General features: G+C 36.1%; 2 protein-coding genes across 13 annotated transcripts; one reads left to right on the plus strand and one right to left on the minus strand.

Moving 5' to 3' along the window:
- The first annotated feature begins 8,367 nt into the window (after positions 1-8,367).
- On the plus strand, positions 8,368-18,453 carry ABRA (actin binding Rho activating protein). The gene is made up of 2 exons (XM_081071210.1): positions 8,368-9,065; positions 15,987-18,453. Exons 1-2 carry the CDS (start codon positions 8,398-8,400, stop codon positions 16,462-16,464), a joined length of 1,146 nt encoding a protein of 381 aa, XP_080927336.1. The 5' UTR covers positions 8,368-8,397; the 3' UTR covers positions 16,465-18,453.
- A 6,378-nt stretch (positions 18,454-24,831) lies between these two features.
- On the minus strand, positions 24,832-482,306 carry OXR1 (oxidation resistance 1). 12 transcript variants are annotated; one of them, XM_081071201.1, is made up of 18 exons: positions 482,114-482,266; positions 425,978-426,069; positions 389,618-389,789; positions 234,804-235,000; positions 89,305-89,387; positions 83,897-84,004; positions 82,877-82,990; positions 73,270-73,422; positions 68,389-68,573; positions 64,570-65,330; positions 61,062-61,230; positions 55,554-55,716; positions 35,694-35,774; positions 33,715-33,840; positions 32,780-32,932; positions 30,361-30,456; positions 28,701-28,774; positions 24,832-26,766 (listed from the first exon to the last, which is right to left on the minus strand). In XM_081071201.1, the coding sequence occupies exons 3-18, from the start codon at positions 389,638-389,640 to the stop codon at positions 26,631-26,633; spliced, it is 2,622 nt and encodes an 873-aa protein (XP_080927327.1). In that variant the 5' UTR covers positions 389,641-389,789; positions 425,978-426,069; positions 482,114-482,266; the 3' UTR covers positions 24,832-26,630. The 12 variants fall into 12 exon arrangements, with proteins under 12 accessions (XP_080927327.1, XP_080927323.1, XP_080927334.1 ...); XM_081071197.1 differs by lacking the exon at positions 425,978-426,069 and having other exon boundaries at positions 482,114-482,306; XM_081071203.1 differs by lacking the exons at positions 35,694-35,774; positions 425,978-426,069 and having other exon boundaries at positions 24,845-26,766; positions 482,114-482,306.
- Positions 482,307-576,716: the final 94,410 nt, after the last annotated feature.

Genomic DNA, 576,716 nt, shown 5'->3' on the forward strand with positions numbered 1-576,716 from the left:
AGAGCAGAGTCATTAACAGCCCTGCCTCTGGAGTCAGACAGGCTCGGATCCCCTTGTAATTCTTGTTGACTGTGTGACTGGGCACGACTTAGTCTCCATGATCCAAAATGATGTCCTAATCCATAGAAGAGCCCAGACGTTTCCCCTGAGCTCCAATCCTATCTACTGAGTAACTTACCCTGGATGTCCTACAGTTTTCTCCAAGTTCATATATCTAAAAGGGGTAGAAAAGAGACCAGAGGGCCTACAGAGACCTTCAAACATCCTGCCCTTGGTGGGGTATGGGGGGGAATCTCTTGACAGAAAAAAAAAATTAGCCTCTACTCTTGCCCACACATCATCTTTGAATCTATCCTTCAAACCACCAACAAAGTGCATTTATTAAAATGAAATTATGATCAAGCCATTCCGCAAGTTAAAACTTTACAATGTTTGGATAAAACGTGCATTTCTTATCAGGCCTTTAAATTTTCTCCACAATCTGGTCCTACCTATCTACCTCTCTAGCCTCAAAGCTCACTGAGCCGCCTCATCAGTCTCCATTGCAGAACGATGAAATAAAAGAAGGTTCTACCCCCTCCACTCTACAGAGAAGGCAGCATTGCTCTTCAGAGGAGAACCTCTTTTATTTAGGGAAAGACTTGATTATCATGTCTCTTGGCTATGCAGAGGCAATGGCACCAAGTTTGGTGGGAAATAAAAAGGTTAAAACGAAAGGAGCTGGTGCAGAAGAGGCAGGTGTGAGCTGGGAGAGCAGTGTGACTGACACACGGTGAATAATGGGGTCACAGGAAGGTCACAGGAGAAGCAGTCTGAGAGCAAACAAGGGGAGACGGTTGTAAGACTTTGCAGACCATGGTGAGGCTCTTGGCTTTTACTCTGAGGCAAAAACTATAGAAAGATTTTAAGCAAAGTGATATGATCCAACTTGTTTTTAAAGGATCTGACTAATATTGAGAGCAGACTGGACAAGAGTGAAACGAGGGATATCACTTAAGGAGACTATGCAATAATCCCCACAAGAATTGATGGTTTGAGCTGCAGATGGTCCAGGTGGGCAGAGGTGGGGAGATTAATGGCAGTAAAGATGGTGAGAAGTTGTCAGGTTCTGGATACATTTCAAGGTACACGCAACAGACTACACTGGTGAACTGAATGTGGGATATGGGAAAAGGTAATAACACAGCGAAAGATTACCTCAAGGTTTTTAGCCTGAGCAACTGGTTGAAGAACAAAGTTGACTTTGAACTGAAAAGCGAAACACTGTGAAAAGCTCAAGTTGGAAAGACCGAGTTCAGTTGTGTGCACATTAAGATTAAGCCAGCTGTTAGACAGTGATCCCATAGAGACGCTTACTAGGTTGTTGAAATACAAGCCTGGAGTACAAGCCGTAGGGCAGGCTGGAGACACATGTTTGGGAATTGTCACCACAGAGATGGCATTTAAAGCCTTGCCATCACCAAGGAAGTTAGTGTAAGTTGAGCAGTGAAGAGGCCCAGGCCGAGCCTTGCTTGCTACAGTGTTAAGGAGCTGGGGAGGAGAGCAGGTACCAGCAGAGGAGACAGAGAAAGTAGCTGGTGATGGAGGAGCAAGGCCAAGGGAGTGCTTTGTTCCAGAAGTCAAGTGACGAAAGCATATGAAGGAGTGTGTGTGTGTTCTGATGTGTCAAACGAGGCATCACAGACATCATCTCCTAGAAACACGATAATAACACAAGGAAAAGGAATATTATCACCGTTTCAGACAAGGCCATCTCAGAGAACCTAACTAATTCTTCCAAGGGTACATATATCCTGAAAAGAGATCCCAAATGTAAAACCAATCTGCCTGAACCTATACCTGGGCTACTCATCACCACACTCTTCAAACTTGTGTGTTCTGTGTCTGCTGGACACCCCCTCCCCCCAGCACTCTAGAAGCTAGAGCCATGGTTCTCAACCCTGAAGGACCCAAGACCTGTCTCCAGAGACAGCACTTCACCATGTGTAGTTTATAAAAGTCCACACAGCTGATTGGAATGTGATTTAAGATCCTAATATGCTCCTCGGTGATTATAAATCACTGAGCGATATGTTCCAGGAGGTTCCAGAAAAAGAGTCTCTGCTGAACTCTTTGGTTATCACCACCAAATAACTCAGACCTCATCTGACCCTCACCAGGTGGAGGGAAACCTTTAAGACACTGCCTTAAAAGCCTCACTATAAATTATCTTAAAATAAAATGCTATAAATAAGCTTCCCCTTGCAGCCTTGAGTCCCTACAAGGAACTTCACTTGACCCTCCCACTTGAAGACCTATCCCTGTCATGGCCCTAGTATCAATCCTGTCCCTGGTCAAAGAGAATGATCTAAGGAGCTCTAATTGTCTAACTCCATGACTTAACATGAAAATATTAGTAACAATCACCGTTAGGAGAGCTTGCACGGGCCAGGCGAGGTGCTCAGTGCTCTACTGGTGTTAACTCATTTAATCCTCACATTGACCCCACGAGGTAAAGGCTCTGATAGTCCTCATTTTAAAGATAAAGAAATGTAATCTTAGAGAAATTCAATAGCATACCCTGGGTCGCCCGGCCAACCAGCAGAGCCTGGATTTTCACTCGGTTCTGCCTGACCACAGCATCCATGTGCCCGGTTCCTTTCACTACTTGACATCTCCACATGTGTGCCCCAGAGCTTCCTCAGTACAAGATGGGAATGTGTCCTCTTTACCACAAATCCTCTCCTTCTTCTGTCTTCCCCTCACCGATGACACCTCCTCATACCTATCACTGAAATTGAAGCCACTATATCGTCCCTGACACCCATAATCCAGGGCGACTACTTGGTCCCTATGATCTTCTGAGGGGACCCTCAATGGCTCTCAGATCCTTCTCTCTTTTTTCAGATACTCATTTGGTTCTTTCCAATATGATTTTAGTAACCCCTGTAAACAGTCTCCTGATCCTAGTCTTATCTTTTTCAAATCCAAACCGCATGTCATGCAGGGTATCATGTGGGGTCTCTGGTCCTGCTCCCCACATAAGAATGCAGGACATGGTGAGGCCAAAAAGGAACACCCACGGAGCCATAGATAGGGGAGTCACACCACTATATTCTCGCTGGCGGCTGGGTTGGAGACACAGGAAGCAGGAGCCACACTATCCGCAACCTGCCATCCACTTCTCTCTGCCAATAAACCTCACTTGCTAGCTGCAATCCGCCATGCTAACTGCAATCCGCTCTTGCTAGGTCAGGCCACCATCTTCTTGCTAGCCCCCATCTTCCTGCTAGCGTAGCCATGGCAGTTATATTAGTGGCCAATGGCTCACTAGTTACAACTGAGAGCCAACTAGCCACAGCTGATGGCCATCCAATCACAGTTGATGGCCATTTACTACCCGAGTGAGCACCTTTCCACATGAGGGCGAGAGCCTAGAAACTGCACTCCTGGCTCTGGCCGCACACACCACCGCTACAGGGTCTCGCCTCACAATCTATGCGACAGGCGTCTTCCGCGACGGGCCCTGTGCGAGGAGTCTGGAGGTGAATGCTATTTCCTGGACACAGACAGGGTCTCTGGGAACAGCCAGGGCTCTCAGGGCACTGCCACTCTCTCTGGGCCTCTCAGGGTACCATGCTGGAAAAACAGTGGCTCACAATCAAGGTGCTTACATATTCTCAATGGCAGCAGGTCGAGACACAAAAGCAAACATCCACCGGTTCCTCTGCATGGTGGTAAGTTCCCAAGAAAACAGTCAAGGGGTCCCTTAAATTAGTGATGGAAGGCAATTCCCCACAGTCCATAGTCATTCGCCAGGGCTGTGCATTAGCCTCACAATGTGTGCGCTCTCTACAGGGCAAGGGCTCTAAGTCCCCCACAACCTGGGAAGTGCTTGCTGAGGCCCTCACCCCCAGGTTGGGGGGGACTTGGAGCCCTCATCCTGCAGAAAGGGCACACATTGTGAGGCTAATGCATAGCCCTGGCGAATGACTATGGACTATGGGGAATTGCCTTTCATCCCGAATTTAATGGACAGCTTGACTGTTTTCTTGGGAACACACCACCATGTAGTGGAACTGGCTGATGTTTGCTTTTGTGTCTCGACCGGCAGCCATCGAGAAGATGTAAGCACCTTGACTGTGAGCCGCTGTTGTTCCAGCACAGTACCCTGAGAGGCCCAGAGAGAGTGGCAGTGCCTTGAGAGCCCTGGCTGTGTCCAGGAAGTCTGTCTGTGCCCAGAGAGAGTGGCAGTGTCCTAAGAGGCCCTGGCTGTGCCTGGGGAGACGGGCGGTACCGTAAGAAGCCCAGGAAGTCTGGCTGTGCCCAGAAGGACTGGTGGTGCCCTGAGAAACACTGGCTGTGTCCAGAGAGTCTGGCTGTGTCCAGGATACTGCATTGAACTCCAGACTCCTCGCACAGGGCCCGTCACGGAAGACGCCTGTCGCATAGACTGTGAGACGAGACCCCGTAGCGGTGGTGTGTGCGGCCAGAGCCAGGAGTGCAGTTTCCAGGCTCTTGCCCTCAGGTGGAAAGGAGCTGGCTCAGATAGTAAATGGCCATCAACTGTGATTAGATGGCCATTAGCTGTGGCTAGTTGGCCGTCAGCTATAACCAGTGAGCCATTGGCCAGTAATATAACTGCCATGGCTACGCTAGCAGGAAGATGGGGGCTAGCAAGAAGATGGTGGCTGAGCTAGCAAGAGCGGATTGCAGCTAGCAAGTGAGGTTTATTGGCAGAGGGAAGTGGATGGCGGGTTGCGGATAGTGTGGCTCCTGCTTCCTGTGTCTCCAACCCAGCTGCCAGCGAGAATATAGTGGTGTGACTCCCCTATCTATGGTTCCATGGGTGTTCCTTTTGGCCTCACCGTGTCCTGCATTCTTATGTGGGGAGTGGGACCAGAGACCCCACATGACAGCCTGCATGACACATGGCACAGCAAGCAGGGTCTCCTGCATGACACCCCACTTTTCTGGTTCTAGATTTGATCACTTGGTAACACAAATCTGATGTCACGTTGAGGCTTAAAATCCTTCGATGATAAAATGATTCACATATAATACAACATGGTTCCTCAACCTACTTTCTGGCACCTTGTCCTTCCCTCATAAACACTGGATGCTCTTCTCCGAAGGTCATAAATGGGGGCCTACAAAAGAATGTGGCCCACATGCTACACTGTGTTGGTTCATGAAGTACTATTGTGTGTGTGTGTGTGTGTGTGTGTGTGTGTGTGTGAACTGTCGCCATGTAAAGAATTGGGAGAGTTCATTTTAAAAAATCCAGATCTCTCTAACTTCTCTTGAAAGATTACTCCACCACCCCGTGCTGTGCCCTCACCCCAACTCACCTCTCACATTAAGTGACCTGCATGTCCCGAAGGCATCTGAGTTTATGATCCCTATTCTAGGCTATTAGAAGGTCTCTAAGTGTACCACGTGTCTTCACACCTTTGCAACTTCCGTCATGCTTCTTCAGAGTAGAGTACCCTTTCTCCACCTGGCAAAGATCTCCTTCTCTTTTAAAAACCAGATAAAGGATCACCATTTCTGTGAAGTCCTTCCCATAAAATTATCCACCTTTTGCTCAATGATCCAATAAAGCTTTATTTTTATTCCTAATGTAGCTCTCTCCAAGCTATTACAGGCAGTTGTATGTACGAGTATGTCTTCTCCTGGCTAGATTGGGAAAACCTTGAAAGTAGGGTCTGTTTCTTTCAGCTCTGTGCCCTCTCCCACCTTGTCTGTCATCTTGCCTCACCCACTGTATACATTCCACAAGGAATGAGTAAATTCCGTTGAAATCAGAAGCTCGTTTTGCGCTCCATTGAAGTCTTTTCATTCCCACTTTTCTGAAACTAAACAAGTAAAGGACTTGTTAATTATGTAGAAAGGATCAAAGAAATTATTGTTTCACATGAGTTGTGAGCAAATGTAGGTTTCTAAGGTAAGATTATACAGCCGGTTATGAGGGTTGGCTCTCCCTGACTTCTAAGTGGATCATGCAGTGACGTACATAAAGACAACTCCCTCCCCTCTCTGGTATTGTCTATGTCGTGAAATAATAATTAATATTGTTTTGAAACACTTTCAGACTTATGAGACATTTCTTACGTTGTAATGACATCATTAATCAGGTTTGCATCTTCACCTACAGTTTCTACTCTATGATTTTATCGAAAACTCACATTGTAAACGACTTCTTATTTCACTATATCTTTGTTTTTGAGATTTTATTTTTATCTTTTATACCTTCTATTAAACTAGAAGAATACTACACTCCTAAGAATCTAGATCTAGGTAAAGAAAGAAGTATAATATTTCCATAGCAATCAAAAGGTGCACGGGGGTGTGGGGTTGTCACTTTGTGAGGGGTGTAAATGTCTAACTAGTATATTGCTTTGTACACCTGAAACTAATAATAATAAAAAAAAGAACGATGCACAGTAGGTAGCTTACAGACCTTGCTTTAGGGAAGGAACACTCCTTCTTTTCTGGAGAAGTATGAATGAAAGACCACAGTTGCCATGGAAGCGAAATCTCAGAAGAAATAACCAGATTCTTTTAGGCGCTGCCTCTATTTTTTTGCCAAGCCTATCTGCTGACAGCTCCAGGCCCCAGGCAGCTGGCTGCAATGCTGGTTAATATGTGAAAGATTAATAACATTTTGCTCTCTCCATTTGTTCTCCCTCTGTCAGAACTGAATGTGGAGCAGGTGTGGGCAGGGAAGCAGAAAAATCCCTTTGAAAATTGTCAATTAGCCTGATCCTGGGCTAAGCTCATTGGCGTCTCTGAGGAACACCATTCCTTCCCAAGGGCTTTCCAGGCGGGATGAAGGGAATCTTAACAGGAACAAAACAGTCTGCAGTGTATCTACATTCCAAGAAAGAATGCCAGAAATTTCAGACTCAGATTTACATCTTTGTTTGCAATAGTTTTCTTTCCTTGTGATCCAATTTCCTCTTAATTAATCAAGAGGGATTTTTTTCTGCAAAATATTGGACCTCAGTTAACATTATCAGATAATGTTGAACTCTGAAAACACCTCTGACAGATTTCTAGATAGAGTATAAATCATCTCCTGAATTGTTTCAATTTTAGAAGGTAAATGACCTACATGGTGAAAAACTGACATCAACATTATTTTTTCCAAAATAAATTGGTTTCACCATCAGAAGTAATTAACGTACATACAGATTTTTGTGCTCTTAGCAGTTTTCAATCAGTATGATTAACTGCATGTCAACACTGGAGAAAAGGATACGATATTCAAATCCACAGAACTGCTGTGTGAAAAACAATTCTATTTGTCTTACTTTAAGAAATTATTCAATGCTGAGCCCTGAGCATTTTTGTCTGGTTTAGTATATAGTTCATAGATGGTACTTTTTCTGTCCAAAACACATATCTATTCAGTCCTTTCTGAAAAAAAATATATATTTAAGTCTTTGTTCTGAAAGAGTGGCTTTTTCTGCATGGACCTAAAGGTTGTTAAGGAAGGTTGTATTATTAAAAACAAAAGGTCGGGCAGTAGTGGGAGGGCAGGTTGCTTCTGGTCGCATTCACTTATTTTGTCTTTAAATTGTCTTTTTATACAAAATATTTGAAAAGATTTGTTGTAATAATAATCTATGAAATTCAATGTATGTGTAGGTCTTAATTTGAAGATTTAAAAAAATAATTGAACCAAAACCTTGACCATTGTCTTGTTATGTTAATATGACTTGATTATACAATATTTCCAACCTGGGACTAGAAAACCTGGCCTTTGTCACCTTCCTTATCTGGGCCTCAATTTTCTCATCAGGAAAATGAAGGTCAGATGAGGTGACTTCTAAGGTCTGTTTTGAACAGAGTTGAAGACAATCGAAAAAGGCAACTTAAGGATCTTTGATAATTAGAAGGAAAAGAGGTACATGCTTTGAATCAGATGGATCTGGGTTTGAAGCTCAGATATTAGCTACAGGAAGTTAGATTTCATTGTACACAGCTGCAAAATGGGACTCATTAAGACCTGTATTTGAGAGCTGCTGAGGTTTAAATGAGAACATGCTTGTAACGTTCCTAGCACAATTTGTGCACATATTTTATGCTTCTATAAATGGTAGAACCATATTTTAAGATCAAGAAAAACATAAGCCTCAGCACATGATCAGATCTAGTAATTTCCACTCTGGCACTTGGAGAAGAACAGGAGCGAGCATATCACTGTCCTTTACCGGCAGAGATGTCCCTGTGCTGTGATGAAACTGGAGCCATCAGGGTTTAAAAAAAGAACACCGTCAGGGGGAAGGCACCACATCTTGGCAAGAAATGCTTAACATAGTTTCCACGTCACCCCACACCCTGCTTCTATATAAATCCTCGGCACTCCTTTTAGCTAGTGCCCAAGCTATCAGCAGAGAAGAGAAGGGTAGTATGGCTCCAGGAGAAAAGGAAAGAGAGGAGGGGCCAGACAAGAGTGCCCTCCGGAAGATACGCACAGCCACCTTGGTGATCAATTTGGCCCGAGGTTGGCAGCAGTGGGCAAATGAAAATAGCACCAAGCAGGCCCAAGAGCCTGCAGGCTGGCTACCGGGAGGGACCCAGGATCCACCCCAAGATCCTAAACCAGGGATACACCCCACTCCCCACCAGAAAGCTCAGAGTGACCCAAAGTGTCCTTCCCAAAAGCCAGAGAGACGTGGAGATGGACAAAGCTCAGAGGAAGCCACTGAGGTCTCTCACATCAAAAGGAAAGAGGTGACCAAAACAGTGGTCAGCAAGGCTTATGAGAGAGGAGGGGATGTGAGCCACCTCAGCCACAGATACGAGAAGGATGGTGACACACCTGAGCCCGGGCAGCCAGAGAATGACATTGACAGAATACTCTACAGTCACGGCTCCCCGACGCGGAGGAGAAAATGTGCCAACCTGGTGTCTGAGATGACCAAAGGCTGGAAAAAGATGGGGCAGGATGACTCCAAGTGGAGAAGCGACAGCGTAGACACGGAGGATAGCGGCTATGGAGGGGAGTCCGAGGGGAGGCCTGAGCAGGCTGGAGAGGACGTGACTGCTACCAGAATCAAACGGCCTTTGCCCTCCCAGTAAGTGAATGCATCTTTCTCCTCCTTATACTGCTGTGGAGCCCCAAGCAGCTCTGGGGACCCAGAACTCAGGGAAGTACGACCAAAGTTAGAGTGAGAATCTCAAAGATTGCACAGGCAGTGGGGTCTTGTGGGGAAGGCATGTCCAGGGGCCACAGGGCAGGGCCAGGACCAAAAGTGGGCCTTTGGGTAGAAGGCCCGTGTTCTTTGTTTCTCCTTTCTGTTTGAACTGAACACTAAAGTTTTAGTCTCCACAAAAATGAAACCACCAGAGAGGAATGAGTGTTTTGGTTACGTTTTTAAAAATCTATAATGAGTAGCAGATTGGCTTATTTCTCGGCAGAGAAAAGTGCTCACTCGTAGAATGATTAAAGAAACCTTTCCTTTGTCTTGTATTGGTCTAAATTTTATCAGGAGAAACATCTACCCAAATAGGCCCACGGAACAGAAGTGGATCTCTATGACCTGGGAGGCTGCTATCTCACCTGAAAGCAGTTTTTGAAGTCAGACCCAACTTCAAATGCCAGCTCTGCCCTGGCTATAGTTACCAGTATTGTAGTATATACTTGGAAGTTGATGAAAGTAGATCGTAAATGTTCTACACACACACACACACACCACTGATGAAGCTAACACATTTATTCAGATACAAAACACATGCTTTATTTCAAGACAGTAAGTCCACCTCTGCGTAATAGAAAGTCAGGATGTCTCACTCCACAGGACATCAAAATATGGGAAAAGTCTCTGGTGTGATGAATGCTTATATACTGATGCCGTCTGGGTACCACTAGATGTGTACGTGTGTTTCTCATGTTTTCTGAAACAATGAGAAGAACAGAAGTGGTTACTTAATTTGACGAAGAGCTGTCTTACAGTTTGTGACTTTAAAGCTGTTTAAAAAGAATTAGATCTATTACACTGTAAGTGTTCAATAAAAATGAAATGGCAAACTTAGATAAGTATAACAGTCCCTTACGCATTTTGTGTGCGCTGTGGGTATTTTACATGCTATGTCCTTTTAACTCTTATAATCTTATGAAGTAAGTTTCAGCCCATTTTAGGAATGAGAGCAACTGAAGCTCAGAGCGGAAGTTTACCTAGCAAGGTAGTGACAAAGCTGACATGTGCCTGTCTCAAATGCAATGTTTTGAAACTAGACTTGGTGCTAACTCTCAGGCAGTGCCTCGAAGATGTGTTCAGAAATCTGGATTTGTGCTCTACTTAGAGTAATATAAGAATTCATAGTCAGAAATAACTTCTACCAGAACATCCAGAGCCACAATCTAAATTCTGGCTGTGTGTGTGTGTGTGTGTGTGTGTGTGTACGCATGTGTGTGCACACGCATGCTAGAAATGAAATGAAAGAACCCAACAGAATAAAGACAGAATGGCACAATGAAAAACTTCCTGTCAGCACATTTGAACTGCCCAGAGGTAGGGAGATGACCGCTGGCACCAATCTCCAATGCATGTACTCTTATTTGGCACTTGTCTAAGCACTTTTCATGTTTATTCATTTAATCCTCACAACATTCTTATGGGGTAGGTTAGATGGGAACATGGGATGAATAAATATTATGGAACGTGTATAAGATTATAGAGCCCATGGGATTTGAACCCAGGCATTCTGGCTCTAGAGCCCACGCTCTTGACCACGATTCTAACCTCTCTCAGCTGTAAGTGGGGACTTGCACTCAGGACCTTGCTCAGGGTTCCTGAAATCAGGCATGTACCCTGACACCTTCTTATTATGATAGAGAGGTACTTAAGCTTTGAATGAGAGACAGATTTGAATCATGGTCATCCTGGTAAATCCAAAGACTCTTTGTTCTCATCTGAAAAGTAGATATGATAATTAGAGTTTTTGATATTATGTAAAGCAGTGGACCCGGAAGAATGACTTAAGTTGTGCTGATTATAATGCAGGGTCAGCCCTGGTGATCCCAACCATTCAATATGCTCGTAGCTTGGTTCTCAGGTTTGGCCTGGAGGGAGGGGCAGTGGGAATTAAATTTCTTCTTTCCTTCTTTGGGTTCTTTCCCTCAGTCTTACAGTACGTAGGGTACCAGAATGGAGTAGGCCTGATGGGAACTTTTTGCCTGATGGGACTCTCAAATACTGCTTGAAAAATGAACGTGACATTATTGAGCAAGCCTATTGGAAAGGAGTTTTCACTTCTGTTTAATTAAACACCATTCTTTCCCTGTATCCACCAATAGGGAGAAAACTATGTATCATTAATATATCAGTAGAAAGAAAGAGACTTTTCTTGGTAGTTAAAATGATAGAGACAAACAAGTCAGAGTAGATACAAATAGTGATATTCTTTACTAACAGTGGTTTTGCTATCTGGGGTTTTACTCCAAAGATGGTTTCTATTTTATACTTTTTTTTTTTAAATAGTTGGTCTTTTGACTGTATCTTTGATGACTTGTTCAGTCCAGATCCTTTAGACAAAGGAAATTGGATTCCTCTCCCACACAGAAATAGTGAAATATTACAGAGCCATTCACTCATCCATCTTGTCCTGCAACTTCTATTCAGTAAAAACAATAGTAGTTGAGCATGAAGATGCCATTTGATAGAGAAGGGAATGGACACATAGACACTAAGAAACATTATCTAAATCACAGAGCTAGTCAGTGATGATATCGGAAGGTTGATGAGAAAGCATATGCTCTTCTTAACCACTACGGTAGACTGATCAGTAGAGAATAACTCAAGGAATAAAGCGGAGATCAAAGTGTCAGCTTAATTAAAGGAATCCCAACAACTCCTAACGTGTATAGCTTTAGTACAACTATATTGAAGTACTTTGCTAGAAATGAAGGCAGAAGTATGGCTTTCTACTACGTGCTCTCAATTTTAGAGCCCAGAACACTTTCCATAGACTGTGAGGACAGTTGTCAACCTGCAAGGAGAATCCCAGGCCTGGGTGATAACGGAACACAGAGCACAGTTGTTGATCAGAAATGTCGACCCTGCCTTTTGAATGCAGTCACCTTCCTCCTGATAGACATGACCCTATAGATGTCATGGTTCCATGATATCAAATTGGCTACACTTCCTATGGAAAAGAGCAAGCAAATGAATTCACAGAGAAACAAATTCTCCTCAGCATTTCCCTGAGAAGTTGGAAAGGATGGCAGAAGTTCTTAGCTTTACTGACAGAGAAATGTTTCTGGGCAATAAAAGGAAATGAGTTCTCTACAGGAGACTCTGTAGGTGGGGCAATGAGCCCAGGTCTCCCCTTCATCCTGATCCAAGACTTAGACCAGAAAAGTTCACCTCTTGGCCACATGATATGTTGAAGCTGGTGATCCCGATGAAGGCCAGTTTTGAGACAGAATGCTTCCAGTGCCAATGAACTTGGTGAGGTTTGAAATACGCATGTTAGAACTTTTGTTCACTGTGGTTTTTATTGTTTTTTTGTTTATATTTAATAATTTCCCACATTATTACTCCAAAATGATAAAATTATGACACATCGGTTCTCATATTCTCATCATATTGCTGAAGAGCCCCATTCACATAAGAAAGTTAACAGTCAAACTGATGTCATTTTTAAAGTTGATTGATGAGAAATACATTTCAGCATTTATTTCAGTGAATGAACCTAAACTTTCCAAGAGCGAATGCTTATAATGTCTAGTCGAATTAGTTACCTTGTATATAACAGGACAGGGGAAATATTTATTGACTGACTATAAGAAAATTTGTTTATTGATATTGAAGAAACTATTAGGTTGGTGCAAAAGTAATTGCAGTTTAAAAGGTTAAAAACAATTGCAAAAATTGCTATTACTTTTGCACCAAACTAATGAAAAGCTGAGTCTGGATTAAATATTACTATTTTCAAGTGTGGGTGTGATATCAGTCTTTGAATATTGCTTTGATTCCTATAAATTTATACTAGATCGTCTTCCTAAAACTCAATCTAAATGACTATGCACATTTTTACTTGAAAATAGAAACAAAAAACAGGATAACTTGTATATTGATTTTAATATTCACTAACCAAAAATATCAGAATATAAGGTTCTAATCCTAATTTAAACGTCATACTTTAAGACATTTTAAAAACTGGAAATACAAAAACAACACAGACCACTTATAAGATAGAAAAAATTGAATACTCATTAAGGTATATCCTCCTAGTGCTTTTTATATAACCCTATTTTCTAATCTCGAATAGGACCAATTCCTTTGCTTTGCTTTGCAATTCCTGTTTTCAAATAGGACCAATTCCTTTGCTGTCCTTCTCTTCTATTATTGGAAATTACAATTTTACAATATAACAAATGGACATTAAGATTTAGAAGGTACTTCTTTTAGAAGATAAATGTTTCTCTTCCTCAGAGAGTTATTATGTCACCAACCCCAACTGTTATCCCAAATGACATGTAGTTTCAACACTCAGGGAATCTAAATTCCTAATTAAATTAGAAGAATAAAAACTGCATCAAAGAATCAGACATATCTAACATACAGATGAAACAAATGACCTGTGAATGCTAATTTGAATATTTTCCTATTTTTTTGCTTTCTTTAAATAATAAAATTGATATAACACCAAGATAACACATTTTTAAAAAATGAAAAAAATCCACCTTCATCTGGTAACTCACCCAATTATTTTCAGTTCTGCATATACTATTGATTTCTTCAACCTGGTGCATACACATCTTACATAGTTGGAATTGTACCATATCCTCACATTTGTTTTACTCTATTTCCATGACTCCTAGTGGTTAGTCACTGCGCTTTTTTCATTTGGCACACAGTAAGTATCATATATACTTTAAGAATGGGAAAAAAAAAAATGTCCAAATGCCCAGAAGCTCCTTAAAGGCAGGAGGTATGCATAGTATGTTTTTTATACTATAGTACAGACAAGAGTTTGTGCTCAGGAGACAAATAGTTTGAGTTAAGGAGTCATGCTAGTCTTTATACTTCCTTCTGAGATGTTTCAAGTCTCTTATCCATCAGGATGTCCAGCCTCAAATCTGGTATGAGCTTTAGGTTCTGTCGGGATGGTCTTGGGCTTGTTATTGGAGGCTCTAGCTGTCATGGATGGCGAGGGTTCCCAGGGGATAAGGTGTTTGCTCTCCTTTGACAATGAGATTTAGCAACTCATACTCTGGGCAGCTGGACAGGGACAGTCTATGGAGGTGGGGGTGATGGTGAGGATGAGCAGGGCTGAGAAATTCATTCCAGTTCAGGGGGGTGTAATTCCTAGCCCTTTGCCATACTTACATGATTATTTCAAGTTGTAATCATTGTGCGTAGTTTTCAGATGCTGCTTTTCCCCAGTCAACTTTGTCATATACTTTTGTCCATGTGGCTACAAAGAATATTAGTGTTATGTGTACAGTGTATTCCTAGTGTGAATTCTATTGTAAAGTGAAACTGAATGCTGCCAAGTGTAGGACTTTCCGAAACTCAAAGCAGAGGAATTAGTGAAAGTTCGCCATCTAGTGGATGATGCCATTCCTTTTTTGAAAACAATGCTAATGCAAATATCTGTTACCTCTCTGGCCTCATCTGATAGTGAAGAATACCCACTTCTGACTTGTGCTTAGGTTTTGAACATCAAACTGTGAGAGTGCAGGGGAGGGGGACTCTTTAATTCAGGATCCCATTCACACAAGCATTTCAGCACTGTTCTCCATCTCCAGTTCCAGGGCTTCCAGATATGAGGCTACTTTGTGTCAGGGAAAAGGAAGGGTGGGTCACTTAGGAGGAGGAAATACCAAGCTCTGACTTTTAGATAGTCCAAGAGATCACATTTCGCTCATGAAGGCAGAGATCTAGGAAAAAAAGTCTAGGAAATTAGAGGTGCAGAAATGACAGGAAAGTCTAAAGACAAGTATTGCCCATTTTAAAATTAGGCCTGCACCTTCATTGATCTAGTTTCCAATAATGCTTTTTTTTTTTTTTTTTTAATTTGAAAATACATCCCAACTGCAGGACAGACAGACATTTGAAACACAACTCACCCACTAGGCACTGTACCCACATGCAGGGTGGCCCCATGGCACAGTGGAAAGAGCACTGACTTTGGCCTCAGACAGATTGTGTTTGAATGCTGCCCCTGACACTGGTTTAGGGCAGGATTGCAGAGTAGTCATACATAGGCTCTGGAGACAGCTTAACTTTGCTTCAAATCCTGGCCATATTACTTCATAGTTTTGTGACTTCAAGAAAGTTACTTAACCCCTCTGGCCTCAGCTTCCTCATCTGTGAAATGAGCATAGTAGTATCCGTACCACAGAATGGTTGTGGGAATATTAGTAAAATGTGTTTAAGAGAAGGCCAGCCCCTCTTATTGAAGAAATGTCACTATTGCTAGCCAGTATCTTTTATCTATACAACTTGGTATTTCAAAATTTGTAGTACATCATTGGTACTCTTTATAGATATGCTCTCATTAAAAATTCATCTATGAAAATCTACACAAGTGAATAGCACATTGTATGTGTGCTGGTATATAAGCCTTATTTTGGGGAAATGACTGATTTCGGAAACCCCACATATGTGGATTCCCTTAAATACACTGATGATACCAGTTCTAAAATGTTATTAACTTGCAATTTAATATGCACAACTTGCATTTCATTTGTGTAAGGAGGTTTCTTTGCTTGAAATAGAGTTTCATATCATTATTTTATGGTGCTTAAAAGATTTCTGTATTCTTAGATAAAATAATCTAGAAGGACATACAATTAGTGAAAAACCATGGTGGGACTGTGTAGCTGTTTCCTTCTTTCATTTCTTATTTCTTTGTATGTGTTTATATTTCTTGTATCATGAAAAAAAATAGAGACTTCCATTAAGATACGTAGGTGCAGGCAGTACAAGAAACACTTATGTGTCAAAATATCCGTACCTTGATTTTTCACCTTCTTTCTATTTTAGGGCAAATAGATTTACAGAGACACTCAGCCGCAAGGCTCAAAGGAGATACAGCCAAGTGGACAACCTGAAAGGAAGATGGCAGCAGTGGGCTGATGAACACATACAATCCCAGAAGCTCAACCCTTTCAGTGAAGAATTTGATTATCAGCTGGCCATGGCCACCCGCCTGCACAAAGGAGATGAAGGCTACGGCCGTCCCAAGGAGGGGACCAAAACTGCCGAAAGGGCCAAACGTGCTGAGGAGCACATCTACAGAGAAATTAGGGACATGTGCTTCATCATCCGCACGATGGCTCGCCACAGGCGAGACGGCAAGATCCAGGTTACTTTTGGTGATCTCTTTGACAGATACGTTCGTATTTCAGATAAAGTAGTGGGCATTCTCATGCGTGCCAGGAAACATGGACTGGTAGACTTCGAAGGAGAGATGTTATGGCAAGGCCGGGATGACCATGTTGTAATTACTCTACTCGAGTGACCCTTCAACTACAAAAGCCAAACTTGACCCACTCGTCTTAATCTACTTGCTGACTTAGTAAAAATTAAAATCCAAACTGTGGTGTAAATATTAAATGATTTTTACATGAAGGACTTTTTGGGCACTGTATTTCTGAGGAAGTTTGAAGATTTTGAGAAAGCACACACATAGAAATATTTGAAATTCCACCTAACTTTTAGGCAAAACCATGTGTCATTGCAGAAATAATAGATCTTTAATTAAACAATTATACATCTAAGAAGAATGCTGACTTTAGGTTCATAAAGGCAGACCATATTGTGATGTGATTTTTTTTTTCAGGAAAAAAAATAATTCCATTAAGTTTGGCCAAGCTAAACTTAAAATTTTCTAAGAAGCTTGACTTTGCACTATTATTTTTATCATAGCATCATTTACAAAATAGGCACACAAATAAAAAATTAAGTTTTCAAGTCTATAAGATGATGAAATTGCTCAAATTTCTCTGTGGGCTTGTAATTTAATAGGTTCCCAAAGTTAGCCATGCTTCTGTGTCATTTGCACAAATCACATAAAAGCAGACATCACTGGTGGTATCAGAACCAAGAGAAGGTGGTTATGTTCACCTTCGCTTTGAAAGCAGAGGTGAGAGATCAGATTTACGGGACTTCTTGGAGAAGTTCAATTTTCCTTAAAATTGTACTGAGTCATGCGGCTTATATTTATGTCAATATGTAATGAAATAGAAATACAGAAAGTTCTACAATGAACTGGAATGTTCATGTAGAATCTGATAGATTCATTGGGAAATTAGAAACATAGTTGGGACATTTTAATTTTCTTCATGCTCTAACAAACTATAAAATACCTAAAAATCATAAAACAGCACTATTAGTTCTGTCGAAGTGAAAAAAAGCGTAGTGTAATATGATTCCAAAGAGAAAATTGACACTAATCTGGTTTTTCTCCGATTTAATGTGATTTATATAATTCTAAAAACAAATTGAATAAAATGTGAGATTACAATTCTGACTAAATTCAATGAAAATTATTCAATTCAATGAAATTTAATAAATTCAATAAAATTATTCAATGAATAATTATTCATTAAAATTGAATAAAATTATTCAATGAATAATTATTAAATTCAATGAAATTTAATAAATTTAATAAATTCAATGAAAATTATTCAATTATAGCACTTTGGTGTTAAATATAGAAATTAATGTCAAATTATGATACCTTAAAATAATAGATACTCATAATTGTTAGGTGTTAGGTTTAGTATAAAGTATGGATTAAACGACTATAGGAATTTTTATTTTCATGTATGATTCTTTCAAACTGAAAGTTGCAATAACTTCTTACAGAAGGTTTGTATATTTTGTTTCCATAATAGGTTTATTAAATTACAAATTAATGACCAATATTTCTAAGTAGAATTTCATAAGATGTACACTTCTCTCACAACCATGAATCTGTCAAAATGTAAAAACATGGCACAAGAATAAAATATATTTTCTTGTACTTCCTGTTGTTTTTAGACTATTATTTTTAGGTTTTATTCCACAATGCCACTTTTTTGTGTGTGTTTGAAATACAACACAATTATAGAGTGGAATTTGTGTTACTTCTAGTAGAATATTTAGACCATGTGCTCGCTTCGGCAGCACATATACTAGAATATTTAGACCAAGGCTTCAAAAAGTTTCCTCATATTCAACTCTGGACAATAATAGTTTAGGTAGGCACTGACACACAGATTATTCAAAATTCAACTTGTTTGAATTTGAAAACAGAGTTAAAAAGTCATCTTCTCAGGGAGCTTACATTCAGAAAGCTAATGTCCTCAGAGGAAAACGCCTGTTATGTGACAGGTTTTTATCCTAAAAACTCTATGACAGGAAAATCCATAGCTGAAAAGTTAGGGCTTTTATAGGGAGGAAAAAAAAAAAAGGTAGAACTCAGGTGGCAAACAACCTAATGAAAGTTCTATTTTTATAATCACTGAAATAATCTACGAAATACTTCTACATGAAATAAATATACTATCAGTAACATTTTACCATTGGTAATTCTAAATTCCTAATAATGGGTACTGTACAATTGCTTTCCCAATCTTCAGAATTTTCTTTTTCCTAACTTTCAATAAGATAGAGTTTGGGGGCGTTGACAAGTACTTTTCTTACTCCTTCTTTTTAGACCTCTAAATGTTTGATGGCTTTCAACTGTCATAACTTGAAGTTTTACAGCTTCTTGATTCCCAAGATCACTCTGCTCACTTACACCAACTGGAGGGAAGTCCTATGCTCGGGATTCCTTCCTACACTGTCACAAAATGAGGCTGCACCTATATTCTTAGCTGGCTTCTGCTTTTTCCTTTTCCTTCCCAAACTCAAAATTCCTTCCTTAATACTACTAACAGGTAGATAAGGTGCTGTTTCTTACATGATATGGGAATAATTCTGGTAAACTGGAATTTTGTGTCAATGGGAACTCATGCTTGGGTAACTATTGCTGTACTTTATTAATTAACTATGTTCAGGGATTATACAAGGTGCAGACCATCTGGTCCATGCAAAAGTGGCCTCTTAATGCATATGCCTCTTTAGGATTCCTAGAATATTAACTTTCACTCCCATTACCTAGGAGATTTTAGTGCACAGTAAGGACAGTTAATGTTTGCTTAATTATTTTAGAAATGTGTTGTATGATCTCACCTCTTAACCGAAACGTTTTCAGAATGCTGTGGTTCACTATCATCCCAACAAGGTTTATCTGATGACACTGCTTCCCCAGATTTTGGGGGTATGTCAATATCTAACAAAATTGTATTGCTTTTTCTCCAAGAAATTCCACTCCTAAAATTTCCCTTGATGATACAACTAAAACAATATGCAAATATATATCCATAACGCACAGTGTATTATTTTTCATTGTGAATTACTGCAAAAAACCTAATGCATATAGGAAAATGGTTGAATAAAGTATGGTACATCCACACAACGGATGCAGCTCTAAAAAGTAAGAACTGAAATGGAGTTATTTTCACTGTGGATATATGTGTGCATACATACACTGGATTTTGTACACACACATATACACACATTGGATTATATGTGTTTATATATATAGTCTATATTTCGAAAATAGAGGATAAGAAGAAATAATGGAATTGACTTCTTGTAGGAATGGGTGGATATGGATTGAAAGAGAGTTCTGACTTGGAAATTTTTAAATTTTACATATATAAAAAGTAAAATCAATGGGCACGAAAAAAACTAAATTTGAATAAGGAATAAGGAACTAAAGGAATAAACATAATTCTATTTCAAATGATTAAGCAACAGGAGAAAAAAGAAATGTACCATATTTTGCCATGTATAATGTGCATTTTGCCCAAACTTGTGCGGGAAATATAAGGATGTGCATTATACACGGGTAATACTAATTCCCTATCTATGTAAATGTTCTTAATTTTTATTTATGCTTCTGAGTTAGAAGCGTAACTCTAGAAATCAATAACGATATTCGTATGCAAAATAATACCCTGGAATACGACAATTGGTTTTGTTGAATTTAAGGCGAACTTGCAACGAAGAAGAGTTCTTGGCCTTCTATGATGAGTAAATATCATACATTTGTTATCGGTACATAAAATTTCTTGTACCTTGTATCTTTTTGTGTTTTGTAATTATTTGTTACATAAAATTTCCTGTACTATATGTTAAAAAATAAATGCTAAAATTCCTTTATAATACAAACAACAAGTACTAAATGTAAACAAATAAAAATTTGAATTAAAAAATTAAAACGAAAGATTTTCTTTCCCCCTGAAAGTTTGGGCCAAAAACGTGGGTGTGCATTATACACGGGAGCACATTATACATGGCAAAATATGGTGTAAAACATAATTTTTGAATACAATACTTTGATTAAATACATTTGTCTAAAGACAAAAAAGGAACTGCAAAAGAGTATTAAACTCAAAGTCGTTTTTGTGAAGATATGGGTGTAAAATTCTGAAACTATAAAGTGTGCATTGTTAAATTAAAATGAGTAAATATACTGATGGCCTCACTGTGGGAGAAAAGAGCTACAAATATGGAATAAGGGAAGACAAGGAAGAATTCCGTAATGCTAAATTGAAATTAGAGCTATCGGTGTGCATTTGTGAGATGTGCATTTACTTCCTCTGTCTCCTGAAAGGCCCCCAGCAGCAACAAGCTAACACCCAGATTTGCAAATGCCATTCTTACTAAAATGAAACTGTCTACTTGGAGAAACAGCTAATTCTAGGATTGGGTTACAGAAAGTACAGGTAAGTCTGTAACATCTTGTTGCACCAGAACAAGTGCTCAAAGAAAGAGAGGAATGCACAGAAGTCAGTTTGATGGGGTTTCCACTGGTTAAATGTAGGTGAAATGATTATATAACACTTTGAAAGCCCTCAGTCCATACTAATCAATATTCTTAAAAGATGGAGAAACGAAAACTCTTCTTTATAGTAAATGCAAAATAATAAAATGTGCTGGGAATGAAAGAAAACTCGTTTTGCAACTATTTTAATAATTTGGGCAAGAATCTTCAATGGATACCACAAACATTGTGCAAACACAGTGAATAGAGTATCTATGGTATCAAAGTACCTCCCTACACCTTCCTTATTAATTACAAAAGGAAAATGATAGCACTGGGGAAACACAGTGGACACTTCAACACAGCTGTCACTAACAAGAGGATAAAACATACATTATGTGCATCCTAATATGATGCAAGGGACACAGCATCACTTCTGCCAAAAATGCATTACCTACATTTAAATACAGGAAAAATTCAGACAAATCCACATTGAAGGACATTCTACAGTCCTCAACTCTTTAAATATATCACTGTCGTAAAACTAAAAAAATGACTAATGGACTCTTCCAGGTTAAAGATCAAAAAGATACAAGAACTAAATGCAATAAAGGATCCTGGATTGAATCACGGATAAGAAAAAAAATAATGCTTTAAAGGATATTATTAGGATCGTTGGTGAAATTCAAAAATGGATTGTGTATCATTGTATTGTTAAATTTCCTGAATTTGATCATTGTACTGTGGTTATATAAAAGAATATTTTTGTTCTTAAGAGATATAAATATTTGTATGTAAAGAGTAGCTAGATTCAGCAAAATAGCAAGTGCGTGAGTGCGTGTGGAAGGATGTGGGAGATGGTGTGGAGAGCAGCAGTTCTGTAAAATTCGTTTACCCAGAGATTCTAGTACACCTCTTGGTAAACAAATATACACATTATTGCTGGGTGTACATACCAAAGAACTACATTTGCTGGTCCAAGACTGAGCTTTAGTAGATACTTCCAAAAGTTTTCCAAAGTTGTTTCACTTCACATTTCCTTTTAAAATAACGCTCATTGGCTATTTTAATACTCTTAGGATCCTATTTCCAGTCTTATGCCTTTTCTTCTGTTGAACTGTTTTGATTTGTAGTCATTTGTATATTGTGTATGAGATCTTCATTAGATCTGTTTACAAAGACCTTCCACTCTGTTGATTGCCTTTTCACCTTTAATGATCTTTTGATGAAATCTCTTAAAATTGTAATGTAGCATATCAACTTTTTCCTTTATAGTGCTTCTATATTCCATTTAAAAAATGTATGTGTATCCGAAGGTTGAAAATACTGTCTTGTATTTTTAAAAATAACAGCTCTATTGTTTTACCTCTCACATTTAGATCTACCATCTGTAATTCATTTTTGTATGTGGTGTGAGATGGGTCAAGATTTTTTTATTCCATACAGACATCCAATGAATCCAGCGCCACTTACTTAAAAAAATGTCCTTTTCACTAAGCAACAGTCATCTTAAAAAAAAAAAAAAAATCAGTTCATTTCTAGACTCTTGATTTTGACCTATTTCTTTGTATGTCCTTTGCAATACCACATTGTCTTATTTCTTCAGCTTTTTAATAGATCACATCTGGTATTGAAGACCATAGCCTGGTTCTTCAATGTTGCTTTAGCTATTCTTTGCCTTAATATTCGCATATAAATTATAAAATCAACTTACTTTCTACAAAAATAAACATGACTGAGAATTGGTTTTGGAGAACTGACATCTTTCAATATTGTCTTCCAATCATGAATATGGCTTATCCATCTCAAATCTTTTCTTTTTGTTATATACATTTTCAATGGTATAATTAGCAATATTTTAAGCTCCATTTTCTAACTGTTGGTTGTACGTAAAAAGTCAAAGATTTTTAGTTTTATATTGAACTTGTGACCATATATTTAGTGATCTTGATAAATCAATTAATTCCAAGTTTGATCTTTTGGATTTTATGTCCACAATCATTATATACAAAATGACTTTTAAATTTTTTCATTCCCAATCCTTACACCTTTTTTCTTGTTTTATTGTACTGGTTGTAACTTCCAGAACAATGTTGAATAGAAGTGGTTACACCAGTTATCATTGTCAGGTTTCCTATCTCTGGGAGGAAATTTTCAAAAATTCACCGTTAAAGAAGATGCTTCCTGTGCATTTATCAAGAACAAATATTTTATCACATTAAGACAGATTCCTTCTTTCCTAGTTTGCTACAAGTTTTTAATCATAAACGGGCACTGAAATTAATTAAATGCTTCTTTTGACTCTATAGAAATGATCACAGAATTTTTTTTCTATAAATATGGTAAATGGCACCAATTTAAAAGTGTTAATTACTCTTGCTTTCCATGGAATAAACCCAATTTATATTACTATTTTATTTATTGACTTTTATTTGTGATTGTTTTAGATAGGATTCTGTTATCTAAGTTCAGACAAAACTGTTTTGTAATTGTGTTTTTTTGGTAAGGATTCTAAAGTTTTGGTATCAAGTTGTGCTCGCCTCAAAAGCAATTATCACAAGTTTTCCCTTTCCTCAGTACTCTGGAAGAGTTCAACTAAGACTGATACTTCTTTTTTTTGCTTAAGTGCTTAAAAGAATTACCCAGCAGATCCATATGGGCCTAGGTTTTTTGTGGGAAGGCTTTTTTTTTCTTCTCTTTTAACAGATTCAATTTCTGTAATACAAAAAAATGTATTTCCTCTTGGGTCAGGTTTAATAATTGTTTTCCAAAACGTTTTTCCATTTCACCTAGATTGTGAAGTTTATTGATGAAAAGTTGTTCACAATACCCTATCTCTTTAAGGGCTAAGTGGCGTTGTAGTGATGTTTCTTTTTCAGTTGTTAACAGTGGTAATCTATTTTTCTGGATCTTGCTAGAGGTTTACAATTTTATTATTCTCAGATTTTTTGTTTTGTATACTTGTTTTAAATTTTATTGATTTCTGCTCATATATTTATTTAGTCTTACCTTCTATTTTCATTAGGTTTACTCTGTTGTTCTATCTTGAGATGGAAGCTTAAAGGCTTTTCTTCTTCCTTTCAATTATTTTTACTACATAATGTTATATTAATATAGTATAGTAATTATATTACTACACCCCAAAAATCTATCTTAAGATTTCTTTCTTTTAACTTAGTCTATATTCTTCAAAGGCTTGCACCCATAGATTATGGCTTCAACATTTACCTGTATGTTGTTGATTTAAAAATCTTTTCATCTGTCAGAAGAGAATATTAAAGCCCACCCCCCAATCTGTTCTCCAGTTTCTCACATCATAGTATAAGGTACAAAACTAACTGAATTTCCCTACCTGTTGTTTGTTTCGCCTCTTTGTACATCAACCATCTCAATGTATAATACGCGTACACTGAGTTCCTAAGTGAAAAAACAAAAAAAACCTGAGAGCTATCCTTGACTCTTTCTAACATCCAATAACCAAATCCTGTTAATCCTAATTCCTAAATCTCTTTCAAATCCATGCCTCCTTCCTTATTACCATTGCTACTATTCTTATTCAGGCTTCATCATTTTCCCTCTGGACTTTACAACAAACTTGTTTGTTTTCTATTTTCTCCCTCTACCAATCTATTTTTCACAGAGATCTTCATAAAGTGCAAATTTGATCGTGCCATTTCTCCACTGAAATTTTCTTAATTATTCCTTTGATTAAAAAAAAAAAAATTCTTGGCACTGCACACAACAAAACTCTTTATGACATTAGTCTTATCTTGCTACGCACTCCCCATCCAAAAAGAAAACAACATAATTTAAAAATATCAAATGACTTATAATTGTTCACATGTGAAGTGCTCTTATTTCCCCATTTTTAAAACTGTGGTGTTCCCTCTACTTGAATGCATTCTCCTATCACCATTACTACACACCATCACCAAGGCTCCCAGAAGCATTTTTTACCTATAAAAGATAGTAGTAGCATACTTACTCAAAGACTTCTTAGATATGAAATAAATTGATTATTCAATAAATCCAAATTCAAATTTGTATTTATGTATTTAATTTTATTTGGTATACACCACTATGACCTTATTGTAATTGAAATCCAATACAGGATATTTTTTTTTTTTAATGATTAGTCAACTCCACAAAGACAATAATACTGCTGTGGAAGACCCCAGGGGGAGAAGGGGGACGGAACAATATATTTATTTACAATTCCCTATACTGTAAACATTTAATCTATATACTGTTACTAACTTATACTGAGAGAGCTTTACATAGACAAGAAAATGATGCCCTGCATTTCTATTCATATTCAGCAATAGCATATTAAGTAGAATATCAGATTTTTTTTCCATTAGCATTATGTTTTCTTTAGATAATTATCTAAATTTTCAAAATACCTAAATATATTCAAGTGCTATACAACTAAAACTACATAAGCCAACATATTTGGCTTATAATTTCATTTTCAGAATAATTTAAAGTGCTATAAGCAACCTGGCAATCAACACTTTCTATAAGAACGAAACTACCTTTACACATTAATTTACAAGATAATATACACTGTTTATCTGGAACAGCTGAAATTTCAGCACAAGGTCACTGTCACATGTATAACAGCAGGATTTTTTTTTTGCATAACATGAAGCTCTGAAATTAACTGATGAATTATTGCCACAATGGCTTATTGTTGGTTTCCTACAAAAGAGGGTAAGAACTACTACTATATTCTACCTTTTCTTTTTTTTTTGAGGTCACTTGACAGTGAGTTTGCATATTCAACAAGTCTACTGAGTTACAATATTGTCTACTATATTCATTGCCCTTTTATAACAGCAAATGCTAATGATAACTAATAACATATGCCACTCAAAAAAACAAATCACAAGTTGTTTTTTTTTTCCCTTTTGAACAGGAACCTGTATTTTGGGAGTTGGTGTGCAATAAGGCTAAAACAACAGAACTATAAAACAGTATACCTGACACAAATGTTGAAGAAATATGCATTGGTTTCAGTTTTTGTACTTATGATAATGCCCTGCAAAGCTACAAATATGTAAGTAATATATTTTCTTGCTTGATATATTAAATCCAGTAGAATCATCAAGTTCTCATTCTCCTTTGTCATTGTATAACTATCAGTTAATTCAATGATGAAAGCGTATGCCCAAACCTGCAGATCATGTGCACTGCAGTCTATGACAACCAGAATTCTCAAATTTCATTTTTTATTAAAATGAAAATTGAGTACCTGCAAAATTAATAAAGAGAGCGTTATAATGTGAATTAAAACTAGAACTCAGTGGTCCATGAAGTACGCAATATGTTGGCATGTGTTTTTTCATTCATAAGAATGACTAAGTTGAGCATGTTCAAAATTCACCGGTGCCAGCCTCACAGATACAGCAGTATCTAGTCTTCATTCCCTCAGTGCCCCAATTAGACTGATGTAGTAAAACGATCAATATAGTTTTAAAAATAATAAACCAAAATAGGTTCAACAAAAGAGCACCATCCTTTCAGGAGACTGAGATAACACGGATTACAGATGAAGTGGTCACTATGATCAAAATGCTGCCAAAATTCTGACACAACACAAGCTCTTATGTTGCATGGACCCACACCATGGTCTAAACTAAAGAACTCTGATACAGAAACATGATTTTAAAAATAAATTCCAAAATTATAACTGTAATGAATGGTGATACGGACTAATTTTAAAGCACGGGTAAGATGTTACATTGTATTGCTTCTTGAACTTTCCAAACAATGCATGTCCATGTCAGGTTTGGGCCATTATCCTGCTGAGACAGAGAGCATTACATTTATTCAAAAGCCCAGATTTCAATATCTTGGATAAAGAAATCTTCCTTTTTAGAAAGTGTATGATTCCCAAACGTTTTACAAGAATGGCTTCTTCCATGGTAGAGATCTCCATCAAGCCAAAGGGCAAATTCTCCCCTGCAATACACAAAATAGTTTTAACAATAATCTCTCAGTACTTATGCCCTAAGTTGTAAAGTAATAATTGTAGAGGTTGCAAAACAATAATTTAAATGAGACATTTCAATATCCAACAATTCTAAAATCATTAATTTTTCCAAACCCTTCCCTACTCTTCCACATTGGCACAAGGTAATTTTGTTTTATTCATATCACATTTTAAAATCATTTAATATACAGATTAAGGAATAAAATGAAACCTCTAATATTATTATAGTTTCATTAGCATTAGCTTTTGAGACAGGTTTTGCTCTGTTTTTTTATTCTTTTCCTGGTGTTATGGATTTCTCTCTGCTCTATGATTTTAATATATTTAACATTAGTTTCTCAGAGACATGAAAATTCCACACTGTGTAAAATAAAATGTGGGGTTAATGTTAAGGGTTCAATGTCCAGTTCATAGCTGAGGAAACTTTAGATGTGAGTTTGCTGAAGGTCCCATGTAATATATATTGAAGCTGGAATCTGAATCAGGTCTGACTCCAAAGCCTCCATTCAGTCTATCACCATCATGATTTTGATTTCTTTGGAGTTCCTGTTTGGAATTCTGGAATATCAATTCCTTACAGTTCCCATTTTCTGAGACTGTCCTCTTCTTCTTCAAAGACTGTAAACTTGTCTTAATTTGCTATCAAACTTGCCAGAGGTTAGTTTACTTTGCTGGAATCATGTATAATCAAAATCAAGTTCGGGCAGACATCTATTGACCTTGTACATGTTATTTTCAAAGACTCAAGGAACACTTAACAGCTTGAAATTATAAGCGACTTACTTATGAGGCCTTCCTGGAGAGCTAACAAAATCACATGTAAGACTACCATTTGGGCTGTGCTTAATGACTGGCCCCACCCCACCAAAAAAAGGTATTGGAACATATAAACATTATATGCTGATTCCAACAACTATAGATAACACAGTTTTTAGTTACCTGGTTATATACTTTGGAGAAGGCTATGCTAACCATGGTTATTTTTTAATCACTGAAATTATGTCTTCCAAACACCTATCTACAGAGAAGTTGTTAGAGAATTTGCTAGAATCACTCACACCAATAAGATTCAGTGATCTGAATGAATTATTATATATTCTCAACTGTGGGAAACAAATAAATAACACTTTTATAAGTCTGGAAATTATTTAGTCGACTATTTGTCTGACCTTGAAGGATAGAGAGGAATACCAAAGGAAGGAGTTAATGAAATTTGATAAGCACTATTTGAGAAGTCTAGGCTGGGAGGCAGTAGAGCAAGCTACCTCCAAACACCCTAAAGACTAAACAAAGTTGGGATACCAGGATAAGAAAACAAAGTTTCTCATACTGCTGGCTATGCCAAAAGAATCAAATCAAATTATTGACAGACTCATACTCATACTGTTATAAACAAAACAAACAAAAAACAAACCCTGAAAACTTGAGGTAGGGTGGGGGGGGTCACTAAATAATTTCTATTACTGTATAAAATATCAATCCAAATAGTCTCCAGGGTAGAATAACATGAAAACCATTGAACCTGTTTTATACACAGCGAGAAATAATAAACCACCATGGTTTGCAAATTTGAGAAGTTCTAAGGTATCAGTATATTTCTTTTTCAAATACTAAGGAGTCACTGTATTCCAGCAACAGGATGGGTTTTAATCAAAAGAGAATCAACTAAACAACATTTTGAAATGAATAAACAAATATTCTATCAATGATTTTAAACAGTGCACTTAAGTACCTTCTTGCAAGTAAATTAATACTTTCTTAGTCATGATACACATATTAGAATCATAAAGTCAGAACTTTCCAAAGATAACTGATTTTATAAAATAAGTGATTTTTGCAAATAACACAAATAAAATTTTCAAGTTTCTTAAATATCTCATGGTAAACTGTTTAAGAGACTTACCCACCACCACCAAAAGCTAGGGAATCCATGTCTCCTTTGATAAAAAACATATTATCTCCTGTCCACTTAAAGACCTACAGAAATGAAAAAAAGCTTTAAATATGTACATGAAAATGGCTACTAAACAGTTCTCCTAAACCCCAAAGAGTTAACAAAGCCTAGATGATAGTAAGAGGAATAATAACAAGAACACAAAAAGGATGGGCAGTGGAGCTTTAGGTTTTAGTGTTTGCATGACTAAATTTGAAAGCACATGTTTACTGAAACTAATCTTCAATTCCAATTCCTCCAATCTTATTATCTCTTCGTGTGTATTTCCCGTTTCTGACTTTATGGGTATTAAGAATTGAAGTTAATGAAAATAGTTGAAAAAGGTAGAAAGTTAAAAAATTGATATGGATGCCATTAACTTTTATTTTAAGATTAAACATATATGTATGTTAATTTGATAATATTTCAGTATTTTGACATAGGGCCACGGCTGCTTCTTTGGGTATATCTTTGTCTATCATCATTCTTATATTAGCCCATGGCACATGTTTATGATTTCCAGTTTCAATTTCTTTAAAGAGCAACGAGAACTTTTAGATGTTAATATTCTTAAATTTTTTTTCTCTAACCGTCCATGGGAGTTTTATCTAAACCTAATACAAACAGTGATTTCTAGTACCTTACCGCTATCAAATTTTTCCAAAATATTCATTATAGTTTTCAATAAAATAAGCTTTAACACTCACTTTTTCATAGTTAGGAAACATTTGATTTATTACATTATTACAGATATCAGGTAGAAACAGCATTAAAAGGTTTGAGAATAAGCACAACTGAAGCTTAAGAATTTTGTAACAGATACAAGCTTCCAGTTAGCTGTCAGTGTCAGCCAACATGTTTTATGAGGGAATGGAAAGCACCGGTTATTCTGTTGAGCCAGTTAAGCTCAAGTTTAAGAGAGCTTTCATTGTGTTATCAAATCCTTTCTATTTTGTTCATTATAGAAACAGTTCCTAAAGACCACACCACCTTTTTTTTTTTTGTAAAACCAACTGTGCTGATTCCTGTTTTGAAGATTATAATTTCCTCTCTTAGGAAAGCTTTGACTCCCTTAATGTCCACGAGATGCCGGGATTGTACTCAGTGTTTTTAAATAGTCACACATTCACTAAAATTCATGTATAACTTTACCATTTTAGATCTTATTAACACTAGAATATATTTGATTTAAGTTAGTCAATCCACATGTAAAGAAAAAAGAATTGGGTAATCACTTTTGATTTAAACTGAAATAATTTTTTAGGTTTTCAAGACTTACTTACATCATTAAACTTATTTAGTAATTTAAAGTTTCCAGGAATTTCACAATGAGAATTCATAAAAAGGTCAGTGATAACAATGCATACTCCTTCCTGAGCCCATGATGTTTCTGGCACCACGCCAAGTGCTATACATATGATTCTCACTTAATTTTTAAACAACTGTTACATTTTATGGTCCCCATTCTATCCACAGAAAAGTTGAAGCTCAAGATGATCAAAAAAGTGCTAAGTTTTCAGTCAGTAAAAGGCACAGATGAGGGTCAAATGCAAGTGTACATGACTCCAAGTGCATGTTCCCTCATTATGCCAACTCTTTATAAACTGAATATCGGAATAACTGTTCTTACCTCAAACTCTGGACAGAACGTAAAAACAAAGGTCTCTCCAGTACCATAAAAGCCATCACTCACTTTAAATGGCTCGGATGCTAATGCACCAAAAACCTAAGGATAAAAAAAAGGCATATTTGATAACACAACTGTTAATTTGTTTCATTAAGTATTATCCCAGTACATGTTTAAGTAAAATACAAAAAGATTAGAAATCTAGTAAAGTTTTATGTACTTGTACTTAAAAAGGGAAACATAATCAGTTGCTATATATTTGTATTACTGTCAATTACAAATCATGTCAGTTTCTCAATGGGGGGGGGGGAAACAGATTTTTCCTAATCTTAAAATCGAAAAAGATTCTTATTACAACAATTAAACAGAAAATCTTAAATTAAAAAGTGCTTCATACATTTCAGGAGGACTTACATGCATCATGTATGTACAGTAAGGACAACATGCTGCTGTGGGACTGTAGCACTTAGGGAAGCAAAAACCCTTCAGTACAGGTAAACATCTACTACTAAAAAGATGTGCTATTTTTTTCTTCATTGGATGGGCCTAGGCTCTGCAATGTTTGGCTCTGTTAACACCATGCCCTTACATACTGTGTTTCCCCCAAAATAAGACCTAGCTGGACCATTAGCTCTAATTTGTCTTTTGGAGCAAACATTAATATAAGACCTGGTCTTATTTTACTATAAGACTGGATCCTATATAATAATGTAAGACCAGGTATTATATGATATAATATGATGTAATATGATATAATATGATATAATGTAATCAATACAATACAATACAATACAATACAATACAATACCGGGTTTTATATTAATTTTTGCTTCAGAAAACGCATTAGAGCTGATGGTCCGACTAGGTCTTATTTTTGGGGAAGCATGGTAGTACAAAGCACACAGTAGATACTCTAAAAAAAGAATGAATGAATAAGAGACATGGACAAGTCATTTCAATGTTCTGGCTCTAAGTTTCTATCATAAATGGGAATGCAGAGAATTTGACTGATCTTGATGTACAGTCACTGCCTCTCCTGACAGTATATTTTTATAGTCTTAATTTTTAAAACAGACTTTATTACTGAAGGGGTATATATATTATATACAGAGGGTGCCAAAAAATGTATACACATTTTAAGAAAGGAAAACTGTACTAAAATTGTAATACTCAACATATACCGATAATGAAAGACGAATACAAGTCACGTTTGATTTCTGCAATTACAAGAGGTGCTCAAAGTGGTTACCATCAGAGTCCAGACACTTCTGATTGTGGTGAACTACTGCTTGAGCAACGTTGACCAGTGTTCACTTGTATATATTTTTTTGGCACCCCTGGTATGTATATACACAAGATATAAATGTACAGCTCAATTTGGAATTATCACAAAGCAAAGTCCCATTTAACCTTCATTTAGACCAAGGCACACAACTGTACACCAGAAGCTTTCCTGTGCCTCCCCTGCACCCCCACCGCCCAAAGGAAGCCACAAGCCAGACAATAACACAGATTTATGTTGAACTTTCTATAAATAGAACCGTAACACAGTGACTCTTCAGTGTCTGATTTTTAACTCAATATTATATTTGTGGCACGTATCTATGCCACAGCATGTAGCAGCAGTTCATTCATTGTCATTCTGGCAAATACCTTTTACTGGGTGTAAAACCTTGGGAAAATTGATAAAACACTTTTAAGTCATAGTTAACTCATCTTTACTTTTTCCATTTAAAATGAACTCATCTCTAAAATGGATGATGTAAGTATAAATCTCACAGGGCTTTGATGATTAATTAAGATAATATAAAACAATCAGACAAGAATGCATAAGCACATTAAAGGTGTTAGTAGTAGTGGTGCTTTGTTTTCTTTTTTTAAAATAAATATTGCTATTTCACCCTCTTATTACTTACTCTCCAATGCTGGTAATTTACCTGAACTTGCTGTTTCAGGAACACATCAATTTTTCTCTTGCTTATCTGTGGTTTTGTACTTGGCATCACTCTCACACAATTATCTTCAACTTTCAAATCTGTCCATCTCCACCCTTTCTGACACCCTCACTTTTATCTCTCCCTATCAGGTATGCACAACCCTTACTCTAAACACCTCTTTTATTTTTTCTAGGTTTTTACTACTTGGCATATTTTACTTGGCATGAGATATTTATATGCTTAAATGCTCTTTCCTACCAGACTATAATCTGTTTAAAGGCAGGGGCTCTTTAAAAGATATTTATTCTCTTATCTAACCTCTGTAGCATTCAGCATTGTCTTGAATATTAAACACACTCAATAATTATCAGTTATACTTAATAAAATGTACCAATGAAAATATTTTTTATCAAAAGACTATGCTAAAAGTTTACTGTTACTGTAATCTCTTAAAGGGTAAGGTGTCTACGTAGTTATTTTCATACCTGCCCATCACTGTCCTTAATCACCATAAGCACCGGGGTGTCTAACCCTGTCATTGTCCGATAAAGGGTCTTCAGGCTGGTCCCATGCTTCCCGGTACCATAAACAAGAGTCCATGGATAGCCAATCGTTCTTGGTGGAAGATGCTTGGTAAGCTTCGAAAAATAAAATGTTAACATTTACAGCATAGCTTATTGTCAATTACAGGACACTAATGCCAGTTAGGAGGCAATGGTACTTTATAAAACATAAGCTACAAAAACGACAGTAGAAATTATTTATCATTCTCAAAGATACTGAGATGCCTGAAGAGTAAATGCACATCCCTCCACATGAAATATTGTCCAGTAAAAAAAGAAAAGAATCATGCTGAACAAGATCCAAATTAGAACAGAGACAAGAAACCTGAATTCCTAATAGTGCCCTCAGTATTGAATTAACAAAAATATTGATGGGACTGTTAGCTTGATTAATAATAACCTCTCAAATAATGGGCTCTAGAGGCAGATTATCAGAGTTAGAAATCAAGCTTCAATAAATTATATCTGTGTGACTTTGACAAATTACTTAATCTTTCTATGTCCAAGTTTCTTCATTTATAAAATGCATACGATAAGAGTATCCAACACCTACAGGTATTGTAACAACTACATGAGATAATCCATATGAACAAGTAACTAGCATACAGTAAGAAATTAAATACTGGCTACTGTAGTATCTCACCTAAATTGCTTTTTGTTACGTTTAATGTGTGCTTATCCAAATCTCCTAATACCTTCTACTACACTAGTAACTATATTGTGTTTACGTTTTCTTCATTGGAAAGGAAGACTAGTAGCAGTAACCGCGCTTCTTCACTTTTCAAAACAACAGAAAAGAGGCTGTTTTACTTTTATGGGTAAACACTCAGAAATGCACATATATAAGTATGTCATACCTTTTCAATTTGATCTGGCAGTAAGAGTTCACTGGGATCACTTAGGTTTGGTCGAAAAGATTCAGACTCCAGGTCTGCTTTCACTGGAGCCACTAGCTTTGAATTTATGTCTTCCCGTGTGGTAATCTAAAAAAGTAAACAGCAGCAGCATATTAATATAAAATTGAAACATGCTCTAAAATTTTCAGCCTTTTTAGAGAAATCAAACTTTATACCTTAGAAAAGTTGACTAAAGTTTTAATTTAGTATTTTTAGAAGGCAAATGATGCTCCATCCAATAACAATGGCATATCCAATGTAGAAAAATATTTTTTTAACTCTAAGACATTTTTCTCATTCAGTACATGAAGAAGGACAGGTAATGAAAGATAAGCCCATACTTCTATGCAGAAGGAGACCATTGCATGCAAACTTTAATTTTGCTGATGAAGGGCAAAAGTAACCCAACTAGCGTGCTTTTCATGTATGCTGTTTAAATGCGGGGGCGGGGGGGGTTATTTTTTCTATGGCAAACATAAAAATTGCCAAAAATCAGTAAGAAAACATCCTTGGTGCCAAAATTTTACTTTAAAGAATAGTACAATAAAAAGTCTAACTGCATTGGTCTCTGTGTGTGTGTGTGTATTTGCTTCACCAAAAAAGTTACCACTATTTTAAAAAATGCCCTCAATATTTTTATGTTCTAAATGCTGAATTTTTATCTAGTTGGACCAAACAACAAATTTAAAAGTTAATTTGTTCACAAATCTATGTTGTAAATTAGATTAATTGGATGCATTAAAAACAATAAACACTTTTTTGCTTGGTGGAAATGATCTCACTGATATTCTTAAAATGACAAAAATGTTGATTACGTCAAAACAAACTATACAATCTATGCTATTGGCACTTACTTTTTCATATTAATTTTATTTCAACATATAAACACAATTAACATTAGAAAATAAAATATATGAAACATAACTATTACTGATGAAACTTTTAAATTGGAAAATAGAATTATATTGGAGCAGATAACTAAAATGCAGCAATGATTGGCGACTATGATTCCATACAGGAATGAAATGTTGCTAAACTACTCTGTTCCTTTAACATACTTAACAATCCTAAACAGTATATATTTTCAACCAATACAAGTTCTAGAACTGTATTGTTTTTGACGAGAAGCTACATTTTATTAATTCTTTCACATCATCATGCTTTACCCTTATTTTGATGATGTGAAAGGTTAAAAAAAAACAAAAAACCCAAGGCAGAATGAGAAGCATTAAAAGAAAACAATTCAGTAATTCTAGCAAAGCCATGAAAGCATATCTTGCTAAGAAGAGGAAAACACACAGTAATACACATAACTGGAAAATGAGTTCAATTGTATCAGTTTCTTTTTTCTAAAAATCAAAAAAAATCACAAAGTTTATTTCTGGAATTTTCAATAATTTATCGAGTTCTGGTGCTTTACCTACATTATTCTAAGGTATTTCTAATACCAACCAGGAATACCTCAAGAACAAACCAATTTATTTCATTAAGATATTTTATGTGGGGTTGATACAACTGAAATAGCCTTAAAGGAGAGAAAATATTTAAAGTTTTACTACCCATTAAAATTTTCCCATAGTACCACATCTTTCACATGGTGTTTAGTAAAAATTCAATCTTAAACCAAAGACATTCTTTCCATGTCAAAATTAAGAGAAACAAACTCCTCATCACTCAAAGAAACACACAGTGCTAAGAACAGTTCTGAAGTGACAGAAAATTCCTCTGAAAGTTTTTCAAATGAAAAGATGAGAGAAAAGACAATCCTGCAGCTCTTCAAGGCATTACTGTACTCTTAGTACAAAAAGGAATTTTCTGGTGGGTGATTTTAGTGCTGTAGTCAAAACAAATCCTTCAAAAATGAGATTTGTCCCGACCACAGACATTAAAAGCAGGGAGCAGTCAATGTCTGGAGGGGTTTAAACTACTGAAGGGGGCACCTGGAGACGTCTGCAGAGTGTGCGCAGTTCTTCAGTATTTAGAGCATCGATCCTGCGGTGATACTCAGCCACTGACACTACCTGAATATGGAAACAGGAAGACAATAATTCCACTGACAGTTGAGGAAAATAGCCAAAATAAAACAAAAATATGGAGAAATTTAAGTGGGGAAAAAGAGCTATAATCAGGATTTCTTTCCCCAACTCCATGCTGAAAATCCAAGAGATTTATGTATCAAACTCCAGTGAAATACATATGAATGAGTTTAATCACTACATTCCAACTAGTTCACAATATCAGGTTTATTTTATGGCTTGTTTCATACAGACAATTTTTTGAGTAAATAGAATTACAGTTGTTTATAAAAGGAAACATGCTTTGCTAACATCAAAGATGACATCTAAAAATCTAAATGTTTTGCAGTTTACAAAGAAAATGATAGTTTCAACCCTTCCCTCCAAATCAGTTTAGTTTCAAACACTGTGCATATCCTGATGGCAATGCTGGAAAAATTTCTTCCAGGCAAAGGTGACAAACACACTCATGCTATACGATCTGCATCAGAAAAAAAGGAAAGACGGGAGCAAGAAAAAGATATGAAGTACATTTTAAAAACTAAGGCAGTAAGAAAAACAACCTCTAGAAAATAGAAAATTAGGTTTTCAAAAGCATATCTAATCAACAGTACCTTCTCAGGCATGTCACCTACTTTAGTTTTGGCCTCTCCTCTATATTACTTCTTTATGTCTGGTACTGTAGCAGTTATTTGTGAGTAAAACTTAATGGCTTGCCTACATTTTAAATTCCTAAGGAAAATTCTGTATCTTCTGTAATTGCCTAGACCAGTCTCTCATAGTACTGAATTTGACAGCCATATATGACAGATATAACATTCTTATAAAAAACTCACAAAAACAGACAACTTTCCTTAGGTTGACAGCTACAGCTTTTTCAGATTGTGACATAATTCCCCAAACAGTAATCATAATATAGTGAACTCTGATGGTGCTATAAACGTGTGCCGATTCTCCTGAGCTATGACAAATTGCTCTTGTGATCAAATGTGCAGAGGTTCTGGCCACAAAATGCAGTTAAACCAAACCAATCAGCTCACAGAGATTAGACTTCCAAGCTAGGTTTTAAAAGTCCCTTGTTCTAGCCAACTAAAATGAACTGGCCAGCAGTTAAAAAAAAAAAAAGAAAAAAGAAAAAAAAGGCAACTCTATAAAGAGCTATGTTAAAAGCTACAAAAGACATGAAATAGAAAAAACGAAAAGAAACTGGACAGATTTCAATTCTGGCCATTATTATTATACTGACTTTTGCAAAGCAACAATGCATGCAATACGATAACTAACAAAGAAACCCTAAGCGGTTATGATCTCCAGCTCTGGGGGATCAGATGGACCTGGGTTGGGCCCCTTCTTTTTCTATTTCTTCATAAAATAATGGAAGTAATAGAGTACATACCAAACAGATATATAAATCTGATATATAAATCATCTGATATATATATATATATATATATAAATCATTATATATATTCATCTGATATATAAATCAGATGAAGAAATAAAATGCACATAAAGGATGGAGTATAGTGCCTACCATGAGAGCTACTATTATTAACACTACTTTAACTTGATCATTTTTATTTATTACCCTAAGTGCTAAAGGATAATGTCTTAAGAGCCTCCTTATTTATTTTTGGTTTCTATTTCTGATATTAAAATATTTTAGTTTTGAGAGCTCAACTATCTTGTATACAAAGAATGACATTTCTGAAATTACTTTAAATTTCAGTGTTAAGATGAAAATATTAAAGACCTTTCAATTAAGTACAGAATTCTCAATAAAGATGAAAAAAATTAGGTGACAAATATAAGAAAAAGCTCACGGCCTTGCTTTTCTATGGCTGAACTCTCTACAAAATATTTAATGGCCAGTTATATTTTTCTTTCTTCTTCCCATGGTATTCAGTCTAATCAAGAGTCTCATAGCCAAGTATTTTCAAATTATATAACTTAGCTACTCCTCTGCATTCCTTCTATCCTTCTTGTTAACACTGATCTTACACTTATTTCTTCAGGCTCCTTCTTTTACTAAATTAAACACACACTTCCTTGATGGAAGTGAAATTGAATTATGCTCACAAAATGGATCAGTGATAATCTAATTTCATCAACATCACTGAGAGCAGGAGTAATCAGTGAGGGACCCATGAACTGCCATTGTAAACATGGTCAAGTAATAATTTCTTTTATATCACTAATCTACCTTCATTCATACTTTTACAAAAATGTATTATTTTCTGGGATTTACAAACTCACCACTTTCTGAACCCTAAATATTTACTCATGCTGTGATGAATGAACACACATAAAACTGTCAAAAGAGTCTGTGAATTAACAAAGAAAAGGGATCTGAAATCCAATGAGTACAGAAATATATTTCCTCCTATCACAACAAAAGAGATTTGGATTCCTAGTACATATGATAGAAGTGGAGTTAGTCTTAATTTTTATCCCTTGGTAAATCATACCCCATGTTCAGAATTTATTACTTTACCCAAAAGAGTAAACTTAAGTATAAAATAGACACATTTCTACAAAATGTCCTACATCTTTTAATTATTAAGGGCACACAGTTGAGGAAACCAAGACCTTCCAATTAAAAGTGTATTCACTGTCTGGCTAAAGAGTCATTTCTTGAGGAACAGAGTGGTTTGCATATACTTCTAGATCCCATGCACAGGAACTACAATGCAACAGGACCTGCCTCTGCGGGATTAACTGCTTACTCCCTAGTCGTTTCATTCTTAGACAAAGGACTCTCACACAAAGAAAGTGTCTTCCTAAGCATTTTTTTTTTCACAGAATTACAAACAGAATTACAGACATAGGGATTTCACAGAATTACAAAAGTAGGGATTAAATCCACCCTATTAAATTCAATCCATCTCTATTACAAAGGGACTAACAACAACAAGAACAGAACAAAAGCTGAAAATAAGAGAAAACTTATAATTGTATAATAAATATAATTCTGTATTTATAGGTTGCTGTCAATCCCATGAATAGAAACATGTTCTTCTCCTAGACATAAAGACCAACACTTTAATAGTCCTCCTTCCAGAATGTTCCATATTTCCCTCTGAAATTACCCCCAAAACTAATAACCTCCCTTCCCCCAACTGCCTTACAGAGTAACAAAATTCTGGTAAATATCTGTGAATGTGCATTTTTATTCCTTACTTAGCCCTTACTTTTTATTCCTTAGTAAAGGGAGATGGGGTAGAAAAAATAAATATTACCCAATCAATGACATTTATACTTACTCTCGTAGCCAAACATTTGTTAATCAAGGGGGAAACGTAAATCTGAGCTACTGCAGCTATCAAAACGGGCACACGACAGAATCCTCGAAGTCCATAACTTTCTGTCCTGTAGTTCATCATATACAACAAAGTTATATTACAAAATAAAACATGGATTGTGTTAAAACTTTGTTCCTTCTTGCGTTAAATTAAAACTATTGCTTTCAAAATAACACTCCATGGAACCATAATAAATGAGGTATAAAAGGAGCAAATAGAGAATGAACAAGATAACTGGAAAATAAGATTGTTAGAGGGGAAAAAAGACTTAAACACTGAAGGAATTCAAAATAGAACACACTGTCAAAGTTTTGATTTGAATACATCTTCCACATTTAAAATAATTCCTATGAAGTACATTTGCAGGTGACTCATAGATTTTCATGAGAATGCAGGTATATTTAGTCAAAAAGAAAGCTGTTTCCTACTCAAAACCATTCAGTTACAATATGTATACATAGTATGAGCTTCCGGGAACAATAAATACAAGAAGTGAATCTCATCAAAAAGGAACAGTGCTGTTTCTCCACAGCACATCCAGGGAAAAGAATATTCATTACATAATCCTGAAATATGTAAATTCACTATTATAGTTGGAGACGTCAAAACTCCTCTATCAGTGATTCACAAATCTAGCAGGCAGGAAATCATTAAGGACATAGGTGAACTGAACATCGCCCTCAATTAGTTGGATCTAATTGACATGTATAAAATACTTCATCCAACAACAGCAAAATACATTCTTCTCAAGCTTACATGGAACATTTATTTACTAAGTCAGACCAACATTCTGAGCCATAAAACACACATTAAGAAACAGAAGTCATAAAAGTATGCTCTGAGACCACAATGAAATTAAACTAGAAATCAGTGGGAAAATACCAAAATACTTTTTAGTAACATACTTCTAATTAATGCGTGGTCAAAAAAAGTCCTGGGAAAATTTTAAAATATTTTGAACTACATGAAAATAAAAATACAACTTATTTTGGGATGCAATAAAAGCAAGGATTATATGGAAATTTATAGCATCGAATGTATATATAAGAAAATCAATAATCTAAGCTTCCATCTTAGGAAACTAGAAAAAGAAGAGCAAATTAAATCTGAAGTAACAAAGAAAATAAATAATGAAAAAAATACACAAGAAATCAATGAAGTTGAAAACAGAAAAGCAATGGAGAAAAAAAATCAACGAAACCAAAAGATAGTTCTTTGAAAAGTTCAACAAAATCGATAAACCTCTACCAAGCTAACTAAAATAAGGAAAGAAGACACAAATGAATTATATCTGAAATGAAGAGGGCCATCACTATTGATCCCATGGACATTAAAAGAATAAAAGAATATTATAAACAAATCTACCCACAAATTTGATAATCTAGATGAAATGGACCAATTTCTTGAAAGACACAAACCACCAAAACTCACACTAGAAGAAACAGATAATCTGAATAGGCTTATATTAAAGAAGTGGAGTTAATAATTAATAACCTTTCAAAACAGACGGTACTAGGCCGAGTTCTAGACAACTAAAACAAATTAGCTACCAGTAAACATCAAAGTAACTTTATAAACAACTATGAAAATTTTGTGAAAGCTATGAAAGACATAAGAGTAGCAAAAAGAAGAACTTGGATAGATTTCCATTCTGGCCATTATTATTATGTTGACTTTTGTAAAGCAACAATACATGCAATACAATAGCTGACTCTACACTAACAAAGAAACCCAAAGAGGTTATGGTCTCTACCTTTGGAATGAACCCAGATAGATTCACTGGTGAATTCTATCAAACATTTAAAGAAGAAATTATACTAATCCTCTACAATCTCTTCCAGAAAATAGAAGCAGAGGAAATACTTCCCAACTCATTCCATGAGACAAGCAATTAATAAAATAAATAAATACATTATAAAAAAGGAAATATAGAAACCAGTATTTCTCATGAATATACAAGCAAAAAGCCTCAACAAAATATTAGCAAACTGAATCCAATAATGTATAAAAAGAATTATATACAATGACCAAGTGGGATTTATTCCAAGTATGCAAGGCATTTGCAAGGTACTTCAAAATTTGAAAATCAACTGATGTAATCCATCACATCAATAGACTAAATAAGAAAAACCATATGGTTATATCAATAGATGTACAAAAAGTACTATTCAAAATCCAATAGTTATTCATGATTAAAACTCTCAGCAACCTAGGACTAGAGGGGAATTTCTTCAACTTTATAAAGAGCATCTACCAAAAATTTCTAGTGACTGAAACTGAGGCTCCTTATGACTTTGATTAAATTTAGCTTTAAATCCCAGTTCTAGATTGGTATCCTCTCTCTCTCTCTCTCTCTCTCTCTCTCTCTCTCTCTCTCTCTATATATATATATATATATATATATATATATATATATATATATATATATATATAATATATACACACACATACATACCCCTCAGAGACCTAGCCTTTCCCACAGATAATAAGCACCCTCCAGGCAGCAAAAGACAGTAGTCAGGACCAGTAAGCTGGTCCCAAGGTCAGGACCTCTTGTAGGCTAATGATAGCATTTTGCCCTAAGTTATGTTTCAGCTCCTGAGCCCTAAGGTGGAACGACCCCCTGGCTACTTTCCCATGAAACCAGACAGAGGGACACCAGAGCAGACCTCAGAATTGTCCTCAAGACCTGAAGAGATGATTTATTACCCTTACCTCACCTCCACCCAATCCGCTCCCAGCATGACCCCGAGCCCCTAACCCACAGGGTCTTATGATTTTGCCCTATGGAATCTGTAACCTACATGTCATTGGGGAGGCTGGGCTTCTGAGCATTAGCTTCCTGGTTGGCTCCATTCATAAGAAAATAACCAATCTTTCCCTACTACAATTCTTGGTGTTTAGTGTTTGGCTCTGCTAACATCAAGCGGACAACTTTTTCTGTTCAGTAACATTATTACATATAATGGTGAGGAAGGAAATATTGTCTCACTAAGAAACAAGCTAAAGATGTCCCTTCTCGCCACTCCTATTCAACACTGTAGTAGAAGTCCTAGCTGATGCAGTGAGACAAGAAAAGGAAATGAAAGGTATTGACTGGGAAGGATGAAACAAAACTGTTAGTAGATGACAGGATTGCCCATGTAGAAAATTCTGAAGAATCAACCCCAAATTATTGCAATTAATAGCAATTATAAGTTTATAGGATATAAGGCTAATATGTAAAAGTCAACTGCTTTCCTACATATCAGCTATGAAAAATTAGAATTTGAAATGTAAAATAATACTACTTATATTACTACCAAAAAATTGAAATACCTAGGTGCAAATCTAACAAAATATATATAAGATCTACATTTGAGAAGTTCAAAATTCTAAAAAAATAAATAAAAGATGTAAATAAATGGAGCGATATTCCATGTCACAGATACAGATAGGAAGACTCAATATTGTCAAGATAACAGTTCTTTCTAGCTTGGTCTATAGATTCAACACAATTCCAATGAAAATCCCACCAAGTTGTTCTGTGGATATAGGCAAACTGATTATATTTAAAGTTTATATGGAAGATCTCAATGTGAACACAATCATAAAGGCAAAGAACAAATTTAGACTTTTTTTAAGTCAATTTCAATAGTGAAATGGACACTACTCAACTTCAAAACTTATAAAGGTCAAGTAATCAAGACAGTGTGATACTGGCAAGAGAACAGACAAATAGATCAATGGAATGGAACTGATCATCCAGAAATAGATTCACACAAATACAGACAATTGATTTTTGACAAAGAAATAAAAATAATTCAAAGGAAAATGGATGCTCTTCCCCAAATAGTGCTGAAACAACTGGACATTCACATGCAAAATAGTTTATCTACACAATGTCCTTATTATTTTCACAAAAATTAACTCAAAATGGAAAACAACAGAAAACACAAAACTGTAAAACTCTTAGAAGACAACACAAGAAAAAAATCTCGGTAACATTGGGTTTGAGGGTGCATTTTTTTAGGTAGAAAACCAAAAGTATGATACATGAAAGAAAAAAAAAGTACAGTTATTTAGATTTCATTGAAATTAAAAATGTCTGCTTTTGTGACTCGTATGCAAGACAATGAAAAAAAAAATAAGCCACAGACTGAGAGAAAATCTTTGCAAAATACTTATCTGATAAATGTTAGCCAAAATATACAAAGAACTCTTACTACGCAACAAGAAAACAATCTAATTAAAACATGAACTAAATAAAAATCTGAACAGACAACTCAACAAAGAAGATATACAGATGGCAAATAAGAATATGAAAAGATGCTCATTATCACGTTATCAGAGAAATATAAGTTAAAATAACAATGTGATACCACCACAAACTATTGAGAATGGCTAAAATCCAAAGCACTGACAACATCAAATGCTGGTGAGGATGTGGAGTAACAGGAACTCACCTTCATTTTTGGTACAGTGCAAAATGGTACAGCCACTTTGGAAAACAGTTTGTAAGTTTCCTACAAAACTAAACATACTCTTATATAATTAATCAATTGTATTCCTTGATATTTACCCAAATGAGTTGAAAACTTGTATCCACACAAAGTCTGCACATGAAAGTTTAAAACAGCTTTTTATTATATTGACAAAGATATCCTTCAATAAATAAACTACGGTACATACAGAAAATGGAATATTAAAAAAAAAAAGGAACAATTAAGCCATGCAAAGACAGGGAAGAACCATAAATGCATCGTAAGTGAAAGAAGCCAATCTGAAAAGGCTCCATACTGTATGATTCCAACTATATGATACTCTGGAAAAAGCAAAACGATAGAAACAGTAAAAAGGTCAGTTATGGCGGAGGAAAGGAGGGATGTATGGAGCACAGGGAATTTTCAGGGCAATGAAATTACATATCAGCCTTTAATGGTAGACACATGTCATTCCATAGAATGTACAACACAAAGAATAAACCTTAACATAATCTATGACCTTTGAGTGATAATAATGTATAATATTAGTTCATAAATTGTAACAAATGAACCTTACTAATATAAGATGTGAATAATAGGGATGTTGTGTCTGGGGAGAAAGGAGGCATGTGAGAATTCTGTACTTTCTATTTTTCTGTAAGCCTAAAACTACTCTAAAAAATAAAATCCATTAAAAAAAAAGCAGGGAAATGATAATCACAAAATTCCGGGAGATGGTTACCAATTTGGAAGAGACATGAGATGAGGTCGAGAAAGAAAGAACACATAAGCTGATGCAATTGCATTGGTGATGGTCTAGTTCTTAAGCTGGTATTTGGGATCACAGATACTCATTTTATTATTATGCATTATAACTTGCATATGTTATAAATATGCGTGCAACTACTAAGCCAAATAAAGAAAAAAATTCTACATTGAATATATGTATGTCCTCCTTTATGAATGTATGTAACTAGAAAGCAGAGGATGTTTTACATACAATTCGGGTATATATAAATATCAGTTAATAAATTTCCTGTGAATATGTACTATAAGTAGGGAACATAATATAACAGAAAGAATACTGGGTTTGGGTATAGAATTCTGCCTTAACTCTGTTTCTGCTTTTTATTAATTTTGTGAACTTGAGCAACCATATTTAATCTCTCCATTTCTGATCTTTCGAATGGAAATAATAATAATTTAAGCACTTTATGAGGAATAAGTGATACATATATATAAAACACATATATAAAGTAGACAGATAATTAAATGTACAATATAAATGTTAATTTACTTCTGAAAATGTACATTTAAATGAGCTCTTCTTAAAATTCTACCTGTGAGCTAATTCTTACACAGATGTAAACAATTCAGCATAGGAGCGTTTCTACTGTGTTTTCATATATATAAAAGCCTAAAATACAAAAAATAAAATCTGTCTTGTCATATGTAAGGGTCTAATACATAAAAACAATGATGATTAAATTAGTGAAGTATTGCTATTGATAGATAAACATCACTATTTAATGATTAGTGGCTTTAGTCTCATTAAGCATAAATCCTTATAAATAGGCATATAACTTTCAAGCAAAAGACAATTTAGTGACAAGACAATAAAAAGGTAGGATATAATACATGGGTATATAAATATATACACAGCTTCAAATAAATGACTAGAAAATTCAAGTTTAGGTGGTGTGTCAGAATATGCTCTAAAACAGCCTTAAAAACAATAAAGATAAGGAAGTTATTAAGCATGCTTGATCAGTATGATTTTCACTGAAAAGCTAATTGGCAAAAGTTTAACTTCTTTCCATGTATTTTGGGGGCAAATTCCACTTACTAGCTATTAATATCTTTGAGCCTTTAATTAACTTATTTATAAAATGAAAATAATCTGATTAACACATAGGGTTACTGGTAAGGTTAAATATGATACCACATACATGAGATTTAAAAAACTGTCACGGTTTCCATAAATACGGCCACGGAGTACTAACTAGGAGGCAGTTCGTCACTTAGGTGTGTACCATTCTGCTAATCAGGTGAGTACAGATATGAAGAACTGTAAAACACTGCAAAATACAAAGTCCAAAAATGAGACATCTTATTTGTTCTAAAATACTTGTTCCTCTCCTAGAAGAACTATTTTCTATTTTCAGTTTTAAAGCAGAAGAGCCTCTTTGCAGGTAAAACCTTACAGGAAATCTCAATCTACAAAACAAGTAAAAGAACTGATAACCTTTTAATCCTTATTTCTTAAGCCTTTCTCTTGCCCTACAGCTCCTGGGATATCTCATCTAAAGCAAAGAAAACAGCTAGAAACCTCGGACCTGAACTTGCCTACACATCAAAACCCATTATACTGTATTGCGCCACTTTAGAAAACTCAAAATGGTATCCTGGTGGGTTCAAGAATGTGCCAGCGTCAAACTGTGTGCCATGACAGCTTAGTTCAGCAACCACTCAGTACCTGTTGAGCCACCTTTAAAACAGGGAGTAATACTACTGACTGCAGTTATTGTGAAGGTACAATGAAATAACACACGGAAACTGTCTGTGTGGCAGAGGTGAAGACCAGTGAGAAGCATGCTCTCATATCTGACAAAAATCATGTAATAGCTTCCTCTAAGGATGAACAGGAGTGGGTGCAATAAATGTATGATGCATATCCAAAATTTATTTTGCCTGGGTCTGTAATAAATTACATTGTATTAAAGTCTTGCCCCAAATAATGATGTTTACTCTAATTGCCAATATAAAAATACATGAACAGCTTCAGTGTCTTTGGTTAAAAAAAATCTGTGTTAATTGGCTATTCTGATAAATCTGATCACAATCTAATTCCATCATTTCAGATTTCTAAATTCCTCTGTACTGATTCATCATATAAACAAAAACTTGAAATCATTCAACTTAAAAACATAACAAAGTACTCTCTAGACCAATTACAAATAATACCAATAATATTTTACATGCTTAACATTTAAAGGTGGGCAAGGTGCTTTGGGGCCATCTTCCAAAGTCACTCCTGATTCTAAGCGTATATCTAGCCTTGTTTATCACCCACAACTACAGTGAAAACAAAATAAAATTACTAAGGCAAGATATAATCCTGAATTTCTACAGAAAGAATAATTGGTAATATATTTTCTAATAAATAATGCACACACATTTATATTAAAAGAACAACTAAGATTCTTATATAGTAACATTGACTGAAATTTTTATTAGAATACCTTTTAAAGTTTTATATTAAATAGCACTGTTTGAAACAGTTTGAATAGTTTCCTTTCCTTTCCTTTTTTTTAAGATATTTAGGATTAGCAGAAATAACTTAAAGGTACTTTTCTTTAATCATACAATTTTGTATTATATCAATATTCTCTTAAGATTAAACTTTCAGAAATTGTATAATTTTGCATAATGTCACCATAAAAATACTAGTAAATACAGAAATTAAAATTATTGACTAAGATTTACCAGAGTATATTTATGATTAATTGGTTGATGTCTTCTCCCTTTTTTCCCATACCAGAGACGAGACATTTCCTTTCCAGGCCAAATTAAGTTACATCAGATCTTGTAAAAACTGTTTTAAAAAGCATTCTTCCTCTGTCAAAGACAAATTTCCAGCACAAGAGCCCTTCCTACTACAGTGACAAAACAGTTTGCTAGAGACAAAGATTTGATTGACAATACAAAGAGCTAATCACTAAGTAGTGTCCATTGCAAAGAGAGTCCTGAGTGGAGACTGTAAAGCTGGGGAGGGAAGAGAGGGTTTCCCATGTTTAAGTTTGGTTGCGCTGTGCCCAAATGTGCAAAGAAAGGGCTCAAAAGTTTAAAGACACAGAGCATGTATTTCTAAAACCAGTACACTAAGACATACACTAAAAATATCTTAGTCATAAAAAAGTAATAAGCACAGTTGCCTGAGTCCCTCCCAAAGTACACAAATTATTTCAATTAACATTGTGTTGTTTGCTCATATAATCATAAAATTCTGTTGTTTATTTAAATTTAAGAGTCCTATAAAATTTAATCTTTTGTGTGTGCATTTTTAAGCAATAAAATGTTCTTTGAGGGCTCTTCAACCCTCATATTTCACAGAATGACTATGTAAAAACAAAGCCAATCTACTACAAATAAATCCTACACAATTATTCACAATGATCTGAAAATTCCTTTGACTGTTACACAGTCCATTTTTAAACTGCATTTTCTAACATTTAATTTCTTGAAAAAGTACTTATATTTACTTATGCCTACATATACTTCACTAACCAGTGGCATGCTAAATATAACCAAGTAAGTGAAATTTTAAGAATATTATGTCTATAAACTAAAATTATCCAGAGCTCAATTTTAACTAGACTATCAATGTCATAATATAGTACATCTGAAGAGTTCTTCCATTTTGACCAAACCTGTTCCTGCCTTTACCTTGTTGTGGGTACACAAAGAACTGTACACACAATGACACCCTTCACACACACACACCACCTCTCTAGTACACACAACACTGCACCACACCCACACACTTCCTTCCTCCACATTCCAGCATGTACATGCACAACACAGAGCACAGCCCCACCCCACTTACCCTAAGATCTCTTTCCCACAAGCTCTCATATGCACATTATAACCATCTCCACACTGGCCTTACTACATACAGCGTCCCATCATACATCCACACCATCCCTGTCACTGGATTCCCCCTGGCCACACCAACGACATTACAGGATTTGGTGGTGGTGGGGGTGCCACTTTGGAAACCTATTCATTACTTACAGTCAGATTTCTAAAAATTAAAAATATTGTATGTGTACCAAAATGCATTTAAATGAGATTGTTAAACACACACACGCACATACACATACACACAGATACGAACACACGAGTGCACCAGGATAGCCTATTTTGTTGGCTGTCTACTCAACATACATCACCAAAGCTTTTAATACAGCTCTGATTTTGCTCAGATCATCTTTTCAGTAATGTTGTTTCTGAGAAGGCTGCCTTTATGCCAGGACAGGATGTGTCCTGGCAGATCTATACAAGTGGCTCTCAAAGTTTAGCATGCATCAGAGTCACCTGGATCATTTGTTAAAACACAGAATGCTGGGCTCCAAAACCAGTTTCTGGTTAAGCAGATGGAAAGGGGTCTGAGAATCTGAATTTTTAATAAATTTCCTAGATGCTGCTGATGCTCATAGTCTGGGGACCACACTTTGGAAAAACAACAAAATCACAATGAAATATCATCTCACATTTGTCAGAATGGCTATTATCAAAAAGATAAAGAAATGACAAGTGTTGGCGAAGATGTGAATTGAAGCAAAGGGAAGCCTTGTGTAATATGTTGGTAGAAATGAAAACTGGTGCAGCCACGAAAGGAAACAGTAGAGAGTTTCCTTAAAAATTTGAAATAGAATCACCTTATGATGCAGCGATTCCACTTCTCAGCAAATTTATTCAAAGAAAATGAAAACACTAATTCTAAAAGATAAAAGATATCTGCACCTCCATGTCCATTGCAGCATTATTTATCATAGCCAAGATATACAGTGGAACACTACTTAGCCATAAAAAAAAATGAAATCTTGCCATTTGTGACAATATGGACATTAGGGCCATTGTAGACCTTAAGGACCTTATGCTAAGTGAAATTAAGTCAGAGGGAAATACCAGATGATCTCACTTACATGTGGAATTTAAAACAACAACCAAAAAAACCAAAACAAACAAACAAAGCACAAACAAGTTTATAGCTAAAGATTACAGATTGGTGGTTGCCAAAAGGTACAAGCATCCAGTTATAAAATAAGTCATGAGGATGTAATATACAGTGTGGTAACTATAGTTAGCAATTCTGTAGTGCATATTTGAAAATTGCTAAGAGAGTAGATCCTAAAAGTCCTTATAAGAAAAATTTTTTTTCCTTAACTGTGTATGTTGATGAATGCTAACTAAACTTATTGCAGTGATCATTTTGTACTATATACAAATATCGAATCATTTTATTGTACACCTGGAACTATGCTATATGAAATTGTAACTCAATAAAAAAAACCTGGTTTAAGCTATTTTTTGAGTGTGTTTTTCAGTTTCATGAAGCGAAATGCTTCCTAATTAATAAACATAGTATCTAGCAGACATAAAATGAGCTCAGTAAATCTCTTTCTTGTCTTTTCTTTTTTCACAGTGTTTAAACACTGTGAAAACATAACGTTAGGACATTTACATTTGTCCAGACATTTCAGAGCTTGAATCAGACGTCAATTTATCATCAGTGCAAAATGACAGACTTCAAAATGAAGCACTTTAAAAAACATACCTAGCTTTAAGACTAAACATAATCTGCTCCTATAATTCAGATATTCAACATAATAATCTTTTTTTCCTCTACTTTCTTTATTGGGGCTGAAATTATTAAATTACCTTTTATGATTTTCTCAGTCGGAAGAAGTCTCCTAGGAGCAATAATACATTTTCTACCCCACTCAGTATTTAAAGTAATATTTTAGAATTTTAATATTTCAAATCATAAACTAGTCTGTCATTTACCCATCTTGTCTCTTCTCACAATCCATATTAAATAATATTTTGGATTTTTAATGGAAATTTTATAGACCATAACTTTTGGCTAGTAACTGAGGAAGAATATTAACAGGGAAAGCAAAGCATTGGTTCAAAACTTTCCTGAGATAGATAACATCCTCATTCAACATTATTAATAGTCAAAACAGACCACATTAGGCATAATTCCTGGGTGCCAAATGCTATCAACAGAAAATACATGAATAGTCTAGAACTAGAGATCTACTCTACAACATAGTGCCTGTAATAACACTGTATTGTATAGCTAAAGATTTGCTAAGAGGATAGATCTTATGTAAAGTGTTCTTATTACAAAATAACAACAATAAAGAGGGTGGGAAAAAAGATTTTGATGGATATGTTTATGGCATAGACTGTTGCGATGATTTTTTTACTTGACTCCAATCTAATCAAGTTATATATATTAAATATGTACAGCTTTCTGTATGACAAGCATACCTCAATAAAGTGGTTTTAAAAATACGCAATACAAAAATATTATACAAGACCTTCTGAATTAATTCATAAATTCTAATTGTTTTTAATGCTTTTGATCTCTACCTTTTTCAAATTTATTCAATTTCTTCTAGAGTTATGATTTACAACACTATGTGATCTAATCAATGTAAAATTATATACATATTCTTCAATTGCCTTTAGGAGAAATGTGACCTCACTATACTTAGTGACTTAAGACACAGACACTACTTTCACGGCAAACAAAATCAATTCTGTATGGATTCTGCTGGCTAGGCTGAGAAGAGATCAGGAATGCTTTGTTTTGTTTTATATATTGACTCAATTTTAATTTTGGCATTAGTTGTGTTTAATTAAAAAAACCAAACCCATATGTTTAATAAAACGAACACCAGAATGCCCTTTATCTGGCAGCTTAAGAAATAAAATGTTAGCCAGACAATTCGAGCTTCCAGATACTGGTGCTTCTTAAAAGTTGCATCAATTCCAAACTGTTGGCAACAGTCTTCTCTGGGTAACTTAGCAAACAACCATGTCAATCACTCTACTTAATGACAATTAAGAAAAAATAATTGACTCCATATGGCAATCATCACATACTAGTAAAAAACCAAATCCAATAAGGACATAATGTGAGAAACTTTATGGCCTAATATGCCAAGTTTAGGTTAAATATTTTATATTCATATAATTTAAATGGAGAACACTAAAAATTAATACAAAAATATGAAGATTCTATAAATGATATTTAAAAACTACTAAACTAGAAAGCAGATTCTAAAATATCATGAATAATTACAAAGCCTTTGCACAGATTTATGTAACAAGTAGTCAACATATTTACACTTACACTTACATGAATGAACTAAGCTTCGATTGTCTGAAAAAATGTGAGTAATGTCAAGCACCTCAAAATCAACACGTCATCTCAGAAACCAAAAATCAAATGGAACATATTTTTATCAATACTTTGGCAAGAGGGAGAAGTGGGGTAAACCAGAGCAATTTTTTTCTAATACCAATCATTACTTTTGAAAATGAAACATGCTAATAATGTATTGTATAATCTATTGGCATATAATCTTGGTAAACTCATATTTTTAAATTTAATCAATTAGATAAGCCTGGGAGGTAAACTTCAAAATAAATCAATTATAGTTAATGAAGTCAATTTCCTACTTGTTTCTATCATCCTAGGAAAACTGAATGCTTTAATTAGTAGGTAAGGAGTATGAAAGATACTGAACTATAACTGGTATAATATTAACTTTAGAGATGAAAAGAATGGAAAAGTTTTTCTGCCAGCTCACATCCCAAAAGGAATGAAATTCAACCCAAAGGCAGAGGGATAACAAGCAATTTTAGCTTAAAACGATCCACTTTTAAGGCCTGTGTCATCAAGCAGTATGAATGGGCATACCCAACACGTGATACTTTGAAACCTAAAACTTTCAGAGGATTCTACTGAAGCCTCTTGAAGTTGGTAGTTGGGATTGAGGATGATATAGCCCGAGGGTGCAGTAAGGGCCATGACACCTGGTGACAGGATACAAATGACCTATATTATTGTAGCCTCATTTTTTAATGGTAAGGGACTTTAAAATTCTTTTTATATTACATCAGGTAAATTAATGTAAAATTAATTTTAAAAATTCACATGAATCTTAAAGATAAAACAGATTTCAAAGATACTTCAGGCTTATTGTGGTAGCCACTGCTTTTGTCTACACCACTGGAATTTGGGTACTTGTCAATCCACCAGACTTTACAGAGTACTTGATGGACAAATTAAAGAAGTGCAGATCAATTAATTATAGCCTGGTATGAATACTCAAAGGCAATATTAGAAGAGGGAAATCAAGACATGTGATAGGAGTCTTTTGGTATGTAAGGGAGCTATGCCTGGAGTAATTGCATCAGCATGGCTACTACTGATAAGAAAAACGTTTTTAGAAATCAAGGCACAAATGAATAGAGAAACCTCTCCATAGTAAACCAAATTTATGCTTTTGGTGTACAGATGCAACATCAAAAAAGAGTAGTATTTTGAAAAATATTTTATACAATATAACTTGTATGACAGAGACCTGAAAATTAAACTATATTATGATCAACACCGTCTGAAAGAAACTTCCAGTGTTAATATTGTGTAAATTTAACACTACACCTTAAGTGGTGGCATGTGTTATACGATAGTGGTTTTCCATCTGTACTATACAATGTAATCATCTGAGGAGCTTTAAAGAATACTGATAACTAGGTTCCACACGCCATGATTCTGATTTAACTGGTTTGTGGTGACCTTGGGCAATAAGATTTTTGGAAGTTCCCCCAGATGATTCAAGGTTCTGTCAAGGTTGCCAACTTGGTGAGCTAAAAAGAGTACAGGCTCTGAATTACAGATTAACTACTAAGATTTACAACTATGAGGATTTTAGCCAAATAAGAAACAAGATTAGAGAAATTATCTGTATAATAAAGATGACAGTCTATGGTTAAATGGGGTTACTTTATATGTTCATTATCAATTTATAGGAAATTCAAGGTGGAAGAATATGCTAGTAAAACTGTGGGGATGGCATCAGCAAAATCCAAATTGTGGGACATTCTACAGGAAAAACCTGATTTCTTAAAAATTAAAATTACAAGAAAAACAAGAATAGCAAACAAATGGAGAAAGAACCTACATTTACAGAGACGTAAGAGACATTTTAACTAATTGAAACATTTGGATTTTAGTTGGATGTTGATTCAAATAACAAACTAAAATACATTCATATTACATATATTTTAAACATTTTTATGATATTTGAAGAAATGTGAACTGGGGAAAAGGAGGGATTACAGATGAAATTAAATTGATAAAGCTGAGTGATTGGTATATGCAAATTCATTACACTATTAATATCTATTTCTGTATATTTATCAAATCAAAGCACTATCATCAGGAAATAGTAGGTATCAACACGTATCTTACCCCACCTTTACCTCAGGATCTTCCTGACACTGTTGAAATGACATTAGAGCGCTTCCCTTTCCAGTGAAAATCCATAAAAACAATCCCCATCAAAAAATAAAAAAGTAAGTAACATTTTTCACAACACTGTAAAGTCCCACATAAACATTATCCTCACTACACACGCTCTACTGTCTTCCTGTTATTGGATACTGGCAGAAACCAGAGGAAAAGTTTCTGTAATAAATAGTTCCTTTTCAGTGGCAAAGTATGGTTACTAAAATCCCCAAAGCAGAAGAATTCAAAATTAACAAACTGAAGATATTATGGTCTATTATTTCCAAAGTTAAGTGCTTCAACCCCAGTGGAGAGGAAACTCCAACTCCCTTACTTGATTGAAAATATTGCCATCGACCTTGCACCCAAGTAAAAAACTTCACCATTACCTGGTTGTTACTAAATCCAGTCTTAATTTGTTATTAATACCTTTTTTGAAAAGTTTATTTCATCCCGTTCTACGTCACCTTCAACTGTTGCTGCCGCATACAGGTACACTTCTTAGATCACCTGGGCTATTTTACAAGCCTCCTAAAGCTAATTTTAAATACAAAAGGGATGATTCTCCATATAGCAACACCCAAGTAACCATCATCCAGAATAAAATATAGAACATCTCTAGGACTCTATAAAGTTCCCTCCTGCTCCTAGCCACCCAATAACCCCCAGAAACATAATCTGATAGACTTTTGACTAGTTTTGCCCTTCTGAGTTTATGTAAGTGGATTTATACAGTATACTCTTTGTATGTGGCTTGGCTTCTTTTACTAAACACATTATCTGTGAAGCTCATTTATGTTTTTGGTCTGCACCAGATCTTTTCTTTGCTATATGATTTCTTTGCTATATGATTTGAATATTCCAATATTTATTTATACATTCTCCTGACAGGCATTCATGTTGTTTCCAGTTTGGGGTTATTTGTGAATAAAGTTGGTGTGAAGATTAATAACGTTGGTTTAAGTATTAAAAGAACCCAAAATAAATGCTCAGTATATGTATTACCTCTTTCCCTCCATTATACTAAAGGAACCGTAGAAACTGATGTTGTATATAGTACACAGAATGGACTTAATTAACACATTCAAAATCAGGTTCACGTTTTACACAAGGCATGCCATGTATATCTTCAATCATTATACATGTTGAGTGCATGCACAATAAATTTATATCACATAAACAACCACAAACATTAACAACAAATGGATAACAAAATTTGACCCATTTATTATCACATTTTAGCATCTGCTCTATATTTTCTAATGTGTCAAGAAGAGATTAATCCAGGCAATCACAACAGAAAAACCAATAACTGTCACCCTATCAATCCCATAAGACAAAGCACGTAAAACATGCTGTGCATCATTAAAAGATGTATCCCTAAAGGGGTTACAAAAAGTTGATTAGTGTTAATTTAGCGATGTAGATGAGTTCATTAAACTTGAACGGATAACATTTTTACTATTTTGTAAAATTAGCATCAGTTTCTTTACCTAGTGTTATTATTACATTCATGTCAATATAATGCTTGGGTATGGATTCAGAAAAGAGTGCTAATTTGCATAAATGTGTTAAATGACTGCTGTACCAGCTCCATGCAGGAGACAATACTAAAATGAATCAGATTTAAAAAAAAAATTATGAAATTTAGTATAACAGTAATTAACATTACTCTAAAATGCACTCAGTAAGTCATTTGATTGCTGATACATTGCGTCTCCAGTATTTTAAAGCAAAAGAAAAATGACAAGTAGTAGTAATCCAAAGATACTAATCAGATTCATTCAATAAAACACATAGACAGGAAGCCTTTAAAAAATGATTCTTTTGTACAAAGATCACTTGTACTTTCCTGTACTACCATGAAGCTATAAAAATTCACATAAAGGAAAAAGATGAATGAAATCTTCACAGTTTTTTTCCTTACCTCCCATTCTCTGGCTGCTGCTTCATTAGTAGAATCCTCGTTTGTTTCAGATTCTTCTATCTTTTTTACAACTATAAATCCAGGTTCTCTGGTATATTCACCAGTATCTTCTGCATATATTTCTGGACTCCACTGAATGAAGAAGGCATACAAGTGGTCTGTCCTGTTAGAACAAGTGACTATTAATAATAGATCTAGTGTTCTGTGCTATTAGATAGAATTGCAAAATTATGTTGGTTAAATATCTTGACAAAAATTGAGGACTTAAAATATACACAAAATACACTATGCTTTATTTAAAAATATAACAAAGCCCACTACAAGGAAAACATTAACTTAAACATTTTTTTTGGCTGTGTTCTATCAAGTATATGAAGATTTTCCTTGACATGCTTTTGACTAGCTCAGATGCTGTCCATGGTAATGTTTTTTCTCTTTAAAGCAACTAGTAATAGAAAGGGAAACTGAACCCATAATTTTGACATCACTTACATAATCTAATTATCTAAAATATAAGCAAACAACTTACTAATTCCCTATTTTGAAACATGAATAGTATGCAGAATTTTTCTAAGTAACAGAAATTTAATGTGTTTTGTGTTTAACTATAAATGATATTAATACCAGGAACACAGTTTATTATTGGTTCAGGGGTAGATTATCTAATCTTTTAAATCTCATTTCCCTTTTCAATTTTGTTTACTATTGGAAAGCCTATTGTTACAAAAGATAACTAAATCCCTGATAAACATATTTGAGGGTTAAATACACATTTCAAGTATCTATGTTTTGTTGGCTTTAATTAGCATGGAAATTGAAAATTTATTATAAAGTTTTCAACCTCCCACATGCCAATCAATAACAATGGTTTTAAAATTATGTTTCCAACTTAATTATTTTTTAAAGTGTCATTTATTATGTGGCAGTTACCATTAAAACAGTGTTAAGTTTTATCTTTCAGATAATCATCTCTACCAAAACAGCAACTTTCATAAATTACATGTATACAATGAAGTTCAAAATCCTAATAAAACTAATTTTTAATTAACATTAACCAAAGTGCTAGGACAATATTAAAATGGAAAATTCCATGTAAAAATTAAAATAAAGTCAACAGTAATGAAAAAAAACGAAATCCTTATGTTAGCTGTAACTAAAGATATAAGATAAGGCTCACCTCATTTTATTGCGCTTTATTACGTTTCACAGATATTTCATTTTTTACAAACTATAGGTATGTCGCAGCCCTGCATCGAGCAAATCTACTGATGCCACTTTCCCAACATTTGCTCACTTCATGTCTCTGTGTCACATTTTGGTAATTATTGCAATATTTCAAAATTTTTCATTATTGTATTTGCTATGGTGATCTGTGATCAGTGATCTTTGATGTTACTATTGTAATTGTTTTGGGGTGTCATGGACCATACCCATATAAGATGGCAAATTTTATCTATAAATATTGTGTATGTTCTGACTGTTCCACCAACCAGCCAGTCCTCCATCTCTCTTTCTCTTATTGGGCCTTCCTACTCTCTAAGCACAAAAATATTGAAATTATGCCAATTAATAACCTTACGGTGGACCTGTAAGAGTTCAAGTGAAAGGGAGAGTTGCATGTCTCTCACTTTAAATCAAATGCTGGAAATGATTAAGCTTAGTGAGGAAGCATGTCGAAAGACAAGATAGACCAATAGATAGGCCTCTTGTGCCAAATAGTTAGCAAGTTGTGAATGTAAAGGAAAAGTTGTTGCAGGAACTTAAAAGTGCTACTACAGTGAACACACAAATAATAAGAAAGTGAAACACCCGTATCGCTGATACGCAGAAAAAGTTTTAGTGTTCTGCTTTAGTCCAAAGCAAGGCCCTTAACTCACTTCAATTCTATGAAGGCTGAGAGAGGCAAGGAAGCTATAAAAGAAAAGCTTGAAGCTACCAGGGCTTGGTCCATGAGATTTAAGGAAAGAAGCTGTCTCTAACTTCAAAATTCAAGGTCAAGCACCAAGTGCTGATGTAGAAGCTGCAGCAAGTTATCCAGAAGATCTAACTAAGATAATGAAGGTGGCTACACTAACCAACAGATTTTCAATGCACACTAAACAGCCTTGAAGAAGATGCCATCTAGGACTTTCATAGCTAGAGAGAAGTCACTACTTGGCTTCAAAGATTCAAAGGACAGGACAGACAATCTCTTAGGCACTAATGCAACTGGTGACAAAACTGAAGCCAGTGCTCATTTACCATTCTGAAAATCCTAGGGCCCTTAAGAAGTATTCTAAATTTACTCTGCCTATGTTCTATAAATGGAACTACAAAGCCTGGATGATAGCACATCTGTTTATACTATGGTTTACTAAATAATTTAAACTCATTGTTGGACCTACTGCTCAAAAAAACCCCCCAAAAATCAAAAACAATAAACACAAAAATTTCTTTCATTGACAATGCACCTGGTCACCCAAGAGCTCTGATGTAGATGTACAATGAGATTTATGCAGTTTTCATGCCTGTTAACACAATATCCATCCTGCTGCCATTGATCAAGATGTAATTTTGATTTTTGTCTTATAATGTAAGAAATACATTTCATAAGTCTGTAGCTGCCATTGACAGTGATTCCTCTGCAGACCTGGGCAAAGTATATTGAAAACCTTCTGGAAAGACTTCACCATTTTAGATGCCATTAAAAACATTTGTGATTCATGGGAAGAGGTCAAAACATCAACATTAACAGGAGTTTGGAAGAAGTTGATTCCAACCCTCCTGGATGACTTTGAGGGGTTCAAGACTACAAAGACTTCAAGTAACCGCAGATGTCAAGGAAACAACACAAGAACTAGAATCAGAAGTACAGCCTGAAGCTGTTAACTAGATTGCAACAATCGCATGATTAAACTTCAACAAATGAGGAACTGCTTCTTATGGATGAGCAAAGACAGTGGTTTCTTGAGATGGAAACTACTCCAGGTGAAGATGCTGTGAAGACTGTTGAAATGACAACAAAGGATTTAGAATATTACATAAACTGAGCTGATAAATCAGTGACAGAGTTTGAGAGGAGTGACTACCATTTTGAAAGAAATTCTACTGTGGGTAAAATGCTATCAAAAGGAAACGCATGCTACAGAGAAATTGTTCATGAAAAGAATTGTCAATCGATGTGGCAAATTTCTTTGTTGTCTTATTTTAAGAAATTGCCACAGTCACCGCAACTTTCAACAACCACCACCCTGATCAGTCAAAACCCTCAACACTGAGGCAAGACTTGCCACCAGCAAAAAGATTATGATTCACTGAAGACTCAGACTGTTAGCATTTTTAAGCAATATTTTTTAATTAAGGTGTGTATGTACGTCGTTTTTTGAGACATAATGTAATTACTCGTTTAACAGACTACAGTATAGTGTAACGTAACTTTCACAGGCACTGGGAAACCAAGATATTTGTGTAACTCGCTGTATCGTGATCTTTGCTTTGTTGTGGTGGTGGTCTGGAACAGAACCTGCAGTATCTCTGAGGTATGCCTGTAAATTTTACATGGTAGTCATCTTGATATTACTGACAAATCTGAGTATTTGGCCCTGTGCCTTTCCAGTCTTCATTAATTATGAAAATCACACCATATTTTTAAATCAGTCTAATCACATTTTGTTGAATGCACACATTGTATTGTATATTTGGGCGGAAAGGGGATAGAGAAGAATTTTATCATTACATCCCCGAAAGGAGTAGTCTTCAGAGCAACATATAAAGACTTTCTAAGAAATACACAGATACGTAAAGGAATCACTTTCTTCATCTTCTACTTTCATATGTTACTCTTCACTTACACCAATTTGCTTGAAAGCTGTGGTCAAGGTATCTTACAGAGTCCCTGTTCTCGGCTTTCACTGAAGCACTTTTCCTATTTTATTACAAAAAGGTATACTTTCATCCATCCAGAATTTTACAATGGTACATGCCTTAAAGTATAAAAACTTCCGGGCTTCCCAAAGTTAGTATTGAGACAGGGGAAGTCTAAAGACTGGGTCTTTGGAAACCACCACATCAGGTGGTTTCTAATTCACTGATTTCCACAAAACTGAAGGAGTTTTGAATGGAGTTGTTCGTTGATGATCACTAAAAATAATTTTGATGAACGAAAGGCCCATTTATTAAGACATTTCCTATGATATTTTACTTTTTATGTGTAATAATTATGAAAATTTATAATTTATGTTGTCATAATCAATGGTGTGTTAGTAATAATTTTAACAATAAAATTAAATTTTCTTCTGAATTTACTTAACATTTGGAATGCGGTAGTTGTTTATAGATAATTTTTTCTTGGATTTCTGCATGTCTGGTGAGTAGAGGTATTGAGTACCTTTGTCCAGCCTTATCTTTTCAAGTATATCAGCATAGGAGGCAGCACAGCATAGTCCTAGAAGGTGAGAAGTTTCTCAACTCTAGAGCCAAGGGTAATCATGCTCCCCATACAATTATAAAAGGTCTAGGTTCCCTAAACTTATGGTTCCTCTTCTGTAGCATCACCCATGGCATATGACCTGTCACCTGGCCTTCTTCACATCACACTGTGAAAGTAAGGCTCAAAGAACTCATGCCAATGCTGGTACTCTCACTACTACAATTGTGACTCTTGCATTTTCTGCCAGCGTGCATTAAACGGAGACAGACCAACTTGTTAGCTTGCAAGTCAGGTAAACCTTAGGCCATTTACTATTTTGACAACAGTCACAGAAAATTTTAAAGTAAATGTAATTTCAGTATGTATGTGCACACACACACACACACACACACACACATAAATGTATAAGTGTATGTAATTTACAAAGAAATATAATAGGAAATAAAAATATAGTACTTTTTAATAAGATTCTATGAGGTGGTATAATGGAAATACAAGCTCAAAGACGAAAGGTAATCATGCAAATTCTGTTAAACAAGAGCAGAAATAGTTTCTTAAATGGGTAACAGTTTAACTTAAGATGCCAGTATTTACAATACAGTGATGACAGACACACTTTACAATTGCTTAAACTTATGATGAAAATTTTATTGTGTAGGGGATACAAAAACCAGTTTGAAGACCACATCCTTTTAGAAGCAAATTTAGCACTATGTATATAGCAGACATTCAGTAAGTATTTGAGGAGATTTTTAAAAGGGATTATATATCATTACCTGCCTTGAAGTAGGGCCATACCAGTTAGTATTTTGATGAGCTTTCTTGCTCTAAGACATTTTAAGAAAGTTTCCTTACTACTAAAACTAGGTCTATATTCATATTTCTGTATTAAACCACAAAGGGGAATAATATTAAAAATGGGGTAAATTAAAAGAGTATAAAATAGGAGCTAACTTATTTTAAATAGATTTAATGTCAGCTTTCATTCATAAACTATTTGTTTCAAAAGTACTTTGTCACTGGTGTTAATATACAAAGTAATTTTAATTCTGAGGATCTCAATAATGTTTTTCAGTTTTTGTTATTGTTTGTTTCTTTACCTTTCTTGTGGCACAGCAAACCAATATTCGTGTTTCTTATCTCTTTGTGCATATTGCTGCATTGTTGCACTTGCTTGAGACACAAATGTTTTCCTCATTGGTTTTCCAACTCTAAGACATAAAAACTTATGTAATCGGTGCCTTCTCTTTTCTTTCAAAAGTGCAGAACCTAGAATTGAGATGCAAATAGTGTTTATTCAATTCTTATATACCATGCTTAAATAATTTAGATTAAATAATGTTTACTTCCAAATTTCTGACAAATAATTACAGAATAAAACTTCAACTTACTAATACTCACCTTGGTGAATTCTCTTAAGTAACTTATATTTTTTTCCATCAAAGGTACAGGTATAGCAAGATCAATGAACTAACAGCCACTTTATGAGCTGAAATTATGTCTAAGAGTATCAGGGAAAAATGTGAAAGCTACAGAAACTCTTTTGTTAAATTTTTGTTTGCAACAACCATCCTAAAGTAATTCCATATACATGTATAATTTTCTGCCTTTTAGGGATAACAACTGAATAAGTCTGTAGTATTTCTAAAGGTTTACTTTAATATGATTTAGACACAAACATTTAATAGAAAGTTCTGAAGCTTTTACATATATACAAAGGTGTGATAAAACAATCAACATTCTAGAATAACATTCTCTATCAGCCTTCTATAATAACAACTAAGTCTATAGATTTTTTTTGAAGGTTTACTTTAATATTGTTACGGACAGAAATTTAATAAAAAAGCTTCTAAAGCTTTTACATACAAATAAAGGTATGATGAAAGAATCAATAATAAGCTAGATTAGGCCATCTGTTTCGACAGTTTATTAAGCATGAATTGTTGTTAACTCTTCCAACCAGAGATACTGACATAAGGTACACTAAGGGTCTGATAATAAGGTTGAACTCAGGAATCAGGACATTAATTAGCTTACAAAGGCAGCATTGTGTGGAGGAAAAAGCACTTAGTCATACTTAGGAGATCTGGGAACTAGCCATGGCTTTTTCGATACAATATTGTGGAAGTGGAAGGTACATAATCTGAGCCCAAATATTTGCATCTGGTTAAAAAGTGAACTTTTACAATTCTTCCTACAGTTATGTTCAAGTTTTATATTAAACAGTTTTATTATAAAGTCACTAAATATTGACTTTATAATACTGACTTTTGAATACTGCCCTATTGTAGAATCTCAAGTTACTTAAAATTAGTAACTTGACTGGTTACTCCCACACCCCTCTTAAAAAAACCAAAATCTAAAATAACGAAAACAAAAACCAAATGGTAATCCTGGGATACCTAATCTAAACGTATCTGCCAACTCTTCTCTTTTCAGTATTTTGTCATAATAGAGTCTCCTCCCATCAAACCCTGTAACCACAATAAACCCACTACAATCAAAGTAGTCTATCGCATTATTAGGTTAAACAGAACCCCTTATTTTATCTTTTTCCAAGATTCTAAATACAAGGCAACCATCAGACACAAAGATATCAAATAAAGAAAGATATGCATGTCAGAATTCTTTAAAACTTCAAATACAGAAAATATCTTAACGATATGAATTGTTAATAACAACTGAATGTCTTAACATGAATTTGGTTAAATTACAGGCCATTAAAAACCATGTTTTCAAAGAACCATAATGACATGGGCAAATGTTTAATGACATAAAATATTATGTGAAAAAAGGAAATTACAACACTATATCCAGTATAATCCTGATTTTATATAAAAAATACATATGTATAGATACACATAAATATCAAAATTGTATGTGTATATGAACATACATATGCATACATATGAACATACATATACACATACATACCAAATGTTAACAATGATCATCTCTAGGAGATGAATTCCAGGTAATTTTTGTAAATTTTCTAAAATCCTACTATATTTTTTGTCAAATGATCATTAATGAACATTCATTAGTTCTGATTAATAAAGTAAAAAATTACAAAAGAAGAAGCACTCAGCCTTTTACAGCACTTGCTTTGAGTAAATTAATTCCTTAACATCTACTGAATATAATCCTTAGGTCTTCGGAGTACCTAAATAACACAATGGAAAGAAAATTCAGTGTTTTAAAAACTAGACTAAACCCTTGTGCATTGCTGGTGGAAATGTAAAAGGGTGCAGCCACAGTGGGAAAAATAGTTCGGCCAGTTCCTCAAAAACTTAAACATAGGATTACCACAGAATCTAGCAAATCCAACTCTGGGTATATATTCAAAAAAAAAAAAAAAATGTAAGAAGGGACTTAGATATTTGCTCTCCAATATTCACAGCAGCATTACTCACAGTAGACAAAAGGTTGAAACAATTTATACGTCCATCAGTGAATTAAAAGATAAAGAAAACGTGGCATATATAGTGAAATATTATTAAGCTTTAAAAAGGAAGGAAATTCTGACACATGCTACAACATATATGAAACTTGAAGGCATTATGCTAAGGGAAATAAGACACACATGAAAGGGTAAATATTATACGATTACACCTATATGAGTTATCTAGAGACAAAAACTCATACAGACTAAAAGTAAAATGGTGGTTGCCAGGGACCAGGGGGAGGTGTTGTTTAATGAGTACAGAATTTCAGTTTGGGAAAATGAAAAAGTTCTGGAAATGGATGGTGGTGCTAGTTGCACAACAATGTGAATATAGTTAATGCCACTGAATTTTACATTTAAAAATGGTCAAAACGGTAAAGTTTATTTTATATACATAAAAAATTTTGAAGTTAAAAAAATGAAAGAAAAGCTCAGACGATATAAATTGGACTAATCTAGAATCAATATTCCAATAGAATATAAGAAATGTTAGCTAAGATACCTGAGCTACGCACCACTTAAAACATAATGTATTAATAAGCAGAAGCACTATACATTAGAAATAAACCATAAGACTATTACTTTAATTTTTATAAGTAAACAGTACCAAAAAACAAAACTGAAAGAGAAAAGGCTATTTTAATTTATCTTCAGTGCTGTTTTTTAAAGGAAAACATTTAACTCAGACAATGATGGAACGTCTGGATACTTTAAATTTAAAAAATAGATTTTTATGTATAATTATAAAAAAGATGGGATTACAACTTTAGCAGTTATACATTGCAATTAGGATATTATATACGCAATGATAAGAAGACATTTCAATGAGGTAACGTACCAAGAACTAAAAGAGAAAATGGAGAAATCAAAGGTATTACAGAGCTTATATGCATTTTCAAGAAATAAATTGTTGAAAGATAGACTGTGGTGAGTCAGGAATGTTTAAACATGGTGGAAAAGATGCTCATTATGCCACAATTCACCATGGGACAAGACAACACAAGACTAGAAACCAGAGACTACATACTTGTCCCCAGAGAAACATCAGTCAAGGGCCACTAGATTATCCTTCAGTACCTAAGACACAGCGGCTTTTGAGTCAGTGAGGAAAGAGGGAGACAAGATGCAGTAAGATGAACTTCGTATACTCTTTTAGCACTTACCTTCTATATCGACAGTTGCTATTTTAGGCTTAATTTCTTTTTGTGACACCTGTTGAATATTTTCCCTCTGCTGTTTAGTTTGTTGCATAGTGTGCGTTTTCCAGAGTTTCCGTAGCTCTTCTACCTCTGTCTCTGAGACCTGATCATGTTCCTTTCCTTTTTTTCCTTTGTTGACAGTTTGCTGCTGTCTGAATTCTGTTGCTTCCCCATAAGGCATATTTTCTTTTTCATCCTGTTCTTGGTGTAGTGAATTCTCACTAAGAAGAAAATTCTGGTCTTCATTACCTTTTATACTTACGCTTTCTTCTTTAGGGCCTGATATTTCTTGAAAATTATCTGTAGCCTGATCTCCTTCCTTAGTGGCCATTTCAAGAGTATTTAAATCAGTTTTAAGAGAAAGAGCCTCAACTTCATTTGTAGGATGTCCAGAATCAGATTTTAACAGATCAGAAGAACTAGTAGACTCTGATACGGCTGTCAAACATTCTAGTCCACTCTGAATGACAGTTTGCACAGATTCTGATGACGCACCAGATGATTTATCTCGTCGCAGCTCATCTGAAGAGACAAGCTCCTCTCGTATAGGAGAGAGTTCTGATTCTGTGAACACATCTTCAGAAAGAGACTCCTCAGTGCTCCTAGGAGCAGTGCTGGCACTATCATTACCTGCATCCCGGATTCTGGAGTCTATGTCATCAGTGTTACTTCTTGTAATTTTCTTTAAATAGCAGAAGTCCCTTTCTGATAAGTGATCTATCTCTCTGTCAGTAAACAAAAGTTATTAGATTTTTTAAATTATAGTTCTTTATTTTCCACATGCTTAACACTAAATTAATACTAAAAAGGCTTTTCTAAAAGGATGTAGCATATATCTTTTAACAGCACATCAAAATTGTGATTTATTTATATAGACCAATGGTTAAGCTTTTGCATCAATTACTTAGTATCTGGGAAACATCAATGTGTAATTTCCTGAATTAATCTACCTGTAGAGAAGATGATGATGTAATACTATAATTCTAAACTGAAATTTATTCATTGATAAAAAATAAACTTAGATACATTTTTGATTAAAATTTAAATGTCTTAATAAAGTACTATGTTGATATTACATAGTTGTACACACACGGAGATTATTTAAATTTAAATAGAGATTAAACTAAAATATATGGCTAAAATGAAAAGCCAAAAACCAACCTGAATAGAACTGACACCAAAGTACTTAACAGGAATTCTTCAGGCTACCAGAAACAGCTCTTAACAGCATTTCTAAGAAAACATGTTCAGCTAAAGGGTTTAGATATCAGATTGCTGAACGGTTTGTAATTACCTATGGATTTCCATGTTTAATGGTATTTGTATATATAAACAGTAATGTTCAAAAGTTAGATAGTTTAAGTTCTGGAAGGTGGTAGTGCAAACATTTATAACATGAAATATAAATCAGCAATTTAAAATGATGATTAAAAGTAGTTTGTGACAAATGGAAATTGCATGAGTTCTTCGAAAAAAACTATTAACATTTATGCAAATTTGAAAATAAAGAAGACTGAAAGTTCAAGGCAAAAATAATGGCTGTCTCTGGATGGTGAAACTGAGTACTCCTGTTATTCTGCCTTTTGGTGTTTTTCCAATTTTCTATAATTGATATGCATAATTTTTACAAATAGGATAGGAAAATTTTATTTTTAAAAATGTATTAAGTTATCTGAAGTCCAATTCATTAGATGAAGTCCAATTCGCATCTCTGCCTCTGTTGCATCCAATTCAGCCCAAGAAACACAAGCATCTAACTTGTTCTATTAAATATGTAATAGTGCCATCTACTGGTCATCAACTCTAACTGCATATATAGGCTCTTGGAACATGGCAAAAACTTTTAAGAATCTGTATCCTGTACATTTAATACCGTGTTTCCCTGAAAATAAGACCAGATCTTATATTAAGTTTTGCTCCAACAGATGCATTAGGGCTTATGTTCAGGGGATGTCATCCTGAAAATTATACTAGGGCTTATTTTCCAGTTAGGTCTCATTTTCGGGGAAACACGGTAAGACCCTTAGGTAAGAAATAAAGTTGGCAAACCTAACAGGATATACATTTAGATAAATGCTGTAATCTTCAGAGTTAATATGCTGAAACACTAAATATTTATTTATGTCAATGATGCTGCTACTGCTCAGTATCATTCCAGAACAACACTTTAAAAATCAATTTCTCAAGCAATTTAAGCCAGAAAAAAACAATCAAATCTTATATCTCATTTTTGCCATACATGACATTACTCTGAAAAAACACTTGATTTATGATTTGTTGCAAATATTTTAAAATCAATTCATATGAGAACATATTTGAAAGATATGAAAGATATTTCTTTTTGAAGGAATGTTTGCAAACGTTTGTATCAAATGTATGGTCTTTTGATACCAAATCAAATGTACGGTCTTTCCAGGTGACATTGTGAATGATAAAACTGATTTGTAAGAGGAGCCCGACAACGTCTTTATAGAACAGTTACAGATGATTTAGCAGAAGAGAATCCCAAACTATCATAACACAGATGGAAAAGCAGGGCAACAGAAAGTTAATCTCATCAAAGACTGACAATATATACACTCATATATATGATCTTGTTTCTCATTTGATCTTTCACTCCGTCTGTCCCATCCCTCCACCCACTTCAATAATCCTTATTTGCTGAAACTGACTTTGAATGAGATCTATAAAAATAACTGACACTAGAGGAAATCCTAGGAATTACCTGCACCTCTACAGACGAATTTACCAAACCAAAATAGTATCTATTGACTGGGAGGTATAATGAAGACTTTTTGAATAAGGAATTTTTTTCACCACAGGTATCCGAACAATTGATGTAGTCTGCCTGAGAAACAAAATAATTTGTTCTCCTTCTCCTTTGTAAGTAGTTCTATCCCACAAGGGTTAATTTTAAAACAGCCTTCATCATCCCTGTGGGCTAATACAGAGATATAAACCTCAGTATCAGTGAAAGTGAAGTCAATTTATAAACTATTGACAGTCACATATGGAGGAAGGGAGGAATTCTTTTCTATTATCTATCCATTTTCTTCCTTTCGCCTTCTCCTTCCAAATTCTCTGTCTACCTACCTTTTATTTTCTCCTTTTATTTCTCATTCCTCCCTTTTCTCTGTGGTCATTCCTTGAATCAAGCAACATTACTTACAAAGTCTGTGCTGACCATAGTCTCACACCTATGTTATCTGTATCATAAGCAAATAACTACACATCCCCTGACCAGCATACTCCAAAGGTAACTATGTTTATGCAAGTTTGGGTATTCTCCCTTATATTTTACACTTTTCTAAGAAAGAAGGATGCAAACATAGAATCGATCAATCAATACAAAGCAAAGCTGCTGTGGCTACAGTCATTTGCTCATGTGGCCTCCCCGAAACCCACTCCTGACACTTCAGGCTCTTCTAAGGAAAATTTGAAAGGTACCCTTTATTATTTATATTACCTTAAATTACTCATATAAATAATTCAGAATTCCAAATATTATGTCTGAATAAAAAGAGCTGTATTAAACGAGTACTATAGGTCACTTTGAAATATTCGGTTCTCTGACCAAATATACAATTGCAAACCTAAAACAACTCCTAACTGCTCTAGGTGCATTAAGAATAATCTTTTCAATACTACATATATTTTTGTTTCATTATGGAGCAAATGAAAAGCAGCTATAATAAAACTAAATAAAAGTACTTAAGAGTATTAGACTAGGGTCAACTATCCAGATGCATTAAAAATGCAAAGGAATATAAATACCACTCTTACATGGGTAAGGATTCCTTTATTTTGCTATCCAAAATTTCTTTGTACATTGCAGCTGACATCACCTCTTCCATTGGACACATGATGCCATATTCCTCACAGCCATTCTCTTGAACCAAGGGGTCAGTTTTATGTGGATCAAACATTATATTATTTGGTGTAACTAGCAGCACACCACTGACTGTGCCCTAAAATATAAAAAAAAAAAATAATGTTTAATCTTCAAAGTTTTAATTTTCAAAAAGTATTCCAGCTATGTTTTTTACTAATATTCTTCTGGTCTTAGGCCATATACTACATATTCAAACACTAAGACATTCTCATGAAAACACTTTTAATAAAACCCGTTTTCCCAGTAAATTCTCTTTAGGAAAGTCAAAATACAAAGAATATTATATTTACCCTCAAACAATCAGGTATTAAAATTTGCAGCCTCAGTAAAATACTGAGTTATATCAGCAAGGTAACTTCAGTAATGTAAGAAGGGATTGCTCCTGCAAAGCATGAGCCATGTTTTTCATTAATTTGCGGTGTTCCCTCACTACAGGTACTAAATGTAGTTTCATGTACACAAACCAGGTTTGTAATAAATAATGTTGACAATTCAATCCATTATAAAGGAAAATAGCATAATCTCTTTAAAAAAAACTTAAAAAACATCTGTTTCACTTGGCTCTGTTACTACCTAGCTATGTGAACTTGAGCAAGCAAAGCCTCTAGGCCCCCATTTTTAATCTATAAAATTAGATTGGGTGATCTCTAAGGTAACACAGTAATCATTTTTAATTTAATCATGAAAAAAAAACATACAAGTTTAAGTAGATTTACACAAATAGTGATACAAATATGCAGAGGCTATCCTCCTCATTTTACAAATGAGCAAACTAAAGTCCATAGGAAGCTGATCCCGCGAATATTAGCTGATTTATTGAATGTTTTGTTATGTATCATGCTTTATATACATTATTGTTCATTTGATCGTCACAAACAGCTCTGAGATGAGTATACAGATGAGGTAATTAAGGATGAGAAAGACTGGGCAACTTGTCCTAAATAATAAATAACATAGCTAACTAATAAGTGGTAGAACCAAGATTAAAATTCCAGGCAATCTGTGCTTTTAACTATAATTCCTCCACATTCAAGTAACAAACTATATAATCACTCCAACTCAAGTGCAAAGTAGTCCTTAACTCACTTTTTAACTTCCATTCCACTATACTCTGTAAGTGTAACAATGAAAAGCCAGACTAAATTTTGAAAATAAACCAAATAGTAACTTCAGAGTTGTGTTGTCTTTTTTCTGAAGCTATTAAGGAAAAGAAAAACTTAAATCCTGTTTGATTTGGTATCACACCCTCCTTCCAAGTCCACATTCAACTTCATGAATTTACCTGGTTTAACTTTAAGAACACGAAACTTAATTTATGACAGACACTACCTGTAAAAATAATCAAGTAAAAAAAGGAAAGAAAATCCTACTGAAATGGTCACCCAATCACAATAGGAAAAAAAGCTATCACAGATGTTCAAGATAATAAAACATGCTTATCTTTTACAGTAACAGCATGCAATATTGGAGAAAAATATATGTGTGCATGCATTTTGGTGGAAAAAGGGAATCAATCTGAAATTCAGAATAGCATTTCTTTCGGTTAGGCAGACCATGAACCACCTAAATAAGGAGTAACTTCAATATAAACCATAGCCTAATAATCTTTTGATCAATATTTTAAATAGATTCAAATAAATCAGTTTGTATTCCTGGATCACATGCCAACTCAAGCCAATGAGCAATGGTAAAGTATGTTGTAGGAACATTTACATTGCCGGGGATAATCCAAAAAAGAATCAAGAGTAGAGTATATACAATGTAAAAAAAGCCTTAATGTATATTCCACATATTCAAGAATATAGAAGACACACTGTGCATGGTTAAGTAGAGTTCATGAAGATATAAGAAACCCAGTTTGAACTTATAGAGCTGAAAAATACAGATTAGACATAGCAGAAAAACATCAGTGAAGACAAAGATTTAACAATTAGTAATTGTCCAAACAAAAAGAGAGGGGAAAACAAAACAAAACAAAACAAAAAAACCCACAAAGTACCTATAAGACACATGTCAAGCAGTCCAAAGCATGGATAATTAGAGTTCCCAAAGAGGCCGGAAGAGAAAAAGAAATTTGAAGAAATATGGACAAAAAGTTTACAAATTTGATGAAAACTATACACCCACAGATCCAAGAAAGTAAATGAACCTCAAGTAAGACGAAAAAAAAAAAAAAACAGAAAGAAAAATACACCACAGTATATCATACTTGAAATCAAATTCTCAAAAAGAGTGATAGAGACCATTTAAAATGAACCAAAGAAAAAATATATTTTGTACAGAGCACTAAACAAAGAAAGCCCTGTCAACCTAAAATTCTATGCTCAATGAAAACATCTTTCAGCAGTCTTATCGTGAGCGTGATGGGTGTGGGTGGTGGGTGTGAAAAAAAAAACAAAACATCTTTCAAATACAAAGAAAATGCCAAAGGTATAGGATAGCAAATAAGCGTATGAAAATATGCTCAATATCTTAAGTCATTAGGGAAATGCCAATTAAAACAATGAGTTACTACTAAAGACCAATTAGCATGGCTAAAATCTACAGCTGACAATAATGAATGCTGGTGACAATGTGGAGCAACAGCAACTCTCACTGACTGCTCGTAGGAAAGCAAAATGACACAGCCACTTTGGAAGACAGTTTGTCAGTTTCTTACACAAAGCTAGACATAGTCTTACCATGCCATCCCGATCTAGCTGCTGCACTCCTTAGTATTTGCCCAAATGAGATAAAAACTTACATTTACACAAAGACCTGTACATGAATGTTCATAGCAGCTGTATTCTTACATGCCCAAACTTGGAAGCAACCCAGATGCCCTTCAGTTGGTGAATGCATACACTATGGTTCATCTACAGTAAATTATTACTCAGTAATAAAAAGAAATGAGCTGTCAAGCCACGAAAGACGTGGAGGACTCTTAAATGAGTATTGCTACGTGAAGGAAGCCAATTTGAAATCATACAATCATACTGTAGGATTCTAACTATATGACACACTGAAAAAAAGCAAAATATTGAGACAGTGAAAAAATCAGTAGTTTCCAGGGGTTCAGCAGGAGGAATGGATGAAGAGGCAGAGCACAGAGGATTTTTAGGGCAGTGAAACTGTTCGATGACACTATAATGGTAGATACATGTCATCATACATTTGTCAAAGCCCACATAATGTACAATATGAAGAGTGAATTCTAGCATAAGGTATGGAAACCCATTTTAAATATAAAGACAGGCCAAAAGTAAAACAATGAAAAAGATAAACCATGTTAACAACGACCAAAAATAATCTGACGTGACTATAAGTATCCATCAAAGTAGATTTCATCACAAAGAATATTACAGCGAATAGAGGGTCTTTCATAATGAAACAAGTCAATTCATCAAGACAATGTAAGAATCTTAAACATTTTTATACCTAATGGCAGAGTCTCAAAATACACAAAACAAAATCAGAAATGAAAGAAGAAATAGACGAATACACAATTATAGTGAGATATTTCAACATCCTTCTGTCAATAATTGATAGAACAAATAGAAAATCAGTAGGGATACAGAGAACAACACTATCCCTCAACTTGAATTAACTGACACTTATAGAATAGTCCTCCCACGGCAGCAGAATACACATCATTTTAAAGTGCACATGTAACATGTATCAAGATATACCACATTGTGGACCACAAGTCTTAAATTAAGCCTTGAAAAAGTAGCATGTTCTCCAACCACATGGAATAACATTGGAAATCAGTAACAAAAGATACTTAGAAAAATCCCCAAATATTTAGAAAACTAATATACTCCTAAATAGTCCATGGGTCAAAGAAGAAATAAAGAGAAAGTATTAAAGTAATAAAGAGTAAAGAAAGTAATAAAGAGAAAGAGTTAAAATAAAAATACAATCTATCAAGATTGTGGATGCAGTTAAAACAACATGTAGGGGAAAATTTATAGAACTAAAACACCTGTATTTCAAATACTCAAATTATGAGTATAAAGTAGTCATAATTCTGACTTTAAGTTGGAATCATGTTATAGTTACTTTCTAAGTAATACCTCGAATTTATATTCTAACTCTGTATTACTTGACTATATTCCCTTCGCAGACTAGAAATGCTTTGCTTAGTACAGCAAGGTGTTGTACATAAAACAGATTCAAATTGGGCTTGAATTTGGGCCATGATAAAGAAACCTTGGATTTATTAACCTTGTCTGATAGTTTTTTGTTTTTTTTCTTTTCCTGTAAAGAGGGAATAGGACCACCCATCGCACAGGATTTTTTGAATTGATAAAATAATTAAAACACCAAACACAGTTTCTGGCATATATTAGATTCGTGCAAAAGTAATTGCGGTTTAAAAGGTTAAAAATAACTTCAAAAACCGCAATTACTTTTGCACCAACCTAATAGTAGTTACTCAATGAATAGCAGTTATCTTCCTATTTGTGTGTTATGCTACATTTGCAAGAGTTATAACTCCACAGAGTGCCCAGAAGTGCTTTTTGAAATAGTCTACCAACAGCAAATTAACTGTACCTTATTGTATTATAGTAAATTTATTTATCTCCTATTGCTTTTAACAATTTCCAACAGATCACCAGATTGTTAGTAATAAGCAAAATCCAGGCAAACCCAAACTAGTAATTCCACCAATATTTAAAAAAAATATTCACGCATGTGCTGATGTTAGTGACTCAAAATGTAAAAGCAACACTGTCGTATTTTAGTAATAGGAAAAGCATGATTAGAAGTTTTTTCTAAGGTAATATTACCTTGTCACTGGTAATATATTTGCAATTAATTTTTAGAAATTTCTCAGTAAATGCTTCTTCTTCCTCAGAAGTTGAAGATACAATTCGTGCAGGTCGAATACCAGTAAAAGTAGATGAGGGAGTTGCTTCTTTTGGGTGGACTACATCAGGGTTCTTTAAAAAAATAAATAATGGCACTTTAGAAAACTAAATAAAAATAAGCACATTATTAAAGCCAAATGAATAGCTTTCCTCAATAAGTGTTCTTCCTTTTCATCACCTGGTGGAGGTAAGCCCAAAATATCTTACGTAAAAAATATAGGTAAGAATGGCACTGTTTTCACATTCAGTAAAGATCTTTATAACACAGCTTACACTTATATTCTCAATTATTATTCTTTTAATAGGGGATATATATATGACTTGTATGCCATATTTGGAAAATGTTAAAAACTGCATTTCATGTATCCCAAACACCACACATACACATACACATACATACACACACACACGCAGACACACATTCAGTTGCTCCTTAAGTAAACCACTGGTCCTAATAAGACCATTTAATATATCCCTCAGGTTTTGGGAGCAGAAAAAAAGTAGAGTTCTTATCTGTGATACCTAGGAATTTAGCAGAATCCATTCATTGGAAGAGCCTTTTAAAACCTCAAGAATTTATCAACATCATTTTACAAAGTATTAATTAGTTGGATCACAGGTTCTTAACTTTTTTGGTGTCATGGACCATTGTCTCAGTGAAGCCTTCTCAAAATGTTTTTTTTTTTGAACACTTAAAATATAGGTTTACAAAGAAAGAAGTTACATAGAAACACATTTAAAAATATAGTTTTTTAATTGCAGATGTATAGTAATATATGCTTCCTTATTAATACTTTAAATAACAAGATCTACGGGTGATTCTGGTAATTATAATTTTCAAGTAGATGACTATAAAACAACATTTTGTGACATCTACAACAACGCTAAAGTTGTTGTAAATATCTGTAATGTAAATACCTGAAAATATTTGTGAATTCTACTGGGGACAAAGTCACAAGTATGCCTGGTGCTACTCTATAGTTTGCTGCTTGTAGTGTTAATTGAAAAAAAAAAGTTATATTTCACTTAGAATGTTTTATATCCAAATTCACAGACCCTTTACAACTTACAGTTCCCCTCCTCCAAAGTTCAATATTCTGTACAATGTGGGAAGACTAGGCAGATGTCGTTTACTCTTTGTTTTAAACACCTCCACAGAGGCATTTCATAAATTGTGAGTAACTGCACAATGCCTTGTAGAATACATTTCGTAACAGTAAGGTTCTTCAGACTTTTGAGCTAAAAGTAGCCACTTTGTTACTAATGCCTAATAGCTCTGATTTGGTCTTTTGAAATAACAAGCAAGCCTGCCTCCTCTTCAATCTCATAGCCTTTGAGATACTGAAAAGAGCTACCAAATTTTAACATGACATTTTCTACTCTAATAAATGGATCTAATTCCTTAAACCTATACAAGGACAGGATTTTTATACTTACTTTCTAAACTTCACATACCCCTCCCTAAAATGTAGGGCTGAATCCCTAGCACTTGGACAGATATTCAACACATATTTTTGGAAAGAACAGACCACTGTAGAATACTGTAAAACAACTATATTTAATATACTATGATTTATATTTTTAAAAAACCTAAAATTGTTTTAACAGTTGAAAAACAATGTTTAATCATTAATATCTATTAATGAAGTTCCCAATCTTTTTATTTTATGATGCAAATCATAATAATTTTACATTCATCCTGTTGTCTCTGATAGTTACTATATCTAAGAGTTTTGTATCATATATAAATTCATTTAGCATAGATAATAAGAGATAGTAGCAATAAGAGATACTAACAAAAAGAATACTTATTATATTTAAGTGTATTATATGGACCACTTCATTTAATTTTAAAATTACTCATATTAAGTATATACACTATTACTTCAATTTTTAAGGACACTTATGCTTAGCTAATTTCTCTAACTCGCCCAGTGAGTAAGATGAAGCTGAGATGCAAAACCATGTTGCCAACACATGAACTAATAAGACTGACTATACACCTTCCCTTTCAGGTATTCTTTTGAATAATTTATACACATTTATTTCTGTGAAGGGGGAAAAAAAGCCAATGCAGAACCATAGAAAGCCCCCCCCCCCCGAAAGTAGGCACAAAGTTATCAAGAAATTGTGTCTATGGCTGTTCAGTTACCACCGAATCCAGCTGATAGCATTATCTACTATGTAACCATATGATTCATCAAAACTATTATCACGGTACATTGTCAAATGCCTTCCTTAAATGAATATATACCTCGGTGAACAACATGATCTCTGAGGTTACCTCAAAGTCTCAAATTATATATACAACTCAGTATCTATAGGAATCTCAATTTGTCAATATAATCCTGTTAGAAAGAATATGTAGCTTAGCAACTGCTTGAAGTATAGCTCAAAATAGTACATTTCTTTTAAAAGAGACCAAAATTGTTCAGGGAAAGCCCCATCAGACCTCATTACAGCTTATATACCATGTTTCCTCGAAAATAAGACCTAGCCGGAATCAGCTCTAATGCGTCTTTTGGAGCAAAAATTAACATAAGACCCGGTCATATTTTACTATAAGACTAGGTCTTTAATATCATACCACATCACATCACATCACATATCATATCATATATTAAGTTCTTTTCCAAAAGACTCATTAGAGCTGATTCTCAGGCTAGGTCTATTTTTGGGGAAACATGGTACATGTACATTAAATAAAGTATCAATATCTCCAGGTAGCTGGTTTTGACTGCTGTTTATAGATTCTGATTCTTAATGCTGTGATTTCGAAGCTCGTTTAAATGCTTTCTGAAGCGTCTTTGTGCAACGTTGTTTTAGCTACTAGGGATGAAAAGGTCCCTTAAAAATACAGAAGTATAAACATCTACTTATCAAGCCTCAACTATTGCCCCAAATGTTCAAGTGTGCAAAAGCAAAGCATCACCCGGACAAGTGATCCAAAAATGTTGACTTATGGTTCTCTTTTACTGTACAATATAATTAAATATTATACAATATGATTTGTATAGTATTATTATAAGTCATTACCATAAACTAATAGCAACTCCAAACTCTCCATTTCCCATTTTGCCTTGGCTTTATTGAGGTTTTGCCCCTGTGTGATTGAAAATATGCAGAAATGTTATCTGGTAATATATATAGGTAAGACATACAAAGTTTGAGGAAGATAAGCATACAGACCAATAAATATTAACATTTATATTTATTTCATACAACGTATGTATTGTATATTTTAAAATATTTACTTTTAAAGTAAATGTTATGCTGCTGCATTCAATGCCATAGATAAAATGGGTGCCGATTACCACCTGCAAATTATTATGTTTAACCACCTCTATCAGAATTCATTTGTATTATAGTTCTTAAGACCAACAATTTGAGGCTCTTCAAACCAACACACAGAATAAAATAAGACACAAATAAAAAATAAAGACATGAGAGTGAAGAAGAAATAAAATGCAACTGTACTTGTAAATGTTGTATTAGGGGCTTTGGATCTGGCTCTGAGCTTTTTAGCAACCAGCTTAAAAAGCAAAGCAGGATCCATTTTTAAATCCTAATTGTGGAAATGATGCTCTCATTCAGAATCTAGGAAGAAAACACTCACCCAGTAATTTAACCATGTCTTATGTGTAATGTTACAAATACAGGGATTTCTTCTACATAAAGAATTGCTTTCCTAAAATTTATATAAATACAAAGTCCCATTTTAAGTTCTATTTTTTTCACGTACTAACCATAACATTTTGTTCTGAGAATATAAGATCAAGGTATGATTACAGATAGCATCATCATTTAAAAAGTATATTAAAAATTTAATATACATATTAAAAAATAATAATTCCCTAATAAATAGTTGATATTTAAATTAAGTTTAAAAGCACCAAAGCTAAATTATATTATATAAAATATATAATCTATGCGTTATTTATATATGGTATTTATAGTTATATAAGTTTACTATATGTAATATTAAGCCTGTTTATTATAATAAAGCACTATAAGCCTATTTATTATAATGAAGCACACATATATTTATATATTAAAATTTAGGTTTAAAAGCATGAAAGTTAAAATCATAATTTATCTATTTATTATATAGACCAGATAAACTATATTTTATATATTATATATTTTAGTGATTTTAAACTTGTTTTTAATATTTTTTAACTTATATACATATAGAGAGAAAGGAAGAAAAGAGGGGAGAAGGAAAGAGAGTGGGGAGTCATGTTTGTGACTAGTTTAAGGATGGCATACGTGAGAACAATTCTTAAAGCATATGCATTATTTAACCTCTTCAAACTATCTTGATATTTTTTAAAAAAATTTTAAATTTCTTACACGTCTGCTATTATTTGTAATTAATATCTGTTTTCAGACATACAGGCATACAACTTCAATATGTCAATGAATTATGTGATTATTATGATTAAAATAGAGGGAGGTTTATTTTACTAGATTTCACAAAAATTCTCAAGCTTCCCCTAACCTCTGTAGGAAATTAACCTCACACTTCTATATATCTTCTCATTGATAAGTAAAAAAAAAAATATTCATTGAATGTCTTTTTTTAAAAAAATCTTACTTGATGAGAGTTAGAAAACTTAATGTTCCCTTTTTCTTAGAAAATAAGGGAGGTTAAATTCTGTAATTCTCTCGTAATTTTTAACAGGCAATGTTATGGGTTGATTGTGTCACCCACGAAGACATACTGATGTCCTAATCCACAGTACTTCATAATGTGCCCTTATTTGAAAATAAGGTTTTTACAGATGAAATTCGTTAAGTTGAGGTCATAGAGGGGAGTAGGACAGACTCGTAATCCAATATAGCCAGTTTCCTCATTTGAAAAGGAGGCCGCTACATGAAGATACAGATCCACAGGGAGAGGACAGTCGTACGACTACACAGGCAGAAACTGGAGCAATCCGACAAGCCCAAGCACGCCAAGGATTGCTGGCGAACACCCAACTCTAAAAGAGGCAGGAAGGATTCTCCCCAAGAAGGAGCATGGCACTGCCAACAGCTGTATTCCCGGCTTCTAGTCTCCAGAAACGTGACATAAACCTCTGGTTTAAACATAACCCTTTTGTGACCCTGTTATGGCAGCTCTAGGAAACTAATAGAGGGAAGTAATAATTGTTTAAGTTGTGTAAACAGAAGAAGAATAATATATTAAAAAGTCCAGAGAATCCTATATATTGAAAGTAGAGGAGGAAAAGGGAAAGCAATGTTTTCTGCTCACCTCTTAATCATTTTAAACAATACTTCTGAATTATCTGCTGTACTTTCATTTTTTGCTTTGGTCAAGCAGAAACTTCCTATGTATTACTTCCAGATAGTTCTTTATTACAAACTTTCTAGTTTCTACGATTTATGGTTATTTTAGTTTTAGATCATATGTCTCAGTCACAGAAAATCTGTACTGCTAGTCTTCACCATTTCATCCATCAGTTCAAAAAAGTGGTTAAGAACCTAACGCAAACTAGACATAGATGCCAAGGTTTAAATCCAACTCTAACCACTCATTAACTATGTGACCTTGTGTAAATTACTCATTCTGTTCTCTATGCCTTAGTCCCTCCCATTAATAAATGCCTAGTAAACACTTTTTAAGTACTATAGTGTGCTCCTAAGCTCTATTGCTACTTTATATATTTTCTTCCTGTAAGACCGGCTAGGCTTTCCACAGGATCTCTTAAAAGTAATTTTTTTCAAAACTGTATTTGCATACTACTGTGTATCCAATCCAATTGTTAACAAGTTCTCTGATTTTCTTACAACCTTTCAGATTTATTAGAGTATATTAAAGACTGTTTTATATTAAAGAGATTATAACTATCTGAATATACTATCATACAGTGAAGTATATTAATATAAACATAAACAAAAACTATTTAAATTATTTCATTTTTCACCTTTAAACATTTTTCCTCTGAATTTCATTCTAATTATGTCACACAGGTAGTTTTAGCCTACAATTGCATTAGCATAATGAGTAAATTTAAGGTGCAAAGAGGAGAAACCAAAGGAGGTAGACAAAAAAAGGTTCCTATTTATAAAAAGATGTTAGATTTAAAGATTTTATTATAAAAAGATAATGCAAAGTGGCAACTACTGCTACACTCACTTACAAGGATTAAATATTATTTGTTTCTTTGAGTCCAATTATTAATTGAGCAATAGTTTCTGAGGTATTAGTTTCCAGTTATAAATTGGTAATTAAGAACATGGGCTCTGAACCCAGACCACCTGGACTGGAATCCTAACTTGGCTATTAGCTAACTGAGTGGCCTTTGACACACATTATTTATCCTTTCTCCCTTCGTTTCCTCAACTATAAAATAAATACCGTATTGGTCAGGTACTGAAAGAAACAGATAGCACAACAAACTGAGTGAGTTAAGAGTTTAATAATGGAACTATTTACAAAGGTATACAGTGTAAAATGAAAATCCAGGTGAACAACAGAGGCTTCATTATCACCTACCTGTAGGATTAAAGAGGTAGGAGGAGAGACAGATGCCTAAAGTTAGAGACAGCGGGCTCTGTGGAAGGCCCTCTGTCTGAGAAGAGATGAGATGTTGAAGAATGTTGTCACTCTGGGATGACCTTGTAGGGAGGGACCTAGGAGATTAAACATATCCCCACCCCTGGACCTTCCTATCCTCTTCCACCAATGCTCTCAAAAAAGACCAAAACCAACAGAAGCACAAGGTCAAGGGAACCCAATGATGTAATCTACTGCCCAAAGGAGGAAACAAAAGGGTGAAGTATGGGTCTAGAGGGGATAACAAAGATAGCTAGGCCAAGTGCTTGTTTCTTAAATTTGAGGTTAGGAATAAATGATAATGCTTTTAAAGTGCTTAGAGTTGTATAAGATACATAGTAAATTTTACGTGTCTTTTTAATTTACTCTCACTTTGGTTCTACCCCCTTCTATGTTTCTTTGTCAGTATGTGTTTTACCCTGAAATTCTCAAAGATATTATTTTTATGTGAAAATAAGTTTTTCAAAAGGCTGCTGAGATCCTTTATGCTACCAAAGATAGGAACATAATATTATAGCCTCATAAGTAAGCCAAAACCAAGTTGAACATCCAAAGGAAATCTATCGGTGATTATTAAAAATATAAACAATTTCTGGGGAAACATATAATAATACTACTAATAAACATTAATACAAATATGAATTATATCTAATAAAACATAAGATCCTTGCTTCTAAGGGACTTATAAATAGAATGGAAGACATAAACCCAATTATCACAATATTGAGATATAAGCATTTCTATATGTTATATAGCAATATTATCTTGGGATCTAGTAATGACTGTTTCTGTGTTTAAAAAAACAACTAAAGTTTGTATTTGTTCACAATAATTATTTCTAACTATTGCCCACAATCAGATAGCAGGTGATGGCTATCATCCGGGTAAAGAGAACTTCAAGAATTCTTACATTTCTTACCCTTTTTCTGGAACGAACTCAGGGAGAAACAATTATATCATGACTGGTCATATTAGAGGATACTTTTGGGCCCACCTTCAATAGCAGGTTAAAAAGTCATTCATATGGCTTTATTATTCTCTCCCCCTCTTTCACCAACATGAAAAAAGTGAGGAAAAGAGCATTTTTAAAGTAGGAGGAGGCCTGGTCTTGTTGCTCTCTTGAGCTTCAGCACTATCTTCTCTTTGATCACATGTTTTCAATAAAGCCAGTTGGTAGGCAGATTTGGGGTAAAGCTGAGGGACAGAAAAGGGCCCCACAGATTCCAGTTAGGTAAGATGCTATAATCTAGGCTTCTCAAAATTATGCGTTAGGGTTTGAAACACAAGCTAAATTAACCTAAGGATACAAGGCTCTCCTTTGGAACTGCCCCTTAGGAGTATATCACTTTTGAAGTCACATGGGAAAATGGCAAGGCCATATTCAAGAAGGTATTCTTGCATCATTTGGTGCAGCAACACCTATCATTAGAATCTCACTTTCATTTTCATCAAAGAGGATAAATGTAATATATTCCTTTCATGTGACTACATTCTAAAGTACAATGTATAGTCATATTTACAAATAAGATATCCAACTAATAATCACTTGAAAAAGACATCACTTTCCCTCTCTCTCTTTCTCTCTCTCTCTCTCTCTGACACACACACACACACACACACACACACACACACACACACGATTTCTTTTATTACTAGTGTGCCATTTGGTATACTAAATTTTCAGTGCAAATTGGGGCAGAAAAGAAAAAGATGTCTCCTAAAGTTAGCAGAGTGACAAAGAAGGATCTCCCATAGGAGTCAAGCCATTTAATAAAGGAATAGTCTTTTACAGGTAAACATAATCATTAGGCCAATATGAAAATGGACAATTCTGATCAGCATTAATTTAGGCACAAAAATACAATTCTTTTCAGAAGAGATTTTATTCAAGATTATTAAATAAAGTTTGGTTTCTTGAAATTCATTTTTAAAATGTAACTTATATAGAACATTCATTCCTTAAAAATGCTAAATTAATCCACTGTTTATTACTTGGAGTTAATACTTAGAAGAGAGACTAAGATGATAAATTATTTTTTAAAAGGCAACGTGTCAAAAATGAACTCAAGAGTTCTAAGTACTATATAAATATTCATAGAACCTGAAATAAAAATCAAATTGAACATGGACTTACGATACTCTTATATTTGTTAGGTAAAACTTCTTCTGTAGTTAATTATATGGTATTTATAAGAGAGTTGCTGAATCTTTGGACCAACACCACCACCACTAATAAATCAATTTAAGTTATCTCGTTTAATAAGAATGTTTCACATTAGAAACTGGGATTTACACAGTTAAGTAACAAAATAAAAAGGTAAAATTTCTTTCTAACAATAGTCTGAGTAGGATAAAAAAGCATGATGAGATATAACGAGGTGTGATCAAACAATAGGGTAAATGCTGCTGCAGAGTGCCATCCAACGAAAAGGAAGGGATCTTCAATAGGGGAAGCGGCATGTTGAACTTTAGTAACAGTGTGTGACAACTTTCTACCTGTTCGGTGCAATCACTGTAGCTCACGAGGCGTGAGCTACAGTGGAGAAGAAGGTGTGTTTTAACGTAAATCATCCTACATCATGATAATAATCTGTGCTTCTGGTATGGCAATTTCTGTCAAATAAAAACATTACGGTGTGTCCTTATCCACTTTATTCACCAGGTCTGGCACTGTCTGACTTCTGGCTCTTCCCCAAAGTCAAAATGATTCAGGACATTGAGGCAGCCACAAAAGCACAACTAAAGACACTCACGAAAGAGGACTTACAGAACTCCTTCAGAAAGTGGTATGATGGGATAAGTTGTGTTCAAAGGCAGGGGGAACATTTTGAAGGGGATTAATGGCAATGTGTCTTTTACTATAATATTTTTTTTATTTAAACATTCACCATATTGTTTGATCACACCTCGTACATACACAGTGAGATTTCTTCACAGCTATCTTTGAAAAGTAGGGACACTTACAGTGTTCTTATCAAATTCAGCCTCAGATGATGTTGGTGACAGGGGACTTATGGGGCTTAGAGATGGAGAGCTCTCAACACTGGAGACATATTCAGGATCAGGAACATATAAAACCTGGAAGTAAACATTCACACAAACCGAACTATTAATAATCAGATGGTGCTTATATCAGCAAGTGCCATTAACAATGACCTTCAGCAATAAAAATAAAAAATAAAAATCTTCAGATTAAAAGGATATTTATTACCATAATATGTAAAAAACCCATTTCAATTCAATTTAGAAAGGTTTGATAATATGTACTGTGAGGAATGGGATGGGGAAACAATAATTCTTATATAATATGGGAGTTCTTAAAGGACAATTTGGCAATAGCTAGCAAAATTTAAAATGCAGATATCCTTTAATGCAGCAATGTTACTTTTAGGACTTTATAGATGTATTTGTGTATAAAGAAAACGAGGTACGTATAAAAGTGTTCCCTATGGCAATATTTACAATAGCAAAGAGTAGAGACAGTCTAAAGCTTATTGTGCCTAGATAAACTGAAATATATCAATACAGTGCAACACCAGACATACAAAAAAGGCTGAAATTGAGCTGTGCTTATCTAAAACATTTTCCGAAATCAAAGTTAAACTTAAAGAAAAGGCTGAAATATTTTGGAAAGGGGACACAAATTGGTAACTGTGATTGCTTGTGGAAAATGAAACTAGAAGTCTGAGATAGGATAACTTTAAAGATGTCTGAATTTTTTATCATGTACATGTACTGCTTTGAATATTTTAAAAAGTGTTTTAAAACTATATTTGAAAAGACAATTCACAATTATTTGCAATGTGTATTAAGAAAAATTCATATGGATGTAAATGACTAATTTTCTCTTCTGGAGCAAATAGGATTTGTTCAAAGCATGAATAAAAGTATTCTTAAATTTCCTATATCATTAGCTATGCTGCAATAAATACTTTCTGTCTTGCTACTTAATACTTCTATACAAAGGCATTAAAAATAAGATACCTGTCCCGTAACAACTGCTCGGGAGAATAACTTATTTAGTTGAACAAGTTCGTTTGGCGTTGTATCAAATTTCAGGGCTATACTATTCAACGAATCCCTTGATTCAACCTGTTTAAAAGAAAAAATAAATTATTTTAATCTATTCAAACAGAAAAACTGAACTATTAAGGTTTAATGATCATTAATATGTTTACGAATCAATCTTACATTTGATTAACAAGTAGTATTTCCATCTTTGGAGATAGGATAACTTGAGAAATTTTGTGATTTGTTAGCAAGTGGTCTCAATCTATTATGCTATAGAGTATATGCTGTATCATAATACATCACAATTACATATGAGCCTCTATGAGTTCTAGCAATTTCAAAATATAAAATATAATTTACAAAACATAAACAAGCGATTTTTATTTTACAAAGATTTTAAAACAACAAACCATTTATTCGTTTAAATAGTTCCTAAAACACATAAGTTCTAGAAACATACTAAATTTATTTTAGCAAAGTACACACCTGCCGGTTTTAAACTTAAATTGCTATTTCTAATGATCTTTATGTAGATTCTGCCACTTAAATGGATAAATTAGAAAACATTTGAACCAAAGTTGAACGACACCTTTCTGAATCATTAGTATATTTTAATGATCATATTTATAGAAATCTTAAATCATAGGATTTTGCCAATTATCCTGAAAGAAAAAGTCATTTCATCAGTCTATATATTCCTTTGAGTCCTCTACACATAAGCCATTACAAGAGCTCTGTAACAAACAAAATTAAGTGCAACTAAGTGGTTTTAGTGCACAAGAGATTTACAATCTAATTGAAAAAATGAGACAAAAAAGGTTATATAAATGAAACAATGAATGTAATAGAGGTTGAGTATAAATAGAGCACTATATTTGCTTTAAATTATTCAGGAAAAACTTTATAGACATGATTTAAAACAAGATATGGAAGAAGGGATTCCAGGAATTTGAGAAGGAGACAGAAGGGAAGGAACATTCAAAGTGAAGAATTTAGAAATGACACATTCAGAGACAGAAAAGTACAAAACACATTTGTGGGGTACTGTCTCTTCCTCAAAATCATCCATAGTACACTCATGAATGTAGGATTTTAGGAAGGTGAGTAACTAGAGTCACATCTCAAAAAAGAATGAGATCACACAGGCATTTAGAATTAGGCTACAGAAGACTTTGAAAGTCAGGAAAAGTTGGTATGTATGTGCGTGTAAAAAACTATATATATATATATACACATATATACATATATGTGTGTGTGTATATATATGTTTTTACACGCACATACATATATACACACACACATATATGTGTGTGTATATATATGTGTGTATATATATGTATATATGTATATATGTATTATTGGAAAATCAAATCTAAGCCAAATACATGGGTTAATAATGTAGTTCCACCTTTTCCTCTGTGCAAACCTCCTTATTTATACAATGAGATGATATATCACCTACCTTACTGAGATAATTATATGTAAAAGGTCTCTGTAAACAAATTCTATTTTGCAGTAACATCTAAGTTTACAAAGAACTTTCATATTAATTATCACACATTTCATCCTCACAATGATCCCATTAAATGAGGTGATAAAGGTAATAAAAAACACTACTAGCTATAAAACAAGTAAGTTCTATGGCCCCAGTAGCATCTTAGATTAGTGGTAACAGGTCTAGGATTAATCAACAAGAGAATGGATGCAGAAAAGCCAGTGTAATACTACTGCAGTAGATCAAGTTTAAGGTAATAAAAATGTAAAAAAAAAAGCGATTAAGGTATAAGATTTTCAGTAAGATGCAAGAGAAGACAACTCACGTATTGAATGGGGTTGTGATGATGGTGGTAGGAGTAGTAGGTCAGGGGAACCAAGTTAATGAGCAACTGATGCTCAGTCCTAAAATTCCAACCTGAAGAAAAGACTAAAGGGAATGGAAATAAGAAAACCGAGCATGGGGCAAGCATGGAGAAAGAATTAGTAAGAGTTTTGCTGTAACTTGTTAAATATGAAGTGATAATAGGAAATCTAGCAAGGTAGGAATAGAAAAACCAGGGGTCTCACTGCACATAGTTTATGAGTATAAAGTTCTTAAGCTCTCCAAGTAACAGAATGTAAGTGGAAAAGTGAAAAGAAACAAGGAATCACTCACATTTGGAATTAAGAAGAGTAAAACCGCCAGGAAAGGAGATGGAAGATACAGTTAAAATGATAGCTAAGAACAGGGTAATGAAGCAGAATGATAGCAAAAGGTAGCACACTTAGTTTCAAGAATAAACAGAGAAAAGAAGGAGAGGATATAATCAAAGAAATAATGGCTGACAATTTTCCAGAATTTATGAATGACCTAATTCCTTAGACTGAAGACACACACAAAAAGCAAGATAAATAAAAATTTGTCTGAAATCAGACTTATCATAGTGGCACTGCAGAACTGTAACGACAAGAAAAGTTCAAAAAGGGAGATGAGGGTAAGGGGGATCAAATATATGGTGATGGAAGGAGAACTGACTCTGGGTGGTGAGCACACAATGGGACTTATAGATGATATAATACAGAATTGTACACCTGAAATCTATGTAATTTCACTAACAACTGTCACCCCAATAAATTAAAGAAAAAACAAACACCAAAAGAAGCCCCACCAAAAACAAAAACTAAAAACAGAAATAAAGACTATCTAGAAACGAACAAAAATAAAAAGGCAAAAGAGAGACATAAGACAATGGATTACTATTCAAAGTGCTGACAGAAAATAACAGTCAACCTAATTTATCGATAGCTCAACCACCAGGAATGAGTGTGCAATAACGACTTTTCAGAGACTGCCTGATTATCCAGTCACAGATCCTCACTGAAAGAAGGCTCCTTCAGGTGAAAGGTACAGGAATATTAAATTACCAAGGAAGAAGATGATAATGTATAGCATTTTCAAGGTCTGCTTTGGATTCCTACTGAAAGTGATTTTACAACTAAAAACAGTATGTGTGTGCATATATGCATATATAAGTATACATACATATGATTTTAACTTTAAAGCTATCTAAAGTATAAGATTAATTTATACTACCTTTAGGTGGTCTGGAAATACATTTAAGCTAGGTCATAACTATAAATTTAGAGTAAACGAATTTTGAGATTACACCGAAATATTAAAAGTTTTATTTTAAAAGAAATATGGGGATATATTTTTTTTTCCTAAATACAAAAATCATATTGTATACATATTTTATATAAAGATGTTTCATGAAGATTGTAAAAATTGTAAGAATAGAATATAAGACAGTAATATCTTAGTTTTACAATTATATTTGTTTATTTCTTTTAGGATTTGGCATAGGGAATAAACAAAGGATTAAGAAATGAATTTTAAAAAACACTAAACAAAGACCTGCTACAGGATGTTTTATAACTTTTCTGGTCAATATGTGATTATATCCCAAAGGTCATTTATAATATTAAGAAAAAAATAATTTCAAGCTTTCATTAACTTTTCCCCCAAAATAATGGTTATTAATTTGAATTTAATTTTGCTACAGATAACACAAGTTTTATAGAATTACAAAAAAATAATGGTAAACTCCTGGATTCAAAACTAACTTACAATTTTACACAATCACGATTACATGCATAGATAACATCTTACGCTTCATGTCAATACTTTTATGCCTTTATAAACACTAATGAATACATCAAATTACATTACCTAGTACTTTACCATTTGAACTTATTTTCTCAATTTTTCAATCACATAGAGAAAGCACAAGCACACTCAATTTAAGTTTATAATATGCTTTAAGAAGAGATTCTTTGGATAATAAAAATAATTCTACTGTAAATGATCTGGTTCCTAACTTTTTAAAATTACTTAAAATCTCAAATTGTCAATCATACAATATGTAAAAATGAAGTGTAACTCAAGGTTTTGATAACTTGTTCAATTTTAAAGATTCATGGAAAATAATCAAGATTCAAACTAAGACTGGATGGTTTCATGATGACAAATGCATAAATTGTTTAAATTTTTTATTTTCTTGGGCCGACCCGGTGACTCAGGCAGTTAGAGCTCCATGCTCCTAACTCCGAAGGCTGCCGGTTCGATTCCCACATGGGCCAGTGGGCTCTCAACCACAAGGTTGCCGGTTCAACTACTCTAGTCCAGCAAGAGATGGGGGGCTGCGCCCGCTGCAACTAAGATTGAACACGGCACCTTGAGCTGAGCTGCCGATGAGCTCCCGGATGGCTCAGTTGGTTGGAGTGCGTCCTCTCAACCACAAGGTTGCCAGTTCAATTCCTCGAATCCCGCAAGGGATGGTGGGCTGCGCCACCTGCAACTAAGATTGAACACGGCACCTTGAACTGAGCTGCTGCTGAGCTCCCGGATGGCTCGGTTGGAGCACAGGCTTTCAACCACAAATTGCCGGTTCGACTCCCCGCTCAAGGGATGGTGGGCTGTGCCACCTGCAACTAGAAACGGCAAATGGACCTGGAGCTGAGCTGCGCCCTCTACAACCAAGACTGAAAGGACAACAACTTGAAGCTGAATGGCACCCTCCACAACTAAGATTGAAAAAGGACAACAACTTGACTTGGAAAAAAGGCCTGGAAGTACATACTGTTCCCCAATAAAGTCCTGTTAAAAAAATAAATAAAAAATAACTTAAAAAATTTTATTTTCTTAATAGAGTTATATGTTATATTAGAAAAACACAAAATAACGCCGTTATGCTGTTAAAATAACTGCTTTATAACAGGTTGACATTATTTAAATAAACAATATTTACATTCAATCAGATAAGCAGCACACTAGAATAAAGATGATTTCTCACTTCACTTTTCCATAGTAACCAAAAATGTGAAAAGCTTACTTCAGGGAGGTCTGAGGCTCATTTCAAGACAGAAACAAGCTCCGTTTTCAGAGCTAAAGAAACACCTATAAATCAGTACAAATAATCTAATGTGAGAGGTTATTCTGGAAGATTAATTTCAACTTATCTTTCAAATATTCTATCTGCCATTTTCATTATCATTAGCACTGTTGGGAATAAAATGAAGATCTTATTTTTACAAAAGTAAATAGTCTAATAAAAATTATTATAGCACAGGAACTTTGACTCCTAATAAATTAGCATCAATATCAAATTAAATTTTTTGGAATAACTATCTTTGTATCACACTTAATTTCTCTTTAAGGAATAAAAATCCTAAAATACAATTAAAAACTTAAGTATTATTATTAATACAACAGTTATCAAAGTGTAGTATAGATTTCTAATACAAGGCAATTAACAACCCTTGTCTCATTTATAGTATAAATAAAGAATGTCTTACATAAGACTACTGCAAAGACAAATCAGCTTTTACAAAAGCAAGTAACTTACAGTATACTCAATAGTCCCTTTAGGTTTCTGAAAAGACATTCGTCTCCCATCTTTCTTGTCTAGGCTCTTCTTTTGGCCAGTGTCTGAAAAAAAGAAAATTAGGTAAAATCCCTATTAAATTCATTTTCCTTTAAGGGTAATGTCAAAGATTGCTAAACAGAGCTCAGTGGGCTGGTATCTACTAGATTCACTAGTAATACGGCTGTTATCAGGAATTCTTTGCTCTAAATAAAATACAACCAATTCTCAAAAAAAAGGAAATGAACATCCTCCCTGCTTGCTGTAGAAACTGACCACCATCAAACACTAATAATTGGAAGTCAATACAAAATGTAACCGTCATCATTAGCACTGCTGGGGATAAAACAAAGATCTTATTTCTAAAAAAGTAAATAGCCTAATAAAAAGGAAGTTAAAAAAACACTAAATTATGGGTCATTTCTTTAAACACATCTAACCCGATTATGTTATATCTGAAGATACATACATATTTATTATTATTAACCAAACCAAGTTTTAAAAAATGTAATATTGGTCCTCACAGGAGAAAACGTCTCTATTTGTACAATCAGAATTAAAGATGAAATCTTCTCTATGGGATTATTTTAAATTATTAAATTCCTATTTACAAACCGTGAATTAAGTATGCTTTCATATATAAACACACTTTTGTGCATGTGATTTCAGATAAAGTGTCAACTATTTTTCACTTATGAAGACATCTTACTTGAATATATTGTTATTATGAAGATTATGGATCTGTTTCAGTTTAAATTTTGCATTAATGTTGACTTTCTCATCTATACTGCACGTAACAACAACTGCACCAAATTGGTAAAGTACCACTATTTAAACAATTTAAAATGATTAAAATCAATCTCTACAAAACTAATTTAAAAACTCTAAGTAAGACAGCAAACAGCAAAATGCTATGTTCATTCTCAACATTTTATAAGATTAAAACAATAGTTTATAAAAGAAAAAAAAGTTCTACTTAAACCCAAATAATCTAAAAAATATGTATTCCATTGGTCTCCCTCTATCCAATCTTGACATTTTGACCACACTAGAGTTTGTTTATATGTACCTAATTAGCTTAGTTTAGGTGAATGGTTCTAATGATGCAATGACAATAATGATAATATTAATAATCAAGTTTGAATCCCAAAAAAGTCAGCTCTGTAATGCTCAAAAAACCTATCCTAAAACCTTCCTGATCATCCAGGCTAACTAATGCAAGTCTCTGTCATTAACCACATAGCATCTTTGTATCTCCTTCACAGCAGGTGGCACAATTTAAGTTTCTTTTTAAATCTCTTCCACTAAACTGGAACCTCCAAAAGATCACTGCTGCAGGCTGTGTTCCACAGTGCCTCCTAGAAGCCTAACAAAAGGCCTGACACATGGCAAGCATTCAGTTTGAATGAACTATGTGTGAAGCAATAGCTTGAACTGTATCCAGAACTACAACGATTCTTATAAATTGTCATTAATTTTCCATAAAGAAAAGTGGACAAAGAATTATGGTTTATCCATTACAACTCTAGGAGAAGATATATATATATATATGCAGGGGGGTGCCAAAAAATGTATACACATAACTTGTATTCATCTTTTGTTATCAGTATATATTGAGTATTACAATTTTAAAACAATTTTTCCCTTCCTAAAATGTGTATACATTTTTTGGCACCTTCTGTATATGGGGATATAGATCCAATTTTTATATCTGAAATATTTAAAGAACTCTTGAAAACTGAGGGAGGGAAAAAGATGAATACTCAGATGTCACAAAAGGATGTAAAAATGGACCTCAGCATATAAAAATATGTTCAATCTAACTCATAATTAGAGAAATGCACATTTAAACTACACTGAGATACCATTTCTCACCTAACAGACTGGTAAAAACTCAAAAGTGTGACTATATACTTTTTAGCTGTAGAAAAAGAGGCGTTCTTCTACATTAATGGTGGGAATACAAAATGGTAAGCATATATTTAAATCTGATTTTCTTATGAAAAAACAGTAAAACTATTTTAAAATAAAGTTTTAAATAGTAATTTATTTCAATTTCATAAACAGCATAGGGAGTCAAAAACACTTTCCCTACTTTAAAATTTAAACTTAAGCAATACAAAATACAATTACAGATTACTTTTAACTAATAATATATAACCCTCCTTAATTGACTTTAGGAGTAACCATTAGTCTACATCTACTTTGCCAACTAGTTTTTCATGAAAATCTGTGTTACATAATATCCCAAGAGTTCATTAAACATTCAATCACAATGAAGTTTTCAATTGCTCTATCATTTTCAAGAGTTCACCATGGAGTGCAGTTCAGAGGGAAAAAGTAATATACCAGCTTTCCACAGTTTAAAATTTGAAACGAAATAAAAGTATTCACTTTAATAATTTAAAATTATAAAACATTTGTAATAATTTTTATCTATTATAGTTCTAAATTTTAATAAGAAATATTAAAACACTTATTCATAAATACAAGTATCAGAGCACAATGAAATAAACTGAGCATTCGCTTCTATCAATACAAACATACAATCATGTACTCACAATATTTAAGAGTTAAATAAAAGTGACCACAGTTGTTACCTATTGCAGTCTATTATTGGGTAACTTTATATTAATATAATGCATTTTTAAAGATAGTTGTCAGCAAATATGAATCTATACTGGGAGTACAGAGAGGAGAAGTCCTATTCTTCTTCCTCAAATTTTCTATTACAACATAGAAAATTTATTACAGTTTAGAAATACATATTGGTGATTTATTTATCAAAATAATAGTTCAACTTTATCAAGTGCCTAGTATATGCCAGATACTGTTCTAAGTACTTCACATTTATTATCTAATTCATCAACCCTGTAAAACAAGTATTAGCCCCATTTTACAACTGATGAAACTGAGGCACATTTTTGTTTGCCATAATTGGGGGAGTGCTACTGGCATCTATTGAGTACAGACCATGGATGCTGGTAAACATCATGTACTAAACAATGCAATCAAAGTCCTCCAACAACAAAGAATTATCTGATCCAAAATGTCAATACTGTCAAGTTGGGAAACCCTGCTAGGTGTATACCTAGCACTTGATATGCCTGGCAGACAGTAGATGTTCAATAAATACTTGGCAGATAAACAAATGTGTAAGACTTTCCCTGAGAAACAATTATTTTGGTATAGGGGAAAGAGCAAGGGAGTTAGAATTTACTCCATCATCATCAGACTCAGAAACTCAGTATGTGCCATCTAAAGCAATAAATTTCCATCTAAACGGATTCCTACAAGTCTTGATAGTCCGTATTTTAATAATTTGGTCAAAAATATTTTATGACTTCTCTAATTTCTTCTTTTGCTATTTAGAGAATATTGCTTAATTTGCCACATATGACAACTTTTAAAATTTATCTCTTGGTTGTTGATTTCTAGCTTAATTGCACTGTGGTGGAAGAAAATAAAATAGTCGAAACCTTTGAAATTTGTTGATTTATCATCACATGTAAATTTAGTAAATGTTCCATATGTGCTTGAAAAGAACGTATATTCTATACTGTAGCGTAGTAGTCATATGTGTTTGTGTGCTAGTATGTGTATGCATACACACACACATTTATTTACCTCTATATCCATGAGGTCAAGTTTGCTGATTGTGTCGTTCAAATCTTTCATATCCATATTGGTTGCATTGCTATTCTTCAAATTTCTGATAGAGGCTGTTAAAATCTCCCACTATGATTGTGAGTTTTTTCGTTCCTTCTAAGTGTCTCTCTGCTTTATGTATTTTGAGACCATGATACTAAGTTCATACAAATTAAGAATTGTATCTTCCTGGTAAATTGAACTTCTCCTCAGAATACTTTATGGTCTTAAAGTCTGCTTTGTCACATGTTAACATAATTATACCAACTTTCTTTCCATTAGTGTTTGCTTTTCCTTTTTACTTTCAACCTTTTTTTATCCTTGTTCTTTAATGTGTCTCTAAAGCAAGACCTTTTTAATCTATTCTATTTTCTATTCATCTGCCTGCTGTTACTCTTTCTTGTTTTCTCTTGAATTGAATATTTTTTATTAATTTTCTGCTTTCCTCTCATGTATTTGGAGGTTACACATTCTTTATCAATTCTGTTGGTGGTCATCCCAGAGATTACAGCTTGAATTACTGACTCATCTCAGTCTAATATTAACTAGTACTTTTATCCTTTCCCTGGACAATAATACAAAGATACTGAAAATTGTGCCTATAAACAGAAAGAGACTCAGAGATACAGAGAAAAAAAACGGATAGTGGCTAGATGAAAGGGGGTTAAGGGGTGGGGGAGACCGTGAAGGGATTAGAAAGTACAAATTGTCAGTCACAAAATAGTCATGGGTACATGTAATAGAATATGGGGAATATAATCAATAATGTTGTAAAGATTATGTAAGGTGCCAGATGGGTACTGAACTTATGGGGACCACTGCATAGACTGTAGATGCCTGACCACTATGCTGTGCAACTGAAGTTGGTATAGAATAATATTAAATGTCAACTATAATTAAATATATATACCGGGGTGCCAAAAAAATCTATACACATTTTAAGAGATGTTATCTATGCATTACTTTTGGAAGTTTAATTGAATTACAGTAGCAATGTGTAGTATGACGTTCACTTAAATATTGTAATTGCAGAAGTCAAATGTGACTTACATTCATCTTTTGTTACCAGCATATATTGGGTATTACAATGTGTATACATTTTTTTGGCACCCCTTGTATATATATTCACGGGACGTAAAGTACAACATAGGGAACATAGTCAATGGTATTGTAATAGCTATGTACAATGTCAGAGGGGTAGAAGACTTGGGGAGGTTCACTTTTGAGGGCTATAAATATCTAATCATTATATTGTTTTGTACACCTGGATCTAATTAATTAATCAATTAAATTAAAAAACAGAAAAGTGTGTGTCTTTGACAAGATCTACATGCAACTATTATTACATAATTACACATATGTGTATAAAAACACTATAAGACATTATTTTTATAGACAGTGAACATTTATTTAGTTTTGTCCCCATATTTATCATTTCTATGGCATCTTTGGGTAATTTCATAGGGCAGAATTCTAGACTGGTAGGTATTTTCCCCTGAATTTTACTGTCCACTGTTTCAGTTGGGAAATCAACTGTCAGTCTTATTGCTACACCATTCATTATTTATTCTGATTGCCTTTAAGATTTTTCATCTTTGGTAGAATTTGTATTGACTCCACTAGGGGTTTATAATGATGCTTGAATCTGTGAGTTAAAGTTTTGAAGTTTTCAGTCATTCTATCATTAAACAATGCTTCTGGCCCATTCTCTCTCTCGTCTCCTTTGGGGGCTCAAATATACATACCTTAGAATTTCTCATTGTATCTCGTACTAAGCTTCCCCTCTCTTATAGTTTCCATTCTTTTGTCTCTCTTTATTCTGGATATTTTCTTCTGACTTACCTTTCAATTCACTAATTCCCTCTTCTGTGGTGGCTAATTTGCAGTTAAATTCATCCACAAAGGTCCTAATTTGGAGGATTACATTTTTCAGTACTAGAATACCCATTTTTCTTTTATATAATTTGTATATTTGTACAAAATTAACTCAAAATTCTCAACACAGCTACTTTAAATCTGATAACTATATACCCAGAGTCCCTGTGGGTCTGTTTGTATTCTCTGTTGTTTCTGATGTCTTGTCATATGTCTAATTATATTTTGTGTAACAGATACTAAATGTGTAGACAGAATTTGCCACATAGAAAGTAGTGTTTCTCCAGAAAAGATTAACGCTTGCTTCTGCCAAATACCCAAGGACACTACCAATACCAGCTCTTGTTAATGAAGTTACAGGAATGAAAACTTGAGGCTGAGCTATCATTCTACAAGAGCCTAACTACTTCAGTTTTTCTGCACCCTAGGGTACAGGATTTTGGAGTCCTAAGTAAAAAGAGTTCACCCCTCTCCTGTCATAAGTCTTGAACTCTGTCACACGCTGTCCTCTTGTATCCATCGTTGTTAAAAGCACCTTTTTCTCTCTCAGTTGCTGCTTCTGAAATCAACATCTCCCCCAGGGAAAAAAAACAATTCTATACTGGAGCGATTTCTCCCTTATTCTCTGTTCTCACTCAGATCCGAATCTAGTCATATCGACTCGCTTTCTGAAACCTTCAATAAAATGTTTTGTTTTGGCCTAGCTTTTTAAATTGTTCTCAGTAGAACAATCTAAATTATCTAGCTTGCTCTTACCAGACACCATAGTTCCAAAATATTTTTAAGCAGAGAATTGATAAAGCAGTATCAGAACTTTACAGTAAAGATCACTTTTGGTAATATAATAGGAAAGGCAAACTGTATAAAGAAAGCCTGGAAACCAAGAATGAAAACTGTGAAATCCAGTTTTAATATACTAAAAGATCCCTATTATAATTGACTAGTATAGTTTTGGTAGCAGCTACTGACAAAAAATATTGATCTAGGAGTCAATATTTTCAAACACAATATAGAATTTAAAACTTTAAAAGTATCTTCTAAACTAAAAAAGATACACTGATTACAGCTTTTCTAATTGACGCCCCTTCAGTGAGGTAGCATAGAAGAAAAAGTCTGTATTTTCAACCTTTCACTTGCTATTGACTCCTTTTCCATAAGCAAAACAAACATGAAAAAACACTCCATTTTTCTTCAACTTTGTAACCATCCTTCTCTAGATTGTCACCCCATGTTTCTGCTTACTTTCTTGAACTTTTGGAAATAAGACTCTACTTTCACTGTTTTGACTCCATCACCTCCTATTGATCCCACAATGCACTGTGCTGGTTCTCTTCCTAGTTCACTAAATATACTTTGGCAAAGAAGAATAAGCTAAGTGGCTTTATCAATTTTGTTTTACTTGATCTTGGTGAAGCATCCAATTGATTCCTCCTCAATGCTCATCTTTCCTTGTATTTGGTAGTATCTCATAAACCTATTGATCACCTATCCATTAGTTGTTCCCCTTTAGTGCCCCTTTCCTCTATAGCCAAAGATTTTATTTATTTGTGTGCTTGCTTCTCAGTGGAAAGGCCCACAACATAAAGTGCCATAGAGCCTTGCTACATAAAGCTGTGTTCCAAGGACCAGCAGCATTGGCTTCACTTGGGAGCTTCTTGTGAATGCAGAATCTCAGGCTTCACTTCAGAACTACTGAGTCACGATTGATTTGCATGCACAAAAATTCTGAAAAGCACCATTAAAATAGAGCTTTTGAAAGGATCAAACTTGCAGACTGAAAAACTGACAGAAGAAATGGACTTCTCTATACTACTCCCTACTTGCGACAGTAACACTAATAATTTTCAAACCTGTCAAACTAACGTAACTGCTTTCTACAGTAGTCATTGTGATAGACTACATTACTGTTATAAATATCCTGTATTCCTCCCTGAGGAAGAATATAAAATATACAGCACCATCCCATTAATGTCAGACATGACCATGTGACGTGCTTTCCCAATGAAACATGAACAGAAGTGATGAGTCTTGCAGGTAGAACTGTTAAAACCCAACATTATACTTCCTAGTTCTGTTTTCCCTCTATCTCCAGACTAGGGCTGTTCTATGTAGTATAATGGCTTATCCAATGACATGGATCCTAGAAAAGAGATGTGATACCTAAAAGAGTACTAGACATACACATACACATGCACACAAGTCTGGTCATTCTCTTTTCTGCTCCTGGTTAAATTATAGTGCCTGGAAAATAAAGAAAGAATTCTTTAGGAATTCATGCATAAGAAGTAAATCATACTAGGGGAAAAAATAAACAGTCTTGCTTTCTTAAGACTTCTTTACTAAACCATTATTAAATGTCACAAAGATGAAATTGTGCCAACTGTATCAAAATAAAAACTTTAGGAATGAAGAAGACATAACAAAAGGATAGAGGGGAGTACTGAACAGTAAGAACTTATAAAAATGTAGTTGAAAACTATCTGTAAATGTTACAAATATGAAAAATGTAAAAATAATATGAGTAAATATCAGGAGGTGGGGAGAAGAAATCTAACGTCATCTCAGAGAGTGAAATATATCCAACCTAAAATTGAAGCAAGAATGTTACCATAATACCAATTTCTTAATATTTTTTCAGAATCTGCATAACCTTAGACACGTTTTAGGAAATACTTTGTAATGGCAAACGAATAGCTTTCAGTAACTCCTTCCTTCCAACAATCTGTCCATCATTCCATATGTGTATATACATAGAATAAATCTTGACAGTACTGCCTACCCTAATATTAATAACATCTCTGGATGGTTGGGCTGGAGGTGGCTTTTAAACTTTAATCTATAAAATGTATGACTTCTTTATTGTTAGTATACATCAGCTTTACAAAAAAAATGCATATACATATATTTCTTATAAAAAACGAAAAGCAAATATATCAGGATATTTTCTTCAGCACATGTCTCTCTCAAGCAGATGAACAAGGCCCTCCTTTCAGGAGCTTTTCACTGTCACCTCAATTTTCCAGAGGTTGACATATAATTTAAACATGTACCTCAGTTTTCTTAAACTGAATCATAAAACAGGTAGGTGCATGCCCAAAATACTTGTGAAGGAAAAAACGAAACAAAACAAAACGAAATAAAACCTGCTGAAGTCATAGAGACTCAGTAATTTGAATAACTGGGAGAAACAATAAAGGAAAATAAAATAGTGGTTTTGAATCCTCCCTACACATTTGAATCACCTGAGAAACTTAAAACTGATTGAAGTCCTAAATTTAAAGATTTTGATTTAGATATATTTTTTTATTACTGTCAGATCTTCTAGCTCTGATGCTAGAGGTGAGGCTTCACATCAGAGTTGAGACCCCCTGCTCTACAACACTGCTGTCCAGTGAAACTTTCTGCAATAACAGAATTGTTTCCCACCTGCACTGTCTAATATGGTGGCCACTAGCCTTGTGGGTTTTGAGTACCTGAAATGTGACTTAGAGAAACTGAAAACTGAATTTTTAATTTCACTTTAGTTATTTTAAACTAAAATAGCTACATGTGCTTAGTTGCTACCATACTGGGCAATGCAGATACAGAATCTAGAATCCAGATTCCTCAATTCAGTTCCTCACTAGTCACATCTCAAGTGCTCAACAGCCATATTTGACTAGCGGCGACGACACTGACAACACAAGTATAGAACATTTCTATCATTGCAGAAAATTCTATTGAGCAGCATTGCTCTAGAAATTCTAAAATGTAAAATCTTAACTCTATCATCTAAAATCTAGAGTTTATAATCTAGCACCTACCCCTCAGTTAAGACACACCATCAGATAACTGCATATTTGGATTGCTCTGGCCTTGTACAGAACAGCTTTTACTAATTTGCATTTTGTTGGTACACCATTACTTTCAAGGACAGTGTAAAAAAATAGCATTTTGAAATTAGAATCTGTATTTACTATAAAGATAGTGAGGATACTTCCTGCTGTATTAGAGTTCCATGAGAATCTTTCTCTTTTTTTTCACTAACAGGAATAGTAGCATTTCTCCTGCCTAAGCAACAGGTTTATCTTTATCTTAGGGACACTGTGATTTGTGTCTGATCACATTTCCCTTTTTTCACTGATTGCTAAAAAACCAAAGGCAGGTTTTTGCCCTTTCCCTAATACATGAATGTGACCTTAAAATAGGCCCCCTTTTTCGTAGTAATATCATTTATCCATTCAACAAAATGTATCAAGTCAATGCAAGTTTGCTGGCGGCCATGAAGGACGCCTTTATCCACAGAAAAAAATATTTGCAGTTACTTTGCTTTTAAATTAATGTTTGATTTAATGGAGTACATATATAAACACCTAGTTTTCCCTAAGTCTTCAACTATAAGGCGCATTCTATTTATAAATTTAGTCAATTTTAGCACACTTTCTAAGATGCTTTGACAGTTGATCAACTCAAAGAGAAAACAAACTAAATAACCTTAAATAATCCTATTTATAAACTAAGATAACTAAATTCTCTCATATACTAAACTGCATTTATAAATTTACTATATTCTATTTTAAGCACTTTACTTCTAACAAACAAACCTTTCTGAGAACTTAACTCTAGTAACTACGTTAAAAAAAATTTAAATATAGTGAATGTTAAGTTCACTTACATTTCTAAGTTTCTAAATTTAGACATCTTTCTACCTTTCGACTTAAAATCAAAAATCCAAAAACAGTTACACAAGTATTCTTTTGAATTAGATCTACAAGACTAATTTGTACACCCTCTAATAGGCCTAATTCTGTGAAATATAACAAATATGTTAAAGATCAAATACACTGATTGGAAACCTCAATAAAAAGTATTAACACTAATAAGAATTCAATAAATTTCATCATTTCTATATTTACCTCTAACCTCACCATGGTAAAAGACTTACCCACTAAGGAAAGCGGAGTGAAAGTGTGGTCTCAAGACCAGTAGCATCAACATTACTTGAAAAATTATTAGGTTGGTAAAAATGTAATTGCAGTTTTTGCAATTATTTTTAATCTTTTAAACTGCAATTACTTTTGCACCAACCTAATATATATACAAATTATGGAGCCCAACCCACTGTACTGAATCAGAAACTCTGGGGGAAGGGTCTGACATTTTTGTTTTAACAAGCCTTTCAGGTAATTCTGAGGCACCCTAAAGTTTGAAAATCATTGCTTTATTGTAGCCTCAACTATTTAGAGATAGTTTTGTCCTAAAACACAGATAATACAAAAGACTTCACAGCTATCCTGTGAGATGAGTGGCAATACTAAAATAGGCAAATCTACCTCATGCTTGAGAAGCACTGGACTAAGGAAACAATATTATGAACTCAAATTTAGTTGGAGTTACCATTAGAGCAGACTGAGGCTATTTATTGCGAAGAGACTCTTCTTCTCCCCTCTCATCACCCACTTTAGGAAATGAGACTAAGACTGCAGACAGACATCTCGAGTTAACATCCTCCATCACTGAGCAACACTGAGTTGTGTTTTAAATAGTCATGTGTCCTTTAACGACAGGATGCATTCTGAGAAATGCCTCGTTAGGCGATTGTGTCATTGTGGGAACATCATAGAGTGCACTTACAAACCTAGATGGCATAGCCTATTACACACCTAGGCTACATGGTATGGCCGATTAATCCTAGGCTGCAAACCTGTACAGCATATTACTGTACTGAATACTGTAAGCAACTGTAACAATGGTAAGTAGTTGTGTATCTAAACATATCTCAATAACAGGAGATTAATTCAAGCATAAGAGAAAATAATGCAGTCAAGAGATGTGGTGAACACAAGATTTATGAGGTTGCTGCTGTTTTAAAACAAACCTTTTTTTGTAAGTAGAAAGTACACCCTACCAATAAAAAGAATAGTAAATACAAACACCAGTAGCATACTGAGAGTTGTTTATTATCGTCAAGTGTTGTGTACTTCATATAACTGTACACTGTACTTATACACAAGTGGCAGCGTAAGAAGTTTTGCTTCATCACCATAAACACGTGCACTACAACTCACAAGGAATAGGAATTTTTCAGCTCTATTATCTTATGGGACCACCATCATCCATGTGGTCTGCCGTTGACCAAAACACTGTTTTGCAGTGCTTAATCTGTGTTTATAGCTGTATAATAACTGGCACTCCAAATCCTTTAGAGGCACTTGGTCTTTCCTGGGTTCAGGATAAACTATTATCTAACTCTTTCAGATAATGTGCATCTGCAATTTCCAACCTAATATACGGTATCTGTTTTAACAGCTTCCATGGATTTTGCATTTTCAGCTCAAATCATTTTACTATCTTTCTAACTCTAAAGAAATTTCAATGACAATCCATCTGATCCTTTACCTAACTTTTAGATCATACATGACAGAATTTTGCTTTCTTTTCACATAATATTTTCCTGTCTGACAGAGCCATAACTCTTAGAAATAAGAAGATAACATCCAATTTAATTCTGTATCCCTTATTTCTTTGTCTGGCTCAGTTTCTTCATCAGGAGAATGGGATACTAATACCTATCGTACAGAGTTGTTATTAGGATTAAATATAAAAATATTTGCTAGTGCTTGCAGCATAGAAAATGTTCTTAGCAGCTTTTACTCCTGTTGCCATTCCCCCTTGAAAGATACTGTTTTAATTGCTAAACGTAAATAAAAAGAAAATTTAAATAGGATTGAGATGTGTTTAAAGTACAGTCACCAAGTGACCAAAGAAAGTTGACATAAAATGGCAGTTTATGATAAAAACTGTATGACAGTAAGTTGAGACTCTAAACTTGTTAAATCTATTTATTTGCACTTATTTATTACCATGTGATCTAGTGAATAATTTTAAAGACTACATATGTAGACTTACCGGCATGTGCCCAAACAACAGCCATACTCGAGGTCCAAAGAAAGTTTTTGAATCAAACCATAATTTACTCTTTAAGCAGGAATAAAAAATGTATCATAGATTTTCTTTTTTTTTGTAATTGTTATTAACTAGAGCAATGGCGTGATGAGCTCCTTAACATGTCTAGGTCCCAATTATGTTTTTCCTGAGGGGACTATAATGTTGGAGTCAGCAAACACTAAAAGCTGGTAAGAGGAAAAGCAGCCACCTTGGAGAGGAGTAAAGAGGCCTGGGTAACACTAACAGTCCACTAAGTAGTCTGTTTATAAAACAGTGAAATCAGAAACATTTGACCAAGGTTTCATCTGGTCCATCCTCAATTTGTCAATGGTAAAACTATTTTATCAGCCTCATTACTGAACATGAAGTGGTGAGGGGCAAAATCAGCAACAACAAATGGGGTACTGGTGTGCAGCTAATCTGCAAGTGTGGTAAAGTATCTGATATAACAGACAGGACTTTAAAGACTTGAAGGAAAGGTAACAGACAACAGGAAAGTTAAGCAACTGTTATAAAAATCTGAAATAAGGGTAGTCACAGAAGAAAGGGCAGAAAAAAATCCTTTAAACAGACTGACAGGTACTCCTGAAGAACACAAATATAAAGAAAAACCCTATAACCAAAACCCATCTGGTAGGCATTTGCAAAGAATAGAATAGAGTTCTCATTTTAAGCAAAGGATGACTAGAAATCAATAATCATTTATTTTTTACATATATATAATATACACATTGCCTCTCAAAGGAGTCAATTTAGGAAGCTATACTTATTCTAAGAATGGCAGCAGGTGATCAAACTATTGCTGGGGCACTTATTAAACTGCCTTCAGAACTCTGGGTATAACTTCATAGACCTACAACATTTTTAGCCCCCAATGCTATTTTCTCGCTTTACCACCCATCATTTTCATTAGTTCTGTTCCAAATGACAAAGAACTCTAGAATTGAGAACCTTTGAGATCTAATCAGCCTCATATACAAACAAGAAAATAAAGGCCAAAAGTGATTAACTTGTACAAATTCTTTTAGCAAGTTAATGCTAGGATGTGCCTGCCCACCAGACTGTGGTCATAACTGTGACATCACAAGGCCTCTCTAACTTGTGTCAGAGATTTGAGGACACTATGAATATTAAAGGGGATCAAATATCTGGTGGCGGAAGGAGACTAGACTCTGGGTGGTGAACACACAAGGCAACATACAAATGCAATATAAAGTTGTACACCTGAAATCTTATATATAATGTTATTAACCAATGCTAACACAATACATTTAATAAAAAAATTAAAATAAAATAATGTGCCATGAGTTCATAATGCAGCTTCAATAGAAGAGGAATTGGTACATTACTTTGAAGCTGCAACTCTGAAGGAAGAGTGTCAGAAATGGCAGTGTGCCCAACAAATGTTTTTGAATTAATGAATCGTGTGTATACTCGTATGTTTGGGCATTATTTATTAAAATATTGATCACAAACATCGATCACATTATATATAAGATTTCAGGTGTACAATATTGATCACGTATTTCTAAATTCTCCATCTATCTAGAGGCTGGTCACACATCAATTGTTTTCAATGGACAACTAATAATGCATTAAAAACAATCCTTTATTCAAATACTTTCAAGTTTCAGACGTCAATCCTGGTCTCGACTTTAAAGAGGATTCTATATCTGGTTAATGTCCTTCAAAGCAGAAACAAAGTATCCCCCTTTTTCATTTTCTAATTCTATAAACAGGAATTCTAAAGACATTATATTTTATGTAAGGTGAGGAAAATTATTAAAAGGGGATCCTGCTAAAATTAGATTTTAATATTCAAGTTTCTTCGAAGCTTAAGTTACACACCTAGACACACAGATCAATACACGTTGTCCCTGTTTCACTGCTTAAAAATAAATGGCAGGATGTGGGGTTATGGAGAGATTTTACATTTTCTGCGCTTTTCTCTATTTTCTAGACTTTCTAATGCTCATATAATTACTCGTAATGCCAAAAATGCACATTAAAACAAGGAACAAAACAATACATCAACGCCACTTACTAACTTAGAGGACACCAACGACACTGGAGAAGTTACCATATGCATTATGCTAATACCTCTTCAGCAAGCGCTTTTAAAAATCCTGTAAGATACCAACATCATACCATTACGACTGGATTTTTTGCTGTTGTGGAGAATGGCACAAAGCCACTACGATGAAAGAAAACTGAGCTGTCAGCATAAACGCAACTGAGAAAAAAGTTTCTAGCTGCTGCCACCTCAAGATAACGTGCAGCCTTTCAAAACACAGGCTACAAACATCAACCAAATTCCAGTTTAAGTTTTTGTTCTCTTCCAAAGTATTATTACGTGCCGACGGGAACACCACCGGTCGGCAAACGTCAAAAACACTGGTCCAAACCCACAGCACGCCAGGCACGGTGTTCTTAATGATCTCAAAGAGGAAAAGGGCTGGCGTCACAGTCACCCCCCAGGGGACGGGGAGAAAGAACAGATCACATACACCCTTGAAATACTTGGCGGGGTACAGAAAGGCGAGCCGAGGGGAGGAAAGCAGGAAGAGCGGAGCAGGAAGAGCTACGACACCCGCAGCAGAAACTTTCCCGTCCCTACCGCAGAAGGAGCCCTACCCGCTTCCCCCGTCCGTCTGGCCCCCAGCCATCCTGGCCACCCAGTGCCCACTGGCTCCCGCCCCGGCTACGCACCCCGATCCAGCGCCCCGACCGCCGCCTCCCCGCAGCCCTCAGCCGGGGTCGACCGCGCGGGAGGCCAAGCTCACCGGGTCCCTCTGGGTTGGACGGCGCCGGGGGTCGGGGGGGCGGGGACCCGCACCCGGGGTCCCCCTGGGCGGGCTCCCTCAGGTAATCCTGGAAGCACACCTGTCGGACTTCGCCGCCACCCCCGAACCCCCACAGGCGGTTGGCCGTGCCCCGTAGAAGGCGCCCGCTCTTCCCGGTGAACGTGGTCAGGTAGTCCATGCTGCCGTGGGGCAGGGGCCGAGGAGGCCGACGGTTTCCCGGACAGCGCCCACTCCGTGCGCACCCGCCCACCAGTCCCAGCCGGCCCGGGGCGGGGGCTCCGCGCGCAGAACTGGAGGCGGGGAGGGGGACTAGGCGTCCCGAGCGTGTCTCCGGAGCGAACCATCAGGAAACTATGCGCCGGGGGAGCAGAAGCTGGACAAAAGTTTTCAAAAGTTTTTTCTTGTTGCTTCCAAAGGCCAAGCCAGGCGACACTGAGCTTGGAAAGCAGGTATATTCTTCGTCGAACCGATGCAGATCGAAAAGCTGGCAGCATGTAAACAAGCCGGACCGGTCCTGTCCACTCCTCCCCCACCCGCCCGGCTCCAATGGAGCAGGCCCGCCCCGCCCCGTCCTGCCCCGCCCCGCCCCGTCCTGCCCCGCCCCGCCCCGCCGGACCCGACCAGACTTTCAGAACTGCTGGGCGAGGGTGAGGAGGCCGAACTTCGGGGCCGGAAGGCTACGCAGGGACTGAAAATAACCAGGGGAAGCTTTGCCGGAGAGTTTGGGGGCTGAGGAGGGCGGCGTGGAAAAGTTTGTCCGTGTCCCAAGTTTCTGGGTGGAGGTGTCTGTGTGCGTCTGTGGGAGGCGCACAGTCCACGTGAAACTTTTGCAGCTAGTAATTGTGAGGGGCGGAGTGGGGAGGAGGAAGATGGGAAGGTTAGTTTTTACGGTCAAACTGCAGTCATAGTTAAAACCAATCCAGATAAAATGCTTCTCCGGAGGCATTAGGAGATCAGCTTCGTAAAATAAAGCCTGAATCGTCACGTTTAAAGTTTCGCTGTGGCATGGAGACCTGACATTAGGGTTTGACATCCCATGAATCTGGTCCTGTAAGGCAAGGTAATTAAAGGCCCCGGTGTCACCCTTACCATGCTTTCGTCAGACCAAGACTTTAGACAGACATTTATTATACTACCCGATTTTGTTTCTCCTCCTTTCACATCTGTGTATAGCTCTGGTAGGTTTTCCCTCGCATTAGGTAAATAACCTTCTTACTTGGAATGACCAATTCATTAATGTATTTTGGGGGAAAAAAGGTTTGAATTACTTAGGAAGTTGAAGAGCTAATCATACCAAATAATGGAATACAGAAAATCTTTCAGGAACTCAAGATTTATACCGAACCATTAAAGATTATACCCCCTTTAAAAAAAAAAATGTTTGATCTTTTTCCCACTATCACTATTTCAGTTTAAATTCTTACCAGGTTGGACAAATGTCACCATTCTAACATCAGCATCGCCTTTATACCTGGTTAAAATATAGAATGTTTGGGCTGTACCCGGGAGTATAATTCACATGTTTGTGAGAGAGGACCCAGGAATATGCATAACCGCAATCATCTGTGTGCAGATGTCTGCATGGGAAAGCACTGCTCCAGATCTCCTTCTGTACCCACTATGGACCCATTTGATAGAATGGTTAAGTAGGTCCTGTTTTTTCTGAGATTTCCATTTGATAAGAAAGCATTATCATACTTAGCACCAGTTCTGAGGTCTCAGAGAGGCTCAGTAAGCTTTAAAAGTAGAATTTCAATGACTTAAGTCTAATCCTGATTAATGAATTGAAATTCTTTTTCTGAGATGTTTTACACCTTGAAATTTGTCATTTAGCTTGTGATAATCATATCCGTAAGTGTTTGAATGGTTTATACCTGATTAAATCGGCACTTTTACATCCAACCTTAGCAGGAACCTGTACTCTACCAGTTCAAATACAGTTTTACAGTCAGTTAATCCATCAATATTTTCTGTTTCTATTTCATGGAAAGCTAAAGCTGCTGGAGAAAAAAATGTATATAACCTTGATGATTCAGTGCTGTACAATTTTTCAGTTAAACTCAGCTTATTCCCTAATGGCTTCAAAATCCTTTTACTGATATAATCAGTTTTCTTTTTTTAATATTCACATTTGTTGTCTGAACTGTCATCATTCTCCTGAAGTTGCCAAATTCATCACTAACATGTTACTTTACTTGTCTTTCTACATGACCCAGAAAATCATAGGCCATCAGATATGAACACTCTCACTTTTCTTCCCTTTCTTCAGTCTACAAGTTCATCTCCATATTTTGCAACAGAAGGAAGGAAGTCCTTACTCCTGCAAGTGCTTCTCCTGCAAATTAATGCTTGATCTTAGTCTGGTGTATGTTATGTATGACTTGCCAGCATTATTACCCTTCTCTGTTCTATTATTTTTCTCTCTCCACTCTGATTCCTTCCCCCTCATCCTACATATATTACCCACATAAATCCCTTCCACTTTAAAAAAAAGTTTCCTTATATTCCATACCTGCGTCCTCCAGCAACTCTTTGTCTTATTTAAAAAATATTTTATTGACATATAATTTACGAACCATATAATTCACCTTTAAAACGAATATAAACTCATTGATTGTTAGTATACCTACACAGTTGTTAAACCATCACCAAAATCTAATTTCTGAACATCTTTATCACCCCAGAAAGACACCTCTTACCCATTTGCAGTTATTCCCCATCCCTACCCCCCAGGTGTAGGCAACCACTAATCTACTTTCTGTCTCTATGGATTTGCCTTTAACAGACATTTCATATAAATGGAATGGTTCTAGTTTTAATATTTTAAGGAACTTCCATACTGTTTTCCACAGTGTCTGTACCAGTTTATATTCCCACCAGTGGTGCCCAGGTTTTGCTTTTCTCCACATCCAGGCCAACATTTGTTATCTGTTGGTTTTTTGATAATGGTCATTCTAAGAGGTATAATGTTAGCTGGGGGCTTACCAGGTGAATCAGCCAAAATATAGGCAGATGTAGGAGGAGAAAGCAAGACCTGGATAGTCAATCCTTAAATGATCCAGCACTGACTAGAAAGGTTTATTTTTCAAAAGAATCAGGAACCAGTCATTTGTTTACCTAGTGCAGCTCAACTCTTAACTATGGGTGTTCCCAGAAGGCAGAAGACAGCAATATAACCAGATTCTGTGCTGTCCAATCAGGCCAGAGGAAAAGTTTGACTATCTCCAGGGACTCTCCCAGCAACCTCTCCAGAGAAGCAGGCCATGCCCACCTACCTCATTCTCTACTCCCTATCCAGGGACTCTATTACCAACACCATGGGTGTCCTCGACACACAGAACATTTAGTGAATGAAATGAACAGGACTGGTTGGCAGCTACTTTGTGCCTACAGTACTGGTTTGGAGTCGAGGAAAGAAGAGGTGGGTAGAGAAGATTCTTAAAATATACAGGGACATTTACGACAGCATTATTAGGCTCTCTTGAGCTGGTCCTGCTAACACATTGCATGATACATAAGCACATGCATTTATGTTTCTCATTAAACTGTATATGTTGTGTGACATGAAATCTCCTTGCTTCTAGTTTCTTCCCTCTTTAATCCATCTCCAACCTTGCAGTCAGGGTAACCTTAAATCCACAGAGCTAATCGTTGCCTTTCCTCTACTTCAAAAACACTCCTTGTTCACAGCAGTAGCTTCCTGTTGGTAATGAGAACCAGCTGTGCAACACTTCTAAAAGGCAAATTTCCCAGCTATACCCCAGAGATCCTGATTCCAGGGTTGTAGGATGGGGGCTCAGGAACCTGCATTTTTCGATTATAAAACATGTTTGATACCTGCTCCTTAAAAGTTCTTCCAAGTGCTTTTGCATACTTAGTTCATATGAATCACACATTAACTTCTGAAATAAAGTCACGAGACTGGGGCCACACTGAGCAGAAGTGATGCATGTGCTTTTACACTCACGTAAAGAATAGCCTCAGTTTTGTACTCTTGGTGCCTCTGCCCGCCTCAGCAACTAAGGATGCTATCTGCTCCAGATGGTATAGCTCTGAGATGGTGGCGCCATCATCACCAACCGCCTGGATCCCTGAGAAGCTATGTGGATCAGAGCCCCTCCTCCAAACTTAAGACTGAACTTGACATGTAATATGAACAAGAAATAAACACTTACTACAGCAAGCCACTGAGGTTTGGTGGTTCACTTAGCACTATAGCATAAACTTAGCCTGCCTTGACTAATACGAGATTTTTGCAAATGTTTAACGTTTATTTTTATCATGTAGGCCCAATTGATATACTTACTGAAGACTACCGGATTTATATTGTCAAAGTAATGCATTTTGTTTTTCAGGCGTCTCTTGCCATTTCTGTATTCTGATGAGTTTTCATTTTTTTAAATTAGTTTCAGGTGTATAAAATAACATAATGATTATACATTTATATCCCTCACAAAGCGATAACCCCTCTCCCAGTCTACTACCTCTCTGACATTGTATGTAGCTGTTACTGTACCATTGATATATTCCCTATGCTGTACTTAACATACTGTGACTATATATATATATATTTAATTATAGTTGACGTTCAGTATTATTCAGCTTCAGCTTCAGGTGTACAGCAGTGTTCAGGCAGCTACACAATCTGAAGTGATTCCCCCTGATAAGTCCAGTATCCATCTGGCACCCTACATAATCTATACAACATTATTGATTATATTCCCCATACCATATTTCACATCTCCATGATTATTTTGTGACTATCAATTTGTACTTTCGAATCCCTTCACCATCTCCCAATCATCCTCCCATCTAGCAGCCATCAGTTTTTTCTCTGTATGTCTGAGTCTATTTCTGTTTTGTTTGCTTGTTTATTCTGTTTGTTGGGTTCCACATATAAATGAGATCATATGGTATTATATTTGTCTTTCTCAGTCTGACTTATGTCATTTAGCATAATATTCTTTAGGTCCATCCATGTTGTTGCAAATGGTAAGATTTCATTCTTTTTATGGCAGAGTAATACTCTATTGTATAATTTTACAACTTCTTTATCTAATCATCTATTAATGGGCATTTTGTTTGTTTCCATATCTTGGCTATTGTGACTAGCACTGCATAAACATAGGGGTGCTTTTGTTTGTTGGGAGCTTGTTGATTACTGATTCAATTTCATGGTAGTAATTGGTCTGTTCAGATTTTCAGTTTCTGACAAGTTTTCTTAGATTGCAAAACTATTAAGTGTTTTATCACTGTGTGTATGAATAAGGATTTTCTTGACATTACACAACCAAAGTCAGTGGAGCAGAAAAATAAGCAAAACATAATGAGTAGAACTCTGAGGCACTGATGCTAAAAATAATCCATCAATCATCTATCACTCCCAGTTTAAAACTTCAGTTTCATGCATACCAGCCTAAGTCTCTCAATACATGTCTTTATACTCAGAAAATATTATATGAATTATGATTAAAAAATACAGTGAATTTTTAAATAAAAAAGTTATTAGAGTAAAAGACACATTGCCATTAATCCCCCTCAAAGTACTCTCCCTCGTTTTGAAGACACTTATCCCATCATTCTTGCCACTTTCTGAAGCAGTTCTGGAAGTCCTCTTTCATGAGTACATCGCTTCTCATACGCCAATTCCGGTCAAATAAAAACATTGCGGTGTGTCCTTGTCCACCTTATTCACCGGATCTGGCACCATGTGACTCCAGGCTCTTCCCCAAAGTCAAAATGACCATGAAAAGTAAACATTTTGAATCAACTCAGGACATCAAGGCAGCCAGGACAGTGCAACTAAAGACACAAAAAAGGACTTTCAGAACTTCTTTAGAAAGTGGCAAGAATGATGAGGTAATTGTGTTTGAAGGGAAGGAGAGTGTTTTGAGGGAGATTAATGGCAATGTGTCTTTTACTGTAATATTTTTTTAAATTTAAACATTCACTGTATTTTTTGATCACAACTTGGGAATTTGAACTTGTAAAACACATGTATGTTCATAAAATGCGATTTTTATGTTTTATATGTTGGTTTTATACAAAACTACATTAGAAAAGTTTAAAAATAATTGCTTTTAGAGTTACAAAGAGTAAGTCTCAATTCTCTTTCACATGATTCCGTTAATATATTAATAGTAACCCTATTGAACCTGAGAAGGGAGCCATGGTGTTTTATCTACTTGAGCCTCTTATCTTCATTGCTTTGTTAGCCAAAGCCTAGAGAAGTCAAGCAAATCTCTCAAGGTCACACACCTGGATCAGAACAGAGATAGAAGAGCTCAGGGCCATCTTACAGGGTGTGCTTCTACATGAACTGCTCCATCTTTTACTTGAGCAATTAATTGTGACTCTCAATTCACCCATTTTAAAATGGCATTATGTCCCATAAATGTTATCCAGATATGAAAGACAGGTTAAACTATTTATTTTTGAGATTTCGCTTTCTTATCCATAAAATAAGAGCAAATAATGCCTATTTTGTAGTTCTATGATTAGAAGGGATAAAATATGGTATATGTAACCTGTTATGCCTGCTATTCTTTGGCCTTAAATGAACAAACTTACATTTACTGTCTTCAGATTTCAGCCTATACTTCTAGATCAGCATTCAGCAAAGTGTAGCCCATGGGTCACATCTGGCCCGGCACCTATTTTTGTAAATTTGGTTTTGTTGGAACACAGCCACACCGGTTCATTTATGTACTGTCTATGGCTGCTTTGGCGCTACAACAAAAGAGAGGACTAGTTGTGATACAGCCTTATGACCCAAAATCCTAAAATATTTACTCCCTTGCTGTGTTCAGAAAAATTCTGCTGACCTGTGTTCTAGATTGCTGAGATCATTTTGAAACCATTCTTGATTTTTTCATGGGCTGTATCATCCAATATTTCTTTCACTGAGTCAGTCACAAATTTATTTCTAGTAGATTTCCACAAAAATACTTAATGAGAATGGGCAAGGAGAGTCCCAGGACACAGCACAAGAGACTGCCTTTGTGGTTGACAGTGATTACCACTCATTGGACACAGTTAGCTGAAGTATGAATCCACTCAATGACACCATCATTCAGTTCTCATTTATCAACAATATGTATTTGTTAAACGCCTTTCTAATATGCAGGAGAAGATGAGGTACAGACTCCAGGTGATCACTGTGCTTCGCTTCCCAAGTGGTTTCAAGCCTATGTTGTTTCTATATCCTTCAACTCCATTCCAAGCCCATTTCTGAAATTTGAATTATTCATCTAACTACAGTTTTCTGGCAGATCTCCTATTATCTGGGTAGACACTGGTTAATTGTCACCAAACCTGATTATTATTCGTCTTGGGCAAACTACATTCCTCAGCTTTCTTTTCGATAGGGGTGCCCAAGTGACTTTTAGCCAGTGGAAGGATTCTAAAAGTGACGTGTGAAATTTCCAGGCCTAGCCCACAAGAATATCCCATTGGTGACCCTCCATGGTCTTTTCCTTTCCACAGCCTGGAAGCAGATGAGCATGGAGACCCAAAAAGCCATTTAGTAAGGATCGCAGAGTCACAAGATAGAAGGAACCTGGGTCCTTGAATCCACCTTTAGAGGAGAGCCACCTACCAATCAGGAATACCAATTTCAGACTTAAACAAGAAATAAACTTCTATTGTATTTAAGCCATTATAAATATTTTCAGGTTTGTTTGTTATAAAAGGGAAGATAATTTTCACAAATACATTGTCATTCCTATAATATTACTACCAAAGGTTCTGTGGCCACATGAAAATGTACTGATAACTCAGTTTTCTGTAGCAAGAGGTTAATAATTCATGTTAAGTGGATATGAGTGATATTTCACTATATCCTCACCTATTTTAGCCTACAAATTTTCACTTCACAGTTTTTATATTTTCTAGTAGCCCATTCCTCGTGGGAAAAATAAAGCAAAATGGGTGTTCTTCCTTTTAACAATATGTTAAACAATGCACATCTTCCTCAAAAACGAGAGCCTCACACTTCCTTCTTGTTCTTTATTCTAGGACTTCCCTTTTCACAGAATGTTCCTACTGTAGTTAGCTAGTTTTTTAGAGTTTCTAAAATCTTACTCTGTGTTTTGGCCTTTCTGACACTCTTTTTACAGTTTTATGTTATCCTTTTACTTGTCGTTGGAATATAACCTACCTATTTCTATCTCTTTTAAGAGTGAAGATCAGAGAGGAGAACATCTTGTCGAGTCAGGCTGGTTTCTCCCCATTTTGCTTTCTCATGAAGACTATTCATGACTTTGTTCTAGTCTTTAAATTAGATTAAAATGTCTTTATTTTGTCTGTCTCACTCTACTACCATTCAACAAGGATGGGAACTCCCTAAACTGCTTAGAACATGGCCTGGCACATAGTAGGTGCTCAGATATTATATTTGTTGAATGACTGACTAAATGAAATCATGTCCATCTTTACTCTAAATTTGATTCCAACCCACTTTTGTACAATTGAAAAATTGGACATAATTAAGTTGAGCTTACTTCCTCTCTTCATTATCAAGGAATACAAATTACCTAATACTTTTCTCTCAAAGAGTAGTTCTCAACTTTGGCTACACATTTTAGGACTTCTGTGGAGCTTTTGAAAATCCCAATGCTCAGGCCATACTTCAGATCACTAAAATTCAAATCTCTCAGAGGTGTAGGATACAGACATTAGGGAGGACACTCCCCAGATGATTTCGGTGTGCAGCCAAGATCGAGAATTGCTGCTCGGCTCCTGTTGTTTCCTTAGTTCAGTCTTCCTTGTTAGTGACAAGTGCAGAGACCAGTAACTATTATGACAGCATCTCATGAGGAATCTAGATAGTAATGACAAACATACGAGGCCGAACAATTAAGTTCGCGAACTTATCCTAGAAAAAATGCTCCATACCTCATTGCTGAATATCACCACAGTTACCTTCACCTCCCCTTAGGAAGCTATGCACCAATGCCAGAGCCTAGTCCACCCTTCAAAGCAATTTTGGAACTCTTTTTTTGGAATGGCCATCAAAGCTGTTGTTGTATTACCCTTGATGTCCTGACTGTCATCAAAATGTCTTCCTTTCAATATTTCCTTTATCTTCCGGTAAAGAAAGAAGTCACTGGGGGCCAGATCAGGTGAGTAGGAAGGGTGTTCCAATACAGTTATTTGTGTACTGGCTAAATACTCCCTCACAGATGGTGCTGCATGAGCTGGTACATTGTCGTGATGCAAGAGCCATGAATTGTTGACGAAAAGTTCAGGTCGTCTAACTTTCATGCAGCCTTTTCAGCACTTCCAAATAGTAAACTTAGTTAACTGTCCAGTTGGTACAAATTCATAATGAATAATCCCTCTGATATATAAAAAAAAAAGATTAGCAACATCATTGTAACACGTTTGTGAACTTAATTGTCCGACCTGACCTCCTATACCAATTGTTTACTATGCCTGGCATCATACTAAGTGTTTTTCATACATTATTTCCTTTAGAGCTCATGTCCACCCTGTGAGGGAGGTTAACGAGCCCTCCTCTGCACACAAGGTTACTGGGGTCAGAGAGGTTAAGGAAAGCAACAGTGTCAGGTCAGTCAAGAATATCTTGGGTGTTTGTTTGCTTTTAACTTACTGAGATCAACAGCACAGCGGTTTTCAATCCTGGGCAATTCTGCCTCCAACAACACGGTTACTGGCAAAAATATAGGACTTCCAGTTAAATTTGAATTTCAGCTAAACAACAAGTAACATTTTTAGTACAGGTCTGTGCCAAATGTTGCATGGGACATACTTCTACCCAAAAGTTATTTGTTGCTTATCAGAAATTCAAATTTACCTGTGTGTCCTCTATTTTTACTTGCTAAATCTGGCAAACCCAGCAGGTAATATTTAGAGATATTATCGTTATCACACTGAGGGTGTCCTACTTGGCGTCTAGTAGCTTGAGACCAAGGATTCTGCTTAAGATCCTACAACAAAGAACTGTCAGTAATGCCCAGGTTGAGAAACCCAGATCTAGTAGATGCTGGGAAAGATTAAGTACTCCTGTGACCAGATTATGCCCCTGGCAACTTTCACAGTCTGTCTTATTTCACCGTGTCTTCAGAAAGCCTTATTTTCATGCCACTTCCTGACATATCTTCCTGTGCTGTCTCTTGCAGCCCCACATTTTTACTTACAGCTTAAAAATCTATGGGGTCCCAATTAAAACACCCTCCTCTGAAGTCCTCTTTGCACTAATTTGACTTAGCTGCAATTAGCATAGAGCAATCTGGGACTGACAGAAAGGTGTGATAAAAGCCCATATGGCAAATATAGAATAGCTGCGTGCAAAATAGTTTATCGCTAATAGAATGATGCTTCTTTAGCAAATCTGTGTTATGAATGCCATTAGCATGATGGCAAGTATTTGATAACTTCTGAAGCTCTACTACCTTGCCGATGTTTCCTCAAAACTTTAGTAAAAGATGTACTGAAATTAGTTTTGCCTCAGTTATTTTATGGAACATGCATATTAGCTTGTCATGAATAAATCTAAGTAAATTTACTTATAAAGTGAATATTTTCCAGTTTGATTTTGGAACCTATAAAAAGCATGCTAGTTATTTTTTCAAGTAGTATGATCAAACATAGGGGGTACTTGGTACAAAGAGTTTTAACTATTTATTCAAGAATTTGAGCTTAAACCTTGAATTATGTACCAGAATTTGCATTTCAAAAGATTTAATTTGTCTTTCTCAGATGTAACTTTAAGACACTCACTTTAGGGTGTTTCTTAAAATTGTTTGCAAGGTAACATGTTAATTACATCACCAAAGGTTAGAGCTTGAGTTATTTCCTAAAGTAAAGATCATTTGCTATTCAAGCTTTTAAGAATACACCCCCCACAAACCCCCCCCACACACATTTCTATGATTTTAAAATAGAGGATTGCTGTGCTTTAAGAACATCATGTTCACTACTTATCTCTCCCAAAAAAGAAGAGACTATGAGTTTGGATAATATAAAAAGAGTTCTATCCAGATGTCCATTTATCCTTAAAGTCCTAATAAGGATTATCTGCATTAACAAGGAGATAATCATAATTATCACAAAAATCTAACATACAGTTAATTAAAAATATATAGACACCCACTTGCATTGTATGTGCTATACAATAGGTCCTTGAAAAACACGAATTCTTTCCACTCCTTCAAAATTTGACATTGCTTATTAGATATACATGTGGAATATGCACATCTGGCCTGGGTATGTTAACAGTATAAAGAGAGAAAGAAAAAAGAAACAAGGAGGAAGGCCTTCATAAACACCATGAGTTTTTCCTTGATATACCAAAGATAAGCCTAAGTAGGACATTCACGATCTTGTAATTCCTGGCAGTGGCAGATGGCAGGGAGGTTATAAGATTTTGTATACTTGCTCCCAGCGGGCTCTGTGACTACCTGTTATGCTAATTATTTGTTTATGTGTCTGTCTCTGAAACCATTAGTACAGCTGACTATCTGCACTGACTTCACTACTCTACTGTTTTCTGAATATGTCTTTTGACATAGTCTTCAGAATGTGTCTGAAGAATAGTTTACACACCAGATCTCTTTGCTTTGCCTCAAAATCCTCATGTCATTCTATGAATTCTAAACTATTATATTATAGTAAAAGACCTGCCTTAAATGAATCTTGAAAATCTCAAATATCCCAACTATTACTACCACCCCCACTTCCCCCAAGGCACTGCTAAGGCTCTGGTGAGGTGTTCTCCTACCACAATAAACTCATTTTTATCTTACCTAAAAGTTTCAGCAATATTTTGGAGAGGCAACTTTTAACATTTCCTTTAGCGTGTGGATTCCTGAAGCGCTGGGTCTATGTCTCATCATCTAATCTGCAGTTTTTCACATGGTTCTGCTGGCCAGGTGGTCCTCAAAGTGTTGTCTTCAGGCCAGAGCATCATTTTGGATCTTGTAAGAAGTACAGATCCTTAGGCTCAACCTCAGCTCCCCTAAATCAGAGGCTGGGTGGAAGCCAGTGGTCTGAGTTTTAACCAGTCCTCCAAGTGATTCTGAGGCACTCTCAAGACTGAGAACTATGGGACTTATACATCACAGCAGATGGTTAATATACAAGAAAAGTACAGAAAAACAATATGTGATGAGTATCAAGGGGAGGTACAGTAATTCCTATTTAAAATAGATAAAACACAACCATGCTTGGAGGAAGTGACAAGTTATCAGGGACTGAAAGGATTAATAAAATTGGAGAATATGTAGTTAACTTTGGTTGAATAAAGTAGGATTGAGGAGGCTGGGCTGGGTAACTGAAAACATTGGAAAAGAGGATGAAGCTAAATTGTGAATGTCTGCCTAAGGAGTTTGGTCTTCTTTCTGTTGATAGTAGGGGATCACTGATGGCATGATGCACTTAGGGATACAGCACTGTCCGGGGGAAAAAGGAAATCTGTGCTTTAAATGGAAAACTATGTCTAGAGTGCATTCTTCTGCATTATCTGTTTTTGATTCTATGGAAGCTAATTTATAACTTCATAAATTGTAAAAGCTGATAGCAATTAAAATAATTCTTGTCTATAAACAAAGACATCCTTGTCTGTGCAAACTCTGTCCCATAGTTTTGAATTGACTTTATTTACCAATAGTGAAAGAATGTGCCTCCATCTGCACAGGTATTTCAGTAACCCTGATCTACAAACAGGTGTTTGGATTCTCCTTTCAACTGCTTGTAACATCTTACTGGTTCCTTTATAAATAAGTTAAAATATTGAATGCATCCATATTTATATATGTCTTGATTTTACCTTTTTGGGGGAGGAAGTTGAGCGGTACCATCTTAGTGTCTTATTTTTCTGAGAGAACCCATGTGGGTACACACACACACACACACACACACACACACACTAGAGGTCTTTCTATTGATACAATGATATTCTTTTAAAATAGTAAGAGGAAGAAAAAATTATTAATTCTTTGGACCATGAAACTTTTCATCATGCTTCCTCTCAAATCCATCTACAGTGACAAAGGCATTTTAGATGTTTTGCAATGTTGTTATATTTTATAATAATAATTTTAACAGTAGCAAACAGCAAATTATTCTAATTACAGTTTCTAGTCAAAGATTATAATATTGTGTTTCAGCAGAACAAGCTGAGGGGTACAGGGGTGTGTGGAATATGTTTGTGAAATGCCAAAAGATCACGATTTGACTAACTACCAGGTTTTGTTTGTACCGACTGAGGGGTAATGAAACATACAGAGAATTTTATGCAGAGGCTGTTCCTGTGGAGGGCAAAGAGAGACTAAATGACTGGGCATCTACTAGGAAGAGGGAGAGAAAACAACTTGGGTGTCTACAAAATTGAAAATTCACATACACCTAACAATGCAGCATCTTATAAATAAGGAGCCTGTTAGCGGCATAACCTTAAATTAGAGAAGTACAAGCAAGAGCAGAACCTGAGTGTCAGCAACTCTCTGATTCAGAGTCAGAAGCAAAATTCCATCCGCTAGCCTCTTACTCATTTATTTCTCCTAATACTTATTTGTCTAAAGGAAAAACTTAGACGCTCTGGATTATTCCATAAACTCCAAACCAATAGACCGAAATATGGTACCATATGGGAAAAGCTACTTGTGGTTAAAATGGGAAGGTTTTTGGAAGCACATTCTTGTTTGTCCACTGACTCACTCTGTAAACACAAGGCACTGACTGAACCAGTCAGCCATCGGTTATTCATCTGTGAACAGTATAATGTCTACTTCTGGGGATGCTGGCTGAGTTTATTAGTTAGTTCTGGAGAACCATTCTGAGGCTTCTAGAGGAAGGAACCAGAAAATATAAAACATATTACCACATACACTGCCACTTAATAAGCTACAAAAGTGCTTGGCTTTTCTTTTTAATAGTTTGTGGAATCTCCTTTGCTCCCTTTTCCCAAAACAAAATTTGATATGCTTTGCCATGAGTAAGTACATTAAGGGTTTATATGATGTTGAAAGGAATGCCTTTCTATATGACAAATACATGCCAGGGGTTCCTATTGATCACATAACATCAAAAGGCCTTAGTCTGCACTTACGAGCATAGACTCTCAACTGAATGAGATTAGCACAGGACTCTCTATTAAATGCTTGATCTCATGAGTAGTTTCCTCAGCATTCCATCAGTCTGCCATTAGAGTGAACCGCCGGTGAAAAACGCTATGAGAAGCGGTAATATGGAGTGAGAAGAGAGTCATCATCAACTGCTTTTTCTTTTTTTAAAACACAATTAAGCCATTAAATCTAAGATCAATGGCCCCACGCATTCACAAATTGTAACATCTACCACAGAACCATTTTTGAGAAAGGGAGCTGGACAGATTGTTTAAGTCCTCTGGCTTTTATGAGAACTATATCTAAAATTGCCCCCAGACCAATGAATTTGTCCTATTTTTAAAACTCTTTGAGGAAAGATTCTCTGGCATCCTGTTAAATAATTAACTTTTTTTTTTTTTTTTTTAACTATCAGAAACTCCTTTCTTTTAGTTATTTCTAAAATTTCTAGGGTATAAGCCTTTTTCTGTTGGTCTTTTAAAAAATATGAAAAATTCTAACATATTCAAAAGTAGAGAGAACAAAATAACCCATCATACAGATTCAACAATTTTCAATATTTTGCTATATTTATGTCACTTATTGCTATTTTCTCTGCCAAAACATTTTAAAGAAAATTCCAGAGGTATTATTTTACCCCTATGTGCTTCAGTATACACGTCTAAATTTTAAAAGATTTGGACATCCATCATTAACCGCTGGGTGCCATTAGCACACCTAATGAAATTAGCACTCATTCCTTTGTATAATCCAAGACCTCGTCCGTGCCCAGTCTCCCCAATAGGTAGAAATGCCTTTTTGATATTGGCTTGTTGAATCGTGATCCAAACAAGATCTCCACATTACAATTGGGTAAGTCTTGAGGCATCTAGACCAGTGATTCTCTAACTCCGGTGTGAAAATAAATCACGTAGGGATCTTAAGATTCAGTAGGGTCTCGGGGAGGAGCTGAGATATTCATGTCTAACGATGTCCCAGATGGTGCCAACGTTGCTGGACTAAAAGTGGAGTACATCTGCAGCAGTGAGATCCTAGCAAAGGCCCTGTGTTTTTTGCTTGTTTGTTTTTTGCATACAATTGGCTTGTTGCAGAAATCGGTCAGTGATCCTGGGCTGTGTTCCATGGTATGGATTTCCGTGTTTGTTTCTGTGAGATATTACTTAACTTGTTTCCCTTCTATCACCCTTACTTTCTGTAAATAATGTTAGCTCTAAAAACTTGAATAGTTTGAAGCTCACTGTTTTTGGTAAGAATATTTTACAGAACCGTCCTGTGATTCAGATAACTCTTCAATCTGTATGACTATCATTTGCTTTACGGAGACTGTAATGTTAAATGTTAAAAACAAAAATAAATGCAAGCTAGCATTGCTATTGATTTTGTAATCTTTTTTCTCTAAGTTAAAATATCTCAGTTTCTGGGACTTTTCCTTTAAGTCCTATAACTAACTTTTCAGCTCTTTGTTCATTTTAGGCTCTCTTATAAGTAGACCACTGGACCCTAAAAGAGAGCATATTATGAGTTTTTGGAGGATTTCCTTTTCATGTTTTAATTTATCTTTCAGATTATCATGGTTTATAAAATGTACAAATACGACTGTTTTTTAATCTTATATCGACTCATCCAAGTAAGTCTTTCAAGGACTATTAGTTCTTGATAATTCATTACAGAAATTTAGGTAATAAAATTGCATGATATGAAATGGTTCCAAATCAACTATCTTAGTGGTATCACAAACTAAGGAACTTGTCATTCATTCATGTAAATCCTATATAAATGATACCGCATTTTTTTGTGTTATCAGTCATAAAGACATGTTTTGATATGAAGACTGGGATTTAGTCAGTAAATCTTCAAGAGATTAATGAAGTTGAGCTGATGGGACACTTTAATATTTTCTTATCTGTTTTAAATGCGCTTCTGAAGTTTGGCAAGAATCCTCAAATTAAACTTGATACGTTGGGAAACCTAAGAATCTAGGCAAGGAAGCCTACGACAATCCAAAACAGCACAACGCATTTTGAATTTTTCATGACTGAATACATGAACATAGCACATGATTTATATGGACATGAAGTCTGAAATTATAAGGTGGAGCCATAACTTGTAAATTATTCCTTTCCTTGTAATAAATTCCATCAGCACAGAGTAACTTAGACTCATCTTTCATAACAAGCAAGTGCTGGCCCAAATGAACGGGGCCAAAAATATATTAGGCAATGAGCCCAACATGTTTTACACTTAGCTCTTTTTTCTTCCTCTTTTGAGCTTGATTTTCTCAGATGTCTTTCCTATGAGACTATAAATATATTTGTTTCAAACATGTATTCTCTTGGTTTAATGAGATGGAGAGTAAGATAAGAAGGTAGAATTGGCAGAGTACTAGGACCAAAGCAAAATAATTGAAGGGAATATTTTGAAAATCAATTACTTTTGAAGAGTCATTTGCAAGACAGCCATATGGTAACAGAGAGTGGGGATATTACCATAATTTTAGTATTTCCAGACATTTGATTGCATTTAGTTTGAAATGACCGATTAAAAGCCAAACATAAAAAGGAATTAGATGGAATAAGACTACCCAGAAACAAAGTAGCATTTTATAAACATATTCAGATTGTAAATCATAGCAGTTTTCTAAAATTCATCCATATAAAGCTAAAAGGCACAGAAAATGTATTAGGTAATCAGCCACTCCAAAAATGGATGCGACTGCAAAACTAGGTATGCTCTTATGTGACACCACTGGACAGTAGCATCTGTATTCACATTAAGCATAAAGAACATTGTTTTTCTCCCCAACTTTTTAAGATCTGAAGGGTAGGTCTAATAGGATCATGTTATATCTTTCTTCATTCTTAATATTTGCAAGATCTAAATCTCCTAGGGAACGTGCCTTTGCAATCCATATATAGATGTAGGGAACATATCAATAATATTTTCTCAGTGAGTACAGATACCTTCTTTATGTCTAGGCTGTGAACTGAAATATTTCCCAGTACCTCTGATTTTATTTCAGTTTCCAAATTGCAAGTATTTAGCACATATTTTTTGCACTGTACCCTGATGAGGGGTATAGAAGTACATAAAGTGTTATAATAAATATTAGACATAGCAATTTCTTCAAAACAGACGACCAAAGCTTTACTGAAGGGATTTTTCAGTTGGCGATTAAATCACTGTGTATCAGTAATATGTTCCCAAGGAAATTTGTGTTGAAAATCATTGAATACTTACTTATATGTTCTTATTAGAATCAAATCTTTCCTAGTAGTAGACTGCTTATGATCTTTTATGACAGTGCTTCGCTCATTACTGGCACTCAATAGATGCCGCACACACAAAAATTATTTGTTGAATGAATAAATATTAACAGAACACAATGAAAACATAATACATGTTCACTAAGTGCTCTCAATCTAGACTCACATTAATAAAATATTCTACCTTTTACAATTCAATTTATAACTACTTAAAAATTAAAACCACAAAGATATTTTGATAGATTTTTGTGTGGGGTGCCCAAAAAAGACTAATAGCAAAATGTAAAATGAAATGCATAAACAATTCAAGGGGGAATATTTCTGAAAACAATTTGCCCTCTTAATTTCATGTTCCATCCATATGGATGCAAACCAGTTGGTAAACATCCTCACGTAATGTTATTAAGAATCACTACAAAATAGTTGAGATTTTAGAAAACTTCAGGTTGTAATTGTGTATGTGTAGACTCTAGTCTCGAAAACTTCAAACACTTCCACAGTCTCCCAGTTCTCTTTTCTACCCCTCATCTCTTACCACTGACACATGCATCTTTCCTATCTGTCATTATTGTACAAGTATTGGAGATATTTAATCAGTATCTTCTCCTCCTCCAATGACTTCCATGCCTGATAACCATTTCCCTTGATCGGGAAGCATCTTCTTTGCTTTGTTGACCCGTTTATTGTCCCAGGCTTCATACAGCAAACGGCCAGAATCCTCCAAAGGGAACCGGCATAACCTTTTCTTTAGCATAATGCTACCGATTATTTCCAGTAATTTGAATTTAACTGTCCTGTCTGTTTACTGAATATAGGTGCAGCTGTGATCCATGTACACGCCAGAGAACTACTGCTCTCTACCCCTATCGGCAGTGTCCCATGGTCATATGATAGTTTGGGGACAGAGCCAGGAGTGCAGTTTCCAGGCTCTCAGCCTCAAGAGGAAAGGTGCTGGCTCAGGTAGTAAATGGCCATCAACTGTGATTGGATGGCCATCAGCTGTGACTAGTTGGCCGTCAGCTGTAACCAGTGAGCCACTGGCCACTAATATAACTGCTGTGGCTACGCTAGCAGAAAATGGGGGCTAGCAAGAAGATGGTGGCTGAGCCTGCAAGCGGAGCAGTGAGGGTTGCGAACAGTGTGGCTCCTGCTTCCTGTGTCTCCAACCCAGCCACCAGCGAGAATATGGTGGTATGGCTCCCCTACCGATGGCTCCATGGGTGTTCACTATATCCTATGTTCTTGTGTGGGGATCCGGAGCTGAGATCCCGCAGGCTGCTCTGCATGACAGGTAGCTACTGAATGATGGAAAACAGTCCAGTAGACTAAAAATAAAGCAACACCTCTGGGTAGTGATCTCAAATCTTTGAACAAAATCAGCACCTTACTAATTGTATGTCTACCTAGCTCTTAAGAGACAGGCTGTTTGAATTAGTAGTGTTGCTAGAGAGTTCCACTGTTCCTGATACCTTTGATTGATAGATTTTTTGGCTCTTTCTGCATCTGGATCTATAAGAGACGGTCATTCTATGGATACCTCTGAGATATTAGCTACCTGATCTCTGATTTTTTAACTTTAATTCTAATTTTGATTGCACAAAAACAGTCTTCAAAGAAAATACTTTAACACATTAATCTATTGGAAAATACATTTCAACATAGAACACCGTCCACCTCACAAAGGATAAATGTTTTTTTTCACTAGAAAAGTCAGAAGTTCTTGTAATCTTGAATACAAAAAAAAAAAGATCAGTGTTACACCATTCGGTTTACTTTCAAAATTTACTCCCCCACTTCTACATCTTGGTTTGAAAAAAATTTATTTCCTAACTAGCTATACACATTAGAGATTTCCAAAAACAAGTATTTTCACTGTCTTGAGCTATAACAGACAAATCTGACCCAATTTTCAGATGTTCTGAGACCACACCTGGGCTGCACGATGACAGGTCAAATGGCAAGAGTTCATACAGTTGAGGATTGTAAAGATGATTCGTAGTTGGTATATTCTAAGGCTAAGTTTTTATTACCTATTGGTATAGTTCTTAAATGCCCAACATGGACTTTTAGATAATTTATGCTTATTTTACTCTCACTGATGACTAAAGAAGTGGAAAGGTATGCATTAGTCTCCTTTGTCTAATAAATACGACCTTTTCCTTTCTATTACCCGTTTAATAAAATTAACTACTTTATGTTTATATACTACCTTTAGCTTTTCAATTCAATAAAACCCTCATTTATATTCTCCTAATCAATACTGGGAGTGAGGGGGGACCAGGAGATATACATGATCACCATATTAAAGATAAGAAAATGTGATACAGGCAGAGCAACAGTCAGTTTGTGATTGTAGGAAGAGACTGCTAAGTACCTAACATCCATTCTTCTCTTCCTCCTTGCTGATTCTATTTGGAATTACAACGTATTTAGGAAAAAAAAAAAGCTAATTTTTCACTTTCTTTTTCTAGGTAGCTGGGTGACACAGTTCTGGACACTGAGACATGAGCTGAAGTCTGTTAAAGGTTTCTGGGAAAGATTTTGCTTCACTGATACAGGTACTCCTTCCTGTCTACACTTCCTCCAGATGGAAGATGGATATGATGGAAACAGTTACAGTAGCCCTCTTAGACCCACAAGGAAAAGACTAAGAAAATTTTAAAGAGAACCCAGGCTTGACACCCTGAACCTGTACCAGTGATTGACTACTTCTGGACGTCTTGCAACAAGAGAAAAATAAGGCTTTATGTGTGTAGGTGACCGTAATCAGAGGGTTTTTACTCCCAGGCCAATGCAATTCTTCACCCTTAGAGTTGAAACTTGAATTTAGGTTCTCGGTTTCCAGCTCTGTCATCATTCCAGTCTGTTTCAGATTATGGTGTCTGCTAATTCCTAGACTATAAATTTGACTTGTTCTTATTCCTAGCACCCATGAGATATAGCACTCAACATCAAGTCCAAGCATGAAAACAAGGGTAGCGTCACATCTTGGATTTTATTTTATTGGATTTTTATAAGAGTTTATTTGAGCCAAATTGAGGATATATGCCAGGGAGCAAGATCTCAAATGCTCCCACATCTTGGATTTTAATCAGTTACTTCAACAGCCCTAAGCATGAATGAATGAATGAATGAATGAATGAATGAATAATCAAAGACTGTTTTTGGCATTTCTCACTAATCTTTTGTTGTTGTTGTTGTTCTTGTTTAATGAGCTTCTTTTGTCTCCTGGCACTCAATACCCTTTGGCATGTACTATGGAGTCCTATCTAGGCCTGTCTTTTCCTAAGGGCTTTAAGCTCTCAGTTACACTCTCTTCTACCTCTCTACCACCAATCAACACTGATGTGATGAGAGGAGAAATGTAGAATTACTGTAATTTTAGTAATTTGTGGGGATGTAAATATCATTTTAAGAGAGTATTTACATTTGATAAGAGGGACCTATACATCCCGTAAGGTCCCTCTAAGTGGAGAGCACTAAGTGAGGGGTTTCATTGGTACTCCTAATATAATGTAAACAGCTACTCCTCTCGAACTCAGCCCCTTAAAAGTCCTCACTGTCCTCTCCACCCCCACCCAGCACAGGTGGGAACACAGCATAAAGCAGGGATCTGGCTCTCACTGTTAAGAGTGATAAGTCTTGGAATTCAAAGAATGCTAGAAACCGAAGGCAAGGAATGTTTTCGATAATTCTATACATTTAAAAAATACCCTTTGTAGATACAAATCAGGTAATTAAAAGGTTTTCACATTTTAGTGTATGTTTGGCATGCTATTAAGCCCTCTAGTAAATATTCTTCCTCGTACCTTCCTCTTTTCTCATCTGCTGTCATGTTACTTGGTGTAAAAAGTCTACTTCCTCTTTCCGATCATTCTATCATAGTCTTTATGTTCTTTCCATGTGCTTATCAGTTCTGTTGTGCCTATCAAGGGGAAAAATATTAAAATAAAACAAAGCACACTCAAGCAGAAGCCTTGGCTTCTAGCCTCAGATGTGTGACTCGCTGGCTTAATGGTCTTGCGCACAGCATTTACCATACTTGTGCCTCAGTTTTCTCAGCTGAAAAATGGTGAGGTAGATTCCCCTTGGGAAGGTCCTGTTCAGTTCCAGGAGTCTGTGGTTTAAGTCCTTGTTTACACGTGATTAATCTTTGCAACAACCTTATGGGGAACGAGAGTTCTGATGAAGAAACAAGAGGTAAGGGAGGTTCACTGACTTGTCTACTGCCGCACACCTAGGAGACAGCACACCTAGGAGACAGTGCAGGGACCTAAAGCCAGGTAGGTATTAGCTGACTTTTATCACTGCAGAGAAGGCTACGCCACAGTTTCCCTACACAAAGAGAGGACGAAGGAGGTCAAATGGGTGAGATTTTTTTAAGGCTCACCTACAAATTCATAGACAGAGGCAGGGGTTTCACTCACTTAAGACATGGGACTGTAATTTACAGATATGTCACACTGTATTTAGACCACATTGGCTGTTGTTTTGTTTCACAACATTATTATTTTCAAACGGTAGAAAATCTGCTTTATACCTTATAGTTGTTGAATGTCACCGGGGAATGGGGGATCCTGCCACACAAGTTGAAAAAAGAGAAAGAAGTTTATTAAAAATAATGTGTGCCCTCTTCTTCATACATAATAACGATGGTCAATGAATATTTATTAGATTTATTTTATAATTTAAGAAATGCTTTTGTGCTGTATATATGTGCCCTTTCTATATTTGGGGGGATAATATAAATTCTAAAATTATTTCTGTATTGGTATTTTTGACATAATATTACATATTAACTAATAGAACATATGCATCTGAGTGTAACATTGTTATTCTATTACACAAGGAAAAATAGAATATGAGCACTGGCAAAATATGATTTACTTTGCCAAATGCACCATCCTCTGTTTTTACCAAATTCTTCAGGGGACATGGTAGTAGTTAGACGAACAGGACCCTGGGCTGGCAGTCAGTAGATTTAAGCTCTACTTCTGGTATTTGGCACTGACTCACTCAGTGACCACATGCCTATAAGTTGATGTCCTTTAAGTTTTCACATGTTAGAATTTAGGAGTGTCTCCTAATTCACTAACGCTGTGAATGTTGGTATAACTGTTTTTGGAAATGTAAAAAGGATCGGGGAGGGGGTGCGTGCGTAAAAAAGTCCAAGATTTGAGTCTTAGACAACTTAGCATGAGGCATAATTAGTATTTTTTAAAGAAAATTTAACTTTAATTTCACTATTTCTAAATGTTATCTTCGCTCCCTCAACTTTGTTTGAGAAACGTTTGGTAGAGAAAAAAAAAATCCCTCAATTTTACGGAGGGAAAAGAGGAAGGAAGGAAAAGAGGGTGATTTTGTCTTCTCTTCACCCCCTCCTACTTCTGTTAAGCCTGATTATGCTCTTTCATAATGATCTGGTGGAGAGTTATTTGGCTGGTTAGTGCAATGACACAGTAAATGGAAGGAGGAATTGCTCATTTTTGAGAAAAGGGAAAGCCCCATATATTTCAAAATTCTCTTCAGAGCTTGCTTCACTCCTTCATTTGTTCAACAGTTGCTGAATGCTGCACATGCTGTGCAGCTCTGAGGATACCCAAACAATAAAGATATGGTGCCTGCACCCCAGGAACTGCCAACAGATCAGAGGTATTAGATATTTAAACAAATTATTACACTACAGTATGGTGAGTGTGAAGATGAAAGAGGACAGCATAGAGGAGACTGGGGCATCTAGAAAGAGTCAAAGAACTGGCTTATCACTTAACCTTGGTGGCCAAGGGAAGAAAGAAGAAAAGATCATTTTACACATATTGTACGTTTTATAGTAATGGGCTTTAAAAATGAATATTTAATCAAACTGAATTGTACACCAGGCAATATGCCAGGCAGCAGTAAAATCTATAAAAGCATCAGTTTTGGAGTTAGATAGATAAAATTACAACTCTGTTTCTGTCTATAGGTATGACCTTGGGCAAATTGCCTGACCTCTCAAAATCTGTTTCTTATTTAGAGAATGGAAATTATAAAAGTACCTACACCTCACAGGTTGAATGAAGATTAAACCAGAGAGCACACATAATCACCTACCTCAGTCCTTGGCAACTGGTAAGATGGTAAGTGTTCAGTACCTCCTAGTTATTATTAAGCACTCTATATACGTTTTCTCTTTGAACTCTTGCAACAATCTAATGGACAGGCATTCCTAAGATCAGGTCTATGTGAAGAGCACAGGAGATGCTAGGAAGATAGGTTCCAAACCATGAAAGACTGTGTGCCACATAAAAAGCTTGGGATATATATATATAGCAGACAATGAAAAATCTTTAAGGATTTTTAAGAGGGCAAACCAATGAGTTCTATGTTTTGGAAAGATCATTAAGTGTGGATAATGGATTAGAAGGGCAAGAAGAAAGAAAGTTAGGAGTCCAGTTAGGAATCCCTTGGAGTAAATCGCTCTGAGCAGTAGTAGTATGGGAAATCTTAACTGCAGTACTACACATCTTCAGAAGGGATGGCAGGCAGATCCCCTGTGTCTCCAGCCTCCACTTGTTCATATGTCTCATCACGTCAAATGCTAATGCTTTCAGCTACAAATTGCACCAGCTTTGGTGCTCTTTTCAGTTTGGTTTTCTTATTAAGAGGCAAGAGATTTTAATCATCTCTGAAAAGGCAGCAAGTAAGCTCCCTGCTGGAACTGGAAGAACTAAATATCTATCAGTGATTACTTCCTGGCTGCAGGGGAGAAGTAGAAAACAGATGCTTAAAAGTATTTAGTTTGACTTTTTTTGGGGGGGGTCATCTTCCCATGTTGATGATGTCATCATCATTAATCTACTACATTAATTCAAGAGTAGTAATTTATACATAATAGTAGAGTTGATATAAAACACAAATATAAAATATCTCATTTTACCACTGATTTACTTACTACCACACACCTAGTATTTCATCTTTTTCTAATTCAAAAAGGCAATTTTCATTATTCCAGCATTAATGTTTCCACTATAAAACAGTAGTTCTTTTCCATTATTTTTGCTAGATATTCTCAATAGCACCATGCGTAGTTTAAAAGGAATGCAAGGGAATTTGAAAGCATTTTGAAGGCTACTCTTCTCTCAAAATACCAGAAGCTAGATAATTTGGAAGGACTTGTTTTTGTAACAGCATCTGTATATATATACTTTGAGAAATCTATGAGAAGCAAAGTTTTCAATTGAAATAGCACCTTTTCTCTCCTGAATTCTTCTCTTTCTGCTTGTGCTCTGATCCAATTTTGCTTAACAAGACATGCTTTATCAGAGTTGCCTTGATTTCAGTTGTTTGCATAACATGTACACGTATTTTCAGATACATGTTGTTGCAGACATGAGAGGGAACTATCTGGAGAAAAGAGTCAGGGCAGAGAAGAAAAGGGGTCTAAGCGCTTTATATTTTGTGGGATTTGCAATTTTAAAATGATGAAAGAAAAATATGTTTGCTAGCCTTTTAAAAATGTTACTGAGCACATTAAAATCATGATGCATCTAAAATATGTTAACTGTCATAGATGTTGAAGAAAATGGTTTAAATATTTATGTGATGAAAAGTAGAAGATAAATGTCCTGAAGAATTTTTGAAATTACGAAGTATTAAATTTATTTAATGTGTCTGAAACTGAGAAAAGTATCACAACGCTAGTGAGTAATAACCACGAGATATTTTCCTCAAGTTTGAGACTTGGTGTTGCTGATTGTTTTTTGACTTTTACAGGATCTACAATGTTAAATCAGGAAATCAGCTTTGATACTTGGAAGAAAAAGTGCAGGAAAAAAGACATTTTTAAATTAAAAACTTATCTCAAATTTAACAAATGTGAAAGAGATTTTTAAAAACTAAGAAAATCAGATACTTTTAAAGTAAAAAACAAAAACAAATTATAACCAAAATTTAATCATCCAGACAGAGAAGGTGTTAAGAAACCATAAGACCAAAGCAAAAATAAGTAAATTGATTTTAAAAATATGAAAATGGACTGAATTAAAAGGAAAAGCCACCAAACTTCAGCCAAGATGACATGTTGAACAGAGAATGACATTTATAGAAATACAACTCAAAATATAAAAACAATAAGCAAGAAAAAGACAAAGTTTTCTTTAGTGATTTCCAAAAAGACCTTACTTTTATCATGTACAAAAGGTAGAAAGTGTTTTCCTAGTTAATAGGCCAAGACAGTAAATATCATGGCTGTTCATAATAATCTAATTTTTAAAATGAAAAAAGGAAGATTATCTGGTTAACTGCATAACCCTTACTTGCCTCTAATAAGTAGGCTTGCTGACTTCAACCCTGAAATATTTCGAATATGAACAGATTGTTTTCTCAATTTTAACAATTATTTACTTTTCTTCTTGTAAGAATTTACGTTAACACACACACACACACACACACACACACACACACACACACAAATAAAACCTGGAACTGAGCAACATAGTTCTTCTTGATAGAAAAGAATTTTTTTCCTGAAAGTTATAGATAGATTAGTATTTGAAAAGACATGAAATTAAAAGAGCAAATTTTAAGCATATAGAAGAGAAAAAGGTATGCATTATATATGACTCAAATTCCAATAAACTGTTACAAATAATCAATTTTATGATAAAATAAGCACATGAGAAATAGAAGAATATGGTTCAATGTTTTCAATTTTTAAGTGCCACATGTGACATCATTTCCATGTTAGGGAAACAGTATTATTGTCTAGTGTGGAAATACCTTGGTGACTTAGGTAGTTCAGGCTAGGAGACCTAGTTGCCCTGGTTCAAGTTGTTAGTTAGCATCTGTCACTGGACTAACTTGTCCTTTTCTCCTCAAGTTCATGTTCCAGAGTGAATTATTTCAAACAGATCTGACAGGGAACATTATATGATGCATAAACTAGCCATCTAGTCAGTATTGATGTGGCAAAACAGTGTATAGACCCTTGGTCTACACTCATGTGCTGTGAGAGCAAACCGAGGTTACCTTTTCTTTTATTGATTCCTTAGTTACACTGTATGCACAAGTTCATTTCAAACCCGGGCTAAAAAATAGTTTTGACTTTTTGACAATTTTGATAAAGCATGGGAAATCTTAATGTGTGTGTGTGTGTGTGTGTGTGTGTGTGTGTGTGTGTGTGTGTGTGTGTGTCAGGGGTGGATGCTTTGTAGACCTCTTTAAGCAAGTTATGTAACATTTATATACCAAAATTTTCTTATCTGTAAAATGGAAATGTGAGTTCTGCTTACCTAATAGGGATTTTATGGAACTTTAAATAAAATAAAAATGTATGTTAAAGATTTTGTAAATTATACAGTGTAGAGCACATTCAAGTTATTCTCTATTAGAAATGGTAGTAGATTTACAATCGAGATATAAAGAAGAATAACAATTCCAGTGCTCGTAGGTATAAACGAATGTTAACTGTAAGTGTACATCAAGTCACTAGCTAATGCTGAGAAATAGAAGCATTTCTATTTCTAGTACAAGATAAAATAGAATCTTGTACTATTACCACTCTGTCCAGTCATACTGGTATTCTTTCTGTTCCGTGAACAAACCAAATTCATTTTCACCTCCTGACCTTGACATTTACTATCTCCCTACCTGGTTTGCTACTCTGGATCCTTGTATGGCTTCTCATCACTTGGGTTTCATCTCTATGATACCTTCTCAGAGATGTCCCCCATCATTATCCAAGCTAATTGCAACAATGCCCACCCACCTCACTCCAATGTCATGTGATCACATTACTCTATTGTTTCCTTCTTGCCATTTATTACCTAAATATCTTATTCTTTTAGACTTGTTTATAGATAGAATTGCCACCATGTAAGTGCACAGTGTCCTCCTTACAAAGGAGTGACCAAGCAGTCTGTCACTAATCTAGATTAGACTGCCAACACTTTGGATGGCAGTCAGGAAGTTTATAGTGACTTTGTCAAGTCAGAGAAATGATCAGCTGGAAACCTGATTTTCCCAACGGAATGAAGTAGGTAAGGAAACATATGTGAGAATGAAAAACACACAGACTAGGGATAGATGGCCTTTTCTTTTTTGCTTTGCCACTAAGTGTTGGAGTTGGCCTAGTATGTTAGCAAAAAAAAAAAAAAAAAAAAAAAAAAAGCAGTTTGAAAAATAGAATTTCTTTTTTTTGGTTGTTTGTCAGTACCATGCAACCTGAAGCCTATGAAAAAATCAATTGAGGTATCCTGGGAGACATTACATTGACAATCTTCCACATGATGCATTTGGATAGGCAATGATATATCCTTTAAAAAAATAAATTCAGTACACATTTACAAATCCTTCAGATAATTGATTTGCCTATAATTTCTATCCCATAGCATATGAAATGTTTATTTTAAAACACTTTCACTCATTTAGTCTCATCATCTAAAGCAAATTTTATTGTTTAAAATATATTAGTTTTGGTTTGGTTGTTTTAAACCTTTAATGGCATTTGATATATTAACTTTCTGCCACCCTGAATTATTTTTAATTAAATTTAATTAAATTTATTGGGGTAACATTGGCTAATAACATTATATAAGTTTCAGGTGCATAATTGTATAATATATCATCTGTGTATTCCATTGTGTGCTCACCACCTAAATCTAGTTTCCTTCTGTCATCATACAAGGTGTGATCAAACAATACAGTGAATGTTTAAATAAAAAAAAAGTATATTACAGCAGCAGACATATTGATATTAATCCCCCTCAAATACTCCCTCCTATTGTTCTTGCCTCTTTCTGAAGCAGTTCTGGAAGTCCTCTTTTGTGAGTGTCTTTAGTTGCGCCGTCATGGCTGCCTCCATGTCCTGAATCATTTTGACTTTGGGGAAGAGCCAGAAGTTGCACAGTGCCAGATCTGGTGAATAAGGTGGGTGAGGACACACTGTAATGTTTTCAGTTGACAGAAATTACTGTATCAGAAGTGATGTGTGACATGGAGCCTTTTTGTTGTGATCAAAAACTATGGTGAATGCTGCTGTCAAGAGCCATCCAACAGAAAGGCAGGGATCTTCAATACAGGAAGCAGTGCATCGAATCTTAGTAACAGTGTGTTCAGTGAGTCAGGCTGAGAGAAGGTGTTGAGAAAAGATTGAGAAAAGGTGTGTTTTAAAATGTGCCATAAATCATCCTCCATCATGACAATGCTCGTGTCACATATTGCTTTTGTTATGGCAATTTCTGTCAAATAAAACATTACAGTGTGTCCTCATCCACCTTATTCCCTGGATCTGGAACCATGTGATTTCTGGCTCTTTCCCCAAATTCAAAATGACCACGAAAGGTAAACATTTTGAATTGATTCAGGATGTCGAGGCAGCCACGACAGCACAAATAAAGACAAGAAAGAGGACTTCCAGAACTGCTTTAGAAAATGGCAAGAAGGATGGGCTAAGTGTGTTTGAAGCAGGAGGGTAGTATTTTAGGGGGATTAAAGCCAGTTTTCGAGCTCTGTGCACAAGCACTCTGTAATCTGGGCCCATGCCACTATACACAAAGCCTGTATGTTTGGTAATTGGTTCCACTTTGTGTACACTTTGCTCATCATACAGAGTGGATTTCTGTTTCTTCTATGTTGCTAACACCACACCTTTTGAAGCTTTAATTTCCACTGAATGGGCTCCTCCAGCTACAGCAGCCAAAGCATATTCAATCTGGACAAGTTTACCAGACGGGCTGAATGTAGTCAGCGAAAACGGTTACAGACGGAGCAGTAACCAGCAGTGCTCCATCATTTTTGCCCAGAGTATAAAGTAAAATTTTAATATGTCACATTTATTATTGGCATTCCCTAACCTCCTCTTTTAAAAAGTGTTTCTTCACACTTGAGACATTTAATCCTTTTCCACTCACTATTTACATACCTGCCCTACAACTCATTCTCCAAGGCCCGGCTTTCAGCTGTCAGCAGATCTCTATTTGGGGTTTCTTCTTCTAATTTCCCAATTTAGAATTATACATAACTCCACTGCAACACATAATGGAATACAGAATTCCAACTGTCTGTGTCTCTCATAAGATTCTACTTGTATTGCCAAATACGCAGTCCCAGTGCTTACTTATTACAGAACACAATAGTCATTCAGTAAATGTTTTCATTTGATATATTTCTGTAGTGTTAACTTTTTTTAACCATTGCCCATATTTCATTTTATTGCTATTTGTCTTTGAACTCATATCTTCTGTTTTAGAAAAAAATTAGTCAAAGAGTAAGGAAGGAAAGAGTCTTTTCTGTGTCTGATTGTGCTGTCTAAAACCAGGCAACTCTCAATTTCCCATTTAACTGGAAGAAAAGCATATTGAAGAGATCACAGAAATTAGAGGAATATATATATTTCTATTTTTCCAGTTAATTTACTCGGTCACTTAAAAAAGGGCTGTAGATTGGTTTGAACACAGACTCTGGAGCCAGGGTCTTGGGTTTCAATCCTGGCTCTGACACTTCCTTAGCTTATTTGATCTTGGGTTTCAATCCTGGCTCTGACACTTCCTTTGTTTGTTTAATCTTTCTATGTCTTAACTTTCTCATTTGTAAAATGTAGGTAATAACTGTACCTAATGAATAGGGTTGATCTGAGGTATATTCAACAAATATTTACTGAGGACATATTACGTACCAGCCTCTGCTCTTGGTATGAAGGATAGAATACAAAAAAAAAAAAAAGAAGAAAGAAAAAAGACATAAATTTCTTCTTCATAGAGTTTTGATTACAGTTAGCAACATGAATATAAACACACACATATTTGTTAGTGATAAATGCTAAGGAGAAATAAAAAGGCAGAAAAGAGGGCTATGAACTATTAAGGGGCTGGGGAAATTTGAAGTTTTAAATAGAGTGTCTAGAGAAGGTCACACTGAAAAGACAACTTCTGAATAATGACTGAGAAAGTGAGGGACCTGGCCGTGTCAATCTCTATGGGAGAAACCACCAAGGCAGAGAGAACAGTAATTGCAATAGCCTTGAGAAAGAAACATGTCTGGTTGGTTCAAGGGACAGCAATAAGCTCAGTGTAGTGAACAAGAGGAAATGGTATGACATAAGGGGTGTGTGTATGTGTGTGTGCGCACGTGTGTGTGTTGATCAGGTAGGGTACTGTGCCCCATGATGAGGATTTCAGCTTGGCTTTTACTCTGAGAGAGAGGAGAGCCCTTGAAGGGGTTTGGGCACAGTGTGACCCAACGAGATTCATGTTTTAATTATATTCCTCCACCTGTCTTACTAAAAGCTGACTGGTTGGGAGTTGGTGAGGGAAAACAAGAGCAGAGGCAAGGAAACCAGTTATGAGGCTATTACCACAATGCAGTTGAAAGAGAATAGTGTTTGGACCTAGAAGGAAGCAGTGCAGGCAGTCAAGAACTGGGCAGATTCTGGATTTATTTTAAGAATAGGGACAGTAGGATTTCTGGGCTGATGAGGTACAGAATGGGAGAGGGTAAAAATGGAATCTAGAATTATACCAATGTTCTAAGCCTGAACAATTAGAATGGTGTTTCCATGAACTGAAATGCTAATATAGCTTAATGTATGATTAATTTTATGCTAAAATGTGTTAAAATGTTCGTGAATTAATATATGTAAGGCACTTCGTATAGTACTTTCTACCAAGTTAGTTATATGAAGGTGTTTGCTATCACTACTAATAAACGGAAATGGGAAAAAATTTTAAAACCTGACATATTATTAAATGGGAAAATAGTTCATGTTAGAGTTACAAATTTTGGTCTTTGGAAACACAGTGACTGAAATGAGATATTGAAAAAACTCTCCACTGGCAGACAGAATATAGGAGAGAAATGTGATTTTCAAGTAATGACCAAAATTCCTTCTCCTTCCATTCCCCTTTTCACCTGCACATGCCTTTATACAGCACCTCTTCCTTTTCTTTCCTCCTGCCTCTTGAAAGTATCCCTATCCTGAAAACAACAGTCATACAAAACATTTTACTTTTAAAAAAACAATGTGTGTGTTTTACACTTACTATGCAATGGGATTTACATTCGATAGTACTATGTTAAGTACCACTGAATTACTCTGTGTTTTGAAGAAAGAGCAACAGCATTTATTTGTTATTATTATTTTATGTTCTCGAAACTGTGAAAGACTATACAACAAAAGATAAGTATTAGAGAATGTTCAAATACCTACAAATGCCATAACCAGTTTTGTTTTTTAAGTACTTTCGGTTTCTATGCAATGGTACCTATGTTCTTTTAAGGAATTCATTTTTAATTGGCAAATTGTTAAGATGAAATTTTAAGCTAAAAATATTAGAAATCTCCTTTATGGCAGCAAAAGGACCCTGGCTATGGAAATAACTATGTGACTGATCCCATTTGATTCCATTAATTTTGTATCATTTCTCCTTCATGGCTTTCTGAGACCAGAGAGTGGGGCCTTTACATAATTACTATTATAACTTACAGCACTTTTTTCTAGTGGGCATTTGCTCATACCTGTAACTCTTTCTGTGGCAAGTAATTCTCTATGACAATGTATGTTCATGTGCAAATACTATTTCAGTTTAAGTCTTTATATATAACAGGGCCTGGTAAATAAATAACACTGGGGGCTCAACAAGTAGACAATAAGGTTTGGTTGCTTCAACCAGACCAAGCAACTAAAAGGAACACAGAAAAAACACAATTACTGGCACCCCCCCCACCCCCCCACACACATACACCATGTTTTTCCTCTGAAAGTGAGGATTTAGACAAAAACTCTTTGTCATACAATAATTCCAAAATCTACTGTTAAACATGCATGTTATTTTTCTAAAGCCAAAGCCTTACTGTAATTTACAGATTGATCTATCTCTTAAATGGAAGGAACAAAGGTAGGAAAGGAATGAATCTAAGTGACCTCTTTTATTTTTAATGCCATGGAGCTGCTGTGGCTGTGGTTCTGCTAATTGAATAAAGGATGCGAGCTCTCAGAGACTGGTATGTATTCAGTACTGGGATTCAAAATAGCTAGGACTCTTATAGTAGGATATTCTCTGAAGAGAGATTTCACAGTTCTCTTCATAATTCAGACAGTGAGGTAATAGGTCACAGCATTTCCAATGATAATTAAAATGTAGAACTTATTCCTTTAGTTTGGGATAAATTCTAGTATTTCTCCTTTTTTCCTTTCCCCAACTTTGCACTCACACATAATAAGCCTGTCTAATAATGTTTTGTTTAATGTTGGCTTAGAATTCATAATTGAACAGGATTCTGTGGTTTACAAAATGCTCTCATATATATTTCATATTTAATATTTTTACTGGTTCAATATTTTTATAAATTGTCCTAACTAATAGTCCTATGATAAAGGAGTTATTCTTTATATGTATGATTTGAAGCTCTGAGAATAATTATTGAATCACAAGCTACACATAAGAGCAGAATCATTATATGAACCTAGGTCTTTAGTTTTAAAGATCTGTATTCTTCCATTTTATTACAGTTAAATATTGGTAATTAAATTACTAATAAAATTCAGTGAGTATTTTCCAGAAGTGTTCAGTCAAGACAGATGGTCCAAGCAAGGACAGGTAGAACCACAGTGCAAAGGAATCAGGGTGGAAGAAGGTAGTGAGGAGAGACCAAAATTGGCTGTGAACAAGCCACAAAACGAAAAAAAAAATAATACTTTTTACAAAGTTTAAATGTTAAATGCACAGCCTTTAGCATGTTATACAAGTAATAGGTTTATCTATTTTTTTTTACTGCCATGTGTCATCAAACCTAAGATAGCATTGATTGTAAGACACACTGCCAAGAGAGAAAACAGAAAACTTTGCCAATTAATGATATGCCATTGATCATAAGATACTTTCAGACTTTAAAAAAGTTAAAAGGTGAAAAGAGGTGTATGTTAGAATTAAAGAAATATAGTAGTGGTAAATGCAAAGGGTAGGAAAATTCTCAAAATCAGTCATAATCCAACTGTACTAGTCAATCAACACACATTTATTAAGTGCCTATGGATGGGTACAAAGAAGCAAAATGCATAATCTAGGTAAGAAGGCTTAAGTGTTACATATGAAATATTAATTGCTATCTTTCAGTTTCACAAAGATGACCACTGTTGAAGAAAACAGATCACTTGTGCAAAAGATGTCTGAGTTTGCAAGTGCTAGGAGGGTATAAGGTATACAGGAGGGAAGAGAAGAGGAGACAAGAGGAGGAAACAGCTGGGGGCCGGGGGGGATGTCTTGGAGGAGAGGTAGTAAAAGTGGAAGGAATACGGTATCTAATTTAACCAGCAGCGTCACTGATATTTAAGAGTGGTCTGAATCTAATCTACACCAGATCTCTTGATCATATAAAATATAATTTCTGTTCTGTACATGAAATGATAGTTTAAAACATCAGCTTTGCAAAAGGGGCTTCATACATTTTTGGAACATCTTTAACTTCATGTCTAATACTCAAGATGTTTCCATTCCTGAGTATTGTTGAAAACATGAAAATTGAAAACTAGACAATTGTAATACCTCTCAAATTTGAACTACTTGTAATTGATTAAATATTGGTCATTACTTGGAAATTAAATTTTGTTATGATAGGTTATCAACCTCCTTGATGACTTAAAAGTTCTAGATTTTGTGATAAAAATTAAAAAGTGGTTTGGGCTGAAAACAATCATATAAATATTTTACTTAAACATTTTTCATATATTATGATCATCAGCACAGAATTTAAAACATTTCTGTTTCTGCAACGAGAATTTCATAAAGAAATTGCTCTATAATATGAAACAATTGCTTTTGAAATTACCCAAATAAAAAGAAGAGATACTCAACCTTTTAGCTGTGCATTATGCTCATAAATTTATTACTAATTTGAAAGGGATAATATCCTGCAATATCATTAAACTTCATGACTAAGTGATAAACCATATTATACATTCTGAGATTGTCACATAATTGCTTGTGATTGAGGAAAAACTGACCTAGTAATGGTAATTACTTCTTTTGAAAGGCAAAACTATAAATAAATAATAATGTAGAGCAATTTCATTTTTAAAAGTCAATAATGAATTCCATCTGCTGAATGCCATTAAAAATCAAAGAGGTTACTTACATGCCTCGGATCTTTTTATATCTTTATTCCTCCCATTTTAAAAGTACAGATTGATCCATCAATAATAATGCTATTTTGACTTGTTTGACCAAACTAAAAAAATAAAAATAAGAAACCTCCTATCTATTCCTCTCCTCATTTCTCTGGAGCCTGCAGAACTTAAAGGAATAAAATGCTAATGGAAAAACAAAGGCATTTAAGTAAACTTTAAAGGGGGTGGTTAGGAGAGCCTAATGAAATGTATTACCAGCTTTTGAAACTCAGGCACAATGGTGATAAAAGCATGAGCATGTGACTTAATCACTATCAATACACTAGTTGTACACAAGTTTTCAGTTAAGGGCAAGATAATTCAATATGGAAATCCTACTGAAAAATGATTTCCTGCGAATGAATGAAAAAAAGTCACTACCGGCTTGTTATAAGTGGCCACTGGACATGAAAACAGACTCATAATCTCTATATATGTCTGAATGTGTTTGGGGGAGTGCCTTTTATAGAATCATAGCAGCCACGCCTAGAGCAAATCATAGACAAATAATATACATGCACAGAAAGTCTTTTTACATTCTATATCTAGATTCGTATTTCAACAGTTTACTCCCTCTCGATCACAGATCCATATAGCTCATCTGGATTTTGAAAATAAAACATAAAGTCAGCCTTACCTGACTTTGCAAAATGACTTGTTTAAAGCTGAAAGCATTGATACATACCTTTCCGTGGGCAGAACATTTCTGAGGTCCTCCCTTCCAACTACTGAGACAGCAATATGCTGCTCTCAGGAAGAGAAGACGGGGATTTGGGTTCCTGTGCTTCCCCAAGTAATACAACACTTCCTTTTTGGTAGAGTGTCCTCTCCTCCCTCCAGGCCCTGACCCCTGGTGGCAGTGAGTGAGCCTCTAAGATTTCTGTTTCTGCCCACGGGAAACCCACTGTATCTACCTTATGACTCTCTAGACTTGCTCTTGGCTCACGGAACATTTTGGAAACAGTGCCAGCATGCTCTAATAATGTGTTACTAACTTGACCCTATAAAGTTTACCATGCAATAAGATAACAGAACTCAATATCTAACTGTACCATTTCTTATCGTAAAGTACATCAATGGTATGGCCGCCTTTAACAAACCTCTGTTACGTAGTTCTAATAGCACTGACAGGCAGTAGATTTGATAAGGCTGGATATCTTGTACCTAGTTGGTGTTTTGTACCTTTACAGATATTTCAGTGCTGTTAGCACACCGTCCAAACATAAGTTTGATTCTCCACCTCCCGCCCCGAGAACCTGCAACGGCATCACGATGATACAGTATACACTGCTTTGCATTATACTTATTTCTTCCTGTTTTTTCCTTCTATTAGGCCAAGGAGATTTATAATGTTAAACACTTCATAATGGAAGGAATGTAAAAGCCATAATAACTCTGTCCTTCCTACTTGGCCCTGCTCTTAGTCCACATCCCATGTTAGCCCTCTGAAAGCAAATGGTATCGCCTCTAGCCTGGGTCTATCTAACTCCCTGTTCATGTCCTTAAACTTCAGGGTCCTGGAGAAGATTTTAGTGGATGTTTCCTTTTTGTTTTCCCCCTCATCATATTTTTATGAATTCCCTTAAAGGCAGCTCACTGAGATGTACACATGTTATAATACTGTCTTTTACTGAGGAGGCAGGGCTTCCCATCTGGTAGAGAAAATGGCAACTTGTTAAAGATCATGGCAAGTCCAACGTCCATTGGGGGCCAAAACAGGCGGGCTTCAGGGGCAAGTTAAAAAAATAGTACAAGTCATTGAAAACTGTGCAAAGTTAGTACATTGTACTACAAGAACGGACAATGGTTATAAAGAAAATAGAGTTCACATGATCAACAGTTAATAACAATGACACTCTGTGTAACAGTAATAATATTTTGCATGCAATACAGAATTTATCACTTTTGCCAAGTGCTGACAACTCCATAATAAGTTACTCATTGACTAGTAAAACACCAGGCCAAACCAACATATTTCTAGAGGGAAATGCTGTAAATTGGCAATATGATTCATTATCAAGTGAAAATGTATGATATCTAATCTTCTCTGTGGAGCTACGTTTGTATCCACTATAAACTATTTGGCTCCTTTAAGAGTTCAGCAGTATTCCCTCTGAATGCTATTAAATAAATGACACAGCCTAGTAGACCTTCTAGTTAAGTTCCTGGCACTCTGCTATAATTAGGTATTTAATAGCTATTAATTTCCATTCCTTTCCTTAATGACACGACTGGCTTTTTCTAGTCCCAGATACCATTCTACTACATTAAAGTAATGCTAATGACAACAGTCCCTTCTATATGTGTAATGCTTTATCATTTACAAAGTGATATTTCAGCTAATATTTTCATGTTATGTACACAACCACCCTGGGTGATGTTGCTTTTCCCAAAGTTTTGCTGCTTTAGCTATGTATAGAAAATTAATGACAGAATGTTTCTTTGCAGCTGTATGTGGTGAGCAAAAAGAGAGGTTAAGAAGTGTTTTGGGGATGATCTGATGTTCATCTTCAAATAATTAAACATTGCTTCAGACCCCCAGGAAACAACAGCATCAGGAAGGAGGCAGGAATGAATTGGCTCTTGTTTAAAAGCAAGACTTCATATTAGAAGAAGAAACTCACACATACACAAAAAACCCCTAGACAAAACATAAACACAGCCTCTACAGAAAATACAAAAGGAAGTTTTTACACATTTACATCTCACATAGGTGGTAGCGCTATATTTGCATTGTATTTGAATATGAATAAGAGCCATAAAAACACATCTATGAGTACATACACACTCATCAAACACACTTATGAATTGGTCATATCACAAGCAACTATAGAAGCAAATATCTATATCTATGTATGTGCCATATCTACACAATTTGCATACTTGTATTTCCCAATATTTTGTCATTTGCTCCTTCTTACTGCTCTCATTAGGAATCTAATAGGAACTAGACTTGAATCACTTGTCGGCTAAATGTAGTTCTTTCAAATTTATGTAAAACCAAATCAATTTTTTAATTGTGATTAGAGCTGCCCATCACTCATCTGATGAACACAGTTACAATGAATAATACTGGTTCTTGGGTGTTGCTTCCTCTTAGCAGTTCATCACCTTTGGGATCTAACCTGCTACAAAGCTCTGATTTACAAACATTTTTAATGCTGCAGTCAGAAAGGCCCCTGCTTCCATATCTCCTCTAGCATTTATTCTAGATTCTCGTTCTAGTTTGTTTCTTAATTTATTTTCCTAGTTTACTTCCTGATTTATTTTCCTTATATCTGTTATCACATCATGTCGATTGACTAATTTATGATAATGTGTCTTATTTTACTTTTTTAAAATATATTTTTTCAATTTTATTGTGGTAAAAACACGTAACATGAGATCCATCCTCTTAAAAATTTTTAAGTGTGCTGCACATTATTGTTGACTATGATCATGTTGATTATGATCAAATGTTTAAATTTGTTGGTTGCGTTTTTATGAGCTAGGTAAATCTGCTTGATTACATAATTAGAGCTTTTTCAAACTCAACATTTTTTTGTAGATGGGATGGATAAGACTATTTGCTAAAGGAAAATTTATGATAAAAAGAGGTTTTTCCAAGATGGGTAATTTTGGAATCATGTGATCTTCCTATTTATAGATGTTGATTGTTGGCAGGTACCACTTTTCTTAACGTCATATTACAATGTCAAGAATATAGTTTTAACTTTAGATGTGAATTTCATTTGTAGTGTACCACCTTATCAAAATGCACTCTACAGAAGACCAAAAAGAACACTTTCCCTCCCTCATAGGTGAAGTGCCAAATGGAAAACATGTGTGGTCCAGATGCTGAGTAATGAATTGTGTCAGTTTTAAAACAAGGTTTTCCAGGAGATGGACTCAAGGAGAGGCAATCTTCCCTGTCCAGAGAAAACTTCTAGGTTCTCTATGAGGTTACTTACTAAATATTTAACTTATTTTCTTTTTGAAGAGAGAGGGTGTTTTAAGACATTCTTAAAAGATATTTTTAACTGCTTATAGTAGCAATTATAGTAGCATAAGGTATTTCAAGTGAGTTAGGCTTCATGGAAAATAAATACCTCATAAAATTCCTGTAAGTTTAGCTTGCATAAAAAGAGCTGTCCTTAAATCAGATCAGACAGCATGTAACAAAAATTCATGAGTTTTACTGAGCAACTAGGTGTCTGAGATAGATGCCTGTCTAAGCACTGGGGTTACAGTGGTGATTCAGTCATCTGGTATACACAGCCTTTATTATTTCCTTCTCTCTTTCTCCTTGTGAACATACTTTCTGACTAAAGGAAAAAAGTCCCTTAAAGTTCTGTGTTTTACCTTTGGGAAAAATGTCTCATGCTGAGTAGGGTGCACATTTTCCAGTCTACTCTTCCCTCTTGTTATATTTCTCAGCAATATGCAATAAGTAATCAGCTGCTTCCTGCTTTCTCTGGGTTATGTCAGCTAATTAAAGCATTGTAGAGTGACGAAGAGTTAAAATTTCCATTCTTCCACTTTACAGTCATGAGGGTTGGGGTGAATTATTGAACTCTTTGCCTCTCAGTATTCTCATCTATGAAAATAGGATTTTAATACTTCCTGTCTCATAGGGCTGCTATGAGGATTAAATGATTACAGGTACTTGGAATAGTACGTGACATGTAATAAGTACACAATAAATGTCAGCTTGTTAAATTATCCTTATGAAGAGAGAGCTATAAAAGTATGTGTAGATATTTCACATAGCGTCTGCCATGTCAAGATAATCCATGTTAGATTTCTGGTCAAGATGGCAGAGCAGGTGAACACTGTGAGTCCTCTCATGACCACATTAAAATTACAACTAAACTACAGAAAATCATCATTGAGAATTGCTTGAAATCTAGCTCAACCCAAATCCTATAACTAACGACATACAGAAGAACCCACCTTGAGACTGGTAAGAGGGGCGGAGATGAGAAACTAGCTGGTTCCCACATATGGCAGTTAAAAATTGGGAGGAATATCTCACCTACGGAGGCCCCTCCTGAGGAGCAAGGGGTCCCAGGCACATGCTGTATTTTGGTGTGTATAATGTGCACTTTTTTGCCCAAATTTGTGAGGGAAAAATAAGGATGTGCATTATACATGGGTAGCCCAAATTTGTGAGGGAAAAATAAGGATGCGCATTATACATGGGTAGTACTAATTCTATATCTATATAAATGTTTTTAATTCTTTTATGAGTTATGAGTTAAAGTGCAATAACCAAATAAATGCTAAAATTCATTTATAATACAAAAAACAACTACCTAAATGTAACCAAATAAAAATTTGAATTAAAAAATTAAAATGAAAGATTTTTCCCCCTGAAAGTTTGGGCCAAGAATGTGGGTGCGCATTATACATGCCAAAATACGGTACCAGGATCCCCAGTCCAGCGTTCCAGTACTGGAAAGAGAAGTACCCACAGCTTCTGGCTGTGAAAACCAGCGGAGACTGTAGCTGAATGAGATGGAGGGTGACTGGAGTCTCAGCATTCCTCTTAAAGGACTTATTTGCTAATGGACTTATTTGCTATGAGCTCTAGTCCTGGGGCAGCTACTTGAAAGACACCAGAGACATATTGGGAAGAGCTAAATTGTCTGGATTCAGGGCGAGGACAGAAAGAGTGGCTTTCTCCCAGATAGAATAGCTGGAAGAAGCTATTGCTTTTTGTTGAGCCCTCTGTTCTCTGAGCGTGTAGACACAGGCAGCTGCCATATCTGAGTCTCCCTCAACCTGGCTAACACCATTTGCCTCATTATGGTGATTCCCTGAGACCTTGCCCCACACAACTTCTGGGTCCACCCAAGAGAATTCCAGTGGCTTTTCCATACAAACGGCTTGTCTTGGTTCATGGTGCAGACTTTCCTCAAATCTCTCAATGGTTCACAAACCTCAAACAAGCAGCATGCCCTGAACCTCTTGCTAAGCAGTCCCAAGGCCAACAGTAGCAGCAGCCAGCCTCAGTTCAGGGTCTAGCCTTCCAAAGGGACCTCCAAGACTATCACAAGAGGAATATATCTGCAAATCGCTTTGTGGCTCATACGAAGTGGCCCTGGGCAGGGCACAGGTGGAGGCTGAACTTGGCCTGAGGCAGGGCCGCTACCTGGAGGCCACAGGGCCGACACACACAGTGGCCTGCCTCAGACCATGCTGAAGCAATACCAGGACACCTCCACAGACGATATACCCAAATGGCAGACTGGGATCGCTGGTAAAGCAATCCCTGCTCTGTATGGTAAGCCCTTGCACCACAGTTCCTCTGCTGTAGTCAGAGCCAGCCCTCACAACCAATCAGCCTGAGGGTGAATCCCTCCAATTAACATGCAAACAGCAACCAAGGTTTAACTACAAGAGGACAAACACAGCCCACATAGGGACACACTTGCAGCACCTGGCTCAAGTGACCAGGGAGACCGTGTCACTGGGCCCCACAGGACACCTACTACATAAGGCCACTCTACTAATGCTGGACAACACAGCAGCTCTACCTACAGTAACAAACATAGAGAGGCTGCCAAAATGGGGAGACAAAGGAACATGTCCCCAATGAAAGAACAGAGCAAAGCTCCAGAAAAAGAACTAAATAAAATGGAGATAAGCAATCTACCAGAGGAAGAGGTCAAAATAATGTTTATAAGAATGCTCAATGATCTCAGTGAGAACTTCAAAGAGATAGGAAACATAGAAATGGAGATAGAAAACATAAAAAAAGAATAGTCAGAAATTAAGAATACAATAACTAAAATAAAGAGTACATTAGAGTGAATCAATAGTATATTAGATGAAGCAGAGGTGGGAATCAGCAATTTAGAAGATAAGCAGAAAATATGCAATCAGAACAGCAAAAAGAAAAAAAAATCCAAAAAGATGAGGATAGTTTGAGAGACCTCTGGGACAACATCAAGCATAACAACAATCGCATCACTGAGGGTACCAAAAGAAGAGAGAGAGCAAGGAATTCAAAACCTATCTAATAAAATAATGATAAAAAACCTTCCCTAAATGGTGAAAGAAATAGACATACAAGCCCATAAAGTGTAGTCCCAAATAAGATTAACACAAAGAGGTCCACACCAAGAGACATCATAATTAAAATGCCAAAGGCTAAATACAAAGAGAGACTCTTAAAAGCAGCAAGAGAAGGGCAGTTAATTACCTATAGGGTGTTTCCATAATACTGTCAGCTGATTTCTCAACAGAAACTTTGCAGGCCAGAGGGATGGGCATGAAATATTCAAGGTGATGAAAAGTAAGGACTTACAACCAAGATTACTCTACCCAGAAAAGCTATTGTTTAAAATTAGAAGAGAGATAAAGAGCTTCCCAGATAAGAAAAAGCTAAAGGAGTTCATAACCACAAAACCAATATTGTAAGAAATGTTAAGGTGACTTCTCTAAGAAGAAGAAAAGAAAGATAAAAAATAAAATGGCAATAGCTGTATATCTATCAATACTTACTTTCATTGTAAATGGATTAAATGCTCCAAACAAAAAAACATAAAGTAGTTGAATGAATAGAAAACAAAACGCTTACATATGCTGCCTACAAGAGACTCACTTCAGATCAAAAGATACACAGACTGAAAGTAAAGGGATGGGAAAAAAATATTTCATGTAAATGGAAATTAAAAAAAAAAAAAAAAAAAAAAAAAAAAAGCTTGGTTAGCAATCCTTATACCAGACACAATAGACTTTAAAACAAAGACTACAACAAGAGACAAAGAAGAACCCAGTAATCCCACTTTTGGGTATTTATCTGAAGATACACAAAACACTACTTTCAGGGGACGTGTGCCTCCATATGTTCATTGCAGCATTATTTACAATAGCCAAGATATGGAGGCAACTTGGGAGTCCATCAATGAATGAATGGGTAAATAAGAGGTTGTAGATATATACAATAGGATATTACTCAGTCATAAAAAAGAACAAAATCTTGCCATCTGCGACAACATGGATGGACCTAGAAGGTATTGTACTGAGTGGAGTAAGTCAGACAGAGAAAGACAAATGCTATATGATTTCAGTTACATGTGGAATTTAAAGAAAAAAATAAACAAACAATACAGAAATAGACTCATATATACAGACAGCATTTTGATCGTTCTGGATGGGGGTGGTTGGGGAGATGGGTGAAGGAGGAAGGGGATTAAGAGATACATATTGGTAGTTACAAAGTAGTCATGGGGATGTAAAGTATAATATGGAGAATATACAGAGGGTGCCAAAAAATGTATACACATGTTGAGAAGAAAACTGTATTAAAATTGTAATAATGTATACCGATAACAAATGATGAATACAAGTCACATTTGACTTCTGCAATTACAAGAGGTGCTCAAAGTGGTTACCATCAGCATCTAGACACTTCTGATTACTGCGAACTACTGCTTGAACAACGTTGACCAAAGTGTCCACTTGTATACATTTTTTGGCACCCCCAGTAGTCAGTAGTATTGTAATAATTATATATGGTGTCAGATGGATACTGGATTTATAGGGGTGATCACTTCATAAGTTATATAAATATCTAATTACTATTTTGTACACCTAAAATTAATATAATATTGTATGTCAACTGTAAATGAAAATTTAAAAAATTATTAAAAAGAAGATAAGCCATGTTAATACAACATTCTTTATAACATAAATTTTAGGGTGAACTCTTCAAAACAAAGTTTTTCTTAACTGTCTGATTTAGGAAATTCAAAACTGTCATAAGAGAAGAGATGCATAAAGGAAATAAAGAAAAAATACTCAGATCATAATGATAAGTTTTAAGCTTGATTTCAAGTGCCTATAATAAAGTCTATTGAAGAAAATGAATGGTTATCACATAAGTTATAGAATATATGAAAATTTTATACCCTAAAAGAATTATGTTAATATTCGATTAAAATATTTACATCAATCAATGGTGCTTTGGAGATTTCTTAATAGTGTATATTTTTAACTTTTGACTTTATAAATTATAATTATTAGTTATAAAATTTCCCCAGATATGAATTATGTGCCTTACATATAGTGTTTTCATTTCCATATGATTTTCCTCTCCAGATTCTCCATTTATCCTTACTTATTTATATTTATTTCACACAAACTTGAAAGGGTATGCTCATCAGAAAGAAACATTTCTTTTTCAACAAAGGGAGACAATCTTTAAGATAATGGACATCAAGAAGGGGAAACAACAAAGATCAAGTAGAAGAAAATGAAAGAGAAAAAATGATGAAATGATTAGACTGATTAATAAGAAAACAAAACAGAATAGATAACATTTTAAAAAATAATTCAAGATTTTATTGCCATATAGGTCTATCCTTTTGAAAACAGAATGATCTTTCATTTTTTGTTTTTACATGTTTTATCATACAAAGGTGTAAAAATTAAATTTATACAACTTTTCGTCTATTTAGACCTTGTGGCTGGAGACCGATGTGAAAACTGGAATTCTTTCTTTCTTTTTAAATGACGTATATACTTCCTGACAAAATCACTGTTATAGTTCAAAAACAGAAGTACTCTCCATCACCATCTAATGGCTGGAAAATAAACTAGATTTTGGCTAAGTTAATTTTGGAACTGTCAGGAAAGAATGGGGATGGGAAAGAGCAGAGGGAAGAGATTTGGGATGTTCAGGATGCTAGTTTCTGTGGGACAGAGGCTTTGCTCCATCTGTTGCTACCTTTCTGACATCACCTTCCCAGTTCTCCAGGGTCTATCCAATTCTGGCTCATTAATTCTCAGGGCAATATCTTTGAACTAGAGAGGCTCTTCTCTCACTGTCCTTGGTCACCAATATCTGTTCTTCCCCACAAAATGCAGTCCAGTTTATGTTCTCAGGCCACGTACAAAATTACGAGGACAATTGAAATCAATACACTAAGTTAGACTTAGTGTAAGTCTATACACTATATATAGTATACTAGTGTATACTATACACTATACAATAGACTAAGTTAGACATGACAGAGTGGATCCACTGCTCAGGATCATAGGATCTAAGAACTCATTTCCATGGTCACCTTCTTGCTCCCTGAGTTTAACACATGCAGACTTCCTTGATGTTCTTTGAAAACGAAGGCCATTACACTTGCAGTTCCCCTTTTCTTAGAATGCTCTTCTGCAGACATTGGCCTGAACTCTGTCATTTTATTTAGGTTCCTGATCCTGTACCTCTCTTCCTTGGAGAGATCTTGTCTTACAATAGTATCTAAGGAAGCACCCCCCTCCATGTTGTTTTCTTCATGACACGTATCGTTAACTGGTATTATACATTTATATGTTTGTGAATATGCAACTCTACTAGAATTTACACTCTAAGAAATTTTACTGCTATAGTCTCCGCATCCAATTCAGTCCCTGGAACATTGTAGGAGATCAATAAACAGCTGTTCAATGACCCGATCAGAAGTTGCTGGGCATATAACAGGTGTTCAATGAGTATTTGTGGAAAATTATTATATATTGACTGAATGAATATGTACATGCTATATTCAATAATGTATTCAAAAATAATCCTGTTGTTATTTTATTTTACATTTGCTTCTAATTACTGATTTGATCAGACTCGAGGTATCGTGCACATTTCCTAGTGGAATGTCATCTAAGTTAAGATTTAAAGGAAGAATAAGTCAGGCAAATAGAATTACCTGTCGAAAAAGTAGTTGGGAACAGGAAAGGAAAAGTGCTCAAGGCATAAAGACTAACACAAGCAAAGGCCCTGGGGCCAGAGAAAGGTTGAGAAGTCCATTGTGACTGCAGTACGGTATGAGACAGGATAAGATAAATTAGGACATAGAAAGAGAGGAGCAATATGAGGTTTGAAAAATAAACAAAAAACAGAGCCTTCCTGTGCTGTATAAATTATATGAGGATTTGGATTTTAATGTGAGGGCAATAGGGAGACAGAGAATATCGAAGGAAACTCAGGTTTAAAGGTATTATAAAATCAAATGTGGAAAGGTTGATTTTGAAATACCTGTGGAATACCCTAGAGGATATGTCTAGTAAACAGTTGAATTTATGGGTCTTGAGTTTATGATAATTTTCTTGGCTGGAAACTTAGATTTGAGCATCATCTGTTCACAGACGTGAATTAATATTGCTTAGGATGAACGTATTCTCATGTATTCTTTACTAGATTCAACCATTGTTAATATTTTATCCCATTTGCATTACATTTATTCTCTCTCTCTTTCTCTCTCTGATGTTTATGAACACACATAATGTACATATTTGCTGAGCCATTTGAGGGCACATTACATGTAGCATGGCCCTTGCCCCTAAATACATACTTCCTATGAATACGGATATTCTTTTACATAGACACCATGCAGTTTTCAACTTTAGTCAATTTCACATTGACATAATACTTTTATATGATCTGTTGTCTGCATTCCAATTTTGACTATTAACCTAATAATGACTCCAGACAACAGTTTTAGTTCTCAAGTTAAGGTCTATTTCTTCTGCTATGTTTAGTTTTCACAATTACACAAAAATCTAAGAACCACATTTAGTAGTTGATTTTGTTTTGCATTTTTCCTCCTATAAAAGAAGTCATAAGTTTGAAAGGGTATTTCCTTATATTACTAAAGTGCATACCTTACAGTTTTGTTTTTTTTTCTTTTTTAATTCTACAAATTCCATTATCTACATAAGGGCAAAGCCACCATGTGAATAAAGAAGAGTTACTCAAACTGACCTCCTCTGTACATTCTGCTTTGGTGCTTTTTTTACAAGCAATAAAGCTTCTTAAGGTTCTACAGAGCATTTTTCCTACTATTAAGATCACTTCATTTGAGCTTTCTTTTTTTCTGTTCAAAAAAGTAACCCGTCAGGTAATGATGAGGGGTTGTGGGGAACAAAGTACATTCTATAAAGTAAACTTCATGATTAAGGTCACCTTTAAGAAGAATAAAAATTAGAATCTAAAAAAAATGCAATGCATTAGAAAGCATCAGCTAGAGCTAAAGTCACAAGGTTGTCAGTTAGACTTCAGAGTAGGAGGGTATAAACCATCAGAATCCCAAACCTAACATAATCAGACTGCACAATGGGAGGCTTTATTTATAGGAATCCTTTCACACCCACTTACAAAGTTGCTAAACTGGTTTCTGTTTCCTCTGTGGGTGTTTTGGTCAAAGAAGAAAAGCATGTCCTGGCTTGTCACTGGGTGCTAAGAGTTGATCTCTATTGGAAAAGGAACAGATTTATCAGGATTATTTACCTCCATGAAAGCCCTAAATTAATGTGGCTCTAAGCCACCCACCCATGGACAAATGACTTCCTTCTCTCACCAGCTTCTTTTCTTTTCTTTTTTTTTTTAGATATGAGAAATGCACCTGGATTAACCTACAAGCCACGTCAAAGGCAGAGAGATTGTACAAGTCCTTGATCTTTGATGAAAAATAGTACACACAGCAGTCTGTAGCTGCCCACAGAAACCACCACCAAGATGACCAAACAGTGTTTCTCATTAGGGTATTGGAAGATTTGCCCCTAAAATACAGGAACTCAAGGTGAGCATTCATAAAGCAGATACCTTAACAACAAAGTCAAATGGTGGGGCTCCAGTGTAGTGGTATAATTAGGGGCTTTGAAATCAGACACATCTGAGTTTGAATTCTCTCTCTGCTACTCACTGTGTAGCTTTGACGAAATAAAGCTTTCTATATCCCAGTTGCCTCACTAGTAAAAAGGAAGAAATGACATCTACCTGCCAGGGCATTGAATTAGGATTAAATGGATAAGTATGTAAACTGTCTTAAGTACAATGTCCACCATATGGTAAGTGCTTACAAATAATTCCCTGAGCCCTTTAGCATGCTGACAAGAACTAATTTGATACAAATCAGAGGGACTGATTTAAGGTAGACGGATTGATTTAAGACAGAGGGATGGAATGGAGTGACCTGCGACTTCCTGGGGTGATGGCACAAACCAATGAAGGAAGGAAAGCAGGAGGCAGTTAAGAGGCTTTGCCTATAGTCCAGACAAGGGCCCAACAAGCTTGAACTTGGATAGCACCAGTCAGGAAGACTACTCGAGAGGGTTGTGAGAGTGTTTGGGAGAAGAAGGGTGCAGGTGATTCCCGATATTCACATCTATGTGACAAAGAGTGGTGCTGCCCTTGAAGCCATCAGGGAGGAAGATATGACTTTAGTCCAAAAGGGTCATTTGAATTCTGGAGATGTTTTCAGAGACACAGAGACTATTAGGGGGGAGTTGCCTAGCTCAAGCTGGACACATGGTGCTTTAAGCTGCATAGAAAGCTGAGCACTGTTCCACTTTAGGGGCATCAGATATGTGCAGGTGAGTTGATACCATAGCAGAAAATATCCCCAAGAAAGGAAGCAGTGTAGAGGGAGAAGAGAACAGGAAAGCTAAACACCTGTGCATTTAGGTCAGACGTAACAACCCTGTTCTTTGTTGTTCAGCTTTAAAGGCAGAGTGCCAAAGCTACTGTTTGTAAAAGGTGTTGAAAAGCATTCTGGGGAGGGCTCGGCACTCATCTGGTTTCTGGGACATTGTTCAGTTGGCATCTTCTTACCTAAACAACAAAACCGTTCAGACAGGGTTTCTTTTTCTTTTTTTTTTGCAAGGGGTGGGGTACAAGAATAGCAAAAACTAACATTCCCTGTGTGTTTACTTAGTGTCAAGAACTCTGGTGTAGTAGGCAGAATGACGACCTCTAGAAAAGCCTTTGCCTTTGTCCTAATTCCCAGAACCTATGGACATGCTACCTTACATGGCAAAGCGGGAATTATGGGTACAGATGGAATGAAGGTTGCGAATCACTTGGCCTTGAGATGGAAAATTATCTCGGTGGGCCCAATGTAATCACACGGATCCTCCTAAGTGGAAGACAGATACAGGACAGTTAGTGTCTGAGTGAGGCACTATGAGGTAAGACTTCACAGGTCATTGCTGGCTTTGAAGATAGCAGGGGGCCACAAGCCAAGGGTTGTAACTGGAAACCTCCAGAAACCTCTAGAAGCTAGAAAAGGCAAAAAGAAGTAAAAATAAAAATAATCCTCCCCTAGAGCCTCCAGAAAGGACCACAGCCCTACCCGCATATTGACTTTAGCCTAGTGAGATGCATTTTGGACTTCAGACCACCGGAACTATAACATAAATTTGTGTTTTTTTTAAGCCACTCACTTTTTGGTAATTTGTTACAACTGCAACAGGAAACTAATACATCTCTAGTAAAGACTCTGGTAAATACATACCATACCTGAGTCAGGACCTATTATTATCCCCATTTTACAAAAAATAAAAACGGAGGCTTAGAGAAGTCATACCCTGGTCTGATACCAAAGTCCATACTATTAACCACTATTTTCTTCTCCCCCTCCAAATTCTTCTAAATATCTAGAGAGGAGCCTCCAGTCATCACCTTTCCTTCTCCCTTCCTTCCTTCCTTCCTTCCTTCCTTCCTTCCTTCCTTCCTTCCTGCCTGCCTTCCCATTTTTTTTTCAGACACCCTCAGCACAAAGGAATAATTCTGCCACAGTGCAAATTAGAAGTCCCAGGATCTTACCTCCTTCAATTTGTAAGATTTCAAGAAATCTAAGCTGAAGACAGCATTAGGTAGCGTCTGACCTATTAACTGATTGTAATCTGATGTGGCTTTTTACTCAGAATGACATTCTGTGCTATCTCAAATCCTTCATGGAAAGAGATGTGTGAATCATTTGCGTACACATGTGCACAGACCACACAGACACACAAGTCACATACTTGTGCACATACATAAGCGGCTCAACTCATTTCTGAAATGCTTCCCTGTTGGTGTAACCTTCAGGGATATGACATAAACTTTTTGGAAACAACTCTGAGAACACACACACAAAAACACATAACAAATATGAAAAGAAAGGCCCATCTTCTATGTTATTGCAAACAGCTGTACAACCATTTGTTAATCAGCTGTGTACTGGAAAGTGAGTAAACAGTTTTATTCAATAAAACTCTTCCTGTCTCCTTTTTGTCCCAAGTTTAAAACCATTCCACCCAACACTTCAGTAAAGCAACCGACTTTTGTTACTGCATATATTTCTGCATCTGTCCACAGGGGCATGGGGAAATGAAGGAGCTCAAAAACAGGGATTTTTCGTGCTGCAAGTCTCCAGAAGAGCAGTACCCACAGAATTTTACAGAAAGCTAAAAAAACAATATTGTCAAGAATATCTACAATACGGCACGTGACAGAAAGGGAACAGATGGTGGCAACTAAGGGCTATTGGTGAAATTCACATAAGTATGCAGATTTGTCCAACAAATTAGACATTTTGTGTTTATGGTACTAAAGCATGAACACAGGGAGTGAGTTTTGCACTCTCCCTCCACCAGTAGTAATGGCCTTCTGATATAGCCATATTTTCCTGTCCTGCATCTCTTGGTTATGGACAGCCTATGTTTTTCAAATAACTAGGCAGTTCATGACTGTGGAACACAACAAACTTCATAGGTAGACAATAAATTTGGGAGGGAAAGAGCAAGAATAGGAGTCCAAATATTTTGGCTTTAAAACTAATCAGCTGCAAAATCCTTAGATAAGCCTTTTAAATTACACTTATGAAGATCCCTTCCTGTTCTAACAGCTACGTTAGTACACAGCAGTTTCCTTCTTAGAGCCGATAGGAGAGCATATCTGCTGCTCTGAATCTCTCTGACTTCTGTCTGGGATCTCCAGACCCTCTTTTAAAGTGCTTGCTCAATTAGGTCAGGCCCACCCAGGATATGTTTCTGGAATAACAAATTCAACTGATTAGGAACCTTAATTACATTTCCAAAATCCTTTCACCTTTACCATAGAGCATAAACGAATCAAGGAAGTGAAATTATCTTCATAGTCATATTCATGTTCCTGCACATGCCCAATGGGTAACGATCACACAGGAAATGTATACTAGGGGATGACAATCTAGGAAGCTATTATGGACTGCATGTATGTGTCCCCCCAGAATTCATGTTGAACCTTAACCCCAGTGGGATGGCATTAGGAGGTAGTGGGTCCTTTGAGAGGTCATTAGAGTTAGATTAGGTCATGACGGTGGAGCTCCCATGAGGCGTTCAGTGTTCTTATTTTAAGGAAAGGGAGGAACCAGAGCTCTGTCTCTCTTGGCCATGGGAGGATACAACAAAAAGCCCTCTGCGAACGAGGAAGAATGCCTGCATAAGACACCAGATCTGCCAGCACCTTGATCTTGGACTTCCCAGCCTCCACAACTGTGAGAAATAAATGTAGTTGAAGCCACCCAGTCTGTTATACCAGCCCAAACTGACCAAGACAAAATTCTGTGTACCTATCTCCCACCTCATCCCTAATATGTCTTTGGGTAATGGTATCTTGCATTACGTGTTTTCTTTTTAATACCTTTTGTATTTTCTGAATATTCTATACTGTGTACTGTCAGCATTCTCCCTCTGCAAATGGATCTAAGATCATGTCATTCTTTCTGCTTAAAATCTTTCAGTGGCTTCCCTATGTTCTTAGAAATCTCCAAACTCTTAGTAGCCTAGAAATCCCTGCATGATCTGGCTCCTGCCTGCTTCTCCAGACTCTCTTTCCTTCAGAGAACTTTTTAATTATCTTGCTTTTTGTCCATTTCCCTGACTAGAATGTAAGCCTAAGGAAAGCAGAGCCCATCATGTCTTTTTCTCCACTGTATCCCAGCACCTAGCACCAAGAGATTGCTCAGTAAATATGTGATGAGATGAACAAACTCCAATAGTAACTGGGCTTCCTAACATCAGCCTATGTGACACGAACCATATACATAAATCTGGAATAATACAGCCAAATATGAGGACCCTTTTGCAGTCAAGGAACTGATTCATCCATGAAGCAAAGAGTTTAGAACACTCAACGATAGACTTTCAAGTAATAATCTCAAAACAGAGGCCTATTACACTCTTGTTGGTCAGACCAATCTACTGTTAAAAGTTCACAAGTTGTTATTTTTATCCTAAAATAAAAGAGACTGCCATCACTACTATTGCTGATATGATTGACAAAAAAACTTGATAGCTTCAAAAGTTGATGAGTGCTTGTTACTGGAATTGTTCCAAAAGAAGTGAGCTGCCACTTATAGGAATGTTTCAGAAAGGCTCTGAGCCTTGAATGGAGAGGTTGGAAGAAACTGCTGTTTAGGTTGGACGAAATCATAAGAATAGATAACTGCAGATCCATAGGCCACATTTATTTTGTGGATGGGTTCCTATGGAAGACATAATATTCACCTTTCATCTGGTTTGAATATTTTAGATGGGGCATATACCCTCAAATTCCCACCACTTGTATTATTTGCAAATGATGGATATACTTATTTATAGTAACAGCTTGGCTCCAAAACAGCATATGGGTTTGTTACTCTTAGATTCTCTAAAGGTTTCTTTTAACACCTGACTATAAAGGTCAAGGTGAAGGGAGTAGTTGAGATAGAGGCACACGTACTTTACACTAAAAATAGTCATTACTATATGACTTGCAAATCCCTTCTTTCCCCTTTGACCTTGACATTTTAGCCTACAAAATCATACTCTCATTACTTAAGCTTGTGGCTCACTTTAAATATTTTATCTGTAATAAAAATATTAACTCAACCTTTCCCAGTAAGAAACTTAATAACAATCCAATACATCTGTGGACCCAAAGAAAGGTAAAGATTTCTTTTGGTCCTGGTTATAGAATAAATATGTCCCAGTTCAGACATTTGAAGGGAGATATATAAAGTAAGAAATCTCTCTATCATGTAAATATAGCATTCAACCACTGAGTTGCAATTATATTGTATCAGTGCACATTTTAAACTACTGTGGTGGACTGAGTTTGTGTCATTCCCCCGATTTTTACTGTTTAAGATGCTGAATTAGTATCTGATAAAGGGGATGCTGATATTTTCTCCTTTCAGTGATAAAGAGCAACTGGGAAGAAAGAAATGTGGTCATTGTGCATGAGAAGGAGGTAAGGCTATTCTCTAAGCTGCTAGCCTCCTGAAATAAAATAAAGTGTAGTAAGTGAAACCATTGAACTTGCCTACCCAGTCTCTGTTCTCATTTGTTCACAGTTTTCTCCAAAAGTCAATTTCTGTGGCAATTTTCCAGATTTAACAGAGGAAATCTGGAAAAGAGTACTTTTTAAAATTGAGAACATGAGTAAAAATACCCCCCCTTTTATTTAACACAGTACAACGAAGTTCACCCTAAACCTCTCAGATTAATAAAGCTGTACTTGGCATTGACTTCATCGATGTGAGTCTACAAATGATCAATGACTACTTGAAAACTTAGTTTAATCACTAAGAAATTATGTTAATTCTTTTGAGGTCCTGGTGTCATTTAGCCAATTAGAATGTATGGGGGCCACGGAATTGTCACAGAACAAACAACTTAGCTTCTTGTTATCACAGAAACAGTCCATCACCTTATAATAGGGGAAGAGGAAAAAAACAACACGTATTTGGCTTGCTAACCAAAAATTTAAGGTATTATTAAGGTAATGTATGTTATTACTTGTACTGGAAGCCCACCTTGCCTATAATCTTTAATTACCTAAATACCTTTTAAATAGTATTAAATTTAGATCCACATGTTTCTTCTGGAGTAACAGTTATTTAAATACGGAGTAAGAGGCTTGCATTTCTTAAGTTTTTGTGGTATTAGTCAATTTCTGTCAGCCAACAGAACACATCATCATCTACATTTTGGTTACAGAGCAAGTAATCAAGGTGAAAATTGGGATTTTCTTTTCATAGGTTGTGTTTTAACTGTTTCAGGAGGTTGGAATGTGAGATTTTGAAATAGTTGCCTACTAGTGGCTTTAATTTACCACAATTTGAACATACCAGGAAGTATTTGCAATGGTACTCTTTCACACCAGTTCCCCTGTGATCTAGTAGAATATAGGTTTTCATTTTGCTGAGGTATTGATAATTCTTAATTTTAGTTGCAGTATTGCTGTTGCTTCTTATTTCCGATTAAGTAAATACAGAAATACTTGGCATCCTACTAACAACCTCTGATGGTGGAAATAAACTGCTCGCTTTCTTAAATTATAGTTAAGTATGAGTTATTGTTTTGTTTTTTTCACCCAAGCTTTGGGTTTGGGGTAAAGAGGACACCATGTAGTTGCCTCTGATAATCCTTAGATTCTTCCCCATTATGGGGTCAAGTGGGAGACCTCAGGATATAGTACCAGAGGCCTTGTGATTCTGCAGAGTTGTTTCATCCCCATACTCCTTGCAAGACAGGAAAGGTTACCTTTGTAACTGTGTGTGTTTATGCAGAGAGATGTTCATACCTGTACCTTCCTAAGCCACATAGAGATCAGGTATATTTTGTGTAAGAACAGAGACTGAAGGCAAAAATTGTCTTGAGGAATTGTTGAAACTAGTGGTCATCTTGGAGGATGAGTAAACTTCAAAAGTCATATTGTAAGCTTGATTAAATATGATCCCAATCAATGAGCAATTAGTGATCCATAATCCATAATTGATTTTAATCCAAGTATTACAGCATTTGGTAGGCAATGATATATTCTTCACAAAGTCAGGCTCAATTTAAGGCAGTTACATTTACATAAAATATAAGGTACCTTCTATTAATTTTCTGAGGGCATGATATCCCACAGTTGTGAGATCAAATTTTTAAAGACTATATTCAAGGGCAAAATTTATACTGAAATCTCATCCTGAATGTATTCCATCTAATTATGTAAATATGAATATTAAACACTTCAAAATTAGCAATAGGTCTGCTTATGACTTTTTTTTATAGATATTTTTATCCGTTCCAAAAATATTAAAAAAACACTAGTTTTATTTACTATACAGCTATATAATATGTAGCTTAAAAACAATTGTCTTTTGAATTTTGAAACCTTTTGGTTTACCTAACACAAAATATTAAATGTAAGTAAATCGAAATATAATGTGATATTCACAAACAATTTTTTGTTTGTTTCATGGGATACATGTGTTTTGCCAAGGATGTGATTTCACACATTAATAATAATAACTTTTTGAACATGAACTCTAAATATCATGGACTTGCAGAAAAGCAGACTTGCCTGGATATCTGATTATTTTTACAAAGTGCTCTAAAATTATGATATTGAAAGGCACATACAGTAAGTAAGGACTCAAAAAGCATACACATCTGTGAATCACTAACACCATCATTTATGATAATCTTTTTCTTTGGTCCAAATTTTATTATTAGATCAAATATTTACATAATTTGGCACTTTTAGTTGTTGCTTTGTTTAAAAAACTGCTTTTAATTCTTTCCTTTATTGTATTTCAAGTAGTTAAAATTCTATATAAGGAAACTGAGGTACAGAGCTGTAGTTGGAAATTGCTCCTTTCTATTATACTTCATTGAACTGCATTTCTTGTTTTGAAAATTTAGTTAATCAAAATTATCTGCACATTCTTGTTAATTAAGAGTTTTTCTAAGTTTATCGATGAGGATTTAAGTAATTTTTGCCAAAAATGGAATGTTTATCACACTTTAGAAACTCATCATGAAACAAAAGACTAAGCAGGAGTAACGGATTAAGGAACTCTCTACTGGACCGACTCTGGTCTCATGCAATGTCTTGGGCATTAAAAAGAGGGCAAGTTCTGTGAGGGCTTGTTTATATAGAGACTGTATATAAACAAGAGCTAGTGAGAGGTGGTATAAATGGAAGGAGCTCCTGGGCTGATGTCCTGGTTCTTGTACTTCCATGTGGCCCTGAACTTGGAAGACCATTTGACTTTTCTAAGCTCTTATGCCTCATCTGTAAAATAGACCTCCTGGGTTTGTGAGAACCAAATGAGACAGTGTGGGTCCGAGGTCTCTGTCTACTTGAAGGCCCTAAGGAAACCAGATATATAAAAAAATCAAAATTTCAAATTAAAATACTCCAGTGTATTTTGTTTCTCCATTGGAGCCAACAATCTGCCATTATTATACCTGGAAGAGGTGATCAAGGATAAGAGGTTCCCAAAGTTCTAGTTCTACTGTGAGTGAAAAATGAGAATAACTGAGCAACTTTGGTATATCGTGGGCCAAATATTCATGGCAGACAAACTGGACTACGGTGCCAGTGATCTCTACTATGTCCCTTTGAGTTAATGATGTTTACTGCTGATTGTTCTGATTGAGGAAGTCACAGCTGTCCATATGAACAAGACAGCTGTGGACATTTTCCACTCGTGTGCAAGATCTCTGAATAGCCAAGAGAAGATGAAGTAGCAGGAAACTCTGAAAGTAGGACTCAAACTCCAGTTTGCGTCCATGGAGTAAAGAGAGGACAGGGAGAACAGGACTGAGAAATTGCCAGACATTGTTAAGTAATTATGAAAACTGGAGGCGTTCTAAGAGGCCCAGAGAAAAGAGAGCTACATTCTTTTGCGTAGTGACAGAGCTGTGACAAGGACAGGAAGCACCTGGCAGATGGAAACTGAAGTTAGCAGAAACAGTGAGCTGGAAGACAATGCATTATGAGGCATTAAGCTTGCAGAGGAGGCATGTATAAAGTGACAAAGCTATAATCTTGGTAGGTCAAAAAAATAAAAAAGAAGTGGGGGAAAGGGTGATCCCATCGGATTATGGATTTCTCCATATCCAAGCTGCAGGACTCCTCTGGAATAAGTTACAAAAGTTTAGGTGAGGGCTGGGGAATCATCATGTCGGGCTCTGAAGGGCAAGTGCTAAGACAAATTACAATGACCAGGAGAAAGCTGTGGAAGACCCTGGACTTAGAAGATTTTGCATGGGAGGTTCTAGAACTGCAATGTCCTGTGTAGTTTGAACAACTGACTAATCAAGTTTTTTATTCATCAGTTGAAAGACCCACAGTGTTCCCTAAACTGTGCTAAGCACGGGAGATACAGTGATGGAGAAGGCAGTCTGAGCCATTCTGGAGCTCAGAGACAAAGAAATTAGCAATCACAGAGGAGTAGTTAGTACTATGATAGGGCTAACACAGGGTGCTCAGGAAACATGAGCCTGGGGCCATTGATTTCAGCTTTGATGAAATCAAGGCAGCTCACCAAAGGAAGTGATGCCCAAGTGGAGACCAGAAGAATCTTTTGAGGGTGGCTAGAGGAGGGGACAGAGAACAGCATGTGCGAAGGTCCAGAGGCAGGAGAGAGCTTAGCAAACGGGGAAAGGGAAGTAGGTCAATATGGTTCGAGTGTAGACAGTGAAAGGGAAATTGGCAAGAGATGATATGGAGAGGTAAGCAGAGACCAGATCATGAAGGGCCTTGGGAGTTTTGATTAGAGGTTTAGGGAATCAGAGGCGAGCAATGAGGAAACACTGAAGGGTAAGAAACTGAAGCAAATCTTTAGGCTTCATTTTATCATATAAAAAGAAATAATTCCACTTGACTCAGTGAATTATAATGAACATGAAATAAAAATGTATGAGAAGAACTTTGTAAGCTATAAAGCTTTATAGGAATATGCTGTAATATTATTCCTTTCCTTCCCTGGGAAAATACGAAATACTAAAAATAGATATTCTTCTTATTTTGTTAAACTGGTTGTATTACATTTGTCTTCTCTTGGCTTTAAAGATATGTATTATATCAGTATGCCTAATATGTACCAGTTCTTCACCACTTAGCTTATACTGCTTTGATAAAAGGGGAGGGGGAATTAAAATGGGAAACTCAACTAAAAACACCAACTCCACTCTGTGAGTCATTGTGCAAAAGGCACGAGAGACCCACCCTGACTTGCAGATTTAAAAATACAATGTGTACACTGCTGGCCTGGTCTCTTTTAGCCTGCTCTACTTTCACTTTTTTCATTGAACTTGACTTCCTTCTAGCATATCAGGAAATTTATTATTTATTAGTTCTGGTATGTAAGCTCCTTGAGGACAGGGAACTTCATCTGTTTTGTTAACTGATGGATCCCTTGGACTTAGACGGGCGCTTGGCACTAGTAGGTGCTCAACAAACATTTATTAAGTGAATGAATAACCAGATAAAAGGGAAGTTCAGTAGCGATTTTTGCGAAAGATTACATTTAAACATCATATGTGGTGAACTGAAATTGCAAGATTAAAAAAGAAACATTTGTAACGCATTTTTAAAAATCTAAAGCCTTATTCAACTCTTTCCTCTGCAAGGGTTCCTATTAAGCAGTCTCCTCTGACCTGGATCTCTTAACAGCCTACATAGTTAGACATGCTGCAGACCGCATTTTCAAAATATTCAAATGTGTACTGAATCTAATTGCAGCAAGTTATAGAGATTTTGAATACTGCTCTCGGAGTTGTATTTACCACCTTTATTGGAAATGCTTCATTCCTATTATGCCTGAGGGCTCGTTCACAAGCAAGGAGGAAAAGGCTCCTTCCACCATTGTTGCATGCCAGTAAAAAGTGACCACAAAAACAAGGCAAATGCTGTCTTTCTTCCTATTTCTCCCAAGAGGCATAGTTCTGGCATTCTTAAGGGTAAATGATGTGAATGAAAAATGCATGTGAACGGAATATGTAATGATGTGAATGGTTGTTAATAAAGCAAAAAGTAAGTTCCATGCATGCTCCTTTTCCAGAGTCCAAGGATCTATGATAATCTTAAAGCAAGGGTTGCAAATTGGTGGTCCACAGGCCACATCTGGCCCCCACACAGAAGAGTGTGGTTTTGTCTCTAAGTTTCATAAACTTTTTTTGAATTGTCAACACTTAAAGAGCAGGAGGTTTTGCATAAACATCCAGAATCCAACCTCCATTGAAAATTCCGGCAGCAGTGGGTGGGCATTTCTGCAGAGCAGGGGCTAACTGGAGCCAGACAGGAGCTGTCTGTTTGAACAGGCAGGTATTTTCCATTTCCAGAAAGTGTCCAGCTGGACACTTTCTCTCCCACATAGTAGTTGCCCCTGCAGACATCAGGGACTTTGTAAAGACTGAGCACCTTCTAGTGGGAAAGAGACCAGTTCTGGTTCATTTGTGTCCACTCTGCTATTTGTGTTTCTTAGGTCTGTTCTGACTTAGCAGCAACACGAGTCAGTCCATTTTACCACTTCTTGGGCTCTAAATTCTATGCCTCATATCACCTCTGGCTGGCAGCCTTTTCTATTTATAGGTGCAAATGATTTTTATTCTTTTTATTTACATTTGCTCTTAGAAGAGATTTTGAACTCATTCACACTGAAGGCAGAAAGACAGATGAGAACTTTCAATGTCTCCAGACAAGAGATATAATGCATTTTGTATACGAGTTCAGACAATTAAGTTTGCAAACTTGTTGCAACGATGTTGCTAACCTTTTTTGATATCAGAGGGATTATTCATTATGAATTTGTACCAACTGGGCAAATAGTTAATTAGGTTTACTATTTGGAAGTGCTGAAAAGGCTGCATGAAAAAGTTAGATAACAATGACCTGAACTTTTGGCCAACAATTCATGGCTCTTGCATCACGACAATGCACCAGCTCACACAGCACTGTCTGTGAGGTAGTTTAAAGCCAGTATTGAAACACCCTCCCTACGCACCTGATCTGGCCTCCCATGACTTCTTTATTACCCGAAGATAAAGGAAATATTGAAAGGAAGACATTTTGATGACATTCAGGACATCAAGAGTAATACAACGACAGCTCTAAAAAAGAGCTCCAAAATTGCTTTGAAGAGTGGAGTAGGCCCTTGGTGTAAGTGTATAGCTTCCCAAGGGGAATACTTCGAAGGTGACTGTAGTGATATTCAGCAATGAGCTATGTAGTACTTTTTCTAGGATGAATTCACGAACTTAATTGTCAGACTTCATACATACCACATCTTCTTTATCCAATCATCTACTGAAGGACACTTTGTTTGTTTTCATGTCTTGGCCACCATACTAAAGCTGCAGTGAACATCGGAGCACGTATGTCTTTATGGATAATGTTTTCAGATTTTTTGGGTAGATACCCAGGAAAGATATTGTTGGATCATAGGGTAATACTACTCTGCCACAAGAAAAGATGAAATAGTGTCATTTGCAACAACATGGGTGGATCTTGAGATTTTATGCTAAGTGAAATAAGTCAGATAGGAAAAAGTCGAGAACCATATGATTTCACTGATAAGTATATAAAACTGAAAACAACAAAGGAACAAGACAAACAAATGAAGAAACAAATATTCATACACACAGACAATAATTTAGTAGTTACCAGAGGGTAAGGGTTGGCATGGGGTGGTAGATGAGGGTAAAGGGGGTCAAATATATGGTGATGGAAGGACTAACTCTGGGTGTTAAACACACAATGTGATATATAGATGATGCATTACAAAATTGTACATCTGAAACCTATGTAATTTTACTAACAATTGTCACCCCAATAAACTTTAATTTAAAAAAAGACATAACACAAATAAATTATAAAGTTCTTAAAAAGAAATAGCAGACCAGTAAGCAGTAATTTAGGGGTGGGTATGTAGAAGAGGTTGCCAAGATTTCTCTGGGGACACCGTCATCCTCTATTCTTGTGTGTAACAAAGAGGACCACACCTAGCTTTGCTGATTTCAGGACCAGATGAAATAGATGATGAATTAATTTAATTTTGCATTAATTTAAAAGATGATGAAACTTCCTCTTACACAGTGATATAGGAGATGATGAGGTAAAGATATGTCCCTGTTAAGGATTCACTTTTTGGGGATAAAAGAAGAAACCAGCTATCAAAATACAGAGCCATATGTCCTATAAACTGTCAGAGAAAAAAACAAAATCCTCAAATTTAACAGACACTTAGTTTTACTTTCCCTGTTTGAGATTGAGATATGGTGGCTGTTCAGTGGGGTTTGGTAGGACCCTCCCACCCTGCATCCAGCCTTGGCAAATGACCAAAGCATACTCTTCAGTTTGTGATCTTAATTTCCATAGCCTGACTTAGTTAAATCAGAATCACTTAAACCGGATCCACCAAACACCTACTATGTATATGCTCCTGTGCTAGGTGCTATTTGGGATACAAAATTGAGTGAAATCATTTCTATGTGGTACTTTTATGGACAAAAAAGAAGCCCTCTGGGTGGGTGCATGCCTATGTCAAAGGACTCGGTTTGGTGAGTAGAGCTCAGGTTGGATTTCAGCCAGAAATCACAGGCTTGGTGGGGTGCTTTGTAAAGGGGTCAGCATGCACCCTCATACATGGTGGCCTTGCAAGTCCTAGTCTTTGATGTCAATATTAGAATCTAACAGTCAATGGGGCATGTAGTTAATGAATATCTCAGGATAGAGGCTAACACAGGAAAGCTATGCTTGAAATATTACAGAGATCAAAGAATGAAGTTATTATACAGTTGGGGGATCAGGAAAAGCTTCACAGAAGAAATCTTAAAAGAGAGGTTGCAGTAGAAAGGAGGAGAGAGTTCAAGGGACGGATTCAAAATAGAGGAAAACACTTGAAAAGGAAGGGGGGAGGGGGAAGGATATGAGAGCCCATTTAGAAAACAGGATGTGGTACTGACGGCTAGGGTTTAAGTAATGTTTATAAAAATGGTGGAAATGGATAGTAAGACTTTAACAATACATTGGGTCCAGGATGTGGAAGGCACAAAGCCCAAGCCAAGGATTCTGCTTTTAATTCAGTAGCCACTGTCTCAAGTGTTCTTTAGTAGGAGCTAATGATAAAGAGAACAGCTAGCAATTGTTGAAAATTACTGTATGCCAGGCATTTTGCTAAGCTCTTGGCATGAATTATCTCTTTTAATTTTCATGACAATCCTACAAAATAGGTACTGTTATTTTCTCCATTTTACAAGATCACGAAACTGAGCTGAGAAAGGTTGATGGCCCCATGGCTGAGTAAGCCAGTAAATGGGAGTCTGGGAGTCAAGCCTCTTATGATTCCAAAGTCTCTAAGTCAGGGACATACTTTGGCAATGGTGTCTAAAATGAATGCAAATGGAGAAACCAGGATAGTAAGACTATTGAACTGTTCAGGTGAGAAGTAATGAGGACCTGAAGTGACAGTGGAGATGGAACAGAGAAAGCTAATGTGAGAGACATTTCTGAGGAAAAATATTTCAGACTTATTAATGGGCTGCTCAGGAGAGGGTATTGAAAACAAAGGTTTTCAAGAGGAATGATCAGCAGAATGGCAATGCTACAGAGAAAAGTGTGAAAAAGGTAGAAAGGGATTTCCAGGTACAGTTGAGCTGGATGGGCCAAAGGGATATTCAAGTGAAAATATTCAGGAAGCATGATGGTGGGATGCTAGCAGCCATGTTAAAGATGGAAGCTGTGCCAAGGATAGCAGAAGAGAAAGACAGAGCCCAACGACATTGTGGAAACTGAGTTTCTATCTCTGGTCATTTTGCATGATACAAAGGCTTCATTTGTCTAAATACTGTAGTTGGGTCTACACCAGTTAAACATACTTCCTTCCTGATGTAGATATCACATATATTTTCACTGAAATAATGGAAAATTTAGTTTTGATTGCCCTAATTGCTTTCATTGGCATCCACAACTTACAGAAACAAGGCTGAGGATTCCCCATCATTCTACTCTAGGTCTGCTGCTGCATCATGGAACAAAGGGGTTTTGTTCTCTCATAAAGTGCAAATCCAGAAAAAGTTGACATGGAGTAGGTAAGGAGTATTAGAACAATTCACTCAGTTTGGGCAAGCAGGAACATTTTCAACTAAAGGCAAATCAGAAGTATTTAAAAGTACAAGCATCCTACCTTATTGCTGGGAAGAAAATGTAGGGAGGAAAAAAAAAGTGCTTTCTATTTAGAAACATGAGAGACGGTCTTCATGTTTTTCTAAAAAGAAGTGTCAAAAGAAAAGTATTGCTAACTACATGATGTGGGATTCTAGATTTTGTAAGGATCAAGCTAAAGACCTGGCATCTTAGTTGGCCACAAATCCAAACCCATCCCTAATGGTGTCACATGAGAAAAAAAGTGGAGTGAACTGCCAGTGCATATGACAGCACGACATGTGATCAAGGGAGATTATGATTCATTGTTTAGATGAGATTTCCAGTAGCCTGCCCAGTGCAGGGAGCCACCCTGTGATGGACCAGAGAACTTCAGAGAGCAACCAGGCTGAAGGCTCTGGGGAGAAGAAGGGCTAGAGCTCTGGGAAGGTTAGGCCTCCGGAAGAGGCCCCGGTAGAATAGAAGTTATTGTTTTCCTAACTAGTTGCCCTTTACCAACTCTTGTCCTATAATCTGTTTCCTTTTCAAAATCCAGACTCATCTCCTTACATCAGGAATAAGGTTAAAATTCTGATTAAATTCTCCAATGTGATTTAGAATAAAATCCAATCTCCTCCACATAAGCTGGCCTCGGTTGCTTTTCCTGAATGCTCCTCCAATACAGGCAGATAGGTCTGTTTCTTCTCGTATGTTGACATTCCAAATTCACTCCCACTTCCGGGCCTTTGCACGGGCTGTGCCTTCTGCCTGCCTTGCTGGCCCCTAGATCTTTAAAAGCTTGGAAGCTTGGCTTTTTCTCTTCACTTCAGAGTCATTTCCCTAGAGAATCCTGCCTTATACACTCCTGGAGTCAGAAGTGGTTTTGTTTCAAATCTTGGTTCTGCCTCTTAGGATCATTCTGCCTTTGTCTCAGTATCTTCATCTGTAAAGTTGCTACTTGTGAGTCGCTGTGAGAATGAAATGAGGTACAAAAAGCACTCGGAATAGTGCCTTTAACTTTCTGTTCTCATAGTGACTCAAAAAATTAGTTATCATCGTTACTATTTAATGTACCAATCATAACCTTAAGTTATTTTATTTGTTGATATTTTTATTTATTGGCTGTCTAATCACACACAAATATGGGTTTCATCAGTGTAGAGATCTTGTTTTGTCATTTCTCCATCTTAAGTGCTTCTAACAGTACCAGGCCCATAGTAGGTACCTCACAAATAAATCGAATAGGGGAGAGAGAATGGAGAAGCAGGACGAAGTGACTCTTCAGTAGTCTAAACCTGAATCTTCCACTATTTGTGTCTCCTTGATCACTTTGGGAACATCAGTTCCCTCTTTACAATAATTCTATAATATGGGTTACAGAGCCTTAATTTTAGAAAAGAACATGTGAAAAAGTAAAATTATGTATTAGGCAGCAGGGGGCAGCAGTGTGTAAAAAATGCATGTAGCTCTAATGTTCAGGTGTGGACTCATTTCTCTTGAATTGAGTAACTTGAATTTAAATATTCCATCAAGTCATTACATCCTGTGAGATAAGGGAAAAAAAAAAACTGATATCCTCGGAGAAATAATAGGTAAACTGTCTTTTATTTCTGTAAAAAATGTGTTTTAAATTCAAGGATCAAGGAAAACTCATTCTTGCCTTCTGATTTTATTGCCAAGTGAGAAGCATTTAGTCATGGGACACACAAGAACTGAATTTAAGGACTGTGACGGTGTGATATTTCCAGTTCCACTGTTTCCTAGCTATATGACCTTGGGAATGTTGGGAATAAGTAGTAAAAGGTAATTTATGTGTAATAATACTATTTAATTCTCAGGCCAACCCACCAAACAGAGACATTAAATAATTGGCCTAAGATCATGCAGATGAGATATACAAGCCTAGATAGGAAGATTTTAACTCTTATGTCATATTATAACAAATTGCTTGTTCTAAAAGTAAGTGAGGGATTGCATGAATTTCTTGCAAATAAATGAAAACCAAGGAGGAAAATACTCCTTGCTTGAAAAATTAGATCATTAAATAAGAGTTTCCATATTCAGTTAACCCATTTATCTAGCAGACTTCCCTCCCCATCCCACCCTCAAGTCACTCAAGATAGTTTGGGAGTCCTTTTGAAATACGGAATTTCCACAACATGCTTTTTTTTATGTTTATACTTAGAACATGGTTCAGCTGGCTTTAACTTCAAGGGCCCATCATTCTTAGTAATTTCTTATCAAAATTTTTCTTTTCTCTGTTCTCAGGCATTCTAGTACCTTCTTTTTTTTTCCTTTTCCCCAGCTCAAAAATAGTGGTTTAAATATTAGCATTTCAATCTAGATGCATGCCAATAAAAAAGGACAAACATGCAAACATGAGGAAAGGACATACAGAGAGGTTTCAAGAAGCGAGGAAGAAGAAAAAGCCAGGTTGTATAGTTTATCTAGGCACAGCAGGGGCCCATATATTGCGTACTGTTAAAGAGAAACACACTGATGAATATATATCAACCTAGTTAGACTTCTGAGAGAAATTTAACCTATTATTTGAGAACACTTTTTATTCAAAATCCGTCTTAAAAGAACAGCTGTAATTAAAGTTCCTTTGCATGTTCAAATATAACTATACAGATACGATTAGCAAGATTTCCAGAGACATGTATGACCATGAACTTCAAGTGGACCCACAGTGCTGCCTGGCTTTTGTACTGTATTTTCCTAATTATGCACTCTCCCACTCGCCTAGAAGATGATGTCACACTATTTCTTGTCTCCTAATAAGTTCTTCCTCCATCCATATTCTCGGCTGTGGATCTTGCTACCCAATGTAGTGAAAAAGAGACGCATTCAGAGGACTTCCACAGACTCTTGGTACCACATCCACCCACCCACCAGCATCAGCACCCACCCAATCAGCCTCCTCATCTGCACCTGTTTTAAGCTCATTCATATCCCCTTCTCTCTCACATATTCAAAGACAATCCTGAAACTCTCCACTGTCCTCTATATCATCACATTTTCCCTTCTCTGCTGGATTACTCTCATCCACATAAAAATATGCTGTTATACTCGTATCTCCCATCTTTTAAAAAAACCCTCTCTTGACCCAATTTACTCTACATAAATTGTTCTTCTTGTTCTGCTCCCCTACACAGAAAACCTCCTTGAAATTTTCTATATTTTCTGTTTCTAGTTCATCCCTTCTCATGTTTTCTCTTAAATCCACTCCAATTGGCCTTGTAGGCCAACCACTGCACTGCTCTTGCAATAGTCATCAATTACCACCACCTTGATAAAACCAGTGGTCATCTCAGTTCTGATTCAACACATTAATCTTTACCTTCCTCTCCATACATTTCTTCACCTGCTTCCAGGAGATCACAATCTCCCGGTTTTCCTTCTACTCCACTGGTTGTTCTTTTGTCAGATCTTCTCCTCAACACTGGAAACTCTAGGCCTCAGTCATGGTCATCTGTGGCTGCTTACTCTTTTTGTGTAAGTATCCATCGTTTTTGTTATCATCTATATGTTGAAAACTCCTAAATTAACATTTCCAGCACAGATTTTACACCCCAAGCTCCAGATCTGTAGAGCCAACTTGGTTATTCTATATTTCCTCTTGGAGATCTGGTTAACATCTCAACATGTCCAGAAATAAACCAAATTCTTTGCAAATGTGTTCCACCCTCATCTTTCCCACTTTACATGAGGAAGAATATACTCATTTGACTTGGCCAAAAGCCTTGGAGGAATACTTGACACTGTATTTTGTTTGTTTTTACTTTCTCTTTACTCTCTTACACCCCACTCCTATCAATCAGGAAAATCTGTTTGCTCTACATTTATTAGATTTGTGCAAAGCAATTGTGGTTTTTGCAATTATTTTTAACCTTTTATACTGCAATTATTTTTGCACCAACCTAATAAAATATATCCAGAATGTAACCACTTCTCACTGTCTCCATAACTACCATCTTGGTTTGAGCCACCATCAATTCTCACCAGAATCACAGCAATAGCTACCTAACTGGTCTCTACTTCCATTCTTGCTGGTCTAAAATCTATTCTCCACATTCCAGTTAGAACGAGACTATCAAAATATTTAAGTCAGATCTTGTCACTTTTTGCTCAAAATCATTAATCACTCCTCACTTTACTCTGAGCAAGAGCTATCGTCCTATAATCCAGAATAAAAGCTTCTAAAATGCCATATAATTTGGCTCCCATTACCTGTCTACACTCACCCCCCATCTACTCTCTCCTTGTTCACTTCTTTCCAATCACATTTGGATGTTCCTGAAACATAAAGCAAGCTCCTGCCTCAGGGCCATTCTTTCCTCCTTCCTGGAATTCTATCTCCCCAGGTATCTGCATTGCTAACCCCTCACCTCCTAAAAGCCTTCACTCATCTTCACCATCTTCCCAATGAGGAAGATGGGGAGATTCTTTTCTACCATAAAAGAAAACTGCAACACCACCCTTTCCCTGGCACTCCTGATCTCCTTTACCTGGCTGGACATTTTCTTTACTTATGAGCATTTCTCCCTTAATTTACTATACAATTTATTCATTTACAATGTCCATTCTTTATTTTTTTTTTTTTTTTTGCCTTTCTCTACTGATATATAAGCTCCACGAGGAATTGAGTTACTATAATATATAGAATGTTGGATAATGAGGTAATGTAATTTTTTCTAAAAAAAGTAGTAAATTCAATCAGGGAGAAAGATAACTTGTAATCTGGATAAGGGGTACATGACCTAGTAAATTAGTTTGGACAAAAATTGTCTGAGGTGATAGGGGAAAAATGAATAAGGGAACATGTGATTCACTAGGTGGTAAGAAAAGGGGTGGGCTTGAGAAGTGCCACTGAAAGGGACGTGGCTTGTTAACCCATATTTGGATAGAATCTTCCTAGAAGTAGCACTGAGAAGCCTACGAATCACCATCTACAGCCCAGATCAGTGACAGAGTAGCTGTAGTAGACTGGAGATGATAATAATGGTCTCGTAGGCTGAATGAGTAACTTTTAATGCCATAAAAGTATATAAAAAAGTACAGAGGTGATGAAGAAATGAGTATTGCTCAAGTTGGGTTTATTGAGGATATGAATTTTCTAATTAACGTGATGATTTGATAACCTTTTGTCTCTTTACAAGCTTAGTTTTTTAATTGTTATCAAAGAAGAACTAAAGGAGCCAATAGTTATTTTTCTTGGGCTTCTGATAAAATAAAGCAGTTTGTCCAATCCCTTCCTTTTTCACTCCCCAGAGCCAGTTGTGAACCGTTTCTATTCTGACCTGCTCCAGACTGTAGTTATGTTAGGGAATCGCCCTTTAGGGGATCTCATTCACCTCTCTCTTATGGATATCTCCTGCTTCCTGGATTCCACAGTATTTTCCTTCTTGCTTTATTGTCTTATATTCTTGGGTGAGAAAAAGGGTATGGGAGGGAAATTTAAAAAATATGCAGGTATCAAAATGGCTTTATTCTACTCTTACATATGATTTATCATTTTAGTAAAACTTTGGTAGGGAATAATTTTCCATTAGAATTTTGAAGGCGTACCCCACTGTCTTCTAGCTTCTAGTGTGAAGCAGACAAGTCCTATACTATTCTCATCCTTGATCCATTCAATAAACATGTCCTCCTGAAGATCTGAGGATCTTTTCTCTGTCACCAGTTTTCTAAGGTTTCATGATGCCATGTGTAGGTGTGGGTCTATTTTTATTCACTGTCCTTGGTATTGTGATTTTTCAGTCTGGAAACTCGTGTGCATCAGTTCTAGGAAAACATCTTGAGTTATTTCTCTGACTTTTCTCCAGTCTATTCTCCCGCATCTCTTTCTGGAATTCCTGTTTGGATGATGGACTTCCACGACTGGCCCTCTAATTTCCCGATTTACTTTCCTCTTATTTTCATCTCTTTATCCTATTGTTATACCTTTGGGACAATTTACTGAGTTTTTTATTTATGCCACATACGTTTATTCTCTTCGAGCTTTTACTTATTTATTTTATTTGTTTTTGTATCACCCTATTATGATGTCATGGATACAAAATATTTTATCCTGTTAAGAATATTCACAATCTTATTAGAAGTTTTTCTTTTTTTCCTATATATTTTTTTTGTTCCTTCTAAAATCTTTCCATGTGTTCGGTTTGATCAGTATTCTCATATTAGAAGCTTTCTTAATTGAAAAGTGCTTAAATTAAGGAACACATCTCAGTAGCTTTCCTAGTTAAGAATGGGGCACTATAAAAGCTGATAGGCAATGAAGCTTGTCAGCTAAAATCTTTACTGTAAGATTCTCTGGTGGGGCTGATTCCTAGGAGAATTCTTAATGTCAACAACTTCAGGTCTTTTCTTGTGGGTCAATCTACTTTGCAAACAGACTTTTTAATTCTACCTTTAATCCTACTCTGTGATATACGCAATATCCCCAGCTGCCTTTTGGGAGATCTATACTGCAAATCTGGTGCTTCTTGGCTTTTCCCACTGTTAGCTTTTACTTCCTTGGGTCTCGTAAGCCATTTGCTTTCCACCTTCCAAAATAGTATTGCTGTGATTTCCTGTCTAAGTATTTTGTCCTTTTGCCCTATGTCTCCTTCATTTCAAAAATCACTTTACTGTCATTTTAGTTGAGTATTAGAAAGGAACAGACCTTAATGGTTATGTTCTGCCATCATCATGGTTATTGAATCTGCCATCTTTAACTAGAAATCTCGCTTCTAGTCATGATTTTAAGATGTTTTAAATGCGTGGAAGAATTTCCTACATTTATAGATTGATTTATTAGTTTTATAGGAGTTGTTTAAGTGCTTAGAAATTATTGGCTTGTTACCTTTTAAGTTTGCCCCATTACACATTTACAGTGTTTGTTAAAACTTACATAAAAATCACTATTTGTTAAAAATCACTTCCAGGGTGGCCGTTTAGCTCAGTTGGTTAGAGTGTGGTGCTGATAACACCAAAGTAGCTGGTTCGATCCCTACATGGGCCACTGTGAGCTGTGCCCTACTTAAAAAAAAAAATCACTTGCAAGTGTAGATTGAAATGTTTAAAGAAGTTTATTTAACTAGGTTTGTAAATAAAAGTAAATTTCAGGGGATCCTAATCTGTTACATTTATGAGTTTAATGAAATCAAGTTATAATATTTTTATACAAAAATATCTGGTCTTATGAATTATGCTTAAATCTTAAGGAAAAACTATGCTTTCTAATTAATATTCAGCATATAAGAGTTATATATTTAAACACAAATAATTTTAAATAGTCTTTTTCAGAAAAGAAACCTTTCCTCCCAACTAAAATCCTAACTGATGACAAAATGAAAACATAAAAATAAAAACCTAACTGATGGACCTGGAGGACATTATGCGAAGGGAAAGAAACTAGATACAAAAGAATAAATACTGCACGATTCCACTTATATGAGGAATCTAAAATAGTCAAACTCATAGTAGCAAAGAATAGAATGGTAGTTTCCAGGGGCTGGGAGGTGTGGGAGAGAGAGAAGAATCTGTCAGAGTATTAAGTTTCAGTTATGCAAAAATGAGTAAGTCCTAGAGGTCTATTGGTCAACATAACGCCTATAGTTAACAATAGTGTATTGTACACTAAAAAAAATTATAAGAGTATAGATCTTATGTGTGTTCTTATTATAAAAAATAAGTTAAAAGGGTAGGAGAACACTTTTGGAGGTAATGCATCTTTATGACGTAGATTGTGGTTATGATTTCATGGGTACATACTTATCTCTAAAGTCACTAAACTGTATGCATTAAATTTATACAGTTTTTGTATGTCAATCATTCCTCGATAGAATGCTTTGTTTTTTTAATCTGATGGTTAGGATAAGTTTTTAAAAAATAGCATAACTACATCACGTCATATAGAAGCTATGGACATGGAACTTTGTTTTACTTTTGGCTGAGAATCCCATGGCTACTAACTGTGGATTAGGTACCACATATCTCCACATCCTAAAAGTGATGCTATGAAACTGTAACACTAGCCAGCATTCACCACTACCATAAAAGGTATAACGCAGTTGATTTTGGAGATGCCAAGAGAACATTTATTTGGAGAAAGCGGTCAGTCTATTGTGCTTCCACCCCCATCCTCATATGGTTTGGGGAGAAGGACACGGAAAGCTTCCTCCTCATTTCGAGCCAAGTGAGAGTCTTCAAGAGGACTAGTTAGAGGATCTGGCTGCAGCCAGCTGGCCAAAAAAGAAGAGGAGGCTGTGTAGCTTTTGAGCTTCATTTCAAACAATGGCACAGCAAGGCAGTCTATCTTCTGGAAACCAGATGTCCTGGTAGGTAACTACTATGATGCCATGGTAGCTAGTTCCCTGGAACAGTTTGAAAAATCTCATGCAAAAGGAACATCTAATGAGTGAAAGGAAAGCCTAGAAGACATCTGAGCGGCTGGTGGTTTGGAGTAGTTAGAATCCTCTGGCATGTTCTATAGAACTCCATAGCAGAAGTACTTCTACTCTCTGAAACAAGTATTGTAACAAAATAAGTCAAATACCTTGTTGCCTATCTGTGTCCACCAGCATATGGTGCACCCTTGTTATTTCACTGGTCAAATATTTTACTAGACTAGGAAGAAATAAAATACTGGACATTACTTATCATCTTCAACTAGTACTAAAAGGCCCGTAGGAAAGTCAAAGGTCTCCATTTTTAACTCTTCTATCCCAATTATCTATAAGAAATATCCGACTTGTTTCACGGCCAGTTTGTGACTAAGTCCATAGACTTACCCAAAGTCTCATTGTATTACAGTGATTCCTTTATAACATATGCCTGCTGGTCATGGAATAAGCTTTAGCAGTTATTTTCTAAAAATAGGAACTAGTACAACGTTATTGTTGCTTCACACATTTTTTTCTCCATAAATGTGGTGTTTTCTCTCTAATTTTGTTATGATTAAGCTTTATTAATAAACTCAATAATTACTTTGGCTCATTAAATTAGGAACAGGTAAGTTGAAATGGAAGAGATCTCTATTTTTATTTAAAAATAGAAGTATTCTCCATTGTAGAATATTCACCCCCCAAAAGAAATTACAGTAATTTGTACAATGGCAGAAACATTTCTGTTTTGATAGATATGCCCATAGATTTTGTATGCTAGATAACCATAACACTGAATAAATATGGGAAAGACAATTTCACTGTCCCCAGGTTTGCTATTTTTAGCTATCACACAGAGCAAATGCCTTGTGTTTTGCTTATAATACTAAGCTAAACATATAAGAACAACTTTTATACTTACATGTCATCTTGTCTTACCTAATAGGTCTTTATTAATTTTATTTATCTCAAGTGAGCTATCCTGAGTTTTGACCAGTATTCGTTGTTTCTATACATTTTATGTCTTTCTGTCTATCTAATCAATAATTTTTATAAATTATCTGATAGCATCAGTCACTGCCTAGACAGTGTCAAATTTTCTGATTTTTTGCTATACTAGCAATTGTTTTGAAAATCTAAATATTGTTGTCTTATAGTAAATAAATGTAATATCAAATGTGTTACAATTTCATTTGTTCTCACGTTTAGAGTGAAAAAAATGCTTCTAGAAGTTTCTACTAATGTAATGAGAAATAAAAACCAGAAAAATCAAACAATATTAACAGAAATAACATAAATGTTTTAAAGACTTTTTTTTTTCTGAAACGTATACCACAGAAGCAAAATATTACAGACAGCTAACATAACCAGGGCTCTTAAAGTCAGAGAATGACAATTTCTGGTACTTATTCCACAGAAGGACCACTATACAAATCCCCAAGTCCCCTATCATTTGGTTAATTTCCATGTTTCAGTAGCAGGACTCTGCTTTCCCCAACTAATGATTGACATTTCAAGTAAATGAAAAAAAAAAAAAAAAAACAGAAAAGTATGATTTCAGAAACTTACTTCTCAGCTTCATGAATATTGGGCATATTTCCTTGCAATTCAGCCTTCTGCAACAGTGGGTTGCTGAGTTCTCTTTCAAACATCCTTCCTATTTCAGTGGGTTTATTTCCATCCTGAATTCTAAATCTCTAAATACAGAGTGTCTTTGAATAGCACCATTTTTTGCCTCCATTTTTAGCAGACTGTTGAAGTGAGAAGTCTACACCTTCCCACTTGTCTCACTCTGACAAATTTTAAGCAACATTCCGAGCTAGATGAGACAGTGGTAGCCAAAAGAACGAAGAAACAAACATGTGTTTTAAGTTCAAAAGAGCAAGTTATTCATTTACTCAAGGAATGTTCAGGGAAGTAGTTAGCTTCTGAAATTGAACATTTTAGAGGGCTGGAGAACATTTAAATATGTTAGTCCCATATTGTACCTTACGAATATTAGCTTCAGTAATATTACATTTTCTAAAATCAAATATATATTGCTTCATCAAAAGAAAAAGAAAAATATGGTATTTTACAGCAAATTACATGTATTGGTGAGGATGTCGAGAAATTAGAACCCTAATGCACTGCTGGTAGGACTGTCAAATGCTGCAACCACTATGAAAAACACTATGGAGGTTTCTCAAGAAATTAAAAATAAAACTACCACAGGATTCAGCAACACTACTTCTGGATATACATCCAAAAGAATTGAAAGCAGGGTCTCGAAGAGGTATTTATACACCCATATTTGTAATAGCACTATTCACACTAGCCAAGTGGTAGAAGCAACTTAAATGCCCATAAATGGATGAATGGATAAGCAAAATGTGATATATGCATGCAATGGAATATTATTCAGCTTTGAAAAGGAAGGAAATCTTGTCATATGCTACAATATGGATGAACACTGAGAACTTTATGCTAAGTGAAATAAGCCAATCACAAAAACACAGATATTGTATGATTCTAGTTATTCAAACTATCTAAAATAGTCAAATTCATAGAAATGAAAAATAGAATGGTGGTTACCAAGGGCTAGAGGGTAGGAGAAAGGGGGAAAGTAAGTTTTATGGGTATAGAGTTTCAGATATGCAAGATGAAAAAGTTCTGGATATATGTTTCACAACAATGTGAATATACTTACCACTTTAACTACCTGTACACTTAAAAATGATTAAGAAGGTAAAAAAAAAAAAATTAAAACACTTACTAAAATTGGTATAGAAGGAAAATACCTCAACATAATAAAGGCCATATACGACAAGCCCTCAGCTAATCTCATAATTAATGGTGAAAAGCTGAAGCCCTTTGCTCTACGTTCAGGAACACGACAAGGTTGTCCCCTATCACCTCTGCTTTTCAACATAGTGTTGGAAGTCCTTGCCAGAGCTATCAGGCAAGAGAAAGAAATAAAAGGCATCCAAATTGGGAATGAAGAAGTTAAATTGTCACTCTTTGCAGATGACATGATGCTATATATAGAAAACCCTAAAGACTCCACCAAAAAGCTATTAGAAACAATCAATGAATACAGTAAAGTTGCTGGCTACAAAATCAACATACAAAAGTCCATTGCTTTCCTATATACCAACAATGAAATCTCAGAAAAAGAGATAGAAAAAACAATTCCTTTTGCAATTGCAGCAAAAAGAATAAAATACCTAGGAATAAACTTAACCAAGGATGTGAAGGATTTATATGCTGAAAACTATAAGACATTTTTGAAAGAAATTGAAGAAGACACAAAGAAATGGAAAGACATTCCGTGCTCATGGATTGGAAGAATCAACATAGTTAAAATGGCCATATTACCCAAAGCAAAATACAGATTTAATGCAATCCCCATTAAAATCCCAATGGCATTTTTTAAAGAAATAGAACAAAAAATCATCAGATTTGTTTGGAACCACAAAAGACCCCGAATAGCCAAAGCAATATTAAAAAAAAAGAACAATACTGGAGGTATCACACTCCCTGATTTTTCCTTGTACTACAGGGCTACAATAATCAAAACAGCTTGGTATTGGCGGAAAAACAGACACATAGACCAATGGAATAGAATTGAGAACCCAGAAATAAAACCACATAAATATGGACAGATAATTTTTGACAAAGAAGCTAAAAACATACAATGGAGGAAAGACAGCCTCTTCAATAAATGGTGCTGGCAGAATTGGATAGCTACGTGCAAAAGAATGAAACTGGACTGCTATCTGTCACCATGTACCAAAATTAATTCAAAATGGATCAAAGACTTAAGCATAAGACCTGACACAATAAACTGCATTGAAGAAAACATAGGTACTAAACTTATGGACCTTGGGTTCAAAGAGCATTTTATGAATTTGACTCCAAAGGCAATGGAAGTAAAAACTAAAATAAACAAATGGGATTATATGAAACTGAAAAGCTTCTGCACAGCAAAAGAAACTATCGACAAAATAATGAGGCAACCAACTGAATGGGAGAAGATTTTCGCAAACAGTTCCTCTGATAAGGAGCTAATATCCAAAATATACAAGGAACTCATGAAACTCAACAACAAAAAAACAAAAAACCCAATTGAAAAATGGACAGAGGACCTGAAGAGACATTTCTCCAAAGAGGATATACAAATGGCAAATAGACATATGAAAAAATGCTCAACATCAACATCGCTAATCATCAGAGAAATGCAAATGAAAACCACAATGAGATATCACCTCACCCCAGTCAGAATGGCTTTCATCAACAAAACAAATAGTAACAAGTTTGGAGAGGCTGTGGAGAAAAAGGAACTCTCATACACTGTTGGTGGGAATGCAGACTGGTGCAGCCGCTATGGAAGGCAGTGTGGAGGTTCCTCAAGAAATTACGAATAGAATTACCATATGACCCAGCAATCGCTCTCCTGGGTATCTACCCCAAAAATATAAAAGCATTTCTCTATAGAGACACGTGTACGCCAATGTTCATTGCAGCTTTGTTTACGGTGGCCAAGACATGGAAACAACCAAAATGTCCTTCGATAGATGAATGGATAAAGAAGTTGTGGTACATATACACAATGGAATACTATTCGGCGTTAAGGAAAGATGATATAGGAGCATTTGTGACAACATGGATGGATCTCGAGAGAATAATGCTAAGTGAAATAAGTCAGACAGAAAAAGCAGAGAACCCTATGATTTCACTGATATGTGGTATATAAACCAAAAAGAACAAGACAAACAAATGAGAAACAAAAACTCATAAACACAGACAATAATTTAGTGGTTACCAGAGGGTAAGGGGGTGAGGGGTGGGTGATGAGGGTAAAGGGGATCAAATATGTGGTGATGGAAGGAGAACTGACTCTGGGTGGTGAACACACAATGGGATTTATAGACGATGTAATACAGAATTGTACACCTGAAATCTATGTAAATTTACTAACAATTGTCACCCCAATAAAATTAATTTAAAAAAAAAAAGAAGGTAAAAAAAAAAGATATAATGTTTGCAAGGATCTTAAATTATTCTCTGCTTATCGTTCTGTGTATTTAAAGGCAGAGCTGCCAGTCGGTCATACACAGGAAGAGAATGCTGGTCATCAGTATAAGTTTTCCAACCTACACAGTGAGTAGTAACTTTACACAGCTGGCTGGACGTTTGTGGTCAGTCAGAATGCACACACGGCTGTGAGCCCAGGATGATAACAGCATCTGAGCTGCTGCCACAAGACTAGTGAAACTTTTGGGAATTCTAACCAATCATTACTACCCCAAATTTCACTGAATTGAAGAAATGAACAGCTCAGGAAGGCTGAAATATATTGAATCAAGAACACACATTATAGGGGTGATCACTTCATGAGTTACATAAGTTTCTAATCACTATGTAGTATAGCTGAAACTAATATAATATTGTATGTCAACTATAACTGAAATTTTTTTTAATTAAAAAAAGTTTAAAAAGATAACATATAGCACCATGATTAAGAATACTTATCAAAACTCAAAGCTCAGCTTATCTGAGTTTGAATCCCGACTTCCCTATTTAGAGACTATGTAACTTTGGACAAATTACCTAACCTCTCTTAGGCTTTAAGCTTTCTTTCTCTCAACTTTATAGTGAAAGATTGGAATTACTTCGTGGAGCAGTACATCAGATAAATGCTTACTGTATTGCTGGGCACATAATAAACAATTAAATCTTGGGTATCATTATAACTTTTTTTTCTCCTTTTTGAAGAGATATTTGAAGCTAGAGATTTCCGTCTCAATATTTTGAATGGGAAAATAAATCAAACTGTTTTAGTGAGTCTCTAAAAATCTAGCTTTCTAATTACTTTGATTTTGTAAAATACTTGACTTCTTCAAAGTAAGATATTAAACGGTCAAATATTAATGGTATTCATTTTTTACCACTGTTACTTTCAAACTATATGACATCTTGTGAAGTAGCAACAGAATTTTGGCATCACCTTGGGGTAATAGAGAGAACACTAAATTTGCAGTAATGATATGAAGGATGGTATGATATTGACAACTATCTATGTTACATTGGACACATATGAATGATATGAAGGATGAGGATGGTATGATATTGACAACTAGCTATGTTACATTGGACACATACGGAAGCTTTACATCTTTGGGTCAGTCTCCTCATATGGAAAATTAGATTAATTTCTATTAAAACCTTGAAAGTAAGTTAAACGTGATCAATAGTAATCATGCTTAGAAAAAAAATTCTGTAAATCCTAACACTATGCAAATGTAAGTAATAATTCTTTGGAGGTATTTGATAATTAAAATGTCTGATTAGATTAAGAATATATACACATATATAATTACATATATATATAAAATAAGCTGATGTATAGTATTAGTAACTGTTTATTTTAGGGCCATTATCTAGAACAAACAATTTTTAGTCAATTATGTGCAGGGTCACCATCATGGGTGAAAATATTATCTTTGTCTCGTACATGGACCCAAATTGTAAACTCAGCGAGACTCTTAGTTGCTTAATCCAGCAACTTGGGTTTGGAATAGGCTGTTTCACGATTTCCATTCTGGTCATTCCCCCTTCCAGGTTCCTAAAATTTGGGGGCCTTTCAAATACAGACTGAAATAAGATTCTAAATGATTTTATTAACAGTGATGTTTTTCCCTTTTTCATTTACGGAAATAGATGCCACATGAAGATGGAGGGTTCGACAGTTGTGTAAGGGAAGCTATGTCTACTTAACAATCCTCCCATAATGATTCACAAGTCAGGAAAATAGTTATTTAGACTTGACATTTAATTTTAGATGATCAACAAAGTCATCAAGGATCATAATTGAGAGATGATCAAAACAATGGCTAACATATGACTGGTTTTTCTGTGCTGGACCCTTCTAAGCTATTTACATCCTTTATTTAATTTAATCTTTGCAATAATTTTGAGGCAGATATGTTCTTTTCATATTAGACTTAAGAAAACTGATGTTCAGAGAGGTAAAACTTGCCTGAAGTCACACAACTAGTGACTGATTGAACCAAGACTGGGTCACAGTCCATCTGACTGCAGAGTCAGCTAATGCACCACGAGGCTTTACAACATTCTTCCTTGAATACTCAGAGATAACTTGAGATGCAAAAATAAGTCACCTGCCTCTCCCACTTTGGCTTAGATTTTCCTGCTCAGTTGTATTTAGCTAGAGGCTGGCTGGCCTGAGAAGCAGCAAGGCTAGGGCTAACTAACCCTGGCCTCAGGTAAGATGAAAGGACACACAGGCGAACCAGAAGATTGAGGAATTTCACGTGCCAGGGAACTGCCATTACTGAATGTCAGACATGAAGGGATGGGTTTCAAGCAGTCACTGTATAACTAACCACAGCCATAAATAGGGAACTACAACAAAAGCCAAACAGTAAGCCAGGAACGTGGTCTGGGGCAAGCTAGGAACCCAGCCAGCTCAAAAATGCTGGAATCAAAATCAGGCAAAGGAGGAGGGAGTCAAACATTTTAGGAGCTATGAGAGATCAGTCTAAGTCACCAGTTTATGGCACTTATTTAAGAGAGTTTTGTATACTTTCTTTCAATGCAAGAAAAAGGTTGAGAAGATTCTCTAGGTGGTAACTCAGGTCAAAGGTGCTACTATAGTAGTGGTTTAGTTCAGACAATGGCAGGAATCAGGTAGAGTCAGTGGGAAGCCTGGGACAAACCTACTGATAAAAACAAAGCTAACAGCATGTAAAGACTTTTAAGCTGATGAACATGTAATCAGGTGCTCTAAGTATTTTGCTAACTAATGAATTTAGTACTCAGAGTCCAGAACTCAGATGCAAGTGAGAGTAGGTAATTAGTCTATTTTACAAATTAACAATTCATCTATCTTATAAGCACATTAAATGTGTTTATTCTTCCTGTCTTCATCACATTTTCACTACTATATATACATGCATACACACACAGAGTATATATAGTAAATTTTTAATTCCTTAAGATGTTGATAAGGAAGCTATGTGAGTATGTGGGTGCATGAGAAGAATTGACTATGATCTGTATCCCCAAACCACATAGAACTACGTGGTTCTCATTTGAACTCATTTCTTTGCAGAGTAAACAAAGTTCAGGTGGAACTCAGAGGTACCTACATGTATGTATCCGTATTAACTGCTAACATTAACTAGTAGGAAAACTATTTCTACCAATATAGGTATTTCTGATTTAGGAATTTATGTTGTATCAGGCAGTGTAGCCAGGAGACACAACAGAATTATAAAGTACAGTTTAGGTATAAAGTTGATAACACTAAGTTATCACAAAAATAGCAAATGCAAGAAGCATATACTAACTCCAGGGCTGGGGAGTAAAAGGAAATGGTTGGAATTATTACGAGATAGGAACTTAGAGAAGAGTTAATAGTGGAATGAACCCTGGTTGCCAAAACTAGGAAAGGGAACTAGAACGATTGTGACATGATTGGCAGCGGACAGGAAGGAGTTTCTTCTCTCTGCTCCAGCCTTGCAGTCTCCCTATAGTGCCTGCCAGGGGCAGAGCCTAAGGAGCACCTGGCAACAAGGCAGAAACTTGGTTGCCATAGAGCCAGGCCCAGCATCACAAAGCTGAGCTGTAAAGGGTACGTTTGGATCTGAGAGACAATAGCCTACACACTGGCTCTATGTAGCAATATGTTCAATGTAATTTACCATTTAATAAAGGAAATCATGTACTTGAATTATTCGTGTGATTAGAATAGAAAATCTGCAGATGATTAATTTCAAGGTAACATGTAAGGGCGTATTTCATACGTTTAATAATTTTTTGGAAAACATTATGAATTCTTCTAAGTAAAAGTATTAATAGCTACAAGCTACTCTCCCAAAATACAAAAAAAAAAAAAAATACACTGAAGAAATGCTACAAAAACAATTTACATAAACATTCCACTCCTACATGTAAGATGAGTATATATGAAAAAATGTTAAATACTTTTTTGATTTAAATTGTTGAAGTTCTACTTGCCTGAAATGCAATTTTAATTTTCAAAATACCTACAATATTACTTATAGAGCATAATCACTCTGTCTAAATACATAATTATGCTTGACTTACCTAAGAATTTTCTGTCTAATGTCAGTCATTATGATCATTCCTTTACACAACAAATAATCTAAATAGCACCCAAGAGACATCCCCAACAGATTACTGCCTAAATATTGATTTTTAAAAATCACTCCTAATTATGTGTTTTGCATCTTTGCTGGTTACCATTTTATGTTTACAAAGACCACATGTTTATTTTTACTCTGGATAAAAATCTTTGAAAACAGATTATAATTTTCCCACGTCTTCTGCAATAGAATCTATGGAACCAAATTTGATCTTTTCCTATGAACTTAGCTACCATTATAAGCACACATTATTATATAATTCCATAGGTTACTAATATATTCAAGAATACTAATTTCTATTCTTAAAATCTCCAGACTATTACTTAAAATAACATAATTTTAACATTTATTAGAGTAATGCATATATATATTTTAGAAAATCTAGGAGATACAGAAAAAAAGTAGAGAAAATATCTTAGCACCCCAAACAAATCATAGTTGAAACTTGGTTGCCACAGAGCCAGGCCCAGCATTTAGTGCATTTCTGTCCAAGATGTCTCTTTTCAATTTTTGAAGTCATGTTTGTGATCAATTTCTATGTTCAAAGTTATATCCAGTTTTGTTCTTAATATAAATGGTATTTTCTGTGATATTAAACTCCTTATAAAAATAATATAGGACTTAATAAGGACTTAATATTCTTTGAATAAGTGAGCCATAATTTAATTAAACACTATTGTTATAAAATATGTCACAACTTTTAAAAACAGAATTTCAGGTTGTTGTTTGTGCGTGTGTGTTATAAACAACACCAAATCTCTCCTTCGCTCCTCTTTGTTGATCTCTCAGCTACCATTATTGTTGTTAATGCATCTACTGCTCTTTTCTAATTTTAATCTGCCATGGACATGGAAATCATATAATCAAATGTGTTAGGATTTTATCTAAATTCAGAGTTAATGTGCTTTGAAATGAGAATTTGAAGTTGCCCCTCTTAGAAAATTGCATGAGCTTTGTCACATAAATGAGGCAGCATTTATTTTAGCAATTCAATACCCACTCTTAAAACAAAAATTCTTGGAGATTCTTGGCTGAATCAAATTGGTTGGCCATTCACCAGAGATGCCATTAAATGAGATATGCATTCACTTTGTACCTGCTTTAGTTTCTAACACAGTTTGGCATATGATAGTTTATATTTACATAAAAACTAGGGATGAATACATAATCAAAATAACAGAATGTAAGGTAGGAATGAAAACATTGCATGTCAAAATGTACTCAGGCTCATGAGTCATCAAGGGCCTGAGAATGTCCTTTTTCACATAATCAAGTGAGACTAGAAGAACTAGTAAAAGAAATTTTCACAATCCGCTGAAGAAAGTAATTTTGCAATATAGATCTAGAGTTTTAAAATGTCCTTACTCTTTGATTCAATTTCACTTTAAGATTATATTTAATAATTCAAAATGCAGACAAAAATTTATGAACAATGATGCTTATAGTAGCCTTCTTAATACCAACAAAGACTGTAAACTCTAATATCTGATATTAGCCAGATGTTGAATAAAATTCTGGTACTTCTACAGGTTAACAGAAACATTAAAAATGATATTTAGAATCACATTTCAATAAGGTGAGAAAAAGGTATATCATCAAGTTAAAAAACACAAAACTGTGTCCAATTATGTACATATAAAAGTCTCATGGAGAAAAGCCATGAGAAAAGCCATCAAGGACATGCACCAAACTCTTAACAATGTTATCTCTGGCTAATGGAATTATGGTTGATTGTTAACTTCTTTATATTTTTGTATATTTTCCAAACTTTCAAAAATATGCATTTAAAAAAATCAGAAACAAATGGTACATGTTATAAGTGTTTTCAATGCTGGATTCTATAATACATGATAACTGCAGGAGAAATGTTAATTCCATGTAGAAGAATCTTAAATTCTGTCCATGACAGTTTACATTTGGACAACCTCGTACATTAGTTGGGAGAACTGTAAAAATGCACCTTAGCTTTGGGGGTTAGGAAGGTAAGCAGCATCCTTTCTTCAAAGGCTCAGTGCCAGAGCCTGTTACTTCCCTTAATGAATGTACTCGCCTTCTACAGAGATAGAAAATTTAACAGGCACTACGCTGTCCATCAAAAGATGTTATCCCCCAGCCTTTCTTAATTCTAGGCGTGGCCATGAGAATAGTTTTTGGCCAATGAGAAATGAACAGAAGCAATGTGACTTTTGGGTCACAAAACAAGGAAAGTTCTGTGCCTATTTTCCCTTTTCCCCTCTTTCTCTCGCTGAAATGCAGATGTTGGAGTTAACTCTAGAGAAGGGTTTTTAAACCAAGAGATGGGAGTTGAATATAAATGATGCCAGAGGAATTCGGAGTCTCTACCCTTGACACTGAAAATCCTGCCCAGGACTACTTACCCTCGGACTACTGTATGGAATAAAAATAAAATCTTTTGGCCTTTATGATAGCAGCCAGATTAGTATGCAAACATACTAATTTGTTAACATACTGCTATCTTGATCTGGCAGAAGCAGCTGGATTTAGTTGATTACTTTTAGAAGATTAGTTCATCATTAATTACCAAAACTAAAATCACTATCCTTGGTAGTCATTCCCTAACATTTAAATAACTAATCTTAAATAACCCATTCTATAGGCCAATATAACTATTCGAGGGTGCAGACTGCCGTGCTACTTGAAACCAAATGTCCCAGAAGTCATCTCAGCTTCATCTAAGAATTAAGGTCTTTATTTTTTCTTAATTAAAAATCACTCAGTATGTGTCATGTGATTCAGATTCAGTAGTTGGAGAAAATACAAAGCATTTATTAGGTTAATGTTGAGAGCATTTTCAGGCCACGTGACTTTCCACACCAGGGCTCACATGAGAGTCAAGTTTTCAACTGTTCACAACAGAATGTCAGGTACTTCAGATTTCACAACTTAAGCATAAAAAGACATTGCCTTACTTCTAATTTTAGAATGCTGTACTACAGTCCCTTCTTAGAGACCTAAATCATGAATTGACAGGAATAGAATACTGTTCAAACACTTAAAATGGCTCTATTTGAAAAACTAATGGATACATTAAGAATCTATTCTAGATTTTCCAAATCATGTTTTCCATTAAACTAAACATCAGAAAACAAATTATGTATCTAAAAAGTTAGTATTTGCTGTTTCTGACCAAGTTTAGCAGAAGTGTTATTAAATACATTATTAAACAGTATCTTTCTTTTTTCAGACAATACCCAATTCAATAAAATCTTCCTCGAATTTAATTTCTGGAAATATAAGATAAACTTCAAGCTTCCTTTTTTTATCAAATATATATATATATATATATATATATATATATATATACACACACACTTATCTATAAAATCCAATATTTCTCATTTAGTTGTAGCTACTTTGGTGGCTATCCACCCTATTAGCATACCAGCATATATTTTTCTTACTCTTGGTAACAGCATCCCTATTTCTGCACGGGGTTCCACCCCTGACCAATGGAGGCCATGTGCTGTTTCAAGGGTAACTGGCTGGACCTCTGAATTAAAAGGAGAATACATGGCTCAGAATTAAGTTAACGGACATAACCCCATATCTCCAGCCACACTTATTAAGACAAAGGTGGGTAAGTAGATTTATTTAGACCAAAGGTCAGGAGTTTTGTTTGAGAATGAAAAAAAATGTACTCTTCTTTACTGGATATTCATGAGATTGCATGTATGAAATTCAGGCTCTCAAACATTCACAGTAATTACTTTAAATCAGACATCTTAATTCTAAAGAAATCTGAATGTGAACAAGGTAGACATCTAGGGACCATGAGGTAGGAAGAGTGCACAGAATGAAGTTTAGAACTAAAGAAGCAGAGTCAAGAAATGGAGTGAGCGTGAAAATGGACCCCACCCCCATCATTAAGTACATAGATCAAGCCTTGATCGCAAGTCTGCTTAGAGTCATGTGTGCCTATGAATTTCTTTTGTTGTTTAATTCTATATGAGATAAGTCTGCTGTTGCTTGTAAGCAAAAGCATCCTGACAGCAAGGAATCGAGACAAATTCAGAGCTAACTCCAACACTAACTTCATCTGCCATCCTGATAACACCTATCACCTCGATTAATGACTGTCCTTCATTTATTAACTTATTTATAGGATTTTACAATATGTTTACTTTCATAAACCTCTGCAGACCCTTCTCATATTTCATGGAAAGGTGGTAGGAAAACAAATCTACATTCATTCTCTGTCTACTTTGAGTCAGCCATTTAATGTACACTATCTTATTTAGTTCTCAAAACTAAGAAGATAAGGTCTCCACTAATAGATACAGAAAATGAGGTTCAGAGAAGATAAAATCTCTAAGGTGACACAGCAGTTAATCCAGCTGTTGGGACTTGAATCTCCAAAGCTCAGTCTCTTTCCATTATACTAGTTTGCTTTAGATGAGTAATCAATTCCAACCAAATAAAAAAGGTCAATGGAGATATCATTTAATCTGTGAGTTTTTGAAACATTAGATACTGTCTCTATACATTTGTATAACATTTTAAGAATTACAATTTTGCTTTGGAAAAATTGAAAATTTTCAGAGCATTTAGAAATAACTTTAATGTCTCTGAAATTGGACAGACATCACTAACTTAAAATGAGAAAAACATGAATGTGTTAAGTTGAACAGTCTGACAATAGTAACTGTTTTCCCCCATCTTTAACCTCAGTAGGCATTGCATGTTTCAAATGATCCTTTATCAAACAGCTATTTTCAGATTTCTTCCCCATCTCTCTAAGCTAGCCAGATTCCCAGAGTTCACATCTATCTCTACTGTTAAAGCATGATTGTTGGCCATTCTTCTCTTTTCCTATTGTAACTTATCCTTCGATTTTTTTGGCAACTTTCTTTTCCACAATAACTTCCTTCCCCTATAGGTGGAGACCAGCTTCTTGGTTTACTTTTATATCATCTCTTTTTAAGAGTATGCACTCAATTTCAAGTTTCCCATATATTCTCTCAATATCCTGTATAACTCTTCTTTTCAAATTCTCACTCCCCTCTTTTCTCTAAATGTCCACAATGACACCCAGCGTCTTTGCTAATTGCTCATGTTGACAACTGTGCTTCTTCGAGGTACTTAAAAAGCAAAATCGTGTATAAAGCTCTTGGTAATCATTAACTGATCATATCAAATTGAACTCCATGAAATATAAAGAGTACAAAGCCATTGGCTCTAGACTTCCAGGACTATGTTTTCTAGAAATATCTTCAGGTGGGAGGGTATTTTCAAGGCTGGAGAGGCAAACACAGTGGAAACAGCATTAATGATTTTCCTAAATGTCAAAGTCAGAGAACATAAGGAAGCACAACTAGATATCATCAAATGTATTGTTCACATAAGAGTGAATGATAAAAATGTGAGCAAGTATTATGGCTGGGGGTCAAATTCAGATCAAACCATCTAAGTCACACCATGACATGCACTGACAAGAATGCAGTGAAAATCAAAACACTGATTTGAAAATATATATATATTTTCATTAGATACTGTCTGCATATATATATATATATGCACCCCTATGTTTACTGCAGTGCTATTCACAATAGCCAAGATATGTAAACAACCAAAATACCCATCAATAGATTTTTGAATAAAGAAACTGTGGTACATTTATACAATGGAGTATTACTTGGCCATAAAAAAGAATGAAATCTTACCATTGCAACAACATGGATCGACCTAGAGACTATTATGCTAAGTGAAATAAGTCAGACTGAGAAAGACAAATACCACATGATCTCATTTACATATGAAATCTAAAGAACAGAATAAATAAGTAAACAAAATAAAAACAGACTCAGAGACATAGAGAAAAACTGATGGTTGCTAGATGTGAGGGTGATTAGGGGGTGGGAGAGAAAGTGAAGGGATTAGAAAGTACAAATTAGTAGTCACAGAGATATGAAATACAGTATAGGGAATATAATCAATAATGTAAAGATCATGTAAGGTGCCAGATAGGTACTGGACTTATCAGGGGGATCACGTCATAGATTGTAGATGCCTGATCAATGCGCTATACACCTGAAGCTGAAATAGAATAATATTGAATGTCAACTATAATTAAATAGATATATGTGTATATATATATACACACACAGGTATATATACGTCCCGTGGTCACGGGATGTGGAGTACAGCATAGGAAATAGAATCAATATTGTAACAGTTATATATGATGTCAGAGGGGTAGTATATTGGGTGGGTGGTTATCACTTTGTGAGGGTTGAAAATGTCTAACTGTTATGCAGCTTTGTACACCTAAAACTGGTAATAATAAAAAAGAATGCAGTGAAAATTATGTAAGGCCACATTTAGCTGCAATGTGTTCTGTTTATTTCAAAGCTTTTGCACCTAGAGATATAAATAATAATCTATTTACCTTGGAAAAACAGCTCCCACACAAACATTTCACATTTAATACCATAAGGGGAGAACACTGAACAGGCTACAAATATTTCACAAGGTTTTACAGTGTTTCTGGGTTTCATAACAGTGTGGGATTAATTTAAATGGGCATTGTCAACTTATCCAAATATAAAATATGATTTACTAGAGATGATTTTAATGAGGAATGGTGGAATGTCAAAGTGAGAGTATTGATGAATGTCAATGGAATACTTATAGGCACTTTCCTTCGTTGCTCTGAAATTAACCAAATTAGTGAAACAAACAAGACAGGATTCTCTTTACACTGTTTTAGCAAGACTTTATCGTTGTGGGGTTATAGGATTTTGTATTAGAATAAGAGTTTAGAAAGATGTCCCAGGCTGGTAACATAACGAGCAGAAATGGATATTTTCAACATTTAGTATGCAATGACCTGCATATATTTAAAAACTGGTTTTTAAATATATTTTGCAACATAGCACCGAGTATCTATGAGAGTGCAAGGAAATAAATCTCTGTTGGCTGGGTTGTGAATTGACATCATCTTTTGGAGAGCAATTTGGCAATACGTAATAATTCTCAAAATTGTGAGAAGACTACTTGAACTTGGCAATTCCACGTTTAAGAATTTATGCTAACAAAGTCATAACGAACAAGAAAACTATAGGTTTATTTGTATGGCTATTGATTAAAATATTGTTATAGGCAAAAACGAACAAAGTCCAAAAATGACAAACCCAATAACTGAGTAAGTTGTGATATATTTATACTATAGAGTACTATATAATCATTGAAAATTATGATGCAAAATATTTATTGGCCCAAAAATATGATAAGCGATAGCAGGTTAAAGATATTGAGCATGTCCTCTGTGATCAGCATGTTCTAGATGCTGAGAAATAGTAGTGCACAAATCAAAGCCCATCCCCAGCCCTTGCAGAGCACATATTCTGGTGCTTACCTTACAACCATAGAGTATCAACCCATTTTGTTAATATGCATACTCAGTTTACATATAGTTAGAAAATCTGGAAAATTATATAACGTAGTTCTCTCTGAGAGTGTGTTTATGCTTCACTTCTTTCTATTTGTTTATATTCTCTAGAATTCTGGGTAACGGACAAATAGTCATGTTATTTTTAATTGAAAATTTGGGATAAACAAGTCAGCAATAACAAAAAAAAATGGCAAAAAGGAGTAATGAGATAAGGTTTCCTATCAGATAGGAAGCATGCCATTTTCTTATGATTCAGATATACCAAAGGTACCAAAAAAAATGTATACAAGTGGACACTTTGGTCAGCGTTGCTCAAACAGTAGTTCGATGTAATCAGAAGTGTCTGGATGCTGATGGTAGCCACTTTGAGCACCTCTTGTAATTGCAGCAGTCAAACGTGACTTGTATTTATCTTTTGTTATTAGTATATATTATTCCAATTTTAATACAATTTTCCTTTCTTAAAATGTGTATACATTTTTTGGCATCCTCTGTATTCCACTTACAAAAAATAAAGCCAATGTTAGACCTCAAAGACAAAAAGAAAAGAAATGTCAGGCAAGACAACAGTTTTCAATAGAGTCCATCATTCTTTTCACCAAGATAACTCAGGAGTAAAAAAATGATTGTTTAGGTCTTATTTGCTGTGGTTCTGTATTTTAACATCCTTCGAGGGTGGTGTCCAGGATTATGACTTTTTCTGCAGGGACTAGAGGATACAAGATTTCATTGAAAAGACAGATTTTAGATTTTCAAATGACACACGATGGGAAAAGAAATAGAATTTAATGAGGATCTGACGAGTTATGAATGAAGGATCTGTACTTGGAGTTTTAAATACTTCCTTATCTATCCTAATTCCACAACGTAGGTATTCGCCATTTGTTACAAATGAAGAATGTCAGAAAAGGTATCTTGTTCATGTTCCCATGGTTAGAAAGTGAGGTAACAAGATTTGAATTCATTCTGGGTCCAAAGTCAGTCCTTCTTTCATTAACTTGGTTGGCAGGGCAGACGAAAATAAGATATAAAGTCAATGGCCTAAAAAGTTACAGAATTTTAGTTCAGGAAAGGATCTTGTAGATCATGTTTTAATTACCTCATATCATAGATAAGGTTACAATGACTCTGGGATGCTAAGAAACTTGTTGGGGGACACATTCCACCAGCATCACAGAGAAATGATCATAACTTGAATCATGAAGTGATAATTCTATTTTCTTTGGGCCATTGTTCAGTGGCTGTTAGCAAATTATTCAATGATCACATATCATCCAGGTAGATAGCTTCATGCAATGAATTGTATTTATATTTTAATTGAAGATATTCTATATTTATCAAGAAACTGGAATAGAGAACCACAGAAATTATTTCAAGAAATTATTTCTTTTCATTAACTTTATGAACTCTTCCTGAATACTTTGTGTTTCAAAGGGATCCATAATAGACACAGCTTTCAAATTCTGCGGTATATTTATATTTACTAGTCTGACAGACCAGCATGAGCTTTCAAATGTTCCCCTTTTAATTGCATTTGTATTTGGCATCACAATTAATTTTGGCAGGCCGACCCCAGAGAAATAACTCCTTATTTGGGGAATCACCTGGCACTCTGCTCGCAGAAAACAATGTACACAGAGAGACTGAAAAAAGTGTATCTGAACCTATTGCTCACTGTGGTAATCACAAAAGATAATATGGCATCAAATCACTATCTCTCCTTTTTGAGGCAGCATCTGTAAAAGCAAAAGGTGCTGGGGCCGGCCCGGTGGCTCAGGCGGTTAGAGCTCCATGCTCCTAACTCCGAAGGCCCGGTTCGATTCCCACATGGGCCAGTGGGCTCTCAGCCACAAGGTTGCCGGTTCAACTCCTAGAGTCCCGGTTCAACTCCTAGAGTTGCAGCGCCCCCTGCAACTAAGATTGAACACGGCACCTTGAGCTGAGCTGCTACTGAGCTCCCAGATGGCTCAGTTGGTTGGAGCGTGTCCTCTCAATCACAAGGTTGCTGGTTTGATTCCCACAGGGATGGTAGGCTGTGCCCCCTGCAACTAGCAACGGCAACTGGACTTGAAGCTGAGCTGCACCCTCCACAACTAAGATTGAAAGGACAACAACGTGACTTGGAAAAAAAAAGTCCTGGAAGTACATACTGTTCCCTAATAAAGTCCTGTTCCCCTTCCCCAATAAAATCTTTTTAAAAAAGAGGGTCCTTTGTTTAAAAAAAAAAAAAAAGCACATGGTGCTGATGAAATTGCAGAACACGCGGTGAAGCCATGAGTAGACTTTTTAAACTTGAGGAACTGAACCTGAAGTGTTTGTTCCACCTCTCGAATCTAAATAAATTCTACATCCCAGATATTTCAATATGCATAGCAAACCTTTATAAAAGACAAAGTTCCCTTTTGCCTCTCCTCCCTGCATCAAATGAGACAGAGAGTTGTGAAAACAAAATAATCACATGAGAGGTAAGATATACAAGTTCTTAAGTCAAACTTGCTGTAGCATAGTGAAAAAAAAAAGAGATGTGCTGAAGTAGAGTGGTTTGATCAGAGTGTGTTATCTACTTGTCATAGTCCTACTTGTCACAGCCAGTGACTTTTTTTTTTGGCATGGACTCATGTATATTTATTTTATACTGTGGTTTTTCATCCTTTTTTAAATTAAATTTATTGGGGTAACATTGGTTGATCACATTATGTAAGTTTCAGGTGTATGATTCTATAATACATCATCTGTATATTCTATTGCCTGCTCATCACCCAAAGTCTAGCCTCCTTCTGATCAACATATATTTGACCCCCGTACCCCTTTCATCCTCCCCCTGAAACCCCCCCTGAAACCCCGTATCAGAGATAACCACCATACTGCTGTCTGTGTCTATGAATTTGTTTCTTTGTTTTGTTCACCTCCCTATTTATTTTGTTACTCAAATTGTTCCAGCTTTGGCCACTGAGGGCTCTTTCAGATCAGTTCCTGTTTCCATTTGGAATGCCGCTATCCTTTTTATTTATTCATTGTTAAGCAATTCCTTGCATTTCAACACTGCAATTTGCTTCAGTCTCCTCTTGTGTAGTTACTGGAGTGGCCAGTGACTTTAATGCTATCGGGAGCCCAAGCCATTCAGGCCAACACCTCTGCTCAGCTGAAGGGACTTCCAGGGCAAGCAAGGACTTCAGGAAAGAGCCCACCAGTTATCTGCCCAGGTTAGGTACAGGAACTACCTCTGGATGCCTGCTGTCAGCAATCCTGGCCAACTTTATACAATTACAGAAGTAAAATAGACATTTGGGAGCATCAGAATAGGTTTACGTTATGCAAGAAATGGCTCGGACTAAAACCCTAACCGTCTACTGCGGCAGAATTCTGTAACCCAGAGATATTTCAAATTTGACTTAGCAAGCCAGAATCCCTCTCTTTATTATATTAGTGTCCTTTTACAACTGCATTTCCTTAATACAATGGACAGTCTGTAGCCAGTGGTTTTCCAAACTTAGTGGCAATGAGAATTATTTGTTTAAAATACAGACTCCTGCGCTCTGCTCCCGAAGTCTAGATTTCTCCACATTACCTCAAGTTTTATGTTTCTCAATGTTTTTAATCCAGGATTCCTTTTGAAATGGGGCATGTCTCTCCCACTTTGAAAATTGTGTTTGGGAAACTCTACCAACTACTTTTATCTTCTATTATGAAAAAAATAGTGTCTATTTTTTTTGGTTCCACTTGCCAAATGTGATTGTTATAATACAGAAATACTTGATATGTTTTTTTCAAACTATCCATTCCCACCATCTTTTCCCCAATTACGTATTGGTGCTTTATTCCTAAGAAGAATTTATATAACTTGCGTTTGTTCTTGATGTGAGTTTACTGGAATTTAGCAGAGTTGGGATGGAGAGACACACAGATGAAGTGGTACCCTTGGTGCCAATTAGCATAGGGGCACCCGTGCTAATTGCAGGGTGAAGTGTATTAATGATATTAAGAGACTTGGGGCAATAGGGAAAGGAAGAAGATTATAATATGGATGGGACAGAGCCAACGTTCAGTCAGTTAGTACCAGAAATAATTTTGTAATGGCTGATAAATAGTCACTGCACCAGCCCAGAAGGCTCTCTCCCTTGTTGTCCAGGCTCCTCTATTTGGCCCCTCAGACCAACTGATGATCCAGAAACTAAAGGACTGCCAATCATCTGGCAGGGGGCATCCAGGCTAGTGATCCAGCAATATAACTGCACTTGATTAGTCCAAACCTCTGCCAAAGTGGTTGCTAACTATTTTAAACGTCACCCTTGAATATAGGTAAAATATTTAAACATTCATAAAAACCAATTATTTTGATTGAGCCAACTATAGAAGCAGGAGAAGCATGAGGAAGCCCAGATGAGACCTGAAGAATCACCAAACTAAGCATTACCTAACTTGCCAACTCAAAGAATTGTGAGTTCAATAAATGGCTGTTGTGTGAAGCTACTGACGTTTGGGTTGGTTTGCTATGCAGCAGTAGCTAACTGATACAAAAGGGCTACACGCTTTTACTTCCCAGAGTAGCCTGTTCAAGAAGGAAGCTTTTCTCAAGCACGTGTCATAGAATCATGTAATTCTCACAGTAACTCTAGGAAGTGATAGCTATTCTCACTCTACACATGAGGAAATAGACATTTAGAGAGGTCAAATGACGTCTTCAAAGTTAAAAATCTAATCAGTGGTAAGACCAGAATTCAAAGCCAGTTATATCTGACTTCAAATCATTGAGGTTAACCTCTAGAGTAACACAAAATATACTTTAGTTTGCTCATATGTGTTCAATTTTCAATTCAGCTTCTGAGTTAGTTATATTTAAAATTATTCCTTATTGATTTTTCCTTTTTTTTATTAGGATGGAGCCTTTTCTCTTAAAAATAAAAATGCACAACATATAAGACAAGTCACAACAAAGATCCCTCCTCAGGGATCTTTGTCACTAATGTGAGTGACATTTGGACTCTGTCACTAATGTGAGTGACATCTGACCGCTGCATAGGACAGTAGCTCTTCTTTATGATGAGGTCTGTTCTTATTGCATTTTAGCTTGGCTCATCCTTAGTTGCCTACAGCAATGGAGAATAAATGCTGAGTCTCAATACTCCTTTTTGGTGTCAATCGATCCTATGTGATAATTCAATAAGTAGAATCTATGGGAAATATTTGCTTCTTTCTCTTCTTAGAGGCTGCCTTGCAATAATGTTCTCAACAAATATGTAGAATTCCACAAATCAGTAATTTTACTGAGAATTGCTTTCTGCTAATTCTGTGGCTCAGATAAACATGTCCAGGAAATGTTAATCACCTGAGTTGGCTGTCAGTCACTATCATCATATAGGAGAAACCTAGGCCAGAATAATAGCCTCTGTGGGTAACATAAGCTTTAATGGTATGCTTCATATAATTAAATTTTCATTTTAAACTGAGCACTAACTTACAGCTATGTATGGAATTATTTCCCATGCTTCAGTTACCTTATTAAAGACAGCAAGAAATTAAAATCGTTTTAAGTGCCATAAAGAGGAACGTTTCTTTCAATCCTGCTGATCAGTTTTTCAGGTAATGGGTTATCTATCCTTTATTAGAAAGAGAAAAAAAAAACATCTTAATTAATTAATTGGAATGGCTCAATGTGGCAAATGTTTCATTAACTACAATTAGAGCAAACGCTAAAAAAAGAAGGCATTCAAGTTTACTTGTTTGCACAAGAAAAGAATTCGATTCACATAAGAGTTTAGGAAAAAAGGAAACTGCAGGTTTAATACTTTAATAGCTTCAAGGTTACAAAATAAATGAGGGAAGGGAATTGCTTAGTTTCAGATGAGAGAACCAGAAACCATGGCCTGAGGCTATAGAAGGAAGCTCAGACTAGCTGTTAGGAAACTGTGAGTTAGAACATTTAGCAGTGAAGCAGCTACACAGAAAAGTGACAGTGAAGCAACACTGAAAGAGATATTACATAATCAGTGAGGAAAGATTATGTGAAATAGGTGTGGCATTAGAGGGTCATCTTGCATAACAAGGGGCTTTTGTGCAGCTTTTGCTGACCTCAGTTTTCAATTCCTTTTGCATCTTCTATTTTTCAAGGACTTTTCACATCCTACTATGCTCAGCTGTTTACGGTCATATTGAATTGTAAGAATCTAGGAGCTGGGTATTTTTATTACCCCATTTTACAGCTGAGGTAAATGAGGGGAGAGATACTCAATATTCTTCCAGCTCACCCAGATAATAAAGGCAGGGCCAGGGTGTGAACACAGATTCTGTCATAGGGTAGCAACACCTCTGCTCGTCACTAGGCCTTACAGGTCTGATGTAGAGACAGTAACATGGTGGTAAACATAAAAGTTTGTAATCTTCACCATGACAAGGCCTCGCTTTATCTTTCTTCCTGGAATTGTCTAAATCCAGTCTTAAATGAAAGCACAGAACAAGTCTGTGATGCCACCTCTCTGCTCACAAACCTTTCAAATTGTGCCCATAGTCAAGTAACGAGGGCCTGGGTGCTGAATGTTCCATCACTTCTCCTGCTTCTCCACAGCATCCTTTTCCTCTTCTCTCTGCTTTACAATTCTACTCCAAGATGGCTCCGGTGGGCCTAGTCAAGGGTCAGGCCTAATGCTAAGTTTTACAGAGTTCTCAGATACTGCTGGTGCTTTCAAGAATATGCATTTTGCTGCAAGGTTTAGAGAGTTGGCATCTTTGGGGAATTTCCTGCTGCTGCATCTATTAACATTTCCCCAAACGTTTTCTCTCCTAACAATCTCCAGCCAAAAAGAAGAGAACTCCCACTGTTGTTTTTGTTCTGTGTTAATGCTACAACTGAATAGAACTTACTTTCCAAATGGACATTGCAAATTTTCCTCAGAGGCAAAGTCTTGGTTTAATAGATGCATGGACAGCTTCACACTATAGCCAATTTCTTCTTCCTAGAATATGCTGCTCAGATACTCTTCTAACACAGCAGATTGCTCAAACCCTACTCTGAGGGAGTCCCCCAATCATAGAAATCTCAGAGTAGAAAAAATGTTTTCCACTCAATGGGATAATAATCCAGTTTTTGGACAAGTACATCAATTTATATTATATTATATATTACATATATTGTATTATTTATGTTATGTTACTTATATTGTACTTATCATATCATATATAATACCATTATATTTACAGAAGGAAAGGTTTATTGATACATAAATCATACTAGTAAGATGAGGAACTTATAGAACTTAGGCCAAAATAAATAATAATTTAGAAATGCCTTACGTAGAGGAGAAAATTATACTATGTAAGACTATTCGGTATCCTGTTAGGTGAGCAAATGTAACATTCAAATATATTATTAGTCTGTAGCATATCATCAGTCCCACAGATCCCCAACTTTATCAATATTTCCATAGTCAACTCTCTCTCTGTGGCAAAGCTTTATTTCAAAACATGAGCAAATAGTTAAGGTCAGAATCTGTTCTAAGGTGTTTTATTCAGTTGATCAGAAGCAGAGGCTAGAAAGTCTTCAGTTTGTATTATACTTTACCTCCTTACCATTATTTGAGGAAACTGAGCCTAAGATCATTAATTAGAACTAGCACATTCATTTTCTGCACAATGGGAGGAAGTACACTCACATTAGATTTGCTTCCATCAAAAATCTGCTTACGTAAAATATATTCTTGAAGTAAAAAACTCATTTTTTGAGGGCAATTAATTTTTTTCAGGGCATCAGCTACTCTGTGGCAAAAATCTAGTTCTAGAGCATTATATGATAGATGATTGTTTTGGAACAGGAAATTTACTCAGTATGTTTGGTTCTCAGAGTTTTTTTTTTTTAACTCAGATCATATTTTTATTAGGTTAAGAAAGGATGTAGCTATATATCTCTATCTACCTCTCTGTGTATGCATGTGTGTGTGTGTGTATATATATCTACACACATATACACATATATGTACATATATATTATATATGTATATATACATTCATATATATAAAACTTTCTCAAGTCATGGGGAGATTAAACAATACATACTGGCAAATTGTTTTGGTTTAACCAATCAAGGAATGAATCTAGACATCTATTAGTTTAACACATAGTTGGTATAGGCAGAATTCATTTTTTTCTATATAAGCGGTAGAAAAATATCAGCTTAGACTACTTTCTCACAAGAATACTTATTATTCCATATTTATCAGCATGGTGCTGGTTGTTTTTCAAAGAGAGGCAGAAATCTTATTTGTAATGGATATGGAAAATTTGAATGCCCTCTAATAAGATACCAAAATTACTTTTACATATTTTTCGTTTTAAACATCAATGGCAAGAACAAATATATCTTCATAGGGATGAAGGAGTCATGCTCATCCTTTGTAAAGATCCATAAACAGATAGGCCATTGTTACAAAACAACAACTTAGAAAAGTGTAGTGATAACTGTGCTTCTTACCAAACGCTTTTCATAATAAGATTAACTTGCAGGAGACATTCCTAGAAGGACAACTATTTGATACCATGTCCTCACTGAAAGTATTGCTGTTGAAGAAGCACAGGAAAGACAAACACAGGGGGCACCACGTGGCCTTCTCTTCTCCAGGGCAGATCAAATGTGGATCCACTAGGCTTCTCCTCCCCAAGGATTGTGGACCATCAATCATTAAAGATCAGACATGGGAGGGTGAGGAAAGGGCTGCATCTCAAGGAAGGGGTCAGCACTGCCTCTGAAGGGGTGCCATCTAGGGAGCTCATAAAGAGGAAGCAGGTGCTCATAAACTGGACACTCTCAGAGAGGCAGGGAGATGGCTCCCAGTGGATGTGGACCAAGTAATGTCTACAGAAAATCATTGATGTTTGTCTCAGTCACTTATTTCTACTCTAACTCCATGCATTTTTGCAGGAGAATTCAAAGCCCTCGAAGAATCTTTGTATTAAATATTCATGTTGATTACTAATTCCTACATGGCTCCATGTAGGGGGCGGGTGCCTATAAGGCACCATCACATAACTGAGAAGCATGAGATAGAGGAAGTTACTTGGGTCTTTAGATAACACCCACATTTCTGTAGGGGGTGTCTGGATGGCTTAAGATGCTAGCCTGGGGCAACCCTTCTTATGTTAATGCCCCTCCACCCAGCAGAAGAATGTATATAACCCCTGATTGAGCTGCAATAAAGAGAGACTTGATCAGAACTCCTGTCTTGTCTCCGGTCTTTGTGTCTCCCATTTTCCTCCCTTCTAGGTGCTTCAGGGTCCCTCGTGTAGTGTCCCGCGGGTCGGGACAACTGGCGCCCAACGTGGGGCCTGAAGTCTCCTAGAAGATGAGATGCCTGAGTTCGTCCGGTCTAAAGAGCTGCAGCATATTTCTTCTTTGATCACCATAAGACTACCCAACTTGTGGGAGATCTGTACAGGTAAGCGGACGACTCCTTCAAAAAATGGGACATATATTTGTGTTCTAGACTTATGTATAGTCTACAGGCTTCCCCTCAGACACTTAGACTAGGGTTCCCCTTTCCCCTAACCTGTTGTCCCAGTCTCCCTTTTTATCTGCTCTCAGCTCACTTTGGGTTTTAGTCGTTCACCAACGAGACAGTTTTCTAGGTGTTTGGGACCGTTTGAGCGAGATTTTGCCTGCTTACTTTGAGCTCCAATCGTCCACCCAGAGGATTTCCCGACCGGTTGAGTCCCGACTGGCTTTCGCCTGAGGGTCGTTACCAGCCGCGTCGCCTCTCGGGGTCCGTGTTGGCGGATTATACCAACCGATTGCTCACGTAAGGGCTTTTTCTCCTCTCATCCCAACACCCCCGTCGCTCCGGCCGGGTGAGTCCCAAAAGACATTCGTCTGCGGGTCGTTACCATCCGAGCCGTCTCGTTTGGGTCCGTGTTGGCGGATTGTACCAACCGACTGCCTACGTGAGGAGAGTCTTTATTCCTTCTCATAATGGGACAAGAGGTTAGTGTTCATGACAAGTTTATCTCAGGACTAAAAGAGTCCTCACCTAATTGTTCTGATTTTAATGTAAATTCGAGCCCACCTGAGGACGATCAGTTAAGCCTTGAGGATGAGGCTGATTTAGAGGAAGCTGCCGCTAATCCTGACTGGCAGTCTCTGGCCTCTAATCAATTGCCCCCTCCCTATAATCCCCAAATGCCTTCAGCTCCTCTCCACGATCCTGATCAAACTCTCCTCTCCCACCAAGTCCAACAATTACAAAAAACCGTTCAACTCAAAACTCAAAAACTGCCGCTGACCGCCTCTGGCATCCATCCACAGCTGATAATTTTGCCTCCGTTTTGTGGCGAGACCCCATAACAAATCTATGGTCAGGCCCAGATCCTGTCCTCATTTGGGGACGAGGATCAGTCTGCATTTTCGATAATAAAACCCAAGCTGCCCGGTGGCTTCCCGAGAGACTTATAAAACAAATAGATGTTAACCCCCATTCCAGGGACAGCCCTGCTCCCTGAGAAGCCATCTTTCACAACAGGCACAAAAATGACTGCTAATTCATGCAACATAGCTCTCCCTTTTTTTTAGTCCAACCCCTTGGCTTTAACAATATACTACAGAGGTTATTTTTAGAAGCCTCTCCTTTACAAATTGCTCCTCCTTCATTAATGTATCCTCTCCTATGTGTGCACCCAATGGATCAATATATATCTGTGAAAATAATTATGCCTACACCTATTTACCACAAAACTGGACAGGAGTTTGTGCCCTAGGCTCCCTCCTCCCAGATGTATCCATCATTCCAGGAGATGAGCCAGTCCCTATCCCGACTTTCGAACATATTGCAGGACGCACTAAACGTGCAGTCCATTTTATTCCCTTATTAGCGGGTCCTAGCATCACCACCGCACTTGCCACCGGGTCCGCAGGGATAGGACATTCCCTAGTACAATACCATAAATTATCTGGGCAACTTATATCAGATGTCCAGGTACTCTCAGAAACTATCCAAGATCTTTAAGATCAGGTTGATTCCCTGGCAGAAGTTGTCCTCCAAAACAGGACGGGATTAGATTTACTTACTGCAGAAAAGGGGCATCTGCCTGGCCCTTGGAAGAAAAATGTTGTTTTATGCTAACAAATCTGGAATTGTTCGTGACAGAGTCAAAAATGACAAGAAGACCTTGAAAAAAGAAGAGACCTCCTTTCCAACCCTCTCTGGATTCAATGGACTTTTTCCCTACTTACTACCCCTGCTTGGCCCCATGGGTGCTTTATCCTACTATCACTGGGACCCATCCTCCTCAATAAACTCATGCGCTTTCTCAGACAACAAATAGAGGCCTTGCAGGCCAAGCCCATACAGGTCCATTACACCCGACTGGAGATGCAAGAGCGAGGAGATCCCTATCTCCAATGACAGGAGTCATAAAACAGGACTCCTCCCCTGTGAGATGAACTGTATAGCCAATGACGGGTAAGAGGACAGCTCTCTAAGTAACATAAAAAATCAAAAACCTGTCACTGTCCCAGGTTTCACAGAGATGGACTGTCCCAACCTAAGACAGGCACAGTTCCCTAGGGGCTTAGAGCTCTTTTTTCTTTTTATAAAACAGAAAAGGGGGACCTGTAGGGGGCGGGTGCCTATAAGGCACCATCACATAACTGAGAAGCATGAGATAGAGGAAGTTACTTGGGTCTTTAGATAACACCCACATTTCTGTAGGGGGTGTCTGGATGGCTTAAGATGCTAGCCTGGGGCAACCCTTCTTATGTTAATGCCCCTCCACCCAGCAGAAGAATGTATATAACCCCTGATTGAGCTGCAATAAAGAGAGACTTGATCAGAACTCCTGTCTTGTCTCCGGTCTTTGTGTCTCCCATTTTCCTCCCTTCTAGGTGCTTCAGGGTCCCTCGTGTAGTGTCCCGCGGGTCAGGACAGCTCCAGGGACACGGGTAGGCCAAAATATATATATATATATATATATATATATATATATATATATATATATATATATATATATATATATATATATATATATATATACATTCAATGAGACACCTACTGCACCCCTCGAACAAAGCCAGTCATGACTAATAATTGAAATAGATGGTCATCTGCAGCATTTAATAAGGGAGCTCCAAAGATACTCTTGACACTGATGATCAAGAGAAAAAACAGAATACTCACTCTATAGACACCAGATACTTTGGAGCCTGAGAAGTATTAAATAAAAGCATTCTTCCTCAAAATCCCTCTCCTATGAGAAACTTCAGTCCTATCTGAAATGGGAAAACTTGTATTTAGATATCTCTAACGTCCTGTCTGTTCCTCTTCCCTGCCTTCATATCTTTACACCTACTCCATCAATAAGCCCTTCAAAGAGATTCTATTAAATCCATTCACTTCTCTCTCTATGACTGTGACTCTAACCTAAGTTACTATCTTCCCTGCTACACTGAAATAGCATCCTAGCTGGTCTTTCTGCTTCTAACCTTGTCTCCAATAATCCACTCTTCACACATACTAACTTTAAAATATATATATGATTAGGTTCACATGATGGTTGTTTAAACTCCTTACTATGGTCTCTGAGCTCCAATATGACCCACTCCAATATTCCCCTATAACTCCATCTACTTTCCTTCTCTTTCACTCTGCTGGCCTTATTTCCCTTCCTACAATACATGTAGCTCACCCCCACCTCAGGGCCTTTGCACTTGCTATTCACTGCATTTGGGATTCTTTACCCCTTGATGTTTACATGACTGGCTTCTTATATTTAGGTTTTAATTTTAAAATGACTTCTTTGGAGATACTTTCCCTGATGGCCCAATCTAAAGTATGACCCACCATCCATCCTTCTCTTTGATGTTGCCACATTGAATTTTTAAATATTATTACTATTTTTACTGGGGTGAAATTCATATAACAAAATTTCAAAGTGAATATAACTTAATTTCAAAGTGAAGTATTCAGTGGCATTTAGTGCATTTGCACTGTTGTGCAACCAACCTCTACTTCCAAATATTTTCATTACCACAAAGAGAAATGTCTACTAAGCAGTTGCTCACCATTTGGGCTGCTTCAGACCCGGGCACCATCTATCTGTATCAGTCTCCATGGATCTACCTTTTCTGCACACTTCATATAAATGGAATCATACAATATGTGACCTCTTTGTTTCTGGCTTATTTCACTTAACATAAGGTTTTCAAAGTTCATCCACATTGTAGTATGTATCAGCACTTCATTCCTTTTGATGGCTGAATAATATTCCATGGTATGTAATATCATAATTTGTTTACCCATTCACCCACTGATGGACAATTGGGCAATTTTAAAGTTATTTTTAGGTGTGATTTATCTGTAATTATCCTGTTCATTCATACTCTTACTTGTTTGTGTCCCTCTATCACTGGAATAAAAGTTTTGTGAGATCAGGGCCTTGGCTATCCATTACTCTATCTCTAGTAAATCATTAGAATAAATAATGGCCAAACTCATATGCCAACGACATTGCAGGATGTCTCACCCATGGATTTCCTCTGAAGTTCACTGCTGATACCTTTGCTTTTCCCACTGCTGCCGTAAGGAAAGGTCTCTCTGTAGGGCCTTAGCCTCCACTTCCAAAATACCAAAATGAACTTTAGTATTGCTAGATGGCTTGTAATATTTTCCAAACATTTCTGGTCATAAAATTCACATTGAAAAAATGTCACATTGGATGAATGTTACAAGTTCTCTTCTCCTCACTAGGTTTGGAGTGGGGACCTCTACATTAAAATGCTCATGACCACTGTCACGATCATGGAACATTCCAGGATAGTGTATGATCATGTACATTTAGGAATATTAGCTTACAGAGGCATTTTTAAACATAACTTATACAGAATTACCTGAAGAGCTATTTAAATATATCAATGCCTTGGCCGAACCCCTAGATATTCTGATTTAGTATTTAATCTGGGGTAAGGATTGAACAATGGGATTTTTAAAAATCTTCCCAGGTGATTCAAATGGATAGGCTGTCATGGATTGGGGGATTTGGATATTACAGAGAGGATAACAAGAAAAAATATTCTGTAACATTGAAAACTGATGATAAAACTATAAATATAGATATAAATAATATAAATGTTAATATGAATAACTGGAATTTAGACTTAAAATTTTTTATTGAATGTTTACTACATGCCAGGCATAGATATCTATATATTTTTGAAAACAAAGATATATAGAACATAAATTTTGTCCTTAGGGAGCTTATGGTAATTGGGAAGAGAATATTTTTAGCATAAAATATCAAGTATTAGGTATTATGATGGCTTCCTGAAAGTAATGATACTTGAGTTGAAACTTTAAGGAAAAATAAAAGTTAACATATGAATTTTTTATTTCTTGAATTTTAATATTTTTGGACTGTGGTTGACCTCAGGTAAATGAAACCTCAGAAAGCAAAACTGCAGATGGGCTGGGAGGGATAACTATTGAATACATTTTGCTTTTAGCATAGTAATGTTTTTTAAAAACATAATACAAGAATATAAATTATATCATAAAATGGTATTAAAAGTTTATTTGGGTTTTGTTTTATAATATGAGTATGCAAGACTTTAGAGTTATTTTCTCTGAATAAGGATGTATTTCTAAATATGTCTAAAAATTGTTTTTCTCCTTGTGGCTTAGAAAAATTTTCTTTACTGAGATGACACCAAATGCTTATGAAACACTAACTGCATATCCAGCACTCTGATCAGTGCTGGGAGTATTTAAGAGAAGAATAAAAGAGGCTTCCATATCCAGGATACTATTATTTATGTGGAGAGATAAGTTAAAATGATCCACTCCCATGACCACACTCAGACTTACAGAAACCATGTGGAACTAAGAAAACTGAGAACTCACCAACGTCACTACTATTAAGAGAAATAAAATATTCATACTAATGAACATATTGAATTTCAAATGAATTTTATATCTGAAAATCTAAGGATAAATATATTCTCTGGCCACCTCCATCCACCAGAAAAGCTATATATTTTATCTTTTGCAAATGCAAGAGTCACTGAACCGTCTCTTAGGAAGATACAGAGAATAAGTGGGATCACAATGCACTTTTGCTCTGTGGCTTTTCACAAATACATCTGGCCAATTAGCAGCTAAATTTACAACATGTTGTCTATCAGGAAGAATTAATATTTAATGTGTTTGAAGCCCCTATGGATTTCTAGGACTGATCATACTGAACTCAACTTTGATTTTTTTAATGTAACAATAGTTGAAGACTGAAGTCCATATATTTACACTGCCTAAAAAATAGAAAACATAGCTTCCCATACAGAATATTCACAAAGAAGTTGGGGGACATGAGCAAAATTTATTTGCTTGATAAACAGAAGTGGGATATGTAGAATAGATTCATAAAGCACCATCCAGTTTCTCATCTCAGCTGCAGCTTTTTTGGCAACATGGGGTTCAGCTAAGCCCTTTGTTTCCAGGCAAGCTCAGAGGCAGCAGTCCTCCCTCCAGAAGTAAAGCGTAAGGATATATGCGTATAAATCCTCCCTGTTCTCTGAATACAACTATCCTCTTAGTATGAGTGATTCTCCTAGTACAAATAATTATTTATTGAACCTTTCCTTTTAAATCAAATCTACTTAAAAAAAAAAAAACTTTGCTAGCATAACAAAGGAACATAATGAAGAAGTCCCACTCACTAAGACACTGAACTTAGATGGGACCTTAGCAGTCTAAAATGAGCGTTATCAGAAATGAAAACCAGAATTCAAGTAGCTGATGGGCATTTCATTTTAGCCTATGTGGGCAAAAAAGTGAACAAATGCTAAAGCAAATAACTGATTAAAAGTGTGTGTGTGTGTATATATATATATGTATATATATGTATGTATATATACATATATGTATGTATGTATATATGTATATATATACATATATGTATGTATGTATTTTAATTTTTATTATATTTATTGGAGTGACATTGGTTAGTAAAATTATATAGGCTTCGAGTGTACAATTCTATAATATATCATCTATATACTGCATTGTGTGTTTACCACCCAGAGTCAGTTCTCCTTCCATCACCATATATTCGACCCCCTTTACCCTCTTCTACCATGTTCCCTCCGCCCTCTGGTAACCACTAAACTGTTGTCTGTGTCTATGATTTTTGATGGTTTATTTGTTGCTTTCAGTTTATATCCCATATATAAGTGAAGTCATATGGTTCTCAACTTTTTCTGTCTGACTTATTTAGCTTAGCGTAATAATCTCAAGTTGTTGCAAATAGCAGTATTTCATGTTTTTCTTATGGCTGAGTGCTACTCCATTGTATATATGCACCACATCTTCTTTATCCAATCATCTATTGAAGGACACTTTGGTTGTTTCTCTGTCTTGGTATCCAACCAACAACCAGCTACGTAGGGTTCAATAATTGCTGTGATTAGGGAATATTTCTTATTGAAATGAGCAAAATTTAGTTGAAACATAATGGTTGACAGAAGAAATCAGCCACAGAATAACCACTCTAAAGTTCTCTTCTATGCAGACACTTTGGGTATAAGAACAGAGATTTGTTGTTCTTGTTGTTATTTATGTTTTTATACCCAAAGTCTCTGCAAAAAAAGAGAACTTTAGAGTGGTTGTTCTGTGGCTCATTTCTTTTGTCAATCATTATGTTTCAACTAAATTTTGCTCATTTCAATAGTATTCCCTAATCACAGCAAATATTGAACCCTATTGTTAGTTAGATATTACGTTTGATTGACTATTTCCTAAAATAAATATAGTGTTCCAGGATGAGGGAATTTTCCAGATAATTTACATTGGTATTTTAAAACGTAACAGCTCTTGATGGTAAATGATTTGAATTCTATTACTCTAATTAAATGCCTTAAAAAACAAAGGTATATCAGAATGGGAGCATAGAGAAAGGTAAGGTTCATTCTGGGGATAGAAAAAGGTTTCACAGAAGAGGTAATATTTGAATTCAGTTCGAGAGCATTAACAGGCTACTAATTAACTGCCAATTAGAAGAGAGGGCCATTCTAGGATAAAGAAACAATTGAGTGCTTCAATGTGGTGATAGCTGTTTTCTGCACTGCTAGCTCATCGTCACTTAGTTTGGCTTATCAAGTGTGGGTTTGTTTCCACCATGGGTGAAATCCAGATGAATTCTGGGAGTCTTACTAGTGAGTTCTATGGGATGCTGCTACGTGGACATATACTGGGATTTTGGTTCTTTCTCCTTGCCTACAGTGTATACTGAGTGTTTTGAGAGCTGTGACTATAACATCTTTCTGTGCTTGAAATCCTCTGTTGAGAGAGAGTGTGAGAGAGAAAACAGTTTGAGACTATGACATTAGCAGTAGAACCCAGGACTAACAGCACAGGTTTCTAAGTTCCACTCCTTAGCAGCACTGTGACTTTGGGTAGATATTTAAGTAATTTAAGCTACTGTTTTCTCATATGTGATATAGGAATGATGACAACATCTACCTCATAGCATTGTTGTAAAGATTAAATTAGATATCTAGGAAAAGTTTATTACCACAATGCCAGTCAAACAGCAAGAAGACAGAAATACCAGTGTTTTTTTTGTGTGTGTGTCTCTGTGTGTGTTTTTTTGTTTGTTTGTTTGTTTTAATGCAGGTTGATGTATGCTAAACTCTGTTTTTCAGAAAGCGAGAGATACAGCCGTGAGGACTGACTTTTGTAACAGAACACAGGAGGATCTTGCAGGTGGAAAACGATAGTGCCCCTTTTCAGTTATACCGTTATTTTTTTCATCTAAGTGATCATACCCTTTTAAAACAGATACGCTAGGATATTGGTAAGGAATAACCTTTGCTGTAGTGTGCAGAAATAGAACTCCAGAGTTTAAAGAAATTAGAACTTTCCCAGCTGTGCCCACACACATTGGCTAACATTCAAGGTTTGCTCACAAAGGCAACAGATGTTCACTGCGTCCATCCTAGGTGTTCAGCCTCGAGTCAAGGGCTCGGGGGACACAGAGATGAACCAAGCAGCCATGACTCCTGCCTTCCTAGAGCTTATAGTCTAGATAAAGATGCAAGTTACTTCCAAAAGGATTGCTAGGTTTATGGTGGCAAAATCCAGGGTGCTCTGAGAGTTCTGCAGTCAGATTTGTAATATCACCATTTCCTGTGCTTATAGGAGCAGGGTTTTTTCTGTGTATACTGTCCCAGGTCCCTGGAGGTTGGAAGCCCAGAGCTCAGATTCACATCACTGCTGCTGTTTTGTTCCAGTGATTATGACTTTGAGGCAGGTCGCACTGCTGCTTTATGCTGCTTTAATATATTCATGAATGTGCTGGGGATATTTTTGGGTTGTGATCAATTCTAGCGAGGGGGGAGAATTCTGTGATTGGATGTTTAGCCAAGTAGCTCTTTTTCTGCAGCTGGTTTTAGTCTGCCAGAAAATGGCACATTTTATAATATCCATAGATTACATTACCTCTGAATCCACAAATATTTTAAGAACTCTAAAAATCAAATCCAAATTTCTTCATATTAATAGAAAATGACAAAGCAATAGGCAATACACATCTCACTTTTTGCTGTCTCTTACACACAGCAATTTCCTGAAAACTATGTACTGGGGCCCCAAACACACAGTATACTAATAAATTAAAACTATTTCAGGTAGTTATCCATTTATCGTTGAGACAGACTGTAAATTACTTTTTAATTCACCCTTCTTTACTGGTTTGTGCAGAAAATGGTATTTGTTCATGTTTCTTATTCAGCTTTTTATATAACGTTTTTATTTTGGTAGGAACACTTAACATGGCATCAATTAGTGTACAATACACTATTTTAAGTGTACAATACAGTATTGTTATCTACTGGCACATTTTTATAGTTGTTGCCTCTATAGTCTCATAATTTTCCTGTAAGCTCTCTTTTTTATAATGAGAGACTAGAAAATGTTTAGCCATAAAGCAAGAGAGAGGCAAAGGTGAAATTAAAATGGAAGTTTCCAGTGTGTCTCTCTGTGTCTACTTATGTAACCAGAGAAACATTATGGCTTGATGGGAGGAGCACTGGACCAGGAGTCAGGAATCATGTTAAGTAGCCATTTAACCTTGAGTGAGTCCTATGGCTTCTCTAACTCTGGTTTCACTATGGCAAAATGAGTGAGTCAAATTATGCAACTGTTAAGATATAAAAAGGAATAATTCATACCACTTCATACCCGTTAGTATGACTACTGTAAATAAATAAATAAATAGATAAAATAAGTGTTGACATAGGATGTGGAGACATTGGAAATCTTGTGCATTGCTGGTGGAATGTAAAACTATGTAGCCACAATAAAAAACAGTTATGATGTTTCCTCAAAAAATAAAAAAAAAGAATTATTATATGATCTAGGCATTACACTTTTGTGCATATGCTTAAAAAGAATTTAAAGCAGGGACTTAAAGATATTTGTATACACATGTTTATAGCAGCATTATTCATAATAACCAAAAGGCAGAAGCAACCCAAATGTCTGTCCATCAATGAATAAATGGATAAAACAATGTGGTATATATGTACAATAGAATATTATTTAGCCCTAAAAAGGAATGACATTCTGACAAATGCTGTAACATAGCTGAACCTTGACGATTATGCTACATAAAACAAACCAATCACACTTACATAGGTAAGTGTGATATAATACCACTCACATAGGGTACCCAGAGTAGTCAGATACAGAGACAGAAAGTAGAATGGTGGTTTTCAGGGAATAGGAGGAGGAGGGAATGGGGAGTTACTGTTTAATTGTTACAGAGTTTTAGTTTTGCAAGATGAAAATGTTTTGGAGATGAATGAGGGTAATGGTTAGACACAATACAATGTACTTAATGCCACTGAGCTGTACGTTTAAAATGGTTAAAATGGTAAATTTTATGTTATGTGCATTTTATCACAATTTAAAAAATGAATGACTCCTTTATAAGCATATTTCACAAGAAACAAATCCACTGTGTACAACCTGGAAATGCAGTGATAGAAGTCTCCTTAAAGAGTACACTGTTTTACAGAGAAGAGAGCGAAGTAAATAGACATTTATTGTGTTTACTACTTTATTGAATCTTTTGTTCAAATAGCTTTTCACTTGAATGTCTTGATTTTACTAGGTAGAGAACGTACTATCTAAAACAATAGTTTTGTCTCCCTTTCAGTAGCTGTGTTTCTAATTTCTATTTTGTATTATATTGCATTGTCTAGAAGAGTGCTTCTCAACCAGAGGTGACTTTTCCCGCAGGGGATATTTGGCAATGTCTGGGGACATTTCTGGTTGTCACACTGGGGGTGATGATACTAGTATCTAGTAGGTGGAGGCCAGGTGTGCTGCTAAATATCCTACAATGAACAGGACAGCCTCCACACAAAGGATTATTTAGCCCAAAATATCATTAGTGCCAAGGTTGAGAAAGCCTCATCTAAAACCTCCAGAAAATATAACAGTGGTAAAAGAAGGGCAATATTGACTTGTTTCTAAATGATCACTTTTGCAGTGATAAACTGAAACTAATCAAAATCTAGATGGCAAAATAACACAGTACATGTAAGTATACTAGCCATCTTGAAGGTTTTTATCCCATAACAGAAATTACAAAATATTAAAATATTAATTAAATAATAGGAGATAATTTAAAGCCAATCTAGAACAACCTTGTTTCGAAATTTACAAATTGTCCCAGCACAACGATAGAATCAATCTTTCATATAAAACTTTCAGAGAGCATCTACTATCTGCTGTGATGATGAGATGCACCATTGCGATTTTTTTCCATTATTTTTATTTCTCAGGGAAACAGGGAATACTTTTACATAGTTTTATGTCAGTCAAAAAGACTCTGACACTCCAAGAAGAGCAGTGCTCTTTTCCCTGAGGTCCCTTCCATTAGTAATATGTATATGCTTGATCATTCTCTTCAGCTGAAGATAAATCAGATATACCTTAAAGACCATTTGCATAATGGAGTTGAAACTTTTACCTTCTAAAACAAGATAAGCCAAAAATATTGAAATATGTTTCTGCCTGCTTCACCTATTCATGTGATTAGATTTGTTAAACAAAAATGCTCATAAAAGGCAAAGGAAAGCTGAAAGTTTCACGTACTGTTGGTTGCTAGGTAACTTCCTATTACCTGTGTGTTGTACATATCTGTCTCCCTTTGGATTTTATGTTTTGACAAGAACACCACCTTGTAAATGGAAGAAAAAGCTTGTCCTCTCTGCAATTAAGGATGCAGGATAAGAATGGTTAGATAAACATTTAGAAAGCTAAGTCATTCAACATTACTCAAGCCAGTGCTTTGGGGGAAAATACACAATTCCACCTAAGACTTTTATGTGAGGAGTTGACCAGTGTGTTCTCTATTGTATGGATATCAATGCAGACCCATCCCTGACCTTTTCTGTACATGACCCAAAGGGGTAGAAGCCTGAAAACTAGATTTCTCTATAGTTTCCTGTTAGCAAGATTTCTATTTAGATTCCATCAACGAGAGGTAAAGTAGACTTAAGGGCAGATGGCAATGTGAGGTTTTTAGAGGCTTTTCTCGTGTCTCTGCAAATCATTCAGTTCAGTGCTGCACGCAGCTGAGAGCACTGACAGTGCTTCCTGCCATATTTACACTTCCGGGTGTTTTGAAAACCCGTAATAGTTCTCTCTGAGAACTATTTACGCCCAGCTTTTTCCATAGCTTTGTAAGCATATAATTCCTGTATAAAGTCCTATCTTGCTCAAATACCTAGAGTGGTTTCTGTTTTCCTAAGCAAACCTTAGCTGATATACAATATCAGCTCACCAGTGAGTATCCACAGGGAGAAATTTACCTACTTATGTCTGATGAAATCAACTCACCAAAGGACGGCGGTAGCTTTTCATAAATTTTTAAAGAAATCACTTGTGACTAAGAATTACACAATTCAACACAGCTTTTTTTCTTTTCTTTTGTTTGATGTGTATATAATGTTCAATATCTTCGCTCATAGGAATCACTAATCAACCTCTCACCCCCACCTTTAGGTACTCAAAAATGAAATAATCCATCAACCTAAGATCTGGAAGAAAAACAAAAATATTGCATGTCAGGTGGAGGAGATGTTTAAAAAAATGGATATAAAAACGAATGACCACATATAGCTTAAACCAATTAAATTAAATTAATTTCAAAGTAGCATACTTGATCTAAATAAGCCTTTTTATGAAATTCTGTGAATGAAGAGTGTCATGCTCATTCAGTAGCTTCCTTCTCATTTCCTTACTTATGCTGTAGAACCATCCAATGCCCATATTTAGAGCCAACCCTGTGGATGTCACCAAGAAGCACTGATATCTAGGAAGTCTCTTCCTTGTGCTTATGGTGCAGAAATTTCTGTACCATTACCGTTAAAAAAAGTCATAGAAATGTGAGCCCATAGAAACTCACAACTCTTAAGCTAACAGACTTAACAATCACATCTCAAATCAATTACAGGCAAAAAGGAATTTAACATACCCTCAACCCTTTGGAGGGGACTGCTGACACAAACCACATCCATTTAGAAAAAAAAAAAAGAACAAACCAGAGATTGGTGATGGTTCACTAAAAATATATGTAAGAATCTTCTGAGATGCCAGAACTAAGCCACACATAACTAAGCCACACATAGTTCCATTATTTTTTTTTTCTCCTCATGATCCTAAAGCTCAAGCCAATGTGAAATTTAGTTTCTTGCAGTGATATTACTTTGTGGTTATTATTAACAAACAGCATAATATATTTGAAACACTTATTTACACTGAATCTATTTATATGCAGCAATTCTATTACAGCTTTATTGAAGGGAATGGGATTTAAAAAATAAGTTAAAAAAAGCCTAATCTACACTGGAAATTTACTGATAAAATAATTTTATAATTGTATTTACATGAATATGACTATACATCATTTTCTCAATAAACTTTGGCAGAAATACAGAAAGAAAAATAAGTCTTTTTTATGAGCTTTTTGAGTTCTTAATAAGAATTTCATGTTTGGGAAGCTTTGCCTCTAAAACATGTTCAAGTTGCTTTATGAAGATTTAAGAAACACCTGTCTCAGGGAGCGAGGGGGAGAATATACCTTCCTCAATCAGATGCACCATCTGTTTAATAAACACTTGTTTTAGGCCACTTACTGTTTACTTGTTTTTCTTCTCTTGTGAACTTATTTTGTTTTAGGATTTCATATTGGGTAATATTTACAGTATCTCCAAGTACAACCTAAGCTGCTAAACAGTCTTGCTAAAGCTAAGGAATTATCTCAAAGGGCTTGGCAAGATCACCTGCATACCTATTAGGATGGTGCAATAATTGTGTCGTGTTTGTAAAAGAGGAGGATCTCTATCCATTGAAGGTAGTGTAGTGCAGGAGACAGACGCAAATCCTTGGTCTATCAGTTGCTACCCGTGGAAGCTCACACAAGCTCTTTAACCTGTTCGGGCCTTAATTTACTCGTTTGTCAAAATAAAGATACAAATGCACAACTGATAGGGTATATTAAGATAAAACAGAATGAGACATGTAAGAGCCAAAGGCACATACAATCAATAAACATTGGGCCTAGATAAAATGTTGGTTTCTTATTCCTACCTCTTATTACATGTTTCTTCTCTACTACCTTTGAGATCTCCATTCACTCCCTGGGAACCCTTTAGGACCGCTCTGTATTTCAACCACTCAGTGCTAATCTTTGCTTCCTTCTCTAAGTCTCACTGAAATGAACTATTTTCACAGCTCATCACACCTCAGGGAACGCATCCTTGCTTCTAAGGTATCAATTGCGAATCTGCTAAATGAAGCCTTGCCGAAGTGCTGGTAAGCAAGAATCAGAAGCATTACTTTTCTTCTTCCCAGGGGGGTCCGTGATCTCCGGAATAAAGTCCTGTCTTTGTTTTACAATTTATGGGTGTTTTTCAAGGGAGGGCTCTGAGATCAAACCAAACAGAAACTATTTTGGGGTAGATACTTCCTTATTTAACCCCTCAAATCATGCAGTGTGTGAGTACTGGCAACAATGAGTGAATGAATCTTGTTTTCTTCACTTCCTCACCATTGTACCTCTCTTGGTTGGGACTAATGTAAAGAATAATGGCGAAAGGAACTTGTATTTCCTGAGGAAAACTAAAGATAGCATATAGCATGAGTTATGCTTATTGGTAGAGTTATAAGCAGGGGAAACGAATGATTTGTGTCTCATCCCAGGAGCATCATTATACCAATTTGTTTCATATTAACATAATAGTTATTTACTTTCATTTATCTACCACTTACTATGTTTAGGGAGCTTTGCCTCTAAAACATTTATAGTTGCTTTATGAAGATTAAAAAAACAGTCTCAGAGCACGGGAGAGAATGTATTTTCCTCAATCAGATGCACCACCAGTTTCTAAGTGTTTTAAAAACATGAATTATCATACTCTTATAAATTATTAATAGGTATTTGTTCAACATTTATCATATTTCAAAGGACAACCTAATTAAAAAAATATATATTATCTACATTTAATCCTTGGACCATCACAGTGATGTAAACAATATCTTCTTTTAACAGATGTAGAAACAGAGGTTCAGAGAAATTAAATAACCTTCACAATATCACATAATAAGTGGTAGCACCCAGATTGAAATCAGGCTATATTGGCTCTATAGTCTCTTCTACACTGTCTCTTACTAAGTGACCCTCCTAACTAAGGGCAGTAGTGTAAAAGTACTAGAAGAACAAGGAAATTATTTCAAGTCTATCACAAGGCAAAAAGAAGTTGTGACGTTGAATATTCTTAAAAATGGAATGGTACAGATATCACCATGGTTTTGTGCCAAAATGAAATATGACTATATTATTTTAAAAGAACAAAATAGATAAACTGCCTACAGGATTATTTTAGAACCCCTTCTTTTGGCAGTTATTATTTTCATACAGTCCTCCTTTATATTAAGCTAAAAACCGATCTTGGAACTTCCACCCACTGGTTTTAGAGACACCCTTGACAGCTATGTAAATGATGGTTGATTCTTCTTCCTTGGGGTGGACAACAGCGACAATGTATCCTGGAAACTGTGATCATTTAAGATTATATTTCTTTTTGGCTTGCTATGTTACATTGCTGACAGTCACCTTTAAAATTAAAACCCATGGATTTCTTTTTTTTTTTTTTTGTTTTGCCCAAATTGCTGTTAAATCAGGTTTTCTGAAATTTGTATATGTACAGTTGACTTTTTCAAAGAAAAGAAATTAACACTTGAACTTGTTAATTTTTTTTGTTTGAGTCAATTACATTAAGTTTGAGTTAATTATATAAATGTTAAGTTTTCCATTTGAGTCCATCATTAAGGTGAACTTATCTTGTCATATTTTGATGTCACTTAGCATTGTGTCAACTTATATCTTATCTGTCTAGGTCAAAGACACTTTTGAAACATGAATGAGACACAGTCCTAAATGCAGGCCTTGTGGCCCAGTTCTAGAAACCATTCATCAAGCTGACCCTTCGGTATTAGTCATCCTCAAAGCACGGAGTATCCACAAAATCATCTCATGTGTATTTCTCTCTCTTTCTAACTGACCATCATATAAAAATTGTCAGATGGTTCTGCTGAAATCAATATATTTTCTCTGATATTTTTCCCAATCAATATATTTTCTCTATGATATTTTTCCCAATCCTTAAGTCTTCCATTTAAAAAGAAGTAGTTTATTTGACATGAGTCATTCTGAAAGGACTCATAGCTGATCCCACTTCATGACTTTTTAAATTAACTTAACCATTTTTTAGCAATGTTTAGTGAACTTAGTTTTGTTCCTGCTAAAGAATCATTGTAATTTTATCAGTTCATAATTTACTAGAGCATGAAACAAGCTAATTATAGAAGCCCTGTTTAGTTTTTACTAATTCTCTCTCCTCCTCCCTCCTTCTCTCTGTTCCTCCCCCCTTCCTCCCTTACTGTTACAAGCCCTGAGACAAATTATACAGGAATTTTCAAACATTGCCAATATTCTGCTTTTATTGAGAAATATGAAAAGGGCATGTTTAGTGCTTTAGTGGAAACAATGCATTAATTATAATATGCTATTTCAAATACACACATGAGAAGTAGAATTATATGAGCGAGACTAAGTGCACAATTGTGCATACCAGTTACCTGTTATGGTTCCTTAGGATCTTTAAATGACTCATCCAGTTTTATCAATTACAGCAACAGTAAGTCACAGTTTTATAACATTTTATACAGAGCATATACAGTCATTACCTCATTTGATAAATAACTAAGTTGCCACAAAAGAGTAGGGCACACACCTTGGAGAAAGTGAAATTTAATGGAAAGAAGATAGGTTTTGGAGTCAAATGTGAATTTCAACCCTTGTTTTACACCTTATAATCCGGGTGACCTTGTGCAAGCCATGGATAGCGCGGGACCTCATGTGTAACATAATAAAAGCTATTACAAGATTTTTATGATGATGAAATAAAATGATAATGCACAACGTCCAGCACGCACATGTGCCCATAACTTTTGGTGCTTTCCTCCTCTCACTTCCCCATTTTGAAGAACCCACCTCCACAAGCATTTTTCCATGCTTAACTTTAACTTTGCTTTACCACACTTAAAACACCTATGTTTATGCTATTCACAATTGTTGAGTTTGTCACAGCTATCTAGGGTCATAAAACCAAAACAAAGGTCATAGCCACTGAGAAAGATTCCCTTCTGTAAAGGGATATAATTATTATGAAGTTTGCTCATTTTAATGCAGCAATATGATTAATTATATAAAAAGTTTAGAAGACAGCAAAACAAACAAATCACGATAAATGATTAGAATTACGAACAGGAAACAAGCAGGTACAACCTGAAACTTGTGTATTTGGGAAGAAGAGCCCAGCGTAGTTTGGGGACAACAAAATTTAATAAAAGAATACTAAAAGTGGCAGAAAGGAGATGGTATAAGTAATTGAACACGTTTTTAGAAACAGATATTATTTTGAACTGCATTTAGAGAACTGTTGTGCCAAAAATCAATGCTTAGAATAGTTTCATTTGAATAGAACACTAATAAAATGCACCTCAGTTAAAAACATTAAAATCCAAGAATTAGAGGCTCAAAGGAATCTTCATGATCATGAAGATGTCTAATTTCCTAATTGAACAGATGTAGGACTTAGAAACCTGGGAGGACAGGTGACCCAGGTCCAGGACCACACCTTTGGTTAGAAGGAAATGTGGGAATTCTTTCAAAATCATCTTCTTTACAAGTCCTTTCTTTCCACAATTAACAACGATGTGTCTGCCCCTGACGTCAACTGATGTCCTATGTGTCCTGTGTATATTCTCCCGATTTCTGCCCAATTCAACTCCGTCCTTCTATCAGTTTCTGCAGGACATCCAATCACAGCCAGAATTTCATGATTTGTATAGGGTGTGCTGAGAGTTCAGGAGTCACAGGCAGAAGACATGCTGAGGTGCCATCTGGGGCCTCTAGCATTAACAGAGAAAACTGGTATCTGTGTTAAAGGATAATTGATAGATAGAAAGCTCTGGAACTCTCTGTTTACATTTCAATGGAGGCTAAACCCATGAGCTATTTTGTTTAGTTTGCAAAGGACTATAAAACTCAGGGAGCTATGGCAGAGAAGATTCATTTACATAAGGGAAAAAGGTTTCTCTCCCTCTATACAAAGGGGAGCAGGGCAGCTGTCCAGCTCCTGCATAAATGTCCAGATTTATAATTTCAGGGGTAGAGACCCCGGTAGATAGAGCTGACATCTACCTTTAGTGCATGGCTGCGAGGGAACAGAGAAAAAGGAGAATCAGGGCTATTATTGCTGCAGGTAAGAATACATCTGATCCAGAAACCTCATTTTTGCTTTCAGGACAAAAATAAATATAAATGGTAAAAACTTATCAATAATGTATTTTTCCCAAGCTAAGACTACTGATTACTGATTAGCTGTTATTTCCCCATTGACTTCTCTCCATTTTCATTCTCCTTCTTGAATAAAATAGCAAATGTTTGTTAAGAATTTACCAGCCAGGTAAATAAGCTTTTTAAAAAATCTTATTTAAAACTCACAAAAATTCTATGAAGAAAGTGCTTTTATTCCCATTGAATAGTAGAAAAAAATGACCAACATACTTTACCAACACAAATGGAGAACAGCAGAGCTAAAATAGCGAGTATATTTCTAAATTCTAACATGTCTATCTTGTGTCAGAACCTGTTGTTTCTACTTCTCTGCACTAAATGACATTATACTGTCACAGCTGTCACCCTTAACTAATCAAATTCAGCAACTGTTACATCTCAAATGCTCCAATCTTAACAAAATAATTTTATCTATCAAACCATATGCTGTTTTGCATATTTTATAGTATCAAAACTATGTATATGTGTGTGTGAAATAATATCCATATTTTTATTCTAATTCTGAAAATTTCTTGTATCATAGGTATCGAGGGTTAGGAGTTGTGCAGTTTCTTTCAAGAAAGAAACATAAGTCTTTACGATAAATTCGTGGTCCAGGATGGTAATTTGGATCTAAATATTTAAAGATATGTTAATTGTGTTGTCAAATGAAGAAAGCCTCTACACTCTTTAGCCTAGCCTTGCTATTCATGGAACCAGCAGCATCAGGCTGAAATGTTGTTACAAAAGCAAAATTGTGAGCTCCACCCCAGATCTTCTGAGGCAACATCTGTACTTCTATAAGATTCTTCAATGCACATGAAAATTTAGGAAGCAATTCTTTAGACTAGTTTGAAGGCATTAAAACTTTCCCTGGTGAGTCCAGCTGATGAAAAGTAAAGCAAAGCCTTTTGCGTGTTCAGGTGGCTTATCATGGAACTTCCTTTAGACTCTGAATCACCAGCTGTCAGCTGATCATCCTTAAGTTTTCCGTAAGTCCTAAAATAATGTAGAAAAAGGTTCTCAGACCCTGTGATGTAGTATGACTCTGTATTAAATAGGGTGTTTAAATAGAATGAATCATAAGTGTGATTACCCTAAGAGAAAAGACTCATGAATACTGATTCAATCCAGGAAAAAGATGTTTTGAGATACACTGGTTTTTCTCGAATCATATAAAAAACACTCGCTTTTAACATCAACATTTTTTCCTGATATGATATTTAGACATCAATCCCAGTCCATCCCATTTTTCTTGACAGATTTTATTACTGTACTCTACTTAAATCATAGGTGATGACCAAAGAAGAAGGCCAAAGAGAAGCTACTGTTCCCTGTCTTTGTTTTGATAAAAAATATTCCCAATCCAACTCCCAACAAACAAAAGTCCAGGACCAGATGGCTTTGCAGGTGGGTTCTACTAAACATTTAAAGAAGAAAACCTATTTGTCTAGCACTACTCCAGAAAATTGAAGAGAAAGGAATGCTTCCAAACTGATTCTATAAGGCCAGTATTACTGATCAAAATGAAACAAAGACACTACAAAAAAGAAAATTATATGCCAATATCCCTGAAGAATGTAGAAGCAAAACTCCTCAACAAAATATTAGCAAACAGACTTCAACAATGCATTAAAAGGAACATACACAATGATGAAATGGGATTTATTCCAGGGATTCAAGGATTGTTCAATATCTACAAATCAATCAATGTGATACACAACAAACACAACACAACACAATGTGATACATCACCAAAACAAAGAATAGCAATCATGTGATCATCTCAATAAATGTAGAAAAAGAATTTGACAAAATTCAACATTAATTTATGATAAAAACACTCAACAAAATGGATACAGAGGAAATATATGTCAACATCATAAGAGTCATATATGACAAACCCACAGCTAAAAACAAGATAATTTTTTGCACTTTTGGTCGTATCAGTGACATAGTTTCATTTCTTCCCTAAATAACTAGTAGAGGCTAAGACAGGACATCTTTATTGGATTATAGAGCTTGAGGAAACAACAAAGATGGCCGCCTATGTCCCTGAGCTTCTTTTCCCAGTTTCCTCTGCAGCCTACTGATTTCATCCTGCTCCTTAAATTTCGGGTAGGACTTATTTCTTTTTACTTTACTCACTCATCTTAAGAAACTGCTGTATACCTACATACTAATTTGGATTGATATCTTCATTCTAAATCTATCTCTATCTCCTGAGCACTGGAACCACAGAGCCGACTCCCTATTTGCATAAGTACCTCAAGTTTAACAGACCCACAACTGAACTCAATATTCCATTGCAAAAGCTATCCATGGAGTATTTTCCATCTTTGTAAATATAGCTCCATTCACCCAGATGTTCAAATCAGAAACTCAATGGTTATCCTGGAAGCCTCAAACAAACATGAGATCATTTATTAGAATTCATTTTTTAAACATTTTATCAAGACTCAATTCTTCACCTAATTTTTTTATTTTGTTGACTTTCTCAGTTTTTTTATTTTGTTGACTTTTTCAGTTTTGACTTTCCTCATGTACTTAAATTTTAGTTTCAGGCTGTTCTTGAGAGGGAGCTTTTAGGTTTTCTCTCTCTTTCTCTCTCTCATCTTCTCTTTCCTTCTACCCATTTTTCTCTTAGCTCTTCTTGCCCCTGAATTGTCCATTCCAGAATAAGGTCTTATATTGGTGGCTTATATCACAAGCTGCTAAGTGGGGAGAAAATAGATTCAGACAAGGAATGAATGAATGGCTTCTCCTAGGTCTAGCTTGTAAGACGTTCTGTTTCCACTGCCTCTGAAAATTCAATATGAACCACAACCCTGCATGGGCAGTAAACACAGAATTTTTTACCAGCCTTCCTTTCAAAGTCTAAGTTCAACAAAGTGAGTAGGGCTCCATTCTTCCACCATGCATGGTGTCCTTTTTTTTAAATTTTAAAACAAACTTCTCTATTCAAGGACAGTTTTTAGATTTAGTTTGCTAAGAAAGTACAGAAAGTTCTCCTATACCACACATCCAGTTTCTCCTATTAGTGATATAATATATTAGATGATGTAATATATTTGTTGTAATTAATGATCTAATATCAGTGCATGACTATTAACTAAAGTCCATAATTCATCCAAATTTCCTTACTTTTTACTTATTGACCTTTTTTCTTAAGATTCTATCCAGGAGACTCCCTTTCATTTAGTTGTGATGTTCTTTGACTCTACTTGGCTGTGACAGTTCATGGTGTCCTTTTAAACCCACTCATCCTGCTGGAGTTGAGCTCTTAGCTGCCCTTATCTCTGGACCAGAGCTCAAAAGGCCCGTGACTTCAATTCTCATTTGTTGCTGTGTATTTTTATCCCTTTTCTGGCCCTAGAGTTATTTTCTTTGTTTACAAAAGAAGATATATCTTCTTAATTAAAAAATGTTAGCTATTGTTGTTCCAAGTATTTGGAACCTGAAATTATAGCACCAATCTTCTCTAGTCTTCATTTTCAGTTGGTCACCAGTTCCTCTGGATTTATGTCCATTATCTCTCTACAGTTCTCTCTTGTTGTACTGTCACGGCCCTAGTCTGGGATCTTGTCATTCTTCACTTATTTTGATACTTTGTTTTTTTATTTCACATTTATTGCACACTCACTCTGTACACATATCTACGAGTAAGCAATTTGTACACATTATGTCATGTAAGCCTTGTTACAACCCTGAGTAGTACAGCATAATAATCTCACTTTCCAAATAAAAATCAGAAGTTCAGAGAGATAAGTGACTTATCCAAAGTCACAGAGCTACTCAGAATAGCTGAGCTAGGCTCCAAACCTAGACCTATGTAATTCCAGAGCTACAACTTACTATCTACTTAGTCCTTACACTATATGTCTAAAATAGTTTGCTGTCTCTAGGTACGTATATCCCCAACCCATTCTCCATATGATACTCAAAACATCTCTCAATAAAGCAAGCTTATCAAGGCACTCTCCTAAGCAAAACCCTTAGCAATTCCCAAGGTGTCAAGATTATGTCCAAATTACATAGTATAGCACACAAGACTATTACACATAATAGCATATTATCTGTCCTTTCATTTGCCTCAAGCTTCATCTACAACTATTGGCAGTTGTCAATGGTAGTCAGTCAATCATTGATTCAATGAGTGAATAAGGATTCTTAAAACTGCCTACTGAATTCAGGTTTAGAGAGGCTTCTATAGAGGTGGAGGTGAAAAATGAGAATATAGAGGAAATTATTATTTATATTCCTCCTTTTCTTAGTTAAATGCATGCTTTTGGCTATCCATCCCATCCTACTCACCCTACGTTTATTTACAAGAACGTTTCTCATATCACCAAAATCTGTAATTTGAGAGAATTGTTTAAAGCAGGAAATGAAACTCTGTAGCTCCAAATAGCATACTAGATACCCTGTTTCTTCGCTTAGAGTAAATATTATTCTGTTGGCATTTGCTGTATTTTGACTCTCTTGAAACAGGACTTGACAAAGACCTCAAAGACACTGAAACTACTATTTGGAAAGGAAATTCTTTTGAATTGGTCTATGAGACACTAAATAAAGTCACAAAGTTCAACTCACTGTGGGTACCTATGATATTTTTATCTCCAAATACAATATTGACAATAATTTTTGCCTCCTTGGCTCAGAGAACTCTGAGAGGAAATCAATACCCCCCCATCAATGTATAAAATTTAAGCAAGAAAATAAAGTCCAAGCATCTTTGAATGTAAATCTCAGCAAACAGAAAATACTGTAATGCAGCAGGTCGGCAGACACTACTTAAAATTTTAATTAATTTTTCTGAGAATGGGATATCGTCCATATACTTAATCGTAATGTTTTTAATATTTATAACAGGGATCTTTTAAATTTAATGGACAGCAATTCTTTCCAGAAAACAGAATGTATCAGAAGACGTAAGATTCCAATTCATGACAGAGGTTTACCACACACATGACCAAACAGAATGAAGGGAATGGGATGCTAAGTTTTGTCGACTGTGATTATGCAGACCATATGGGCTTCCTCCCCCAAGAAACATCCATTTAAATTACTGAAAACATTCACATAAAATTTTTAAGGTATTTACCTTTGTATTTTCAAACATACATGGTAACCTGAAGTAGGTTAACTAATAGATAACATTACTCTAAAAGCAGTCCATTAATTTCTCTTAGTAGGTATTTTTTACCTGCTAAAAGCTGTTTGCCTAGCTAATTTGTTGAAGATAGCATTTATTTTGTATCCTGAAGTCATGTTTCCATTACAAAACCACATAGCTTTTTAATCCCCAGATTGCACTAACACAAAGGTTTTTTAATCTCCTAGTTTGTTCAGAGGCTCACAAAGTTTGAATTAGTGAAGTTTTTAAATAGCTCACCAGAAGCTTGCTTTCATGTATTAATAGATGTGCACATGATTTATAGTGAATTATTATGAATGATCACTGAAGTATTCATAAATGGGTTACTCAAAGTAATTAACTTATAGTCAAAGTAGTTTCAAAATCTCTGGCAGAAACAGAAGCATTCTGCCCCATTGTTCGTGGCTTTTAACAATTTTCAGTAATATTCTTCTCAGTAATATTCTTTTGGTCAAAATTGTGAACATGGTTACTTTTCCTTGAGGAGCATATCCTATAGTTTTGTTTTTGTTTTTTGTATGTGTGAAGAAATATCTTTAATATGAATTGGGAAGAAAAGCCAACTTAAAAAAATAATAATCAGAAGATACCAATAGTTTTATTACTGAATGTGTTCAAGGTACTAGAAGCTCTTCGAATTCATACTCTAAAAAATGGAAATACTGGGGAAATTTGGACATATTACTTCACTGTTCAAACTGTCATTAATTCTATCATTAAATGTTTAAAATAAAGTAGGTCTTTCAAAAATAATCTTTTCTTGCTCTAGCCATGGTTCAGTGAAAGGGAACATTCTTACAAGTGCTGATGGGTGGAAAGGGAAGTTTTACTCTCTGACAGAGCTAAGGGACTTATTTCAATAGGATTTAGCAAATTTCAAACAGGATCGTGATTATTTCTCAACCATGAAACAATGTCCATTTAATTATTCCACAATTTTAACCAGTATAGGTTTAATTAGGCAGTTTGGAAATCATTAAGTAAATTGACAGGTATAATTTGTTTATAATAAGTTATAAAACTATTATGGTGCAACTCAAGCACTATACCAACACAAACTGCTCAGGGAAACCTCAAGGTTATTAACATTTCTTAATCCATTTATCATGGCCATGATTAAGCTGTGTTTCTTGATTGATTACTTCTGACAGAAAACAACCTCATTATTAGGGCAAAAAAAGAATAAGGCTTATGTACAAAATATGGTGCTAACCCTGTAAAATTAGAGTTGTCAAGCTTATCTAGCACATTATAAGCACTACCAATCTATGTGGGTATCAGATGAAAATTTAGAAAAATTTTGAGTATACCTTCTGAGTATACCTACTGCTGCTTAGTAAAGTTTAAAATTATACAAATGTTTAGTAAAACGTATCTAATTTCTCTAGAAAGACATAAAGCTTTCATATTTATTCTAGAGTTGAAGAGGAGTTTCTGCCTGTGGGTTTTCCTAGGCGTCATGTTTTAAAGTGGGTTTTAAATGGAATTATTGATAATAAAAAAGGTATGAAAGAAGAACCCAATCAAACACACACACACACACACACACACACACACACACACACACATACACTCATATTGAATCTCAAGGTTTGCTTATCCCACAAATGAACAAAAAAATTGAACTTGACTTTTCAATATCTTCAAATTCCCTATCTTAATGAAAATTACGCATTCTCACGCAATGTGCATAAAAAAGAGAAAGAAATGGTACTTCTACACATGGCACCTGTCTTCAAAATTTATGAAAAGCCTAGGTCCAGATTTCATTAACAGGGAACCTTAGCAACAGAATAATCTCCTCTAAACATTCTTATGACCCAGAAAATACAAGAAATCATCAAACTGTCAGAACAAACTTCAAAACAAAGTCATCTTTCTCAAGAACATAATTTGATTTGAACCCTCAGGGCAGTCATCCATTGTAGTTTCTGTGCTTACAGGCACTGACCTGTGTGCCAAGATGGTTCTTCTGATTAAATCACAGACACTTCCTGCCTTTACGTGAAGAATCCTCTTACTTGAAGAGAAGGTTCTGGTTCAGTGAGACCTAGTTTCATGCTGTAGAATGTGTAGCCTCCAGCTAGATGAGTCTTTTCCTTTTATTCCCTTTCTCTTGTTATGGTATTTTCACTTTTAGCGTTGATCTTTTTTATTCTTATAATTAAAAAAGTCTGCCTTCAAAATGATAGGTACTCAAGTTATGTGACTATATTTTTAAATGCCTGGTATATGGCAACTTAAAAGCAGTTAAATGTGCATCTTGCTTTTCTCTTTTTAGAATTTCTAAACTAGCTACTACTGTTCTAATTTTGCCAACTACTCAGAAGAATTCTCAAGAGTCCCCTTAGTTCTGTAGGCTTTCTTTTCAATATGTAAGCAGCCTGGGGTTTGTAAGATACAAATTTGTATTTATCTTGCTTGATTAAGCTTGGGATGTTGAAGGCATTCTATTCAGAAGGCAGGGCCAAAGACGAAATCATTGGATTTTACATTTTATAATTACACAGATCGATAAAATTTCACAGTAATATTTTGGGGACATTTCCCACCTTAATTTTGATAAGCCAGGATATTATAAAAAAACAAATCTTATTTAAAAAGTCTGCTATGCGTAGTGATCACATTGTAAGGTATATACATGTAGAACCACTAATGTTGTACCTAATATAATATTTTATGTCAACTATAACAAAAAAGTAAAAAAACAAAAATAAAAACAAACATCTGTACACACACACACACACACACACACAGAGTCTACCAAATCAATGCATACTTTCACAAAAGTCAATTCATTTTAACATAAGAAAAGAGGTAAGAAAAGAAGGAAAGAGGAAGAGAGGAAGAAGAAACAAGAAAGAGGAAGGAAAGGAGGAAAAAGGAAGGGATAGTCACTTTAACTGAATAAATGTAATTCCATGACAAACTACTATTCTTTTTCTAAAGGATATGTTTCACCATCCATGGTGTGAACTACCATTTGGGAAACTACTCACTCACTGAGCTCTCTGTCAATAATCTAATTTCGTTTTTGTTTTTGTTATTGAGAAGAGAACTTGACCTGAAACCATGGAGAGAATGAGCTCTTTACCATTAGCCATCATTTACCTAGATTTTGTCCCTGACTTCTCTACAGGTATGAGGGAAGTTTGGGTTGAATCCTAACACTATTCAAGGCAGAAGGAAAAGTCTGTGTAACTTGATAGATCATACAGAGGAGTTTGGTGAGGTGGGAGTGCAGGGCCTTGTCTGAGAGGAAGCTGGAGAGGAGGCAGAGACAGAGCATGGAAGGTCTCTGGAGAAACGACTCTCTCTTGTGGGGAATGAGGCACCACTGCAGGGCTTCAAGCAGGAGATAAGTTCACCAGATCTACAAGGATCAAACCATAAGAGGCTTTTAACAAATAAGCTCCAAAATCATTTAGGTCTTTGTCAGCTCAGGACTTTTCCCTCTAGGCAAGTTGATGCCTAAGCTACTCTAAGGAGATAAAAGTTGAACTCAAAACAAAACAAAGCAAACCAGAACTCCCCTGTAACACATATTAAAATGTGTTACATTTTTCCTGGTATTCAATTTCAGTATTCTCTGCTCCAGCTCAATCCACATGCCTTATTCTTTTCTTATAGAAATGAATAACATCTGGTACCTCCTCTTGAAAACAATGCTGGGAAACTTGAGGCCCATTAAGTTGCCCCTCAACCATTTTCTTCTTCATGCTGCAAATGGCCATTCTGTTAGTCTTTTCATAAAGTAATTCTATGCCACAAAAACAACTCTTTGGGAAAAAAAAATATTAATATATCTAATGTCCTGTTAATGAAACCAGCCTGATTTCTCTGAACTGTTTAATTCAGCTGCTGAAATGTTTATAAAAATGACATAAGATTTAAACCCATATATAAAGTAACTTTTCTATATCTCCCTTCTCCCTTAAACCTGTTTTATTTTTCTTTAAAAACTATTTTCCTTGACAATATGTTAATGTCTCGTTGTTTATTTATAAGCTGTCTTCCCCACCAGAAAATGAGCACCTAAGGACCTTAGCCTTATTTATTCCTGTATTAGCAGCACTTGAACAAGGTCTGGCATGGAGTAGGCATTCAATAAATATTTATTGAATTAATTAATGAATAGATTCATAAATGAATGAATACATTTTCATATGTAGAAAAGTGTGAGTTGTGCATATCCCCAAAATAAACTCAAATTCATTCATCTGAATATGGAAGTTACTGTGTAATGAACATTGTCTGACTCATCCTAGACAGTGTCTTACAAGGAGAATGTGTTAGAGTGAGATTAATATAAATATAAAAATATAAGTGTATTTGAAAATATAAAAAGGTAGATCCATGAGGGCAAACAGGAGACTAAAAGGGTTGAGCAGACTGTCAGTTCACATGACAAAGTGAGGAACTGAGAGGGAGATCTCAATTGAAGGAAAGTTCCAGAAGTGTTATTTAGTTACCTGGTAGCTAAGAAGCCCCCTTATTGGACTTGTTTGGAAGCCTTGCTGAGCCAGGAACCTGGGATGGCCAGGTTCCACCCTTTTCTGCCTTTTCCATGAACTTTTCCATGCAGAGAGCATTTAAATAGAGTAAGTAATAAAACGGGGCTTTGCTGACTCTAACCATTTTTTAGTTTCTTTGTTTTTTTACACATATGAAGGTTGTACTCTTCTGTTCTATACTGTTCTCCACAGCAGGTGTCCCAACTCTTCTCTCTGAAGCCCTGAAGCTTCCAAAGCTCTTCCTTAAACTGAACTCTTAGCAGATTTCCTCTTCTCATCCTCCACGAAGAAAAAGGGCAATTTCCACCAGGACCCCTCTCCTCCCCATCCTCACCCCCAACATTTATATAGCACTTACTATGCGCTGCACAGTGTACTAAATGCTGGGATTCATGAAATTCACAGCATCATTCCCTACACATAGGAACTGAGATGGGAGACAGACATGCCAACCCAAGAAGATAAGGGGACAGGTAAGTGCCAGATGCCAAGGAAGCTTATGAGCAAGGAGGGTGGAGGGAGGTGAAAGGTGACAGGGCCTATGGAGCAAGAAAAGAGCCTCCTAGCATCTTTATCTTCTGATGCAATTTCTCCATCTCTGGATCCCACAGCACTTTGCATGAGCCTGCCCTGAGCTGGGCTGCTCCCCACTCATCCTCACCACTGCCTTTAGGGCATCTGTTTTGTATTCTACTCACTGGTGTGCCCATTTGAATCAGGCACTTCTCCCCCATTCCCTTGATGACCACCTTGAATGTAGGGCTCTCTGTTATGTTTTTTTCTATTCTGAACAGGATCTCCTATGAGGCCTTCGCACTGCAGGGTCTGATCAGTGACTAAACAGCATTTTATGTTTCACTGAATGACTCCTTGTGGGGACATCCATTTAAGAGTCGTCCCCCTTTCTAATTGTCAAGGAAAAATCCTCAGAATGGAAAAATATCAGCACCTTTTATTGAGAGTCTCAGAAGCTATATAGAGATATGAGCTCTATGAGCTCTACATATGAGCTCTAGCGCTAGCTTCTGAAGCAAGGAACAAATATTACATGGACTTGTACAGGTCTATCTGAGGGGGCTATGGATGTTTCTGGATCCTTCATATAGTCTTCTTCACTACCTCCGTGCCTAATGACAAGTCTTTCAGAAGTCCTTACACGTAGTTCTCTGATTTAAAGGTAGCAAATACACAGAGTACTACAAAGAACCAGGTTCACTATTTAGATTCACTTTTTATCTTTATGTCAGGACTGTGGTCTTAAAAGATAGTTCCTTTATATCCATTGTCAAACTCCAGTAGTTTTATTGAGCACAAACAAAAATTGGGGTAGAGAAAAATTCTATTCTATTTGTATCTATTGACCCATTAGAGTTGGTCCACTAATTTAATGTTATATTATTCCAGTTTCAATTAACACTTTTATTTAAAAAAAAAAATAGAATTTTAAGTATCTCAAGGACTTCAAATACCTAATCCAGTGATTTTTTTTTTCAAACTTCAAGTTATAACTCATTCATGGATTACGCAATCAATTTAGAAAGCTGAGATTGCATTTAAAAATGAACTAGAGAGCAATAAAAATGATCAGAATAAATAGTAACGAGAATGTTTTAAGGAAATTTTGTTCGAGCTGTGCTGGAAATTGACTGTGTATACAGTGGGTAAGTGGTGTAAAATGTGTTGGGCAGAATTCTAAGACGGTCCCAAGATTCTCACCCCTCTGACGTACACACCTGTGTAATCCCCAAGAACATGAATAGACATTACTCCCATGATTATCTTACGTTGACTCTCAGAGAGGAAGATCATCTGGGTGGGCCTGACCCAAATATGTGAGCCTTTTAAAAGCAGACAGCTTTCCCGGCTAATCCCAAATCAGAGATTCAAAAGAGGAGAATCTGACACACAGTTGACTGACTTAGAGATGGAGGCGGCCACAAGACAAGGAAAGAGAGTGGCCTCTAAAACCTGAGAATGGGCACCAGCTGACAACCAGCAAGGAAATGGAGCTTTCGGTTTTACAACTGCAAAGAGCTGAATTCTGAGAACAAGAAGAAAGAGCTTGCAAGCATACTTTCTGTAGTTCCCAGACAGAAACTCAGCACAGCTAACTCTTTGATTTTAGCTTTGTGATGCCCTGAGCAGAGAACTTAAGACATGCAGGACCTGATTTACAGAAATGTGAGCTGATAAACAGCTAAGTGTGTAGTAATTTGTTTCATAGCGATCAAAAACTTATACAACACTTCATATGGTCAGTTGTGATAATAAGAGAGTAAGAGAAAAAAAAACCTCAAAAAGGCACTGTTTTGTGTCTTTAAATATTTTACTGTACAGATGAGAAACTTAAGGTCAAATGAGAGTAAATAACTTGCAAGATTATATAGTCAACGACAGAGGCAAGATGGAAAAAGTGCTTTCCTTTGCCACTGTCCAGATATAGTGATTATGTTCCTTTTAATTTATCTAAAGATTCATATATTTCACATCAGTAGAGAATAGCTTCCTCCTTACTTATTTTATCAATGAAATTTTATTACACTTCTTGTAAGATGGGCTATTCTCTTATAAAAAAGTAATGAGTTTATGCTGTGTCATTTTTTGCTGCTATATTAGGCTTAATATGTTTCTGTTATAAAGAATAATTAAGAACCTGAATCCATTGTCTATACAAGGAGGCTATAATTTCTCTTTCCTTGAGTTCTCTCACAGGGAATAGATCCTATACATAGGTTCATGAAAGATAATGGCTGTGAGATTAGAAAACAAAAATTCTAGAGAAGCTACTGTGGCCAATCATAGCCACTAATAGACACTTAACTCCAAAATGTTCTAGCTGTTTATTTTTTTATTCGAAAATACTGTAATAACCAGAGTCATTGCTTGAATTTAAATACAGTATTTTACTTAAATACAGTACAGCACTTCATCGCTAAATTTAATTGTAATATTCTAATTGGCCACAAGAGGGCTCCCAGGTTTTTCCAGTTGTGTGAATCACAAATTGAAACATTGAAAGATACCTTTCAAATGAAAGGGGCTATTGGCTGATGGATGGGTTGGCAAGGTTTCCTTTAGTGAAATTATCGGGGAATTGAAGTAAAAATATCACTCCACTATATTACTTATAGGAACTCCTCTGGGTCCCCTCTGTGCAGAGGGGTATCCTGGGTGACACAGAAGGCTGACTCTAAGAGAAAGTTAATTTCATTTAGAGTCTGCCATCTCTTGCTCATGGCTCCTTTCATTTCTCTAAGGATCTATCTCTTATCTATAGAATCAGAGAGTACACCTACCTCTCATTGTTGTTGTTAGAATAGAAGAAAGGAGCTTAACTTGTATCTCATATATAGAATTACCAATAATGCCAATTTTAATTGTTGTTGTTCATTACCAATACTGAAGCAGATTTGTTTTGTGAAAGATCTTTCCATGTAGGCAATTTACATGGCTACAGATATTTCAGCCTTGAAAATAGTGTTACCAGGTCCAAATTAGTAGAAGGGTTACATAAACACAGTTAAGCCCACAATTCAGACATCAATTTTAACGTAATAGACATGCTATTGACATTGATTATAAGTCATATTGTTTCAAGTCCAATAATTAAAAGTTCCCTAATGGCAGAGCTATTTAAAATAACTCATAGTTCATCTTTCTGAAATCCAAACCATTTATAGACTTCAGTTTTTTAGGCATAGCTTCTATTTAATTTGGCCAAGCCGGTCAGTCTTTCTCCCTTATTTTCTCATATTTAGAGAATATTGAGTTTGTACGATAAACGATTTTCTGAAAGCAAAATACTGAGTCTTCCTAGCCAGCTAATAAATCAGAAAAGTGGGGCCGGCCCGATGGCTCAGGTGGCTGGAGCAGGTGGTTGGTGGGGGGTGGAAGTGGGGGCGGAAGAAGAGAAAAAAAATCAGAAAAGTAATAGAAGGTGGTAGACATGTTGAAGGGTGGGAGGAGAGGACACTGAAAAATGGAGAGGCAGTTACATAAACTTTATGGGCTTTCCTAATTGAGGGATTTTTAGAACTCTGCTAGCATAAGTTTTAAAAATGGAACTAGGCACCTGTCTAGACTGTCTGACATCCATTCTTGTTCGCTGACTATTGACATCCTTAAGGACATCATGTTTGTTGCCTGTTGAAAAATAAGACTTGGACATCTTAATCTAAAAGAGGAATAGTGCGAGAAAGATACAGAAAGAGTGGATACATAAAAGAGTGGAAAGGTAAAATGTAGATAGAGAAAGAGTGGATACATAAAAGAGTGGAAAGGTAAAATGTGGTTTTAGTAGCCAATCCTGAAATACTACTAGACCTACATAGAGACATCTCTTCAAGCTTGAAGGGAAGTAATTTAAACCAAAGACATAGGAACATGATTTAACAAAGTCACATAGAAAACTGGTGTAGGAATCAGAATAAGAAATCTGATCTCCTGATTATTGTTTCTAGATAAGGGTTGTGGGAGTGGTAGATGCCATTGGGGTTGTGGGAGTGGTAGATGCCAAATAAAACATGACCTCTTTGGATGTAACTTTGATAAACTCAATAAGCCACAGTCTCTACTATTAAGGCTTTTGGATATAACCAAATTTCTGTAAAACGAAATACTATGCAAGGCCAAATCATCCATCCTCTTCTTGGGTAGATTTATCTGCCCCATGCATCGTCATCGTCTATGACAAGTTTAGCAACTTTTGTCTCAAACAGACCTAAGACACTGAAAATTGTTTCTGTTAGTTAAAAAGCCAGGCTAAAGACATGATGGACAAATATTGGTACACAAAAGTTGGTAATTCCACTCATTTAGAATGATGACATACAACACTTCAATTAAAATGTTAAAGTTGAAACTATAGGATAGTATTTTACCTGGAAAAAAAAGGGATATTAACCTGCAAGCCTCCATCCACAGGCGACTACTCTTTCATATGATGGGTTCTGGATGTGATTCAAACTCTCCAAAGGGAAGTCACATGCAAGCCCACAGCAGACCTACAATGTAATTTGTCCTCTCTGAATGTAATAATTTTCTGTTTTCTTAGTGGCTTTGTTAGCTACAGGTGGACATCAACCACTGTCTTAACAACCTGACAGAACAGGGTCAGAGACTTGAGAGCCTGGAGGGGAAAAAAGAAGAACAAAAACAGAAAACCAAAACTGGTGTTGGCTGAAGAATGGAGAAAACGATAATAGTGGCACCCACGCTTAAAAATTGGAAAATGAGATTATATATATATATATATAATTTAGTCCCCTTAGGCCAGGATACGGAAGGTCCTCAAGCCTGCTCTCTTGTTTAACTTTGCTGGAGGTTTTCAGTGTTTTTCCATCTCCGTGTTCAGACCATATAAGAAAATGTCTACCTAACCATCAGAAAGATAGGCACATTTTATAAATAACAGAGCATTAACCGTGGACCTGCATATTCACAGTGCTGCTTAGATAGACTTCATCTATTCATTTGCAGAAAATGTCTGGTGCTTACCAATGGTGTAGAACCTCTTCAGTTCACTCCTTCGGGAAGGATGCTTCTGGGTATTTGCTGTGTTGTTCTGTTCTTCTTCAATGATGGGCGTCTTGGGGGCAGGGGGCTTACTGGCTTGTGGCATTTGTTTTCCTGCACCGGCCAAAGGGTTGAACCCTGGAGCAGTAATATCCACCGACTGGGACTTTTTCTTCAACCTATATAAGTAAAAAGTACCACATGCTATGATTACTGACTCAAGAGATATTCTTGTTTCATATTTATCTCCATCATAATTGTTTTTCAACAATTCAGTTCTATTTGCCCCTGAAACAGAACAAGGTTTATTCAGAAATTATAGACCTTCCCTAGAGGATTTTAAATTCTTCAAACGTTTTTCAAAATGGAAAAAAAAAATGTTCTGCCTAATCATTTTGAAAGGCTTCGCTAAAACATATTAAAATATAAGGTGATAAAGGACTTCTATTTTTCTAATAACAAGCTAAAATGTGGTGTCAAAGATAATGCATTTGGGAATTGCTTTTGGTTATGAAAGTAGTCTTTTTTAATGTTATAGTCAAACACTAGTTAGAAATAAATAATTGCAACCCAGAAAAAAATAATGAAGTGATTATCTGGATAACTAAAGGCTGCCAGTGCTTCACTGTTTAATTTTTAACAGCATTTTAGCTGTAAAAATTATAGTTCACATGGTTTCTCCAGACAACCTCAATGACAAAAAGTATTGTTCACTTCTATATTTTAAACGGCCTACACCAGGCCTAACATGGAAAGCAAAAGTTATCCATAAAATATTTTCCCGACTCATGCATGAGAATGTTTCTCTTGATGTAAAAAACATTGGTAAATGATATGAGCTAAATTCAAATATTTCAAGCCATACGACTTGATATTTGTAACCTAACTGAACTCTAAGCCCAACTTACTCTTTGCCCTTGGTACTTCTGGAGGCTAACAGTAAGTGTCATTCTTTCAAGTCTTAATTCCCTATATAGAAAACGTTGGCAATTCTCTTTATCAATTATGGTAATCACACCTAAACATTTTCAATTCTCTGAAAGTTTCACACATTTTCACACCTCCAGGCTTTCTTCCTATTTTCTGGAAATAAAGCATATCAGCTTCCATTTTCTGCTCCACTGTCAGACCCTGCTCATGATTCTGGACTTGGCTTACTTTGCATGTGGCCTCCTTTGAGAGGCTTCCTATGACATGAACCTCAGTAGTGTCCCAGCATTCCACAGAGGGGTTTATTCATAATTAACTCTCAATCAGCGTCTATTAAATTAAATTTACTAGAGCAAAAGCTTTGTTAAAGGAATAGAATGCATCAATGCTAAAGGATTCATTTATGAAAGTAGTGTTTACTAAATTTTAGTCAACTCACTATCACCTATGATCTCTGCCATATCCTCATAGCACCTATAGCACCTACTTAATATTCATGAAAATGACTCTTTATCCAAATTGCCAACAAACACATTAAAAAGAGCTCAACAGCATTAGTCATGAGAAATACAAATTAAGACTACACTGCACTCATAACACACCTACGAGGATGGCTAAAATATAAAAAACATGATATTAGTTATAGCGATGAGGGAAAAGTGGAATACTCCAACACTACTGGTGGGAGCAAGAACTGGTACGACCACTTTAGACAAATGTCTGGCAATGTCTGCTTGGCTGAAGGGATCCATCTTTTGACTCACCTGTTCTATTTTTAGGATATATCCTACACCAATATAAAAATGTCCATCCAAAGACACAGTCACGAATATTCACAGAAGCACTATTTATAATACAAAACAACCCAAATGTCTACCAACAGTAGAAATGGGTGAATGAACTGTGATAATACTTATAAAATGGAATTTCATACAGCAATGGAAATAAATGAACTACAACTACTTGCAACAACATGGATGGTTTTCATAAAATAATATTGCTGGGCAAAAGAAGCAATATGGCTACTGCTTTGAATAGCTACTTTGCACCAGGTATTGCTCTGGATACCAGGGATACACAGTGAACAAAACACTGTTCAGGCAAAACGTCCGCCATCATGGAGCCCTCACTCTTATGGAAGGAGACAAGTAATAAGTAAATAAACCAATGAAGAACAAATCAGATGGTAATAAATGCTGTGGATTAAAATAAAGCAGAGTAAAAGGGATATGGAATACAAGTGTACATTCTTACTATTATAGAGAGGAAAGCCAAGGTAGGGTTCTCAGCTACCGCATATTTGAGAAGAGACCTGAAGGAAGGAGCCATGAGCATATCTGGGGAAGCAGTGTTTCAGTGAGTGCATAATTTGATTTTTGTATTAGAGGGACAAGGTGGCTGGTGCAGAGACAGGGAGGGGGAGAGATGCAGGAGATAAAGTCAAAAGATGGTGCTGTGGGCAGGGGAATGAGGGCAGATCATAAAGAGCTTCAAAGTTATTAAAGAATGAGGCCAAGGGAGAGCAAAGGAGTCGTTGCATGATTACTGTATTTTACAAGGATCACCCTGGCTGCTTTGTTGAAATTAGGTAGAACACTGCATCGCAAAGTTAAGCAAACTCCATGCAATGTCCTCCAAGAACTAGCCACCAAAACTCATCCAGTGGATCTCACACACTTGCAGAAACATGGATTTACTTTGCACCGGGTTATTTACTTTTTATTAATGCTTTCTCAATAACACCATCCTTGCCTCAGTCTGGCGTTTGTAGACTGGAGTGAAAAGTTACAGTAGTACTGTAGGCAACTAAAGAAGGTATTAAGATGAGTAAGAAATAGTTAAGAAATAAGTTGCAGGTCACCTGGGCAACGAAGTTAATGTGTCCTCCCAGGACTTTCCAGAAAAGCACACTTTGACAACACAAAGACTTAGGCTACACTAACAATATAATATTGAACCTTATAAACTCTAAGAAATCACCAATATCTGACCATTTTTTCACCTACAAAAATGTCAATCTTCTATACTTCATCCTATAAATTTTATTTCAATATTAAATTTGAATTTCAATATAAAGGAAGGGTTTTTTGGGGGGAGAGGGGTGTAGGAATTTAAAGGAAAGGTGCTGAATTTTATAGACAGAAAGCTAACTGCTCTAGTTCTCGGCAAAGATTATTTTCAAAATGTTAGTGTGACATGTTTTTATCTCAAATTCACGTAGCAGATCATATTATCACCAGACACTGTTTGTAGTTTGTATTGGCCTGCTTTAGAATTGATAAGCGTGACTAAAGTCAAATATCAGAGACTTTGTTAGTTACCAGCTATGGAATGCCTTACACCTGATAAAAGTACTAGATAATATGATTTATATGACGGCTTATATAAATACTATCTACTATAATGCATGATGGCTTATATCTGATAAAGTACTCGATAACAGAATTAATAAAGTTCTATATCATTTCAAAATGTCTAAGTGTCCCACGAGTTCTTTCCATGGCCTCTTTGGAATGAGCAAAGGGCATAGTCTGGCCTCCAAAGGCCCAAGGCAGGCAGAAAATGGCCCTTGGGTACCTTCCCTCCTCTTCTTGCCATTCCCCAATCAAGACTTGAAGGGTATCATGTTTCCTTTGTTGTAGCTAAAGTCTGGAAGATCGCTAGCATGTTTGCTGGTTTGCTTAAGAAAAGACTTCCATTTACACGTTCTGAGAAAGCAAGAACTGTGTGGGTAATTGAATTACTCCCTTAAAATTTTTAAAAATAACTACTATGGTTGACAAGGAAACCCGCTAAGTGCTACCTTCAATTTCCAAATTTCATGAAGGGGGAAGTCTTTCTGAAATTTTAAACAATGTCTTAATTAAATGTGTTAATGCAAATATAGCATAATGGAATATGTAGGTGTACATAAGACAAAATATCCATTGATAATAAGTGAAACATTACAAATAGAGACTAAAATAATCTCCTCATTGGCATCAACATGATCTTTGTTTAACATGCTTGCACTTCCAACAGAAAATGAGTGTTGATATCTTGGGGTGGAGAAAAAAATGAGTGAAAGGAGCCATCCCTCTTGGCATGACTCTGATACGCAGGCTGTCTAGGGTTTCCTAACCTTTGCCTCTTCTCGTTCCTTCATTTTTGAGCAGAAAAGAACTATTCCTATTCTCCTCTAAGTGTATTCCAATAGCTTCTTTCAGCATGGTAACAATGTTGGACTCTTTTCTGAGACTCCGTATTCTTATCTATAAAATGGGGATAAAACATTCCCAGAAAGGTTCCGAGGACTCAGAAAACATCCTATGCGAAGGTGCTCACCATAGCACCAACATGGGCTGCTCTCAATAAATCCAAGTCCCATCTTTTTATAAGAGGATGAACGGGGAAGATATGATTTTGTCTTCAAACTTGCATGGATGTTGAAGAAATTATATCAGCTTCTTAGAATCCTTTCTAGCTGCCCTACTTCAGATAAACACTGAACCTGTACGGACTGCACTGTGTTTTATAGGGGGTTTCACCTATTTTAGAGTGTAGATTTGAGGGAAGGAGGGGAAGAAAAGAGAACAAGCTAAAAGGGAGACCTTTGAGGTACACACAAGGTAATATTTCTCCTGTGAGAATCCCCAAATCTTTAGGAAAACACCTAATTCATTGATAGTCCACTTGGGTGTAAACATGTTTTAAAATTGGTGTGGGGTTGACTTAAAAGAGCAAGCTCAAAGGCAGAGGTAGAGACCAAGGAACTGTGAAGAAGTAAGAACAAGAATTTGAAAGGAAGTGTGAGCAGGGTCTTTGACTTTCCTACTCTGAAAAAATAGAGTTCCTGTCAATTTCAGCAAGTTCTCCAAGTAGCAGGAGAAGCCCTGTAGGTCAATGATGAAATGTGACATCACAAACTAGACAAAAAGAGAAGTGGCAGAAAACTTCCAATACCAACCAATTTAAACAGAATTATTCTCATAGTAATCAGCTAAATCTTATTCTTGCATGACTTATTACTACTTTAGTGGAAACATAAGAAATCTTCCACTCATTTTTCACATTATTGTTTGAGTAGCATACATGAATCTTTTAGCTTAAATGACTTAACCTGTACTCCAAAGCCCAGGGCTTGCACCAACAGTCTGAATGTGTTTTCCATTGCCCATCACAGGACTTCTCTCAAAGATCTGAGTCAATTTCCTATTTCAACAGTTTTCACCATGGAGTCGCTTTCACTAAGCTTAACATTTAGCTCTTTATTACTATTATTTATTATCTGTCATACTCTTTTGGTCTTACCTTTCCTTTTCATTTCACATTGTGGGGTTTTTACCTTCTATTTCTACCCTTTTACCATCTTCCACTAAAGTCATAACCAAGAAATGCTTTCCATCTTTCTTTTTATATCAGGCTCTGAATCTTTCAACAGTATTTTTATTTTGTCTAAATACTAGTCCCTGATATGACTTAATTGCATAAGAAAAGAATGTTTTCATTGAGTTTGAGTTCTTAACTGGAATTACCTCTTCCAACCAATGGTATTGAAATTGTAGCTGCATTATAACTAATTAAATACGTTCCTGAGTTCTGTAACTATCTAGAAAAAATGAACCTTCTACAATCCATTTAGCATTGTCTTAGTATACCTGGGAGATAAATAGCAACAGCTGAGAAAATCTGTTGTACTAAAATGGGAATATTCCCTAGGTCATAGAAATTTAAGGTGGGATAACATTAGCATGTAAAAGCCACATTTTCATATACTTGACTATGTACCTTAAGACTAATAGCAAAATGATTAAAACTATAGACATGGGGGCCAGAATCCCTAATCTGGTATTTACAATCTGTGTAACCTTGGTCAATTTTCTTAACCTCTCCTTGCCTCTGTTTTCTCATATATAAAGTAGAGGTACTAACAATACCTGTGTCTAAAATTGCCATGAGGATTAAATTAATATTTATAAAAGCCCATAGGATACTTAGCATGTAATAATTTTTGCTTTAAACAAAAACACAAGCAAAAATGAACAATCATTGAGCTTTTATAAGGTACAGGGTACAGACCATGTGCTATGTACACATTATTTCATTTACTGATCACAATAAACCTATGAAGTAGGTATCATATACCCTAATTTTCAAGGGGTCAACTAAGGTTTAGATAAAGTGGTAGGACTAAAAATTGGGGAAGCTGGTAGCCAATCAGGATATTTAACCAAAATGCCACACTTTGGAATTAGGAGATAAATTTCAGCTCTGACACTTACCAGCCATGTGACCTTGGACAAGGACAGGGATTGTTTAGTTCTCTATTTTTTTTTTTATACCCATAATGGTGCTGTCTGCCTACTTTACCCAAGAGAATTATTGCAAGCACGAAATGTATTAATTTATGTGAAAGCTCTTTATAAAATTCCACAGAAATCTACAGTACCAGTAGTAGTTATACAAATTCACCCCTTGCCCATTCATTTGTCATATACTTCCACAAACATACATGTACACATATATACATATGGAGGCATATTAATGGCTATGCCCCAAAGACCTAACACTTATAGTCCTTTCCAGTAATTTCCAGCAAGACGACCATCTGGGGTTTGCACAACTCATTGCCGTTGGCAAAGCTGTCTTCTTGCTTCCTAAAAGAGCTAATGTAAGGATATTTTTTTTAAGTAGTAAAGCTGCTGAGAATGCAGCTATTCCAAGTTGGATACTGTGGCTGCTGCAAAAATCTCAAGTCACTCAAAAACAGCTCGAGAGCAAATGCCTAAAAAATTTTCACATTGAAAAATTAAGGCTTTTGTTACCCATCCTGTACAGTCTGACTACAAATCAGCAGCTAAAAACAAACCACAAAATCAGCATAAAAAACAAGCATATTCAGAAGTCCAACCAGAAGAAATGACAGATTGGAAATCTATGCATTAAAGTAAAAAAGCAATCCACTGTGATATAGAATATGCCATTTATAGTCGGCTCTGTTTGCTGGGGTCATACTATGCTTTGTGCCCCCAAATACAAGGAATGAGACAGACGATCTCATTAACGTGGAATCAGCAATTACACAATTTCTTTTTTAAATTACAAACCAATGCAAAATGTTTCAACGGCAGTATCCTTTGGGACTACAAACTGGAAGTCCCAGTTTGGGATACCAAAACTAGGTAACTTGTTATAATAAGACATGTTTCTAGCCCTGTATTCATTCTAAGAAATGCATGTTTTCCTATCTTGGAAATTCAGAGAATAGAGAATTCAAGAATTAAGCCACAGGTGCAGTGACATGCCGGAATCATTTGATAGAAATTCTCTTGTTAAATGTAATTGAATTCAACTCTGTGAAGGGCAAGCTAGTGCATATACTATGAATCACATGAAAGCATACACTAATTTATTGCTATTATAACTAATTTTCTTCTAAAAATACTAGAAATTAAATCCCAAACCAGTCTGCTTCTCCAGAGTTTAATAAACCCTAACATAAAAGGTTAACATTTATTACTGACTTTCATGAAAAAGGACATGCAAGTTCTCGAAGTTTGCCAGCTGCTTTTTATCCCTATGCCTATTCCAACACAGAGAAGAAGTAGGAAAGAAGCATTTTCTATTAGGAGTTCTCACCACCAGCTCAATTTAATTCCTAAATTCACAAAAGTTCAGTCTATTCACCATTTTATTCCTAGAACTCATTACAGTTTTTTGGCATATAGTAGACATGTAGTAAATACATTGTTGAATGAATAAATGGTTTCATCATGGGAAAAAGGCACAAGAATAATACAAAATTACAAGCAAATTCATATATAAAATTCCATGAAAATAAACTAAGACAGTAAGACTTTGGACAGTTTGGTAGCCAATATAATGATCAATTTAATATATTCATATAATACAGACTTTGTCCCACCCCATTATGGGAATTTTCTGAGCTTGGATAGACAAAGGAAATAGTCTCATCTCCATGATCAATACTGTAATACATATTTCACTTAATTCACTAAATCTAGCTTTGCAATTTTAAAAGAAATAATCTGGAGCGTTGATAAATTGACATCCTTATGCAAAACATTTCCAGTAAGGGGCTATTATCCAAAACACACACATATATATATATATATATATATATATATATATATATATATATATATATATATATAATTCATACAACTCAACATAGTTGTAATTCATGCAACTCAACAACAAAAAATGAACAGAGGAACTAAACAGACACTTCTCCCAAGAAGACATACAAACAGCCAAGAGATATATGAAAAGAAGCTCAACTTCACTAGCTATTAGGGAAATGCAAATCAAAACCACAAGGAGCTATCACCTCACACCTGTTAGAATGGCTGTTATCAACAAGACAAGTAATAATGTTGGAGAAGCTGTGGAGAAAAAGGAACGCTCATACACTGCTGGTGGGAATGTAAATTGGTACAGCCACTATGGAAAGCAGTATGGAGGTTCCTCAAAAACTTAAGAATAGAATTACCAAACAACCCAGCAATCCCTCTTGTGGTTATCCACCCAAAAAATCTGAAAACATTTATCCATAAAGAGGTATGTACCCCTATGTTCACTGCAGTATTATTCACGGTGGCTAAGACATGGAAACAACCGAAGTGTCCTTTGATATAATAGATGATTGGTTGAAGAAGACGTGGTACACATATACAATGGGATATTACTCGGCTGCAAGAAAAGATGAAATACTGCCGTTTGCGACAACATGAATGGATCTTGAGATTATTATGCTAAGCGAAATAAATCAGACAGAAAAGTTGAGAACGATTACGACCTTACATGTGGGAAATAAAACTGAAAGCAACAAACAAACAAGACAAACAAACAAGGAAACAAAAACTCATAGATGCAGACAACAGTTTAGTGGTTACCAGAGAGCAAGGGGGTAAGGGTGGTAGAAGAGGGAAAAGGGGGTCAAATATATAGTGATGGAAGGAGAATTGAGTCTGGTGTGGTGAACACACAATGCAATATATAGATGATGTAATACAGAAATATATACCTGAAACTTACATAATTTTACTAACCAATGTCATCCCAATAAATTTAATAAAAATTAAAAAAAAATTCATAAATAGTTAAATGATCTTCCAAGCTCTATTTTCACAATATGTTGTATGTAGCTCTTAAATATGAAACATTCACAGCACTAAAAAATAAAAGATGACAGGCAACCCAAAATATCAAGCATATTTAATTAAACAGCCTTCATAAAAAATTCAAGCAAACAATTGTTTTAGAGCTGGCAAACAACCTTGTATATAGTTTTACTCATTTCACATTTGGTATTTCACAAAGACATGATTTTTCCTGTGATTTGTTATAATGCCAACTTGCATGCTGGGAACATTCACAACAATTTTGCAATTTAGCTAAATATTTGTACAGTTTTATTACAATGTTGATTTTTGTGTGAATTTATTGATTACGTATCTCCCCTGAAGCAAAAAATTAAAAAAATAAAATAAGTGGTGTCATGGAGGAGTAAAAAGAGCAAGGACTCTACAATCAAATATTTGGGTTCAAGTTCAGGTTAAGCAACCTAGTGATGAGACAATTTCATTGATTAGAAAGTTCTGATTTATGTTTTTTGAGCATTTATTAAGAATTTTGCATATTATCTTCCTACTATAAAGTTTCAAGATGCTAAGTCAATACTAGTAAAATTCTTATGTTTCCCCTTCTGTGTACTTTCCAATTATACCACTATATTGCAATCATTAACTTTGAAGGTACACAAATTTCCAATTTATTTCAGTTTTTGCCTTGGAACTTCAAAATCTTTCAACTGGAAAATCCTGAAAGTAGAAAGCCATTATGCAAATTCAAAGATTAGGGCTTGGAGGATTTGGAAGTCAAATTCTTGTAGATGTTAAAAACAGTCTCCTGCAATATCTCACAGAGATGAAATTTAATTTTATTACTTTTGATGAAATGATTTGTAACAGGCTATTGCCACAAGGACTGCATTCTGTTTATTCATTTTAGAAAGAAGGAATCAGAATAAAGAAGACTATTTTAAGACTTCAGGCTTCTATCCAACACAGCTGATTAAAGGAATCTATTTTTTACAGGGCCCATTAGAAACTGTCTGTATAAGGCATATGGATTAGCTGATTAAAATATAGTTTTGCTTGTGAACAACATAAGGCAACTACAAATTTAATCAAGATAGCGTCTGCAAGTAATGATAATCTAGGCCAAAGCCCAATGGTTTAATAGTTTAAAATGCTAATATAGCACGTAATCTTGCATCTTAATTTCCCTACATGAAGACAGGAGAAACAGGAAAAGAAGGTATATAAAAAAAAAAAAAATACAGGTCTCTTATTTAGATATTAATTCAGGAACTTGATGGAAAACATCACTGGTTAATCCATTAGTCCTTATGTCTTTTAAACTAAATCATCCTATTGGTGAACACACACAAAAAAATTCTTGAGTAATCCTGTTTTCAAATGTTGGATAAAAAAATGGTTTTTAAATGTTGGATTGTATTATTGATTGTATTATTGATTGAAAAGGTTTATTTTGCAAACTGCCCTATTTAGATTCTGGTCCTCTCCCCCAATTTGAGAATCACTGGGGAATCCGTTATAGTTTTCTTTTGTTCAGATGATAATGGTTTAACACATGAAGGCTATGTAGTACCCCCAGTACAATGAAGTTGGATTTTAGACCTTCTTTATGTAAACATATAATATTTAAAATTACATTAAAGAAATAACTATCTTCTTGCAATGGCAATTCCATAAACCTACATTTATTTTTCACTATTAAGACTTTTTTTCCTATTACAGAAGAGAATATGGTTCTCCTCCTCTTGTTAAAGCCAAACTCTCCACATGTTCTCTGATCCTGTTGTATCCTCTCTCTGTACTTGGGGTTTTAATGTACTAACTCTCTTCCCTCTAAAAGTCTTGAATCAATTGAGGAACAGATACAGGGGTCAGGGACCCCATCACAAGCTGGTAGCTTGGAGAAGCAGTGTCCTGCTGAGGCTACCCATGGGCAGCAGTTCAGTGAACACCTGTTGGCATCAGCTTCCAAGTAGAGAAGGCAGAGGAGGTTGGGACATAATCTACAGTCCTTGTCACAATCCAAGACATCACTCTTCCTCCTTAGGATAGGAAGAAGCACAGAGTGCCAAATCTCTCTTCTAAATATTTCAGAAGGAAGGATATTTCTATTTTACATGCATAGGAAGGGATGAAGGAAAGGGAGAAAATGTTCCTCCTACATCACTTTCTCAAGGCTTTACTCCTAGCTTATCACTTCCCATCTTGGTCATTCATCTCTCCTTTGCTACACCATTCCCACCAGCATTCAGCCGGGTGTTAACCTCTTTCAAGGATGGTGTTAACCTCTCCCATCCTTGAAAGAAAAGAAAGAAAAGAAAGCCTTTTGTTCCTAAGGCTACCATCCCATTTCTTGATTTTTCTTCTCTCTTTTACACCACACAGCTTCATCTTTTCATCACTGTACAACCCTCTCCAATACTGCTTTGCATCCATAACTTTCACAAAACAACTCATTTAGGTTTTCAATCACTTTGCTGTGGTCAGATTTAAACATTACTTGTTGGTTTTCATTTCTTTTAACCTTTAGCAGCAGAGTGTATTTGTGAAGGTGCACTGCTCAGAGGTTAGAATGCATGGGTTCAAAACTGGGCTCCTCATTACGGAATCTTGTGAAAATTACTTAATCTCTCTACAGTTTCCTCATTGTGAAATGGGTTTAATAACAGCATTTATCTTAAAGGTTTATGAAAAGGACAATCTAACATCATCCATATATGTTACTCAGCATGATGCACACTGGTATATAGAAGTCCTTGACTTCTTTTTTTAACAGGACTCTAACTTTGAAGCATTCTACCTTAGATTCCTTAGTGCACAATTCTTTTACTATTCCTTTTTTCACTGTTCCTCAGAGCTCTTTTCTTTCCCCCCCATTCAACCCTACATTTTGGAAGATCCAGGGACTAGTGGAGCTGGGCCTCCCTCTGATCTATTTTCACAGTCTCCCTAGATGGTCCCATCCATTCCTTTGGGATGAACTATTTATATGCTGAAAACTCCCATATGTTTACCTCCAGCCCAATTTTCCCAGAACAGCAAACTTAAATATATAACTAGCTACTTGGTTATCCACTACCTATGGCATATCTTAAACTTAACATGTCCCTAAACCAATACTTGATTCCTAAACCCCACCCCAAGCTTCCTTCCTGCTTTCTCTATCTTTGTAAATGACACCACTACCCATGCAGGTACTCAAGCCAGATACTTGCAAGTTATATTTGATCCCTTCCTTTGTAACTTTCTCCAGTTCTAATTCATCAATGAATTCTGCGTTCTGCTTTCAAATTATGTCTTAAATGTCCCCACTTCTGTCCATCTTCAATACCATCTCCCTACAGTAGTGGTCGCTCCTTTGGATTATTATTACCAAAGCCTTCCCGATTCATGTCCCCAGTTACACTTTTCTCCCCTGCTACCTATTCTTCTTTTTAAACCATTCATTACTGTGGTTGTAACAAGCATTTTTAGACATAAGGGAGCGATGTTGTTCTTCGGCTTCAAAGAACTGAATGGCTTCTTACTGTGGTCAAATGAATTTCTAAATTTATTTCCATGGTCCGTAAGACGCTGCATGTCTCCGTCTCCTACTTTATCTTGCGTTCCTCTTCTTCTTGCTCATCCTCGGGTCACCTTGTTATCCTTCAAGGTTCTCAAACGTGTCAAGCTCTTTCCACCTCATGTCCTCAGCACATGCTATTCCTACTGACTGGAATGCTCTTTGAGTGGCTGGTGGCTTCTCATTTTTAAGTCTCCTCAGAGAAACCATCCCCCACTATTCCACGCAGGTTGTCTCTCATCTCCTGCTCCTCCATCCTCCACTCAAGCCCAGGCTATTCTTTAGCACTATGCTTACCTGTGCCTCATGGTATTTATCATACGGTCTAATGCTACATTTGTTCAACTTCACTTTGCTCTGCTCCGTCTCTCTCATGTCACTACTCACTCTAGTGGGGCTGAAAGCACACTTCCTTCCAGCACCTAACAGTGCCTTGCACATTATGCATACAGCCAAAATATTTACTACACAAATGAATGAATGAACGAATGATCCCTCCACATAGAATTCACACATGTCTTCATTCAGAAGTCTTACAGGGCATGAAGTTATATTTATTCTCCCCATCTTCTTTCATTCTAAATTTGGCTCAATCACAATGTCTCAAATCTTTTCTCAAGAAATTACTGTCATATCTCTTTGGTTAGAAAACAACAATATTCTTAACAGTTATGTGAAAGGAGATATCTCCTGGTTTATGACTTGAACCAGCTTTGAAAGCTGAAAATTATGGTTGAATATGTGCTCTAAGAATAAGGCTTTGGCTAGGAGACCCTTTGAAATAACTGGTATTGTGCTAATGGGCATTTCACTTCTGCATTTTTCAGGCCTGATACTTCTGCAGGTGATAAATTACAATAGGAGTAAAATCGGAGATTGAATGTAGAGAAGCAAAATATTACACGTTAGCAAAGCCAGTACAAAAAGGGCAGTTATGTATGTTCAGTTCTAATTAAGGACTGATAGAAATTCCTACACAACTCTTTATTTACAACAGTATTTTCAATCGTCATTAAAGAATAAGAAATAAAATCTGTTGATGGAAAAAAATAGCAATCTATATTTAATTGTAGATTGGAGGACTTTTAAATCTGTAGGGAACCCAAGTTCAACCACTTAATTTTACAATGACAAGAATGGAACTAATAATATTTCTTGAACTCATGCTCTATGTTAAGTAAATGGCAAATGATTGCCTTTAATCTGTATACCATAAGCTATTTGATGTCTGGGATTGTTTTATTCATATATGAACCATTCACATCAGTGCCCTGTATCCAATAGTGGCACATAGTAACCACTATTGAAGACTTGACTTAACCTAAGGCTCAAGTGAAGAACCTGCTACAAAAGCCACAGGAAGGACTGCCCGGAAGCCTTCTTCTTAACACCTGCTTGTTTTATATCACAAGCCTGATAATGGAAGTAGAGTGCAGTGCCGGGTTCCTTTTCAGAACAGTGTTCTGGACTACATTCTGTCATTACTGGGAATAAAATTTGATGTAAGACGCTTCATCTGGACCTGATTATTCTCATCTGTATACAATGCTGATAATCATCCTTGTGATATTGGCCTACCAAGGTGCTGCATCTTTGTGTTCACCAAATATCTGATGATTCTCTTCTCCGTTCAATGCACTGTACTGTAGCCCCCCCCTTATCCATGCATTCCAAGATCCCCAGTGGCCGCCTGAGCTATGTATCATATCAAACCCTATATATACTATGTTTTTCCCTATATATACATACACTTTCTGGCTTCTCTCTGGCACATCCAAATTGCCAGCAACACTACTCTTGCACCATGGGGCCATTATTAAGTAAAACAAAGGTTACTTGAACACAAGCACTGTGCTACCACAACAGTCTATCTGATCACTGAGATGGCTACTAAGTGGCGAGTGGGTGGGTGGCGTGTACAGTGTAGAGATGCCGACCAAATGGATGATTCAATGGAGCACAGGTGTGAGATTTCATTACCCTACTCAGAACTATGTGCAATTTCAAAGTTACAAATTGTTTCCATCTGGAATTTCCCATTTAATCCTTTCAGATTATGGTTGACCATGGGTAACTAAAAGCAGGGAAAGCAAAACCGCAAAAAAGGGGGATACTGTCCTAGACTCCAGGGATCTTACTTGCTGGCATCATCACTCAGCATTTTGTTAGGTGTTTAAAGCCAATCCTTTCTCTTGTCATGTGGATATTTTTATGGGTTCTTTGTAGCCTACTCCTCACTGGAGCTCTCTTGTCTTCAGTTTCTTCTTTTTTGGTGAATGCAACTTTTCTCCCCAATAGCTCCTTCCCTAGCCTCCATGTACACCTTCATATTCTTTCTGCTGGGGTTACTTCCATCCCCCAGGCAGTCCCCTTGGACATAGTCTAAGACTCTCTTTGGGATGGCCACATTTTGCCAATAAGAAGCAATAATTCTTTGCCCTGTAGGTTTCAGCACACCCAGGATGTAGCCGCTCTCACATCCCCTTGTCAGATTTTCCAGCAGTTACAGTCCCTACTCGTCTTGATTTCTTAGGGTTGAGTCTGACCCATTGTTTCACTCAAGCTCTCTGGGGTATCCAAGTGAAGTCTCACACGTAGCTCTGAGGTGTGGTAAAAGCGTCCCTCACCCCCTTTAGGGAGATTGGGATAGGACAGGACTCCCAGAACACCAGCCGTTCTCTCTCCGACTCTCCTGTTGTAATCTCCAAACTGTTATATTGGCTGGAGGTGGGTGGTCAGTTAAGGGTCACAAGATCAGTTCCTGAACATCAGCTTTTCCAATCTTGATTTGGTCGTCTCACACCTCATTCTGAAATGTGGAAACAACCGGTGCCTTCTCAGTCCCCGCTGATGCAGAGAAAAATGTCTAATTTTGTGAACACACAATGGGATTTATAGATGACGTAACACAGAATTGTACACTTGAAATCTATGTAACTTTACTAACTGTCACCCCAATAAATTTAAAAAAAGAAGAAAAAAAATGTCTTAATTTTAACTTCCTGTTACAGATGTCATTCACTTTGTTGACCTTTTTTGTTGCTCTCTAAGAAAGGGTTCGAGTTGCCAAAGAAAGTGGTGATAGAATGATGACATCCCTCCATGTCAGGGATGTTTCTAGTTAAAAATCATTTACATATTTTTTTCAGTCATTTTCTTTTTCTTTTTTTTTAAGTCATTGTCTATATATTCATTGAAGGCTTCCTGAGATCAATGTATTATGCTACATGCTGGGGAAAAAAATGAAAATAAAATGACTGCTCTCTTTCAGGACATAAAAGGGATGGATTAATAAAACAAAATTATAAAAAAATGAAAAGCACTCTGGTTATAAGAGGGTAATCCTTCCCCAATTTTGAATTTTCCTACAACAAGTTCTAATATCCATGTGGATTTATTTCTGATTACCTTTTACTTAACTATAAGAAATTAGGTTCAAGTATCTGTGAACAGTGAGTCATTGTTACTGGGAATAATTAGAATAAAAGAAAAGTGATGCTGGGATTAGAAAAAAAAAGGTAAAAGTAAAGCAGAAGGCAGGGGTGGGATTCAAGTGCAGTTTTTTTTCTTGTTGCTTAGTTTTTCTTTGCCAAGATACATTGGGATGAAATAAAGTGGTCAAGTTTTATTTTACAGAAATACTTCACAAACAAAGAAAAAACTGCTATGTGTTACCAAAATGTGACAAAACAGAAGATATGTTAGACCAAATCTGGCAATGTGAATTTAATTTCAGAATAAAGAACATAGCTTTCAGTGGAGTAAATTTAGCTTTAAAAAAAAACTGAGGGCATCATCACTCATGTTCTTATTTTGCCACAGAGAGGTAAACACCAGGTAGGGGACGGACTGCACACAGACACTTGAGAACCACTGGATCTATCTCAGCAGTGAATTGTCTTTGCTGAGAACCCACCTTATTCAAACCTGCTCCACTCCTGCCTCTACCTTAGAGAAGAAGGACAGTTGTTAAAACAGTTTCTCAAGCCCTGTATTCAGGACCATCTACAGAATTTGTGGTGCTCAGTGCAAAATGAAAACGCAAGGCTCCTTGTTAAAAAATTACAAAGAGTTCAACACAGTGATAGCATAGCATTAAAGCAAGTGTGAAGCCCTTTTAAGCTCAGGTTGCACACCCAGGAAGCTGGCCCTGCCTGTACTGCTTGACACAAGCCCCAAAATTGATTTCCCAATGCACAGCTTCAAAAAAAAAAAAAATGATTCTTTAGCACCTAAGGAAATCTTGTATAAGGAAAGATTTCTAGAATGACACTCTGCTTGAAAAACCTGTTATTGTTCACTAAATCCTGTCTTGCACATCGAGGCTCAACCCGAAAGTACTACAGAGTATAAATTCAAATAGTCTTAACCTTCTGGCAGTTGAACTTTCCTTAGTTTAAGTTAATCTTTGTCTCTGTAGGGCTATTGTTAGAGCTTAAGAATAATATTTTACAGCATACTATTTGATCAAAACCACCGGGATGGTTCAAAATAATCTCCATGTGGAGAAAAGGATGCTGAGAATCCTAAACTCGGATGGGAAACAGCTGTGGAGGACGTATGCTATCCTTCGCTTATTCCATGGAAGCAGGAAGTGTTTAAATGGATGGGATTTTGATTTTGCAGAGCAGGGGGCATTTCCGAGCAAGGGTTACTTGGAGGGTCTTGAGAAGAGCATTTTGGCTATCTCTCTAGGCTGGCCCACTATTATCCCTTCTTTGGATGCTACTCTGCCCTCCTCCTATTGCTTCAACTCTTTCCACTCATTCAATCCATTTTCCACACAAAGAGCAAAATGCTCTTTTAAACACACAATTCAGATCAAGGCAGTCCTTTCAAAGTCTTCTCTTCACTGGGGGTAGACTTCAAACCACTTACCCTACTCTACGAGATCCTACATGGCCACTTCCTGCTTCACTGGCCTCATCGCCAATTCTCCTCCTCACTCGTTTTCTTCTGTCCACTTGTTTCTGTTCCTAGAAACTGTACTAGCCTCAAAGCTTTGGTACTAGAAGTTCCCTCTGCTTGAAACGCACCTTCCCTAGAAATTCACATGTCTGGTTTACTGTCATCAGGTCTCAACTCAAAAAGTCCCTTTATGGAAAAACTGTCCTGGATCACCCAAGCTAAAGTTATCAACTCCCCCCACCAACATGTTATTTGTATTTTCTTCAGACCATTAATATATTTTCTTGTAAATTGTCTGTAGTACTTAACCCCTTAATTAATGACATGAAAGCTGGAAACTTGCCTGCCTTGATCTCTGATAGATCACCAGTGGTTAAAACAGAATTTTAGATGGTACAGCAATTTTGTTACATACTCAAATACTCATTCTGCATTAACTAAGAAGAACTAAGAAAACACTGTACACTTTCTACCATTTAAAAATGACAATTTACCTGCAGATTTGCTTTTTTAAACTAGAAGGAAACATTATATGCATTTCAAAAACATGTATAGTATGTGCTGTTTGTTTTGTTTTCCTTTTGATGGCTGCACTTTTCAAAAATATTTCTTTGGTAATTTCTCAGGAGATTAGTTAAGTAGTCTATACATGATGACAATCTGCATCCATAGAGCATTATAGCCAGTAGCGAGACATTAGTAGTCACATCAAATTCCTGGGTCATTGTGTTTTCTCACACTAAGCAAATGAAAGCTCAGTGACTACATATTTAGCATTCATTTCTCAACATCGCAGGCAATAAAAACACTGCTTTACTATTCAGACAATGATTTGAAATTGCTATAACTGATGCCACTGATGAGACAGTGAGAAGAAAGTCAAGAGTTTTAGGGGAAGAACAATTATTTTTCTACCACATAGTCTATTTAACTCAAAGGGTATTGTTGGAGTCTGAATCCAAATATTGCTTTATCTTACTACAGACATAAACTAATTATATTTCTATGTTTCCTTTCTACCCCAACATGAAATACAAACAAGATTCTACTTGCTATTCAAGGATCAAGGATGAAGCAGAAAACTGAAAATTGTTCGTCATTCTAATCAGGCGTTCAGTTTATCAAGGGCAATTTTGGAGACACTGATAGGTCCGTTGTGTTTTCGTTTTTCCTTTGCAGTAAGAACGAAGTATCAGATAAGCTTGAAGACAAAACAAAAAAACCTCTAGACAAACAAAGTAGAATCTATTTTGTTATTCCACTGCTGACAACATAGAATAAAAAGGCAAAACCATGCTACACAAAGGTTTCGGCTATCGCAGGGGAAGAAATTAAAATTAATATTTCTAAAATTAAACATGTACACTTTTTCTTTCTGACTTAGGATGACCATCACTGGCTGGTCTTCAATAAAGACCACCAGAAATAACAAAATTTTTCATGAGAATAAATATTAGCCCAAAGAAATAATAACTAATTAGCAGTTATGGTAATCACCTCCTGGGCAAAATTTAGTTGTCAAAAAAAAAAAAAAAAAAAAAAACACCGGACACTATACACTTTTAAAATATCTGTCTAGTATTTTGACAAAGAAATAAAACCTGCATCAATTGGTTCCTTGCCATACAAAATGATGAAATGAACTCATGGCAAATGAAATTGTCTTAGAAAAAGGTCAACTCTTAGCATTCCACCAGCAGTGTATGAGTGTTCCTTTTATTCTACAGCCTGTCCAATACTTGTTATTACTTGTCTTGTTGATAATAGGCATTGTGGTTTTTATTTTTATTTTTATTTCCCTAACAGCTAGTGAAGTTGAGCTTCTTTTCATAGATCTGTGGCTATTTGTATGTTTTTAATTTTTTTGGAGAAGATTCTGTTCAGGTCTTCTGCCCATTTTTTAATGGGATTGTATGTTTTCTGGTTGTTGAGTTGTATGAGTTTTTTATGTATTTTGGATATTAGCCCCTTATTGGAGATGTTATTTACAAATACCCTCTCCCATTCAGTTAGTTGCCTCTTGTTTTGTCGACAGTTTCTTTTGCTGTTCAGAAGCTTTTCAGTTTGAAATAGTCCCATTCATTTACTCATTTACTTTTGCTTTTACTTCCCTTGCTTTGAGATCAAATTCATAAAATCCTCTCTGAACCCAAGGGCCATAAGCTTAGTACCTATGTTTTCTTCTATGCAATTCAATGTTTCAGGTCTTATGTTTAGGTCTTTGATCCATTTTGAGTTAATTTTGGTATATAGTAACAGATAGTCTAGTTTCATTCTTTAGCACATAGCTTTCCAATTTTCCAAGCACCATTTACTGGGCAGACTTTCTTTTCTCCACCGTATGTTCTTGGCTTTGTCAAAAATTGTGCCCACATTTATGTGGGTTTATTTCTGGGTTCTCAATTCTATTCCATTGGTCTGTGTATCTGGTTTTCTGCCCATACCATGCTGATTAGATTATTGTCACTTTGTAGTATAAATTGAGTTCAGGGAGTGTGATATCTCCATCCTTGTTCTTTTTTTCTGAGGATTGCTTTAGCTATTAGGAGTCTTTTGTGACTTCATAAAAATCTGATGATTTTCTTGTATTTCTTGAAAAAATGCCATTGGGAGTTTGATGGGGATTGCATCAAACCTGTATATTGCTTTGGTTAATACAGCTATTTTAACTATATTGATTCTTCCAATCCATGAACAAACAATATCTTTCCATTTCTTTGTGTCTTCTTCAATTCCTTTTCATAATGTTTTATACTTTTCAGTGCATAAGTCCTTCAAATCCTTTGTTAAGTTTATAAATAGGTATTTTATACTTTTTCTTACAATTGCAAAAGGCACTTTTTCTCAATTTCTTTTTCTGAAATTTTGTTGTTTGTATATAGTAATGCAGTGGATTTTTTTACATTGATGTTGTGTCCTGCTACTTTACTGTATCTGTTTATTGTTTCTAATAGTTTTGTTTTGGTGGAGTCTTTAGTGTTTTCTATGTAAAAACTCATGTCATCTGCAAAAAGTGATAATTGGACTTTTTAATCGCCAATTTGGATGCCTTTAATTTCTTTCTCTTCCCTAATTGCTCTGGCTAGGACTTCCAATACTATGTTGAATAACAGCGGTGAGAGGGGGTATCCTTATTTCATTCCTGATCTTAGAAGAAAAGCTTTCAGTTTTTCACTATATTAGCTGAAAGTTTGTCTATATGGTATTTATTATGTTGAGGTACTTTCCTTCTATACCCACTTTATTAAGTAGTTAAATCACAAATGGATGTTGCATCTCGTCAAATGCTTTTTCTGCATCTATTGATATCATATGATTTTTACCCCTTATTTTGTTTATGTGGTGTATCACATTGTTCAATTTGCATATGGTGAACTATCCTTATGTCCCTGGAGTAAACCCCACTTGATTGTGATATATAATCTTTGTAATATATTGTTGTTTTCAGTTTGCTAGTATTTTGTTTAGTATTTTTCCATCTGATTCATCAGAGATATTTGGTCTGTAGTTTTCCTTATCAGATTTGGTTGGTTTCATAAAATGAGTTAGGAAGTATTGTCTCCCCTGCAATTTTTTGGAAGACTTTGAGGAAAACAGGTATTAAATCATCTTGGAATGTTTGGCAGAATTCACTAGTGAAGTCATCTGGTCCCAGACTTTTGCTTTTGGATGATTGTTTCAATTTCCTTACTGTTGATCATTCAATTTAGATTTTCTAGTTCTTTGTGATTCAGTCTAGGAAGGCTATATAGTTCTTAGAACTTGTCCATTTCTTCTAGTTCATTGAATTTGGTGGCATATATTCCTTCATAGTATTCTTGCATGATCCTATTTACATGGTATTCACCATAACTTCTCTTTCATTTCTAATTTTGTTTGTGCCTTTTCTTTTTTCCTTAGTGAGTCTAGACAGGGGTTTGTCAATTTTATTAATCTTTTCAAAGAACTAGCTTTGTTGCATTAATCTTATCAAATGTCTTTTTGTTCTCTATTTCATTTAATTCTGCTCTGATTTTTTTTATTATTTCCTTCCTTCCATTGACTTTGTGTTTCATTTGTTCCTCTTTTTCCAATTCAAGATGTAATGTTAGGTTGTTTACTTGGGATTCTTCTTATTTCTTGATATAAACCTGTAACGATATAAATTTCCTTCTTAATATTGCTTGCACAGCATTCCAATAATGTTGACATGTTGCCTTTTCATTTTCATCTCTTTTATGTATCTTTTGATTTCTCCTCTTATTTCTTCTTTGACACAGTAGTTCCTCAGTAGCATGTTGTTTAATCTCCATTGTGGTTTTCCCCGCTTCTTTTTTGCAATTGATCTCCACTTTCAAAGCACTGTCATCAGAGAATACACTTTGTATGGTTTTAATGGTCATAAACTTCCTGAGGCTAGTTTTGTGTCCCAACATATGGTCTATCCTTGAGAATGTTCTCTGTGCACTAGAAATGAATGCAGCTGGGTGTTCTGAGATGAAAGGCTCTGTAAATGTTGATTATGTCCATTTGGTCTAATGTGTCATTTAAGGCTCATATTTCCTGTGGGGAGCGGGCTGTGAGCTGACAAAGGCCTTGCAGCTGCAAGGTCATTCCCATGGGAAGCCTCTCCTCAGCAATCTTCTATGTAGGGAGCGGGCTGTAAGCTGACAAAGGACTTGCAGCTGCAAGGTCATCCCCATGGGAAGCCTGCTTGTTCTGCTAATACTTGTTTGTATAGATAACTATTCTAAGATTGTATAAAAACTGTGTGTGAAATAAAAACTGCGCCACTGCTCCTCCATCCGTGGACGGTGGACCTCCCGATCCCAGCTTTCCTGTCTCTGTGTCATTTCTCAATCTCTTCACTCTTCCCCCTCAGGCAGAGCCCTCCTGGCAGCGCGGGTCACGACGTTTCCTTATTGAATTTCTGTTCAGATGATCTATCCATAACTGTCAATGGCGTATTTAGGTCCCCTACTATAATTGTTATTTTGTCAGTTTCTCCCTTTAGTTTTGTTAGTAGTTGCTTTATATATTTTGGTGCTCCTTGATTGGGAGCATATATATTGATGTGTTACATCTTCTTGTTGTATTGTCCCCTTTATCATAATGAAATATCCATCTTTGTCTCATTACCTTTTTTATCTTGAAGTCTGTTTTATCAGATATAAGTATGGCCACATCCACATTTCTTTGGATGCCATTTGCTTAGAGTATCATTTTTTACCCTTTCACTTTGAGTCTCTATTTGTCCTTGTAGCTGAGATGTGTCTCTTGAAGGCAGCATATGTTTGGGTTTTGTTTTTTGATCCAATCTTCTATTCTGTGCCTTTTTATTGGTGAGTTAAGTCCATTTACATTTAGGGTGATTATTAATATATGAGGATTTATTATAGGCAGTTTTATCTTTTGTTTTCTGGTAGCTTGGTGTTTCCATTGTTTCTTTGCCTTTGTGTTTCTGTCTGGTATTTCAGTTTGGGGGTATTCTATGATTTTCCCCTCTGTTTCCTCTTTTTCTTATGTTATGTGTCTCAGTTCTGGATTTTTTTTTTTTTTTTGAGTGGTTACCATTAAGTTTATGTAAAAAAAAAGTTTCACATATACAGTAGTCTTTTTTCTTCAGCATGCATCTTATCTCCATTCCCCTTTGCAAATTCAGATCTTGACTCCCTCCCCATTTATGTTTCCATTGTCACAATTTACCCCTATTTATGCTGTGAGTTCCTTTCTGGATTGCAGTAGCAAATTGTCTTCTTCTCTTTTTCTCTTGTTATATTTATACTACCCTTTATGTTATATTTAAGTGTATAGTGCCCTATTCTGAGTAGGGGTTGCCATTTTCTGCTTCTGTCTGTCTGTTGGTAATCTTACTCATACTTTTGTATCCTTTTGTCTTTTTGTTTCAGGTAGAATAACACCCTCCAGAATTTCCTGTAATGCAGGCCTTATGGTGGAAAATTCCCTCAACTTCTGTATATCTGGAAAGGTCTTTAATATTCCTTCATATCTAAAGGATAAGTTTGCTGGGTATATTATTCTTGACTGGTGATTTCTTTCAATAGTTTGAATATTTGAGTCCATTCCCTCCTAGCTTGTAGAATTTATGCTGAAGAACATGATGAAAATTTAATGGGCTTTCCATTATAAGTTACCATCTTCTTTTCCCTGGCTGCCTTGAGAATTCTTTCTTTGTCATTAATTTTTGACAGTTTCAATATAATGTGCCTTGGAGAAGGTGTTTTAGGATTGAGATAATTAGGTGCTCTGTTTGCTTCTTAGATTTGAGGATCCAGTTCTTTCTATAGGTCTGGGAAGTTCTCATTGACTACTCGTTTAAAAAGTCTCTCTGTTCCCTTCTCCCTCTCTTCTCCTTCTGGTATACCCATTAATCTTATATTGTTCTTTCTGATGGAGCCAGATAGTTCTTATAGAGCTCTTTCATTTCTTTTAACTCTCAGGTCTCTGTCTTCTTCAATCTGTGTCATTTCCAGATTTCTATCTCCAATATCACTAATTCTTTCCTCCATCTGTTCAGCTTTATTTCTTAAACTATTTCATTCCTCATCTTTTGTTTTACTGAGTTCTTCAGCTGCAAAAGTTTTATTTGGTTCTTTTTGAAAATGTCAATCTCTTTGGTGAAGTATTCATTTTGTCTGTTGATTTTATTTCTGAGTTCATTAAACTGCCTATCTGAGTTTTCTTGCATCTTATTGAATTTTTTTTCCGAACTGCAATCTTGAATTCTGTCATTTAAGTCACATATTCCCATGTCCCTAACTTTATTTTCTGGAGATTTTAATTTTATTTCTGGGCTGCTTTGTTACCTTATTTGTTCATGACATTTGATGGATCATTTCTCCTCCTAGGTATTTATGTGAATGAGCTCTGCAGCAGGCTGATACAAAGAGGTCTTTCATTTGCTTCCTAGTAGGTATCACTGGAGTATTTTATTTTTCCCTTGTCCTGTTCTAGCTTCTTGCAGTGGAAGATTCCCTGGGGAGGTGGGCATCTGCTCTGTGACCTGGTCACCTCAGTTTTAGGGCACTGACCCCATGGGAGAATGTGGTAGGCTATGGGTTCTGAACCCCTGAAATCCCAGTGCTGCCCCTGTAGCCAGAAGTAGAGCTGTGCTGACTGTTAAGTCCTGGGTGCCCCGGCTGGGATCAGTGGAGAAAGATGAGTATAGGATGGGCTGGAGAGGTCTTTGGTGTGTTTGTGCCTTTGTTCTCCTCGGAATAATGGTGACTGACAGACCATAGCTAGGTCACCCCTGTATCTCTACCCTATCACTGGGATTAGCTTCAGTGTGTGTCTCTCAGAAAAGTTCTCAGCATTGTAGATATTCTGCTCTTTAATTTGACACTCACTGCTACCATTTCTTCTGGGTCCTGCTGCTAGCTCTGAGAGGGTGCGAGGAGGTGAGCTCTTGGAGGGTGGGGTGCTTTGTTTTCTGCCTGGCAGTGAGGGCTGCTAGATCACAGCCGTCACATTTTGTATTCAGTCTCTGCCCTGATTCTGGTTCAGCCATATTATATGCTGATCACTCAGGCTCAGGGCCAGCCACAAAGTGTGTACTTGCAGACTGAATTCTCCTCTTCCCAGGATTGCAGTGAGTTCCGGGCTCCATCCAAGCACGTGTCTGTTCTTCCCATTCACCCTATTTGCCCTCTTTCAGATGTTTCAATGTGCAGATCTCTCACATGTGTTTGTGTTTTGTACAGGGAATCCTTTGTTGAATTAAGCTGTTCAACTGTAACTTCAAGGGGAGAGATCAAGGGGTACCCCTCATGCTACCATGTTTCTAATGTCAAGGATTTTGTGTTTCATGCAAAATTTGTTTGATTGACGCTAAAACATGTGGGCTGCAAACTGTCTCATAAAATTTGTTCATTAGTAAGCAAAATTTTTATTATTTCTGCAGATAGATTATTCCTTCCATATTTTTATTATATACAAATTACTCTCTAGATTGATTGATTTATAAGACAGAGTGTGTTGCGATATGGTGAAAGGAATAATCAACGTGTGGGTTTATTATGTAGAAAGTAAACCTCAAAAACTCATTTGAGAAAAATGTTTGCTCTTAACAAATGTAAAGTGTTCATAAAATTGCACCATTTTTTAAAAAAATATATTTTACTGAAATTTTGCAAAATGGAATTCATAGCAAACAATATGAGCCAATTTCTAGAAGATGGCATAAGAACTTTTGGTGGCTATTGCTTAAGGACAATAATCAGCAAATTTTTAGCAGGAAATTATTAATATAATGAGAAAACAAAAGTCATATGTACAAAACTCAGAAATGAGCCAGGACATTTGAACTCAGTTAAAAGAATGCCAAGTGGTTTCACTTCTATGTGGAATCTAAGATCAAAACAAAACCAAAACACTCATAGAAACAGAGACCAAAGGGATGGTTAGCAGAAAGGAAGGGGTGGAGAGATGGGTGAAAAAGGGAAGAGAAACATAGCCAAAGATATTGTGGTAAGTTTGCACGGTGACAGATGATTACTAGAATTATTGGGGTGATCACATTGTAAGGTATTAAAACATGAAATCACTATATCAAATCACTAACGTAACCAATATAACATTGTATACCAACCATACTTTATAAAAGAAAAAAATCAATAAAATTTAAGTCACAACAACAAAAAAATAAATACACTAATCCTATAAATAAGTTTCCTGGGCAAAACACATATGTAGTAAGAATGGTGGAAAAACAGATTCATAAAGTGAGCAGACATAATATGTATATTTCATAGTGAGAAGATGAAATATTCTCTACCAACATATCTTACCTCACTTTTTGACATTCAGTAAAGATAACAACAACAAAAAGTAAAAAGTGTATGTTGTGACCAAATAAATTCTCCTACAGAAACTTTTTCTCCTGGGAGGAAGGGGGAGGAATCACTTACTAGTACATTACAATGCAACTGAAAAAAATATATTAAGGCCAATAAATACAAATGTAGCATTTCAATTACAAATTTCAACTGTGATCAAATATACATTTATGGTGGTACAGTGGCTAAGACTCCAGTAGATATTTCCAAGAGTCAAGTAAGAAAACCTTCACAAGATGAGTCAGGGTTTTTTTTTCTTTTTTTCTTTTTTTTTCTTCACAAAACTGTATTAGTTCAATTTTTACTGTGACTACTTTCTCATCATTACATAGCTAATACCTTCTCTTCATTTTGAGATAAAAGCAAGGCACACAGAGAGTATTATAGAAAAATGCCAATTGAATGTAACATTTTCAAATAGATGAAAAAAAATTACCTGTCACAATCACAAAGAAATGATTAAGTACCAATGACTCATACTGCTCCATTGAGTCCCATTATAAATTTAGAAAGACTGTAGGTCTGAGGCTTTTTTAAGTCAATGTGTCAATTTAGTCAGTGGTAAAGTACCTGAAGAGTTTATTTTATCATCATCAAAAGTATGTAAGAAATCTCCCTCTAAAATGTCCGGCATTAAGTGCTGAACTAGTGCAGAAAACAGCTCTAGTGGATATAAAGCTTACTCTAGAATCTCAGGACTGTCAGAGCTAACATTTTTCTTTAAATCAACTTAAATGTAACACAGAGCATCCTGAAGCCGGAAATTCAATCTTAGTCCCTTTTATACTTTCCTCCCCTGACTAGAATTCTGAGAAAATTCCAGACTTTTAAGATCACCAAAGCCCCTCCAGGGGAAGGAAGAAATGCCCCTCCCTTGGCCCATCCCAGTCATTGGTCTACACTGGTCTACCTCTGTCACAGACAACATTGAACACATGGGTCCAAACTGGTTCACTCACTACCCTAAACTGAATGGATCCCTCATGGCCTGTGACGCTGCTGTTTCTGTGCCTGCTACAAACATGGGAATCATTGGCATGACTGTGGTAGTCTCCCGAGGAGTATTAGCGGGTCATCTATTCTGAGATCTTGATGCCTCTCACTAGTGTTAGTCTTCAGGAGCTCCATGGCTTCCAGGCATTTCTTTTCTCCCCAGCCATTTGGGTAGAGCCATGTGACTACTTCTGGCCAATTAGCTGTTAGTGGACATGGTGTGTGTCACTTGTGGTCTGTTAACCAGCAGTGTGAGGCCCTCTATTTCTCTATCTCCTCTGCTACAGTACTGTTGCAGATGGTAATTGTTCTGTCAACTAGAATCCCAGAGTGAGGAGAAGTGGAGCAAAACGAGCTCATGCTAACCATGATGGACATGACGTCTGAATGAAAAATATACCACGTTGCTTCACAATTCTGCAATTTGGGGCTAGCTTGTTACTAAAGTATAACAGCCTATTGCTTCTCAAACTTGAACGTGTATCAGAATCACCTCGTTAAAACACAGATTGCTTGCCCCTGTTCCCAGAGTTTCTGATTCAGTAGGACTGGGATAGGACCTCAGAACTTATAATCCTAACAAGTTCCCAAGTGATACTGATGCTGCAGGCTTAAGGACGAGACACCGAGAAGCACAGACCGACACTATCCTGACGAATACAATGTAAATTCTACTGGGAGATGTAAGGCCCCGGAGGGAGACACGAGCCCTTCTTCTGAACCCGGTTCATGCCCAAGGGATCCAAGGACTTGGATGGGAAAATGATCACAGCTTTACTTTCATTAACCTCTAAGTGAAAATTTAGCATTTCCTTCTATGTAGGCGATCAACCACAACAGTAATTAGCAGGACTTGTAAACCCATTATGAATAAAAAAAGATATTTTTATATAATTTTATACCTAAAAATTTGTGCTCATCACCATATCAAAATTAAGGTAATTATGAGTTACGTGACCAGATATTATTACTGTATGCATTAATAAATGAACACATTGATTACCATATCTTAATCTTAAAAAGTATTTTGATCAATGAGATTCAATGTAATAGGCTTTGTAATCCCCACCAAACTACTGAAGGGGACCAAGGCACAGAAAAAAATGAGTAACAGCCACAGCGGCATCTTCTCGGCTTAAGCTGAATTCTTTCCCATCTTGGGAAATTCTTTTTCCTCTAGCTGTGCTCACAGGAACTCTTCTCTCTTCTATCCTACACCAGGATACATAGCATAATTTCTTCAGCAACTTATGGATTTTACAAAAGGTGCAAAAAACAGACTTCCAGGAGCTTCTGCCTTTTGCACTGCAAAATTCCCTGTGATAGGACAATTAGGGACTTGGATAATTGCTTGGAGATGGGAAAGGGACTTCACAGGGAATAAAACTTAAGATAAAAACCTGAAAAAAGTATCCTGCCACATTCCATCGATGTGCAATACCTTCCTCTCCTCCTCTCTCTATGTTTATAAAAATGTTTGTCTTCTTTCAAGACTAGTGCAAGCTGTATATTTTCTCTGAAATTTTTAATAGTTACCTAATTTCAAGCAGTTTTATTGCATTTGCCCATAAAGCTAAGTTGACATGTATTACTTTATATTTTCCACTTAAGGTTGGTAATATATTTCTCAAAATGTTATTATGAGGATTATATAAACAATATGTAAATATCACATATCTAGGTATATTACCATTACCTATATTCATTTAGTCGTTTATGGAATGACAGATATTACTAAGTATTTCTGCACAGGGAAATCAGCTTTCAGCTCATCTCCACATATCAGGCACTCTTCTAGGGACCAGGAACACAGTGATGATCAAGGTAGGAAGGTCTATGCTCTCGCACAAATTACATTCTATTGGCAGATGTAAGTAATAAGTAAAATAACAAAGGAATAATCAAGAAATGCCACAAAGTATTAGAGAATTCAGAGAGAGGGAGGGGAACCATAGTGCTTCCTGAACTTTGATGTGCATAAGAATCACCATGGACCAGCAGTGGTGTCACCTGGGAGCTTGGAAGAGCTGCAGTCCCATCCTAGACCAACTGAACCAGACTTTATATTTTAATAAGATCCCACGTGATTTGTTTGTATATTAATGTTTGAGAAACATTGGTATAAGTGACTGCATAGTAGCACAGAGCAAGTGCTCAATATTCATAAATTTAGTCAGTGAATCTTCACTGACTGCACACTGTAGTTTCAGGTTGGTAAATCAGGATACTGATGAAAGTAGAGAGGGTTATGGTTTACAGATACCTGTCTTCAGGCTTTAAGTGATCCTAGATCATTTTCAGGGCTCTTGTAACTCCACACAGTATACACCTACTGTGTGTTGTGAAAGGTCATCAAACAATAATTCTTTTTAAAGGGGAAAAGGCATTTCTTTTAGCGAGACCATCAACAATACATTCAGCTTTAAATTTCATTAAGTGCTATCTACGGAGGTAAGGAAAGAGACGGAAGGAAAAGGGCAAGAGATAAAATCCTAATACTGCAAAAAACTTGATGCTTCAGAACCAACAGCTTCTAGAGGGCATCAGACTATCTAGCAGGAAAAAGTGAGGCTGTAGAACAAGGCAGATAGGGGTAGAAGGTGTCCTCTGTTTTGCTGTCTAAAAGCCATGATCTGCAACATTGTTCCCTTACTTCTTCTATCCTCAGTTTCCTCATCAGTAAAATAGGGTAATAAGAATAACCAATTTTCTTACTATTTTCAGAGATCTAAATTCTTTCAACATATTCTGATTATTCTCATCATGACTATTCAATGTAGGGATCATCACCCTCTTTCTGTGGATAAGAAACTGAGTCTTAGAGTGGTTAAGCATCTTAGCCAAGGTCCTCTAATCACTCTGCTGAAGAGCTGGGATTTGAAAGCAGATACAGAGGGCAGGCTTCACAGAGCGTGTTTGTACCTTTAGCTTATACTGCCGCATGGAGCTGTTTTGGTAACATAACACTAAATTGACCTTCACTCCCAGCTCCATTTCTTTCAATCTCCCTTACATAATAACTGTAAACATTAACACAGAATGTTAGAAAAAACGGCCTTGGTATGCAATCCACACAACCCTGAGCCCCCAGAAGAATTAAGCACGAGTCAGAAAGATACTGACCTCCCAGGAAGGCGGAACAGCACATTTGAGTACAGACACCCTAAGAAGCAAGGAATAATTAAGAAAAAGTGGGAAATCCAATATGGCCTGCCCTTTTCCCAATTTTAGTTAACATAAGAATACCATGGGGAGTTAACTGACAATGCTGATTCCTGGACTCTCTCCCCAGAGGTTGTGATTCTGTGCGCCTGCAGTTTATACAGGCTGCTGGGGGTGGAGGTCTGGTTCAGGTGGACCACAGACCTTGAACTTGGATATGATGGCTGCAAAGAGTATGCAAAATGGAAAGAGAGGAGAGAGTGAGAGGAGATGGAAACAGAGCACTCTAAGGGGAGGAACATGTGCCAAGGATACAGGAGCTTGGCATGTGACAAATGCACCTTGAACCTGATGGAGACAGTGTGCTATATACTGTGTGGCAAATAAGACAGTGACTTTCCCCTAGATTGCAATGCAGTGGCAACACTGCTTAACCCCAAAGGTCCCCACCAACCACACCTGTATCGATAGCTACAGCATTTAAGGATGCTGAACAATTTAGAAGGCATTGTAGAAAGATTTATTTTTTTAATACTACATAGTTCAATGTAAAAAGTCACTTAGCCCAAAGGTCCGCTCCAGCAACTTCTGCATCTTTGGTTATAGCTTTCCAGAATAGAGGAAAATTTATGATCCATTTTAGAAAAAGATTATTTTTAATATCACTTCATATGTAAAAGCTCTTGTCTCTATCCTCCAGCAATTCAGAAACCTATACTGCCTGTTTAGGATTCTGGACGGTGACGTTTGTAAGAGCACTGACAACACGATTTAGTAGGCATTAACATATAGCACATAATACATGCAACTTGAGGGGTTACTTGGCCTGGGAGCTTACAGGTCTAGTGAGACAGTGCTTCCTTTCTCTCAAGACTTAATTAGCTTTTCACACTGGCCCAAATACCTGTGGGCAGCAACTTAAAACATACTGAAAGATCTGGAAAATGGGAAGTGGACCATGTTTGATTGTTGTTGCCTGTTTGCAGAGCCGGGAGGGAGGAACAGTAAACATGAGGCATTCTTTTTACACATCCTTGTGCAGTTGACCTTGAGGTAGCTTCTGCTTGGCATCTCTGCAGAAAAGCTCCACGAAGCTTCATAAAAGCAGGTATCCCTAGGTTTTAAGAGCAACTCTAATTGATACAGTGAACAAACTGGGAACTGAGTCTCTTGTTTTTTCCAATTTACTTTAGATTCTCTGAGGCTTTCAGACACACAGCAACACTTTATCTGAAGCATTGTTTTTCAACTTTTCCATTAAAAAGCCCTGTGAGGGCTTTTCTGAGCTAACAACATCTAAACAGATGAAAAAGTTTGGAGAGGGTGATGTCATGAATTAGCGGCACACAGCACTTGCTGATGTTTATTAAACAGTAGTCAGAGGTGAAGAAGTGAGGGCCTTTATCATTTCCAAATTGTGCCCCAAGGCACCTCGGAAGCTACAGCCAGGGAGTGGGGGGGAGGAGGATTTGTATAATATTCAAAAAAAACACAGGGACATTTGATGGACACCATGTAAATGGCTACCTTTCAGTTGTTGGGATCTAATTAATTGACAAACTATTAGATATTTATTTTAGCCTCAGGGCCCCATGTAAAAAAACCTGAGATAAGAGTGAACCGAGAACATTTGAGAACCTCTGATGTGTCTCATAACATATAACCAGATAGTATTTTATACCATTTTGCATTTTTACTTTTTTCTTCTTCTTGATTGTAATTATAAATTTGGAGGTAACATAATAAGGGTGACCAGATACCTTAGGATGTGCTAAGTAAACTATTCCAATCAATCCTGGAAAGTTTGCCCTCCTTAGCCTTATTTTACAGGTAAGGAGTCTGCATAAGAGGGTGACTCACTGGCCTAAGGTCACACATTTTCAGAGCCGGCAGTGGGTGTGTCCCTGGAACTGGCCCTTCTCATCACCACTGCTATTCCTTCCAGGCCAGGCACATATAAAACACTGTGACATGTAACTCGGTCAGTCTCAGCTCTCTTCCACAGATTTGAAAACTGAAAATTTCACTCTACCAATATTTTCACACTTCTAAAATGTCATGAACTTCATAGGAGCTTTCTGTGGGGAGTGGGAAGAAAAGATATATCCTCACAATAATTGTATGCATTAGTTAAAATATGTGTTCTACTTAGATTAAAATGTGGAAAAAAATGTGTTTATAGGTCAAGACAAAAACAGGACTCACACTGATGTGTGTGCATGCAAATGAATGTGTTTGTCTATACATACACATTGATTTCAATTCTATTAACTGAAATAAAATACCAACTAAAAAACGGGGAATAAAACTTGAAAGATAGCAAAGATAAACTGGGGGTGGGAAGTATAAGACAGGAAGGAAAGCAAGGCCAGTTATCTAAGCAACATTAGGCAAAGGGACAACTCATTCCAATGAGTATGTAGCCAAGAGAAAGTCTGTTGCTAATGTACTTAAGACTCAGTAGAAATCAGGATGGTCATATATTGAGCTCATGCATTAGAAACCAGATCTGAAAGAAACGGAAAAAAGTGAGTGATAACCCCTGACTGAAACATACCAGACAGTGTAAAGGCAGAGAACATCCAAGACAGGTGAAGGGACTGGAGACTTCATTTGTTTGATAATAAACAAATCACATTAAGTAGACATTCTTCAGGTGGGCATACAGAGCCCTCCATAATTCCATATGGCAATTAGCTCCTACAGCTTCCGCACAAATAGGATGAACGCGCCAAATCCTACTTATCCTTCCCCTGTGCCTCCTTCAAACCAAGGTGACAGAATATAAATCTTCCTCTCAGCCAAGGAGACTGACCCAGGGCTCTTCCCACTTATATTCCCATCTTTAGTTCTTCTAACCATCCCTCCAGGCTCACCCTAAAGAGGAACACACTTTTTAAGTACCTCACCTCATGACACTTTACATCTGCCCTCATGACACTGAACTTATCCTACTCTACTCCTTTGGCAGTATTGAAATACTGTATGTCATGTAACACATTGTTTAAATTAACACAAAATACATCAAAGCACAATACTGATGGTTGGTGGTGACAGAGGAGGCTGATGAATGGGAAATGCATTCCTTTTTATGTATTTTTGGTTCAAAGCATAATGTCTTGCGCATGATAGTCCTCAATAAGTATCTGTCGTATTTAATGAAAACAGGGCTATTATTATTGGGTAGAATAATCACATGTCATCTGCATGACACAGTCTAAGTTTAATCCAGTTGTCCTGGTGTAATCATTAAAGGTGCCCTTTATTCTCTCTCAAGAGTTTCAATTTGGATGCAAATTATATGATCACCTTAAATACAGGAAGAAAAGTGGTTTGATAGGTGAGAAAAATATGCCATAGGAAAGGTTAAAGTAGTTACTCAAAATCCTAGAACATAGGAGAACTTTAGTGCATAAGTCAACAGAGGCAAGTGTTTTTCATAAAACTAAACATCATAAATACAGAACAGTTGATGAAACACATTTTATCATTAATAATTAGAACACTTAAGAATTATGATTCCTCATAACCCTGTCATAACAATTCTCATATCAATATTTTGTTACCTACATCATGACTGATTTAACATTCCCAAAATGTCAATACCAATTCTCAAAAAGTTAAAATCAAGCAACCAATATTTACCTAATGTCTATTACATATAACATACAGAATAATTTGTCAGATACACTAATATAAAATGTGTATTCTTTTTGCATATATCCTTAGTTATTACATAAAATCTATCTCCAGGGAAAATTTACACTGATGAGCTTTTCTTAGCAATTCCCAAAGTTACCTCAGTGATGGTACTACACCGGGATGGGGTTCTGCACCCCTCATTCGGACTCATACAAGTCATACAATAGCATTATACATCCCTGGATTAACATTCAGGAAGACCTTACAGTATTTGGGATATTTACTTACTATTACCCAAAGTTGTTCTTTACTTGAATTCGAAGAATTTTTAGTTTAAAAATTATCCTGACATTTGATATTTGACATTTGATACAGTAATTCTAACCTATATAATATAATAACATGTATCTGGTCATTTCAATAAAAAGTATGCATAGGAATTTAACTGCAGTACTATACTAGAAATCTACAAATTCCATTTCTTCCTGGATGCCAATGACTAAGTTGAAAAGTTTCATTTTATGCATATAAGTTAAACAGGAATATCAATGAAATGTGACAGTGAGAAATCTCAAAAACTCTTAATACAAACAAAATAGGCTTATTTCCTATACTCATAGGCTACTTAATATACAAACTATTTTACTACATGTATAATTGAAATACTACAAAAAGAAAAGGAAGAAGAGCATTGTCAAAACAAAAATCACCAAACTATCAGTATTTCTCTCTAACACATTCTGTATGATTAAACAAATTTAGAAAAGAGAGGCAGGATTTCAGAATTTTTACGAAGATCAAGTTCCTTAATATGTCTTAATTTTTGACATAGTTAGCTGAGAAACCTAGAAGGTCATATCTGAGAGAATACACACACACACACACAGTTTGCTAGAAGAAAAATATATGAAACATGGAGTACAGCTTCGGTAACATCGGCTAAACATAGACCATAAAAGTAGAGGCAATTCGAGCGTTGGAGGTAACGTTTCTTTGAACAGGGGAACAGTTTTCTTTTGCTTGACTAATTCATTCAATAGCTATTGAATGGACTCAAAAACATTTACTGAGTTGAACACTTATCTTAGGGCCCCATCCCAGGCACTGCAAAAACAAATAATATGAATGAGCCATGGCTCTTGTGCTAAAAAGCTTAAAGATGTAGGGGGAGGTAAGGAAATAGACAATTATCATGATGACAATGCTATTATCAGAAACAGGTAAAAGTTGTTGAATACACACTATACTCTATGCACTATGTTAAGCAAGAGAGCAACTCATTTACAGATAAGAAAACTGAAATTCAGAGAGGTTCAGTACTTATATATTGTCACTCAGAATATGATACGGAATTAAAAGCCAGTGCTCTTAACCACCATGCTATGGAGGGAAGGAAAATGATTGGAGGAGTGTGGTAAGCAGAATACAGCCCCCAAAGATGTCCATGTCCTCATCTCTTGAACCTGTGACTAGGTTACCAAACACAGCAAAAGGGACTTTGCAGATGTGATTAAGTATCTTCAGATGGAAAAATATTTGTGGATCTGGGTGGGCCCAACATAATCAAAAGACTTCTAAAAAGTGGAAGAGGCAGTCAGATGAGGGGAGTTGGGGAGATATATGACCACAGTAGGACAGTAGTATATGACTACAGAAAAAATAAAGATTGCTGGCTTTGAACGGGGAGGAAGGAGACCATGCGCCAAGGATTGTAAATGACCTCCAGAAACTGGAAAAAGCAAGGAAACGGATTCTCCCCTAGGGACCCTTGAAAGGAATGCAGCCCTGCTCATACCTTGATTTTAGCCAGTGAGATGAGTGTCGGGAACTGTAAGATACAATTGTGTTGTCTCAATCCACTAAGTATGTGTGGTCATTTGTTACAGCAGAAATAGAAATCTAATACAAGGGGCAGGACAAGAATCAAGAGACAAGAAAGCTGTTAACTTGTAAAGGTATATAAATGTAGAATCACTATGTTGTACACCTGAAACTAATACAATATTACATGTCAGAATAAAAGTGTTAAGAGCTTGAATCATAGCCAAGGGCAGTAGGAAGTGGAGAAAAGGAGCATGAGAAGATGGAGACCATCTGGACATGTTGGGAAGAGGTAAGAACAGTGACAGATGATGACAGTAGCTTGGGAAATTAAATGGCTCCATTTCCCAAAGATGGGGGGAAGGTTCCACAGTAGGAGCAGTTTAACCAGAGCTTGGGGTGGAGGGTTGAGAAGGGCAGGTGATAAGTCTAGTTGTCTATACACAGTGCCAGGCAGCTGGCTCTACATATCTAGAGTTCCTCAGACTGTACTTTCACTCTCTTGAGAAAATTGCAAGGGATAATCCACTCTTTTTATTTACTTCCTTTTAGCAAGTGAAAATAACCAAATTTAACACATACATATGTATGGGAATCCCATATACAAGAGAGTCAGGGACCCCACATGCAGGAGACGTTCAGAGACAGAAAGGGAACATGCGTATATAAGACATCCTGAGCTAGGGATGAGGTAAGGTGCCCTGGGGGCTTCAAAGAGTCATGGCAGGAAGATAAGAGCAGGTGCTTAGTAAATAGAAATTTGTCCTACGTTATAGAAAGATCAAAACAGGATATCCCTGATTATCTCTTCCTATGGGCAAGGCCTCAAATTAAAGTTCTTTAGGTACTTAAGAGGGGCAGATGTTTCTTTTGAGCCCCAGGCTAAAGTTGCTGTTAGTTCAGAACAACCTGCAGAGCACAGAGGAATATCTTCCGGTGACTGGTTCTGAACCTCCACAGTTCCCTCCTCTGAAGTTTCACATTCCAGAGGCTGGGCTGATAGACCTTTCTATGATTCACCCAATCAAAGTCTTGAGAAAAGTTTGTGTTGAGCAAACATAGTGCAAGACTCTTCTCTCCCTCAATGCCCCTCTCATTATCCTCTATGCTGACAGCAGTTGTTACCCTGCTTCTCTCTCCACTTTCTTCTGGAAAACGGCTGAGGCCCCTCCTTTGCCCGCCCATTCTCTCCCTAAGCTCTTGTCCTCTTCTTCTGTATCCAGTCACATCACCTTGCTGTTGAAAGTTGTCCCCGTCCTCCCTCTTGTTATTTTTGGCTGATCAGAACAGTCCAGGGAAGTCAGAGGACCCAGGGATGCTTGCCCTAGATAAGCCTGGTTAATCCCCTCCCCATGCCCGGAAAGTAGTGCCTCTGTTACTCTTATCTGCACTTCTAGCAAGAAAGGCTGCGGTAAATAAAATTGTTCAAATCTTTCAATTGTCCAAGGAGTAATGCTTCACTTTACTACAGTGCATCACCCCACACTCTGAAAAGTATGTTTTAATCACTGAGGCAGCTGAAGATGGTGCTTAGGAAAAGACATACTTTTTACTATAATAAATGCCAGGAGAAAGAAAATGCTGTAAGAAACTACTTACACAGAGAGCAAAATCACCCGGCAAGTCAAGTCGACCAGGCACATGGCTGTTAGGTATTTTTTCAGTTTTATTGCGGTATAATTGATAAATAAAAACTATATATTTAAAGTATACAACTTAACATTTTCATATACCTTGTGAAACGATCACCACAAGCAAGCTAATTAATGTATCTATCAGCTCACTTAGTTACCTTTTGTGTGTGTGTGTTTGTGGTGAGAACACTTAGGATCTCACCCCTTGCAAACTTCAAGTATACAGTACAGTATTGTTAACTGTAGTCACCATGTGATACACTAAACCTTCAGAACGTGTTTATCATGCACAACTGAAAATTCGTACTCTGACCAGCACGTGGATGAAAAAACGGGGTTTTTATCTACATGTTGGTCGAGGGATACAAAAAAAGAGGTTTTCATCCACATGTTGGTCAAAGGGTACACATTTTCAGGCAATGTTTTTTTTTTTTTTTTACCAAAATACTCAGTTTATGAGTCCAGGAGGTGCTTCGTATTCTTCCAACAAGATCAAGTATTTTCCTTGCTAAAACAATGTTAACTTTCAATACAAGGGAAATCCAGTTATTAGGGCAAATCTTTGCAAAAGTAAAATAAAGTGACATTTAAATCAATAAAACAGTACAATGCAATGATGAAGTAATCAATGATTGAACAGCTAAAATCTCCTTGTGCTTTAAACATTAATCATACTTCTTTTTTTAAAAAAAAATAGACTTTATTATTATTTTTTTTAAATAGACTTTATTGTTTTAGGTTAACAGCAAAATTGAGTGGAAGGAACAGAGATTTTCCCTATACCTCCTACACGTCCCCAGCACAACCTCTCCTATTAAGACCAATGTCCCCCACCAGAGTGGTATATTTCTTACAAATGATGAACCTACACTGACATGTCACCCAAAGTCCATAGTTTATATTAGGGTTCACTCTTGATGTTGGGCATTCTATGAGTTTGAACAAGTGTATAATGACATGTATCATACAGAATAATTTATCTGCCCTAAAAATCCACTGTGCTCTGTCTGTTCATCCCTCCCTCTCCTCAATCACTGGAAAGTACTGATCTTTTCATTGTTTTCAGTTTTGCATTTTTCAGAAGGTCACATAGTTGGAATCACATAGTATGGAGCCTTTCAGATTGGCTTCTTTCACTTAGTAATATAACTTTAAGGTTCCTCCCCGTGTTTCCATGGCTTGATAGCTTATCTCTTTTAAGTACTGAAGAATATTCCATTGTCTGGATGAACCAGAGTTGATTTATCCGTTCATCTACTGAAGGGCATCTTGGTTGCTTATAAGTTTTTGCAATTATAAATAAAGCTGCTATAAATATCGATGTGCAGGTTTTTGTGTGGACATAAGTTTTCAACTCTTTTGGGTAAATACCAAGGAATGTGATTGCTAGATCATATGGTATGCATATGTTTAATTTTGTAAGAAACGTATGTTTAATTTTGAAAGAAACCATCGGACTGTCTTCCAAACTGGCTGTACCATTTTGCATTCCCACTGTATGAAAGTTCCTGTTGCTCCACATCCTCACCAGCATTTGGTGTTGTCAGCTCTGGATTTTTGTCATTTTAAAAGTATGTAGTGGTATCTCATTCTGGTTTTAATTTGTACTTCCCTGATAATATATGATGTGGAGCATCTTTTCATGTGCTTATTTGCCTTCCATATATCTTCTTTGTGACGTGTCTATAAAGGTCTTTGACACATTTCTTTAATTGAGTTGTTTATTTTCCTATTGTGGATAAAAGTCCTTTATCAGATACTCTTTGGCAAATATTTTCTCCCAGTCTGTGGCCTTTTCTTTTCACTCTCTTGACTGTGTCTTTTCAGAGAAGAAATAGTTTAATTTTAATGAAGTCCAGCTCTTTGGTTCTTTCTTTCATAGATTGTGCCTTTGCTGTCATAACTAAAAATTCATCGCCAAACTCCTGGTCATATAGACTTTCAAGCTATGTATTTTTAATAAGTAGAATAAGAAGCTAAAACCAAATCAAATCCCTTGGTCTGATCCCCTGAAAATCAAATGTAAATTCAGTTATTGTATTTGAGTCCAGGATAGAACAGCTTCATTTTAAATGAAAAGGTTACTGGCAAGGATGTCTGTGGAAGGCTGGTGGGCTCCCAAGACAAATTGCTCCTCTAAACTTGTGATGGCATCACCATTACCCAGAATCTGGCCCTCAGCTTGTGGGCTTAGAAATTTCATTGTTCATCCATGGGATAAAGTCTACAGATAATCAGATCTCCAAGAGACGATTACATTAAAATAATAATGGCAAGTCATTAATTTGTAATCAGAAACGTTGTCAAGCATACCAGATATTCCATTGGCCTACATACAAGCTAATAATTCATAACCAAATTATAATTGGAAAATTCTTGACTAGATGGCAATAAGTAGATGATATTGGTTGCCATGGTTTCTCTCATGGCATTATTGGGACAAACATACTTTCTAATGGAATCATGTTCAGGTGTTATATCACTGCCTTTTCCGGATGGTGCCTAGAAGTGCTCAGTCAGGCATGCCCTCACCAATTCACCATTTTTTCTTTCCATTACTATCAATTCTATTGACTAACAAATGCCTCTTCTTTTTGTATTGAAAGGCCAATCCCATCAAGTCAAATCTTGCCCTATGAAGCAATCTCAGGTGACTGCCGTGATACATATTTGCTTTACAACTTATCAGTCAGAAAGCAATCCTATTTCTCTATTTCCTAATTAGAACTGGCTATTTCTGCCATGTTTTCCTACAGGAGTCAGATGACCAAGTGAAATACGATGTTGCTAGACAGTTTTCAAAGGACTTTCACATGTTCAGTTTTCTTATCTGTGGAGTTTATTTTATCTTCATAGCAATTTAAAGCCCCAGCAACTAAACACTAAGGAACAGTGAGACACATTCTACTCATTACTAAAAGCAAGGTGAAGAGATTAAGAAGTACAAACCGGCAGTTTCAAAAGTTAGGGGGATGTAAAGTATAGCATATGGAATATAGTTATAATACTATAATAACTCTGATGGTGCCAGGTAGGTACTAGAATTATTGGGAGGAATCACTTCATAAGTAACATAAATGTTGAATCACTATGCTATACCCCTGAAGCTAATATTGAATGTCAACTTTAAGTGAAAAAAATTTTTAATTAAAAAAAACAGAAAAAAATAAAATAATTGCTCTAAATATCTTCACATAATGACATGTACAGCCACTGTTCATTTGAAAGAAACTTTGAAGCTTGGAACAAAACTTCCATAGTGAAGTGAAATCAAAAGGAACGAACAAAACAAATTCTAGTTTCTAAGAGACATGAGGAAGAAGATTGTAATACTTTCTCTGCAATTTAAGTCTATGGACATCAGATGCATTGAATGCCCATCAAACTACACTACTGATATTAATGTGTCAATCTAATAATAAGGAAATTGTATTAATGAAAGTATGTTAGGACAGGAACTATGTAGGAGACCATATAACACGCTTGCCAAGTAGGTATTTTAATCCCCATTGCAAAATAAAGAAATAGTTATTCAGGGAATTTACGTAACTGTCTCAATATTACTGAGTCTGCAGAGGCTACAGATGGGATTTGAGCCCAGTTTTCTCGGATTTCTAACTCTTGTACTTCCCAATAGCCTATACTGACTGCCTAAACATCTTATGTATTCATTGCTAAAGGATTTACTTGGCTGGATCACTTGAGAAGAGGCTTTAATTCCTGCTCTTTGCTCTTGTCCTCCACATAATTTGGGGGCTCAAAACATGCATGCCCATAGAATAGCTTTTCAGAGACCCCTTAACCATCCACCAAAATGCAGTAGTAGAGAGAAGCCATGTGGCCACTCTGATGTTACTCTAAGTGGGTTTTTTTTTTTGTTCGCTTGTTTATTTGTTTTTTTTTGCAATTTTGTATCTTTTCCCCATTACAGACCCATGATGTCCTTAAAAGTAAGTCAGTATGAAGCCTGTCTCAGATTTGATAGCCCGCAAATATTTGTTTGATGAATGAATGAAAGCATCCACGAATCTTATATGTGTGTTATTTTAACATGTTCATTATCCTCTTCCAAGTTTTCTGGTAACAATACCTCAAATTTCTTTTCTTATATATCCTACTCATGAAAGCCCAATAACATCATAAGCATATAGGAAAAATTAAATTATTTAACCTACCCATAATTCATATGCATGGCTATTAGGAGGAAGATATCACAGAATAAGATAAGCATTCATGGATATAATTAATTAACGGATATAATTAAATGTAATTCTGAGACACAGATATTGACTTAATCAAAATCAAGCTATGAACCCTCCAAGGGTATGTTTTAGATATATTTTTCAAAATAAAGCAGGTTAAAATATTAAAGAAACAGATGGCAAATTAAGTCACTCCATATAGAGGATGACTGACAATTTTTATCCTGAAAAGTCTTTTGGGTGTACTACCCCCTTTCGTCCCCTTCCTGTGACCCCCCCAACCCCAATACGGCTCATCTTTAGAATTTACTGTCCTGGTTCATATTTTTCCTCAATTTCAAGTCCTAAAATTGAGAAAGCTTTGAAAGGAACCAGTCACATGTTCTTACTAGTGCTACCAAAACAATTCATTGGGGAATTAGGCAATATTGTTTTAGAAATATCTATTTATGTTTATAGAAGCATCAATATTCAAAACTTTCTATATCTGGTTACATGAGTACTATGTTTCTGGTATCCAGACTCTCTCTATTGTTGGAAGTCTTTAATGCAAATTTCTAAAAGTTTCGTTGTTTAAATCTACCATATAAAGAGGTAGCACAAAACCATTACATAACTTCAGCACTGCCAAGTTATGTAACAGCCTGCCAAGACCGATTCAATATCCAGTCTTTAACATTAAGCATCCTAATGTCACACATGCCCCAAATGTTTAAGATCCCGAAATCTAAATATGTTTTATTAAATCATTGGCCCATCTTAGAAAGAAAAGAGCAGCTATTATCATCTACCTTGTCATTCTTGCTCGTTCTAGTCATGGCCTGGTTCTCTTCATTTACTTGGTACACTGTGTTAACAGTACTGGAGATGATTATGTAAGATTCAGAGATACCAATTTATTTCACTCAGTGACCTGAAACCAGGAAGCTTTTAAACACAACTGTCACCTTAATTTAGTGAGAAGTAGTCAATCATTCTTTCTTAGATTCATATGGCATGTTATGGGTCTAAATTTCTTCTTGTACATTACATAATGTAATCCACATAACCTCTTGTAAGACAGACAAGTCAGAAATTTTGTGTTTCTCTTAGCAATCTAAGGCTCAGAAGGAATAAGGAACTGTGAAAGTTTACGTAGCTATTGACTGGCAGAGGGGACTCTCAAAGCCAGGGACATCCTCCATGTTGGAGCATGTTTTGCTGCGCTACGTCACAAGTGTTTAGCAAGGGCTTACGATACGTACCACACATGCATGCAAAACACTCACTATTTAGTTCAGGAAACAAGATAGAAACACAGAAAGGAATTAAGCAATACTATCACTAAAAAGTTCTGGGGCTCAACTATTTCTATAGATTGTTATCAGAGAATATCCAGTCGAACCATTGAAGTACATCAATAGTACAAAAAAAGCATTTTAAGAAAAAAAGGCATGATTATACACATAGCAGTTACTTTTTACTAAAAGGAAATGAGAGAAAATACAGAAAGTGAAATATAATAGGTATGAATTTAAGAATATAATTTGAAGAATATTACAACACAGAAAAACAAGATATGAGCTGGCTCTGTGCATTGATTGGTGTGTGACGTAAACTAAATCAAAATGATCTTTCATGGTTTTTCCTCTTTTTTTCATCTTCTTCCCATGACTTCTCAATTGCTTATCACATATAGCTTGAAAATTAATGAAAAAAAAATAGTTCTTTGGGAACTACCGTGGGAGAATGGAGCATTTCAGAAATTTAAGGCATTGTCACTACCGTTATTAAAAAATATAGAGAAATCAAGAAGTGGCAAAGTGCTTCAAATGTACTATCACAACTCCTACAACTTCGTAACTGAAAACACTGCATTGTAAATATGCCCAAACTATTTACATTCATAGTAATGGCTCTTAAGTTTTTTTCTGTACATCAAGTTGAAAATTTTAATCTTCGTGAGTAAAATCTAACATCCAAAATTCTGTATTCTCAGGTACCTCTTGCAGTTCAGGAACAACTGAATTTCTATAGAATAAAACGGGTGTGAACACTGATTAAATTTACAGCAACAGAGTCGTGTAACTAAATCCTGGACCTTTTTGCAAAAGCTAGTTTATGTAAATTAATTGGCCATCTCTAAATAGTAACCATAAATACCCCAAATGAAATCCCTCTGTGCTTGTACAGTGAAGGCTGCCATGTATGGCCAGGCAAGGTATGCAATGCACAGTCCCAGGGGGGCAATGGTGCACCCCGGAATTATGGGATGTGGCAGCCCTGTAAGGGAAGTTAGTTTACACATTTGCTTCTTATTAGCAGTGGAAAAAATGTGATGAGCAAATCTACCGTGATACTGTAGAGGGCAATAAAGACTCATTAGGTAGATGAGACATTGCATCGAGTATGTCAATGGGAACTTAATAAAAGATTTTGATTTATGGTTCCATGTAGGCACAGTAACACAGTAGCATGCATAATTAGCAACAGCATATGGTCTGTATCAATTAGCGAAAATAATTTAAATAAGCACAGGCCTTGAGAAATGGACAATATACAAGTAGGACATATACGGACACAATACTATTCAGGGTATACACGAAATATTTAGACCAAAATGATAATTATTGATGCTATATTTTCTTAAAAAGATAGAGTAATGCTAAGTTAGGATGGAGATATCAATCTAGACAAAAGTAACCCCTTTTCTCCTTTGTTGAAGAGAATTGCTACGGTTTTAAGGAAAGAATATGTAGACATTGTCAAAAGTATAGGACTTGAAAAGAATTGAGTAAGAACTTGAAACTATCATAGACTACTTAAATGTAGTTGAATTTAATTTCTTACTTTAGATGTTTACACAGAAACATACACTTATATACTCACACACGTACACATTCTCCAAACTTCTCTTAGAAACATATTTTAATTTTAACTGTCACTTGCAGGAAAACTGTGTCTTACTGTTAAAAGTGATAATATAATGGGTTATAATAAAAAATAGCAGTAGAAGAAACTATGTAACTGTTCTTTCCTATAATGAAACTATTTTTTAGAATTAATCGTACAGATTATATTAAATTTAAATATTAAGTACCTCAAAGGCATCAGATACCACCCACAAACTTCTCATGCTAATTCATCCACCAATATCCTAAAAATACTATATTTTTCTGGGTTTACTGAGTTCAGTGTTTATTGCTAAACAAAAATTTCTCTTCCAACCAATTCCTGCAATTCTTTTTTACAGGTGCTCTTTCTGCCAAGTGCTTTCTTACTTACTATTCAGACAAAAGAATTCAACCATGAGATAGTTTTACTGCCCTTTTATTCTGCTTTGCAAGTGTGAATTAAAACAATCTAGCCAAATGTCAACTTTGGGTGATCTGAGGTGGCCTAAAGATATATAATATTATAAAATATAATCTACTTGGACTCCAGTAATTTTGAATTAATGATACTTTGGTTATGGGTTTGCCATTTTATTTTTAAAAATACTTTCAGGATATTGTGCTTTGTGAAAGGATATAAACCAAAAAAATTAGAGCTCCTTTGGTCACATTCAATTCTTGTATAATTGCCAGTTACTAAAATTCACACACTGAAAATAAACTGTTCTCACCTATTTATGTAACAAGGTCACTTAAGGACATCGGTACTAATCAGTTACCTTAGCATCACCAACGAATTTAATATAGGTATAAATATTATATTAATTATATCGAAGTCCTTTCCATATTGCTTCCTTTTATTGTTGACAGCATTCCAATTCCCAGTCAACATGAGAATCAGAGGCACCAGCTCATTATAGCTGAATAATCAATAACAAAACAGTATAATGAATAGCAAAACTGTATAATCAATAACAAAAACAGTAACAGCTAACATTTATTGAGTAAGAGGCCCCAAATTTCTCCTGGATCATCTCATTTAATTCTTAGAATAATCCCATTAGGTAGACAAAAATAATCACATTACCACCAATAGTAAAAAAATTATAGCAGTAATGCCAGACCCTACTTGATATTTTTTACCTTTGTGAACTCATTTAATTTTATAGTAACCCTATGAAATAGGTATTAGTAGTATGTTTTCCTCATTTTACAGATGAAGGAAACTGAAACACAGAGAGGTTATACAACCTGTACAGGCCAAAAGCTATTACACCACAGACCAAGATTAAACTCAGACGTTTGGCTCCAGAATCTATGCTTGTAACCATTAAACATTGCTGCCTCTTTATTCTCTCATGACAATTCTATGACACAGGTACTAGTTTATGATCTCTATTTTACAGATGAAGAAACTGAGGCACAGAGAATTTAAGTAATTTAACTAAGATCACCTAACCCAGAGTAGGGAAAACTTTTTCTGTGAAAGGCCAGATTGTAAATATTTTTGGCTCTGCAGAACAGAATCTTTGTTGCAGCTACTCAACTCTGCTGATGTAGCACAAAAGCAGCCACAGACAGTATATAAAGAAGTGTGTGGCTGTGTTCTAATAAAACTTTATTTACGAACACAGAAATTTGAATTTCCTATCATTTTCATGTGTTAAACAAGATTTTATTTTTCAACTCTTCAACAATGCATAAACTATTCTAAGATACAAGCCATACCACAAGAGGCAGTGGGCCAGATTTGGAAGATTAGATATAGTGTGTCTACTCCTGACAACTTGTGATTGCTGGAGCTGGTATATTAATCCCAGGTAGTCCATTTCAGAGTTCACATTCCAAACCACTGTAATCTAATGAAGTGCTTATGGTACAGATGTAGACGTGAACAAAACCAACTCCAAACTTTATTTCACATTTAAGTTTCATGCTTTGACCTCTGACCAACCTCACTGTCCTTAGTAAGCATATCAAAGCCTTATAGTTGATAAGTATCTGTGTTTCTTAAATTGTTGCCATAAATATTTTTGTTAGGCCAGAATGCCATGATAACTCAGATAAATACCAAACTGGTGACAGTATCAGTTATAAACAATCATCTGTCACAGACCACCAGGAGATGGCCCATGGCACTAATGCATTCCTTGTTTCTTTGTCTTGTCAATCATTAGTACCCGAGTTATATTATTTAAAAAGTACAGTGACAGGGATCTGCAGTGGGAAATAACCTGTGTAGAATTTCTGGGTCATGTATTCTATCTGACCCAATCTTCCCATTAAGTAAATTACCCTATAATAAATTCTGTTATATTCTATAGAATCGCCTGCTTTGGTCTTCTGTTTGAAGATACCATCTCATTACAATAGCCATTACGACTTTGCCCCACTATCAGACACTTCTCTTAAATTCCCTTCTTTATATTAGCATAAGTCTTCCTAGTCTCTGAAATCTACACATCTAATATGCTGCTGTCCATAATCAGGTGCAGAAAAGTTTGTACCTTCTAAGCACAACAGTAGTAGTGGCCCCATCTCATGGGGGTGCCAATTTAACAAGTAAATAGAAAAGCTCTTTAGATTACATAGTCCATCATGTTATCAGTTCTAACGGAACATTAATCTAAAATTCAGATGAAATACTCTGATATGTTTTTCTCACTGGACAGCATACTACAACGAAGTAATCAAACTTCTGCTTTCAAATTGGACAGCCTTTCTGCCTGTTGTAAGGCTCTTATCAGTGGCAAAGAAAGACACACACCAAATATTAAAGAACATGGGACCTTCTCATCTGATCTATCTTAACAGTATTAAATAGGCAAGACTGAAATGTCTCCCTCAGATGATACCCCAGAAGTTAAATGTACGGGAACAATTTGATAGGCAATTGTTTTAAAATTATTATAATGATGTTTTACGCCACTCAAGTTTATCCCCTGAAAAATGGAAATAATCCTCTTGAGATACCTCTGCACTTTTCACTAGAAATTAAACAGTTAAATTTTATTTTATTAGTGTTCTCCATCCCCCCTCCCTGTGATATTGTGGTCATATCACATGGCTCATTTTAAAGCCTTCTAGAAAATAGACAGACATACACTTTGTGTTAAAAGAAAGCCTGTATGATTATTTCAGGAGTTTATTATTTGACATAACAAAAGGTTTCATTTAGATTTCTTTTAACCCTACAATCTAGTACTCAGAACCCTAACATTTGTTTTGTTTTTCTGAGGAAACTCTGAGATGCCTAATGAGAGCATTTGCTGCCTAAACAAAACACACATTTTTAATAGTCTTTTCAAGTGGTATTTTCAAAGGCACCGTGAGAAAGGCTGATGTTGTGTGATGACTACCATTAGGGTACAGTGATATGCTTTGACCTTTATTCAATCACCATCATCAAAAGGCATTTACCAGGTGCCCAGTTGTGGCAGTAGCTCATTTGTGCTGTGGCATTAAGTTCGATCCTATTTTAGAACTGGGAAAAAATTTCAGTGGTCGTTTTATCTAACATGAGCATCCAACCAAGAATACACTAACCCATTCAGAAAGAGTTTTCTCTCCGTTTATAAATGGTATAAGTAGAATTTTATAATCTTCCCTGGCAATCATTTCATAGCAAAGTTGACCAAAAATGAGTAATGGAAAAACAGATTTTATAGGACATGTCAATGATGTATAATTTGGGTAATGCTGAAAACAAAAAACAAAAACAAAACAAATGACTGGAAAAGCACAGTGCCTGACCTGTTTCGGAAGTTTGCAACATGGTTCATTGTTAGGAAAAACAAGCAAACAATTTAACCAAACTAAAACTTCACAGTACAAAATTAAGAACAGTTTAAAAAATCTGGACACCTGCAGCCCCAACCAGAAGACCATATGGAGTGAGATTACTAACTACTCTGGCTACAGGGAGAAATTCCTGAGAAATATAGTCACTGGACACTGATTCAGATTCAGACAAATGTGGATATTAACTTTAGAAGAAAACAAGATACATCTCCATGGAGTGACAGCACTAATAGATTAATGTAATTTAATTGTATAAGTCTCTTCCATGACCTAAGCATAGGATAGCAAGTTGTGTGTTTCCATGTAGGTATATCCTTTACTGGAGCAATAAATTCATCTCATATGTTGAAGAGCACTTACTCTCTAAATGTAAACTAATTCTTTTTTTAATTTATTTTTTTTAAATTGGGGAATATCTGGGAACAATGTGTTTCTCCAGGGCCCATCAGCTCCAAGTCATTGTCCTTCAATCTAGTTGTGGAGGGCGCAGCTCAGCTCCAAGTTCAGTCGCAGTTTTCAATCTTAGTTGCAGGGAGTGCAGCCCACCATCCCATGCTGGAACTGAACAGGCAACCTTGTTGTTAAGAGCTCGTGCTCTAACCAACTGAACCATCTGGCCGCCCCCTAAACTAATTTCTATTTGAGGGTTATCATAAATAACTGGTTCTTTTTACCAACTAGCATTTGTTTACTCTCCTTCCCAAAGCTGCAACCCAATTTTCCTCTGAGGAAAAACTCTCTCCCCTCTCAGTCACGTGCCTCCAGTGAAGCTGACTATACACCCAAATCCCAAGGTGGGGCATGTGATCCAAGCCTAAGGCAATCCTCTTGGCCACGGTTTTCTCTTGGCTACAACTCTTATTCAGGAATGGGCATGTGATTTTGACCAAACAAGATATGGTAAGATATATACTATTGTTTCTGGCAAAGTGATTCTTCGTTTCCATTGTCCCTAAAACCCAAGAAGAGCAAGAGAGGAGTTAATGATGCCATTTTGCTAACATACAAGGACGAAATAATCAAAAGTCAACAAAATAGGAGGTAGAGAGAGGAGATAGAAAGGAGCCAAGTTTTGAAATTTTTAAAGTCCTGAATCTGGAAGATCCTGATATTTGGGCTTGTCAGCCTATATGAGACAATAACTTTCTCTTTTGTTTAAGCCATTAAAAAAAATAACCTTAATTGATTCAATGATTTAAAATTAAATGATAGATTGTAACAGCTATATATGATGTCAGAGGGTAGTAGATTGGGAGGGGGTTTATCATTTTGTGAGGGGTGTAAATGTCTAACTATTACATTGTTTTGTACACCTGAAACTAATAAAAAAACTAAATGATAGAGTAATCCTCTTTTACTATGTTGTTTTAATATGCTTTTCATTTAATCTTTTGTGCACATGCATTTTAATAATGAACAAATTCAGTCAAATAGTGAACAAACCCTCTGTGTCTTGCCACCTTAGCCTGATTGTATTTGAGGTAAAGGACTACATCTTGCATGTCTTTGTATTTCCCAAGGCACCTATCTACCAGTATATTTTTTATTGCATATTCTCAAAAATTTTTTGTTTCATTTACTAACTCACCCTTTTATCTGTGAATGGGAAATTCTCAGTAGATTTGAATTAGAGAAAAAAATACCAACTCAATATTGTTCAAAAATAGTCCTTAAGATTATTTACGTTTATAAGTGACATACTATTTTTTTAACAAACGTATCCTAGCTTATATATTCAACGGAGTATTTTCCTGTGTATCCTGAAGCCAATCATGAGGAAACATCATTCAAACATTCTACAAAATAACTAACCATTACTCTTCAAAAGGGGCAAGGTCATGGAAGATACGGAAAGACTGACACAGATGGGGGGATACAGCAGAGATATAACAATGAAATACAATATGAGATCCTAGATTGGATCCTGAACCAAAAAAAAAAAAAAAAAAAAAGACAGTAGTGGAAAAACTGATGTAATTTTAATAGGGTCTATAGATAGTTAATAGAATTCTACATATGCCCCTTTCTAGGTTTCAATAATTGAACTATGGTAATATAAGACATTAACATTAGGGGAAGCTGGGTGAAGGGTATATGGGAACCCTCTCACAATCTTTGAGGCCTTCCTCTAGGTCTAATATTATTTCAAAATAAAATGGTAAAAAAAAAAAAAAAAAAAAAAAGAGTACTTTCCTCTTCAAAGTAGCTTGCCTAAACCTCAAATGATGCTATTATTGCTTCAAATATTTTTGGAATTTATCCCTCAGAATTGCCTTTAGAGCAAATTTCAAAAACAACCAAAAAATCTCTCATTACTTTAAAATCAGAATCACTAGCTTGGTAGTCTGCCTTATCTATGTGAGGCCCTTGAAGAAACTTCCGCACTGGGAGTAATGCAGAATATGATCCAGGAAATATGTGTTGTAGCTTAATCAAGTCTAACTAAATTATTTGAAGCCAGGCTTCTTCAGAGACAGGGCTTCAGTTCATCTTCATTACTATATCTACATTTATTCCTTTATACGTAATACAATAATGTATTTCCTTTGGGGGGAAATCAATTAATATAAATCAAATCCAAAGTAAAATGAATTGAAAGCGACAAAAATAAAAAGATAATCATGTAATTTCTAAGTTAAAATTTTAACTTCCAAAGAAATATTAAGAATATGATCAAATTACACTATGGCTGAATGTAAATCATGTGGGTTAAAAGAATAGTCATTGAAAGGAAAGTTTCTTTTCCTTGTTACCCTCACCCCCCAAATATGTGGTTCAATGTGGTACAATCAATTTTTCAAACCAATAATATTCATACTCCCTTCCTATTCCTAAAATATATGCCAAGCTTATACTATAAAGATTCAATTTCACGAAAAAAATAATGAATTACTTTTTATTAAATTCAGAAATCATATAAATTGAGCAGTTATGTGTCTAAATTGTGTTATAGTACAGGATACAAAATTTGTAAGACACAAAATTCATAAGATAAAGGTTTTGCCTTCATCTGAGGAGCATGTGGCCTAGTAGGGACAACAGGTGCCTCAACATATAAATATAAATAAGTGGAACAGCAGAAGCTCATACAGGATATAGAAGGAGCACATTGGAGAAACTGATTAATATTCTTTGGACAATGATATCAGAGAAGACTTCTTAGAGAAGAAAATACCTGAGTCACTCTCATTTATGGACAAATAAATTTGAGACTTAACGTGGCTTATCCTACATCACATAGCTAGTTCATAGATCACTCAAGAATATTCAAGTCTCTAAGCTGTACTTTGGATAAAGTACTATAACAGTATCCTGTCACTGCATTCATGTTAGTAAAGATTCTTAATCTATGGGAGAGAGGATCCCCTCAGGTAATGATGTTTCCCAGATTGTTAATCAGAGCGCTAGTCTTCTAGGTGCTCAAGTCAAAAACATTGATATCATCCTGGATCTTCCTCTTTCTCTCACATTCCACAATTGGTCAATTAGCAAGCTATGTAGGGTATATTTTCAAAATATATCCATAATTTACCACTTCTATCTTTCTACCACCACTATTCTGGCCCAAGCCAAGATTGTCTCTCACCCATTCTCTCTGTTCTGCTCTTAATATAACAAAGTGATTCTGCTAAAATGTAAGTTTCAAGTCACTTATCTGCTCAGTACCCTCCAGTGGCTTCCCATCTCTCTCAGAGTTAAAGCCAAAGTCCTCATAATGACCTACAAGGCTCTACATAAATGATTTGGTCTCCTACTGCCTTTCTGACCTCATCCCTGTTACCCTCTCTTGTCCCCATCTGCCCCCCTTGATGATTTCATGTCAACCACATGCCCCCTTCAATAGTCTTCAAACACATCAGGCAGGCTCCCACCTTAGGCCTTGTACTTAGTTTTGTCTTCCACAGTGGGTACCTCGCTTCCTTCCAGTACTGATCCAATAATCACCTTCACAGTGAGGCTTTCTATGGCCAAATCATGTGGAATTTCACCCCACCCAACATTTCCTATCTCACTTTTCTATTATATTTGTTTTCCTTCATACTGAAACATGTTTAATATGATTTGTATTTTATTCAGGTCTTGCTTATCTGTCCAGCCCCTCCTCTTGAATCTGAGTTCCATGAGGGCAAGGGCTTTATCTTTTTTCTTCACCACTTTATCCCTAGTGCCTAACATAGAGCAGCTACTCAATAGACACTCACTGAATGAATAAATATACCAACGGTGCCAAAAAAGTATATAGACGTGGACACTTGGTGAACATTGCTCAAGCAGTAGTTTGCCATAATCACAAGTGTCTGGACGTGATGGTAACCACTTTGAGCACCTTTGTAATTGGAGAAGTCAAACGTGACTTGCATCCATCTTTTGTTATCGGTATATATTGAGTACTATACTTTTAGTGCAGCTTTCCTTTCGTAAAATGTGTATATATATTTTTGGCACCCTCTGTGGATGTCATGACAACAAAGATTCCCACGCTCAGGGAGGCAAAACAGAAACAGACAAGAGACGCCAATCCATGGTTAGTGGGTAAACGAGCACATCCACGCCTGACATACTACATGAACAACAAACATTTGTTGAATAAATAAGTTAATTTAAAAACATAAGAAAATTTCTTCTAGCTGCCATTAAACAACTATGAAGTCAACAACAAAAAAGGCCAATGGATACACTACCAAGAGATTTGCTCACTGACAAACTGTGCTACTGTCAGAACCTGGGGAGCCCTAGGGGTGGCTGTACTAGGCTGACATTTGTCACGTCCAAAGTTTCTCCACTCTGTGAAGAAGAGGAAAATGCATAATAGAAGTCAAGAAACACATGGTTTCTTTTCTATGTCTTTTATTTTTCAATTTAAAAGTTTTATACTTTTTTGTAGGCAAAAAACTGCACAGGGCAAAAGCCTCTTTTCTTCTCACAAATACAGTCCATTAATCTTTGTGGTTTAGAAATAAACAACTTAGATTTTGTTTTCCTCATAGCTTAATTTTTCTCCATTAACTGTGTTATCCGTTTTCTCATCACCAAATAAGAATAAAAACACCTATATGACAAGATATTTCGGGTATCAGTGCAATAGTGGGCTTAAAAATGTTTTATAAAGTATGAAGTAATCTTATTAATCCCAAGGAAACATTTGTGGAATTCAGTACTTTTCTACGAAGAGTCTAGGCTACAATCAGAAAAAACAAACGCCATGTAATCAGAGAATTTTAGAAATTATTATGTTAAAATGAAATAAGCACATAAATAACAGGGAAAAACAAAAGATAAGTTCACTTAAGTGTGAAGATAAATAGATGAGGCCCTGTAATTACATTCTGCACTGCAGAAGCATCTGTGGCTTGGAAGGAAATCAATGACATATCGATGAAGAAACTGAGGTATGAGTAATAACTGCCTATATGCTACCCAAATTAGTCTGGGTTAGAGCTCAGATTTTCCTGACTCTAATTCAGGACTCTAAAATACAACAATAAAGCATTTATTGATCTCCTACTATGTGCTAGTATTGCCCTCGGTACTTTATATGCGTAACACGATGATGTTGGTGCTCTTACAATCCCGACTTCCCTGATAGGCAAAGATAAATTACGTAATTTAGCAAGGTCACACGGGTTGGAAGTGGCTGAACTGGGATCTGAACCAAGGCAGGCTGACAGCCTTGCCGTCCTCTCAACCTCTCTGCCACTCTCTAAGCAGAGGCAGACCGCCATCATGCATTCTCCTTCTCATACAAAATTAGTTCTCAGGGCAAAAACAAAAATCTTAGCACAATGCTTCAGCACCTCCAAAGGGCCACAAAACACAAATAGATATACTGTGGTATTAAAATTCTATTGGAAAGAGAGTGATTAGGAGAAAAATACCTAATAAGCCTCCTTAACGGGAGGGAGAGGCAATTATTAAAAGTGTTGAAAACACTACCATAGATGAATACCTAAGTTAACTGAGAAAAAGTGAATGTTTACTCTATTAAATTGAGAATAGATTCAGTAAACCTCCCATCCCATTAAATCCCTTTTCATCACCATTTAGGAGACTACTGTAGTTGAAGGTCACAGGGAAGAATCATTTAAGAGGATCTGGCCTTATTAAGGCTGACAACCTGCCTCCCTCCAGGCATTTTTTTTCTTGTCAGTCTCCTTGACTTGCTCTTCTTTTTCCTTAAAGGGAATAAAATATGGGCTCAGGAGAACAGGTACTCAGTGGAGTGTAGTAGAAAGAACACAAGATTTGGAGGTAGAAGAGTGGAGGTGACTTCCAGGTCCACCATTTACAGGTATTGATAGCTCATTTTAAACCCTCTGAGTTCAGATCTCTCATCTATAAAATGGAAGTAATAAAGAACAGGAAAAGCATAAATAACAAAGATTTATATTGAAAAAATGTTAGGTACTGTTATTATCTGAAGGGATGTAAGTGGTTGTGCTTATTACTACTGAAATACAGTCATAATTGAAATATACTTTTACATAGTATTACATTTTAGCCTCAAGATAAGGTGGGATGGTCATTTCTAGGTCTCTTAAACATATAGGAGAAAATACAGTTCAGAGAGTTTAGTGCATTACCCAAGATCACCAAATTGGCAAGTGTCATAACCAGGTTTTCTAACTCCTGAAGCAGTGCTCTTTCCAAAGAATCCTTCCATTAACTATTGGCACAGAATTAAAAGTGATAAATTTCCTTGATTTTTTTCTAATATATTAATTGGCTTGGGAACAACAAAATAAATGATGATGCTGAGAAAACGAAGGAATGTTCTCACCGTGATAATGTTTATGCTGACCGAGATTCATTTTTCATGGGATGTCAGTACTTTTAAATTATTTAACCAAAGTCTTGTGTTGAGTGTGCTATTCACTTAGAGAAGCAATGTGTTTTCTCAAAGTTCAAGACAGGAGCTGAAGTGTCCATGAATGGGCAGGACTGAAACGGGGGTGGGGGGAACTAACACATTCGTAGAAATACTGATTAAGAAGCTAGACACAATAACTCATTTATGTTTCTACAGGTTGCCTAAAGCATAACAATCAGAGAGACCGTGTGTCCTTTAAAGGTTAATAAAAATATTCTATTGTAGGAATGTGAATATGTAAATCTGAAAAATTCAACATCACGTATCTGAAAGAATTTTAATTCTGCTAAATTATTTGCAGAGAGAAAATGTTCTAGAAAAGACTATTATCCTTTTCCAAAACTGTTTTAAGACATACAAAATAGACCAACACACCAACTAACAAACAAAAAACCTGTCGTGAGATCACCCAAGATCTTTTATGTATTAGAAAAATAATACATTAATACTATCAACTAAAAAACAAATATGAAAGGGAAATAAATACATCAGTATCCAAGTCCCTTTAAAATGAGTCAGTATCCTTTTCTCTAAACATAAGCCTCAAAAATACAAACTCTTGTAATATCTTCAGGTGTTTTAATTTGGATGCTTCTTATAATGCTAATGAATACTGTGGTATTAGCCAGATCTGACTCAAACTCATTAATGAGTAACTTCCTTTGGTGCAATACAAATGCGGATTCCTTATATTTTGGGGACACTTTGCATATATTATCTATTCTGATCTGCAAAACAATATGTGAGGGGACAGGCAGGTATTATTATTGTCAATTTAAAAATAAAGTAATCAGCAAGAATTCTATTTTCAGGCTTAAAATAACTATGAAGGCCATTTATTTAAACCACATACTCAACCCTTGACTCCACTCTGAAATTTTATATGTAAATACAAAAGGGGAATTCATCATCTCCCAAGAGAGATTATTCTTACCCCTGTCAGATCTGAATTTGAGAATTTTTTTTTTTTTCCCCATATAGTGAACTAAAATCCATTCACATAATCTCAAACCACTGGCTGTAATTTAACTTTGAGGCCACACAGGACAACTTTAACTATTTTTAGATAAGCAGATTCTCAAATATATGTGCTTGGCTATGTTCCTCTAATGTTCTTTCCTTCATGCTACATATCCCACTTCTTCAACCCTACTTTATGTCTTAAGTACATATAAATTATATAATTAATATACTTTTTATATTAATTTTATATTTCACATATTAATTCACTATATAAACTTATATGTAATAAATATATAACATATAAACATATAATTATATATACTTATGTAAATATATAAAAATCTTTTTTATATTAATCTGTTTACATAAGTTCCAAGTACTATATTTCTCTGTGAGATTTTATAAAAACCTATGGAGGTAAAACTGAATATTATTCAATGGCAGTTTTACCAAGTTAATACATACTGGAGTGATTACTATGTACCCCAAATTTGATTAGCACATATGGAAAAAAGTATGGAACTTGTGCCTTACAGAAAGTCTTTTCCTTAACAAGACCCTGTTCTCCTTAAAACATCCCAGTAGAGTGAATGTTTATTAAGTTACTTTTATAAAATGATAAGAATTATACAAATTGTTTCACCACCAATGGACATGATGTTGTCCAGACACAGGGATTTTACAGGCTGCTTTTAAGCCCAGTAGCCACCATCAGAAATGCTTCTGAAACCAAAGCTGTTGGTGGCCCTACCACTTGACTTGGTACAAATGTTTTCAAAATGGCAGGCAATGGATGCAGAACACAACCCATGGCTGTGAGTCTTATCAGAATTCAGAATGCTATCCTTCATGCCTTCCCCAGACAACTGGAAGCAGAATATGGGGTATTGTGAGTCACATTTCTTATACATAAAATGATGATGATGGCACTTAATCCTGTACTTGGAAACTGAAGGTGGCAGCTCCTTAAGACAGGGCAGCCTCAGATAGTGTACTGAAAGTCTCTGCAGATATTGACAAGTGTAAAGAGATTCTGGGTGATCTATTTCTGGGTCTCTATCAACTTATGAAGGCCCTGATTGAGAACACTGATGTCAAAAGTAAATTTAAGGTAAGTTGCAAGTGACAAGTCAGAATCCACGAGGCTAGACCACCACTGCCTTGTCAACCACTGCACCTCTTGTACCTACCACTGTGCCTCACACAAGCAGGCATGCAATAGGTACTTCATTTTCAAAGAAGTGAAGGAATAAATTAGTGAATGACTATGACGAGTTGACAGTCAACTGGACACTTATGAATGCTCCCTCCTCCATTCCTTGATTTTAGCACAGGCAGCACAGGGGGCTTGTAACACTTGGTGAATGATGAGGGTTCATCATGATGTCACTTTTCTGACAGCCATCATTATATCTCAAAGAGTATATTTTATTAAATCAAAACAAATTGTATTCAGTGAAGTAAGAAGTACACACTGAGTCCAACTGATACAACCGAAAAACCTGACATGTATTAATGAGGCCATGTCATTAGAGACATATTAAGCTAAATGAACAGCAGCTATGCTAGATAACCTGGGTTTTTCAAGATACTAGCCCACCTTATACCTAGTGAAAGGCTCCTGGACAGGACAGAAAATGGTTAGCTTTCTGTCAATGGGGACAGAAAGAGAAGATTACTCCTCATATGTTGTGCCAAAAGCCCAAGCAATAGTAGCAGAAAAGCAAGGTGGTTGGAAGGAAGTAATTCTCTTGCTCACCTGAGTCCCAGAGCCAAGAACAGTGACAGGCATGCTGGTGGTATTTAGTAAATGTCTGTAATCAATCAATAGATAGCAAATTCTATCTTAAAAAGTGGAGAAAGATTAAAATTTTTGATGAAATTTGTCTAAAAAATATAACAATGATGCAGTCGGATGTCTTAGCCACTTAGAGGTCCGTTTAATGATGAGTTTTTATGTAAAATGCGTACAATAAATATAATTGCAACTCACAGCAATTACACACACGCAAGTATTTGGTCTCTTAGATTCATGAATCTCCATTTATCTTTCTTCATGGTTGACATGGAACTCTAGTAAGAATCCAATTGAAAGAGAGGCTGGGCAGAGAGATTAACTAGGCTCCAGAGGTAATCAAATACCTGCCTGATTTATATGGAATTTATATGGATTTATATGGAATTTTATATGAAATGGATTTATATGGAATTTATATGATTTATATGGAATTTATTTATTTATTTATTTATTTATTTATTTATTTATTTATCACGGATGGGCGTTCTGGAAGCTACTACACAAGCTACAAATTAAAAATGCAGGTGAACGGGTGGTGCAGAGAAAATAACTCACAATAGTTTATTGAGATGGGTTCGATTTGTCTCTTTCCTTCAAACTATATTGATGGTATTAAATCATTTCCAACATAATTATTTTACCAATAGGAATAAAGACCATGGTGGTAGACATATTCAATTTAATTCTTTGATCACTTTTTCAAGTTTCCTTTTTGTTGTGTAAATATCCCAATGCTGTTTTTTAGTAAATGATGCCTATTGTGCTTCTGCTGAGTATACCAGAAGCTGCCCAGAAAATCCTTAATGAAAAGCTGCTCAGGAAACAGCCACACTGTTTCATATGAGTATGATTATATGATGCAATGAATAGACTTAAGAATTATCAGAGGAAGTAGGAAGTGGGTATGGTATACAAGGATAATATCTGCCTTCTATTCTAAGCTACATCTCTATCCTCTGGGTGACCTACGATGACTCACAGCTCTCTGAGTGTTTGCAGTGACTCAGAATTGTTATAAAAAGTCTTCTGTTTAATTCTATACCATAGATCATTTCCTCTGGAAAACATACAATACAAAATGACCTTTTTTAGTTCTTTCCTCTATTCCTCTATCTTTATTCAAAGTGGGAGTTAATTAACTCACCATAAATATATATATATATATATATATATATATATATATATATATATGTATATATATATATACTGAAGTGAAATGTCATTACGTTTATAGCATTTAATACTGTAAAACTAATGATGAAAATAGTCTAGAAAATATCTTTTCAAAGTTTTTGAATTACGGGACCTAAGAGCACTGAGTTTTACAACCTAGAATTTGGGAATTAGTATAGGTCTACCAAGAAAACAATAAATATATCTTCTGTGGCATCAGATTCAATGGATCACAATCTAAAACCACATACTCTCAAATTTCTGTATCAATAGAAATTACCCGGCATCCAAGGAATCAGAAGCTGTGTCCCCATATTACATTTCTATCCAGTACCTCTATTTCTATCCAGCTGTGACTGACGCTGCTGGATCAGACAGTATGTTCAGTAACACTGTTCCAGAGGGTCGTCACCTGTTCCTTTGTCAGTATCTCTTTGAGAGTTATGCCAATATCTATAAATAGAATGGCTCATGGTTAACATTGGGGATTTGGACACAAACTCTTCATTTGACACTTGTTAATGAAATGAGAAGACATTTTTAAAGGACAGGCATTTGACCATGGCTAATATTTTTATCAATGAACAGTATTCCAACGAACTTTTAAATTTGTTCCTAAAGATGCTAAAATTGCTTTCCGTTGTCACTTTTAGGCTCTGATCTCTGGTTAATTTTAGTGTTAAAACTGTGAAGATATAAATGGTTATTTATCAAATAGATCGTACAATCCTGATGAAACATACACAAATACTGGGTTTGTGAATCTTTGTTGGTTTTGTGAAAGGTAGGTCGTGACCAATGAAGAACTTAGATATTCTGACTAAGTCCTTTGTTAGCTGATGATTGACCGAGGGCTCCAGTCATACTGTGTTTCTCCCAAAATAAGACTTAGATGGACAATCAGCTCTAATGTGTCTTTTGGAGCAAAAATTAATACAAGACCAGGTCTCATTTTAATATAATATAAGAGTCAGTATAATACAATATAATATAATATAATACAATACAATATAAAATACTGGGTCTTATTTTAATATAAGACCTGGCATAATATAATTAATATAATAATATAATATAACATAATATAATATATATAATACCGAATCTTATATTAATTTTTGCTCCAAAAGACGCATTAGAGCTGATGGTCCGGCTAGGTCTTATTTTCGGGGAACACGGTATAAAAGCAATAGAATCAGAAGTCCTCCCAGAACAACTTTGGAACAATGTTCTTTCCTTTTATACCACTCCATAGTCAAAGTAATGAGATATACCAAGTTTTATCAAAAAATACGTAACTGAAGAGGCTGTCTTTTCTCCATTGTATGTTTCTGGCTTCTTTGTCAAAAATTATATTTCCATATTTAAGTGTGCTTATTTCTGAGTTTTTAATTCTACTCCATTGGTCCGTGTGTCTGTTTTTCTGCCAATACCATGCTGTTTTGATTATTGTTGCCCTGTAGTACAAGCTGAAGTCAGGCAGTGTGATACCTCCAACATTATTTCTTTTTCTTAAGATTGCTTTGACTATTTGGGGTGTTCAGTAAATGGTGCTGAAAGAATTGGAAAGCCATGTGAAAAAGAATGAAACTACTCTGCTGTTACCATGTACCAAAATTAACATAAAATGGATCAAAGACCAAAACATATGACCTGAAACAAGGAACTACATAGGAAAAAACATAAGTACTAAATTTATGGACTTTGGGTTCAAAGAGCATTTTATGAATTTGACTCCAAAGGCAACAGAAGTAAAAGCTAAAATAAATGAATGGGACTATATCAAACTAAAAAGCTTCTGCAAAGCAAAAGAAACCACTGACAAAACAAAGAGGCAACCAACTGAATAGAAAAAGATATTTGCAAACAGTGCCTCCAATAAGAGGCCAATGTCAAACATCAGAAAGAACTCAAACAACTCAACAACAAAAAGACAAACAATCCTATTAAAAAATGGGCAGAAACCCTGAATAGACATTTCTTCAAAGAAGACCTACAGATGGCCAACAGACATATGAAAAGATGCTCAACATCACTAATCATCAGAGAAATGCAAACAAGCACCAAACTGAGATATCACCTCATGTTGGTTAAAATGACTATCATCAACAAGACAAATAATAACAAGTGTAGGAGAGGCTGTGGAGAAAAAGGAACCCTCATACACTGTAGATTGGTGTAGCCGCTACAGAAGGGAGTATGGAAGTTCCTCAAAAAATTACAAATAGAATTACCATATGACCCAGCAATCCCTCTCCTGGGTATCTACCCCCAAAATCTGAAAACATTTATCCATAAAGATATATGTGCTCCAATGTTCATTGCAGCTTTATTTATGGTGGCCAAGACATGGAAACAAACAGTGTCCTTTAGTAGATGATTGGATAACGATGTGGTACATATACACAATGGAATACTGCTCTGCCATAAGAAAGATGAAATAGTGCCATTTGCGACAACATGGACGGGTCTTGAGATTATTATGCTAAATGAAATAAGTCAGACAGAAAAAGTCGAGAACCATATAACTTCACTGATATGTGGGATATAAAATTGAAAGTAACAAAAAGGAACAAGACAAATAAATACAGAAACAAAAACTCATAGACACAGACAATAGTTTAGTGGTTAACAGAGGGTAAGGGGGGAGGGGATGGTAGAAGAGGCTAAAGGGGGTCAAATATATATGGTGATGGAAAGAGAACTGACTCTGGATGGTGAACACACAGTTTGATACATAGATGATATATTACAGAATTGTACATTTGAAACCTATGTAATTTTACTAACCATTGTCACCCCAATAAATTTTAATTAAAAAAAACAAAAACATAACTACACTCAAGCAGCAAGAGTACAGAATACCACAAGATTGGTCCTTATCCTTGACCATGCAGTCAAAGGAAGAAAGAGAGAGATAGAGAGAGAGAGAGAGAGAGAGAGAGAGAGAGAGAGAGAGAGAGAGAAAGAGAGAGAGAGAGAAGGAGGGAGGGAGGAAGGGTGGGTGGGTGAAGTGTTAAAATGATTGTACACAAAATGTTCAGAGGGCACCATCGAGGCAGAAACTGAGTTCATCTGGGAAAGAAATGAAGGAAGTCATGGAGACAGCATTTAAGTTGTATCATGAAGGGCTAGTGTTGGTTTGAGTATAGAAATGAAGGTTATTTCGTGCAGAATGAGTAGGGATGAACGCAAGAGCAGAGTTCAAAAGAATGAATCTCAATTCACAAAATCTCATAGTTAAGAGAAATTGTGTGAGACTGAGTGGTGGAGAGAGGAGACCAGCAGGGTAGGTAGGAGAGCAGATCAGCAGTAGCATGCATTTATTCAATGCACACATTCACTTATTTAATCAATTCTGAGATATACTTTATTTTTTTAAACTTTTATCACTCTGCAATCAGAATGTAGTTGGATTGGTAGCAGTTATAATATTGTCACTATCCATGCATGCACACATAAACTTGCAAAGTGGGTGTCAGGAGCTTGGAATAAAATGACTATTTTAAGAAATGCTTCACTACTAATACACCTGATGAAACAGAGAACAATATTGTGTGGAACAAAACACTAATATCTTTGACTCTGAAGTAGAAAGAGATTCACAACTTCCGTTGTGAAGTTGTAAAAATAACCTTAACCTATTTATTTTTGCTTTTTATTTATGCACAAGTGTGATAGATAATAAAAACTTTTCCTGAAGAAGTCTAAAAAGTCTTTAAGTAAGAGTGAAAATTCAAAGCAATATAAGAAAGAATTGTGCCACAGTTTAATTTGCAGACATTTTTTCTTAGTGGTATATATAATAATGTGGTTTTGTGATCACCAGCATCTTAGATTTAATGAAATAGGCTATTCACACACGTGCATATTGTATGCCTAGGATATGCCAAGCATTGTGTTAGTTTTGGGGGTATAATGATGGACAAAGCATGGTATGTCCCAGACTGCACATTGCTTCCAAGCTACAGTCTTGAATGCTGGCCTAAAAAGCCTGGACTGTGTATTCTACTAGGGACACCCAGGGGGTTCTAAGAACAGAAATGATGTGATCAGATATATTTTGAGGACTTAGCTCTACACAACAGTGATATACAGGTTGAAAGGTAGGAAAGGGGACCGGTGGTAGAGAGAATAGTTAGGGAGATCTTGAAATAGTTTGTGTGAAATATAATGAGGGCTGAATGAAGGTAAGGCCACAAGCAGAGAAAGAAAGGAGAGGATTTAATCAACAAGATTCCCACTGCTCATAGTTCATGATCAAAGAAAACCAGCAGACAACTTAAACTGCCTTTACATTGGTGGAAATACACAGCATTTGAGAGCTATTCAGTCATCAGATGGATTTTTCACTTTCAAGTGGTACATACACTTTAGCCTTAAATCTACCAACACTGAAGGCGAGACATCATGCTAAGCCCTGGGAATACAAGTAAAAATTGAGTCTTCCCAGGTGAAGGGAAGAGAGACATCAACAGGTGATGTGATTATACCAATGTGATTATGTGCAGTAACAGAGGGGTAAGGTAGGCCCTGGGAGAGCTCAAATTGGACAGCACAGACTGGAGATAGGAACAGTCTCCAAGGGGAGGTCCTAGCTGAGCAGACACTTGAAGAAGTAGTACAAAGACGCCACAAAGTAGACAATGCAAGGAAGGACATTCTGGAAGGGCATTCTGGGCAGTGGTAAGCTTGTGTAAAGACAGACAGCTCAGAAAGAGTAAAGCATATTTGGAGTAATATTCAATATATGGATATGCCTATTGACAGTGGGGAGAGATCTGAGGGCACATAAACCATCACATTAAAGGGTTTTAATTTAATCCTAGAGTACTATAGATCCACTAAAGAATTACCTACATTTCGGTTTGTTATTTAAATAGGTCTTCAAAAATTTTTATCACTCTAAATTGGGTTGTATATAAAAACAACCCTGAAAAGAGTTACATCAAGTTTCAAAATAAACAATAAAAAGCAAAGAAAGTTTTCTCGTATGTCCCCATTAAAATATGCAATTAATTTAAAACGCTTCTCAAAAAGTGAAATGCTAGGAGCAGTAAATTGGTAACTAATTGAAAGTTTTGTTTCTTTACAAGTCCAGTTATCAAATAGAGAGGGTGGCCCTGTTTTCAGAATCATTCTATGATGCATTCTGATGTAATAGAAAGAAAAAGTGTCTATAGACACTGAGTGGTCTAAAGGATTGTTAGACCACTTTTTTTGTAAATGTAAAATATGGGAAATTCTCCATTTAGTAAAAGTTTCTCTTTTATATTTCTTAGCATAGTATATGTAATGAAAATACATAGAACAAATGATTAATTTACCAACAACATTTTGGTTTGCTGTCATGTTTACAGAATAGATTTTTAAAAAACAGTGCTGTCTTTGAGTTCAGATTTACATGGATTTCACAAATATAAGAAACTGCAAGGGAATAAAAATTCAGCTAATATCATGCTTCTCTTTTGGATACTTGTGGGGGTCAGCATCCATATTGTATCATTTTTAAACTACCATTGAAGAATAAACCACTTCTTTGTTCCAAGTCTTTTACTAAACACATGACCTTACTAGAAAGCAATGAAATACAGACGGAATCAGGAGTTAGACCATGATCCGTGTGTTTTACACACTTGGAATGTTATTCTGAAATATTTGCCAGACTCTGGGACCCTGAACGGAGGCGTTAGCAGGCGTTTGTCATGTATGCTCCCTTTTGCCAGATCATCTCATATCCGCATGGATTTTTAACTCCCCACTATTTGAAAATGTAGCCGCCTTCCTGATGTCATACCATACATATTGTTTACACGTGTAATTCTCAGTTTCACACACTAACCTGTAAAACTCTGGAAAGTAAAAATTATGTTTTATTCACTTTTGAATCTGTTGACAAAAAGTCAAATACCAAATAATAAAAGCTAAAAAAAAATCTATATTTAACTAAATTACAGATATGTGTACAATACTTAATTTTTTTTTTATTGCTGGTCTCAACAGATACAAACATTTGTAGAAAACAATTGAAATTTTATACTATATAAAGCTTTGTCTCTTTGTGTGTTATTTTTAAATTAAGGTTCCAACCAGCATACTTCAGCATCATCAAAACCAACGTTTGAAAGAGAAAAACTCCTACCGCGCTATTGTTCTGAATTAAAAACAATCATTATAGAAATTGTTTTGAAACTGAACTGGCTTTGAAGTGAATAATTACATATATACAAAATTTCTCAAAATGTCAAAATTGTAAGAACAAATCCTTTATTCTGAATAGTGTATGTTTAAAGAACAACTACTATGATGTATTTTCTGGGCAAGTTTTTGTAAGTGAGTAGAAATCATCTGTGTAAACAAAATATATATTAGACCCACTATATATATACTTGTAGAATTTCCAATCTCATCACTCAGATGAAGCCCTACGTTCCAGGTGATCCAGAATAGAATGTTCACACTATCAACGTTAAAACACATTCTCAGATGATTGCATTCTTGTCATCACCTCAAGAGCCTTTTTTTTTTTTTTTGCACTAAACCCTGAGCGAATAAACACAGTGTAAAATTTCTTTCATATATTTAAGATGCAAATAGAGTCAGGTTCCACATGTCTAGTTGTGATGAGTTCCACAGGAGCATAAAGAATGCTACATTCTTTCTCGGTCCCCAGTTCTTGATAGAAACACGGCTGAATATCACTCTTTGCTGTTTACAGAATACTGCCAGTTCTAGAAGCAGGAAAAGTCAAGAAAATGACTTGACGAGCTGTTTGTTCTTGAGATTGAAGAAAATAAGGAATTACTTTTCTGAGGCACAATGGGGAAATACTAACCATGGATTTTCTTTGTTTTCAACTTTTTAAAAAATAGTTTCAGGTGCACAAGACAAAGTAATACTTAGGCATTTATCATTTATATCTCTCAAACTGTGTTAACCCCCCTCCCGCCATCCACTATCCCTCTGACATCGCACAGAGCCATTACATTTCCACTGTCTCTATTCCTAATGCTGTACTCCACTTCTCACAAGTATATACATATACATATACATACACACACACACACACACACACACATACACACACATATATAAGCTTGTAGTTGACATTCATATTGTTCAGCTTCAGCTTCAAATGTACAATGCAATGATCAGGATCATTGCATTGTTTTCAACCTTTTTAAAAAAGAAAAACAATCTCCTTCAGGGCTCTATAAAATGGAAATACAAAATCAGCTACAGAATAATTCTAACTCTGCTCAAGAAGTACCGAAGCAGCTTAAAGATTTTGTTCTACATGAAGTACTGACTGGCACCACAGGAGACATGGGATTTAACTGTTTGTTGTACACAGAGAACTGTGGTTACATCAGTCATGGAAAGCATATTCTTAAAGAGAATACCCCAGGCAATGGGTTTATTTCAGAGCAGCCTGTCCTTTATTTATTGTTTCGATTGCTTTTGTTTTTCCTTTCCAATCCAAAGTTTAGGACTACAATGATTTAGTGTTTTTTTCCCTCTCATTAGCAAAAATTTAACGTTATATGGACATTTCCATTTTTACATTTCCTAAGCCCTGGTTTGTTTCAAAGAACCTAAACTGAAGATACTACAGGGAAACAAACATGAGCTCAGTTATAGTCTTTCAGGTGATGGGGAATATTTTAACAAATGTGCCCTTGGAATGCAGCCATGCATAATTTTGATCAAGAAACTTCAGTTATTATGAAGAATGTCTTCGTAATCAGACCTTGGCTTTGGTTAAAGCACCTGGCTCATTAACTCTTTCTGTCAGGTGTCTATTTCAAACACTTAGGCAATTGATCATTCACTTATCTGAACATCTATCATAACATGAATAAATTAGGCTTCATTCATCACATGAAGTATTATGTACCAATGCAAAGCTGAGCTATAATTCTACTGGCCTGGAGTAAGCATCACTTTACTGTGACATGTAATTTGGTGAAATACACATTTCAGAGTAATGTTTATAGTATATTTTTTATTTTTGTTTAAAAACATGTGGGAGAGCATACATGTGTTTGCTGTTTAAGCATGAAGACAAATGTGAAAGGCTACTTTCTACTGCCAGGGAGTAGCTTTAGAAAGGAGATGTGGCAGAACTTGTTCTCTGTACATTTTTATATTGTTTTATTTGCATCAATGTGTACATATTTTGTAATTTGATTATCTGATGAAGAAACTCTAAGTGGAATTTCAAAACCTAATCTTGGGCCGGCCCGGTGGCTCAGGCAGTTGGAGCTCCATGCTCCTAACTCTGAAGGCTGCTGGTTCGATTCCCACATGGGCCAGTGGGCTCTCAACCACAAGGGTGCCAGTTCAACTCCTCAAGTCCTGCAAGGGATGGTGGGCTGTGCCCCCTGCAACTAAGATTGAACACAGAACCTTTAGCTAAGCTGCCACTGAGTTCCTGGATGGCTCAGTTGGTTGGAGCGCAACCTCTCAACGACAAGGTTGCCGGTTAAACTCCCCCAAGGGATGGTGGGCTGCGCCCCCTGCAACTAGCAATGGCAACTGGACCTGGAGTTGAGCTGCACCCTCCACAGCTAAGACTGAAAGGACAACAACTTGACTTGGAAAAAAGGCCTGGAAGTACACACTGTTCCCCAATAAAGTCCTGTTCCCCTTCCCCAATAAAATCTTTAAAAAACAAAACAAAACAAAACAAAAAAAAACCTAATCTTCAGTTGGATGTGTTTTAATTTTTTAAATTAAGTACCAAGTTACTATGGACTCTACTGCCATCACTTACTAGTCATGAGATTCTGGGAAATGTATTTACATTTTTATACCTCAGTATTCTAATCAGTACAATAAAAACATTAACAATATCAGTCTCACAGGAGAGGTTGTGATAATCATGTTAATATATGTAAAGCACATAGAATAGTTGCCTTTATTAAATAATAAACATCATCTTCTAGTATAAGTGGTGGTTTATCTGGGGCTATTTTTAAAGAATTAATTTGCTCAGGTTTCTGGATAGCTATTCATTTTGTGACTAAAGCATGTTCTATGTTGGCTACCTGCCTTTGGCTCAGAATTTTGGATGGTTTTCCTCACTTAAATATTAATGGAAGAATGCAAGAACTGCAAGTTTTTCTCATTATTAAATAAAGGGTCAAAAGTGATCAAAGGGGTAACACCTGTTGAAGCAGGTTAATTCTTAATTTGACAATTTCAACCCCTAAAGTATCTCTTACATCAGGCAAAAATCTATATATTTCTAATTTAGTTTCCAGATAATTGTGGTTTCCTGGCTTCCAAGATGAAAATTCATGGTCAACTATAAATGTCAAGTCAGGCAGCAAAATGCTAATTAAGTAATCTGGTTAAATACTCAAGTTTCAAAAACTACATTGTTTTCCCCACCCGCCTACCTGTAAACTCCACATTAGAAGGAAAAAAAATATTTAATTATGTAAAATACTACAGTAACATAATTTTGGTAGTTGAAAGATGTTAAAAACTATCAATGCTGTTATTTACATCTTACTAAAATACAGAAAAAGAACATGCAATCTTACAGTAGAAAAAAAAAAGGAGAATTAGTGAGAAAAAGGAGTTTAGTTTACTTTTGAGGGTAGGAGATGAGTTTTTGCACCTCTGCTGTTATCTGATGTTCTAGAAGATCACATGGGCATCCACAAACAATTGAAAAGTAAGAATCCCCAAGAGATACTCTATGTTGCTAGACCCACACCATTATTAGTTTAAAATATAAATTGCTCGAAAAACCAGTGTTCTCAGAAAAACAGACAAAATTTGTCCTGACTTGTTTTTAAAGTAAGTATTTTAAAATAATTTTAAATAATGCATTAAGCTAAATAAAACATACTAAAATAGATAAGTGCTGAATACACTTTTAATGAAGAATAAAAAAGTAGGATCATCTTCCCATGCCATTTAAATTCATTTAAGCCATACAATAAGAGGTTTTAGCACATGACAGGTAATGCTGAGGCGAAATTAAAAACAATAAATCATTTAAAAATTACAAAGCTATGGTTTTGAAAGGGATCAGATGTAATGGATATGGCAAACCAAGCACGTCGTAGGGTTTTCCCTTTCTTCAGTACCTATGCCTTTGGCAGCCTGCCTTGTTCATGATCCCATTTTGCCAGGAAACAAATGGCAATCGAAATCCATCTGTTTGGTCCCATAAACACAAAGATTTGATTTCCCACTTGCTCAGAAATCAGAGATCTATTTGATCAAGGAACTAGGAAACCTTGTCTGCATAATAACAGAGGAAGTAACAACAGGGGTAGCTGGTAGATCCCACCTACCCTGGGCTGTTTCTGTCCTTCGTCACGTCTGTGCAGGCCAGCGGGCAACCTTATAGTCCTGTGGGAGCTCAGGCGGATCTGATGAGCGTTGTGTTACCTGTGAGCCCAGTACTAAATGTCTCTCAAGCTCCGCCCAGAGGTCCACCAGGGCCCCGGCTGTTGGGGGAGGGGCTGGAAAGCTGGAAAGCAATCAAGGAAAAAGGAGACCCCAAACTCCACACAGCAAGCTTTTTCTCCCCTAAAGAAAATGCCAGTCAGTGAGTACAATGAAGGCAGGTGTTAAAGGCAATTTCAATTCAGTTATCTATGTGGGAAATGTGCTTCTGTAAGTGTATTTTTCTTTGTAGCGTATCATTTAAACCATACAATAAGATGTGTTAGTAAATGATAGGCAGTGCTGTGGTGAAATTTCTTTTAACATACCAAAAAACAAACAAAAAACCCCACAGAAGTGATTTAGAGATAGTGCCCATGTCAGACTTTTAACCACCAAAAAAATATTGACATGGACACCATTCTCACTATAATTCACTGTGTTCTTATTATGTGCTAGGCGATGTGATAAGTGCCTTATGCATTACTTACCGTGTTTTCCAGAAAATAAGACCTAGCTGGACCATCAGCTCTAATGCGTCTTTTGGAGCAAAAATTAATATAAAACCCAGTCTTATTTTAATATAATATAGTTCTGGGCATAATGTAATGTAATATACTATACTATACTAACTATACTATACTATAATATAAAATGCTGGGTCTTATATTAACTTTTTCTCCAAAAGACGCATTAGAGCTGATGATCCGGCTAGGTCTTATTTTTGGGGAAACACGGTAATCTCACAGTGGCCTGTGGAGTAGCTATTCATAGTTCCACTTAACAGAAGAAAGAATAGAAAACCAGCAAGGTTGAAGAACTTGCTCAAGGTCAAATAGTTAGTAAAGGGCAGAGACAGGATTTGAACTCTGCCCCTTAAGACTCCAAAGACTGTTGACCACTTTACCACATTCCCTCATCTCATTACATTATTTTTCAGAGCTCTTTATACCACCAGAATATTCTTCCTAAATATTAAAAGAAAAGTACTTAGGTAAGGTAGATTTAGTAATTTCATATGAAATATTACAAGATATTACAAGAGCTAAACCTTAGTTACTGTCAAATTAACACCCTCGAAAAGCTAAAATTGCCTTCAAAGAAATATTTAACTTTTAATATGTTTTCAAACTCCAGATGTAGATGATCATATTAAAAATATGGAAATGCAATCCTCAGATATAATTTACCCAGCATCATAACAAATAGAAGTAGCAAAAAAAAGTAAAACATATGCCATTTAAAGGGTTTGTTGGTGGTGGGATTAAAATTTTTGATTTCTTCTACCAGAGATCATTGTAAAAATTCAATTTCTAAGTGTTGAAGCTTCCTACGGATTCAGAGAAGGCATAAAATAGGATAACCCCAGGGCATTTCCACACGTTGACTTGTGAATAGAAGTATTAATAGAAATGAGTTAGAGCAGTTTCCTCAGACCTCAAGCCACTTTTGAACACAACAAGATATCCATCCACCTTGCTGATTTCTGAAGGGTAATAGTGTAGGGGGGACGAGCCACCTCTCATCACATTCATATACTCCTTTATCCTTCTGCTTGAACTGGAGGAGAAAACTCTCATGAAGCCAATCTCCATTTCATAGCCTAGTAAGAAAGGGCTCTATTGGCTTCCCTCTGCAAATATTAGAGTTTGAAAAATACACCAAACCGTGGTCATGTTAATGCTTCTGTTAACCAGCACTCTTACCACAGGAGAAATTAAGACCAACTTGCTTGAAAGGTAGGACTTAACCTGCACCCCCCACCCCCCAAAAAAGTCTATTTTTGCCACTATCCCTTAGGAAAAGCAACGTTTTTATTACATTTTAAGGGAAATACAAAGATATGATTTGTGTCACACATAGAAATTCTTCCTAAGGTTTTGCAATCCGATTAGTGCTAAATTGTGAAGTAATTAGCATGAGTGTCCATTTATGTCTGTCCCTAAGATTTTTATTTTGGTAAAATCCAATGAAATGGATATCTAGAGTAAACATAAAAGGTAAAGAAAATCCAAAAAAGACAACAGATGATGGACATGGGTGGAAATCAAGGAGGGTGTTCTACACTTTGGCAAGAGTGGGGAGAGAACCTGTAGGAATCAGGTATGGCAATAAGGCTGGTGGGTTTTTTAGCACAAGCTAAACGTGGTGCCATCTGGGGGTGCTGCACTAAAATGTGACCCAGTTAATAATGAGCAGTTTCCAAAGTATAGGTACCAGGCTACCAGCCTCAGTATCCTGTGGATGGATTTGCCTGGCACTATGAAAATGATGATGGTTGGATAGACTTAAAATTTAAGCAGTTAGGCCTCATGGAATGTTTTACCTCTTTGTTGTTAGTTTGTCTGGTAATGATTCAGGGTTCACCTTTTTGGGTATTTAGTGCCTAAATAAGCCTCCTAAAAGACTACAAACTTGTCACTAGCCCATGAAGTTATGTTAGAAATAAAACAGGTGATATTAGCGTATTTGTCTGCTCCACTATAATACAAAGCTCTCTAATAACAGGAAAGCAGGTGGATATTATCAGGACTGCTTTACTAGTTTCCATTTAATTCCCCACAAATAAAAAACTCTGTTGGTAGACTCATTAGAAATATGATTTAGAAATATTAGGAAAAGAACGCTTTCTTGAATTCTTAATGCCTATTGCCCAAGATCCTATCTAAAGTATTTTATATTTGTTCTTAAATACTGTGATTTATATTAAATTCTAACATCTGATTGCATGCATAGATGTGTGGAAGCGTGCGTGTGTATACACAAATTTTCTACAAGAATTTTGGAATTAAATTTTCCAGATGAAACTTTTTAAAAAATTCAAACAAAGAATGAATATATTTAACAGATGTTTATAAGTCCAAGCTCAGCTATAAAAATAAATAATGATTACTAGTTATACTGGGAGAATGTCATGAATGAGAGGGCACTAACTATTTTTACACATTTAACCTGAAAATATCGATTGGTAAGAAAACACTGATCATCAAGTTTAACATGCCGTACTGATATTTTTGGTATTTTAATTTCAATTTGGTACTACTTTGTATTTTACTATGCTTTTCAATGATGAAATATAACCTTTGATTTTATTATTAACAATTTCAACTGCTGAATATTCTTTTTAACATTGTTTTTTAACTGCCTATACCCAAAGAGATAATGACTACACACCAAATCCAATGCCTCCTTGAAAAGGAACAAATGAGAGTAGAAAATATAGATCGTAATCTATTCATTAGTGGCCTGATATTCTTTGAGATGCATGCCTAGGCGTGCATCTCAAGTAAGTAAAATTTAACAATCCAATTTTACTGAGTTGGAACTTATTCTATCACCCAGAACTAGAAAGAAATGAAATTATCTTTTTATTCTTAACTAGACACCAGATAATTCTGATCATGTCCGTTTACTGAAATCAGTAGTGCTTTCAGCATGTAAAGAAAAAAAAATCACATTTTCATTAGAGATTGTGCTGCCTCCCCTGTGACATTTATTAGTATTAAGGACAAATTGTGCAGTGGTCCACATGGCATCCTTGAGCGCAGCTGTCCAGGAAATGTCACACTCCTTTCCTCAGAGCACAGCATCATCTACCATAGCTTTTGGGGGGTAGGGTATGGGTGCGGGTATAGGAACAAACCAATAAATTATAAATCTATAATAATCTAGACAATACCCTGGTCTTTTTTAAACTGCAGTCCACTTGCAAACTACTAGAGCACTCCCATAGATGAGGAGTACCTCTGTTAATCCCCTCTGTGACAGCTATTTTTCTCCATTTTAGTGAAAATGAAATAAAAGGTCAATTAAGTGAAAGTTTATTCATGCCTACAAATGATCAGGCACAGTAAAACATCACTTACCTAGCAACTTCAACTCTCCAGAACCTAGTCGATGATTTATAAATTCACAAATTCTCTAAGACTTTATTATTGGGGAGTTCTATGTGCAGAACCTAATTAGAACTGTATCTAAGACTTTATTTTCATTATGAATCCAATAAGTATGGGATCTGGTTTCTCATCAATTCAACACATTTATTGATCACCTACTATGTGATTGGCATTTTGCTAGGTGTTGAGGATTCAAATGGTTAAAATTTTTTTAAAAGTTGATTTGTTTTCCTTCTCCCATATAAAATCCACAAATGTTTGGGTCACAAATAAAAAGGCACTTTGTTAGGTATATAAATATCTAATCACTATGTTGTACACCGGAAACTAATACAATATTGTATGTCAACTGAAATTTAAAAATAATTTAAAAAAATAACTGTAAAAAAAAAGATGCTTGAGGTGGGGTGCATAGACTTAGCTACATGGGAAGAGTCTAGAAAGACTGAATTCATAAAGTACTGCAGTTTATAACCCCTAAATTTAAAAGCAAATATAAGAAAAGCAAATTAAACTAAATAAAACAAAAAACGTTAAAAAGCTAAAATAATTTAAAATAAAAAATAACTACAATATTAAAGACAACAGAAAAAACAACAACTCAACTATCATTTTCCATTATTTTGCTCCAGGTGGGGTTCTAGGCAACTTTCATGCATTATCTCATTTAATCATTCCAGCAATAATGGAGATGGGACTCATATTGAAACCGTATTTGTATGTAGTTGAAGACTGAGGCACAGAGAAGTTAAATAACTGGCCCAGTATCACGTGATTGCTAAATTAAAGGCACCAAAGCAGTCTAATCTAATTCCAGACCCAGGAGACAAGTTATAGGGCCCTCTACAAACAAGCTTGTCTCGGACCCTGTATCTTAAACATACCTCATTTATTTAAACACATGTCATTTTTTGAATCCTGACTGTGAGCTGAGCACTAAGTACTTAATAAGTATCATTTGATTTAACAAAGCTGTGAGAACAGCATTACTGTCACCCCCGTTTTACAGATGATAAAACTGAATCTTAGAGTAGTTAAAGATTTTTGCCCAGCTACAAAACAACTACCAAGTTGGTGACTCCAAAGCCCTTGCTCTTTGTCCCTGTGCTGTCTTCTTTTCTATGTGAGGGTATGTAAATACATTGTTGACTCCATAACTTTATTTTCATTATGAATCCAATAAGTATGGGATCTGGTTTCTCATCAATTCAACACATTTATTGATCACCTACTATGTGATTGGCATTTTGCTAGGTGTTGAGGATTCAAATAGTTAAAATTCTTTAAAAAGTTGATTTTTTTTCCTTCTCCCATATAAAATCCACAAATGTTTGGGTCATAAATAAAAAGGCACTTTGTAAGGTATATAAATATCTAATCACTATGTTGTACACCTGAAACTAATACAATATTGTATGTCAACTGAAATTAAAAAATAAATTAAAAAAAAAAACTGTAAAAAAAAAGGTGCTTGATGTGGGGTGCATAGCCTTAGCTACATGGGAAGAGTCTAGAAAGAATGAATTCATAAAGTACTGCAGTTTATAACCCCTAAATTTAAAAGCAAATATAACAATCTAGTAGTTAGGCAGTACCAGTTCAATAGCAGTGCTTTAGGAAAATGCAGTGTAATATACAAGTATAGATGAGCACTTGATATGGAGTGAGTTGAGTTGGTCCTGAGGTCAAATTTTGATAATTGTTCTCTGTGCACCTAAGACAAATTACTTAATCGGAACAATCCTCCTTTGAACTGAGGATAATAAAACCCATTTCATATGGCAGCCCAGAAAAGAGTAAGCGCTTAATAAGTATCTGTTTTCTCACCTAATGTGATATATCTCGAAATTAGTGAACAGGCTTTAAATATCGAAATTAGTGAACAGGCTTTATAAATAAAGGTATCTAGAGCTTGCTCACAAGTTGGAATTGAAAACTGGTGAAAAATGGGATTTACAAAGCACACCCAGTTCCTAATCTGGTCAAATAGAATACTGTTGTCTAATAGGCATGTAATGTAACCCATATATGTAATTTAAAATTTCCTAGAAACCACATGAAAAAAATAATAATTTTAATAATGTTTTATTTCACCCAATGTATCACTCTTTTTCATATTGAATCTGGGAAATTTAGGGTATTTCTTAAAAATTTTTATTTACAGCACATGTTGATAGGAACTAGTGACTCCTATACTGCACTAGTTTATAATATGTGAAGATACAACCATTTCTCTGGTGTGAGGAGTTTCCTGATCTTTTTCTTTCCTGATTTAATACACTTTGGATTTGGATTTCATTGGTCAACAATTGAGTGCTGTGTATCTACCCAGACCTCTTCCATTTACCTCTGTGCCAATATTCATGGATGCAGTTAGATTCACCCATGTTACAAGGCATGTGTGAACAGTCCCTCAAGGTCTGAATCGCTTATTTGGAATTAAATGCCCGAAGCACTCGTTCATCTTATTCACACTGTATATGCTGCTTTGTGTATTTAACTTACCTCTCTCTTTGTCCGCATCTCTCCAGCTAAACCAGACGCCCTTTAGAGCTTTTCTATACATCTTCACAGCCCCAGCTTCTAGCAGTGTTACACACATAGTAGACAATTGGCGCATTTTTAGAGGATAACAACAGATTCCCTTGAAGAGCCATCTTGAGCTTTCACCGTATCTACCACAGTACCTTGCCAAAGACTCTCAATTCATTTGGTCTGAGGGAATGAATCTGGTTTACTGGCTAATATTGCACTCAGTATGAAAATATAGCCATTAAAGAGATTATGTAAGAGGTGTAGAAGATCATCTCAGAAAGTTAGAACATCATTCGTCATCCCTCCTTCACAGAGAGGTATTATCAAGTTGGGATCATAATCCTGGCTTCCTGATTCCGAATCCTGTACTGTTTCCACTGGGTTACATATTTCTTTGTTTAATTTCTCCCAAGGGGAGAAAACTCTCCCTCAAATCAGGAGGCCAAAGATATTGAAATAAAGATTGTTGAAATGCTGATAAAGATTATTTGTATTGGTGGGAAACACAGAAAATGGTAGTACTGCCTTAAAATAAAAGATGAAGCGAAAATCCATTCGATGCATGTTTTTTCATAGAAGTACAAGAGATTAAAAAATATCTCACAATGGATTTTTAAAGACAATTATCTGGAGATGAAGGTCAGTGTAAAGGGTAAGAGGACACTGGATCACACATACATGTAATGGACAAATGTTATCTTGTTTTGCTCACAGGACAGTCATCCCCTTTCTTTTGGGGAAAGATACAATGTACCCCTTCTCTCCATGGGGTTTGAGTTATGTTGACCCACTTCCCTGCCCCAGGGAAAGCATGTGATTCAGGCCCAGCCAAACAAGAGAAATGATATTCAGTTCCAGTAATGTGTAGGAACCACAAGGAGGGAGGCATGGTTGGCCCACTATGGATGGGTGAGCCGAGAAATTATGAGCCAGCAGCTGTTGGAAGCCATTCAGCTACCTCAACAGGGAAAGCTGTCTGTGAAGATAGCTGATAGAGGGCAAAGCACGGCCAAGAGATGAAGAGCGGGAGATTACATCCTTTGGGCTCAGGCTGATGGAAGCCAGTTTTACCACGAGACTTTATATGAATTATTAATACCTAGGTTTTTCTGTCACTTGAAATTGTAAGGTCCTGATGAAAACCGTAAATTATCAAACTCCCCTTAAGCCTTGCATGTGTCAACGATAACACTGGCAGAAAACACCATTTTATTAGACTTTCATGAGGCATAATTGAAATTATATTCACAAAGTCCCTAGAATATATTAATATGTGCTCAGTCAATAGTGCTCATTTGATCTTAAAAGGGGCAGAGAGTGAAGTAGTTAAGAATTTGGGCTCTCTGCCAGACAGGTTATGTTTGGAAGCTGGATATGCTACTTACCAGCAGTGCAAATTTGAGTAAGACTACATACATAACCTCTCAATTCTGGTTTTCAAATCTGTAAGCTGGGAATAATAATATGCGTTTTATAGAAACATCAAGCCATTTAGAAGTAACATAAGAAGGTACGTGACCAGCTAGCTAACTGCCTGGCACATTATCAGCAGTCAAGAAATGGGAACTATTGTTTGCCAATTTCAATAATTACTAATTCCAATATATTTTTAGGGCAAAAGCATTAGAAATAATATTTGTTTTAGTTTTTAAGCAAAAAGTCATGATTATTTTAATGTTTTCCTTGGGGAGAAAAAAAAAGTCATATGGATTTCAAAAATGCTAGTGTGATCTTCAATAGTGAAAATGGATGTAGCATCCAGAATAAAGAAAGTAAAGTCCTGCTTTACTCTTCATCCCACTTTTGGAGCTTAATGTTCGGTGTAGGTGTCCATAAGATGTGGTTGGTCGTGCAGATATGACCAATCATATCCTAGAGAGCAGTGAGTGATCAGAGCACTGAAGGGTGAGGAAGCATGTCACATGAGGAATGGTTTTATAGCTGAGCCCACGGAAGACAAAAGGGATTTGATAGTAGTGAAGAGGGGATGGTTCCAGAAGACCGGACAGCAAAGTGAAAAAATGGAGAGATAGTATCCCTGTTATTTGAGGTCAAAACATACCACTTCCCATAGTTTTAGTCACTCTTGCAGCCTCCTCTGCAACCTACATATAGATAGTGCACTAGCTCTTTATCTGGGATATAGTCATACTCACAAGTCTCCAACGTGCTTATAAAGTCACACACACATGCATGAATAATTCAGCCCTTTGTAAATAATTGAGCAGATCTACTGATACTTATCAGTAACAGGTGCTTTTCTTTTATTGCATTACAAATCCTCATGAGTAAGGCTAATTAGGGAGAAGATCTGACTGAATAACAAGCCCAGATTAGTAGGTAATTTTGTAGTTTTCTATGTTCAAGTAGACCCTATAAATAGCAATAAAACAAGTAAGTACGATGTTGTTGCCAAGGAGAACACTGCAGGATCTGCATTGGTAAACTGTAGATAAATATCATTTACAAAGGGATTATTGTTATTTACATGCAAATAGGGGTCATGAACAAGAACCAATGTCTTCTTTTTCCTGGACCTTCTAAATCCAATCGGTCAGGAAGTCATTTATGCTCCATCACCAAATGTATATTAAATATGGCTTCCCCCCCCATCCCCAATACTATCTATCCCCTTATAAGTAGTTCTCAATTTCCGGCTGATTTTGTTCCCTCTCCCGGGACTTTTAGCAATGTATGGAGATATTGTTGGTTACAACTGGGACAGGGAAGTGGACAATGCTACTGATATCTACTGAGAAGAGGCCAGAGATGTTGCTAAATATCCTACAATGCACAGCACCCCCCCACCCTCCCCCCCCCAAAAAAAATAACAATGGTTTGGCCAAAAATGTCAATAGTACCTGGGTTGAGAAATTCTGCCCTTATCTAATCCACTAACGCATTTTTTTTTCTTCTGGACTATTGGCAATGCTGCCCCTAGTTCTCTTCAGTAGTTACCCTCCCCCCACTAATGGCTCTTTGCCATTAATTCTCCATGTAGTAGCCAGAAAGGTCATTAAAATATAGAAATATGTAATGTAAAATTTATGAATGTATAGTATATATTACATGTGCACATTGTATATAACAAATCTGTGTTATATATTATATAAATTATTATGAATTATATTGAAGTGTGGCAGAGTGTGCCACCCTGAGGTGTGCCATGTTGGTATGGAGATTATTTGGGGCCGGAGGCATTTTGGAAAGGGCAGATGCAGGAAGGGCATTCTAACTTCCCCTTTTCTTCCTGAAATCAGGAGATAAAATGCCCATCCGAAAGATGTATTCCCTGTACCAGGAGAAAAGAAACATTCTTCAACATAGAGTCAAAGCTGAGACCCTTGTGCCAACAGACCTTGTCAAAATAATTCTTATTTTCTTCTAGCCTCCCTGTATGTTTTAGTTACTTTTCCACAGTTGCCTCTCTTTGTTCAATCTAGAATAAAAGCATTTAAGTTTTGCCATTTGTTTGGGTCCTCATTTCCTTACGAGGGTTCCCGTGCCACGTAAAACTTACATGCTTTTCCCCTGTTAATCTGTTTCATGTCAGTTTAATTCTTAGGCCTACCCAAAAAACTCTAACCGGGTAGATGTAAAACTTTGCCTCCATTACACTATTGTTATAATTATAATTAGTATATTAATAATTATTATCAATAAAATATAAACATGTCTAATATAACACACGTATCAATCTGTTCATATCACTCTCCTGAATAACCTCTCCAGTGCCTTTCTAGAATACCTGGGATTCCTAGCATAAAATCCATGTCTTTCCCAAGCCTCCAAGGCTCCTTAGCTTACCCAAAACCTTCTCCCACTCTCTCCCTCACTTCCTCGGCCACACCCACCTTCCTATTCCTCAAACACAGCCAACTTGTTCCCGCCTCAGCACCATTCACTTGCTATTCCTTTGCAGTCTTTTACTAGATGTCTGCATGGCTGATGCCTCATTCAGCTATTAGCTCAACAGTGACCTCCTCAGAGGTGCCCCCAGGCCACCATAACTAAGGCAGTTTTGTCCCCCTACTCTCCAGCCTCACTCACTTTCAATCCCACTGCCTTGTGTTCCAGGCTTCAGAGCACTAGTCACTTTACTGTGGGGCATGATCCCATTTAAGTCTCAGTTTACTTGTTTATCATCTCTTTCCCCCCATTAATAGTAAACTTAAAGGAGGGAAACCTCAAGTGTTTTCTCCATAAGTGTATCTCCGGCATCTGGAATAGCATCTGATTCTTAGTAGGCACTTAATAAATGCTGAATGAATAAACTTTATTTTCTGAATCCAATTCTTCTTTAACTTGATTGAGGTATAATTGTCATTCAACTGTAACATTAGTGAAATAAGAATATACATGTCAAATATAGATAGGGTTGCCTCTAGGGCAAGAGAAAGGGGAATAGGAAAATATAGGCAGATTCAACATTCTGTCCAGTGTTCTTTCTTTAAGAAAAAAAAATTGTCATATTAACATGGTATAATCTTAACATTTGTTAATTCTGTGTTTGGATGTTTGCTCTATTATTTTCATAATAATCTGGTTATTATATTTTCCAGAAGAATTATATCCTATACAGAAAAAGTAGTATCTATGCTTTCTTTTCACTGTGAATCACTGATCCATTCATTTATTCAACAAATATTCCCTGAGTGCCTACTAATGCCAGATCCTGGTGTAGGTGCTATTAAAACTACAAAGAGCAAAACTTCTCATGGAGTTTATATTCTGGGGGAGGAGGTAGTTGAATAAACAGATATATAATATAATGTCATTTTGGATTGGGGATATGAAGAAAAATGAAGCATGATGGCAGAGTTATTTTAAATTGATTCTCTGTTTTCTTATTGGAGAAATCTAACTTATTCAATTTTATCCCTGTGGTTATAAATCATAGGTTTAATAAAACATCACAGGAACATCGGCAGCCAACAGTTACATGGAGGTTAAGAGCAGACTCTGCAGTCAGAAGCCCTGGGTTAGAGGTTGGCAAGTGTTCCATTTATCTGTTCTGGCTTACAACGACACTTTATCATCATCACCTATTATTGTTGTTGTTATTATTATTATTATTGTTATTTAAATCTTATGATTTTGTGGACTGGGTAGAGTGCAGACAGCTCGTCTCTGTTCCATGATACTGGGATTTCAGCTAAGATGGCTCCAAAGGCTGGGGGCTGAAACCACTGAAGGCTGGCTTCGCATATCTTGGGCTTCCTTACACAGACTCAGGACAGTTGGAATTCTTCTGTATCCACTCAGGGCTCCAAGAACAAGTGTCTCTGGAGTTATGGGCAGAAGCTGCAAGGTTTCTTCTGACCTAGCCCCAGAAGTCCTAGAATATCACTTCTGCCACATGCTATTGGTCAAACATGTAACTAAGGCCAGCCCAGATTCAAGAGGAGGGGAATTAAACTACTTCTCAATGGGGAATAGCAAGGAATTTATTCTACCACAGCAAATTACTTAACTATTCAGAGATGCATTAATCTAGTCTATAAAAATGGAGTAATAATATTTACCTCATGATCTCTAAGGATAGCAAATAATGTATATAAACAGTCTATACCTAACAGGACCTCGAAAATAGATTTGACTCTTTAGACCAGAGGTGTCAAAACTGCAGCCAGCGGGCCAACTGCAGTCCACAACCCATTGTTAATTGGCCCACAACAAATTCCAAAAATATGTTTAGTTTACTTAAATAAACCAGGTGAGGCAATACATACTTCACCTGGAGTGAGTGGCCCAGCTGTTTGTGTATTTTACAGCATACGGCCCTTGGTAAAAAACGTTGAAAAAAGTTTGGACACCCCTGCTTTAGACTTATAGGGAACTAACAGAGACCAAACCATATTCACCTGAGATTACGAGGGTCTAGGAAATCCCTGAAGTCCACTAGTACTGTAGACATTCATAGGAAAGCTCCATTATTTGTTCCAGAACTTGAAAGACCATGACAAGAAGATAAAGTGAAACACCAGATCTAAGGCCTCCAAACTCTGTGCATCTGTCTTAGTTCTCCAAGTTTTATGACTTCTATAAAACAGGCAGCAGCTTTGTTTCAACGTATCATTTTACACCCAGCAGGTGTTTAGAAGAGGAGAGAGTTAGGTAAGTGAAGTCTTTATTCTTAGAATTATAAAATCAATAAAGTGTTCTTCCTGAGGCAGCTGTTAAAACCAATGTATTTTGAACATAGTACTAAATGTCCCTTCACTTAGCTCAGAAATGAAGTCAGATAGGTAAAGAGCCCAATATACATTTGAAGGAAGCATGGGATAAATATAACTTTCCTTCCCATCTGTGCTGTATACAATTGTATTTTTTAAATGCTAGCTAATTTAATCCCATTGGTTCCCTTTTAAGACTAAGCAAACTAACTTGTCTATTGGTTTATATAACACATATAGTTCCTTTGAACTTTCTGAACTGGGCCTTTGAATGTTTGAAAAATATAGTCATTTTATAAGGAATTATCACTTCAGGAAAAATCCTTAAAGAGAACAAATAATACCAAACTATTACGTAAATGAAAGCACTAAAGTTCTACCCAGACACAAAAAGAATGGACCATCGAAATCCTTCTATTCTGAGTTTCCATTTTAAGTGAACATAAATCTCTATAACCATCTATTCAAAGAGAGAAATCGCTACAGAAATTACTGGAAAATTCTTACACTGAGCATGTATAAGCTTAGTTATCCTGAATAAAATACCAGAAGACATTCATAAATTTATTTACATTTCACAATATTATCGTAGCAAAACTGTGAAACCCAAAACTCAACCATTCCTGATAGAGAAAAATACATATATAATCTAATAGTTCCCCCAAAATGGGAGATTTATTGATCTTTATCATACATTATTTAATAAAGTAATTATTTCTTAAGTCTCTATGCCAGATGCTCTGCTGGGAGCTAAAGATAATTAGAAGAAATTCTTAACTCTTGAGGAGTTCACTGTCTTGGGCAGGTACCCTGTCCTCCCCCACTAGGAGATAGAGGGTGAAGAGTGAGGTACTGCGAGCCTATTTTATCTAATAGAACAGCCCCCGTTAATGAATGTCCAGTTGGGGACCAAACGTGAGCAGCTATGGATCTTAGAAACATCACCCAGTAAGTGAAGAAAACAGACTGTGAGCTCAGGTTGAGTGACTACAGAGCCTCAGCTTCTTCCTGCTTCAAACAACTTGGTATCTGAATACTGACTCTGCCACACTGTGGTTACGAAGCTTTAGACAAGTACCTTCCTTAACTGCTCTAAGCCTCAGGTTCCTGATCTGTAGAAGGAGGTTTTAAGTCTCTGCTCATGGTTGAGAGTTTTAAGTTTTAATGTTGCGGGGAGGGTATTCTGGGGTGACCCATGGGCACATGCTGTACCAGACCATGCCTCTCACATATCCCATAACCATGAGATGCCTACGTATATTAAGATCCTGGAGCTGAATTTCTAACTTTAGTATCTTTATTTCCTAAGTTGTTCTTCATACTTCAAAGATCACTTACATTACTCAGTTTTCCTTAAATTCAATACTCTACTTATCATTGCTCTAGTACACTGCAGTTCTAGTCCTATATTTTATAGTACGAAACAGTCTTGAAGCCCAAGTCTAGCATCATCTACAATTCGTCACCTAGATCTTTCAAACAGATATTGACAACTCCAGACCCATGACGGTGGAATTCTCTAGGATAATTAACTAAATGTCAGCTATGGTAAAACTGTACAGCAGCACACTCCATATCTATTTCAACCTTCTCCCTCCTTTTGCTTTCTCTGCAATAGAATCTGTTAAGAGAAGTACAGAACTCCCAGTCTCTCCTGAAGGCAGGGGTGGCCCTGTGACAAGTCCCGGCCAATGCAAAGTAGGTGAAAGGGTTTGGGGGAGTAACACAGAAGAACCTGCTAAGGTGAAGGCTTAACCTTTTACCTAACCTCCTTCTTCCTGTGTTGAATCCACATGAGATGCCTCTGGGCACAGCCATCTTGTGACCCTGAGGAGAAAGTCAAATCTTAGGGCTGTTGAGAGAGAATACTGAAGGAGCGCATTTCCTTAATAACATCTCTAAACATCCACAGTATCCTTGTACTTCCTATTTCCAGAGTTCTTCTTATGTGAGGAAAAAAAGACCTAGTACCTGTTTAAGCCATCATTCATAGCTGTGCTGTCTAATATGGTAGCCACTGGCCCCATGTGGCTTTACATTTTAAATTAATTGAAATTAAATAAGATAGCCAATGAAGTTCCTCAGTATTGGACCATGCAATAATAGAACATTTCCATGATTAAAGAAATTTCTATTTAAACAGAACTGGAGAAAATTTTGTTATTTGTAGCTAAATATAGTACTATGAATGAATGCTACAGTGCCAATATTTTCATCACTAACCTAAGGGCAGAAACACTTCGGCCCTCTCCCCCAACTAAGCCCATGTGCCCCCAGGTATCTGATTGTTTGAGATATCACACATTGATTTATCACTAGTTTTTCACCCAAGATATTTCTCATAGTTTTTCAGAGGATTGGGTTAGTTTGTCAACATTTCTTCCCATAGCTTCAAATAATCAAGTATCTCCCTGGAGATATTGGCAGAATCAAGAAAATTAATATTCCCAGGCTGATATTTTAGGATGAAGGAAAAACAGCCACAATCATGTCACAATGACAGCAGCTGCCAAGTTAAAGCAATTGAACTCAATATGGAGTGACCCTTCCAGGGGTTGTTCTCAGCCCTTTCAGAATACACCAGGCTTTTAAAAAATTGTTTTAAAAATTAATCCAGAACGAGAGTTGAATTTGAGCCCCACATCAGCCACAGCTGTGAGCTTCATTGTTTGAAGTCTTCTGGGAAGACTCAAAAGTTTCCTGCAGTCTCTGAGCTGCAATGAATATAATCACGGTATCAGTCTACCAAACGAGGCGGCATATCACAAAATTAAAATCAATGGGAAGAAATATTTGATGAGGCACTTTCTTATAATTTTAACTTCATTATGGCAGAGAGAGAAATGATGAAAATTTCAAAAATATTTCTGACAAATTTCCTAATATAATAATTTTAATTTCAGTTTACTCATTTATTTATGTCACATTAAAACAGCAATTACAATAACAGTATCTAATACTCATTATTTACTAGAAGCCAGGCAGCATTGCAAGAAATACTCCTATACTTTTATTTAATCCTCACAAATTTACTCTGAGATGAATACTGTTATCATCTTAATTTTATAGATAAAGAGACTGAGGCACAAAAGAGTTTGAGAAACTTGTCCAATGTCACACAATTGAGTAAGCAGTGAAGCTCAAATTCAGACCCACACAAGCTGTCTCCAGGGTCTTCACTCTTAGTCACTATAGTGTTTGAGTTATGTTCCTACAGAAATGTCATCCATGTGCTGAGATACTCGAGAAGTTTAAGACCACATTGAAACTTTCCACCATCACTTGTAACCCTTCTTGAAGGACAGAAAACAACAATTATAAATATTTTCTAAGACATAAAGTTACTTTAGATGCAGGCATGATCTTTCAATCAAGTATATTAAAAGACTGAATATCTTGGGATGAGTGGTTAGCTCAGTTGGTCGGAGTGTGGTGTTGATGGCACCAAGGTTGCTGGTTTGATCCCCATATGGGCCACTGTGAGCTGCGACCTCCTTAAAAAAAAAAAAAAAAAAAAAAAAAAGGACTGAAATGACTGAATATCAGAAGACATACAAAAGAAGAAATGTAGGATGGATATGCCAGAAATTAGAGGCCTTTAAGAGTCTGGGTAGTAATTAAAAACAAAAATACTAGAAAACAACTACTGAACTCTTATGTGCCAGGCCCTGATCTAAGTACCTTACATATATCACCATATTTAATCCTTACAACATCCTAGTGAGGGCGATACTATTATTCCATATAACAGATGAAGCAACTGAGGCACAGATAGGAAGTGGCAGTACTCGGCATCTGGTTCCATAGTCTTCCTTCCAGGCCTGGCCCTTGACCTCTTCTCTACCTTAACTCCTACTCCTCTCCCCTTTGTTTCTCTTTTCCAGCCCCACTGTGTTCGTTACATATACTCCCTCTTCAAGAAGCTACATTTATCTTTTATCTTTTACAGAAAGGACTACTCTGATTTTTTAAAATAATAACCCATGGCCCAATCCTAGTACCTAGCTCATATTTAATGAATGACTTGAAAAAATAGACCTGTGTCAACTCCACTCCCTCAGGTAGGTGCAGTGATGTTTGCCACCAAGAAGACACTTCTGCACAGGTGTTTTGTATTTGCATTCCTTTCCCCATTAATCTTTGTTCAGTCTGTTTTTTAAAGAGTGGGAGCCACAGGTTCCAAGGTAAAGGATTAACTCTTGAAAACAAACATATTTCAGAGAGAGAAACTGGTCCACATAACAATAGTGCTATAGACAGTATGTCCCTCTTAGCATCCTAGAGGATAAAAGAAGTAAGACCAATAAGGATGGGGACTTATTCATCCTTTTAGTTCTTCTTAATTTTTAATTATTTTTATTGGTGTTATTCAGTGGGAAATCTTACACTTTCACAAAATACATTGGGAAGAGAAGTAATAATATTCTTTATAAGACTGTATCAAAGTAAAAAGTAGTATGAAGAGCTAAATATGCCAAATACCTATCAATTTGTGTGAATTGCAGTACTCCAAGTTTTCAGGGGTTAATCCTAAATTACTCTTCAAATTTTCTGATCAATATAAAGGAAATACTGGTTCAAATAGGTTAAACAAATAACTCAGTCTTGGGGATGGTTTAAAGAAATACCTGTATTTTCAAAAGGAAGACTGTAAATATTAAGATGCATAAGAAAAAAATCATCCTTACTAGTAAAAGAAGAAATGTGAAAAAAATAAGGTATCATCTTTTAAAATTCATCAAATGGAGAAACATATTAAATTATGCTAATTAATGATATAGTCCAAGGAAATAACAATCTCATAACACTGCTGGTGGGGGTAAGACCTTGAAAGAGGAGAAAATTCACTAGAGACTTCTAATTTTACACATTTTGGCCCATCATTTCCACTAATATGAATTCATACCTAGGAAAAATTTTGGATGTTGGATGATCTTGTTAGATGGACGCTTGTTGTAGTATTATTCTAATAGCAAAAAAATAAGAAACAATCTGAGTGTGACAAAGAGAACTGGTTAACTACATAATGGAATATTCAATGGAATTGTTACTCTTACTTACTAAGTAGCCACTTAAAATAATATTATTGATGCAATAACTATGTATAGTGCCAGGTGAGTACTAGATTAATCAGATCACTGCATAAATTATACAGATTTCTAACCCTTATGCTATACACCTAAAACTAACATAAAATAATACTGAAATTCAACTGTAACTGAAAAAAAATAATTTAAAAAAGAATAGAAATGTAGAGCAAGGAAAAACATGTTATTGAATAATATTTAATAACATGGGAAATAATCGTGATATATATTTTAGTAGAAAAAAGCAGATGACAAATTATGATAATATGAACTCAATTAAATATAAAGAAAAATCCTGAGAAAGTACATGTAAAAAGTTAAAGATTTACTTAAAATGATTGAATGATACATAATTCTGATATTCTCCCTTTTGTTTACCTGTATTTTCTAATTTTTCTACAAAGGACCATGAGTAGATTTTTTACTAAGAAAAAAAATGATTTTTTTAACTGCTTGATAAAAGAGATTAAGGGATTTCACCTTTTCCTTAAATGTTTGCTAAGGTAATATGATGGAATGAATTTTCTCTGGATAGAGGCTCATAAGGGTAAAGAGGCTAGGATTCATCTCTCAGAGAAAAGAAAGCTAAGTCTTTGGAGATGTGGGGATTTTCCTCATATTGTATGGTTTAAAATGCTGCCCACATGAATAGACCAACTAGCTAACTTTTCCTCTACTTTTTAAATCTAGTTCTGCCTTACAAAAAGTTTAAATAATGGTTTAAATGCACTAAATAAACAACTGTTCTGGCACACTAAATTGGAGTAACAGAGGGTTAGAAAATAAATGTAATTTAGAAACATCTTGGGAATAGCTACTTTCCGTGCCAGAATTTAACCAACTTGTTCTCTCAAATTGCATCTAGACTATATCCTACTTGTAGTTCCAAAAATACAGAAATAGCTCCTTAAATAAAGTCCAATTACATAATGTGAATGACAGTTCCAAAACTGAACACCTGAGGTTGCTTTACTGATAAAGTAAGGATGGTCAAAAGATAGTTGATAAATACATTTTAGAATAGATCTGAAATCTGAGAGTATTCAGAATGAGCACTTCGAGGGTAACATATATTGTTTTGAAAACTGAGTCTACAGTGACGAGCGCCCCAGTGCTCTCTCTTGAAATGTTTTTCTTTGTGAATTTTTGTTTAACTAGATGCTAATTTAATCAACTATAATAAGAAATAAAACTCCCATGGGGCCAAACTACTTATTGATATGTGAAAAGGTGCCTTGGTAAAAACTGAATCAGGGCTGAGTAAACTATAGCAACAATGTTTTCAAGCTTTGGAAGTCAGAGGCATCCAGAATCCTAGGGAAATGCTGGATATTTATGCTGCCCAGCCAGGGACCTTCTCTCCTGACCAATACCAACGGCAATTTAGACTTCAGGGCATTTACCTCTTAACAGGTCTCTATAGTATTAAAAATCCATGTAATATTAAGTGCAGTACAGTGTAATTATTAAGAATACAGAGCACAGGGTTTGCTCTCAGAGAAATGAATTCAAGTTTTCCCTGTACAATTGATTGTGACCTTGGACAAGTTACATAACCTTTCTGTCTGTCTTTTGTTAATCTGTAAAATAGAGGCAATAAATATAGCTACCTCATTGAGTTGTGAACACTAACTAAATGCTCTAAAATAGCACAACATGAATACTCTAAAAATGGTAGTTATTGCTATAAGGGTGACTATGTACTCCAAGGAAACATTAGGCTCTTTATTTGAAATGATACATATGCAAAACACAGGGAAAATTATTAAACATGATTTGAAACAAAGATAGTATTACTATTAAGGTTTTTACTATTTTATAATGCTTTAAATGAGCAAATATTTTGCTAAGAAAATAACATAGAATCTGGGACATTTATAAGTTACCTCAAAAATAGATACGAGGTTATCATTCAGAATTAAGTTTTTTTTTTACACTTTTGAATAGAAATTCCCCTTTTTTTCCCCACTTCGGGCTACTTGTTCTTTAAGTAATACATGAGTGTAATATATACTACAGGACACAGACTCCCATGTCTTCACTGTGGAATTATCCACTTCTAACTTACATTATAAGTATGATGACATTTCCTCTTTAATTTTAGACCAACACTCCATGAAAGGAGACTTACTATTCTTCTGCACAATGACCTTTAGAATTAGTCAGCAATATGCATATGTGGAACAAGTTCATACATAACGATGACAGTCACAATTACACTTTTCTTGCTTCCTTAGAGCCCAGACTACCAAAGCCAGTGATGACAAACCCCTTGGAAATACAGTATTAAAATTTACCTTAAACTGCAAAGAAGCTAAATTACAAAGATGAAACATTTATACCCTTTATGGAAAGAAAACTACCCTAAATACTCAAATAATCCAAACATTGAGCTAAAATTAGTACTGGCTATTCTTACAGCTATCTGGAAATTATCAGTCATTTGCATATATTTAATGGAAAAGAGACTTTCTTGGTGATGTAGATTGATTGCGTAAATGACCCCAATTACTGGTCTCTCAAATCCATGACTTTTCTTGTTTAATTTTTTTGTTCCCCTCCCAATCTGATGTTAAACCCCATCAAGTGACTTTCTTTGTTTTGGCCAATGAGATAGAAGCAAAACTGATGGAACCAGAGGCTTGAGAAAGCATTTGGTTATTTATGCTTCCAATCCTTATTCTCTGAGATCATGGCGAGAACATACCAGTCTAACCTTCTGAAGTAACATATAATAACATACAAGTATGTGCAAGGGAGACCAGTTGTCACTACTGAGGCAATCCTAGACCAGTACATAGCTGGCCACATGAGAGAACCCAGCCAAGATCAGCATAATGACCTTCCCAATCTGGAACTAACCACAGACAGAGAGAGCCCAGCTGAGCCCAGAAAAACTATCCAGGTGACCTATGGACATGTGAATAATGATAGCTGTTCCTTGTTTTACACTACTATGTTTTGAGGTAGGTTTTACATGGTACTATTTTGGCAATAGATAACTGACATACTTGTAAATTAGTAAAGAAATCTGAGTTCTGATTTTAACTTACAATTATACAATTCAGAATGACTTCAAGAGGTCTAGGAAAGTGCAGAATTCTATACTAATGTTCTCCAAAGTGTATGTGTGTGTGTGTGGGGGGGCACACATCCAGGTGTTTCACAAAATCACCTGTTTGGAACTGGTATGAAAGATGTTAAAATTTCTATATATGTTAATAACTCAATTTGGGGAATATGTTTTATGTATAGAATACATTATTATAGTTGCTCATATATATAATGTATTAATAAATATATGCATGTGTATTGGAGGTGCATATTTCATTGATAAGTATGCACCCTCAAAATGTTAAGAGGCCAGAGTTACCATCAAAATGGTAGAGCACATGAACACTGTACTTTCATCCTTTCACAACCACACCAAAATTATAACTAAACTACAGAACAACCATCATTGAGAATCGCCTGAAGTCTAGCCAAACACAACTCCAATAACTAAGGACATACAGAAGAAGCCACGCCAGGACTGGTAGGTGGAGCAGTGATGCAAAACAGGCTGGTCCCACAAACATGTGGTGGTTAAAAACAGGAGGGGTATCTCAGCTGCAGAGTAACACACTGAGGAGCAAGGGGTTCCAGTCCCACACCAGGTTCCCCAGCACAGTGTTCCAAAACTGAGAAGAGAAGTCCCCACAACTCTGGCTGTGAAAACCAGTGGAGATTGTGGCTGTGAGATCGAGGGCTGCTGGAATCCCAGGTGCAACTCTTACCCATAAACAGACTTACTGACGAAAACAACCCATGCACAGACTTACTGACGAACTCACTCACTTTCAGCTCCAGGGCTGGAGCAGCAGCTCCAGAGGCACCAGCAACATATAGGTAGGGACTGAGATGTCTGGCATCAGGACAAGAGCAGGAAGGGCAGCTTTCTCCCAAACAGAGGTGCTGGCAAGTACCATTGTTCCTTTGTTGAGACCCCCTACCCAACATGCAGACTCAGACAGGCACCATATCTAAGTCTTCATCAACCTGGCTAACACTGCTCAAGACACACTGGTGATTCCCTGAGACCCTGCCCCACCCAACTTGCACACCCACCCACGCCATTTCCAGTGGCTTTTCCATAAAACTGTCTTATATATCTTGGCTCAGGCTATGGATCTTCCTAAAATCTCTCAAAGGATAACAAACCCCACACAAGCAGCATCTGGCCTCAGGATGTCGATTACCTCTTGCTGAGCAGCCCCAAGCCCAGCATTGATGAGAGCCAGCCTCGAATCACAGCTTAGCCTCTCCCAGGCACCTCCAAGCCCATAGTGGGTGGAAGACATCTGCATATTGCTTTGTAACTCATACCAAGTGGCCCCAGACCGGGCACAGGCGGTGGCTGAATTTGAAAAAATAATGACAGAAAACTTCCCTAACCTGGTGAAGAAACTAGACATACAATCTCAGGAAGAACACAGAGTCCCAAACAAGATGAACACAAAGAGGCCCACACCCTGGTCTTGACACATCATAATCAAAATGCCAAAGGTTAAAGACAAAGAAAGAATCTTAAAAGCAGCAAGAGAAAAGCAGTTAGTTACCCACAAGGGAGCTCCCATAAGACTGTCTGTCAGCTGATTTCTCAACAGACACTTTGCAGATCAGAGGGGATTGACATGAAATATTCAAACTGATGACTAGCACGGACCTACAACCAACATAACTCTACCCAGAAAAGCTATCATTTAGAATTAAAGGACAGATAAAGAGCTCCTCAGAGAAGAAAAAAATAAAAGAGTTAATCACCACCAAACAAGAAATGTTAAAGGGACTTATTAAGAAGAAGAAAAGATAAAAAAAATACAAATAATAAAATGGCAATAATTACAAATTTATCAACAGTTACGCTCAATGTAAATGGATTAAATGCTCCAATCAAAAGACATAGGGTAGCTGAATAGATAAGAAAATAAGGCACTTACATATGCTTACAAGAGACTCACTTCAGATTAAAAGACACACATATTTATAGATGATGCAATACAGAATTGTACACCTGAAATCTATGTAATTTCACTAACAATAGTCACCCTAATAAATTAAATTTAAAAAACAAAAGACACACATAGACTGAGAGTAAAGGGATGGACAAAGATATTTCATGAAAATGGAGACAAACAAAAAAGCTGGGGTAGCAATACTTATACTAGACAAAACAGACTATAAAGCAAAGGCTATAATAATAGACAAAGAAGGACCCAGTAATCCTACTTCTGGGTATTTATCTGAAGAAACCCAAACCACTACTTCAAAGGGACATGTGCATCCATATGTTCATTGCAGCACTGTTTACAATAGCTAAAATATGGAGAGAACCCAGGTGTCCATTGATGGATGAATGGATAAAGAAGAGGTCACACACACACACAATGCAATATTACTCAGCGATAAAAAAGAGTGAAATCTTGCCATCTGCAATAACGTGGATAGATCTAGACAGCATTGTCCTGAGTGAGAAGTCAGACAGAGAAAGACAAATACTATATGCTCTCACTTATATGTGGAGTCTAAAGAACAAAAGAAATGAACAAAACAGAAACAAACTCATAGATACAGAGAAGAATCTGATAGTTGCCAGAAGGGTGGAGGGTTGGGGAGATGAGTGAAAAAGGTGAAGGGATTAAGAAGTTTAAACTGATAGTTATAAAATAGCCATGGGTATGTAAACTATAGCATAAGGTATATAGTTAATAATACTGTAATACGATGTATGGTGTCAGATGGGTACAAGATTTATTGGGGTGATCACTTTGAAAGTTATATAAATGTCTAATCACTACTGTGTTTTCTCGAAAATGAGACTTAGATGGACCACAGCTCTATTGCATCTTTTGGAGCAAAAATTAATATAAGACCTGGTCTTATATTATATAAGACCCAGTATTATATTATGTTATGTTATGTTATGTTATATTATATTCAATCTTATATTAAAATAAAATCGGGTCATATATTAATTTTTGCTCCAAAAGACACATTAGAGCTGATGGTTCAGCTAGGTCTTATTTTGGGGGAAACACAGTATGTTGTACACCTGAAACTAATATAATATTGTATATCAACTCTAATTGAAAGAAGAATATATCTTTCTCATAAATTTCCTTACCTCTGAGAAATAAATACATCATTTCTTACTAGGCTACGCTACTGATAGATATATTTTTAAGTTCAGTTCCATTAAAGAAATTATTTCAAAGTTTACCAAGTAAGCTAAAGAAGTTATTAAAAAAAAGTTCAGAGGCCACTGATCTTGACTCCATTTACATTTGGTAATTTTCTTTTCTAATAATAGTTCTCCTCATGTGTGGGCTTTCATGGTGAGTCATCTTTTCAGAAATGAAATGAAGACTAATTTGCTGGCTAGCTGTCATTTTTCTAAACCTGATAAGATTTCAAGTATTTTAAAACATTATTAGTATTCAGTGAAGGTAAACTGTATAGTGATTTCTGCTTTTTTTTTTAATGCATGGTCAGTGTTAGAACAGTCACAGGAGAAATAAAGCACAGTCTCTTTGATAGGAGAACATTCCTCAAGTATTAATACCTTAACTAACCATACCAATTATGGTCTGATATCTTATTAATACTTTAAGGTATTTTAGATATAAAATATCTTTAATACCAAATATTTACAAGTACACAGTATAATTTAATTAGTATAAAGATTTCAGAGGTTGTGATTTTATAAGAGATTGCACACATTAAAGGTTTATAATGACTTTAAAACACAGCTAGTTTACTTGATAAACTTTGAAATAATTTCTTTAATGGAACTGAACTTAAAAATATATCTATCAGTAGCATAACCTAGTTAGAAATGATGTATTTATTTCTCAGAGGTAAGGAAATTTATGAGAAAGATATATTCTTCATTACCTCAGAGAGTAAAGATAGATGTTAGAACATAAATTCTGCAAATTAACAAATAAAGATGTATGACCCCAATTGTATAACCAGTTTTACAATGTGCTATATCTGTAAAAGACAAGTAATTTAAAGCTTTCAACTTTGCTTCGGTATTGCTTTCTTGTATATTAAATAACTCTCATAATTCTACCATATATATTTTTTCTTCCCCCCTTAGATCATTCTGCTAAATTCATACATGTTCATATTTAAAGGTATTTTTTTAAAAAAACACAAGTGATTTTTCTTTCCCTTCATATAAAAATGCATTCCTTCTTTTTTGGCCCAGAGGTTTAAGTATTCTGGGCTACTGATTTTCTGAGAGCTCAGTTTTAATCCTTTAAAAGAGAGTGGAATAGTGTGTATATGTTTACCCAGTTTCAGTTTGATTCTTTCTGAACAACAACAAAAAAAGGCTTAAGTGAAAAGTCTAATTTGAATATTGATTTCCTTAGTGTTTTGAGTTATACCTAATTCCATAAAATGAAATAAATCTGTCAGTTCAAACTATTGCAGTTGGACAAGCAAATCAAAAGTCTAGGTTTTTAAGAAAACCCACTGAATTTTGCCCAAGTAAGAAACACAGAACGAGAGGGTGGCTAAGAGTTTGTGTGCCAAAAATACAGCAATCCAACAGAACTGAGGGATGTGGTAAGCCCCAGTTTTCCCTGGTGGGGAACCCTCTGCAACCACACAAAGGGAGTGGGACATGATGCAGGAGAACAAGTTTCTTCCCAGGATCATGATTTCTACTCTCCATACCTCTTGCCACACAACAAGCTCATCTATCATCTATTTAGCTTTTTAGGGTATTGACCAGATCCAGACTCCAGGGACTGGGATGTTCTCGGCAAGTCTAACCAACTCAGCATGTGACCTCAATCAAGCCAATCAACACCACTCACTCTTCAAATTTCTCTCTCTGCAAATAGAGGATAAGAGATAGCTTGAAACGTCCTTGCCTCACCAGTGTTAGAAGACTAAATGAGCACATCCTTTAAAGTCAACATGAGTTATGAGAATAAAGATGCTTGGTCAGGATACGATATATTTTTCTCATCCTCAGAACTCAGAGAGACTAAAGCGGTAGCTCACTACTCCTCACAAATTTCCTGTGCTTCCGTTTCCCAAAATGTCATATTCAAATGTGTCATGAATACATAAATGCAACCATGTTAACGCAGTCAGTGGTGTCACTGGTGATAAATATAGGAATGGAATATTTTTTCAAATTAAAAAAGATTTATGTTCCAAGGACTAATAAATGTTTACTGAAAAAAAAATTAATTATACATGAAAGTATGAAGTAAAATAACTATGACTCTCATCCCTCAAAGATAACCACTGTCAACATTTAGGTGACTCTTCTAAATATCTTTGTGGATATACACATGATACATATACACACTCAAAATTGCACCTACCTATTTGTCAACCTGAGTATGTGCTATTTTGCAAACTGCTTTTTTTATCAGTTCTTTTGGACATCTAATTCCCTTCCATACATAAATAGATTACCATCCCAGCATGATTTTCAATGGCTGCTCCATTGTGCTCCATAGCAAGGATATACTATTTTACTAATTTCCATCACTGATACCTACTTTAAAGCATTCTGAAAACAAACCACCAAAACAGAAAGGAGCTTCAACACCATATCAAAAGGTCAGACAGTTTGTTATGAAAAAAGGGCCAGAAAATGACAGAGAACTTATAAGATCGCGAAGGACAGGGAATATACAGAAAGATGAGGAGATGAACATATTAGCATATTTTCAAATGAATCTTGTACATAATATTTCAAACATATACTGGTACATATCCAGTGGTTCATTTACGAGATAAAATAAAAACTAAAGATGACAAAATCCCAAATTTGCAGACTTCATTCACAGCTCCAAATGACCATCCTCCCCGTCTTTTTTTGTTTGTTTTTTACTTCCTAGTAATCAAGTTTTATAAGCTGCCATTTTGGTCACAAGTTGAAATTTATGACATTCCTTTAAAATACCTGGCCACTTGATATTGAGTGGACAGCTCCATCCCTTGGAGAAAGCCCCAGCTGGGATGAATCAGCCCTTTCCACAAAGCTCTGTCTCTCGTCATCCCTGGCCACTTAATGCATGGAGGTGGTAAAGCCCTCACTCACCACCATTGCTGCCCCTAGTCCCTCAGGGTTACTGTACTCTCTCTTGTGGCTTCTGACACTCTGGTCAATCCATCGTAAATCATCCCTTTATTACACTATCCTCAAATTACCCATTTTGAGTGTGCTACCTGTTTCTGGTTGGAACACTGATGAAACCATACATATTTCATGGGTATAAAGACACTACAGTAATATTAATGAGATTTGGTAAAAGTTGGAACTACTAGTGGTTCCTGTTTACACTGTAAAATTTGGCAGACTAGGAAACTTAAAATATTTTTCTGTGAACATAATCGTTTTTATAAATAGAAACTATATTTTATTAGTAACAGACAATTTGATAAATGAGTTCCTTGGCCTCCAAGACACATGTGAAATTTACTTGAACTATTAGGTGATTTCTGATCATACTTGAAACAAATTAGTTTCCTCAGGCTCACAGTCTGAAGTGAGAAATAATTAGGTCCTAAGAGTAAGGACTATGCATGACATATTGCAGTAAACCTTACTCAGATCTGAATGATAAATCCATAATTTTAAGAAGTGCACATTCTTATTGCCACAAATTCTCTCATTTGCACTACCATGTCATATTTACATAATAGTAGAAGTCCAATAGCTAACACCAATGGAATGTTTAATATCTGTCAGCTACCATTTTAGGTACATTATATAAATTATTGTATAACCCCCCAAAAGTCTTATTATTGCCTTTTTTTTTTCAGATGAGGTCACACAGCATTATAAGGCAGAGGTGAAACTTGACAGTTTCAAAACACTGCGTTAAGTGTAAGACACTAAAAATGATTCATTAGGAACACAGAAATCGGTTTGATGTAATATTCCTACTAAGTCTTTTTATATCACTCTTCCTTTCTTGCATCAACCGTGTTTCTTTGTAATGTTCATTAACATTCTAAGTTAAGAGAAAACTTGATAAACCCTAAGTCAGGGCCTCTTCCAAGTTTCACCAGCCACAAATGGCTAAGCCACCCAATAAAATACAATCTTTAAAAACTGCTACTTTGGGTTTAAACCTGGAGATAAAAAATGGCTAAATAAATAACATTTTGGCCCCAGTGGTCAATATTACCTGAAAAATAGTAGACCAGAAGGACTAGTCTTCAATGGGATGTTGGCCAGATTTATGCATTCCCACCAGCCCAAATGTACTTTACAACAGATTGGGTCTTTCCCACAAATACAAGACAGACAGTCCATAATGCATACTAGTAATACATACTGATTTCTTATGTTTGCCATGTAATCAGTTTGCATTATCTCAATGAAAATTCACAACAACCTTAAAAGTAGGCACTATTGTTATCCTTCTTAAGTAGATATAAGAACCCTAGTTCTGTATTCTAAACATACCTAGAAAGTGTAAAATTACAAAATAAAATTGTGCTATATTTAACCAAACAAACCTTTGCTTCTTTTAAAGAAATGGCAATGGGTAGCCATAGTAATTGGACTCCTTATCAAGAATTTAGCATTCAATTAATTTTAAATTAGTTTTAATTTACAATATAGAAATCTTAGTGGCACCTGATTTCATGTGTTAACAAAATATCATCAGGACCTAGCTCCAGCCTTTTCACTCTCCCATGGTCATACTAAATTAGCAGCAATATGGTCCCAGGATTCTCTCTTACACTCAGGCCCATGTATATTCTGTTATAACTATCTCTCCTGTTTTCCCATGTTTATGCTTTTCCTTTTCTTCTTTGTATTACCACTCAGATAAAATGTCATCCCCTCTAATAAGCCACCCAGGGTTGCCTCTACTCTATACCTACACCAGTCACAACACTTATAGATTATATTGTAATTATCTGATCATTTATCTACAAGTTTTTTAAGAGAGGGGTCTGTATTCGGTTTACCTGCAAAATATTTAGGAGTTTCTCAAAATCTGTTGAATGAATAAAAGCCCATGCAAAATTGTTCTAAGAAAGGAAAACTTCAATGCTACAGAATAACTATTTGAGGATATACTATGAGCCAGGTGCCACACTATATACCAAACATGTTCTCCAGAGAAGCAGAATCTAGTTAGGGAGAAAAAGCCAAAAAAACTAACCATAATATTGTAAGTATGATTACATAACTTTAAAACGATGTTAGTTACTAACAATTGTCACCCCAATAAACTTTAATTAAAAAAAAAAACGATATTAGAATGCTGACAAGGGAGCAAAAATTTCTGACTATGGAAGAGGTGAGGGTGAGAGTAGAATTAATCACCACAATGTATTGAAGAGAATATGTTTTATAAGAAACTTAATTATGTAACTTTCTATTTGCTAGGAGCTGCTCCCCAGAAGGAAGCAATATGATAAACATCTAGCCCTTTTTTACGTATACATATGCATATTCTCTCTCTCTGACTCTCACTCCTTTGCTTTTTCATGTGTGCATGCACATACACACACGTGTGCACACACACAACACATTAAAAGCCTCTTACAATAATCAAAAGATAAACAAAACTAGTAGATTCTCATGTAGCTGACTCTCCAAATTAAAACATAAAATTATCCCGGTTGCTAGAACTGAAATGTAAATGTTGTCTTGTAGTTAACATTGGCTGTTAATTCAAATTGCAGATAATATAATGATGTCTTCTTTTTTGGCAAAGCATATTAATATCAGTAAAGATAGCAAAGCTTTAATACAAGAAATAAAACAGATGGCAATAGATTTTAAGCCTGCTGAAAAGCCATAAAAATACTGAATATTTACAAGGAAGAGAGATTTAAAAATGGTGAAAAGTAAATGATGGCGCCTTTAAGGCATTTTAACAGTGTGCCACTCTGGAGTCAAATAAAGAAAGTAGGCTCCAGGAAGACATGTCACCTGTCACTTCAGATATCTGTTTACATTTCCAGGAGCTTCTAGTCCATTGTAAAGGATGACTCCGTTTCAATTCAGGCCATCATCCCTCATGGTAATTGGTTTGCTAATTCTGCAGCACAGCTTTTGGCTTCTGCTCAGCAGTTGGCCTAAGGTTATAAACTGTACTATTTATTAAGCCTTATTAAGACTGCTGTCAGCAGTAATCATATTGCTTCTCTGCACAAAACCTTCGGTGGCTCCCTGCTGCCTTCTTAATTAAGTCCATACTCCTTGTATTGGCATTTAAAAGTCCTTTACAATATGTTGCTAACCTTCCTTTCCAGTCTGTATTCTCACCACTCCTCCAGAGGTTGTCCCATGCCGGACAAACTGAAGTCCTTCTTGTTTCTCAAACACCCTTTCTAATTTCTATCCTTTACTCATGGGGTTTTGAACCAGAAGGTTCTTTCTGCTTCCCATCTTTAATGTTGCATTCCCACTCATCCCTCTTAGTGACCAAAGATTAGCAAGCTCTCCTGATGTATCTCAAAAACACACTGTCTGTTAAAGAATTTAAGTGGTATGAATGGGAAAGATATATATATAAAGCTTGGATGGAATGGATTTGAGTCTAAATTCTAATTTGTTTTCTACTTGCTGATGACCTTGAGCATGTTAAGTGACATCCCACATTAACTGGCACATGGAAGAAAAGCAATATACACTCGCTTCCCTTTCCCTGATTTCTTCAACTCAACATGGTTTCTTCTCTCTTTGAAGCACATACAAGGATGACCAAAAAAAATACTTAAACTATGTCCCCGGGAGTTCTTCGTGATTTCTTAGTATTTATCACATAGGAAATACTTGCGCTTCCATTGGTTATAAATCACTGATGGCATATTTACAAAACAAAAACCATCAATGCCAAAAAAACAAAGTTCCAAATATCATAAGTCAGTGCATCAAATTCAGAAAGTTAACATAGCTCCTTATTTAAACTAGAAAGTATTATTGGTTAGGAAAACAAAAGGCACTGTGCAGTACTATAAAACTATTATCAGATAATCAATAAAAGTAGATATAGCATTAGTTGCATTTTAATTCTATTTTGTTATTTATAATATGCTAACCACTGTATTTTTTGAGAACTTGGTCTGCTATGAAAACTAGAAAACATCTAATTAAACATATTTTCTAAGGCGGCTGGTTAGTTCGGTTGGTTCGTCCCTGCATGGGCCACTTTGAGCTGCACCCTCCTTAAAAAGGAAAAAAAAAAAAGAATATTTTCTAGATAGCATGCAGCTAAAATAAAATCTAAAATCTAAATACTGACCCTTAACGAACCTGGTAAAACTCCTTTCAGTGTTACTGAAAATTTGTCTTGATTAGCTCTTATTCAATTGAACAATATTTAATGATCACTAACTGTGCCTAAGAGCCCATAAAATTTTAAAGATTTAAGAGCCTTAACAAGAAGCTCGATAGACATTGATGTTTTTCAAAAGTTATTAGTGCATACATTAATAAACCACAGTGACTACTGGAAGGGATATTAAATTCTGAGAAGAGTACAATAGGATCCTTTGGGTCAGGTACACCATTTGCACTTATTTTGGACTAATATTAAATCACCATTTAACCAAAAGCAATGTTGGATGAAAGTCAAAGCTAAAGTGAAAAATTATCATAGAATGAATGCTACTAACAGGATTCATATACAATGAATGCAAAATGATTCTAGAAAAATAAGGTATGCATATACATATATATATATATATATATATATATATATATATATATATATATATATTTTTTTTTCTTTTTAATTGGGGAATACTGGGGAACAGTGTGTTTTCCCAGGGCCTACCAGCTCCAAGTCGTTGTCCTTCAATCTAGCTTTGGAGGGCACAGCTCACTGGCCCATGTCAGAATCGAACCAGCAACTCTGTTGTTAAGAGCTCCCACTCTAACCAACTGAGCCATCCAGCCGCTGCTATAAGGTATATATTTTTAAATGATGAACGTCTAAGTATTACCTTGCCTTGTACACCTGAAACTAATAAATTAAAATAAAAAAAATAAAAAATAAAAAAAGGTGAATTTTGAAAAAAATAAATAAATAAAAACTACTTTTAACGAAGGCAAAGCTGAGCCTTGTCTAAAACAAATTTTTCTTTGGTTATTAGCCAAAAAAATGTTCTAAGTCAGTCATAGACAACCAAATGGATTCCCTGGCAAGCAATGACAACTCATATGGTATTTATCAAGAATAACTTTCAGAATTATACAAGTTACCACCCATCACTGAATCCCTATAACATGTTGAGCAGAAATATTCCCTTTGTACAGGACAATCAAAATAAATAGGATTATAGGAGAGATAAATACATACATTATCTTACTATTAAATTTACATCTTTTTAAAAAGAAAATGATTTATGTAATTATGCAAATAATCATATTTATTATAAAACATTTAGGAAAAATAGAGAAACACCGAAAGAAAAGAAAAATCACCCTAAATACATGTAAGAATTAAAATTCAGTCTGCTCAGTTAACCAATAAAAATAGAGGCTTTCATCCTTTGCCTGAATTGATTATTACCATAATTCTATTTCAGGGCAGAGTTTTAGGTCTAAAACCTCCTGACTCCCTGTGCACTTCACCTTGACGAATAATAATGTTTGTTCAGGAAATTTCAGTGCCAAAATAAATTAGGTTACGGAAATTGGTAAGAACACTTATGTAGGAATTGCTCACAGCCCAAAGATATGTTTGGTTTTAATACTGTAAGCTGTACCCTGCTATGCTTGCTGACAGTTTTAAAGAGGTCTGCCAATTGTTTCCAAGGTTGGGCCTTAAATAGCTTTCATAATTACAGCTCAGTTTGAGAGATGAGATGTAGCTCATTTTCGGTCCCAGAGCCACATTTTCCCCACCCTAAGCATTTGAAGGACAGATTGCCTACTGGGATTCTAGGGACTCATTTGTATGCTACTAGATGTGGCTGAGGAAATTTTCTAAGAGATACGAAAAGCCTGGGACAAGCTGATATAGTCCTGCCAGGAAAACAACAACAACAACAACAACAAAAAGTAGGTTCAAATGCTAGAATGACTAGTATCTCACAGAAATTGTGAAAATTACCTAATAACACCACCAACAAAAATAAACACATTTTTGAGTGTCATGTTAATATATATTGGGAGTTACACTATGAACTTTAATAGGCATTTTCATATTCAGTCTTCACAACAATCCTGTGAAGCAGGTTCTGCTTTCCTCTCCATTTTACTGCTGAGAAACTGAAGACAAGAAAATTAGAACATCACAGTGCAGGTGAGTGGCAGAGTCAGGACAAGATTCTAACTAGTTTGGCTCGGAAGTGTTTGTTTCCTTACTGCAAGAGTAACATACTGCATACAATTACTTTTACTGTCCTGCATATAAAGCAGGGCTCTTGCGTGATACTGTATTTAAGATGACAGTTTAATCACAACGGATCAAACACAAAAGTAGACTGAAGCCTTGAACTCTCTAGACGCTAAAAGGTTCTAAGATTCAAAGATTATACAGAAATCAGGGACCTGGAATAAGTAAAGCCTTATCACTGCATTATGGATATTTACGAAAAATTTCACAATCAACATATATTTACTAGTTAGCACAAATGTAATGCATTAGGGACAAGGGATAAAACGAAGAGGACGGTACTCTATCTTGCATAAACTTCACATGAGAGAAAAAGCATCATTCATATGTCTCCCTTATGATGTTGGGAGATTAATAGAAAGAACCAACCATGTCTTTTTCACTTCTGTATTCTTCATGGTGCCAATTATGTAGCATCACATATCTATTATGTGCCCATTATATAGTGCACAGTGTAGCACATAATGGGTACCCAGTGGATAAAAGCCAAGATGTTTAACCAGGCCTAAGTACTGTGCATGAACTGGCCTTGCCTCGCCTCATATCACACCACTCTCTTCCCCCATTCCTCATCACATCAGCACTTTCCCAACCCAGAAGGCAGCCCACAGGCAGGTTTCAACTTAACTGTCACTTTCATGGAGAAATTTTCTGTCTCCTGTACACTAGGTCAAATTTCCCTAGAAATCATTCTCATAAGATTTTTCCTTCCTAACACCTCAAAGATAATTAACACTTACTTATGTGGTTATTACATATGGGTCAAAACATTGTAGGGCTTCAACCTGTTGCTATAATCTTAACAGCTAGCATAGTATCTTGTATCTGATCGATGCTCAATAACGATTAAATAAATAAATAAGTAAATAAGTGAATAAGTGAAATAATAAACATTTCTGAACATAGGAGCCATTTTTGGAGGATACACATAAAATCACAGATGCAACAGAAACAGATAAATCCTGAGAAGCTTAGAGTTTAGTACAGATTAGATATTATTAGATATTATTGCTGCTTTCTTTGAGATACTCATTTTGAAGTTGGTTGTTACACACATTCCATCACTCTTCTTTTGGACATACCAATCAGTCATCCATCCATTTGCCATTTTTTGAGCCACATCTTGTATTAGCTTAGCCACGTCTTAGGTGTTCAAATCGGTCTTTGATTACCATTTTGCTGCATTTATAATCACTTGCATTCCCACTTGGCTCAGCATTCATCTGCAGGAAATTACCTTGTAATTAATTCAGTGTTCTAAGAGACTAAGATCCCTTCTGAAGGTTCAGGGCTGTTTTTGAAGGAAGGTTCTGGGATGATTTTGTACTAATGAATTGATTTGTTGAATAAAGAAAGAATCACATCTTTCTTCCTTCTAAGGAAGTCATTACAAAATGGCCAATATCTCCACATACAAAAGGTACTTAGTAATCATTGGATTTGATTAGAAACTCAAGAAAGTAAAAGGATCTTTAGTTTCTAAGATTTCAACTTCACTGGCAAATGGAATATTAAAGCTAGAAAGACGATTACAGAGTATCAAACTATAGCTCAGTCTAAATATTTTATTTTGTTTATTAATCCTTTTCCTCCAAGAAATAAATTAGGCCAAGTGCAAATACAAACTCAAGATTTTCTCAGTCATCTAGACCTTAGATTGCTATTGAAATAATAAGCACTTATATATTTATCATCAGTTTCTTGTTGGACATTTTATTGGTCGTTTTTAAAGAATGTGTGTGTGTGTGTGTGTGTGTGTGTGTGATCTTCTGTAGGCATTTTAAAAAATCCCAATAAATCAAAGAAGAAATTCTTCACTTTGCTATTTAGCACCACGAGATCTTGTCATATAGTCTCCAAAGTAAAACATTTGCAAGATGATTCTCTAAGGAAGAAGCAGAATTAAAAAGTATTCAAAATTTATTCAGTAGACAAATGATTTTATATCAAGGACACAAATATTCCAGATATAATCACTGTCAAATATTACTTATTGGATGTACTTGAATTCAGTAATATTAAAATATGTTTACCTTTATTGTAAAAGAATAATGCAGTGAAAAATACTCCATTTCCGCCCCCCCAAAAAAAGTATTTAAGAAATCATCTAATTTTCCCAGCACCATTTATTGAAGAGGTTTTCTTTTCTCCATTGTATGTTTTTGGCTCCTCTGCCGAAAATTATTTGCCCATATGTATGTGGGTTTATTTCTGGGTTGTCAATTCTTGCCCATTGTTCTTTGTGTCTATTTTTCTGCCAATATCATGTTGCTTTTATTAGTGTTACTTGGTAGCATAATTTGAAGTCAGGGAGAGTGATATCCCTGGACTTCTTTTTCCTCAGGATTGCTTTGGCTATTCGGGGTCTTTTGTGACTCCATACAAATCTGATGATTTCTTTGTTCCATTTCTTTAAAAAACACCATTGGGATTTTGATGGGAATTGTGTCAAATATGTATATTGCTCTGTGTTATATGGCTACTTTAACTATATTGATTCTTCCAATCCATGAACACAGAATATCTTTGCATTTCCGTGTGTCTTCTCCATTTTTTTTTTACATAATGTCTTGCAGTTTTCAGTGTACAGGTCCTTCAAATCATTTGTTCAGTTTATCCTAGGTATTTTATTCTTTTTGTTGCAATTGCAAAAGAAATTATCTTTTTCATTCCATTTTCTGAAAATATCATTGTCAATATATAGGAACACAGTTGATTTTTGTACATTGATTTTCTATCCTGCAACTAAACTGTATTTGCTTATTGTTTCCAATAGTTTTTTGGTGGAGTCTTTAGGGTTCTCTATATAAAGAATCATACCATGTAAAAGTAATAATTTGACTTCTTCATTCCCAATTGGCATGCCTCTTATTTCTTTCTCTTGCCTGATTGCTCTGGGTAGGACATCCAATACTATATTGAACAAAAGTGATGAGAGAGGACATCGGGTCTTGTTCCTGATCTTAGAGGAAAAGCTTCCAGTTTTTCACCATTAAGTATATTAGCTGAGGTTTGTCACATATGACATTTATTACGTTGAGGTACTTTCCTTCTATACCTATTTTATTGTTATAATCATAAATGGATGTTGTATCTTATCAAATGCTTTTTCTTTATCTATTGAGATGATCATGACATTTTTTATTTTGTTTCTGTGGTATATTAGAAATAATGCAAAAGAATGAAAGTAGACTGCTGTCTGTCTCCATACACCAAAATTAACTCAAAAGAATCAAAGACCTGGGCTGGCCCGGTGGCTCAGGCAGTTAGAGTTCTATGCTCCTAACTCTAAAGGCTGCCGGTTCAATTCCCACATTGGCCAGTGGGCTCTCAACCACAAGGTTGCCAGTTCAATTCCTCGAGTCCCGCAAGGGACGGTGGGCAGTGCCCCCTGCAACTAAGATTGAACACAGCACCTTGAGCTGAGCTGCCGCTGAGCTCCCGAATGACTCGGTTGGAGCGCATCCTCTCAAACACAAGGTTGGCAGTTCAATTCCAGCAAGGGATGGTAGGCTGTGCCCTCTGCAAATAGCAACGGCAACTGGACCTGGAGCTGAGCTGCACCCTCCACAACTAAGACGGAAAGAACAACAACTTGAAGCTGAACGGCACCCTCCATAACTAAGATTGAAAGGACAACAACTTGATTTGGAAAACAGTCCTGGAAGTACACATTGTTCCCCAATAAATTTCTGTTCCCCTTCCCCAATAAAATCTTTTTTAAAAAAGTATCAAAGACCTAAATATAAGACCTCAAACAGTTGCATAGAAGAAAACATAAGTACTAAAGTTATGCACCTTGATCTTAGAGAGGATTTTATGAATTTGAATTTTATGATTTTATGAATTTATGAATTTGCCTCAAAGGCAAGGGAAATTAAAGCAAAACTAAATGAATGGGACTACATCAATCTAAAAAGCTTTTGCACAGCAAAAGAAACCATCAACAAACAAAGAGTCAACCAACCAAATAGGAAAAGATATTTGCAAACTACATATTTGATAAGGGGTTAATATCCAAAATATATAAAGAACTCATACAACTCAGTAACAAATAACAAACAATCCAATTTAAAAAATGGGCAGAGGACATGAACAGACACTTCCCCCAAGAAGACATAAAAATGGCCAATAGACATATGAAAAGATGCCCAACTTCACTAGCTAGTAGGGAAATGAAAATCAAAACCACAATGAGATACCAAGTCATGCCTGTTAGAATGGCTATTATCAACAAGATAAGTAATAAAAAGTGTTAGAAAGGTTTTGGAGAAAAAAGAACACTCATAAACTGCTGGGAGGAATGTAAATTGGTGCAGCCATTAAGGAAAACAGTATGGAAATTCCTCAAAAAGTTAGGAATAGAATTATCATATGACTCAGCAATCCCTCTTTTGGGTATGTAACCCCAAAATCTGAAAACATTTATTTGTAATAATATATGTACCCATATGTTCAAAGTAGCATTATTCATTGTGGGCAAGCCATGGAAACAACCAAAGTGTCCTTTGATAGATGACTGAATAAAGAAGATGTGGTACATATATACAATGGAATATTACTCAGTCACAAGAAAAGATGAAATACTGCCATTTGCAATAACAAGGATAGATCTTGAAATGATCATGCTAAACTAAATGTCAGTCACAAAAAGTCAAGAACCATATTATTTCACTCATATGTGTGATATAAAACTGAAAGCCACAAACAAGACAAACAAACTAGCAAAATCTCAGAGACACAGACAACAGTTTAGTGGTTACCAGAGGGAAAGGGGGGGGGGTAGAAGAGGAAAAAGGGGGTCAAATATATGGTGATAGAAGGAGATTTGACTTTGGTGGTGACCATACAATTCAATATATAGATGATGTATTACAGAATTGCACACTTTAAACCTATATAATTTTATTAACCAATGTCACCCCAATTAATTTAATAAAAAAATTATAATTCACTGGATTCATTTTAAAGGACATACTTAGTTATTTTACATAGTCCCAGGAAAGAAAGCCTATTTAACTCTTTTGTTTTTATTGTTTTATTTTCCATGTACACTTGACATCTAATATTATTTTATATTAGTTTAATGCATACAGCACAGTGGTTAGACATTTATATAATTTACAAAGTGATCCCCTCAAAAATACAGTACTCACAAGTACAATAGGTACCAGTGGTACAATAGGTATTACAATGTTACAGACTATACTCCTTATGCTGTACTTACATCCCCATGACTATTTCGTAAATATCAATTTGTACTTTTTAATCCTTTCCCCTTTTTTACCCAGCCCCCCAATCCTCCTCCCATTTGACAAGCATCAGTTTGTTCTCTGTATCTATGAGTCTTTTCTGTTTGTTCCTTTATTTTGTTCCTTAGATTCTACATCTACATGTGCTTGTCTATCTCTGTCTGACTTATTTCACTAAGCATAATACACTCTAGTTCCATTCTTTTTACTGCCTGAGTAATATCCCATTGTATATATGTATCACTTCTTCATCTAATGGTCTATTGGATAGTCTAGTGGGTGCCAATCTAATTGTTTTTCTATCATTAAGTTGGACTATAACTAAGCTTTTCATATAGAACTGCTATATGAAGCTAGTGAGTGCATCATAAATATTCTTAAATATTCTTTAGTAGTTGTGAATTAATTTCCATGAATGTAATTCCACTGATCTGTACTTAAAGTTAGAATAAGTGTTTCAAGTTCTGTGTTCATTAGTCTCACAATTTCATTGTCTTTGTATACTGAGTATATTTAAAAATCAAGTATTTCTTGTAAATGATAAAACTTAATTTAACTTCTTTGGAAAGCAACGTTTTCGATATCCAAAAAATAGTGATCTGAGATGAGCTCCTTGAAATCTCCCCTGAAATTTACAACAAATTGAACAAGCATAATTCCACAAAGAACTCCCTGTGCAGGAGACAGGCAAAACTAAGAGGTGCACAACTGAAATCATTTAAAGGTGGGCAAATTGGGAGAGCCGGGGAGAAGGGAAGCGGGAAGTGCAGAGACACAGGCAGCGTGGGCACAGGACACAGACCGGAGCTCGGAGCTACGAGGTTCATGCATTCCAGAGGTAGTGCAGTCATGGGAGAGGGAAGAATATGCACTGCTAGCACTCCACTTGTGGCCAACAGTCCGAACAGAGGGATCAGCATATAACACAGCTGAACTCAACGCTCAAGGCAGAGACCTCAAAGGAAAGAATGAGGGAAGAAGGGTGACAATGGTGGTTTAAGCACTGCCAAGCAGAGTGGATGGAAGGCTTAGGCACAGAGCCTAGCCACTCCTTCCTCGCCCTACTCCCATCCTCCCAGTGCTAGAAGGAGAACGGTAGCAGTGTCAGATCAAAACAACAGAATATTTGCTGTTGTCAGAACTGGGGCCCACAGCCATAGACTCACAGCCCAACTAGTTCATGTAAACGGGAGACAACCTTGGGTGCAGGACTGGCTGTGCTGGTAGTCACCGCAATTGCTCTGCACCACTTCTTACAACCCACCCCGCCCCTACCCCTGTCCTCACCTATCTGGATGTATCCCTGCAGGAGTAAACAGAGCTGCTGAAATACACAGGCTCTGAAACTGGTGCAGGAGGAGCTTTGGAACTTCTGAAGCTCTCCACATCCCTCCATGGAGGTGGTGCCATGTGATCCAGGTGACCTGTTCACACAGGAGAAGCCCACCTTCCAGAGATCCCCCCATTGGTGTGAGAAGCCAGAACAATGCAGAGAAAATATAATACTACTGCATGACAGAAAATAAAAGGCTGCAGTCACCTGGAAAATAAAACATTCTACCAACAACTAGTCGAAAACAAAAGAAAGACCTCTTCCTATCAGCCTGTTGCAGAACCCACTCCTGTAGATATCTAGGAAGAGAAATAATAATTCATTAATTGCTATGAATAACCAAGGTAACAAGACAGCTCAGAAAGAAAATAAAAAGTCTCCAGAAAATGAATTTAAAAACATGGAAATATGTGCTTTAAATGACAGATAATTCAAGATTGCAGTTCTGAAAAACTCAACGAGATTCAAGAAAACGACAGGCAGTTTAATGAGCTCAGAAACACAATCAAAGACCAAAATGAACATTTACCAAAGAGATTGAAATTTTAAAAAAGAACCTAATAGAATTTCTGGAGATTAAGAACTCAATAAAGGAAATGAGGAGTAAAAGAGCCAGCTTAGGTAATAGAGATGATCAGATGGAGGAAAGAATAAGTGACATCAAAGATAGAAATCTGGAAATTACACAGATGGAAGAATAAAGAGACTTGAGAGTTAAAAGAAATGAAAGAACTCTACAAAACTTTCAGACTCCATCAGAAAGAGTGATATAAAAATAATGGCCATACCAGAAGGAGAAGAAAGGGAGAAGGGAAAAGAGCGTATATTCAAACAAATAGCCGACTAAAATTTCCCAAACTTGTGGAAAGAATTGAATCCTTGATTCCAAAAAACAAATAGAACACCTAAATACCTCAATCCCAACAGGGCTTCTCCAAAGCATGTTGTATTGAAGCTGCCTAAAATTAACGCCAAAGAAAGAATCCTCAAGGCAGCCAGGGAAAAGAAAACAGTAACCTATAAAAGAAAGCCCATTGGATTATCATCAGATTTTTCAGCATTAACTCTATAAGCCTGGACGGAGTGGAATCAATATTCAAACTACTGAAAGAGAGAAATTATGAGCCAAGAATAATATATCTAGCAAAGATATCCTTTAGATATGAAGGAGGAATAAAGATTTTTCCAGACATACAGAAGCTGAGGGAATTTTCTAACACACAACCTGCACTACAAAAAATACTGAGGAGGCTATTTGACCTGAAACAAAAAATCAAAAGAATACAAAACCATAAGTAGTATGACACAAACAGACAAAAGCATGAAATGGCAACCCCTACACCAAATAGAAAACTATACACTTAAACATAACATACAGGGTAAAGAAGGGAAAAAAAATACTTAAAAAAACAGACAAAAAAGACAAGTTGCTACTAATGCACAGAAATCAACTCACAGCATAAATAGGGATGATTTGTGACAACAAAAGCGTAAAAGAGATGAGAGTAACGATCTGAAAAACCATAAGGAAATGGAGAACATAAGCATACTGAGGAAAATGAAATACTCTAAACATGAAAATTTCTTTTACATAAAAATAATGGTAACCACTCAAAAAAAATCCAGAACTGAAATATATAACACACAATAAAAGAATAAATAAAGGGAAAAATCATAGAATACCACCACACTGAAATAACAGACAGCAACAAAGGCAAAGAAATAATGGAGACACCATCCTATCAGAATGGTGATAGAGATAGAAAATGATACAAAATTCTCATATATCAATAATCACCCTAAATGTAAATAGAGTGAACTCACCAACATAAAGGCACAGAGTAGCAGATTGGATCAAAAAAACTAAACCCAACCATATGCTGCCTCCAAAAGACACATCTCAGCTACAAGGACAAATATAGACTCAAAGTGAAAGGGTGCAAACTGACACTTCAAGCAAATGGTATTCAGAGAAAAGCAGGTATATCCATACGGATAGCAAATGAAACAGACTTCAGGATAAAAAAGACAACAAGACAGCAAGATGGACATTTCATAGTGATAAAGGGGACTATACAACAAGAAGACATAACAGTCATCAATATTTATACCACCAATCAGGAAGCACCAAAATATACCAAGCAACTACTAACAGAACTAAAGGGAGAAATTGAGCAAAACGCAATTATACTAGGGGACTTAAATACATCATTGACAGTGACAGATAGATCATCCAAACAGAAAATAACACATTAGATGAAATGGACATAATTAACATATATAGAGCACTTCATCCTAAAACATCAGACTATACATTCTTTTCCAGTGTACATGGAACATTCTCAAGGATAGACCATATATTGGGACATAAAATAAACCTCAGCAAATTTAAGAAGATTGGAATCATACCAAACATAGTCTCTGATCACAATGCTTTGAAATTGGATATCAACTGCAAAAAGAAAGCAGGAAAAAACACAAAAACATGGAGATTAAACAAAATACTTTTGAAGAACGACTGGGTCAAAGAAGAAATTAGAGGAGAGCTCAAAAGATACATAGAAACAAATGACAATGAAAATACATCCTACCAAAATTTTTGGGATGCCGCGAAAGCAGTTTGAAGAGGGAAATTTACATCATTACAGGCCTATCTCAAGAAACAAGAAAAATCCCAAATAAATAACCTCATGTTACACCTTAAAGAACTAGAAAAAGAAGAACAAGTGAAACCCAAGGTCAGCAGAAGAAAGGACGTAACAAAAAACAGAGCAGAACTAAATGAAATAGAGAACAAAAAGACAATAGAAAAAATTCATGTGACAAAAAGCTGGTTCTTTGAAAAGATTAACAAAATCGACAAACCCTTGGCTAGACTCACTAAGATAAAAAGAGAGAAGACACTAATTAACAAAATAAGAAATGAAAAAGGGGAAGTTATCACGGACACTACAGAAATACAAAGGATCATGCAAGAATATTATGAAGGACTATATGCCACCAAATTCAATAACCTAGAAGAAATGGACAAGTTCTTAGAAACATATAGCCTTCCAAGGCTGAACCATGAAGAACTGGAAAATCTAAACAGTAACAAAATTGAATCAGTCATCCAAAACCTTCCCCAAAGCAAAAGTCCAGGACCAGATGGCTTCACTAGTGAATTCTACCAAACCTTCAAACAGGATCTAATACCAATCCTGCTCAAACTCTTCCAAAAAATTGAAGAAGAGTCAGTACTCCCTAACTCATTTTATGAGGCCAACATTACCCTGATACCAAAACCTGGTAAGGACAACACAAAAAAAGAAAACTACAGACCAATTATCTCTGATGAATATAGATGCAAAAATCCTAAACAAAATTCTAGCAAATCAAATAGAACAATGCATTAAAAAGATTATTCACCACGACCAAGTGGGGTTTATCCCTGGGGCACAAGGATGGTTCAACATCCGCAAATCCATCAATGTGATACATCACATAAACAAAATAAAGGACAAAAATCATATGATTCTATCAATTGATGCAGAAAAAGCATTTGACAAGACACAGCATCCATTTATGATTAAAACACTTAATAAAATTGGTATAGAAGGAAAATACCTCAACATAATAAAGGCCATATATGGCAAGCCCTCAGCTAGTATCATAATTAATGGTGAAAAACTGAAGCCCTTTGCTCTATGTTCAGGAACACGACAGGGCTGTCCCCTATCACCTCTGCTTTTCAACATAGTGTTGGAAGTCCTTGCCAGAGCAATCAGGCAAGAGAAAGAAATAAAAGGCATTCAAATTGGAAACGAAGAAGTTAAATTATCACTCTTTGCAGATGACATGATGCTATATATAAAAAACCCTAAGGACTCCACCAAAAAAGCTATTAGAAACAATCAACAAACACAGTAAAGTTGCTGGCTACAAAATCAACGTACAAAAGTCCATTGCATTCCTATATACTAACAATGAAATCTCAGAAAAAGAAATAGAAAAAACAATTCCTTTTGCAATCGCAGCAAAAATAATAAAAAACCTAGGAATAAACTTAACCAAGGATGTGAAGAACCTATATGCTGAAAACTATAAGACATTTTTGAAGGAAATTGAAGAAGACACAAAGAAATGGAAAGATATTCCGTGCTCATGGATTGGAAGAACCAACATAGTTAAAATGGCCATATTACCCAAAGCAATATACAGATGTAATGCAATCCCCATCAAAATCCCAATGGCATTTTTTAAAGAAATACAACAAAAAATCATCACATTTGTTTGGAACCACAAAAGACCCTGAATAGCCAAAGCAATCTTAAGAAAAAAGAACAATACTGGAGGTATCGCACTCCCTGACTTTAGCTTGTACTACAGGGCTACAATAATCAAAACAGCATGGTATTGGCAGAAAAACAGACACATAGACCAATGGAATCGAATTGAGAACCCAGAAATAAAAGCACATAACTATGGACAGATAATTTTTGACAAAGAATCTAAAAACATACAATTGAGGAAAGACAGCCTCTTTAATAAATGGTGCTGGGAGAATTGGATAGCCACATGCAAAAGAATGAAACTGGACTGCTATCTGTCACCATGTACCAAAATTAATTCAAAATGGATCAAAGACTTAAGCATAAGACCTGACACAATAAACTGCATAGAAGAAAACAGAGGTACTAAACTTATGGACCTTGGGTTCAAAGAGCATTCTATGAATTTGACTCCAAAGGCAATGGAAGTAAAAGCTAAAATAAACGAATGGGACTATATGAAACTTAAAAGCTTCTGCATAGCAAAAGAAACCATCGACAAAATAAAGAGGCAACCAACTGAATGGGAGATGATTTTTGCAAACAGTGCCTCCGAAAAGGGGTAATGTCCAAAATATACAAGGAACTCATGAAACTCAACAAGAACAAAACAAACAACCCAATTGAAAAATGGGCAGAGGACCTAAAGAGACATTTCTCCAAAGAGGACAAACAAATGGCAAATAAACATATGAAAAAATGCTCAACATCACTAATCATCTGAGAAATGCAAATAAAAACCACAATGAGATATCACCTCACCCCAGTCAGAATGGCTATCATCAACAAGAGAAATAGTAACAAGTGTTGGAGAGGCTGTGGAGGAAAAGGAACCCTCATACACTGTTGGTGGGAATGGCGACTGATGCAGCCGCTATGGAAGGCAGCATGGAGGTTCCTCAGAAAATTACAAATAGAATTACCATGTGACCCAGCAATCCCTCTCCTTGGTATCTACCAAAAAAAATCTGAAAACATTTATCTGTAAAGATATATGTACTCCAATGTTCGTTGCAGCTTTATTTATGGTGGCCAAGACATGGACACAACCAAAGTGTCCTTCAATAGATGAATGGATAAAGAAGTTGGGGTATATATATACACAATGGAATACTATTCTGCCATAAGGAAAGATAAAATAGTACCATTTGCGACAACATGGATGGGTTTTGAGATATTATGCTGAGCAAAATAAGTCAGACAGAAAAAATCTACGATTTCACTGATATATGGTATATAAAACTGAAAATAACTAAAGAACAAGATAAACAAATGAAGAAACAAAAACTCATGGACATAGACAGTAGATTAGTGGTTACCAGGAGGTAGGCGGGGGAGGGTGGTGGTAAATTAGCGTAAGTGGGGTCAAATATATGGTGATGGAAAGAGAACTGTCTCTGGGTGGTGAACACACAATGTGATATATAGATGATACATTACAGAACTGTATACGTGAAATCTATGTAACTTTACTAATCACTGTCACCTCAATAAACTTTAATTAAAATAAATAAATAAATGAATGAATGAATGAATAAATAAATAAATAAATAACTAAAACAATGTTTTCTCATTTCCAGGACAAATTGTATAATCATTTTCTAAGAATTAGACAGTTATAGGGAAAATGCACCAAAAAATAAACAAATAAATAAATAAATAAATAAATAAAATTCTTTTATTTGACAAAAGCCCAATGATGCTCCTAATTTCTCTGCTCTTGCAAAATTGACTCTGAGAAGTGATTCTGGAAAAGCTAATGATCATGGGGAAAAGTCATATATGATCATTTCTCCCTCTATGTGTGGTTATAGTATAAGAGCTATTGTATGCCTGAAGTATACTACACACAGGAGAGAAAACCTCAAGAGGTTCACAGTCCAGAGCAGAAAATAAATCTATGTACAATAAACACCTCTCCAGTGATAGAAGCTTTTCCGGGAGGATCCTCTGGTTAAATCCCTCTTGATAGGCCAACTTCCCCTTCTGCTCCCTCTCTAACCTCCTCAAATACCTCGCCATAGAGTAAATGTTTTGTTGTTGTTGTTGTTGTTGTTTTTTGTTTGTTTGTTTTCTTTCCTTTGGGAAACAAATGGAATTATCCTATTGTAACTGATATCTGTTTTTCTCAACTAAGTCATACTAACACCTGTGCGCACCTTGTCCAAAGAGTAGCAAAAATTGAAGACTATATAAGTTAATTTGCTGGAATAAAGTTGCCATTAAAGAACAGAGAGGAACCTGCCCACTGAACTTGCCACCAGTGAGATAATAGTAGTTTGCTCCAATTAGAGCCCCATATTCTACTTTGGAAAGAGAAGAAAAAGGAAAGGAACTGTCCCCTACTCCCTTCCCTGTAGCAGTGAGTATAACCCTGTGTTTTCAGAATCTCACCAACAAAGTACTGATACCAATATGAGTCATATCTGGATATGGCTGAATACAGTTCTGGATTTAAAAAAAATTAAAAAGCAGTGGAAAAAACTTATGAATTAATGTGTATCTCTCAAAGTCCTGAAATTTCTATCTTATTGCTTATTTTCAAAGAACTAAAAGTAAGTCTATCTCAGAAAGAAGAACCATGTCTTGTTTTGGCAAGCAACTAAGACAATGCTATAATCCAGGGTTTCTCAATAGCAGTACTGTTGACATTTTGACCAGGCAATCCTTTGTTGTGGAATGGTTGTCCTGGCTGTGTATTTCAGGATGTTTAGCAGCATTACTGGTCTCAACCCACAACATACACGGAGCAACCTCAAGTCGTATCACTCAAAAATGTTTCCAGACATCTGCCATACATTCCCTGAGAGGTAAAACCACCCCTTTGGTCGAGAACCATGGCTGTAACTGATGTAAAGTACAAAGTATGCTGGGGACATTATCAACAGTACCTGGGGACATTGGGAAGGCTTCCCAAACAATGTAATACTTGGCTGAGTTTTCAAGGGTGAGCAAGAATTTGTTCTGAAGGCCAAAATAACCTTTTGCCAAGGAATAAACTTAAGTGGAGATCTCAAAGCTGAAAACATTCAGGGTCAGTACTAGCCATTCTTGGAACAATCAGTTCTCCAAATTGTACAGGTACAGTTGTTCCACCATGCTTTCCTTTCTCCACAGTAACCCATTCTGGACACTTTACACACTGAAAGACAGTACGATGTAATAAACAATGCTAGTCACTCAATCACTAACTAGCTATGTGATCTTGGGGAGTTGCCTAACTGTTACGAGTTTCAATACCCATGCTTATAAAATGAAGGTGTTCAATTAGTAGATGACCTCCGGTGCCCCTTCAGATTAACAAATTCTTTGATAAATCTTTCTTGTTTCTTATAGTAGTCTCTCTGCTCATTAAAATGGACACCCTTCATGTTATATTGATTTGCAGTGGGTACTAATCAAACAGCAGTTCTCATAAGTTGGGTACTGAAAACTGATTAGCAATGCAGCCACAGTTTTCATACCCCTCTGGGGAAAATTACTCAGATTCAAAGGAAAAATCATTCACTCTTTAGACAAATCCCAGCAATATTGCATTGACAGTAAATTAAAATGCTCAGGATTTCTTTAGTTTCAAAGAGCTACAACGTTGTAATACATGTTTCATATCGATATAGTTCAAAATGTATATGTGTTTCATACCAACATACTTAAAAAATATTGAAATGTTTCCACAAAGAGAGAGAGAGGGAAGAGTGTAGTTCAGTATGCAAATAGTCTTCAGCTACTTTTTAAAATTAGACTTTATTTTTTTAGAGCAGTTGCAGATTCACAGCAAAACTGAGCAGCAAGTACAGAGAGTTTCTGTAAACCCCTGATCCCACAAATGCCGAGCCTCCCCCACTATCAGCATACCCCACCAGTGGTATATTTGTTACAACTGATGACATTGACAGGGCATTATTACCCAAAGTCCATAGTTTACATCAGGGTTCATTCTTAATGTTGTACATTCTGGGGGTTTTGACAAATGTATAATGACAACTCTCCACCATTCGTAGTATCATACAGAATAGTTTACAGAATAGTTTCACTGCCCTAAAAATCCTCTGTGCTCTGCCTGCTCATCCTCCCTCCCCCCTTAACCTCTAGCAACCAGTGAATTTTTTATTGTCTCCATAATTTTGTCTTTCCCAGAACGTCATAGTTAGAAGTGTATAGTATGTAGCCTTTTCAGATGGATTCCTTTCAGCTATTGATATCTGATTGCTTTCTTTTTAGCACTGAATAATATGTCATTGTCTGCACGTACCACCATTTCTTTATCCACTCACTTACTGAAGGACATCTTGGTTGCTTCCAGGTTTTGGCAGTTATGAATAAAGATGCTATATACATCCATGTAAAGGTTTTTGTGTGGAAATAGTCAGATACTTTTTTTTTAATTTATTGGGGTGACAATTGTTAATGAAATTACATAATTTCAGGTGTACAATTCTGTATTACATTATCTATAAATCCCACTGTGTGTTCACCACCCAGAGTCAATTCTCCTTCCATCACCATATATTTGATCCCCTTACCCTCATCTCCCACCCCCCACCCCTCTTACCCTCTGGTAACCACTAAACTATTGTCTGTGGTCAGATACTTTTTAAAATGTAGTTTTATGTATATAAATGAGCAAGACAGAGATGGGTATCACAGGTATATTCTTGACTCAAAAATAAGTGAACTTTTATTAAGTACACTTCTAATTTGCATGTTCCTGAATAAACTCCAGTTATCTTACAGAGCCAGAAGTAACAGCTATTCTTGGGGATAAAAAGTAAAGACAGTTTTCCAGGTATTCATACAAGTGAAAAGCAAACAATAAGGCAAGCAAACCCTCAGACAAGATCAGATCAGGGTAAAATTTAGAAAGGAGGATTCCTGCTAAGTTCTTTGAGCCATGCAGACTGTAGATGCTTGCTATTTCCTTAAGAACGGGAGATTGGTTTCAGAATACTTTGAATATTTTTAGAGTTCACAATATGTGAACATATAGGGTAGAGTTCTTGAATATAATGCTTATTATTTGGTCTTCTGTTCTATTGAAGAACTTCTTTGGTGTATCAGTTAGCTATCGCTGCATAACAAAGCACCTTAACATGTAGTGGCTTAAAACAATCACTTACTTAACTAATGATTCTGTGGATGAACAATTTACGCTGGATTCATCTGGGTGGTTCTTTCTGTCTCACTTGGGCTACCTCATCTACTATGGTCAGGTGCAAGTTGGCTTTGCTGGTTTGTTTGTACTCTCTCTCACATCTCTGTGACTGGCTGGGACAACTGGGCTGATTAAGCTCTGGACCATATTCTCTCATCCTCCAGCAGGTTAACATTCAATTGTTTATATGGCTTCTGGGTAAGGTTGCAAGAGAGTGGAAGTATGCAGAGATTCTTGTAGGCTAGGCCTTAAACTTGTGCAGTGTCACTTCTGCTGGATTCTGTTGAATGAAGCAAGTCACAAGGCCTACCCAGATTCAAGGAAAGGGAGAAGCTGAAAAGTCACCCTGTGCAGGGCATCGATATAAAAAGAAGTGATTGACATTTTTGCATTCTGCTACTGGATAATTAGATTAGCAAGACAACATTGTGGTTTAAACTTTGTGCTTTGGAAGTCAGCCACCAAAGCTCAAATCCCTGCTTTACCATTCACTAGCTGAGTAGTACTGACCTCTCTAAATGTTTTTATTTGTAAAATGAGAATAATAATAGTAACTACCTTATAGTGTTATTATGAGTGGTTATCATACTGTTTGGCACACAGCCTCCAGTAAACATTTCTCATGGTTATTATTTTATTATCATTAGTGTCTGTTATAAAGAAACTTTACCTCTATACGAGAAACAAGATTATTACCCAGTTTGTGCAAAATGAGATAAATTGCCCTTCCCTCTGAAATAATTCACCTTTAAGTCATTTCTTAAGTCATATCTGAGTACATAGAAAAAGCAAAGGAGTTACTTTAGGTTAGCTTTTCTTCTTATGATAATGAATATTTCTTTCCAATATTTTTGACAAGAACAGAGGTGATAACCAAAATTCTCATTGCTAAATTATTTCAAGTAACACTAATTATAAATGTTTGGTTTTCCATCTGTCTTTAACTTTTCATTTTCTTAAATTTACATTTACCATAAAACATCCCAACTCACTGTAAGTTTTGAATAGCAGCTACTAAGCTATTAAATTAAATTAACTAGTAAAAAGGATAATTTAATCCTCCAAAACACATACCGACTTGTATCTACTTGTCATAAATCCATTCAACAGGATCATGATTCCACTGAGTATGCTTTATTTACATATCAAAATCAGATATTTTGTCTCTAAGCGAGATCCAGAATGAAAGCTTGTTAAGGAGATATTTTATTACAAACGTTCAATTTTGTAACACAGCAAATTTAAATCCTATTTGTTTTCCTAATCTAAATTGGATGCTATAACTCACTATTTCAGTCACTAAAGTAACTTGCCAACTCTGGCTGTAATATCCTAAGACCAATTTATGTTAATTAAAAATAAAGGTTTAAAAATATTATTGTATTTTCATACTCATGGAAAAAGAAACTGATTTGAAAAGAACATTTTTGTTAATGTTGGAGAAATATTGGGATTCTTCCAGTACACAATGTTCATTCTATTTCATACTCTTTGATGGTATTTTTAAGGGGTAGCCATGAAATCAAAATAAAACCTAGTGGAGTTGAAACTGATAGCTTGTCAGACCTATGTAGAAAATGGTTTTATTCAATATGAACATGATTTCCAGTCATTCAAATAAAACTCTATTTACAACAGAAAGATTTGGCATAGTACCTGCATGTAGAAAGCACTCCGTAGACGTTAGCTTACTATTATTTTGTCAGAAGTTCTTATTGAGATTATTTCATTAGTTTATCACTCACTCTATCACCATGTGTATGCCCTAGTTACCTCAAATGGTCTATATCATACAGAGCATTGCATTTTGTCATCCTTCTCCTTCACAGATTTTTTTATTTCTTCCTCGTTTGCTTAATACTTGCTGATTTAGAGATTACTTTATTTCACAAACACTTAGTAGTATTGACTATATGCCAGAACCTAATCTAAACATTTTATGAATATTAACTCACACAATCTCCACAAAACTCTATGAGAAAGAGTGTAAGTCAACATGGGTTCAGGAGATCATTCACAATAAATATTGTGGTGTAAGGGTTTTGTTTTAGAGGGATCAGATCTTTCACAATTGTGGGAGGAGCTGGGGACATGAAGGTCCAGAATTGGAAACTGGAGTTCAGGAAAGTCACCTGCCAATCAATTTGAGAAGCCAAGTATGTCCCATAATTGAATTGACAACATGAAGGGGACCTCATGGAGAGGTCTATGGGAAGCTGTGGACTCTGTACCTTTCACCTCTGTGGGATCCTAGTCAAGAACTTGCTGACAGGTCTGATTGGTCAACAGCATTACTAGTAGGGAAGTACTGCTAGACAGGGAGTAAGGAAAAGATAGGACAGACTGGAACTGACTTAAGATAAAAAAACTACTCTGACGTCGTGACTCATAAATGTTACAGGAAATGTACTTGCAATTTACCTCATATTTCACAGTAAGGTAACACTCAAACTTTCCTGTACTAGCATATAATCAAAACAGTTTGTCTTAGGTAGGATATTAAAAATTATACTTAATTGAAAGAATTATAAAAATGATCATGATTCATTAATTTTTTACTGTTCCTCTGTGCCATGGGGATTATTTTGACAGTTACCCACTCATATCACTATATACACATGGCTACATTATGTAAGACTCTTCACATATTTGTAGTGCTAGGAAGAAATGGTATAGATTTCATTTTTGTTCCATTTTAATGGGGTGATTTATTTTCCTCTTTCATGATCACCTGAAACCAATGAAATACTAGAAAAAGAAGAAAAATACGGCTTCTAATCAGTATTGGTGTTTCATACTTCAGAAAGGCTTCTATTTTAAATAATGTTTATTAACTATTCCCATCTATTGCTGTAGCACCCTTTTCTGAATTGTAATTTTAAAAAAATGATAGAAGAGGTAGATATCATCAGGTTATAAAGCCCAAGATGAGCTATGACAAATCATTTTTATTTCAATTGTCCCTAGCGTGGTAAACAACTGGGAGCCAGATGAAATAATGATAATGAAATTGGTATTGTATGATTGGTATTGTCACAGCTGTTTCACTGAATACAAAAAAAATATATAGAGATATTATTTTATATTTGCCAAGTCCTCTTCACTACTCTCTCTACTCATTTACTTTCCCACAAAGACAATGAAGGTCCCTGGGATAATTATGGAATGACTATATCCATGTCAGAGATGGGAAACTGACTCAGGACTATTTAGGAGGCTTAATAGCTAACTTGTAGTTGTTTCCATTTAAACTTTACAACATTTTAGTAGTATTTTCAAGTGGCTTTTGAAGCACCAAAATCATATAGCAGGTGCAAATAAATGAAGACAATGGAGACAAAAGTAAAAGATTTGGTATTCAAATTTGGATGTGTCTATTTAGTGGGGGAAGATTTAAACTGAAATTTTTGAGAAAATGTGAAAAAAAGAATTTTTTGTGTGCATGTACAAGGAATATTTTTTAAAACAATAAGAACCACTAAAGCAGTTATGTATCAGCAGGGAAAAGAAGCTATGTTTACCCTCTGTATTACAATTCAATAACAACAACAAAAATCTCTCATCAAACCAATTAAAAAATGGGTAGAAATACTGAAAGACATATTCCAAATAAACAACATTCAAATAAATAAACAACATGAACATGGAAAGGTGCTCAGCATCACTAATCATCAGGGAAATGAAAATCAAAACCATGATGAGATGTCATTTCACACCTGTAAGAATGGCAATGATCAAGAAGACAAAAGATAACAAGTGTTGGTGAGGGTGTGGAGAAAAGGGAACCCTTGTACATTGCTGGTGGGAATGGAAACTGGTTCAGCCATTATGGAGAAGAGTATGAAGGTTCCTCAAAAAATTAGAAATACAACTACCATACTATCCAGCAATCAACGACCCAAAAGAAATGCAAACAGGTTGGCTAAAGAGACATATGAACCTACTTGCTTATTTATAACTTATTTCTCTGATATTGATAAACCTGGTTCCCATTATCTGCAATTTACATATACACATATAAAGTAATTTCAGAATTGCTACTGGGTACTTCTGTAAGAATTTTTCCATCTAGAATATGGTGTTCATACACAGCCTTTTTGTGTCCAGCATCATAGTTTCTAGTCAAAGCAGTGTTTTCTAAATGTATTTAGGTAAACTACTTTTTCTCCACTACTTTCAGGAAGGTTATGTCATACATTTGTAAAAAAGTTAAATTTATTTGTCAGTCTGCATTCTATCCTGGGATCGCCTGATATCCTGGTTGATCTTTTTAAAAATGTACTTCCATACATGGAAGTTCACATTTGTGGTATACATTTTATGGACTTTGATAAAGAAATAGTGTCTTATATCTGCCATTCAAAGTAATATACAGAACAGTTCCATCTCCCTAAGAATTCCCTTGTGTGCCCCCTTTTATTTGACCCCTCCCCCAAACCCTAGCAATCACCAATCTGTTCTCCATCACTACCTTTTCCAGAATGTCAATCAAGTGACATCACATAATACGTAGCTTCTTCAGTCTAGCTTCTTTCACTTCACAAAATACCATATACTTACAATTCATTCATAAGATTGCTAATTTCAATAGTTTCTTCCTTTGTATTGCTGAATCATAATCCATTGTATGGCTATATGACAATGACTTATTCGGTCATCAGGATGGATAAGAGAAAGGATGGATATCCAGGTTGTTTCCAATTTTTAGTGGTTATGAATAAAGATGTTGTAAACATCCTCATACAGGTGTTTGTATGAATATTGGTTTTACTTTCTCTTCAGTAATTATCTTGGGGGGACTGCTGGGTAATAGGTCAAGTGTATGATTAATTTTGTAAAAAACTGTTTTATTTTACCTTTTTTATTTTTCACCATTCCAAAGGTGTGTGGCAATTAACATATCCCTTTAAAATGTTCTCTAATTTTAAAGATTTCATCTTTCAAAAAGACCAATTTGTCATGATCTGTGGTTGGCTGTATGTCAACTGCTAGAAATATGTTTCTTCCCCTTTCAACTATTAAAATAAAATATTGTATCTCAAAATGCCCTGTCATTGGTTATTTAATAATGTAATGGATAGTAAATCCTTAGAATAATTATGATCTGCTTTTTAGGTCAAGATTCCCTTAGAAAAAGGTTTTCCACTATTTTCCTAAAATATACATTCAACTACTTTCTTAAAATGTAGTTTAAACTGAATAGCTACAATTATCTAAAGAATGTGAAAATATTACTTTTCCCTTGACTAATAATTTACTGTGTTTATGAAAGTACATAACATATAGGAATATGAAATCCTAATGGTAACTATATGATACAATTATATCAAGTACTTAAAACAATTTGATAGTAAAAACATATAAACATAATTATAGAATTCTGTATAATAGAATATGTATATAAAATTTACTAGAAGTTACATTTTCAAAGTTCCTATATTCCTATGCTATGAGATACTTTTTTATGATTATAAATCTGAACTATATCTATTTTTAATCCACCTTATATTATATATTTCATTACGCATGAACACCTTCAAGAAGAGGGAACATGGAATAAAGAAGTTTCTAGATTATTATTTTGGTAACATTTAAGTCTTTAGAGATTTCCAAAGATATAGACATAATATGGTTTTTCCTATCTACTGTTTTATACAGACTGTTTAAATATAGATTTTATAAGTGCCATCTCTGTGGGGCAATCAGCGCATTCGGCTGTTAAATATAGGTTTTACAATGTGTGATTTGTACTTTTACTCATTATACAAATTAGTGGTTTGAATGAAAAATTCAAAGCATTGTTATGAATTAGTGGCTAGATTATGATTCTTAACTGTATTGTGAGATTATCCAGGCCCAAGTATGCTATAGCCAGCTAAATAATGAAAAACTTTCTCAAGTAAGTACCATAGGCAAAGATGGTATTATCATTGTATCATTAGAAAACTTATTTTGAATTATTTCTCCAGTGGTGAGAATAGATAAGCTAATGTTCATCTATATTGTTTGTACGATTTTCCCTTTAACACAATATATTTGTGAGATCAACTAGACTTACAGATACAGACTGTAGCAATGAAGGGATTTAGTAATCAACTCACTATATAAGAGGACAGAAACAGAAATCATACAAAATCTATGACTTAGAAAGGAAACTAATGTCCAAGTTAAGTGAAGAAGTAGGAAAAGGGAGGATACAGTGGCAGGCCCTCCAGCTCCCCTATGAGGGAGCATTATGGTTCTCAAGGGACCTGGGCAAATTGTTTGGCAGCTGTACACAGCAAGAACACTTTCTGTTTTGATTCAATGTTCTTTCAATTGGCATATCTACTGGGTGATCAACATATCCTGTAAAGAAATACCAAGCCTTATTTAACCTTTCCAGGAAATTACTCCCCTGTTTGCCCCTCTCTTCTATAAAACACTTAATCTAGTTTAGGGTAATGGCTCAGTTATAATAGATTTTAAACAATCTCATTCTATAGCTCCTAAAAAAATATGCAGTGTCTCTGTTACCAATTTTTAAAAAATGATAAATCAATAACACCATCACTCCTTATAATAAGATATATGTTTTACATCTTTGGCACCACCTTACTACTTTACTTCCATTTCAAGATGAACTATTGATAGATTCTTAAGATACAGTAATATTTCCTCATATCTCATCCTCTGTGACCTTGCTTACGCTGTGACTTACCTGGAAAAGTCCTCTTCTTTTCACCAACCCAGTTCAACTTTCATCTTCTTCAACTGCCTACTAGACATCCTCACTTAGATGTGTTAAAAGCAACTCAAATTCAACATTTTCAAAACGAAGCTCATGAATCCTTTTCCCTAATTCAATCTTATCCCATTTTCTTCTACCTGTATGAATGGGCTTATCCTCTGGTCTGTTACAATAAAGCAAACACATATGTTAGGCTAGAATCTCCTATGTGCAAGAAGTCCTCTGCACAGTGGGGGAAATTCACTCTCATTCATGACTGGAGTTGGCACCCATTCATTCAAAAGTATTGAGATCTTACCTGGCAACAGAGCACCCTGAGGGCCACCTACCATCCGTAGTGATGCAGGCAGGTTAGTGCCCATTGCCCTGGTTCTTTTCAAGGTCCTGCATCTCTGCTGCATCTCTGCATGTCTAGGGCAAGGAACTCTTTGATGAGGCTGGGAATCCTTTGTGGTACCATGTAGCTATTCCTGCTGATACCACCCTACCTCTGGGGCAGTGCTAAGGAATAGTATAAGGATGTCACTATCCTCCATGTTTGATTGGTATTTCTGGATTATAGATGTGCATGTGACATTTTCCTTCTTTTACATTTTGTATATTTAAAAGTTTTCTTTTTTGTAAATGTATTGCTTTAACCATGGGAAATACATTAGTGTTTGGAAAAACACTGAAAAAAAAAGAAAACAACCAGGATATAAAATATATATATGCTATTTTTTTTTTAATTCTGAGTTAGTAGATCTCAAAATTATATACAAATGTATCCTTACTTCATTGGAAATTAACCTGTGGTAAAGAACATTTGTTATGGTAAGTGAAAAACTAAAGCACCACAGACTTGAAATCTCATTTTAAATAGAGCACATGTTTTCATTTCTTACAGCTCAGTATTCATTTCACAAAATATATTTTAAAGAAGGAACACGTTTTTCCCTCATCACTCAAGTCAAGGAGTGTGTGTGTCTTGATCATGGAACATTGGCATCATTATAATGAAAATGGTTTAATATTTATTTATGTGACCATATCCATAACACCATCTATTGGTGCAAAAGTTTAAAAAGTTGAAAACAATTGCAAAAACTGCACTTACTTTTGCACCAATCTACTACATACGCTTAACAATGCATGCTCCAAATTTCACTTTGGATTAATATCCTAATTCCTAGCAGAATCAGATAGAAAGTAAAATATTAAATTATTTTTTCATCAAATATAATCTCTGAATCTTTTTAAACTTTAATTATGGAAAATGTTAAATATACATATATAAGAGTTGAGGAATAATATAATGAACCCACATGATTCAACAATTATCAACTCCTCACACATTATCACTAATTATCAACTCATGGCCAATCTTGTTTCTTGTTTTATCTATACCTCCATTGACTTTCTTCTACTCCAATTATTTTGAAGCAAATCTCAGACTTCATAATATTTTAATTTCTACATTGTTTTCAAGGACAAACTCAATAAGAGATTAATGGCATACATACGAGTAACCAAATGTTACCTTCAATATAATAACACTGATTTTCCCTTCTTATACAAAATGTAGTCATAGGAACAAATTGGTAGTCTCCTACACAGAGTATTTTTAGGGGCTCCCAAGATTGTATGACTACAAAAATAGATCTGTTAGTTCTACGTACTGCCCAACAGTGACCTAGAGGCATTTCCTAGAATTAAGGCATTCTCTCTACATCTCTCTTGACAAATTACACACATCTTGCCTAGAAAAGAAAGTGTATGAGGCAGCCCATTAATCAATCAGTTTTTGAGCAATACAGATGATAAGTACCCTCAGTGGGATAGAGCAAAAATGGGACAGAGACAAGAGGGGCTATCATGGGATCTCTAAAGAGGAGGAAACAAGAGCAGAGGGTACCCAGTAGGGAAGTCAGATACCAAAAATCACCTTTGCTGACTTCATAAGTTTGTCCATATTCCTCTCGATTTTTCTTGGTCAACCATGGAGACAACAATCAAAAGGAATATGAATGAATCATTCTCAAGGGGAGGTACTAAGCTGAACTTTGAAGAGGTTAGTCATTGAAATTTCTAGTTACTCATTCACTTAAGACCAAATTTATTGGATACTCTTATGTGTGTTTCTATTTGGGCAGTCAGTAAATATTGACTTACAGAAGAATAAAGGTCTTCTGGAATAGAAATTAAAAATAATTTTATTATTCTTACCATTAGCAAATTAACTATTTTGTTTTTCAATACCTAAATTCGTCTGCTGAATTACTTATTCTGCTGATATTGTTATGATTTTTTAAAATTCTGCAGAATAGAAACATAAATAGACAGTATGTGCAATGGTTATAAACGTCACAACAAAAGCCAAACTGCCGGGGTTTGAAGTCCTGCTCTGCCACTAACTTGCTGTGTGAATTCTCTGTATCACAGTTTCCTTATGTATAAAATGGCGGATAATAAAAGTTCCTAACACTTAAGGATGTTGTGAGAGATTTGCTGAATTACTGTATGAATATGTTTATGAAAGCACCTACAATAAGACGTTGCTTCCCCCTAGCCTCCCCCACCCCCAGAATATAAATTTCAGAAAGGGCAGTATTTTTTGTTCATTAATGTATCCTCAGTGACTAGTACTGGCACAAAACAAACACTCAATTAATATTTGTTGACTAAACAAATATATAAAACTTTAGTTATTATAGAGAAAATTTTATACATGACTGTGAATTACTTATTATGGCATTAAAGAATAAACATGCTAAACAATCATGCCAATGTATAAATTGTAATTAAGTAAAAATCAAGAAGGAAGAAATTGCAGATTCTATGATTGCTATTTATATTCATGATGGCTAAATTTAAAAGTCAAGAGCAAATGAAGTTAATCCATATCCAAAAGGCAGTGATGCCCCAGAGATTCGTCCTCCCAGTTAATATCTGAAGGCACATATCATCAAATATGAAACCAGCTTTACTGAGATTGAACTTTTACTTCTTTTCAGGGGATAAGCTCAATTTTAATGTCAGATCTACATATTAGAAAATAACTAGGAAATGGGAATAATTAGTCTCTTACAAGCCTTCCAAACAGATGGAACATCAATGAGTTACTCAACAAGAATTAAAAATGTCCATTAAAAACTTATGTGGGCTCCATAAACATGGACATCCCAGGATTGGTGGGTAGACAATATTCAGTTTATTAATCACTACCTTGCTTTCTTATGAGAAAACACAGCCAAATATGGAGATGTTTCATTTCCTAGCACTGGCAGTATGAGATGTTTCACGTAACTTAATTTTTCAAATAACCTAAACTTATCCCTCTTATATAGTGTTAAAACATTTACATGGGCATTTTCCCAAAATGATGTTAATTCTTCCTTGCTTTTTTTTTTTTTTTTGCACATAGCAGGCACTGATTAAATTTTATGTTGGATAATTTAACCTTTTCATAAGGACTCAGGGTCATCATTACCAAAATTAATCATTGCTCTGTGTTGTAATACAGGAATACCCTCGGGAGGTTCTAAGGTTTGGAAAGCTATCTTACTAAAGGCTCCAGACTGCTGTGATTCTCCATTTCTTATTAAAAGGATGGGAGTAAAGGGGAGGTCTATAGTGAACACTCACTTCAGAGCCACAGGGCTCTGCTTTTAGATTGAGGTCATTCAATAATCACTCCCATTCCCCGGGAGCTGTGTATTGGCTGCAGAAGCTACTTCTTAGAGGTTTGAGGCTATCCCAGGACAAAAACTCTGCTGAAGTGAGAGAGGGCAGAAGGGTTTCACTGGGTAAGGGGACTTCTGTGGAACACTAAAGAGTTTTGCACTATCAGTTTTCCACCCAGCTCATTGGTCTAAACTATTATAATGTTACAGTAATTAAATAGGAAGGCCATTAGACTGAGGTGGCTCTAATGCCTTGGTAGCCAAAGCAACCAAAACCTAAGCCAAAGTTACTGCACTTCAATCCAAGAAAGTGAGACCTAAAACCAACCAATCACAAACAGCCAACAAGGTTTTCCCAAAGAAAGCAACTGCTTCAGCTATAGCCAATCAAATAATTGCTTTGCTTCAGCATCTTCTCTAGAAAAACCTTGCCTGTAGCTCTTGTCAGTGGAGCACTCCTAGCCACCTTCGGTGTGGCACTGCTCCATTCCAATCCAGGTAGGCTCAAATAAACTTGAAAATTTTCATGTGCTTCAGTTTACCTTTTAACACTAGGAACCTGTGAACATCAACGTGCAAGAAAGTAAAATGATAGAATTTCTTACATGCTGTGCCGCTGAAGTTCAAGTTAAAAAGTTTCAAGCTCTGTGAACCTTAGTGGTAATAGATGACATAGCAGCAGTATTAGGCCAAGAACAAGAGGGTATGTCTTCAAAGGACTGCGCCAAATGCACAGGCATGGGTTGAGGACACCATTGTCCCAGTACTTGCTACAGGGTTAGCCAAGTATTCTATTTGCATCTGAGCCTTTGAGAAGCTTTTCCTGAGATTGGGGAAAAGGGGGTTATATTTATCTTTCTCTCTCTTACAGTGAAACTCCTAGCTTTTACTTTTGGATGAACTTACTGTATTTGTCACTATTACTTCTTCCTGCCCCTTGCAATTTGTTGCTTCCAATTTGTTATTGACTGGGAAGCCACAATTTAAGCTTTCTAATATTGAATTTACAGTAAAAGTAATATACGCCTGAGAGGTTTACCCGTAAAAATCACATAGGCAATAGACATTGCTGTATCTATTGTAAAATGTAGGAGAATTTTAAACTTGATTCCTAGTGCTTAACGTGTTCTAAGGTGGCTAAGATTGCAAAATAAATTACCTTGAGATAGATAAGGTGTTATTGTAAATGGCTTTAGAGCCTCTGATGTCAGGGGCTTAGTGCTGATCCGATGCGTAGTACTCAAGTGTTTGATCATAATGAACACTTGATGAGCAATCTCATTACTTGGAAAAATCGAGTGTACTTGTGTGACTCATCTATCGCACGTGCCCTCCGATAATCTAATTGAAATTAAATTCTAGGAGAGATGCAATTCTAGAGTTAAAATGCTTTTTTTTATTCTTAAAATTTTCCACGTAGGAAAAGAGAAAATTACTTTGAGTTCTTCTTACGACCCTAAGCGTTTTCCATTATCTACTAAATATTCCAATGCCTTCATAGTGTTGCTCTGAAAAAGATTTACAAGTAAAATAAAAACAGAAGTAAAAGAATGATAACCTCAGAGAAACACCCAACAATCTCAAAAGAATGACTTCTTTTCCTAGATTCATGAGAACAGTAGCACAGGGCTCTGCCCAGCACAGAGTGATTATGTCTAGATGGAAACAGATGTGAATCTGTTTCCAACACAATAGATGTGTTGCTATGGAATTCCTAGCAGCTGTCAGGTAGTCAGTGCTGGTTATGGATGCTTCAGGGGCAAACTTCCACTAAAAACTAGAAACAATGGGTTGCCTGTGTGCAGCATGCTATTTACCATCAACTCCTTACATTGTAAGTGACATTATGTCTCAAGGATGGCTAATCTCCAAATTCGGTAGTTCTACATGTATTGATTCTTATATATCTTTGAGCCATGGCATTGATGACCATTCTCATCTTTTTAAAGCTCTTTTTGTGTTTGTACTCAGCTTCCAACACAATTTCCTTACTTGAACCAGTATCCTTTTAGTAACTCCTGAACTTTTCATTTCTAGCTTTATATTTCAGGTGCTTCTTCCTCATTGATGGGTTACTGAAGCAGCCAAGAGAGTTTCCTGAAATGTGTGAAGGAAAATGATCAAAAAAAAAAAAAAAAGCCAAAGAGAAAAGTACCTGGATTCAACTGAAGCACCAGCCAGCTCCACCCAGAAAAGCTTTGTGAGAATCAATAGAAAGGAGCCCAAGCTGCTGGAACCCATTCCCAATGAATTCATGGCATGACAGGTGTAAAAAAATAAAAGACCTCAGTACTGTTAAAAATATTTCTCCTAATTGAGTAGAAGTGTGGTGTCCCCTCCCCCAAAGAAATATTTAAAGAAAAAAAAAGACCCAATACAATTTCCAACTTCCCCTTGACTTAGGGGGAGGACAGGAGAAGAAAAACCAAAGGCAAGAGAAAGATGAGAAAAAACTCCATTATGGCTTCTCCACAGTTGAGGGTATTAACATAACAAGCAATGCTTTCTGGAGCCCTTCTTAATTGTTTAGGCTCATTACTCCTCAAGACAGTGTCCAATTATTTTTTTGTAAGAGATGCAGTAACTCCCAGAAATGCAGTGCTTTTTGTGAAATGGCTAACTCAGCGAAGGGAGTGACAACCTCCGTTGAAAAATTGGTTTAGGGAAATATATGAAGGAACTCCTTCTTCTATGCCTCATTCTGATACTACTTGATCTTAAAAATCAGAGAACTTATTTCTTTCTCTTGCCTGATTGCTCTGGCTCGAACTTCCAATACTATGTTGAAAATCAGAGGTGATAGGAGACAGCCCGTTATGTTCCTGAATGTAGAGTGAAGAGCTTCAGTTTTTCACCATTAATTATGATACTAGCTGAGGGTTTGTCATATATGGCCTTTATTATGTTAAGGTATTTTCTTTCTATACCCATTTTATTAAGTGTTTTAATCATAAATGGATGTTGTATCTTGTCAAACACTTTTTGTGCATCTATTGATATAATCATATGATTTTTGTCCTTTATTTTGTTTATGTGATGTATCACATTGATGGATTTGTGGATGTTGAATCATCCATAAAACTGAAAACAACAGAAGAACAAGGCAAACAAATGAAGAAACAAAAACTCATTGACACAGACAATAATTTAGTGGTTACCAGAGGGTAAGGAGGGAGGTGGGTGGTAGATGAGGGTAAAGGGGATCCAATATATGGTGACAGAAAGAGAACTGACTCTGGGTGGTGAGTACACAATGTGATACATAGATGATGTATTACAGAATTGAACACCTGAAACCTATGTAACTTTACTAATAAATGTCACCGTAATAAACTTCAACTAAAAAAAAAATCAGAGAACTTAAGACTTGAAATTGGCTTTCTAGTCAAATCTCTAATATTGAAGGAATACATTGCCTCCAGTGAATTTTCCAGGACTGGAGGGACACTAAGAATCAGAGAGACCCTTGGACTATTACCTATTTATAGGCCGGAAGCCCTTTGCATTAAGCAGAGTTCTTGTTCACAGGAAATGCAATCTAGCTTACTTAAGTAGAAAGAAAGGGTAATATGTAGTTATAGAAGTTCCCAACCACAACACAAGAATGTTCTAGAGGAAATCTTACAGTTGCTGACACCGGCCCTGCTCAGCAGCTATGATGCCAACCACGGAAGACTAGCAACCATGGAAGAACCGAGTGCCTTTGCTTCTTTCCTACACTTGCACACACTCCAAGTTTTAGACAACTGAATAGAGCAGGAGTAGACCTCTAGCCACAAGAAAGACTTGAAAAGATGCTTTTTGAGTTTCCAGCCTCCTTAGAACAGGAAGATATGCTAGAATGGGAGTCGAATTGGTATCAAACGAGCCAACCTGCCGTGTCTACACCATGCACTCACCATACAATGCATGAGTTTGCTTCTGTCATGAAGAACAAACTGGATAATGAGGCCATGTTGAAACTTAATCAGGAGTGTAGACCCTGGAGTGAAACTGCTAAGGTCCAAATCACATCTCAGAGACTACTTGGTGAGATCCAGGACAGCCATTTATTATTTGTGCATTTGTTATTTTTTTTTATTAAGGCAATATTTGTAGCTCTTAACTGCTCGGGGTAGTATTGAGGATTAAGTATGTTAAAATGTAAAGTGCTTGGAACACTGCTTGTCACATACTAAGTAATCAATAAATGTTAGTTATAATTATTTCCAAGAAATTGTGGGTTTTTAAAAAAATTATGTACGCTGAACTAAGATCTGTGTGCACCTTTATCAGAAGACAGTTTATATGAACTGCAACAAATGGAACATATGATCTTTGCAAAGTACCAATGAAAATTGTCTCCCTAGACATTTTGCCAACTTGCTTTTGCAATGTTGCTATTAAAGAATGAAAGAAATTTGTCATTAGCCTGCCTCAAATTAGGTAATTATCACAGCCTATCATGGCTGTCTTAGGCAAGATAAAGAAAACTTTCAGACACCTTTCTCCACTGAAGGAATTGCACAGTCTTGCCTCAGGATGTTAAATTTTGAGTTTTGAACAAAACTCTACTTCCATCCCTAGGGGGAAAAAATATATATATATACATACATAATATGTATATATAAAATACATATTTTATATATAAAATAAACAAAACTCTACTTCCATCCCTAGGGGGGATATATATATATATATATATATATATATATATATATATATATATATATATAATGTGTATATATAAAATACATATACTATATAAAAAATAATAGTATATATATACATATACATGATCTAGACTGGAACTCGCCTGAGAAATAACATGTTCTTGAATATTATTTTGAGTCAAGAATTTAAGGACAGTAAGACAACAAAAGCTTTCAATAATTTTTAGTATCTTAGATAACTGGAAATCTCCATTCTTTAGTAAAAGAAACAAAATCAGGGCCCGACCAAAGGAAAGAGCCTGCCTTGGTTGTGCATATACCTAGAACAGCTCCTCCTGCCATTTTTTGAGCACCTCTGCTTGTTAGAAAATTCTTTCACATAAGAAAGAATTTTGGGAATCTGTCAGCCAGATTTACCCCACTGGCTAGTTCCTCACCTCAGCACTCTATCAAATCATGCTCTCTCTTCACACAAAGTGTCGCAGTCCTGGGATAGCACTGTCAAAGACTGGCAACTGTTTACATGTGATGTAGCATGGCACAGTCATTAGGACACGGGCTCACACACTCCCTCTCCTCAGTCTGTGATCTCAGGGAGGCACACTAACATCTCTGCGCCCATTTTCTTATCTGTGAAATGGGAGATAATAAATATCCCTATCTCACTGGATTGTGAGACCATTGATTAAGGTGATGAACTAAGTAGTAGTTATCTTTAATGATATATTACTATCACTGTCACCACAGACTGCAAATTGTCCTTAGAGTTAAATAACACTTTTTAATTAAAACACCCTGAGATACAGTTGTATTTTTATCTCCTTTTAATGCGCAGGCTTCATTTTGTCAGTCTCTTCCACAATGTGATGAAAGTGAGCTCCACCCACGTGACCTCTCACAGTGGATAGACGACGTCGTCTCCCTTGCCCATTTGTTTTTGCTCCATACTTCTAATGCCACTGATTATAATAGGCATGGGAGCTCATCAAACTTCTGGTTTATATGGACTACATGGACAAATAAAATCCCTAGGTCTTTTCATGAAGAGCTTCTATTAAGCCAAGTACCTCTCATTCTATAGATTTATGGATGATATATATATTTTTTATCCTAAGTGATACATGATGACATAATTCTGCTTAGGGAGAGCTTTGTCTTGGCTTGTGTGACTTACGGGTTCAGACCCTTTAGGAAAATAGAATGAACCAAATAAAGATGATCCCGATGAAACTGAAAGTCCAATTATCTATATGTGTCCTCCACTGGACTATTAGCTCCATGAAGCCTGAGTTTCAGTCCTGATCATTTTTCATCTTTTGGCCAAAAGAATGCACTCGATACATGCTGAACTGCTAACCTCTATACAGTGAATAAATGGTTTGCCCCCTTTGTTTTTATCAACCATGTGCGAGATAATCCTGATAGATTTGTGAACATTACATCAATTGCTTCAAAATGCAGTCTTTCAAATGATGCAATGACAAGGCACCCATCTGGTTTACAACCAACGCTTCATGTTAATGCAGTCTTGTAGCTGCCTAGAGGATGGAATACATGTCATCGATAATACATTTCCAAACTAATACAGCATGGCTTGTTACAGACACTGAAAATAAATTTAGATATATACAGAAAGCAATGATGTTAACTACGTAAAGTGCTTGGAAGTTTTACATAGAGCAATTTTAAAACAACTTTCATGCTATAACCTAATTAAAATACTGATCAACAGTGTTCTTGACTCATTACACAGGCAACTCAGGAGATGACACCTGCTTTTATGATCATTTATTATTAATAATGGGAAAACATGATTTCCATTAAAATAGACACCTTGAAATGAAATGAGCATGTGCTTCAGAGATATGGTTATTGCATTTCCTTCCCCATACTCTTCAGGTCTCCCTGCTCCCAATATTTCAAGATATCCAGGGTGGCAAAAAAGCAAAAAGAGCATTACAGTTCTTTCCACATAAGCCCAATTTTCTTCCTCTCCAGAGTTACTCTACATGCACAAACACAGAGTATCTAAGAGTGAAAACTTTGGATGTTACCTGTCAGAGGTTTAGACCATTTCCCTCCACTTACTTGGGTAAGTTATTTAACCTGAATTAGCCTTAGTTTCTTCATGTATAAATCATTACTCAACTCCAAAGATAGGCATAACATTAATTGGGATTCTATTACAGAGCAGCTAGCACAGAGCTTAGTATGGAATGCACTTCTACAGTGTCCCCGACCTCACACACCACCCCCTTTCCCCCCCAAAAAAAACCCCACACACTATAGTTCACAGATCTGGAGAGGAAACTTTGGAGTAGAGAAAACAATACCAGATTGCTGGGACCCTGTGGCAGGGCTGGGCTGTGGGGCGAAAGAGCTGTCGTCACATGCGTGGTTCACAGGGAGAAGGAGTCCCAGGTCCTAGAAAGTGCGCCCATGCTGTTCAGGAGGCCGAGTATTGGCCAGCCTGGCAGCCACTCTGGGGCAACATTAACGTCATTCATAAAGGAATTCAGGACAGGAAGGAAACATTCTCAGGATTTCTGTTTGGAGGATTTACAATCAACTGAAGAAATAAGCAATGAGAAAATATGGCATTATGGTGCATTGTATGTTTAAAACAAATTAGTAAACAAAGAGAGAAAATGTAGCCCCAATTTAGGTAAAGACTTTAAAAATAACAAAGCTGGGAGGGACTTTCCATTTCATTTCCCTCTTGTAATTGTTCCATGAAGAAATAAAGCATCCAGGGGAAATGTGATGTGATCAAGGGCACAGGGCTAGTTACTTCAGACGCAGGACTTAACGATGGGTCTCCTGACTTTTGGTGAATTGAAAGTTTGATTTTCAGACATTTAAAATCAGGTATTGATAATACATTGGCAGGAAAACTTCATAGTATGTAAATTATCAAAACAAAGGGAAATCATCTGATAATTTAGAAAGATAACTTTAGTTTAGATTAGTATTCATTAATTTGGTTAAGATAAAAGATTAAAATTAGTAATCATTTCACACATCTATATGCCACCTGGAGTTGCCGCATAATAGAGGTATATTTAGACCACTGAAATCAGGTGAATTTTTTAATGAAAAGTTTGCCTCAAACAGAAAGTCACTGTAAAAAATTCAATAATGCAGAATATTCTATAATAAGGAAGATTTTTTTCATGAACAAATCAACTCTAATGATTTGGTAGACACTTCAGATGAATATATTATAAAGGGGATGTGATGAGAGAGAAATCTCATTCAGACCGACAGGCCTAACGACAACAGGAAAGACACATTCTCTTACTTTGGATCCCGCATCTGAGAATGGTTGAGGAGCTTGGAGAGGTAACCTCACAGCCATTATGGAACTGCTTCCCTGTGTTTTCTATGCTGCCGGTGCTGCCTTATTGAGATTTTGCCCTCGCCCTCTCTTATGTGCAATCAACTCTTCACTCTCCACACACTTCCTCTCTATTGTCTCAAACATACGCAAATCTTTCCAATCTGAAGAAATTCTTTTTTGATCCTGATTCACCTCATGATCCTGATTTCACCTCATGGCCAGCCTCCTCTCTCTTACTTCTCACATTCCAGTTTAATAAAGGCAATAATAATAAAGGCAAATCTATAGTCTCCATTTCCATCCCTCTCTTTTACTCATAAGCAGAGTACATTATAGCTCTTACCCCATCATTCAAGAGAAATTCGTCTCCTGTGCCAACTAGGATCCTAATTTTCACATTTAATAATTTACATTTAGTTCTGATTCTGTTCGAACTCTTCATTATTTAGCTATCCACTCCTTATGGAAACTCTCTTTCCTTTAAAACTCTGCATTGAGTTTCTCCTCACAAAATTTGAAGCAAACTCCCTCAATTAAATACCTTGCATAAATAACAGGTGAATTTGAAGTTGAATTATGATAGAAGTGAACATTACTACTCCATGTTTCATTGAAAAGGAAATTCACATTTTTAACTCTCTCATTAACCTCTTCCATATACAGAAATCATATCTAGTCCTTTAAGCCTTTACCAAAAAAACTACCATAACATCATATATCTGATAAGGATCTGCATCGAGGATAAATAACTTGTATAATTCAATAATCAAAATCAAATAATCCAATTAAAATATGTGCAAAGGATATGAATAGCGCTTCTCCAAAGAAGTGCCAATAAGCATATAAAAAGATGCTTAACATAAACATCATTAATCACTAGGGAAGTACAAGTCAAAACCACAATGAGATACTACTCATATCCGCAAAGACAGCTCTATTCAATAATAAGTGCTGGCAAAGATATAGAGAAAATGGAACACTCATACACTGCTGGTAAGAAAGTAAAATAATGTAGCCACTTTGCAAAATAGCCTGGCAGTTCCTTAAGAAATTAAATTCAGAGTTACTATCTGACCTAGCAACTCCCATCCTAACTATATACCCAAGATAAATGTAAATAATAACCGCACAGAAACGTGTTCATCAATGTTAATAGCAACATTATTTATGCTAGCTAAAATATGGAAATAATTGAAGTGTCCATCAACTGATGAATAGACACATGAAATGTATAGCTATTTACATATAAAAATATAGTCAATATTTGGATATAGCATATCTATTCAATGGAATATCATTTGGAATGATTTGGAATAATGAAAAGAAAGGAAGTACTGATACATGCTACAACATGGATGAACCTTGAAAACATTTTGCTAAGTAAAAGAAGGCAGTGACATCAGACCATATATTGTAGGGTGATATTTATATGAAATGTCTAGAACAGGCAAATTCATAGAGACAAGAGATTACTAGTTGCCTATGGCTAAAGGGGAGTTAGGTTCGGGAGGGAATGGGGAGTGACTATGAATGGGTCTGAGCGTTGTGATGACGAAAATGTTCTATTGATTATGGTGATGGTTGCAGAACTCTGAATATACTCAAAGTCCTGAACTGTATATTTTAAATAAGTGAATTATATGACATATGAATTTCATTTCAATAAAGCTGTTATATACTTTTTTAATACTATGACAACCATAATGGGCTGGAGTGGCTTTCAACAGCACATATTCCTCTTGAATGTTTTAAACATTAAGGAATTGTTTTTCACTTCTATACCAAAACATTGGTCCAGAGTTTACATCAATTGGATGTCACAGCTAACAGAAACAGAAGCATGATCTTATATGCTAAAATTGTTCCCTTTCTGTCAAAAAACTTTAGAACAGCTGAAACTGTTAGTTAAATATTACCAGAGAGATCTTCTGCATATCAATTATACCCAAAGTCATTATTTTTGGCAGTCACACTATAACTCTATACTCCAAAGAGGCAATATTATACCACCTGTTCTTAAATGTGAGCATGCATCAGAATCACCTGAAGGGCTCAACAAAATACAGATTGCTGGATCCCACCCCCAGAATTTCTAAGTCCGTAGGGTTGGGGTAGAGCCTCTAAGTTTCCTGGTGATGCAGATTCTGCTAGCCAGGAACCTCACTGTTCCATAGTAAGCTATTTCATTTTTTTTTGTGGTCTTACTTACAGATAATTTCACCTGATTGGCTCAAACATAGTTATATTCAAAAATCAAAGCTGTTACATGAACCATACGGTAGATTAGAACTACTGTAGTAGAAGAATCGCTTGATTGAGAGAAAGCTATTGCATAAGACAGTGGTGTACTGGATGGGCCAACACTTGAGCTTGAAGGAGACAGTGCAACTTAGGCTGTGGGAGCAGGTGTAGAATTGGAAGGTCACAAAGAAAGTCAGGAATCAGTGAGTCAGATTAATGCCAAATAAGTGGAAGAGAGATCAATAAAGTTTTGCTCCTGGGGGCAACCAGGTGACAGTCACTAGGATATCAATGCATTCTTATTGGCCTCTTTAATTCATGAACCACATTCTCAGCTCTGTGCAGCCCAATGGTACAGCTGTCCCAATGTTTCCAACACTTTTTTGTGTTGCTGTTTCTGTAGTACAATGAGCTTGACTGAGTGGCTGACATACTCACCCTCATTATTTCAGAGTTATTCCTACAATAACCTGTCCCTACTTAAGACAATGCAAGTAGCTTCCCTTGAAAGTCCAATGAACAAATTTCCAAAATTGATCTTAATGTGACAGATTGATGTGCCCGCTCTATAAGCTGATATCTGATATGGTTATGTGCTTATTATTGACTGGTAGCGCACATCTGATAACCACATGATAAAACTGGCAAAAACAGAGCAAAAAAAAAAAAAATGAGCTCGTTGTACTTATAAGAATACACAACCAGAAAAAGACATCAGTCCCATGTTGCACTAGGTCAATCCAAACCTGATTTGTGTGTTCAGGTATCACCATGTTTTCAAAAGAAGCAAAGACAAAGTAAAACACGTTCAGAGTAAGAGCAGAAGGGTCTAGGAATCATGTAACAGTACAGGTTAAAGGAATCCACACGTCTTCTTTGAGAAATTTTAAAGAAACAGAGAGGAGGAGAAAAAAACAGCTTTTATCTAATGGTTTTAGTGCTGTTCCAAATAATAGCAACTATAAGACAAAGATTCCATAGTTTAAATTTGGGAAACTCAGATTATTATATCTTCCTTTTAAATATCTACAGTATAGGTTAGCATATAGAACACTGCTTGCCGTGTATAGTATGACTACTCAATAAACATTTATTGAACGAATTGACCCAATAAAAAATTTGTGAAGTACTGAAATTAAATAATCTTCTGTTTGAATGATTGTTTCCCCAAATAATTTGACTGGGTTTCCCCACTTCTTTGTGATACGTATTAACATATGTCATGGAATTAGTGGTTTTTAGAAGACACTTGGGAAAATGTTGTATTAGATACACCATATATGGCTCTAGGTACAATTAAAAAGTAGTGATTAGAGTAGTATCCTTAGAGCCAATGTAGGGGAAAACTTGTAATAATCAAAAGTGCCCATAAGTTTAGTACCTATGTTTTCTTCTATGCAGTTTATTGTTTCAGGTCTTATGCTTAAGTCTTTGATCCATTTTGAGTTAATTTTGGTACATGGTGACAGATAGCAGTCCAGTTTCATTCTTTTGCACATGGCTTTCCAATTCTGCCAGCACCATTTATTGAAGAGGCTGCCTTTTCTCCATTGTATGTTTTTCACTTCTACTAAATTTATGGACCTTGGGTTCAAAGAGCATTTTCTGAATTCGACTCCAAAGGCAAGGCAAGTAAAAGCTAAAATAAATGAATGGGACTATATCAAAGCTTCTGCTTAAAAGCTTCTGCACAGCAAAAGAAACCATCGACCAAATAAAGAGGCAACCAACTGAATGGGAGAACATTTGTGCAAACAAAAGATTAGTAGTGCCTCCGATAAGGGGCTAATATCCAAAATATGCAAGGAATTCATATAAGTCAACAACAAAAAAACAAGCAACCCAATTGAAAAATGGGCAGAGGACCTGAAGAGACATTTCTCCAAAGAGGACAGACAAATGGCAAATAGACATATGAAAAAATGTTCAACATCACTAATTAGAGAAATGCAAATAAAAACCCCAATGAAATATCATCTCATCCCAGTTAGAATGGCTATCATCAACAAGACAAATAGTAACAAGTGTTTGAGAGGCTGTGGAGAAAAAGGAACCCTCATATACTGTTGGTGGGAATGCAGACTGGTGTAGCCACTATGGAAAGTAGTGTGGAGGTTCCTCAAAAAATTACGAATAGAATCACCACATGATCCAGCAATCCTTCTCCTGGGTATTTACCAAAAAAATCTGTAAACATTTACACATAAAGACAAGTGTGCTCCAATGTTCATTGCAGATTTATTTGCGGTGGTCTAGACATGGAAACAACCAAAATGTCCTTCGATAGACGAATGGGTAAGTAAGTTGTGGTATATATATATATATATACACAATGGAAACTATTCGGCGGTAAGAAAAGATGAAATAGGACCATTTGTGACAACATGGATGGATATTGAGATTATAATTCTAAGCGAAATAAATCGGAGAGAAAAAGTAGAGAGCCATATGATTTCACTGATATGCGGTATATAAACTGAAAACAACAAAAGACAAGACAAACAACTGAAAGAACAAAAACTCATAGACATAGACAATAGTTTAGGGGTTACCAGAGGGTAAGTGGGGTGGGGGAGCGGGGATCTAGAATAGGGTAAACAGGATTTAATACATGGTGATGGAAAGAGAACTGATTCTGGGTGGTGAACACACAATGTGAGATATAGATAATGTATTACAGTATTGTACACCTAAAATCTATGTAACTGTACTAACAATTGTTGCCCCAATAAACTTTTATTTAAAGAAAAATTAATAATCAGAAGTGCCCATAATCATAATGGGCAGTCCATGACGCTGAGAAGTCACAGGAAGGATTTTGAGGAAAGACTGGATTACCACTTGTTTTGTTGACGGGATTCATGATTTGGGTAATGAGCTTTAGACCAGTAATTCCCAGACTCTTAGATTTATAGAACTATAAATTTGAAAATTAGAATTGGAGGCTTACTTTTGAGCTAACCATTTCTGCTTTTATCAAGTAGAGACATAATTATCATATACTATTACCTTCATTTCATAAAAGGATGACCACTGTATTACCAAATAATTACATACAATATCATTTCAGAATAAAGAAATAAATTTAACAAACTTAGACCAATATTATCTTCATTTTTCTCCTTTTGTAAAAAGATGCTTTGTCACTGACTGGCCCTTGTCCATGAAACCCTATTTTGTGACCAATGCCCTATACGACTTCACAGCTTCCTTGCAGAAAATAGCCAATGATTTTAGGCAAATGTCCTGTCAATGTCAGCCAATAATTTATGATGATGAAAAAGACAGTTAGAAAGGGCAGAAGATGACAGAACATCGATCTGAGGAAATTTCCCCAAAGTGTACAGGTTAAAAATAAAAAGCACAGAATGGGAACAGAGCTGTTTTATTTTCTTAAATATCAAAAAACTTTTCATGTTAGCTCAAATATGCTAGAGCTCTAATTAAGAGCTGAAAATATATCCACAATACTCTTCGGTGTCCAGTGACAAATGTCTGCATATATCAGACACAGAATAACTTTATGGCAGTCAAATTACTTTACCTCCTGTTCCAATGTTGGGCTTTTTTTTTTTTTATCAAAAATCTTCCCATCCATGGTATATATACACTCTCCATTACAATATGGGGCAGGCACTCAGATTGAACTCTCTGTTAAACGTTCAGCCATTTGTGAGTGCAAAGCACCTGCTGAGTACCAGGTGCCAACAATGTGTAGAATGACCTCATCCCTGTCCTAGCAGTCAGCTGTCCAGGTAACATTCTTGCTGGGAAGCTGCAGTTTCATCTATCTCACCATATATGTTCTCGTAACAGCTATAGTTCCATGCTTGATTACAATCAATCACATTTATAACCTGCCAAATATAAGCAGTTTATATATGTGTTTTATTCTCTAAACGCTTAAAATCTGAACTTGGAACAAAATGGAGGGACATCAAGCAAATCATCACTTCAAGAAAATTACCTTCTCTTACTCAGTTCATAAGAACCCAGGGTAATAAATATAATGCATGTTTGCACCAGACAACTGAATTAATAGATGCTTTTCAAATCTTTTCATGTCATCATCTTTACAGTCCTCTCAAATATCTAGTTTCTGTAAAAAGATTAAAAAGAATATTATGGATTTAAAAGATCATCAAAATTTCAATGAGACTCATTCTGTGCAAATTCTGTATCTGAATGTAATTTTCTGATACTATAAAAATCTCAGGGAAAATGTCTAAATGAAAATGCTCCCAGTGACATCAATTAGTTTGCATTTTAATTTTTTTCTGTCATATTCACGAAAGCACTTTGTATCACTAATCTAAAACCAAAGAGTAGTTAACCTAAGCTAATTTTTTGTCAAATGTTGGAGTAAAACCAATTTTCAGTTACAGCAGGACTCTATGAAGCTAGTGTGCATGAAGCTGAAAAAACCCATCTGGAACAATCATAATCCCTCCTACATGAAATTTATCAGTTGGAAAAGACAGTGGATGTCTCAGACCCTCAAGCTTTCTACCACAAGCTCTCAAATGAAATAGGGAGACCTAGGGTGCTTGACTCGTTAGGAGACACTCCGTCAGTAGAAGTTATTCTGTCTCTGTTGTTGTTGCTGGGCCGCTCTGGACACTTAGCACTGAAGTTGTAAAATCATGCACCATTTTATCTAAGCAGAGCTAGAGCAAAGGAAAATTTTCACTTGAGTTCAACTGGCATCTATAATTAATAGTTTCAACTCACCAAATACCATTTATGTGACCTCTGTAAATGTAAATGTGAGAGCATTTAACTTTCCAAATTCTATGGAATCAAAACACATTCAAAGGCTCAAAGCCTGGTTATTACAATATATAGTCATTTCTTATTACTTGGGAGTACCATTAACAAGTTAAGTAACATTGAACAATGAATTGATTTCTGTCCATAATGAAAAATGAGTTTACTGAATAATAGTAGGAAAACGTTAACACTATCTGATAAAGAAAATACAATTTTTAAAAAAGAGAAGGAAAATGCATCAATGTTAAATATGAGTAAAAAGAAATAGCAGGAAAGAAGTAAATGTAACCCTATAGAGATGCTCCCTGGATATCAAATGGTAAAGGTACATCTGGGATGAAGGATGGATTAACTATGTCTCCTTATGTAGGCAATGGCTTGCATAGGTCTAGTAAAAGAAGAATCCAATACACTGGATATTACATGCTTGCAAGATCATTTTACCCCATTCTAGACAATAAAGTCATTTCCAAGCATATACCATATCTATAGCCCCTCATTGCCAAATGAAGGTAGCAGATAACCATGAATGACTTCTTCTGTGATCTGTATAATATACCATTGACAATTACTATTTTGGATTCGAGCCAGTTTGAAATAATTCCCAATACAGCAGAACGCCCAGGCATTTTTGTTTTATGGTCCAATTCAGTTAAAACACACACACACACACACACACGCACACACAATGGAGGAGGATGGGATCAATACTGTTTCCAACTTTTATTTTTGTCAAGACACTAAAAAAAAGGAAAAACAACTTACCTTCAATCTATATAAATAGTACATAAAAGAAACCATATTTTACCACCAAAAGAGTAGAAAGGTCATAATCTTAGAATAAAGGTGAATTCTTTCCCCCAAGAAAAGACACCTAGTAATTTTATGCCAACATTCTCTCCAAAACACGTGCTAGCACTTGGATGGATGTTATATTACATTAGGCTCCTCACAAAAACCACATACACATTAAACACCCAGTATACAATAGATACTTCATTGCTTAATGCATGCTTGTATGTATATCTTGAAAACAGCCTTAAAGTTTGGGGGGAGAGATTTAAACATAAATGTAAAATATAAATTGGATAACTGATAATCTCAATTTCCACAATTTATAAAAACATTCATTCATACCATGTTTTCCAAAAATAAGACCTAGCCAGACAATCAGCTCTAATGCGTCTTTTGGAGCAAAAATTAATATAAGACCCGGTCTTACTTTACTGTAAGACTCAGTCTTATATAACATGATATATGATATGATGTCATAACATATATCATATATCATATAAATTGGGTTTTATATTAATTTTCGCTCCAAAAGATGCATTAGAGTTGATTGTCTGGCTATGTCTTATTTTCGGGGAAACAGGGTATAATGTGAAACTCTTTACTGTAAGATAAAACACTTCCGTAGATGAAATCCCTTTTATATTATGTCCTTAATTACTCAGATGCATCAGATTTGTTGAATCTTTTAAAATGGATGATAATGAGACTCAAGCTTTATTTTTGAAACAGGCTTTTCATTAACCTCCTGTTTTTCTTTCATTACATCTTCTTAATCATATCTGCTGAGTGTTTATATTAAGAATATAAATTGTTTTCATAAAATTTGAAGATGACAGAGAGGTCCTTTTGAAATAGAAACCAAACCAAGACTCTGCTCTCAATACTCACTGAATTTCACTGCATTTATATTTTACATGAACTTTTGTCAGCAATCTAATAAGTGAGCCACCGCACTGGCTTCCTTCATGGTTCCTCAAACACACCAGGTACATTTTTGTTTCAAGTCCTTTGTCCTTCGGTTTCTCTGCCTGAAATGGTTTCCTCTAAGAGTTGTAAAACTCATTAGCTCTTTGCTTAAATATCACTTTGTCCAAAAGGCCTTTCTTGACCAATTCCTCACACCCCATCACCCTCTTTACTCTGATTATTCTTCAAAATACGTATCACTAATATTATAAAATATATTCGTTTATCTGTTTATATCTGTCTTCAACACTAGAATGTAAGCTTAGTAAGAGCAGGAAATTCTGTTTCATTCATTGTCCTTGAAAATTGCACATTGTAGGCACTCAAAAATACTTGTTGCATGAAGAAATGGTCAAATACAAATGTAAGAAAACATCTTGTAACTAACATAAAAATAATGTAGTGCTAGTCTACATACAATTAAACTATACTAATTCATCTATCTTCACAGGAATTATTTTTAAATTCCTATAAAGAATCATAACATCAAACTTATTCTTTATACTTCATGTTATGTTCCTTTTTAAATGAATGAATCTAACTCTTAATGATCATCCAATTGGGTTAAAAAGTGGATTTTTGTTTTCTCAAATAAACTGTAATAGCTTTAAAATAAAGGTGAATTCTCTTCACAATCGTAAAAACAAATAACAAATAAACAAAGAAATAAAACCCAATAAACAAGTAAACACAAGAGGAGGATGGGAGATAAGAGATCTGACAATTAAGTTTGTGAACTTGTTGCAACAATGTTGCTAACCTTTTTTGATATCAAAGGGATTATTCATTATGAATTTGTACCAACTGGACAAACAGTTAACCAGGTTTACTATTTGGAAGTGCTGAAAAGATTTTGTAAAAACGTTAGACAACCTAAACTTTTCTCCACCAATTCATGACTTGCATCACGACAATGCACCAGCTCACATAACACTGTCTGTGAAGGCGGTTTTAGCCAGTAAACAAATAACTGTATAGGAACACCCTCCCTACTCACCTGATCTGGCCCCCAGTGACTTCTTTCTTTACCTGAAGATAAAGGAAATATTGAAAGGAAGACATTTTGATGACATTCAGGACATCGAGGGTAATACAACTACAACTGTGATGATCATTCCAGAAAAAGAGTTTCAAAATTGCTTTCAAGGGTGTACTAGGCACTGGCATCAGTGCACAGCTTCCCAAGGGGAGGACTTCCTAGGTGACTGTAGTGATATTCAGCAATGAGGTACGTAGCATTTTTTCTAGGATGAGTTCGTGAACTTAATTGTCCGGCCTGGTATATACCAGGATAACATAAATCATTGAAAATTTCATACACCAATGGCAAAAAATGTTTAAGATTTCACAGTCAATTTAACTTTGATCATGCTGAAAATAACATAGCTTAGCCTACAAATCGATTTCAATTACTGAAATTATTTCATAGACCATTCACTGGTCTTTATTTAATTATTCAAGTCCAAAACAGGCTGGTGTTTATTAATTCCAGCCTTAGGTTGGAATGGACTGCCCAGTTTTATGTTAAAGCTTCCATGGTAATATTGCTGGGATCATTCACTGTAGTTCTTTCACATGAGAATAAATTATGATTCTTCTGAGAATGATGAAAAGACATATTTCAAAGCATATTTATAGGATTGGACGATATTCGAAAGAAAGATGATACATATGACCCATTATGAATCCCTGAAAACATTTGATTTTAGCGTTTATATTTGTTCCTAATGCTGACTGTGAATTGGTGATGATCAATCGACTGTTTCTAATGACTTATGACCAATGATGAGGTTGGTAAGACGGGCTGGTCAAGCTTACAGGTATAGGCTTTGACTATGAAAGAGTGAAACAAATTGGTCCCTGTGGGAACTGAACCTACAACCTCATATTCATTAACTTCACAGAAAGCAAACTCCTCTAAGCAGATCAAAACTTACCAAACAATTTTCTTCAAAACGTGATTCATGTCTAGTTGGCATTAGTGTTTAAGAACAAAAATAAAATTTTCCATTTTACTAATTATCTGACTACTCAAGGAGAAAGAATTTGAGGTAGATATATGGAGAAAAATATCCAGGAGGTTTCCTATAAATGTTCAATTTTTAACAAGCTATTTCTGAAGGCCCATAGCTCAAAGCCAAAAATGGTCAGGACTCTAAAAATACATGTTTACTTAAAGTGTCAAGCCCAAATCAAAATACTATTAATCATGTTAATAATGAAGCGATTTCTATTTGAAAAGGCATATTATGATTAGAAATACATATTGGGATTTTTCAGAATTCAGTAAATTGACTTGCATCCAAATCACCACACTGTAACTTCAAGTGTTTTGTAATTTTGGGGACACATTTTTATTTCTCTTGAGTTTTCATTTTGGCTATATTATTCTCTCCTCTCTGCCTCTCGTAGGTTATTTGCTCCTTATTTGTTCTCCTGTAAACTCAACTTACTCTTCCTCTACTCTCTGGATCTATCCTTTGCCAGCTGAACAGCCCCACTTACATGAGAATTCTTAAGTTTTAGGCTCTCAAACCCACTTTCCTTTCCCAGTACCTAAATATATTAGTCATTCATTCACCATACTCTTACCGTGCAGAGAAATACAGTATCTTGCCAACTAAGATTTTCCTATCCCTCAGAAGGGCTCATCTTTTCTTTTTTTTTTCCAGTTAGAAACATTAGCTTTATATTTATATCTAACCTTTTCCTTTTTCCCCTCTTCTCTAATAATAAGCTACTGACAATTCTGACTTTTACCTTTTACTGTAAAACTTCCCTACAAAATCTACTTTATTCACATTTTCCCCTTTGTGGGTTCTTATTCCACCAAAAATAAAGACAATTCAAGTCTCTACTTCCTCTGCCATTGCAAATACTGTCCCTGAGAGCCTGCCATGAACAATGTAAATAGGACAAGTTGTTTGCAGAATAGTGGCTAAGGCAACTTTTGAGGAAAGATATCAATTCCCCACCCCTCTTAGAATAAATAGGCTGCTCCTCTTTCTCCAGATGTTTTTTCCTCCTAAGTGCAGATGCTAAAGAATAATAAGGAATGTTTCACTTCTTCATTTAATCATTAAACAATTAAAATTTAAAAAATATTATAAATAATGTGAATAATCTCACAAAGCAAAGGATCTACACTTCTAATTTTGCATCTTTTCCAATTCTAAGATTCTAACACACAATTACTTTTGTATAAGGAAGATAATTCAAATTAGTTTTCATCTCTGAGTAGAGCATTGTTAAACTTCCCAATATTCATAATTGCATTTTATATCATAAGTATACCTAATAAAAACTATTCACTTCTAAATATAGTCAATATGACAACTTAGGCAATTCATACTTTGTTATATTTCCAATCTATGGGTATGCATGATGGAATATTTTGCTGACATTTGATAAAATTCTGTTAGTCAACTGTATGTATGTATTTTTTTGACCATTATCAGCACATTTTTGATATTTATGAAGGACTAAGTCTAGTGAAAGAGCATACTTGATGGAAATAAAAAAGGAGATGAGTTGATGAGTCATTATCTCATAAATATGTATTTTCTGTACAGCATTGGTGTCTGCAATCCGGGAGCTACAACAAGATGGGGTCTCGCCAGGTACCCTGAATGGCACAGAACTTGTGACCAGCAATATTGAAATAATTTTCCTCACAATAGAGTATTTACAATAGGAGAAAAGAGAATTAGAAAACACATATAGATCCAGGTCAGATGGGTGAAATAAACTGCTAGACATTGTCACTCAACCTTTACATATAATGATATCACTCTATATCCATTAGATACAGAGATGGTCACAGAAACTGTTCAGTGAAAAGAGAAGATGGCAAAATACCCTGCATAGTTAAGGTCCACTTTTGCAAAACTATGTGAGTATATGTAAAAACTATACATATTATACCGCAGTATTTATAGGTTTTTATGAATAGTACAATTTAGGTCACATTTTATTTCTGCTTTATAATATTCTGTAGTGTTTGACTATTTGAAATTAAGATACTTATTTTTAGAACTAAATACAAAAGACCTGCATCTATATTCCTGAAAAAATAAGCCATTCCTTCCCAAGCAGGAAAAACAAATATCTGTTTTGTTCTCCAAAGCATCCTGAACATAGTTGTACCTTTTAGAGCCCTTAACCACATTGAATCAGTTATTTGATTACTTAGTCTTCTTGGCTGAAATGTGAGCTCCTATGAAAGAAGCTGTTACTTTTCATGAGCACTGCATCCCTGGATTTAGCACAGGGCATGGCACCTTACAGACGATCAATAGATTCTGACTGGCTACTTAACTTTTTGCTTTCATCTAATGTCTTCTTTCTCCTATACCTGGCTCTAGTTAACTTCGCTGCCAGGAGCCACACAGTCTTTTAGATACTGTGGACAAAGACTGAGGTGTGTGCTGGCATCACAATGAAAAACAATTTGAGGTTAAAAAGACGACATTTGGAAAAATCAGTTGGAGCTACACCTAGGATCTCTCTCCAAATACTTATGTACAGTAATACTAAAATAATGAAAACTGAGGGTGCAGTGGGTCTGAGAGAATGGAAAGGACTGGATTTATTAGAGGAGGCCCTCTATAAGATAGGCAATTGAAGAGCCATTTCAGTGGAATTATAGCAAAGTGCTGATATCTTTCTGTTGTGCTTCTTTTGTATCATGATGAAAAACTGACCATTTCTAGCCTATAACATTTAACAAGCAGAACTAAGATTTATATTTTGTAATTTAGGTCGTGCACATTATATAATTTTGGAAGTACAACTATGTTTCTGATATCAACAACCTCCTTACCTCCCCTAGGAGATTAGAGGGTGCAGCCCCTGACTCCACGCCCATTCTCAATACTATCCCAATGCCTGATAGTGTTTCCAGGTGCAGATACTCACTTCCTTCCATGAGAGGCTCCAGGATAACTATACTGGAGGAAATTATGGGAAACCTTCTAGTTGGAAATGTGAAGTAAGGCACTGGTCTTGAAGCCACATGCATATAGCAAGGGTATCATTTTGACAAAAATAGTTTCTGTGTTTACGCCAGTAGCTTGGTGGTCAGGAGCACCACCTAGCTGCCTGCATTCATTTCCTAACTCCACTAATTAGAGGCCCTGTCGCATTGGGCAAATTATTTTACTTTCTGTGTCTAACTTGTCCATTCATGGAAATGCAAAAATAATAACACTACATTCCTAATAAGGTTACTGGAAGGAATACGTGGGTTAGTATCTGCTGGTGTTAAAGAAGTGCCTGATATGGTAAATGCCATGTAAATGTTTACTCTTTGACATATTTACTTAGCTTGCATGCTGTAAAAAGGGTATGTTTTAAAATGTTATATGTGTTATATATAACATGTAGGTATATATTTTATAAGATATATGTGTATAAAAATATTTTTTAAAGGAGGGAGTGAGGGTTATTATCAGGGAAGGAAGAACTGAAAGTCCTTTCAAGCACCCTTTGGCATCACACAACTGCCCCCTTTGTGCTGTAGAGAGAGGGGCCTTTTTCACTTCTTTGTGCCTCTTCATGTCTCCTGTTTACCTCCACTGTCAGCAACAATTCTTTTCATCTGATATTAGCTTGTAACTTGTCACCTGTTCATGGATGTCTGCGATTGAATCTGCACAGCCCTTTGTCTCTATCTCAAACAGCATCAGCTCAATCCTTGTCTCCCTCTGGTATTCAGTTACTAAACAGGAATATCCATGAAACATCAATTGTAGGTCACCAGGTGACTCTTATAATCCATTCCCACCACTCTTTGTGCTGGATCAAAACTATATGATTTCCTAGAAACACTGAAGTTTTGTAGATTGTATTTCTTTTTGAGGTTTTGCAGGAAGACCGATTATTTTAAACTGTTTTCAAGGGTCATACACATAACTACTAGAGAAAGAAAGTTTTTTTTGTTGTTTTTAATATGTAAAACAGTAATTTTCTTTTACAGAATATTTAAGAGCTGGGTGTATTGCTTGGGTAATTGTAAATATGAATCTAAGGATCTTAACCTATATTTTCTAAATTCCTAGGTTGTATAGGAATGACAATTAGGCACCAGCTTTCCCATTAAGTCTTAGAGTTAAACGTTAAAATCATTACATGGATACAGTCAGATACGTAGAATATCACAGTAGGCAGACCCAAACTGTTCACGGACTGAAGAAGGTTTTGACTATATACTAAATGCCAACATTAGAGATCTGCTGGCAGAAGTGGAATTTGGAAGAATCATAGACACAAACACTGCAGTGTTACTCTAACTCCCAGCCACAAGGAAGCTGTCCTGAGAAGCAGATGGGGGTATCTGGCAGATACATCCTTAGTGACAGACATATCCCACCAGGTGTGCTCTATCCTGATTCCTCTGAGCATTGGAAGCATATGACTCTCCTTGCTCTGATTATGCAATATCAGCCAGACTTCTGATTTAGATTCCCATGTTTTTCCACCCACAGTTACAGACTTCACTGGTCAGGTCAAATCAAGCACCCTGTGCACTTAAAATTACATATCTCATTTTAAATTAACAATCTGTCAACCCAGTTGATTTTACAATGCCTGTTAGTATTTTCATACCCTAGTTTCTGGATTTCAAAACAGAGTGCCAGACCCTCAGCTATAACAATTTCGCTAAATTAATGTAGCTAGGTGAGGAATTCCCACAGAAAATTGATGAGTCACTCACTACACATCTATTCAAATGTGCATAGGACAATGATTTTCAACATATAGATTAGAAATGTTAGGAAATATAGAAGAATTACAGAGATTAATATGAAAAATGGTTAATGATTTCTAAACTGTAAGTGAAATAAATCAGTGATTTGTTTTGCATATCTTAGATTTCCTTCTTAAACTTCCCTGCCAGCACATGGGGAACTCAAATACTAAGAGGGAAAATGGAGATGCCAAACCCCACACAGTTGTATGACAGAATGACTGATAAAACAAACTATGAGATCCCTGTATGGAAATCTAATGAGGAACATTAGTTGTAACCAGAATTAAGGATAGTGCTGAATGAAAATATTCAAGAATTATTTCTGTAAAATTTGAAATTTTGACATGGAAAGAATTGTAACAAATTTCATATATGTGGATTCTATAAGATACTCCTACAATGTAAAATTTTCTTTTAAAAAGAATAAAACATTAATGTATCATTAAATTACTGCTTTGCATTTTTAACTCATTTACACAGCATAAATTTATAGAATGTCTACTGTATTCTATAAATGTTTAGGTGCTGTGCTGGGCAGTTGGACTGGAACTACAACATACAATCTTCCCTTTTGTGGAGTTCACAGGAATTTGGATGGCTTTTAATCAAATCATTACATCACATAAAGACAGCTAACACTGGACAGGCTCCAGAGTTAGCCTCTAAGAACCAGGCCATACCATACGCTATGTTGACATATGAGGATCATATCTGTGTTTTCATCTACCTCTCCTTCTTCTTCTTCTTCATCTTCTCTCCCCCTGCCCTGCTTCTCCTCCTTCCCTGTCCTCTTCCTGTCCTCCTTCTCTTTCTTTCCCTTCTTTGGCATGCAGTCTGCTTTCTGAGGCTTCACTTCTCACACACATTTGCCAGGGATATAATTCCTTTAAATAAATATGTCCTTAATATCTACCAGGGTTTCAAAGGAGTATATAAATTCTACAGAAATTGCTTAGTTTTTTTTTTAATAATAATATAAACACATAGCTTGTAATAATTCACAATTTAAATACTTTTTCATTTATTTTTACAAAATATATTTTAGCTTCTTTAATTCCTTTTTTTTTTTTTTAACTGAAATCATTAGCACCCACTAGGGATCCAAAGACATATTCGAGAGAGGCCATAAAAATTAGGCCCTTCAGAAACACTATTCTAAATCTAAACAAATAATTCTACCCTTTGCTCTAAAGAAATTGCTTCCTTAACCAAAAATAAACTCATGGAGCTAAGTTGCAGAAACCACTCTTTAATTTAATGCTATCTGTATTTCCAGCACAGATTAAAGACAAGGATGAGATGGGCTCTTACAAAAATGGAAAAGATTACTAGGTTTTTCTTATGTTCACATATTAAATACTGTGAATGTGTATGACATCACTTATTCAACTCTTTATGTATATAAAAAATCCAAAGTTTAATAAAATGGCTTCAAATTCATCCCTGCTAATATTGCTCTTGCTTACCATACAAAGTTGTTGGTATTGATTTTGTTGCCATACAAAGTTGTTAAAAAAGAATCTTCATACTTCTTTTTTTAAAAATCACAAACAGCTTTTAAACATGAACTATAAGTCAAAGATTATTCAGAATGCCAGCTCTTTAGATAGGAACCTATAAAGGAATTTTATCTTCCGTATTTGATTTCTATTCAGTTTGATTTGGATAGATCTGTTGAAATTGGAAGTCTGAGAAAAGTACTAATGAGACAAGTCTATCCCACCCTTAGAGCAACTCTTACAGCTTGTTAGTCCTGTATCTGGAAATAAATAATAGGTAGGAACACTGAGAGGTTATATTATTCCTACTCCTCTCTCCCCCAGGGCATGTTGGAAAGAAAGGCACTGGATGTCACTGAGATTCCGTGTGAGGCTTTAACCGTTTCCAGGGTCCCCAAATACCATAGTGTGGAAAGTATCAACCTTTTAACTCTAGGTTGCTTTCCTTTGCCTAACGTAAGACTACCGTCTCTATTAACCAGATTTTTAAAGTTCTTTCCCTGCTCCAGATCTGACATTATAACTTCAAAATATTGCTTCATGATATACATGTATTTGCATTCAAGGTTAGAAAGTAATTCACTTACCATGATAAATTAGATACGGACATTGCAGCAATGTAGGGAGGAGCCTTGTCGAGCAGTCTCCTCTTGATATCAGAATAGAAAGAGTAGGTCAAGTGGACAAGATAATTGAGAATTTTAGCTTTGCTACTGGAATGATGCACAAAGCACTCAGTCACTCACAGTTTGAGAAGACCTATAAAGAAAAAGAAGAAAGTGATGTCTATAGTACCTGGCCTGTATGACTTTTGGGATTTATTTCAATGAGGTCAGTAGTGTTATCATGGTATAAGATCCCCCACCCCCCAAAATGTGAACTTTTTTCTTAAAATATAAGACATGTCATAAACCAAAAATAAAATGAAACCAACTTATGATGAGCTGAATGCTTAACCTTTAAAGTCAACTGAAAGGTTAAGGTACGGTTATTCCTGAAGTATGCAATTCCTTGCTCATTCACGGAAAGAACAGAATGTGTTTTTAGAGGTACCACATTTATTCGCCATACAGTCAATCAGTTATGCTCTCTAAGTTTTATATACTTGCGATAAAAGGATCAGAACAAAGATCTTGATTAGCCCATAACAGATACTAAAAAAAGAGTTCCTTCGCACAAATATTATCATGTCCAAAGGTTTAACAAAAAAAAAATCATTCACAACTATATCTGAGTGAATGAGAATTTATACTGAGTAACACGCGGGAAGTAAGTTGTGTGTATATACATAACAAACATATCCACACACTCTTTGTTGAGCACCTACTATGTACAGTGTCCTATGTTCTTGAACCAAAATCTTCTAAGGGTACGATTAAGTAAATGGCACTAGGTTAGGAACTTTAATTAGTTCAGGTCATTAATTCAGTAGTGTTTAATTAAACAAACATCTACTGAGCATATACTATGTGCACTGACACTATCCTAGGTATAGTTCAGGGATAAAGATGAATGATACATGAATAAGACATTGTTCCTGCCCTCAAAGAATGTCTTATGTTAAAAAAAGATAATTGTAATAAAATAGGATAAGTGTTCAAATAAAGGTTTACACAGAGTATATGTGAGCACAGATGAGGGGTTTCCAGCCCAGTCTTATGGATTTGGGAAGGATTTCTAAAGAAGATATGCCCAAAACTACTACCATTAGGTTTGGCTGTAAATTTCAAAAAAAATCAAAAAAAGGCTTAGAAAAGACGGAGTTTATTTGCCTCTCATATAAATAAGTCTTGAGTCTCAAGAAGTCCAAGGCAGACATGGCAATTCTATGAACACCAGTGATGGAGGATCTTTTCTTGTCATTGCACCGTTTTCAACATGTGGTCCCCCTTCATGTCCCAGGTGGCTGCTGAGCTCCAGCAAGTGTCTCTGTGTTCCAGCCAGCAGAAAGAAGGAAGGAGGAAAAAAGGAGGCTTCCTAAAATTTACATATGCCATTTCCACTTGCATTTCATTGGCCAGAGCTTAGTCATTTGACCACTCTTATTCTAAAGGAGATTGGAAAAGGCAGCCATTATTCTAGGAAGCCATATGGTCAACTACAAACTAAGGTGTCTATTAGAAAGGAAGAGGGTAAAGTGGGTACTGGAAGAAAACTAGCATTGTCTGCCATCATGTTTGAGACTTTGTGAACTTTACCCCCGATATTTTATGATTCTGTACGTACTGCAAAGTGGGAAACATGCAATCAGTCCATTGTATGTTGGAAGGTGCAATCAGTCCATTGTATGTTGGAAATTTAAATATTTGATATGTAATTTTAAATATTAAACTTCAGTTTTTTTAAATCATTCATAGAGCCAACAACATACTTTGTGTGCCCTACTATTTACCGGGTTCTAAGTACTAAGGACACAAAGATTAATAAAATACAGTCTTTATACATAAAGAATTCACTGTCTAACATAGACACGACCAGGTAAAAAATAAAACAATCGCCCTCTGAAACTATTGTTTTTGTAGGTCAAAATGGTCAACTATTTCCTTGTTCTTTATGACCAAGTAATACTCCATTGTATAAATGTACCACAGTTTCTTAATCCAGTCATCCACTGATGGGCATTTTGGTTGTTTCTAGGTCTTACCATTTGCAATGATATGGATGGACCTAGAGAACATTATGCTAAGTGAAATAAATCAGACGGAGAAAGACAAATACCATATGATCTCACTTATATGTGGAATCTAAAGAGTAGATTAAATGAGCAAACTAAGCAGAAAGAGTCTCAGAGATACAGAGAAAAAACTGAGGGTTGCTAGATGGGAGGGGGGTTGGGGATGAGGGAGAAGGTGAGGGGATTACAAAGCACAATCAGTAACCACAAGATGGCCACGGGACTAGGAAAGTCAATTTGGGAAATATAATCAATAATGTTATAAAGATTTGGTAGGGTATCCATTGGACACTTGTCTTATTAGGGAGACCACTTCTGGACAGTGTAGGTGCCTGACCACTGTCGTGTGCACCTGAGGCTGAATAATACTGAATGACAACTATAACTATAACTATATATATATATATAACTATATATAACTATATGTAACTATATATGTAACTATATATAACTATATATATGACTATATATATATATAACTATATATATATAACTATATATAACCATATATATAGTTGCAGGATGTGGAGTACAGCATAGGAAACAGAGTCAGTGGAATTGTAACAGCTATATACGATGTCAGGGGAGTAGTAGATTGTGGAAAGGGGGGTTATCACTTTATGAGGGATGTAAATGTCTAACTATTACATTGTTTGTACAACTGAAACTAATAAAGAAAAAGGAAAGAAAAAAAGCTCAAATATTGTCAATGTATATGGTACAACTTAACATAAGTGAAGAGTTGATCAAGAAAGCCTCTTATTTCCCTTAGCTAGACTAAACTTGAGACAGCCTTCTACCTGACTCTGGGCCCTGGACCTCCCTTTTCTTAGAGCATTTACTTTAGAAAACTTGCAATTGTAAATTCTTTCTAGGCCCCTTGGAGATGTCAATCTTCTTCCAGCCAGTTTTATAATCCAGGAATGTCTTTCTCAAGAACTTGGGAGCCATCCCTTTGAAATGGAATCAAAGGAGATAGCACTCTATTGCCCAGTCTCTGTGGGAGGACAGAAGCCTAAATTGTATACGTGCCAATGAGGACACAAGTCTAGATGGCCTAATCACATTAACCTATCCCTAACAGCCTCCAGTACTTTTCTACTACCTCACCCCCAGCACCTAAAAACCCTCCTACCTGTTGTTTCAGCAGAGTTGAATTCAGTCTCTTCCCCTATTGTAATAGTCTTGAATTAAGTTTTCCTTGCCAGCTGTACTTTGTCCAGTTCAATTTTTCTTTGAGAAGGTATCACTTTTTAATCCATAAAGTTCAAGAAAACTTCCTAAGATGATGGCAATGTTGTTAAAAAGTACAATCTTTTCTCAATGTCCTTTACTGGTAATAAGAACTAATTTGGATTTTGATAATCTTATATTAAATGCAGATTTGTAAAATAAAATAAACACTAGAGAACTGCATTTTTTTTTCTGATTTTGAACCTAGGCATTTATAAGAATAACATATTTTAACAAAAAAAATTCATAGTAACCATTCATAATGATTACAAAACTCAGTCTGACATTCATTTTGGTACTACACCATCTTTTAATTTTATTTGCATCTTATAACTGATTTATTTCTTATATATGCACCCACAAGTCACGCAAAAAATTTAGTGAGTTGAATTACACAAAAAAACTTCTTATGTTTACATTTGTATGATGTGATGTTTTTCAAAAGCCTTGTAGATGTTTGTCATTCCATTAAATGATATTTAAATGATGCATTGCTTATCAATGCAATCTTTCCAGAGAAAACATCTTTAGGATCTTCAGGCAAGTTTAAATTTTCTGTTCATTTGATAATTCACAATCTTTATAAAAACCCAATGTCAGTCTCCACAGTTATGTATTCATAGCTTTCAGCCAAAATTCTCACATGACCAAGAGCCACCATCTGCCTCTTTGTCACAGTTAATGAGTACCTCTTAATGTTAGGAAAAACTTTTCAAAAATATATGGAGTGATTTGACTTTGCCTGAATGCCCAGCCAGGATTGTAAGTTTGTAAGCATAAGTACAATTGTCCTCTTTAGGTCACTCTTGTAGCATGATGTTAAGGAAAGTAGTGTGTGAATTTAATACAAGACCCCTCATTGGCATATTTATTAAATATATGAACAACCCTAGAACACAACAATGGATTATTTGGATTATACTTTACCAAAATAATTCCTTTAATCATTTTATTCATGAATAAAAATTTGGGCTTCAAAATCAACCAAAAAGAATACTCTATCCCAATATGTTCATTTAATTGTCATTATTTTGCCATTTAGTCACATAAAAGAAATTCTGTAAAGTGATTCTATTTAAGCAAAAGAAGCATTTTCATAGCTCATTCCCATGAATACACAGATGATTTTATATTTTTAAAATGTTAAAATTCCATGATTATCAGTTTAAGTAACCTACCATATAATAAATGTATGCTTTTATATATTCCATACTTAAGACAGTAAACTTGTGAAAATTACTTGGAGGAAGAATGAAAATGATTACAGGTGTTGACTATAAGCACTCTTGAGTGTCCATAAGTGAATCACATTGCTTTACCTAGAGAAAGGAGAGCGTGGAGCCAAAGGGGATACTAAGCATTACAGCATAATTTCAAACTGGGTGAGACCAATGGTCTATTGGATTTTGTTTAAGTGATGTATTACACAGGTGATGAGGGACACATATCTTCTAATTCCCTCAACGGCATTAGAAGACCTACTGGGCATAAAATAAAGAGTAAAATGCATTAGGTATAAAAAGAACATTTTTATGCTAGAGATTCAAAATAAATGTTAGCAAAATAAATGTTATCAAGGAATTATTAGAATATTTTAAATTTTCTAGAATGGCTTCCTTTTTATTATCACATCACAGCAAAGGCCTTTTCCATGCTTTCTATTTTCCCCATAAACTAATATCAATATTCTTCAACCTAGATTCCCTACTCCAGTCGAGCTTGCCTATTTACAATGCTTATTCCTGAGCCCCGACTCTACTACAAAGTTCTGATTCTCCTCTATGGCCTGATGTTTTCTTTCCCCTCTCCTTGCACATAACCGAATTATTCAAGAACAATACAAGGCCCACAGCTTCTGTGAATTCTTGCCTCATAGTTTCGGATTTCTCTGATCTCTCCTTTTTCTCAACTAACCTACATCCAATTTAACAGTTAAAATGTCTTGAGCATTAAACTGTGTATATACTTTTCATGTGTAAGTACCAGGTACTCTCCAGGTGTTAATAAACTAAAGAACAAAATGCAATACCTTAGCAGCAACAGGGCATGAATGACTGAAAAATATCAGTTCAAACTTTAACTTTTTTCTGTATTATATTCTCACACTTGTACCATGTTTCTCTGAAAATAAGACCTACCTCGAAAATAAGGCCCACTTAAGATTGTCAGCCAGACAGACGCATTTAGTACTTTATGACGATGTTCCAGAAGATGACATGACTGTATTTGAATAAATGTAGGTTGTTGTACATGAAAAAATAAGACATCCCCTGAAAATGCGCCCTAATGCGTCTTTTGGAGCAAAAATTAATATAAGACCCGGTCTTATTTTTGGGGATATACAGTATTACGAATTTCAGGACCTCCAGAACTTTGGCAGAATATAAGTCAATCATGGGAAAGATGATTTTTCTTGTGAAAACTCTTATTTCATATATAGATAAATCCTTTCATAAACAAGGAAACCAAAGTAAGAATCTTTGGTTCTTAAGATGTGAAAACAATAGGTTCTGCTTTGAATTTTTATAATTTATATTATCTTGTTATTATTTTTTTAAATAAGAAATGTATGCATACAATGCAAAATTAAAAGGATATGCAACGAAGGATAAATATCTCTCCCTTTTCTGTCCTCTGTCCCAGCCATCCAGTCAGTTCCCCTTCACAGAAGCAACTATTATTATTACCAGTATCTTTATCCTTTAGAAGATATTCTATGGGTGTTTGTCTATTAGGTTGGCACAAAATAATTGTGGTTTTTGCAATTTTTTTCTTTTAAAACACAATTACTTTTGCACCAACCTAATATTTCAAACTCTATATCTACCGTGTTTCCCCCAAAATAAGACCTAATCAGAAAATAAGCCCTAGCGTGATTTTTCAGGACATATCCTGAACATAAGCCCTAATGCGTCTTTTGGAGGACAATTTAATATAAGACCGGGTCTTATTTTGAGGGAAACATGGCATCTAACTACCTACCTATCTCTTGGTTTTCACAAAATGATAGGCTATGATATACACTTTCTTGTTTTTTCACATGTATGCATAATCATATAAGGCCTGAATACCAACAATGGCCTCATTACTAGCCCCCATTGCTAGCTTAGCTGTCATCCAAAACATTCTTCTGCAGCACACTGAGGGCTCAGTGGTCTTGTGGAATACCGTCAATTTTTTTTTTTTTTTTTTTTAACATGAGAGCTATAGAATACAGAGGCAGGGACAATGAGGTGAGAAAAACATGATTTCCAGATATGCTTCTTCATAACTTATGATCTCGGAAAAAATTAAGCACATTCCCTTGCTTGTTTCTTTATTTTGAAAATAGGAATGTTAATAATACTTATAAGATCATGGAGAGAATTTTTAAAAATTAATGCGAGAAAGGAGTTCATTGCCTGACACATAGGAAGAGTTCAAAGACTGATAATGACAATGAGGAGGAGCAGGAGACACTGATGATAATGTGTGTCTGTCCCAATGCCCTTTAATCGCTCTATTTTGCCCTCATCGTAAAGCCCCAATTTCTTGATATCCTTTAGAAGACTCAAGGTAATCAGAGACCTGCTTTCCTTTTCACCTTCCTGTCTCACTGAGGCCTGCATCACCCTTCCCCAACCCCCCACACACTGTATTTCAACTAGACTGACTTTCCTGAATATATCTGTATCTCTTTAGCTTATAGGTCATTTGCATGCTAGACCTATTGCATGTTACCTGCATCTCTTTCCTTTTCCTCCCTGATTGCCTAACTTCTAACTCATTGCACCTCAACACAGACTTCCAAACTTTCCTATTCCTCATTAGTTAAGCCCCCTACGTTCTCTCATAACACTTTGCTCTTAATCCACGACAATTTTTAGAAACAGTGATTTAAGTCTTTGGTGCTGGTCTGTATTTCCCTGCAGACTGTAAGTTCCTTGAGGACAGACAACTAGTCTTAATATAACCTACGAAACCCAAGACCTAGCATAGTGCCCAAGACAGAGAAAGTATTATACATGTTTGTTGGGGAAAAAAAAAAAAAAATGAACGTGTTAAATCAAGAAATGTAAAATGCTACAGAATGCTGAACTAAAAGCAATGTCTCTTTTACTTTGAAACTATAAAAATATTATTTCTTTATTTTTGGTCATATTTATAGGTTCTCAATTAAAATGTCATTACTTTTTATGATTATTTTTATATTTGTTTGAAACTTGTATATTAACTATGGAATATTAATTATGGAAACTTGGGTAGAATCCAACCCATTTTCAAATCTGTTTTGCTTCTCCATTTTATCCAAAATATGGATTAGTAGTAAAATATGTAAAGTAATGTCTTTTTGTTTGGATATGCAAAGTGGGATCAAACGATCCTGATATTCTATCTACTTCGGCCATTATCAGATATGTGTCTCTCTAGAACAAATGAATGATTAAGGTGAGCACAGAGGTAGACCAAACAGCAAAAGTACCTTCCTACTTGTTTTTATACCCTATTGATACCTAGTCTGAAAACACAGTCTTTGCAGAGCATTGAGAAAGCCCATGCATTAAAACTCCAGATCAGGACAGATGGTAACCTTGGAGACAAGCTATTGCAAAGCTTTATGTGTCCTTTCACTGCCATGCAGCTGTCATTTTACTTGTATTAAAGCCATTTCATGGGAGGTATTAGTATTCAATTGAGCATGTCAGTAATTGGTCTAAAAGCATTTATCACAGGGACTTGGCTATATTTGTGATTATCATAAGTACCCACTTCAGAAATATCTCCCATTTTCAAATTATAGGAAGTATTTTCCATAGCCAGAGAAAGAAAGGGTTATGAACCTTAGAGTAATTATTAAGCAAATTATCACACTAAACAAAGATCACCTTAAGAATAATTGTACTAGATATTGTTGTAATTTTCAGAGAAAAATTCATTTTATTCTTATAAGAACTACAAAGATACCTTTCCACCTATGCTTTTGTGCTTTGATCTCATTTTCTCTTGAAGCATAATGCAATCATAAGCTGCTCTGTTTACTACATCTTTCATCTCTGCCTCTTTCTGTTATCCTCTGCGTCCGATTCCATACAACCTGTCCTCAGCTCAGATATGACTTCAAAGTCTTCCTCTATTATATCTTCCCTTCACAAACTCCACAAAGTATTACTCTACATCCATTTCCTCCCCTTTTCATCACTCACTTTTGCTTTTTGAACTCCACTCCAATATTCTTATCACCAATCAATCGGCCAATATTTAGTTCCTGACTCCCAGAGCCTTCTGTCAGACTCCACTCTCTCTATCCGCTTATCCTGAACTCTCATTGGACATCCAGGATGCTGAAACATCCAGGCCCTCCTACCTGGCTCTGTTCTTCATTGATTCATCATTGTCCTCCCATTTCTTTATGCTGATGTTCTTCAAAGTTCTGTCTAAAGTGACTTTCCTGTAGATAATACACAAATTTCTACCTATGGATGTGGTCTTTCCCCTTGATTTCCAGGATCATTTTTCTAGTTATTAATTAAACAGTTGCCAAATTTTGTTTTTGTTTTTGGTTTTTTTTGGTGTTTTTTTTTACTGCTCAATAAGATCTCTTTAAGTCATCATCTCCTTTTTATTCTTACCACCACCACCACCCATGTTCAAGCCCTTTCTGTCTTTTGTCTTCACCAGCTTTCTTTTTTTTTTCAGATTTTTAGAGCATCTGAAAATAAATTTAAGTAATTAATTATATAAACCCTTTAAAATCTTATAGTGGACCAACATCCTAATTTTAAAATTGGTTCTTTGGACAGTTTAAAATCTTCAGTGTTTGATGGACAGCATGTCACCGTTTGGAAAGTGAGCTCTCCCACTCCCTGAGGACTAGTGTTGTCTGGTACACAGTTTGCAAATCAGTGATGGGAAATGTTGCATTGGTCTTCAAACATGTCTCTGATCTCAATCCATATTACAAATTAATTTTATTATGGCAAAGCACTTACATATGAAAATTCCCTATTTAAAAAAAAACCCTCAAAGTCATGTCTAAATATGATACTTGGATCCTGTTCCACATGGTCTATCCTATATTTTCAAGTTTGTCTACACTCATGTTGGATTACTATTGTTAACTGGACTTGTTTCCACCCTCTACTGAAAGCTTAGCCCATCACTCTGTATATTGGAACTAGTCAAAATAATAAATTGAATTCTCAGTTCAAAACTCAAGCTTTTCTGGTATATATTGCTGTGCTCAAGGGTAAGCTCTAAATAAATGAGCCTTTAAAAAAGTATTATATATCTACACAGGCTAATGTTTTTAGAATTCACAATAAATTTGTATGAGCCCCTCAAGGTTCAGTCTCCTGGATCACCCAGTGGAAAGGATTGCCAAAACTCAGGTTAATTAAAAACAGAAAGAAACAAAGAAGCAGATTGATTTTCCCCCCCTAAATAATTGTTTCAAATGCAAAAAATATCTTAGGCATACTTAATGAATTTTTCTGTAGTCTCAGAACATAAGCACTTTAACATTCAGAATTAACTCGGGAGAAGTGGGGAAAACCTGCTTGTAATCACAATGCAGGTTAGGGTTGTGATCTAGAGCCATTGCTGTTTCTTTCTTTCTTCAAATACTTCTCAGGTGTTGCTTCAAGACCCTGCACAGTTCAGCCTGGGTAACCTCATTTGATCCTCATTTCAAGCTACCCCCGCTCTTCCTGCTTCCCAAGGCCTGACACCATGTGAGCTTCGTTCCTCCTTGATTAAACTAAACACTTTCATTCCAATATATGTTTCAGAATGAACCGACTCATCATTATGTTCTCACTTCCAGCAGTATCTCTCCCCTCCTTGTCCGGAAAATCTCTTTGTCCTGCAAAATCCAGCTAAACTATCAATACTCCTATAATTTAAAACTTCATAGAATTATGTCCCCTTCAAAATTGTACCCTTCTTATGACATACATATTTCTATTGCAATATTTATCGTATTTTACTAGTGTTAAGGTTTACCAATCCAGTAAAGATGAGAATTTTATGTTAATAATACATTATGATATTATTTAACTACTTAAGAGATAATTATTTACTTAAAAACATGGAATTTAAAATTTCTGGCCATGAGGGTAGGGGAGAACCCTTGTTTTGTAACAAATACATAACCAGAGAAAAGAGATAGTAATACTCATTTAAAATATATTTATTTGTAGATATCTTAGAAAACTACAAAAGCAAAAGAAATCTCAAAGTTATTTATTCACTTATCTGGATCCTACTAGTTCCTCACCAGCAATAATTACATCTTATTTTTTTCTTCATCCCTGTGCTCCCTAGTATACTTTATTATCTAAAATAAAAAATCAATAAATATCTGTTAAATTGATTTTAGTTGAATTGTTATATTATGGTCATGCAAATTATTGATTTTTCTTCTTTTTGACAATGAAGGCATCTGCATAAGAGATACTCAAATAATAGATAAAGAAAAAAGCAATCTACTTCCAAGAGAAGAAATCTTCAGGGGAAAGACTTCCCTGTTTTAGGGAGTGAGACCATTTACAGAGACATAGATTACAAGAAAAAACAATATGCATGTAACTCTTTGCTTAGGCAAGTGTTTTCTTCTTTTGGGCATTAATGGAAAATACCCAATATGATCAAAATCAATCAACCTCTTAAACAAGTCCTTTCAATGAGCCTGGAGAAGAACAGACTTTTCTCTAAAAGCCGTTGACTTTCATTTTCAAGGACAGACATGCTCAATTCAAACTGGGGAATTTCCACTTTTAGAAGTTAAATACAAAGTGCCTCTAAACATCAGAGTTTTACTGAAGACTCAATGAAGCCACAACCTATAAAGGTACACAGCCCTCTCTGTAGACAGCTGATGTTGCCACTGTCAAGATGAATTAGGGGTGGAAAAATAGTTCAGATACCCATGCTAAGACAGAAAAAAAAAAAAGGATTTTCTTAGCTTATCATCCAAACTTTCTTTAGAGCAGTGCCCACTCAACAAATTCTTCATCACTCTTGATTTTAAGAAATAAAAATTAATTCTCAACCCCAACTCTTAATGTTCCTGTGAGATTTCACACCCCTAAGAAATGAACTGTCAGAAATTACAACCCATTGAATAACTACTGAATACCTCCTTTTTTGACCAAACTTTCATGATTCGTGAATCATATAACAGGCAATTTACTCTTCAGCATTTACTTCAAGACCCTGGGGTGTCCAGAGTTGTACAAATACATAGGTTTTAGCTTACCACCTTTACAACATTCACTTAAAAGTTGTGTGTAAACATACCTTTGGATGTTTAATGCCCTGATTCTTTTTCTTATCCTCTGAGAAAATGACATTCACTTTCAAAAGCCAAATTTTATCAAGAAAATTGGTATTAATGAAAATGTGTTAGCTACCTTTGTTAATAATAGCTTTCTGTAATTCACTGGAAAAAACTGCTGTAACCTCCTTACCAAAAAAGCTGCTTCCTCTGTGATCTTCAAACAATACTATCTCGCTTAGTTTTGAATCTTCTGTACCCTTGTAGACTGGAAGTTGAAACTGGATTTCTTAATCAAATGATCAAACTCTTTCATCATGTTCTTCAGATCTTCAAACGTGTGTAGTGTCTTCAGTAGCATCTGCGTGGTTTCAAAGACTATGATTGTCTATCGACTGCATGGGGTACGTTTCTAGTTGTTCTAACACCCCATACTATGCTTGAATAACACAGTGAAGCTTTCCAAAATCAATAGTCGCAACATGATCTTATTAAACTCGTCTTACAAGTCGAAAAAAGCCTAGGCATTATAGAGAGATACGCGAAACCAGGATTATGCCTTTTATGTGTTCATCTTTCTCAATATACTTTATACCTCCAATGTTCCTTTTAATGTACTGCATTTCCTACACCTCTTCTACTCACCAATTTCATTTGCCAGCTTTTTCATTTCTTTAGAAAATAATGACATGATCCTAGAAAGAGAACTGCTGAGCTATGATGAAAGAATACTTTACATCTGTACACAAGGGCTCCCCTGCAACTTAACTAATTCCCATTGTTGCACTATGTAACATTTGTTATGGTAGAATTTCTATTTCAATAGTACATTTTCGGTGAAAATTTCTGTACAATGTTATAGCAAATATTTGGATAGCAAGTGTTCAAATAGTGAGGGCTATCTGTACTGCATGTATATACGTGTTTACTCATTTCTAATTCAGAATCTTTGGGTGAGAAACATTTCCCAACTCATTCCTCCCAGCTCTAGACAGAATTAATTGCAGCCAGTTAGGAGCCCGTTATAGTTTCTGCATATTTCTTATATTGTTTGTGTGTGTGTGTGTGTGTGTGTGTGTGTGTGTGTGTGAGTGTGTGTGTGTGTGACCTGCTGTGTGTCAGGAAGTAGGCTAGGGCCATAAGACTGCAATGTTTTCCCACATTTTATTATGGATCTTGCAGCACAGTAGAAGTAGACAAACAAAAACAGAAATGCACTAATGAGTTACAGGAACTAAGGCAAATATTCTTGTAAGTAGTTGGGGCACAGAGATAGACATAGCTGTTTGCTCACCAGGAGGGTAATTTCAGCAAAGTGTTCATTAAGGAGTTGTCACTTGACACAACTGCTGAAAGATGCAGAGGGTGCAGCATTCACCAAGTCACAAAGGGGGTATGAAAGAGCAGGATGAACATGGTATACAAGGGAATCACTGGCACTTAGAGGACAGGAGTGGAGGTGAGTTCATGATAAAAGGTAACAGCAGAAAGGGATACAATGGCTAGCAGATCACAGAGGACCTTGAAGTCATACAGGTAATTCTTATTGTGCAGAAATTTGATTTTTATCAAATAAACATACATGAAGTCTGACAATTAAGTTCATGAATTTGTAATGATGCTGCTAACCTTTTTTGATATCAGACGGATTATTCACTATGAATTTGTACCAATTGGACAAATAGTTAACCAAGTTTACTATTTGGAGGTGCTGAAAAGGGGTGTGGAAAACTTAGATGACCTGAACTTTACACCAACACTTCATGGCTCTTACATTACAACAATGCACCAGCTCACACGAAACATTGTCTGTGAGGGAGTTTTTAGCCAGTAAACACATAGCTGTACTGAAACACCCGCCCTAATCACCTGATCTGGCCCCCAGTGACTTCTTTCTTTACCTGAAGATCAAGGAAATATTGAAAGACATTTTGATGATATTCAGTACATCAAGGGTACAGCTCTGATGGTCATTCCAGAAAAGGAGTTCCAAAATTGCTTTGAAGGGCAGAACAGGCGCTGGCGACAGTGCATAGCTTCCCAAAGGGAGTACTTTGAAGGTGACCATAGTGATATTCAGCAATGAGGTATGTAGCACTTTCTAGGATGAGTTCATGAACTTCATTGTCAGACCTCATACACAGAATTTCACCATTCATGCACCAGCTGACTAAATTCTTCCTGTCCACTCCTTCTACTGGGAGAAAGGCCAGAATCCTATGGTATCCTCTTTCCATCCCAGTAGAGATTTTAAAAATTGGGTGCTAGCTGACCATGAACCCTGACCCCTGTGGAGGGATTAGGAGAGGAGCGGTAGTTTGTGGGAAGAGGGAGTGTGCTCCAGGCAATTATAGACTGAGCGTCTCATTTTCATCCCAACCTCAAGTTACCAAACCCCTGATAACCATGAAACCCAGATACTAGTGACATTTCCATGCACTCTTCAAGTTGCCTACTGCCTGGTGCTGTGGAGACAGGGAATATGGGAAATTTCCAGACTTTCAACCCTTTAAAAATGGGACACACTCAATTTATAAAACGTAAGCTAATTTTTGAACTATCAGCCATTTGACTTACAAACATTCTCAGGAATTTATTAGGTGAAGAAAAAGAAATCCTATAGTAATAAATTTGTATTTTGCAACTGACATTGGTCTGTTGCTGTAGGCAACTTAGGCAAACTACCTAACCTTTCTGACATCAGTTTCCTCACTTCCTTGTGAAGTTGTTATAACAATTTAACAAGTGAATCCGCACAAAACACTAAAGCAGTGCCTGAATCATGTACTCAATAAATATTAGATGCTTTCATTATGAGCAGTAGCTTTCCCAGTGTTCATTGCTCCTTCTTACACAAACAGTTTAAATTTCCACCCTAGGATATACGCTCCTTAAGTCTCATGTGGTTTGGATGCAGGCCAATCAACATGCTACAATCTACAAGTGATGGTGATTGGTTCACGGAAAGGTACATGGCCCAATAACAATGAGATACTAGGAGTCCCTTGATGGGGAGCTTTAAAGTTTCTCATTTTCTTTCTTGCTGTACCTTAAAGTTGAGAAGTTATACAGCTGCATGGCAGCCACCATCTTGCTATCACATTGCACCTGAGTCTGGAACCAACACCATGGAAGACAACTGAAATATAAAGAGAAACCAATTCCTGTTGACATCATTCAACCTAGATCTACCCCTAAAATCTTCAGCGGACATTAGATCCATTTGGATTAAGCACTTTGGGTAAAGTTTTCTTTAATTTGTACATGAAAGAGAATTATCTGATAAAGAAATTACACTAGAGGCTGTGGAGAGCAATGGAAGAATTTTAAGTCAGATATAATATTTAAAAATCTCATTCTAGCAGCACTGGGTAGAGCTGGCTGTGGAATCAGACAGAGGGCAGGAAGACAAATTAGGAGAAATTTATAACAATCTAAGTAAGACATGATGAGGACCTAAAAGAAGGTAGCTGGGATGAGGATGAAATGGTAATGGAAGAGAGACAGAAAGACTGATTAGGTCTGCAGAATGAAGAAAATCAAGAAATCTAAGATGACTCTCAGGTTTCTCACTTTGCTGACTTGGTGGGTGGTGAGCCCATTTATCTGGATAGAAAATATACAAGATGGAGTAACATTAAGAGAAAAAAATGAATTAAGGTTTTCACATATTTAATTTCAGGTGCCTGTGACATAACCAGGTAGAGATATTAAGAAGGCGATTAGACATGTAGATCTGGCACTCAGGCGAAAAGTTTGGCTTGGAACTTTATCCCAGGCAGTAATTACCGGAGTGGTTTAAAGCTATGGGTATTGATGAGTTAGCCAACGTAGAGTGGAGAAGAGAACTGTGACCAGAATTATGAGGACTTCAATAATTAGGCACCAAGTAATTCCAGTAAGAGAATGTCAGAGAAGTGGGAGATGAGATACTACCGTGTTTCCCCGAAAATAAGACCTAGCCAAACAATCAGCTCTAATGCGTCTTTTGGAGCAAAAATTAATATAAGACCCAATTTTATTTTACTATAAGACTGCGTCTTATACAATATAATATAATATAATATAATATAATATAATATAATATAATATAACATAACATAACATAACATAATATAATATATAAATATAATATAATATAATAAATATAATATAATATAGTATAATATAATATAATATATAAGACTTGGTCTTATGTTAATTTTTGCTCCAAAAGACGCAGTAGAGCTGATTGTCCAGCTAGGTCTTATTTTGGGGGAAACAGTATATCAATGAGTGAGAAGAGAAGGTTTTCAAGAAAGCAAGACATCAACAGTATGAATTGTGGCTTGTAATAGGTCAAGTAATAAGGAGCACTCTTTCCTTTTGCTATAACACTTTCAGGAGAGGGAGGAGTGGCTATGTCATTTCAGAGATTTAATGTGAAGTGAGACGCTGATAGATTTAGAGTGGACTACTCATTTAAGAACTTAGTTTGTGAGCAGTGGTTTGCCTGTAAATGTTTAAAAACCAGTGTTAACGTGTGGAGGGGAGATCTGATTTGAACCATTTGACAATTTCCTTCATGTAAATGACTCCAGTGTAGCAGGTAAATTTCAATCTACCCATGTGACATTATTGAAAGCAGAGTTGGGAAGAGATGCTCAGGATTGGCTCTCAGGAGCCACACTGGTTTAGCTGTATCCAGCACACAGATCAACTATGCAAAATACCTTCTATCCAGACGTGGGTACAAGGTATGGAGAGCCAGGAGAGACGGAAAAGCTAATACAATATATAGAAAATGGAGAGAGAAGCAATGAAGAAATTTCTTGAAGAGAAGAGATCAGGTCAAGAATAGGAGTAAGGATGAAACTAGTAGAGAAAAAGGAAAAAAGAAAAAACTCCTCCGAAGCTTGACAAAAGGATTGAGGTTAGATGTAAATAGAGAAACATTTCTAAGTACAGAAATGGAACTTGTGGTACTTAAGAGAGAGTTCATAGTCTCCAATTCCTTTGAAAAGTGGGAGGCAAGATTATTTGGTTAGTGATTAGGTGTCACTGGGCTTTCTGAGGCTAGAAGAGATTACGTGGGGAACAGGAACAAATGGTGATCGGGTGCAAGTACTAAATATATACATGTATGTGCACAAGCGCGCGTGTACACACACACACACACACACACACACACACACACACACACACACTTGATCTCCCTCTCTATGTTCCCCCACTAAATTGAAGTCTCTCTAGAGAAGTGAGAGTACCTTTTTCACCTTTGTTTCTCTACATGTATCCTAATTCATTTAGTTGTCTTTTAATATTATTATTTGTGGGTAGGTAGGTATATAGGTATACCTGCTTGGCTGATTGAATAAACAAGGAACTATATATCTAAGTACCATATTTTGTCATGTATAATGTGCTCCCATGTATAATGTGCACTCGCATTTTTGGCCCAAACTTTCTGGGGGAAAATCTTTCATTTTAATTTTTTAATTCAAATTTTTTATTTGTTTACATTTAGGAACTTGTTTTTTATATTATAAAGGAATTTCAGCATTTATTTTTTAACACATTATAGTACAAGAAACTTCATGTAACAAATAATTACGAAGCACAAGAACAGATACAAGGTACAAGAAATTATATGTACCGGTAACAAATTTACAATATTTACCCATCACAGAAGTCCAAGAACTCATCTTCATTGTAAGTTTGTGGTAAGTTCAACAAAACCGATTATCGTATTCCAGAGTATTATTTTGCATATGGATATCGTTATTGATTTCTAGAGTTACACTTTTAACTCATAAGCATAGATAAAAGAATTAAAAATATTTATATAGATACAGAATTAGTACTACCCATATATAATGTGCATCCTTGTTTTTCTCTCAAAGATGTGGGCAAAAAGTGCACATTACATATGGCAAAATACGGTATTTCTAAAAGGATGTTCTATTTCTCAATCCTCATTCAAATCTCATTTATTTGAATTTATATGTCATATATTTAGTACTTGTAGTTGTCATAGACATATTAGCACATTTATTTGGAGAATAGTGACCTTTGTCCCAAGGAACAATTTTAAATAAAGGTGGTGGTTATAAAAGAGATAATATACACATAGATAACACAAAAAGTACTAGAATTTCTCTACCCAGTTTTTATAGGATATGTGGACTAGAACTTTTAGTAGCAGCAGCTGAAGTATTTTCAATGCTCTTGGGTCAGACAAGCTGTCTAGCTTGGATCTATCACTTAATATCTCCTTTCAGTGTGTTTATATTTGCTTATTTCTGCATTTTGAAGAATGTAAGTTTATCTCATGTATCCTTGAGACTACAGTAAGATTTGCTGTAAACGTTTTGCAAATATCAGTAAATATTGAATCAAACAGAGGCTTTAACAGAAAAAGTTTGAGATCCCTAAAACTGTAGTCAGTAGTATAAATATCAGCCATTGCTTCCTGCTCTATTCCTCGGGGACTTCATATTCTTCATTCATTCATTCATTCATTCATTCATTCATTCAATACATATTTAAATGTCTATTATATGAGAAGCACTGCTCTATGTGCCATGAATACAGCAAAAAAAAAAAAAAAGGAAAAAGCTGCTGCCCTCATTTGATTGATATCCTAGTGGAAGAAGAAGACAACAAGAACAAAATAATTAAGGAATGTGTATGTAATCTCAAGAAATCATCAACGCTAAGAAAAGAAAATGAAGCACGGTAAGGGACCAGTGGGTGATGAGGCTAGCATTTTAGATATGGTAGTCAGGGAAGGCCTATTGAAAGAGGTGATATTTGGGAAGAAAACATAAAAAGAAATAATTTAACATCCTTCCTAAAGTATTTAGGAACTTTAAGACGTTATATCAAAAATAACAGTTTTACCAAAAATCCAGCAGCTCACTGGAACCTTGTAAAGCATATTATTACACATACATTTGCTTTCTAAATGGAATAACAAAATAAAGGTAATTTAAGTGCTTTCTAGTGACTTGGGGTGGCAGATCCATTTATGATCCATTTCTATCAGAAGCCTTTCTTTCTTTTTCCTCACTAACAACTGTTTTAATCACAACCTATCAGTTGACTTCTGCAGGTTCTATGAGTATGATACGAAAAATCAGACCTACAATTAAAAGGATTCAGTGAAAACAGTCAAAATATTCTGAATGATGGTTTTAAAGCTTGCCTACTAAAGAGGTTTTGGTTATAGGCTCATATAAAAGTTTTTCAACAGCTCAGAAAATTCTGTTTTGTAAACCAGCTACGGGAAAAGGAACATACAAATACAACAAAGTTGTTTCCATAGTAGACCACGTAGCTAATGTTTATTAACTGCTTACTTTATTTCAGACTTTCTTCTAACCACTTTATCTCAATTAATCCTCCAAAAGCTAAACTCCCTCCCTCAGTTTTATTCTCTGTAAAACAGAGAAATCAGTATTACCTTGTTCAGTTTCACTAATAAATTTATGATGCACCATTTATTACATTTAGCAGAGATGGAAGTATATATATTTTTTAATCAGCGGAAAGAAGAGACTAATGCATAGAGGCTCTGAGACAGAAATGAGTGTGGCTTATTCTAGGTACAGCAGAAAGGCCAATGTGAATCATTAAAAATGTATACCTCAAATGGCAGTGTGTGCTATTCTCCAGAATAATACCGGTTACCTATTTTATCTGTGTTTTTGTTAAATTTGTCTATAGCTGAACACATATAGCAGTGCCTATAGCAACGGGGGAGTAACTCCCAAATAGCAAGATTTCAAATGAATTTCTCAAAGTAGAAAGGGAAAAAATGTTAAGTACATTCTTAAAGAGAAACATGAAATCCAAAATGTGAGTCTCCCTTTAAGAAGAGAAAGAACTTTAATTAGGAGAAAACAACAGCAATAAAAGGACTGTTGTGTATTTAGCTGTTATATGGAAGTCCCTTTGATGCACTTGATAAAACAGAATATTCACAACTCTATTTGCTAAGGACTCAGATCAAAACCAGATAGTAAATTAAAAGGGGGTGGGTGGGGAAGAAAAGAGAGCAGTGTGATAACAGGCAAGTACGTATTTCCTTTTCGGATAGTAAATTTTTGTACACATTTGAAGAATCACAACATATGTTTCAGAGAATTACATGTTTCTGAGATAGCTATTATAATTTTATGTCTTTCTTATCTACAGTTTTAAATATTAAAATAGAAATATTTCTGATAGTACTTAAAACAAAACACGATATGGAGTTCTGTTTATACTTATAACATAAGAGAAAGGTGATTAAATTGCCACTTGGGACTTTATACTTTCACCCCATTTCTTTGAAGGAATATTTTATTATGCCCCAATAACTTGAAGAAAAAGACATGACTTCAAGAACATTTATATTTGGTATTTGAGACATTTAGGACTTTATGTGACATAGTTTAATAATATTTAGATAATTTCCAAAGCCAGATCAATAGGCATTTGAGAAGTTGTTCCATAATGAGAGTTTCCTGTGGGTACAAAACTCAAAAACTTGCGTTCTACTCCAGGATGTTGTCAGTAACCTGTGTGATCCTGGGCGAGTTATTTAAGCAATGGCAATCTCGGTCTGTCTTTCGAACAAGGAAGTTGAACTAATCATCGGCCTGGGACACCATGAAATAATACATAAAATGTCAATCACTATGCCAATAATATTTATTATTTATCAATATTGTTACCTATAGTCTTTATAAGGTTTAAGATTCTAATGTAAATTGGAATAGCAAATTTGGAAAATAGTATTGAAAGTATTGAAGTATCAAAAATTAAGAATAGAACTACCTTATGAAAAATAGTATTGAGATTCCTCAAAAATTAAGAATAGAACTACCTTATGACACAGCAATTCTACTTCTGGGTATCTACCCAAAAAATTGAAAACGCTTATTTGTAAAGATATGTGTACCTCTGTGTTCATTGTAGCATTATTCACAATTGCCAAGACATGGAAACAACCTTCAGCTGATAACCGGATAAAGAACATGTATACATATATACAATGGAATACTACTCATCCATAAAAAGATGAAATATCACCATTTTTGACAACATGGATGGATCTTGAGAGCATCATGCTAAGAAAAATAAGTCAGATAGAAAAGAACAAGAACCATACAATTTTCCTCATTTGTGGGATATAAAACTGAAAACAACAAATAAACAGAAAAGCTCATAGATACAACCAACAGAATGGTGGTTACCAGAGGGGAAGGAGGTGGAAGGAGGATGAAGAGGGTAAAGAGGTTCAAATATATGGTGACAGAGGGAGACCAGACCATGGGTGGTGAGCACATAAGTATACAGGTGTTTTATTAGGTTGGTGCAAAAGTAATTGTGGTTTAAAGCGTTAAAAATAATTGCAAAAGCCACAATTAGTTTTGCACAAACCTAATATAAATTTGTACAACTGAAACTTATATGTTACTAACCAATGTTACCCCAAGAAATTTAATTTAAAACAAAACAAACCAAAAAAAGCAGACAGAATGATAATCACTGCCAGCCACCAGACCCAAACCACTGAAGATCAAATCAAGTATTCCTTTGATAAAACTGCATGCCTTTATACATATTATTCAATTGAAAGCTTCCTTGTTTTTCACTCATTGACAGCTGGTTCAGCAGAAAGGCTGCCAGATGCTTGGGTCATGCAGCCAAATCTCATAAAGCATATTGGGCCTCAGGCGATGTAGAGGTGATAACTAAGGATTAAGAAAGAAGTTATCACTTCTAACAAACATAAATTTGATGGTGTGTCTGACACATTTAGGCAAAGTACATTTCAGTCTTCTTTATAAGTTTTGAATGTATTTTATGGACAAAAATCTTATTTCTATCAGAAAATCGTAAGCAGGATGGTGCGTTAATCAGTACTCTGAAGACAAGTACTACAAAACACAGGCTAAACCTCTACATGCCTCCTTAACATGCACCCTCCCCCAATAACAAACTGACTTCTAACAGCATAGAAAGACTTTGCCTGTTTTGTATTTTATTTAAGTGGAATAACATAATTTGAGTTATTTGGGGAGAAAAAAGATTCCAGAATTTTGCTGTAATGCTCTTTAAAGAAATTTGTAAATTTTGAGTCCCTAAATATGAAATTGTATTCCATATAATAGTAACATTAAATGTATTTTATTATATTCTAGTTAGGTATATAACAATGTTCATTCAATATTTAAGTATTCAGAATGCCTTAGTCACAAATCATGATTTAATAATAACATGGTTTACTCTGTATCTCTTTCTGTCTCTCTTTCTATCTCTCTCTCTTTTCTACACACACACACACACACACACACACACACACACACACACACACACACGGTACATAAATATCCCCCTCACCCCCAGGTCTATAATATTCTATTAGGTATGTCCTATGATTCAGTGATAATCTACATTTACAAAATTATCTGAGTTTTATGATAAACCAGTTTCTACAAACGTTGACATATATAGTAAAATATACATTAAACAATTTAAAGAAATTTTAACTTTTCTTAATTTATGGAGCTTTCTTCCTTCTATATTTCTCAGTTTATGCTAGTGTCACATTATATATAGCTCTTACTTTCAGTTTTCTTATTTAGTCAATAAATCCATATCATGTACAGACCATGTTTAGGCTATAAAGTTATTTTCTCATAAGGATTTCTTCCAAACTGTTTTTATTCATTTAACATGCCATATGATGGAGATATTTTCGCCTTTAAAAAGCTCAATTAAAATCTCATCTGGAAATGAGACTGTTTATGAATCATCTTTGTACTTCTATGCTAATTACAAAACTAAATGTTTTAAGTCATGCTTATAACACAGAGCTATTTCCCAATTAGAAAATTCACTAAGCATATCTGCTAAATGTTAAATTTAAACATATTTGCAAAATGCAAATACAATTTTATTTATGAAGGGTTTCTAATATTCTATCATCATGTTATAGACATTTGCCTAACAACATTTGAATTAAGCTCAGTGCTAAATGACTCTTGTGAGCATAAGCCATTGGTCAACATTTCCAGATCATTAAGGAGCCATTCTCATCCAGTGTCTATGGTATGAAATAACAGGAAGTTTTGTCTACTTGCCATGGTGCCAACAAATTCTCCAATTTGGTATTAATCTCCTAAGAATGGCAATAGGAGTTCACCAGTAATAAAATACTTTCAGAGGAGAAAGTTACAATCAGTGTACTGGGGCTTGCCTTGTGCCTCTCCAAATGTCAGTTAGTAACGAGACTGGGTGCCGGGGAGTACAGAAAACTGTGCTCTCAATTACTTACAGCTGGTGGACACAATTTGAGTCCATGCATTAGTGTGAATTTAGGTACAAGTCTGCATGTGAAACATGAAAGTGAGTCGCAACACATTACAAAGGGATTGGTGGGTTAGTTATGCCTGGGAAACTCAATTCCTTAATGACAAGAGTCAGGTCCCTTGATCCCAAAGGGGTTAACTTTTAAGGCCATCATCCTGGGTGCCTGGATGGAACCCACCCCATCTCTGACTGCCACTGCAACCACTGAATGCCTGAAATAAAACTGCTACTGTTCCCTATAGCACGCAGTGAAAGCCGGGTGTCCTTGGTAATCGATGGGACGGATGCAATGTTTACTCCTCATCTACACACAGTATACACTGTGCCCAACATGGAGGAACTGTGATCTTGTAAATCTGCTTTTTCTGGGCTAGTCTTCCTCCCCTCTCCCTTGTTCTCAATGGGCCTAAGGAAAATGAGATTGGTATTAAAGTCAACTTTTATATTTATATCTTGTGAGTCTGCATTATCTGGGTAAAAACCCACTCTTTTAGAGAAAAATCAAAGACCCTGAATCTAGTTCTAATTCTTCACCCAAAGGATTAGTGTTTAATCAATTTAGGAACCAAATAATCCAGGAATCATTTAGCTCAAATTATTTTCTCTGATTTTCCATCAGTGAACAGTGTACAAAGTGATAGTGACCAAGCGGGCTGAAAGAGGGAGAACAGAACGAAAGGTCCAAATTGTCATATCCTCCCATGGCAAACAGTCTGAGGAAGACACGGCCTTTAATTCTGGATGACAAAGAAGGCTGTGTGAGGATACCAGCAAGCATGCATTCAGATATTTTTGAGCATTCACTACATACCACTGTTCCGTTCGGAAAAATCCAGAAATCAAAGATTTCGAGGAGCTCAAAATGCAGTGTGGGTGAGAGATGTAAATGAACAATAAAAATATTGCCTCACTGTTGTATGCCTGGGGATTACAAGAGGAAAGTGGGGGATACAAAGCCACTGAATAGAGCAGGGAAGGCAGGTCTGGGCGAGTTATGTCAGAATTTTTAAAAATTGCCAATTGAGACATTTTGAATGAGGGAGGAAACATACGCTAAGGCCTAAGAGCTGAGTATGGCAGGTTTAAATGGTTAAGAATGGCTAAAGCATAAGGGTATGTCTGTGTGTGTCTGTGTTTAAGCTAGGATATGAAATGAACCAGGAAATTAAGGTATGATGTTTCAAGACAGGTATTAGGCAACTTTTCTTTTTAGATATGACACCTAAAATATAAGCAATCAAAGAAACATAGATAAGTTGGAATTCTTCAAAATTAAACGTTTTTGCATGTCAAAGGACACTACAAAGAAAGTGAAAAGGCAATCCACAGAATGGGAAAAAATATTTGCAAGTTGTGTAAGGCTCTAGTATTCACAATATATGAGGAACTCTTAAAATTCAACAAGAAAAATAAGCCAATTACAATGCGGGCAACTACCAAATTAAAATATTGGCTAGTATGCTTAGAAATTAGGGCTCTCATACATTGCTGATGAGAATGTCAAAGTTGCTGTGGAAATCAGTTTTGACAGTTACTCCAAAATTCAGGCATAGTGTTACTATGTGACCTAGCAATTCTACTTTTGGGCATGTATAGCAGAGTACTGAAAACATATATTCACACAAATACTTATACACGGAAGTTCACAGAAGCATTCTAATACTAGCCAAAAAGTGGAAGCAACTCAAATGTCCATCAACTGATAAATGGGTAAACAATGTAGTATACTCATGCAATGGAACACTATCCAGCCTTAAGAAGGAATGAAGCACGGACACAGGCTACAACATGGATGAACCTTAAAAACATTATACTAACTGAAGGAATACAGACAAAAAAGGTCATATAGTATACGATCCCATCTACAAAAATATCCAGAATAGGCAAATTCATAGAGACTAAAAGTAAATGATGGTTGCCAGGAGCTGGGAGAGGGAGGAGTGGGAAATAACTGCTCATGGGGATGGAGGTTATTTTGGAGGTGATGCAAATATTTTGGAATTAGATAGTAATGATGGTTGTACAGGTTTTTGAATATATTAAGAGTCATTGATTTGTAAACTGTAAGTGTGAATTTATGGTCTGTGTGTAATATTGTATCTCAATTTTTAAAAAACAATTTAATGAGTCAAAGACACAACAATTTAATGAAGGAGCTGGTGCCAGAACTCAGATCTACGAATTCCATCTAGGTTCTCACTGTAGTAGCATATTGTGCTTCTCATTTTTGGAGGCTCATATACAAATCTTAACCTCTTGAAATGTCACAAATGTATTTCAGATTGTTTCTTTTTTATTTCTTGGAATACAGAAAACATGTTATGAAAAATTATACAAGTACTCGTAACTCCAGCAGCCAGCAGAGGAAATGCAAACTCTACAGACATAATATTCGGCCTAAGTCTCAATTATAAGGTGCAAGTCTCTAAAACCCAATTTTTTCTTAGCTCTTCCTATGATCAGACCTCATACTAAAAATGCATTCCATTTCCTACTAACAAGTTACTTAGGCATCAGTGAAAATCTAATTTGTTATGACAAGCACTGTGAGTTTCTTAAATATACATGACAAGTTCTTAAGTGTCAGCTTTTCTCCCATAATATTTTAAAAAGTGAAGATCTAACCTGAAGAAGATCCAACTAGACGAAGAAATACAGCAAAGATAGATTCTTAAAACAGTAACAGCCCCAACTTTGAAGCTGTTAATTTATCAGTTTAGCCTAAATTTGCCCTTGATCCCTTCTCCTATTTGCCTCCAAATTCCTAAACACGTGACTTGATTTCATAAATTCACAAATCCAAAAAATGTTATCACTTATTTTGTGAAAAAAACAAAAACACAAAAAACCTAGTGTGCGAGGAGTGGCGAGGAAGGAGGATAAATGCATACACACACATACACCCTCTTCTTTCTAAGAAATAAACATAATTAATTGTTGCCAAAAACATTCTGTTAATGATATTTTACATAGTGTTTCCCGTTACCAATTATAAAAAAAATTAAAAAGTTCGTCATAATGGGATTTATGGTATTTCCTTCGGTAGTTCACAAATAATTTCAAAGCCATTATTTATTGCATTTTTTAATTTAAAAGCTAATATAAAGCCTGTTTTAAATAATTTTATAATTTATCCATAAGACACCTCTAAGACATTGCAATTGCAATAAGTTTGCAAAGGAATTGAATGTATTTGTATGAGTGTTTCAATGAGAAATTCATCTATGGTAACCATATTTGTAATTGTGGAAAACATTTGAAGCAATTTTTCAAACACTTTATTTCAATCAACTAATGGGAAATATCCAATCATATCTGCATAAAGTTAATTTTAAAATGTTTTGTTGATATTAGACAATTAGAATACATTACTGTTTTTTTGTCACCGGATGGGATGTTTGTTTACTTGAGGACTAAAGATAAAGTGAAGTTAAATAATTATAAAGTAGGGCAAATAGTACTTGAGTAGTAGTTCATAAACTTGTAAACAAGTAACAAGCAGGTCTTGAACAAGACAAGGTATTTATTGTACTGAAGTGATTCTTGGCAACGCACCAACACTGAATCTATATAATGTGCAGAGTACGGTAGTTCCCCCTTATCTGCTAGAAATGTGTTCTGAGACCCCCAGTGGGTGCCTAAAACCGTGGATAATACTGAATCCCACATATGTTGTTTTTTCCTATATATACATTACTTTTCACTTATAGGAATCACTTTACAGTTTCTCTTTGTCATATACGAATTACCAGGTTCACTACTACTTGCACTTTGGGGATATTATTAAGTAAAATAAAGGTTACTTGAACACAAGCACTGCAATACTGACGCATTTGATCTGATAACAAAGATGGTTACCAAATGACTAATGGGAAGGTAGTGTATATAGCAAGAATACACTGGACAAAGAGATGATTCATGTCCCCTGTGAGACAGACCAGAAAGTCTGTGTGAGATTTTATCATGCTACTCTGAACGGTGCATCATTTAAAACTTATGAATTGTTTATTTCTGGAATTTTCCATTTAATAATTTCAGGCTGCGGTTGATCATGGGTAATTGGAACTGGAGAAAGCAAAATCATGGTAAAGGAGGGACTGCTGCAACTACAAAGTCTAACAGATATTTACAATGAACCTTAGTTCCTCTTAGCACCTCATACTTTTCTTAACTTTTCAAAAACCCCAGCTGGTCACCATTTATCAAAACTAGCTTACAGAGATCAGAGAATTATTATTTCTGAGTCCTTAGAAAAAGTAACCAAGAAGCAGCTACCCATTTTTGTAGAAGATCTGCTTCTAATGCATTTTACTGTGGTCAAATGACCTTGGTTGAATTGATCAAAGTGAGAGCGTCGCTAGCTTTTGACACCTTGATGACACAGCCCAATAAACTCAATAGCAGTGACCTGCACATCACGGATCATGCTGGTGCTCTCCAATGCAGAAAAGGATGGGTCTTGAGAGAAGAAACCATAATCAAGGAAGAGTTCTTAACTCCCAGCAGTCATAAACCCCATCTATCAGGAAAACAAAACAAGTCCAGAGAAACTTCTACCCATGAGATGATTTTTCTTTTTTCTCTGAATACACTAAATGAACATGCTTTCCTTTTTGTATTAAATTTCTTGGGGTGACATTGGTTAGTAAAATTATATAGGTTTCAAGTATGCATTCTATAATACATCATCTATATATTGCATTGTGTGTTTACCACCCAAAGTCAATTCTCCTTCCATCATCATATATTTGACCCCCTTTACCTCTTCTACTTCTCCCCCACCCACCTTACCTTTTGGTAATCACTAAACTGTTGTCTGTGTCTATGAGTTTGCATTTCTTTGTCTTGTTCATTTGTTGCTTTTAGTTTTATATCCCACATATGAGTAAAATCATATGGTTCTAGACTTTTTCTAATTTATTTTGCTTAGCATGATAATCTCAAATTCCATCCATGTTGCTACAAATGGCAGTATTTTCAACTTTTCTCACAGCAAAGTAGTATTCCATTGTATATATGTACCACATCTTCTTTATCCAATCATCTATCGAAGGACATGTTTGTTGTTTTCATGTCTTGGCCACCATAAATAATGCTGCAATGAACATAGGGGTACACGTATCTTTTTGAACAAATGTTTTCAGATTTTTTAAAGTATCTAATATTAAATCAAGCTTTAGTTGAAACAGACAGGTTGGTCAGAGTAAACTGAGAAGGGCTATGAAAACCATAGCACAACCCAAATAACCTATTATGCAACACTTGACACCCATGGCCCTAGGGTGACGCAGTTTCTTCCAGGGAGGCTTCTATATCATCCCCCCAAGAGGCTGAATCAAAAGCAAACACATGAGGAAGACAATTCTATTTCGAGGAGTGAACAATTATTCCATTCAACATTACATCTTAAATCTTCAACTAAGTGCAAGGGAGCACTGTAAATGCAAGTAAGATATAATTATTAACCTTAAACCGATCGGTCTAGTGGGAAAAAGAGAAGAAGCAGAATGTACTAAGGTCAAGAAGTATAAAATAGGTTGGCAGTTCAGGAACCAAGAAGTCTGGTATGGCTAAATCATAGGGCAGATACCGGAGAGTGGCCAGGAAGGAAGCGAGGGAGGGAGATAGAATTCAGAGTGTAGCCAGCAGCAATTAAGAATTAACTATATGCCAGCTGCTGTGGTAAATGTATCACATACATTTTTGTCCTTAAAAAGAGTCTATGTGGCAGATCTGTGTTTTGACCACCTATTACAAATGAGAACACTTAGATAGAGAAGGTAAACAAACTAATACCTATGCTACCCAGCTAATAAGAAGGAGAACTGTGTTTTTATTGCAGCTTCCAGATTCCAGTTCCTAAGTCTATCATAAAGGGTCACATGAACAAATACAAGCATTTGCATTTTCCTTGTAGATGAGAAGGTATCACTGATGAGTATTGCACAGACAAGTAGCACAATTAGCTTCACCCCAAAGAATGATGAACCTGACCCCAAAATTGAGTGTGGAATAGAGGGAACAGATGGCAGAGCAGGCAGATTACTAAAGACCAATGCAGTAATCCAGGTTGGAGACAATGGAGTCATGAATTTGGGCAGCAGAAATGAAAAGGGTCAATGATTCTATTGAATATTAATTCAAACAGAGATATTTAAATTTCTACATCATGACAATGGAATGAGAAATATGCTTCTGATAATCCCTAAGATACGTACATCAAACGTCCTGGTCTAAAACAATGGTAGGTGATGTGGAATCCTCTTAGGGTACTATTCCTGTTCAGAGAGGTCTTCTTTTTTCCTATTCATTTTTTTTTAATTACTTCATTTTTTTTATCTTTTATTCTTGACTCTAACACAAAATTGTCATCCTTTCTGTAGATGAATCTCAGAAAACAAGGTGACTGACTTTGAACTTTAACATAACCCACACAGATAGCTTCTAGCACTGTCGTGCTTATGTTCTACCATGGCCTTCTGGACAGGTATGCCTCCTTTGCTTATTAAATTGATTTTTAATTTATAAAGTGGGATTTTTTTTAATTTAAAAGAGAATTTTCCAGGATAGGAGTAAAAACAATAATAAACATGTTATCATAATATTCCTCTTTATTGTTATGAAACAAATGAAACTAATGTACAAACATCAGTGCATCTTACACCTCCCAAATTCAAAAGGACTCCGAAGTACTCATATCAGGGCACTGTCTTATGATTCACAGAGCAACAAAAGACTACCATCTTTGAAGTACAACTTGCATCCTGACTCTTTAGCACTTGAAAGAATGCTAGAAGACCAAACACAGTATACATTTTTCTTTGATTTGGTTTGTTTATATTTCTCTAGGAGTTATGAATAGGCAGCATCATTAACTGAGGAGATAGCCACGAATGGAGGGAAGAACACGTGCCTACTTTTTGAGAATAGTTGTATGTGATCTGAAATTTAGAATATCGCTTTGAGGAACTTTTACAATTTAAGTAACTAACCCGAGGAACTGTTAGTAGAGACACTTGCTATATGCACCCCCTGACTGACACTTGGCATCAAAAGGAACTGCATTAGACATGGGAATGTATTACTGATCATGTGAAGCCCTTGATCCACAGTGTTTGAAGCAACCCATGCCCTTTAAGCCTTCCGGTTCCCACTTTGATTAAGTTAATTTGAACTGAATTTGTGCCACTGCAACTGAGAATCCTGGTTACCAATGGAAGAACAACAATAAGTTAGTTTCTTCTTTTTGAAAACACAAAATAATAGAATACTGGTTAAAAAGGGGTACATTATGCAGTGAAATAAGTTTATGTTTTGCTTATCAGTAGATTAATTGGAATTATGAATTATTTATAATTCTTTTGGCACTGAATGACCAACTTTTAGAGAATCCTGCTGTACAAATTAAAAAAGCATTCTTTTTGGAAGAAACATTTATAAAGAAAGCCAATGATAAAATCATTGATAAATGATAAATCAAAAGAGTCTTGCTCAAAAGTATACAATCATAGGAATCTAAAGATTTCAACAACATTTAAAACAATGTGGACAGCTGTATTTAGCAAGGCACATTTTCAATTGAGGACAATGGAAAACATGAGTGAATATACTTCATGAATTATGCATTGTATCAGAACCTAATTTGGTAAGCATTCTGACCTCTGCTATTTTTGTGCTGGTGTCGGTTGTACTTCCAATTAATCCAAAAATAAATTAGCATGGTAGATAATAAATAATGTTATAATTAAAGACAGAAATCTGACAAACACTTATAGTAATTTAACATTTAAAAGTGTGAAATTAGTTTTGAAATTAAAATGAAATCAAAGAGTAGGAGCAAGAAGTAACTTCTCTCTGGTTCAAGCTATAATTTTTAAAAAGAGATAAAATTGTTCTTTACCTTTTTATTCTTCACAAAGTAGTTCAAATATGAGTGAACTAAAACATAAAATAAAATTATAGCGAGCAATGAGTTAATAATGTAGACTCTGCATTCAAGATGAATCTAGAACATAAAAGAGTCTGGTGGTTAGAGACAGGTGAACACTTTTATAGGACGCCTTCTTATTGAAATTACAGGCAAGTATTTTCATCATAGATGTGAAATTAAAATGTTTATATATGTATGTATGTGAATTTTCCTAAAAGTCAAAATGATTGAATGATTTCTCTCAGAAAGGAAGTAGTAATTATATATCAATTACAAGTTAATTTAATTTACAAAATATGCACTATTGTATAAATATGCACTAAGCAGATAAATTAATAAAAAGGCACCATCTCCTATAAAGTTCAACAAAGCTTTCACGATGTCCCTCAACATTTGCCCACAACCTTTCGGAATTGACTCCCTATTGCTTTCCTCTGCTCACCCAGCTCCAGCAAGCTGGCCTCTTCAGTGCTACTCAAATGTTCCAGGCATGCTCTCGCCTGCACAGATGTTCCCTCTGCCTGGAATGTTCTTTCACCTGATATTCACATGGCTCACACCTCATCCTTTGAGATTTTGTTCAAGTGCAATTTTCAAGAAGGCCTCCGTTGACCATTGTATTCTAAACTGCCTTACAGCATTTCTCAGTTCCCCTCACCCTGCTCTAAGTCATTTGCTTTCTTTTTATCATCTTTTAACAAACCACATAATTTAATTTTTGTTGTATTTTTGTCTATTCTCCATCTCCTCCTCTTCCTCCTCCTTCATTTTTATTATGTTTTGTGTCTCTGTTCCCACAAAAATGGGCAGGAATCTGTGTCTGTTTTTCCCAAGTACTTAGAGAAGGAGGTTGTAGGCATTCAAAAGATATTTATTGAATGTCTAATTGAAAGGTTGAATATGACATTTGGAACGAAAATAAATACTCTATAAAGCCTACTAGCTTCTAATATCAACTTATAGTCATCAAAATGTAATTTAATTAGCAACATTGAGAATTGTGTATAAGGAAAACTATAAGTAATTTGGGCCCAGAGAATACACCACGGCCCAGAGGATGGCAGAAATGCATCCCAGTGCATTTATTTGGAGTTGCTTTTCTCTTATAGGCTTAGTAAGTCAAAGAGGAGGGGGGGAAGGAAGAAAGGAAGGGAGGGAGGTAATTTCTGTGACCTAATAACCTAGACAATAACTCCAAGACTCACATTTTCAATAATATGATAGATTGAGCTAATGTGCATTTCCCAATTCCTACTACAAACACACAGAAGTGATGGATAAAATATAACAACAAATTGATGTTGGAAGAGAAAAGGAAAATCCAAAAATGAAAACAGACAGAATGGTAGCCTCAAGAGGTACAGATGGGAAACAAGCACAGGCATAGGCTCTAGAAATGTAGTGGCAGGTATTTACATCCATAAAGCATAAGGGGTGTGGCAGGAAGCTGGAAGAGAGGCACCTTCAAAAAAGCCAGAATTCCCAGTGTTTTACCCCTCAGTGGGAGAATTCTATACTCTACAGAAGGGGCAAAATGCTTGTTTCTGTTCAACGTTCTAAATTGAGTAGGGGGAAGAAAGGTTGGTATGGAGGGAAATAGCTTTTCTGATGAAAAACAGAAACCCCACTCTGTCCCCTTGAGGGTACAAAAAGACCAAATTACACTGACTGTAGAGTTCAGAAATATTGAAGTTGAGAAATAAAGAAAAGGGGCTAGAAGATGATGGAAAAATGCTTTTTAAAATACTCTGGTTTCAGATTTTCCAAAAATAAAACAGTTGTTTTCTCAGAAAGAGAAATTTTTAATCTCAAAAGATAAGAATATTTAGATGGAAACATAAATAGAAATGTGTTACACAGAAGAAACCCTAGAAATAATGATGGCTCTTATGGAAAAGATTAAAGTGGAGAATATGTGGGATAGGGACGGGTTGAAAGATCTCTGGCTTAGGTTAAAATAAAATTTTCTAATAAGAAGCAAAAACCAACTGGTAACTTTACTCTTTTTTTTTATCTTCATTGAATAGAGAATGAACCTGTTTGTATTTCAAGAGGTAGAATTTAGGTTAGAAAACAAAACCCACTTTTTTTTCAATACATTTTCCTTCTTACCCACAGATATTCTGATTTAATTGGTCTGGGGACTGGCCCAGGCATCAGGAGTTTTAACAGCTTCTCAGGTGATTCTAATGTGCAGATAAGGCTGGGGACTTCTGGTCTAGTACGTTCACTTGCATAATCTTTGACTTTAGTTTTACTTGATTTCCTATTGTCCATAATTGTAACAACTTCTGAATCCTGTGAGTCCTTGTAGAGAATTATCGAGCCTGAGGGTGGTCTTGGAGACCCCCAACACACCACCCAGTTTCTAAGACCATGGTTAAGTCTTACTAACTTGGAAGCTTTTCCTCATCGACCCCTCTTTGCTTTCCCCCTTCTTTGCCACTAAATTGCATATTGTCTTATCCTTTCCTATGGTTCATTGATTTTTTTCACTTAATAAAATCTTACTGCCCCAACCAGATAATTACAGAACTCTTGTGAATAATGTACATCCAATGCTAAGCCCATTTCAAACATCCAATAACAAATCTGTTATATTAATTTAAATTACTGGCAACTTGAATAAAACGTTAATCAAATACTTTCAGACTTTGCAATTCAAAGAAGATGGTTAAACTAAAAATATTTAATTTGTTTGTACGCTACACTGAAAAACAATTATCAATAGCAATGACCCCACCCCCACAACTAGCTACCCCTGCTGGTAAATGAATAATACATTATGATCATGTCATTAGCAGAATATTTTTTTTCTCTCCCTTCCATTTAATTGTTCACACATGCAATGAACTATTTGAATATACTAATAAAGTTTCATGGTATGTTGGTAGAAAAAAAGATCGGCTCAGAGTCCAAAAATATCTTTATATGAAGCAAGCACTATTCTACCAGTTCTTTGCAAAGGGCACTCAAATCTCTGTTTTCATTTTATCATTTACTATCCATTTAAATATATTTCAGGTACTTCTTAAATCATAAAAATATTACAAATACTCTTTCACTGAAAAGGGTCATAAAGATAATCGAGCTCACTGAGGAAATAGAAGCTCAGAAAAGTTGAGTGATTTGGTCAGACATACAACAATTTAACGAGGGAGCTGATAACAGAACTAAGGTCTCCCATTTTCTATCTATGTTCTAACTGCAGTAGCATATTGTACATTTCAACTCTGGAGTCTCATACACAAATCTTGAAATTGTGCAAACATATTGCAGAATTGTTTCTTTTCTATTTTTTGACATTAAAAAAAAAGTTACTGGAAAATGTACAAGTAATTCCAGCAGCCAACAATGTACTTCCCAAATATTTCTGGTAGTAAAATGCTCCCCAAATATTTCTTGGAAACAGAGACCAAAGGGATGGTTATCAGAGAGGAGTGGATGGAAGGATGGGTAATAAAGGTGATGAGGAATATAGTCAATAATATTGTGATAAATTTGCATGGTGACAGGTGATTACTAGAGTTAGTGCAATGATCACATCGTAAGGTATAAAAATGTCAAATCACATTATTGTATACCTGAAACTAATGTAAGTAATATATATTGCATAGGAATTATATTTAATTTTTTTTAAAAAGTGTGCCCATCGCTTGGTTGGGTTGACTGGTTGCTGCCATGTGGCTTCTGCTTTTTCTTTTCTCTACTGCCACAGCCCCCTCTAGTGGGTAATGCCTGGTCCAATACTAGCACATGCTAGATACTGATCCCAGATACCTACAAGACTTGCAGTCACCCACAGCACTTTCACTGGGTGCCATTTTCAGTTTGACTTAGGTTTGCTGGTACCACTGGATGTAGTCACTGTTGCTAGGTTCTTCTGCCAGTTCTGGGGGGTATTGCTGTTTCATATCAGACACCATGGCTATCACTTGCCAGACACTGAAATCTCCCTTTAGGTAGACTGGAGATATACTGTGTTCCTCAAATGCAAGAATTTATGTGATAGAGAAAAACCAAAGTATATGACACCATTTCTTATGTATTATTACGTCAAACAGTCTTACATAGAGCCCTTCTTGTCCCTGGAACTCAAATGTTAATTAATGAGAAGATCCAAGAGTAAAGATACCAGGCTATTCATTCCAGCAAAATTACTCCAGGCTTTGCTCCTTGGTCAAACTTTTAGTAACAGGGTTATGTCTTTTCCCTAGAAAGTCCCCCAGTTTCTCATCCAAACGGAATTCACAACAGTGATTATCATTTTCCAATGAACACACTAAGGGAACATTCTTCCACTGTTACAACTGGTTTACCTTGGGAATGCTTCCTGGACAGGTGGGAAATGGAGGGAGACATGCGCCAAGTAAGTTGAATTTTTTATAGAAGATGTGATCAAAAGATGGTACATTCCTACTGAATAGTATAATTATTAGCGATCACAACCAAAATATTCATTCAAACCTGTTACAGTTCCATAGATTCCAAAGCAAATAACTATATATTTGGTATCTCAGGGTCTAAAAGTTCAGTCACATTGATGATGACTGCTGGCTGTATATATGTCTCTTTTATAATTTCATTTTATAAGCAACAAAAATAAATTGGAAGAGATAACATTATCTAAATGTACTCTTCTACAGACCTTCATATATAAATGCTTTCACCTTTAAAGACAATTTTATCTTATAGCAAACAATAAAAATGATATGATATAATACCATTTAATCAAATAATCTGTATATTTGCATATAAATATAAATGTAAAACATGTGTTAAAGTTTTCTCTATATGGACATCTTCCTAAAACATTCAGATTCAAGTGAAAAATATTAATCAAGGAAAATAAATGTGATTGGCAAACTTCAGGTTGACTCGAGTTGATTTGCATTAATAATGGCAGTGATAATGGATAAGATTTACAAAGCATGCGCTTTATTCTTTCTTCTACATCATACACTGTTCTTTAACATAGCAATGTTTTGTTATTGTTCAATTTTTACTTACTTGAGAAATGAAGCTAAAAGTTGTACAAAGAGGTGTTACAACAAATATATTTTCCAATTAATAATCTAGTCTTCTCAACAAAAAGTTAATATGAAGTTTTTCCAACATCAAATCCTATAGATATTTGGTAGTTCCCAATCAAAGAGGTGTTTATTTCACAACTATAGCAGAAATCATAATTCTAGAAAATAGACCTTTATCAAGAACTAAAAGCAACTTCTAACATCAGTTCAAATGAACTTTGAAGTAGAATCTGGGGTCTGTGACTTTGGTTGGTTGGAAAGGCTGAATGTGAAGGAAAGGCTACACTTTTTCCTTTCTACCTCACTCTTACTTCTCACTGCTCACCTAATATCCTTCCAAAACAGTCTTAACACCGTCTAAAAATTGGTGTAAAGGTTCATCTTTCTATTTAGTAACATCTAGGGTTGCTTGGTCTGTCTGTTCCTTTTACCCCCCACCCACTCCAACCTCAATCTGCACCTCCAACCTCTGCTTCTTACCTGTTCCTGCCACACCTTGAACCACATACTATTGCCAGTCACACAACTGCTCTCGGAGGATGCTTCTCACCATAAAGACTCCATTTCTTTAACTGTAGCAAGAGAAACGAGCAAGGGCAAATCATGTAAGGCCTGCTGGGAAAAGAAAGGAGATTGGATTTAAGTGCAGTGAGTAGCCACTGAAGGTGTTTGAAAAGGTGAAGACATAATTTGATGTATACTTTAAAATGAATAAACACAGATGAATCTCAAAAACATAATGTTGAAAAATGAAGCAAGTCAGAGAAGAATGAATAACTCCAAAACAGAGTACTAATTTATCTACTATTTAGAAATACAATTTTATTTTTTAAAATGAAATAAAAAGCAAAGAAATGATTAACACAAAGAAAAGAAGAGAAGAGAGAAGAGAAGAGGAGAGGAGAGGAGAGGAGAGGAGAGGAGAGGAGAGGAGAGGAGAGGAGAGGAGAGGAGAGGAGAAGAGAAGAGAAGAGAAGAGGATAGAAGAGAAGAGAAGAGAAGAGAAGAGAAGAGAAGAGAAGAGAAGAGAAGAGAAGAGAAGAGAAGAGAAGAGAAGAGAAGAGAAGAGAAGAGAAGAAAGAAAAGAAAAGAAAAGAAAAGAAACAGCTTGCAGCCATTTACCCTCAGGCAGCATTCTGGAGGAATATGAGTATTTGAGAGAATAACTCCCTGAAGATAAATGGGTTGGGTTCCTCAGTAGCTTTGGGCAGGAGGAAGAAAGGTGAATATGAATATGCTGTAAAAAAATCAAACAACTATCAAAGTCATTATATTTTTCTTTGAAAGATGAATTGTCAACACAAAACATTTAATATAGGAAAAATATATTTAAAGCCATTGGTTCTTTGATCAATAAGTAAAAATTTTCACAAAGCTCTGTTTTCGTAAATTGTGATTCCAAAGTCCATTTTGCCTAAAAAAGATTGTTTTCAACATATAATTTGTAGAGGGAAAATGAATCTTAGATTTGAAGAAAGTTTGTGCTTATCACATGAAGTACCATACATTTAAGTTACTAAGTCTTATGCATATTATGCAACATGTCCAACTGTTAAAAGCTGTAAAAAAGTAGTAACTGTTGTCAAGAATGACAGAGAAAGAAAAAGACAAAAGAGAGAGAGGGAGAATGAAAATTACAAACATAGAGTGATTTCATGCCTGTGACCAAGAGATTACTTGTAGAAAGAAGTATACACTGAGAAATTCTTAGCTAATAAAATACTACCTATTTTGTCCTAAATCCTAAATGGAGGACATATTCAATTAGCATCATTGTAAACAAGGCAGTAGAATTATGGGACAAACTGAAATGTTAAATATAAGTTTTCTTAATCATTCCACTTCTCCCCTTCTAAAGAAGATTTTGGCTATTTTGTCTTTGTAGGCTAATCAGAGGTAAATTAGAGAAACAAATATTTAAAGAAACCAAAATCTATGGCAAGGAGATCCTTAAGGCAGAAGTGGGCAATGAGAAAAGAAAATGTCTGTGAGGACATTGGGGGAAAGAAAGTGGGATACAGTGAAATGGACAGTCCCAGAACATTATGAAGAGAGATGTGAACACGTAAGTACAACTTCAGAGAGAGGACTTTATGTGATGTGTGATGTGACTGCATCATGGGATTTTAATAATAGTTAGAACTGCTCATGACCTGCAGCTGGAGAGACTGAAAAGAGGTACAGACTTATAGAGTATAATTTCACTCAGCGTCTCAGCCTCATTCCAGACCATAAAAGAAGACCTCTCAGACTGCCTTGAACTTAGAAATAGGGAAAAGAAACTTAATCAACCACAGGACCTCCCACCCACCCCCAAGCCATCTAAACTTCAAAGACAAGAAATACTGTTGATCAACAATTACTCCTAAAAAAGTTTTGTTGATTTTCAAATTGGGCTCACCAGCCTATTAAATGCCCACAGTATAAAAAAAAAAAATAAAGGATCACCTTTATTCCTCCTGCCCAAAGCTACTGGAGAACCCATTTATCTTCGGGGAGTTATTTTCTCAAATACTCGTTTTTTCCCCCAGAATTTTGCCTAAGGGGAAATGGCTGCAGCTGTTTCTTAATGTAATTTTTGTCAGGAAGATAAGTTTCCTCATTGGAGGAGTAAATGGAAGAAGAAAAGCCTTCTTCAAACTGTCATATTTCACAAGAAAAAGGCCTTTTAAAATTCCCTGGGAGTGTGATTTTTCCTCACAGACTAAAAGAGGTTTAATTGCCCTGCTTCAAGATGGGCAAGATAGGCCTTGTTTCTTCAGCCCAAACAGAGACAAAAATTTAGTTCTCTGAAAGTCTACTCCTCTTCTATTAAATCACTTTCCTTCTGGATATAAAGTTGGCTAATCACCAGTCTGAAAATGTGCTACCTTTGGTGGAATGTGATTTTCTTTAGTCGAAGGAAAATCATTTTTCAGTGTGTCCTTCTGGCTCCTTGGCAAAGGGGTAGTTAGCCTGCTCTTTTATCTTTTTCTCTGGCTCCACTTAAGCGCCATCAGCTAGCTACATGGAAGCCTTCTGGATAGAAACCAACCCTAAATTACTTCCGCTAGAAGATCTTATGTAAGTAAGAGCCTGTAACGCACTCAGTTTCAAAAAAAAAAAAATGGTATGATATACCGTAGCTGGTGCAATTAGTTTTGTGATGAATCTTTAGGAAGCCTACAGGTTGGGATTAAGGCGATGCTAGAACATGGCAGCAAGGTAAATTACCTTGGGAATATACAGGCTAGTAGAAATATCAACTATTTAAATAGTCCATCCACTAAAACACTAGGATTAATATATTCATATGAAAGGGAAGATATTTTGGATATGTTCTTCCTCGGGTATTAAAATGGCTGTTGACAATAATAGATAGAACTATGATTCAGTTCAATTATTTACCTCTTTCACCATGTCAGGCTCTAGTGATAAAAAGATAAATACCTACATTTTTCCTGCTCTCCAAAAGAATAATGAAAATGACAGAAAGGCAAGTATCTTATAATATTAGTGTAATACATGCCACACTTGTGATGTAAATAAAGGAGTGAAGGAACGCAGATGAGGAAGTAAATAATTTGGCCAGGAGATAGAAGAGAGAAGGATGCGAAAGCCTTCACTTGAGGGGAAATTTGAGCTGAGCTTTGAGAATAATCAGAATTTGCTAGACAAGAAAGTGATGAGAGAAGTATTTCAAAGACAGTGAAAGTCTATAACACTTTGAGAAAAGGCAGACAGGTTGATGAGCATAGGAAGCAGAGAGAAAAGGTAAGAGAAGATGCTAACAAGATGGGTTTTTTGTAAGTCCTGAATACCACACACACAAAAAAAGTTAAAGCTTTCTTTGAGGCTTTGAGGAGATGTTGTAGATTTCTGATCAAGAAAGAACCATTGAATAAGACAATTGGCCAGAAAGATTACCATGACTTTGTCATTTAAACTAAACTTGGAACAAATGGTATTGCAATAAATATTATATAACATAGCTTTTTAAAAACATTCTAATTTAGTTATATTTTAATCAGTTCTAAGGTGGGGACAGAGGAGAAATCCTAACAAATTACTTTAAACTTTTTTCGTTTTTTGTGTGTTTACATTCCGGCAACAAAGCAGTTGATATTTTTCAAATTCATCAATTTTGTTACCATAATTCTCAAGGCTGGATTTCTGTTTAAGAAGCCTTTGTGTATAAGCATCACATATACTGCATATTTATAAAGTTTATATAAGAAGGACTGGAGTTTAATAATATAATCATAATTATTTGTCAGAGCTGTTTGGAATATATTAATCTTATCTTCACATTTAATATTATTCTTTACATAACAGGTTTATTTTCTTTGTTAGTCTTTCCTCTGTGTCCTCTTTTATGGGTGGAAGATTAGAACCTTGATGTACTTCATTGTGGCTGAATGCAAAAAGAGAAGGTTTTTCTGTTTTAATTTTTAGAAAAACAATAAAAACTCTCTAATTCCTTTGGCGGGGATTTAGAAAACAAGAAGGGGGTAGAGAAAGAATGAGAGTTCTCCTACTGAAAGATATTCTGAGGCATACTGCTGTGTAAATTAAATCATATAGCTGCTCAAAACAGGAAATATCCCGAAGCACTGTGTTGTGTAATGGGAGAGGAGCTCTCATTTTTTTTGACCAACTTGCTCCAATGATGTCCTAGCGAGAAAGTCATCTGGGGGCATGAGCTAAAGGAAAATATAGCTAAGTTCATACTTTATGCAAAATGCATTACTATGATCAACAATTTAAATGAGATCTTAGAATAGTCACTTGCACAAAAATTTCTTTACACACACATATGTAACATATAATATAAATATAAAATCAGTCGTATTACACAAACTTTAATGTAAAAAAAGATCATTGAGGGTATCTTGCAAACTTGGTCATAAAATTGCAGTTAAAAATGTTACTGTGTCTTTTCAAAGAGAAAATAAACATATCAAATCACCTAGCCTATTTTACCTAAGTTTTGAAAGGAGAAGTTCAACATTGAATCTTTACAGGGATCCAAATAAAATAAAGAACCAAGGATGTGATTTAACATTATAGGTTCATTTATCTTCCTTTGTAAAAACAAAAAATTACTGTAAGTAAATGGTTATAACTCTCAATGATCAAAAGAGGTAAGATGATGGCAGATAAATGCAAAACGTAATAAGGTAGGATTGTCCAAAAAGCCCTTCATGTCTTCAGTCTAGATTCTTTCAATAAAGATTGATTACAACCTTCAAGGCAGAATGAATGTCATTATTCTTCAGATATCCCATCCTAGGAGGCTAAAGTCCTTCCTGGCTATTTTCATTAACCTGTGTTTGTCCACACCTGACACAGAGAAAAAGAAGCTTTAAATCATATGCTTCGTAAGTGTACCCTTTTACAACCAAAACAACAGATAGGTTTGCTCTAGGATAAAATCATCCACTATGGGTGCCTATTATTTCTCCAATGGTCAGATTTTCCTTTACACATTCTGTCTGCAATGTCGGGCCACTATAATGATAGAAATGTCCTAGGATTTACTACAGCTTTTTATTTGAAAATTATTTTATTTAAAAATTATTATAAATTCACACAAACCATTCAAGACCAACTGCCTCTCTAAATTGTCTATCCCACAGATACTATTTTTAAATGCCTTTGAGAAACAAAGTTTAAAAATAATACACATACCAAAAAAAAAGTTTTTCCAATCTACTCTACATGCTTCTTGTTTTCAATTTGGCTCATTTTTATTTATTCTTTGTGGAATTAAGGGACAGTGTTAAATAAAAGTAGAGATGACCTTCTCTGACAAAGGGAATCAGTTCTTTCTGTACCCATTGTCATGCAGGCTTTTTGAGCCTCAGTTTTCTTTCAATGAAATGCAGAAAATAAGAGTTGCTTATATGATAGATTACAACATTTTGCTATGTTACTCGTTATATTTTCTACTGTATTTCTTTGATTCTAAGGTGCCATTGATTGTAAGTCTCGCTGGTGAATTAATAACAGCTTTTCTGAACATTTCTGAAATGTTAAATGAGTAAAAACATAAGCCTGAGCATCAAGAAAAAAGGTTTTTTAAGGCGATTTTCAGCTAGGCTTTAAAGATCTCCAACTATAAATTAGTTTGTCAGGAGGATGTCCAGTTATAGAAGGTTCCAGATATTTTATCTTACTTTTTTTGAAAAAAAAAAATCAAATGAGTTAATTTCTATGACAAATTAAAACTTAAAATATTACTAAGGTTGACATACAATATTATTTTCTTCAGCTTCAGGTGTACAGCGCAGTGGTCAGGCAACTATACAGTCTATGACATGATCCCCCTGATAAGTCCAGTGCCTATCTGGCACCTTACATGATCTTTACAACATTGTTGATTATATTCCCCCTCCTGTATTTCATATCCCCATGACGATATTGTGTCTATAAGATGTCAGAGAGGTAGTAGTTGGGGGAGGGGTATTATTACTGTGAGGGGTGTAAATGTCTATTAAGTTGCTTTATACATCTGAAATAAATAAGTAAATAAATAAATAAATAAATAAATAAATAAATAAATAAATAAATAATGTCACTAAGGTAGGGAAAGGGGTAAGAAAAATACCATTTATTTGCTGCTGGCTGTTTGTCCTGTGCGATGTGTTTTATATAAAGTTCCTTCATTTAAGATTCATAATAATCCTATGAATACAACTTTATCCATTTATGTTGAAGGAAACTCAGGCTCCAAAGAGGTTAAAAAAAAAAATGACCAAAACAGGACATCCAGTAAGTGGCAGAATGGTGATTCAAATAGTCTAAGATCCTTTCCATTATAATGCCTCTTCAAGAAATGCCAACTTGACAAGTTTAGAAAAAACAAACTCTGCTAAAATGCACTTTCATGTGCTTAAAACAATTTTCTTAGAAATATATTTTTCATTTTATTTCAAGGATATTTACACTTTGATCACTAATACTAAAGCCAATGTGATCTGCAGAGATAATTCAGTTAAGATGCCATTATTTTCACATAAATCAGGATATTCTTTCTTTAATGAGATTTAACAACAAATTACTAGCATCTATCCCTGTCTATATTTGCCAGGAGGTAGTTAGCAGCCAGAAGGTAGTTGTGTGAAGCCAGGCAGGGCTGGGTTTGAGTCCTTGCTTCAGTTACCAGAGGTGGAACCCTGGACCACTTACTGAGTTTCTTTAATGTCATCATATACGAGTTCATGTTTGTAAAGCTCTTAGCCCACTGCCTAGCACAAAGGAAGCCCAGCTGATTCATTCCATAAATATTTTAAATGTTACTGAGGTGTATGGCATATAAAAGGGAATTCAAAATTTCAACTCATTTCACTTTAGCTTAGGCAGTAAGCAAAGTGCACTCAGTGTCTTAAATGGAGAGGTAATTAAACCTAATTTTAGATTCAGGCATATTATATTCAGGTCCATTCCTAATTAACATATAAAATATTGCCTTCCCTTTAAAATTGGAGAAGCCCTGGTGAAAAATGCACTGTTGTCCATAATATGCATGTTTTTGTAGAGGTCACACCTTGATCAAAACATCAAGAAAAAAAGTGAACTTTAGTTTGCAGTCAATGAGAAGTACCTATAAAGGAGTTTTCCAGCATCTATCCCATACTCACTTCCTGACATCCTCCTAGAGGAGTAAGAGCTCCCTGCAACTTTGGATTTGTATAAAATATTCCCTTGTGGGTGCACAATGATCATGTGCTCTGTGACCACCAGCAGTAAGAAAACCTGTAGAACTATGTTTACAGACTTACAATTTCCTGAATTTGCATGCTCACAGAATTTTTCTCCACATGGCATCTATCAAAAAAGTACTATGGAAACTTCGTTTAGAATGTAACAGTCCTCTTTTAAACCCCCACTGGAAGGTTCATCAAAAATCTCCTCTTTAACTTCTAGTAAAAGTAATGGTATTCTGGATCTCCTCATACGTTTTCAGAAAAATGATGCTACCGGGCATGGAGATACCTGTTCAATTCTAACTAATGTACTGTTGAGGGGGGCTACCGGATGAGAAGAGCAGATGGCGGTGAGTCTTACACTTCCTACCTACATGAGACGTTTGAGTTCCATAAAAAGCTATCTGATTTTTTTTTTTTTGACACTGGATTCCTGCCATAGAAATAATATATTTTTAGGCTGTGATATGGCTGGAAGAATTCATTTTGTCCTAGCAAGAAGCAGTAAAAACTCCACTGGACTAGGGATTCTCTCTCATCACAAAATAGCAATATGTATCTTTCAATTGATAATTGTGCTTGTAATAGAAAAAAACATCTTCCACAGTAAAACATGGTGTCAGGTTACTGGACAACAATTTAGGAAAATCGCTTTAAATTCAAAACATCCAAATGACAATCAAATGACCATGGAAAATAGTGTGACTCATTTGCTTGTTTCTACAATCGACTGCAAGACAGAATATGCTGCACCCTAATGATATTTGCTTCCAGTGGATTTAAAATTAAAATTACAACTTTCTCAAAAAAAAAAAAGTATGTACTTAGGGAATTTTAAAAGTTCCAAGAATGAACCTGTAGCTCTAACAGCATTATATAAAGTTATAGTAAAAATTCACCAATCTTGAAAGTAGTCATGATAATAGCAACTATTTCTCAACAAGGAAGAAGCCAATATTCCATCACCCTGAAATAGTATTTCACAGAGCATTGTGACTATTTGGAGAGCTAGAATGAAAAATGCATACTGAGGGGGGAAAATCAAGATCCTCTATACCTCTTCAAATTTCACTTTGCTTAGTGGTCTCTGATGCTGTTTATGATCACGTGATTCTAATGGCCACATTTCTAAATAAGAAAATATCTCCAAAATATATGCTATGCAGTTCAAAGGATTGGCTCTTCGAAACAGAAGTCTCTGTTTTGGTGTCATCTGATTATTTGGCCTACCCAGATTAAACACCAAACATATACACAATGTAGGGATCCTTTATTAACATCTGAAGGGTTAATTTTAAGTTCAACTCATTTATAGAGTCTTTACAAGACTCTAATATTATGTTATATCATATCATATCATATCAGACTCAGTCTTGTATTATATAAGACCCAGCATTATATTAAAATAAGACCCAGGACTTGTATTAATTTTTGTTCCAAAAGACGCATTAGAGCTGATGGTCCAGCTAGGTCTTAATTTTGGGGAAACACGGTAGGTTGTTGGGTTAATCAAACTTTATAAATAGCTTTCAAGAAGCTATCTTTTATTTTGATTCTTCACAAGTAACACCATGAGATTTAGTTCATCTAAGTGCACTTATCTAAATCACTGAGAGTACTGTAGACTGAATATTTGCATACCCCAAAAATTCAAGTTGAAAATTGATTCTTAATGTGATGGTATTTTTGCTGGGTCTTTGGGGGTGATTAGGGTATGAGGGCTTTTATAAAAGAGACCCCATTAGTGCTCTGATAAGAGATCCAAGAGAGCTCCCTTGCCCCTTCTGCCATGTGAGGACACAGTGAGAAGATGGCCACCTATGAAGCACTTAGCAGTTCCTCAGCAGACACCAAATCTGCTGGTGCTTTGATCTTGGATTTCCCAGCCTCCAGAACTGTGAGAAATAAATTTCTGGTGTTTATAAGACCCCAGTCTATGGTACTGTTATAGCAGTCATAGCAGATAAAGACAGACTAACCCAACAAGCGAGGGAGCCTGGATAAATATCCAATGTGGTAGCCAACTTCCAGTATGACTTGCAGCGATTCTTGCCTCCTAAAATTCATCCCCCTGTGCATCCTCTCCCACAATGAATAGAGCTAGCTGATCTAACAGAATGAGGTGGAAATAAAGGAGCATGACATCTGAGGCTAGGTCACAGACGGCATTGTGGCTTCTGTCTTATTTTCTTGGCTTGCTCACTCTGGCAAAAGCCAGGCCCCATGTCATGAGGACACTCAAGCATGGAGAGGCCCAGAGGGGAAAGAACTAACACCTCTTGCCAACAACTAGCACCAGGTGAATGAACACATCTTGGAAGCAACCCAAGTCAAGCCTTCAGATGACTGCAGTCCTGTCTGGCAAATTGACTCAATCTCGTGAGACGCTTCCAGTCTGAGCATCCAACTAAGCCACTTCTATAGCCTTGACCCATAAAAATTGTGTGAAATGATAAACATGAATTGTATCTTTAAGCCATTAAATTGTGGGGTAATTTGCTGCACAGTAATGGATAAATATACCCAACATCTCCAATCCACAGTGTTTTGTAGTTTTGACTGTTGCATTGGTTTTATAAGTAAGGTATATACACTATAGTGTAGGCATTAAGTGACTACAGACTTTCAAAGTTGGGCATTTATCTCAAGGGTTCACTGTATGGTGAGTGACCAGTAACACAGAAGTATAAGTTCCATGAGGACATGGATTTTGTCGATTTTATTTTCTACTGTATTCCCAAGGCCTGGAACAGTTCCTGGATCTTATTAGGTGCTTAATAAGTACTACATGAATGAATGTATGTAAAGTTGGGAGGACATCTCATATGTAACTCTCTTTAAACACAAATATTCTTTGCTTTGGAATGCTTTCTATTATTGTAGGAAAGAACACTAGCTAGGAAAAAGAATTGCTCTACCAGCTCCACTTAGAATTGCTCTATATCCTCCACTACCCCAAATCTTCTTCTATGCCTATTCCATACATCTTACTACAAATGATTCCCTGACTGAAATTGAAGGTGGCCCTAGATTGAACTGAGATTGAGTTCAGTTCTTTACGTTAATGCACTCAGGGTAGAGTTTTATAACAGTATGACTTGGAACTACTGCATAGGAGGAAAATGAGGACAGAGAGGAGATGTATGCTCAAGATAGCCTTTGTTCAAGAATATATTGAAATGCTATATATAAAACGCTAATCTTTTAAACGTCAAAATCTTTAAACACCCAGTTAAATAAGTTAGCCTCTTCTCCCTCCTATAACTACACACAAGTGTTAATAAAGGGCATAAATTCAGAAGAATAATAAGAATAGGAAGAGAGACAATGGAAGAGAATAGAATGGAAGAAGGAGAAATGGAGTGCAAATTATGAATGCTAGAAATTAGAACAATGAGTGATAACTGACTTAACATAGCAGAGGAACCTGACAGTTCAATGCCAAGAAGGTGTAAGGAGGCGCAACAGCCCAGAAATAAGCAAATTCACTTGAGAGAAATCAGGAAAGGGTAGGAAGAGAGGGTAGCTTGTATTTCTGAAGGTAGTGGCAAGGGCGGGGATAAAAAGGATGATTGGTTGAACATCTAAGAAGCATACAGGCCCTTAGATGCAATCCTCTATCCTGAGCAACTAGATGATTATACCTCCTCCACCAAGGCAGGAGAACAGCTGTTTTTTTTTCCCCAAAAAAGATGAATCAAAGTATAAAAGATCCCAGGGAGAAGCAAGAGCTAGGGTGTCATATAAAAAAAAGCAGGGAGTAAGTAAATATCTAGTGAATGTCTATATACTAAAAAGTAATCCCCCTCCCCACCACATGCCAACCAACCTGTCCTACTTAGTTCTAATAATGACAGAAGCCTACTTGAAAAGAGTTTAGAATATTCCTCTCTGAGAAAATTAACAGGCACAAAATAAAATAGTTACTCTCAGTTTGGTGTATAAATAATAGGTGATAGAGACAGAGATAGAAATAAGATAGGAGATAGAGATATATAGTTTGGTATAAATACCAAATAAAATGATTAGAAATAAATACATGACAATACAGTGAAGCTTATCAACCAACAAGTTCTACCCTTGAATACCAGGTATACAATTGGCTTTTAAATGCCTCATTTGCAAATACGAATGTGCAATAAAAACAGAGAATAAGAAAACAAGAAAAAAGAAAAAATGCAGAGAACAGAAGAAAACTTTAGAAAACTATAATCAATAAAAGAAGATATGCAAACATGAAACAAGAACAAGGTATTATAAAAATACTGAGGAAATTAAAACTAAGAGCCTAATTAATACATCCAATAAAAGAAAATGAAAGGCAAAGTTGAAGAAATCGCACTCGTGAAGTAGAAAAAGGATGACAAAGAGAGGAAAATTAGAGAATAAGAAAATGAAAGGACCCCCAAAGTTGGTCTAATATCCATACTATAGCACCTCCAGAAATGCAGAGTAGAAAACCAAAAGACTCATCAAAGAAAATGGTATCAGAAAATACGGTAGAACTGAAGTACATGAGTCACCAGATAGAAGGGGCCTACTAAAAATTTTGTATAATAAATAGTGATCCAACCTAAGGCCCATCAATGTAAAATTTCAGAACACTGAGAACAAAAAGAAATCCTGAAAGCTTTAATCAAAGAAAACAATACATTTTTCCAGTCAAGATGACAGAGTAGATAAAAGCTGAGCTCACCTCCTCTCAGGACCACATCAAATATAGGTAAACTACAGAACAATCATAATTGACAATTGCCTCCTACAACTATGGACATAGACAAGCCACCTCAAGACTGGCAGGAGGGGCTGAGACACGGCACCGGATGGGCTGGTCGCACATCCTTATGTGACCATTAGAAATTAGGCAGGCTATCTAAATGCGGAGTTCCCCTCAACAGGAGCAAGGGAGTCAAAGCCCCACACCAGGATCCCCAGCCCAGGAATCCAGTGCCGTGGAGAGAAGTCCCCATAACTTCTGGCTGTGAAAACCAGCCAAGATTGTGGCTAAGTGAGCCACAGGGCAGCTACAGTCCTAAGTGCTCAGAGTTACTTGCTGATGGACTCACTTACTCTGAGCTCCAGCTCAGGAGCAGCAGTTCAAAAGGCACAGAGACCATATGGGGAACAGATGAATTAACTAGCTTCAGGACGAGGACTGGAGGAGAAACTTTCTCCCAGAGGGAATAGGTGGCAGGAGCCATTGTTTCTTTGTTGAGCTCTCCCCATCCCTGTGTGCAGATGCAGGCAGGAGCCATATCTGAGTCTCCATCAAATTGGCTATCACCTTTTATCTGCCCTGCCCTAGTGATTCCCTGAGACCCCACCCAACTTTCAGGCATACTCAAGACTCTTCCAGTGGCATGTCTGTACAAACAACCTGTCTTAGCTCATGCTGTGGACTTTCATAAAATCTCTCAAAGGTTCACAAAATCCAAACAAGCAGCATCTGGTTTTGATATGTCCTGCAGCTCTGGCTGAGCAGGCCTAAGACCAGATCTAGCAACAGATGGCTTCAGTTCACAGATTGGCCTCTCAAGTCACCTCCAAGTCCAGTGCAGGTGGCAGCCATCTGTGGGTGGCTTTGTGGTTCTTACCAGGTGGCACTGGGCAGGTTGCAGGTTGCAGGCTGCAGATAAACTTGGCCTGCAGCGGGTCTCTTCCCAGGACGGCCCTGAGCTGGCACAGCTGGTGGCCAACTTTGGACAAGTTAGAGCATCATCTGGCCACCTCCAAGGGTGACACATCCAAAGAACAGATTGGGCAGGCACCAGAGTCCTGCTAAAGCAATCCCTGCTCTGTAGGGTCAGCCCTTGCACCACAACTCCTCCACTGTAGTCATGGCCAATCCTTACAGCCATTCAGTCTAAGAGTCAATCCCTCTTATTGGTGTGCAAACAACAACCAAGGCTCAGCTACAACAGGAGGGCACACACAACACATACAAAGGACAAACCCAGAGCACCCAGTTCTGGTGACAAGGTAGGACACACCACTGGATCCCACAGGACACCTACTATATAAGGCCACTCTACTAAGACCAGGAGGTATAGCAGCACTACCTAAAACATAGAAACAAACACAGGGACACAACCAAAAATGGGGAGACAAGGAAACATGCCCCAATAAAAGAATGGAACGAAGCTCCAGAAAAAGAACTAAACAAAATGGAGAGAAGCAATCTACCAGATGCAGAAAGAACCAGCTAGAAATAAAGACTACAATAACAGAAATGAAGAATGCTAGAGGGAATCAACAGTAGATTACATGAAGCAGAGTATCAAATCAGCCATTCAGCAATTCAGATGATAAAGTAACAGAAAACACCCAATCAAAATAGCAGAAAGAAAAAAATAACCCAAAAAAATGAGAATAATTTAAGGGGCCTTTGGGACAACATCAAACTACCAACATTCACATCATAGGGGTAACCAGAAGGATAAGAGAGCAAGAAGTTGAAGACATACTTGAAGAAATAATGACTGAAAAGTTCCCCAACCTGGCAAAGGAAATAGATATACACAACCAGGAAGCACAGAGAGTCTCAAACAAGATGAAACCAAAGAGGCCCACACCAAGACACATCATAATTAAAATGCCAAAACTTAAAGGCAAAGACAGGATCTTAAAAGCAGCAAGAGAAGTTAGTTACCTACAAGGAAGCTCCCATAAGACTCTCAGATGATTTCTAAATAGGAACTTTGCAGGCCAGAAGGGATTGGCAGGAAATAGTCAAAGAGAGAAAAAAATAAAAACAAGAACCTACAACCAAGATTACTCTACCTAGCAAAGCTATCATTTAGAAATAAAGGACAGATGAACAGCTTCCCACAGAAGAAAAAGCTAAAGTTCATTATTATCAAAAAAGTATTACAAGAAATCTTAGAGGGACTGCTTTAAGATGAAAAGAAAAAAAAGATTAAAAAAATATGAATAATAAAATGGCAATAATTACATACCTACCAACAATTACTTTAAATGTAAATGGATTAAATGCTCCAGTCAAAACATAGGGTGGCTGAATTGATAATAAAACAAGACCGTTACATATACACCTACAAGAAACTCACTTCAAATCAAAAGACACACAGACTGAAAGTAACAGGATGGAAAAAGATATTTCATGAAAATGGAAAGGGAAAGAAAAGGCTACAATAGCAATACTTATATCAGACAAAATAGACTTTAAAATAAAGACCATAACAAGAGACAAAGAAGGCCCCATTAATCCCATTTCTGGGTATTTATCTGAAGTAACCCAAAATGCTATTTCAAGGGGATGAATGCATCCATATGTTCATTGCAGCACTGTGGCCAAGATGAGGTGGAAGCCTAGGTGTCTAGTGATGGATGAATAGATAAAGGATTGCTCATATATATATATGGAATATATTCCATATGGAATATATATATATATTGGAAAATAATGGAATATATTCCTATATATAATGGAATATTGCTGGGTCATGGATGAGAACAAGTTCTTGCTATCTGTGGAAGCATGGATGGACCTGGAACACACTGTGCTGAGTGAGTTATGTCAGACAGAGAAAGACAGATGCAATGTGATTTTGCTTATATGTGGGATCTAAAGAGCAAAATAAATGAACAAACAAAACAGAAACAAACTCATAGATACAGAGAACATTTTGATGGTAACCAGATTAGGGGTGGAGTGGAGTGAGTGGAAATGGGGAAGGGATTAAGAAGTACAAACTGGTTGTTACAAAGTAGTCATGGGATGTAAAATATAGCAGAAGGAATATAGTCAATAATATTGTAATAATTATGTAAGGTTTCAGATGGGTACTAGATTTATTGGGATGATAGAGGAGAGGGGGGTTGGGATTCTGAGTGGAAAAGGTGAAGGGTTTAAGAAGTACAAATTGGTAGTTACAAAATAGTCATGGGGATGTAAAGTAACACATAGAGAATATAGTGAATAATATGGTAATAACAATGCATAGTGCCAGGTGGTTACTAGACTAGTCAAGGGGATCACCTCTTAAATTACGTAAGTGTCTAACCACTATGCTTTACACCTGAAATTAATATAAAATAATACTGAATGTAAACATAAAGTGTTAGAAAAACAGAAATAATAAAAAGCAGGCAAAAACCAACATACACTTATTAGTTAGAAGAATAGCATCATGTTTTTCAACAACTGGGTGCCAAAAGAAAATAGAGACATACCTTCAAGTTTTGGGGTGGATATTGCTATATCCAAACTGTCAACCAAATGTGAAAGTGAAATAAAAGCATTTTCAGAACACATAACGTCTAAAATATACCTCAAATCACGTTATCTTTCTCTGTAAGTTACAAGACGATGTGCCTGTTTACAGTGAGAGAGGAAACTAAGAAAGTGGAAGACATGAGATCAAATGGGAGGAAATCCAAGATAAGAGATTAGCAAAGAGAATTTTCAGGGTGACAGTGAAGAGAAATTATGCGTGATGATATACAGCAGAATTTCAGAGCAACTAATCCCTATCGGAACAAGTGGCTAGACAACTATAACACAGCAATATGAGGAATGTCTCCAAGAAAACAAACATAAAACCAAAAATAGATAAATTACCTGATTTTTGTAAAGTTATTGAGAGGTTTACATTTCCGATAGTTTAGAATGAATGTAGAAGAAAAGGACAGAAAGTGCATCAATGATTAACTTCAGGAAAAAAAATTGTTAAAGAAATGAAATGTAATCAAAATTACTTAGTTGTAATTTTAGCACTAAACATTAATTTAACTAAAAACTGATATAACCATTGAAAAGAGAAAGGAAAAACTTTTTAAAATTATTCCTGTTTTTCATAGTAGGAAATCAGAAGACATTATGCAAAACAGAAACAGGAAATGAAGGTATTTAGAGATAAATCTAAGAAAAAAGTAGCTAAAAATGTTGAAAACTGGTTGCCTTAAGAAATAAGGATAGGGAGGTGAGAAGAAAAGGGAGAGAGTACTGTTACATTTTGTTATAAACCTTGTAAAACTATTTAACTTTAAAGTAGACATATATATTGTGGGGACAAAACCCCAAAAAGCAGTTTCCAGGCTCTCGGCCTCACATAGAAAGGTGCTGGCTCGGGTAGTAAATGGCCATCAACTGTGATCAGATGCCAGCAGCTGTGGCTAGTTGGCCGTCAGCTGTAACCCGTAGGCCATTGGCCACTAATATAACGGCTGTGGCTATGCTAGCAGAGAAGAAATGGGGGCTAGCAAGAAGATGGTGGCTGGCAAGCGCGGACTGCTGTTAGGCAGATTATGTAGATCCTGCTCCCTGTGTCTCCAGCCCAGACGCCAGCGAGAATATATTGGTTTGACTCCCCTACTTATGGCTCCATGGGTGTTCCTTTTTGGCCTTACCGTGTCCTGCGTTCTTGGTCGGGGAGTGGGAGCTGAGACCCTGCACGACAAATGGCGCAGCGAGCAGGGTCCCCTGCGCGACATATATCAATTTGTTTAAAAAAAGATTCAAAAGAGTAAAGCTAATTGACTTCCCAAAGAGTATTAAAAATCTTATATTTAATAAAACATGAGAAAATACTTCAACATATGAATACAATGGGAGAAAATAAAAGCTAAACAAATGAGACTTGTATCAGGTCCATTAAGAAATGATATAATTATGTCATATATCTGGAGTGTGTTCCTGCAACTTTATTGTCTACATAAATCATCTACACACACACACACACACACACACACAATTATTTAAAATGTAGATGTAGGATCCAGAAAGATAATTTTTCTATGATTGCCATAAAATTGATTTTATTTTTCTAAAAATGCTCAATATAAGAATTTTGACTTATACAGTTCTGTAAGTTATAGATAAATCATTTTATAAGTATTATTTTGAATAAGAAACACAACTAAATATTTCCATGAATATGTAGATTTTGGAAAAGTACACTTATTCTAAATTTTGAAGTTTTTAGTTCCAGAGGTCATACATCATTTGTTTCCTAATTAAGTATATTGACTTTCTTGATGACAGACCCCGTAAGTTTTAAGAAAGAATATATTACAGAAATATTAGGAATTTTGTGAATACATTTACAAAACAGTTTTATTTACAAATAGATTGAGAATAGATTTTATAACAGAAACAGAAATTGCATATTAGTAATTGATTTAAGCAATCCTTTCTTATTTGAGACCATGTCTTGTAAATACTTACTTCCTACAGTCAGAGTTTTAAAGCTTTACAGATAAGTACAATTAAATGATATACTGTATCAAACTGAGATAAATTTCTGTTCTTCTTTGTCAACACTTTATAAATAACAGGGGTAATAAGCAGGTAAATATTAAATACTTTCCAATGTCAATGTACACATTTAGCTGATTTTAAATTTTATTTTGTGTAGATCTTATAGTACTACACTGTATTTTATGCAAGATAGTTTCTTAGTGCAGTCTATCATTTAAAAAAAATAGGAGCTTTCAGGCATTAATCAATAGAGGATTATTGCTATGTAGATAATCATCTATAGTTTCTTTCTTTGGATTTAGATTTAATTAGGAAGCAGTTAACAGGGAGAAAACTGCTAATACAAGGAATTATTGGACCCTTCTATGTCTGAACAGATCAGCATTGGGTCATTGACCTTCAGTAGACAGCACTTATTTTCAGAAAGTGGACTCTGACAATCACTGCCTTTACTCTGTATCGTCAAAAACATTACTCAAAGAATTTGTACCTATTGGCCTCGCATCTTGAGAACTGTCTACAGACTAAAGGAAGAGATCTAGAAGTCAATACTTAAATCATTTCCTAAATTCATGTCACTATTTTAATGATTAAACTGTTCATTCATTTAAAATATATCCCAGGGAGTCAACTATATACCCCAGGTCTCTGTGCTACCTGCTGAAGATTCAATCTTGAAAAGAACACATGTATGCTTCTTGTCCTTACGAAGCTTACATTCTAGTGGGAGATACATTCAAATAAAAACTTGGAGAACACAAAACAGGACGAAAAAAGTCCTGGAGCTAGCACACATGAAACCTAAGAAGTCTGAGCCACAAGTGTTGTGTAAAGAGTGCTTGAATCTCAGGAACAGCATGTGCAAAAGCCCAGAATGAAATGGAATAAGATACATTATGGAAGCCAGATGATTGTGGATGGCTGAGGAGTGTAAGGAAGGGAGAGGGAGATGAGGCTGGAGAGACAGATAGGTGCCAGACCATAAAAGACAAAGGTTTTAGAATGTTATCCTGAGGGTTGTAATAGGGAAATCATTACGTTTTAAATTTTTATTTCCATCAACATGCTACATGTACACAGTACACATATTTGATTGGGATAAGTATGACCTGAAAAACAATACTGGAGCATGTCCACACAAATTTCCACAGTACCATTCCCAAGAAGCAACCTCTTCTACCTATTTCTCATTTTTGGGTTCCTTGATGGCTCTCAACTCCAAATAAAATGTCTTCTTGATGACTCATGCTGTTCATTATTCTTTATCACAATTTTTAATACTCGTATTGTTTTTATAAACTTAAAGTCACTATGCTTTTGCCCTGCTATGTTATAAGGACTTCTACTCCTTCCTTCATCTTTGCATTCCTTTTACACCTCTCCCCTTTGGTGGCTAACATTTTCCTCTTATTATTGTCCATGTGTTAACATCTACATTCTATTTTGAAAAACTTTATAAAATTTATATAAAGCACAGATATTGAGACACCTGCATAAGTGCTAACAATTATACACATCCCTATAATCAACACCCCGATCAAGATACTGAACATCTCCATTATCCCAGAAAGTTCTCTCACTTCCCCTTGTAGTGTACTCAACTCTCAACCCCCATAGGCAACTCCTCTTCTAGTTTGCTATCACCCAGATTTGTTTTGCTTATTTTAGAAATTCATAAAAATGGAATCATACAATATGCACCCTTCTTTCACTCAACATCAAGTCATAGGGGTTTTTGTGTGTATATCAGTATCTCATTTTTCTCTATACTGCTAAGTAGTGTTTTATTGTATGAATATACCACAATTTGTTCACCCATTCTCTTGTTGGGAAACATTTGTTTTGTTCCCCCACTTTTTAGCTATTACAATTAAAAAATATAAACTATGAACATGTACAACTATTTTTGTAGATTTCCAGTTGTTTTCAACAAATATCTTGAGCTAGTGATAGGCTAGGTCAATGTCTAATGAGACCAAGTGAGAATGGATTCCAACAGCTTCAAATCCCAAATTATTAAGAGTAAGAATGAAATAAAATTATTAACTTTAAGCATTTATATATCAATGCTTTGTGAATCTAAAATTGTTGAGTCTCATTTGAAGATTAAATCTGAACCTTTATGTCTAGTAATATCCGAATTTACAAATAACGAAGAAAATTACTCTTTTGATGTCCCCAAAGGAGAAACATCTTAGTAGAGTAGTACCTCGGTTTTCAAACGTCTCCATTGACAAACATTTCGGTTTATGAACGCAGTAAACACAGAATTAAATGCTTCGGTTTTCGAACACACCTCGGAAGTCGAACATGTCATGTGACTTCCGCTGAGTGCAAGATCCTGAGGCCATAGCTGTCGGCTGTTTTCGAACGTTTCAGAACTTGAAAGGTCTTCCAGAATGGATTACATTAGAAAACCACTTCACAGAAAAATTTCCACTGTACATGGAAAATTTAAAAACTATGAGCATATAATCATGTCAATAACTCTTCAAAATCTAGAGAAACAGATTCATACCACATTTTGATAAGAAAAAAAAAGAGCTTTGGAAGATATGGGCAAAAAATGAACAATGAAGGTAGCCTAAAAAGTAGGAAATAAACCACTTTGCTTCCTAAAAATTTAAGCCCATTGGAAATCTCTTATTCTTTCCTGAATCTCTTATTCTTGCCTGAGGTATTTAAAAAGATTAGCAAAGAATCCTCTAGTCTTTGATATAGAATGCAAACTGAGGCTTTGAATTAAAAATAGCAATAAAAACCTCTCTATCCCAGTTATATGTGGGAAGAGAAAAGAAGGAAGATCAACTGAAATAGTTATACAAATGGTAATAGAGCAAAAAAAAAAGAACAGAGAATGAATCTTAGACACAGACACTGCTAAGAACACATATTGGATCTAGAGAAATAAGGGTAACACTGACTGATTTAAAAAAAAAAAATCAACAACAGAAAAATAACCATAACCTGAAACCATAAAACTCCTATGAGGAAACATAGGCAGTAAAAAACAGACATTGGTCTTAGCAATGTTTTTGTGGACATGTCTCCCCAGGCAAAGGGCAACAAAAGCAAAGATAAACATGCTACATCAAACTAAAAAGCTATAAATAAGCTATGGGGATATAACATACAGCACAGGGAGTATAGTCAATAATATCATAACTTTGTACAGTGACAGATAGTTACTAGACATATCGTGGTGATCACATCGTAAGATATATAAACGTCAAATCACTATGTCATATACCTGAAACTAATGTAATATTGTATGTCAACTATACTTTAATGAAAAAAACTTTTTCAAAGTGTAGCAGCCATAGCAGAAAATAATGGATGGGTGTTTTGGGGATGTTTGAAGATAAAAATGGATTTAGAAAATTATCCACACAGCTAACCAAATAATTAAATATTATTTTAATCTCATGTGTCTCAAATTAATGTAAATAAATCAAAGATAATTTTATTATAGTCAAAAAAGAACTATTAGCAAAGTCATGAAAAGAATTATTTAAATCTATTTCCTAAACTAATTCAAGGTTATGTAATTGGAATATTTTCCTTAGCCAGAGCTGTCTGACACTCTCAAGTAACAATTTAAAGCATGTACTTTCACACATGTTGAATCTTTAGCTGGAAATATATATCAACTCTTTTGGTTATCTTTTTATAAAATATACTTTGGAGATTAAGAAAAAATTAAGATAACAAATTCTAGTACAAAAAAGGGAACAAAACATAGAAGAAAAATGATTGAAATATAATTAATTGATTGATGGAGTGCATGAGAAAAAAAGTACTGCAACATTTTCAATTGTAATGAATATAATTTTTTTCTACACAACAGTTTCACCTAAGCCTAACTAGTAATTTCTTCTACTCATTTGGAAGGCAAAAACACAAAAATCTCTGAACCTAGTTTTATTCTATTCTTTATAAAATATTATATTACTTCAAATGGCATGTAGCAAAAGAAATTATTAATTTTGGTAGAGATTATTACACCTTTATCTCAGCCCTAAATAAGAAAAAACAATTTAAACTATGCATGTGAGTTTTTATCTATATATTATCTGAACTACTAGCTACTGTGAATTATGTTGTAATCACATCAGACAACTGACCCCAATTAACACAAAAACTAAAGTTCCTTTGAGTAAAAGGTACAACATGCAAGAAATTTTCCTCCAAAAAACCATTTAGACCTGAGTTGTCCACTATGGTAACCACATGTGGCAATTCAACAGTTAAACAGTTAAAAGAGTACAATGGAGAAAGAGTACAATGGAGGAGCTGAATGTTTTTAATTGAAGTGAAATATGCTATTAGTGCAAAATATACACCAGATTTTGAACAGTGGTATAAAAATATGTTAACTATCTCATTGATACTTTTTTATATTCCTTACGAATTTAAATGATAATATTTTTGACACACTGAGCTAAATACAATGTTATTAAAAGCAATTTCACCTCTTCCTCCTTTTTTAATCTTGCTACTAAGAAATATAAAATTGCATATGTGGCTCATATTACATTTCTACTAGACAGCTCTGGTTTAGACTATTTAAAAGAAAATAAACAAACAAAAACTTTGTGGTTCTGACAGGTTCTAAAGGCTATAGAGTCATTTGATTTTCTTCTAATTAAAATGAACAGTGATTAAATCCAACATATTTTGTGACTAATAGGTTGGTTATCACAACTTACTGATTAGGCATAAGTCTAGGCTTGGACTTTAGGCAGCAGGAAAGATCACAAAAACACTTATCCAAGAAAATGACACAGAAAATGACACATTCTGTTTTCAAGCAAGACACAGAATGAAAAAATGGTACAGAAAGAGATCATTTCTTTGCCTCTTAAAAGAAATACATGAAATATTCAGGAATGTATTAGGAAATATTTAGGTGATGAGTTTAGATTTTGGGTTAGCAAAGAAGATCAGTTACCATTTAGAAATTAGAAAGAGATTAAATTATGACACAATAACTAAGTCAGAGAGGATTTGATTTAAAACAAATCAAATTTAATCAGGATTTTAATCAGTAACAGAAAAGACTTGACTAAATGAGGTTTCCTGGAAAAAGTAAATAAAATAATATATACTGATATAGACAAACAGTTTTATTTAATGAAATACATAAGGCATATTAAAGTAGTGATTTTTACTATTTATAGATAAATCTTTTAATAATTTGTACAGCTAAAAACAGAGAGGCAAATAACACTATTTTATTTTAGTTGTTTTTACAAAGATATAACAAATAAAATACGTACTTGTTAAATTACTAGTAGATATTATAATTTTTGGAAGGTGAACCACATACTTAAGTGTATTAATCTGACCGGTATTAAAAGGGAAGCCACACCAATTTTTAAATATTTAGTTAAAATTTTAATTAAAACAAGTTTATGTATTATATACATTTTATCCCAAAATATATAAAATATTTTATTAAATAGATATTTGTGTTTTTGAGCATGTGAACTGTAAGTGCTAAAAATGCCAGCTGTGATTTTGGATGTTTTTAATCTATTCAGTAGGTTTACTTCAATGATTAAATGCAGTAATACATAAAAATGTCCGAGTTCATGGCAGTGTAACCATTCAGTAAAGTTTATTCCTTTCCCTATGAATGTGAAATGTATACATTTTTAAATTAAAGACAAATTCAGCAAATCAATATAGAAAATTAAGATATTAGGCTAACTTACTCAGGGCTTTCCTTTTCATATTTGTAATTTAGAAAAGACATTTATGCATTTCTTTTTTTCTTTCTTCCTTCAAAAGATTCAATCTGTAGCTTTTTTCTTCCTCGTAATACTCTACTACCATATTTAGGTCATAGTTTCTAAATGATTTTCAATGTTTCTTTAAGGCATAGACTCACCTTGGACTATGAAATTTATTGAACTTAGTATTATGGAAAAACAGGGCTAAATTCAACTGGAGTAGGAAATTCTGACCAAAGAATGATTCTAGAACTCAGGACAAAGAAGGCTGGTAATAAACTAGAGAAAATTAGTAGATGGTCATGAACTATATTTTATAAAGTTATGATGCCAACACTCCCATATTACTTCAATCTTGTCACAAGTCGGTAGATCCTTCTTTGATTATTTATTTCTAATCCCTGTTATCAGTAATTTTTAAAAAATAATCATTTTTACCTACTCTGCTTTTAGTTCTCTCATGTAATAGAGAATTCTGTTTACTTTTAGAAGGAAAGTACGACCCAAACTACATTTTTTATTTGCAATTCTTAAGAAGTATTTTCCCCTCGAAACGTAAAAATGTTACCTTGAAAAATTGAGGCATTTCCTGAATCCATAAAATAAGGCTCAACATTTTTACATATTCTCTCATATAACTATTATATCTTCAAATCTTAATACATTTCTAAGTAAGTTACTATTATTCAGTTACATTTTTAATACATTTCTATAATAAAGAAATCAAAGTTCAAAGAGATTACTACTGAACTGACCCCAAATCATGAGATACTATATTTCTCAGGTTCTAAGATGGCCTTGTTTCACTTTAATGCATTCCTGAATTTGGGATACTATTTATAATCAACGGTGTCTTAATTTGATCCAATTCAGTAACAAAAGCATTTGGCAGAGATTTGGACGCTAATTTGTTAAATTTCCCCCCTCCCCCATGCTCCACTACATAATTGCATTACAACTGTTAGACACATCTAAACCTGGAGTTTAAAACTTGACTGAAATCCTAGTTCTTGTATATTTCAAAGCCTGACTACATTTTTATTTTCATATTGCATGACTACTGAAATCAATCTGTCAAAATATAAAAAATAAATTAATGCAATAAATTTTAAATAGCTATAATATTCTACATGTATACAGGGAAGATACCTCAACTCTCAAAGTGTGTGACTTAGTGAAATCAATCAACACATAAGTATAGCTGAAACATACAGTGACTGTAAAATTTATAAACAATACCTTATCAGTAACAAGCATTGATTCTTCAAATCGTTGGGTGCCAGGTAATATTCATTACTCCTAATTTGGGGCTATTTTACCATTATGCCCAAACAAACACTGTATTGAAAGTCAAGAATACTGACTTTATATCCCAGCTTTTATATAACTTGGGTTTTACCACTTCATATGTTTGCACCTAAAATTGTCACATTTTACAACATAAGGGTTTGAGTCATTTTGCAATATACCAATTCTAAACCCAACCTATCTATTCTCTAACCCAGATATAAAGAAGAAAAAGAAGGGTGAAGAAAAAGAATGAAATCATCCAACAAGGTTTCTGCAGAAATAACCTGGAAGGAACCTATATGAACAGATTCTTTTTCCCTAGTGGCAAGCAGAGCATTGATACATAGTACTCCCAACCTCAATTCAATTGAGCATCTTCAAAAAGATAATGCAGAAGTTCTTTTCCAATATCTGTACCAGTGACTTTTATGAAACAGTAACTGAAGCAATGATGGTTTTCCTAGCAGGTTACAATTGGATCTGTCTCTGAAATGTCTGTACAGCATAGCCCTTATACCACATATGAGTCAGTGAATGCTTGGGTCAAATATTTGCAGAACACCATAAAACAATAATTCATGGTGCATATCATGCTGTAAATGACTCTTTAGTTCATTTTCTAAACACATTAACTAAGAAACTTATATGTGTATCAGGGAAAACTTTATGTTGAACAGAAATATGGAAATCCACATATGAAATTAATTTAGAAGAGAAAGATCTTTTAGGTCACTCACTGGAACTAGTTCACTCCATCCAAATGGAATAAGCTATAATACAAAGAGGCTTAAATATAAATATTAGAAGAGGTGAAACAGGGAAGAGGTGAAAGATCAGGGGCCTAAAATAATCAAAGGTAATGAATGCAAGGAAACCATGGGATTCAGTCTGGAACACTATTCAGTTGAAAGGGTGATTAAAAAGAAGAGGACAGAATTTCCAGTCAAGATGGCAGAGTAGTAAACACAGTGCTTGCCTCCTCTCATGGCCACATCAAAATTGTCACTAGACTACAGAACAACCATCCTTAAGAATTACCTAAAGTCTAGCTGAACTGAAGTCCTACCTCTAAGGACATACAGAAGAAGCTAACTCGAGATTGGTAGGAGGGGCAGATACGCAGAACAGGCATCCAATACTCACATGTGACTATTAAATATCAGGAGGAATATCAGCTATGGAGGCCCCATCTGGACAACCAAGGGGTCCCAGCCTGGCATCTGGCTCCCTAGTCCAGGGTTCCAGTGCCAGGGAGAGAAGTCCCCATAAGCTCAGGCTGTTAAAACCAGTGGAGACTATGGCTGAGTGACATGGAAGGCTGATGGAGTCCCAGGCATTCCTAAAATGGGCCCGCACACCAACTTACTCACCGATGGAATCACTCACTCTGTTCTCCAGCACTGGTGCAACAGCTTGAAAGTTACCAGGGACATATGGGAAGGAACTGAATTGTCAGGTTTCAGGGCGAGAGCTGGAGGGGCTGCTTTCTCCCAGACAGAAGTGCTGGTAGAATCCATTGTTTGTTGTTGTTGTTGTTGTGCCCCCCCAACTCCTGCCATTTAGATGCAGGTGGCCACCATATCTGAGTCTACGTCACATGGCTAACAATGTTTGTTGGCTCTGCCGCAGTAATTCCCTAAGATCACGCCCCACCCAACTTGCAGACAAAACCAAGCCACTTTCAGTGGCATTTCCACACAAACAGCCTGTCTTTGCTTATGCTGCAGACTTTCCTAAAATCTCTTAAAGGTTCACAAAACCCATACAAGCATAATCTGGCTTCGGCATGTCCTGTACCTCTTGCTGAGCAGCCCTAAACCCAGCAATAGTGGCAAGTGTCCTCTGTTCACAGCTTGGCCTCTCGAGGCACCTCCAAGCCCAGCATAGGTGGTAGCCATCTGTCCATTGCTTTGTGGCTCATGCAGGTGGCCCCAAGCAGAGCACAGACTGTGACTGAACTTGGCCTGAGGGCCTGGGGTAGACACGTCCGGGGATTAGCTTCAGACCAAGCTGGAGCAACACCAGGGTGCTTCCAAGGACAACACACCCAAAGGACAGACTGGGAAGGCATCAGAGCCCTGCTAAAGTGAATCCTGCTCTGTGGAGTCAGCCCCTGCACAGCATTTCCTTGACTTTAGTCACGGCCAGTCCTTACAACCAATCAGTCTGAGGGTCAATCCCTCCCACTGCTGTACAAACAGCAACCAAGTCTCAACTACAACAGAAAGGCACACACTATTCACACAAGGGACACATCTGGAGCACCTGGTTCAGGTGACCAAGGAGACTGTACCACTGGGCCACACAGGACAAATACTACATAAGAACATTCTACGAAGGCTGGGAGACACAACAGCTCTACCTAATACATAGAGACAAACACAGGCAGGCAGCCAAAATGGGAAGACAAAGAAACATGTCCCAAATAAAAGAACAGAACAAAGCTCCAGAAAAATAACTAAACAAAATGGAGATGAGCAATCTACCAGATACAGAGTTCAAAACACTGGTTATAAGGATGTTCAATAAACTCAGTGAAAACTTCAACAAAGAAATAGGAAACATGAAAATGGAGATAGAAAACACAAAAAAGAATTAGTCAGAAATAAAGACTACAATAACTGAAATGAAGAATACATTAGAAGGAATCGATATAGGTTAGATGAAGCAGAGAATCAAGTTAGTAATTTAGAAGATAAGGTAGCAGAAAACACCCAGTCAGCACAGCAAAAAAGAATTAAAAAAAAAACAACAAACAAACAAACAAAAACTTTAGATAGTTTAAGGGGCCCCTGGGACAACATCAAGCATACCAACATTTGCATTATACCAGAAAGAGAGAGTGCAAAGAATTGAAAACCTATTTGAAGAAATAATGACTGAAAAGTTCCCTGACATGGTGAAGGAAATAGACATACAAGCTCAGAAAGTGGAGAGTCCCAAACAAGATAAACCCAAACAGGTCCACACCTAGACACATCCAGATTAAGAGAGAATCTTAAAAGCAGCAAGAGAAAAGCAGTTAGTTACCTACAAGGGCACTCCCATAAGACCACCAGCTGATTTCTCAACAGAAACTTTGCAGGCCAGCAGAGAATGGCAGGAAATAGTCAAAGTGGTGAAAAGCAAGGGCCTACAAGCAAGCAAAGCTATCACTTAGAACCAAAGGACAGATGAAGAGCTTCCCAAGAAAAAGCTAAAGGAGTTCATCACCACCAAACCAGAATTACAAGGAATCTTAGAGAACTTCTTTAAGATGAAAAAATAAATAAATATGAATAAAATGGCAATAACTACATATCTATAAATAATCACTTTAAATGTAAATAGACTAAGTGCTCTAATCAAAATATGGGGAGGGCTGAATGAATAAGAATTTTAATCATATCTTTAAAAAAATAGAAGAAGGAGAAGGAGGAGAGGAAGAGGAAGAGGAAGAAGAAGAAGAAGAAGGAGTAGGAGGAGGAGGAGGAGGAGTCAGGCTCTAATTTCAGGGGCAAGGGAGAATGCTCAGATTCAGTAAGGCTGATCTTTCTAGAAAGATCTGAAGAATTATATCAAATAACTGCAAAACTGCTCTTAATCTATAATTCCTGTCTTATCTCTCACTATGCTTTCCCCAAATTCCACAACCCAACTACGAAGCACTATTTATATTTTCAAACATGTTTTTATATTTTTTTCCTGTCTCTGCTTTTCCGTATGCTAATTACTTTGGAAGGATATCACCCCGACTTCTACCTTACCTTTTGAACAAAATCCCATTTACCTTACTCAAGACTTCATCTATGATGCCATATAACTATCCCAGTCCCCAAGAATCTGCCTTTTTTTTCTCATGTTCCAAAGCACTTTATAAACTCTCCTACAATATATCTGCCTCTTCCATAAAACTGTGCTCAGTTTCATTCACCACTATATTGCTTAATCAATATATATTTTAATAAAATAAACTCTGTTTCCTCCAGTCCTTAAATCACTAAGAAACAGTATTTCTGAATGAGATGCAGGTATTATTAAGCACATGACAGGGTGCCTGGCTCAGAGTAGGTTCTCAGTAGATATCTGGTTGAAAAATAGCAGGGCTAAACTTTATAATGTAGAAATAGTGACCCAATGTCATCAATAGAATGAATAGAAATATGAGACAGAAATGGGGGAGCATGAGAATAAATAGGGTTAAATACACAAAGCAATGTTCTGTTCTTATCTATGACTATCTTGTCAACCACCTGGAAATAACCCCTAGGAGAAGGTGGAAAAGCTCCTGTGGGTACAATTACATTCTGATAACAATTTATTCATTATACACCAATACTCACCCAATAAATACAGTGTTAGTATTGTGTATCACTGGCACATGTGGGCAGAAGCTCTTGGATCTATTACGAGATCTAGGATGTTATTTTTTTTTTGTCTGTTATGAGCTAGGCAATATTCCATATGTGGGGTACACTGTCAGCCTGGATCCAGAATAAAATGATATAAATCAGAGCTGCGGCTGACTTACAATGAACATGTAGCATGAGTGAAAAATAAACATTTTTGGTCTAAACCACTTAGATTTGGGGATCGATTGTTAACACAACATAGCCTAGCTTATCGCAACTCATTTTACATGTGTATATGTGTGGGATTACATAACATACATAAAACAACTTCACATATACACATATGTATATGTATAAACATGGCTTTCTCAAGTTTTCTTTTTCAGGGGTTTCAGGATCACTGGAGAGGAAGGAAAGATTTGCCAGTGTGGAGAGATTAATAAGATTCTTATTATTCTTCCAATAAACAAAATTGTTTTTGTTCTATTTTCTTACCCAGAGGGGCTGCTTTTCAATAAAACTATGAACATACATATCATTTGATATTCCAGAACAAATTAGCTATGTGTATTTCCATGTTTGTATAGTTCTGATTCTAATTATTCATATTTGCATCATTTTCTATTCCATTCTACTGTATTCTATTCTATTCCACTCATCTTTATAAAATACTGTATAAAAAATAGGTATTATAAAGACAGAGATGCTACCTCTACTCATCGTGCCCGACTCCAATTATACGGACTTCTTTTCCCCCTAATCCCTACTTGATATGCATCAATGAGCAGCAGCAAATATGACAGAGAAGGCAGAGGAGCAAATAAAAAAATACATATTTTGTTGACTACAAAACATAGATTTTTTTGTAATATTTCTTTGCAAGGTTTATACTTGGTACATTGCTGGATCACTGCCTCCCACGGCGATACATTTTACGTGTCTGCCAGGGCAATAGCCTGCCTGCAAAAATCTGTTCTCCATGTGAAGCATCTGCTCTGTATTCATCAAGTACCCTCTACCAGCTCTTGTTGATTTCCTTCATCTTGTGTATTTTTCCCTACTCCTTTCCCAAGGTGTTCTCCGGCAAACATGTTCTCAGGCATCTGGGAGAAACCATTCTCAATGAATATTTATACTGAATCATAAGATTGGTAAAAATAAGAACCTCAATGCAAACAGCATAGTGCCCAGCAAACAGCAGATATGTAAGAAGTGGCAGTACCTCTCCCCGTAAGAAAATTACCTAATCCAGGACTAAAGAGTTTATCTAATCCAAGACAATATAAAATAAAATAGAATCTTAGAGTCCACTGGTCTAATATACTCCCAATCATAGGGGTCAAGTCACTTCATGTTGATAGTAAAGGATTGAGTAATGCTGTCATCAGCCATGCATTTTACTGCATTAATAATACAGTGTGGGATCAACCTTATAAGGTCTGTATGAGTATTAAATAAGATAATGCACACAAAGTAGGTGGCAGTTTCAGTAAATTCAGTAAGTGCCTCTAAATATTAGTGGTGATGATGTTGAGTGGAGCCATCATCACAGCTCTAGGGTGTGCTTGGACTCACTTGGTAAATGAAAAGTAGTATTTCACGGCAAATCAATGGTAATACAGCATCTGTAACCAGTTCAGGTTAAAATAAATAATGGAAATCATTGGCCAAAATTCAGGAACACTTGTACCAGCATGGGCCAAGAAGCAGGTGTCAAGATCTGAGATTATTTTTGTTCCAGCATTAGCTTTCCCTTCTTGAGCCTGCCTGTGCCTTTTACCCAATCTCAGGGACCATAAATGCAAACATTCATTGCTTGTGCAAGGACAGAATGACAGCCAGAGTTTATATTTAGTCCAAATAAGTATACTGGCCTCATCACTACTCATCAACACAACCCAGATCATCACTATAGATTAGCCAATCAGAGGAAGCTAATGGAAAGAAGCAGAGACCTACATGGGGCTCATTTTTTTTTTTTAACTAAAACTCATTGGGGTGACAATAGTTAGTCAAATTACATAGGTTTCAAGTGTACAATTCTGTAATACATCATCTATATATCACATTGTTTGTTCACCACCCAGAGTCAGTTCTTTTCCCATCACCATATATTTGATCCCGTTTACCCTAATCTACCACCTCCCTCCCCCCTTACCCTCTGGGAACCACTAAACTATTGTCTGTGTCTATAAGTTTTTGTTTTTTCATTTGTCTATCTTGTTCCTTTGTTGCTTTCAGTTTTATATCCCACCTATCAGTGAAATCATATGGTTCTCTGCTTTTTCTATCTGATTTATTTTGCTTAGAATAATAATCTCAAGATCCATCTATGTTGTCACAAATGGGACTATTTCATCTTTTCTTATGGCAGAGTAGTATTCCATTGTGTATATATACCACATCTTCTTTATCCAATTATCTACCGGAGGATACTTTGGTTGTTTCCATGTCTTGGTGCTCCGATGTTCATTGCAGGTTTATTTACATGGGGCTCATTTTATGAGTGTCTCCTCTTTGGTGGTAAGAAGTGAAGATGGTTATGGTCAAGTTACTCAATTTCTCTTCGCCTTGGTCACTCATCTATAAAATGGACATAATAATGGTACCTTCTTTCCATAGTTATTATAACGAATAAATGAGAACATATCTACAAACCAACTAGGACAGGCACTCACCTATTTTTAGTCCTCAATAAATACTCACATTTGTTATGTCTTTATTATTACCATCATCAACATCTTCATCTAAAAGAGCTTAGGGCAATCACTAAGTCCTTTTTACACCAGCTTTTAGGAATAGCAATAGGAAAGACACCTTTAGGGAGCTCACTCATTGCCAAGTAAGAGTTGATAGAACCTTTGATTGCACTAAGGCAAAACAAAGCAATAAAAGGGGTGGGTACAATGCAGATTAATGAACGCATAAGATCCTGCAAAAACTGCAGGCTGGAGAAACAATTAGGACACTGTGAATAACACTGGCTTCAAAAACTGGAACATTGGCTGGGATCTTCACTGATGAGAACACCTAAGGGAACAACAATTGTGAGAACTGATGGAAAGAGCCACCTCTGGGAGCAATCACTGGGAAGAGCAGACAGGGTCACGCTAGACTTTCAGGCCCTGAGATGTCTACCAAGGAAGCATGACTCACTCTCCAGGGAAAAGGCTTCAGTTTCATTATCCTATAACATCTGGAGGTATGTGCAGCAAAGAGACTGATGACATTTCATTTTACGCTTCCTTAATAATAAGACCCATGTCTGATTCATCACTCTATTCCTCCCCAGCTCCTGGCACTTAAATGGCACCTGGTACTTCTCACATGGTAGATGTTCAAAAAATAACTACTGGATGGAAAAAAAAATCAAAAAATAATTTTGCCCCAAGTATTCTGATTGGTTAAGAAACCTAGAATCACTGGATGGTAATTGACCTGCTTGTAAAATGTAATCAGATATTAAGATTTTCATGGGATTTTGCCAAATACCATGTCGGAATTCCAGCAGATGCTAAAGAAGAAAGTAAGAGAAACTACTAGATCCCACTACCTCAAATCTTATGGTAACCTTGTTTGTCGTATAATGAGTCATTCCTTCCACAATGATGTTATTATAAGATATATCCAGCAGTGTCCTTTATTTCTGAAGTGGTATCACTCAGCCAATTGCTCTCTTTTAATAGATATGGCTGAGAACTCCGATGTGTAATACTCATTTAAATATTAGAAACTCATTATTTAAAATATTTGAGGCTATAACAGATGTCATTTAACTCAGATTTTGGTTAGCCTATGGAAGTCTTCCTTTTGGTAGTGACCCCAAGCTTGACTGCTAACCATTATGCCCAGCAGTATACACAGTTATCCCTTTGTTCTTTGAAATCATGGTCATGCTATTTAGCTTATAATGTTTAATTGGATATCACAATGTCCCAGACATTTTACTGGGTGTGGGCGTTATAAGACACAGTCTTCTTTCTACTTGGGGGGAGTCAGGAAAAAGTAAGTCAACCACTCTTGATTTTTCATAGTGCTATGATAAAGGTAAACTGTACAATGTTATGAAAACACACAAGAGAGACGCATATTGGAATGGTTGGAAGATCTAAAGCTTCCCAAATGACAGTGCAAGAGCTAAATTTTGAAGAATAAGTAAGGTTTAGCTTGGGTTGCCCTCTGACCCTACTTCATAAACATGAGTTAATTTGTTATCAAAAAGAAAATTTTCCTAAGCTTATTCTTTTACATTTGCCTACAAAAAGAAATCAAACAAAACTTATGAAAACTTAGAATTCATAATGTCATTTTCCTTTTTATAGTTTACATTTTACAACTCTAACTGTGGATAGTTCCATTAACTTTGGCAACTACAGCACACTATACAACTATAAAATCAACAACTCTTCAAGAATGATAAACCTGAGAAGTGGTAATAACGGCTTTCACTGATAACTTCATACAAAACAATGCTCCTCAAAGTGAGGGCCACAGACTAGTCTGGTCTAGAAACTCTCTCTGGTCTCCAGCAAAATAAGGAGTTTGTGCTACAATGTAAATCAGTGCACTGCTTCCTTCATTAAGAAAATCTTGCTGTGATAAGTCAGCCAAATTACATTTTGGCACAAGGTCCTTATATTGCCAAAGAGCAGTGGCAAATTTTGCAGACTGGTCCTTTGAGTAGCACTGATTTAAATGAAGACCACCCATATAGGACAATTATCTTGCCCTCAAATCCAGTATCGACTCTAGCAAATCCTACGCGTACTACCATTTCTTTGCATGTACCTTTTACTGTATGTTGTGTACATCCCAAATGTGGCTACTTTGACCACCTCTAGCATTCCAATGACAGTCCAAACTTTCTTTCTTTCTTTCTTTCTTTCTTTCTTTCTTTCTTTCTTTCTTTCTTTCTTTCTTTCTTTCTTTCTTTCTTTCTTTCTTTCTTCCTTCCTTCCTTCCTTCCTTCCTTCCTTCCTTCCTTCCTTCCTTCCTTCCTTCCTTCCTTCCTTCCTTCCTTCCTTCTTTCTTTTTCTTTTCCTTCCTTCCTTCCTTTCCTTTCCTTTCCTTTCCTTTCCTTTCCTTTCCTTTCTTTCTTTCTTTTCCTTCCTTCCTTCTTTCCTTCCTTCCTTCCTTCCTTCCTTCCTTCCTTCCTTCCTTCCTTCCTTCCTTCCTCCTTTCCTTTCCTTTCCTTTCCTTTCCTTTCCTTTCCCTCCCTCCCTCCCTCCCTCCCTCCCTCCCTTCCTTTTTCCTTTCCTTTCCTTTCCTTCCCTTCCTCTTCTTTCCTTTCTTTCCTTCTTTCTCACATTGATTACTGCAACAGCAGTTTCTCTGCTTCTGTCCTTGCCCTGTGACGGTCCTGCCTCATTGGCAGCCAGGGTGAAACTTCCAGAAGCATCAATGGGATCAGGTCACTCCTGGGCTTAACGAACGACCTCAACATGTGTGAGGACCGCTTCCTTGGTTCTCCTGCTTGGTTCTCCTCACTCATCACTCCTTAGGCCCCTTGCTTCCTTGGTTCTCCTGCTTGGTTCTCCTCACTCATCACTCCTTAGGCCCCTTGCCTTCCTGTCTTCTAAGGGTAGCTCTACCTTTGTGTCAGTCAATCCTCAGGTACTTCCTCTTTTTTTATCTACATATTACTGTTCCTCAACTCCTGGGCTTGCCAGGCTGTATCACATTGTCAAAACATACTTTCTTCAAAGCTTTTATGTATGTGCTTAATTGTTTGTCCCCACAAACTAGAATGTCATATCTGTGAAAGCAGGGATTTCTCTGGATTTATTCACCACTTTTATTTTTCAATGTTTAACTAAGAGTGAGCAATCAATTTACTTCCTGAATGAAAGGATGAATGAACAAATGAGTTGGGAATCCCTGAAATTAATACTGAATGAAAATGACAATCAGATTATTATACAGTTAACTAAAGTACATTATACAAAAATATATATGGGGGGAGGGTTCCTATATCAACTCCGATCAGACCCTCATTCACACCAGGCTACAGGAAACATCTGGACCGTCTCTCTACTTTTGTCACCCAGATGTTGCTCCTCTGTGGCTTGTGCTGCTCTGCACTGAAACAATCCCTTCCTTGCATCGGGGTCTGTACTACAAACAGCAGGAATATCAGGCTTCCTGTCTGCAGATGTACCAAGCGCAAGGTTCAAAAATTCAGTCACCACTTGGACTTCTGCAGGCCTAGCTCTCTCTTCTCTTAATTTCACAAAATGTTAGGAGGCTCCCACATCTTCCAGTACACTTTGCCCGGAAACCCCATCTGCTGGCATGTCTCGCCTGTCCCTATGCTGCAGCTGCAGGTCCCAGCCAGCAGCCTCCACATTCTGCCTGGGCACAGCCATGGCAACAGCATGTGTTTCCTACCTTATGCCTTTTGTTAGAAGATCGTGCAGACTGAGATCCAAATGCACAGGAAACTCCACTGCACACTAGTGTGGATTCCTACCACTTTCCACGCAAAACTAGAAGCATCCTGTCTGGCTGGAACAGTGCAGAGAGCTTTGTTCTCTTAGCTATTTATGCTTGTAGAAACAAATCACTGATAACAAAACAAATCACTTGGAGGCAAACCCCAAATTTAAATGTGAATGCTACTTTTTTTTTTTTTAACTAAACAATCTCCTATGGATAAAAAGATGAGAAGAACTATTTTGTTTGTTTGTTTGTTTGTTTATTTTTGTCACCAACGTGATAGATTATTAAGCCATCAGTTCATTAAATACAGCACAGCAAAGTTTCATTATCCTCATGCTACTTCCTCCAGTGTACCATTTTTCTTTTGAAAATGCGATGTTTTTCTCCATTAAATTACCAGGGAAGAGGAACCTATTTTTTCTATTATATGAAGCACAAAGGATAATACATACCTCAGTATATTCTATCATACCTTAGGGAAAATCAGTTTTTTCCCCTCTAAATGGAAGTGAGCTAACCAACATGATTCATAACATAATTGGAGACCAGTTAGGCCATACCTGGAAGACAATGTTTCCTGCTCACTGACTTAGAACACACGGAGCATTTCTTATTATACCAGATTGGTGCAAAAGTAATTGCGATTTTTGCAATTATTTTTAACCTTTATAACCGCAATTACTTTTGCACCAACCTAACAGCTTAGTAACCAGGCTCTGTTTTTAGCTAAAGGGTTTATCTTATAACCTTATAACCTTCTTAGCAGAAATTATCCATGACACAAGCATCAATGTAAGATAAATGGAGTCTTAACAATGCTTCTGATTCCCTTAGCTTTCCTTTTAGCCATGAACAATCTTAATTTATAGATGTTTTATGTATCTCTTCATAAAGAAATCATGAAAAAATAAGCCACTAGCTCAAACTTGTATCAGAAATGTCATTATAGTTCTTTTGCTTTCCACTTTAAGGTCACGGGATGTTTGGAACACTCATTTTCATTACCATATTGTGTATCTTTTTTTCCCATCTTATAGGGACATATCCATCTTAAAGTGATGCCTAGGATACCAAATGGAATGAAGCTGTGGCAGAATTCTGCATCCAAAATAACTGACTCATATTTTCTAGCTATTTAACGTCCAAATGAGAACATAAATGTCTTTCATTGCTGAGTTACTAGAAATAGAGGATAATTTGTCCTTTATAATTTTTACTGCTTGTCCCTCTAATCTTGTTATTCATGTTAGAAACCATTACTAGGGTTGTAATGTCTTATTGGTTGAACAATAGACCCTAGAATGCCTCATCCTAAAAGCAAATGCATAACAAATAAACGTAGTCCTATATTTCACAAGGCAAGGCTGTAACTAGGAATCAACCAGCTACCATTTACATTTGTTTCTGTAATTCATAGCAACACTAAGTTTCTCATTTCTGTATACATGGAACACTAGTAATCTGCAACCTCAAAATGTAATTTAAAAGATGCAATGTTGTTTAAAGGAAATGGAAACTGAAGGAAAAAGTTAGAGCATTCTTTTGTATCTCTTACTCACCCTTTCTGTCTCAGAACAGAAATTTTCAAATCTTTCACACCTGTACCAGATGAAATCTTCACACTTCTCCCTTCCTGCTGCCACCTCAGTGTTGGGACAATTCGTGGGCAGCATTCATGTTTTAATTCCTTTTTTCTTAATAACAATATAATGGCCGTAAGTTTTTGGTTTATTATTTTCTCTGTATATTTTAAGTTATTCTAATCCTCATTTTTTGTGCCTATATTAAAAATACTCCCAGCACACAACAACCTACTTTTTTCAATATCTACCTATATCTATATTATATTTGCCTACTACGCATCCTGGAATCCCCACCCCCCCAAAAGTACATGTGTTTTTATAAGGCAAGGCTCAAGAGGGCAGCCTCATGCTTTAAGTCTTTAATTGAAACTTAACTCAAATTAGCTTAAATAGAAATGGAAAATAATGGGATCAGACAACTGAAATATTAAGGAATTTTATTGACTTCAAGTGTGGTGGGGTTCCTAGACTGAAATGTTCTGCCTGTATTTTCTTTGGAATAGCTTCATTTTCAGGCAAGCTTTCTCCGGTTGATAACAAAGATGGCCACCAGCAGCTCTACCATGTTTCCCCCAAAATAAAACCGGGTCTTATATTAAGGTTTCCTCCAAAAGATGCATTAGGGCTTATGTTCAGGGTCTGCCATCCTGAAAAATCATGCTAAGGCTTACCTACCGGTTAGGTCTTATTTTCGGGGAAACATGGTAGATACAAATCCTACCTGCTTTGCAACCCCCATGAGATAGAGAGCATCTTTTTGGCATTCTGTAAAAATCCCAGGGAGTAGCCTCATCATCTTGCCAGCTATCCTTGAACAAATCACTGGCTAGAGGCAGCGATACTCCTGCTGGTTCACAAGCTAATCCCTCGGGGAACAGGATCAAAAGAGGTAGGTCAGTCCCACATCAACCACAGTACTGAAAACTTGGGGTGCGGACCGTCCACAAAGAAATGCTGCACAAGCAGAAGACATTTTCATGGAAGTAGATTCTCAAAAAAAAAAAGAAATAGAGATCAAAGCCCTTTGATCCTATGGTTACACTCTTAGGCTCTTGTTGACATTATGTAGAAAGATGCTGAACACAGAAAAATCATCCTCTGTAACTGCTCTAGTCATCTCCTCTGAATATCCTTGTGTCAAGGACCTTTCAAAGTCCTTTACAATGTAGACTCAGTAAATATCCTATGCTATTTTCCGTACACTAGGTAAAAATAACCTGTGTACCAATAACAAGTCCCTTAGGTGCCGGTGGATGCTAGCCATTTCAACACACACTGCCTTAGTTTCACGTGAAAGGTTTCAGAAACTGCACATATGGGAACACACAGCCCCTGGGTTGACAGCTTTAAAGGGAAGAATGCTCCCTTTGTTCATGTCCAATGTCTCAGAGTATCCGAAAACAAAGTCTGACTATAACCATGAGAATAATACAATGAGCTGGGAACCAATTCATTCCCATTGGTAGCGAACACTGAAAATGAGGCAGGGCTGCTCGATTACTTTGCAGACAAGATATTGCCATTTCAAAAAGTATGTACGTGAAAGGAAAACTGTATTTTACATTCTTACTCAAATGACATAAAGACTGCAAGAATTTTGAATTTAGAGCAGTGGCTGAAGGGTATATAGACGCCAGTGTTGAGTATTACTAGGGCCCATATTTGCTAATCAAATGAAGAATTTGAATTTATTTTCTATAAATTTAAATGCACCAGTAAGTACCATCTCTAAAAAAGGGGCTTTCTTGCAAGGCAGTTCAATTATAGTAATAATATCGCTAGCCTTTTATAGTTAGGTCCAAGTAAACAGGTAAACAATGGCAACTAAAACAGAAAGCAGGTAGCTGGCTGATTTTAAAGCCCCTTTTTAAAGATTGAAGATAGCGTTAATCGCTTTTATAATGGAAACTTTATGGAGAAGTCTTCAAAGGCAAATGGCAGAGGCAAGCGGTTTAGAATTCCCTCAGCTCAGAACCTCAAAGAAACAAGTAATTTAATCCTGGCACTGAACCCAAAAGCTTTCTACCCAGCGGTGAAGGAATATTTGTAATAGCATGTATGTATATGTTGTGGTACATGTGTCTTGTCCACTGTGTTTAAATAGCAGACATTTTTTTTACGTTGCCACACATCCTGATTTTACTTAATGTTATCTGTTCTCTTGGAAAATAAATACTGTTACCTCTGTAGCAATAATGGATAGTTGATCATGTCCCCGCCCCACGCCAGCTTCAAAGACCAAAACGCTCTGCCTGGCCTGATGCTGACTTCTTTCCACCTCCACTTGGTCCCACCCTTGTCCCAGCCACAGGGATCCTCTTTCATTTCCTCACATGTGCCAAGCTAGTTCCTCTGCCTGGAACATCCTCTCCTCCTGCCTGCAACTTCCAGCCCTGTGCAGCACTCCACTGAGGGAGCCCCTCCTTTCTGGAATTCAGGTCCCTCTCCTGCACAGCCTCCTACCCCTGTCGCCTGGTCTTTAGAGCACCTACCAGGTACTGTAACTGTAAAAGCAGCTCAAAGTGGCCCTGGCCTGTTTTACGAGATACTGAGTTGCTTTTCAGAGACAGCAGACCCAAACCACAAGTCATACAGCCCAAGCATGTGCAGAGGAGAGGACTTTGTCTTCCGGCTGCATCCAGAACCAAAGTCTGACTCCCCAACCCCTACCCCCCCTCCACACACACACAGGGAACCAAAAGACCAGGACATAACCAGAACCTGAACACTGGAACCCTTTCAGAAGCCAAGGTCCATTGTCCAGAAAGATCCAGCGTTCACGCCCTTTACCATAAATGGCCAAGTTCCAAGGTCCTCCAATTCATACTTGCCCCATCAGCACTTCCACATGACAGTGCTTCCTAACCCCTTAAAAACGCTTAAGGAGCCCAGTGAGCAAGATGGATGTGATGCACCATTAGGTCTCCCATCTTCTTGGTTGGCGCCTTCCCGATCAATAAACCTTTCCGTACTCCAAACCCTGAAGTTTTGAGTTTTGGCCTTTTGAAGTGTCGGTCACGTGAACTTTGGTGTGGTAGCAACACTATAACTAACACTCCTTCCCCCAACACCCCTGAAGGCAGGGATCACGTCTGCTCTGACCGTTGTTTTACCCCCAGTGCTGAGCTGAATGCCTGACACATACTCAGATCCCAAACTTTTGTTAGAAAATGTTCCATGCAGCCTAAGACTAATGTTTCTCAGTAAGTATATTCCTGCCAAAATATATCTTAATTGGGCAGATTTCATTACAATCCTCATTCGTTAGATACATCAGGAAAGCACAGTGAGAGAGAGCATTTTAGTAACTTTAAGAAATTCCTAGATAATGATGAGGTTTTCCAGGCCAGACCGATGTCGCTGAGAAGTTATACAAGAGCAAATTCTACCCCAAAACAGGTAAAACTGTTCATCCGAACTGTCAAAAATTAAATGAGCTATCCTGAGATATTTAGAAAATGTATCTTCAGAATGGGTATCTAATTATAAAATATAACCCATGGGGAAGCAATCCTCCCCTTTCTCAGGGGTCCAGGTGGACCTCCAGTGGACCACGACCACTGCTGGCATTTCACTGCTATGATAGCATTTAGAATAAATAAAGTTTAAAAGATAATGAAAGGAAGAATATAGAGATCATGGCAAGGGAGGTGTTCATTTAAATCACACCTAGCCTATCGGGAAACAGAATGGAAACTGAAAGAAGAACCGCCCTGATCAACAGCTCTGAAGTTTGACATCAGTCCTTCTTACATCCTCACAAACATGTAAGGTAAACCCCACCAGAAGGACCTCTTTTAAGCTGCCTGTCTCCCCATGAAGGGTTCAGAGGCCCAGAGCCATGAATGTAGGATGCCGCTCTAAAACTAGGCACCCCGAATAAGAAAGGTTAAAATGCGTGGTTCGGGGGTCCTTACTTCTAAGGCTGTATTGGCCCTACTGTAGGAGAGGCCTCTTAGAGAGGCCAGAGAATCGACAGATTCTCAAAAAAGTACCCGTTATTCTCACTAATTGGCATGAAAGATGCTAGAACCAATGTTTCCTACAGAATGGCACAGCTAGCATCCGGCAGATCGACCACACGTGCAGTAAATTACAACACACTCAATAACTCAGGCTTTGTGGACCAAGCCACGGGCGCTGAATGGAACTTACCCAGAGTTCAAGAAAGATTTGAGGTTCTTAGCCATTTGTGGTGCTATGACTGCTTCTGGGAGTCTGTTAAAGTGTCTGACCTCCCACACGAGAGATACATAGGATTACAAAAGAAACTAAATACAATGAAAACACAGTTATCAAATTTTAAATGGATGAATTTGTGACATGCTGTATGTGTTTCTTTGCTAATATTTTAAATAAAAATATCGTCAGCAGTTCTAATAATCACCATCCTTTCAAAGTAGGGATGAACATAAATGATTTTTTTTTTAATATCTGCAAACAACTGTAATGTGATACGATACTATCTGTGACTTACTGGTGACAAAGCCACAGGTGCTGCTGATTGTGGTTTGTGACCCACAGCCATAATTAAGGACGATGCTAAATTTGAATGAGGAGAGTAACAATAAAGATGTCATTTTGTCTGTCCAAGTTTGTGTACTAACTAAATTCTATCCATGTCGGCGAACTACAGGTTAAAAAAGTCCTGTTTTAAAGAGCATTAGATGAATCCTAAAGATCTTTTAATCTTGAAGAATTTATGATTAAACTTGACATGAGTTTAGGGTAAGGGAAAAGTGTATTTATAGACTGTGTTTTAAAAATAAAATGCTTTATCAATCAGTAATATTTTGTGTCATAATGGAAAAAAAAAACTCCAGGTAACACGTAGGATTTTTTTTTTCTTATAAATCAGGGCCTGTGGGCCTCTTCTGTCCTTATAATCAGCTCCTCTAAGCTACTCCTGCTTGCTACATAATTGTCTTGATCTACTTCTGAGCCTTTCCATTTTCTAAAGTGCCATGTTTTTTCATGAAATATTCATGGCTCCCTCCCTGATGGTTATTCGCAGTGATCAATGGCTCAGCAGTGAGGTCAGCAACTTTCCTTTTGTTCCTTTTTATTGTCAAATAGAACTCTAGCAGGGGAACGTGGGAATGCTACTACAATTGGGTTACCCATTCTCCAACTGATGGACTTCTGGGTTATTTCCAATCTGGGGCAATTATGAATACAGCTGCTATAAATGTTTTAAGTTCTCCAGGTCTGTCCTCAGTCTTATGCCCTCTGAAGCTGGGCCTTGGGCAGGCTTTTCCTCAACTTTTCTGCCCCTCCTCTTCCTGTGTCAACCAAATTATGCTCTACACCTACTGCAGATCTGGAATTTGTTTCAGGGCAGGATCCAGGGCCCAGTGGGGTTTCTGCCCCTCCCCCATTGGCTCAAGGCTTTCGCATGACAGAAGAATCTGGGGTTGTAGTTGGATTCTGTGCCTATTCCCAGGGTCAGCCTCTCACTATCTGCACACCTGTGGAACCTACGGGTTCTCTCTGGTCAACTTCCCTGGCCCCACACATTCTGGTAAGCACTGAGCAGAGGCCCATGGGAAAGAATCTGTGAATGCATTCAGATTCCCCTTGTGTCTGCACTCCCAGTTATTCTCAACTATCATGTAACCCTCACTTGACTTTTAAGAATTTATTAATGATTTTAAATGATTTCTTCTTTTTAGCTCTTTGAAATCCTTTTATTATTATTTTTAGTTGTCGTAAAATATATATAAAACAAAATTTACTCTTAGCCATCTTTAAGTGTGCAGTTCAGTGGTAGGCAATAAGTACATTTACATTGTTGCACAACCATCACCACCATCCATCTCCAGAAGGCTTTTCATCTTGCAAAGCTGAAACTCTGAACCCTATTAGCTCCCTATTTCCCCTTTCCCCAACTCCTAACAACCACCATTCTACTTACTATCTCCATGAATTTGACTATTTAAGATACATCATCCAAGTAGAATCATACACTATCTTTTCATGATTGGCTTATTTTACTTAATATAATGTCTTCAGGGTTCATCCATGTTGTAGCATGTGTCAGAATGTCCTTCCTCTTTAAGGATCAATAATATTCTATTGTATTCATGCACGATTTTCCCTTTCTTTAGGCCAGTTGGTTCAACATCTGATCCAATGAGAGAAGCAAGGACTCCTACACAGAATAGCTGCTTCCAGGTGTGGATAATGTCAAGGAGTGCCACAGCAAGGAAGGAAGTCCAGACATATGAACCATCAGAACTTTGAGACAGAAATTGCCACGTCTCAGTCATATATATACCGTGTTTCCCCGAAAATAAGACCTAGCCGGACCATCAGCTCTAATGCATCTTTTGGAGCAAATTTTAATATAAGACCGGGAATATAATATAATAAATATAATATAATATAATATAATATAATATAATATAATATAATATAATATAATATAATATAATATAATATAATACAATACAATACCGGGTCATATTTTAATATAAGACCGAATATAATATAACACAATATAATATAATACCGGGTCTTATATTAATTTTTGCTCCAAAAGACGCATTAGAGCTGATGGTCCGGCTAGGTCTTATTTTCGGGAAAATACGGTAGTTCCTTCCTGATTTTAATACAGCATTTTTAAAAATGTAACTGCATGAATTTTGAAGGAAGCTTTGTGTCATTACTTTACATAGAAACTAGCACTTAGCATGAATAGAAGATGAAGTAAAAATGAATACCATGAAAACAAAAGTTTTATTGGATTTATGAAAGCTTTCTATCTGAAGCCTACTCTTTATTAAAAAGGGAACTATATGGATATTGAAGAAGTGTTAAAAACTAGGACCAGACTGAAACTTTCTTTGCCTTAATAAAAAACATTGAAAGAGAACTGATTCAAAATCCTTTCAATTAAATTCAATACATATCCATACACACCCCCTTCCATAGTCATCTTGCATAAAATCAGTCATAGTGTCTCACACTTTGAGAAACACTGCTTAAGTCAAAGTTCCCTCATTCATGAACTTCAGAGTTTTGGGGCTACCTTGCTGGCAAATACAGCCTAGAGGAGAAAAGAGATTAAGGAGAAAAATTACCCCCCACCTCCAACCCTATTTTTAAGATGGTAAAAATGAAACAAAGAGGGGAACGATATTTAAGCAAAGTAATCCCAGATAACCAGACTATGAAGAAACAGGTGAATAAATATGACAGGGCTGACAATGAACAGGTAAGTACTCCAGGTAAACAACGTGAATATATATTTATGAAGGAGACTAATTCAAAATAAATTCAAAAAAGTTATTGATTTTGTGCTTTGTGCCAGATATGATGCCGAATCCTAGATTGTTCTTCACTATTACAATACACTGCTGCAATATTTATCTATGCAATAGCTAGAGACTATGTCTGCCATATTTTCTTCTATTTCTACCAGCACATAATACTGCACTAGATGCTCAATAAATGTTTTGGGTGTCAGTAGTGTCCTATGTATTCCTAGAACATAATCTTGAGCAGGGAACTTTACACAGTCATCTAATTTAAGCTCTCTTCACATTCAGAAATTTCTTCTCCACCATGCATGATAAATACCAATCTTGCTTCCGCCGAGCTCTTCCAGAGATGGGGCTCTCACTAATTCTCAAGGTAGCTCATTCTTGTCTTGAATTGCATTAAGAATGTTCTTGCTTATAGTGAGAAAAAAATCGACTTTCCCGAAACTTCCAGCCCTAGGTTCTAGTTCTCTCCAAACAAGCAAAAAAGACTACACCCTTTAACATTTGGAGGCTCATACTGTGTTTATCTTATACTCATTTTTACCAAGTTTATGGTCCATAGTTTTGTTGTTGTTGTTGTTGTTTTACTAAACTGTTCTTAAAGAGCAAATTGTTTTTCCACTAGTTCTCTAGTGGACACATGGTCATCTGAAAGGGGCACCTAAAACCAGGCATGATACTTCAGATACAGTTTCATAACACAGAACAACAGGAAATCACCCTCCCCCACTCTTTAGATCTAGCTATGTGCTTGTTGCTGGTTTTATCCACATCACACTTGCACTGGCTTGGACCGTGTCTCCCCAAATTTCATGTCCTTCCTGGAACCTTGGCATTGTGACCTTGTTTAGAAATTGGGTCATCATAGATGTAATTGCTTACATCAAGATGAGGTCTTACTGAAATAAGGTAGACCCTGAATCCAAAATGACTAGTGTTCTTAGAAGACACAAAGTCAGAGTCACAGGGGAGAATGAATGTCATGTGATGATGGAGGCAGAGATTGGAGTGATGCATGTATAAACCAAGGAGTACCAAGGATCCATGGCAACACCAGAAGCTATGAGAAAAGCATGGAAGAGATTCTCCCCCTAGAGTCGACAAAGAGAGAATGGCCCTGCAAATTCTCTAGCCTCCAGAATGGAGAACAAATTTGTTCTCTTAAACCACCCAGTTTGTAGTAATTTGTTAGGACAAATTACTTTAGGAAGCCTTAGGAAACTAATAGTGTTTTTGCCTTCTGTATAGATACTGTTTAGACAATACAATTAGGGTTTTCTTTTTCTTCTTTCTTTCTAGTGATTCATCACCACTGAAGCAAATTTCTCCATCCTGAATCTATGTAGTGGACATTAGTTGAGTGTGCCTGCATAGTATCATCTATTCCCCTTCTTCCAGTAGCAGCAGATTATAGATTATGCCTTGCGGTAACTCCTTGGATTCATTAATCACAGTGTAGGTGGGCTGTCAATCAAGATACACTGTTCTTCCTCAGAATACACTCCTTCCTCCTTTCCTTCCTTCTTTCCTCCCTCCCTTCCTTCCTTCCCCCCCACCCCCCTCCTTCTCTCTCAATTCTAAGTCTTGAGCATAGTCACACAATGATGGAAAACACTAGAGTTGATTCATCCCACCAGTGGACTATCCTTTCCAAGGCCTTATTCTTCAGACTTTCCTTCAATTCCATTAACTCCTCCTTAACCACCCAATGATTTCCTTTCTGCTTCAATTAACCAGAGTGAGTTTCTATTTAATTCAGTTAAGGAACTTTGATAACTGCAATACCCCCCCCAAAAAAAAATCTCCCCATAATATTTCATGACAGACCGATGTGTACCTGGAATGAAACACAGGACTCTTAATAAATAACATAATCAGCAACTCTGTCTATAAGGTTATGTTAAAATGAAATCTCCCTAGGTTTTCTTAAATCTGAATATTTCTGTAGTGCCAGAATGGTTATTTTTCCTCCTTGGTTGTTCATCGTATAGTGTAGATAATTAAAAATGGTATCTTACTCTTCCTCTGTTGTACACTCACCACTATGATTGCTCATTTGAAAATTTTAAAACATGCTGGTAAACAGTGAAGATATCAGTAGTATAAAAGGGCACCTTTAAACTTCCTTGGCCCTCTCAAGAATCTAAGCTCTAAACAGATCTAACAGGTAAGGAATGCCCTGCTGATTCCTATAGTTTTTCACTCTTTAACTGCATTGTGGTCAATATTGTTTTCCTTCATTTTGGAAACTATGAAAAAACCAATTGCTATCCTGATATACTCACCTTACTCATCACAAGTAGATTAGATTTTACAGTAGCCTGAAAGCTAGTTTTAAAATCCAAGGATATGTTAACTTTATTTTCTCATTCTGAAACATTTTAAAACAAGGCACTTATATTTATTTATATTACTAAATGATTTAAATGAATGAAAACAGGACAAAACATTTTTTGCTCAAAGCCCTTTATCATGGCTGTTAACATTTTTCTGCTAAATGTGTAATATGTGCTTGTGACACCTTGTCACTGTCAACTATATAAAAAGTTTAAAACAAATGAATCCTTAGTCCATTAATGTATTAATTCACAATGTAAGACCACATTTTATCTTAGAAAACAACTGCTTTTAAGAGACTTCTGTATAACAACCCCAATGAGGATTGTAGAATCCTTAAATAAATATAAAGATTTAACAAATTAACCTTTCCAGAATATTTTGTTAGCTGCCCATGCACAGCAGTTTGCAAAGACTTGTTTGTTGCATTAATCTTAGTAGCCTTAAAGTCCCTCACAATTTGGTCTGCGGATGTGAGGCCAGAAGCGAGGTAGGTCATCTATGAGCCAAGGAATAAATCAGTGGACATTAAATAATAATAACTTATATAATGACAGCTATTCCTGACATTTTTGAGAAAATAGTGATCCTACAACCAAGTGTCTAATGTAAGAAAATGTACTAATGTGTTCTTTTAACAAACATTTAGTTGTAATAAAACATGAATCCTAGTCTCTACCCAGCCAGTCTAAAGATGTATACTGAAGGAAGAGAGACACCGGGCATTGGTTTCATTTAATCATGAAGATTCCGATCAATCACTAGAAAGATACATTCAGTAATGGAGAAGGAAGAATTCTTTAGACTTTACCAATGACTCCAACATCTTTTTTTGGAGGGGGACAAACAATAACACAAGTGCTACAGTGGCCTCTTTTTTGTTTATCTGCCTATCATACAACCCACCTTTCTCCCCAAAACAACCCTCCATCTTCCTCCAGGAACACATACTTCCCAACCAGGATGTATCTCCCTTCAGGCCACTGTGAGTGGAAGAGTAGGTTGTTTACTTGATTAGAGCCAGATAGATGTGAGGGGGACATTTGCTGGGATTTCTCAAAAGAGCAGCTTCCTCTTTCTTCAGCAAGAACTTTGGAAACACTCTCCCATTCATTAGATTTGAACCTGGGAATTATGAAGAACTGCAAGCTTCAGGCAGCCATCTTAGCCAAGGAGACAGCCTGTCAAGAATGGAGCCAACACTTAGGAAGTGGAGCTAAGAAACTGCAATGGGAAAACAAGGAACTGGTCACATGGTTTGAGCATTAAATCAGGTCCTACCTGGAGCTATAGTTCCCTCCTCTACTCAGTTATATAGTCATAAAGACTCTTTTATTCTTTTTTTAACTCATGCCACTTGAAATCAGATTTTCTGATTATTGACAGTGAAAGAATCTGAGCTGATTCAAGTATAAATGATCACTTTCAATGGTGCAGCTAAAGTGTGGTAGTATTAAAAGTGTACAAGGACAAAGAAGGGTGCCAGGCATCACGCTAAATCTTTACTTACCATCTCACTTAATCACCACAAGAATCACACCCATAATCTGGTGGGGGTGATTCTCAAAAGATACTCCTAAGAGAAGCTGCAAAGTCAAGTAATTTGCCCAAGTTTTCACAGCTGCTTACTAAAAACCAGAAATTTAAATTCAAGTTTGTGTGATTCTAAAGGGAATGTTCTTTCAAAGGTGCCATCTCCCTGGCTTCCAATTTTAACTCTTCATTACTGTAGTTGATTACATATCTGCAGCTAAGTTACAAATAAGACAGCATACATAATATACTTTATAATTCGCAAAGAACCACTAACACATACAGGATTTTACACTTCTATGGACTCTCAAACTCTTCAAGAAACAACAATGGCAATAGCACTGAATTAATTTAAAACAAAACTACTAACTTAGCAACAGAATTATAAACAAGGACCAATCTCTGATTTTCTGATTATTCTAGATATAACCCAGTTAAAGGACATTAGTCATAGTGGCATTTTTTTTTTCAGATACCTTTACCTAAAACCCTACTTATGTTCATCCCAATTATGAAAAAATTAAGTTGTGCTTGACCATTTTGATCATTCAGGTGAAGACCTAAGTTGAACTCCTATACAAATTCCATTGATGACTTGTTTTTGCCTATAGAAGGCCTGGAGTATAACAAGTTGAGCAGAATAAGCATTTTTAAATAAATAGAAGAAAGAATAAGAAAATAAGTGTGCTCTTCAGGTGGAGAAAGTCTGGATGGAGACTGAAAAAATGCAGAGACTCAGCTTCAATAAAGCAGAGTGACTGGTGACCTTGGGCAAATCAGTTCATAATCCTAAATCCCTAAGATCTTATCAGTCAGAAGAAGACATCAGAATATATCAACCTCCAAAATTCCTTCCTAACCTATAATCCACCTTTATGGCCCTTTTCCATCTCAATTTGCTAACCAATGGCCCTTCTGACTCCATTCTTCTAGTCCCCCTTCTTGGACAGTAGCCATTTAAATTCTAGCACTAGAAAGACATACAAACGCCACCAGTGTTTAATAGCCATCTCTGTTTTGAAAACATTTCCTCTAATCCTATAATGAAATATATAGGAAAAAATATTATCTCTATTTTAAAGATGAGGAAATTGGAGCTCATAAAGTTAAAAACAAACAAACAAACAAACAAAAAACCTCATCTAAAGTCACAAAACTACTAAGTAAGAGTTCCAGATTTTACTGCAAAGCTCTTGATCCTCCCTAAACTGCTGTACCTCTTTCCTTGTAATGGGTGGTTAGTGTTCTGGCTCATCAATCACCATTTTCCAAACACATCGATTGATTTTTAAGCCTGATCACATTACTTTATAATGACATCATTAAAATCAGGCTTCATAATCCAGAAGACTGAGATCTATGTTTTGTTCACTGAGGGCCCCAGACCAATGTCAAGTACCATGCATATCCTGGTGTAAAACAGGCTGCTGTCAGCACCCAAAACGGTGCTCCCATTTCTTCCACCTTCTTTAAGAGGACAGAGACAGCTCTAAATCGAAAAAATCAGAAGAGATTGCATCAGCCAACCTAACCCAGTATTCAGATTCCAAATGACATCGCATAATGAATATTCCAAAGATAGAAGAGATGCACTATGTATTAAAGAATGCTGAAAGCCTCAGGAAATGTTCTGGGTTATTTGTTTCTTAAGATGAATAAGTATTTTTAAACAAAAGTAAAACCTTCTACAGGCAAGACTGCCTTTTCCCTGCATTGCTATTGCTCTTCCTTAAATAATAATCAGCTCAAATGAAATAAACACCAGAAACTCTTTGCTACAGCATACATTTCAAAACTTTGCCTTTGTTGTTCTTGTTCTTGAATTCAGCAAGGACAACATACAGGGTTTGATAAAATTCCCTCCCCTCAGCAGCACTCTTCTCCCAGCAGGGACAATAATTTACATGCCACAGTGACCAGCAAGTTTATTTATAGGTAAGAGGAGCCACCATATTATTTCATTTCCCCCCAAGAAGGATACTCTGATATTTTAAAACACAGGTATTAACCTAGTACTCAGAACAGCAAAAATGATCAGTTCTGTGATCTAGTAGTCTCAAAATAATGACATGGTATAATCAATCTTAAAAACTACGTGTTCAAAGCCTCTGTTGCAAACATGACTAGGACAGAAATGATTTGCAATTCTCCTTCTCTCTAACCATCAGTACCAACCAACTCACTCACTGCCTCCCACTCCATGTCTATCAGACGTGGAAAAGGGCACACATCCATTCAACAAGTAACAACAGCAGGGAAGGAAACCATCTCTCCTGTTCAGATGTCAAACAAAATCAATAACCATTTCCTAAAGAAAGGAAAAGAGAAACAAGAACTGTCCCCTTTCACCTCAAATTGCTCACTCCCTCCTTGTCTAGTTACTAGAGAAATCCACATAACTATTTCCCCCAATGGTTTCTTCTGCCTTCTGCATTTCACCGGTTGTGTTTGGAAGTATTTTTCAAGAATCAGGCTATATAACTGCTCCAAATTTCATGAAAATGAGTTATCTGTCTTGTGCCTCTTTTTACAGATAGACTTTTAGAGCCAGACATGGAATAAATGTATATTCTCTGAATGAGAACTTGGTTTTGCAAACTAGTTGGAATGCACAAGACAGCTCGGCCTGGCAAATTCAAGAGTCCCAGTTCCTAGAACAGACACTGCTACTATTTTTTTGGCACATAGACATGTATTAAAATATACATTACATGGATTTTTTTTGTTTTTCATGACTTTATTTTTAAATTAAATTTATTGGGGTAACATTAGTTAATAAAATTATATAGGTTTCAAGTGTACAATTCTATAATACATCATCTGTATATTGCACTGTGTGTTTGCCACCCAAAGTCAATTCTCCTTCCATTTGATCCCCCTTACCCTTCCCTACCTCCCTGCCCCTTACCGTCTGGTTACCACTTAGCTGTTGTGTCTATGAGTTTTTGTTTGTCTTGTTCCTTTGTTGCTTTCAGTTTTATAACCCACATATGAGTAGTGAAATCATATAGTTCTTGACTTTTTCTGACTTTTTTCACTTAGCATGATAATTTCAAGATCCGTCCATGCTGTCACAAATAGCAGTATTTCATCTTTTCTTATGGATGAGTAACATTCCATAGTATATATGTACCACACTTTCTTTATCCCATCATCTATCAAAGCCCATTTCGGTTGTTTCCATGTCTGGGCCACCCTGAATAATGCTGCAGTGAACATAGGGGTACTTATATCTTTATGGATAAATGTTTTCAGATGTTTTTGTGTAGGTACCCAGAAGAGGGATTGCTGGTGGGAACGTAAATTGGTACAGCCACTATGGAAAACAGCATGGAGATTCCTCAAAAAAACAAAAACAAAAACAAAAAACTAAGCATAGAATTACCAGAAATTGCTACTTTTCAATTTGCAAATGCTTGTTGAATTTATAAAATATGATTCTCTTTGGTTCAAGTCATATTCTTGAGCTTTCACATAGTCCAATGATAGGTGCTCTATCAACACCAGTGCTGCTCCAGCGGAAGTTGTTTTTCTCAGTTCTTTCACTATTCCTTGGGAAAGACAAAACCTTCCTGACAGCAAGACTAGGCAATTGAACAAAGCAATTCAAAGATGCAAGCAGAGAAACTGAGGTTGCCGTTGTGGAAAACAAGGGCTCTCCTACTGCCTTTTTCCAAGAGAGACACAAACCTGTTCCTCTTGGAAGCAAAAGAAAGCTGTCTGTATACACAGGAGAAAAGGAGAGGTTACTGGATGCCTAAGGGACTTAGCAGTATGAAGTCTCTCCTGCTATGAGAATTCCTGAGGGGCTGAGGGACAGTGATGGCCAAGGATGGAGGGAATGGTTATTAGAACAAGAAGGGAAGTCAGTAGCCTTAATGATGATGCCTGAAGAAAGAATTCTGAAACCAACCAATAAGACGGGGAAACGCTGAGAGGGCAGAAACACTGACCAAATCTCTAGTTTCAACTAGGCCTCAGTGTGATAACAAAGCTTTACCTAGTAAGTGCTTCAATTGCTACATACAATTGATATTAGAACAGTTCCCTGATCTTATTACATTTAAGGATATAAGCTATTGTACTACCTCTCTAGGCAGAGTATTGTACTACAGGCTAGAAAGGGTTGTTTCTCAATACATGCCGTGCTGTTGATTTAAAATTGAAACTAAATACATGAAAATTATACGGGATTCTTACCTTCCTGCATAGATGTCTACAAATACTAAGGTTTCATTTTGGAACATTTCATGAGGCTTCTAATAAATATTCATCAAAGTTCTTTTTCTGATTCAGTTTAATCTCTCACTATGTGAAGAACGAACTTACTACCGTGTTTCCCCGAAAATAAGACCTAGGCAGACCATTAGCTCTAATGCATCTTTTGGAGCAAAAATTAATATAAGACCCAGTCTTATTTTAACATAAGACCTGGTATAACATAACATTATAATATAATGTAATATAGCATAACATAATACCGGGTATTATATAAGACTGGGTATAATATAATATAATAAATATAATATAATATAAATCGGGTATAATATAATATAATACCGGGTCTTATATTAATTTTTGCTCCAAAAGACACATTAGAGCTGATGGTCCGGCTAGGTCTTATTTTCAGGGATCCACGGTAGGTATAATTTTTTAAATTAATTATTGTTTAAAAAATAATTATACTTAAAACTATGTATTTTAAAAAGCAATTACCAAACTAGTTCAGTGAAAAATACTGAAGCTGAACAGTTTTAACTTTTCATCAAAAATGTTTATTCAGTTCACATGCATACTATAAAATCTGTTATTTTAGACATTTCCAATATATTTCAGGTTTTTGGTTTTTTTGGGAAGGCTGAAAAGACATTCTGCTAGAACATCTTTAATTTCCTTAAAACAAGTGTTTTTGAACACAGGGCTATTTTGCAAAGAAAGTCTTTTAACTACTCCTGATCTTCAAGATAGTCTTCCAATAGGAATATTTGAAAGCGTCCTAACAGGAGTTGCTTTTAATTCTAATCATTTCTTGTTCTAAGCCAGAGTTTCTCAACTTGAGCACTCCTGCCAGTTGGGGCCAAATAATTCTTTGTTGTGGGGGACTATCCAGGACCTTGTAAAATGTTAGCAACATCCCTGGCCTCTGCCTAAAGGACGCCAGAGCACCCCTTCCCCCAAGTTGTGACAACCAAAAACCTTCTCCAGACGTTGGCAGTGTTCCCTGGTGGTCAAAATCACCCCACTGAGAACCACTGTCCTCTAAGACTATCAGTAAGATACCGGAGGTAAGAAAGTGATGTCTCCTCCACTTTGACTAACATTTCTATTCATCATTATTCTGCCATTTCACCACTTTTTTTAAATGCCTTTACTTTAGAGCAGAAGAGAGGCCACTATTTCCTATAACATACCTAGGTTTAGGAATAATCCTCTAGGAAAACTGTCAAATTCCGATGACTAGGACTATAATACTTTGTATTTCCAATGCAGGAGGTGAAGGGTGGGGAGAGAAGGATTTTCTCATTTCACATTAAATTTAGCATTCTATAAGTGAACCCTTTACCTCCACCACTCATAGAGCTTCAGGTGCCTAACTCTACCTTTATTTGACACCCTAAACAATTTGCCCAAACAACCCCTCCTCGACATGCCCCCCCCCCCAAAATAGACAAACATATAAGATTGTTTTATTTGAACAGCACTTTTGGGGGGAACAGAATGGCTAAAATAATAATTTATTGTACATTTACCACATATTCTAATAATAATAATCAATGGGGGAAAAAACATTAATAGAAGCAGAAAATGGCACGAAAGCCTTTTTATTCAAACTTTCCACCTTACAGATTTTCAGAAGCACGGTCATGTTCCAAAGGTACATTTCAATAGTTACTATACTAGAAGCTGGGCCAGCCAGTGTTACATAGAATAAGAGGGTGTGTCCTGGCCATTAAAAGTTTTCTGTCCTTTCTGCTGCGTGCCTCCATCCTGGGTGATCAATGATCACTCTACAAGACAACCCTTACCATCGTCTTCATCACTTTTTAAAGTTTTCACTTCCCTTCATCTGAGTCACCCTCTTGTATTTCGGATGTCCAGAACTATTTCTGATGGTTACACACTCACAATCTCAGAGCCCTCTTAGATATCTGCAGATAGTAGGTAGGTACAGTTCTCGCTACCCCTTCTTTGAGTTCTTCCACATATGACACAGGTTTCCAGAGTTGCCTTCATCCTCATTTCCCTGTATCTGGTAAAGTCTCGCTTAAAATATGGCACCGGGGACAACACAGTAAGCCGGATGGAGTCTGAGAAGCCTGAGACTTGATGACAACTCCCGCTCCTCCCCGCCGCCCTCCAGTTTTCCATCCAGTGTTCAAAAGCTTCTTCCCTTCCGGCGGTTGATGGGTGAAATCTTTCCTAGTCAGAGACGCTTTCTGCATGAAGCTTGTTGCCTTAGATGCTTGTTTATTCTACTAATCTGGTCTTTTCCTTTTTAAATTACATTGATGTGTGGGGGATCTAGGGGGAGAGCCCCTTCCTGAGAATCCGTGCTAGTCACTCTGCGGGGCTTATCCTCCCCACTGGCCATTTGGAGCCATCGCGCTTCCCGAGTCCGTGGGGCAACATCACCGCGCCAACCTGCAGGGGCAGCAGAGTGAACTGCCGACTCCCGGAGCGACGCCCCAGAGAAGGACCCGTGGATTCCGGGGCCCGTCAGACTGCCGGGACCCCTAGGATTCCCTCTGGCAGAGGAGGGACGACGCGGAATCGGAGGACAAGACTGGCGTTGGGTTTGGTGTGTGCGGGGGCCAGGGAGAGGTTAGAAAGGAGTCTCATTGGACGAGCAAAGAATGTGACCCTGGGAAAAGGAGGTAGAAGAGAGGTAGGAAAGCACGTTTCCCTTAATCCCCTCCCCGTGCCTCCTGTGCAGCCCTGGATCTCCTCGTCATGGAGACAGACTGCAGCAACACACCAGATCCCGGGCCGGCAATACGCACACACGCGCGCACACTCGCACACTCACACGCCCCGCCGCGAGTTGCACGCTGCAGACTTCTGCCTGACTTCCCAGCCCCAAACACCGCACCTCCCGGGAGAGACCACGGACTCCAGTCGCCTAGAACAGACACTCCTCCCCATGCCCAGCTGAAACCACACACATTTAGACCCTACGTTGCACCCGGAGTGCGCCGGGAACCACTTACTGAAGCCCCGGCAGCTGCCCAGTAACTCCCTTCCCCGCCGCCTAATCATTCCAAATCTCCCACAAGCTTGCCGAGGGCGAACCTCCCGGCGACCAAGCCAGGTAGGAGACGGAAAAGGAGCTTGGGGTGCAAGTGAATCTCAGAGAACCGCTACTAAGTCACTCTTCAGGGGGCCGCACGTCGCCTCCAACCCTTTCCTGAGCCTTCCGGCCCCACCAGCAGCCGTGCCCCTGCCGGGTCTCTGCACCGCTCCGTTCCTCCCCAGACCCCTCAGCGATTTTCCAGCTGGCCCTTCCAGCCCACTTTCTGCACCCATCCTCTCTCCAGCCGGTTACCAACATGTGCCCTCGTGTGCTCCCTCCGAAGACCTCGATTCAAGGCTGCCTCTCTCCATCATTATATCACCCTGACCTGGTACCGATTCCCCAAATTATCCGAGGCCACTCGTTTTCCGAAGCCCACTGTCCCTTCCACCGGCGTCCCTTGCTCCCGTTCAAATCCGCTTTCCACACGCCCCACTTTCCATCCATCTCCCCTCCCGCCACTCCAGCCAGGACAAGCTCACCCTCTACGGTATCGCCCTCCCCATACTGAGGTCTCACGCCGCTCCCACCCTACCCCGCGGGGACACCCCGCTCTCCCGCTGCGGCTGCTCGCGGCAGGGCGCCCGCATCCCCATCGCGGTCTCCCCAGCCCGCACCAGCCCGCTCCCGGCCTGCCGAGTCCTCTCTCGCCGCGCGGTCCTTCACTCTCTCCAAGTCATCCCCCGCGACCCCCGCCAAAGCCTTTTCAGTCCTGCTTGGCCGGTCCCCTCTGCCCCAGATCCCGGTGGCCACCGCTTTCAAATTGGCCAAGAAGCTCGCCGAGGCGCCAGGCACAGGGGACAGCAGCCAGGCAGCCAGCTCTCCCGGGCGCTAGCCGCGCCTCCCGCCTGCTGCCCTCCGTTCTCCGGGGCTCCCAGCCCTCGCCCCACCGCCTCGCAAACTTACTTGCGGGTCGCCAGGAGGGGGCTACGGAGAGCGGCGGAGGGCCCCGCGACGGCGAGTGCGCCCCTCTCGGCGGGGCTGGGCGGCGCGGCGCTGGCGCTGCGCTCCTGCGGCCGCGCGGTGAACGGGCTCCGGCTGACGCAGCCCAGCTCTGCCGCCGAGGCCGCCGAGCGCTTCCACACATGCTCAGTTCCCCGGCCTGCCCGCGTGGACCATACCAAGAGCCAGCATCGGCGGGGGAGACCGAAAGGAGCCGCCGAGCAGCTGCTGCTGGCCAGCGTCTACCACGCTGGAGGTTGGGGAGGGGGGCGCAGCTAAAAATAGATCTTGTGGAAGCCTAGGCTAGGACTTAAAGCGACACCCCCCGCCCCCAGCCCCCTGCTCGGGGGTCCGGTACCAGAACGCGCGTCCCGCTAGGTCTCTGCCCGCACTCTGCACCCAAACCGGGGGGGAAACGGCGCCTCCCTCGCAGGGACCCGCGGGGTTCGCCGGAACTGAGCCCGAGGCTGCCCGGATTCCGGGCTCCCTCTTTCGGGCACCCCAGATTTCAGGGTCTCGCCAAAGACACGGAGGAAAGTTGGGTTAATGCGATGTAGAGGCTGCGCCACAACGAAATTAATTCAGACTTCTGGAGAAAAATAAAAGTTTGGGGGATGAATGGATTTGCTGGAAGGGAGGGGAGGAAAAGGCGATGTTCAACAGCCCAAAGAGGGAGGCCAAAGGGCGATGTGAGGCGCACTGTAGGGGACTCTGGAAAGACCTCCTAAAATGTGGAATTTTTTTCTGGACGTTTATGATTCCTCATTCTGCAGGATTTTGCCTGGTTCGCCGACACCCACCCTGACCTTGGTGATCTTATCTGAAGTGTTACTTCCTTCCCCCCACGTCCGACCTCCACCCTTCTTCTTCCAACCAGGCTTTAAATTGCAACAAGATAAAGGCGCAAACTGGAGATGGGTAGATTGTGAGACCTTTGAACTGGAATTGGGCGGTTTGGAAACCCTGCGGAACAAGGGGTGTGTCCTATTGCCAAATTAGGGCCCAGATGTATCCTGGGTCTCCTGAGCATCCAGCGCTTTCAGACTCATGGTCTCTCACCGCACCTGCAAATTATTCCCCCGTTAATTTTCAGTATAGTCTACCTTAATTCCTGATAATCTATTTTTGAAAATTTCCATCTTGAGGTGTACAGATGTTTCCTGGGTGAAATTCCCATTTAATTTAATTCGTTCTTCACCACCACTCCATAAGAGAATCAGTATTTCCGTTTGACAGATGAGGACCTTGAAGTTCAGAGGCATTTATCTCTTGCCTGAAACAATACTATAGTGTTGAACCCAAAGTCTGCCAGGCTAGAAACTTAACATGGTTTCCGCACTACCTATTATCCTGAATCAATAAATTTACCTGAAATAAGAGCAGGAGAAATTTAGGAATTATTCTCTGTCAAGTACTAATAATTGAAAAATGCCAATTACAAGTATTGTTCTCCATTATTCTTTCCCTTTCTTTCTGGGCATTCACAGCTTAGATATTGTGTAGTCTCTTGAAAGAGAGAGTTTCATTTTTATTCATTCATTCAGAGAGAATTTACTGAGAATCTTCTAAGAGCAATGCATTCACCTGGATTGTACTTTATAATATATCACAGTTCAAATTATTTGCTAAAGCTACTTTATTTTACCATTGTTACAAATTAGTAAGGTTTTGCTAAACCTACTAAATAACGTAGGTGTGCTTTTTCACAGAACTGTAGTGATATGTGTCTATTTGGGTCAAGCTGTTCTCCCTCCTAAGTTGCCTCCTTCCTTCCCCACTTACAATTTGGTGCCACATCCAGCCCCAAATAGGTGATCAATTAATGTTTGATCTTTTACTTGCTAGTCTCCAGCTCCTTGATTCTTTTTTTCTTTAGTGTATCTTCAATAGCTGTCAGCTCCAGGACTAGAACCACTTTGTAATGACACTATCATTGTAGATTTCCATAAACCATTCATTGGGAAGATCAAAATGGAATTTCCTTAGGGTATCAACACAAACCACCCATTCCTTTCTGTAGGTAAAGAAGATGAAAAATATACTTTTATCTTTCATTCCAGTTGTTTTCCTTATTCCTTTCTCAGTAATTAATCTTAAACTGTTTTTGACTGCCTGAACATCTTCATGCTACAGCATGTACACTAGGCATCATCATGAAACAGGCAGTTTGATTTCAAAGTTCTGACTTTTTTATTTCCTACCTAAACATGTAGTTTGAAAACGTGTTCCATTCAGGACTCTTAATAGCAAATGATAGAAGCTCAACTCTAACTTAGTCAAACAAAGAAAATGCATTGGGCCAAGCAACTCAGAAACACAAGGTGTGGCAGGGCTAATCTACAGCTTAACAACATGACAGTATGTTTTTCTCTCTCTCTCTCATTTGCCTTCTGTGTTGGTTTCATTCTCCATCAGACTGTGTCCATAGTGCAGTTCCAGCACTACACAGATGACAAAGTTTTTGATCTTACAGAGAAAGCAAGCATTATACTTTAATGAATACATCAATCTTAGAAAAAGGACTCTGGTTGGCTGTCCGGGGTTACACACATAACCTTGTGCGTCCTCTGGGGGAAGAAACATCAAAAGGAGAGAGTATCCAGTCAGCGGAAGAAGGGATACAGGATGCTTTCAAGGTAGAAATAATAGATATCCACCACAGCCATGGACTGGCCTGTTTCCCCATAGTCAAAAAGGACAGAAACCCCTGGTGGGATATCTGTTGGTCTGAATTATTTAGGAATGAGCAAATAACAGGAAGTGATTTTTCCTGTCTCTTTTTAGGCTCAGATGCTTTGATTTGCCTGCCTAAGGGTAACAGTTAGGCTCCTCTCTGTTGCCTTTTCATCTGTATTTTAGGGCCCTGGTAACTTCCAAAGTGGTACCATTCATTAGAGTCTTCTGATGAGCCAGGCTCCAGTTAGCTGAGGCCTCCAGCCCACGATCTGTCTCTACAAGAAAAAGATATTTTCCATATTTTTAAAGCTCATTCTTTCTTTTTTGATTTCACATACCTGATCATTATGTAAACCATTTCTTAATAATAAAAGTGGTGTTTCCTCTTTTGCCTACAATGCTGAACACAAAAGGGGGAAATACTGCTCTTCTTATAGTAAATATATTTTATCTTCCATATTGATCACTGCTCGAGTTATTTAAATAAATGATTATCACTCCTTTTCTCTATACTTATCCCCAAATCCAAGCAATTTACTTGTTAACTCTTTTCGTATTTGTTTATGAAGAAATACAATCCATGAATAATTTCACTTAAACTGTATTTTTAATTATATTAAAATGATCAAATCCAAGATGTTTCCCTTAATTTTATTCCTCATGGACTTCTTTGCAAATGGTCTTTCAGGAATTCCTCACTCAGTGTTTGTCACACCACACCTTAATCCACACACCTGGTTATTCCTCTTTTATTTTCCTAGTTCTTCTCCTTTATCCCACCTCTGCAGTTTTTTGTTTTTGTTTTTGTTTTTTTGTCCTTTCACACCACTTTTCCATTTGTTTAAGTGATCTATATATACCCTACTTCCCACCCTAACTGCAACTTCATGGAGGATTAGGAATATGGAAAATTTAAATACGTGTGTATTTGTATCTTCCTCAGTGTTCCATAGATGTTTGCTGACGCACTTGTGGGTTATAAGGGGAAGCTGAATATTTAGATTTGAAAGAAGAGGGCTCATGGGACTAGCATTAAATCCCATGGTTTCAGGAAGGTGCTACTGCTGTGGGTAGGATCGCATGGAATTAAGACTCTGCCTATTTCACCACTTTGTCTGAGGAGAGCTCTGTATTGCCCCTTCTTCCCTCTTTTACATTTTCTTACCAAACTTCTGTAACTTGGAATTCTTTCAGTACGATCTGTACCACACTGCCAAGCATCTCTACTTTTTTCAGATATTGGCACTGACCACTGAGCGTATTCTGCTTCTATTACTTAGAGGCAGCCCATTTTAGACACTAGGGCACTAGATTACCTCTCCGTTACACTTCTTTCATACTAAATTTGATTTTAGAAAATCATCATTAAATTAATTCATAGTTAAGTTCTTCAGGAGAAAAGCAAATGTATAGATGATTTCTTTGAAGAGCTATTAACCCCTTGTCTTCTTGATAGCTGATATTTTTCTCAATATTAAAAAAAAAATATGGAGAATTAAATGGGAGTAATTCAAAGTCACTAATGCCTAAATTATTCTTTCATGAAATGATGATAGATAAATGTCATAAGAGATCAACTAATGATATGCACTAAAGATATAAATGTTCATTTCCCCCTCTCTGCACTTGAAAGCTAACACTGCTCTAGGTAATAGTCATGGGACATTAAGGATGCTTATAGTATTTGTGAATCAAAGATGCTTCTTGACTAAAAGACAAGATGGCCCTTTCCTCGGGAAAGAAGAATGTGGATAATTGTGTACTTCAAACATCAGGCTGCTCTTTTCTGCCCTCTAACACAAACATGACTTAGTTATTGAACAAGCAGCAAGGTCTTAATATAGCTGCAACCCTTTTCACTTCTCAGTGAATCCAATGCCATAATAACAAATGTTTTTAACGTAGGATCTCAGATTCTAAAGTATTATCAAGTAATTTCTGATCATTAATTTATTTCCATAATACATTTGAATATAATGAATTCAAAATACTAGTCAACATCAGTTAACAATAATAATAATATTAATAATAATAATGATAATAATAACATCCAACATTTATCAGTACTTCTATGTGTCTCATTCTGTGGTAGGCACTCACTTTGCATACCATTTATTATTTAATTCTCATAGAAATCCTACGAGGTAATATGTTACTTATGTCTTTTTGGTAGTCCATATAGAAACCCAACCTAAGCTGATTTTAATGAAAGGGAGATTTTTCTGGCATAATAATGGTGCAAAATATAACTTCCAGAAGGCAGGGGTCTATTCTAAGTCTCCTAGAAACTTTTTCCATTTCTCATCAAAATCTCTTTCTGTGTCAGCTTTATTTTCCCACCTTGCAGGCAAGCTTCCTCTACAATCTGCATAGTCCAAACATCCCTCCATTAAATAAAGACTGAATCTGTTCCATATGCTTTGGCTTAAAAATTCCCAGAGACACGGGATATAAAGTACAGCATAGGGAACATATAGTCATTGGTATTGTAATAGCTATTATGGTATCAGATGGGTAGTAGACTTGCTTTCTGAGGGGTGTAAATGTCTACTCATTATGTTATTTTGTACACCTGAAACTAATAAAACAAATTCCCAAGAAATTATTACTTGCTTCTAAAGAATAGAATATTTAAAAGGGAAAACTAACTTTACTGTGGGGAATCTTGGCAGACAACACCTTAACCAAGAGATGCAAGTTAACATCATTAATGATGTCATATCTTTTACCTCCTGACAAAGTGTGATAAGGGCACCTTATCTCCATAGAAGTATTTCCAAGAAAACTACAATTCTAGTCCAATCATGAGAAAAATATCAGACAAACCTAAATTGAGAAGTATTATACAAAATACCTGACTAGTACTCCTCAAAACTGACAGTCAAAAAACAAAGAAAGAATAAGACACTGTCACAGACCAAAGGAGACCAAACAGACGTGACAACCAAATCCAGTGTTGTAACCTGGATTGGATCCTGAAACAGAAAGAGGGAATTAATGAAATAATTAATTGTATCTAGAATTTAGTTAATAATAATGAATCAATCTTAATTTTTTGTTTTGACAAATATAAGATGGTAAACATAGGGAGTACTAGGTGAACAATATAAAAGACCATCTCTGTACTACCTTTACACTTTCCCATAACCCTAAAATGATTCCAAAATTTAAAAATACATTTTAAAATACAGGAAAAAAATTCTAATTTGGTAAACACAAATTCTCAGGGAAAAACCATGATCCAACCAGCTTGGATTAGGTGCCCATCTAGGACCAATTAACTATGAGCATCAGGCAAGATCACCTAGCAGAAAAATGGCCCCTGGGTCCCACATTTTCTAGTCCAGCCATTCCCAGAGAATGGGGCAGATGGAGATGGGTGAAGCAGATAGTTGTGAGCCAGGAAGAAATCTAGTTGGTGAGACTATAAAGCTAAAGGTCAATGGACTGAGTACTATATTTCATCAATTCTAAGGTTAAGTAGTTCACATTTTAACTTTATGATATTAGGATGCATCTTTCTTTCTTCATCACATCGTTGTTTTAGATTTGATGAAATATGGTAATTTGTCTATGAAGATAGCAAACGAAGACTCCCAGATGCAAACTCAATCTCTTAATCATTCTGTTATCTTGACTCCAAAAAAATAAATAAATATTTGACTGTCTCCCTTTCAGGCTTCCCTCCGTATTGACCATACTACCATGCAATAACAGTGCTGATGACATCAACCCAAGACTTCCCTCCATATTGACCATACTACCATGCAATATCAGCGCTGACGACATCAACCCAAACTTCAAAAACAAAAGTGCAATTGAAACCATGACAAATCTGACCTAAGAGTTTGTTATTCTGATAAAGTTATCACCAAGATACTATGTATAGCTGGTTCTGGGAAATTAGAACAGTCAAGAACCAGGACTTAGGCCATTTTACATATATATACATGAAATGTTTTAACACTTCATTGTAGGGATCTCATTTTGGTATTTCAGCTCAAATTGCTAGAAAGAAGCTAGATTTATTTACAAAATAAATTTTCTTAACCATGTACTAGTTAGTTTAATAAGGTATTATGAAACCAGGAAACATGGAAATTTGTTTCATCCCTTTAAGAGACAATAATAAATAGGCTATTACAAAAATAAGAGAATGAGACAGAGCTTATGTCAAATCAATTTTTTAATTGATAATCATTTATTGTGAGCCTGTTATTAGCCAAGCACCACACTAGGCCCCGGTGGTGCTGTATTACAAAAACATAGGCTTGGTTCCTGCTTTCATGGAGCTGTTATAGTGTAATAACAAATGAGGTAGGACTTGGACAATTGTAGAAGCTCAGGGAGCATATGATCAGAGAATTTAGCCTAGTCTAGATAGACAGAAATGGCTTAAGGAAATGGTGTTTAAACTGAGACTGAAAAAACAAGTAGAAACCTTTATTGAGCATGTGCTGCATGCCAGGCACCATGTTAGGTGCTTTACCCAACCTCACAGATGTTGTTCCAAATTGTCAGCTCATCATATGATCAGATTTCTTTCTAGAGGTTTCACTGTAGGCACAAGTTGAAGTGTTAAAATCTACCTGTCCCAAACATCCTTGCAGTTAGAGTCCCAGTTATAATTTAGGCTCCACCCACAAGAATCACCTATTAGACTGAAATTGGAACTGAGTACTTAGAAGAGATGCGATGAACTTGAGACTTGCTGGTACAGCAGCTGCAGATATGGCAGTGTGTTCCTGATCCAGGGATAAGAGCTTAGTGTTCTGACAGTAACATGATGCCAGCTACAGTGGTGTGATTCTGGAGCTGGCAGTTGCCACAGTGTCTGAAACTGTACCTGCCTTGTAGTAGAGGAAACTGCTCTCCTGGTTGGCCTTTTCTGTGGAGTTATTCTGAAAATCCTTCTTGGAAACTCAATATATAGCCTGCTCTTGTAACTATTCTAAAAATTTTTGTAATTGCTAGTTATTTGTATAATTTCTTCTCCATAGATAATAAATGAGGTTTTTTCTATCTTCTATCTTCTTTTGAACGGTGAATTATACAGAATTTGATGTGAAAAAGTGCTTGAAAACCATTAAGGAAAGAAATCTGGGATCTATTATCTAACCAGGTTGGGTTTGAATGGAGTGAGATACTAAAGTTCACAATGGTCACTGCTGAAGCACTACCCACATTACAACCCTGGGGTTACATAAATTACGTGCCCTGGTTAACGGAAATGAAGTGCTTGATGGAAGTGCAACATTGGGGATCCAAATGGCTGTTGCCATGACATAGTATGATGGGAATGGGAGATGTAAAGAAAGTGGGATGGACTCACTATGCAAAACTGTATTGAAGAGCATAATAAAACAAAACAAAAGGTTTAGGAATTTAAATTCTTAGCTCAAGGCATAGTTTGAGAGAAACACAATTTCCATAATGGTTCTAGCAAAAACACTTATATATAGCTGATGGACTTATACATAAAAATATCAGATATGGAACCTAATCTATAGCCCCTGAATTGTTAGTTAAAATTCACACTAAATTGTAACTAACCTCATTGAGTTACAATTTAGTGTGAATTCATGGCCTAAAAACAAAGGGATTGATTGGGAGAGTGTATGATCCCAAAATTAAAATGATGACAAATAAATGATGACACTTGGAACAGTTACTCCATATTTCCTGAGCTGAAAATTCCACCAAACCTGACATCTCTTCAGAAATGCCTTTCTTTGCCTTACCTATAGATACCTAGTCTAAGGGAGTTGCCTTGAAAGATGATATTCTCCTTTCATCCACTCTGCCAACTTTCTATAGTCTAAACCTATTGCATGAGTGAAATCCTAGCATGCCAAGGATGTGGGGTGAGGTGTGGGGGAAATTATAAAGCCAACCCAAATAGGAGTTTAACCTGTTTAAATAATACAATATCTGCCTATTTTAAAATTATATCAGCAGAAACCAAGAGGGTGTGTGTGTGTGTGTGTGTGTGTGTGTGTGTGTGTGTGTGTGTGTGTGTGTGTGTGTGTATTCTGAGGTTGCTAGCCCAGGGAAGAAAGAGGGAAATCATTTATCAATGTGGGGATACTTACAAGAGAGTCTGCATGTGATGTACTAGCTTGAACAGTTGGGAAAGTTTCTAATAGTTTGTCCCTTTGGTTAACTAAATCCTGGTCTTCATGATGGACTATACTGAATGAAGTTGAGATGCCAGAAATTTCTATGTGTAATATAAAAGGGATCTGAGAAGTTATGAAGATAAGGATGTTGGAGTGGCATTATCACAGATCATGGACTCAACTGCTCACTACCTAGTAGTCCCTGAGAAGACTCAGAAGACCTGTCTTTCACATCAAATGCTAATTACTGTGCTGACTATCATCTTTGGCCATGAATGAAGATGGGAGATGTAGATATTGAAATGGTTTCTAAGATTTAATAGAAATAAAGATTATCAGTGTGGGAGAGGCCAGGTAGCAACTTAACCACCAGAGTCAAGGTAGGTGATTATCATAATGGGTGATAAGGCTAAAATGGTTATACAAAGTGTAATCCACAGAGACCCTTGGAAGTGACTAGAAGATCATGGGCTCCTTAGTACTAGAATACCTGGGTATCACAACTAAGGTCCTATTTAACCTATACAACCAAGGTAACTTTTGTTGTGGTGAAAATAGACCTGACTTAAACCATCACAATAGAGAATCATGGCTCCCCACCTAGTTTCCAGACCTGATCTGCAGCACCACAGTCTGCATACACTCAGAGAGGGATCCTGAATCACACGTAGATACTTGCTTCTTTCTTCTAGTCTTCCCACAAAAGACCTGCAGTTATTTACCAAGGTGACTTTATCTTGGAAAAGGGAAGTACCCATATCTTTCTGGGGATTGCTGCATTCTAATTGTAACCCAGAGTGCAACTGTGATCCACTGGCACGTGCTAAATAGAAATTCTATGCTAAGTTGATATCACAAGGAACTCTGATTTCTCAAACCCATTCTGTGCTGAATTCCCTCCTCCCTGAGTGAAGAGTTGGAATATAGATACTCAGTAACTGTTATTAACTCCCTGACATTATCATGAATGCTTTCAAAGTAGAAAAGTCCCCTCCACACACAAAAAAACAAACAAAATAACGCCCCCAAATCCTAGACCTCAACCTCCCTAGCAAAGTAATAGGTAGTAAGCCAAAGCAATACCATATCCCGAGGGGAGTCAGAGAGAGGTGTTACCACCAAATACTTGAAAGTTGCAAGGGTAGTGAATGCAATTACATCCTTCATTTCATTCACCTATTTAATTTATGCACAAGCTATACGAATCCTGGAAAAAGAGTGAAGATTCTCAAAAGCTTAATTAGGTGATTACACCAATTGCAGCTAATTTTCCAAAGGTGACCTCTTTACGGCAACAACTCAGAACAGCCTCTGCTACTTGGTATGCAGCTATTTATTGGCCAGATATGTTTTTCATTATCTCCATAAACACAGGACCCCAGGAGATGTTTGATTTCACTTTTACTGATAGAAAAGCAGGGCAATTTACTGCCTCATTTAAAGGGAAGATCAACTCTTGTTCTGTGCCATAATATATAATCCAGAGGCTCCTTGATTGTCATCACTTCCCAGGTTTTATGCTGAATGACTACACGGATGACAGTCTCCTAGTAGGTAGAATCTGGTGAGTAGAAGATAGTAAGGACACTAGGTGTCTTGCTAAGACATATAGGTCACAGAGAGATAGATTCTGATAAAAATTCCATATATGTAAGCACCTATGTATGATATATGTACTTATTATCTGATTTATTCATTGTTGCTCTACTTGACTAGAACATATGTTCCAGGAGAGCAGGCATTGTGTCTGCTTTGTTCACCATCATATTCCCAGCACAGTCTATGCACTTAGAATAAATGAGCGTCCAATAGCTAGGTATGTTTTTTACTGTATATCCTCTCCCTAAGAACAATGAAAGTTTTATAACAGCTATCTTCTTCAGGTAGAGATGAAGTTTTTATGGTGAGCCCTTATAATTCACAAAGGTTTTGAATACTGCTAAAACAATATTTGAAATTACTTGGAAGAAAGACCACAGTTTGGAATAAGTAATAAACATTATAAATTCCCTCAATTCTCAGTAACTTGTATTTGAAAGAACTCCCATTAATGAGAAAAAGACAGAACAACCATTCACTTTAAAAGATGATAGGAAGATATTGGTCACATAGGTCAATTATGATACTTTTGTATATTTTTTGTTTGCTTTTATTTTTAATATTGAGCAAATAGTTCATGAAACACCAATACGATGTATACTTAGTAAGACAGAAAGTCAAGGAAACAAAAGAAAGTAGTAAACAAAAATAAAACATCACTAAGACATTATTTCATAACAGATTGTGTTAAAAGGAGTCATTAAGGGGAGAAATATATCATGGTTTTTTCCTATTCAAATAAATACTATGAGAAAAAAATTGATTTTTTGTTGTTTTTTTTTTTTTTTTACTAAAAATTAAATAGTGTTCTAAGACTTCTAGAATAAGATAGAATGAGCAGAGACTCCTTCCCAAATAACCAATATATTGTGCCTAAAAGAAAATCTACACAGGAAACCGGGAATGGGTAATCTATGTGCCACATTTTGCTGGCACAAACAGATGAATTTGTTTCACCTACCTACTTCCCATTATCTGTCTGGTATCAGCATAGATGTTACTTCACTGACACCCTATCCCTAGAGCACAGAGTTGGGCTGGATACGCTCCCTAAGTATTCTCAAGTTATTTCTACTCATTCGTCTAACATACTTAATGATTACAGTTGCCTATTTTTTATCTGATAGCCAAATTGAGGGAAGGGGCTGTATCTAATTTCAGATAATATCCCAACACTCACACAGTGACCAGTCACAAAGTAGCCTCCAAAAAATATGGGTTGAATAAGTAAGGACACAAAAGATGACACAACACTCTATTTACAGAGCATCTTCCTAGATTTGAGAGAGAAGGGTCTGACTCTTCCTGATATCACTCTTTGATTCAGAGAAACAAGGATGGATTGAGGATTGACTGTGGGGTTTGAAGGCCCACAACCTGGACTTGCACTTTCTTCTGAGGATCAGCATCATTTTGACCCACTTAGCATGTAGAAAGCCCAGTATGATGCTATAGTGATAACTCTTGTAAATAGAGGAATCAGTGCAGGGAGAGGGTTTGTAAAGGCACTCCCTGCTATAGCTGTAGCTATAGAAATAATCAAGTTCTTGCCTCATAGTCTAAAGGCTCTTATCATTTCTTTTCCCTTTGTCATCAGTACTTTTAATGCTCTGTTTGGCTCTAGGGCCCTATGTTTTCTAATATTATTATTAATAGAATTCGTGTTATAATTTCATTTTCAATTATTTGTTGCTAGTATACAGACATAGTTTCTTTTGTATATTGACCTTGTGTCTTGGAAATGAGCTTATTAGTTCCAATAGTTTTTTTTTTTTTTAACAGATTATTTAGTGTGTTCAAATAGAATATCTTGTCATCTGCAAATAGAGAGTTTTACATCTTTCTTTCCTTATTGCAGTGGCTAGGTTCATGAACTTGCCACTGTGTGCTTACATTGGCAGCGCTGTACAAACAGCTCGGTAAGGTTTCATAACCTTGGTATAACAGTGTCTCACAGCTGTGTTCCTGTCGACATGTGGTGGTGTCTTGCTGAGTGGCGTTCATTATTGTTGTGTGCTGTAGCAAAAATGTCCGAGCTTGAAATAGAGCAATGAACAAACATTAAATTTCTTGGTAAACTTGGCAAGAGTGGAAGTGAAATCAGGGACATGTTAGTCCAACTTTATGGGGATAATGCCATGAAGAAAACAGCAGTGTATAAATGGAGTAAACGTTTTTCTGAAGGAAGAGGAGGCGTCACTTATGAAAAGAGATCAAGGCGGCCAGTAATGAGCAGAACTGATGAAAACATTGTCAAAATCCATCGAATTGTGCATCAAAATCATCGGCTCACTGTGAGAAGCATAGCAAACCAAGTAAACATCAATAGAGAAACCGGGAAATCTTAACAGAAAATCTTGGCATGAGAAAGGTGTGAGCAAAAATGATCCCGAAGGAGCTCACCGATAAGCAAAAGCAAAGGAGAACCGAAGTTTGCCAAGACCATTTGGAGAGAGGCAAGACGATGTTTTGGGCCGTGTTATCACTGGTGATGAAACACGGATGTACCGATACGACCCTGAAACAAAGTGTAAACTGCACAATGGAAGTCAGCCAAGTCTCCAGCACCAAAAATACCATCAGTCCAAATAAAGAGTCAAAATGACGTCGCTAACCTTTTTTGACATCAGAGGGATTATTCATTAAGAATTTGTACCAAATGTACAGTTAACCAACTTGACTATTTGGAAGTGTTGAAAAGTCTGTGTGAAAAAGTTAGATGAAAACAACCTAAATTTCTCGCCAACAATTTATGGCTTTTTCATCAAGACAATGCACCAATGCACACAGCACTGCCTGTGAGGGAGTTTTGAGCCAGGAAACAAATAACTGTATGGAATATCCACCCTACTCACCTGATCTGACCCCAATAACTTCTTTCTTTACCCGAAGATAAAGCAAATATCGAGAGGAAGACATTTTGATGACATTCAGGACATCAAGGATAATATGATGACAGCTCTGATGGCCATTCCAGAAAAAGAGTTCCCAAATTGTTTTGAAGGGTGTACTAGGCGTTGGCATCAGTGCATAGCTTCCCAAGGGGAGTATTTCGAAGGTGACTGTCGTGATACTCAGAAATGAGGTATGTAGCACTTTATCTAGGATGAGTTCACAAATATAATTGTCAGATCTCGTAGGTATACCATTAAGCATACCATAAGTATGATGTGAACTCTAAGTTCTTTACAATGCCCCTTATTACATTAAGATAGTTTTTTTCTCTTCCTCATTTTTGATAGTGTTTCTAATAAATAGGTGCTAAATTTTTTCATTTACTATGAATTATATTGAAATATATTGATCGATATTTTGAAAGCTGATTCCAGCTTTTATTCTTGAAATAGCCTTCACTTGATTATTACTCTTTTATTTATGTTACTAGTTTCAATTTACTTATATTTTATTGAGGATTTTTGTGAATCCTTATCAGGGTTATTTGTCTGTAATTTACCTACCTTGTAATGATTAGGACATCCTCAAAAAAAAAAAAAAAGAGTTGGGAATTGTTTTGTCCTTATCTAATTTACAAAAGAATTTATGTAAAATTGATACTATCTAAAACAATCTGGGTTTAGAATTTTCCTTATGTAAAGGTTTTAGATTATTAATTAAATTCAACTAATAGATATGAATCTATACAGATATTCCATTTTTCTTGAATTTTGAAAAGTTATACTTTCAAAGGAACTTGTCTATTTTTCTAAATTATGAATGTATTAATTTAAAAGTGTTCATAATCCCTAATTGTAAATTTATCCCCTGTAAAATTTGTCATGATATTCCCTCTTTTATTTCCAGTGTTTATACATTGTATTTTCTTTTACTTAACATTGCTATAATTTTCCTAACTACATTAATTAAAAAAAAAACACAGAAAAATTAACTCATCACAAAAATTAACTCAAAATGGATCATATACCTAAATGTAAAATGCAAAACTATAAAACTCTTCAAAGATAACATAGGGGAAAACCTAGATGACCTTGGGTATAGTGATGCCTGTTTAGATACAGCATCAAAGGTATGATCCATGAAAGAAATAATTGATAACCTGAACTTCATTAAAATAATGAACTTCTGCTCTGCAAAAGGTAATGTCAAGAGAATGAGAAGACACGCCACAGAATGGGAAAAAATACTTGCAAAAGACTTATCTGATAAAGAACTGTTATGTAAGTAATACTGAGAGCTTAAAACTTAAAAAGAAAGCAAACAATGAAATTATAAAATGGGCCAAGGACCATTACAGATACCTCATCAAAGAAGAGATACAGATGGCTAAATAAGCATATGAAAAGATATCCCACATCATATGTCATCAAGGAAATGTCGTTTAAACAATGATGGGATACCCCTGTATCCCTATTAGAATGGCCAAAATTTGGAACCCTGTCAGCATTAAAACCTGGCAAAGATGTACAGCAACAGGAACTCTCATACATTGCTTGTAGGAATGTCAAATGGTATAGCTATTTTGGAAATGAGTTTGGTGGTTTCTAACAAAACGAAGCATATTCTTACCATAAGATCCTACAATCATGTTCCTTGGTGTTTATAGAAAGGAAATAAAAAATTGGGTCCACACAAAAACCTGAACACAAATGTTTATAGCAGCTTTACTCATAATTGACAAAACTTGCAACCAATCTAGATGTCCTGTAGTAGGTAAATAGATTTAAATAAACTGAGGTACATCCAGACAATAGGATATTATTTGTGCTAAAAAGAAATGAGTTATCAAGTCATGAAAGGACATGGAAGAGACTTAAATGCATATTACCAAGTGAGAGAAGCCAATCTAAGAAGATTACATATTGTGTGATTCCAACTACATGATGTTCTGGAAAAGGCAATATTGTGGAGACAGTGAAAACAAAAATCAGTGTTTGCTGGGAGTGGAGGACAGTGGGGAGGGATGAATACACAGAGCACAAAGGATGTTTAGGGCAGTGAAGATACACCTCTGATATTATAATGATGGATATATGTCATTATACATATGTCTAAACCCATAGAATGTATATCAATAGTGAACCCTAAGGAAATCTATGGACTTTGGGTGATTATGATGTGTCAATGTAGGTTTATCAATTGTAATACATGTATCACTCTGGTGGGAAATGTTAATAATGGGGAAATTTATGCATCTGTGGGACATAACCACAATTAACATTGTTATTAATATACATATTAATATAATAACACCAGCTTTCTTATTTTACTGTTTACACAATGTCTTTCTCCATTCTTTTACTGCCACTCTATTTGTGTCTTTGTATTTAATATACATATTTTATAGATAAGTTGTAGTTGGGTCTTACTTTTTATGATTTTGAGTGTTAATTTTATTTTCATTCAAAATAATTATTAGTATCTTTTGATTTAAACCCACCATCTTGCTATTTGTTTTCCATTTGTAATTTTTGTGTTTTTGTTCCTCTGCTGCTCCTTTTCTTGCCTTTTTTGGGGTTAATCACATACTTTTTCATATTAAATTTATTTTCTCTCTTGATTTAGTTCTGTCTCTTCTTAATTTTTAAGTGGTTGCTGAACCACTACACCTCTTTTATTAATGTATTCTATTTTTAGAGGCTGCTTGCTCTAAAATGCTTCCTTAACTTATCAAAACCCAATTAGAATCAATATTGTACCATTTCACATTATACCAGACACATTCCTACCTTCCATTTCAAACTTTTCAGTTTCCACCTGATATTTCCCACTTCACAAATATAATAATCTTAGAGCAATGGCATTTTATATTCTTGTCAATGTCCTGTATTTCATGGTTATTATTTAATGTCTTTTCCTTCTCTATATGTTACAAACCTCACCTTACACCTGTTGCTGTTTTGCTTTAAACAAAACAGTCCATTGTCTTAAAAAAATGAGAAGAAAAAATCTTTTACCTTTACCTATGTATTTCCAATTTATCTTCTATAGGTCCAACTTTCCATCTGGCATTACTTTCCTTTAGCCTAAAGTATCCCTATTCCTGTAGTGAATTTCTGTCCCAAGATTAGCTCTGTCTAATTCCCAAGGATGACAATGTGATTGATCCAGCTTGCCATTGTTCTGTAAAATATTTTAAAGTACAATTTTGTATCAGCTTATGTATTAGGTACCATTAAGCATAGAATCTAACCAGAAGTAGATAAAGTTGGAAAATTAAATTTTGCCAATGAAAGCTGCCTTTTCAACAGAGGCTATAGTTGGAATAGTTTATCCTGGGATATTAATACCATCTGCTATTCACTGCACATTTCAGAGGTTCCAGTCCAGCTTAGTGGTTAACAGAGATTATTTTGTCTAATTCTTACAGTTACCTTAGGAGGTGGTTATTTTTTACGTCTCAGATATGTTAAATAAATTTCCTAAAGTTGCTTGATCATTTATTGTAGAGCTGGAATTCAAAGACTAAGCCATCTGACCTCAAAGACTATGCACATTTTTTAAAAAACTGTTGACACTGTGCTATTTCCCATAAAATTAACTGTTTTCCATTATTTCCTAAATATTCTACTTGAAGATGTGTTTGTGGAACAAAAAAAAAGATAACTAGAAAAAAAAATCCCTCAAGAATGATGAAATTTTGGTTGGAAAAATGGTGGCATTTAAACTATTTAGACATATAGAGCTAACTCTAGATAATTGCTTTACATATGTTTACAAAGCTTTTTTTAACTAGAAAGGTACAATATGTAGTAGAAACAGATGACAGTGATTATTATAATAATATAAATGTTTCATTTTCCATGAAAGAGAGTTTTTAGAAATTTTTTGTTCTTTTAGTTAGATAAAGGAAGGAATGAAAGAATAATAAACCAGAATTCAGAAGTGGTGATGTCTAGATGGCAAAATGATACCTTATTCATTTCACTATACTTTTCTGTATTTTTCAAAACAATAAGAAAGACAAACTTCATTATAAAATTAAACTTCTCTTTTGATGTTGTGAAAGGCTCAACACACCTGAAACATGTAGTACCAAAAATTTTAGTTCAAAAATGCATCTGTGCAGGGGATTTTTCTGGTGAGTAAACTTAGTCTCATCAATGCCCTCACCCTGCCAGGCCTCTGAGGGGAAACGTAGCCTTAGACACTCCTGGAACTCTCCCTCACAACAGTGTCCTGCCAAGGCCCTGAATGTTGTACGAACAACACAACATGTGAAGGCCCCACCTTTCATTGGTCCACACTGGTTATTGCTCAACTGGCCAATGTCCAGGGAGACCTGGGTACTTGAAGGCCAAAAGATATCACTATTCACAGAATTTCTGAACCTCTTCTGTTTTCTAAGCTAGAACAAATCATCATCTCTCTACTACTTCCCTTACCTCCCTCAAAACATTTACCTCTCTTCCCTTTCCCTTGTGGGATAATTTCCTTTTTAGTTAAGACTTTCACAAAAGATAGAAACAGATCTTGTCTTGGTTGGGGCAATAAAAAAAGGAAAAAAGATCTCCAGTTTGTTCTTTAAGGTGATTTGGCAGCCATGGATTTTTGGCAGTCAATGCAGAGAAAAGCTTTTAGCTAGGTGCTGGAGTTGAAAGGTACTCACAACCCAACTGGAAAGATAGGCCACCCATATGAATAAATAATCAACCAGAGAGAGCCAATGCATAAACATTAAGTACAAATTGGTGATGTTAGTTTGATTGTCATCTTTTCCCAATGTCTTGAAATCTTTTCTGCATCTTTTTACTTCCCTTTCCTTTATCTGTTTTTTTCTCCTGTATGGATTTGATCAGTATCCTCAGTCCTTTCCCCAAATGGAAGCAGACAGATTTCATCCTTCCTACACAGTTTACTCAGTAGGGTAAGTCAGAACAGTTTTTGTTTTTCTCACAAAGCAAATTAAAAATTTGAAATGTCAGGTAGACAGATGTGTAAAAAGTTCTTCTTAGGTTGAGGATGATTTAAAAAATATATATGTATATACTATGTATATATGAAAAACAACTGAATTCAGTTCTGTTATGTTTTGGAGAAATAAATCTTATAAATAACAATTCTGAATTATTTCAGTAAAATATCTGCCCTTTCAAAGGCTTCTCAAGACACACCACTTTGTTAAAAAAGCAAAGTGATATCACAACAAAACTGACTGGCTTTTTTCCTTTCATCCTCTGATTTGTCAATTTATAAAGCTTTTTATGAGCAATTTTTTCTTCTCTAAATATGCCTCGCCTACTTTATTATAAAAATAAAGATGTCCCTAAATGAGCTAGTTGTCCAATACAGTACAATCCTGTCTAGTTTCCCTAGTCACCCCACTGTCTATCTTTTTAATCCACTAGAGAGAAAAAGTATAGAGAAAGAAAAAGTATAAGGAAATATATAACTATTCACAGTCCTCTAATATCAGAAGATTGGGACAAAACACAGAGATAACCACATTCCCCAGGCTCTCCATTCTTACAACTCTGTTATCGGTTTGAAGTAGACTTTGATTCTTAACATTTCCTCTTTTTAGGATCCCAACCACACATGAATAGTGCATACTAAATGCATACTGTATTATGAGTTGTTCTGATTTGAACAAAGCTCCATTCTCGGACATCACATTTTTAATGTCGAAAGACTTGTTCTAATCCACACCTTTCTTTCTGGACAAGTGATGTTGTAGAAGTGACAGCTACTTTGGATTTTAGTTTCCTCATTGTTAAGATGAGTAAAAGAACTGAAACACGCTCCTAGATTTGTTGTGAGGGACACAGAGATACACCAATAAAGTCACAGAGCCTGGAAAATAGAAAGTACATATTTGGAATTTTTAAATACTTTCTTTTATATAAAATAAAAGAGAGACTAGTTTATGAGTTATATTTAGAAGTTTGGGATTTGCCAACAGATTTCCCCACTCTTTGGGTATATATCAGATACCATTAGGCAGTACCTGAAGAGTTTGGGGGAGAGCCTTTTAAAATTAGCATAGTTCTATGAACATGTGATCTGCTTCTACCATTTCTTGACTTTGACTTCGGCTCATAACCTAAATGTGATATATCTTTTCATGTTTTCCACCTCAATTCGAAATTATCAGCTGTCCTTTGACACCCTTTATTTTCTCTTGCTGGCTTTCCATGTGCTTGCTCAAGAGAGTTGGCTTTGCTTTTCTTGCCTTAGAAATTACCCTGGCAGTGACGTCTGGCAGAGTTCAGAATTGTTTTCTCCAAAGGAACGTGGGACATAATTTAACAGCAATTTTAGAGTCAGAGCCAAGGGAAGAAGTGTTAGTAGAACAACAATATTAAAGGGTAGTACTTATAACTCAGTATCTATTTACTTGTTGGATTCATTTAGCATTTTTCCTTAAAAGAAAGCAAGTTTCTGAAACTTCTTCAGTCCTAAAAGGAAAGATAATTATTTGAATTTTAAGAAACAAAAGAGCCTTATATTGGTACCTAAGATAGTGTTTGTAGCTCACTACCACTGTTTGTTTATGTATTCTTCCAATTTTAAGTAAGAATTTAATAAAGGAAATGGATCAGATACTGTGTGGGTACAAACTTGAATCAGATGTAGACTACTTATTGAGAAGTATTACATGTTGAATAGAAAGCAAAATGCCAGAAAAAGAATGAAAAGTGAAACATTAGAGGAATAAAGTCTCATAGAATTTTAAAAAAAGGGAGATTATATCAGGCTGGAAAAATCCAGAAAGCCTTCCTATAGGAGGTAGTTGTCCTTTTCTTCTTTCATTGTTAATTGACATTTTGTTGTGAAAAAGAAAAAAAAAATCAGTGGAGGCTAACACACAAATGAAGAAAGGCGAAAAGATAAGTACGTACAAGGAAACATTTAATGAAATAAAATATTTACTTCCAAAGCTTAGCAGTAGAAAGGTGAATTGGTTAGGTCTGTGGTAAGAGTCAGAAGCTCCACTATAGCTTAAGAAAGGCAATGAACTGGGCCACCTAACTGTAAAGTCAACGGATGATAATTTCATGCATAATTAGATCCAGGTACTCAAACAATATCATCAGGCTCACCAGGCACTCTGCCTCAGCCAGAGGGCTGTGCTTTCACCTGTTGTGAGCTTTTTACTCAGGAAAGCTCTACACATTGGCCATATTGGCTGCTGGTTGTTCCAGGCTGTCAACACCCGGGTAATCAACTACGGTGGGAAAGTGTTTGGGTTAATTTGGGGGGTTCTGTTTGGCAAAGCTTGGGTTTCATGCCTGTGCCTAAGCCAATCACTGTGGCCAGGGGAAGGTGGTTTTCTGACTAGCCAATTCTGCATTACATTCAAAATGGGGCCATAGAGCCTGAGAATAGGGTCAGCACCAGGGTAACCCCATAGTCTGAGAATGGAGAAATACAGTTCACCAGAAAGAGCCAGGTTTATGTGACTAGCAGAAGGATGGCTGTGATGTTGGACAGCTAGAACATTCCATTACCAAGGAGAAACTCCAAGTGATAAGGGAAGAGTAGCTAACTAAGTAGTCCTGACTACTTCCCTGACCTCTACCGTCACCTTTCTGGCACTGCACTGTTCTTTCTTCAACAGTCTGGTTCAAGTATATTTTCTTTTTTTAAAAAAAGCAAACAAACTTCGATTGGGTCTCTTTAGCATGGCTGAGGCTGACTCGATCTTTAAAAAACACTAAGAAACAAAAGGAAATACTGTTAAAAGATAAACTGAGGCACATTAAAAATGTTAAATTGATGTGAACACAGCTTGATTTGAATTGGGCAGTATCCAACAAGAAGTGGTTAGGAGCGCTTTATGGAGACCAGTGATGGGAAAGACATATAGAGAAGGTACTGAAACAAAAAAAGGAAATTATTGATTGGCTAGAGCTTAAAGCCTAGTTGACAGTTTGTGATTGGTTGTCCTTCGGTTTTGATTTCATAACCTTGAGGCATTTACAGGTTTAGGTTTGGATTTGCTTATGCAGGCTGCCATGGCATTAGAACCACTGCAGTCTAATGGCCTCCTTGTTTAATTTAACATACAGAGGAATAGAAATATTAGTGTTACAAAATAAAGATATATTTTTAAAAAATCAGAGTGTAGGAGAGACTATTTGTTGCCAACATCCCTTTTCTGCTTTCTTCTTTCCTGATAATGCCCAGATTTTTGTTCCAATACCTGAGCTCTCCAATAGTGTCCAAGTACTTCAAAGGAAGCCAAATGCTTCCCCAGCAACAAAGGAGCCGATATAAATGTCCTCACCATAAGGCATGAGGCCCTACTGAGGAAAATGAGGTTTGAGGAAAAGCTTTCTGGCATTTTCTGGAAAGACATTTTCCCTGTTTTAACAATAAATCTCCAGAAGAAACACTGTTTCTTTTCAGGACTATGTGGACTTTAAAACTTAGCTTTGTTACTGTTACTTTGGCACCAGAAAGAAAACTTTCTCCTCCCCTCCCTTCATACTCCCTGTTCTTCCTCCCTTCCCTCTTTTTTCTTCTCCTCCTCATTTTCTTTCTCCTTCATTTTCTCTTTATTGAACAACAACAAAACCAATGGAACGTTATATCTTAAAACATACTACCTTTTGGTGCAGAGACAGGATCATCTCATTTGAGTGCTACCTCAATAAAGAGCATTGTCAAACTGTGCACCACTAAAAACAAACAAATATTCAAACAAAAACATTGACTTCAGTGCTTATGTCCCATGTTGCCGTGTCACTTGATTCATGTCTAGAGCTCAATCAATGTAATGTGAGTGTTTCGTGCCCAGTTAGATCTGGGATATTCACTTACAAAGATCTTCAAATACCATTGGTTAAAACATTTTTCATGGACACTCATTTCTGCATAACTTTCCTCCCTTCAACTAGATTAATTGCCCAATTACCTAAATTTAAATAAAAATGATTATCAATCTTTTAATAAATACTTTCACAACAGGCGTTCTTTAAAGCCATAGTCTTAAAGGTAGACTATCTTACTTCTCTTGGCTTTCTCTTTTATTAGAAACACTGTTGGCAGCAAAAATGTCAATTTCTGTATCGGTGTGTATGTTCAGAGCCTGACTGACATCATGGTAGAGGAGAGAGAAACAGAGTGTGAAAGCTCAGGTCAAAATGCGTCTTGCTTTGTAATGATGCAGGGCGAGGACACCTTGAACTGTTTGCTTATTCCTTCAGATATACTGGCTATGATATTTGTTTTCACACTAGTGTAAAAATTTGTCAAAAGCTTGATGAGAATAAATTGGATCTACCAAAATTGACACCTGGAAAGAAAATGATCCTCTACACTATAAGTCTCTCTTTGCATCTACGAAAATCATGGAGTATAGAACACATTTATGTCTATGTCAAAATATACATGGGATACCAGTTAAACTCATAGCATAGCTTAATGCTGACAGTTCCATTTTTAATGAGTTAAGATAAGCCCAGGTAGAGTAACTGTTGTATTCTTTCACAATTTTGGAACTTGTTTTCTTTCCAAAAAGTATAAATGGTTTTTGTACCTGAAATCATGCAAATATTTGAACCACAAATGGGTTTTAAATGAAGTCTGTATTATTGTTGTTTTAACCCTTTACTGCCTTTATTTTCGTTTGTTCGTTTTGGTTTTTCACATGGTAGTCCTCAAGTTAAACCCTGTGATGATTAATTTTATGTGTCAACTTGAGGCTTCCCAGACTAGACATTGTTCTGGGTATGTCTGGGAGAGAGTTTCCAGGTGAGACTAGCATTTATTTAGATCTGTGGACTTGGTAAGGCAGATCGCTCTCCCCAATGTGGGTGAGCATTGCCCAATCCATCAAAGGCCTAAAAAGAACAAAAGACAAAGGAAGAAGGATTTGCCCCATTTTTCCTTCTTCACTGGTTGACGTGAGACATTTCATCTCCTCTTGTCCTGACCTCAGAATGGGATTTACATCATAGGCTTCCCTGGTTCTCAGGCCTTTGGACTCTGACTGGATTACAGCACCAGCTTTCCTGGCTTTCCTAAACAACTTGTAGATGGCAGATCATGAGACTTCCCAGCCTTCATAATCACATGATCCACATTCTCATGATAAACCAATCTCTCGTTATCTATCATTATCTATCATCTATCTATCTATACATATATAGGTACAGTTGCCCCTTGAACAATGCAGGGGTTAGAGGTGCTAACTCTTGCACAGTCAAAAATCCATGTATAAGTTTTGACTCCCTAAAATTTAGTTACTGTCACCCCTCAGTATTCTCAGGAGATTGGTACCAGGACCTGCAGATACCAAAATCCAAAGATGCTCAAGTCCCTTATATAAAATGGTGTAGAAGAATGCATACAGTGGGCCCTCCGCATCTGTGGATGCCCGACCATGGATAGAAAATACTGTTTATAAGGCCTCTAGGAAGTGGGGGATCAGGAATTGTGGATGGAAAGGCAACATGCTTATTTCATTTTAGTTGGCACATTTGATTCTACAGTAACGAGATAAATTCTGCAGCTCCAAATCCATCTATTCCATTTTCTTGTTTACTGCCAGCTCAAAGTTTCCTATAAAAAAGTCATTATCAAAATGTCAAATTAATCGCTTAGAGGAATTCAGAAAAAGTCTTGTAAAACTGTACACATTTTTAAAAGTTTGAAGTAACTAAGAAATTTTAAGGAGAAAGAAATACATTTTCAAAAAGACCTATAAATTTTAGAAACAATGTACTTTAATTATTTGTAACTTATTTGAAAGCATGAAAGTGATACCTGCAGTAACACTCTAGTCTCTAAAGTATGTTCTGAAGAATTCCGCAGTGACTTATGCACGGAGCAGAAATGACAGCAGTTAAATTTCTTTTCCCACTAACAATGTGTGTAGGGAGAGTCCATTGACACTTTAAACTTCTAATGATTTTTGAAATAAAGCATGTAAAGATTCTGCATTTTCACAATGAAACGCAGAAAGAATATTTACCAGATAATTTTTAGAGTTAGACTTTTTTTTCCTTAAAGAGACTCTCTCTGTGAATGATCTTGGTTAGCATCTTTGCAAAAATAGACCTTGCTGTTAGATAGTTGTACTTTCTGGGGATTTTGCTTCACATTTCAATTACTCATATATTCATTATCCATATTTGTATATTCATATATGTATATGTATGTATGTATATGTGCATATACATATAAATGTATATATATGCACATACATATATATACATATATACATACATACACATATATGAATTGTAATTTTATTAGTGTACCTTTCTGTGAGTTCAGAAATAGTCATTTGTGTCAATTAGTGCCAGCATAATTTCCTCTTCCTCCTATGAGCTGGTAATATCTGAACCACAGAACGGGCACTTAGAATCTTTTTGTGGCCTTAGAGTACATTTGAAAAAATTTTAAATAAATATAAAATTATAATTTTTAAAGGCTTCAAGTCAGTTGATGGCACATGAAAGACAAAAAACAAAACAAACAATCAAAAAACCAAACTGTTCTTATCCTCAATATCCTAATCTTTCAGTGAGAGCTTCCCTTGGTTCAGAAGCCAGAGAAGGAGAGAGCTTTGCCTGAGCCATGCAGCCTGTCAACCAGTTCCTTTGTATGCCACCAACATGTCACTCGTCACTGCCTCAGTTCCCCTGGGATCTTACTGTGGGAATCTCTTGCTGGTCTGTATATGTATCTGCACACAGGTAGATCTATCAGTGGGACATGGTTTTAATTGCTCAGTTCCTTGAATTATTGTAGTATCAGCTGGTCATGCTGTGTTAGTTTCAGCAGAAGTGATAGGAAATGTAACGGCTCCTTTCTCTCTTGATGACCATTTCACCTTCTAAATCTAGGTTTTATTTCATCTCTTTTTAGTTCCTTCCTCTTTGATCATCCTCACCCACCGTTATATAGTCATTTCTGTTCTTTGATTTTTCAAGGTACGATGGGTTAGTGCAAAGAGCAGTCTTGGAATCAAATAGATCTGGATTTGTATTCAGGTTGCAACTGTGATTAGCTAATTGGTCATAAAAATGAACTTAGACTTGGTTTCTGCAATGGCAGAATAATAATAATAACAATACCAATCTCATAAGGTTGATGGAAGTATCAAATGAAATAAATATGTATTAAAACCCTGGCATACAACAGACATTCCATAAATATCAGGCCTCTGTGGAAAATTCTTTCTTTCTATTCTTTCTTTCTGTTCAAACTCTACACATTTTTCTATAATTATCTCTTACTCCCAGTAAAAGCAGCAGAGTCAAAACTATTTGCTGGTCATTGGACTCTTCATTGCAATAAATTGGGAATTAATTTATTTAGCAAATATTTACTGTGCAATCCACATGCATTGCATTGTGCTAAGGGTAGTATAAGGACATTTAAGAAACAACTCCTACTTTCTAAAAACATTATATCTATTTTGGGGACATAAGAAATTAAACTGCAATGTATCAATCCCAAGTTATATATGCTTAATTACAAAAATGACGGCTGTAAGTAATGCAAATTCTTTTTTTTTAAAACTGTAGATCTTAGTGGAGGATGTTTGGGGAAGGTCCTTTTGGAACAAGCTGAAATCTAGACATCCACAAAAGGATGTTTATGGTAAAATGATCCCTCAGGAATATTTCCATTTCCTGTTTCAAGCTTGATGTTTTGAAACATTTCATGTTTGATATTCTGAAAATTTTCTTCAATTTCCTTTATGACAAAATCAAAGGATTGCTTCTCAGAGGTAAGATAGCTTTTAATTCTACAGGAAAATAATAACCACTATAACCATAATATAAGATAATGTTTTAAAAATTGTTTATCTAAGTTAAAAAAAGGCAATAGGCTATTCTAATTAGACATATAATTACTTTTTGGATAACTTTATTTTAAAATGAAATAATTAATAATAATTGAGAAAGTACCATGTTTCAATGTTACAACTCTAATTCCTTTTTGATGGATTAATTAATTCATCCACTCAGTAAATACTAATAAGTGTCTTTAATAAATTAGAAGTGGTCCATGACCTCCTGGAGCCTATAGTTTAGTGAGGGAGATAGTTATTTAAATACAAATATGTAACTAAATAAATGGCTACAAGTGTTAATGAATGATAATGGAGGATAAGAATGGGTACTGTATGCAAATAAAAAGAGGTACCAAATTTAGATTTGGAAAGGGATCACGAAGGTCTCAGGAGGAGTGACTGGTAAACTGAAACCCAAAGAATGAGTAGAAGTTAGCTAATGAAGAGTAGGGGAAAGAATTCAGGGAACAGTGTGTGCAAAGTCTCTGAAATAACAAAGAACTTAGTAAGATGTTTGAAGACGCTTAAAAAGACGTTTCTAAAATAGAAACAGTAGACAGGGTGGGGGTGATGAGACCAGTTGAGGTCTAAGAGATCATGGCAAAGGGTTTAGATTTTATTCTAAATAAAAGAGGAAGTCATTAAAAGTTAAAAGTTACCTTTATATAGTGATTGTTACATAATAGCATGCAATAATTATAATCCAGTAGCATACTGTCTCATTCTTAGCAAGTGCAAATAAAGGGTGACATTCTTAAATCACCATCAACATGAAAATGGATTATACATGAGAATTCAATTCGAAGAGAAATTTCTTGGAATTCTGATTACTATTCCTGAACTTCTCAATTCTACATATCAATGTGACCCATTATGAGTTAGTTAAAATTTAATCTCAAGGCACTAGTTCTTAGAGATTCCAGCAGTCCTGCCGTCTCAATGCCTTAAAGATGCCAGGATTCCTCAGTAAATAAAAAAATTCATTTCTTTAAATGGTGATAACACTTAAAATACTTTGAGGATATATTTCTTAGGATTCAGAAATTTGAAAAAAAATCGAATACTGTTATTATCACAACATATATTTTTAAAAAACATACTGTGACTTACATACTTGAGCCACAGAAGTACATAAGAAACAGTCTTGGAGTTGTTTAGAAACTGAAGAATCAAGTTAAAACTGTACATGAAAAGATAGGGATGAGCATCTTGCAGAAATGAAGACAGGGGGTTCCCTACAGGAATGAAAACGATCTGAAATTCCTTAATATAGACAGTTAAACTTGAGCTTAGAATTGAGGAGAGGGCAACCCTTTCAAACAATACAGTTGGAATGTCCCTAAATAGACATGATGTTATTGCACTGTAAGATATTAAAATATTGGTGCCAAATACATTATTCAGAGAAATCAGATTTTCCTTCCTACACTCTTCATGAGTGAGAAAATCTACAATGGAGAAATTCATCCAGATTTCATTAATTAACTCAACAGAAACCCCACACTTTAATTACAAGCATCAGCAAACAAGAGAAGATCTATTTTGGACCCAATTTTAGCATTAATAAAGGCAGAGTCTTCCAAAATACAGCTTCTTTTTAAAGGGGACAGCGATGACACTACTGCATCAAATCTTAGTGTTCTGTTTATAGCCGCGTTATTTAACAGGTTTGATTTGCTTCAGTTCTGTACAACTCGTGCAAAATTCTACAGGGATTTTCTCTTAATTTCCTAGATAGTAAACTCATAAATTTATGTTACCTCAAAATTTTAATTTTAACTTACATTTTGAGTTTGCTCCACATAAAGAAGTATAACCCCACTTTAATTTTTCTGAGATTATTTTTTCAAGTTACAAGGGGAATCTTTTTATCCAGGATTTGGTGACTAAAGTAGCATCCCCTTTATTCGCTCCCTATAGAAGTTACTCAAATGTGGGGAGAAAATATTGTCTACTGAAGAAAACATAAAATGGACTATGGGAAACATTTAATTGACTGTTTAAGGAACAGACTCAGAGCTTGTAAGAGTCAGCCTTTTTTCATTACATATTTAAAAATGAAATGAATAGACTCAATTTTTAAGAGCTATTTAAATAAAAATTGAGCAGGCAGTAGAGTTAATTCCCATATACTCTCATTCCTTCCCTCTCACACACAGGTTCCCCTGTTATTAACATCTTACATTAATGTCAGATATTTCTTCCAGTTGATGAGCCAGTATTGTTACATTATATATTATTAACTAAAGTCCATAGTTTGTGTTTAATCGATGGGTTTTGGCAAATGTGTAAAGACAGTATCATATAGAATAGTTTCACTGCCCGAAACATGTCCTGTGTTCCATCTATTTGTTTGTCCCACCTTCTCTCAAACTCCTCTCAATTGGTAATCATTTTACTGTCGCATAGTTTTGATTTTTCCAAAATGTCATTTGTAGTTGACATTTTATAGCATTGTATAGCCTTTTCAGATTCTTTTACTTAGCAATACATATTTAAGTTTCCTCCATGTCATTTTGTGGCTTGATAGCTCAATTCTTTGTATTGCTAAATATTATTCAACTTATGAATGTACCCCAGTTTGTTTATCATTCACCTACTGAATGACATCTTAATTGCTTCTACATTTTAGCAATTATGAGTAAAACTCATAAACATTTGTGCCCAGGTTTTTGAATGGACATACATTTTCAATATATAAGGCATATACTACTGGCAAAGAGTAGGTTCTCTCAAAGTGCTGTCTCTTATTGCAATTCAGCTCACAACTGATTAGTTCACATATATGTATCAAGAAACTCTGTAAGGGAACCATTATCGGGAGCCAAATAAACTTTGGGTTTGGGCAGAGATGGCTAGATCTTCAATAAAGTGATTTTTCTCTTCTTCCTAGGTACACAGGAAATCTACATTTGACAATCTCCTTTGCAATCATCAGATATGGAAAAATGTCTGAATTTTAGCCAGTGGAATATGAGCAGAATTAATGAGTGAAGCTTGCTTCATAGAAACGCCCTCTATGTGATTCCCCCATGGTCTCTTTATGGCTAACTGATGGCAATCACCAAAGCAATCTTGAAACTCTTGCAAATAGCAGGGCAGGCATCAGCCTAAGCCCCAGATGACAGTGTGCAGAGATCACCCCACCAACCAGAACACCTGAGTTGGCTGTTATATGAGCAATAAATAAACTTCTCCTGTACTTGAGCTAAAATAAAGGCTTGGGACAAACTTGTTATAGCAGCTTGCATCATTCTAAAAATATAGTGGCTAATTGCATTGTCACCATCAAGAAAAATTTGTTGTGATTTTTTAAAAAGGTACAAAATCAAAATAAATTAATATACCTGAAACTTATATATTATTTGACTTTATGTTTCATGAAATGTCACTTAAGGAGACAATATGATTAAACATATTATGATTGAACATATTAATGGTAACAATGACTATTTTTCTTTGCCTTTCAGTTGCAGTTATATATCAAATTTTAAATAATATCTATCATAGTAATTTGATCTGTTTGTATTCTAGTTTTGTCACTTAACAGAAACATTACCTATATTTATATACATAATTTTAATAAATGCATAATATTTCATTTAATTGATATATCACAATTTTCTGAACAATTCTCCTATTTTTATACAGTTAGTTTTTTTCTAGGTTTTTATAATAAATCTCATGGTACAATAAACATCTTCTGAGCATTTTTCACTTAGAACAAATCCTTAAGTACAAATCACTAGGTCAATTTATGAAAACATTTTTATGACTCTGGATATATTTTTTCCAAATTAATTAACTAAAAAGTTGTTCCAAATGACTATTTCACAAGAATAACTGAATTGTTATACTATGATCATAGCCACTTCTCTAAAATTAGGACTTAGAATTTCAAAATGAGTGAGATACATTGATCTTGTGGTAATGACCATGAAAATGAGGTTACATTTTCTGTATATTCACAGGAATCATAACACACCTAGCTCAGTATCTGGTATATTAAAAATGCTCAATGGATACTTGCTGAATGACTGCAATAAACAAATGAGTAATGAATAAGTGAATGAATGAATAGGACCATTTGCTCCAGTTTTGTTATTTTCTAAGTACATTAAATGTTTTAAGGTAGTTTTTCAAAATTGTTCATCATAAGGAATGGGTGTGTCATTATACCAATGGTATCAAGCAATTGCTAGATCTCTGGCAGTCACATCTGAAGCTGTTTACATCACTTGAGGCAGTCAGTGTAGGAGGAAACAGAAAAGAGTCTCTGAGAGAAAGTCCTTTAAAAGAGCCAAGCGAAAAGCTGGAAGGCCAGCTACCAGCACTGCATCCAAAGGCAGTCATACTTTCTATGACTCTGACCTCTTTCCCACCCTTGGGCATGGTTGATTAGTTTACAAGTTGACACATGAGCCAAGTTACATGAATGAATCCTTTCCAAGGGACTTGGGATTTAAAAAAGAGCATGAGACCAGTTTCTTCCCTGGAAGTTGCAGTTCAAAATTGTGGATGTGCAAATATTTTGTCAAGGAGAGTGTTATCTAACGGTACATTTAAACAAAAATGGAGGAGCAGACACCTAAATTAATTCCTAAGTCATTCCTACATGGAAGCAAGTGAAAGGTTCAGCATACTAAAAGAGAGCCATCAGTCAGAAGGGTTTTCTAACCAAGTCCATTTATTTTCTTCTCAAGTAAAAATATGTAATAGAGTAGTCCCCCTTATGTATAGTTTTTTCCCCACAGTTTCAGCTACCCATGGTCAACTGAGGTCCGAAAATATTAAGTGAAAAATCCCAGAAATAAACAATTGATACTTTTTAAATTTTGCACCCTTCTGAGTAATGCCATCCACCTCCATGCCTCCTGGGACACATCCCCACTGTGTACACTCCCTGCCTATTAGTCACCTAGTAGCTGGTGATGAGATCGACTGTCGTGGTAACACAGTGCTTCTGTTCAAGTAGCCCTTATAGTAGCCTAGCACTGTGTCACAATCCCCACGTCTCTCACCTCACTTCATTTCATCAAGTAGACATTGTATCATCTCACACCATCACAAGAAGAAGGATGAATACGGAACAATCAGATCTTTTGAGAGAGACCACATTCATATAACGTTTATTGCAGCATATTGTTATAATTGCTCTATTTCATTGTTAGTCATTGTTAATCTCTTCCTGTGCATAATTTATAAATTAAGCTTTATCATAGGTAAGTGTGTCTCGGGGAAACAGCATATATAGGGTTTGGTGCTCTCTGTGGTGTCAGGTGTCTACTGCGAACCTTGAAAATTATCACTCCTAGATAAGGGGAGACTATTGTAATTTAATTCTTCTCTCACTGGCTTCTCAGGATCCTACTTTTCAGCTCATTCTCCTTATTTAAATGATTCAATCAGAATTTAGTTCAAATGTCCTCACTGTCTCACCAACCACCTGTTTCAGAGGGAGAAGGTGAACAAAAATGGATCTTTCATTGTCAGATTCTATGGGTAGTTCCGACCACAGCATCTTCCTCTTGAGATAAACTGTCTTTTTCTTTTATACTCAAGATGAGTAACAGGGGTGTTAGCTATAGTAGATTGTATTTTTTTTTTCTTCAAAATGTTGGTGACTCTATCAGGTCCTTGTCCACCAGGCTTCTCCTTGTGAGTCTTCCTATAAGAGCACTATTCTTCCTACTCCTTGGCTGCCAAGCTTGTCATGACTTGTAGCCAATGGAATGTGAGCATAGGTGATGTATGCCATGTCTGAGCAGAAAATGTTAAAAACATTTCGAGGTTCTGTCATTGTTCCCTCTGCCACAAGAATGGTGTGTTCCAGGTACGGGCTATACCTTTATCTTAGAACTTAGAACAAGAAGACACATAGAGCAGAGCCATAGCTGACCTCCAGGCAACATGTAATGTGGACAAAAAAATTAACTTCATTATTGTAAGCCACTGATATTTTGGGATTGTTTGTTACCCTAGAATCATCTAGGTAAAGCTGATGATACTATAGCCAGTGACCATTTTTCCCTCTCCCTTGGGGCACTGAGAGGCAGTCTTCTTCTATTCTCTAATAGACAGAGAACAAAATAGCTACATGAAAAAATTCTCAGGATATTGTGAAAGACAGAAACACTAAAAAATACCCTATGTTTTTGTTTTATTTCTCTTGTTATGAATTATAGAATTATTTTCTGGAGGAAACCTGCATTCTGCCTTGCTTTACCAAACCATCTCAATGGTGTTTTATCAATATCGTATGTTCAAAAAGAAGGCAGTAAAGTCACATGACAAATAGCTTACACCTCTCTCAGTTAATGTGGCAAAAAATGGCCAAGAGACCATGGCATATTCCACATCTCAGTTTCTTCCTATTGATTGAACAGGTAGGAGCTATACTATTTAAGAAATAGTACATCCCGGCATTTGGCCATTATTCAAAGCAAAGTGAAAGAAGGGGGTGACATTCATCAACTAAAAATAGGCAGCCAGCCCAGTCGCCACAGGCTGTGAGTTGCTAGGCAAGAGTACATTTCCTTCAGCAGTTAGGGTCCTCCATTCACAAGTTTTAAATTGCCTACTAACTTGTCAAATATATTTGTTTGTTGTTGTGCTCATTTAACGTTCACCTGTATTGCCTCTTCATTTTACATTAACCTAAAATACAGATTAAGATGATTTACAAACTGAAATATGGTCTATTTTTTTTCCCCTCAGCCCATTGAGTCCAAGTGTGATACTCCTGACTCTCAGAAGTTTTTAGGCAAATACTGTAACTTCATTTTGTAAAGCAATATTCCCTTTACTTATAAAAGTCATACTATTCACTGTAACCTTAAAGGTGTGATCCTCTGAGGGTTGCTGACATTAACGTTAGATTCTTTAATTAAACTGTCACTTATTACTTGAACAATTGCTGGAATTGCTAAGTCTTTTTCCATAAAGTAGTTGAATATTCAATAATAATCTCTTAGAACAAAGCCAGATATTTCTATCTGTGCTGCAGTGACCATGGTTTTAGACTCCCAATCAGAAGAGCAAAACAAGTCACTGTAGACCACTGTGTGTGTAAGCATAGTGCTGAGAAGAGAGACAATTTATTGATTGAAATAAAAAATGAACTGGCACTCCCGTGGCTCACAAGTGGCTAGCATACCATTCTCAGCAGATCTCACTTCTTTATACATAATTGAGATGCTATTGATAAAATTACATCCTAAAATGAAGTAAACAAACTACAAGAACAGGAAACAACATGGAGGAAACTCACAAACATAATATTAAACAAAATAAGCCATATAAAAAAGAACATATGTGTATAATTTCATTTATAAAGTACAAACCCGGGTGACAGTAATCTATAGTATTAGAAATCAGATTGTCTTTGCAGAGGAAGCAGAGGCTAGAAATTGAGTGGGGATATGAGGAAGCTTTCAGGGATGGTAATCATATTTTATTTCTTAATCTCAGCAGTGGTTACACAGATGTGTTCCATTCATGATAACTTATTAAACGGTATACTTCTAATTTGTGCATTTTTCTGTAAATATGTTACACTTCAATAAAAAAGGAAAAAATCATACTCCAAAACTAAAATCATGATCTTTTTCCCAAACTTTATATTGTTTTAATAATTCTTACCTTTTATATAATTTTCTCTTTTTTAAAAATTCTTTTTGTTTTCCAGTTACAATTGACATTCAATATTATTTTATATTAGTTTCAGGTGTACAACATAATTTAGGCAGTGATCCCCGTGACTAGTCTAGCACCCACCTGATACTATACATAGTTGCTGCAACATTATTGACTATATTCTCTATACTGTACATTATACCCCCATGACCATTTTGTAACTACCAATATGTATCTCTTAATCCGTTCACTTTTTTCACCCAGTTCCCCTACCCCCTCCTCTCTGGTAACCATCAGTTGGTTCTCTATGTCTATGAGTCTGTTTCTGTTTTGTTTGTTCATTTATTTTGTTCTTTAGATGCCACATATAAGTGAGATCATATACTGTTTGTCTTTCTCAGTCTGACTTATTTCACTTAGCATAATACACTCTAGGTCCATCCATGTTGTTGCAAATGGTAAGATTTCATTCTTTTTTATGGCAGAGTAATCCTCTATTGTATAACTGTGCCACAATTTCTTTATCCAGTCATCTATTGATGGGCATTTCGGTTGTTCCCATATCTTGGCTGTTGTGAATAGCGCTGCAGTAAACATAGGGGTGCATATTATCTCTTTAAGTTAGTGTTTTGGATTTCTTTGGATAAATACCCAGGAGTGGAATTGCAGGGTCATAAGGTAGTTCTGTTTTTCATATTTCAAGGAACCTCCATAATGTTTTCCAGAGTGGCTGCACCAATTTGCAATCTCACCAACAGTAAAAGCACAATCTTGAGTGGTGTGGTCTTAAAAATTGATTTTGACACACTTCTACTTCTATAAGTCCATCAAATAAATTTTATGCTTTTACTAGCTATTTTAAGTAATTAATCACCTTGGTCTCTTGAACATGGACAAAGTCTGACCCACAATTCAATGTTGACGGACTCAGGCATTAACAGTCACACTATCGCACTGCTTATTCATTTATATATTATAGTTTCCTCCTCCCAAAAGCTAAGCTGACTGATTCTTATGTAAATCAGACATTGGCAACATCTATTTCAATTTGACCTAGTTCTTTAGTCCATAGAATTTTTAAAGTTTGGGTGACCCCAGTGAAATTCAGGCAAGTTTTATATCCAAATATGATTTTGTTGCAAGTAGAGTCTCAAAACAGTCTAATCTTCTAGGGATACCTTTTAGAATCTGATTCTTAAAATTTCTACGCACTTCATTTGTTATTTTAATTATATTGGACTTATTCATTACCTGATTTGAGATTTTCTTTTTTTTTTTTAATGAAATTTATACTGAGATCTCCACTACTCACCATACCGAGGAATGCTTATTGAATGTTATGCCTGTTAATAGAAGCACTTGATTTATAGTCAGGCACTGTTAGATTAGATCTACTGTACTTTGTAACTCAATCCTCCTACCAGGCATATCACAGGTGAACTAGGTTCTGTATGCACAAATTACTATTAACATTTATTTTTCTACATAGATTCACTTCCCCAGTAACTATGGTGAAACAGTCTTACCCCTTCCTTAAAGCTCTCTATTTACAGATGCTGTCCAGGTGTGTTATAAATGTAATTAATATTAAAGTCTGTAGGTGGTCTCTGGTATGGGAACTAGGCTTTCTTAGTTTGTACAAAGAGCCTCATGAGTGATTTCCAGGTCTGCTTTCCTAGTTGGTGACTAGGGAGATAGCACCATAAAAGCTGGGCCCATTAAAATCAGCCCCCAAAAGGAATTTCTATGAACAAGCCCAAATCTGCTAAAGAGGGATGACATTGCTTTCCAGGTCCCATAAATACTTGTTACCAAGAAAATTTGGGTAAATACAATCCTGACAGCCATGATCAAGAGTAGCTTACCATTAGAATGAACAAGATTGGGGACCCAGATTGGAAAAGTAAAGCTTTTATCAAGTGAAAAATTCTTAATATCAAATAATTTGAAGATTTAAAATTAAATTTTTCTTGCACTTGTTCAGTTCCACTTATAGTTTTTCTTCGGCTTTCAAACATTCCTTCTTTATTCATAATTACCCCATAACTGGCCTCCTATTCGGTCAAAGGAAATTTTTGTTTTTCCTTAATATTTTTGGTAAATTATAAAATCATGAATCCTTGATCTGGTTTAAGAAGTGGAAAATCTCATATGTTTGTACTATTTTTTCCAAATTTTTGGCTTCTATTTTCATGAAATATATATATATATATATATATATATATATATATATATATATACACACAGATACAGATACAGATACAGATATAGATATATAGATATAGATATAGATAGATATAGATATAGAGAGAGATATATAAGGAGATATGTATATAGATATCCAATACACAAGAAAACTTCACTTCTACTTAGGCTTCAATAAAAAAAAAAAATGTTCAAATCTTTTATTTGTGTTGCCTTCATGATGGCTATGACAAAATATACCTGAAATGGGAGGGTGGTCAGATTTATTGATCAAAGTTATTTCCTTCACTTCTCTCTATCCCTTGCTCTTATGTGCTAGGATGTGGGTGACTAGGGAGATAGTACCATAAAAGCTGGGTCCATGAAAAGCAACCCTCAAAGGGCACTTCCATTAATACGCCAAAACCTGCTAACATTTCACAGTATTGAAGGTTTTGATTTGGGACTTTTCTATGTCATAGTTCCATTATATCCATTGTTTGGAGGTGAGAGCAAGGTAAAGTTTCATTTTTATATTCATAGTATGTACCCATACTATAATACTTTAATTTTTAATTAAAGTATTAAAATATTTAATAAAATACTTTATAGTATTATAATACTATAATACTTTTAAGATTATTCTAGCTGTGAAATTTATTTCCTATGCAGATATTTTGAGGTAGAGAGATCCTATATATTTGAACAACATTCTGCACACGACTAGTAATGAAAACTGCATTAACCAGAAATATGATCCCATAATCTAAATGAGAATGATATACAAATTTATTTTTTATCTGATGTCACAATAATGTTTCAGCAATAGACATATAAATATTGTTATACATTTGAAAAGTTACTCAACCTCATACATAATAAAAAGAATGCAAAATACATTTAAACTGAGATGCTATTTTCATACACAAGACCAGCAATATCAAAACATTTAATAACATTATGTTAATGAGGAAAGGAGGGTAAATTGTCGCAACTTCTATGGAGTGTATTATTATGTAACAGCTATTAAAATTACAAATGCATTTATACTATGACCTAGCATTTCACTGTCTAGGAATTTATTTTACAGCTGTACTTGCACTCTGCAAAATGTGTGTAGGAGAGTATTCATTTAAGCATGATAGCTGTCATAGCAAAAGATGAAGTAACTTAAATGTCAGTCAATATGAAAGAAATGAAATATAGAACGGCACATGCATACAACAGAACAACATGCAGTCATTTAAAAATAATGGGAAGGTTTTTATGCATTGAAATGGAAAGATTTTCAAGACACATTTGTTATTAAAGCAAGATGTCAAACTGTGTGTAGTATACAATCATTTATGCAAAACAGGAGAGAGACTAATAAATATTTGCTTGTATAAATATAAAACATCTCTGTCGGGCTAGGAGAGAAACTGATAACACCAATGTCCTGGCAGGAAAGGAAATGGGGGACTGAGGGACAGAAATAGCAGGGAGAATTTTCATTATATGTCCTCTTGCATGTTATGAATTTTAAAATTTTTGAATAAATTACCTACTCAAAAAAATAAATGCAGTCGGAAAAAATAAAGAGTGCATTTTCCTGATCAGCAATCTCATCCAATCAAGATTTAAAATATCATCCTACTATAAGGCATAATAACAAGCTCAGGACAATTGTAGTTGGCACAAGCTCATTTAGCTTCCAACACCTACAATTAATCTGCAAGACCTATGGTTGTCCATATTAGGCCAAATTTGCTACCTAAAGGGAGAGTTAGTTGCATAAATTACCAGTTCCTCTAACTCTCAAATCCCATTTGTGGTTTCAGTCACTCCTTCTGGGTCCTGATACAGTTTCTTATTTATAATTGTGGTGCAGTGGGGGAGCTCCAGAGGTTTCTGTTTTGGATACAAAACATCATTATCATCCTGCACAGCATCTGCATTACATATCCGCTACAAATCCAAGCCAAAGCTCCTCCTTTCTGCAGTGTTACTATAAATACACAATGAAGGAGAAGTAAATCCACCCCAGGGAATAGCTTTAATCCTGTGTAGCCAACAGAAAAATACATCACAACTCATACACTCTGAATCCTAGCTTCTCCAGCTCCTTCATTGGTCCAAAAAGTCCTTCTCATTATCTTGGAATTAGTGTTTCCTCTGAACCTGTATCATAAAGCCCCTGGAATGATTATGTTTATATATTTTCCACAAAATACCTGGACTCTGGCATAGGACTAATGTCATTCCAGAAAAACTTGATACTGTGTAAGGAGAGAAGAAAATCGGCCTACTTATCCTTCCCTTTAGACTTATGAGACTAAACAGTATTAACTGAAATTAGTTTCCCTTAACATTGTCCCTTAAAATCGCAAGGGGGTGATGGTAGGGTCAATTATTAAACCACTTTTCCTGTTTGCTAGTTATACACACGTGAAGTCTAGAGGAATATGCAGACAGTTAATTCAGGCTCAAGAATCATATTTCTAGCTCATACTGGGTACATAAGAATTGTGTGGCATTGGTGAGGTGGGGAAAAGATGCTGGGGAAGGGGCTCCTTTGTTTTTTTCAAATTATTCTCAGGTTCCTGGAAGACCAGGGTCTTTCGGAAAAGGTACTGGATACCTCACAAGGCAGTCTCTTTTGATTCCGAGGGAACAAATCCACCTCTTTGGACAACTTTTCCCCCTCCCTCTTTCATCCGTTAATACTTTGTTTCTCTTCCCCAGATTTCCACATTTCTCCTCAGCCTCTGATGTAGTTTTCTGTCATTTTGTTCCATTCTGTTCCATTTTGTGTGAAGAAGGCAGCGTGGGGCAGGGATCACTGAGTCTTGCCAATGGACTATGGAAATAATCAAACCTCCTACACTGGGACTCGAGACTATCTCCTATGATGCTGAAGCTGTCTGTTACTGCCTCTGCTTATGATTACATTCCTAAATGCTACTCTGTGCTCTCTTTAGTAGGTGCTAATACTGGAGGAAGGGGAAACCCTCACTCTGCTCTACTGCGTTTTTAGGAGAAAAAGGCATCCAATGTTTAGCCCTAGCTTAAAAGCACGAAGGTTTAATCGAGAGTCAAATTAACTAGACATCTTTAGCTTTGTCTACCTTTGACTTCTCTCTGATCCTTATGTTTCTGTTTTGTTCAAGAAAAGTACTTACCTTCTTTGCCAGCTTTTCCTTGAATCAGCTCTTTACTTAATATGAATTATTAAAATTATTCAACGAAGAATGTCAGAAAGCCTACAGTCAAGCTAATTTATTTTAATTAAAATTTGATTCACAGAATTCAAACTAGTCCCACTAGGCAAAAATATGCAATTGAATTCAGAAGATGCTTTGGGAGCCTGGAGAGGCCAGTCAGCATTTCCAAGAACCAATACAGGCTTAAGATCATCAAAATGACCCTAAGGAAAGTAAATAATTATTGTAAAATCAGTAAAACTATCAATGTAAATTTCAATGTTTGGTCTGGTATGACTATAATATAGACTGTTTTGGGCTTCTAAGTTTGACGATATTGACAAGTATAGAAAAATCATCTATAAATATTGAAAATGCATATGAACAGTTGTAAATGTTGGGGTCCAAATTAAGGTAAAGGTAAAAATTGATATTTCTCATTTAAGACCAAGAATGGAATATCTGCGTTATATGGAAAGTTACATGGAAAGTTACTTACTCTATAATCATAATTCAATTTTAAAAGAACCATTTCTGCAGTATATTAAACAGCACCAGCCAGTTATTGGAGTCCATTTTATAACAGCACCATGTCCTAGATTTTCCACCTATTTCCTTCCATTTTTTTATGGCAATGTTAATCAGTCAGACATCCAATTCTCTAATGCTCTCAGGCACTGTCTACTAGCTTAAAGCAGTTTATGATTATTTTAGGCTACTCAGAATTGTCTATAGTGAGTAAATCTTTCTCAGCTTGGTATCCCTTGTTAATTTGCCAGTCACTGAGTAACCCTGCGTCTTCTCAAAATAATTGTCTCTACCTTCAATTGAGTGTAATCTCCTAGGACTTTTGATGGGGTCTTACTTTTAGCAGGTTATTAGTGGAAGAAATGAACCTGATGTGGAAACGTTCCCATTCCTATGGACTTAATTACCATTCCAATCATACTGAAAGCACTAAAATATTAACATTTTTTAAATGAAGGTTGAGAGATTGTCTGACGAGGGATATCTTTTGATTATGATTGTGATTTACGGCTTCTGTTTGACATCCTGCCGGTTGGACCCTGTGTCTGTCCTTTGTTTTTATTTGCTACTCTTGTTTAGGCCATTACAACACAGAGTTATACTTTTCATGCATTGGAGGTAGGACAAGACAAGAGAGAGAGAAAGACAGAGAAGGTCATTGCAGCCACAACTTTAAAAATGGATTTACCAGATGAATGGATAAAGGGAGATGTGGGGTGTAAGTGTGTGTGTGTGTGTGTGTGTGTGTGTGTGTGTGTGTGTGACAGAATATTACTATGCAGTAAAAAGGAATTGAACCCTGCCATTTGTGACAACATGGATGGACTTAGAGGGTATTATGCTAAGTGAAATAAGTCAGACAGGAAATATAAATACCACTTGATTTCACTTATGTGAAAATAAAAACAACAACATCAAAACAAAGGAGCAAACAAAACAAAACAAAAACAGACTTATAGAAACAAAGAACAAACTGACGGTTGCCAGAGAGGTAGGGTTGGGAAGATGGGTGAAAAAGGTGAAGGGGAATCTACTCAATAATCGTGTGATAACATGGCACAGTGACAGATGGTTACTAGACTTACAGTAACGATCACGTTGTGAGACATACAAATGTCAAATCACTGTGTGGTACACCTGAAACTAATATAATATTGTATAACTATACTTTCATTAAAAATAAATAATTAAATAAATCACTTGAAATTTACAAAACAATGGATTTACTGAAATTGCTACGTGCATGAAGTTCACATAGATATGTAAACTCAAACATAAAATATTTTGCTAACACAAAAAAAGTGGTTGAGCCACATAGAAAAAGGAAAAATACCAGATGAAATAAATCAAAAAGAGAATCGTGGTTAATGCGTTTTCTGAGTGTTCTTCACTGATGCAACATCAGGGCCAGTTCAGTCTGTAGCTCTGAAAAGCTTTTGAAGATTTTAACAAAGTGAAAGTCATAGTCTTTGCTGAAATTTTCCATTCAAAAGGGAGACTTATGTACAGTCATATATATAAAAACAGCTAGTACAGGATAGGTTGGTATGTGACCTGATTTGGAGAAGACCAAAGACTCTAACTTGCTTCTGGATAATAGGCCTGGTCTATCTCTTCATTTCATGCCCAGGCCCAACATTATGACTTTTATAGGCATTAGGCACTGCCTTTGCGAGTCTCTCTACCCATAAAATTATTTTAAAATATTTTTTCAACTGGTATAAAGACAAATATGTTAATATTATATATTAAAATCTTTTCTTCAACATAACCATTCTTTTTTCCCCTTCTGATTAACAAAAATTGAAACATTTTTGGGAACACCAAAAGGAATTATGGCCCCAGGCACGATACTTACTGTGTGCCATGGGTGGTCAGCCTTGCCCATTGCCATATGCCAGCTGAGAAGAAACAACTCAGTATATTGGAACTAGAAGGATCTTTAAAGTGAAAGTTCAAGTTTTCTTAGGTACTGGGCCAAATAAACATATTGAAATAAACTATTGGAACCCTTCTAATTTGTGCAATTCAAGGATGGTTTTTCTTTAGAGACTTAAATTTGAATAAAAAGTCATAGCTTCACAAAGGATTAGCTCCAGAGGTCTATAGGTGAACTAAACATCATTAACATCTTTCAAAGTAAAATTTGTATGGAAGTATATAATACACATGTGACAAAGTGCATATGTTAAGATTGAACAGCTCAATGAATTATTACAAAGTGCATAGATGATGTAATACAGAATTGTACACCTGAAATCTATACAACTTTACTAACAATTGTCACCCCAATAAACTTTAATTAAAAACAAACAAACAGCAACAATAATAAAACAAAGTGAACACTACCAGAAAATGCTATTAGCATTTCAACACAGAGAAATATAAAGGATATACTTAAGAATTTGGGGCTGAAAATGTAAAATGTGTGGTTTAATATATACTTTGATTCTAAAAACAAATGTGTAAAAAAAAGCGTTCAGTTTTATTTTCTGCTCTCAAGTCATGTTTATAACAGATGCTCCTCACCCTGTCATTGAACTTCACTTCTGATCCTTGGACCCACCCCTGACCTTCACCTTATTCCTGAGTGGCATATCATTCCTCACCTTCCTTCACTTTATCAATGATATGTCTATTTCCGACACCTTGTCATTCATCCATTCTCAAATATTTAAGGACTTATTATGTGACAGACACTATGGTACATACTAGAGTTCAGCAGTGAAAAAGTCCAGACCAGCTCGGAACTTCAAAATTAATATAAGACACATAGACATTTCATGAATAATTATTAAATTCAATGGTGATAAATACTAAAAGGGGAAAGAACAGCATGCCATGAGAGTGAATGAATAACAAGGAGATCTAATTTAATTCTGGTGGTAGTTTATTCTTTCCCTTATTAGACTAAAGAAGGTAACAATCATACTAATGACCAGTGACAGCTAGGGTGAGTATGAGACTTTGTATAAGAAGCATAAACAGTTTCATGTTAAATAATAAATGGAATTGTAAACCCTTATACCATTTCTTGTTGGTGCTAAAAAGTTGGGGTTTTTAATCTTTCAGAATTGCAGCAGCAAAACAACAGTATCTGAATGTCCATGATATCCAAATCACTGTGTCAAATGCCTTTCTTTATCTGTTTATTCATAGTCTCTCTTTCTCTCCTTCCTTATCCTTCTCCCTCCCTCCCCACCTCACACACCTGAGCAATATCAAGCAACTCCCTGATTTCTTTCCAAAATTTCTTTCCCTTATTTCAAGAGAGGCACAAGATGAAAAAATCTGTCCACTTAAAAATTCTCATAGATTTATACCAAATGGAATTGGAAGGAGGTAATCATATCACGGCCAATTGATTCCTTTAGCCAACTTTATTTGTAAACTTCAAACAGAAGCTAGTTCACAAAACCATATGTGCATGTCATGTGTTATTCATGTCTGAGCTCTGCTTGTGTGTCCACTGCTTAGTGTGCAGGTAAAGAAAGGAGGTACAGGTACAGACCGATTTGAATATTGCTGCTCTTTACGTGTGCAATGAGAACCTTGTTCCCAGAGACAAATGCATTTTCAAGTTTTCAATATATTTTTCCTCATTAGATTCAGTTAATGGAGTTAGTTTCTCATATCCTTGGCTTGTCTTACTTGTATCAAAGATCTCTTAAGAAATCTTCTCTATGACTTTGAGGTTGGCATTCTGTGGAAATAAATCATCCTACCACCTCAGAAACATCTCTAGCCTATGTGGACACAGAGAGGATAGAAACCTAGAGGAGATCAGCTTAGCTCTCTCTCCTGCACAGAGGCAACTCACTCTCTCATCCACCCCATCACAAAACTCTTTGAAGCTGATGGCTGCCATTGTTCCTGAATCTTTTTTCTCACTAAGCCTTCTGCTTACAACATTTCTTAATGCTTTTTACTTTTAGTCCTTGAGGATACATGACTTCCTGTTCAATTCCAACAGGCTTGACATTGGCTATAATTAAGTGAGATTCAAGTACACAGAGTGATGTATCCTGATTCTACCATTCTCTGAGGCATAGCTGTGGCAGAGAATACAAACATAAATCCTGAAAATCCATGAAGATTCAAGTTCAGTTATGTCAGTTTGATTTTTTCTCCAGATTCAAAATTGAGGTCCTTGCATTTGAGAGTATTTTGAAACATATCTTTTTCCCCTTGCACCTAACCCGGCTCCTGGTACCTAGCAAAGACTCAGTGAACGTTTGCTGACTGAATGGATTTGTTTGCTTTATTCTCTCCAGGTATTCACTAGGGCAGCATGATTTCCTCTTGAGAAATAAGGTATTAATAGTTGTAAGTTAGAAGTGTTAATATGTGCAGTGGCCCCGCCTTTGGCAATGGTGCCCTGGCTGTAGTTTCCACAGTCTTCCTGGGGGCACTCTTCTCATTCTGAGATGCTCACTGGCAAACTCTCCTCCTCTAGCATCATTGTAGGTATTTACGAAGAAAGGTTTTTCCCATTTTGGCTAACAATTCAACATTTTCCTCCTTGGGTTAATTTAAAATTTTCAAGTATATACCATCTGGTTTCATGGATTTAACTACATTTAATTTGCTCATAATTTCCAGAATAGCCTGGACATTTGCCAATGTTTGCTCAAACAGCTCCTACCTATATATTTCAAAAAGCAATTTGGGAGTGAGAAAACTCTTAACAACTTTTTCCCTAAAAAAATGTTGACAAATAATTTGTTTACTCTCTCTCTGCTATTTGTTCTTTTCCTGTAATATGCTCTGTATACTATGATTATCAAGTAATTGGTTTCTAGCTTTAAAGACACAGCTTTCACATTAGAGCCCCTGAAAGGTCCTTTTTGTCTTCATTTCTCATTTATACCACACCTGCTGTATTCTAATATGCTAAAGTTCTTTTTACTTTGCCTAGATTATACTTTTTGAACATATAATGGAAAAAAAGGGACATTTCCAGAATAATTCCTTTAAATTTCCAGCTAAGGACGTTATTTTTTAAAAAATAGTCTATAGTCATTTTGATAGTTCTTACTGATTCTAATCAGCAATCTAGAAGAACCTCTAGAATTCTTATAGATTAAATGATTTTTATGGAGAGATTTTCTATACTTTATTCCCTCATTTATTTAAAATACCTGTTTATAAGGGAAATATATTACTATAGTATAATTTCAACAAGACATGACAAAATGTTTGATGCTATAAATGTGGGCAAATAGAGCATTGGGATAGGTGATTACATAAGTTGAAGAGTTTGAGAATGGGGAAAAATCCTTTGAACACAGCAGGCATGAAATAATTAAGGGATTGAGTCAACTTTAAGGAAGGTGTCTTGCATCAGGCCACAGGCTCTGCAGTTGACCTTATGTTAACTGAACGAGTCACTTGAAGATCTAATGTAATCTTTGGCTTCAAAAAGAGTGGAATGAAAAAACAAAGAATCAGCCTATATTCTATCACATCTGTACTGTGCTCTTTGTCTTGTACATCGGCAGTTTTTATTTCTTAAATTTAAAAGAAGACCCTGTCAAACTAAAGTACAATCGAATAAGCAATACGATTAATAAATAACAACAAGCCTGAAAATAAAATGAAGTGACCAAAGTAGGAAACTAAAAAGATAAATTCAAATATTTGTGGAATGTCATGTGAAATAGCTATGAATCCAAATTTAGTTCTAGAGGGAAAAACCACAACACTAAAGTCAAAAATTGGAATTTAAGAGGCTGCCAGCTTTAGTTCAATATAAAAACGTTTTTAAAGGTTGTTCCAACAGAGTAGTGATATAGCCCCATGAGGAAGTAAGTTCCCTGCTGCCAGAGCTATTAAAACAGATGCTAAATAGAACTCTGTCAGAAATCCTATCAGATTGGAGGTTAAAATAAGTTCATAATTTCCCCCCTCCAAATCAGAGGTAAATTCCATTTCCCACAACTAGAGAAGTAAGGCTGATTTTAAGTGCTACACTCACCTGACAAAACCCATTTAGAGAAACTCTCCACACTTACCAGTCACAGCAATACCAGTAACACACATGGTGTGGGCTAACATTCCCTGGGCTCTAATCCCTAGAAAAAATGTTCAGAAACACAACTGTACCTACAAAGGCTTGAACCTGAACCTCTGACATGTCTGGCTGTCTCCTTTCTTTTACCAGTCTCCTTTCTTTTCCTTTCTTTATCTCCTTTCTTTATCAGCAAACATCTACTCTTAGCGGGTCATTTTGACAATTGCTACTGTGAGGGAAGCTGTCAGGCAGACACTTTTGGATGGCTGACCCACCTCTCATTTTCAACTCTATCTCCTGACCTCCTTCTGGGTTGTCAGAAAATGAAGCAGAGTCCTGTGGTGAGATTACTGGGAAAGTCTTTGGTTTCCTGATACAGGCATTGCCACTTTCTCCTTCTTCGGAGTTTAATCATGAAACCTGGTGATGGAACTGCAGCAATTAATGTACAGCTTTGAGAAAAAGCCCCTGGAGAATTGTAAAGACATCAGCACTGAAAACAACGGCCTTACAAACACCCTCTACCTATTTGTTTAAACATTTCTGCTCAGAATTTTTTTTTGTTGCCAAGAGCTGAAAACATTCCTGACTGAGGCATGATCCTTTATGATTTTTCCCCCCTGGGAATGTAATATTTCCAATTACACGATTGCTTAAACATCTTGTGTAAGTAATTCCCCAAAGCCATCCTCATTTATAACTGAGAGGTCTGAGGAACATATTGGATGTTTATGGAATCATAGAATCTTAGGGTTAGAAGGAAACTTCAGAGCTCATCACATTAGAAAAGTTCACAAGAACAGGAAATTTTTTCTCTAAGATCCCTGATAAATGTCATTCCACCATACAGTAATTTCTAAAATATTTATTGAGTGACTACTAGATTTTAATGCCTTCATTAAGGGATCTCAGTACCTATCAAGGTAATCTTTCAATAGCCCTGACAGAAATTCTTTTGTTTGTAAGCCAAAATATTTTGATTTTATAAAGGATATCTTTTTTTTTTTCAAAAAATCTTAGTTTTATTGAGCATGTGACCTCTGAAATTGTTATAAATATGATTTATAGCATGTATCACAGTTGGAAACCACATGAAGTGGAAGACAACAGTTTACAGAAACTTCCAGCACTGCCTCTTATTAGCTATGTGTCTTCAGGCAAGTTATTTGTGCTGGTTGTTTGTCCCCTCCTCCACCATACTCCTTACTCTCTCTCTGCTGAACTTTTCAGAGTGCCTCCCCCTGGCTCTCCTCCTGTTCCTGGGTGGGTGTGGTTGATGGCAGGCTTGTTCAGGAGCCTGCAGGGTGGGAGGAGAGCGAGTGGAGAGTCCCAGGTATTTGTTCCCTCGGTTCCTCGGTTCCCTATAGTTCTGCCTGTGGCTGCATTCATCTGTGATTGCAACTCCTATACAGTGACCCTTCTCTCAAGCCCTCAGAGTGGCTCTAGTGACATCTGCCTCTCCTCTTTCCCTTTGAGTCCAGGTGTGTAGTGGTTCCCGGCTGTTACACATTCCTGTCGCCATTGTTGTCCTTCCTTGTACTTCACCATCATTTATAGGTTTCCTTACTCATTTCCACCATTGAAAATCGTCCCTTTTCAATATGTCGTTTCCTGTGGGTCCCCAACTGCTACATTATTAAATCTTCTGAGCCTCAGTTTAGTCATGTACTTGGGAATACTAATAGTTGCATCAAAGAGTTCCTGTAAGAGATTAAATTACCTCAGTAATGCAGCCTGGTGTCTGGCACATAGTGTTTCATAAATGTAAGACTATATAAATATTAGAGTTGAAAATATAACTGGCACAGTAGGAGTGCACCAAGAGCATTCCTCCCATTTTTACATACCGACAGGAGACTTTTGCCAATATAAATATAACCTAACACATAGAAGTAGAAAGAAAATTAAAGAATATCAATGGCTACAAGGGTAACAAGGAACATTGCATCTTTAAAGATCCTCACTTTCCCCTACCAAGCCCATCCATCTTTTTCTCCCTGGGTGTTTGTTCATTTAAGGATGAGTAATAGGCAATGCTTCACAAGCTGAAAGCAGTGTACCTTCATTCATTTTATGACCAATATAATTACCTGACTGAAGGCAATTTAAAAGGCTGTATTACTACCTTGATTCTGTTTTTATATATGGCCAAATTAAATGCTTATTAGCATGTACACATTTTCACATAAAGAAAATCTTTATTCACATTCTTTCTAATCTGCATATTTTTCCCTTATCATTTGCACACACTTCTGTGTATTGCTTATGAAAATGTTTTGTGCTTCACTGCTTTCATATTGCTCTTCTCTGCAACACTTTTTTTACCCACAGCACTTTGCAGAGTTGCCTTTCACATAGTAGGCACTCAATAAATGTTTGTTGAGTGAATGGCCATATAAGTTAGCAGGGACTATTGCTTTTATTTAAGAGACACAGATGGCTCGGCAGATGGCATGTAAGGTCATGCAATGCCTTCCCAGGGAGCCTGAAGTTATTCAGAGAAAGCCATTGCGTCACCACTGTGACCAGCTTGAACACTCCTGTGAACCTGAGCAGACACATTAGCTAGTGATAGGATGATGAGTGGGGGAGAGTTCAACATCCTGCTTACAATTTCAAAAAGACAATATAGAAAAGTGAAAGAAGTAATGGCCTGAGGTCAATACCAGCATAGGTCAATGAGAGCCATATCTTACATTGAACCATGGTCAGGGTCAGGCACACACGAAAAAAAATGTACTTTTTTTCTTCCTAACTGAGATCTTTTGTGGTTAGATGCTAATCATTCTAAAGTAATGGACAAACAGGAAAAGGTGATTTTGAACTATTTGAACTCATGGTTGAAAACATATCAACAAATAAATCCAAGATCTATTGAGAATTCCTTCATTGAGATCACGTTATTTTACATTGTTCAGAAATATGCAGTGATTTAAAAACTGTAGGTACTTAATATTTTCTAATCGAGTTTTCAAGGTGCAAAGGGCATAGCATTTATAGTCCTTACTTTCCAAAGCTTTATTTCTGATGCCAAAAATTCTTTAGTATCAAATGCCTCGCAATGCACTGAACATGCCATATTTCTTTGTCAGGCTTCTGCCAGTGCTATACCTTTGACTAAAACGTTTTCCTATCTTTTTTTTAATCCATCTAAATCCTAAATGTGAAGCCTTCCATGATTACACTAAGACCAGGATAATTACCTCTTCTGTATGTGTTTCCCTTTTTGCACAGCAGACTTTGTCAGTAACCTGAATAATTTCATCATCAGGCATACTCATATATAGCTTAGTTAAATAGCTGGACTCTTTTGAAATAGTCTAGTCATATATGGTTCTTCTAGTCTTCAATTATCTTTTTCTGACTGTCATGGTAGTACAAGAAGTGCCCACACGAGATTACCTGGCTCCATTTACTCTTCCATGTTCCCACTGCAAAGCAGATACCTTCTGGTGGATGCTTTGATGTAGTGTACAGGACACGTTCTGTAGGTCTTACTCACCCAGCTTCTCTTAGTCTTACTGTTGGACAGCTCCCACCTGTCAGCCTTCTTTGGATATGGCCTCAGCTGAAGAGCTGCCTGACAAAGCTGGCTTTCTATAGTGAACCAGTCTCCTTTCTCCAACTTGGGACAGCTGTGAAGGGACATACCACCTTCAAGACTCTCCATAGGGTGAACTGAGGCTATTGGCTGGGGCTGCTGTACTGCTGCTGTACTTCTCCCTATGTCCAATTCTGCTTGCTTTCCTACCCTTCCTTTCCACTGGTACTGTGCAAAAGAGCACTTCCTAATAATCTGTGTCTCACAATCAAAGAACCATATCTGTGAGAGCTGGTGGTGGGAGTGATCCAAGAGAGCGACGTAGGAATGGGATTTGGAACAGGGTCACAGCAGCATGGCAGGCAAAACGGACACCATGACTGGTGGTAGGCAGAACACAGATAGCCCCTGGCACAAGATAATGTCATTGTTAAGAGTTTCACCTGTGGAAAGCAGGAGTGGCATTCAGATAGAATGGAATGTAGTAGCTGGTGTGATGTGTGAAGTGTTTGAGAAGTACAGGGAAAATAGTAACTACAGGGAAGATGGAGTTGGGTGACTCTGGCTAAGCATGACTAACGCTTTGGAAAAATACAACAAACAGCTGAGAATGATTAATCGTCATTGGAAGCTAAGTTTGGAAGTCAGAGGGCCTCCTTGGTAGCATAAAAGAAGCTCTCATCTTCAGCTATAGGGCAGAGAAATCAAGCATCACTGAAAAGGTCAGGGGTGGCCATCTTCTGTAGGACAGGACCAATAGCAAGATTTGCAGTGAGGAGGCAAACATCCTTGAAACAACAGAATTCAGTGGTAGCACTTAACTGTTAGAAGTCAGGTAAACACATTTTACTGAGTGGCAAATTTGGAAGGGCTGGCAGGAAGGGCCTGATTTTCAGAGAATTATGGAAATGGTTAATATAACATGTGTGGGGACAGAACCCCAGAAAGCAGTTTCCAGGCTCTCGGCCTCACATAGAAAGGTGCTGGCTCAGGTAGTAAATGGCCATCAACTGTGATTGGATGGCCATCAGCTGTGGCTAGTTGGCCGTCAGCTGTAACCAGTGAGCCATTGGCCACTAATATAACTGCCATGGCTATGCTAGCAGAAAATGGGGGCTAGCAAGAAGATGGTGGCTGAGCCTGCAAGCAGAGCAGTGAGGGTAGCAGACAGTGTGGCTCCTGCTTCCTGTGTCTCCAACCCAGCCACCAGCAAGAATATAGTAGTATGACTCCCATACTTATGGCTCCGTGGGTGTTCCTGTTTGGCCTTACCGTGTCCTGTGTTCTTATGTGGGGAGCGGGAGAAGAGACCCCGCAGGCGCCCTGCATGACACATGGAGTAGTTGGCAGGATACAGTGCCGGCCAAAGCCCTCCAAAGGGCGGTGGAGCCATTTGTACATGTGAAAACTCAGTCTCGGGAGGAAAAGAAGCAGCAGCTGCCGGAGAGCTGGATCTCCGTGGAGGGGCGGAAAGACGTGGACAGTTCTCTAACCAGCAAAGGCTAGAGAAAGCGTAGGTCGTTGCGGCCCTGTGAGCTGGGAAGTGCTTGCTGAGGCAGCCCGGATGCAGGACTTATAGTCCCAGGAGGAAACACTTGCTAAGTCCTCGTTGGGAGATGAGGGTGTCATACAGGGGACCCTGATCGCTGCGCCATTTGTCATGCAGGGAGTCCGGTAGGGCGGCCTGCGGGGTCTCTGGTCCCACTCCCCACATAAGAATGCAGGACACGGTAAGGCCAAAAAGGAACACCCACAGAGCCATAGATAGGGGAGTCAAACCAATATATTTTCGCTGGTGGCTGGGCTGGAGACACAGGAAGTAGGATCTACATAATCTGCCTAACAGCAGTCCGCGCTTGCCAGCCACCATCTTCTTGCTGGCCCCCATTTTCTCTGCTAGCGTAGCCACAGCTGTTATATTAGTGGCCAATGGCTTACGGGTTACAGCTGATGGCCAACTAGCCACAGCTGCTGGCCATCTGATTACAGTTGATGGCCATTTACTACCCGAGCCAGCACCTTTCTATGTGAGGACGAGAGCCTGGAAACTGTATTTTTGGGCTTTGTCCCCACAGAGGGTGAGATCAAGGTCATCCCTCACCCCCAGGACAGGCCTGGTGAATGACTATGGACTATGGGGAATTGCCTTCCATCCCTAATTTAATGGACCACTTGACTGTTTGGGAACATACTACCATGTAATGGAACTGGCGGATGTTTGCTTTTGTGTCTTGACTGGCCACCATCGAGAATATGTAAGCACCTTGACTGTGAGTCGCTGTTGTTCCAGCATGGTGCCCTGAGAAACCCTGTCTGTGCCAGGGGAGACTGGTGGTACCCTAAGAAGCCCAGGAAGTCGGGCTATGCCCAGAAGTACTGGTGGTGCCCTGAGAAACCCTGGCTGTGCTCAGAGAGCTTGACTGTGTCCAGCATATTGCATTCACCTCCAGGCTCCTTGCATAGGTCCCCTCGCAGAAGATGCTTGTCAAGTAGATTATGAGGTGAGACCCTGTAGGGGTGGAGTGTGGGGACAGAACCCCAGAAAGCAGTTTCCAGGCTCTCGGCCTCACATAGAAAGGTGCTGGCTCAGATAGTAAATGGCCATCAACTGTGATTGGATGGCCATCAGCTGTGGCTAGTTGGTCGTCAGCTGTAACCAGTGAGCCATTGGCCACTAATATAACTGCCGTGGCTACGCTAGCAGATGATGGGGGCTAACAAGAGTGGATTGCATAGAGGCGGATGCCGCCGGCGAGAATATAGTGATATGACTCCCCTACTTATGGCTCCATGAGTGTTCCTTTTTGGCCTCACCATGTCCTGCATTCTTATGTGGGGAGCTGGAGCTGAGACGCCACAGGCTGCCCCACATTACAACATGTTGTCCCTAGAAGCAAAAGAAATGGGCAGCTAGTAAAAGTATTACTAAAACTACACAATTATAAAAAAGAATCAAGAATGAATGATTAGGGAAAATACATCTAGAGGGAAATCCAAGATGGCGGAGTAGATAAACACTGTCCTTGCATCATTCCATGAACACATCAAAATTACAACTAAATTATCAAACAGTAAGCCTGGAGAACCCTCTAAAGTCCAGCTGAATAGAAGTTTTATAACTAAAGATACAAAGAAAAAGCCACGTCAAGATTGGTAGGAGGGGGAGAGACACAAAACAGACTGGCCCCAAACCTCTCTGTGGCAGTTGAAAACTGGGGGTGGGGGGATATTGCAACCACAGATGTTGTCCCCAGAGGAGCGAGGATCCCAAGCCTCACACCAGGCTCCCCAGCCCAGAGCACTGATGCTGGGAAGAAGAAACAGCACAATATTTGGCTGTGAAAAACAGTGGGAATTTTGACCATCCAGTGAGACAGAAGGCTGTGGGTAGCCCAGACATCCTCTTAAAGGGCCCATGCACAGACTCACTCACTCGCAGGCACTCACTCAGGGTCCTGGTGGAGGGACAGTGCCCTGGGGGTGTTGGAGGCATATTGGGGGAAGACTGAAGTGTGTGGCTTGGGCTGAGGGCTAGTAGGAAAGTCACCATTTTCCCTGTGAAGGGTCCTCCTTGGGTGCAGGTGAGCATTATCTTTCCTGTGTTCAGCCCTCCCTCTATGACAATGGCCAAATCTGAATCTGAATTGGTCTGGTGAGCTCTGCTCACTCCAGCCTAGTGACTCACTGAGCCCCCTGCCAGACCCACCTTGGTACTGCAGGAGGCTTAATCAGCAGCTAAACCTTATAGGAGCCAGAAGCTGGCAGCAGGCCTTGGAGCCTCCTTGCTTTTTGTGGAGCTACCCCAAACCCAGTTCTGGTGGCAGCCATTTGCATTTTGCAGTGTTGCTCTCTCCCATGTGCCTTCAGGTTAGCACAGGCAGTGACCAACTGTAGATCACTTTGTAGCTCCTATCACGTGTTCCCCAGCCAGTAACGGGCAGTGGGTGACCTTGGCCTGCACCGGAGACCCTCCCAAGAGGCCTCAGAGCTAACATACTTGGAGGTTGACTTCAGACCATAGCAGAGCACCACCCATTTGGCCTTACAAGTGGCAGATCCAAAAGGCGGCCTCAATAAGAAACAGAGTCCATTGGGGTAAGTCCTGCTCCTTGGGGTAAGCCCCCCTCACAGCAGCCCATAAGATGTAGACATGGCCAAATTTCACAGCCAGTTAGCCTGAAGGTCAATCCCTGATGTGCCAATAGTAATCAAGGCTTAACAATAATAGGAGGACACACACAACCCACACAAGGCACACTCCTGGAGCACCTGCCTCAGCTGACCAGGAAGACTCTTCCCCTTGGCTCCACGGGGCACCTATTACATAAATCAACCTGGCAAGACCAGAAGATGTAGCAGATCTACCTAATACATAGAAACAAAGAGAGGCAGTCAAAATGAGGAAACAAAGAAATGCATCCCAAATAAAAGAACAGGAAAAAACTCCAAAAAAATAACTACACAAAATGGAGGCAAGTGACCTACTAGAGACAGAGTTCCAAACATTGTTTATAAGGATGCTCAAGAAACTTAGTGAGAACTTCAACAAAAATATAACAAGCACAAATAAAAGACATAGACGCCATAAAAAAAAACCAGTCAATAGCAAAGAATATAATAACTGAAATGAAGAATGCAATAGAAGAAATCACCAGCAGACTAGATGAAACAGAGGATCAAATCAGCAAATTGGAAGACAAGGTAGCATAAAACACCAAATCAGAACAGCAAAAAGAAAAAAGAATCAAAAAAAAAAAAAAAAAAGAAAGAAAGAAAAATGAGGATAGTTTAAGAGACCTCTGGGACAACATCAAGAGTACCAACATTTGCATCATAGGAATACTAGATGGAGAAAAGAGAGAGCAAAAATCAAAAACAAAAATTGAAACCCTATTTGGAGAAATAATGAATGAAAATTTTCCTTACATGGTGAAGGAAATAGACATATAAGCCCAGCAAGCACAGAGACTCCCAAACAAGATGAACCCAAAGAGGCACACACCAAGACACATCATAATTAAAATGCTAAAGGTTAAAGACAAAGAGAGAATCCTAAAAGCTGCAAGAGAAAGGCAACTAGTAACCAGTAACTTATAAGGGAGCTCCCATGAGATTGTCAGCTGATTTCTCTGTAGAAACTTTGCAGGCCAGGAGGGATTCGCAGGAAATATTCAAAGTGATGAAAAGCAAAGGTCTACAACCAAGACTACTGCACCCAGAGCAAGGGTATCATTTAAAATTGAATGACAGATAAAGAGTTTACCAGACAAGAAAAAGCTAAAGGAGTTTATTACCACCAAACTAGTATTACAAGGAATGTGAGTGGGACTTAAGATAAAAATAATAATAATAATAATAATAATAATAATAATAATAAAATGTGAATAATAAAATGGCAATAACTATATATATATATGTATATATATATGTGTGTATATATATATATATATATATATATATATATATATATATATATATATAAACAATTACTTTAAATGTAAATTGATTACATTTTCTAATCAAAAACATATGGTGGCTCAATGGATAACAAAATAAAACTCTTACATATACTACCTACAAGAGATTCACTTCAGATTAAAAGACACAGACAGACTGAAAGTAAAGGGATAGAGAAAGGTATTTCATGAAATGGAAATGGAAAAAAAAATCTGGGATAGCAATACGTACAAGGTGTAACAATTAAGTTCGCAAACTCATCCTAGGAAAAGTACCACATACCTCATTGCTGAATATCACTACAGTCACCTTCAAAGTACTCCCCTTGGGAAGCTATGCACTGACACCAGCGTGTAGTTCAGTCTTCAAAGCAATTTTAGAGCTCCTTTTCTGGAATGGCCATCAGAGCTGTCGTCATATTACCCTTGATGCCCTGAATGTCATCAAAATATCTTCCTTTCAATATTTCTTTTATTTTCGAGTAAAGAAAAAGTCATTGGGGGTCCGAACAGGTGAGTAGGGTGGGTGTTCCAATACAGTTTTTTTCTTTTTTTTAACTGGCTAAAACCTCCTGGTACATTTTCATGATGCAAGAGCCATGAATTGTTGGCAAAAAGTTCAGGTCATCTAACTTTTTCACACAGCCTTTTTAGCACTTCCAAATAGTAAGTTTGGCTAACTGTTTGTCCAGTGGTACAAATTCATAATGAATAATCCCTCTGATATCAAAAAAGGTTGGCAACATCATTGCAACAAGTTGTAAACTTAATTGATCGACCTTGTATACCAAATAAAATAGACTTTAAAACAAGGGCTATAGCAAGAGACAAAGAAGGACACAGTAATCCCACTCCTGGGTATTTATCCGAGGAAACCCAAAATGCTACATTCAGGGGTCATGTGCATTTATATTTTCAATGCAGCATTGTTTATCATGGCCAAAATGTGGAGGTAGCCCAGGTGTCCATTGATAAAGAGTAGGTTGTACATATATACAATGGAATATTGCTCAGTCATGGAAGGGAATGGGTTCTTGCCATCTGCACCAGCATGGATGTATCTGGAGGGTATTGTGCTGAGTAAGTATGTCAGAGAGAGGAATAATATGGTAATAACTATGTATAGTATCAGATGTATACTAGGCTAGTTGGAGGGATTACTTCTTAAATTATATAAATGTGTAACCACTATGCTGTACACCTGAAATTAATATAAAATAATATTGAATGTCAATTGCAATTGACAAATTAAAAAAGGGTAGAGAAAGGGTGAAGGAAATAATAGGTTCAAATATTTAAGTATGAAACAAATAAGTCATAGGGAAGTAATGTACAGCATAAGGAATATACCAATACTATTGTGATAGTGTGATACAGTGTCAGATGGTTGTTAAACTTATCATAGTGATCACTTCTTTAAGTATACAAATACTGAATAACTATGATGTATATCTGAAACAAGTATAATATTGTATGTTAGCTATATTTTAGTAAAAGCTTTTAAAAAATACACAAAGCCTGCAATGAAATAGTTTTTGGGCCTTACAGTAAAAGATGAATTCTTTTCCTACTAACAATCATGTTCAGAGAATTTTTGAAACAGAGGGGAGATCAGATATTAGAAAAGAAGAAAAAGACAAATGCCCTCTACGTAAGATCTCTCTGCTCTTTTGTCCCTGTTGCATTTCCCTCACTATATTATACGTCAATCTTCTCCAGGAATCCATTTATGTTATAGGACTTGAGACAATAAACTTCCCAATCTTGAACATGCTACGTTTCAGACTATACTTCTGATGTGCCCTGAAGAATTACAAAGCTAAATAACTAAGTAAGAAATTAATTTTTTAGGTGAATAAATGTATACAGAGAGAACTCCAAGTTACAAGACAACACAAATGTTTTGAGTTTGAGAGTTATTTGTATTAGCAACTAATGTCCACAATCAGTTCCACAGTGAAAAATTGGTTATTGTATGAATAAAAATGAGTTATGAAAAGGATTGCATCAAAGCCATTAGAAATGAAGTTAACAAATTGAGATTAACAAAACTGAATAAATATTTTGAGATATTAGAATCTGAATTTGTCTTTTTCTATAAAAGATTAAGTCATAATGAACAAATAATAATTTTACATCTTCTGAGACAACTTCAAACGAGATGTTTAAATATAATTTGGGCTCTGGCCTCCTTTTTATGCAAACCATACTAAATTTGGAGAATAGATTAAAACGTGAATATACACATTATGGAAGATAGAAACAGTGGATTTAAAAAAACTCCTTTTACACATGACTGATGGTATTAATGGCTAAAACAAAATTGCCACAGATTTATCTAATGACTAAGTTGCCTTTATCATCCTGTCAAGCAGATGTGGCAACAAAGACTAGAGTGAGGAAATTTTTTCTGCATGGATATATAAAGTGGGTAGCTGGATGTTGAGCAAATCTGGAAAGACCATGTTGTCCTTCAGAATCATGGTAGTGGGCCTGAAACACAGGTTCCAACACAGAAATGATGCAGGTAAATCATTGATGTGCATGACACATGCTCTCAGGAAGCACAGATTCTCCAGGATTATTCCTCTAAGGCCTAGGCAAGCAACCCTCAGCAAGTCACCTACCAGTGGTAGGTGGGTAGCTGGGTGTTGAGCAAATCTGGAAAGACCATGGTGTCCTTCAGATTCATTTATCATCTATTTCGTAAGATACTGGTCATAAAAATGGCAGCATGATGTGAGCCTCTTGAAATCTCTCCTGAAATTTACAACAAATTGAACAATTATAATTCCACAAAGGACTCCCTGCACAGCAACTGAAGAGATGTGCAACTGAAATCATCTAAAGGTGGGCAAATTGGCAAGCGGGGGGGAGGAGGGAAGCAGGAAGTTTGGAGACATGGGCCATGGGTGCAGGAGCACAGATGGAGCTCGAAGCATTCTGGAGCTACAGCAGTGATGGGAGACGGAAGAATTCAGACTGCTAATGCTCTGTTTATGGCCCCCAGTCCTGCTTGAGGGATTGGCATATAACACGGTTGAACCCAATGCTCATGGCAGAGACTGAAAGGCAAAGAATGAGGGAAGAAGGGTGAAAATAGCAGTTTAAGCCCTCACTGCCAAGCAGACTACAGAAGACTTAGACACTGAGCCTAGCCAACCCTCCCAGAGCTCGCCCCATCCTCGTCCTCCCAGTGCTAGAAGTGGAACAGTATCAGTGTCAGATCAAAAGAACAAAATATTTGCAGTTCCCAGAACTGTGGCCTGCAGCCACAGACTCACTGCCCAAGTAGTTCCAGCAAAGTGGAGGGAGCCTTGGGTGTAGGACTGGCTGTACTGGTGGTCGCTGCCATTGCTCAGAGCCACCTCTCACAACCCACCCCAACACAGCCCCCACTCCCACCTATCTGGCTGGATCCCTGCAGGAGTAAACAGAGCTGGTGAAACGCACAGGCTCTGAATCTGGTACAGGAAGAGCTTTGGGACTTCAGAAGCTCTCCACATCCCCCCATGGAAGTGATGTACTGAGACCTATGCAACTTGCTCACAGAGGAAAAGTCTACCTTCCAGGGAATTCCCCCATTGTGTGAGAAGTCAGAACAGTGCAGAGAAAATGTAACACTACAGCGTGAGAGAGAATAAAAGGCTGCAGTTGGAGAGAAAATGAAACATTCTACCAACACCTACTGGAAAACAAAAAAAAGACCATTTTCTATCAACCCCTTGCAGAACCCACTCCTGTAGATATCTAGGAAGAGAAATAATAAATCATTAATTACCATGAATAACCACGGTAACAAGACAGCTCAGAAAGAAAATGAAAAGTCTTCAGAAAATGAACTTAAAGACATGAAAATATGTGACTTAAATGACACAGAATTCAACATTGCAGTTCTGAAAAAACTTAATGAGATGCAAGAAAACATAGACAGCAAGTTCAATGAACTCAGAAACACAATCAAATAACAAAATGATCATTTTACCAAAGAGATTGAAATTTTGAAAAAGAAACAAATAGAATTTCTGGAGATTAAGAACTCAATAAAAGAAATGAAGAATAAAATAGCCAGCTGAAGTAATAGAGTTGACCAAATGGAGGAAAGAATCAGTGACATCGAAGACAGAAATCTAGAAATGACACGGATGGAAGAAGAGAGAAACATGAGAGTTAAAAGAAATGAAAGAACTCTACAAGGACTTTCTGACTCCATCAGAAAAAACAATATAAGAACAATGGTCATAAGGAGAAGAAAGGGAGAAGGGAACATGTGCATATTCAAACAAATAGTCGACGAGAACTTCCCAAATTTGTAGAAAGAACTGGATCCTCAAATCCAAGAGGTAAATACAACACCTAATTACCTCAATCCCAACAGGCCTTCTCCAAAGCACATTGTATTGAAGCTGTCAAAAATTAACGACAAAGAAAGAATCCTCAAGGCAGCCAGGGAAAAGAAGATGGTAACCTACAAAGGAAAACCTATTAGATTATCATCAGATTTTTCAGCAGAAACTCTACAAGCCAGGAGGGAGCAGAATCAAATATTCAAACTATTGAAAGAGAGAAATGAGGAGCCAAAAATAACACATCCAGCAAAGATAGCCTTTAGATATGAAGGAGGAATAAAGATCTTTCCAGACATACAGAAGCTGAGGGAATTTTCCAACACATGATCTGCACTACAAGAAATACTGAAAGAGGATATTCGACCTGAAACAAAAAAACCCAAAAGAATACAAAACCATGAGTAGTATTATGAACTGACAAAATCAGAAAATGGCAACCCCTACACCAAATAGGACACTGTACACTTAAGTATAACATATGGGGTAAAGAAGGAAAGAAAAACACTTAAAAAAAGAAGAAAAAGACAATCTGCTACTGCAGCACAGGAAGGCAACTCACAGCATAAATAGGTATAATTTGTGACAACAAAAAACATAAAAGGGGAGAGAGTAAATGTCTGAACAGGCACAAGGGAATCGAGAAAGCAAGCATACTGAAGAAAATGGAATACTCTAAATATGAAACTTCTTTTACATAAACTTAATGGTAACCACTGAAAAAAAAATCCAAAACTGAAATAGATAACATAAAAGCAAGAAGCAATGGAGGGAAATATCATAGAATACCACCACACTGAAATAATAGATAGCAACAAAAAGGCAAAGAAACAATGGAGACACCATCCTACCAGAAAAACAGAGATAGAATGATAGAAAATTCTCAAAAATCAATAATCACTCTAAATATAAATGAACTGAACTCCCAATAAAAAGGCACAGAGTAGCAGATTGGATCAAAAAACTAAACCCAACCATATGCTGCCTCCAAGTGACACATCTCAGGTACAAGAACAAATACAATGTTTCCCAGAAAATAAGACCTAACTGGAAAATAAGCCCTAGCGTGATTTTTCAGGATGCTCGTAATATAAAATAAGCTCTACCATATTTCCCTGAAAATAAGACCAGGTCTTATATTAAGTTTTGCTCCAAAAGACGCATTAGGCTTATTTTATATTATGAGCATCCTGAAAAATGATGCTAAGGCTTATGTTCTAGTTAGGTCTTATTTTTGGGGAAACACGGTATAGACTCAAAGTGATAGAGTGGAAACTGACAATCCAAGCAAATGGTATTCAGAAAAAAGCAGGTATATTCATACTGATATCAGATGAAACAGACTTCAGGATAAAAAGGTAACAAGAGACAAAGATAGACATTTCACAATGATAAAGAGGACTATACAACAAGAAGACATAACAGTCATCAATATTTATGTCCTCAATCATGGAGCACTGAAATATACTAAGTAGCTACTTACAAAACTAAAGGGAGAAATTGACCAAAACACAATTATAGTAGGGGATCTAAATACATCATTGACAGCTATGGATAGATCATTCAAACAGAAAATAAATAAAGAAATATCAGCCCTAATGACACATTAGATAAAATGGACATAATTGACATTTACAGAGAACTTCAACCTAGAACATCAGATTATACATTCTTTTCTAGTGCACATGGAATATTCTCAAGGATAGACCATATATTGGGAAATAAAACTAGCCTCAACAAATTTAAGAAGATTGAAATCATCTCAAGCATATTCTCCGATCACAAGGCTTTGGAATTGGATATCAACTGCAAAATGAAATCAGGAAAAAACAGAAATATGTGGAGATTAAACAACATACTTTTAAAGAACGACTGGGTCAAAGAAGAAATAAGAGGAGAGATCAAATGATACATAGAAACAAATAAGAATGAAATACATCGCACCAAAATTTTTGGGATGCAGTGAAAGCAGTTTTAAGAGTGAAATTTATATCATTACAAGCCTAGCTCAAGAAAGAAGAAAAATCTCAGACAAATAACCTCACATTACATGTTAAATAACTAGAAAAAGAAGAACAAATGAAACCAAAGTCAACAGAAGGAAGGAAATACTAAAAATCAGAGCAGAACAAAACGAAATTGAGAACAAAAAGACAATAGAAAAATTAATGCAACGAAGAGCTGATTCTTTGAAAAGATTAATGAATTGACAAACTGTAGGCTAGACTCACTAAGATAAAAAAGAGAAAAGACACAAATAAACAAAATGAGAAATGAAAGAGGGGGAGTTACCAAGGATGACACAGAAATACAAAGGATCATCCAAGAATACGTGAAGTGCTACATACCAACAAATTCAATAACCTTGAAGAAATGGACATGTGCTTAAAAACATGGAGCCTTCCTAGGCTCCATCATGAAGAACTGGAAAATCTAAATAGACCAATCTACAGTAAGGAGTTGAATCAGTCATCAGAAACCTTCCCAAAAGCAAAAGTGCAGGATCACATAGCTTCACTAGTGAATTCTCCCAAACATTCAAAGAGGGTCTAATACCTGTCCTACTCAATCTCTTCCAAAAATTGAAGAAGAGACAATATGCCCTACTTATTTTTATGAGGCGAACATTACCCTGATACTAAAACTTGGTAAGGATAACACAAAAAAAGAAAATTACAGACTAATATCTCTGATGAACAGAAATGCAAAAATCCTAAACAAAATTCTAACAAATCGAGTGAAACAATGCATTAAAAAAATGATACATCACAACCAAGAGGGGTCTATCCCAGGGGCACAAGGATGGTTCAAAATATGCAAATCAATCAATGTGATACACTACATAAACAAAATGACGGACAAAAATCATATGATTATTCAATAGATACAGAAAAAGGGTTTGACAAGACACAGCATCCATTTATGATTAAAACACTTAATAAAATGTTTGTAAAAGGAAAATACCTTAGTGAAGGCCATGTGTGAGAAACCCTCAGCTAATATCATAATTAACAGTGAAAAACTGAAGCCTTTCGCTCTACATTCAGGAACACGAGAGGGCTGTCCCCTCTCACCTCTGCTTTTAACATAGTATTGGAAGTCCTAGCCAAAGCAATCAGGCAAGAGAAATAAATAAAAGACATCCAAATTGGGAAAGAAGATGTTAAATTGTCACTTTTTGCAGATGACATGATGCTATATATAAAAAGCCCTAAAGACTCCACCAAAAAGCTATTAGAAACAATAAACGAATACAGTAAAGTTGTTGGCTACAAAAATCAATACACAAAAGTCCATTGCATTCCTATATATTAACAATAAAATCTGAGAGAAAGAAATTTAAAAAATAAATTCATTTTGCAATTGCAAGAAAAGATAAAATACCTAGGAATAAACTTAACCAAGGATGTGAAAGTCTTATATACTGAAAACTATAAGACATTTTTATAACAAATTGAAGAAGACGCAAATAAATGGAAAGACATTCTCTGTTCATGGATTGGAAGAATCAACATAGTTAAAATGGTCATATATCCAAAGCAATACACAGATTTAATGCAATCCACATAAAAATCCCAAAGAAATAGAACAAGAAAAAATTATCAGATTTGTATGTAACCACAAAAGACCCCCAATAGCCAAAGCAATCCTAAGAAAAAAGAGAAATGTTGGAGGTGCCACACTCCCTGACTTTAGCTTGTACTACAGGGAAATAATCAAAAACAGCATGATATTGGCAGAAAAACAGACACACAAACCAATAGAATAGAATTGAGAACCCAATAATAACCCACATAAATATGAACAGATAATTTTTGACAAAGAAACCAAAAATATGGAAGAAAGAAAAGACACCCTCTTCAATAAATGGTGCTGGGAGAATAGGTAAGCCACATGTAAAGAATGAAACTACACTGCTATATATGTCACCTTGTACCAAAATTAACTCAAAATTGATCAAAGACCAAAACATAAGTCCTGAAACAATAAACTGTATAGAAGAAAACATAACTACTAAACTTATGGACCTTGGGTTCAAAAAGCATTTTATAAATTTGACCCTAAAGGCAAGGGAAGTAAATCTATAATAAATGAATGGGACTATATCAAACTAAAAACCTTTCTGCACAGCGAAAGAAACCATCCACAAAGTAAAGAGGCAACCAACAAAATGGGAGAAGATTTTTTGCAAACTATGCCTCCTCTAAGGGGCTAATATCCAAAATATATAAAGAACTCATATAACTCAACAACAACAAAAAAGCAAATAATCCCATTAAAAAATCGGCTGAAGACCTGAATAAACATTTCTCCATAGAAGACATACAAATGGCCAATAGACACATGAAAAAATGTTCAACATCACTAATCATCAGAGAAATACAAATAAACACCACAATGAGATGTCACCTCACACCAGATAGAATGTCTATCATCAACAAGACAAATAGTAACGAGTATTGGAGAGGCTGTGGAGAAAAAGGAACCCTTATACACTGTTGGTGGGAATGCAGATTTGTTCAGCCACTATGGAAGGCAGTGTGGAGGGTCCTCAAAAAATTTAGAATAGAATTACCATGTGACCCAGCAATCCCTCTCCTGAGTATCTACCCAAAAAATCTGAAAACATTTATCTGTAAAGATATATGTGCTCCAATATTCATTGGAGCTTTATTTACGGTGGCCAATACATGGACACAATCAAAGTGTCCTTCGATAAGTGATTGGATAAAGAAATTGTGGTATATATATACAATGGAATACTATTTTGCCATAAGAAAAGATTAAACAGTACCATTTGCAACAATATGCTGAGCAAAGTAAGTCTGACAGAAAAAGCAGAGAATCATATGATTTCACTGGTATGTGATATATAAAACTGAAAACAAAAGAACGAGACAAACAAATGAAGAAACAAAAGCTCATAAACAGACAATAGTTTAGTGGTTACCAGAGGGTATGGGAGCAGGGAGTGGTAGATGAGGGTAAAGAGGATCCAATATATGGTGATGGAGAGAGAACTGATTCTGGGTGGTGAACACACAATGTGATTTATAGATGATGTATTACGTAATTGTACACCTGACATCTATGTAACTTTACTGACAATTGTCACCCCAATAAACTTTAATTAAAAAAAGACATTCTTCTTTCCCTCTCTTTCTCTTTCATCTACTATTTATCGACTCGTATCTATTATCTATCTATCTATCTATCTATCTATCTATCTATCTATCTATCTATCTATCTATCTGGGTGGTGTAAAAGTAATTGTGGTTTAAAAAGGTTAAAAATAATTTCAAAAACCTCAGTTACTTTTGCACCTACCTAATATCTACTATCACCATCATTGCCATCATCAATCACTTATTACAGAGATATTTAACCACAGAAAGAAAATAACAAAGCTTTATGTACCCATTTCCCAGCTTCATTAAGGATCAATTTGTGGCCACTTCTACCTTTTTCATTTTATTTTGAAGCAAATACTGACTATATAATTGGATGTACAAATATTCTAGTAAATATCTCTAAAAGTTAACAACTCTTTGAAAAAAATAACTGCGATATGATTATTACAAATAAAGTTAACAACATTTCCTTACTATTACCAGTGTTCCATTATAATTTCCAGTTACCTCATAAATGTCATAAATAGGAGCATATTTTTTGGGAGGGGGTGGAATCAAAATTTGGATAAGGTCCGTGATTTTGGTTGGTTGATATGTTTCTTTAGTTTTTCTCCATCTATTTGTTCCCACTTTATCTCTGTCTTTCTGTAACCCCCTACCGCCACCACCCTGCAACTTATCTGTTGAAGAAACCAGGTCATTTGTCCTTAGAGTTTCCCAGCCTGGAACTGTGACATTTTTGAGAACAAAAAATAGTAATATATGAAGTGTGAGTGTTCACAGCCTGTGCTCTTGGTGTTTGAGAGAAATCTGACTTTACAATGTAAGTTTTTGGGGTTTTGTGCCACAGAGTCAGGGCAATAATAGAGAACAATGGGTTTGGGAAAAGCCAGGAGAATGAATTTGTCCCCAAAATGGACGAAATATTCTGGCCCTCGTGTAAGGAAGGAACGATGAAGGTGAAAGACAAGAGAGGGGAGAAGCAGCAGCACATACTGGAAGGAGCTGTGTGTGGCTGTGAGCAGCAGCAGATTGGGAGATAAAATTGAGGGAGAAAGAGGTTCAGGGGAGTAGCTGACATTTATGGGTAATGTTGAGGTCACAGAAATAGAGTATGGGTTTTACTTTATTTTATAAATTGATATAAATTATGTACATAGTAATATCACCCCAAACCTTTGGATGTTTTTGAGAAGCCAAGGAAATATGAGAATTAGTTTTATTTGTATTGTTTTTTCATCAAAATACCTTTTTCTTTTCTTTTCTTTTCTTTTCTTTTTAATGTGTCACTAAGTAGAAAGCAGACCACATAGGGTCCCAATCACCTTCTTTTGATCTATTCCTATTTCCTCAGGTTCCTTTATCCAGACAGAAGCCCCCAAATGGTGTCCTTTCTACCCATCCCCCTCACCCATGGTAGCTGAAAGTCAAAGTTTGCCCCTTAACCTTTTTCTCCTCACTTCTCCCTACTCAGTAGGGCCCTGTATCAGTTGATGAGCTTTTGGCTGCAAATAAGATAAACTTTCACTCAAACTCACAAAAATAAAGCAAATTTATAATCTCAGAACAAGAAGGTCTGAGATAGAGCAGGTTATTTATATACCTTCCATCATTCTTACCCTTAACAGCTCAGTTTTGCCTTTCTGTAGCACCTTTTGTGGTCTTTAGAGAGCTGTAACAATTTCAACAACCATATCTTCACTAAACAATATCCAGAAAACAATAATTTTTCTTCAGTGTTTCTCTTTAAGAGCAAAATGCATTTTCAAAAAGCATAGCTTATTTACCAGCTTTCCCCTCTGGTTTCATCCTCTAAAATTGGGAGCCATCACTTGTCCTAAGACCATCCCTGGCAAGGGAAATAGAATTACCATGATTCTACTGGCTTGGAGTAACCAAGAGTGACACTCTAGAGGCTGGGGAATGTGACAGCTTCTATGACACAGTCTTGTAGGAGAGCAAACATCTGAACAGGGGTCTGCCTTTAAGGAAGGGTGAGGCAGGGGAATCAATTTACTTAGATATCCAACAGTGTCTGCTTCAGGCCTTATCTGGCACCAAAGATACAGGAATTAAAAAACTACTATAGAAATAAAAACATTCAGAGAAGAAAGATTTGTATTAGAGACTTATTGGCATTCTCCTCTTCCAAAACTCCTGTCCCAGACATCCCTCCAGCTCCCCATTAAGTATCTTAAAACTCTAGAGTCTAAAATATTTTATCTGTGGGAATGAAGTGATTGAAGGGATCTTGAAATGCTTTACACCTTTGTCACAACAGCACATTGGGTATAAACCTGGGGAAGGCACATTTTAGGCTAGGGGGTTGCAAGTTTCAGCTTTGGCAATACCTTTTATTCTTTAGAATTGGAAGGGCCAGAGCTAGGCTCAGAGAAGAGAAAGAAAAGTTAAGATGGGTAAAAGGATCTTCTCATTACATAGTCATGCTCAGCATGGCAGGGATTCAGAAGAGAGAGTGTGATAACAAATGGAGTAGATGCATTTGAATGGAATATTGATCTTGTTATATCTTTTAGAACTTTGGCACATTGGTTAGTAGCTGGAGAGGATAGAAAACACATAGAAAAACGGGGGGACTGATTCTCCATTCAGTGGTCCAAAGGCTTTTTCAGGAGAAGTGGCCAAGGGAGAAGGAAGAAAATTTTGACAAATAGTCTTGCTCATGTAGGCCTCTGGATTTCATAAACAAAATTAATGTTTTCTCACTCATTCATTCAATCATTCATCAAATACCCCAAACTCACTCCCTTACTCCTTCCCCTCTAGCTATGCTCGCTCTTGTTTGTGTAGATAAACCATGGACTATTTATATTGTAAGTTAGGAAGATACTGGCAAGCATCTAATTGTTCTCTATGTATACATTACCTTTTTGGTCCTGAGTGTATCACATTCTGTTCCATTTCCAGACTGAGTTACATTTTCTATCCCTACTAAAGCATTCAGACATGTACTAAATCAGATTATTTCCTCCATCACTTCTTTTTTCATGCTATAGACTTTCCCTGGATATTTTATCCACTCCCAGACTTTAAACTTTATTTCCACATTGATAACTTTTAGGTTGGTATGTTTAGCCCAAACTTCTTTCCCATTACTAAGCCTTAAAAACCAACTGCTATGTCAACATGTGTACCTGAAAATCTCACAGCTTCTCACATTCTTCATCTCCAACCAAAATGGATCTTCTCATCTTTGCCCCCTACTGGACACTTCATATGTAACAAAAATATAAAACATTTGTTGATTTCTTCATTCTACAAAGCTTGGGGCTAGGTACTTTGAATAATGATGCATATGCTATAGTTCCCTTAACATCTTACTCCTAGATTTTTCACCTTCTAAAGTTCTGCATTCTTGGCCACTTATTTAAAAGAGTATATGTTTTAAATAATGTAGGTTTAAAAAAAAACACTTCTGCCTTCATTTCAACAGAAATGTCTTAAGTAAAGAACTGGGGTTATGCCAAATAAATAAAGTAAATGACTTTAAAGATAAAATGACATGATGAAGCAATGTTATTTTTATCAAGATGATTGGTCTGATTGGCAGTGAACTTGAAAGCTTTCATGAAGGTTTTAAAGTGACACAAATTAGGAAGACAAGATAGAGAGAGCAACAACTCTGCAATAAAAGGAAAAATGTCTTAAGAGGATAGTTCAAGTGGACAAAAAAATGAATTCAGAAAGAAGACTTGGGTCACACCATTAGCTTTCAGAGAGTCAGTCTGCTTGCTCATCTGATAAAATCTTTCATGGTGATATGATATAAAGACATAATTTTCTGTTATTTCTAAATATAAAAAGTTCCTATAATCTAATTGCTTACTGAAGAAGATTTGAGAATAATGCCTAAATTATTATTTTTGTGCAGTGTTTTTACAGACATGGGTTAGTGATAATCATAATGTAAATAAAAATAATACATGTAATGTGACTAAATAATAAGGACTAAGAAAATGTGAGTGTTTATTATGAGGTCCTCAAGGGCACAGAGCCTGCCTTTTAAGCAGGTTAGAAATTAGTAAGGAAATGAGTCATATTCATAAACTCCTTTTATACAAGGCAAATATTGGTAAGTTCTGCAAGATACAAACACAGAGCTATGGGAATTCAAACAAAGGGAGTTCAAATTTAATATTGGTAACAAAGAAGTCTTCACGGAAAATTAACTACTTGAGTGGGGCTTTGAAGAGGAGCTGAGCCGTCATTGCAGCCCAGGCCTGGGCCTGTCTGCTGGATATTGAGGCTGCTCCACGGAATACAAGATGGGATAGGAGCAAACGCAGCATGAGGAGCTGAACAACATGCAGTGAGAGTTTTGAGATAGCACATTCCAACTGGTTTTTCAACCTAAGGGCTAGATGATAGATGAGGGTCATTGTATAAAAGAAAAAAATTTAAAAAAGGAATTGAAGAAGTGAGTGAGGAGTGTAGGACTAAGGTGATTAAAGAAGTTCTAGATAAAAATAAAGGATAGATGTTGAGGGCTACTCATTGGATCCCTCTGTGCGTTTACATCACCTTTGTTTATTTAAAAAAGTTGACAGAGGACAGGTCAGGCGTCTGTTTCTAACCGAAAGAAGGACATAAATCGGAATGTAAATTAGACGAAGACCTGACTGATTCAAGGAGCAATAGCAGGTCCAATCTGATTGGTAACTCACGCATGTTTAGAGCAAAAGGTATTCAGATAGGAACGTGAAGGGATGGTTGAATTTAGGTGTTAAAAGGAGAAAGAAGAGCCAGAAAAGAATCAAGCAGTTGGCAAATGTTGCAGGAAGACCAAGAGATATACAAACTGAGAAAGTGGCCTTTGAAAATCCAGTTTTGGCCTTTGAAACAGCTAAATTGCAAACCAGGATTCTTACCACTGGGGTAATTACTATACTCTTAAATTAAGTATAGTAATTAATAATGCAACTTAAACTACAGTTACAGCTGGAGCCATTGTGTTATTAAACCTTATGCTTGATAGATTCAAAAATATAGAAGAAATAGTTTTGGTTATTTATTGACATTATTTATTTTGAAAATAATCACTTAGAAATTTAGTATTGTGGACCAAAATTACAGATACCCTTTTCCCTGGGGCTCTCTGCTTGGTTGCAGTTAAACAGAATCAGTATACGGAGCTAGAAATAGAACCATGGAGGGGAAATTTGCAAAGCTACAACAAAAACAGGAAGAGAAAGAAAGACACAGTTTTTCACTGGAAATAGTGTCTTAGTTATCTTTTGCCGCATACCACCTCAAAACTAGTGACTTATAACAACTACCATTTTATTATTTCTTATAATTCTGTGGCTTGCCTGGGTTCAGCTGGATGGTTCTTCTACTCTTCATGAGAGTGACTGGGAATATAGTCATCTGAGGAGTTTATTGAATACATTGTCCAAGATTTCTTACTCATGGGGCCAGAAGTTAATACTGCTTAAATGGGTGCTCACCTGGGTCTCTCAACTGGAGTATTTACATATGGCCTTCCATGTGTGTTGAGTGTCTCATAGTACAATAACTGGATACTGAGATGAAGTGTCTTAGGAGTGAGCATTCCAAGAGGGAGGAGGCAGAACCAGCCACCCTCTTAATGGATAGGCTTAGAACTGGCACAGTCTCACTTCCATCATTCTGTTGTTCAGCAGTTACAGGGCCAGCTGGATTCAAACAGAGGGGAAATAAAGTTCACCTCTCAATGGGGCTAATGCACAGCTAACCTTAATCTACCCTAGAGGGTACGATATAATTACTAGGAAGCAAGAAATATAGAAGTACAAGAGAATCAATTAGGTAGCTAGAGGAAGCAAAGACAGAAATCTGTTTAGCTGCAATTTTTTTTTTTTTTTACTATTTACATATACTGGGCATTAGAAATACCGAGATATCAAAAAATACATGGAAAGTTTCCATTAGGTAGATATCATACTATTACACCTAAACCAAATTGATCAGGAAAGGAAAAGGGAGCCTACGTAAAAGGACCATTGTATACACGCATGTAGCAGAAAAAGAAACAAAACAGGTTTTCTTTCCACCACTAGAGGGATGAAATCCAAAAACCAAATGTTCTCAGGAGAGGCTACAGTTGGTATATAATAGTTTGCCTGGGTAAATTGGGGCTTGGAACTATTTTAAAATTTGTTGTCAAGTGACTTACGAGGTCAGACAATTAAGTTCTCGAACGTGTTGCAACGATGTTGCTAACCTTTTTTGACATCAGAGGGATTATTCATTGTGAATTTGTACCAACTGGGCACCAAACAGTTAACCAAGTTTACTATTTGGAAGTGCTGAAAATGCTGCGTGAAGAAGTTAGATGACCTGAACTTTTTCAACAATTCATGGTTCTTGAATCATGACAATACACCAGCTCACAGAGCACTGTCTGTGAGGGAGTTTTTAGCCAGTAAACAAATAACTGTATTGGAACACCCTCCCTACTCACCTGCTCTGGCCCCCAGTGATTTCTTTCTTTATCTGAAGATAAAGGGAATATTGAAAGGAAGACATTTTGATGACATTCAGGGCATCAAGGGGAGTACGACGACAGCTCTGATGGTCATTCCAGAAAAAGAGTTCCAACATTGTTTTGAAGGGTGGACTAGGCACTGGCATCGGTGCATAGCTTCCCAAGGGGAGGACTTCGAAGGTGACCGTAGTGATATTCAGCAATGAGGTATGTAGCACTTTTTCTAAGATGATTCTATGAAATATGCAAGGCTCTAATCAGATCATATTATACTGACTCATTACCTGTCAACCTCCTTTTCTCTGTTCTGATAAAAACATCACTGGTTTTCTAGATCCTTGTGCAGGTTGGGAGAGCATTGGGGGGAAAAAAACAAAAACAAAAACATAAATGGTGTTCCCAGTGGACTATTCCTCTCAGGGCTGTATGTATTTATCTTTTTTTTTTAAATCTCCCCCTCTTCGATTTCTCTAAGCTTTGCCATTTGCACTTGTCCTCAATTTATCTTTCCTGCATCCAGAGGCGTTCCCTAAATCATCTATTTTTGTAAGGTTAGCAATTATATTGATTATCAAGTTTCTATTTTTAATGCTATGTGGATAGTTAGCAGTACCTTCTCGTAGGCCAGATTGTAGGAAAAAATGCTTAGCTCTTATTTATCAAGTAGGGACAGGTATTCATAAGAGTCTCTGTGAAAGTAGCTTTTAAAAATGTATTTTGAAGGGCCCAGCATTGTGCAGGACCATCCATACAGATAAAAACCCAGTCATACAATGTGAGAAATGATGGGGAGAATGGACCTGATTTCAAAATGTGATTCTCAGCTGGTAAAATGTAGAAAAATTGCATGAAATTGGATCAGTAACTGTTTAGCTCTTACCTTCATGACTTACATAAAGGTAACTTGTTAAAGCTCTTACATAAAGTTCTTATTTAACTTGTTAAAGTTTTTATATAGATACATATGTAAGTAAAATTTCAAGAATATTCTTTCCTTTGTTCTGTGATTTGCTTGTTACAATTGAAGAAACTTTTCTTTTACATCCATGTTTGAGGAAGGACTGATTGTTTAATTAAAACCAACCAAGACTGCTTTTAGCTAACTGGCAAGATATATGTGAAAAGATGTACAGCTTAGATAATTTACTCAGCTTGTTAGAGAGTTAATTTTCTTAGAACATTATGCTGAAGAAAAGCTTTGGTACAATTTAATTTAACCTCTTTATTTTACAAGATCAGAAAAAGAAATGAGGACTCAGGCAATTAAGTGACTTACCCAAGTTGACCCAGGTTTATTGAATAGGAGGCATATCACAAATTTAAACTAGTCTGGAAGCACCATGAAGTAGAGAGTCTGTCCGTTTTATTCACCAACGTATCTTTAGTGCCTGCCATATTGACTGGCATAACATGAGTATTTAGTACATCTATGTTGGATGCCTAAAATAATGGAGTGGTTAATTTCAATCTTTTTATATTTTTCCAAAGTTACTAAGTCCAAGAAGTCTCTTCAACCTCAAATATATGTATGTCTTTGCTACTTATTTGTTATCATAACTAAGGTTTGTTCTTTTTTTAAAGCAAATCGTGGGTTAAAGGAACCATGGCCAGAACCTAGAGACTATTCAGACTATAAGAGCCCAGTCAGGTGATGAACTAAGCCTCACCACCAGGAGAAGGAGGAAACCATGCTGTCTGTACCTGAGAGACATCAATAGCATATTGGTGATGGGTAAGAAGGCGAGTCTGAAAGCATTTTGCTTGGCAGTGTGTAGAACATGATATTGAGGATGTTTGGAACCAGATGGCAGACTAGAGGCCACAAACATAGATATCAGCTGGCTGTCTGGCTCTCTAGTCATTCATCTGGGGTTCAAGGTGAAGATTCTTATTTCTAAAGAACGATGGAAGTCCCTGTGATAACCAGAGAAGAAAGGAATTGAAATTCTAGCTTATCAAATCAGGGCTAAGCACTGTATGACCCAAATAGAGATTTAACTACTGAAAAGATAATGAAGTTATTGCTCCTGAACAAACTAACTGAACCACTAAAACTATAAGTAGGTAAAAATTTTCACATAAACTTTAGGCTTCTTTAGAACATTATCTTTTTTTGGCAGCACTTTCAACAGAACAGTTCACAGGAAGGAACCAAGGTGTAACCTTTATAATATCATATTCAGTAAGTAAGAACAGATAAAAACTGTGGCAGATTGATGACCAGCACCATTGTTTCTAGTCTCCTTTTATTCCTCTAATTTATAGTCAAGGATCCTCAGCAGATATATTAAATAATCAAAAAATTCTTACTTGTCTTATAAATAAATTTATGAAATTTTAAGAGTAGAATTTTGCCATAAAATTCTTCAAAAGACAAAAGTAGAATATTCCAAGGAAATTCTATAGACGTATTGTAAAATGTAATGAGTATGAGATGATAAAGTAATTAAAAACTATTGATAGATTGATGTGAAATACAGATAGTAACAAAAATTGGATTGAAAATCCTTACTGATCCTGGCACAATAAATAAGCTCAGATGCATAAACCAAGGCCTCAATTCAAGGGCGGCATGCCAAATAACCATACAGAATTTCTTTTCTTTTGTTGGAAATTTGGAGTCTTACAGTAAATCGCTTCGATAAGAATTATATATTTGAAGTGACCTCATGCAGAGCTAGTACAACAAGCTACAATTTACTAATTAATGCTGATTGTTGATGAAGTAGATGGCAGTAGTAGGGGAATTACTGATCTAAAAAGAAACCCGGGGATGGAGGAGGGAATCTGTAACAGAAATCCAAGATAACTCAAGACAAACTCCTGACATCTTATTTCCCCCATTTTCTAGCCATTATTATCTGGTAGTTTAAACAACTTGGATCATGTAATACATCGACTTATTTTTCCATTCCACTTTGCTGCTATATACTTGGATTCACAGTTATGGGCAGGGACAAAAGTTTTCAGGTTTGCAGCATATAGAGAAGTAGAAAGGTAGAGATTTACCTGCCCCTTGCCTTTGAACCCTCTACTTCCACAAATACCCCATTATCCCCATCCATGGGCTTAGCCTCAAATAAGATTGAGACTACGTCTCTATGTGTTGTGTTTTAAGGAACTCTAGCTCAGTATTTCAGTGGATAATAATCAAATCAGCCTTGTAGTAGCTGGGCCTGCTCTGACACGATCCCCAGTTCTAGAACCTAAGCTTTCACTGCAGTCCTCGTGAGTAAGCCCCCACTAATGCTGAAGTTCTAGAGATAGCAGCCTGTATCTGCTCACAGGAACAAGTGTCAAGAGGAAGGGATAGAGTAGATATCCAGTAAAAATAACTATGATCTAAGGTGGGAATTCTCTTTAAAATTTTAAGAAATGAGATGATATTCCAGTTGGCAGAGCTGGACATCATTTCTATCTGGGCAGAATCACCAGCATATTTTACTCAATACTGAGTACTCTTAGTACTGAAAAGGTTCTTCTTTAATCCTTCCTTTGTGAGGAAACAGGTTCAGGCTATAAAAGAGTATCAAGCTGTCTCAGTAGTGAGGATAGAAAAGTAGTTGGGTAGGTAGCTAAACATACACTCATATACTTAATGTGTATTTTCAATTACTTGTTGAACTGGAAAGTGGCAAAGAGATTGAAATAAATATTGCTATTCTGCACCTACACTACTTAAGTCAGTGAGACATCAGTGACTGAACATGAAGTGGACCCAATGTGTCATCTTTTTAAAAGGCTTCATAGAATATCTACTGGCACAGTCTTATCTGTCAGTAAATAAGGGAACAGTTATTAGAAATTATTTTGCCTGAGATTTCAAATCCAGATTGCTTATGTACGTGTGCACATGAATGCATGTGTTTTCCTCTTGATGGAATTTTTTATTTATTGTTTTTATATCTGGAGTGATTTTGTTTAGAAAGACTCTGCAATTGGGACATCTCAAATCTGAGCCTTTTTGGTCTTAGATCCCTGCAGCTCTGCCTATCAAATTCTGCACTTCTGACACGCTTATTTCTGAGGTCATTATTTTTCTATTTCATATTTCATGTATGGTTTTGCAGGAATGCAGAGATCCCCAAAATGTGGTCATGGTAAATGTAAAGTAATAAAACCATTCTGTGGTCAAATGCACTTAGGAAATGTTGGACAGAATAAAAGTTAAATGATTTTATTTATTGTTGGATTTTACAGAGGCTTAAACATGATAATAGTTGTTAATCTCTGAGAAGAATTAGAGCTTTGGGGTCTTATTTGAAAACAGAACCCTCTACTATTTTTTTCCCCACCCATGTGGAGCTTGGGGAAATAATTTGTATTGCAGCACATTTTGGGAACAGCTGCCTTGAAACCCAAAGGGAAAGCTTAAATAGGGTTTTTTCATCCTTTCAAGTTGATTTCTCCTTTGTTGTTCTGAAAAATCAGATTCCTTGGGATGAGCAAAAAGGAGGCCCTCTTCAGTGTTTTAACTTTGTATCCCCTGTTTCTGTGTCTGGCCTTGATTCTTTTGCTTTGAGGCATGAATATTCCTTTCCTAAAATAGAAAAATTTGCTGTAATCAGTGAAGCACAATCATGGTTTTGAAAAGCTCATTTCGAGATACTAGTTGTATCATAGGCATGGCAGCTATGTGCTAAAATCTACTGGGGACATTTCTATAAAATACAACCCTACGCAAGGTAATATTACTAGATATATATCATGCTTTTTTTAGGTACTAAAAGTACACAAAGTAATATATGCAAGAAATAACAGTAGGGAGATTAAAGTACAATACAAGCTCTAAATTAATGTTAACTAGTCTTCATGTCAAGGAAGGGCATGCCTGTTTATAAAGTAACACAATGCAGAAGTATGTAAAAATTACGGGTGATTTTTATAGACTTTATAATCAAACTTTTCACATTAATTTCTATATCACCCTCCAATTTTGATTAGGTTGTTTTGAAAAATTTCCTTATTTTATATTTTATCAATGACCATAGTAATTAAGACTTAGCAAGGCTTTACGTATTACAAGTTGCAGAGATCTCAGTTATATCCCCAAACTCTGTGAGGTGTGTATAATTATTCCCTTTCAGAGGTGAGAGGTTAAGTAAATAAGTCAGTTGCAGCCAACATATGGATCAACTTCTTAAAGCACCAAATCCCAAAGTCCAAGTGCCATCATATGTGCCATCTGTATAGCCTAATCATTCAATGCATATGTTTAACGCATATAATGACGATATACTTAGTATGTTGTCTTCATAGAAAAATATGTGAGCAAAGCATCCAATTATATGACTGGCAGTCACATTTCAATTAGGATGATGGCAAATCTTTTAGATTATAATTATTTTAAATTCTTTCCTCATCATTCCCCTTGCTTTACCTACCTTTCCCCATTTCAGTACAACAGAAAAAAGGCTGGACACATTTCATATGAGATGATAGAGAAACGATTCATCTAAGTTCCTCACAGAATCTGCTGAGTAATTTTGCAATGTATTAATGTTACATACCTGGTTGCCCAACATTCCAGACAGCACAGGGGTAACATGCCATGTACCTTTAGAGCAAATGCCAGAAATTTCCAGGTATGTAAATGTGCCATTCACCTGGATAAGTAAACCATTTTGTGATATATCTGGTCTCTAGTTGTTTCTGTCCTCCTTTAAAAGGGTCACACCTAACCCTGCAAGCTCATGTTAGGGCACCTAAAAACCCAGTAGCAACCATTTAGAAATACATGTTGAACTATTGCATAACTAGATATCAAGGATGTATTTTGGTGTATTTCCATGCCCAACTACCACTACTATGTGTCCTCCTTTGTCACACTTTCCTTTCCAAAGTTTGTCAGGGTTCCCCATGGGAGGGGTCAGAAAAATGGTAATATTATTTATTTACATTCTGATCAAAGATTTCACCACTTGTATTGCCTCCTTCCTCTAGTGTTGTCATCAAGACATGAATGAGATACTTTCCTCCCTAAAAAAGCTCTCCTTCTGTCAATAACAACATACTCTGTAATAATCATTAGATCATAAATATACAATTTATTTTGAAATATTTGAAATGAACCCATACCTACCAGATCAACTTGCTTCTACTAATCACATTATCTTTTTTTTAGAGGCTGTATATAATTTCCTGCCTACTGTAAATTCATTCTCAGTCCACACAGGCTCCCAGGGAAAAATACCATGCCTTCGATTCTCCTTAGGATTTACTGATTAATGCTCCCTGTTTTTATTCTGACTTTTTTAAGGATAAAGCACCACAGTTCATTTCCATGCTTATCACTTAGCATAATTTCACTAATTTAAAAAATATCTCCATCAGGTGGCAAATAATTTTCTGGATGGAAAAGCTGAGCAATGAGGAGTTAAAGTTAGCATAAAATCACAAAGCTTGAAGAGACAGGTAGGAAACTGAACGTTTACATCCTTGCTCTGCTTTGGATGTTTTGATGTTTGACAGAATGTGGGGAGCATGGTAAGAAAAGTGAGTAGTGGACTTAGATTTAGGGGCCCTGAGCTTGAATCCCAGCTCTGCCAGTTACTAGATATGTAAACTTGGTAAGTTATGTGATCTCTCTGGACTCCGATTTCATTATCTGTTAGCAAGAAAGAATGTAATTAATTTAGAAAGTTCGTAGGAGGATTAAGTGAGATAGCATATGCGAATGCATCTGGAATTGGTAGATTAAATGGTGTTTGTAGGTTTCCAATGAACAGTTTCACGGAGGGAAATGACACTGTCTGCCTCACTTACATATCTGACATTGGGTTAAGTGGCTATTGATGGAAGAGACATTCTGATTTTAAAACAAGATGGACAGCCATTCAAGCAAATTTATACTCAAATTCATACAGAGCCCACAGTGTGAACATGGGGAATATCTGTGCTAAGAACTTGTCTTAATGTAAAAAAAAAAAATGTTCTGAACAATGCATCCCCGGAAATGAGACCAATACACTGAGTAATTTAATCATATCTTCAAATAATAAAGAGGGAAAAGAAATGAGGAAAATCACAAAGAATCTAGGAGAAGGGGTACTTTTTTGTATAAAGGAATGACATTGGTAAAAATTGGGCCACAGGAATAGAATTGAAAATAGGGCAGAGTAGTGTCCCAAACAGGATTCAAAAGACAAAGCCTTAAGGCAATGATATCAGAACAGACTGTACGGTTGGAGCAGAACAGACCGAAGGGCTCTAATGTCTACATTGGAAACCACCGATGAGCTTCTGGTCTGCACATGTCCCCGCTGTGAGAGTTCTCATTACAAAGAAATGGCCTGGAGTCCGGGATTTTGATACTGAAGTTTTATTGACTCTACTGGAGTGAAAAGGTCTAAAGAGGTGCAGAAAACTGGTCCAGAAACATGGTGGGATTCTAGAGCTGGAGCAGAGAAGAATCAGATAATCCATAATTCAGATAATTCATATTCTAATCATTCAGCAGAATTTTCTCCTTCTGAGATTTGATTTTATTTGAAAGCATCTAATTTTATTTATATCATTGAACTAACACTAATCTCAGGATTGAACTGTTGACATTTGTAATATGGAAAGACCACAGAGGTCCTAGGCCAAAAATTTGTTAGCAGGGACTATTAAGAGTGAGAGTCCTTCAGATAGAACAGAAAACAACGAGAGATTGACATCATTGCAACCACATGCCATTACAGGGCTGTGTAGAATAAACCTCATTTATACTACGTTATACTTGATGCTTTAAGATGCAACTACAGAGAATTAGGAAAGTCTGAGCTGCCATTAAATCTTTAATAACACATGTTGGCTTCTTTTTCCTTTTATGATATATTTTAAAGCCAAATTCAAATTATGAAGAAGTTGGAAAAAAAAATTCTATTCCCTGAAATAAGTTTTATTTTAAGCAGGCATTTACACAGTTCTGCAGGATGACCAACAACTTATATAATCTCTTGTGAGTCACCAAGGGAAGCTGGTATGATTGACCTACATGCTTTTGATGTTCAACAAAAGAGACTAAGGAAGTAATGGAAATGTGTCTGGAACCTCACATTAATGTTTACTACTCTGGGAGGATTCTCTCCAGGATCTCCTCGCGAGACTCACTTGACATCATATTGATCATATACGTTAGTAATAATTAAGATAAGGCTGAACTCTCATTTTTCTCTATTTGCCTCATTTTGCTGTTTGGAAGTGCATTTATTAAGAGTATAAAGCAATGATGTGACAAAAATACAAAGAAAGAAATAGAATAAAATAAATCACCTTATTTAAGATATCTTCTTGTAATAAGTTTTTTGTTCTTGTTTTTGTCTTTGTATTGATGCTTTCTGGCCCAAGGGAATGTCACTTTTTTCAAGAATGCATGAAGTTTCTCAATCTAACAATTTTCAGGACCTCAGGGATTATCAGTCAGGAAACACTGGCTACAAAAATGATAAGGTTTAAAAATGGTGATGGATTTCTGAAAAAATTACAGAGTTGTAAATGTTTCTGAAAAGTAACTTAAACAATTTTTAAGTATCCACAATAAGAAGTGAAAATCTTATCCTTAAACTTCTCTCCTCCCTTGCTAACAGTGTGGTATGTATTTTTAAGTTATTTATAACTTCTTGTTGTTACTGAAACTAAGAATCAGACTATGTATATATTTCATCCCTGAACAATGTATAGGCTTTGAAGTTGTTCCTTTTTAGAACAGAGAGAAACGTTTCATTCATTTTAGTAACTGTAAAATATTCTGTAACATAAATACCATAATTTATTTAATCCTTTCTCTCTCCATGAACATTTACGTTCTCTAATCTTTTTATTTTGTTTTTTTCAGAAACAAACATTTTTGTACATACACCATTAATATTCCTATATATATTTCTATATGATAAATTCTTAGATATGAAATTATGGGATAAAAGAACTGAGTATTTTAAATTTTGATAATTGTCCCCTGAAAGATTATGTAGATTTGCATTCTCATCCCAGGGTATGAAAGTGCCTGTTTCCTCACATGCTTGCCTACTTTGGGTAGTATAATTGTTTTTAATCTCTGATAATTTAATAGATGATAAATGATATATAATTACTGTCTTAAAATTGCCACAAAAGAAACATCAATGCTATTCTCTTTGCTTTACTCACTTGTCCTTTCTCTTGGTCAGTTTTCTAGACAGAATTATTTTATACGTACATTTTAAATCCTCCCTGTATTCCCATTTGATATATTATTATAGAATTACAGCAGTTCAGAGTGAGAAGGAGTCTTGGTTAAGATCTGTTCCTTCCACCCATCTGATGCTTGGTTAATATCACCAAGCGTTTGATCAGCTTGAGCTTGAATCCTTCTGATGACTGAGAACTCAGGGACTTTCTGAGGCAACCTGTTCCATCTTTCAATAGTCTTTCTTTTTTTCATTCATTTTTTAAGAATTGTGCTTTTGCTGTCATGTCTAGGGACTCTTCAGTGAACCCTAATGGTCTTTCAGTGTGGGAAAGATTTTTCTATGGAGACAAAAGCTCTTGCCCTGTAGTTTCTACCCATTTTAAAACTCAGGAGATTTCAATGTGAAATGTAAGGTTCCCTGCTGCCCTAGCAATTTCTTCTGGGTGTGCTTTTCCTAATGCTGCTTTTCATATCTATGCATTAGTTCAGATTAATTGCTGAATGGAAGCCTTGCTTACATTCACTGAAGCACTTCAAATAGCTCAGAATGGAGGCTTAGTTTCTTATTGCTGCAACCAATGGCCATACACTGTCTCTACTTCAATCCCTCCTATGTTTTGCTTTATCTGAGATTTAAACGCTATAGCATCAAGAGTATACACTTTCTGAGATCAAGGATAAATATGGTATTCACAGAAATCCATATAATTTCATCAAAAATACACTGATTACAGTTAATTCGATTTGTTTATTGGAGAGTGGATAAAAGTTAACTAGACTGGGTATATTATGGAAGATCTAAGGGGATAACACACAAACATGATTCTTAATTTGGATCTCGACTAGAGACACTTGTTTTCTTTTTAATTTTTTTTTCTTTTTGCATTTCAACCTCTGTGTATTTGTTTTCTTACTCCATATATTTAAGATAGAGATATATTTTTTATATGGCTTTCAACTGCTTCTTGCTTTTCCTTTTCTCCAAACTGAAACTGGATTATTTAAGATATACATATTTCAGTCTCTATTCCTGGATTCAGGGAAGGAGGCCTTCCTCTCATTTGGGAATGAAGTGGGAAGGGGAAGTGGGTGGCCCTAGCTTTTTTTTTTCTTCATCCCTCTGAAAAGCAACTTTTGTAACTAAATGCAGGGCACCCAACTTGACAATTCTGATGTGATAGTGTTGCCTTCTGTTTTTTTGCTTGTGCCATATTCCAGGTAAGTGGAATATTATTATACTTTTAATGTTGGATGAAACAGTTTCAGATTTTGTCTTTTTTCCTTCCAATTTAATAACTACATTAAAAAGAGTCAGATTTGGAAAGCAAGATCCTGGGGACATTTTTAAATTAATCCAGTACTATCAAGTTGTTTTAGATAATATTTGGATAAATCTGTAGAAAGGCTGCTTAAATGGGAGAGTGGGTGGCAAAATTATTGAGATATAATACAGAAATTTTTCTTAAAGCTATTCTAGATTTTCTAAAGAAAGTAAGACTGGATTCCATTTCTTTTGAAAAATCTCTTTATGTGCATAATAGCTATGTGCAAAACCTCAAATAGAAAAGGAGCCATATTCAAATCCATCAGTCTTAGAAATGTTCTCAAAAATCACCATTTGAGAAAAAAAGAATCTCACACACTGTATGCAATGGTTAGTACTATGGGTCTGTGAGAAAGTTTCAAGTAGAAGTCAATAGAAAATACAATTATACACAGTTTTAGAGGTGGAGAGATGTAGGTAAAGATTCAAGCTCTGTCACTTACTGATTGTGTAACTTTGGAGAAGTCATAACTACTCTGAACCTCAGTTTCATCATCCCAAAGATGGAGAAAATTCTAACACTTGCTATATTAATTTTTCTAAAACTTGTGAGGATTGAATGGCATGGTTATGAAGACAAATGACATAAATGATTGAAAATAGTAATAATGATCAAGTTATATCACTTCTCAAAAATCATCCAAAGGCTTCCAATTACAACTAGATTAAAATCCAGATACTTTATCTTGGCTTGTAAGGTTTTATATGATTTGGACCAAAGATAGTTTTCCAATTTCTCTGCTACAATGTTTATTCGGCTATGCTACTCCAGCTATGATAGCCCTTTTTTTTTTTTAAACTTGAGTTTCTTGAATATGAAAAATGTGTTTCTATCTCATAATCTCTAAATCTACTTTTTCTTCTTTCTGGAATGCTCTTCTCCCAAATATTCCAAGATCAGTGGTATTCAGGAAACTACAGAAATTTCATCTCTTCAGAGAGTTTTTCCAACTTATTTAAAATATTAACTGTACTTCCAGGGGGGTGGACGCCAGGAGCCTCAGTAATACTGAAAGAAAATAGCTACCAATCTAGGTTCTATAGCCAGAAAATACTTCTCAAAATAAGGGCGAAATAAGTATGTTCTTTTTAGACAAACCAAATTAGGGTAATTTGTCACCAGAAGGCCAACAATATTCCAAAGAGAAATTTTTAATCAGAAAGAAAATAATATTAGAAAAATAGAAATTCAGAAGGGGCATATTTGTGTTTAAATATAAATTAATATTGACTATATAAAACAATAATTGAAACGTTTGTGTAATTGAAGAGTTTGTGTACAACAAAATTGCACAACAATAAAGAAAGTACATGTAAAACAAAAAATGCATATGATAATACAGTAAGCAAGAGGGGGTAAATGGTATGTAAAAGTTTTAAAATTCTTCAACATATCTGATATAATTAAAGGAAGGAAATAACAATTCTATAATCAGATTTGGAGATTTAAAAAAAATTACTCTCTCAGCAACTAATAGAACAATTAGGTAAAAGATCAGTAAAGACAACACAGATCTAAATAAGGCTAACAACCACCTTGACCTCATTGACATTTATAGGACACCATACCCAACAATTCCCAAATACATTTTTAAGAGTTCAAATGGTACATTTATCAAGACAGAACACATACTGGTCCATAAAACAAATAATAGTAAATTTTAAAAGATTGAATAATTCTGGGTACGTTTTTCTGGGGAAAGAAAATTATACATCAATAACAATAAGATATTTATAAAATCACAAAATATTTGGAAATTAAATAGCATACTTGTAAATAATCCTTTGTGAAAGAAGAAATCACAAATGTAACTATAATACACTTAGGACAGAATGATAATGAAAATACAGCATATCAAGATTTGTGGGGTGCAGCTAAAGCAGTGCTTAGAGGGAAATTTACAGATTTAAATGCTTATATTAGAAATGAAGAAAGGTCTAAAATCAATAGCTTAAGGTTCTATGTTAAAAAGCTAGCAGAAAAAAATTAGAATAAATGTAAATATCTATAAAAATAATAAAGGTAAGAGTAGATAATCAGTGAAATAGGAAACAAACAGACTTTGAAAAAATCAGCACAGTTAATTCCTAGCTACACTGATCAAGAATAAGTGAATTAACTCAGGAATGTAAATTTGGTTCAACATTAGAAAGTCAACCAATTTAATTCACATTATTAATAGAGTAAAGAAGAAAAATCATATGTTCATATCAATAAATGCAGATAAAACAATTGACAAAATCAAACATCCATTTATGATAAAAACCCTAAGGAACTTAGAAAGGAATGTCTTCATCCTAATAAACAACATCTACAAAACCCTACAACTAACATAATGATAGTGAAATATTGAACTTCTTCTAATATTCAGAACAAGGCCAGGACACTCACTGTCATCACTTCTATTGAAAGATATAGTGCTGTTGAATGAGTGATCAATTTATGCACAAAGCTGGCCATATCATTATCATTTAGTACATGTTAGCTATTCTTTTTATATTATTTATTGGATCTTGTATGTATTTGTGGAAGCGTATAATGCAATTTGTTTTACTGGTCATGTCCTACCTGATTAAATGAGGACATCAGCAAGGGACCATGCTGCAGAAAGTATACCTCTATCCTAGCCAATGTCTTAACCATCTCAGATGAAGACTGACAAAAATATGTGCTTATATTCTCATGGAAGCCTGTTGCCAGCGCAGGAAAAGCAACTGCATGTAAATAATGAGTGGTAAGTTTGATTGCTTTCATTTATTAAATACTTGTGAAGTATTAGGTTAATCTTGTTTGCATCCCTGCTGGGCTGGATAAAAGTGTTTATTTCAGAAAAGAAGAAAAATGTTATAGCCCTCTAGGGACAAGAAGTATAACACTTTTACTTTGTTATGGCATCTTCCAGCAAAACTTTTTATTTAGCAGCCTACCTCAAGTCTGGTGCACACTGACAATTATGAGAAAAGCCCCACCTGCAATCCTACTTTAGAAGTGGTGTTGCTTCACAAAACAACGGTGAGGGGCTGCCACATGTTGTAAGAAGATGAGACAGATGTCAGACACGACTGTTCAGTTGTTTCTGGGCATTTTGTATTTATGAGGTTTAGGATTTGAGTTACAAAAATATCTGGCTTTTTAAAAAAGTACTTCTTTTCATAAGTTTGTGTAGGAGGCACCTGTGAACAGTCAAAGAATATTTCTAGATGAAAACTGTGTCATGGAATATATAGTAATAGCAATGTGTTTTGTTTTGTCCTCCATCCCAGATAATAGAAAAGATTTATTTCTGTTATTAGGGTGGCTTGATTAACCTCTTTTTACACTCATAACTATTTTTATTATTGCTCTAGCCCAAATTGGAAACCATGATTTGGAGAGCTATGTACAAGTAGGTTAAGTGTTATCTGCGTTTCTCTTTTGTTTCATTAAAAATGTTTCAAGTGAATGTCCTCAGGTTTTCTAAGATCTCTTTCCCGCCCCCGAAAATAAATGCGCCAAAGTAAGAAGAGGGACCAACTCTGGAAGTACCCCACTCTTCTCTGTTTTGCTTTCATTCTCCTTCAGCTCTCTCCTGCTACTTTGGCCTCTGCCTTCCTTCCTATACACTGGACTCAGGGAAAAAGGCCTCTGATAACAATTACTTGCATTACCTCCTCTTTGACTCCTGTGAGTTTCAATGGTATCAAGAATGGCAAAGAGAGAAAGAAGTAGGATGGATAAAGAAAATAGCCCTTTCTGGAAATGGAGTTTACTCTTCATCCACTCCTAAAAGCAATCCAGAAACTAAATCAATATTTGAGTCCTGGCATAGACCTATGGTAATATTTCCTTCTTTAGTCTGACATTGACAAAAAAAATTGTAAATTTTCATATATGTATATATAAAAAATTTACTATATATAGTAAATATATACATATTTACTACATATATATTTACTATATATATGTGCATATATATATATATATATATATATATATATATATATATATATCACCAAAGTTTTGGGTTGTTTTAGAGATGGGTGAGTGATCTTTTTTAACAAATTGATGAGCAGGTTCAGAGCGAGAAGGAGGGAAAGGCAATTTCTCATTGGTGTAAAAGAACACACTGGGACTACTTCTGCTTAGTTTGCTCATTTATTCTGTTCTTTAGACTCCACATATAAATGAGATCATATGGTATTTGCCTTTCTCCATCTGACTTACTTCACTTAGTATAATATTCTCTAGGTACATCCGTATCATTGCAAATGATAAAATTTCATTTGATGGGAGGGGGTTGGGGATGGGAGAGAAGTTAAAGGGATTAGAAAGTACAAATTAGTAGCCACAATGTTGCCACAGGGATATGAAAGACAGTTTGGGGAATATAATCAATAATGTAAAGATTTTGTAGGGTGTCAGATGGGCAGTTATCTTATTAGGGAGACCACTTCATGGACCGTGTAGATGTCTGACAACTCGCTGTACACCTGAAGCTGAATAATATTGAATGTCAGATATATATATATATATATATATATATATATATATATATATATATATAGATATATAGATATATGATATAGATATATAGATATAAATATAGATTAGATATAGATATAGATAAATTCATGGGATGTGGAATACAGCATAGGGAATAGAGTCAATGGAATTGTAACAACTATACACGATGTCAGAGGGGTAGTAGCTTGGGGTAGGGGGGTTATCACTTTGTGAGGAGTGTAAATGTCTAACTATTACATTGTTTTGTACACATGAAATTAGTAAAAAATAAGTAATTATAAGGATACAATGAATGAGTTACAATTGGATAGTGATAGTAATTAGATTTACATATCAGTTACCATGTGCAGCCTCAATGCTAAATGTTCAGTTGGGGAAACTAAGTTTGGGAGTGCTGAAGTATCTTGCTCAAGGTCATGCAGATGACAAAAGGTGGAACAAATCCAGACCTTTGGGACTACTGTGCCAAAAGCTACAGCTTTTCATTGCCTCTCTTGAAGCAGAAAGAAGTGGGACACCATTCCAGATTAGGGAAACAGCATAACCAAAGACATCTGTGTGCAGATGACTGCCCAAATTTGTCTGATTAAAAAAGTAATTGCTTATTGAGGCATTGTGGAGCTTGCGCTACCATTTTCTTGTGAAAACCTCTTTAGGTACTCTCACATGCCTGAAAATATTATCTGAAAGTGATTTGTGATACAGTGGAAAAAGTGATATTAACCTGTGTGGACTTTAAGAAGAAAACAAAGAAAAAAAATTAAGCTGAGGGTTGCCTCTAAAACTTCCTCACCTTTAAAACTTCCCCAAATTTGTTGCTTTCACCAAAGAGGAACTAATTTCTTTGGGAGCAGATCTTCTCTTACAACTTTAAATTAGTGCTCTCTTACTAACCAAGTATTGCCTATTATTTGTTCATCATAGGGATTCAAGTTGTACAACTGAATGATATTAATTTGGAAGAAAAGAAAGTTTGACAAGGAACAAATTATTTAAGACTCACTTGAGTTTTTACATAATAAATTTTAGGCTATGGGACATCAAGATAAAAATACCCTAAAGACTGTCGGTATTGTAGGAAAAGACCATGAGTAACAGATCAGTAATGAAGATTTATATTTGAGAATCAGAGAATAACATTAGTTTATTGTTGAAGGGATCTTATCATCTGGTACAATCTTCTCACTTTACAGATTATGAAATTGAGCCTCAAGAACTTAAATGACTTGCCCAAAGTAACAGAGCAATTAAGCATAAGAGTTAGAACTGACTTTCAGATTTTTGACCATCAACTAGTCCAATATTTCTATCACACCACTGAATTATTATCAAAATATAGTGATTACTCAAGCTATAAAAGAAGTGAGTCAAAAGGGAATAAAAAAAAGGAAAATGAATTCAGAGATATGGAAAAGAATGCTGACCACAGGGTTTTGGAGGACATTTATAACTAAGTTATGTATGGAGAAGAAAGAGTAGTACATAAGGTAGTTGTAAGCAGGCAGGAAATTTCTTTTTCCTAGAAATTTGTCATGAAATGCTACGAAGTTTTTTGCAGTATGTATTCTTTCCTAACGTGCTGTCCAGGAACACAATAGAAGTGACCTATCAAGTGAGAATATTCAGATGTAAGTTTTAAAAGATTAAAGACTATTTTTTATGAATTTTGTTCAATTATGTGCCTAAACACATAGCAAGCCCTCCATAAATATTCATTGATTGAATGGATAAATGTCTTTATATCTCTCTGTACTAGAATATGTTATTAAGTATTTTGACAAATAAAACTCTTAAGTGAATCATGATTTTAAGAAAAGGTAACTGGAGTCTATCATAGAATTAAATTAGTTTCTAGTTAGGTCAATAATTTTTTACAAATTGCAACTGGCCCTCTAATTTCAAAAGTCAGCTTATAATATCTGCAAGTGTATCAATAATTTGAGTGAGGGACTATCCTAAAATTAAACTAGAATAGTGAGAAGATTATTCACTGGTGAATAATAATATAGATGGTTTTAAAGAAGTAACATGCTATAAATATATGTGGTATATTTTGTGTCTGTCAAATTATAGAGAATCTCTTACTTGAATTCACATATATATATATATGAGAGAGAGAGAGAGAGAGAGAGAGAGATAAGGAAAGAAATCTTCCTCCAGAGATTATTATGATATCTGGATGGAAAAAAGAGTACTCGTAGTATTAAGATCCAATTTTCTTGTCATGAATTCTTTGCACATTTTTGGAGAAATATGCTATGTAAAACTGTATTATTATGACTAGCATATTTAATATCAATAACATTGGCATTCTGAAAATTTAGAATTGTCATTATATTTAAATGTAATATCTACCCTGTTAGATGTGTTAAGTTTTAGGATGTGGAAACATAGGCATGAATAGTTAAATATTAAATAATACAGCAATTTCTAAGGGACAAAATTATTTTATTTATATATAATTTAAAATTTTGCATGTTATCCTATTTCTTCCTGTATTGTGTCTCTTTTCTTAAAGTTTCCCCTTTTAATTTAAAATTAAAATTTTGAGGGCTTAATTTGCACAAGACTATGCTCTCAATGCTTTTTATGCATCAACTCATGTAATCCTCATAAAAATCTTAATAGTTTTTATTATTGTCCTTACATATGAGGAAGGTAAGGCACAGAGGAGTTAAGTAAATGTAAATGAAATAGAGAGATTTAAATGCAAGAAATCTCTCTCTGAAGACCACATTCTGAGCCACTACCTTGTACTGCCCATTTGTAGAATAACTATTTATTCTCATTAACCCTTAACCATTTTACATTTACCCTACTTGGGTTTAAGTTTCTTGGATCTATGGGTTTATTTTTGTTATTTATTTATTTTTGTCAAATCCGGGCCATTGTTTCTTTACTTTATTCCTGCTCACATCTCCCTTTCCTCCCGTTCTGGGATTCCAATTATACATATATTATAGAATTTGTTATTATTCCACAGGTCACTAGTGCTTGGTCCTCCTTTTTTTTCCCAGTTGTTTTCCTCTTTGTAGTTCAGTTTGAATAGCTATTTAATTGTCTTCAAGTTCACTGATCCATTCTTTCTGAATATCCATTCTGCTCTTAAGTCCAAAATTTTCATCTCAGATTTATATTTTTAGTTCTACAATTTCCATTTTTTCACAATTGCCTTACTTTCTCTGATTTCCCATATTTTCATTCATTATGTTTATCTTTTACTTTACATTTTAAAACATATTTAGAATAGCTTTATTAATGTTCTTGTCTGCTAACTTCAACATTACTGTCATGTCATGATTTGGGAGAAAAGGCAGAAAATAGCTTCAGGAAAAACAAAAAAGGCTAGGTGTTTGTGTGCTCCAAGAGTGGACTGACAGGAGACTTGAATAATCCATGTACACAGTGAATTTGTATACAGCCATGAAAATAAACAATCTATAAATACAGCAACATGGACTAATTTTTGTAGCATAATATAGAATGAAAAAAGCAAGCCACTGAGGATTTTTCACAATATTATACTCTTTTTAAAATATTGAAAAACAGGTAACATCACACAAAATATTGTTCAAATATACATATAGGCAATAAAAACCAACAGAATGAGAAACATTCAGGATAGTATTTACCACTTGGGGTAATTGGGGAAGAAGAAAAATAAATAAAGATAAGTTATGAGTTTCATCTTATTATTGATTTGGCTAGTGGTTTAATGGATATTTATATATTATAAAATAAAAATTAAACTCACAAAATGATAAACAAATAAATAAAGCAAGATAAAGGAAATGTGTATACAACTAATAATGGTATATTGTGAATAAAACTACTATAATTCTGTATTGGGTAATTCTGTTCCCGAGGGACATGCCAAAACAAAATTTTGTATATTAAGAAATAGGTAATGGGAAATAATTCTGGAAAGGTAGGATATATCAACCCATCGTTTTCTCTGCTCCTTCCTGTCCATGGAACTCACTTCTGGCTTCATTTATAAGCAGTAAGAAACAGATTCAATCTTCATTTAAATTTTTTGGTCTATCCTTTTAAAAGCAGGAAGCACCTTAATGCCATTGGCATCCCAACCCTCCATTTAGAAGGGCTTCTATGTACCATGAATCATCCATACACGGGATCCAGGAGATTAGTCAGAATCACAGGTCTCCTTAATTATCTGACACATCTGAAATCCCCAGCATTTCTAGGGTGATTCACCTGCACACATATGTAGCCTGTATGTGCCTCTCTTCATTTTTGTTTTCTCTGATACCAACTATCACCATTGCTTATGTCACTCCTGCTGCCTTCACACACACACACACACACACACATATCATGAGGGTTGCTTCATTCCTCTCTATTACTAAATTCTGTCTGTCTACCCTTCTTAATATCTCAAATCCCTTTTAAAACTAGATCCATGCTCAGGCCAGGAGCTCTGTGTCTTTCTCTTTTGTATGCTAGTCTGCAACTCTACTCCCAGAATTTGTTTCAAGTTCCCAGTCTTGTTGCTAAGGTCTCACCATTGTTTGATTTCCCTGTCTATCCTCCCATCTGTGTCAAATGTCATATTCTTTTGAACTTGCTCTCCACATAATAACTCATTCTCTTCTCTGAGGAGCCAGTTCTGCCTGGTAACCTCCTTCCTCACCCTTCCAGCCACAATAACTCTAGCAAGGAAATTCCTTTGTGTTTTTATTTGAATTCACAGTATTTTAATATGTAAGCATTCTCAAGTGATTTTCCTAGCGTTTTTTCCAATTCAAATAGGGTCTTTCTTTGCCAACCTTTTTCCTGGGCTCTTTGTTGGAATAATTGTGACAAAAGGCAGAGGAAGAAAGGAGTAAAATGGCTGCAGGAAGGGTCAGTTCTTGGGTTTGCTTTTGTGAGCAAGAATCCCAATACTTGATTAAAAGCAACAACAACAACAATAACAACAACAACAACAACAATAAAGTAGAAGCCAGAGGGTAAAAATCTGAAAAGACACCTGACCAGACAGGGAAAGAATTTTTAAGGATTTAACAAATAATAGGCTCTAAAACATTTACAGAGAAAGGAGACTTTTAGTAGAAAGGAGAGGAAAATATTTTTTGTAGGATATAGGTTGAATTTCTGGTAATATTTGCCAAAAATAACAGTAAAGATGAATTACTTTGAATTACTGTCAACTGTTTGACTTAAAAACAATTACTTCATAAGAGTACTGGCTTTTTGTGTATCTTGTATTTATAATCATTGGTGACCCTATGATGTTCAATTAAGATCTCATACAGGCGTGCACAGGGTATCTCCAGCATTAGACTGTGCCTAGGTACACATGAACTCAAGAATCTTTGTCAAACACACAAATAAATTGTGTTGAGATGTAAGTTCTAGGCAGGAGTATGGATTTTGTTTTGGGTGCAGTGGAGAGGCACTTAAGGCTTTTTTCCCCTCTTTTTTTAACTAGGCAAATATCTGGGTTGGATTTCTTTTAGAACTGGTAACTATGGAAACCATGTAGAGGATCATTTAGATATGAGAAGGAGTGGAGGGAGTGAGACCTCTTGAGAGGCAAAAACAATGGACACTGAAAGAGTTTATGCAGGCTTGGAGTCTCTGAGAATGAAAGTAAGTGGGTGAACACAAGTGTCATTGTGTGGGCAGAGTTGTTAAGGCTGGCGTAAACTTATAGGCATCTTCAGGAGGCTTATACTTCATCTTTACATCTGCCATAGCATGTGAGAAAATTCCTTCCGTATTTTGAGTTGTTAAATCAATTATTACAAGGTTGGAAATAAGTCATGAATTAGGGGATAACACTTGTATTAGGGATCTTAAAAATAAAAAAATGATGAAGTGATCATTAATTGGGACCAGAAACACAGAGGAAGGAGATAGATAGGATTAAGATATAAGATGATGAGTTCCGTTTGAAGTACTTCGCTTTTTATGCTTTATTCAAAAAGCGTGTAGGATGTACAAAGGGTATGTGGTTTGAAGCTTGAAAGAGGTTTCAGGGCTGGAAACATTTTATTTGAGATTTACATGGAATTAATCATGAGAACTATGGAAACAGCATTTCTGATAAGACAGCACATAGATCATACTGAGAAGCATAATGTGCTGAAATGTAAACTTTGGGGAATTCTTATGTATTTGTTGGGAAGATAAAAACATGCTATAAAAGCAGAGTCAGAAGAAACCACAGAAGGAGCAAGAGAATTAGGCCACTGCAGATTGAAAGAATGCTAAGGGAGGAAGGGATTTTAAGATAAATATGACCAGTAATGAGGGACCCCACACAGGTCAGTATAAGCTGAAGGAAGAGCTTGGCTTGAGAAAGGGCAATTAATCAATGAGACATTAGAGACATTCGTTAGAGACATTAGTGGTCAGACACAATAAGACCTAAGAAAAGTCCATTTCATTTAGCCCAATATTACTGAACCTTAACCAAGGAGATTGGTTAAAGATGGTACAGTGCCCAGATACCAGAACCCACACAGAGAATAGGAGAGAAAGTAGAGGCAACAAACAGCGAGGCTCTTTCCAGAAGTTTTGTGGTGAGAGGAAGAAGCAAGTTAGCTTGGGGTGAAAGGGGAGTTGAAGTAGATTTGAAGTTTTTTGTAGTTTTGGGGAAGGGAGGAAGTGGATAGAGAGAGTTTGAGTATATAAGGAAATGGAACAGACTGATGCAGCAAGATCCTGGGGAAGCCCAGGAGGACGGAAATGTCCCAAAGGAACAGAACTCTTGAGTGCATGGATCCTTCTCAAAACATGTTTGACAGGGAGAGAGGAGAGTTAAGAGAATTCATATCAGATGGTCTCAATCATTCCCGGAAAGTCTGCATTCCGATTATCTGCCAGGAGAAGGTTTCTGGTAGTGGCTTAGGGTTTCATGGGACATAGACATAAGTTCAGATCATCTCCTTTTGTGTTTCTAGAAAAGTTTGGAGGCCGCTGGCATATCTTTCAAATCCTCTGAAGCTATTTGGAGAGTATATATTTTAAAAAGACAAAATAGTATACTTATTTTACTCTCAAATGGATTTATAGCCCTTTGCTCACCTGGGAAACTTGGAAAGTATTCAAGTTTCTATACAGTATGCACTAGCCATTGCAATCCAATTGTTTTCTCTAAGTGGTAATTAGGCTTTCATCAGTGAGTTTTCTGTAGCAGTCCTGGGTGAGTGTACAGGCAGGAGCATGAGCAGCTCCAGGCCAGGCTGCCAGCAAACTGTTTCCTCTCCAAATGCCAATGCATCTAGTAATCAAGTCTCATTACTCATCATTTTAAAAGGACAATTCTCTGTAGATCAAATCAAAGTCAAATGACATTATTCCAAATAGCCTAGGTTACAATTGTCACTGCCGAAGAGTGTTATATATCTAAGTGAACTATATTTATTTTTTTATAAGTAAAAAACTCTAGCTAAGGAAATCTTTTAAAGTGCCATAACACTTAAAAATGTTTATGTAGGAAACGGATTCCCAGGAGTCCCTGGCATATGGACTAGAGCTGTGAGCATCATCAATGTACTGGTCAAAATCTGAATGAGTTCTGGTCTAATATACATCCTATATCTTGTGTAGTAAATCAGATAGGCTTTGCTTCAGCTGTGATTGACTAAACAAACAAACAACAGCAAAAACAGTGGCTTAAAGAGGAAATAAGTCTATTTCTCTTCTAATCAAAAGTCTAAACACGTCTGCAAACCATGATTGTTGTGGCAGCTCTGTTTTGTCACGTTCTCGGAGACCCAGGCTCTATCCAGCTCAGTTACACTCTTTGCTCATAATCTAATTTGGCAGAGTTTACATTCCAAACAGTACGACAGAAGAGGGCAAGAGAAGAATGTGGGCAAGAGACATTAGGGAGAGCCTCCAAAGTTTGCTACACAGAATTTTGCCAGAATTTAATCACATAGTCACACCTAGTAGCTATAAAAAAAGCAAACAAAAACTATCTTTTTCTAGATCTTCAAGAGCTAAACTAAATTTGGAGGTTGTATCTGAGCTCATCTAGGAATCTTGGCCACAGCAGTATCTGCTCTTCTATGCCCTGGAAGGGAATATTCATAAGCATGATTAGCAAGGAGGCCACCTACCGGATGACTGAAATAGAGTGAGGAGGTTTCTTTGACCAGAAAAAAAAAAAAAAAGAAAAAAAGAAGAAGAAAGGAAAACTATCTCTGTGTTCAAAGCAGAATTAAGAGTTCTTTCCATCCCTGTATAAATAGAAATTGATTAACACCCTCTTTGATGCCATCTTCACTTTTACTCTAGGTGTGGTCTCAGGATTTTAAGTATGACCACCAATGTTCTGAATAGATGCATAGTTGCTTACATCCTGCTGGACAGTGAGGGAGGTATTGAATTGCTGAGGGACATATTGAATACTGGCTCTGGAGTGATAGCTTTGTGTATGTTATTGTTAAGCTGAAAACATATGTTCTACATATACTCATTTAGTATAATAACAGCCTGAGAAATTAATACAGGTAGCGTAGCAGTTAACTTGATTTTAGGAACAAAAAAATATTAGCTCCCAGAGATTAATAATTTGGAGGGTGTTCTGGTATTTTCTACCTTTAAAAGACTTTTAAAAAAAGTTTTGACTCAGAATTAAATATTAAGTATTAAACTAATATTTAATAATTGGATTGTATCTATAACATATGGAAAATATTTGGTAGGACAAAAAGTTACGTATTTCATCAACATGTTATTTAAGCACCACTTAGTAATTAGAACCCTATCATCTTAAAGGTAATGAGTCAGTCAATATTCATCAATTTTTTAAAAATACAATCAAAGGAGACAAGATGTCTTGAAACCTATCATTTAACACTGTTCTTTTCTCATTATAGTTATCCATCCTTACAATTGGCTTTGCTACTGACAAGTAAGAAACAGATGAGTTGCTGGGTTTCACCTTTGCAAGAGTGGGGCAGGGGGAGAGTGGAAATTTCCAGTACTCATTTTGCTAT

The sequence above is a fragment of the Rhinolophus hipposideros genome, assembly GCF_964194185.1.
Source record: "Rhinolophus hipposideros genome assembly, chromosome: 13".
Taxonomy (NCBI): domain Eukaryota; kingdom Metazoa; phylum Chordata; class Mammalia; order Chiroptera; family Rhinolophidae; genus Rhinolophus; species Rhinolophus hipposideros.

Excerpts from the sequence above, each read along its gene's own strand:
- ABRA (XM_081071210.1), top strand. The coding sequence starts at position 8,398 with ATGGCTCCAGGAGAAAAGGAAAGAGAGGAGGGGCCAGACAAGAGTGCC. Across the intron at positions 9,066-15,986 it reads AAACGGCCTTTGCCCTCCCA|GGCAAATAGATTTACAGAGA; the intron begins GTAAGTGAATGC and ends TTTCTATTTTAG.
- OXR1 (XM_081071197.1), bottom strand. The coding sequence starts at position 389,640 with ATGTCCGTATCTAATTTATCATG. Across the intron at positions 68,574-73,269 it reads AATATATTACCAGTGACAAG|GGCACAGTCAGTGGTGTGCT; the intron begins GTAATATTACCT and ends TTTATATTTTAG. Across the intron at positions 33,841-35,693 it reads CACTCTGCAGACGTCTCCAG|ATTACCACACGGGAAGACAT; the intron begins GTGCCCCCTTCA and ends TTACTTTTTTAG.